The sequence below is a fragment of the Pongo pygmaeus genome, chromosome 2 (assembly GCF_028885625.2).
Source record: "Pongo pygmaeus isolate AG05252 chromosome 2, NHGRI_mPonPyg2-v2.0_pri, whole genome shotgun sequence".
NCBI lineage: Eukaryota > Metazoa > Chordata > Mammalia > Primates > Hominidae > Pongo > Pongo pygmaeus.
This window is the reverse complement of record NC_085930.1, coordinates 41,383,336-41,960,051: the sequence shown is the minus strand read 5'-3', so window position 1 is coordinate 41,960,051 and position 576,716 is coordinate 41,383,336. Positions and strand designations below refer to the sequence as shown.

The window sequence follows — 576,716 nt, the reverse complement described above, 5'->3', positions numbered from 1 at the left end:
ATGACTTGAGCTTAGGAGTTCGAGACTGGCCTGAGAAACATAGTGAAACCCTGTCTCTATAAAAAAAAATTAGCCAGGTGTGGTGGCATGCACCTGTGGTCCCAGCTACTGGAGAGGCTGAGGTGGGAGGATCGTCTCAGCCCTGGAAGTCAAGGCTGCAGTGAACTGTGATAATGCCACTGCACTCTAGCCTGGGCAGCAGAGTGAGAACCTGTCTCAAGAAAAAAAAAAAAAAGGTTGTGAGATCCATTGCAGTATGTGGAATGTGAGCCCTGAGAGTAACAACCTATTGTATTTTTAGTAGAGATGGGGTTTCACCATATTGGTCAGGCTGGTCTCAAACTCCTGACCTCAGGTGATCTGCCCTCCTCAGCCTCCCACAGTGCTAGGATTACAGGCGTGAGCCACCACACCCGGCCCAGAAGTGCATGCTTTATTTTATTGGTCATTTTAAAGGGATTGGTAAGGGATGGTTTATCTTGCTGTAGCAATTTTTCACAGTTCTTTTCTACTTGCCTTACAGGAATAAGAAGATGATGAAAAGATTAATGACACTAGAGAAGTAGCAGCAACCTGTTTGAATACAATGTAAGAGATCAGAATATGCCACCTCAAAATAAGTATTATTTTGATTTGAAGGCAATTGAAAAGAGTCACATACAAGGGAAACTCTCTGCCTTCCCACTATTCGCTAAAAAACAGAACATAAATGTATCAAAGTCTCTTGTCCGCTGTCTACCAGGAAGTACAAGTGGTGGCGTGCCTGTAGGTGACTTGCATCCCAATCATTGCTGTGCTGTGTCCTGACCTTCTTTGGTATCTCCTGATGCCTTGAGTACTGACTTACTAAATAGTTAGCTGTACAGAATACAATTTGGTTTTGTTTTAATTAATGGACTCTTTTTTGAAAATGAAAACTTGAGTGAAAAGTATACGATTCCCATGTATTCCCATGTACGTGGTGCTTCACACCCCCTCCAGTTTCCTCTGTTACTAACTTGCATTAGTGTGCTACATTTTTTACAATTGATGAGGCAGGGCAGGGCATGGTGGTAGTCACCTGCTGTAGCCCCAGCTACCGGGGAGGCTAAGTCAGGAGGATCACTTGCACCCAGGAGGAGTTCAAGGCTGTAGTGCTCTGTGATCACACCTGTGAATTGCCACTGCACTCCGGCCTGGGCAACATAGTCTCTAAAAGAAGAAAAAAACTAATGAGTCAATATTGATACATTATTCTTTTTCTTTTTCTTTCTTTTTTCTTTTTTTTTTTTTTTTGAGATGGGGTCTCATTCTTGTCGCCCAGGCTGGAGTACAATGATGAGATCTCGGCTCACTGCAACCCCTGCCTCCCAGGTTCAAGCAATTCTCCTGCCTCAGCCTCCCAAGTAGCTGGGATTACAGGTGCACACTACCATGCCCAGCTAATTTTTTTGTATTTTTAGTAGAGACGGGATTTTACCATATTGGCCAGGCTTGTCTCGAACTCCTAATCTTGAGTTCCACTCGCCTCAGCTTCCCAAAGTGCTGGGATTACAGGTGTGAGCCACCGCACCCGGCCCCCAGCCAATTTTTTTTTTTTTTTTTTTCTGTATGTTTAGTAGAGTCAGGGGTTTCACCATTTTGGCCAGGCTGGTCTCGAACTCCTGACCTCAGGTGATCCACCTGCCTCGGCCTCCTAGTGCTGGGATTACAGGCGTGAGCCACTGTGCCCGGCCTCTTTTTCTTTTTTTAAAATTTGTTTATTTTTGAGACAGAGTCTGGCTCTGTCACCCAGGCTGGAGTGCAGTGGCACGATCTCAGCTCACTTCAACCTCTGCTTTCCATGTTCAAGCCATCCTCTCACCTAAGCCTCCCAAGTAGCTGGGACTACAGACACATACCATTATGCCCAGCTAATTTTTTAAAATTTTTGGTAGAGGCTGGGTTTCACCATGTTGCTCAGGCAAACAGACTGGTTCAAGACCATTGAACTCCTGAGCTCAGGCAATCCACCCGCCTCAGCCTTCCAAAGTGCAGGGATTACAGGCGTGAGCCACTGTGCCTGGCTATTTTATTATTATTATTATTATTATTATTATTATTATTATTATTATTATTATTGTTAGAGTCATACTTTATCACCAGGCTGGAGTGCAGTGACGCCGATCTCAGCTCACTGGAATCTCCGCCTCCCAGGTTCAAGCGATTCTCCTGCCTCAGCCTTCCGAGTAGCTGGGATTACAGGCACCCGCCACTACGCCCAGCTAACTTTTTGTATTTTTTTAGTAGCGATGGGGTTTCACCATGTTGACCAAGCTGGTCTTGAGCTCCTGACCTCATGATTCGCCCGCCTTGGCCTCCCAAAGGGCTGGGATTACAGGCGTGACCCACCGTGCCCGACTATTTTATTATTTTTTTATAGAGATGGGGTCTCACCATGTTTCCCAGGCTAGTCAAACTTCTGGGCTCCAGCAGTCCTCCCACCTCAGGCTCCCTGAGTTCTGGGATTACAGGTGTGAGCCTCTACACCCAGCAGATACTTTATTATTAACTAAACTCTATAGTTCATATTAGGTTTTATTATTCGTGTTGTACATTCTATGGTTTTGACAAATGTAAAATGACATTTATCCAACATAGTGTCATACAGAATAGTTTCACTACCTTAGAAATCCCTTGTGTTGCACCAATTCATCCCTCCCCACAAGCCCATACACTGGAAACAATAGATCTTTTTGCTCAGTCACCCAGGCTGGAGTGCAATGGTGCAATCATAGCTCATTGCAGCCTTGAACTCCTAGGCTCAAGGGATCCTCCTGGCCCAGCCTTCCGAGCCACTGGGACTACAGGTGTGTGCCACTGTACCCAGCTAGTTTTGTTTTTTAATTTTTAGTAGAGACGGGTCTCACTGTGTTGGCGAGACTGGTCTCAAACTTCTGGCCTCATGCCATCCTTCTGCCTTAGCCTCCCAAAGTGCTGGGATTACAAGCATGAGCCAGTGTGCCTGGCCTATCATGGCTTTGCCATTTCCAGAATGTTGTGTATACTTGGAATTATACAGTGTGTAGCCTTTTCATATTGGCTTTCACATAGCAATATGTAGTGAAGATGCCTCCATGTGTTGTCATGGCCTGATAGCTCATTTCTGCCAAACTGTCTTTAAAAGTGTCTGTAGCATTTTGCATTCCTACCAGCAATGAATGAGAGTTCTTGTTGCACCATATCCTTCTTAGTATTTCGTGTTGTTTGGATTTTAGCCATTCTAATAGGTGTGCCATAGTATTTCAGTGCTTTTTTTTTTTTGAGACAGAGTCTCCCAGAGAGTGCAGTCACCCAGGCTGGAGTGCGGTGGCGTGATCTCAGTTCACTCCAACCTTTGCCTCCTGGGTTCAAGTGATTCTCCTGCCACTGCTTCCCGAGTAGCTGGGACCACAGGCGCACGCTACCGTGCCTGGCTAATTTTTGTATTTTTAGTAGAGATGGGCTCTCGCCATATTGGCCAGACTGATCTAAAACTCCTGACCTCAGGTGATCTGCCCACCTTGGCCTCTGAAAGTGCTGGGATTACAGGCATGAGCCACTGTGCCCAGCCAGTACTGCATTTTTTTAAATTTGGAATTCCCTAATGATATGAAGTAGAGCATCTTTTTATATGTTTGTCATCTGTGTATTTTCTTTGGTGTGGTGTCTTTTCAGGTCTTTTGCACAATTTTTATTTTTTAACTTATTATTTATTTTTTATTGAGAGAAGGTCTTGCTCTTTCACCCAGGCTGGAGTGCAGTGGTATGATCATGTCTCACTGCAGCCTCGACCTTGTGGGCTCAAGCAAGATCCTCCCACCTCAGTCTCCTACTGGGACTACAGGTGCACATTACCATGCCTGACTAATTTTTCTATTTTTTTTTGTAGAGACGGGGTTTTGCCACGTTGTCCAGACCGGTCTCAAACTCCTGGCTCAAGTGGTCCATCAGTCTCAGCCTCTCAAAGTGCTAGGATTTTGCCTGGCCTTTTTGCACATTTTTTAATTGGGTTGTTTTATTATTGAGTTTTAAGAGGCCTTTGTATATTTTGAATAACAGTCCTCTATCAGATATATCTTTTGCAGATAATTTTCTCATTTCTTTCCTTCTTTTTTTTTGAGACAGAGTTTTTCTCTTGTTTTCCAGTCTGGAGTGCAATGGCGTGATCTTGGCTCCAGCAACCTCCGCCTCCCGGGTTCAAACAATTCTCCTGTCTCAGCCTCCCAAGTAGCTGGGATTACAGGCATGTGCCACCACACCTAGCTAATTTTTGTATTTTTAGTAGAGACAGTGTTTCTCCATGTTGGTCAGGCTGGTCTCAAACTCCTGACCTCAGGTGATCCATCTGCCTCAGCCTCCCAAAGTGCTGGGATTACAGGCGTGAGCCACCAAGCCCAGCTTTCTTTCCTTCTTTTTAAATGTCACTTTACTCTCTTCTTGTTTGTAAGGTTTACGAAGAGAAGTCCAATGTAATTCTTACCTTTGTTCCTTTACAGTTAAGGTGTTTTTTTCTCTTACTTCAAGATTTCTATTTGTCTGTGTTTTTCTGCAGTTTGAGTATGATATGCCTAGGTGTTGAATTTTTGGTGTTTATCCTACTTCCTATCTCTGAGCTTTCTGGATCTCTGGTTTTGTATGTCATTAATTTTGGGATATTTTCAGTCATTACTTCACAACTTTCTATTCTTTTCTCTCTTCTGGTATTTTCATTACATGTTGAAACCTTTTTGTAATTGCCTCGCAATTCTTGGATATTCAGTTCTTTTTAAAAAGATTTTTCATTTTGCTTTTCAGTTTTGGAGGTTTCTATTGACATTTCTTTAAGCCCTCTGATTCTTTTGTTGGCAGTCCAGCTATATATGAGTCCATGAAGGCAGTTTTCATTTCTGTTAGTATTTTCTTCTAATTTCTATCATTTTATTTTGATTCTTGGAATTTCCATCTTCCCACTTGCATTACTCATCTGTTTTGTATCTTGTCCATTTTTTCTGTTAGAGCCCTTAGCATATTAATCAACACTGTTTTAAATTCCTGGTCTGGTAATTTCAACATCTCTGCCATATCTTAGTCTGGATCTGATGCTTCCTTTGTCTACAAACATGCTTTTGTCTCTTTCTGTATATATATGCTATTTGTCTCTCTATATAGCTATATATAAATATAGATATTATATCTGTGTATATAGATATATACATATAAGTATATATTTATAAATCAGACTTGTATTGTATAAAAGAAAACCAGGGGCCTGGCGTAGTGGCTCGCACCTGTAATCCCGGCACTTTGAGAGGCCAAGGTGGGTGGATCATTTGAGGTCAGGAGTTTGAGACCATCCTGGCCAACATGGTGAGACCCCACCTCTACTAAAAATACAAAAATTAGACGGGCGTGGTGGCAGGCACATGTATTTTTAGCAGAGACGATTGTACTTTTAGTAGAGACAAGGTTTCTCCATGTTGGCCAGGCTGGTCTCGAACTCCTGACCTCAGGTGATCTGCCTGCCTCAGCCTCCCAAAGTGCTGGGATTACAGGTGTGAGCCACCACACCTAGCCAATAATTTGTTCTTATTCCAAAAAGAAAATTATACAAATACCAAATGGAAGCAGTCTTAATTGTGTTACTTAAAATATTAATGTGAACAATTATTTAATTATTATAACATCAAATAATGGAGTTCTCAATTTGAATTGAATTTGGCAATAGCTTTCAAAATCTGACATTTGTATCAAAACTAATAAACAGTTTTTTGTTTGTTTGTTTTGAGATGGAGTTTCGCTCTTGATGTCCAGGCTGGAGTACAATGGTGCAATCTTGGCTCACAGCAACCTCCACTTCCTGGCTTCAAGCGATTCTCTGGCCTCAGCCTCCTAAGTAGCTGGGATTACAGGCACCCGCCACCATGCCCGACTAATTTTGTATTTTTAGTAGAGACAGGGTTTCACCGTATTGGCCAGGCTGCTCTTGAACTCCTGACCTCGTGATCCACCCACCTCGGCTTCCCAAAGTGCTGAGATTACAGGCATGAGCCACTGCGCCCAGCCAATAAACAGTTTTTCTACAGAACCTTCTCAATGAAGGCTAATTTAGTAATTTATCCTCTTAGTTCTCAGCTCTGTGCAGAAAGGGAAGAAGGGCAGTTAAGGAAGATGTTATGGTCCAAGTAAGCACTTAAGCTCACCCTTTACACTTAACTGCTTATATTTGGAACTCTGCGAGCTTGAGAATATGTGTGCTTGTGACCTGCAGTATATTCTGTGGAATTAAAACAAGGCTATCCTGAACTCAGCCTATTGATGGCTAATGGCACAGTTGTCCAGTAGGCAGACTGTTTTAGAATAAGCCCAAACTTACATGAAGAATAGAACAGAAAAATTTCCACATTATACATCACGTGGAAGCCATCCCAGTTGAGTGCTTAGTCAGGCTCTCAAAATGCTATAACATCTGCCTTCTGAAAGTATCATTTATCAATGGTCTTCTAGTATAAACATGTCTTGCCTAAAGAATGGCCTGAAGACCAGCACAGGATTGGAAAACATGGTATCATTAGTCTTTGAAATAACTAAGAAGGGGTCCAATTCAGTAACCCAAAGGAAACCAATTCTGACTATACACTATTGTCTAGTATTCCATCTGCCATTCTTTCTCTATTAAAAGTTACTTTTGTTCCATTTCTTTTCCTATTGTAGTGCACAAAACACCCTAACTCTCTTGACCCCAAACTCTGCATATAGCTCAAAGCGGCTCTTAAATATACCATTTCAAATTTGCTTCTAGGTACTAAAGGAGGGATGTACTTTCAGACCATGTAACCTATTATGAAGGAATGGAAGAGGAGACAATTTGAATGAATCCTCATGATCTACAAAACAAAATCAGTGACTAGGACTCCACAGTGAAGATGGTTGACTAGTGACACAGCCCCATCTAAAGAACCCCTTTCTGTAAATCTGAAAACCCATTAAAATAAAGTCACTGCAATTGGCCTTGTATTTATTCAGTGTGTGTTAAGGATCCATCAAGAAATCTCTGATGTTACAAACTGACTGTGGTTGGGGACACAGACAAATGAGAAGCACTGCAGACAGGACAGATAAGGGAGAGGTGCCTGACTCGAGCAAGGAAGGGACAAGAGTAAATGGGTCTGTCTAGACATAACCCTAGAGACCAGGGTGAGAAGAAAAATGGTCTACATCTGTTAGTGGTTTCTATGTGCCAGGGGCTGGGTTAGAAGTTGGTAAAAAAAAAAATAGACATGGCCCCCACCCTTATATAATGTAAAGGATGGTAAAGAAGACTGATACTGTACGATGTACCTACGGAGATCCAACATTTACAAAGAAAGAGACAAGGAGCCAACAAGAAGCAGTACTAGAGGGGTGCTTCTATCATTGCGTGGTAAGGGAAAGGCTTTCTAAATAAAGTCGCATCTGAACTCGAAAAAGGAGCCATTCAGAAAACAGATTTGGTGAGACTAATAATTTGCCTAAGCAAAGAGAGCTAATGCTTTTAGAATCCAGAATTTAAATCAAGTTGTCCTGATTCCAAAAAATCATAATTTGTCTTTAATTGTTCAACAGTTCCTAGAAAGCAAATTTCTTGAAGCCAGAGGCTATATATATATATATAGAGAGAGAGAGAGACAGAGAGAGAGAGAGAGAGAGAGAGAGAGATGCATCTTGCTTCATTGCCCAGGCTGGAGTGCAGTGATGCAGTCTCAGCTCACTGCAACTTCCGCCTCCTGGGTTCAAGCAATTCTCCTGTCTCAGCCTCCCAAGTAGCTGGGACTACAGGTGCCCGCCACTACGCTTGGCTAATTTTTGTATTTTTAGTAGAAATGAGATTTCACCTTGTTGGTCAGGCTGGTCTCAAACTCCTGACCTCAAGTGATCCACCTGCCTCGGCCTCCCAAAATGTTGGGATTACAGGTGTGAGCCACCACGTCCAGCCCAGAGGCTATATTTTTATCACTCTATCTTAAATCTAACACATAGTAAGACATTTAATCAATTATTATTGAATTGATGCATTTGAAATATTTAGCTTTCTATAGATTAAAAAGTAGAACATTAAAGGCTATATAACAATCATATTCTAGAAGAGATCTGCTTTCAAATCTTTGATGAACATACTAGACAATTTGGGTTAGGAAGAAAACGAATGAGGGTACAGGTAAGAGAATTAGGGATAAATTTTACATCATTAGGGTTATGTTGAAGAGAATATATTACATAAAATAACTAAAACATTGAAAGAAAATCAAAATATGAGAACGTTTTTCATAAATTTTTTTTGAAGACTGGGAGTGTGTATATGTGCATAATAAAATAATGTAATTCAAAATTCATGAGTTGTAGAAATGGTATACTGTTTCTCCTTGTCGCCTTCCTTCAGGATAGAGGATTTAAGGTTTTTTTGTGTGTATCCCATCAAAGTATATGCATGTTTAGGAAAATTTATTTCAATCTTTCATTCTTATGAAAATGATGCAGTAAATAATATTGTATTTTTGCACTACCATGAGTCTATTATTTTTGAGACGGAGTTTCACTCTCGTTCCCCAAGTTGGAGTGCGATGGCGTGATCTTGGCTCACTGTAACCTCTGCCTCCCGGGTTCAAGTGATTCTCCTGCCTCACCCTCCTGAGTAGCTGGGATTATAGGCATGCACCACTATGCCCAGCTAATTTTTGTATTTTTAGTAGAGACAGGGTTTCTCCATGTTAGTCAGGCTGGTCTCGAACGCCTGACCTCAGGTGATCCGCCTGCCTCGGCCTCCTAAAGTGTTGGGATTACAGGCATGAGCCACCGTGCCTGGCCGAGTCTATTTTTATTATAAATTCCTAGAAATGAAATTGCTAAGCAAAATATGGATATTAGTCATTGAAACTTTTTATGGCTAGGTGTGGTGGCTCACGCCTGTAATCCCAACATTTTGAGAGGCTGAGGTTGGAGGACTGCTTGAGGCCAAGGGTTCAATACCAGCCTGGGCAATGTAGCAAGACCCCAATCTCTACAAAAAATAAAAAAAATTAGCCAGGCGTGGTAGTGTGTGCGTGTAGTCCCAGCTATGTGGGGGACTGAGGCAGGAAGATCACTTGTGCCCAGGAGGTCAATGCTGCAGTGAGCCATGATTGCACCACTGCACTCCAACCTGAGCAACAGAGGGAATAATTTTTGCCAAATTGCCCTCCATAGAGATTAGTTCAGTGTATATTCCTATGCATCCCATGATGATTAAGAAGGCCTGTTTCTAGCTGGGTACGGTGGCTCATGCCTGTAATCCCAGCACTTTGGGAGGCTGAGGTGGGTGGATCACGAGGTCAGGAGTTCAAGTGCAGCCCGACCAACGTCGTGAAACCCCGTCTCTACTAAAAATACAAAAATTAGCCAGGTGTAGTGGTGCGCACCTGTAATCCCAGCTACTCAGGAGGCTGAGGCAGGAGAATCGCTTGAACCCAGGAGGCGGAGGTTGCGGTGAGCTGAGAACGCGCCATTGCACTCTAGCCTGGGCAACAAAAGCGAAACTCTGTGTCAAAATAATAATAATAACAATAATTAATTTTAGTATCTAGTAGGACTATTTTGCTTTACTGCTCCATTTAAAAAAATATCTTCCCCAGCTATTACTTAGTCCATTTTTACATATAAACTTTAAAATCAAATTGTTTACCCTCCCAGGAGAAAAAAAGTTCTTTGTGAGTTCTTATTGGATCAACATCAAATTAATAGATAAACTTGGAGAGATTTGACATTTTTAGGTCTTGGAGTCTTCCTTCCAAGAACATGTTATACCTTCCCATGTTTTTCCAATTGTCATTTATGATTTTTAGAATTATTCTATGAATGGGGCAGGCGCACTGGCTCACGCCTGTAATCCCAGCACTTTGGGAGGCCAAGGCAGGCGGATCACGAGGTCAGGAGATCGAGACCATCCTGGCTAACACGGTGAAACCCCATCTCTACTAAAAATACAAAAAATTAGCCAGGCGTGGTGGCGGGTGCCTGTAGTCCCAGCTACTCGGAAGGCTGAGGCAGGAGAATGGCGTGAACCCAGGAGGCGGAGCTTGCCGTGAGTGGAGATTGTGTCACTGCACTCCAGCCTGGGCGACAGAGCCAGACTCCATCTCAAAAAAAAAAAAAAAAAATTATTCTATGAATGTATTTTTGTAAATTGTTACGTTAAAATTTTTTTGCAGTATGTAGATATGTATATGTATGTATGTAAATATATATGCACACGTATACATAGATATTTATTTTTTCTTTTATAACTGGTTATTTTATTTTATTTCTTTTTTTTTTTTCTTTTTGAGATGGAGTCTCGCTGTCACTCAGGCTGGAGTGCAGTGGTGCAATCTCGGCTCACTACAACTTCTGCCTACTGGGTTCAAGCAATTCTCCTGACTCAGCCTCCTGAGTAGCTGGGATTACAGGCATGCACCACCATGCCTGGCTAATTTTTGTATTTTTAGTAGTGACGGGGTTTCACCATGTTGGTCAGGCTGGTCTTGAACTCCTGACCTCAGGTGATCTGCCCACCTTGGCCTCCCAAAATGCTGGGATTACAGGCTTGAGCTACCACACTTGGCCAAGTTTAGGTTTAAAGTAAATAACTGACGTGGGTCAAAAGTTTAGCCACATTTAGCTTTAGAGAAAAATTCTCCCAGACCAAGGTTGTTGTTTACCTATTCTAAACTTAGTACTCTAGTTGGTTCTAGAAGAAAAAGATTATTAAGCATATTAATTTCTTTTACTACTGATGCCATAAACGTAGTGACTTAAAACAGATTTATGTTACAGTTCTAGAAGACAAAAGTTATTTATTTATTTTTTTTGGAGACAGAGTCTCGCTCTGTCATCCAGGTTGGAGTGCAGTGGCATGATCTCAGCTCACTGCAACCTCCACCTCCCAGGTTCAAGCAATTCTCTGCCTCAACCTCCCAAGTAGCTGGGATTACAGGCGCCCACCACCACGTCCAGTTAATTTTTTTTTTTTTCTGTATTTTTAGTAGAGATGGGGTTTCACCATGTTGGCCAGGCTGGTCTTGAACTCCTGACCTCGTGATCCACCTGCCTCAACCTCCCAAAGTGCTGGGATTACAGGCAGAGGACAAAAGTTCTAAATTTAAGGCATCAACAGGCTTCTTGAGGCTCTAAGGGAACACGTGTTCTCGTGCCTTTTCAAGCTTCTAGACATTGCCTTCATTCCTTGGCTTATAACCCCTTCCTTGCCTCACTCCAACTTCTGTTAGTCACCTCAGCAAAGTTTATTTTGCCATGCAAGGCAACATATTCACAGGTCCAGAGGTAAAGACATGAGACATCTTTGGGAGGCTATTATTTTTTCTTTCACATCAAGATAAAATCCTTGTCTTCAGACAACTCAAAGTCTTGGAGGATTTATACAGTTGAGCATTCCTATTCCAAAAACATGAAATCTGAAATGCTTCCAAAATATGAAACTTTTTGGGCACCAACATGTTGAAAAGAAATGTTCAGCCAGGCGCGGTGGCTCATGCCTGTAATCCCAGCACTTTGGGAGGCCGAGGTGGGTGGATCACCTGAGGTTGGGAGTTCGAGACCAGCCTGACCAACATGGAGAAACCCTGTCTCTACTAAAAATGCAAAAAAATTAGCCGGGCATGGTGGCACATGCCTGTAATCTCAGGTACTCTGGAGGCTGAGGCAGGAGAATCGCTTGAACCTGGGAGGTGGAGGTTGTGGTGAGCCAAAATCATGCCATTGCACTCCAGCCTGGGCAACAAGAGTGAAACTCGGTCTCAAAATGAAAAGAAAAGAAATGTTTATTGGAGCATTTTGGATTAAAATTTTTGGATTAGGGATGCTCAACCAGTAAGTATATAATGCAAATATTCCAAAATCAGAAAAAAAAAATCCGAGGTCAGGTGCGGTGGCTCACGCCTGTAATCCCAGCACTTTGGGAGGCCGAGGCAGGCAGATCACAAGGTCAAGAGATTGAGACCAGCCTGACCAACATGGTGAAACCCCATCTCTATTAAAAATACAAAAATTAGCTGGGCGTGGTGGTGGGCGCCTGTAGTCCCAGCTACTCCGGAGGCTGAGGCAGGAGAATCGCTTGAACCCGGGGGATGGAGGTTGCAATGAGCTGAGATCATGCCATGGCACTCCAGCCTGGGTGACAGAGCGAGACGCCGTCTCAAAAAAAAAAAAAAAAAATCTTAAATCAGAAACACTAATGGTCCTAAGTATTTCAAGTAAGGGGTATTCAACTTGTATAGCACAGCCACAGGTGCTATGAGAATCCACAGAAGGTATCAGGGTGTTTTTCAGGTACCAAAGTAAGAACAGAAATATCCCAGATGGGACGTCCTGGAACCAAGTAGTGTTTTGGATGAGAAATTGAGGGTATTTTGTTACAGGGAACTGTGCACGCAAAGCATAAAAATGACAGAAATGTGTTCGGCTGGGCATGGTGGCTCACGCCTCTAATCCCAGCACTTTGGGAGGCAGAGGCGGATGGATCATCTGAGGTCAGAAATTCAAGATCAGCCTGGCCAACATGGAGAAACCACGTCTTTACTAAAAATACAAAATTTAGCCAGGCGTTGTGGCAGGTGCCTGTAATCCCAGCTACTTGGGAGGCTGAGGCAGGAGAATTGCTTGAACCCGGGAAGTGGAGGTTGCACTGAGCCGAGATCGGCCACTGCCCTCTAGCCTGGGCGACAGAGCGAGACTCCATCTTAAAAAAAAGAAAGAGAAATGTGTTCATTTAAGTTCATTTCAGCAACTCTAATAAGACTAGAACCTGATATATAGTGGTAGTGGAAGAGTTAAAAAGATAATAATTTTTTTTTTTTTTGGACAGAGTTTCACTGTTGTTGCCCAGGCTGGAGTGCAATGGCGCAATCTTGGCTCACGGCAACCTCCGCCTAATGGGTTCAAGTGATTCTCCTGCCTCAGCCTCCAGAGTAGCTGGGATTACAGGCATGCGCCACCACGCCCAGCTAATTTTGTGTTTTTAGTAGAGATGGGGTTTCTCCAGGTTGGTCAGGCTGGTCTTGAACTCCCGACCTCAGGTGATCTGCCCACCTTGGCCTCCCAAAGTGCTGGGATTACAGGCATGAGCCGCCGTGCCTGGCAAAAGATCATAAGTTTTATGTGTGTGCTGATTTGTAAATTATTTCTGAGACCTAAACCATTTTCATAATCTAATGAACTTTATACATCCTCTTGCCAGTTAAATGCAAATACGTACTCTTGTATAAAATTTCAGGGGTCCATTGAGTTTTTGAAGAACTGCTATGTAGGCATGATAATGAAATTTGGCTACAAGTGCTGCAGGGTTTGGTGATTACAAGGAGTGGACTTATTTGGTTCATATCTGAGAAGTAGACTAGGAGAAGATGAAAGAAAATCACTTAGGAGGTTATGTCGGAAATCCAAGCGAGGAATAATTTCAGGACTAAACTAAGGCAGTAGTAAAGGAGATAAAAATGTGACAAACAAGAGAACTTGAGAAGACAAAAAAAAAAAAAAAAATCACTGGACTTCTGAAGTATTGGGTATGTAGTTGGAGGCGAATGTGGCCTTATTCTAGGCTTTTCTGGCTTAAAGTGATGTAGGTAGTTGGTGTTACCACTCAGGAGATAGGAAATAGAGGCAGAAAGTCAGATTTGGTGAGAAAGTTACTGATTTAAGTTCAGATCTACTTGATGCAATTCGGTCTGGGACTCAAGAGAAAAATTCTGTTAGAGAACCTTCTGCATACACCAGCAAGTACTGTTAGCTGACACCTTTGTAATGGATGAGGTTGCTTAGAGGGAACATAGAGAGAAAAGGTTTTATTTTAAGACAAAAGTCCTAAAGATCCTTGTATTTTAGCTGTTTTAGCTGGGCACAGTGGCTCATGCCTATAATCCTAGCACTTTGGGAGGCTGAGGCAGGTGGATCACCTGAGGTCAGGAGTTGGAGACAAGTCTGGCCGACATGGTGAAATCCTGTGTCTACTAAAAATACAAAAATTAGCCAGGCATGGCGGCGCACGCCTGCAATCCCAGCTACTCGGGAAGCTGAGAGGCAGGAGAATCGCTTGTACCTGGGAGTCAGAGGTTGCAGTGAGCTGAGATCGTGCCACTGTACTCTAGCCTGCACAACAACAGAGCGAGACTCTCTCCAAAAAAAAAGAAAAAAATCCTTGTATTTTAGAAGCAGGGGAGCATAGGAGACTGAAAATTATCACTTAGAAATAAGAAGTTGGAATTATGATCAATTGAAAATAGGTTTGCCTTAATCTTTTCAAGTGACTATAACAAAATACTGTAGTCTGGGTGGCTTATAAACAACAGAAATTTATTTCTCACAGTTCCAGAGGCTGGAAGTTTGAGATCAGGGCCCCAGCATGGGGTCAGGGCCCTTTTCTAGGTTGCAGACAGCCAGCTTCTTTTATCTTCACATAGTAGAAAGAGAGTGAGCTAGTGCTCCAGTTTCTTCTTATAAGGGCACTAATCCCAATCATGAGGGCTTCACCCTCATGACCTAATTACCTCCCAAAGGCCCCACCTCCAGATTGAGGATTAGATCTGGAGGTGGGGCTTCCGTCACATTGGGGATTAGAGTTCAGCGTATGAACTTTGGAGGAACACAAACATTCAGTCCACATAGGTTGTTGAAGATGTAGAAAAGGGCACCATTTACAGGGTGGTGTGGAATGAGTTGCCTGAGTGAAGACTAAGAGAGGAATTCCTTCCCTTATTACGCTGACACTTCCTTCCCCACCCTCCACTCTCAGGTGGAGCTACGCTGCTCAGAACTCTCAAGAGGGTTTCTTTATTTAACTGCCACTTTCAAGAAAAAGGGCTTCATGAAATAACCTCTCTAACTCTACTCTTTTTTTTTTTTTTTGAGATGGAGTCTTGCTCTTGTTGCCCAGGCTGGAGTGCAGTGGCACAATCTCAGCTCATCGCAACCTCTGCCTCCTGGGTTCAAGCAATTCTCCTGCCTCAGCCTCCCAAGTAGCTGGGATTACAGGCATGCGCCACCACACCCGGCTAATTTTGTACCTTTAGTAGAGATGGGGTTTCTCCATATTGGTCAGGCTGGTCTCGAACTCCCGACCTCAGGTGATCCGCCTGCCTCAGCCTCCCAAATTGCTGGGATTACAGGCGTGAGCCACTGTGCCTGGCCAACTCTACTCTTCCTTGGAATTTTTAGCAAAATTGTCTCATAGGCTCCTGAGGTTGATAAAAAACCTCCAATCAAGCAGATAAGCAAAAAAACAGAATTGGTATAAACAGCCAAGAGCATTCCCTGATTGGTAAACCTTCAACTAAATAAACTCTAGGTCTGTTTGACCACAGTTGGGTCCCCAGTGATGGCTATGTCTTTGTCCTCACATACTCCTCTTCACAATCTTCCATTGTGCAGAGACCAAAGGAGAAAAGTAAATGATCTGTATAGGATTCTGAACTTCAGGATCCACCAGAAAGTGTTGCTACTTTGAGAGTTGGTTTAAAGTCTCCAGAAGAGACTTTAAAAGAAAATGATTCAGAATACTTGATTTTCTCCACATGTCATTTAAAAAGATGTAACTCTTGTGCTTTTTGGCTCTGAAGTAAAAATAAATCAGCAGTCCCTCAAATTAAAATTTTCTTGCACATAGTGTTACATGAGGGGGCAAACAGAAGTTTTCTTCTATGCTGCTTCATTTCCTTTTTTCTTAGAAGAGAGATGAATTTAGGAGCTATCTCCTGCAAAGTGACACATGGCCTCATGACTATGAAGCTGAATTTCTAGAAGTAGAGAAACATGTTAGAAGAGAAAAAAAATTCTAAAAATTTATATTTACACATTCTCTGGCACCGTCTGATCAAATAAAGTTTAAGCTACTTCTCAGTGGCCACGAAACAGGCCCCTTTAAGTTGGGCAGCTACACTTTATTTAGTTTTATGTAAGATATAAGACATAATTCTTAACTGTCATACAAATAAACAGGATATATGTCTCCTTAAGGCAAGATTGGAATTAAGGAAGATTTTTCTTTCCTTTAACCTATAAATTCTGTTCAGAACTGATAAACTTACATCCTCAGTTGAAGAAATAATGACATGTAGATGAATCATGTTCTTTCTTGTTTAACAAACAAGGAAATAAATTGATGACGTTGGTGTGGGTGGATGTTTCATGTGGAAATAGCTTTTTTAGGTTCTATAGGTATCATAAGGCTCAGTGCCCAAAATTTGGCTATTTGATTGAATCCTCAATATTGAAGTTGAGTCTTGAATATATGTCTATTTTGGAAATGATGGGAGCAATTTTGGAGTGAAAAAGGGCCTGGTACAATGGAAGGCTGTAAGAGGAAACAAACTTGAATAAGTCAACTTAAGAGCTAGGGGTTTGATGAAGTATGGAGAATATGTTGCTTGTAAATGTGATCCAGAAATTCAGACATAGCTGAGCCTACTGGGGAGTTGGGAATGAGCTAATCATTGTTAGTGCTCCTTATAATCCTGGAAAGGAACTTAATGGAGGATGCTTGTGGTTTAAGGGAAATTTAATGCAGTATTATTCCTCTTAAATTATAAAACCAATATACATCAAGTAGTGAATGTTAAATCATGTTACCACGGAATATAATGAGACCATTTAAAAAACTGAGATAATTCTACAGATATGAAGGCTATCTGGCACATATCAAGTGAAAGAGAAATTTTAAAAATATTTATAAGATTTACTTAGCTGTATTTTCTAAATGAATATGCACATTGCAGACTTTATTAGTTTGCTTTTGCTACCCAATGAACCACCCCAAAACAGAGCTATTTAAAACAGTCCCTGAATAGTTCTCTTAGTCTTGGCTGTTTAGGATGGGGTTGGGTGATCCAGGATGGCCTCACTCATATGCTGGAGATGACAGGCTAGGCGGTCAAGGGGGAACCTCATTTATAAATACAAAGGTTGGTTCCATGTCAGCTAGGCAAAGGCCACATAAGTTTCATGACCCAGGAGACTAGCCCAAGCTCTTTCCCGTGGTGGCCAGAGTTCCCTGAAGCAAGATAAGGCAAGTCTCAATGCATGTGCACTTTTCAACCCTCTGCTTAAGTCACAATGTATATTGTCCAACTGACCAAAGCTAGTCACAGAGCCAAGCACAGAGTCAGAGAGGGAGGTGGCTACCCAAGGGAGGGAGTTAGAGACATATGAACAAATTGACGTTATCATTATAATCTACCACACAGAACTCATGTGCACTAATATCCAGTACAATGTTGAAAATGTCCTTTTCTTTGCTTTCATTGGTTAAACTCTGGATGTTTATTTATTTATATAAACTACAATTATTTTGTGTAATCAAAATGAGACTGCTGAGTCTAGCAAAGGAATCTTCGTGCTACTTTTCTTTTTTTTTTTTTGAGACGGAGTCTTCCTCTTGTCTCCAGGCTGGAGTGCATTGGCACGATCTCGGCTCACTGCAACCTCCGCCTCCTGGGTTCAAATGATTTTCCTGCCTCAGCCTCGCCAGTAGCTGGGATTACAGGCACCCGCTACCACGCCCAGCTAAGTTTTGTATTTTTAATAGAGACAGGGTTTCTCCATGTTGGCCAGGCTGGTCTTGAATTCCTGACTTTGTGATCCTCCCGCCTCGTCCTCCCAAAGTGCTGGGATTACAGGCGTGAGCCACCACGCCTGGCCCATGCTACTATTACCCAAAGTCAAAGGCTGTTTGATATGGTTTGGATGTTTTTTTCCTTCCTCCAGATCTCATGTTGAAATGTGAACTCCAGTGTTGAGGTGGTCCTAGTGGGAGGTATTTGGGTCATGGCGGCGTAGCCCCCATGAAGGGATTGGTGCTGTCCTTGAAGTAATGAGTGAGTTCTCACGCTATGAGTCCACACAAGATCTAATTGTTTAAAAGAGGCTGGAACCCCCTCCCTCTCTCTCTTGCTGCCTCTCACCATGGGATACTCTGGCTCCCCATTTGCCTTTCACCATGATTGTAAGCTTCCCCTGTTGAGGCCACACCAGAAGCTGAGCAGATGCTGGTGTCATGCTTGTACAGCCTGCAGAACTGTAAACTAAATAAACCTGAATTTTTTTTTTTCTTGGAGATGGAGTTTCGCTCTTGTTGCCCAGGCTGGAGTGCAATGGTGTGCTCTTGGCTCACCGCAACCTCCGCCTCCCAGGTGGAAGCGATTCTTCTGCCTCAGCCTCCTGAGTAGCTGGAATTACAGGCAAGCGCCACCATGCCCAGCTAATTTTTTTGTACTTTTAGTAGAGGTGGGGTTTCTCCATGTTGGTCAGGCTGGTTGTGAACTCCTGACCTCAGGTAACCCACCCGCCTCGGCCTCCCAAAGTGATGGGATTACAGGGGTGAGTCACCGTGCCCGACCTAACCTCATTTCTTTATAAATTATCCAGTCTCAGATATTCCTTTATAGCAATGCAAAATGAACTAATACACTGTTTACCAGAAGACTAACGTGGAACTGAGAATAGGTACAACAAATATGATTTATCTTTATTTTTATTTTTTGAGTAAATGATTCATTCACACAGATCAAAACTTAAGTTACCAAAGGGTGAAAAACCTCCCACCTGTATCTTATCCACCTGGTCTCTTCCTCCAAGAGAATCAATGTTAAGAGTCTCCCACATGGCCTTCTAGAGATGTTTTATGCATATGCATGCAAATATATATGCATCACCTTTCAAATATGACTTAGATCCCTTCCCAGTGTAGTTTCAACTCAGGATCTCCTGGAAATCAGGAGAAAGATGGCAAAGTGCCATGTGGTCTGTTTTTTGAAAAGCGTTACAAATGAACTAACAGGTAATTTAAAAAAAATTTTATTGACCCACAGGTAAGTATGGTATCAGAGTTGTGATATTATTAATCTGTAATACTAAGTGGCTGGACACAGTGGCTCATGCCTGTAATCCTAGCACTTTGGGAGGCTGAGGTGGGAGGATCACCTGAGGTCAGGAGTCTGAGACAAGCCTGGCCAACATGGCGAAACCCTGTCTCTACTAAAAATACAAAAATTAACTGGGTGGTGGCTCATGCCTGTAATCCCAGCTACTCAGGAGGCTGAGGCAGGAGAATCACTTGAACCCAGGTGGCAGAGGTCGCAGTGAGCCGAGACCATGCCACTGCACTCCAGGCTGGGCTGCAGAGCAAGACACCATCTCAAAAAAAAATAAAAATAAAAATAAATAAATACTAAGCATGCACTAATCAGAGAAGGAGATTAACAACTTGGAAATATACTGACCTTCTGCTATTTATTGCCTATTGTATGGAGGCAGATCAGTGACTATATGGCCAATACTATAAATTGTAGAACATTTCTTTTTTTTTTTTTAAGGGATGGGATCTTGCTATGTTGACCAGGCTGGTCTGAAACTCCTGGCCTCAAGTGATCCTCCCATCTTGGCCTCCCAAAGTGCTGGGATTACAGGCATGAGCCACCACACCTGGCCATAAATTGTATAACATTTCTTGAAAGTGATTTTAGATATTTTTTTAAGGAGGCTTTCTAAAAAATCCTCAGACACTTTTATGTTAGTAAAATGTATTTTCTGAATCTGTAACTATAACCACTATTCCATAAAGTTAAGGTTTATTCCTATATTTTAAAGTTGGACTTGTCTTTCAAGAGAAACAATGGTAGATGAGGTAAAAAAAAAAAAACACACAGTTGTCTACTTGCTGCATTATATCTATTTATTCACTTTTATCACTGCATTTAAATGTGTTTTATTGGGACATCTCAAGAGCCTTTTCCAGCTTTGCTATTGGATTAAGATTGAGCATGCTTAGCAGATAGTAGATATTCAATCAACATTTCTTCAAGGAATGAATAAATAGCTTACACATAAAAAGCATGAGTGGTGTTTAAGAGGGGCTAGATTTCTCAGTCTTATTTTTTTCCCCACAGATATGACTAACAGTGAAAGCAGGAGGTATCATGAAGCTGAGCAATGAAATGTAGCGGTTCATAGAATTCCCACAGCTTACTAAATTTCAAAAAGACAAAACTCTTATTCCTTTTTTCTTCAGCCTCTCTTATTTTATTTTTAAATTTTATTTATTTATGTATTTATGTTTTTGGGGACGGAGTTTCACTCTTGTTGACGAGGCTGGAGTGCAATGGCGCAATCTCGGCTCACTGTAACCACTGCCTCCGGGGTTCAAGCGATTCTCCTGCCTCAGCCTCCTGAGTAGCTGGGATTACAGGCGCCCACAACCACACCAGGCTAATTTTTTGTATTTTTAGTAGAGACGGGTTTCACCGTGTTGGCCAGGCTGGTCTCGAACTCCAGACGTCAGGTGATTCGCCTGCCTCAGCCTCCCAAAGTGCTGGGATTACAGGCATGAGCCACCGACCCCAGCCTCAGCCTCCCTTATTTTAAAGGTACAGTGAAGAGAATACTGATGTTGCAGTTAAACAGAGCCATTGTCAAGTCCTGGCTTTATCACTTACCAGCTATGAGAAAGCAGGGGCGCTCCTCACGCTCCCTCAGCCTGTTTCCTCAACAGTGGTGTTTCTTATCAGATTGGGCTGTTGTTTTGTGAGAGAATGTCTATAAAACTTGTAGAAAACAGATCCTTAATAAATGGCAGCTATTATTGTGATTATCAGTAGTTCTCAGTAAAATGTGTAGAAAAGGAAAGACAAACTACACCAATGTAAGGCAGGAAACTTGAAAAGTTAGGAAGCGCTGATGGCAGGAACTGAGACAGCACTTTGTCTCATCTCTCCAGTAGTAATTTTCTCCAAAATGTCCTGACTGTCAAATAAATAATCTTCAGCATTTACCTCATTTAACTCTCCTACTTGAAACCTCTTTACCTCTTTCTGACAATGTCTTAATAGGAAGTTCATGTCTGTTCTTAATGTGATGCTATTCTTTTTTTCAGATTTCCCAATGCAAAATCTCTGCTCCCGCTGACACTGGTGAACTTGTTCTCATTCACATCTAGGCTTTACTTCCAGCTGTTCTTCCCACCTTGCCCTGTCCTCTCACTCACCTTTCCCTGCCCCATATCCCATAAAAGGATCAAATGGCAAAGCCCTCCCACAGAAGAGGTGAGAGCTACATTTCCTGTTTTCTGAATTATCGTATATGCCTTTTGTTGCCATTTAACTTTACATTAGAAGTATCATTTGTCTTTTCAATAAGAGTGTTTCGGCTGGGCACCGTGGTCACTCCTGTAATCCTAGCACTTTGGGAGGCCAAGGCGGGGGGATCACCTGACGTCAGGAGTTCAAGACCAGCCTGGCCAACATGGTGAAACCCTGTCTCTACTAAAAGTACAAAAATTAGCTGGGCGTGGTGGTGGGCACCTGTAATCCCAGTTACTGGGGAGGCTGAGGCAGGAGAATCACTTGAACTTGGGGGGGCAGAGGTTGCAGCGAGCCGAGATCGTACCATTGCAGTGAGCCGAGATCGTACCATTGCATTCTAGCCTGAACAACAAGAGTGAGACTCTGTCTCAAAAAAAAAAAAAAAAAAGAGTGTTTCCTCAAGGCTGTATTTGTACTGTTATATTTCTTGGCATCCAACCAAGATGCTAATATCTTTAATTCATGTTCCTTAGTGAATTCTACAAAAGGAATCTGTGGGTCCAATTACCCCTTCACTGATAATTTTAATAATGCATCTAAGGAATTAGGGCTTTCTTTTCCAAAAACCACATGGGTCTGTGGTTCCCTCAGCTATTTCCACCTTAAAGTACAATTTTCTCCACCATAAATAATTCTATTTCAGGAACACTCCCTGAAAGTAGAGCAAGTAGCTTTCAGGTTATGTAAGCTACCTGAAATTTAGGGATAGCATACTTTTTGTATTCCAAATTTCCATCTACAAGCAAGGACAGGATGCTTAAAGCAATGGTACAACCCCAGTGTAAATTAATCGTGTTTTTTTCCCTTCCTAATCCTACTATGACCTGATGTCTCTTGATGACTTTTTAAGTAGAACTATTCAGACACACGGATTCCTATCCTTGTTTAATTTTTTTGGCTTGAAAAATTGGCTCAAGTAAAGCCAAGATTCCATTCTTACACTTCATTCTCTTAGTCCTCTAGGACTGTGTAGTCAATTAAGCTATGCTTCCAAGAATGCTAAATACTCATTAATATTATTAATCATTTCTAAAGTACTAGTGGTCTGATTTCCTCTGGGAAATGCTGTGTACTGCTTTCGAGTGTTTCTCATATCTGGTCTACTACAAAAGCCTTTTCTAGGGCCGTATTCTTCAGCTCTGTTGTCAAATATGCCAAGGCTAAAACTTCTCTTGTTGATGGAATGACTTTGGGTTTTAGGTTCAGTCTTGTGGCTTCATAAATCACTAGAGACTTAATATCTGGATGTGGTTTCCTTTCAAGTGAAATTATTTAAATCACAACTGAACATTAAAATGTTCAAGAACTGGATTAAGTTTGAAAATGAGATACATATAATAAAAAAGATATACCATTGCTAATAGCAACAAACACTCATAGTCCTTCACATACATTAACTCATTTGATAGTCACAACCACTCTATGAGATAGATATTATTATAACTTCTATTTTACTGAAAAGGAAGAGGAAGCTCAGAAAAGTGAAGTAATTTACCCCAGGTCACCCAGCTATAAGTGGCAGACCCACAATTCAAACACCCAGGCAACGTGGACCCAGAGTTATTTCTCTTAAACGCTATGCTACTATAAAGTGAGAATATCTGTGTATGAGAGAAGTTGCTGAAATTAAGATACCTCTGCAACTTAAGTGTGTGCTATACAAAGGTAACACTGAGGCTATGGGCACGGCCCCATCTTTTGAGGAGAGACTTTCAGTAGTTACCCGTGAAACTGATTTAATTAGAAATCTGTTTTGTTAATGGCCCTGTCTGTGAAATCTCTGCCAATAAACACATTTGCATATGCCAGTTGAAATGCCATCTTACACTGTATTAGGTGTAAGTTTCCAGTACTTACATTTAACTAGATGAGGCTGAATAATTACGTGACTCCTACCGCTCCTCCACACTCAACATCAAATTAGCCCAAGTCTTCCCACTTCTCCCTTTAGTGCTCTAATTCAGGGCATGCAGACTTTTCTAGATAATTTGTTTTTGACACATCTAATTTATGTGTTTGTCTTTTATATTAGTTTAGGAGACTATGGTAACTATAGTAGCTTTTTGTAATTCATTGTCCCTTCTGTAGGGGAGTGTTTTAAAAATTATATTACACTGTTATAATACCATGCAGCCATTTAAAAAGATTAAGGTAGATATAGACAACTAACTACCAGTGCTATTGCTACAACTGTTACCATTACCTTGCTGCTGCTAACACCTCCGCCTCCAATACTATTATTGTTACTAACAGCAGACACTTGTATGGCCTTTGCCTTGAGTTAAGGGATGTTCTAAACACTTCATGCTTATTAATTAATAGCTATCTCTGCAAGGATATGCAAGAAATGATCATTGTAATTCCTCTGGAAAGGAAATCTTGGGCAACTGAAGTCTGGCCTAAGAACTTAGTTTTCATCGTTTCCCTTTATATTTGTTTGAAATGAGCACACATGTTGTATTGAATTTAATAATAAAATAATTTTAATGTAATAACAACTTTATTAATTTTAAAATAATATGACCATAAACGTTGAAGTAGGTAAATGGAAAATAAACAGCAAGCAGTACATGAATACATGTGCACCGTGGCTGTAAATTTAACAGAAAAAAAAATATCATGGCCAATACTAAGAGACACACTTCAAGTCTCCCTTCAAGAAAAGATTCACTAGTTTTTATTTCCACCAACAGTGTACCAGCATCCCCCTTCCTCCACATCCTCCCCAGCATATGTTATTTTTTTGTCTGTTTGATGATAGCCATTTCAACTGGGGTGAGATGATATCTAATTGCGGTTTTGATTTGCATTTTCCTAATTAGTGATGTTGACCATTTTTAATATACCTGTTGGCCATTTGTATGTCTTCTTTTGAGAAATGTCGGGTGTGGGGGATGAGGAGAGGTAGGTCAATGGGTATAAAAATACAGTTAGAAGGAGTAAATTCTAGGTTTGATAGCATGGAAGGGTGACAATAGTTAACAATAATTTATTGTATATTGTGAAATAGCCAGAAGATTTGGAATGTTTCCAACACAAAGGAATGATACATGTTTAAGGTGGTGGATATCTTAATTACCACCTTAATTTGATCATTCCATAGTTCATATATATATCAAAATATCACATGTACCACATAAATATGTACAATTATTATGTATCCATTTTTAAAAACGAAGAAATAAAGGACTGGTTGCCCAGCTTCCAGAAGTGGTGAATTGATAGTCTCCAGCGAGATATTCAAACCAAGGTCCTTCTCTTTTCCAAAAGTCTGAGCTAGGTGGTGGAACAATGGCCTGCCTGCCCAATCCCTTCCAGGGTGAAATTCCTTTAATCTTTGCTCCAGAACTCCGCACCGTGCTGGGGAGTTTGTCAGTTCCGCGTGGCAGTCTGACAGCTCCCCCTGCTGTTATGTGCTTGCCTTTTCTTTTCTTTTCTCTTTTTTTTCTCTTTTCTTTTTTCTTTCCTTTTCTTTTATCTTTTCTTCTTTTTTCTTTTTTTTTTTTTCTTGAGACAGAGTCTCACTCTGTTGCTCAGGCTGGAGTGCAGCGGTGAAATCTCAACTCACTGCAACCTCCGACTCCTGGGTTCAAGCGATTCTCCTGCCTCAGTCTCCTGAGTAGCTGGGACTACAGGCGTGCACCACCATGCTCGGCTAATTTTTGTACTTTTAGTAGAGACAGAGTTTCACCATGTTGGCCAGGCTGGTCTTGAACTCCTGACCCCAAGTGATCGGCCCACCTTGGCCTCGCAAGTGCTGGAATTACAGGCATGAACCACCTCACCCAGCCTCAATATTTTAAACATCACTGCATATTAGGTTATTATTTAATATTTATGTTACTATGACTATGAAAATGCCATTTACAATACCACCATGTAGACAATTGTAGTTATTTTTCCTTTCTTACGCAACTTTCTGCTTTTCCTGAAGTTAAATTTTTCTTCTTTTTCTTAATTGGCAACATTTCTATGCCCGTGGGGAGTCAGTATAAAATGATGGTTTCAGGAAAGTCTCTGTTGATACCTGTGGAAATGGAGAGAAAAATATGAAAATAAAAATAAAAAGTTTCTGCAGTCAGATTGCCTGGCTTTGAGCCCTGTGATGCTTCTTACTAGCTGTGTGATCTTGGGCTATCCAGTTAATCTGCTGTGCTTTTCTTTCCTTTTCTGTAAAATAGGTACAATAAATACATCTATTGCATAAGTTTCCTATGCAAAGTGTCTTAGAAGAGTATCTGCCTACATAATAGCACACCATAAATGTCAACCTCAAGCCTTCTGTCAGTTTGCCTGAGCCTCTAAATATGCTTACCCAACTGAGGGAGTCTGTCAATATAATCTTTGCAGAAGTGTCTCCCAGAATCTTCCAACCTGCCCCACACAGGAGTGTTTGTCCTCTCCTTTCTTTTTCTTTTCCTATCTTTTCTTTTTCTTTTCTTTCTTTGTTTCTTTTTTTCGAGATAGGGTCTTGCTCTGTTGCCCAGGTGGGAATACAGTGGTAGATCATGGTTCCCTGCAGCCTGGATCACCCGGGCTCAAGCAATACCCCTGCCTCAGGCTCCCAAGTCGCTGGGACTACAGGCAAGCGCCACCATGCCCAGCTAACATTTTTTGTTTTTGTTTTTTTGTGCAGATGGGGTTTTGCCACATTGCCTAGGCTGGTCTTGAACTCCTGGCCTCAAGTGATCCTCCTGCCTTGGCCTCCCAAAGTGCTGGGATTACAGGCGTGAACCACTGTGCCCGGCCTTGCCCTCTCCTCTTATCCAGGATTTCTCTTTATCTTTATCTTCCCTTGCTCCTGGTTTTGATCCCCTGGCTTTTGGTACTACATGTCTTCCTCTTTCTTGGTTCATAACTGTTTTTTAATCAAGCATATCTATAGCTTTTTGGAAAAGAGCTTTCTGAGAAGTGATTTTTTTTGAGAAATTTCATGTCTGAAAATATCTGTATTCTATCCTCACACTGATTAATAATTTGGTTGGATATCGAATTCTGAAATAAAAATAATTTGTCTTCAGAATAATGAAGGCATTCTTTCATTGTGTTCTTGCTTCTATATTGCTGTGGAGAGGTCTAAAGGTGTTCTAATTCCTGATCCTTAACTATGACTTCCTCTCTTTGACCTCAATATTCTAAAATTTCTTTCTTTCTTCCTTTCCTTCTTTCTTTTTCTTTCTCCTTTCTTTCCTTCTTTCCCTCTCTCCTTCCCTTCCCTCCCCCTCCCCTCCCTTCCCCTCCCCTCCCCTTCACTTCCCTTTCCTTCCTTCTTCCTTACTTTCTTCTCTCTCTCTCTGTTTCTTTTTTTGAGACAGGGTCACTCTGTCACCCAGGCTGGAGTACAGTGGTGCAATCATGGCTCACTGTAGCCTTGACCTCCTAGGCTCAGGTGATCCTCCCACCTCAGCCTGCCTAGTAGTTGGGACTACAGGAATGCACCACCACGCCCAGCTAATTTTTGTATTTTTTTGTAGAGATATGGTTTTGTTATGTCACCCAGGCTGGAATAATAAAATTTTATGATGATGTGTATTTACATTTAAAATGTGTTGTGGGTTTCTTTCTTCCATAAATTATAACTCATTTTATGCAGCGTTCTGCTTCTTGCTTTTTTTTTTTCTAAGTGTATCTTCAGATCTTAGCTTATCAGCTGGACTCCTGGAAGATCTGCCTCACGAAGCACAATATACAGAGATGGCAATGCACGTGTAGGACAAGCTCATCATAAATTATGGTGTTTTTAAAAAAACTTTAAATAATAAAGTAATTAAACATATATTTAGTAAAAAAATGATAAAGATCTTTATGTGGGTATAAGTACATATTTCAAATAAACTTTTTGGTCATTTTAGGATTTTTGGCTGACATCAGGTTAGACTTGATTTGATTGTCATTGTTTTTGTCTGGAATGTGACCAATAAAGAGCCTGCTTAAGGACTATGACTGGCCAGGTGTGGTGGCTCATTCCTGTATCCCAGCACCTTGGGAGGCTGAGTCAGGAGGATCGCTTGAACTCAGGAGTTCAAGACCAGCCTGGGCAACATAGTGAAACTTCATTTCTTCAAAAAATACAACAATTAGCTGGGTGTGGTGTTCTCAGCTACTTAAGGGACTGATGTGGGAGGATCACTTGAGCCCAGGAGGAGGAGGTTACAGTGAGCTGAGACTTCGCCACTGCACTCCAACCTGGGCGACAGAGCGAGACCCTGTCTCAAAAAAAAAAAAGATTATAACTGCCCACTTTGCCTTTTGTGTTACTGGTCTCCTCTCCTTATATTTAAATTATCTTTTTTTTTTTTTTTTTTTTTGAGACGGAGACTTGCTCTGTTGCCCAGGCTAGAGTGCAATGGCACAATCTTTGCTCACTGCAACCTCTGCCTCCTGGCCTCAGGTGATTCTCCTGCCTCAGCCTCCTGAGTAGCTGGGATTATAGGCACCCGCCATCATGCCCGGCTAATTTTTGTAGAGACGGGGCTTCATCATGTTGGCCAGGCTGGTCTTGAACTCTTGACCTCAGGTGATCTGCCAGCCTTGGCCTCCCAAAGTGCTGGGATTATAGGCGTGAACCACCATGCCTGGCCTATTTGAATTATTTTAAATCTGCATTTCCCTTGAAGGAATCTCTGTTTTGTCCCTTAGTTGCATTCATTTAACAAGACACACATAAACTAGAGAAAATTTCAATAATCTGAGGGTGCTGCTGTTAATCTCATGAACTATTTTACATATGGATTGAGTATAGATACCAATGTCAATCTGAATACTAAACTATTAGTATAGCTCCTTTAAAAAATAAAAATGTAAAGAAAAATTTTAATATGTTCATCTTATGTACCACTGAATTGTTTTTTATATCTCTAGGGGCAAACATCTCACTTTGAAAGCAGATACTCGGCCGGGCACAGTGGCTCATGCCTTTAATCTCTCCACTTTAGGAGGTCACTTTAGGAGAACTGCTTGGGGCCAGGAGTTCAAGAGCAGCCTGGGCAACATTTAGAGACTCTATTTCTAAAAAAAAAAAATTAGCTGGGTGTGGTGGCACATGCCTGTAGTCCCAGCTAGCTGGGAGGCTGAAGGAGGAGGATTGCTTGAGCCTAGGAGGTTGAGGCTGCTGTGAGACAGGACTGTGCCACTGCACTCCATCCTGGGCGACAGAATGAGACTTAGTCTCAAAAAAAAGAAAGAAAAAGAAAAAAAAGAGTAGATGCTCTAGAACATCTATTCTTTTGGCATGTTGTCATGATGGATTAAAAAAACTCCACAATATCTTTGGTAGGTACATGTTGTTATAGTGCACCTGCTTTTTATCTTTTTCTTTCAGACTGTTATATCTCTCAGATCTACAGACCTAACCAATTTACAGTTTATTATGCCTTTGTTTTTCTAGGGTAATTAAATACATGTAGTGAGTCTTATGGTGCATAAGGCACTATGCTAGTACTATAGAGGCATGTTTCTTAAACTTTCACATATATTCAAATCACTTGAGGATTTTGTTTTGCTTTGTTTTGAGCCAGAATCTCACTCTGTCACCCAGGCTGGAGTGCAGTGCCGTGATCTCAGCTCACTGCAACCTCCACCTCCTGGGTTCAAGGGATTCTCCTGCCTCCAGCCTCCGTGTAGCTGAGATTACGGGTGCCCACCACCACGTCCAGCTAATTTTTGTATTTTGATAGAGATGGGATTTCACCATGTTGGCCAGGCTGGTCTTGAACTCCTGACCCCAAGTGATCGGCCCACCTCGGCCTCCCAAAGTGCTGGGATTACAGGCGTGAGACACTGAGCCTGGCCTGAAGATTTTTTTTTTGAAATGGAGTCTTTCTCTGTCCCCAGGCTGGAGTGCAGTAGCATGATCTCGGCTCACTGCAAGCTCCGCCTCCCGGGTTCACGCCATTCTCCTGCCTCAGCCTCCGGAGTAGCTGGGACTACAGGCGCCCGCCACCATGCCCGGCTAATTTTTTGTATTTTTAGTAGAGACGAGGTTTCACCGTGTTAGCCAGGATGGTCTGGATCTCCTGACCTCGTGATCCGCCCGCCTCGGTCTCCCAAAGTGCTGGGATTACAGACGTGTGCCACCGCGCCTAGCCTGAAGATATTTTTTAATGCAGATCCTGATTCAGTATGGCAGGGGTGGGGCCTGCGATGCTGCATTTCTCATAAGCTCCCAGATGATGATGATGATGATGATGATGATGATGATGTTGGCCTATAAAGATGCTTTGAGTTGCACAGTTGGGGCGCAAAGACATGCACAATCTGGTCTCTGCACTTAAGGGATTTATCCTATACTCAGGGATGAGCATGAACATAAGTAAGAACCCCAGATTTATGAAACTGGGATATAGCTGTCCTTTTTTAGTGTCTCTAGGCTCCCATTCTCCTCAAGGCCACCAAATTTTACCTACCCACTTGGGCAGTTGCAACATGTGCTATGTGTTTCAAAACTCATTTGTACTCCCTGAGTATACTTTTCCTGAGGCCTTTGCTCTTTGAGAATTAATAGATTAATCTATTGTTTTAAAACGTATTACTGTCTATCAATGTCTAATCCGTTTCAGGTGTTATACTGAAATTTGTACCAGATGTCATTTAACAATGCAAGCCAAAGAGTCTCTCTTTTTCATTCATGTTGGAAAGAGGGTAGCAAGTTAGCCTTAGGATCTGGGACTCATCTACCATGCAGTTCCATGATTAAATACCCAGGAGATACATACCTAGCATAGCCCCGGAAAGTAAACATTTTTCTGAATGAGTAGGACTCTGGGCCTGATACACAAAAGGAAAAATAAATCCAGAAAAGAACCTTGTTAGCCTTGAAATGGACTCCTGAAAGGATTAACAATCAGTGATAAATGTTCACTGTCCCCAAAGAGCTGAATATGTTGGGCTATTTTGAGCAAATCCTATTCATCACTGTTGACCCATAATAGCTATCCATCTATTATACTGACTGGTGAGGATCTGCACTGAGGAGGTCAGCTTTATAACTTGCTTGGCTCCAAGTTACCACAGTGGCTATTACACCTGTCGCTTTCACCAAGCAACTTTCTAACTCTAATTAATTATTGAACATTGATTGAGTAATGACTTTGTAAATGCACTCCGTTTGGCCTTCTGGGGAATCAAAGATGCCTAAGAGCTGGTTCCCATCTTCACAGAGCTCGTATTACAGTTGTTCTGAGAATACAAAATTTTTTGAAAAGTTCACTATGAGCCATTAAGCAAGTCTTTTTCTCCTTTTTCTTTCTGGTAGCTAGGAGAAGTGACTGGCATATAGTAGGTGACCAAAATGTGTTTGTAAAAATGACTATGAAACAAAGAAAGTAAGCAATAGTTTAGGCAATCATGAGCACTAATAATAATAATAATAATAATAATAAGACATAAAAAACTAATTTTAAAATGAACTCTGCAGACAATGATGCAGGAACAATGTTTCTCAAACTGGGGTCATAGGTTTGTTTCAAGAATATTTTTGATTTTATAAATGTATAAGATTCACATTTGAAGAATTTATCTCTGGTTTCATGTTTGTATGTATTTAGTCAACAATATAATTAAAATAATTTAATATTCGGGAATCCTCAGAAATATTGTCCTTTTAATAGAAAATTATTCAATGGCATATGAATTCCGTTTGAATTCTGTTTCAAACCAATTGAAAAATAGTTTAAAAATTATTCGAATAAGAGTAATTTAAATAATTACTGAATAGTTACTCTTAAGACAATAATTGATAATTTAAAGAAATTATTATTATGATTATTTTGAGACAAGGTCTCATGCTGTCACCCAGACTGAAGTGAAGTGGTGCAATCTCGGCTCACTGCAACCTGCACCTCCTGGGCTCAAGGGATCCTCTCGCCTCAGCCCTCCAAGTAGCTGGGACTACAGGCATGCATCATCACGCCTGGCTAAGTTTTGTATTTTTTATAGAGATGGGAGTCTCACCAAGTTGCCCAGGCTGGTATTGAACTCCCAAGGTCAAGTGATCCACTCGCCTTGGCCTCCCAAAGTGCTAGAGATTACAGGTGTAGCCACTGCACCTGGCCAAGAAATTATTACTGATTTTTTTAGGTGTGATTGTTTTCTTTTTAAAATAATTTTTATCTTTTTTTTTTTTTTCAAGATGGGGTCTCCCTCTGTTGCTCGAGCTGGAGTGCAGGGGCACTATCAAAGCTCACTGGACCCTTGGACTTCTGGGCTCAAGCAACCCTCCCACTTAACTCCAAGTATTTGGGACTACAGGTGCTTGCCCCATGCCTGGCTAGTAGAATCCCTATTTAAAAAAAAATACATACTGAAATAGGTCTGAATGAGATGACATGATGTCAGCGATTTGTTCTGAAGTAAGATGTCTGCAATTTGTTCTCAAGTAACAAGGAGTGTGTTGTTAGTATGTGGAGATACAGATTGTAGTGGCTCCCCAGAGATGTCCATGCCCTAATCCCCAGAAATTAAAGTAGCAGATGGAATTAAGGGTGCTAATCACCTGACCTTAAAATTATGAGATTATCCTAGATTATCCAAGTGGGCACAATGTAATCACAAAAGTCCTTATATGTGGAAAAGGGTGGAAGAGTCAGAATCACAGTGACGCAATGTGAGAATGACTTCACTGGATTTTGCTGGCTTTGAAGATGGAAGAAAGCCACAAGCCAAGGAACGTGGGCAGCCTCTAGAATCTGGAATAGATGAGTAAATGGAATCCTCTCTTGAGCCTCAAGGAAGGAACTCAGTACTGCGGACACCTTGATTTTAGCCTGCTGAAACCCATTTACTAGAAATCATCAGTGAAACCAACTTGGCTTAGAGGGATTTTTTGGTTTGTTTTGGTAGAATATTTTTTAGTCCAAATTCAATTTATTTAATAGATAAAGGATCATTCAAATTTTATTTCTATTTCACTTTTATTAAGTTGTATTTTTCAGTAAATTTGTACCTTTTATATATGTTGTTAAATGTATTGGTACAAAGCTGATCATTACATTCTCTCATTATTTGTTTGATATTTATAGCCCCTCTTTTTATTCATAATATTGCCAATATGTATTTTTTTTCTTATTTTAAATCTGTCTTTAGGGATTTTTCTATTGCATTACTCTTTCTAAAGATTCAACTTTTATTGAGTTAATTTTCTTTATTGTCTATTTAATATTTTACTTGTTTCTGCTCTTATGACTGTCTATTTTGGGTTTAATTTGCTCTTCTTTCCTTAGCTTCTTAACATAGAAACGTGGTCATTTTAAAAGCTTCTTTTCTAATACAAGATTTAAACCTTTAAGTTTTCCTCTAAACACTGCTTAGCTGTATCCTATAAATTTTGTTGTATTTTCATTATCTGTCTGCCTAGAACATAACATTTTCAAATTTCTTTTGGGTTTTTTTGTCATTTGTTTATTTGTTTATTTATAAATTTGGTGTTTAATTTCAAAATTTGGGGAGCTTTCTTAGTTAATTTATTGTAACTTATGTACAATTTAATTACGTTGTGTTTAGAGAAACTACTGTGTAATATTTTAATCTTTAAAAATGTGTTAACATTTACTATATGCAGAATCCATCATATGGTCTATTTTTATGAAAATCTCATGTATTCTTTAAAATAATGTGTATCCTGAGGTTATTATAAATAATGTTCTATATTATATATAATGTTCTATAAAACCACCTTGACCCATTAGGTCAAAGTGACTGAGATTGAAATCCAAATCTCTGAATTCTTACTGGACTTTTATTTAAATTATTCCATAAATTACTGGGACATGAGTTAAAATCTCTAGTTATTACTATAGATTTGTTTCTCTCATCTGTTAATTTTGTTTCTTGTATTTTGAAGCTATGTAAATTTAAATGCATATATATTTATGTGAATTACGCTTCCTGATGAATTGCCCCTATTATCATTACGAAATGTAACTTTTAACTCTGGAAATAGTCTTTGTCATGAAGTTTACTTTATATATTGATGTATATACTATTTTTAACATCATTTTAAATATAATTCCTCTATTTGCTTTTAAAATACTTTTATTTTCAGTAGTTGCTTAGTTATGCATACATAACGTCAGTCTTTATGTAACTAATACATAACTTATACTAAGTTACATATAATATAAAAACTATATAGCACTATATTTTCACTTACCCCATTCATTCTTCGTAGTATTACTGTCATATATATGTATGTGTGTGTGTATATATATATATATGTGTATATATGTGTGTGTGTGAATGTATATATATATTTTGAGATGGAGTCTCGCTCTGCTGCCCAAGCTGGAGTGCAGTGGTGTGATCTCGACTCACTGCAGCCTCCTTCACCTCCCCAGTTCAAGCAATTCTCCTGCCTCAGCCTCCCTAGTAGCTGGGACTACAAGCACGTGCCACCACAGCCAGCTAATTTTTTTGTATTTTTAGTAGAGATGGGGTTTCGCCATGTTGGCCAGGCTGGTCTAAAAAGCCTGACCTCAAGTGATCTACCTGCCTTGGCCTTTGTCATATATTTTAAATACACATACATTATAATCCCTAAAATATAGTATTCTTATAAGTACATTAACAATATATTTTTTAAAAACAGCATTTACAGTACTCTTTTTATTATGAAACTAAGTTTCCATCTGGTGTCATTGCCCTTCAGTCTGACAAACTTCCATTTAGTGTTTCTTGTAGGGCAGATCTGCTTGTGATGAATTCTCTCAGTTTTGATGTTGTTTTCTTTGCTTGTTTTGCTATTGTGAATTCTCCAAATACATACTGAGCCCTAAATCTACTTACACTTTGTGATTTAAAATTATACCAGTTTTTTTTTTCTTTTTTGAAACAGGGGTCTCACTCTGTGGCCCAGGCTGAATTACAGTGGCATAGTTCTAGCTCACTGCAACCTTAAACTCCTAGGGTCAACAGAGCCTCCTCCTTCAGCTTCACAAGTAGCTGGGATCACAGGCACAAGCCACCACGCCTGGCTAATTTTTTTGTAATTTGTTGAGATGCGGCCTCACTCTGCCAAGGCAGGTCTCAAACTCCTGGGCTCGAGTGATCCTCCTACCTCAGCCTCCTGAAGTGCTTGGATCACAGGTGTGAGCGACTATGCCTGGCCAACAAAGTGATTTTCAAAAGGAATCAATAAATAGCTATTGGTTTACGGCTAAAATGGCAGTAGGATTGGTTCAATGTTTTTATAATTTTGAAATTCCTCAAACAGGTTAATGTAAATAAGAGATAAGAAGAAACTTCAAATTGTGTGCTTGCATATGTGTATGTGTGAGACAGAAAGAGGAAGAAAGAGAGAGAGACTATTACTCAAATATGCATAGGTCAAAAAATATCCCAATAGCACCTTGTTAGCACTTTGTTTCTAGGTTAAGAAGGTTTTTTTTTAATGACTAGATTTTTACAAATGTTTGGCTTTTGTTCCCTACTAGTCACTGTAGAAAATGTGCAAGGATGTAAGAGTCATAGCAATCACTATCAATCTTTTTGGCTTGATTAGTTCTTTTTTTAAGGCAGAAAGCCAAACCTGACACTATTTACTACTTTATCTTGACAGATGTATTTCAGTTTGGGGTGAAATGCAAAAGGTTTATGATGTAGTTTTATGATACATCATCCCAAGCAAGCTGGCTGCTTGCCACTATAGAGAATTCTAGTTATGAGGAGTGACTGGTCTAAAATTATGGCTAATGAAATTATAGCCTAGATTTATCAGCATCTGATAATGATAGACACATATTGGTTTGTTTGTTTATAACAAAGTCTGAAATTTTAGAAGTATCTTGTATCTTTAACATTTCTTTTTTTTTTTTTTTTCTGAGACAGAATCTCACTCTGTCGCCCAGGCTGGAGTGCAGTGGCACTGTCGCCTCATTGCAACCTCTACCTCCTGGGTTCAAGCGATTCTCATGCCTCAGCCTTTCAAGCAGCTGGGATTACGGATGCCTGCCACCACACCTGGCTAATTTTCGTATTTTTAGTGGAAATGAGGTTTCACCATGTTGGCCAGGCTATTATCGAACCCCTGACCTCAAGTGATCCACCTGCCTCAGCCTCCTAGAGTGCTGGGATTACAGGTGTGAGCCACTGGTATCTTGAATATTTTTTTCTCCTCATTTTTATGATCTTTGAATTATTTATTTTATTATTCTTTTTGGAGCAAATATGTTGAAACTCTGATTTAATTTTTGCATAAAGATGATCCTGAGTATTCAAATGGATGTGCCCTCTGACCTATGTATAAATTATATTACATGGTGACTAAAAATAGAACTAACTCCAAAAGTGACCTAAGATCTTATTTTTTTCCAGAGGTGGTTGTTTCTTCTCCTTCTCCTCCTCCTCCTCCTTCTTCTTCTCCTTATTCTCCTCCTTCTTCTCCTCCTTCTCCTCCTTCTTCTCCTTCTTCTCCTTCTCCTCCTCCTCCTCCTTCTTCTTCTCCTTATTCTCCTCCTTCTTCTCCTTCTTCTCCTCCTTCTTCTCCTCCTTCTCCTCCTTCTTCTCCTTCTCCTCCTCCTCCTTCTTCTTCTCCTTCTTCTCCTCCTTCTTCTCCTCCTTCTCCTCCTTCTTCTCCTTCTCCTTCTCCTCCTCCTCCTCCTCCTTCTTGTTCTCCTTCTTCTCCTCCTTCTCCTCCTTCTTCTCCTTCCTTCCCTTCCTTCCCTTCCTTCTTTCCTCCTCTTCCTCCTCCTCCTTCTTCTTCTCCTTCTTCTCCTCCTTCTTCTCCTCCTTCTTCTCCTCCTTCTTCTCCTCCTTCTCCTCCTTCTTCTCCTTCCTTCCCTTCCTTCCCTTCCTTCCTTCCTCCTCTCCTCCTCTTCCTCCTCCTTCTTCTTTTTTGTAATAACTCAGTCTTGAGGATTTTGGGATAAACCAAAACTGACTGGGTGAAGGAGGTGACAATTTTGAACTAAATAAGTTCTACAGTATCCAGGGCAGATCAGTTGTTAGCAGGAACTTCTGAAAACTCAGATCATGTTTGTCAAACAACACATACTTAAGAGCATCTCCTTTTGCCTCTGTGTCAAATGTCATAGAAATATAAAAATATCTGTAAGAAAAAGAGAGGACATACAATTATGCTGGAGAAACAATACAACTGTTAAGAACAACTAAGTGCTAAATTTTATAGTGATATGCAAATTGTAGAGTTTCAATAAGGACTGTGGATTGGGATAATTGATGGGGTTTCACCAGTGGGAACGGGGAATCAACTGAAGGGCTTTTTAACTTTGGTTCTATTCTGGATGGGGTGACTATGAAGCAAGACAAACAAACAAACAAACAAACAACCAGATTTATTGGTAGAAATAATTTAGACAATCTAAGGAACGATCTAAGTAGGGTCAGCTTTAGCCTTCCAGGCCAAGACCAATATAGTTACAGGATAAATTTCAGGAAGATCTCATTTCTATTTTATTGTGACAAAAAAAGAAGGTGTCCAACAAGTTAAATTCTGGTCTATGCTGAGTTATTGTATTAGTTTTCTTTCTTTCTTTTTTTTTTTTTTTTTTTTTTTGAGACGGAGTCTCACTCTGTCCCCCAGGCTGGAGTGCAGTGGCATGATCTCGGCTCACTGCAAGCTCCGCCTCCTGGGTTCACGCCATTCTCCTGTCTCAGCCTCCCGAGTAGCTGGGACTACATGCACCCGCCACTATGCCCAGCTAATTTTTTTTGTATTTTTAGTAGAGACAGGGTTTCACCGCCTTAACCAGGATGGTCTTGATCTCCTGACCCCGTGATCTGCCCGCCTCAGCCTCCCTAAGTGCTGGGATTACAGGCTTGAGCCACCGCGCCCGGCCTGCATTAGTTTTCTATTGCTATGTAACAGATTACTGCAAATTTAGCACCATAAGACAACATATATTCCACAGTTTCTCTGGGTCAGGAGGCTGGGCCCAGCTTAACTGGGTCCTCTGCTGAGTGTTTCAAAAAGCTGCAGTCAACATGTTGGCTAAGCCACTGTCTTATCTGGAGGCTCAACTAGGAAAGAACTGCTTCTGAGCTCATTTAGGTTGTTGGCAGAATTCTGATCTTTGTGGCTGTATGACTGAGGCCCCAGGTTTTATTGGCTGTCAGACCCTAGAGGCCACTCATAATTTCCCGCTACATGAAACTTTACATAGGCAGTTGCAATATGGGAGTTTGCTTCTTCAAGGTTAGAAGGTCTCAACTTTGGTGTGCTAGCAGTCATACATATATGACCTTATATATACTTCAGGTATGCTAAGCTATAGATAGATCTAGATAGACACATAGAGTAACCTAATCATGGGAATGTCATTGCATCACCTTTAGCATATTCTGTTAATGAAAACTAAGTCACAGATTCTGCCTGCCCTCAAGGAAAGGAGATTAACTTATTAAGATGTCACCTTGGGCTTTGTCCACCTATCTACCAAATATTAAATTATATATTTCTACCACTTTTTTTGTACTAGTTAAGAATTCAGCACTTTAGTTGGTGATCTTAAATAATCTCTTTCTCCTCACTAGATCTGTGTTGGGAGACAATTCTCTGTGTCTCTCATATTTTTGGGCATCTGGGCAAGAGGCTTTCGCATCTTTGTTCTGTTTATATGCCTAATATCTCCTTCCAGGTCAGGTGACAGATTTGTTTCCTGACCAGGATGATAAATATAATTTTTTCCTTCCTGAGAAATATTAGGCAGGTTTGCTAGCATTCTCCCTATAAGATTGAGGGTTTCCTAAGCTGAGGGTATCTCAACTACTGTAACACAATTCTACTGCATGTGCAGTATCTCTGTAGGCCCACATCCTCATCACCATATGGTACTTGGAAACAGAGGAAATCAATATGAACATGAAGCTCATGTTGCCTGCTGTGGCCTGGGTAGTAAAGTCTTTTGTTTCTGATCCCGTAGTCTCATGTCTTCTACCAGTGCATACGAAACTGTGGACAGGGTAATGCATTAGCTTGCAGGCGGGGTAAAATCTCAGACCCTTCAAAATTCTTGACATTCAATTTTTCTCTACATAATTTAAGAGATTAAGGTGAGATGATTTCTAAGGTTCTTTTCATGTTTAATCTTTGATATTCTAATTGGCTCTGTCATTTTCATCATTGTTGCAGAAGAACTCAACCATTTTTGTACTTGACCTCCTTAAAAGATCTTTGACTAAACACTCCACAATAGTCTGATTATAGTCAAGATTATTTAAAACCACCTTTTACAAATGAGGAAACGAAATTTATTTTAATTTGCTGGTACTGCTAATATAATGTATTGGCCGTTTGGGAAACAAATCTGTTAGCACACTGATTTAACTGGGAGTTAGGTGCTTATCCCTCAGCTCATGTTTTTGTTATAGTTTTTTGTGTGTATCGCAGCATTATAAAATCCCATCCTCTGCATTTCTTTAAGTTGTGATTATATATAAGTGACTGAAATGTATATATGTATCCTATCTTTTGTTCAAACTTTTCCATTTTCACATTTTATCTTATCTTTTTTATTTTATTTTATTTTTGAGACAGAGTCTCACTCTGTCGCCCAGGCTGGAGTGCAGTGGTGCAATCTCCGTCTCCTGGATTCAAGCGATTCTTGTGCCTCAGCCTCCTGAGTAGCTGGGGTTACAGGCACACACCACCACACTGGGCTAATTTTTGTATTTTTTTTTTGAGACGGAGTCTTACTCTGTCGCCAGGCTGGAGTGCTATGGCATGATCTTGGCTCACTGAAACATCTGACTCCCTGGTTCAAGGGATTCTCTTGCCTCAGCCTCTTGAGTAGCTGGGATTACAGAGCTGGGATTACAGGCACGAGCTACCGTGCCCAGCTAATTTTTTTTGTATTTTAATAGAGGTGGAGTTTCACTATGTTGGCCAGGATGGTCTCGATCTGACCTTGTGATCTGCCCGCCTTGGCCTCCCAAAGTGCTGGGATTACAGGCGTGAGCCACCGTGCTTGGCCCAATTTTTGTGTTTTTAGTAGAGACGAGGTTTCACCACACTGGCAAGGATGGTCTCAATCTTGAACTCCTGGCCTCAAGTGATCCACCCACCCTGGCATCCCAAAGTGCTGGGATTACAGGCGTGAGCCACCGTGCCTGGCTCATTCTCACATTTTAAAACATTAAATCTTCTATTGTTAGTTACTGTTTGTTAATTGACATTTTTCATTGTATTATGAAAAAATAAAGTGATTTGGCAGGAGACAGAATTTCAGTAAACAGGGTTGGAAGCCTGAGAAAGCATCCTGAAATAAACTTATAAGGCAGGTAAAGTGGACAGATGTGACAAGTAGGTTTTTCAAAGAGTTAGCAAAAGACCACACAACTGCCTGGTTTTTCTATTTTGCTGTTTTCTTCAGCTAAAGTTGAAGGCAACAAACTCAAAAGTAATTTTATTTCATATACAAAATTTATAGAGACTTCAGACTTTATATTTTTCACAGAAAATTATATTTGGCTTAATCCTTTACAACTCCAACATGGAGAAAAATTGAACATTCTAACATCAGAGTTGGTGCCACAAACGAGCATTCCATTTGTGTGTGTGTGTGTGTGTGTGTGTGTGTGAGATAGGTCAAACAAAAGTGAAAATGTGCCCCTACCTCCACCTAAGGGGACAGGTTTTAGGCAAAATGTTATTTATTTGCAGCCACCCTTTCTCCTCCCTTCTCAGCCTCAAATGACAATGATGACAATTAAGAACATAGAGTTGATTGATGATGACAACAATAGCCACAGCAACAGCTAATATTTATTGAGTCTTTAATGTGCATCAGGCATTGTTCTACGTGCTTTACTAGTGAGGCTGGAGTGCAGTGGTGCAATCTCGGCTCACTGCAATCTCTGTCTCCTGGACTCAAGCACTCCCCCCACCTCAGCCCCAAAAGTAGCTGGGACTACAGGCATAAGCCTCTACGCCTGGTTAATTTTTGTATTTTTTTTTGTAGAGACAGGTTTTCACCATGTTGCCCAGGCTGGTCTCAAATTCCTGAGCTTAAGTGATCCACTTTGCCTCCATCTCCCAAAGTGCTAGGATTACAGATATGAGCCACCATGCCCGGCCTACTAATGTGTCATTTAAGTCTTAAAACAGTTTATGGTTAAGTGTTACTATTAAGCCTATTTTAATGAAACTGTAGCAAACTTAGTTATGTCACTTGCCCAAGCTCAGATCATTTTTAAGTAGGGCCAGAACTTTATCCCAGGGATAAATAATATTTCAGTGGACTGAGAAGTTGAATTAGGAAAAGTGAACCTAATTTTGATTTTGAGAAATCTATTGAATGTTCCACTCATAATTAATTTACAACAATGAACAAAATAAGGGAAAAAATAATCACTTAAAAGACAGATATATAGGGTTGAACAGAGAGTGACAAAGAGCGAGAGCTAGAAGATTCTTTGGGGGCCCCTCTTTCCTACATCTCAGCCTTTCTGGTTCTATCAGATGAGTCCTAGCAGCATTTTCCGTGCTGCACTTTTTTTTGTGTGTGATTTAACCACACATTCTTCATCCAATACCACCTCACTTCTCTGCTCCCTTTGCCAGACAATTCTCCAAAGAGCTACCTATGTTTTCTATCTCTGCATCCTTGATTTCTTCTTTCAGCTCGCTTCAGTGAAGTTTCCTGCCCAATATGCCAAAGAAATTGCTTTTACCAAAGTCATCAGTGATGTCTGTGTTTTTACCTTAAGTGCATATTTCTGGTTTTTATCTTACTATACCTCTCAATATCATCTAACAAAGTTGATTATCTTTTTCTTCACAAAACACTCCTCCCTTTTTTGTAACATCACACTTGTCTGATTGGCCCTTTGTCACTGGCCTCTTTCTCAGTCTCTTTTACTGGCTTCTCTTGCCTGAACAAACTCAAATCTAGTGTGATTTCTTCAACTTTGTCCCTAGCCAGTGCCTGGCCTATGAGAATATTCAATAAATATTTGCTGGATGTATGAATGAATGAATGGGTAGATGAATAAGTAAATTTGTGAATGAATGAAATTATATAGAAGCACATAGTTGATAAAGCTTAACTTTGCCAACAGCAATCAGAAAAGTTTTCCTTGAGAAGGTAAGAACTGACCTATCTTGAGACATGAGTCAAGATTTGTCTGGTGGCTAGGCATAGAGGCTCAGACTTATAACCCCAGCACTTTGGGAGGCCTCGGGGGAGGAATGTTTGAGGCCAGACCTGCCTGGACAACATAGTGAGATTCCTTCTGTAGAAAAAATTTTTAAAAATTACCCAGGCATAACCAGGTGCTGTGGCTCACGCCTGTAATCTCAGCACTTTGGGAGGCCGAGGTGGGCAGATTATGAGGTCAGGAGATCGAGACTATCCCGGCTAACATAGTGAAACCCCGTCTCTACTAAAAATACAAAAAATTAGCTGGGCGTGGTGACACACGCCTATAGTCCCAGTTACTTGGGAGGTTGAGGTAGGAGAATCGCTTGAACCTGGGAGGCGGTGGTTGCAGTGAGCCGAGATCACGCCACTCACTGCACTCTAGCCTGGGTGACAGAGTGAGACTCTCTCTCAGGGAAAAACAAAAACAAAAAATTACCCAGGCATGGTGGTGCCCATCCATAGTCCTAGCTACTAAGGAGGTTGAGGCAGTAGGATCGCTTGGGCCCAGGATTTGAGGCTCCAGTGAACTGTGATTATGCCATTGTACTCCCAGTCTGGGTGACAGAGTCAGACCCTGTCTCTAAAAAAAAAAAAAAAAAAAAAAAAGATTTGTTTGGTGAACAAATAAGGCATTCCAGAAATGAATATTCTTAGAAAATTAACTTACAGCCTCCATTTCTTAGGAAGCTATGGGAGAATGTACTATTCCAGGAGGAGAAAACGGAGAAAGAGAAAAATGAGCTTCAGGATACCCAACACAAGTGAGAGAAAAGGGAATATCATGGAAGAATGTTGGAGGGATGCTGTGATGATAGGGCTAGGCAGCAGGCCTAGATTTGAGCAGTCCAGTTTGGATGGGAAGATCAGAGCATCACAAGAAAATGAAATTAGTATAATGCACTTCTACCAGTGACATTAAGTCTGCTAGATACCCAGAAACCCAGGTAATGTAGGTACATATTAAGTAAACTAAAAAGTTATACAAAAAGAAAAAAAGCATCATGGCTTAGGTTTGAAAGTATTTAACATAGTCATTATGATGCAATACTGAATATTTTATTAAAATTAAGTTTTATCTTTATAAGAAGGATGAAAGAAAGAGAAAAATCTGTACTTTAGGGAGGGATAAGCATGAAAGGAAGCTAAGTTCTCATGTTCTGCAGAGGAAATTTAATAAATGACTAAAATTAAAAAATTATCAATTAGCATTATAAATATATTAATTACAGATAAGGAGTTAAACGCTAAAATTGAAAGCCAGAATAGTTGGAAATGGTTGCCCCTATGGAAGAGAAAGAAAAGGGGAGGGATCAACTGATTACTGCTTTTCAGAATAAACCATTTAGAAATATTTTGCTTTAAAATATATGTTAAAAAGAATAAAATTAGGCAGAAGAGAGATAAAACAACATAATTAAACAATTCAGTTTTCAACATTCATTTCTGAGTGTGGTGCCAAAACTCTTGTTTCAATGTGGGAGAGTTTTAAAAAGGATTGGTGAAGAAGTTGAGGGCTTTGTGTTTAATTCAACTTCATAAAAATAATCCTCTGTCAATTGATGTAATCTCAGAATTGCTTCTTAGAAGGTGAGGATGTGACCACAGGCAGACCTAACTGGCTGCGTATATCTTTTAAGGAAATTACTTTCTAAGCTCCTATGCTCCTGAATGAGAAACAGCACACAAACCAGAGCTAGAGGAAAGGACAAAATTCCATGAACACTATGTTTTCTCCAGTCCAGAGCATGGGTCGCTATGCAACCGTTGACATTTCCTGACCACAACTAGACTTCTGGTATAATTCAGAAAGCCGGGTCATTATCCTAACTTTCAGAATGAGTAATAAAACATCTAATTTTCTAAATGTGACATTGTTAGCCTTGGGTAAAGCTGGTTTCTCTGGCTTCTTGGTATATTTTTAGTACTTTTTCTAAATTCAGAAAATTTGAAACTCTTCAGGAGAAAAACTTTTGTCTGTGACACTGTAAATTATTTTATTAACAGATTCTGGGCAAATCCTAAAATAATTCTAAAAATAACACTGAAAAATGTTACAAATAATGAGTGGACATATTTTACTTCACAGATGTAGATTCTTGCCCTTGGACTCCATTATTCTTTAAGTATTTTCCATGTTTCTAGACAACATTTATGGTCCTTTGAACAAGATCTTCTAAAGTAGAAATTTGTTTACAGCAAGAATAGAGTAGTATAAAAACAGGTTGCAATGTATTGCTTTCACAAGTGATACACTTATCAGGATGCTGCTCTAGCAAAACAAAAGCTTATCAAAATGATTGTAAAATGTAATTTTAAGTAATGTTTTAGACAACATTGACCATATGTGATGGTTAATATTGAGTGTCAACTTGATTGGAGTGAGGATGCAAAGTATTGTTCCTGGGTATATCTGTGAGGGTGTTGCCAAAGGAGACTATCATTTTAGTCAGTGGACTAGGAGAGGCAGACCCACCCTCAATCTGGGTGGGCACCATCTAGTCAGCTGCCAGTGCGGCTAGGATAAACGCAGGCAGAGGAACATGGAAGGACTAGACTGGTTGAGTCTTCTGGCCTCCATCTTTCTCCTGTGCTGGATGCTTCCTGTCTTTGAAATTAGACTCCAAGTTCTTCAGCTTTTGGAATCTTGGACCTACAGCAGTGGTGTATCAGGGGCTCTTGGGCCTTCGGCCACAGACTGAAGGCTGCACTGTTGGCTTCCCTACTTTTGAGGTTTTGGGACTTGGACTGGCTTTCTTGCTCCTCAGCCTGCAGATGGCCTATTGTGGGACTTCACCTTGTGGACGTGTGAGTCAGTACTCCCTTTTTTTTTTTTGAGAGGGAGTCTCCCTCTATTGCCCAGGCTGGAGTGCAGTGGCACAATCTCGGCTCACTGCAACCTCCGCCTCCTGGGTTCAAGCGACTCTCCTGCCTCAGCCTCCCAAGTAGCTGGGACTACAGGCGTGCGCCACCACGCCTGGCTATTTTTTTGGTATTTTTAGTAGAGATGGGGTTTCACCATGTTGGCCAGGCTGGTCAGTACTCCATAATAAACTCCTTTCATATACACATCTATCCCATTAGTCCTGTCCCTCTAGAGAACCTGATTAATACACCACACCATTTAACAATTGCTTCCTGATTCTGTTTTAAAATATGAGCTGTGGATTTTGTTTTCTTTCTTTCTTCTCTTTGGGCTGGGGTTGGGGAGAGATGTTGGATGAGCTGTAGATTTCTTATAAGATACTACTCAATATATATTTTTCAGTATAATGAAGTATTTGTTGTACTGGTTCCTCGAAGCAGAGCCTGCAGATAAAAAGCTGTATCTGTAGCTGTCTGAGCAGCATGTGACTTAGTACCCGGTTTCAAAATGCCTGGGTTCAAATCCCATCTCTAATACTTGTAAACTGCGTGACCTCAGGCAAATTTCTTAACCTCTCAGTTTTATCATTGTAAAATGGAGGGATTAAAAGTACTGATGTCATTATGCTGTTATAAGGATAAAAATTGGAACTGCAGCTGGCACATTGTAAGAATCATATGAATTTTAGCTTTATAAATTTAGTCATTATTATTGTAAAGTAGGGTTGATCTGTAGACATCTTTGACTCCCTTAGTTCCAGCTGTTGGAGGGAAGCAAAAGCTACCTCCCATGCTTCCACTTGCAAACATGCTGTAAGCTGCCAGTTTCTGCCTCAGGATATGCTCAGGCTTCTTTAGAATGTAGTTTCCCATGCAGCCCTCTGAAGGGAAAGCTGAGAAAATGTATATGGGAAAAGGGAAGTAGTAATCACTTTGACAAATTAATTAAAGTCAAATGTTAAAGAAAACCAAACATGGCCAGGCACGGTGGCTCACGCCTGTAATCCCAGCACTTTGGGACGCCAAGGCGGGTGGATCACCTGAGGTCAGGAGTTTGAGACCAGCCTGGCCAACATGGCAAAACCCCATCTCTACTAAAAATACAAAATTAGCTGGGCATGGTGGCAGGTGTCTGTAATCCCAGCTACTTGAGGGGCTGAGGCAGGAGAATCACTTGAACCTGGGGGGCGGAGATTGTAGTGAGCCAAGATCGCGGCATTGCCCTCCAGACTGGGCAACAGAGCGAGACTCCCTCTCAAAAAAAAAAAAGGAAACCAAGTACTTGATTCTTGCCTTCAAATTTGGAGACAAAAGATTTAGACACCCATATCATTCAGCTGCAAACATCAGAACACACAGCTAACGGTGGTTTAAGCAATAACGATCTTTGTTACCTTGTTTAATCAGCAGTCAGGAGGCAGGTAGTTCTCTGTTATGGGCAAAGGCTGAATGAACTCAACAACAAGATACCAGGATGTTCTCTCTTTCTGCTTTGGGCATGTTGGCTTTGGCAAGTTTAATTATTCTGCAACACGGCTCCTGTAGCTTTAAGCATCATATCCCCAACCTTGGCATTCCAAGCAGGAATAAGGGGACAAGTTGGAGGAAAAAGGAGTTTCCTTCTTACTTGGGAGGAAAATTTCTCCTAGAAACCTTCCAGTAAACTTTGCTTTAATTGCAAGAAAAGGGTCCCATGGCCATGGCTAGCTTCATTGAAAATTGGGAAAGTAAAGGGAAAAATGCAGTGGAATTGACAAGATTGTCTTATTAGCAGTCAGGATTGATTAGGTGTTTCTGAACACATCATCACCCCTAATAAAACTGGTGTTCTGCAGGTAAGGAGGGCAACAGCTGTCATGTGGGAAAATGACCTTTCTGTCACAGAGCCTGGAACAATTAGAGAACTATACACAGAAATTACATTGAAGTAGATATTCAATTAATAAAATGGGGAATAACCTTTAGGCAGCTGTATTAGTCTATTCTTGCATTGCTGTAAAGAACTACCTGAGGCTGGGTAATTTATAAAGAAAAGGGTTTAATTGACTCACAGTTCTGCAGGCTGTACAGGAGCCATGGCTGGGGAGGCCTCTGGAAACTTACAATCACGGCAGAAGGCAAAAAGGAAGGAGGCACGTCTTACATGGCCAGAGCAGGAGGAAGCAAGAGAAGCGGGAGCTGCTACACACTTTTAAACAACCAGATCTCATGGGAACTCACTCAGTATCATGAGAACAGCAAGGGCAAAATCCGCCCCATGATCCAATCACCTCCTATCAGGCCCCTGCTCCAACACTGGAGATTACAATTCGGCAGGAGATTCGGGCAGGGACCCAAATCCAAGCCATATCAGCAGTGTAGGAAACACAAAGGCAAACAGAATATTGTGGAATCACAGGGAAGACAACATGGAGCAAATAAGACTTGCATTTAGTCTTAAATAATTAAACTAGGCTACTGCTAGAGGATCCGGTCAAGCCTCAAATGTCCCTGTGTCTTCTGACCATTTGCATACTGTATCCTGTATTCTCAGTGGATGCTGCATTTTTCCACGCGGTAGAGTAAACCAGAATTCTGTGGTCATCCTTGACTGCTCCTTCATCTCCCACATCCAGTCAGTACCTACCTTCTCTCTCTCTCTCTTTTTTGTTATTTTTTTAGAAGGGGTCCTGCAATGTCACCCAGGCTGAGTGTAGTCATGCAATTGCAGCCTACTGCAGCCTCAACTTCCAGGGCTCAGGACATCCTTTCACCTCAATGTCTTGAGTAGCCAGGATCACAGGCACACGGCACCATGCCCAGCTAATTTTAAAAATCTTTTGTAGAGATGGAGGTCTCACTATGTTGCCCAGGTTGGTCTCGAACTCCTAGGCTCAAGCAGTTCTCCCACTCCTAGGCTCAAGCAGTTCTCCCACCTTGGCCTCCCAAAATGCTGGGATTACAGGCATGAGCCATCGCACCTAGCTGAGTACCTACCTTAAAAAAAGAGGCGTATGGCCGGGCACAGTGGCTCACGCCTGTAATCCCAGCACTTTGGGAGGCCGAGGCGGGTGGATCATGAGGCCAGAAGAATGAGACCATCCTGACTAACACGGTGAAACCCTGTCTCTACTAAAAATACAAAAAATTAGCTGGGCGTGGTGGCGGGTGCCTGTAGTCCCAGCTACTCGGGAGGCTGAGGCAGGAGAATGGTGTGAACCCGGGAGGCAGAGCTTGCAGTGAGTGGAGAATGCACCTCTGTACTCCAGCCTGGGTGACAGAGCGAGACTCTGTCTCAAAAAAAAAAAAAGAGGCTTATATCTTGTCTGCAATATAAGTTTCCTGTTTGCACTGTTTTCCTCTTCAATATAACCTCCATGCTGCGGCCAGTGATACAACATGGTGATCATCCCCACTTACCATCTTTCGACCATTCCTCAGGATCTCTCAGAGAAGGCCCAATGCTTATGATCTTACCCTGTCTCATCTCTTTCTCCATCACTGTTTATTCAGTCATACTAATCTACTAGCAGTTGCCCTGATGTCACAAGTGCTCTCACACTCCGCCCTAGCTCATGCTGCTCTCTCTCTACACTGAATGTAGTTTATGAGCTTCTTTACCTGATAAACTCCTATTTATTCAAGATTTATGTCATGTGTCATCTAATCCTTTAGATTGGGTTAGGCCTCTTTATTCCTTGCTTCCCTATTTCCAACCATAACTCTTAGCAAAATGCTTTATTAAAAAAGAGTTTTGTTGGCCGGGCGCAGTGGCTCGCCCCTGTAATCCCAGCACTTTGGGAGGCTGAGGCATGTGGATCACCTGAGATCAGGAGTTTGAGACCAGCCTGGCCAACATAATGAAACCCCATCTCTACTAAAAATACAAAAAATTAGCTGAGCATTGTGGTGGGCACCTGTAATCCCAGCTACTCAGGAGGCTGAGGCAGGAGAATCGCTTGAACCCGAGAGGTGGAGGTTGCAGTAAGCCAAGATCGCACCATTGCACTCCAGCCTGGGTGACAAGAGTGAAATTCCATCTCAAAAAAAAAAAAAAAAGTGTTTTGTTGACAATCTACTATGTGTCAGATATTAAATTACATCTAATTAGTCTAATTAGATTCCATGCTACCTCCTACTCGAGAGGAGACTTTTACAGACTATCTCATTTAATCTACATCACATTGCACTGTAAGAATTTTACAGACAAATCTTATGTAGCACGGGGTGATTGCATTTGACATAAAAAGGCTAACTGGACTGTATGAGATCCCTACAGTAAAAGGCCATGGGAATGTTTTTCCTGATACCAAACACTGGCAATCACTGTTTACTTTTCAAATCAAAAGTTGTGACATTCCTCCAGGCATAATTTCTGCAGGCTACTATACAAACAATTGTTGGTCACTCCCTACATGGCTGTTTTTAGTTGATCTTTATATTTCAAAAGACCTCCACTAACCCCTGATTGACTGCTGAATTTTACCTTTAGTCATCTCTACCAGTAGTTGGAAGGTGCTCACATACCATAAAATGTACTTTTTAACACTCATCATGCAACTCTGCCATAGTGTCCTGCAGCATCCCCAACATATCAATTTGCTTGCTGCTCATCAGCCATTAAAACTTCAAACAGCTCAAGAAAACATGGAATAATAATAATAATGGCAAAAAGAATGATCATGACAGAGTAAGCAAATAAATTGGCTGGGAACATATGATGTCAGTTACTCTGTGTGCTGGTTGATGGGTCACAAGAAAAATATATATAAATTTTACTGCTCAGTGGAGTAATAAATAGATTCTTCTCTCAAAAACAATATTTTTGAAACAAACAGCCTATAACAAACCAGCATTATATGCAACAGAACTAAATATTGTGCTTACAGGCGATATAACTGAGTCAAAGAGATTGAGAACTGACCCAAGGCTAATTTCCTAGGAATCTGTAGAGCCAGAATTTAACCCCAGGTCTTCTTTGCTCCGCAGTAGATGTTCTTTTGACTATACCACACTATCCTGATATAGCATGTTACACATGCTTTTGTAATTATTACTTTTTTTTTTTTTTAACCCTTTCTTCCCTTTGGAGTTGGATTGAGGAAATTTTAAATGTTAGTATCCATATGGAAACCGAAAGGTGCTTTCTTTAACATCTGATCACTCTTGTTAAAATATATCTTAATATCCATCATTATTACACCATATTTATGTTTTATTGCTATAGAATTACAAAGACTTTCTGGAGCTAGTCCAGGAAGTAGGACTATAGCCAACAAGAGCAGAGGAGAGTTTCCATACAGGCCTGATAAAAAGGCTTAGTATTTTGGGCTACTTGACACCGAGTTGTCAGTTATATCTTTCAGTTGTAATTGGTATATTGAACTGAACCAACTTACAGGATGTAATCCTAATTTATCTTCAATTAATTTATTAATTTACCTTCAATTGTCCCATTAGATCCCTTTCCATGAATACAATTTTGGTTGCATTGCGATATTTCTGGCCACTTGCAGGTAATCCAGTTCAGAAATTAAATGTCTATTTCTATTTAACAGTACTCATTCCAAACTTCGTTTAAAATGAGGGTTCTCCTCTCTCTAGCTAGTTTGTTGTAGGCAGGAAGGCTAATGTCAGAAAGAGATACATCGTTGGCTAATTTTATCTTTTCTTGGGTAATATCTCTACTCTTCTATCACTCAGCTACGTAACTGGGGTTTTAGACCCCAGGTGGAGGGTGCTGAAGCAGGGTGAGGAAAGAAACAGCAGTAAAGAAAACAGAAAAGTTTTCATTACTGATTAATACTCTCAAAGCTTCAAGGCTAACCTTATGAATTTCTGGGATGAGTAGTTTTTCTTTTTGTCTTTTAAGTACTTTTGTATGTAACATACTATAATATGTATCGTTTTAGGTATATAATTCAATGGTTTTTATGTTCATAGAGTTGTGCATCACTCCTATTTAATTCCAGAACATTCTCATCTTCCCCCAAAATAAATTCCATATGTGTTAGCAGCCATTCCTCATTATCCCCTCTCACAGCTCCAGGCAGCCATTCCTCTACTTTCTGTCTATGGATTTGCCTATTCTAGACATTTCATATAGATGGAATCATCCAGTATTTGTCTTTTTGTGTCTGGCTTCTTTCACTTAGCATAATGTTTTCAAGGTTTCAAGGTTTATCTATATCTAAGGCATGTATCAGAACATTCCTTTGTATTGCTGAATAATATTTCATTGTATGGATTTGCCACAGTGTGTATTCATTCATTCACTGATGGACATTTGGAATGTTTCCACTTTTGGGTTCTTATGAATAACAGGGCTATGAACATTTGTGTGCAAGTTTTTGTGTGGACATATATTTTCACTTGTGTTGGATATATTTCTTAATGTGGAATTGCTGGATCATATGGTAACTTTGTGTTTAACTTTTTTTTTTTTTGAGATGGAGTCTTGCTCTGTTGCCAGGCTGGAGTGCAGTGGTGCGATCTTGGCTCACTGCAACCTCTGCCTCCTGGGTTCCGAGCGATTCTCATGCCTTAGCCTCCCGAGTAGCTGGGATTACAAGCACACACCACCACACCCAGCTAATTTGTATATTTTTAGTAGAGATGGGGTTTCACCATGTTGGCCAGGCTGGTCTCGAACTCCTGACCTCGTGATCCACCCACCTTGGCCTCCCAAAGTGCTGGGATTATAGGCGTGAGCCACCGCGCCCAGCCTATGTTTAACATTTTGAAGAACTATCAGTCTGTGTGTAAATTCCATAAGCAATTACAATTTCATTAACAATTACAATTTTATTAGCAATACATTAAAATTTTCATTTCTTTACATCCTCACCAGTACTTGTCATTATATATATATCAATATATATGTATTTATATATATGTATATGTATTTATTCATTTATTTTAGTCATCCTAGTGGATGTGAAATAGTTTTGATTTGCATTTCCCTAATGACTACTAATGTTGAGCATCATTTCACATGCCTGTTGGCCATTCTTCTACCTTCTTTAGAGGACGACTGTATATTTAGATCCTTTGCCTACTTTGAAATCAGATTGTCTTCTTCTTATTGAGTTGTAAGAGTTCTTTATATACACTGAATACAAGTCCTTTATCAGGGATATGAGTTACAAATATTTTCTTCTATTTCTCCTCAAAATTTTATTATTAAAAAATGCCAAGCATTCCCAAAAAGTTGAAAAAATATTACAATAAACATCCACATACCCACCACCTAGGTTCCACAATGCTTGACATTTGCCATTTGCTTTTCCTTCTTGTGTATTTGAAAGTGAAATGTGGACATTATGACACCTCATTGCTGCAGATTTCAGTGTGATTCTCCTAAAAATAAGATTTTTTTTTTTGATGGAGTCTCACTCTGTTGCCCAGGCTGGAGTGCAGTGGTGCGATCTTGGCTCACTGCAAACTCTGCCTCCAGGGTTCAAATGATTCTTCTGCCTCAGCCTCCCAAGTAGCTGGGACTACAGGTGCGCACCACCAAGTCCAGCTAATTTTTTCAATTTTTAGTAGAGATGGAGTTTCACCATATTGGCCAGGCTGATCTCAAACTCCTGACCTTAACCTTGTGATCTGCCTGCCTCAGCTTCCCAAAGTGCTGGGATTACAGGCATGAGCCACCGTGCCTGGCCAAAATAAGATGTTTTCTTTTTTATTTGTTTATTTTTTTTGAGAGGGAGTTTCACTCTTGTTGCCCAGGCTGAAGTGCAATGGCGTGATCTTGGCTCACTGCAATCTCTGTCTCTCTGGTTCAAGTGATTCTCCTGCTTCAGCCTCCCGAGTAGCTGGGATTACAGGCATGTGCCACCACCCCAGATAATTTTGTATTTTTAGTAGAGAAGGGGTTTCTCCATGTTGGTCAGGCTGGTCTTGAACTCCCAACCTCAGGTGATCCACCCACCTCAGCATCCCAAAGTGCTGGGATTACAGGCATGAGCCACCGTGCCAAGCCAAGATGTTTTCTTACATAACTTTAATATAATGATCAAACACAAAAATTGAATATAAAGTTCAATCTATATTTATATTGCACAATTATTTCCAAAATGATTTTATTCTGAACCAGAACTCAATCAAGTTTCAGACATTGCACTTGGCGTTTATATCTATTTAATCTTTTTTAATCCATGAATAGTCCCTTGTCATTTTTCTTGATATTAATTTTTCAAAAACACTAGACCAGTTGTCTTCTAAAATGCCCCACAGTCTGGATTTGGCCAATTCTTTTCTTGTGTCATTTAACATCATACTCTATTTCTTGAATTTGCTGTACATCTGAAGTTAGTTCTAAAGGCTTTATTAAATTTTGGATAAACATTCTGAGTAAGAAGAGTTCATAGGTGATTGCTGAGTAATATGGTTTGGCTGTGTCCCCACTCAAATCTTAACTTGAATTGTATCTCCCAGAATTCCCACGTGTTGTGGGAGGGACCCAGGGGGATGTAATTGAATCATGGGGGCTAGTCTTTCTTGTGCTGTTCTCATGATAGTGAATAAGTCTCATGATATCTGATGGGTTTATCAGGAGTTTCCACTTTTCCTTCTTTCTCATTTCCTCTTGCTGCTGCAATGTAAGAAGTGCCTTTTGCCTCCTGCCATGATTCTGAGGCCTCCCCAGCCATGTGGAACTGTAAGTCCAATTAAACCTCTTTTTCTTCCCAGTCTTGCTCTGACACCCAGGCTGGAGTGCAGTGGTGTGACCTTGGCTCACTGCAAACTCCACTGCCCAGGTTGAAGTGATTCTCCTGCCTCAGCCTCCTTAGTAGTTCAGATTACAGGTGTGTGCCACCACACCCAGCTAATTTTTGCATTTTTAGTAGAGACAAGATTCCACCATGTTGGCCAGGCTGGTCTTAAAGTCCTGACCTCAGGTGATCTGCCTGCCTTGGCCTCCCAAAATGCTGGAATTACAGGCATAAGCCACCATGCCCAGCCTTGGGTATATCTTTATCAGCAGCGTAAACATGGACTAATACAGTAAATTTGTACCAGGAGTGGGGTGTTTCTGAAAAGATACCCAAAAATGTGGAAGCAACTTTGGAACTGGATAACAGGCGGTGGTTGGAACAGTTTGGAGGGCTTAGAAGAAGGCAGGAAAATGTGGGAAAGTTTGGAACCTCCTAGAGATTTGTTGAATGGCTTTGACCAAAATACTGATAGTGATATGAACAATAAGGTCCAGGCTGAGATGATCTCAGATGGAGATGAGGAACTTGTTGGGAACTGGAGCAAAGGTCACTCTTGTTATATTTTAGCAAAGAGACTGGTGGCATTTTGCCCTTGCCTCAGAGATTTGTGGAACTTTGAACTTGAAAGAGATGATTTAGGGAATCTGGCTGAAGAAATTTCTAAGCAGAAAAGCATTCAAGAGGTGATTTGGGTACTGTTAAAAGTGTTCTGTTGTAAAAGGGAAACAGTATAAAAGTTCAGAAAATTTGCAGCCTGATGATGCAGTAGAAAAGAAAACCCCATTTTTTTGAGGAAAAATTCAAGCTGGCTGCAGAAATTTGCATAAGTAGCAAAGAGCCTAATGTTAACCCCCAAAGCCATGGGGAAAATGTCTCCAGGCATTCAGAGGGTCAGAAGACCTTCAGAGCAGCCCCTCCCATCACAGACCCAGAGGCCCAGGAGGATAAAGTGGTTTCGTGGGCTGACCCAGGGTCCCCATGCTGTGTGCAGCCTAGGGACTTGGTGCCCTGTCTCTCAGCCACTCCTGCCATGGCTGAAAGGAGCCAACATACAGCTTAGGCTGTGGTTTCAGAGGGTGGAAGCCCCAAGCCTCAGCAGCTTCCATGTGGTGTTGAACCTGTGGGTGCACAGAAGTCAAGAATTGAGGTTTAGGAATCTCTGCCTAAATTGAGGTTTAGGAATCTCTGCCTAGATTTCAGAAGATGTATGGAAATGCCTGGATACCCAGGCAAAAGTTCATGGCAGGGGTGGGGCCCTCATGGAGAACCTCTGCCAGGGTAGTGTGGAAGGGAAATGTGGGGTCGGAGCCCCCACACAGAGTCCCTACTGGGGCACTGCCTAGCCACAGTCCTCCAGACCCCAGAATGGTAGATCCACTGACAGCTTGCACCTTGAGCCTGGAAAAGCCACAGACACTTAACACCAGCCTGTGAAAGCAGCTGGGAGGGAGGCTGTATCCTGCAAAGCCACAGGGGCAGAGCTGCCGAAGATCATGGGAACCCACCTCTTGCATTAGCGTGACCTGGATGTGAGACCTGGAGTCAAAGGAGGTCATTTTGGAGCTTTAAAATTTGACAGTCCCGCTGGATTTCAGACTTGCATGGGTCCTGTAGCCTCTTTATTTTGGCCAGTTTCTCCCATTTGGAACAGCTGTACTTACCCAATGCCTATACCCCCATTGTATCCAGGAAGTAACTAGCTTGCTTTTGATTTTACAGGCTCATAGGCAGAAGGGACTTGCCTTGTCTCTGATGAGACTTTGGACTGTGGACTTTTGGGTTAATGCTGAAATGAGTTAAGACTTTGGGGGACTGTTGGGAAGGCATGATTGGTTTTGAAATATGAAGACATGAGATTTGGAAGGGCCAGGGGTGGAATGATATGGTTTGGCTGTGTCCCCATTCCAATCTCAACTTGAATTGTATCTCTCAGAATTCCCATGTGTTGTGAGAGGGATCCAGGAGGAGGTAATTGAATCATGGGGGCCGGTCCTTCCTGTGCTAGTCTCATGATAGTGAATAAGTGTCTCACGATCTGGTGTGTTTATCAGCAGTTTCCGCTTCTGCTTCTTTCTCATTTTCTTTTGCTGCTGCAATGTAAGAAGTGCTTTTCACCTCCCGCCATGATTCTGAGGCCTCCCCAGCCATGTGGAACTGTAAGTCCAATTAAACCTCTTTTCCTTCCCAGTCTTGGGTATGTCTGATAATCAGCAGCATGAAAATGAACTAATACACTGAATATTTTATATTTCAACGCCTCAGAAATACATATTATTGGATGACGCTAAATTTAATCACTTGATTAAGGTAGTGATCTCTTCATTATAAAGGTGCATTTTTTTCATTTTAATGAGCAAATAATCTGCAGGGTGCTGTATAAGTATACTGTTACCCAAAACCATTTTCCCTAAAGATTTTGGCATTTATTAATGATTATTGCATGTATCAATTATTTTATGATGAGTTACAGATTGAGGACTTTTTACTTTTTTTTTTTTTGATATGGTGTCTTGCTCTGTTGCCCAGGCTGGAGTGCAGTGGCATGATCTCGGCTCACTACAACCTCTACCTCCTGGGTTCAAGTGATTCTCCCACCTCCGCCTCTGGAGTAGCTAGGATTACAGGCACCTACCATCATGCCTGGCTAATATTTGTATTTTTGTTGAAATGGAGTTTCACCATGTTGGCCAGGCTGATCTTGAACTCCTGACCTCAGGTAACCTTGGCCTACCAAAGTGCTGGGATTACAGGCGTGAGCCAACATGCCCAGCCGAGGATTTTCTACTTTTATAATTATTCTACACATCTTAGTTAGTAGTCTTCTGTAAAATAGCATTTTCCTTGCACTTAAAAAGTCAGGATAGGGGCCAAGTCAGGATGGGGGCCAGGCATGTTGGCTCAGACCTGTAATCCCAGTACTTTGGGAGGCCAGGGTGGGGGGATCACAAGGTCAGGAGTTTGAGGCCAGCATGGCCAACACAGATAGTGAAACCCGTCTCTACTAAAAATACAAAAATTAGCCAGGCATGGTGGCACGTGCCTGTAGTCCCAGCTACTCAGGAGGCTGAGGCAGGAGAATCAGTTGAACCTGGCAGGTGGAGGTTGCAGTGAGCCAAGACCGCACCATTGCACTCTAGACTGGGTGACAGAGAGAGACTCTATCTCAAAAAAAAAAAAAAAAGGCAGGATGGGTATCTAATTATTTTGGTTTAATTTCGAACTTTCAGAAAGAATGAGTTGGCAAAGGACTAAAGTAGATCTGCCATTCAATTCAGCAATCCCACTACTGGACGTCTACCCAAAGGAAAAATAGTCATTATATCAAAAAGACACTTACATGTGTATGTTTATCACAGCATAATTCACAATTGCAAAGATTTGGAGCCAACCTAAGTGCCCATCACCTGATGAGTGGATAAAGAAAATGCGGTATATATATATACACCATGGAATAGTACCCAGCCATACAAAAGAATGAAATAGTGTCTTTTGCAGCAACTTGATAGAGCTGGACGCATTATTCTAAGTGAAGTAACTCAGGATTGGAAAACCAAATACCGTATGTGTTCACTTATAAGTGGAAGCTATACTATGGGTAAGCAAAGGCACACAGAGTGATATAATAAATTTTAGGGACTCAGAAGGGAGAGGTGGAAGGCAGTGAGGGATAAAAAAGTACACATGTGTACAATGTACACTAGTTGGGTGATAGGTACACTAAAACCTCAGAGTACACCTCTATACAATTCATGCATGTAACAAAAAACCACTTCTATCCCAAAAGCTATTAAAATAAAAAATATACAAAATAAAAGAAAAAGAAAAAAATAGTTGGTATAATAATCACCACCAGTGGTTATAATTGAACTTCTCTCTTTTTCCTCTCTCTTTTTCTTTCTTTTTTAAAAATTTTTATATAGATAAAGGGTCTCACTATGTCGCCCAGGCTGATTTTGAACTCCTGGGCTCAATCCATCCTCCTGCCTTGGCCTCCCAAAATGCTGGGTTTACAGGCATGAGCAACCACACCCGACCTTACTCTCTCTTTTTTTCCCTGCAATTAATTTCACCTATGCTTACTTATAGGTGAAATTATAGGCTCAAACTTTCCCAAATGTGGTATATAAGCCCTTCTCAACCTGTATTTTTTTGAAGTGAACTCACTGATGTTTAAAGCCTTGTTTGTCTCTGGCATAAAATATCCAAGACTGATTTTATATGCTTCCTGCTCCAGACTTGAAATCCATTAATCTTGAAGAAGACCAGGTTCTTTTTAATGAGGAGTAACAGGTAGAAACCAATATTTGGGCATTAGTTGCTTTAATTGTTACTAGGATGTCATTGCTTCCTAACTTTTTCATGTGTGTGTGTTTTTTTCTCCACAATCCAACATTCAGCATGATTACTTAATACCTGTCCAATCTTTGGAACACTCAAATCAATTGTTCCATACTCTAACTAAAAATACAGTTTAAAAATATTTACTGTCTCCTCTAAGGATTTTCTAAATTAAGAAAGGAAAAAAATGTACATTATATATAATACAATGCAATTAGTTTCAAATATGATTACATTTCTAGTTAGCAAAATTAATCTTTTTAATTGTTTCAGTATCTTCTGTTAAAGCTACGAAGTTGTATTCAGTGTTGGAGGAAAGAATGGAAATCCCCATTGCTTTTTTTTAACTCCATACATGCTTACAATTTGGAGTTGTACAATTTTTCAGACTTTGGGTCACTTGTTCAGCAAGATACATGGCTCTGTAAGAGACCATCGGAGACAGATAATGTTGAGAGCAGGCCTGGTGCTCAGATGCTCTGAGTCTCCTGGAGCTAACTAATTTGGTGGTTTCATCAAGTTTCCTTCGGCTGAATACTTGAGCATGTTTAGTCAAAACTTTCACCTGGAGTGCTATTATTCCACTGCACTCTATGCCATGAACCTGTCTTGATTATTCAGAGTCTAGAAAACCTGGATCAATTTTGATAACCTGCATGTCTTTTGCTATGTCAAGTGTCCTATTCTGGCCTTCATCTTTAGGTGATGATTTCTCCAACTCTTGGAAAATTCTGGAATGCCTTTTGCTTAAAACATTCACTAAATTATTTATACAGCATACGGGTAATTTTGGCATGTGGTCAAATATCATGGATACTAAGAGCTCTTGAAAAAATGTTTTCCCTCATAAGTCCAGAAGACTATGTCAAAATTACTCTTGTTGAGATTTGCAAAGATGGCATCAGTGTGTGCTTTATAAAAACAGAATATCACTAGATTATCACTTTTTTTCCTGCTGTCTTCTTGCACGTTATTCACTCCAGACTGAAATCCTTCAGTTTTCATTTCTGATCTTAACAGAGCAATAGCCTGGTTCTCCCACTACAAGATTAACAGAACAGAAAAGTCCCATTGTTTTGCCCCATCTGGTTTTTTTCCTTCAAACTCTTAAGTTTTCTGGCGAGTTTTCCTCCAAATTCCTTAATGATGTGTTCAATCTGCTCCTATTATTTTTCTAAATTATTGCTTCTAAATTTATCTTCAAGAGTATCTTTGTCATTTTACATTAAATTAAGTTAAATTAAATTAAATTAAATTTGTTTAGTTTGTTTTCCTTACTACAATTTTTAAAGGTATTGACATCAGTATCTATTATCTTGTATCCTCCCCGGTCTGCTGAGTGTTCTTTTATGTTTCTGCTTTTGAGTTCTTTGCAAGTTTGCCATGAACTCTGCTCTCTGCTTCAGGCTCTATATTCTTTGGCTAAGAGCTTTTATCTCTGTTTGCAATAGCATGTTGCAGCTTTATAATAAGTGTTCTCTGATTTGTTGTAAACCAAGCATTTAGTACACATTAATTTGAAGTTATCCTTTAGTTCCTCTGTAAGTCATTCTTCCTGATCGTCTCTTGTTTGGTACTAAAATACAGAGGGTATTTAATAATTATGGTGTAATTAGGAACAATAAAATCAGTCACAGGAAACGAACAGAAATAAACAGAAAATAGGGTCCTTTCTTTTCAATGTACTCATCTGTTAATTCAAAGCTTCTAGAAAGGGTTCTGTTCTCATTTCTCTGCAGAGGAGCTCCCAAGAGGTTTCTCAGGAGCATCAAGTCTCACAGGAGCCTGACACAAAAGGTCTCTCCAGGCTCGTTATGCACACACACTTGTTCTCCTTTCTTTTTATGCTCCTGTACTTCTCTCCACTCCTCCTCCACCCCTCTTCTTCCCCTGGAACTTGTTTTTTTCTTTTTCATTCACCAGTATATTTGCAATTTTTTAATTAAATAAATAAATTTAATTTGACTTTGAAGCATTTCTTTTCTTTTTTCTTTTTTGTTTTTTGAGATGGAGTCCCGCTCTGTCCACCAGTCTGAAGCGCGAAGGCGCAATCTCAGCTCACTGCAACCTCCAACTCCCGGGTTCAAGCAGTTCTCTTACTTCAGCCTCCCGAGTAGCTGGGATTACAGGTGACCGCCACCATGCCTGGCTAATTTTTTTGTATTTTTAGTAGAGATGGGGTTTCGCCATGTTGGTCAGGCTGGTCTTGAACTCCTAACCTCAGGTGATCCGTCTGCCTCAGCCTCCCAAAGTGCTGGGATTACAGGCATAAGCCACCACGCCCGGCCTCCTTTTTTTTTTTTTTAATTTATTTTTTACTTTAAGTTCTGGGATACATGTGCAAAACGTGCAGGTTTGTTACATAGGTATATGTGTGCCATGGTGGTTTGCTGCACCTATCAACCCATCACCTAGGTTTTAAGCTCTGCATGCATTAGGATTTGTCCTGATGTGCTCCCTCCCCTCCCACCGCTGACAGGCCCTGGCCACCGCTGACAGGCCCTGGTGTGTGTTGTTCCCCTCCCTGTGTCCATGTGTTCTCATTGTTCAACTCCCACTTATGAGTGAGAACTTGCAGTGTTTGGTTTTCTGTTCCTGTGTTAGTTTGTTGAGGATGATGGCTTCCAGTTTTATCCACGTCTCTGCAAAGGACATGATCTCATTCCTTTTTGTGGCTGCATAGTATTCCATGGTGTATATCTACCACATTTTCCTTATCCAGTCTATCATTGATGGGCATTTGGGTTGGTTCCATGTCTTTGCTATTGTGAATAGTGCTCCAGTAAAGATGTGTGCATGTGTCTTTATAATAGAATGATTTATATTTCTTTGGGTATATATCCAGTAATGGGATTGCTGGCTCAAATGGTATTTCTGGTTCTAGATCCTTGAGAAATTGCCACACTGTCTTCCACAATGGTTGAACTAATTTACATTCCTGCCAACAATGTAAAAGTGTACCTATTTCTGCAGCCTCATGAGCATCTGTTGTTTCTTGGCTGTTTAATCATCGCCATTCTGAGTGGTGTGAGATGGTATCTCATTGTGGTTTTGACTTGAATTTCTGTAATGATTAGTGATGTTGAGCCTTTTTCATATGTTTGTTGGCTGCATAAATGTCTTCTTTTGAGAAGTGTCTGTTCATATCCTTTGCCTACTTTTTGATGTTTTTTTTTTTTCTGTAAATTTGTTTAAGTTTCTTGTAAATTCTGGATATTAGGCTTTTGTCAGATGGGTAGATTGCAAAAATTTTCTCCCATTCTGTAGGTTGCCTGTTCACTCTGATGATAGTTTCTTTTGCTGTGCAGAAGCTCTTCAGTTCAATTAGATCCCATTCATCAATTTTAGCTTTTTGTTGCAATTGCTTTTGGCAATTTCTTTCTTTCTTTCTTTTTTTTTTGAGATGGAGTCTTGCTCTGTCCCCAGGCTTGAGTGCAGTGGTGCGATCTCGGCTCACTGCAAGCTCCGCCTCCCGGGTTCATGCCATTCTCCTGCCTCAGCCTCCTGAGTAGCTGGGACTACAGGCGCCTGCCACCATGCCCAGCTAATTTTTTGTATTTTTAGTAGAGATGGGGTTTCACTGTGTTGGCCAGGATGGTCTCGATCTCCTGACCTCATGATCCACCCTCCTCGGCCTCCCAAAGTGCTAGGATTACAGGCATGAGCCACCACACCCAGCCTGCTTTTGGCAATTTCATCATAAAATCTATGACCATGCCCATGTCTTGAACAGTATTGCCTAGATTTTCTTCTAGGGTTGTTATGGTTTTGGGTTTTACATTTAAGTCTTTAATCCACCTTGAGTTAATTTTTATATAAGGTGTAAGGAAGGGGTCCAGTTTCAGTTTTCTGATATGACTAGCCAGTTTTCCCAGCACCATTTATTAAATAGGGACTCCTTTCCCCATTGCTTGTTCTTGTCAGGTTTGTCAAAGATCAGATGGTTCTAGATGTGTGATCATATTTCTGAGGTCTCTGTTCTGTTTCATTGGTCTATATGTCTGTTTTTGTACCAGTACCATGCTGTTTTGGTTACTGTAGCCTTGTAGCATAGTTTGAAGTCAGGTAGTGTGATGCCAGCTTTGTTCTGTTCTTTTTGCTTAGGATTGTCTTGGCTATGTGGGCTCTTTTTTGTTTCCATATGAATTTTAAAGAAGTTTTTTTCTAATTCTGTGAAGAATGTCAATTGTAGTTTGATGGGAATAGCATTGAATCTATAAATTACTTTGGACAGTATGGCCATTTTCACAATATTGATTCCTCCTATCTATGAGTATGGAATCTTTTTCCATTTGTTTGTGTCCTCTCTTATTTCCTTGAGCAATGGTTTGTAGTTCTCCTTGAAGAGGTCCTTCACATTCCTTGTTAGTTGTATCCCTAGGTATTTTATTATCTTTGTAGCAATTGTGAGTGGGAGTTCATTTATGATGTGGCTCTGCTTGCTTGTCTATTGTTGGTGTGTAGGAATGCTTGTAAATTTTGCACATTGGTTTTGTATCCTGAAACTTTGCTGAAGTTGCTTATCAGCTTAAGGAGTTTTTGGGCTGAGATGATGGGGTTTTCTAAATATACAATCATGTCATCTGCAAACAGAGACAATTTGACTTCCTGTCTTTTTATTTGAATACCCCTTATTTCTTTCTTTTGCCTGATTGCCCTGGCCAGAACTTCCAATACTATTTTGAATAGACGAGGTGAGAGAGGGCATCCTTGTCTTGTGCTGGTTTCCAAAGGGAATGCATCCAGCTTTTCCCATTCAGTATGATATTGTCTGTGGCTTTGTCATAAATAACTCTTATTATTTTGAAATATGTTCCATCAATACCTAGTATATTGAGAATTTTTAACATGAAGTGATGTTGATTTTTTTTTTTTTGAGACAAAGTCTTGCTCTGTTGCCCAGGCTAGAGTGCAGTGGCATGATCTCAACTCACTGCAACCTCTGCCTCCCAAATTCAAGCGACCCCAGCTTCCTGAGTAGCTGGGATTACAGGCACCTGCCACCGCACCTGGCTAATTTTTGTATTTTTAGTAGTTTCTAAACTAAACTAAACAAGGTGTTTCACCATCTTGGCCAGGCTGGTCTTGAACTCCTGACTTCATGATCCACCCACCTCAGCCTCCCAAAGTGCTGGGGTTACAGGCATGAGCCACTGCGCCTGGCCAGGGATGTTGAATTGTATCAAAGGCCTTTTCTGCATCTATTGAGACAATCATGTGATTTTTGTCATTGGTTATGTTTATGTGATGGATTACGCTTATTGATTTGCGTATGTTGAACCAGCTTTGTATCCCAGGGATGAAGCTGACTTGATCGTGGTGGATAAGCTTTCTGATGTGCTGCTGGATTCGGTTTGCCAGTATTTTATTGAGGATTTTCGTATTGATGTTCCTCTGGGATATTGGCTTGAAGTTTTCTTTTTTTGTTGTGTTCTGCCAGATTTTGGTATCAGGATGATGCTGGCCTCATAAAATGAGTTAGAGAGGAGTCCCTCCTTTTCAATTGTTTGGAATAGTTTCTGAAGGAATGGTACCAGCTCGTCTTTGTACCTCTGGTAGAATTCGGCTGTGAATCCATCTGGTCCTAGGCATTTTTTGGTTGGTAGGCTATTCATTACTGCCTCAATTTCAGAACTTATTATTGGTCTATTCAGGAATTCAACTTCTTCCGGTTTAGTTTTGGGAGGATGTACATGTCCAGGAGTGTATCCATTTGTTCTAGATTTTCTAGTTTGTATTTCTATTTGTGTAGATGTGTTCACAGCATTCTCTGATGGTAGTTTGTGTTTCTGTAGGGTCAGTGGTGACATGCCCTTTATCATTTCTTATTGGGTCTATTTGATTCTTCTCTCTTTTCTTTATTAGTCTAGCTAGTGGTCTATTTTATTAATTTTTTCAAAAATCCAGCTGCTGGATTCATTGATTTTTTTGGAAGTTTTTTTTGTCTCTATCTCCTTCAGTTCTGCTCTGATCTTAGTTGTTTCTTGTCTTCTCCTAGCTTTTGGATTTTTTTTTGGTTGTTTGTTTTTGTTTTTGTTTTTTTTGCTCTTGCTCCTCAAGTTCTTTTAATTGTGATGCTAAGGTGTTGATTTGAGATCTTTCTAGCTTTCTGATGTGGGCATTTAGTGCTATAAATTTCCCTCTTAATACTGCTTTAGCTGCGTCCCAGAGATTCTGATATATTGTCTCTTAGTTCTTATTAGTTTCAAAGAACTTCTTGATTTCTGCCTTAATTTCATTATTTACCCAGGAGTCATTCAGGAGCAGGTTGTTCAATTTCCATGTAGTTGTGTGGTTTTGAATGAGTTTCTTAATCCTGAGTTCTGATTTGATTGCATTGTGGTTTGAGAGACTGTCTGTTATGATTTCAGTTCTTTTGCATTTGCTGAGGCGTGTTGTACTTCCAATTATGTGGTCAATTTTAGAGTAAGTGCCATGTGGCACTGAGAAGAATGTATATTCTGTTTTTTTGGGGTGGAGAGTTCTGTAAATATCTATTAGGTCCATTTGATCCAGAGCTGAGTTCAAGTCCTGAATATCCTTGTTAATTTTCTGTCTCATTGATCTGTCTAATATTGACAGTGGGGTGTTAAAGTCTCCTACTATTATTGTGTGGGAGTTGAAGTCTCTTTGTAGATCTCTAAGAACTTGTTTTATGAATCTGGGTGCTCCTATATTGGGTGCACATATATTTAGGATAGTTAGATCTTTTTGTTGAATTGATCCCATTACCATTATGTAATGCTCTTCTTTGTCTTTTTTGATCATTATTGGTTTAAAGTCTGTTTTGTCAGAGACTAGGTTTGCAACCCCTGCTTTTTTTCTGCTTTACATTTGCTTGGTAAATTTTCTTCCATTCCTTTATTTTGAGCCTATATGTGTTTTTGCATGTGAGATGGGTCTCTTGAATACAGCACACTGATAAGTCTCAACTCTATCCAACTTGCCAGTCTGTGTCTTTTAATTGGGGCATTTAGCCCATTTACATTTAAGGTTAATATTGTTATGTGTGAATTTGATACTGTCATCATGATGCTAGCTGGTTATTTTGCACACTAGTTGATGCCGTTTCTTCATAGTGTCATTGGTCTTTATATTTTCATGTGTTTTGCAGTGGCTAGTACCAGTTTTTCCATTCCATATTTATTGCTTCCTTCAGGAGCTCTTGCAAGGCAGGAATGGTGGTGACAAATTCCCTTAGTACTTACTTGTCTGAAAATGATTTTTTTTTTTTTTCTGAGACAGAGTTTCACTCTTGTTGCCCAGGCTTGAGTGCAATGGTGTGATCTCAGCTCACTGCAACCTCCGCCTCCTGGGTTCAAGCAATTCTCTTGCCTCAGCCTCCTGGGTAGCTGGGATTACAGGCATGCGCCACCATGCCCGGATATGAAAAAGACTTTATTTTGCCTTCACTTATGAAGCTTAGTTTGGGCAGATATGAAATTCTGGGTTGAAAATTCTTTTCTTTAAGAATGTTGAATATTGGCCCTCACTCTCTTCTGACTTGAAGGGTTTCTGCCAAGAGATCTGCTGTTAGTCTGATGGGCTTCATTTTGTAGGTGACCTGGCCTTTCTCTCTTTGTGCCCTTAACATTTTTTCCTTCATTTTGACCTTGGAAAATCTGATGATTGTGTCTTGGGGTTGATCTTCTCATGGAGTATCTTAGTGGGTTCTCTGTATTTCCTGAATTTGAATGTTGGCCTGTCTTGCTAGCTTGGGGAAATTCTCCTGCATAATATATTGAAGTGTGTTTTCCAACTTGGTTCCATTCTCCCCATCTCTTTCAGGTATTCCAATCAGTCGTAGGTTCAGTCTTTTTACATAGTCTCTTATTTCTCAGAGGTTTTGTTCATCTCTTTTCATTCTTTTTTCTCTAATCTTATCTGCCTGCCTTATTTCAGCATGATAGTCTTCTATATCTGATATTCTTTCTTCCAGTTGATAGATTGGGCTATTGATGCTTGTATATGCTTCACGAAGTTCTCGTGCTGCGTTTCTCAGCTCCATCAGGTCATTTATGTTCCTCTATAAACTGGTTATTCTAGTTATCAGCTCCTCTATTATTTTATCGAGGTTCTTAGCTTCTTTGCATTGGGTTAGAACATTCTCCTTTACCTCAGCAAAGTTTGTTTTACTCACCTTCTGAAGCCTACTTCTGTCAATTTGTCCATCTCATCCTTTGTCCAATTCTGTGCTCTTGCTAGAGAGCTGTTGGGATCATTTGGAGGAGAAGAGGCACTCTGGCCTTTTGGGTTTTCAGCGTTTTTTTGATTGATTCTTTTTCATCTTCATGAGTTTTTCTAGTTTCGATCTTTGAGAGTGCTGACCCTTGGATGCGGTTTTTGTGGGGACTATTTTTCTTGTTGATGCTGTTCTTGTTGCTTTCAGTTTGTGTGTTTGTTTTTCTTTCAATAGTCAGGTCCCTCTTCTGTGGGGCTGCTGCAGTTTGCTGACAGTTCACTTTGGGCCCTATTCATCTGATAGTCTTCTGCGTCTGGAAATGTCACTCGAGGTTGCCGGAGAACAGCAAAGATGGGTGCCTACTCCCTCATCTGGGATCTCTGACCTCAAGGGGCACTGACCTGATGCCAGTAGGAATGCTCTTGTATAGGATATCTGACAGCTCCTGTTGAGGGGTCTCACCCAGTTGGGTGGCATGGGAAGCAAGACCTGTTTAATGAGGCACTTTGGCTATCCCTTGGTGGTGGCTATCCTTGGTGGAGGGGGTGTACTGTGCCAGGGGTGGGGGAAACCGCTTGTCTGGGCTTCCTGGATTCCTCAGAGCTAGCAGGAGGAAAGACTAAGTCTGTGGAGACTTCAGCCACCCCTCCCCCTTAGGGGCACAGGCCTAGGGAGATCAGAGTTCTGTCCCTGAGCCCCTGGATGGAGTTGGAGTTCCTGCAGGGAGGGCCTGCAGCTGCAGTGTTGGCTGCTGCCCCTCCCCTAAGGAGCTCAGATGGCTTAGACTGCAGGCAGCTGCAGCAGTGGTGATGACTGCCCCTCCCACTGTAAACTCAGCAGGCTTTCTTAGGTCAATTTTAGCCCAATGGCTGTCGAGAATCTGCATGCCTCCATTGAGACTCAAGGCCCTGGTGGCTTGGGCTCCCAGTGGGATCTTCCGATCTGTGGTTTGCAGTTTTCTGGAAAAAACATGGTTTCCCAGGCTGGCTAGCGTGCTTACCCATTGCCTCCCTTGGCTGGGGGTAGGGGCTCCGCTGACCCATGTGGCTCTCCGGTGAGTCGCTGCACCACGCTGTTCTTCCTTCCTCTCTGTGGGTCACGCCAGCTGCCTAGTCAGTCCTAATGACAGAACCTGCATACCTCAGTTGCCGCGGCAGAATCCGCATGCTGTTTCAGATCTTTTCGATGGGAGCCTCCCATTGCCCTGCTTCTATTCAGCCATCTTGACCCCACCCCCGAAGCATATATTTTCCTTTTTTTTTGTTCTATCCGAGTGTGTGTCATGATTATTTTTTGTTATTAAAAAATTGAATCATGGCTGGGCGCGGTGGCTCACGCCTGTAATCCCAGCACTTTGGGAGGCTGAGGTGGGCGGATCACCTGAGGTCAGGAGTTCCAGAACAGCCTGACCAACATGGAGAAACCCCGTCTCTACTAAAAATACAAAATTAGCCAGGCGTGGTGGCACATGCCTGTAATCCCAGCTACTCGGGAGGCTGAGGCAGGAGAATCGCTTGAACCTGGGAGGCGGAGATTGCGGTGAGCCTAGATCGCGCCATTGCACTCCAGCCCGGGCAACAAGAGAGAAACTCCGTCTCAAAAAAAAAAAAAAAAAGAAAAAAAAATGGAATCATGTCCTCAGCCGCCAGTGTGTCTTCTTTTTCTCAAGAGTTTAGCAACCCCCTCACCCCCATGTTCCAAGACAGAGGGATGTGTATTTTAATTATGACCTCCTGGCCAGGCGCAGTGGCTCACGTCTGTAATCCCAGCACGTTGGGAGGCCGAGGCAGGTGGATCACTTGAAGCCAGGAGTTTGAGACCAGCCTGGCCAACATGGCGAAACCCTGTCTCTACTGAAAATACAAAAATTAGACGGGCATGATGGTCCACACCTGTAATCCCAGCTATTCTGGAGGCTGAGGCAGGAGAATTGCTTGAACCTGAGAGGCAGAGGTTGCAGGGAGCTGAGATCTCGCCACTGCATTCCAGCCTGGGTGACAGAGTGAGACTCTGTCTCAAAACAAAACAAAACAAAACAAACAAAAATTATGACCTCATGGCAACATTTCCAATTCTAATTTACTAAAACAGATTTTTTTCCTTAACTTGCTTAATTTTATAGTTGTATACACTTTTCTCTTACATTGTAAAGCTTAATTTCTAATTACATGAACATATTTTATTATTTGCTTTATCTTTCAATATATAGAACATTGTTTCAAAATTGCAATGCCAGTATTCCTACCAATAACAAAGCTATTAAGTGAAGTTGAAGGTTTATTTCCTTATTTCATCTTTAGGCTATATCCTTGGGATGAAATGTCAGAGCACCCACCCCCTATTTTTTTTTCAAAGTGACTTGGGATAATTATTTCTCTCTGTGGTTAGTTCACCAATTTGACATAATTAGATGCATTCACTTTACTTTATTTTCAATTGTAGGATGTGCTTTTTAACTGTGATTGATCTTGTGAATATATAAAATCTTTACATATGTAAAAAATCAGAAATATAGTAAAAGGTATCCTCAGAAAAGTCTTATTTTCATCTTTATCTTCTACACCTCAATCTCCACGTCCTTTTTTGTAAGCATTTTTAGTTTGGATTATTTGTCTAATACTTGCTTTTTGTTCCCTTCAAAATTGGGCAGATAATATAGATTCTTATTCTCTTTTCTTTCTTACACCAACAAAATGGCATTATATACATTGCTTTGCATCTTTAGCAAAGATGTAAAACTTACTCTTTGTTTTTCTTCTAAATTTTATTTGGACAATTTCAATCATATATAGAAGTAGAATAGCTTTATGAGCCTCAGCGTGCTTTTCATTCAGCTTCAAGCATTATCAATTAATGGCCAATTTCATTTTTTTCAATCTCCCCAAACCCTTCCCCAAGGCAACCCAAGGCAACCATCGTTCTTTTAAAGCCCAAGGCAACCATCGTTCTACTTTCTGTCTCTAACTACCTAATGTAAGTGCAATTATACAGTATTTGTCTTTTTGTGACTGGCTTATTTCATTTAGTTTAATGTTGTCAAGGTTAATTTATGTTATAGCACATGTCAAAATTTCCTCCCTTTTTAAGACTGAATAATACTCCACTATATGTACATACCACATTTTGCTTATCGATTCATCTCACAGTATTCACTTTGGTTGTTCCATTATTTTAGGTATTTTGAATAATGCTACTATGAACATGGGTATACAAATACTCCTGTGAAACCTTGCTTTCAATTCTTTTGCGTATATACCCAGATGTGGAATTGCCACATCATATGGTAATTTTATTTTTAATCTTTTCAAGAACCACCATGTTTTCCACAGTTTCTGTACCATTTTATATTGAAATGGGATAGTTCCCTTGACCCTTTCATGGGACTTATGTAAAGGTTGGCTCATTTACTCAGCCCACAGCTCTCAAGCCCTTGTGGGAAGGGGAGCATGCAGATGAGTGAGTGCAGAGGCCAGGACAAGCACTCTGGGCAACCGGCTGGAGCAGAACTCTGTGCGGGCCCGAGGCAGCATCTAGGGGTTGCCCATGACTCCTGGAGCCCCAGAGGGCATGAGTTACAGTGTGTTCTCTTAGTTTTGCCATCTGTGGATGGCTTTAAATGTTAGACAACTCAGTGGAGGATGGAGAGTCAGTATGACAGCCTCTTGCACCTACACCCAGGTCCTTGTCTGGTATCTAGGAGGAATCAGGTTGCATGAACAAATTGAAGATGGTAAATGCAGAGAATTTTACTGAGCAGTGGAAGTGGCTCTCAGCAGGATGGGGAGCTGGAAAGTGGATGGAGCGGGAAGGTGGTCTTCCCCTGGAGTTCAGCTGTCTGCCTCCAAAGTTTTCTCTGAGGTCCCACCATCAAGCTGCTTCTCACCAATGTCAAGCTGCTTCTTCTCTTCTCTACTTCTCTGCCATGTTGCTCTGCCACTCCACCGGTGGGGCCTGGGGTTTTTATGGGTGCAGGATGAGGGGTGGGACAGGGCAAGGTGGTTTTGGAAAAGGCAACATTCATATGGGAAAACAGGAATGCATGTTCTCACTTTGGGCCAAGGGTCCAGGCTTGAGGGTGGAGCCCTCACCAGGGATCTCATCCTTTTCTACCTAGTATTTCCCTGCCTCCTGTCCACATCAATATTACCACCAACTGTGTACAAGTATTCCATTTTCTCCACATCCAGCCAACATTTATTTTCTACTCTTTGCTTTTGGAAAGTAGTCAACATAATGAACATGAAGTATCATTTTATTGTAGTTTTGAGTTGTATTTATCTAATGATTAGTGATGTTAAGCATCTTTTAATTTGCTCATTGGCTTTCTAAAAATTTTTTATTTTTATCTTTTTAGACAGAGTCTCACTCACTCTGTTGCCACCAGGCTGGAGGGCAGTGGTGTGATCTCTGCTCACTGCAACCTCCACCTCTTGGGTTCAATGGATTCTCCCACCTCAGCCTCCTGAGCAGTTGGGACCACAGGCACCCACCAAAGCACCCATCTAATTTTTGTATTTTTAGTAGAGATGGGGTTTCACTATGTTGGCCAGGCTGGTCTTGAACTCCTGCCCTCAAGTGATCCACCCACCTCGGCCTTCCAAAGTGCTGGGATTACAGGCATGAGCCACTGTGCCCAGCTTCACTGGGCACATTGATAGGCATTTGTATGTCTTTGGAAAAATGTCTATTCAAGTCCTTTGTCTATTTTTGAATTAGATTGGTTGTTTTATTGTTGTTGAGTTTTAGGGGTTCTCTGTATATTCTGGATGTCAGTACCTTATCAGGCATCTGAGTTGCAAATATTTTCTGTCATCCTATGGGTTGTCTATTTATTCCGTTGGTAGTATCTTTTGATGCAAAAATTTTAAAAAATTTCATGAGGTGCAGTTTGTCTATTTTTTCTTTTGTTGTCTGTGCAAGAAAAGAAACTGTCAAATCCAATGTTGTGAAGTTTTGCCCTATGCTCCAGCCCCATATTATTTTATTTTATTGTTTTGAGAGGGAGTCTTGCTATGTCACCCAAGCTGGAGTGCAATGGCGCTATCTCAGCTCACTGCAACCTCTGCCTCCTGGATTCAAGAGATTCTCCTGCCTCAGCCTCCTGAATAGCTGAAATTACAGGTGACTGCCACCATGCCTAACTAATTTTTGTATTTTAGTAGTGATCTGTCCGCTTTGGCCTCCTAAAGTGCTGGGATTACAGGCATGAGCCACTGCCTCCACCCCCCATATTTTTTTTGAAGTAAATCTCATATATATCATTTCTATTTCATTTATAAATAGGTCAGCAAAACTCTAAAATTTAAGAATTCTTTTTCAATATTTAATATCTGTTTATCTATCTATCCATCTAGCTACCATCTATCTACCTAAAAACCACAATACCTTTATCAAACTTAGACATTAATCATTTCTTAATATGATAAAACCTCCAGCAAACATTCAAATGTCTAATTATACAGCTGACTCTGTTTGGGTACTTTAGAGTCCCTGTCACTGAAACTCTCTCAACTGTAGTCCTTAAAATAGGGAAATACATCTGTGCTTCAATGGTGGATTCCTCCTTCCTCCAGCAACGTGGAATCTGGTGAAGCCCTTAGTACCTCTTTGCTGAGGTCTGTTAGCCCCATGAGAGACCTCACTAACAGATTCTAAGATAATCCCACACTGGCTTTTGTACACACAACCGACATCAAGTCCATAGGGAACACCCCTGGACCCTTTGCTCTGGAAATTCTGAGATTTTAGGCTATCCAATGTCATATTCCCTCCTTTGGCTTCTCCTCTAGACAGTGCCTCTCTCACCCCTCAGATTTCTTGGGTGACAGCATTATTCCCTAGGGTCCCCCCATACTGTGGGGACACATTATATGCTCTCCAAGTGGTTCCTAGGAGCCCTCTCACTAGGCTTGAAATGAGAGTACCTATTTATGCCTTTTATGTAAGTGAGAGGTATAGAAATATCTGCACAGAGCTTATTCTGAGTTGTAGAGATGGCCTGTTTCACAACTGTCTCTGCTGTCTGATGGCTCTTGGCTTTGTCCTCAGAAGAGATTTCCATTTTAACAACCTCTTACATACTCAACCACCCATTTGGACAATTCAAATCTTGTTTGAGTTGAATGAACTGATATCTATTTTTCACAGTGGTACACAAAGGTGGCCAAATCTGAAGACTGGTAAGTGTTACATTTTCTTAAATATTGCATTCTTCAACTTCTGGTTTGTGAATCCTATGAATTTGCAAATAAAGCACTTACCATGCATTAAAGTATCTGTTAAGTGGTTTGACACTTCATTTTGCAATTCCAGCCAACTTCTCTCTTTCAAGGGAGCCTGGAGCCTGGCTGCAGTTTGTCCAGGCTTGTAGAAACTTCAGTTCTCCCATCATGTGCCTCATTCTTACACATGGAGTTTCTGATCTCAGTTTGATAGCATTTTATGTTTGATGGAGAGGAGCACTTCCATATTTTGCCTTCTTGCATCTAAATATAAATATTTTATTTTATAAGATTATGATTACTTTCTGCAAAAAATGGCTCCCAAGTGCATTGGTTACCGTTATTTCTAGATAATTTGTGAGGTCTCCACATGGACAGGTCAAGTCGCTGGTTAGTTTTACATTCTTGTGGTATAAAGTTTAGTTTCCACAGTATATTTCTACAAGTGCTTATTAGCATTATCATCAGCTTTCTTTTCCATTCATAGAAACACTCTGAAATGTGCATTTTCTGTAATGAGAATTAGTAGTTGCTTAGAAGAATTTTTGCCTTCAGGCAAAAGCTTTTAACAGATAACCCATATGGCAAGAAAGTGCATGAAAAGAGAACTGGATTAGGACTCAGGAGACCTGAACTAAAGTTAAAGAATGCTTGTAAGAAACTATAAAGCAATGCTATTATTCTCATTTTTAATGTTATTTTTAATAGTTAAAAATCTTTTCTGCATAAACATATTCTTTTCCAGAGTGCTCCAATATATGTATTATTGATAATTAGTACAAAGAAATAATCCCATAATTTGCCTAAGGCTTTGTAGTTTCAAAGTACTTTCATAGCTATAAAAGCCTAGAAAGTTGAAAAGTCTAATCTTTTTTTAAGAGAAAAAATGTTTATAGATCACATCAACTTAGTTGAACATTCTCCTTTTTTAAAGAATGAAAAAATAGCTAGCCATGGTAGCACTCTTCTGTAATCCCAGCTACTCAGGAGGCTGAGGCAAGAGGATTGCTTGAGCCCAGGAGTTCATGACTAGCTCGGGCAATATACCAAGACCTCATTTAAAAGAAAAAAGTCCAATACAATATTATAGAGATATACTACATAAAAATGAAAATTATCTATAGCTATTTTATTAACCATTGCTTATAATTTGGTATTAATTTCCACAGTATTTATTTTTCCAAACATGTATTTGTAGTGTTTTTCTCTTTTTTAAACTAAGAAAGAACCATATTATCCAAGCTGTTTTACACCTTTTGTTCCATATATCAATTGGTCTTGAATGTCTTCCCATGTTTACATTATGTCAAATTGACTTCATCTTGTAAATTCCTGTACAATATGTCATTCAGTCAATCATTTATTGATAGATTTTTAGATTGTTCCCAATATATCCATAATATGAGTAATGCTGCAAGAACATTACCAGACACATATCTTTGGATCTTCTGCATGTACATCTGAAAAATAAATTCCTGTTTAGGATGGCTGTGTCAAAAACTAAGAACATTTTCAACTTTAAGATGTATTTCCAAATTGTCTTCCAAAAAAGGATGTATCAATTTTCCTTTCACCAACAATGAATAAACAGAGTTAGACAAACTAATGTTCTTAACATCTATTTCCACATGGGTAAAATGAGTGGGCTGGACTCTATGCATTTATATTCTAATTGCTTTATTGTTTCCTAAAGGCAGGTACTACGATTTGCTCAACATTAAATTCTTAGTGGGCAGAACATTGCTGGGCACATAGTAGGTCACCAATAAATATCTGCTAAATGAACTTATCTGTAAATTACTCCCAATCTCATATTGGGATATGCATCAATGGTAATGGTAATGTCAATGAAATCCTTAGTTTTCTTTCATGGATCGCTAAATCTGAAGTAGCATGAACTGCTGGCAATTGGTAATCAGGATGGCTCCTAATTTTCTAAATTTCTTATTTAGTCTTTTTCAATTTGATAATATAGCAGGTCAAAAATAAAACTGTGCCCTAATTCTTTCATAAAGGTAGACAAATGATCAAGAAACTCCTTTTCTGCACTATAGTGAAGAGGTAAATAAATTCCTTATTCCAGAAGATCTTCAGGCTGCCGCACCTCCCTCTCATTAAAAATTTTTCCAGACACTTATTACAATTTTTTTTTTTTTTTTGAGACAGGGTTTCACTCAGTCACCCAAGCTGGAGTGCTGTGGCATGATCATGGCTTACTGCAGCCTTGACTTCCTGGGCTCAGGTGATTCTCCCACTTCAGCCTCCTGAGTAGCTGGGCCCACAGGGGTGCACCACCAAGCCTGGCTAATTTTTGTATTTTTTTTCTTTTTTTTTAAATTATTATTATTATACTTTAGGTTTTATGGTACATGTGCGCAATGTGCAGGTAAGTTACATAAGTATACATGTGCCATGCTGGTGCGCTGCACCCACTAACTCGTCATCTAGCATTAGGTATATCTCCCAATGCTATCCCTCCCCCCTCCCCCCATCCCACAACAGTCCCCGAAGTGTGATGTTCCCCTTCCTGTGTCCATGTGTTCTCATTGTTCAATTCCCACCTATGAGTGAGAATATGTGGTGTTTGGTTTTTTGTTCTTGCGATAGTTTACTGAGAATGATGATTTCCAATTTCATCCATGTCCCTACAAAGGACGTGAACTCATCATTTTTTATGACTGCATAGTATTCCATGGTGTATATGTGCCACATTTTCTTAATCCAGTCTATCATTGTTGGACATTTGGGTTGGTTCCAAGTCTTTGCTATTGTGAATAGTGCTGCAATAAACATACGTGTGCATGTGTCTTTATAGCAGCATGATTTATAGTCCTTTGGGTATATACCCAGTAATGGGATGGCTGGGTCGAATGGAATTTCTAGTTCTAGATCCCTGAGGAATCGCCACACTGACTTCCACAAGGGTTGAACTAGTTTACAGTCCCACCAACAGTGTAAAAGTGTTCCTATTTCTCCACATCCAATTTTTGTATTTTTTATAGAGATGGGGTTTCACCATGTTGCTCAGGCTGGTCTCAAACTTCTGGCTTCAAGCAATCCTCCCATCTTGGCTTCCCAAAGTGCTGGGATTACAGGGGTGAGCCACAGCATCTGGCCACTTATTACAAAGATTTTAATAGAATGTCCTCTGTTCTTACTGACAGTTTTAAGTTTTCATACCTATTCCTCTCCAAAGTAACTATAATGTCTTGGCTTTTCCTGAGAATTTCTAAGAGTATATGGTAGAAATACAAGCCAGCAATTATATTTTCTTAGCTGAACATGGGAAAAATTGTAAGAAGGGAATGTTGTGCAGGAATTGCTAGGTCACATCAGTAATGGTAAAAAGATTTTACGACTTGGAGCTGAATATAGAGTATTTTCTTCCACTTTCAACTTTTCTCATACGAGAGGATAAAATACAGTACATTGGGAAATGTATGACACCAGGATCAGGTAGGCTTGGGTTCAAAATGTTGGTTCTGCCACTCAGCAGCTCTGAGTCAGATCATGTCCATTTCCTCACCTATAAAATGGAGAAAATTATGCTATCTACTAATGAAGATTTTTATGAAAATCCATCCTGTTCCTCCTTGAGATCTCAATATAGTCATCATCTCCTCTAAGAAAGTATTCTTGACTCCTTTCTCCCACAAGGTAAAGTAAAATGTCTTTTGTCTGTGCAAATTGCCACCACTCCCCACCTACTTCCCACTCCACATCAGAATTCTATGCTATCACTGCATTTCTTATTGTATTAAAATTGCATCTGTATATGCCTGTCACTCCTACTAGACTGTGAGAAATTGATAACTCATATCTCTAACACTTAATAGGGAACCTGCCTATCAAAAGTATAGTCTTAGTAAATGTTTGTTGAGTGAATGAATGACATATTTCAAGTGATTGCACCATACTTAAAACATTGGAAACATCAAACAATGTGTTATTTTTTGGCTTCTATCATAAATAGGGGCATGAAAGTTTTAGTAAAAACATTTATCTCTTGCCCATGATGCTGTAGCTAAGAAATATAAGGCTAGAACTGTTTTTCTGAATCATTCTAGGTAATTAGATACACTGATGGGCATGGTTCATGGAAGAGGTTAAGATTTAACAAACGATGAATAATGGGATGAAAGTTTCTTCGAACCTTTAGCCATAGCTTATGCACATGCATCCAGAAGGAAAATTAATTGTTCGACCCTTTGTTCATATTTTTTTGTAAATATATAACTTGGCAGTGTTGATTTAGATCATCAAAGCAATGTATCGGCGATCTTTTGCGTTTGTCTCAGCTGCCTTTTTTCATTGCATTACAAATGATGCTAATTCTGTGCTTAATTATGCTTAACATAGTTTATAGGCAATCCAGTGTTTATCAGTTGGACACAGCAAAAATTCTGTTGTTTTCTTTCCATCTTCCTTCTGCTTATCATTTGTTGATTTTTGAAAGCAGCTGGAGTTGTTCCATGTGAATGGAAACAATTATAAGGCTGTACAATCTTCTCTAGCGAGAAATGCATTTCTCTCTAGAAACCATCTTATCAACTACAATCTTTGCTTTTTAAATAATTGATATATATTCTCATGCAAACTTTTAACCTGATCTTTGCTGTCCTCTCAGATCAAAAGAAATCTCCACTCAGATTATAGAAAAAAAACCTCTCCACCTACTCAGGATTTTCCAAAAGCCTGTGTATTTCATCCATTGAAATAGAACCTCCATCTATCCAAATTGACTACTACAGCCAGTCAGACATGTATTGATGTTTTATGGAAATGATAAATGTTTGAGATGAGGGATATGCTAATTACCCTGATCTGATCACTATAGATCATATCATTATGTGTAAGTATTGTCAATTAAAAACATTTTTTTGTTTTATTTATTTTTACTGTTTTTTTTTAATGGAATGTTTCATGAATCTTCATGCCATCCTTGTGTAGGGGCCATTATAATCTCTGTATTTTTCTGAGAGTGACAGAAGGCAGCCAAATGCCTAGGAAGAAAGGGGAGAGTCCCCAGTGAAACCCCACTTCCAAGCTGAAGACAGTTTAAAGCCTGAAAGCCAAGCTACAAGTCAAATCCTCAGACTGGATTGAGAACTTGTCTTCTTGTTTGGCATGCTTTCCTCTGATTGATCCCCACCCTTCACCTATTTAACGTATATCTACCCTTTCCTAATTGGTTTTCTACACTGTCATGCCCATCTTTGAGTGGTGTCTTTGCTTTAACCTTTTTCGCATACCCACAAACCAATCAGCATGCACTTCCCATCCTCTGCCTATAAAGACCCCAGACTCAGTTGGTAGAGGAGAAGACAGCCTAACTTCAGGGAAGAGACAATCTAACTTTGGGAACCACGACCTGCCCTTTTCATCCCCTATCCAGCTCCCCTCCCTGCTGAGAGTTGTTTACATTGCTCAGTAAAATTCTCCACCTTCACCATCCTTTAATAATCCATGTGACCTCATGTTTCTTGGACTCTGGACAAGAACTTGGGACCCACCGAGTATGGGCACCCAGAAAGGCTGTCATACTGGCCCTTTGCCCTCGCCAGCAGAGGGCAGCCATCCTCCGCAGTGAGGCAAGTGGCCAAATGAGCTGCTAAGACACAGCTGTTGTTGGACTGTGGATGGTGGAACTAAAAGAGCGCTGTAACACCTCCTCTGGGACTTCAGGGTTGAAAGCACCTTCACCTGGGTGCCTGCATTCCCTTTGAGGCAACACGCTTAGTCCGGCCGCGGGTTCCACACGGAGCTTGCTCCTGTGTCAGCACCCAGAGCAGCCGGCCAGATCCCGCACTCACTCGCTTACATGCTCCCTTCCGCAAGGGGCTGAGCGTGGTGGGCCGAATAGAGGGGAATGTCCCTGCCCTGAGTCTAGGGAAGGGGTCAAGAAAAATCCTGCATCAGTTCCAGTTTTAGTATATGTGCTGCCGAAGTGAGCAAGAGAAAAAGTTGTTTAAAAAGCTCATGTTAATATAATGATTGGATATTTGTATCTTAGGTTCTCATATTTTTTTTTCTTTTTTATTTTTTTCAGATGGAGTTTCACTTTGTCGCCCAGGCTGGAGTGCAATGGCGTGATCTTGGCTCACCGTGACCTCTGCCTCTCAGGTTTAAGCGATTCTCCTGCCTCAGCCTCCTTAGTAGATGGGATTACAGGCACCCGCCACCATGCCCAGCTAATTTTTGTATTTTTAGTAGAGTTGGGGTTTCACCATGTTGACCAGGCTGGTCTCAAACTCCTGACCTCAGGTTATCTTCCTGCCTTGGCCTCCCAAAGTGCTGGCATTACAGGGATAAGCCACCACACCCAGCCAGGTTCTTATATTTTCAGTTATTACGTGTGTCTTAGAAGTTGAAAAGGGAGTAGCTTTTAATGTTTAGTTTATTATTTGATTTTTTATTGTCATTTTTATTTTAAATTCACGGGGTATATGTGCAGGTTTGTTATAGGGTATATTGTGGGGTGCTGAGGTTTGGTCTTTGATTGATTCCATCACCCAGATAGTGAACATAGAACCCAACAGGAAGTTTTTCAGCCCTCTGGCCTCCTCCTTTTGGAGTCTTCATTGTTTGTTGTTCCTGTCTTTATGTCTGTGTGAACCCAAGATTTAGCTCCCACTTATAAGTAAGAACATGTGATATTTGGTTTTCTGTTTCTGCATTAGTTCGCTTAGGATAATGGCCTCCAGCTGCATCCATGTTGCTGCAAAGGACATTATTTAATTTTTTTATGGCTGTGTAGTAGTCCATGGTGTATATGTACCACATTTTAAAAATCCAATCCTAGGTGAATTCCATGTCTTTGCTATTGCAAATAGTGCTGCAATGAACATATGAGAGCATTTGTCTTTTGGGTAGAATGATTTATCTTCCTTTGGTATATACCCAGTAATGGGCTCGCTGAGTGGAAATGGTAATTCTATTTTTAGTTCTTTGAGAAATCTCCAGACTGCTTTCCAGAGTGGCTGAACTAATTTACATTCCCACTAAGCATTCCCTTTTCTCCACAACCTTGTCAACATCTGTTGTTTTTGGACTTTTTTTTTCTCTGTACATAGGGATGACTTTTTAATAATAGCCCTTCTGACTGGTGTAAGATGGTATGTCATTGTGGTTTTAATTTGCATCTCTCCATTATTAGTGATGATGAACATGTTTTCATGTTTGTTGGCTGCTAGTTATCTTTTTTTGAGAAGTGTCTGTTTATGTCCTTTGCCCACGTTTTAATGGGGTTGTTTGCTTTTTTCTTGTTGATTCATTTAAGTTCCTTATAGATTCTGAATATTAGATCATATTTGGATGCATAGTTTGCAAATATTTTCTCCCATTCCCTAGATTGTCTGTTTGTTCTGTTGATCATTTCTTTTTGCTGTGCAGAAGCTCTTTAGTTTAATTAAGTCCCATTTGTCTATTTTTGATATTGATGCATTTGCTTTTGGGGTCCTCCTCATAAATGTTTTGCCTAGGCCAGTGTCTAGAAGAATATTTCATAGATTTTCCTCTAGAATTTTTGTAGTTTGAGGTCTTACATTTAAGTCGTTAATGCATCTTGAGTTAATTTTTGTATATGGTAATAAGTAAGGGTCCAATTTCATTCTTCTGCGTATGGTTAACCAGTTTTCCCAACAACATTTATTGAATAAAGTGTACTTTCCTCATTGTTCATTTTTGTCGACTTTGTTGAAGATGAGCTGGTTGAAGGTGTGCAGCTTTATTTCGGGGTCTCTAAAATGTTTCATTGGTCTATGAGCTTTTGGTTAGCTCATAGATAAAAGGATCATTTCAGTGGGCTTGACCATAAGAGATAAATTCATTTTTTTAAATTTTTATTTTTTTTCAGTGTAGGATCAAAACTAGAATTAGAATATAAGTGTAAGTATTGAAAAGCAATGTAGTTATGTGATTTTCTTTCTAAGAATTCTAAGATCAAAATATTTATGAAAAACATTTTTGGTGGCTATCACGAGTTTTTAAAGATTAACATAATTTCTGAGAGTAGTTTTGCAGGTAAAATTTAGGTCATTATACAACATATGAGTTATGCTCTAAAATTAATAGTTATATTTATCAAGTGACTATTCTGTGTCAATTGTTTTACGTACATTACAATGATCTCATTTATTCCTTAGAGAAAAAACAAACATTTAAAAGGTGAGTGCAGTGGCTCATGCCTGTAATCCCAGCACTTTGGAAGGCCGAAGTAGGTGGATTGCTTGAACTCAGGAGCTCAAGACCAGCATAGGCAACATGATGAAACCCTATCACTACCAAAATAACAAAAAATTAGCCAGGCGTGGTGGCATGTGCCTGGGTTCCCAGCTACTCAGAAGGCTGAGGTGGGAGGATTGCCTGAGCCCAGGAGGCGGAGGTTGCAGTGAGCCAAGATTGTGCCACTGCATTTCAGCCTGGGTGACAGAGTGAGACGCCATCTCAAAAAAAAAAAAAAAAAAAAAAGGTGAGGACCTGAAAGTTTATAATTTTGCTTAGATTTAGTAGGTGGAAGGTGCAGGATTGGAAGCCATGAAAAAATGCTCATCACTGGTCATCATGCCACATTTTAAAGGTTGCAAAATCTCTAACCAGAAGGTTATAACCAGAAGTTTATAAATCTGTCCTCTAACCCCTTAACACCACCTCCCCCAAGCCCTTAAAAATGGTCCAGTCCTCAAAAACCAGATTCTTTCAATTTCTCTAGGGTTAAAATTGCTTTTTTTCTGTAGACAAAGGAAGCAGGATCAGGAGGGAGGACCAGATGAGAAGAGAGTTTGGGCACTTAATTGTTACCACTTTGAGCAACATACTTTGAACTCTCCGAATCCTCAGTTGCTCATCTGTAGAGTGTGTATTTAATGGTATGTCGGCTCACAGGATCTGTGTCAAGGCCTAAATGAGGTAACATATATGGAACCCTCAGCAGACTCCCTGGCATGTAGTAAGTGCTCAATAAATGGCAGTTATTACTACTCTTCAGGGTCTGGGGCTCCTCCTTGAAATAATTTCTAATAATAACAATAATAATCATGGTTAATATTTACTGAGCACTGATTGTGTACCAGAGGCTCTTCCAAACACTTTCTTTTTTTTAAACTAGAAATCAACTTTATTATTTATTTATTTTTTATTATTATACTTTAAGTTCTAGAGTACATGTGCACAACGTGCAGGTTTGTTACATATGTGTACATGTGCCATGTTGGTTTGCTGCACCCATCAACTCGTCATTTACATTAGGTATTTCTCCTAATGCTATTCCTCCCCTTGCCTCCCACCCCATGACAGGCCCCCGTGTGTGATGTTCCCCTTCCTGTGTCCAAGTGTTCTCATTGTTCAATTCCCACCTATGAGTGAGAACATGCGGTGTTTGGTTTTCTGTCCTTGTGATACTTTGTTAAGAATGGTGGTTTCCAGCTTCATCCATGTCCCTGCAAAGGACATGAACTCATCCTTTTTTTATGGCTGCAGTGTATTCCATGGTGTATATGTGCCACATTTTCTTTATCCAGTCTATCATTGACGGACATTTGGGTTGATTCCAAGTTTTTGCTATTGTGAATAGTGCTGCAATATACACACGTGTGCATGTGTCTTTATAGGATTTTATTTCTCCTTCACTTATGAAGTTTAGTTTGGCTGGATATGAAATTCTGGGTTGAAAATTCTTTTCTTTAAGAATGTTGAATATTGGCCCCCACTCTCTTCTGGCTTGTAGACTTTCTGCTGAGAGATCCGCTGTTGGTCTGATGGGCTTCCCTTTGTGGGTAACCCAACCTTTCTCTCCGGCTGCCCTTAACATTTTTTCCTTCATTTCAACCTTGGTGAATCTGACAATTATATGTCTTGGGGTTGCTCTCCTTGAGGAGTATCTTTGTGACGTTCTCTGTATTTCTTGAATTTGAATGTTGGCCTGCCTTGCTAGGTTGGGGAAGTTCTCCTGGATAATATCCTGAAGAGTATTTTCCAACTTGGTTCTATTCTCCCTGTCACTTTCAGGTACACCAATCAAATGTAGATTTGGTCTTTTCACGTAGTCCCATATTTCTTGGAGGCTTTGTTCATTTCTTTTTACTCTTTTTTCTCTAAACTTGTCTCCTCGTTTTATTTCATTCATTTGATCTTCAATCACTGATACCCTTTCTTCCACTTGATCAAATTGGCCATTGAATTTTGTGCATGTGTCACATAGTTCTCGTGCCATGGTTTTCAGCTCCATCAGGTCATTTAAGGTCTTCTCTACAATGTTTATTCTAGTTATCCATTCGTCTAATCTTTTTTCAAGGTTTTTAGCTTCCTTGTGAAGGGTTCGAACATCCTCCTTTAGCTTGGAGAAGTTTGTTATTACCGACTTTCTGAAGCCTGCTTCTGTGAACTCAAAGTCATTCTCCATCCAGCTTTGTGCCATTGCTGGCAAGGAGATGCAATCCTTTGGAGGACAAGAGGTGCTCTGGTTTTTAGAATTTTCAGCTTTTCTGCTCTGGTTTCTCCCCATCTTTGTGGTTTTATTTATCTTTGGTCTTTGATGCTGGTGACCTACAGGTGGGGTTTTGGTGTGGATGTCCTTATTGTTGATGTTGATTCTATTCCTTTCTGTTTGTTAGTTTTCCTTCTAAAAGTCAGGTCCCTCAGATGCAGGTCTATTGGAGTTTGCTGGAGGTCCATTCCAGACCCCTGTTTGCCTGGGTATCACCAGCAGAGGCTGCAGAACAGCAAATATTGCAGAACAGCATATATTGCTGCCTGATCCTTCCTCTGGAAGCTTCGACTCAGAGGGGCATCTGCCTGTATGAGGTGTCAGTCGGCCCCTACTGGGAGGTATCTCCCAGTTAGGCTACATGGGGGTCAGGGACCCACTTGAGGAGGCAGTCTGTCTGTTCCCAGAGCTCAAACGCCATGCTGGGAGAACCACTGCTCTCTTCAGAGCTGTCAGACAGGGACGTTTAAGTCTGCAGAAGTTTCTGCTGCCTTTTGTTCAGCTATGCCCTGCCCTGAGAGGTGGGGTCTACAGAGGCAGCAGGCCTTGCAGAGCTGTGGTGGGTTCCACCCAGTTCGAGCTTCACCGGCCGCTTTGTTTACCTACTCAAGCCTCAGCAATGGCAGACGCCCCTCCCCCTGCCAGGCTGCTGTCTTGCAGGTTGATCTCAGACTGCTGTGCTAGCAGTAAGCAAGGCTCCGTGGGCGTGGGACCTGCTGAGCCAGGTGCGGAATATAATCTCCTGGTGTGCCATTTGCTAAGACTGTTGGAAAAGCGCAGTATTTGGGCGGGAGTGTCCTGATTTTCCAGGTGCAGTCTGTCACGGCTTCCCTTGGCTAGGAAAGGGCAATTCCCGACCTCTCGCGCTTCCTGGGTGAGGTGATGCCCTGCCCTGCTTCAGCTCACCCTCTGTGGGCTGCACCCACTGTCCAACCAGTCCCAATGAGATGAACCAGGTACCTCAGTTGGAAATGCAGAAATCACCATCTTCTGCGTTGATCACGCTGGGAGCTGTAGACCGGAGCGCCTCCTATTAGGCCGTCTCCAATTGTTTCGAAATGGAAGCATATGGTTGGGCTGGTTGTTGAGTCTCAAATAAATAGCTTCTTTTAGCCCAAACACTTTCTAAAAAATTTTTATATATTTTTTGAGACAGAGTCTTGCTCTGTCACCCAGGCTGGAGTGCAGTGATGCAATCTTGACTTGCTGCCACCTCGCTTAGTTCCTTAGCTAAGGAGCTAAGGCTCGCTCCTTAGCCTCTTGAGTAACTGGGACCACAGGTGTGTGCCACCTCATCCAGCTAATCTTTGTATTTTTAGTAGACATGGGATTTTGCCATGTTGGCCAGGCTGGTCTCAAACTCTTGGCCTCAGGTAATCTGCCTGCCTCGGCCTCCCAAAGTGCTGCAATTACAGACGTGAGCCACCATGCCTGGTCTCTTCCAAACACTTTAAATGCACATGTTTGCTTAATCCTTGAAACAACCCAAGTGGTAGTTTGTGTTTATCATCTCTCTTTTATACATGACAAGACTGATATCCCTGATATGCTTACACAAGAGCATCCCTTTACTAAGTAGAAAAGATGAGATTCAAGCTCAGAAAGTTTGGCTTTGAAACACATGCTTTCACCCTTTCCATTGTCCCAACGCTGTTTTAACCTTCCCTGGAACACTTTTGTCCTTTTTTAAAAAATTTTCTTTTCTGTGAACTCTGCAGAGAAGTATTTTGTCCTTTTTTGGCATCCATTCAACACCAAGCCCATTGCTGGACTCAATATTGACTGCAGAGAACACCTGATCATTTAATGATTATTTGATGTGATAATTGGTTGGTTGATTAATAATTTCCAATATAGTGAGTGATCAACAAACATTTGATAAGCAGTTATGAGATGCTAGCCATTTGGCCCAGCATTGCAGCAACAAAGATAAGATTAAGAGACAATTACAGTACCTTGTGATGAGCCCATAGACAGACATGTTCTGAGGGCAATATAAGTACTTAACCATGCCTCTGGAAGGAGACTGCCAGGGACTAGGACCAAAGTTAGTCTCTGTTTATACTTGCCCTTTCTCTGATGGCTGGACAGATGCAGAACATGCAAGGTAATGGTAATCAGGAAATAAGCAGCAACTATGAAAGCCAGGCAGGTAGAAAGCACTCTGCATGGACGAGCTGGAACATAGTATAGGGATCCCCAGGAACTGTTGAGGACATGGCAGGCCTGACAGGCTAACCTGAGGTACAAAGATTCTAAAAAGATTTTAATTGAAGCCACCTGAGGCAGTCTTATAATTTGTTTGTTTTTTCTTTATCCAACAAGTACTTATTAAATATCTACCATATTCCAGCCCCAGCCAAACATTGTGCTAGGGATACAATGATAAGCAAAAAATAAACATGACTCCATCTCCAATGGATTTTAGTCTAGCCAAAAGACAGATATTAATCAAATAATTATGTAACAGTGAATGCCAAGTCTCAATAACAATTTGAAACTAAGAACGGTTTCTTTACTCATTCAGTATGCAAAAGATGTGAGTTCATGTATTGCTGATATTTATGCACCAGGCTCCATCCAAGGTGCCCAGTGTACAAAGACGTAGAACATGGATCGTTATGTTAAGGCAGTTCTTCCCTATCTTTTTCAAATCATGGTATGCTTAGCAGATGTGTTTTTGCACAGTGGGGTAAATGGATGAATGTGCTTGTGGTCAGAGGCATCTGATTCACTGTCTGGCTACCCCAGGAGCTGAGAATAAATGAGAGAAATCGATATCCTTCCATGCCTACATTCAACTGTAGCTCATTAGTTTAAGGGTCTCTTAATGTGTTCCATCTAGTGGGAGAAGGAAGATATACAGACGAATCACTATGGAGTAAGTAAATGCTATAGCAGATATACCAAAAAAATACTGTGAGGACACAAAGGAGGGAGAAATGATTCCTAACTTGGAGATGTCAAGAAAGTCTTCAGAGAAGAAGGGACATTGAAGCTGGATTCTGACAGTTTTTGTCAGTCACAGAGGATCAAAAGGCATTCCAGGGCAAGAGACCCGCATGCACAAAGATGTGGAATTATAAAAGCCATTACATGTTCAAGCAGCTGCTATGCTCTGTAAATTCAGTATCTGAGGAATGGAATGTGATAGGAAGAGAATGGTAACAAGATATAGATAGAATCCATATTTTGAAGCTCCTTTTATACATATGTTTTTAAAGGGCTTCATCTTCTCTTTCCTAATGTCTCTTTCATTTATTCATTCATTTCTTTTCTTCAGACAAATATTTATCGAGTGATTGTTATGTGCTAAACACTATTCTTGGAGCTAGTATTAGAATAAATACCTTGAAAAACATTAGTGTACTACTCTGTTATATTATCCAGCAAGAAATAAGGTGAGTCTCAAAGAGTGTATTACTGGTCCGAGATCACATGGACCGCTGGTTGGAAGTCATTGTTCTGAAGCTCAGGTTTTTTGACTTCCAGTGCTTTATTGACTCATGTGTCGGCTGCAGAAATGTGCCGCTCAAATTTCCTTTAAGAGAAGCTGCTATGAGGAGTGTAGCTGATGACAACCTCTGGATTCCACCCTTTTAGATCCACTGTGGTGTTCATGAAAAAACCACACTTCCTTCCCCTGCTTTGCCCACCGAGACAATGACTGAGCATTGGTGAGGATAATAGTATTGGCTTATTCTAGGAATGGGGAAATTGATTCAGCATTAGTAACTCTGTTGATATAATTCACCTATGAGAAGAACAAATAAGAGAAATAATATAATCATATATATAATAATATAATATAAATCATAATATAACAAGCACTGAAAAAAACTCAATCAATTAAAGAATTTATGGACACATTTTAAACTAATAGCCACTTTTTAAAAGCCAGCATTATGTTTAATTAAAACACACTGGGAACACATTAAATATGATGCTAGCTTTTAGATGGTGACTATTAGCTTAAAATGGGTTTATGTTGTTCCATTAATGTAAAGAAGAAGCCAGAGTGTCTACTATCTCTACTATTTTATTAACATAGTCCTGACTATACTTGCTAGTGCAATTAGAAAAAAGAAGAAATGAGTTATATATGTGTTTGAAAAAAGTAAGTAAAATTGTTTTTGCAAATGTTATACTTGTTTACATGGAATACACAAAAGAATAAACTAAAAAATTATAGCAAACAGTAGGGGAATTCATAACTACTTGAGTACAACAATAAAGAGTAATCAACAGCTTTCATAGGTACAGATAATAACTGATTAGAAGATATAATGAAAAAAATCATCACATTTACAATAGCAACAAAAATTAATTTCTAGAAATAAATGTAACAAGAAGTGTATGAAATATACACAAATGAATGGAAAACATACATTTTCTTAAATACAGAGATTCAATATTATAAACATGTCAGTTCTTCCTTATTTAAGTAATAAGCTGAATTCTCTTACTGTACCAATAAATACAGTAAGAGTATTTATTGTTTATCTATGCATTTGTTTTTGGAACTGGAAGTGTTGATTCATACAGAAAATTTTAAAACATCAAGAAAATTCTTGAAAAAGAGGAGTAGTAAGTTAATTATCCACCCAAATGTTAAAATATAGCACTACTGTAATTACATTAATATAATAACAATTACATTAATTGTTGCATGAATTGACAGGCAGATAAATGGAATAAACAAGAAAGTCTGTAAGTAGATCCAAATATGTATCAGATGTTAATATACGGCAAGAATGGGATAGAAAGTCGGGGGTAAGCAATGTAATGGCAATTACTCTTGCACCAAACTAATAATAAATGGTTTTGGGACAACTGGATAGCTATCTGGAAAATAAAATTAATTTTGGATCCTTACCTCATTACTTATAACAAAATTCCAGATTTTTCCAAGATGTACAAAGAAAACTTAAATATAAGTATACTAGGAAAATACTATATATGTATACACACAGGTGTGTGGGTATGTGTGTGTTCATATGTGTATGTATTGGGAAGACTTTTCTAAGGTTAATCCAAAACTAAGAAATCATAAATGAAAAAGTTGATTAATTTGGCCACATATAATTACAATAAAATTGTCATGGCATTAAAATACCTTAAGCAAAGACAAATTAGCCATGACAAACCAGGAAAACATATTTATTTGCACCTCATGACATAGAACAAAGGGTATGCTCCTCAGCATATACAAATAAATATGTAAGAAAAAGACCAATAATCCAATAAAAAATGAACACAGTATAAAATAGTTTGCATTAAAGTAAATATAGATGGGTCTGAACATAAGCAAAGGTATTTACTTTATATATAATAAAAATTAAAACTATACTGAGGTGCCATTTTCCCTTGTCAATTTGGCAAAGAAAAAATAATTTTGATAGCATACTGTATTGAAAGAGTGTAAGGAAATAGCATCTTATACACTGCCTTTGGGGATACAATTTGGTGTAAACTCTGTAAGAGGCTATCTAACAATATCTATCATAATTACAAATGCACATACCCATTGATCTTGCAATTCTACTACAGGAGTTTACCTACTTATATACTCACCACACCTTAAATGACAAACTTAAAAGTATATTCATCATAGCATTGCTTGGAGTAGCAAAAAGATTGAAGGCAGCAGAAATATTAATATTAGAGAACTGGTTAAATAAAAAAAAATTATGTACAGGCATAGCATGAGAAACTATGTAACCTTCATAAAGAATAAAGCTGCTCTATATGTATTGATTTGGGACAATATCCAATATGCAATGTTAAAAGAGTAAAGAATATTGTATATAATACTCTTTTTTTTTGTTCTACACACACACAATTTCATGTGCATAGAATATCTATAAACTGGTAAAGGTGGTTACTTTAGGGAAGGAAACTAGGAAACTAAAGACAGGAGAGATTAAAAAAACAAAATTTTGAAACTACAAATTTTTATTTTTATTTATCTCTGTGATATATTACATATATACAATTCTCACTACAACACTAAGCATGCCGTTCAGTTCAGCTCATATTTTCTTTGTAAAAAGACTTTCTCAATGAAGGAAGCAGTATGTTCATTCACATCTGGCACAGCTCCTTATCCTGTCACAGATTGCTAAGAGTTTGCTGACTGGCTGCTTTCAGTAGTGGTAGTGAGGCTGTTTCTGAAGCAGGGAATATATGCCTATACTTATGGGACTCTGGTGACTTGACGTGTGTTTGTGATGCTGGGGTGAAAAACAAGAGTAATAGGAGTGTGAGAGTAGGAATTGTGGTGGGTGGTGGGCGCAGCTGGTAGACTTTGTGGAAAGGTAAAACTTGCTAGCAACTTTTAACCTTTTTACTTAGCTTGGATGAAGAAAGGCATTCTGGATGTCACTTTGTATTCTGCAGAAGTATAAAATCATAACAGAAAGTTAACCAGAGCTTAGAGTTCTCTCTGAGGAAGCAAAATGGCTAAGAAAACACAGCAGTAATTTAATGTTTATAAAGACTGGACTGAAATAACTACAGTATATCAAAAGCAAATAACTGCTGAGGAAATTGGCATATTTTAATTTGGTTCAGACTATATTTTACATGTTCTGGGTGTACTGTGATGTATGAGTTTGTATGTAGAGCTTAAATGTATAATTAATACGGCTTTGAAGCTAGTTCTATCCACATGATTAAAATTTATCATGGTATTAGCTTTCAGACAGAGACTTTTTCACAAGTTATAGTCAGTGCTATAAATTAGATCTTTTCTGATGAGCTCTGAACAAAGGACTATAATTTATCTCAATGGTATTTTGTTATAGGCATTCTAATTGCTGTGGCAGGTGAAAAGCACCATTCAATATTTTGACCAAACTTTTTAAAATGAAATTATTTGCCTCCAGTACCGTTGGTTTAAGGAATATTCTGTTTTATTGAAGATGAACTAAAAGTCTTTATTTATACATATGACTCAACCTCACCTTGAATACTAGGCAAATCTACTTAGTGGTGAGTTTATTCCATAAAGAAGACCAGGACTCTTTTAACATTTGTAAAGGGGTTGACAGGTTGGTCCTTGCAAGTGTAAATCAAAAAGGAGAAATTCCAAATTTCTTTTTCAGTGGTCTATAAGTGAAGAACTGGGAATTGATTGCTGGCAAATAAATTATGGGTGTGGCACATTTCTTGCTTTCCAATTCTTTTTTTCTGATCACATAAGTAATATATGCTTTAAAAATCAAGTTATAGAAATGTTCAATTTCAAAAAAAAACCTTTAACAATCATTTCTCTAAGAGATAACTACTATTAACAATTTGGCATACATTCTTCCAGAAATTTTCCACACAAAATACTTTTTTTCCCTCTTAAGACTGTGGGTCTGATGCCAACAATGTCTGAATTTTTCCTCCTCTGCCTGCTGTATTTTACCACATTTGCCCACCCCCCACAGTTTCAATTACTTTGTTGGAATGATATATTATGCAAATGTATCCAAAAGTCCCAGTTCCTGGGCCTAAGGACAGATTTCATGCCAATGCATCTGTGCCTAAGAGCGGATTTTAGATTTGTGCCTGTGCCCAAGTAAGGACTGGGTGCCAGCTTGTCAAAGCTTAGCTGAGTCCAGACCGCCATCCCATGAGTTAGGCTGCTTCTGGTGGTTCCATTTCCTCCAACCCAGACGGAAGTATCTGGTTGAGTACAGTGCTGGAGGGCAGTGTCTTTATTACACTTCCCCACATTTGGTTCAGTGGATTAAGCAAGGTTTCTTACTTCGATTTCACTCTTGTCAAAATGATTACCAAGTTTATTCCATCCTGGGTTGTATGTTTCCCAGCTTCTAATGGATGATTTTTATGGTTTAGTATTTGACCACTAATTCAGTAGACACTAGTGAGAGGCTTTAAAAAATGTCTTAGAAAACAATCTTTATTCAATGTGATAGGTCATTTGCAGTAAATACCCATGTATAGAGGGACTGAAATTAACATTCTAAATGCCCAGCTGCATTTAGTGTGTGATTGAGTTTTAACACAGCAAATAGATTTACTAAAGCCTAATAAAAAATTCCACGGATATTAGAATACTAATTCTGAGAAACCCTGGGTTAGAATGCATCAGAAGCTGTTAAATATCTTATTGAATTTTGTCAACTTGCTCACTCTTCTTAATATACCATATTCAGAACAGAAAAACAGTGTGTGCATAGTCAAAGAGGCCAAATCTGACTTTCTAAATTATCTTTCAAAGCCGTCTAATGTTTCTTCTTCAGAAAGGATTGAGACAGGAAGTTTAAAAAGCCAGCTTTCGGCCAGGCATGGTGGCTCGTGCCTGTAATCCCAGCGCTTTGGGAAGCTGAGGCAGGTGGATCACTTGAGGCCAGGAATTCAAGACCAGCCTGGCCAGCATGGTGAAACCTCGTCTCTGCTACAAATACAAAAAATTAGCTGGGAGTGGTGGGGCATGCCTGTAATCCCAGCTACTGGGGAGGCTGAGGCAGGAGGATTGCCTGAACCCAGGAGGTGGAGGTTGCACTGAGCCAAGATTGTGCTACTGCACTCCAGCCTGGGTGACAGAGCAAGACACCGTCTCAAAAAAAAAAAAAAAAAAGCCAGCTTTTCCTATTTTCATGTTGGAAACATCTCGGGTGTCACAGACAATGTGAAATTTGGTGTATATCTGTATGCATACATATAGAAAACTTACATAGATGTACTACCATTTATGAGAGCCTTATTTTGCAACAGTGTTCATGTGGATTATATTGTAAACTGTAAGCACCTCTTAAGCTCATCAGTATTCACAAAGTAATGGTGAAGCTCATATAACATCCCCATTTTCAAAAAGAAATAAGCAAAAGAATATCTCTGTTTTTTTCAAACAGAATAGAGACAGGAAGATGACATAACATGTTGTGATGAATTTCTGAAAAATCTCTTTATCACTTCCAAGACTAAACTTGCTATGAAGCTTCCAGAAGCAGAGTCTAGATTTGTGTCTGAATCTCCTGCCTGTCATTGAAATATTTGCCTGATGACACTTTCAGGGGTCTTGAAATTTAGAGCTGGAAAGAACTTAAAAATTATTGTCCTTCTTATTTTACTAATGAGGAAATAGAAGACACGAGTCACTTGCTCATTTATTTATTTATTCTTTGTATTGCCAGTCACTAAAAACAGGCTACAGGCTTGATTTGTTATTATGTCTTGTGATTAAAAGCAAATAAGTTGACTTAGTCTAGTGCCCAGAATTTTAGAGTTGTTTATTTTAGTGGGAAAGGGCGTGGAAGAAGCACTGGATCTATTGTCATAGGATCAGTGTGAACCCTGACTCCACTTATGAGTAGAATCCATTAATTCACCATTAATTTTTAGAGCCCCTACTGTGCATCAGGCATAAAGATACAGAGTAAATAAGGCCTCTGATCTTATCCAGTTTGCAGTCCAGTGGGAGAGACATTTGAAAAGGGAGCAAGCAAAAGAAATGAACATTCAAAATGAAATGAAAATTACAAACTGTGATAACAAACAGGGCTAGATGAGAGAAGGCTAGAGGGTGGGTTCCAGTGAGAAGGTTTCTCTGAGATGTCAATGAAGAATGCAGAGACAAAATGATGAGAAGGCGCAAGACTAGAATAGGAACTGGTGTCCAGGGTGTGACTGTGAAAAGTACACTGACCGGGGCAGGCAGAGCAAAAGGCCATGGCAAGGAGTTGAAACTATATATATATTATACATAATATAAAATTATATGTTACATAAAATTATATATTTTATATATATTTATATTTGAAACAGAGTCTCTCTCTGCACCCAGACTGGAGTGCAGTGACTTAATGATCTTGACTCACTGCAACCCAGATTCAAGCGATTCTTCTTCCTTGGCCTCCCAAGCAGCTGAGATTACAGGTGCCCGCCACCATGCCCAGCTAATTTTTGTATTTTTAGTGGAGATGGGGGTTTCACCATGTTGGCCAGGCTGGTCTCAAACTCCTGGCCTCAAATGTGCACCTTGATCTCCCAAAGTGCTGGGACTACAGGCATGAGCCACCATGCCCTGCTTGAAATTATATTTGAAAAGCAGTGAGAAACCATTAAGGGGTGCTTAGCATTGGAAGCAACATTATGAATTTTTAAAAAGACTTCTAAAGTGACATTATGAATTTTAATTTTTTTTTAATGGAGTCTGGCTCTGCGCCCAGGCTGGAGTGCAGTGGTGCAATCTCAGCTCACTGCAACCTCTGCCTTCTGGGTTCAAGCGATTCTCCTGCCTCAGCCTCCCGAGTAGCTGGGATTACAGGTGTCCGCTACCACACCCGGCTAATTTTTGTATTTTTAGTAAAGATGGGGTTTTGCCAAGTTGGCCAGGCTGGTCTCAAACTCCTGACCTCAGGTAATCCACCTGCCTCAACCTCCCAAAATGCTGGGGTTACAGGTGTGAGCCACTGGAATTTTTAAAGTTTTTATGTTGATTAGAGAATGTATTAGAAGGGAGCAAGTGTAAAAGTGGAACGTGCAGTAAGCAGGTTCTTTGCAGTAGTCCAGCTGAGAGATTACAAGTGGGTAACTGTGGCAGTGGTAAAGAGCAGCCTATGGGCTGAGCTATTTTGGGGAACCACATACCAAGACTTGCTCACGGATTGAATGTGGGAAATTGGAGAGGTTATCATGAATGATAACCAGGTATCTGGCTTTAAAACTGAATGGATGAGAGTGCCAATGTATTTACTGATAGGTTGAAAACTAAGGGAGGATGGAGGCTGATTAGCCTCTTTAGAAGTCTTATGCATTAAAAATATTGCATTGCCTCCTTTCTTTAAACATAAGATGAAATGAAAACAATACTAAATTATAACGTAAACATAAAGATGTCTAATCAAGTCCTAACCCTATGACTACTTATGTGGTGTTATTTTAAAATATTAAATATTAAGTTATTTCCTTAAAAAATTATTAGAGGAGGAGTTTCCCCTATTTTGTTGTGCTTTATGCCCAAGTTTGGCCTTCTCATTCAATTTTCCCAAGTCCTGGGAAAAGTCAATAGTAGTATTTTGGTATGTTGTGTTTGAGATGCATGTAAAACTGCTAAGAAATGTCAAGGTGGCAGTTGAATATACAACTGTAGGGGCACAGAAGGTGGAATAGATATATTAAGTAGGGAAATGTGAACAAATAGATGGTTTTAAAAGCTACATAAATAGATGTGATCATCCAAAGAAAATGGGTGAAGAGCCAGGTGGAATCTAACATTTCTAACATTCAGATGAAGAAGAGAAAATGGAGAGTGAAATGGAGTGGCCAGACTAGGAGAAGATGATGTCAGGGAAGCTAAGGGGAGAATAATCCAAGAATAGGATAGTGTGCAGCTGTGCCAGTGCTTCCGTGTGGTCAGTTCAGATGATGTCAGAGAACTGGATGTCGCTATTGACCTTAGGAATGACGGAGTTTCAGGTTATGGTTGAGATTGAAGTTGATTGAGAGTTAATGGGAGATGAAGAAACTGAAATGATGTATATAGAAACATTTTGAAAACTGGTTGTAAAGGAGAAAAGAGAATTGGATTAATAAGTGGAAGGGATTGTTGGGTCAGAGGGTGTTTTATTTGATTTTATTTTTAAGGATGAACGGTAATGGTGCATATTTGCGTAAGAGGAAAGACCCAATAGGAAAGAAAGTTTGGGTGATGCAGAAGAGAAAAGGCATACCTTCAGGAGCAAAGTTCTTGAAAGGGTGAGAAGGAATGTGATTCAGAGCAGAAAGGTCAAAGAAGATGAAGAAATTCCTGTCTGATGCTTAAGTATACGGAGAACATGTATCTTTAACACATTCATCTTTGTACTCACCTGAGCCAACCTCCTTGTATGAAAACTTTTTCTTAATCCGAACATACAGAGTGCCTTGAGAAATCATAATTTTATAGTATGAATAAAATACTAGTAAGTAGTAAAGTATTCAAAGGGAAGACCTGAAAAAAAGGATATAGAATTTACGCCAGAAAGATGCACCTGGAAAGTCGATGATGTGCCTGATTTACTCCATCTTCCTGGGGGAAGCCAGGAAAGCACTGAAGCCTGAGAGGAGGTCTGAGGGTAAGAGACCAAAGAGAAGACCCCAGAGAATCACACAGAAGAGGGGTAGGTTAGCATTAGGAGACTGCTGAACGCCCTCTAGTAGCCAGCATCAAAGAGTTTTGTGGAAGCTTAGACGATATCTACTTATAACAATAACTCACATTTATTGAACACTTACAGGCACTTGTTTACATGCTCTACACATAATAATCAATTCAGGTTGTTTAGTTTCAAAAACCATTTGCAATAGAAAGTTATTTCTCCATTATTTGGATGAGGAAACTGAAGTATAGTACTTAGGTAACTTTCCCAAAGTCATGCAGCTATAAAGTGGGGTCAGATATTCAAGTTTAAGCAGTCTGGCTCCAGAGCCTCATTCTAATCACTATGGCAAATGGCTAGAGAATAGTTTTCAACAGTAGGGGTAATCACTGCATGGCTGGAGAGTTGTTGCTGGCTGCTGACTGGCAGCTCAGTTGGAAGCTGTTCAACCAGGAGCCTCGGTTCCTGCCCACATAGGTCTCCTGGGAATACTGGCGCTTCCTCACAGCATTGTGGATGGGTTACAAGAGCAAGTGTTCCAAGAGGCCTGAGTGAAAGTATAACAAGCTTCTTGTGACCCAGTCTCACTTCTGCCATAGCAAATTTGTCAAGTGATTGAAGGCAGTCCACATTCAAGGAAAGTGGAACTAGACTTCACCTCTCAATGGGATGAGTAGCAAAGAAATCATGGCCATCTTTATTTTGCCACAGCCAGCTTTTTGAATTTTGTAATGTGCTGTGATTTTTTTCTCATTTTAATTAAATAGTCTCCTTCACATCTAATTTTGCATATGTAATTTTGTATTCTTTCTCTTACAGAAAGCCCTCAAATTATATAAGGTTGAAGCTCTAATGGGAAATGTTGATGTCATCTCACAAGTCAGAGGTAAACAGCTTTGAGCCTGCATGACTTAAGTTCAGAGAATTACTCTTGCTTTTATTAATTTTTTAAATTTTAGACTTGAATTTTTCCCCGTGGCTCTGGGATCATTTAGGAGGTAGATAATCTAGTATTGTATGCACTGTTCTGGGAGGCCTGTGGAGTGTGTCATTACTTAGGAGAATAAATTCCAATCTTTTAGAAAGGCAAGCCAGTGGTGTTAGCAGCAGCCAGACCTCGCATTTTTTTTTTTTTTGAATGGAATCTTGCTCTGTCACCCAGGCTGGAGTGCAGTGGCACCATCTCGGCTCACTGCAACCTCCGCCTCCTGGGTTCAAGCAGTTCTCCTGGCTCAGCCTCCTGAGTAGCTGGGATTACAGGCGCCTGACACCATGCCCAGCTAATTTTTGTATTTGTAGTAGAGACAGGGTTTCACCATGTTGACCAGGCTGGTCTCAAATTCCTGACCTAGTGATCTGCCCGCCTTGGTCTCCCAAAGTGCTGGGATTACAGGTGTGAGCCACCACGCCCGGCCAACCTTGCATATTTAGATGTGTTTTTCTACTCATGTTTATTTTCTGCTACCTAAAAAAAGAGAATGGACACATTGGCCAAACAGAGACATATGACATACCCTTGATTTTCTAAACAGAGTTGCATCCATGGTATCTACCAAATTAAAGCAAAATGTTTGGATTTTGATTTCTCAGTACCCAACAAGGGGAAGGAGAGACTAGGAGAACAACTTTTAAGATAGGAACAATTTTTCTCCTTCCTTGAATGAAAACTACATTATATTCAGATTGACAACAAAGAATAGAACTAAAATGATCCACACCCTTTCCAGGAGCATTCTAGATAGGTTGTAAGGCCAAAAACGAAATACGTATGAGAGCATATTAAGAAGTCATTAGCATCATTATACCCAAATTCTAGAGCCTTAGGTATGGCCCATCATAGTGGTATAAAAACAATCTGGCAAACTATCATTACATGGACTATTGCATTCTGAATATGCACACCAAAATAGACTAGTAACCTGTCCCAGAAGTTCAAGCCATCTTGGATTGACTGCCAAGGAGACATTGGAGGTCACTTCTGGACTTGAGGAGTAAGAATGATTAAACACGTATGGCTAAAGGAGATCAAGAAAAAAATTGACTTCATCTGCCCTGTATGTGAGAAAGGGGTGGAATATTAATTTGAAAAACTGCCCAAACATATTTCCAGGGCCTCTGCCAGTTTTCAGTGTTTAATGGAGAAGGTAAGTGGGGGATATAAATTACCTAGAGGCATTTATTTATTTAGATGACATAATCATTTTTGGCAGGAGTCTGGGAAATCCAGAGCAAAGACTTAAAGTTAGCAAGGGCAGGGTTGATGATGTCCCTTGATAAGTACAAATGCTGACAAACCTTCATGAATTATGACATAAAGACACAGCACAGAGTGAATACTGTTTCTGGAAAAAAATACCTGTTAGCCCAAATGACATCAACATTTTAAAAGCTTCTCTGAGGTGAGTGATGAACAGAGTAGAGTATGAAGGGTATTCTCTAAAAGCTAAGCCATTAACAACTTCACAGATTGCCTTATCAAGAGAGGACTAAGGCCAGCAAGGGCGCAAGACACCAGCTAGTGGCCATGTGGCCTCTCCAACTTTTCAGGGATTGCTGCTTGAAAGCCTGAAACCAGGCAGTGAAAGGCAGTTGGGGAAACTTAACTGGGCCTTCACGAACCCTGCTATGCCTTTGTTACCTGTATGGATGTCAAAATCGAGGTCTGGGAGCTGTTATGTCCAGTCAAAGAAGGGAAACAAGCCAGTGGTATTCACCAGCCATTGTCTGTTGGATTGCAACCTCATATACTACTCACACCTTGGTAATTTCTAGCCCTAAGACAAACCATTACTGACAAATTTCAGGGATATGCAAATGAGGTGGTTTTGAGGTATGAATGAATAGCAATATACTTAAATTCATGCTCATCCAGACCTAACCAGACACCACGGTGAGTGGTTGACTTAGCTGACATATTTAGTGTTTATTATAAATCAGGCCTCAGCATCAACATATGTGGCTGCACATCCCTAAAGATTCTTTATATATGATGTTAAGAGCATCGCTCAAAAGGAGTCAAAGCAATTTATGATTCGTAAGTCCTCTTGAAGGACTTATGGCCAAAATTTTGGTGTTCCTTCTAACACAGATGGTATATTGTTCTTGTTTTCCTTTACTTGCTGTTTAAAAATATGTTTATTATTACAGATCTAGTATGTGTGTGATGTAGAAAATTACTATAGGCAGGAGAAAAATAAAACTTTACATTCCCTCCACCTGGATATCCTCTTTGTAATACCTTAGTGCATTTCCTTTTAGAGCTTTCTCTGTGCATGTAACATGTACATATATAGACTCATACATATGTGTAATATATGTATGCAAAATACACTCATACTGTTAGTACCTGCTTTATATATGTGTGTAGAAATAATTTCAAACTTACAGGAAAGTTGCAAAAGTAAAAATAGTACAAATAACACTCATATACCCTTTTCCCAGATTCATCAATTATTAACATTTTACTCCATTTGCTTTATCATTTGTGATATTTATCTAGATTTTTTCCCTCGAAACCATTCAAGGGTAAACTTTATATATCATGGCACTTTGCCCTTCTTCTTTAATGTTTTAATTTTTTATTAAAAAAATTTTTGTAGAGGCTGGGTCTCACTATACTGTCCAGGCTGGTCTTGAACTCCTGGCTTCAAGCAATCCTCCTGTCTAAGCCTCCAAAGGTGTTAGGATTACAGGCGTGAGCCACTGCATTCAGCCCCTTAAATACTTCCACTGCATGGCTAGGTTTTCTTCTAGGGTTTTTATCCATTGTGGAAGACAGTGTGGCAATTCCTCAAGGATATAGAACCAGAAATACCATTTGACCCAGCAATCTCATTACTGAGTATATACCCAAAGGATTATGAATCATTCTGTTATAAAGACACACGCACATGTACATTTACTGCAGCACTATTCACAGTAGCAAAGACCTGGAACCAACTCAAATACCCATCAATGATAGACTGGATTAAGAAAATGTGGCACATGTACACCATGGAATACTATACAGCCATAAAAAAGATGAGTTCATGTCCTTTGCAGTGACACGGATAAAGCTGGAAACCATCATTCTCAGCAAACTAACAGAGGAACAGAAAACCAAACACTGCATGTTCTCACTCATAAGTGGGAGGTGAACAAAGAGAACACATGGACACAGGGAGAGGAACAACACACACCAGGGCCTGTCAGGGGGTGGGGGCTGGGGAGGGAGAGCATTAGGACAAATACCTAATGTAGATGATGGATTGATGGGTGCAGCACACCACCATGGCACGTGTAAACTTATGTAACAAACCTGCACGTTCTGCACATGTATCCCAGAACTTAAAGTATATATATAATATATATATTTTATAATATATATTATATCTATATTAAATATACATATATATATAAAACTTCCACTGCGTTCAGCTCCTTAAATACTTCTGAGGGTATTTTCTAAGACTCCCTGTTTTTATGAGGCCTAGATAGTAGGTAACTTGGATTACTGGAGGAAAGAAAATACTTTAGATTTCATCTAGAATTGAGATAAGACGGTAGATGACATTAAGTTCAAAAGTAAGCCTTGCATTCATTGCATCCAGCAAAAAGCCTGCCTCTGCCAACTGCTTCCTTGGTCTACTCAAAGCAGGGTAGTCCATGGAAACTGTTGTGCATGGATTTTTCTGACCTTGGATGCTGGTACTTATAATCTGATCTAGTTACCTGGGTTTTTTTTTTTTAACCTGCTATTTTATCCGATAAAAGATGTTATAAACATGAGTATTTAAAGTCCAGGGGGTTCCAACTTCCCTTCTTAAAAACTAAATATTTTCCAGCCTCTAGACAAGGTGTGATCTAGAAAGCTTGCTTGAAAATAAAGAGGAAGGACAGATTTACTTTGGGCGGTGAAAGAAGGAAAAAAGAGGAGAAAGGAAGGAAGAAAGAGGAATAAGAAAGGGAGGAAGGTCATGAGATACAAAGCATATACAGTACATATAATTTCTAATTTTTCTGGAATCAACAGTGTGCTTTATACTCTAATTTCAAATGCTGTGACTTCCCAAAAAGTCAGTTTCACAAAGGTAAATTAATAATTCTTGAGCCAAATGGAAATGGCTTTGATTACTGTGCTCCTACTCATTTCTAATAGTGCCAATAATCAGAAGCTACAGAATAAAAGAAGGCTTAGATTCTCCAGCTATAGACAATAAGGCTGAGGACAATGCCACACATCAATTAAGATCTCATGGTAAATCAATAATAAAACTAGGAATTAAACTTTCATGTTCTAACTTCCAGTGTTAGAGTCACTAATTTACACTGTTCTGCTTCTAATGAGCACTGATTATTTTAAATATAGAGAAGTTCTACTCTTTACAATGCTAAGCACACTACTTATTGTGTTGTATTCATGGTATCACTGGTGGTAGAAATGAAAAAGCCCAATTAGGTCATCTTGTCCTCTTCCTGGGGACGGGACTATGTCTATTCAACTGCAATGACTCAGCTGATGAAAATTTCATCGTGGGCTGAGAACTCATTGTAGAACTCAGCCTGCAGTAGAAATCAGGCTGAATGGGATGATGGGTTTATTTAAAAAAAAAAAAAATCAAAGCAGAATAAAATGGAGACCAGGAAAGCAGCAGAGGGGTAGATGACTTGCAGCATCACGGCGCTGTGAGTGACTGTTAGAGGTCGTCATTCACTGTGGACAAACCTAATGAATTTAGTCTAAGCATACCTGGGAAATATCGCATATCTTCCTTAGAAAGGCTTTTTAACAGCTGAGTTCCTGACCTTCCCTGAAGTCAGTTTTCTTCTGTTTTATTCTCATAGCTAAATTTAAAATCAGTACAAAAATAAAAAAGTCTGGTAGAGAATGGGTTTTTCTTTAAAACATGGGACATTTTAGCTCCCTGATATGTCAGCAGCTTTCCATGACTTCATCTTCTGCTTTGTAACTTGGCAGATCATTAGAAACGACTTTACTATTGTCCCATCCAATCTGATGGAGACCCCTTAGGCTTTACATCTCAGCTTCTTATTTTGTTACCTCTTTAACTCTCTCAACTCCCCTGTCCACTCCCTTCTCTCTGCGGCAGCTACACTGGCCTGCTTCCTGTTTTTCAAACGGCCTATGGAATTTCCTGCCCCAGTGCCTTTGTACCGGCTTGGATTGCTCTCCCTCAAATATAGGCCTCACATCCTTAGGCCACTTCTTTCGGGTCCTTACTCATCTTCTTGGTGAGGCCTTTCTGGAAACCTTATTTAAAGTTTTAATCTTCCTCTTTAATACGTACAATCAGAAGCACTCATTCTATTTTACAGAAGAAGGTGTTGCCCCATAAAAAAGATAATTAAAAAATATCTAATATATACAATCCCTTTTTCCTGTGCTATTTTTTCTCCTTAGTACTTAGCACATTCCAACACAGAATTTACGTTTAAATTATTACCCATTTCTGCTCCTCTGTGCTAGACTATAATAAGCTCCATGAGGGTAGAAATATTTATCTTTCTACTTTCTGTTCCATTTTTTGGGATCCGTAAGACTGGCTGACATTCAATAAATATTAAATAAAGGAATGTATGGATAAAGTTAGTTTTTGAGGAGAGGAGTATATCAGGGCTCCCATAGCTTGAAGGACTTTTTTAACATCAACTCAATTAACTCCCATACCTCATCTTCACCACTCTCTTATTATACTTAAGTTGAGAAAACCCTTGCAGAGCAATTCAATTTGAAATCTCAAGCTTTAACAACAACAACAAAAATGCTACCTAAAAGAACAAATTCTTATTGAGGATGCTGGGACCTTGATTTGGGGGCATGGGTGTGGTAAAAGAGTCAGTTCAACTCCCAAAATTTGGGCAAAAGAAAAAGTAATCTATACAATCTGAGATTTTATAACTAGAAACCTTTCTAGATATTTATTTCAGATTCTAATAATTGGCACAGTGATGTAAGTATGAGGATAATCTATAAATTTTCCTGACATCTATTAACATAGTGTAATTTTCACCCAGTCACATTGACTGAGTTAATTCATATTCTTTCCTAGGAACTTCAGGCTCTGGAAAATAGACTGAATGTATCTGTCGGCCTCTTTCCCCTTCAAGTTGTATGAATCCATTGCCTATTTACTAAAATAAAAAGGAAATGTATAGACTTTTAACAAAAGGAGAGGATCAACTATAAATTTGTTGAATAGTTCCTCAGATGTTTTATGTGAGAGCTTGCATCCTGGTACGTGGAGTTGAATCAACAGCTTCTGTTCCTTGAGATGTCACCACACAGACCCATGGGAATTTAACTGTTTTGTGAAATGGATATATATATATATAATAAATACATAATATAATATAATATATACTATATATTATATATGGATATATAATACAATATGTATTATAATTTGTACACACATATTTATAAACTTATACTTATAAATTATAATTTATATATTATGTATTTATAAAATATATGATATAATACATATATTTATATAATATATAATATATAATATATATTATATATGTTTTATATTTTATAAATATACATTTATATACTATATGTATTTTTTACTTTTTTATTATTATACTTTAAGTTTTAGGGTACATGTGCACAACGTGCAGGTTAGTTACATATGTATACATGTGCCATGTTGGTGTGCTGCACCCAGTAACTCGTCATTTAACATTAGGTATATCTCCTAATGCTATCCCTCCCTCCTCCCCCCACCCCGCAACAGGCCCCGGTTATAATACATATTATATATGTTTTATATTTCATAAATATATATATTTATAAAAGAGGTAGAGACTTCTGAGTTCAACTTTTCCTATTTACCACTACTACAAGTGAGACTCATGGGGGTTAAGCGACTTGTGTAAGGTCACAAGATAAATAGTTAATTGTAGGACTTCACTAGAACCTGCCTCCTGACCCATTTCTCCAACCGTGTTTTTGTTTTAGCTAATGCTATGACCATCTGCCCAAGCTGGAATCATGAACTCCATCCTCCTTATCCACTGGGAGGTCAGTTCTGCCCTAGAACTGTTACCGAATAGAGTTGCCCAGGTTCTTGGCCTGTTGAACAAAGAATTGAACAAAATGCGCAAAGTAACAAAAGAATGAAGCAACCAAAGCCAAAGCAACAGAAGAAGGGAGTAATGAAAGCACAGATGTATTGAAGACAACTCACTGAGTGGGACTGGGCTCCAGCAAGCCGCACAAGAGCCTCTCCAATTAGGATTTTTATAAAGCCAAAGGAACTTGGCAACACCCCTAGGTGCCCTTTAGAGGCCTCCAATTGGTTACACCCTATGAAGGATTGGCCTGCAACCAATCAGAGGCTGAAGTGGAAACATTTGTCTTGTCACAGGATTGAAGATATGGCCTGTACGCGGCCCAGTCTTGCCTAGAACTGGCTGCACCTGCTGTTCCTTTGCTTATGCCCTAACCCTTGGCTACCCTAATTCCCTATTCTCCTGCCTCAGAACTATCTTCTGATCTGTCCACGTCTTTTACTCCTTTGTCATTTTTTGGTTGGAGTCTAGCAACAATCTACTGAATGATTTCCTTGCTCCTTGTTTCTCTTATTTCTAACCCACTCTCCTTCTATACAGTTTCCAAAGAAACAATTATGATCACATCCCTTTTGTTTGTAAAGACATCCAAATCCTTCAATATGGATCCAAAACCCCAATTAGTCTCCTTTTAGAATACCTATTCATCTTTTTTTTTTACCATACTCTTTGTCCAACCCCAACCTAATATTATAAGCTTTATGTCATTCTTCAAACATATCATGCTGTTTAAGTCTCTATGTCATTAGATTTCTTTCTTTCTTTTTTTTTTTTCTTTTGTGAGATAGAGTCTCGCTCTGTCACCCAGGATGGAGTGCAGTGGTGTGATCTCAACCCACTGCAACCTCCGCCTCCCAGGTTCAAACAATTCTCCTGCTTAGCCTCCCAAGTTGCTGGGACTACAGATGTGTGCCACCACGCCCGGCTAATTTTTGTGTTATTAGTAGAGATGGGTTTCAACATGTTGGCCATGCTGGTCTCAAACTCCTGACCTCAGGTGATCTGCCTGCCTTGGCCTCCCAAAGTGCTGGGATTACAGACGTGAGCCACCACGTCCAACCAAGCCACTGCGCCTGGCATCTATGTCACTAGATTTCGATTTTGTTGTTGTTGTTGGTTTGTTTTTGTTTGTTTGTTTTGAGATGGAGTTTCGCTCTTGTTGCCTAGGTTGGAGTGCAATGGCACGATCTCAGCTAACTGCAACCTCCGCCTGCCAGGTTCAAGCGATTCTCCCGCCTCAGCGTCCCGAGTAGCTGGAATTACAGGCGTGCGCCACCACGCCCGGCTAATTTTGTATTTTTAGTAGAGACGGGGTTTCTGCATGTTGGTCAGCTGGTCTCGAACTCCCGACATCAGGTGATCTGCCAGCCTTAGCCTCCCAAAGTGCTGGGATTACAGGCATGAACCACTGCAACCAGCCTCGATTTGTATATATATAATGAAAAAAGTTACCTGTGTCTCATACAAGATACAAATTTAAATTTCTCTTATATAAAAAAAGCCAAGAATGAGGCAGTCCAAGGATGATGTGGCAGCCCCACAGGTATCAAGGCCCCAGACTCCTATTTCCCTGTTTTACCACCCCCAGCACATGACTTAAGTACACTCCGTAATTTAAGTACACCTCATAATTCAAGGTGGCTTCTAGGACTTCAGCCATCACATTTGAGTTCCAGGCTGAAAGCAAAAAGAAGAAAAATATTCATTCCTTCCCCTTTAAGAAGACTTCTTGGAAGTCTCACGTATTTACTCACATCTCACTGGCCAGTAATTAATCACATTATTATCAGTCAGAATGTAGATTTGTAACTGGATATGCTGTCCCCCTTCCCCCAAAATAGGGTTTTTTGATAGAAAGAAGTCTTACTCACAGTTTTAAGGGCCAGCTCAAATGCTTTCATGCTTTTCTAACTTTTCCATGCAGACCAAACATTTAGTTTTCATTATCGATGGATGGATGGATGGATGGATGGATAGGTAGATAGATGATAGATAATCAGTAATCAACAGATAAATTCAGGTACAAACACACACACATGCACACACACACACACACATATATGTGTAAACACGTTTTCCTTATCAAAGGAGCTCCTTATAAATAGAGATCATGGCTTACTCAACTTTTTATCTTGGCACTGAGCATGGAGTAGACCTTCATAAATGTTTGCTGAATAAATGCATTGATGCTTACATCAATAAACCAGCCGGGCGCAGTGGCTCACACCTGTAAACCCAGCACTTTGGGAGGCCGAGGCGGGTGGATCACGAGGTCAGGAGTTCAAGGTCAGCCTGGCCAAGATCGTGAAACCCTGTCTCTTCTAAAACTACAAAAATTAGCTAGGGGTGGTGGCGGGTGCCTGTAATCCCAGCTACTCCGGAGGCTGAGGCAGGAGAATAGCTTGAACCTGGGTGGCAGAGGTTGCAGTGAGCCGAGATCACACCACTGTACTCCAAGCCTGGGCGACAGAGTAAGACTCTGTCTCAAAATAAATAAATAAATAAATAAATAAATAAAAATAAATAAATAAACTATGGGTTTTGAGATCCTTTAATGAATTGCAGTTTACGTACATGATAAAATTTGGGCCTTATTTTTGTGTTAGTAGTGAAGACCTTGTTAACCCAAAATATCAGAGGCAGGTCTCAGGCAATTTAGGAAGTTTATTTTGCCAAAGTTAAGGATGCACGCCTGTGACACAGCCTCAAGAGGTCCTAATGACATGTGCCCAAGGTGGTCAGGGCACAGCTTGCTTTTATACATTTTAGGGAGACATGAGACATCAATCAATATATGTAAGATGTACATTGGTTCTGTCCGGAAAGGCGGGACAACTTGAAGTGGGGGAGGGGCTTCCAGGTCATGGAGAGGTGAGAGGCAGATTGTTGCATTCTTTTGAGTTTCTGATTAGCCTTTCAGGCAATCAGACATGCATTTATCTCAGTGAGCAGAGGGATGACTTTGAATAGAATGGGAGGCAGGTTTACCTTAAGCAGTTCCTAGCTTGATTTTTCCCTTTAGTGTAGTGATTTTAGTGTCCCAAGATTTATTTTCCTTTCACAACCTAAAGTGGTCTAAACCCTCCAGTCAGTGTCTCTGCAGGCTATTGTTCTGGCGGTTCCCTGCTTTAACACCACCAAAGGGGTGACTGAGGTCCAAAATTCAGCCCTTGCTCTACCCTACATGTCCTATTCCTTGGAGAGGGGCTGCGTCGCCCTGGAGAGCACACTTTTTCTATTTGCCCAGGGTCATTTGCAGCACTTGCCCATGGTGGTATCTAAAAGGCTGCTGAGGTTCTTAACCAGGGAGTGATAGTCTGCCCGACTGAATGGTGGGCTATGGAGCTGCAGGAAAGCATAGAAAATGCAGACAGTACACTGACTTTCAGAAGCAGGAGGCTCAGTTGATTATCCCACCTTTTTCTCTCTGTTTTCCTTTTGCCTTCACTTACGCACCCCTTTATTGACATTTCAACTTCCAGAACACAGAGCCTCCCAAACATTAAAGAACTGGAGTTTAGGCCGGGCATGGTGGCTCATGCCTGTAATCCCAGCATTTTGGGAGGGCGTGGCAGGTGGATCACTTGAGGTCATGAGTTTGAGACCAGCCTGGCCAACATGGCAAAACCCCGTCTCTACTAAAATACAAACATTAGCTGGGTGTGGTGGCAGGTGCTTGTAATCCCAGGAACTTGGGAGCCTGAGGCAGGAGAATCATTTGAACCTGGGAGGCAGAAGTTGCAATGAGCTGGGACCGTGCCATTGCACTCCAGCCTGGGTGACAGAGCAAGACTCCTCAAAAAAAAAAAAAAAGAACAGAGGTTTATAATCTTCATTTGGAGAAGCCAGAAATTTAAGTCAAAAAGGAATGCGTCTGAAGACACATGGAGTAACTGAACTTAGGCTGCAAATGATTCCTTACAGAACTGATACTTAACTCAGGGGCATAGAGGACAGCTGGAGAACTTGGGACAGAGAGGCAAATGCAGAGGAATGGAGGATCTCATACAGTGGCATGTTGTTCTGCCTGCACTCCTGAGAGAAGAAAGGCTTTCTGCATTACTCTGTGCCTGCGTGGGTGGCATTCACACCACTGTGAGTCCTGTTGTATTAGTGGGGTTGTTGAGTCCTGTTGGCTCCTGATCCCAGAAAGCTGCCCCCTCCAGTAAGGGTATTGTGTATATCCTATGAGCTATGATGCTTGGGATTATTTTCCCATCAACACCTGAAGAGTTTCCACAGCCCTTCCCTGGGCCCTGAACGTGCAAAATGTGGCAATCAGAGTTATTTATTACCAGCACCCTCCTCTCCAGGCGGCAGATCAATTTTCTTTTCTCCAGATGGCTGTCATAGGCCAGCCAAAGAGAGGACTGGGCTGGCCATCTGCTTCCTGTTGCCTTTTCAAGCTGGCTAGCCACTCAGTGAGGCTGGCAAAGCCCAAAGCACCAGCTGTCAGTCTAGGCTGCCCCTGCTTGGCCTTGCACCTTATCACACTAGGCACCGTAGTGCAGGGGCCATGCTGAAATCAGTGTTTGACACTCACGAGGCGGGATGCTTTCCTTCCAAACCATGCCAGCCAGCTTATCTGATGGCAAACAAAAAAGATACCTGCCCTGGAAATTCCTCTAAGAATGAGCTTCCATTGACTTAATATTTGACTAACTGGGATGACTCTGGGGAGGGGAAAGGCAGTGCTTGTGGTCAACAGACAGAACAGAATGTGACATAATTCCGAATTCCATACAAGTAAAATGATTTAATCAGAATTTCCAATTTACTCTCCCATTGTGGTGTTTTTTTCTGTTCTTTCTAATTAGATGTTTATTTATTTACAATGACAAATTAACTGTGTGCATATTGAAGAAAATCTGTAATTTTTTTTAAATCACCTATAATTCCATTACCCATAGAGATAACTGCTATTTATTTTTTTCAAATATCTCTTCAGTCTTTTCTTCCTCCTAAAAAAGTTGAGATCACACTATTTTGATTTTGTGGCTTAATATTGCAATACAAAATATTTTAAGCTTTAGTAAATAAAAATAATAAATTTCTATAAAATATTTTTGATGACTAATATTACGATGCATGGTATCTTCACTTAACTATTTGCTAATTGTTGGACATTAAGTTTTTTTTTACAACTTTTTACTATTTTATCTAATTCTGTAATGAACATCTATGCATAAAACTTATTTAAATTATGTCCTTAGAGTCATTTTCCTAATGTAGAATGACTGCACAGATTTTAAAAACAATTTACTATTTTGCCAAATTGCTAAAAAAAAAAAATCAGGAGTGCCAATTTCATAGTTCCTTCAACAATGGGTCCTTTCTTCCTCTCTCAATCCCTCCCTCCCTTCCTCCATCCTTCCTTCCTTGCCTTCTTCCTTCCTCTCTCCCTTCCTATCTTTCTTTCTTTTCTTTTTGAAATTTCTGTGGATTTGGTGCATTTTTCCCATCTCAAAAGCACAAAAGCTAAATGGTACATGTGGGGATAGGCACTAAGCCAGGTACCCTATACTAGACATTTGTTTCTGCCAAGTTCCAAGCAACGGATCCAGGAGTATAATCTGAGCACTGATTCAGCAGTAGGGATGTGTGATGATGAATCTCTGTGTTCCTGAAAGGGATCCACTGTGCTCAGAGCCCCAGAGCATGCTCCCCTTTGAATAATGCTCATCTCCATTAACCAACTCTGTGGGGAGTCACTGATGGCCCTAGGTCTTTAATGGCTTCTTCCGGAAGCCAGGTGGTCCCACCTACAGAGAACAGCACAAGTGCTCTACAGAGTGGTGAGGCTGCAAGCGCCAAGTTAGGTATGGTGGTTGGCTCTCAGAATAGAGCTTCAGCAGGAGAGCCTGGAGCCCTGCTAGGAGGCTGGGCTGCTTCCACAGGCCCTGTGGTGAGAGGCCAGCACAACGCCTTCCGTGCACTTGAGTTAGTGGTCTGAAGCACCCAGTGGTGGTGATGTATAATCATGTTATAGCCTTGTTATACCATCCATCACAGCCTCAGTTCTTTTTCTTTAGTTGTACCATTGCTGAGCCCTCACAGTTTCCCACTGATTAGTATAGCTTTTCCACCAACAACCCTCTCTTCCCCTCCTCTTTGACAAATCAAATCATGCCAAATTCTTGGGCCACCTCCAACCCCCACTCCTTCAAGTAATGTATCCCAGTATTTCTGGACTGCATTTGTCTCTCTCTTTTCTATATTTCCATAGTTTAAAAATTATTATTGATGCAAAACATTTTGGTATTTGATCACTTACCACGTTGTATTTTCTCCAAATTTGTCTATATAGGCAAATCTTGTGGCCTCAACAATGTCACAGTTTTTTAAAAGAGAGATTTGAGTCTTTGTATTATAACTCTAGTCTATATCTTTCCCTTGAGTTCCAGACTCATGACAAACTATCTAGTTGATATCACTCCATGGGCATCACACAACTCAAACTCTGACCTACTCAAACTTGGATCTGTTACAGTATTCCCTATTCAGACTGACATCCTTATTACCTCCCTACATCTCCACCAATTACTAATCTAAAATTTATATTTATTAGATCTGTCCTGATCTAACTGGTCCATTCATATCCATTTTGGATCTCATCCAGTTCTATACTACAACGAAAGTGACCTTGACAAAATCTAAATTTGATCATGTCATGTTCTACTTCCCTACACAGCATATTTTAAATTTGTTAATGGCTTCTCTTCATTTGAAAAAATTTTATTGTGGTAAAATACATATAACACAAAACTTGTCAATTTAACAATTTTTAAGTGTATAATATAGTGGCATTAAGTACATTTATATTGTGCAGCCTTCACCACTATTTCCAAAACTTTTTCATTATCCAAAATGGGAGCTCTATAAACATTAAGCAATATCTTCTTATTTCCCCCTCCTCCCCATCCCCTGCTAACCTCTAGTCTACTTTCTGTCTCTTTTAATCTGCCTATTCTAGGTTTTGTATTTAAATCATACATTTGTCTTTTTTTTTTTTTTGGTCTGGCTTCTTTCCCTTAGCATAATGTTTCCAAAGTTTATCTATGTTGTAACATGTATTAGAACTTCATTTCTTTTTATGTCTGAATAATATTTCATTATATGAACATACCACATTTTACTTCTCTTTTATTTAATATTAAAAAGCAAACTTTTTTTTGTTTGTTTTTTTGAGACAGAATTTCACTTTTGTCACCCAGGCTGGAGTGCAATGGTGTGATCACAGCTCACTGCAACCTCCGCCTCCCAGGTTCAAGTGATTCTCCTGTCTCAGCCTCCCAAGTATCTGGGATTACCGGCGCCTGCCACCACATCTGGCTAATTTTTGCATTTTTAGTAGACACAGAGATTCACCATGTTGGCCAGGCTGGTCTCAAACTCCTAACCTCAGGTGATCTGCCCACCTTGGCCTCCCAAAGTGCTGGGATTACAGGCGTGAGCCACTGCGCCTGGCCACAAACTTCTTAAATTGGCCTATAAGTTTCTGCATGGTCTGGCCCCTTCACCTCTCATTCCCAGCATCCTCTGCTCCCTGAGCGCTCTCTCTCTCTTCTTTGAAGACTTCATGCTTACATGGTTCCTTCCTGCATCAATGCCTTGGCACAGCCTGTTTTAATTGCCAGTGACCCTCTCCCCTCCTGCATTTCACCAGTTAACTTTTTCAACCCTTCAGATCTTCACTTAAGTGTTTTTTTCTCAAGGAAGCCTTTTCTGACCTCCCTGAGTTCATGCTTCTATTACAGGATTTCAAAACAACACATATTTATACTTAGTTGTTCTTATAAAAGTTCACATTGACATGTATTTGTCTTCTCCAGAAGATTTTAAGTTACAAGTAGACAGGGTTTATGATTTGGCATTTTGTTTTGTCTTGATTTGTTTTTTAGAGACAGGATCTCATTATGTTGCCCACACTGGAGTGTAGAGGCTATTTAAAAGCATTCATAGTCCACTGCAGCCTCAAACTCCTGGGCTCAAGTAATCTTCCTGCTTCAGCTTCCTGAATAGCTGAAATTACAGACTTACATGACCATGCCTGGCCAATGAGGGATTAATGTGAGTGGCACTTGGTGGATGCTCAATGAGGGTTTATTAAAGTTATAGAGACTGTTCATAGAAATATATTTTTTCCCTGTATCCATCATAGATCTTATAATAGTCCTTGGCACATATCATAGATTCATTAAAATGTGTTCACCTCAAGCTTCAAATTAGCCAAGTTCCATTTTATGCTGAAATAACAGTATGTTGAATTTCAAAACAAGAAAAACACAAAGTTTTTAGAATGTAAGAGGCAATAACAACTCCAAAATCTTGAGAGACAGTTGTGACTTCATATCCGCTGGGTGAAATATCCTGTGTAGTGATTAAGACCATGTGTTCCTCAAGAGATTAAATAGCAAGTTACTATATGACCCAGCAATTCCATTCCTAGTTATATACCCAAAAGCAATGAAAGCCTGTACCTGAATGTTCACAGAAGCATTATTTTTAACAGGAAAAGGTGAAAACAATGCAAATGTTCTTCAACTGATTAATGGGTAAATACAATATGGTGTATCCAGACAACCAAATATCATTTGATAAAAAAGAAATGGAATGCTGATACATGCTACAACATGGATGAATCAAAGACCACATATTGTATAATTCCATTCATCTGAAAGGTTCAGAAGAGCTAATTCAATAAAGATAGAAAGTAGATTAGTTTTTTCTTGGGTTTGGGGAGCTGAAGAAAAATGGAGAGTGATTGACAATGGGTATGGAGCTTATTTTGGAGTGATGAAAATGTTCTAAAATTGTAGTGATGGTCACACAACTTCACAAATATGCCAAAAATAATTAAATTATACACTTTAAAATGCATATTATAGTGTATAAATTATATCTCGACACGGTTTTTTTTGTTTTTTTGTTTTTTTAAAAAAACTGATGATGAGCTCCAAAGCCAGATTGTCTGGGTTCATCTCAAGACCCCTTCATTTCCTAATTATGTGGCCTTGAGCAGGTTACTTAATCTTGCTGCCTTTCAGATAATAATGATGCCTACTCGGTAAGGTTATGGTGAGAATTAAACTCATCAATATGCATAAAAGATTTAGGTAACCACTTAACAAAAAGTTCAATAAATATAAACTTTTATTAGTGTTGTTTTCTTGTTCTAGAGGGATTCATCTGCAGGTTCCTAGATCTTCCAACATGTGCATCTGTTTTGACCTACAGTGCCTTGAGGAATGGTTCATACACTAGTGATCGCTTTTCTATAGTTTATCTTGTTGATAGCCAGTCTATTGTTCTCCCCTCTCTTAGCAGAAATTTCTCCTTTCTTCTGATTTTAATCTGTAAAATAGATTTCTCCTGTTGCTACTACACTCATCTATTAAGGTGTAGACCGCTGAAGGAAATTTCTCTTTTCTCAGGGCTGGTTCTCTTTACACAGGAGTGCCCAGCAACCCAAGTGATGGGTATCCAGAGATAACCACAAGGGCTGAATCGTGTGCATGGGGAGAAGGGATGGACAGCAATTAGGAAACTGCTGTCTAATCATGAAATAAGTATCCCTGAGTCAGAGTATGTTCTACCTGCATCCAACCTTTGCTAGTCTCTTGGCCATCCAGGGCAAGTTGAGTAAAGATGAATAAACTTAGATGAAGATCCACTATTATGCCCATGATGCTATTAGCTAGACATTTTCAGACATGAAACACTCTCTCTCTTTAAAACTTACTTATTACAAGACGCAATCTGTCGTATTCATTTTCTTGTACTATTTAAACCTCTTTTTTTCCGGGAAAAGTTTAAGCTTGATCACAATTCTTAATGAGCACCCCGGATTCAATTCTTCTGTTATAAACGTAGACTGTCTTGCTTATCCTTTTTGTTGTTGTTGTTGTTGTTTTTCTGGTCATATGCTCTTTCCTTTCTTCTTTCATTCAGTGAATGATATTAATTGAGTGCTTCTTACATGCCAGGTACTGTTTTAAGACGAATTCCTTGTCAGCTTGAAGTTTACATACTAGTTGGGAGAAGTCAGGGAATAAGTATAGGCTGGGCACGGTGGCTCACGCCTGTAGTCCCAGAACTTTGGGAGGCTGAGGCAGGTGGATCACCTGAGGTCAGGAGTTCGAGGCCAGCCTGGTGAACATGGTGAAACCCCATCTCTACTAAAAATACAAATATTATCAGGGCATGGTGGTGGGTGCCTGTAATCCCATCTATTCAGGAGGCTGAGGTGGGAGAATCACTTGAACCTTGGAGGCAGACATTGCAGTGAGCCGAGATCATACCACTGTACTCCAGCCTGGGCGACAGAACAAGATTCTGTTTCAAAAAAAAAAAAAAAGAGTAAGTACGTAAGCAAGTATATTGGTGTTATGTCAAATGGAAATACATGCTATGCGGGAAAAAAAACTAAAACAAGCCAGGAGAATTGGGAGTGCTGGTGAATATTATTTAATGTACAAATTTCAGGAAAGGACTCACGGATAAGGTGACATTTGAGCAGAGACGTGGAGGAAGCGAGGGAGGCAGCCTCTTGGGTACCTGATGAGAGAGAAGCTGAGTTGGGGGTGTGCTTGGCATGTTTGAAGAGCAGCAAGGAGGTTGCTGTGGCTGGAGCCCACTAAGCAAGCAGGAGAGAGGTAGAAGAGAGAGGTCAGAGAACTAATAGAACCAGATCATGCAGGGCCTTGAAGGAAACTGTGTAAAGGTTAGATTTTACTCTAAAAGGAAGAAAAGCCATGAGAGAATTTTGAAGAGCGTATTGAGACATTCAACTTAGATTTTTTTGTTGTTGTTGTTGAGTATCACTCTTGTCGCTCAGGCTGGAATGCAATGGCGTGATCTTGGCTTGGTGAAACCTCCGCCTCCTGGGTTCATGCAATGCTCCCACCTCAGCCTTCCGAATAGATGGGATTACAGGCACCTGCTACCATGCCTGGATAATTTTGTATTTTTAGCAGAAATGGGGTTTCATCATGTTGGCCAGGCTGGTCTCAAACTCCTGACCTCAGGTGATCTGCCCATCTCAGCCTCCCAACGTGCTAGGATTACAGGTGTGAGCCACTGTGCCCAGCCAATCTAACTTCGATTTTTAAGAGGCTCTTTACAGCTATTTTGTTGAGAGGGAGACAAGGGTGAGAATCAAGGAGCCCAGTTAGGGCACTGTTTTTGTAATCCTGGAACATCCCAATTTTAATAACAGTGTAGGTGACAGAAAGTACTTAGGTTCTGGATATGCTTGGAGTGTAAAGCTAGCAGAATTTGCTGATAGATTCAAAGTGCAATGTGTGAGAAAGAGGAGTCAAGAATGACTTAGATGAAAAATAAAAACAAAACTACCAAACTACGTCTCTATTTCCAGAGTGGCTGTATTGTTTTCTATGTGCACCAGCAATGTATAAATGATCCACTTTCTTCACATTCTTGCCAGCATTTTGTGTTATTACTATTTTTTATTTTAGCTATTCTGATAGGTAAGTAGTAATATTTCATTGTGGTTTTAATTTGCATTTTCCTAAGAAAAGAAACTAGAGCAAACAAACAGCAAGAAAAAAGAATGACTGAACCAAGGATTCTTTTTGGGTTGATGAAAATCTGCAATCAGATAGTGGTGATGGTTGCACAAAACCCACTGAATTGTATACTTAAGAAGAGTGAATTTTGTGGCATGTGAATTTTATCTCAATTAAAAAGTAATGAATACTTCACTGTCTTTGTTTTGAGGAGCTGGAAAAATCTATTGGCAATTACCAACGTGGGAAAAATGGGTGGAAGGAAGCAGGTTTTTGTGGAATGGGGGAAGAGAACAGGAATAGTGAATATATTACTTTTGAGATGCCTAACAGATATCCATGTGAAAATGTTTAGTGTGAGTTGGATATAAGAGTCCCAAAATCCAGAGAAATCTCCAATTTGGAGACAGAAATTTAGACATTGTCAGAATATAGATAATGTTCAAAGCTACAGGCCAGGCTAAAGTCACCTAAGAGAGACAATGTAAATAGAGGAGAGAAGCACTTAGCTTGAGCACGGCAACATTTAGCGGTCAGAAAGATTTGAAAATCAGCAAAAGAGACTGAAAAGGAGGAGCCAGTGAGGTGGGAAGAGAACTTGATGTCCCAAATATCAAGTAAAGAGCATATTTTATGAAGCAGAAGTGGCCAATTCTGCCTAATGCTGCTGATGAGTCAAATAAAGTAAGAATTGAGAACTGACCACTGGATTTTACAAATTGTTGATCATGACAAGAACAGTTTTGGTGGTATTGGCGGCAAAAAAAAAAAAAAAAAAACATTGGAGGGTTCATAAATAAATGGGAGGTGAGGATGAGAATTAATGGGTGCAGAGAAATAGTGGAGGGAGAGGGAGAAGAATGTGAGACCAAGAGAAGGTTCTTTTCCTTTTCTTTTGAGGTGGGAGAAATACAGCACGTTTATAGGCTGATGAGAAACAAGTAGAGGGAGTGAAAATTGATGATGCAGAAGTGAGAGAAGAGAATGGCTGTAGTGATATTCTTTTTTATAGCGATATTCTTTTTTTTTTTGAGATGGAGTCTCGCTCTGTCTCCCAGGCTGGAGTGCAGTGGCACCATCTCGGCTCACTGCAAGCTCCGCCTCCTGGGTTCACGCCATTCTCCTGCCTCAGCCTCCTGAGTAGCTGGGACTACAGGCGCCCGCCACCACGCCCGGCTAAATTTTTGTATTTTAAGTAGAGACGGGGTTTCACCATGTTAGCCAGGATGGCCTCGATTTCCTGACCTTGTGATCCTCCCACCTCGGCCTCCCAAAGTGCTGGGACTACAGGCATGAGCCACCGCGCCAGGCCTTTATAGCGATATTCTTGAATACAGATGAAGAGGATGGAATCCAGTGATAAGTGGAGGGCTGTCCTCAGATAGGAGTCCAGGTAGTTTATATCTTGAATAACTGGAGGAATGTGAGTATATAGGAGCATGGGTACAAGTAGGGTAGCAGATATGATTGAGAGTATGTAGTTTTCTTCTTATCATTTTAATTTTTTTAGGGAAATAGGAACTAAAGCCACTGGCCAAGAATGAGGGTGGAGGAGGAGATATTGAAAGTTTGTCAAAGGAGAAGATATTAAATGCTCGCCTAGAGAAATGAAAGAAGGAGATTCTGGAAATGTAGTGGCCTTTCCTTGGCAGTGCCATGGGCCCACATGAGAGATTACTGGTCATGAATTTACAGTGAGATCTGTCAGCATAGCTATGTTTTGCTTTTTTTCCCCAACCATAGCACAGGTGCAGGCATAGAATAAACAGAGAGCTGGAGTAATCAGAATTGAGGACTTTTTTTCAGGTAAGTTAGAGGAAGAAAGTGTGTGTTGGGAGGGTGTTGTAGGTGTCTACAAGGAAGTGTTATGACAATGGACCATGACCTCTAAGCCCCGTAAAGACGGAAGAAAGGACCTGAGGGGAGTGAACAACAGTGAGTAATGATGAAGGCACTGGACTGTAGAACCAGGTGGAGTCCAAGAATTTTCGGAATTGGAGTGCTAGAGGTAGTGAGCCAGAAAAACAAGAGAAGCACAAGTTTGCAATGTATAATAGCACGCCAACTCTGCTTCATGCAAAGATGTTTAAATCCAGCAGTACAGAATGGCTTGGTAAAAACTCAAGGCGTGTTAAAATATCATTCACATGAACTCAAGTGGTGATGGTCAAAGTTGTGAATAAAAAAATCCTTTCACACATTTTATAAAAACAGGTAACAACAATTGAATGTATGTTATCATTGCTCCAGCGCAAGAAAAGAGCAGTCGTCTGTTTATGACTAAAATTGTCAGTGCTTAAAATGTTCCAAGAGTCAATATTTAATTAACAAATTGCCACACTCATTTCACAGATGCCACATATGAGAGAATTAATATAGAATGAAGAATTAATGAACCCCTATTTAGGAAAACATGGGAATTAATACACACACCCACACCCAACCAACCACACACACGTACACACCCTGGTAATCAAAACTATAAACTGGGGAAATTAAGAAGATTGAAGAGCAGTCACTAAAAATATGCTTGTGTCAGAGTATCTAAAGAACACAGCTTACATAGAGCACAGGACTTTCCTGTGGTTTAAATCTTGAGTACAATAAAATGTTTGACACCCAGTAAGTATAAAACAAATATTTGTTCGATTGAATTAAATGAATGAATAAATAAATGAATGATGATGATTTGTCATCTCTCTATCATGACATTTGTGTATAACAAAATCTTTTCCATTTTGTCCCATGCACGTTCAATTTCTGGTTGGTAATTGGCAATGATGGAATGACTGTCCAGAGTAAAGAAGCCTCTCTTTGTTCTTGTGCCACGATTTGCCAGCCAGGCAGTGCTTGCAGTTCACTGGACTGATCATTTTCTTTCACACTCTGTGCCTTTGCAAATATTATACTTTTGTCTGAAAATTGCCTGCTGCCAACCCTTCATTATCATCCCCACTAACTCTCACCCATCCTTCCCAGCTTGTTGACTTGGAAACTCCTTCTTTTTTTCCCAGCTGCAATTCAAGCAACACCTCCTCTGGCAAGCCTTTTCAACTCTGCCTTAGTCTTTTTTGGCCCTAGTTTTTGCATCTCTCCAGATTCACTGGGCTTTGTCTGCTTTCTGGGTCACTTGTTCAGTGAAGAACCCCTACCCCATCATCACCACAACTCTTAACCCTACCACCCTTCTTAGCCCTTTCCAGATGAGGGCTGTGCTCTAGAATGGCTCCTTCATACTCACCATGATGGGACTGCAAAGACCCTCGTGCCTGGGGCCTGAACCCACTGGGCCCCTGAAGTTCAGCTCCCTGCAGCATTCCCAGAGTCTGAGGAAGCACCGTGAACTGAGGTCTGGGCTCTGACTTCCCTGATCCTGGAGCCAGGTCATCCAATCTGTAAATGTAAAGGATGGAATTATTTTTACCAATGAGAAACAGGTAGACTCTTATGCCTTTCTCCTCATGCCCTATCCCCACCCTTTACAGACTGTAGAAGCACACAGATTTCTACTTACAGACTGTTATGGAGCACATAGATTTCTACACGACCGACTGGAGACATCTAGTGTGATCGAGACCTCAGCTGTGTTTTGTAATCAATGTGCCACCTTTGCTTCCCCCTCTACTCTCATTCTTGCTGCTCAATAACACTGGAACTCTGCTCCAGGTTCTCATTTCTATGCAAGTGTAGAAATCCTCTATAATCTCCTAGCAACACAGGCATACCCCTACCCTACCTTGAAATAACCTGCGTCATGATTGTTAGTTTACTTTAACGGAGATTCTTGAGTGCAGAGGATTTTTTTTCAGTGGTCTCATTACTTAGCACCATGTTGGGAACATAGTAGGTGACTCAATCAACAGTTTTTAATTAATTAATGGCTTTAACATTAAATAATTATAAAACACATTTAAAACAAAAAGAGCTCTTAGACATTTTTGCTTTAACTCTCTGTATGATACGGAGAAACAGCCTGAGGCCAGGAGAATTAAGGTACTTTCCAGAGTCATGCAGCTACTGAGTAGCCAGACTGGGGATGGCATATTGGTTTCCTGATCACACAGCACTATTCTCTGTTTGAAAACTGTTACTTCCATTTATGTGAGTGGAAAACAACATCAGGATCAATCTGGCAAACCCCTGGGAACTGTGTTTCTCCAGGCCATCTTTAAGCCTTTAGATTAAAATATAAAATTGGGTAACACTAACAATAGAAGACAGTGTTCCTTTGCCTCTGTCCCCATCCTCTACAAAGTCCCTGCTGCCTTGTTTCCTGGATGTCTCTAGATGGTGTCTCACAGGTGATTGCAAACACAGTCCTGCCAGCTCCCATATGGCACCTGTCATGACATTCCTTTTCTTCTTCAATTTCTAGCTCAGTGCCCACAGCCAGAGCTTCCCAGGCTGCCTGTCCATGGGTGTGGCACATCTGCAGAGCCTCAGGTGGCTCCTGCTGCTGCTCACTCCATGAGCCCTGACTGCTAATGACTGCCCAGGGCCCTGTTTCCTTCCCTAGTATTCCTGTGGGCTGGTTAGCTAGTTACTCAAGAGCCACCACGTGGAGTCCGTGCTCCTATAGTAGCCTAAAATGAGGAAACTGCCCTTCATTAATCCAACTCTAGCTTGTTCCAAAACATGGAGCACAGAACATTGCTGCCTGCAACCCCTGGAATGGCACAAGATTATCTATTTATTTATTCTTTAATCACAGCTGGAGGCCTCAGATATGAATATTGAGGATTGGTGAAAGAACTCAACAATTTGACTGTCATAATTGTGACACAGGGAGGAAGGAAGGATAGCATACCAAGCCCTTAATCACATGCTCCCCAGATACCAACATAAGGACCGACATTCTAGAGTAGGGGTCAGCTCATGGCCTGCTTTTCTTTGGCCGGTGAGCTAAGAATGGTTTTTACATCTTTAAATTGTTGTGAAAACGAAACGAAAAACAAAGAAAATGCCAGAGACCTGTGTGACATGCAAGCCTAGAATACTTACTGTCAGGGCTCTGAGCCCAAGCTAAGCCATCATATCCCCTGTGACCTGCACGTACACATCCAGATGGCCGGTTCCTGCCTTAACTGATGACATTCCACCACAAAAGAAGTGAAAATGGCCTGTTCCTGCCTTAACTGATGACATTATCTTGTGAAATTCCTTCTCCTGGCTCATCCTGGCTCAAAAGCTCCCCTACTGAGCACCTTGTGACCCCCCACTCCTGCCCGCCAGAGAACAACCCCCCTTTTTCCTTTACCTACCCAAATCCTATAAAACCCCACCCCTATCTCCCTTCACTGACTCTCTTTTTGGACTCAGCCCGCCTGCACCTAGGTGATTAAAAGCTTTATTGCTCACACAAAGCCTATTGGTGGTCTCTTCACATGGATGCGCATGAAACTTACTATGAAATTCTTTAGAAAAAGAGCTTGTGTTCTCATTGTTCATTTCCCACCTATGAGTGAGAACATGCAGTGTTTGGTTTTTTGTCCTTGCGATAGTTTGCTGAGAATGATGGTTTCCAGCTTCATCCATGTCCCTACAAAGGACATGAACTCATCATTTTTTATGGCTGCATAGTATTCCACGGTGTATATGTGACACAGGAAGGGGAACATCACACACCGGGGCCTGTTGTACGGTGGGGGGAGGGGGAAGGGATAGCATTTGGAGATATACCTAATGTCAAATGACGAGTTACTGGGTGCAGCACACCAACATGGCACATGTATACATATGTAACTAACCTGCACGTTGTGCACATGTACCCTAAAACTTAAAGTATAATTAAAAAAAAAAAAAGAAAAAGAGCTTGTGTACCCTTGTCCTAGAGGGCAAACAAAATGCCTCTATTGGAAATCTGACAATGCATAATATGAACCATGTAATTGTAAATTATAAATGAGTTCCATTGGCTTTGCACCTGTATTAAAATCTTGAATTTTTCATCATGATGGTCACCAAGAGCACAGAGAAGTGAGTGCACTCTCTTGATGACTTGTCACTTCCGTGTCAGACAGCAGTTCTGCCTTCAGACATCGTGGCCTTGTGCCACGTCTGGTCTTAGTGCCTGACCCTGCACCAGAGAAAGAGTCCATCCTCTCACATCTGTCCCATTATTCCCATTATTCTAGACAATTGGGAGCACTTCATATTAGCCTTCCTTTAGGAATTTTCCTTTAGGATAAGGAGTGCCCTCCTCCCAGAATACAGATCCACAGGCTTGTCTATAAATAGACTCCTGGGAGTCTTGGGCCACCAGTTCTGCAGCTATGCCAAGAAATGAGTGAATCTTAAGATGAGCACAGCTCAGACTGAAACTGAGGCCCCCACCACACATAAAATTCAATTTGATTTCTGATTAACTTGATCTTGATTTGGTTTAGAATAAACCAAAAGTATAAATATTTGCCTTCTATTCGATGCAAACAGATTTTCTTCCAGCTCTGATGTAAATGTAAATTTCAATAATAATTTCTTAGAAATGGGAGAATGATTAGTTTTAGTTTATATTTTCTTTTCCTTTGAAATATAAATTTCTGTGCCGTTTTCAGCTGGTTGTCTTCTAGCTCATCATTGGTAGATAAAGGTTTCATATGCCAATAAATAATCTAGGGTGCCAGAAATACAACAAAAATTTTACTATGTGCTATTGGTTTTTTTAATTCATTTGAGCTTCTCATTCCATTTCTGTTTTCCAAGTATCAACTAAAAATAACAAGAAAATAATATCTACTTTTAACTTAGAAGGAAAAAGCAGCTTCAGCATTAATTCAAACTCCTCTTTTTGATTAATACTAGTATTTTATTGATACTAGATTAAACTAAATGAATTATGAAACTAATGTAAAAAATATGCTTAAATTTATTTATGTATTCACTTCCCCTTCCTTTTTTGTAAGTAGAATGGGAAGAGGGGTTTCCACAAAAAGTGGCACCTGACTCCTGTCTGTTAGTTAACACCTGTGGAATAGTCTTTAAGTAGCCAATTTCCTCTCTAAGCCTCAGTTTCTTTTCTTATACAGCATGAGTTTATTATTTATTGATTCTTTCCACAGACGTTCTGAAGGGAGAATGAGATAATGTCTACAGAGTGTTTTATGTTTCTTAGATGAAAGATTCTTTGTAGCATTTAAGGACAAGTTTCCTGGAAGAATACAAGGATTCACCTGAGATCGTACCGGAACTGCTGCTGAGAATGCAGACTGGGAAAATGAACCTGCTTAAGTGGTGGATGACTGTAAGCAACCCAAAGCTTTGTACTATTTGATTTTTGGTTCAGACATCTCTGTAGCTATTCTTCAACCATCAACCTATTTTAAATCTTAGGTGAAAGAGGAGATTTAAGTTTTTAAAATAGAATACTGTTTTAATAAATTGTCAAGTATCCATATAATGGAATAGTGTGTAACTTTTTTTTTCCTGTTTTAAATTTATCAACATATATTTTAAATTCTAGGGTACCTGTGTGGGATGTGCAGGTTTGTTACATAGATAAACATGTGCCATGGTGGTTTGCTGCACAGATCAACCTATCACCTATGTATTAAGCCCAGCACCCATTAGCTGTTCTTCCTGATGCTTCCCCTCACCATCTCCATCCGACAGGCCCCAGTGTGTGTTGTTCGTCACCATGTGTCCGGAAGTTCTCTTCATTCAGCTCCCATTTATAAGTGAGAACATGTGGTGTTTGGTTTTCTGTTCATGCATTAGTTCACTGAGGATAATGGCTTCCAGCTCCATCCATGTCCCTGCAAAGGACACGACCTTGTACCTTTTTATGGCTGCACAATATTCCATGGTATATGCCACATTTTCTTTATCCGGTTCTATCATTAATGGGCAATTGGGTTGATTCCATGTCTTTGCTACTGTGAATAGTGCTGCAATGAACATACACACATGCATGTGTCTTTATAATAGAAGAATTTATATTCCTTTGGGTATATATTCAGTAACGGGATTGCTGGATCAAATGGTATTTCTGTTTCTACATCTTTGAGGAATCACCACACTGTCTTCCACAATGGTTGAACTAATTTACATTCCCACCAACAGTGTAAAAGCGTGAGGAGATTTGATTTGCTAGAACCTTGATACCACATATTTAGAATAAAAACATTTGGCAACAACAGTACCAGTATCTTCCTGCCAGCTTCTCAGAGACTTACTTTCAACTCTTTTCCATTCTGGCCTGTGGTGGAGCTACTCTTATTTAAGCACAATTAAATCTAAATAAATCAAACAAAAGAGAATGAGAATGATAGGGTGTTTTCAGAAACAAGCAAGCAAACAAAACCTATAGTAGAAGTTCTGTGGAAATACTCTCTGGATTAACCAACGTTCACATTCACATGTAAGATTTTCCAAATGATGCCCATGGCCTGCTGAATACTCGCTGCTGTCTAATATGCTGCCATACTTCTCCCTCCAACTGAGAGGTATGTTTACCAAGATTCTGTTGTGTTTACCCTCAAACTGGATTAGGCTAGTTGTACCCGTTATTACAGAGATCTAATTTAATTATATTTTGCCAACACTTATTAAAATATAAGTTTGAAAGAAAATTATTCTTTCCAATAAAAATTATGAGCCCTCAGGAAAGGAATATGAAAGTGAATGTCAAAAATAATTACTGTTAGATTCGATGTGAGTGAAGTAGCTATAAAAGATTGGGGTAAAATCACTAAAATTTGGGGAGAATTTTGCACTCAAATTGCTGAAGAATATCTCTGAATTCTTGCTCTATTTTAGAAAAAACTAAAATGAAATGGTAGAGCTAAATTATAGATATGTTTTGAAAAGAAAAATAATACAAAACTCCAATCAATCAAACCATAATTACAGGAAATACCAGTAAAGGGATAAGGAAAGATATAAGTCATTAGAGGTAGACAGTGTAATGTGATCGTATCTTAAAAACATGATGCTGAATGAAAAAGACTAAGAAATTGAATAAGAATTTTAACACCATACCATGTGTATGTTTACATTTATATACACAAAACAAAAAACACACATTTTTAAGAACTCAAACAAAACCATGCACATTAAACATTGTCTTTGGAGAAGAAAAGGGTTGGGAGTGGAAAAAAGATAAAAGATGATAAATAGACATATAAATAAATAAACAAGAGGTGGCCCTTCCCTAGGCCAATACTGTTGATATGTCATGATTGGAGAAGTGTGACTAACTCATCCTTCTTTAACAGGTTCTTCTCCCACCCCTCCCAAAGAGGGTATATGAGCTTAAGAACCTAGAGAAGTAATGACAGAATTCAAGGGAGGGAACAAAACTTAACAATTGGGTAAGCAGATGTATCAGTGGTAATCACCTTAATCAATCAGAAAAAATTGAAACATCAGTGCTTGTAATGGGGGAAAAATAAGAAGTAAGCTGATTCTTACCGCCAAACTCTCACAGACAAGGAACACTAGATACATCTGGAGGCATTTGTGCAGCAGGTATGACTGGAAATGGGATTGACTGAAATTCTGCTCAAGAAATAGTTAAAACTTTGGATGCCCTCCCCTAACCCATGCAGTCAGGCAGCCTACCCATCTCACTGTTAAAAGAGCTGGAGTGGGCCGGGTGTGGTGGCTCATGCCTGTAATCCCAGCACTTTGGGAGGCCAGGGCAGGTGGATCACAAGGTCAAGAGATCGAGACCATCCTGCCCAACATGGTGAAACCCTGTCTCTACTAAAAATACAAAAATTAGCTGGGCATGGTGGCAGGCGCCTGTAGTCCCAGCTACTCGGGAGGCTAAGGCAGGAGAATCACTTGAACTCGGGATGCGGAGGTTGCAGTGAGCCAGGATCACGCCACTGCATTCCAGCCTGGTGATAGAGCAAGATTCCGTCTCAAAAAAAAAAAAAAGCAAGAAAAGATGATGGTTGATTGGAGTGGGAAAAGGAAATCCTCAAAAACAGTGAACAGCAAAACTAGTACACATCGAATGATGCAACTCTTCAGCTCCTCCTTCCCATTTGTATGCCAGAACGGTATCAACTAGGTCTACACCTACCCCTCTCCTCCCCATGTAGGACATTTGAGAATCTGCCAAGCCAAGAGAAAAGACTTCTGGATAGTGACACCTGGGAATCTCTCAGAGAAATGACCGATGCCCTGCTCTATCACCTACAGTGAGCAAGCCCTTCCAGAAACACGGAGCTTTCAGCTACCTTCCTGGCAGCTCATTAGTGCATGTGAATGGGCAGTTAAGGATCACAGAAACAAGAAGTCACTTTTGAACAGTAATTTTGCATTATAAGAATTGATTCCAGATTATTTGCTGTTTTGAATAATTCATGCCTTTGTCCTTTTTCAGTTGTCTAAGATTTTGTCTATCATCCTTAGGTGAACAAGGACCTAAGCAAATCTTTATCACATTCCCTAATATTACAATGTCCTACATCCAGCTGGTTAAAAAGATCTCACAAGTGTTCTCTCCAAGAGTGCTCCCAGAACTTAAATGTGGAGACAAAATGGATTTTTCTCCATTTTGTCTGCAAAATGGAGAGTGGCCTGGAGTATGAGATGCCAATAAGAGAGGTAGCTCTCCACAGATCTGCAGTAGTTGGCCTGCATTAATCACATTGCCATCAGCTGGGTACCTTGTGTAGTAATGTGGGACTTTAGTTGGACTGAAAGGAAAAGAAGGAACAGTTCCATTTGGCTCAGGCATGTCTTGACTGGGATATAAGTCAGAGTATCTGTCATCTGCTGTTCTGAGTGTGTATGCCTGTGTGTGCATGACTGTGTGTGTGTGTGTGTCTGTACCTATGTATGTGTGCACACATACCCATGCTCCACCACAAACCGGGCATGCTTGTTAAGCTTTTTCAAAGACATGCATCAGGCTGCTAAGACACTTTGCCTTTTCTCCCTGAGAAATCAGGAATTTGGCAAGGCAGTCGAAACCCTAGAGGAGATGCCCTGTTTGCTGAAATCAGAGCCATCTATGTGACTGTCCAGCAGGAGACTACCAAGTTTGTCATCAGTGAACATTTTGGTTGATGAATTAAAGCCTGGGTACAATATCTAGAGAGCATCTCTAGCTCTACTATAGGAGAACAAGAGAGATTTGGGTGTGTGTCGGGGGAGAAATGCTTGAAGAAGAACTTTCTTACCGTTGCTTTGGTTTCTCCCATTAATCTTCCTTCGTGCCCAAGATGCCCTTGTGCACTGTTATCGCTGAGTGTGGAAGCTGGAAGTCCATCTGCAGGATGATTGAATTGTCACATTTTCCTCTCCTTGCCTCCTATGGAAAATACAAAGACAAATGTTCCTTCTATATACTAAGACAGAAGTACTCCTGAGATTCATTAACCATGTCTTTTATTTTCCAAGTTCTGATGCTTTGATATCTGGAGCCTTGCTAACCCTAGAGGGACTTCCCTCCCAGGGCTAGCCAGTTCCTAGAGAGAGTAAATACTGGAGATAGTAAATAACTTGGCCTGAGCATGGCTTTCAAATGCAAACCAACCAATCCAGAGCTCATACTTCCAGCTACCTCTTTTATTGGAGTCTCATACTCCAGGCCACTCTCCACATGCCCTTATTATCCCAGGGCCAGGTATCAGACAATTAGGCACAGCTTCTGTGCCCCAGAGCCAGCTAAAATCATTTATGCTAGCCAATCCTAAGCCTGCTTACTCCTTCCCTGTTCCTCCCCATGAAAACCACATTAAAGGCTCTTGCCTTTGGGTTCCCCTCTCACTCTGCCTCCTAACTGACCCTGGGGCTTCTCCATACATAGTCCCATAGCATAGCATGCCTCCCCATCTTGGGAGTTACAACGTACAAACAACTTTTTCAAACGGCAATCATCTCTTGCTATGTTGGCCTTACCATGTCTACATAATGATAAAACCAGTGAAAACAGGGAAAGCCTGTTACAGTGACTGGAAAATCACAAGAGGTGAGGGTTTTATGGGTGGATAGAATCTATACAAGTGGAGAGAGAACAAAAGAGAGTTCCAGAGAGGAAGAATGTTGTGGACCAGGTTACTGGCAGAAGTGACTGCTAGGGTTGTTATGAAACACAGGTAGAGCTATTTTGTTGGCGTACAGGCACCACGGAAGCAAGATTGAAAAATTAGGATAGAGAGGTTCAGACTGCACTTGGGTACAAATTTGGGACTAATAAATTTGGACATTGAACGATTCATTTGAGCAAGAGAAGTTATTAAGGCAATGTTTCCAAATGAATCTTAAGTAGTAGTTAGATATTTTGGAGGAAGAAGGAATTGGAATGAGTTGCATTTTGAAGTAGGGCATTGCTGTGACTGAACACACTCCAGTGTAGGCTGCATTACCGCTTAGTTGGAGATGGTGTATTGCAGGTAAGCAAATCACTTGGGAGATCTTGTTAAAATACAGAGTCTGATTCAGCAGGTTTGAGATGAGGCCTGAGCTCATTTCAAACAAGCTGATGCTGCTGGTCCTCAACTACACCGTAAGTTGCAAGAAACTAGATGACCTCTATATTCACTTACACCCTGCAGTTCCTTGATTTTACTACCTAGCATGCTGAGAAAACAGCTGAAAATTTTCACCTCATATCAGCTTGAGCCATTCTGCTTGTCCCCACTGGTGAAACTGTAAATTTTAGAATGCCAAGTCAAACCATGCGAAAGGGATTACACACAGCTCCTTGCCTTGCAATTACTTCATCACATACTGAGTTAACGTGGGCAAAGAGAAAATATGCGTAAGATTCTGAAAAGATTGGAACTCAGCTTAAGTTAGGGATAAAAAAGAAAACTTTGGGGCTAGGCGCAGTGACTCATGCCTGTAATTCCAACATTTTGGGAGACTGAAGCAGGCAGATTGCTTGAGCCCAGGAGTTCGAGACCAGCCTGGCCAATACAGCAAGACCTTGTCTCTGCAAAAAAAGAAAAAAAAAAAAAACAACTTTGGAATCTCTAGAAAAATATAAAGGAAAGGATTGTGGAATGAATTATGAGTTAGTTGCATTTTATTCAAGAATATAGTTTGGCTTTCTCAGTAAATATAAAACTTGATCTCACCATATATTTTCTAGTTCCCATGAATCTGCATGTGAACAAAATTTTATCTCAAATCAGTTTTTTTCTTTTTCTTTTTTTTTGAGACGGGGTCTTGCCCTGTCACCCAGGCTGGAGTGCAGTGGTGCAATCTCAGCTCACTGCAACCTCTTCCTCCTGGGTTCAAGAAATTATCCTGCCTCAGCCTCCTGAATAGCTGGGATTACAGGTGTGCTCCATGACGCTCAGATAATTTTTGCATTTTTAGTAGAGATGGGGTTTCACCATGTTGGCCAGGCTGGTCTCGAACTCCTGACCTCAGGTGATCTGCCCACCTCAGCCTCCCAAAGTTCTGGGATTACAGGCGTGAGCCACTGAGCCCAGCCTCAAATCAGTTTTTTTCTAATGGCTTCTTTTAGACCCTGAAGATATGGCCATACAGAAAATACTTCATCAGAAGGAACTTAAAAATATTCAAGAATCTCAAACTTTTCCTCTAAGGAGTTTTCTGCCTAGGTAGCTTTTTGTGTGCTTTTAATTCTTTGACATGATCATTTTTTTAAAGTTAGTTAAAAAGCATTGTTTTAATTTTCATTTGAACCACTCATCAAAAGCACTTATATGTTGTTTTATCTGTTGGAAAGGTATAAGGTTGATCTTATGGAGAAACTGAGATGAAAGCTGATGGGGAACAGGGTTACTTTAAATATGAAATATTAGAAAAGGGTAATAATAAGCTAAAACATGGTGAAGATGACTTGTTTCAAAATAAAAGTGACATCGAATTTTAAGAATACGAGTAGATCCTGAGATTTTTGTTTATAAAAATTACTTTTTTTTAACAGAATAATGGAATCTAATAAATGGAAATGGACAATATTCTTTGAAATCATGTATTCCATTACCTTCATTTTACAAATGAGGAAACCAAGGCTCAGAATGTCTAGGTCTGTCCTTCCTTCCTTCCTTCCTTCCTCCTTCCCTCCCTCCCTCTCTCCCTCCCTCCATCCTTCCCTCCTTCCCTCCTTCCCTCCCTCCCTCTCTCCCTCTCTCTTTCTCTTTTTTTTTTTGAGACAGAGTCTTGCTCTGTTGCTCAGGCTGGAGTGCAGTGCCACCATCACGGCTCACTGCAGCCTTGACCTCCTGGGCTCAAGTGATCCTCCTACCTCAGCTTCCCAAGTAGCTGGGACTACAGGTGCATACCACCACACCCAGCTAATTTTTGTAGAGACAAACAAGGTTTTGTCATGTTGCCCAGGCTCATCTTGAATTCTAAGGCTTAAAAGATAAGCCCATCTCAGCCTCCCAAAGTGCTGGAATTATAGGTGTGAGCTACCGCACCTAGCCTTAGGTGATTTTCTTATGACAACTTAGTACACTAATGGCAGGGTTAGGGATGCAGTGTTCTCTATGTAGTCCTAAGCTATTTCAATAACCAACAACACCATACTAACACATTTTGGGTAATAATAACATTACCGTTTCTGAGATTAAATATTCCTCAATATGTCCTATCATTTTACAGGAGATACATGAGTGATAGCTTTGTGTGTTCAGAAAAGATAGGGAGGAAGGAGCACTTTAGTTTTTCCACAAAGAATTGGATAGCAAATGAGTAGGCAGAAGGATGTAGTAGAGCATATTAGGACCCAGAGGTGACACTGTTAGCTAAAGCATGAAGGCAGAAGTAGCAGGAAATAATCCTGGGACCAGGGGATATTGACTAGCTGGGAGTATTAGACAACAAAATAGAGGAGAGGATGGGCCAGCTATTAAAGATGTAGGAGAGCAAGTCAGATATTTCAACTTGGCGCTACCAGAATAGAGGGCCAGAAACAGATGTGCTGGGAAACAGCTTAAACCAGCTTGCGAGAGCCAATTACAGTATGTTCTTCTCGTCCCAACTTGGAGTTCAGTAATATTACATTAGTAATTGAAACTGGCCATGGTAGCAGCATTTACTCCATGGAAATCAGCAAATACCACAAACCAAAGATTTTTTTTCTTTATGGACAGCCAATTTACCAGCATATCCAAATAAAGTGATCTATGTTCCTCCAGTAGCTAGACTAGACATACAGGAGGATGGAGAAATTGAGAGAAGGGTTGGGGAGATGCGAACGTCTACCACCCCATCAAATGAGAAGTTTTAGAGGAACGTTCTCACATCCAATTTTCACAGCAAATACTTAGTACATGTTCTGGTTCCTTAATTTGTAAAACCCAAAGTTTCTGACTTCCAACTCCTTCAGTCTGAAACCACACATAACACTTTAGAATTTTTCAGACCCAAACTCAATCTACAATGCTTTAGGTAAGAAGAGAATGAGCATCTCCATTAGAAAAGGAGTAAGCCAAGAGGAAGAGTTGAAACACTTAACATAATTTTGTTACATTAAAGTCTAACTCACATCTGCAGCCTAAAGCAAGGTAAGATTTGCATCTGAAAATCACCGTTATTTATGGTCATGTAGAAGGCTATCATCATACTTCCTACCATGATTTTCATTACTACCATCCGCACATCACCACACCAGCAGCAATAGCAATGTTGTTTATCGAGCAGTTATCCTAAGCCAGGCTCTATGCTTGTCATTCAATCATGTTTACTATATGGTTTACTAATAATGCTTACTATGTGTCAGGCTTGTGCTTGATTAGTGGTACTTAGGTTTCTTGGTCATGAGACCCCTTTACATTCTTAGATATTATTTAAGGTCCCAGTGAGTTTTGTTTGATTGACTGATTGGTTTAAGTGACAGGGTCTTGCTCTGTAGCTCAGGCTGGAGTGCAGTGGCAAGATTATAGCTCACTACCACCTTAAACTCTTGGGATCAGCTGATTCTCTCACCTCAGCCTCCTGAGTAGCTGGGATTACAGGCACTTGCCAGCATGCCAGGCTCCAGCATGATTATGGGGGTTACAGCCACTGATACGTATTGTATTATAAATTGAAAACAACATTTTTTTTTTTTTTGAGACTGAGTCTCACTCTGTTGCCCAGGCTGGAGTGCAGTGGTGTGATCTTGGCTTGCTGCAACTTCCATCTCCCAGGTTCAAGTGATTGTCCTGCCTCAGGCTCCTGAGTAGCTGGGACCACAGGTGCACGCCACCATGCCTGGCTAATTTTTGTATTTTTAGTAAAGAGGGGGTTTCACCATGTTGACCAGGGTGGTCTCGAACTCCTGACCTCAAATGATCTGCCCGCCTCGGCCTCCCAAACTGCTGGGATTAGAGGCATGAAACACCACGCCAAGCCAAAACTGGCTATTTTTAAAAAGTATTCATTAATTCACTCAATGATAATATAAACCCATTACATGTTAATATAATTAACATATTTTCATGTAACAGAAATATATTTTCCGAAACAAACGAAAATAGAATTATGACATAGTTTTATAATCTGGCAAATCTCTTTAAGGTCTACTTTAATAGAAAGCCCCTGGATTCCCTTATCTTCTTCTGCATGTATCTGTTGCAAGTAGTTTTTGGAAAACTCTACACTCATGAGAAAGAGTGAAAAAGGCAAATAACATCTTGGTATTTTTACCAAAATAGTTTTGACCTGACGGAACCCCTTTCAGCATCCTGTGGGTCTCCAGGAGCCTCCAGATCATACTTTAATAAGCTGCTGTACTACACATTTAGGCGTGAAATCAATCTCTCCTATCCTCACAGAACTGACATTGTCAGACTGTCTTTTACATGCCTTATGTCATTCAAGCCTACCACAACCCTATGAGTTAGGTACTTTTATTGCCTCCATTTTCCACATAAGGAAACTGAGGAACAGAGTGGAACAAAGAACTATAGAACACAGAGGTATTATTGGCAGAACTCAGTGGTGAAGCTGAGGCTCAATCCAGGTGTGTCTGATGATAGAGATGATGCATATAAAGTACCACACAAAGAATAAAGTTTGTAACGAACTTTTTTTTTTTTGAGATGGGGTCTGACTGTGTTGCCCAGGCTGGAGTGCAGTGGCATGATCTCAGCTCAATGCAACTTCTGCCTCCTGGGCTCAAGTGAACCTCCCAGCTCAGTCCCCCAAGAAGCTGGAACTGTAGGCGTGAGCCACCACGCCAGCTAATTTTTTTTATTTTTTGTAGAGACAGGGTTTCACTATGTTGCCCAGGCTGGTCTTGAACTCCTAAGAACAAGCCATCCACCCAACTGGGCCTCCCAAAGTGCTGGGATTACAGGCATGAGCCACTGCGCCCGGCCCATTACCTACTTTTTAAAGTTCCATTGAAACAGAAAAGTTTGATCATCTTTTGAAGAGGTCGTTTATGAAACAACTTCTAATCCAGCTGCTACTACGGTTCTTCTGCCACAACTGAAATGGTCCCATCCCAAGGCAGGCCTTACTGTTTTGGAATGATGGCAAATGGTAGGGATGGCGGATGCACTGTGAGAATTTGGGAGTGAAAGAGAAAAATGTGTATGGAAGGTCTGGCCAGGATATTGCAGTCTTTGAAATGAGTCCAAAAGTGTTGGGGGAGGAAAAGTAAAAGGTTGGTTGGTGTTAACCCGGGAGGTGGAGCTTGCAGTGAGCCGAGATCGGGCCACTGCACTCCAGCCTGGGCAACAGACCGTGACTCCATCTCAAAAAAAAAAAAGGTTGGTTGGTGTTTCCAGTCAGCCAGAAATGTGAGCTGCTGCCACAGCCTGCAGGATTTGCTACTTCCCCAAAGACTCCCTCCTCCCTGCACAGATGTAGTGGCACAAATTAATAGCTTTTCTCTGATATGCTGAGATCAGCCAGCAGATCTGAGAGCTACCTATCACTGTACTTATGGGAGATAATGGATTACAGACATCATTATTATCAGATTATCCAGGGATAGAACAGACATTAACTGTGACATCATCATAATTTATTGAAGAAAAATTTCTCAGAGGTTTTTTTTTTTTGAGACTGAGTCTCGCTCTGTGGCACAGGCTGGAGTGCAGTGGCATGGTCTCGGCTCACTGCAAACTCCATCTCCCGGGTTCACGCCATTCTCCTGCCTCAGCCTCCAGAGTAGCTGGGACTACAGGCACTCGCCACCATGCCCAGCTAATTTTTTTGTATTTTAGTAGAGAAGAGGTTTCACCACGTTAGCCAGGATGGTCTCGATCTCCTGACCTCACGATCCGCCCACCTCGGCCTCCCAAAGTGCTCAGAGTTTTATAAATAAAACTCTTTACATATAATCTCTACTTTCTACTACCTTGTACCATGTATATGAGCTTCTTAGTATAGCTGCTGTAGAATTCTTTCAAAAATTACAGCATCTTGAAAGATATCCAAAGATCACCTGGCTTTTTTCCAGAATTGAAATACTACAGTAAAAAGAGCATGAGCTTTGGAGTCATAGAGATTAAGGTTTAACTGGTGGTTCTGCCAGTGATGAATTGTATGGTCTCAGGTAAATGACTATCCTTTCTGAGCTTCAGTTTTCCCATTTGGAAATTGAAGAAAACTAAGTTGTCCTCATAGGAACATTATGAGGCTTAGATGAGACTCTAAAAAAAAAAAGGGCACAGTCAAAGACATACATTAAAAAGATTTTACTTCTCTTTTCCCCCTATGTACAGTGACCATGCAATTTATCATTGGGAATGGAAGACTTCTGAGAACAAAGGGAGGCTCAGTTGATAATTACACCTGGACAACAGACACAAACTGGATCATCCTGGGCAAATCAAGTGCATGATCACGCTATCTCTGAGTAAAACATTCTGGTAGGCAAGCGGATGCTGGCACTGCTATAGTTATGTAATGTCAAAGTGGTGCTTTCTCTCTGTCATTAAAAAAAATAAGACTTTACTTTTATAAGTTTTAAATTTACAGAAAAATTGAGCAGAGTTCTCATATGACATTACTCCTACAGTTTCTCCTATTAACATTTTGCATTAGTGTAATACATTGGTGACAATTAATGAACCAATGCAGATATGTTATTAACTAAAGTCTTTTTCACATGAAAATCTTCAGTTAGGAGGTAAGTCCATAACTTCCCAAATACAACGTCTGTGTTTGTGCATAATGTTTTCTGAATAGGAAATGGGATGAAGGGAGGATAGAACATGAAATCAAGTGCTTAAAACCAAACACGTCATCTCTAGACTTTGAGAGTCTATCAGATTTTCCTGCTGCCATCTCTCTTTTCAAAACCCTCATTACTCATGTCACCCACACTTGAAAGTTTGATGGCATCTTTTACTCTTTCTTACTGCTTAAGTATAAGCCGTCATCACGTAGCAATGTTTTGTTTTGTTTATACCATTGTAAAATTAGAGCAAGAGAGAAAAAGACTGCTTGAATATCTTTCCAAATGTAACTTTGTATGACACTGCCAGACTGGAACATATACAACTGAATCTTTGGTTTCTAAAGAAATTATTCGGCCGGGAGTGGTGGCTCACACCTGTAATCCCAGCAGTTTGGGAGGCCGAGGCAGGCGGATCAAGAGGTCAGGAGATGGAGACCATCCTGGCTAACATGGTGAAACCCCGTCTCTACTAAAAAAACACAAAAAATTAGCCAGGCATGGTGGTGGGCACCTGCAGTCCCAGCTACTCGGGAGGCTGAGGAAGGAGAATGGCATGAACCCAGGAGGTAGAGCTTGCAGTGAGCTGAGATCATGCAGCTGCACTCCAGCCTGGGCAACAGAGTGAGACTCCGTCTCAAAAAAAAAAAAAAAAAAAAAAGAAAAGAAATTATTATAGCAGTGGACTTTATCTAACTTATGCTTCAAGATTAAAAAAAAAAAACTCTTAAGAAGGCTGCTTGGTATGTTGCCAAAAGTCTTCCCCACTTGCTAGGGAAAGAATATTATCTCCAGTGTCAACTACTATAATACACATTACCTAGATAAAGAGATGGATTTTCTATTAGCAATTTTCTATAAATGATTTGGCATTCATTAGTTCATCAGATTAACCAGCTAAAACCTTGGAAGATAGAAAAAAAAACTTGCTTCCCAGCCTCCCACTTGGCCTCCCTCCAAGCAATCTCCTTTGACAATGACACCAGGGATACAGATTATTCAAAATGCAAAGCTAATCAAGTTACTTCTCCAAGTAAAATCATTCAGCATTTCTTGTTATGTATTTCTTATTATTTCTAAACAGTTGTTAGTGATTTGGCTTCAACTCACTTTTTTCAGCCTCTCGCATCCTTGGCCTCCTCCAAGAGCACCATAGTATCGTCATTCCGTGGTGACCCTGCTCTCTCTTGCACATGCTGGAAAGTCTCTCTGATTGTCACCCAATAATTTTCTTACTTATCTTCAAGCAACTTAAGCTGTGCCTCCTCTCTAAAGCTTATACCAGTTATAAAAATTTAGTTTATTTATTTGTTTATTTAATAATGATTTCTACCAGCAGTCACTCTAGGGGCTGGGGATGCTACTGTGATCAATGTAGCTCAAGTTCTGATTCTCAAGAAGATTACAGAGGAGCACAGAGGAAATGAGGTGGAAGGGAGGCTTTTCATGGACTAAATATGTAAAAATAAGTAAATAATTAATTAATAATTAATAATTAATTGATAATTATTAATTAATAAATAAAATAATTAATAAATAAATAGTAATTAATTAATAAACAAGAGAATTTCCGATAGTGCTATACAAAATAACAAGAAACAAAAAAGCAGCCCAGCACAGTGGCTCATGTCTGTAATCCAGAACTTTGAGTGCCCAAGGTGGGAGGCCAGAAGTTTGAGACCAGCCTGGGCAACACAGTGAGACCCTGTCTTTACAAAAAATAAAGAAAATTAGCTGAGGCTGCTGTGAGCTGTGATTGCTGTACTGCACTCGAGCCTGGGTGACAGAGTGAGACGCTGTCTCAAAGAAAAATGAAAGAAATTAAAAAATGGCAACATAATAGAGAGAAACTAGGGGAAGGTTAAGGATGATAGGGAGAATAACAGCCCCCGAAGATGTCCACATCCTAATCCCAGAAACCTGTGAATATGTTCCCTTATATGGCAAAAAGGATTTTGCCAATATGATTAAGGTGAAGAAGCTTAAAATGGGCAGATTATGCTAGATTATTCAGGTGGGTTTAACCTAATCACAAGTCCTTTAAAATGGAGAACTTTTCCTAGCTTTCGTCAGAGAGAGAGGAGTCGGGAGAGAAAGAGAGAATGGTGGTGATGGGAGAGGCAGAGAAGATGGTGGGAAGGGGCCATAAGCCAAAGAATGCAGTGTCTTAGAAATGACACCCCAAAATATGCCTCCTTGTTATAAAAATTATCGCTGAGCTAAAGGCAATTAAGAAGCAGCAGTGGAGGAATTCTCCTCTGTCTTTCCTCCCCCTTTTCTGCTTACAGGATATAAATTCTCCTTTACTAGAGACAATACTTATTAGAGGGGACCAGAGGAATCAACAAACCTTACTCCATTAGTGTCTTCCCATACATTTATGTTGCCATGGTTTCCACCTTTGGAAGCCTAAAACCACTTTCCTTTATCCTGTCTTTTCTCTATAGATTTATTGTTCTTTTTTTAAATTTAATTTTATTATTATTATACTTTAAGTTTTAGGGTACATGTGCACAATGTGCAGGTTAGTTACATATGTATACATGTGCCATGCTGGTGTGCTGCACCTGTTAACTCGTCATTTAGTATTAGGTACATCTCCTAATGCTATCCCTCCCCCATACCCCCACCCCACAACAGTCCCCAGAGTGTGATGTTCCCCTTCCTGTGTCCATGTGTTCTCATTGTTCAATTCCCACCTATGAGTGAGAACATGTGGTGTTTGGTTTTTTGTTCTTGCGATAAATTTCATCCATGTCCCTACAAAGGACATGAACTCATCCTTTTTTATGGCTGCATAGTATTCCATGGTGTATATGTGCCACATTTTCTTAATCCAGTCTATCATTGTTGGACATTTGGGTTGGTTCCAAGTCTTTGCTATTGTGAATAGTGCCACAATAAACATACGTGTGCATGTGTCTTTATAGCAGCATGATTTATAGTCCTTTGGGTATATACCCAGTAATGGGATGGCTGGGTCAAATGGTATTTCTAGTTCTAGATCCCTGAGGAATCGCCACACTGACTTCCACAATGGTTGAACTAGTTTACAGTCCCACCAACAGTGTAAAAGTGTTCCTATTTCTCCACATCCTCTCCAGCACCTGTTGTTTCCTGACTTTTTAATGATCACCATTCTAACTGGTGTGAGATGGTATCTCATTGTGGTGTTGATTTGCATTTCTCTGATGGCCAGTGATGGTGAGCATTTTTTCATGTGTTTTTTGGCTGCATAAATGTCTTCTTTTGAGAAGTGTCTGTTCATGTCCTTTGCCCATTTTTTGATGGGGTTGTTTGTTTTTTTCTCGTAAATTTGTTTGAGTTCATTGTAGATTCTGGATATTAGCCCTTTGTCAGATGAGTAGGTTGCGAAAATTCTCTCCCATTTTGTAAGTTGCCTGATCACTCTGATGGTAGTTTCTTTTGCTGTGCAGAAGCTCTTGAGTTTAATTAGATCCCATTTGTCAATTTTGGCTTTTGTTGCCATTGCTTTTGGTGTTTTAGACATGAAGTCCTTGCCCATGCCTATGTCCTGAATGGTATTGCCTCAGTTTTCTTCTAGGGTTTTTATGGTTTTAGGTCTAAAGTTTAAGTCTTTAATCCATCTTGAATTAATTTTTGTATAAGGTGTAAGGAAGGGATCCAGTTTCAGATTTCTGCATATGGCTAGCCAATTTTCCCAGCACCATTTATTAAATAGTGAATCCTTTCCCCATTGCTTGTTTTTCTCAGGTTTGTCAAAGATCAGATAGTTGTAGATATGAGGCGTTATTTCTGAGGGCTCTGTTCTGTTCCATTGACCTATATTTCTGTTTTGGTACCAGTACCATGCTGTTTTGGTTACTGTAGCCTTGTAGTATAGTTTGAAGTCAGGTAGTGTGATGTCTCCAGCTTTGTTCTTTTGGCTTAGGATTGACTTGGCGATGCAGGCTCTTTTTTGGTTCCATATGAACTTTAAAGTAGTTTTTTCCAATTCTGTGAAGAAAGTCATTGGTAGCTTGTTGGGGATGGCATTGAATCTATAAATTACCTTGGGCAGTATGGCCATTTTCACGATATTGATTCTTCCTACCCATGAGCATGGAATGATCTTCCATTTGTTTGTATCCTCTTTTATTTCCTTGAGCAGTGGTTTGTAGTTCTCCTTGAAGAGGTCCTTCACATCCCTTGTAAGTTGGATTCCTAGGTATTTTATTCTCTTTGAAGCAATGTGAATGGGAGTTCACTCATGATTTGGCTCTCTGTCTGTTATTGGTGTATAAGAATGCTTGTGATTTTTGTACATTGATTTTGTATCCTGAGACTTTGCTGAAGTTGCTTATCAGCTTAAGGGGATTTTGGGCTGAGACAATGGGGTTTTCTGGATATACTATCATGTCGTCTGCAAACAGGGACAATTTGACTTCCTCTTTTCCTAATTGAATACGCTGTATTTCCTTCTCCTGCCTAATTGCCCTGGCCAGAACTTCCAATACTATGTTGAATAGGAGTGGTGAGAGAGGGCATCCCTGTCTTGTGCCAGTTTTCAAAGGGAATGCTTCCAGTTTTTGCCCATTCAGTATGGTATTGGCTGTGGGTTTGTCATTGATAGCTCTTATTATTTTGAGATACATCCCATCAATACCTAATTTATTGAGAGTTTTTAGCATGAAGCATTGTTGAATTTTGTCAAAGGCCTTTTCTGCATCTATTGAGATAATCATGTGGTTTTTGTCTTTGGTTCTGTTTATATGCTGGATTATATTTATTGATTTGTGTATATTGAACCAGCCTTGCATCCCAGGGATGAAGCCCACTTGATCATGGTGGATAAGCTTTTTGATGTGTTGCTGGATTCTGTTTGCCAGTATTTTATTGAGGATTTTTGCATCAATGTTCATCAAGGATATTGGTCTAAAATTCTCTTTTTTGGTTGTGTCTCTGCCAGGCTTTGGTATCAGGATGATGCTGGCCTCATAAAATGAGTTAGGGAGGATTCCCTCTTTTTCTATTGATTGGAATAGTTTCAGAAGGAATGGTACCAGTTCCTCCTTGTACCTCTGGTAGAATTCGGCTGTGAATCCATCTGGTCCTGGTTGGTAAGCTATTGATTATTGCCACAATTTCAGCTCCTGTTATTGGTCTATTCAGAGATTCAACTTCTTCCTGGTTTAGTCTTGGGAGGGTGTATATGTCGAGGAATTTATCCATTTCTTTTAGATTTTCTAGTTTATTTGCGTAGAGGTGTTTGTAGTATTCTCTGATGGTAGTTTGTATTTCTGTGGGATCAGTGGTGATATCCCCTTTATCATTTTTTATTGCGTCTATTTGATTCTTCTCTCTTTTCTTCTTTATTAGTCTTGCTAGCGGTCTATCAATTTTGTTGATCCTTTTGAAAAACCAACTCCTGGATTCATTAATTTTTTGAAGGGTTTTTTGTGTCTCTATCCCCTTCAGTTCTGCTCTGATTTTAGTTATTTCTTGCCTTCTGCTAGCTTTTGAATGTGTTTGCTCTTGCTTTTCTAGTTCTTTTAATTGTGAAGTTAGGGTGTCAATTTTGGATCTTTCCTGCTTTCTCTTGTGGGCATTTAGTGCTATAAATTTCCCTCTACACACTGCTTTGAATGTGTCCCAGAGATTCTGGTATGTTGTGTCTTTGTTCTCGTTGGTTTCAAAGAACATCTTTATTTCTGCCTTCATTTCGTTATGTACTCAGTAGTCATTCAGGAGCAGGTTGTTCAGTTTCCATGTAGTTGAGCGGTTTTGAGTGAGTTTCTTAATCCTGAGTTCTAGTTTGATTGCACTGTGGTCTGAGAGACAGTTTGTTTTAATTTGTGTTCTTTTACATTTGCTGAGGAGACCTTTACTTCCAACTATGTGGTCAATTTTAGAATAGCTGTGCTGTGGTGCTGAAACTAATGTATATTCTGTTGATTTGGGGTGGAGAGTTCTGTAGATGTCTTTTAGGTCTGCTTGATGCAGAGCTGAGTTCAATTCCTGGGTATCCTTGTTAACTTTCTGTCTCGTTGATCTGTCTAATGTTGAGAGTGGCGTGTTAAAGTCTCCCATTATTATTGTGTGGGAGTCTAAGTCTCTTTGTAGGTCACTCAGGACTTACTTTATGAATCTGGGTGCTCCTGTATTGGGTGCATATATATTTAGGATACTTAGCTCTTCTTGTTGAATTGATCCCTTTACCATTATGTAATGGCCTTCTTTGTCTCTTTTGATCTTTGTTGGTTTAAAGTCTGTTTCATCAGAGACTAGGATTGCAACCCCTGCCTTTTTTTGTTTTCCATTTGTTTGGTAGATCTTCCTCCAGTCTTTTATTTTGAGCCTATGTGTGTCTCTGCACGTGAGATGGGTTTCCTGAATACAGCACACTGATGGGTCTTGAGCCTTTATCCAATTTGCCAGTCTGTGTCTTTTAATTGGAGCATTTAGTCCATTTACATTTAAAGTTAATATTGTTATGTGTGAATTTGATCCTGTCATTATGATGTTAGCTGGTTATTTTGCTCATTAGTTGATGCAGTTTCTTCCTAGCCTTGACGGTCTTTACAATTTGGCATGATGTTGCAGTGGCTGGTACCAGTTGTTCCTTTCTATGTTTAGTGCTTCCTTCAGGAGCTCTTTTAGGGCAGACCTAGTGGTGACAAAATCTCTCAGCATTTGCTTGTCTGTAAAGTATTTTATTTCTCCTTCACTTATGAAGCTTAGTTTGGCTGGATATGAGATTCTGGGTTGAAAATTCTTTTCTTTAAGAGTGTTGAATATTGGCCCCTACTCTCTTCTGGCTTGTAGAGTTTCTGCCGAGAGATCCCCTGTTAGTCTGATGGGCTTCCCTTTGTGGGTAACCCGACCTTTCTCTCTGGCTGCCCTTAACATTTTTTCCTTCATTTCAACTTTGGTGAATCTGACAATTATGTGTCTTGGAGTTGCTCTTCTCAAGGAGTATCTTTGTTGCATTCTCTGTATTTCCAGAATCTGAATGTTGGCCTGCCTTGCTAGATTGGGGAAGTTCTCCTGGATAATATCCTGAGGAGTGTTTTCCAACTTGGTTCCATTCTCCCCGTGACTTTCAGGTACACCAATCAGACATAGATTTGGTCTTTTCACATAGTCCCATATTTCTTGGAGGCTTTGTTTGTTTCTTTTTATTCTTTTTTCTGTAAACTTCCCTTCTCGCTTCATTTCATTCATTTCATCTTCCATCACTGATACCCTTTCTTCCAATTGATTGCATCGGCTCCTGAGGCTTCTGCATTCTTCATGTAGTTCTTGAGCCTTGGCTTTCAGCTCCATCAGCTCCTTTAAGCACTTCTCTGTATTGGTTATTCTAGTTTTACATTCGTCTAAAGTTTTTTCAAAGTTTTTAACTTCTTTGCCTTTGGTTTGAATTTCCTCCTGTAGCTTGGAGTAGTTTGATCATCTGAAGCCTTCTTTCAACTCGTCAAAGTCATTCTCCATCCAGCTTTGCTCCATTGCTGGTGAGGAACTGCATTACTTTGTAGGAGGAGAGGCGCTTTGCTTTTTAGAGTTTCCAGTTTTTCTGCTCTTTTTTTTCCCCATCTTTGTGGTTTTATCTACTTTTGGTCTTTGACGATGGTGATGTACAGATGGGTTTTTGGTGTGGATGCCCTTTCTCTTTGTTAGTTTTCCTTCTAACAGATAGGACCCTCAGCTGCAGGTCTGTTGGAGTTTGCTAGAGGTCCACTCCAGACCCTGTTTGCCTGGGTATCAGCAGCGGTGGCTGCAGAACAGCGGATTTTCGTGAACCGCGAATGCTGCTGTCTGATCGTTCCTCTGGAAGTTTTGTCTCAGAGGAGTACCTGGCCATGTGAGGTGTCAGTCTGCCTCTACTGGGGGGTGCCTCCCAGTTAGGCTGCTCGGGGGTCAGGGGTCAGGGACCCACTTGAGGAGGCAGTCTGCCTGTTCTCAGATCTCCATCTGCGTACTGGGAGAACCACTGCTGTCTTCAAAGCTCAGAGACCAGAAAAGTTACAGCAGAGGTTGTCTTATTTCCAAGAAAGCACATACAGTAGCTGCTGGCTATCCAAGTTCCTCCATCCTCTCCTGAAGACTTCTTATATCAAAGAGAGCTTTTTTGAATACTTGTGAATTCCTTCAGAGTCTCAAGGCCTGATCCATTTCTAGGTCTTCAGTTTTCTCAAGTTTTTTGAAGATTTAGGTTGACTGAACCTTCTTCAAGCCCCATGTCCGGACGCCAAAAATGTTGTAGAAAAAAACTGGGTTCTTGTCGTACAACTAGTAAGTTAGGCACACAGACACTTTGATGAGTGAGGGGGAATGGAATTTATTGGGTGAAAAGGAAAAAAATAAAAAGGGAAACAGGAACCCTTAGAAAAGCAAGACTCCTGCTAGCAGGTTTCCTGCCTCACAAATCTAGATTTATTGTTCTTTGTTAAAGATGGCAAATAAGCCAGAGTTCTAAGCCACTGCCTTGAGTTACAGTAGTTTCTGCTTTTCCACAGTTTTGCTTTTCATGGTTTCAGTTACCTGCTGTCAACTGTGATTAAAAAATAGCTGATTATAGACCAGGCATGGTGGCTCACGCCTGTAATCCCAACACTTTGGGAGGCTGAGGCTGGCAGATCACTTAAGGCCAGTGTTTCGAGACCAGCCTGGCCAACATGGTGAAATCCTGCCTCTACTAAAAATATCAAAATTAGCCGGGTGTGGTGGTGTGTGCCTGTAATCTCAGCTACTCAGGCAGCTGAGATAGGAGAATCACTTGAACCTGGGAGGCAGAGGTTGCAGTGAGCCGAGATTGCGCCATTGCACTCCAGCCTGAGCAACAGGATGGTACTCTGTCTCAAAAAAAAAAAAAAAAAAAGGCTGAGTGTGGTAGTACAATAAGATATTTTGAGAGAGCAAGAGACAGAGATTGAGGTCACAGTCATATATCTTTTATTAGGATATATTATTATAATTGTCTTATTTTATTATTAGTTATTGGTGTTAATCTCTTACTCTTCCCTAATGTACTTTTATAGGTATATATGTATAGGAAAGAACAGCATATGTAGGTGTCATGATTTGGCTCTGTGTCCTCACCCAAATCTCATGCTGAATTGTAATCTCTAATGTTGGGGTAGGGACCTGGTGAGAGGTGATTGGATCATGGGGATGGATTTCCCCTCTACTCTTCTCATAATAGTGAGTTCTCACAAGATCTGGTTGTTCAAAAGTATGTAGCACTTCCCCCCTCACTCTCTGTCTCCTGCTGCCATGTGAAGACGTGTTTGCCTCCCCTTCACCTTCTGCCATGATTGTAAATTCCCTGAGGCCTCCTCAGCCATGCTTCCTGTACAGCTGGTGGAACTGTGAGGCAATTAAACCTCTTTTCTTTATAAATTACGCAGTCTCAAGTAGTTCTTTATAGCAGTGTGAGAATGCACTAATACAGTAGGGTTCAGTAGTATCCACAGTTTGAGGCATCTAGAGGGGGTCTTGGAACATATCACTTGCAGATAAGAAAGGACCACTGTACTTTTCATTGAGGTTTGTTCTGTGTGATATGCCCTGTGTTTTAAAATAAATTGTTTTTCTCTTGACGATGTCTCTTTTATTATAAGGGTCTGTCCCAACTACAAACTTTTGAGGGATGAAGAAAATTATATTTTCTTCCCGACACTGAAAAAGGCAAGGAAACTGATTTCTCTCAAGATTGTCTAGAAAGAAACATAGTCCCACTGACAACTTGATCCTAACCCAGTGAGGCTAATGTCAGCCTTATAACCTAAAGGTCTATACAATTATAAATTAAGGGTCAGGCATGGTGGCTTATGTTTGTAATCCTAGTACTTCGTGAGATCGAGGTGGAGGACTGCTTGAGGCCAGGAGTTCAAGACAAACCTGGCCAACATAGCAAGATAGCCTCTCTAAAATAAAAAAAAAGTTTTAAAAAAGGATTATAAATTCAAGTTGTTGTGGGCCACTGAACTTGTGGTAATTTGTTAGAGCAGCAAGAATAAAGTGATACAGTAAGCTATTTAATACCAGATAGTAAGGATGCTATCCCTGAAGAGGAATACTTGAGCTTAGACCTGGATGATGGAGAGAAAGCAACCTTTTAAATTTCACAGGGAAGAAGAGTCCAGGAAGAGGGAAGTGTCAGTTGCTGACAGTGGAGCAGCCTTGACGTGCTGTAAAATCATAGTGGAGGCCAATGCTCTGGAACATGTCAGTGAGCGAGAGAGAGGGGAGAAGAGTGCAGGATGAGATTGGAGCTCCAGGCAGGCACCCAGGCATCGAGAACCCTTTGCGGACAAGACTTCTGTTGTGGCACTTTACCTCGTCGTAGTGTGCACAGACAGTAGCCCCTCACTTCACTGCATATCTGGAGATCTTTACCAGCAGGAACTGGTCTCATTCATCTTTGATGCCCTGCACAAAGCAGCTGTAGTGCCTCAAACATAGCAAGCCCACAAATGTAGAAATGGTGGGGATGATGTGTGAGATTCTTTAGAAAAACAACAATAGCAAGACTAATCTCGGTTGCTTTGGGATTATTGACTACTGGGAGCTCCTTGAATTTTAAAATGTAAATGTTTCATCATTCAGGTAATTATTTTACGGCACATTAAGGGGAAATGATCTGTGATAGTATGTGAATCAGAGAAATTCAGGTGATCAAAAAAATTGTTAGCCATGAATGTGATGGCTCATGCTTCTAATACCAGGGCTTTGGGAGGCCAAGGAAGGGGGATCGCTTGAGCTCAGGAGTCTGAGACCAGTCTGGGCAACATAGCAAGACCTTGTCTCTACAAAATAGAAATAAAAAAATTAGGTGGGTGTGGTGGCATGCGACTGTAGTCCTAGCTACACAGAAAGTTGAGGCGGGAGGAAGGCTTGAGCACAGGAGTTTGAGGCTTGTGGTGAGCTGCGATCACACTACTGCTCTCCAGCTTGGGTGACAGGGTGAGACCCTGTTTCTAAGAAAAACAAAAAATTTAAAGAAAATAAAAAAAAATTGTTGACTGGGGTCCCCAGTAGGAATTTCCTCAACACGGCTACCATAATCAGGTATAGCTGTAACTTTAACAATAGCAGCCCTTAGGTGTTTATAAGACCTAAACAGACTTCTGCCTCCAGAGGCTACATTCTTAAATACCAGGCTATACTCCCTCTATATTCTTTCCCCAAGTGGGACACAACCCAAAGTTAAACATTAAAACTCTCAGGAAAAATGCCAGAGAATTCCTGTCTGGTCTTTAAAGGTAGTTAAAAGTTCAACTACGCTACAGGTCTGGCTACTTTTTTCTCTGTATAGTTACTGCCTAGATTAAAGATCACCAGAATACCTCTTCAAAAATATACTTTTGATGGGGCAAAAGAATGGAGCTAATAAGGCATATCTTTCCTCAACTTGTCTGTTAAAAAATAACTAGCTTGTTTTCTATTGCTATGATCAGAAAAAGAAAGTGCAGCTGCTTTTGTCACTGATGGCTGAAGTAAAATATTTTAAATTTAAATAATTTATTTCATTTTTACATTTGAACTGCCTTCTAAGACAGTTCCAATTTGTGATGTAATCTCCAAATATTTATTTTTTGTTTCTAATTTGAAGTAGTCCAGCACTCTCTCTGATTTAGATGGGTAGTTTGTATATTTAACCAGTCAATGCTAAATTACTTTCAACAAAATTCATTCAGACTGCCACTGTTATTGAAGATAACAGTGTGAGATACATATTTTTTCTGCCTGATTCAATTGCCTGAGATATTTGAGATCAATCTGAGGAAAGTAAATGGAATAAGTAAAATCCATACAGGAAAATAAATACCTTCATTTTTAATTTGTTATGTGTACAGTGGTTCTCATCCATTAGTTATTCTATTTAAATTATAATGAATTGGCACAAAAATGGATATCTTTTGAGACTGGCTCTGCTGTGTGGATGAAACTGAAGAAGCAGAAGTGAAAAAATACTATTGAGTTCTTATTCAGTTATCTTATTGACTCACTGGACAGCAATGTGGATAAATTACACCATATCGTATTTGTTTGTCCTGTCACTGACATAAAAGGGTAAGAGCAAAATCTTGTGACTATGACTTCCTGATAGGCAGCATCCTCGTCAGTACCCATTTATTCATCAAACACTTACTGCACACCAAACATTGTCCTAGATATCTTTGGAGTTGCAAATATAAATCTCAATTAAATACTAACCTTAAAACCGTTCCTTGCTATCCACAGAGGATTGGTTCCAGGACCCCCACCTCCACCACAGACACTAAAATCTGCAGATGTTCAAGTCCCTTATATAAAATGGCATAGCATTTGCATATAAGGCGTGCACATCCTCCTGTATACTTTAAATCATCTCTAGATTACTTATAATACCTAATACAACGGAAATGCTATGTAAATAGGTGTTATAGGGTATGGGTTTTAACATTTGTATTATTTTTAGCTGTCTTATTCTTATCTTTTATTGTTCATTTTTTCAAATATTTTTGATACACAGTTGGTTGAATTGGTGGATGCAGAACCTACCAATATGGAAGGCCAACTGCACTGCAATACTATAATGGTATACTTTTTTTTTTTTTTTGAGATGGAGTCTCACCCTGTCACCCAGGCTGGAGTGCAGTAGCATGATCTCGGCTCACTGCAAGCTCCGCCTCCTGAGTTCATGCCATTCTCCTGCCTGAGCCTCCCGATAATGGTATACTTTTATACAACAGTGATAGTGACGAATGTAGGTAAGTGTACTATAAATTGCTATAAATAAAAGTTGTAATTATAGCAATTTATATGCTATAATTACATATGCATATGTTACTCTTCTGCATTCTTTGAAACCTAAATCTAAATCCACCTCCTCAGTGAAACCTTCCCTGAATCTCCCAGGCTGAGTAAGTTGTCTATCCTCTGTGTATATATAAATTTGTAACTTGAATCAATGTAGCTTTCCTCTGTATAAATGCAGTGGATGTTTTTCTCTCTTACTAAATTCGAAGCTCTATGGAGAAGAAACCGTGTCTCGGTCCTCTTTATACCTTCACCATGCCTAGGCCAAGGAAAGATGGCAGTCGTGTTTGTTAAATGAGTGGATAAAGGCATCAATAAATGATACAAGGTAGAAAGAGTATTTGAGGGGAGTAGACGAAATAATTTAAAAAGGCCAGGTTTGGGGGAGCTTTGAGTTATGGATAACAGAATTCTGGAGTACAATGTGAAAAACCAAAAAGAGTATAGACTTTTATGTGACCTTAGGAAAGCTAATAGTAATAGCTAACTTTTATTGAGTGCTTAGTTCCATGCCAGGCACTGTTCTACCTCATCTTATTTATTCCTCACAATAAGTAGATCCAATTATTCCCATATTACTAAAGAGGAAGCTGAGCACAGAGAGGTGTCACTAAGACTCCACAGCCAGCCAAAGTGAAGCCATGATTGAAGTCTAGACATCTCTTTTTGAGAAAGAGTCTCACTCTATTGCCCAGGTTGGAGAGCAGTGGTGCTATCTCAGCTCACTGCAACCACCACCTCCCAGGTTCAAGCGATTCTTGTGCCTCAGCCACCCAAGTAGCTGGAATTACGGGTGCAGTCCACCATGTCTGGCTCATTTTTTTTTTTGTATTTTTAGCAGAGATGGGGTTTCACCATGTTGGCCACGCTGGTCTCGAACTCCTGGCCTCAAGTGATCCACCCACCTTTGCCTCTGAAAATGCTGAGATTACAGGAGTGAGCCACTGTGCCTGGCCAGAAGTCTAGACATTCTTAATTGCTGTCACAGAGCTGCCTCTAGTTAGCTCTACCTAGACAATTTAAGCCTTAATTTTAATCGCCCTAAAATGGGATCTGTAGGACCTACTCAGAGGTGACAGCGTGCTGGCAGCCCTCACAGCCCTCGCTCGCTCTGGGCGCCTCCTCTGCCTGGGCTCCCACTTTGGCGGCACTTGAGGAGACCTTCAGCCCACCGCTGCACTGTGGGAGCCCCTTTCTGGGCTGGCCAAGGCCAGAGCTGGCTCCCTCAGCTTGCAGGGAGGTGTGGAGGGAGAGGTGCGAGTGGGAACTGGGGCTGCGCGTGGCTCTTGTGGGCCAGCTGGAGTTCTGGGTGGGCGTCGGCTTGGTGGCCTGCACTCTGAGCAGCCGGCCGGCCCTGCCGGCCCTGCTGGCCCGGGAAATGAGGGACTTAGCACCCGGGCCAGAGGCTGCGGAGGGTGTACTGGGTCCCCCAGCAGTGCCAGCTCACTGGCGCTGCGCTCGATTTCTCACCAGGCCTTAGCTGCCTTCCCGCGGGCAGGGCTCGGGACCTGCAGCCAGCCATGCCTGAGCCTCCCACCCCCTCCGTGGGCTCCTGTGCCGTGGGAGCCTCCCCGAGGAGCACCACCCCCTGCTCCACGGCTCCCAGTCCTATAGACCACCCAAGGGCTGAGGAGTGCAGGCGCATGGCTCGGGACTGGCAGCAGCTCCACCTGCAGCCCCCTTGCGGGATCCACTGGGTGAAGCCAGCTGGGCTCCTGAGTAGGTGGGGCTGTGGAGAACCTTTATGTCTAGCTCAGGGATTGTAAATACACCAACTGGCACTCTGTATCTAGCTCAAGGTTTGTAAACACACCAATCAGCACCCTGTGTCTAGCTCAGGGTTTGTGAGTGCAGCAATCGACACTGTATCTGGCTACTCTGGTGGGGGCCTTGGAGAACCTTTATGTCTAGCTCAGGGATTGTAAATACACCAATCGGCACTCTGTATCTAGCTCAAGGTTTGTAAACACACCAATCAGCACCATGTGTCTAGCTCAGGGTTTGTGAATGCACCAATCGACACTCTGTATCTAGCTACTCTGGTGGGGCCTTGGAGAACCTTTGTGTCCATACTCTGTATCTAACTAATCTGATGGGGACCTGGAGAACCTTTGTGTCTAGCTCAGGGGATTGTAAACGCACCAATCAGTGCCCTGTCAAGACAGACCACTCGGCTCTACCAATCAGCAGGACATGGGTGGGGCCAGATAAGAGAATAAAAGCAGGCTGCCCCAGCCAGCAGTGGCAACCCACTCGGGTCCCCTTCCATACTGTAGAAGCTTTGTTCTTTTGCTCTTTGCAATAAATCTTGCTGCTGCCCACTCTTTGGGTCCACACTGCCTTTATGAGCTGTAACACTCACTGCGAAGGTCTGCAGCTTCACTCCTGAGCCAGCAAGACCACGAACCCACCAGAAGGAAGAAACTCCGAATGCATCCGAACATCAGAAGGAACAAACTCCAGACGTGCCACCTTAAGAGCTGTAACACTCACCATGAGGGTCCACGGCTTCATTCTTGAAGTCAGTGAGACCAAGAACCCACCAATTCCGGACACACTACCTTATCAGATTGTTATAATACAATAAGATAAAGGGTATAACGGTTTAGTTTAGTGCACAGCAAAATATATACCTCAATAAATGTTTACTTCCTCTTTCTTAATCAGTCGAAGGTTTTGAAAAGTGGTTGAATAGGATACATAACAAGATTAGCACCATGCTTTTCATATCATCAAAGGAAGACTTGGAATTGTTTCCCCAGACTAATATGGCATTGAAATGTCCACTGGGAAAGCATGTGAATCAGCATTACAGGAATTCTAGAGGGTAGGATGTCCAAAAGACATAAAAAGGGTCAGCCTGATCCTTGGTATATATGTTGACTGGCTCTACAGAAAATGCAGGAAAGCTTAGGCAGAATATTGCTTGTGTAGAGTGAGACCAGTGAGCCTCAAATTTGGACAGAAGCCTCTGGGAGTCTGGATTTAGTAGGATTATCCTTACCCGTCATTTCCAGTTACATAGTGGGCCTCTATATTAAGCAGGTAAAGAAGGCAAACCAGCAGAGTTCCCTTTAAACTTCACAATGAAAACCTGATTCAGAAGAATTCAGAGTCACCACAGTATTTACGTTTGTAATCCTCCAGTAGAATATACAAACATGGTCAAATATTAAATGAATGCTTCTGTGAGGGTATTTTTGGATAAGATTTACATTAAATTGGTTGACTTTGGGTTAAGGAGATTACCCTGTATAATATGAATGAGCCTTATTTAATCAGTTGAAGTCTTGGAAGGAACAAAGGACTGACCTATCGTAAGGAAGAGGGAATTCTGCCAGCAGACTGCGTTGGGTGTTAAATGCAGCATGGGCTCTTCCCCGGTCTAAAGTCTGCCTGCCCACCCTGAAGACTTTGGACTTGCCTGCCTCCATAATCACATGAGCCAATCCCTAAAATAAATCTCTTTCTCTTTACAGTCAGTCCTCTATTTACTATGGTTCAACTTACAATTTTTCAACTTAATTATGGTGCGAAAGTGATACACATTCAGTAGAAACCATACTTTGAATTTAGATCTTTTCCCAGGCTAGCAATATGTGATACAGCACTCTCTCCTGATGCTGGGTAGCAGCAGCCAGCCATGACTCCCAATCAGCCACACAAACACAGTACTCTATAGTAGACTGTATTGCCAGATGATTTTGCCCAACTGTAAGCCTAGGTAAGTGTACTGAGTATGTTTAAGTATGTTTAGTGTGTTTTCACACTGCAATAAAGAGACTGGATAATTTATAAAGAAAAGAGCTTTAATTGACTCGCTTCCACAGGCTGTACAGAAAGCACGGCTGGGAAGTTCTCAGGAAACTTACAATCATGGCAGAAGCGTGAAGAGGAAGCAGGCAAATCTTCACATGGTGGCAGGAGAGAGCAAGCTAAGGGGAGATGCTACGTACTTTTAAATAAGCAGGTCTTGCGAGAACTCTGTCACAAGACAGCACTAGGGAAATTGTGCTAAACCATTAGAAACCACCCCCATGATCACCACACCTCCCACCAGGCCCTGCCACCAACACTGGGAATTACAATTTTTTTTTTTTGAGACGGAGTTTCGCTCTTGTTGCCTGGAGTGCAATGGCACGATCTTGGCTCACTGCTACCTCTGCCTTCCAGGTTCAAGTAATTCTTCTGCCTCAGCCCCCCAAGTAGCTGGGATTACAGGCATGTGTCACTACACCCAGCTAATTTTGTATTTTTAGTAGACACAGGGTTTCTCCATGTTGGTCAGGCTGGTCTCGAACTCCCGACCTCAGGTGATCTGCCTGCCTCAGCCTCCCAAAGTGCTGGGATTACAGGTGTGAGCCACCGTGCCCGGCCATGGGAATTACAATTTAACATGAGATTTGGGTGGGAACACAGAGCCAAACCATATCAGTGGGCTAGGCAAAGCTATGAGGTTGGGTAGGTCAGGTGTATTAAATGCACTTTTGACTTATGATATTTTCAGTGTGTGACGGGTTTATTGGGATGTAACTCCATCGTAAGTTGAGGAGCATCTCTATATATACATATCCTATTGGTTCTGTTTCTCTGGAGAACCCTAATACACAGGCATTCTCAATTTTTTATTAAATAATTAAAGAATGAAACTTTGTGTTAGTAAAATGTATATTATTGTTGAAACACTGAAGATATATTTATGTACAATCTCAAACTTATTTCCCACTGCAAAACTAAATGATTCATCATCTTTGTTTTGTTTGTTCGGATGTAATTTAAAAATCTATGTTCACATTTATCAGAAAAGGATAGCAGTTAACTTAATAAGTTATAAATTAGCCTTAAATTTCTCACTGAAAACACCTCTAGGCCACAGGACGGGAAATGTGGAATACTGAGCAGCTGTCAGTGTCCTTTTGGAGAAGAAATTGCTGAGGCCAAAGTCCTTCCAGTCAACTTCTTGGCATTTGGTTTTTCTGATTTACTTGCCACTCAAAAAGTGCTTAAGATTGTTTTAAGACCACGTAAGATCAACTAAGGTCTTAGGGAAATGTTTCCATTTACCTTAAAAGTTAAAAATAAATTGTTCAAGAGAACAACTAAAATAGAGAATAGAGAATGGAGATAAATAGACTTCTGAAGACAAAAATTCCATTTACCTGTGATTTTGGGGGCAATCTTGGCAATTAGTTATATCATCTCAGTGCTTCTCAGACTGAGGTGGTAATCCATGAATATTAGGAAAGTTATAGGATAAATGCAGTCCACTTTTCCCTATGGCCAATTTTCCAGTTTTTTTTGAAAAAATTATAAAATGTGCCTGGTCGGTGAGTCAAAACCGTTATTTCACATTAAAGCAAACATCAATAAATTGTGGAACAGAATGCAAAGCTTACAAAAATTTTACAAAACTTCGAAGAAGTTTGCACTTACAAGTGAATGACTTCCATTGAGTTCCTAGCCACTATCTACTTGTTATATTAAGTTAAGGCTGTTTTCTCCACTCAGCAGTACACCTTTGATGAAAAACGTTTCAAAATCATGGTTTTAAAATAGACTGACTTAAGAAGGTTGACAAGCACTGAAGAAGAGAGAAGAGGATCAGCTCCATTTGAGAGTTCCCTGTCCTTCTTTGAATTAAAAAACTCTCTCAAAGAAGAGGCAATAGAGAGTAAAAGCTATGAACAGGGTGGTTTAATGAAACTACTTTTTTTTTGTTTTTGTTTTTGCTTTCCTTTTCCCATAAATGCCATCTTTTTGGTAAATGTTATTACTACAGCCTTTTTTTTTTTTAGTTCTTTTTTTGAGAACTACCATTTACTGAGAATGTCTTATTCCAAGTTTCTACATGGGTTTTCATAACTACTCTTTTCAACAACTTTGAGACAGACATAATAAATAATGTAGTAAACAGCATGGATATACCCTCAGATCTCTAAAACCCATGGTTTGGGCACAATGCCATTCCAACTTGTGCCATCTTCATCCTCCTGCTTTAACCAGGAAAACATATTTACTGGGCAGTAGACATGTCAAAGGTGAAGGTATTCATATCCAAATAATACTGTGCTGTTGTTTTCAAAGCAATCCATGTTTCATGAGCCTGCAAGAAAAGGAAACACAAGTCATGATCTCTGAGTGTGTAGAACACATCTTGCATCAGTTATTCTGATTATCATACAGATATTCCTAAAAGATGAGAAAAATATAATGGAAGAATTATACCAAATAGACTTTGGTTTTCATACTTTTAATTATCTGTTTATTTCAGTACTCAGATATTTTACAGTATTTGCGGGGCCACAGTATAAACCAATGTAGCAGAGTCTTGCTACATTACATAGTGTCTGTCAGTTGGTACAAATCTGGTCTACAAGTAGAGGCAGGAGTGTACCTGAAAATGTCAACATTCTATAAAGAAGACACAGTCTACCAGCCTACTTAATTACTTAATTGACCAAATAAACAAATGTCTTGTTTTAATAATGCTAAATAATGCCTATTGGACAAAAACAGCCATAAAACTAGATGCATTATTCAGTTAGTAGTTTTCATCAGCAAGTGCAAAACAAGCAGATCCTGGTAGACCGGTTAAGACCCAGTCATGTGGAGTAAGGACAGGATCAAGGCCCCATGAAAACAAGGACATTCAACTTTTTATGATTTTATACAATCCTCATGCCTGATAATAATCAGATCCTGAGATATGTGGAAAGAAAGAAAAAATAAGTGAAGGAATTAATTCATTCATTATACAACTTTGTTTCCTAACTTGCTGAATTGTAAGTGGGAGATCATGAATAATTGAAATCCTCAGATAATTCAGCAATTTCATTTGGCCTGGAGTTTTCATGTCGTCTTCTATCAGAAAAGCAAACATAGAATAAAAAAGGCCAATGCAAGTTTCTTCTTTGTTTCTTTTGCAGCGAGAATGCAAATGAATAGGAAAATGTACAAAAGGCAAGCAAAAGGAGGAACAACATTAAAGCCTTGAATAATTATCACGGGATATTTAGCTACTGAACAACTGAAAGTGAACTAAAGTCCGACCACTATCTATTCATCAATCTACACATACATGTAATAATTTATTAAGCTTTGACTATATAACAATCATTTTGCCAGTTCCCGAGAATAATTACCTTGAAGGATAAGATACAGACCCTACCTTTATAGTCTAGGTAGGTAGGTTGGGTACACAAAACAAGTAATTCCAATTGGCATTTTGAGAGCTATTTACTTGTGAAAGAGCATGCAAAAAGGGAGAGAAGGAAAGACAAATGTTGCCCTGAGAAGAAGGGAAAGGCTTCAGAGGGACATTTGAGTCTAGTCTTTAAGCAAGAGGCAGAGTTTACCAGGCAAAAACCACTTCATGGGGAAGAAAAAGCAGATATAGTTCAGAGTGTCTAGAGAGGAAAAATCAGGGCTAGGCTAGTCATGTGTTAATTAGTGGTCAGCTAATGCAATGACTATTTAAAAAGATAAACGGTGAAGGACCATTTGTTTCTAATACAAATACCTGCTTAGCCAGTGTGTTTCCCCACACATCTGAACTGTGATCTGGGTCCCAGTAATCCTGCAAATTTACATGTCTTTTGAGACGTAGGAACTGGTTTGCAGGGTCCTCCAACAAAAATGGCGCTCCCAATGCTCCTGCAATTTAGAGTCCAAGAGCACAGCATCTTTTAGAGCAATAGTTTACATCTCAATGTTTCCTCTTCAAGAGACCCAGCTGTGATCTTTGGTAGGCTGGGGGCCTGAGGAGGAAACTCTGGAAAAGCTAAGCTCTGAGTGAGACAGCTACTCCTTGGCCCTTTGTCACCACTGTATGCTAACCACTCAATTTGACCTGTATTTAGTTCACCTGGAAAGCCAGTGCTATGTGGTGGATGGAGCAGGATAGCAGAGCTTCCATACATGCATGGGGGCCTCCACACCTGGATTCAAATTCCAGCCCTATCACTTTTCGGGGAAAGTGATTTCTTCGCACTTTAGTTTTCTTGCATGTTAAGGGGTATAATAATGCACACACACTTGCTGTAAGGACTGGATAAATTGATGACTATAAACTATCTGGCTCAAACTAGGCAGTCAACAATTTTATTCTTGCTTTCCTAGCCCTCCAAAACAGAACTGATCTTTCTGTTTGAACTAGGCTGCTCCCAAACCTGACACTGTTGTTTAAATTGTTGGCATTGATCAATTCACCATCAAATTGAACCACCTTGTATTTTGCAACTCCTTCCTACTCCAGGATTAAGAAGAAAAAAGAGATGATAATTTTAAAAAATCCAGACTTTTTAAAGATCTTGAGATTTTAACAATCTGTGTTGTATTTTCATTCTCAAGTAAAACACAATTGCATTCAGAATTATAACTTGAATCAATACAAAGGAAGAACACATTTTCTCCTGACCTATAGGTGACAACAATACAATTTGTTCATTGTGATAAAGAAGCATTTATTACAACATCTAATTGTGAGTAATGTTACATTAGGCACTTAACCTCATTATTAGCAGTCCTCTGTGGACCAACCTTCTGTATAAACCTGGGTTATAGCAAGCTATACAGTATAAAAATTCCCCTCTATGGGGCTTTCTGTTTATTTGGGATCCAGGGTCAAAGATAAAAGACAAAATGAGGCAACACAAGATTTGATTGCACTAAAGGAATTTAGGAGAAGATGTTATTGAGCACTAAGACACTGGGGTACAAGTAGGCGTTTTCACGGACAAGGAAGTTGTTTCACCTGCTCCTTGAAGGAAAAATTGGATTTAGCAAGATGGGAGAAGGGGAAACATTTTAAATAAACTTAAGCCAGAGGAATGATGTGTTTCACTATTTTAAAACAATAGTCAGAGTTGGCTAGATAGAAGAGTTTTATATAAAAAATAATATTAGTTAACATTTAAACTTAGGAGATATTAGTGACAGATGCCAGAATTAATACTGTTCTGCTGCTAGCTAATCCAATTTAGTATTATCCAGCCAGCAAGTTTGTGGAAACCATCTTTTAAGGTGGCTCCCAAAAATTACTACTTCTTGTTATTCATATTCTTGTATAGTAGTCCCCTCTTTTATTTAATAGGGCTGATGTACGTAACCATAAGCTACTGTGGAATGACTGTGTGCAATTTTTGTGGCTAGGATATAAAAGACATTACAGCTTCTGCCTTGCCCCTTTTTTGGACCACTTTCTCTAAGAAAAGTCAGCTGCCATGTTGTGAGGGCACTCAAGCAGCGCTGAGGGAGAAGACCACATGACAAGGAAATGATGCCTCCCACTAATAGCCAGGTAAACGAGCCATCTGGGAACCTGATGTTTTTGCTCCAGTCAAGCCTTCAGATGACTGTAGCCCCCATTGACATCTTTACTGCATCATCAATAAATCCAGAGCCACAAGCACTGAGCTAAGCCACTCCCAAATTCATGACCCTGCAACTGCAATAATATGTTAGTTGTTTTAAGCTGTTAAGGTTTGGAAAAATTAGTTATGCAGTAGTAGATAACTTATAGAATGCATTATACACACTTACTGATGTCAAGGTAAATAGCTAATCACAAGGTTTAAGACTAAGTTGAGGCAAGTGAGACACCTAGGATAAAAGGAACTCACTTTCAGGGTCATACAAATTTTGTACCATAAGTTCCTCACTTCTCTCACCCTAGTCCTTGCTCTGATTATCATCATTGCATGGAAGATAAACGAAAATAACTCTTGCTAATCACTACTGCATGCAAAGATAGACAACAAATAACTCTTACCATTAAAGAATTCACATTATAGTCAGAGTTCATATATAATTATAAGAAGACATATTGTGATCAGACCATCCACAGTTGGAGCAATTTTGATACTGTCATGGACACCTCACAGAGAAATTTGTTTTGAGTTGGGCTTCAAAGATTTGTTACACTTCGACAATGAGGATGAAGGGAGTGGAAACAAAGCGCATGTATTCTAGGCTGAAGGAGACTGGAGAGTTAAAGAATGGAGGAGCAAAGGAAGATTCGGGGTTGGTGACTTTAATTTTACCAATATGATTGAAAGGTAGGGTTGTGGTGTAGATGTGGTCAGAGATAACACTGGAAAGGTAAGTTGGAGCTCGATTCTGAATGATTTTAACTGTCATACCAAGGAGTTTGGGCTTTACTCTAAATAATTAATAATCATTTCTGAATAAGAAAATGATAGGAAGGACCAGATTTACTTTTTTAAAAAATTGTTTGTATTATGGTAAAATATACATAACATAAGACATACCACTTGAACCAGTTCTGAGTGTACAATTCAGTGGTATTAAGTACATTTACAGTGTTTTGTAACCATCACCACTATCCATCTCCAGGACTATTTCATTGTCTCAAACAGAAACTCTTACTCTTTAAACAACTCCCCATTAACCCCTCCCCAATCCCTGGTAACTACTATTCTACTTTCTTTTCCTATGAATTTGCTTGTTCTAGGCACCACATGTAAGTGGAATCATAGAGTATTTGTTCTTTTCCGTCTGGCTTATTTCACATAGCATAATACCATCAAAGTTCTTCCACATTGTGACATCACTATTTCATGCCTTTTTAAAGACTGAGTAATACTTTATGTATTTAATATATATGTATATATACCACATTTTATTTATTCGTTCACAGATTTACTCTGAAAGATCCTTTTGTCAGTGGTGTAAGGACAGATAGTAAAAGGAAGAGAAGAGTGAGGGACACGAGATCAGAGGCTATTCAATAGTACAGATGAGGGCGATAAGAAGGGCCTGAATCTGGTGAACGTGGGATGGGAAAACAGGATTGATTTGAGGAAGACAGGAGGAAGGAACCCACATTCATTTGGGCTGACCAGTGTGGACTAACCAGCTGTGATTTTTTGCTTTTAGATGAAATGCACTAATGGGTCACTTTTCAGATTTCTGATTATTCTCTTTGAAGAAAAGGTGTGTGTTACAGTGTCAAATTAGTGGCTGTGCAAAATAGATCCAATTCCGTCAATAAACAATAAATAGCTCTAAGTAAATGATGCTTAGGATATGATTTATAGCTATATAGTGAATCTGTAGTAATTGCTTAAGATAGTGTTACTTGGAATTATCTAAAAGTAAAACCAGAATTCTGTACCATAGTCATCCTGGTGCATTATACAATCACTAAGAAAAAAAATGCTATTGCATAAATCTTGGCAGAGAAGCATGCTTTAAAATATATACCATAGCTATTTTAAGCTCTAATAATTCTGTCTTTTGTAAGTCTTTTACCTTTTTGTTCATGGAAAATGTTTTACCGATACAATCTCCTTCTCCTCCCTAGGAAAAACCACCTACCTCAGCATTATAAGCCCGACAGGCATCCAATAAATCTTAATTGATGATGATGATAACACCACCCATGAGAGAGACAGAAAGTAGTATTTATTATCCTACTTTACAAATTGAGAAAATTGACATGCAGAGATGAAATGACTCACTCAAGGTCATATAGTAAGTCAGTGGCAGGGCTGGAAATAAAAGTGCAAGTAATATAGAAGGGCAGGCTATTATCCTCTCTGCTTGAGAAATTTCTCCTCCCTTTTTCATTCTGCCTGATCAACCTTGAAAGTTAGTGAGAGCAAGACCAGGGTTTTGTGTTTGTGAACCTATCTAATATTGCTGGGGTTTGAAAACTGAACCCTGAGTTGTATTGCTTTGTTGATTTTTAAATGAGTGTTTTTAAAAAAATGTAGGCAATATCAACCAGGTTAATGCCTTTCTTAAACTTCATGATCATCAGCTATGAAAAATATCCTTCTCTCTTTATTTACAACTCCCTGCACATGCCCCTTTTTTCACCCACACCATAGTCAGCTTTAATAGGATCTGTAAATGTTTTGTCTAAACATTTCTCAAATATCCTCTGCAGAAAATTCTGTAAAGTAGAAACAAGGCAAACACTTCCGAGTATAAAGCAAACACTATTTGGGATCACAGCTCTCCTTACACAAGCCAAGGAGGATCAGAGACCCAGAGTCTTTTCTTGGCCTCGCCGGTGACCAGCTAGGTCATTGAGCCACTTCTTATTCCTGCACTTCCATTTTTTGTTCTGCGAAACAAGTCTGGATTACACAACCACTAAGGTCTCTTACAGCTCTAATATTTTGATGTGGAATGTATTAATAACAAATAGGTCATTAATCAAAAACTACTTTCTATGCATGGTATCGTGTTATCGGAAGCACAGAGAATATGCTAAGTGGGCACAGTTCCTACTACTTTCAAGGAACTTACTGAAAAATTTAGCACTGCGACAGTCAGAAATAAGTGAAAGAGAGGTCAAAGTAGACTTACCCAATAATTAAAGCAAAACAGATAAAAATGTATTCATATTATGAACAAAGTGGGGAGTACCCATCACAGGCTAATGAGCAGTACGAGCATAATGAAAACTGCATCATTAGAAATGAAAGTCTCTATGTTAATAGCACCCACAGAAAGCTGAAAAAAACTCTTTAAACATAATGGTGGGGAAAAGACAATATTCTATAACCTATACACATAACCTTGAAATGATACTTGTGATAGGAACCTGTATATCTAAAAGATCAGAAAGCCTAAGGTAAAATAAGATACACAATTAAAGGACAGAGTCTGCTGGCAGATTTCTCTTTTCCCTGATGTAAAGGAAGCTCATTTAGGGTAAGCCTAGGCCCCTCTTCACCCCTATGTGTGCTCTGCTCCTGGGAAGGGGCAGTGCCTCAGTTAATTTGTAAATCCAAGAAGTTTAACTTGACCATGTCCAGCTCAGCTCTTTCTTCTTCTCTTGAGAGTAAACTGCCCTCCTAGGGCATGCTTCCTGTTCTGGTTCTGCAACCTGCAATTGGTTATAAATTTGCCAAATTTGGGGGTCCAGTCATCAGGCCCTTTATGTACTTATACTAAGCTACATTTTCCAAATTAACCCTTCTCAGGAATAAAGGAAATTGATTGCCTTCCATAATCATATTTCTTTATTTCTCAACTTGATCAAAACTGGACAAAGAAGAAGGGTGCTATTTGTTGGAGGGAGGTGAAGAAAGAGTAGCTTAAAGAACCCAATAGTCTGTTGCTCAAAGCCTCACTAAAAAAGGAGGGGAAAAAAAAAAAAAAACCAGAGCACATGCCAGGGCACTCTGGTGGGAGCTTGTCATTCCCAGATAGGCACAACCGAATTATTTCGCACATGTAACCTTCAATGTCTGTATGTTTTTGAAATAAATGCAATGAGATTCAGTGGGGTCAGAAGACATAAAATATCTGGGCAGATCCATAGGAGAGGTCTACTGCTAGCTATTTCCCTTAGGGTCTAGGTAATACTGATATCTGGGGTATTACTTGATACCTGGTACTAGAGATGGAGAGTAAGCAGTGCCGACTTGCTTAAAGTTCAAAGATATTTACGTATGGGATGGTGAAAGTAAAGCACTTAGCCCTCAGTATAAGTACATAATAATATTTATTGTTTACTATTTTTATTGAACTGCTGAGTCTCAGTCCTTGCCTTTAAAATATTTATTTTTTAAGAAAAGATGAAATAACTGCCCAGAAAATTATGGACACACATAAATTAAGTACTGAAATAAAGTATAAATGGTCACTATGAATAAAGTACAAAAGAGGATCTAGAGAAAAGGATATATAAATGTCTTAGTAATGGTGTAAAAATTTCAAAGATTTCTGTAAATGTAGGAGGAATTATATGATTTAGTGAGAGACTAAAATATTCATGTTTAAGTTCATATTTTCTAAAACTTGAATATTCTCTTTGTTAAGTAATTTTTTTTTTGAGATGTAGTCTTGCTTTGTTGCCCAGACTAGAGTGCAGTGGCACGATCTTGGCTCACTGCAACCTCCACCTCTGGGGTTCAAGTGATTTTTGTGCCTCCGCCTCCCGAGTAGCTGGGATTACAGGCATGCACCACCACGCCTGGCTAATTTTTGTATTTTTAGTAGAGATGGGGTTTTGCCATGCTGGCCAGGCTGGTCTTGAACTCCTGACCTCAAGTGATCTGCCTGCCTCTGCCTTCCAAAGTGCTAGGATTACAGGCATGAGCCACCACGCCCCACCAAGTAAGTAATTTTTACACACAATGGCATAGTTATTTTATTTCTTTCCCCATTACCTTTGGTCACTGACCCAAAAATGTGTAGTGGAAGACAGGAGAGTTGTGTTTAGTAGAATGTATTCCCTCACTTTGCTTGAACTTGGATAAAAATTGGTGAGAAAAGGAGAGAGAGAGACAGATAATGGAAGAGAAGCAATTTGGGTTATGAGAGAAAAATGTGAAGAAGAAAAAGAGGAGAATAGAAGGAAAGAGATGGAGAGAGAAATCAAGAAAAAAAATCAAAAGAAAGGGAGAAAAATGAAGGGGGTTTACAAAAGACAAAAGGTGAAAAGCCACAGGGCAGATAAAGAAGTAACACAACAGAAGGCAAAGAGGATGAAAGGAAACTGGAAAAAATTGAGAGGGGTGCTGAACTGCTGACCGGCTCTCATATCCTAGTGTCCTGTTCAGAGGTCTAACAGGGGCCGGGAGGGTGGCTCACACCTGTAATCCCAGCACTCTGGGAAGCCGAGGTGGGTGGATCACCTGAGGTCAGGAGTTTGAGGCCAGAATGGGCAACATGGTGAAACCCTGTCTCTATCAAAAATACAAAAATTAGCCAGGCATGGTGGTGCACGCCTGTAATCCCAGCTACTCAGGAGGCTGAGCCAGGAGAATCGCTTGAACCTGGGAGGTGGAGGTTGCAGTGAGCTGAGATTGCACCACTCCACTCCAGTCTGGGCAACAGAGAGAGACTCCGTCTCAAAAAACAAAAACAAAAACAAAACAAACGAACAACAACAACAAAAAACAAAGGTCTAACAGGATGCTTTCTAACTGACCTTTTAACTCAGTAACTTCCACTTTACTGGTATTACAATTGCTGACATGTTGAGTATTTTGAAAAGTAAACAGGAAGTGGTGTCACTTGGGTTTAACTTAAATCTGTTCTAACCTGCTCTTAACACACATACACAATGTTGGCACTCACTCGTATGGCCACATAATTTCCTTGGACATGTTTTTGGAGCTGGTGGTTATTACTTTTAATCTTGTAGACATGGAAATTCATAATTCATGAAAGGCAGCATTGTATTTGATTCAATAGTGACTCTTTCTGGGTCATTGCCTACATGTGTTGATGGGATCGCCATCTCCATACACATATGACACATGATGCCATATGTGTAGGAAAACAGTTTTTCTACAGCACCCAGACTGCTCAATGTATCTAGTCATAAGCAACGACATTGAGACAACCAAGTATAAAGGGGTCCCAGGAGAACCTCCGACCAGCCTGGTCACTGGGAGAAGGGGTGGACCCACGGAAGCTCAGGCTGTTTGCAGAGGGGAGGGGCCTGGCCCTTCCTGTTCCTGTGTAGGAACCTGGGATTCAATCTGTGAGATGAGGGCCTGTTAACAGGAACCCTTCTCCCACTTTGCTGTGTTGTTTTACCGTTTTCCTTTTCGTCCAATAAATTCCGTCCCCTTCACCCTTCAAAGTGTCTGCGAACCTAATCTTTCCTGGTCACGTGACAAGAACCTGGCTTTTCCTACAACAACATTTCTTTTTACAACTAAATTATTTTCCAGTTTATTCTCATTATGTATCTTCTTGAGAGTATCAATCAGTCATAAGCCCAAGTGAGTAGATAAAATTAAGAACAAAATCTTTTAAAATAAACCAAAACTGTGTCAGAGAATACAGAATCTCTAAGGAATTGGAGGGCTGCAGGGATGACTGAAAAGGGCTAGTCTTCCTATGGTAGAGAAGAAAGCAAAAAGAAAGGGATTGGGGATGCTGACAGGGTTGTGTGTTAGAATATGTGAGCTTAAAAGCTCTTGTCAAAAAACAAAGCAAATCAAAAATCTTTCAAGACAAACTGGCATTGGTTACTAACTGTGGAGTGAAAAATAAGAGGTGGAACTACGAGAGGAAAAACAGACTAAAGGCAGCTTATTATTCTCCCTGTCTAAAACCAGAAGACATACTTGCACTTTATGGACAGATCTGATTGCAGGTCAACAATACGGGCATGGAACCCCAAATTGTTTCGTGTATAGGTCAACTCCAGCTGCCAAATCCAATCAGGAGAACATGATTGCTGAGGGAAAATAAATCTATTTTTCCTTTTAGCAGAACAATGAAAGCAATCCTTTAAAAAAACACACAAATGAGAAACAAAAAAACACCAGTATAATTCTTAATAGTGTTCAAAAGTTGGTTCACTTAGAAAAACAATTTTCAAATGTGTTTTTTTCCATATTTCCATATTTCCTTTGTATGTGATATAAAGCTGTTTGGTTTTAATAAATGCCCTGTTGCTACTCTTCACCATTAGTACAACTAGGAACTGTCATTGAAAGTCATTGTTGGTGTCCTGGTTCTGCTCAATTTTGTCAGATATGGTCTCCCAGCTTCTTAACTCCTGGTGGTTTCTTGTGGAAGCAACGGCTATGATACTGCCTCCACCACTTTTTCAAGAGGAGGTCTTGCTCTGTGAGCTGCTGCTAGCCCATGTCAGGCACTGCAGTGCCAGAGGGGAGAGTTTGTGTAGCAGAAAGAAGAGTTTTGTTCTCATCAGTGGTAGATGTAGGATTAGGACATGAATGCAGCTTCTACCATTGATTGACTGTGTAGCTTGGTCACTTGAATTCCCTAAGCCCTCAGTTCCCTCTTTCTTTAAAATGAGGAGCATAGCATCTGTTAATATTTTCAGAGTGGTCATGAGAATTGACTAAGACCATGCAAAGCCCCTGACACATAAAAGGAATTTAAATTAGTAGCATTAACATTTGCTGATTTCATTATAGAAGAAGGCAATTAAAAATTTTTTTCTTTACCTCTCCTTCATTTCTGAAAGAAGGCAATTCTTGATCTAAATGTTCAAGAGAGGTTTATATGCTTATCTTTTAAATCAAGTCACAACACTTGAACTTCTAATTCTCTGACTAGAGAATTAGCTCCAATGTGTATAAGTTACTGTTTTGAAGATAATCAATAACTTGTCAACTCTGCCCATAAATTTAATTACTTGGATAAGGCCTTTCATTGTTTTTGGCCTCAGCATTTCCATCAGGAAAATGGATAAACGAGACCTTCTCCCTATCTCCCTTAAATCAAATTCTAAAGGAAAGTAATTTGTTGGACAACTAAGCTATAATAGAGAAAACTTAAAAAACATGAAAATAAACTTTAAAAAAAATAGTGGTTTTCTTATAATAAGCAGAAGGGCTTCAGAGAAGTACAGATGAATAGGCTGTATTCTTAAAAGAAAATGTGGAGGAAAAGAAGCAAAGAAAGTTCATTCAAGCTACTACTTTCTTCTCTAGAGCTATATGATGTAGAAACTGTCAGCTAAACCAATTATTGTAATGAATGAATCCAGTTCTGAAGACGTCAGTCTCCTCAATCTGCAAGCAGTGAAGCCTTCTTTCCTGAGATCTGAAGGGCTAATCCAGCAGTGTACATACAACTCTGTCCTTAGTTTCTAGTTCTCAACTTGCTATTTTATAAACTTCAACTAGATAACTTTATTATTATTTTTTTAGAGTCAAGTCAATCAAACCAGTTGTCTTTATAGGTAGACATATTTGTATCTCAGTTGGAGTTGAAGTAAATTCAAACTTGTTTCTTAAGAAAGTCTTTGAAGCCTCTTTAAAAATTTTGCAGAACCATTTCCTTTGTCAAATATTTTTGACCCTGCAGCATTCATAGGCAAATGTGGACCCGCCGGCATTGCTTTAGCTTTGCAGGCATCCACCACCATTACCCCCTCTAAAGTCAACTGCACGGATCAGTGGTCAAAGCAAAGCATTACACTGGTGAGTTATAACCAGCTCATGACTTTAAATTACAATGTGCTCTGAGACACTCACTTAAACTGAGCTAGCCTCACTTTCTTCATCTGGCCATGTGGGCTGTAATTGTGTATGATTGTATATGCTTTGGTTATAACTGCTTAATAATAACTTGGCTAAAAATGTTTAAATCACATATTTAAACATGACCCAACAGCAAATTGCAATATTTATGATTAAAACTCATTATTAAAATTATTTCTACGTTTAGGAATTGAAGGCTTATTTTTTATATATATATATACACACACATATATACATCTATCTAGCTATGTGTGGGAAGGGCTTCAGGAAAAATATAATTTTTGTGCATGAGTCTCAAGGTTTTCATAGAAGCAAAAGTTTATTCTAATTTAAGCATCTGCATCAAAAATATTTATAAATTATAGAGATTTAACCATGAAGATAATTTGTATCTTTGTAAGTATTTTCAGTTTTTGTTACAAGCAAAACAAATGACTTCTCAGTTCAATTTTGATAGAAGCCACTGAGTTACCGGGTCAGTTTGGCAGCAAATCGCCTGGCCTCTGGTGCCTTCCTTGATCTGCCTTTAAAGCACCACTTTGAGCTACAGCTTGCCCTAAAGGTTAATAAATTCATGTTCCCAAAGTACTTTGAGGTCTTCATATAATGGTACTATGTAAGTATTATACTTCTGAAAGATATTTTAAAATTTTCTTTGTTCAAGGACACAACAGTACTTCTTTGGAGGCAGCAATTAGACTTCTTAGCAACAGTATCATGTTAATATATAATTAGAAATAAAATGATCACACACACACACACACACACACACAGAGTTAACTTTAACATGTTCAATACATACATGAATTGTATTGTACTTCTACAATAGTTTGGTTTCCCCAGTGCTATAGAATAGGCCTATGGATAAAAACGTGTTTGTTCATTTCTTTAAGAAGACAAAAGGTATCATCAACCTGATGGTTGTAGGAGACATGATAGATAAAAAAGAAATAGGCTCTTACCGATAAGCAATGTTGAACACAGGGCTACTTGAAGTATTTTATAGGCCATGATCCTATTTTGGGGAAAAAAAAAGATTTATTTACTATAATTTAGCTGGAAAAAGCTTTAGGGTATATCAGGTACTTTTCAGAAGTATAAAGCATTTGTTGCATACCTGGAAGCCCTGTGAGCTGAGACACAGTCAGAGAGAGGCTGAGGTGGCTTTTTTATATAGCTCTTGCCTTTTTACCCTTTGGACTTTTTGAACTGGCTTTTTACAGGCTGTTCTTATATGGGTAATTCATTTATTTACTAATTTTACCATCTACATAGATTAACGTAATGTTAAAAAAAGGTAGAAAAACTGGATCACTCACGTATTGCTGGTGGAAATGTAAAATTGTCCAGTCACTTTGTAAAACAGTTTGGTAGTTTCTTAAAAATTCAAGCTTGCAATTACTGTCCAACCCAGCAATTACACTACTGGCCATTTGTTTCAGAGAGATAAAAACTTACGTTAAAAAACAATCTGTAGAAGAATGTTCATAACAGCTTTATTAGCTATAGACAAAGACTAAAAACAAGCCAGATGTCATTCAACAACTGAATATTAAAGAGTGATATATCTATACTGTGGATTACTACCAGCAGTCATAATAATAACTATTAAAAATAATAATTATTGGCTGGATGTGGTGGCTCACACCTATAATCCAGCACTTTGGGAGGCCAAGGTGGATCACCTGAGGTCAGGAGTTCGAGACTGGCCTGGCCAACATGGTGAAACCTGGTCTCTACTAAAAATACAAAAATTAGCCAGATGCAGCGGCACGCGCCTGTAGTCCCAGCTACTTGGGAGGCTGAGGCTGGAGAATAGCTTGAACCTGGGAGGCAGAGGATGCAGTGAGCTGAGATCATGCCACTGCACTCCAGCCTGGGCAACAGAGTGAGACTCCATCTCAAAAAAAAAAGTTTAATTAAAAACAAGGAATGTTTTACTGCATTGTAAAATGTGTACAAAATGTAAAATGTGTTCCAAAAACAGTACATAATCAATACAACCAGAACAGTACTTTCATTTTTCAAACAATTGCCCTTTTCAGTGCCTTGACTAATCGACTAAGTTCATCATCATACAATTTATTCTTAATGACAAATTATGCCTGTGTGCCAGTTTCGTTAAGATTATGCAATCTGTAATGAATTGGTATGGATCTATAAAAGTGGTAGAAAACAACTTTGTTGATGACTATCTTTAAATTGTAAAGGGTGTTTGGAAACCTACCTGGGAGTTATGCCTCCATTTACTGATAAATGAAAGGTTTTAGAAGACAGCTAACTAGAAACACACACTGCAAAATCTTGGAAGCTTAAGCCATGTGTCCACCTATACAAGATTTTGGAGATGCAATAGCTGTTGCCACAATTCCGTAAGTCTCCGTTATTTTTTACTTTGTAAAGAGGTATACATTTTTAGTTATGTGATAAACTAGAATAATATCAAGAAAATCATAGGAAAACACTTTTTTTCTTTTTTCTTTTTTTTTTTTTAATTTTGCTGTAAGTTCTGGGATACATGTGCTGAACATGCAGGTTTGTTACATAGGTATACATGTGCCATGGTGGTGTGCTGCACCCATCAACCCATCATCTAGGTTTTAAGCCCCGCATGCATTATTAGGTATTTGTCCTAATGCTCTCCCTTCCTTTTCCCCCCAACCCGCTGACAGGCCTTGGTGTGTGTGTTCCCCTCCCTATGTCCATGTGTTTTCGTTGTTCAACTTCCACTTATGAGTGAGAACAAAAACTTTTGTTTTTTAAACTGGGAGATGATAGCACCAAAAGAGAAATTTATCTTTCTTTTCTCTACTTTTATCATTCTTCAACTTATAGGCCTAAAGTGAAGTTTGTCTGGAGGAGGAATGGGAGAGGGGCTTTGCTTCCTATCTCTTTTACCTTACTTCTCTCAATGGGTCATCAGTCAATTATTTTGGATGGGTTAGATAATGCAAGTGTAAAATAATAACAGTTGTTCCATAAATTTTTACACACATTGTCTCATTTAATATAGCAATTCTATGGAGACAGTATTATCAAGTTTCATAATTTGTCCAAGGTGTGTTCAGAAATAACAGAGTAAAGCTTTACAGCAGAAGTAGAGATGAGATTCACACACAAAAGCATGAGCCAGTAAAATGAGACAAATTAGGCAAGTGTGGCCCCAATTGGGCCCAGAGGTGAATGTGGCCTGGGCAACTCAGTTTTATCAGGAAGGTGAACATATATACAAGATCCTTCATGGGCCAGAAACTGTTATCCTTCCTGGTGAATGAAGCCTTCCCGGATCCCCCAATTCAGATTTGACTGCTTTTTCTTACATCTGCATACCTTTAATCCTTAGGCCATGCTTTCCCACATGATGGTTATGTAGGTACATTTCAGTATTTCCGGGTAGATTACCTACCTTTTACTCCTGTTTCTGTGCCTTCAGTGCCTAGCACAGTGCTTGCCATATAATAGTTCTCAGTAAACATTACTGAACTTAATTGAATTAACTGATTCAAATTAAATTGAATTAATTGGAGTCAGTATTTTCCTGCATTGGCCTATTAGTTTACAGTCTTTTCTAACTGGCTACAGAAAACAAATAGAATGTTGTAGTTTTGTTTTGATGTTGATGCTTGGGTTTTAAATAGTTTTCCCCAGAACTTGTCTCTTCTTATGATCTATGAAAGAAAAAAGCTGAAATCCATGAAAATTGGCAATCTTAATTATAAAGATATAGAAATGCTCTTTGAAATCAAATTGGAATATCTTTGAAAAATAGAAAGATCAAGTGGGAAGAATTAATGAAGCTTGTCAATGGAGTCTGTTTACAACTCTGATGCTCTATACTTAGAAATCATTACTTTAATACGATATGACAGAACTTGGTAAGCTCCCATATTACATATCAACGAAAAATAAATGTTGGAAGAGAAACATGTGAAATCAGATCTGCTATCATTTAAAAAATTTTAAAGAAGAAAAAAGAAAGGTTAAAAAACAAACAAACAAACAAAAAAACCTTTTGGCTGGGCACGGTGGCTTACGCCTGTGATCCTAGCACTTTGGGAGGCTGAGGCAGGTGGATCACCTGAAGTCAGGAGTATGAGACCAGCCTGGCCAACATGGTGAAACCCTGTTTCTACTAAAAATACAAAAATTAGCCGGGCATGGTGGCACACACCTGTAGTCCCAGCTACTCGGGAGGCTGAGACAGGAGAATTGCTTGAACTAGGGAGGCAGAGGTTGCAGTGAGCCGAGATTGCACCACTGCACTACAGCCTGGGTGACAGAGCAAGACTCCGTCTCCAAAAAAAAAGAAAAAAAAAACCACTGAAACAAAAAAACCTTTACACTATTAAGAAAAGCTGAACTTAGTTTCTGTTCTGAGTCATGCCAGCAAGGCAATCCAACCCTATAAACCGCAATGCTTTGGAAAATGTAATGCTCATTTATAAAATTCTGATAAGAAGGAATGAAGGGCATAGTACAGCTTGGCATGATTCAATGTCATCACTGGCATCAGTAAAAGGTGGAGAGCCAGCCAACATGTTGGGGGAGGAGAAGATATTAACTCTTAACTAAACATTGAAATGAACTTTCAACTACAGTCAACCTATTGGAAGTGAGCAGGTGATAGCACTTGTTTTTACGAAGTTATTTGAGACTCTCAAATAATTGCTACATGAGAGCAAAATTTTACTATAGCACCTGTTAAGGGAATCATTTTTAACTGATTTGAATACAAATAAAGGTTTACTATAATTTGTATTGTTAGTATAATGTGTCATCATTATCAGGTCAAACCTCTCAGGGGCGCCATTTCTTTCCTAGGACTGGGAGAATATCCTGGTATTTAAGCAGAGAATGACCTAGCAACCACATCCTAAGAATGAATGACGGTTTCTGTAAAGTCTTGAGCTACCCGCAGAAAGTAGCTCTTTAGCAAGGCACAAGATAACAAGATTCAGACCTAGTTGTTGTAATTAAAAACTACTTTTCAATTATTGTGTAGAATATGGTTCTGTCTTGGAAGCTGAAACTTTTGTTTTCATTTTTTTTCTCAATTTAAGAATAAAATCAGGCCTTGCTGAGGACACAGAAGAAGTATATTCTCTCTTTAATCTTTCCACTCGACTCAAGTACACTATACTTCTTCTCGTATCTACCGAGGCTTTAATGCTGCTGTCATCAGGATATGAGGGCATATATTCACCATATATTAACAGTAGGAGCCAGATTAACTTGGAGAAATTAGCTAAAAGGTTAGAGAAATGTATCCGGCCCTTGTATTCATTTTAATGTGGTTACTGCAGGCTTTAAAATTTGCTACAGCCTAGCCTCGGCGACAGAGTGAGACTCCGTCTGAAAAAAAAAATTTGCTACAGTCTGAGATAACTTAGGTTTAATATTTGGCAATGTAGCTTAAGGACTTGAACAAGTAGTTGTAGGTAGCTCAGAATCTTTGAAAGACTGACTGATCCTACCTGCACCGAGGAAGAGGAGAGCTCCCCATTATATGAGGCTTAATTGTCATCTTAAGATCAAAGGTCATATTGGATCTTGGATCTTAAAATGACCAATCTTGGATCTTCAGATGATCCAACATGACCTTGGGTCTGAAGGTGACAATTAAGCTCATGTTGTCCAAGGTCTCCTTCTTTTCACTCTTTTCCATTTATTTCCTAATTTGTATATGCACCAAAGAGTAGCATTAAAAGACAGAAAACTGAGAATTTAGTCTTATCCTTCAGTTGTTATTCATTCATTCAACAACCATTTATTGGACACTTTCTAGGCTTTAAGTACGTTTCAAAATCCATCTATTTGAACATACTCCATGTGCACTGTTCCAAGTACTAGCATTACAAACAGACATCACAATTGTTCCTTGTGTGGGAGAAAATAGTTTCAGGGAATGTTTCCCAGTGAGGTGAGTTGGAATTTCCCATGAGGACAAATTGAGTTGGGGAAGGAAGAAAAATCCAGGAAAAGAGAGCCTGAGGAAAGGTCAGGGGGCTTGAATGGACACGATGCATCAGCAAGGCATCATTTGGGGCCATCACAGTACATTTATGAATACTCTTCAGGCCTACTTTAAAAACTTTCTATGTTACTGATGTTCAATAATTTCAGTGATTTCTGTTGGTTGTCACTATAAACAAGTTGGAGTCATTTAAAGATGTGTCATTAATACAAATGTATACAGTCTAGCAGTTTAAGTAAAACGCCAATCTGTTACATGATATGGTATTAGAGTCACACAGCTTCGTGATTAAGCTTTGCAGTAATGCATGCCAAGGCATTTTTCTCATTACACTCTGAATAATTGATAGTTGACAATATGTGACATTTATTGAGCATCAGCAATGTGCTAGCTCGCTTACAGAGCACAGAACTATCAAGGGACCTTGCCCAATTGGCTCACTATCAAAACACAGTCTGTCATTTCCTAAGTCTTCCATGCTTCACTAAACTAAAAGAAAAAAGAAAAGCATTTCTGGAGAGTCACTGTAGCATTGAACAAGGCCAGATTTTCTCTGCAGGTAGCTCTGTGGACATTAGTATTAGTTCCATAGGGATTCAATCTGTTCCAATGGTTCTGGTAATTACAGAAGATAAACTTGATAATCTAGCGTAGATTTGAGGTAAAGGCTGTTCTAGGATTTATGACGCTTTTTCTGCTGCAACCAGTAATTGAGCCCTCAGCAGTGTGACTTTCTCAGGATCAAACCTAAGTACATGTGTTTCAGTCCAGTGCATGTAAAACCAACAGTTGGATTCACCAGGGAAAGGCTTAGCTTTGAAGGATTTAAAGTATTTCTTGAAATTCCTGGGTCCTTGGGGAAAAAATCGGAGACTTGATACAGCAAAGGGATATGGAGGAAGGTGTATGGGAATTAAATGCCATGAGTGGGTAGGGGAATAGGAGAGAGTAAACAGAATTCTGAGTCCTGGCTTGGAAGGTGTAAGAGGTTAAAAGGAGAACATGAGGGATGCCACAGCGGATGCATAAGAATAGTAGAAATTACTTCTCATGCATGATTGTTGGGTAGCTGTATTAGTTTTCTAGGGCTGCCGTAACAAAATGCTACTGCCTGGGTGGCTTAAGTAATGGAAATTTGTTTCTCACAGTTCTAGAGATTGGAAGTCCAAGAAGGTGTTGGCAGTTTGAATTCCTCTAAAGTCTCCTTTTTGGCTCTTTTCCGGCCACTCTCTTGCTGCCTCCTCACATGGTCATCCTTCTGTGCACATACGTATCTCTGGTGTCTGTGTCCTAATCTCCCTTTCTTAGAAAGACACCAGTCCAGATTGGATTAGCGCCCATCCCAACAACCTTATTTTTAATTAATTACCTCAGTAAAAGCCTTATCTCCAAATACAGTCACAATCTGAGGTACTGAGGGTTAGGGCTTTAACATATGAATTTGGGGGGAGGCAACACAATTCAGTCCATGACAGTAGCAAAGACAAAACCCTTCAAATGTGGGCAGTTTTGTTACTACCAACTTCTGATTTTCCATAAAGAAAAGGACTTTTTTTTTTTTTTTTTTCCTGAGATGGAGTCTCAGCTCTGTCACCCAGGCTGGAATGCAGTGGCACAATCTCAGCTCGCCTGGGTTCAAACAATTCTCCCGCCTCAGCCTCCCGAGTAGCTGGCATTACACACACACGCCATCATGCCCAGCTAATTTTTGTAGAGATGGGGTTTCACCATGTTGGCCATGCTGGTCTTGAACCCCTGACCTCATGTGATCCATCCGCCTCGGCCTCCCAAAGTGCTGGGATTACAGGTGTGAGCCACTGTGCCCAGACAAAAAAGGAGTTTTTGGAAAGCTGATAGAGAATATCAGAAGGAACAGCCCCAGTAGCATGGGTCCACTGATGAATTGTTTTTTCTTTCCTTTCCTTCTTGAATAGAAGAGAGGTTTGAGAAAGACAAGAAATGCTATTCTACAATCTTCCTTCTCCATCTCCCGATTCCATTTCCTTCCTAGTAATTCAAAATTGTTAAATTATTTGTATCTCTAGGCCAACATGTTAAAGCTAATGTGAAATTTTAGTTCTCACTCCCACTGAGGTCACCCAACAGGTTGATGGGTTAATTTCTTTTTCACGGAAACAAGATGTACCAGAGCAGATGGAAATGGGCAAGAGTGAGTTGGGGAGATTGCCAGGGGCTTCCTATATCCATGACAGGCCTTGGTTCCATTTTTTGAAGGTTCCTCAGGTAGAATTAATGACTTTCTCATGAGTCTTAAATCCAGATTATTTAATGTATCCCGGTCATGTAATAGGCATTAAATGAATTATCATAATCATTTTTCTTTGTTATCAATTGTAATATATATTTCTCAAGCAAGCCTGAGAATATTATCCTTTGGAACTAGAAAATCAAATTTAGTGCATGTTCCAAGGATCTCAAAACTATTATTATCCCCATACCAAGGGTTCATAGGAGGAATTTTATAGAAATTCCACTTTTAATAGAGGTATAATGGTTACAGAGCCTGGCCTTTTTGATGTTCCAGTGTTGGTAGGATGCTGTATTCTCCACTGTTACCATCAGATTTTCTTCTCAAGAGTAGTAAGTCCATATGGTTTGGCTGTGTCCTCACCCAAATCTCATCTTGAATTGTAGCTCCCATAATCCCCACCTGTCATTCGAGGGGCTTGGTGAGAGGCAATTGAATCACGGGGATGGGTTTTTCTCAGGTTGCTCTCATGATAGGGAATAAGTTTCATGAAATCTGATAGTTTTATAAAAGGCAGCTCCCCTGAACACGCTCTCTCTTCCCTGCTGCCATATAAGATGTGCCTTTGCTCCTCCTTGGCCTCCTCCCATGATTGTGAGGTCTCCTCAGCCATGTGGTACTGTGAGTCCATTAAACCTCTTTCCTTTATGAATTACCCAGTCTTGGATATTTCTTCATAGCAGTATGAGAACGGACTAATACGTAAGCCTTTGGTCACTCTAGATGAGAACTATGATGCTATAAAGACAAGAGCTTTGGGTGAAGAGTATAGACATGTAGTCCTGAAAAGGAAAATGAGAAAAAGGAAAAGAAACTACAAACCTAGAAAGAATAAACAATATTAGCACCCAATCTAAGATAATTAAACAAAAATATTTCATGATCCGATTGAGATACAGGTATAAAGATGAGACTATGGCAGAGGTTGGGGTATGTCTGTGCACCAGAGACAGGTGAAAGACACAAGAGGGGGTAGTATATGATCAACTATATACAATTTTGTCATACACCTAGCTGTCTTGAATAAATTTTCGAATGTTTAAGTTGATAAAATAAATAATAATATAAAATAAAGTAAATATAAAATAAAAAATACATCCAAATCTAATGAACCCAGTCCCATGAACTCCTTGGCATATGGCATACATCTTTCTGGGAGAAAATTTTGCCAGTGGGAAATTAATTATAATAAATATTCATTAGCTCTGGTATTTATGAAGACTTTTATCTGTAAGGGTTGGATATATGAAAAAAGAAAATATCACTTTTGGAGTTGTTGCTTTCGGAGTGATGATATCCACTCCAACTATTACTCTTCGTTAGTGAGAGGCTACCTAGAGATGGAGGCCCCCTTAGAAGATGAGGTGATTCGCTTTGGCAGGGAGTGACATACTGAATACAGACAACCCATCTACTAGTTTGATAGCAACTGATTAGAGGGTAGATAGTGCTTCTTCCAGGAGTAGGGGAAGGACAAGTGAGTGATTTCAAGAGAAATAGATACTCCCACGCTCCCCCCAACCGAAAAAAAAGAGAGACTGAAAGATGCTTGTTACAGAGAACGATGCAAAGGCAGGAAGCCACTGTTGAAGGGATTCAGACTCAGAGCGAACAACTCACTCTCCCTCCCAACCTCTCCACACAAAAAGGTGTGGAATTTGGAAACCTGAGAGATGTCATGGAGTTTCAATCTCCAAATACACATGGCATATCAAAGCCGGTTGGCATTTTTTATTGATGCAATGTTTTCCAATGGCATTTCACATTATCAGTGAGAAGACCCACGAAGATGCTCCATCATTAACCTTCATACCAGGATAAAGTCTAAGAGTCAGTCCCCTTATCTGGACAGGAATTCAGTCCCCATTCAAGCTAGGAATATCCAGCAAATGCCTCTCAGCCAGAAGAGCAGGATAATATTAGTGTTTCAGAATTTGGAACCTTGAAACTAGTGCTTTTACAATCAGCCAGCATTCAGCAATTCTCCACCACACCCTATCATTTTTTCCCAGGGGTATCTGTACAATGAAAGGTATTATGCCTTGCTGAAGAAATTTCAGGCTACAAATAAAGAGATGATGGAGTACTGGGCTGATGGTAGAGGGTCCCTGACATCACATTATAGGCTTATTTCTTTTAACAGGTTGGGCTTTTTAAAAATTATTACTTTATGGTCATATAATTATTATAGTGAAACAAAAATAATGAACATCCAACAATAAAATAAATAAATAAAACAAAAAATTATTCTAAAAGTGTGCAGTTTTGGTTATACACAAATGCTGTGCCTATTTTAAAATGCTTTTATTACAACTGTGAAAGTTGTCAGAATTAAAATAGTCACTAGTGTTAAAACAAAAACAAAAACAAAAACAAAAACCCTGACAAAATTGCTGGGGAAGGCCAGGCAGAGAGGGTTCTCATGCTTGTATGTTTGATAACAAAACTATCATAGAAGACTTCGCAAAAATCATAACCTTGCATAAAGGCCATCGTGACCTCACACAAAAAATACTTTTGCAAGAACATCTGCCCAGCAACTGCTCGTCTAACCTTGGACGGGAATCACCTTTGCGTTGTCGATCTTTGTAGCCAAGGATAATTATTTCAAAACAATTATGTTACCCTTTTCATTTTTTCTTTAAAAAATCTTTGACTTCCTTTACCTCCCTGAATATGCACATAGTTTACTATGGCATGCATATTCCTATTGCAATGCTCTGTTCCTAATAGATATCTTTTTCTTTTAGAGAGCCTCTCTCTGTTATTTAGGTTGACACGACTTTTTTTTTTTTGAGATGAAGTGTCGCTCTGTCACCCAGGCTGGAGTGCAACGGCGTGATCTCCGCTCACTGCAACCTCCGCCTCCTGGGTTCAAGCGATTCTCCTGCCTCAGCCTCCCGAGTAGCTGGGACTACAGGCGCGTCCCACCATGCCCGGCTAATTTTTGTATTTTTAGTAGAGACGGGGTTTCACCGTATTGGCCAGGCTGGTCTGGATCTCCTGACGTCGTGATCCACCCACCTCAACCTCCCAAAGTGCTGGGATTACAGGCGTGAGCCACTGCGCTCAGACGACACAACATTTTAAAGCTTACTTCAAATGACAGAAGTCTGGCAATTTGATGTGGGAGGGATATGACACTAGTAAAAGGAAAATCAGATAGTCAACAAATTGTCAATTAGAAACAAAAAGTTTTGAGTGTCTAAAATATACCAGGCATTTTCTGCATGTTGTTGTAGTATGATATGAGAGGAAGATAATATAATGATGGGTAAGTAAGTTCCTCAGACTGACATTTGTCTATTGGAGAAAATACAAGACAATTTGATTCACTTCAAAAGTCTGCAATTTGAGTTAGATAAGAAATTTTAAGAGGCAGTTCTTTTTGCGACAGCAGGAAAAGTGTGCTTACCTCTTCCTTTGAATTACCAGTGATTCATTGCATGTCTGTAAGTGCTGTGCTCAAAGGTCAAGGTACAAGTCTTCCTTACATGTGTGAGGTTTTTTTCCACCTTTGAACTTCTTAAAAGGCTTTTATTACAGAGTGCCCCAAAGATCAATGTGTCTTGTTTTATCACTTTGCATTCTAATAATGCACCAAAGTTGGCTATTTGCCAGGGGTTTTTTTAAAAGGTTTTGCTGAAAGAAGATAAAACAAGTTTGAGAGGAATTTGTATGTGCTATTTTCTCTTCATTTTCCATGGACAAATCCCAGCAAATACAATTATAGAAAACCCTGTCTTGTCTTTTCAGATTGAGATTGGTGCGTAATTCTTGGAAGCCAATTGAGTTGACAGACAGCTTCAATTCAGAAATTGGACAATAGCATCTAAATGGGGGTTCTGTGCAGAAAATTTTCTTTATACATTTTTTTGATCAGTCTTAAAAGGTATTAAGTAATATCTATAGACTTTGCATGTCCCCTTCTGTTTACCTATGTGTGTTTCTCTCCTTCCTGGTATTTTTAACTGGCTCCTTTTATCCCCATGAGCTAGCTCCTCAGACTCTGATTTTAGAGACACACAAGTTTCACAAACTTCACCAGTTATTTTCCACAACAAAAAGTGTATTTTATGGAAAAAATGACAACCCATTGTTAGCTAATTCCATTGAAGATAGGAAAACCGTATATTTATTTAAACTTCATTGACAATTTTTCTCTACTTTGATATGCTATTTAGTGCTAAATCCTACTTTGACAAAAATGAACTGATTTTCTTCCACCTCTCAACCTGGTAATTTTTTGTGACTTGCCCAGTACTATGAACAACAATGCCATCTGCCCAGGATTTAAGACTTAAAAGCATGAACTCACTTTTGGCCCCTATTTCTTTTCTGCTTTTCTCAGATACCAGAAGTAGTAAATTAAGCCACCAAAACATATTTTCTCCATGCATTTCCTATCTGTTGATCTCATTTAGAAAAGCCTGCTCCTAAGTTTTCCTAATCAAGACCTTACATTCACACCACTCTAGTTCTTACCTCGATTATCTCTTCTTCACTTTACTTCAAGTCTTTTAGGGATGACCTTTCCAGATAAATAAGTTATCAGGGCATCCGATTCACTTTTTCTTTGTTTAATATCAAGATTCTCCCCAGCTCAAGAGTTCTGTTTCTTACTTTCTATTGCAACACTCTTCTAACTGCTTTCCTGCTTCTAGTGTTGAACTCCTCCAGTCTAGTCTCCACATGCATCCAGAATGATCCTTATGAGGCCTAAATTCATTCACGGTACTCCACTGCTGGAGGCTTGGGTCTGGTTTCCCACTCATTTCAAGATACATTTCAAATTTTTCTGCATGGCATTCAGGGCTCACCATGAGCTGAGTTCCGCTCCCTTTCAAGTTCCATCTAAACTTCCATTTCCTCTTCTCCTGCCCTACTTTGCACAAAACACTCCAGACATAATGAGCTACTTACTGAATGCCCAGGCAGCTTCATACTTTTTCTTTTTTAAACTGGGCAGTCTACCTAGAATGCCAATCCTGATTCTTTTTTCTGGCAAATGTAAGTTCATCTTTCAAGGCATTGTTCAAATTTCATTGCTTCTTTGAGATCTTTCCTAACCCGCCTCCCTCCTTGGAGACCAGCCTTCTCTCAGAGAACCTCTAAGACCTTACTGCTCTAATTGATGCCTTAAAAGCCTATTAATGCAGTAGAAATTCCCTCTGTCTCTGTGTACTTTCTCTTCAGTCTGTTTTGTAAGAGAGGATGAAAAACTAGAAACTACATTTAGATGTTTTAGCAACCAAGGCTCTGGTTGTGAAAAAGGGTTCTACCAACTAGACTATGTTCTATAAATCAGAAGTCTGATGCTTTTCTTCCTCTCTTTCTCTCTCTCTCTGTCTCTCTGTCTCCCTGTCTCTGTCTCTGTCTCTCTCTCTCTCTTTTTCAATACTTTGCTGCTAGCCTGCAGAACATGGGATGTGAGGTTTAGAGGCAATGGCCAGGCTCAGCATTCTACCATCTGGAAGCCATCCCCATAGGTAATTGGAGACAATAAAGCCGTGGTATCAGCAGATGCTGCCCTGTGCTCTGCAGCTTTATGAAGTTTGCCTGAATTCAATTGTCCAGTAGTGACCCCTGATTTTGGCCCTTCTATTCCTCCCAGAAGTTTTATAAATATCCATTTCCCTATATTATATTTCGCTGTGCTTGAAGTACCTGGAATGGTTTCTGTTTCTTAGATTGAAACCTGATACATTTGCCTCTATTAAACTATAACTTTTTTGAATGCAAGAACAGGTGTTTTTCTTTCTACTCTCTTGGGATGACCACAGAGCTGGCTTTCACCAAATAGATGGCTGATTCACTAGATGAGCCAATAATGACTCCAAATGATGTATCACGGTAAACATAAACCTGTTTACTGACAAGCAAACCCCTGAAACGCAAACCCCTCTTTCAAGGCTCTCCTTCTTTACCTGGCCAACCTTGTCCCTTCTTGTGCTTCAGTCTACTGATTCTAGTTATTATATTCCATACACGTATGTCCTACCCCTTCCTCTATCTTTTTGTTCCAATGGCTGCTCCCGTCTGCAGTGTCTTCCTTCCTTTCTGCCAATTCACATTTACCACTTCTGTCAAGAAAAAACATAAATATCACTCTTTATAATAAATATTCTTTTGCTGATGCCAAACCATGAAAAGAATGTTTACTTCTGGTGCTTTCTGGCATTATGCTTTGATACTCTCTATACCAGTTAAAATAGCTTTGGATCCAAGTAAAAGAAAAGCTAAGTCTAATTACTTAAACGAATAAGGATTAAACTTCAGTTTTGTTTTGTAACAAAAAATCTGGAGGTGAGAGATCGCTGGTTTTGGTTTAGTAATTCGAGAATGTTTGTAGCAGCTTCAAGTGATTTTCTTGACTTTTTCCTCAAGGATGCAAATGACACCCAAAGATCCAGGTATCGTGCTTGTATTCAAGGCAGACACACAGAAGGAGGGAGATAGAGCCAGGCCTGCCTGTGCCTTTTAATAGGAAAGCAAAAGCCTTTCTAGAAACCACTTAGCATACTTTTACATCTATGTTATTTCTGAAGACTGGGTCAAATTGTCATCCGTCACTACAGAAGAGTACAGGAAAGCAAGCTTTCAGCTGTGAGATGGAAATAAGACAGTTGGAAATGGCTATTGGGTTACCCAAACCAAAGTGACTACCCTATTTTCTAAATCTTCTAATACCATCACTACTATTTGGGCAAATTCAAGATCTCTTGTTTTTCTACAATTTTCAGACGTGCTTACCACTGTGCTGCATACCTGGGCATAAAGATTTCCAGTAATATAAATAACTTAGATTAATGCAATGAAAACTCTACCATTGTCTAACATGGAGTAGATTGAGAGAGATAAAAACACACTAATCAGATTGTCTCACATGAATGCAATAAAATAAGAAGAGTGTCTTAGTTCACTTTATGTTGCTAATAACAGAATATCTAAAACTGAGTAATTTATAAACAAAAGCAATTTATTTCTTATAGTTATAGAGGCTCACAAGTTCAAAGTCAAGGGGACATATCTTGCAGGGGCCTTCTTACCGGTGGAAACTCTCTGCAGGGTCCCCAGGTGGCCCAGGACATCACATAATGAGAGGGGGCTGAATGTGCTAGTTCAGGTCCCTCTTCCTCCTCTCATAAAGCCACCAGTCCCACTCACATGATAACTCATTAATCTATGAATGAATTAATCCATTCATGAGGGCAGAGCTCTCATGACCCGATCACCTCTTAAAGGTCTCACCTCTCAAAACTACCATATTGAGGATTAAATTTTGACATGAATTTTGGAGGAGACAAATATTGAAGCCAAAGCAAAGAGTGTGAGTTGTTTTCAGATGTATTTTATTGCCAATTGAGGGTCCTTGGCCTCTTTTAATATCATCAATTTAATAGCATTTGCTTTCTGTGTTTATTATAGTATGCCAATGTCACTTCTAAATTCTAGTTCTTAACAAATGGCAAACCATTGTGGATGGTCGGTAGGTTCAAAACATCAGTTTTTTATGCTTATGAAATTTGTCTTGAGTTCAATATGTTTGTGAAGAGCAATGAAATGCTGGTTCACATAATAGCTGTTTAAATGAGAGGGAAAGTGTAGTCTGAAAGATCTGAGCCATTATTTGTGACTACAATATGAATTTTACAAACCTGAAATGTTAAGTTGGGAAGAGCTGAAGAGTCTTTTATCCCAAACAGGCTTTCCTTAAAATCAGTACCAACCATTAGATGATCAAATGGCATTCTCATTTTAAATTTCCCCTGCCTGCCACTCCCCCAGTATTTTTTTTTACCATGAAATGACGTTAAAATGAATCTTGAGGCAGGGTTGAGGGATACGGCTGAAATAAGCAATCACAAAAGTACTCCTTGTGGAGAAACAAGGTTTGCCTTTATGATGGCAGAGTGGCTAAACAGTGTTGAAATGGGGAGGCGGGGAAAGGCTTTTGGTGGATTCTGTGCAGTGACTTCCAGGCCTCTTTTTAAGCACAATCTAATGGATTCTGTCTGTCCCTGTCATCCAGGCTAACCAGTACTGTCTGGTGCTTTGGGGCTGGCCACTTACTATAGGAAGTCTCTGCTCAGATTATTAGAAGGAGTGCTTCTGCAATAATCACACCCTTCCCTCTGATAAAAATTAGATATCACAGCCTTTACTAATTATAGGCTGGTGGCTCCGGTGCCCTTCCGACAGTAAATTGCTTTGAGATAGCAGCTGGAAATTGGGTAGTAAAATGAAAATTTTATTTCATAAAATGAAAATAAAATATCATATTTGTGAAGTTCTATAGAAGGAAAAATTGGAAAGATAGCTCAAGTTGCTTAGTAAAGAGAATTTTGCTGTCAAAACATCACCACATCAGCCACTGTTATAACAAAAATGCAATCAGGCAAATTACTTGAAATGTTTATGTTTACTTCCAGTTTTGAAATTAGAACATCATGTTCCTTCGGGTTGCCATTCAAATTCTCTCTTCCTCTCCTGATTCCCATAAATGTAGTAGCTGATAAACTCCTCTCTTTGGAAGTAGAATGACTACTCCAAAACTAAATTTTTTTTTTTTTTCTTTTCTGAGAGCTTCACTGCCTGCATGATGCCTGGAAATTACAAACACATCTAGTTCAAGTTCTTTATTTAATAGATGTTTGTTTCTGACTTTATGACTATCATGTAAAATCTTTGCTGAGTAATATTGAACTACCTTGGTTTTCAAGTCAAAAGACATTGAATCCGCTTGGGTTTTGGTGACTTAAGAACTCAGGGCTTTGTGAGTAGAGAAACACCATTTATTTACACAGCTGTTCTACACATCTGCGCAGTCCTTCCTCATATTTATCTACCAGCCCCAACCCCGCACCCCTACCTTCTACCTGCCTAGTTCTATCTTTCGGAGCAATACCGAATATCTAGGCATTGAGCCAGGCCAGCAAGTACAATAGTTCCATGTCAGCTGACAGGTAAAAAAGGTTAGTGATCCATTCAGGTGGGGGCAGCTATTCTCACCTAGGGACAAGCCTCTATATTAAAGTCCAAATTCTGTTCTGATTGTCTTTAGTTATTCCTTTTGTTTTGTCTCCGGCTTGTCACTTTTGTTTTTCATTTTTTCCTCCAAATAGAAAAAACATGATCAACTCAAGAGACACAGGAAGATAAGTGCTAGGATTACAGGACAGAGCACCCTTACCTCTGGTTCTATGTAACACATTGGACAAGCAAAGAGAACTACCCACTCACCTTCCCCGCGCTGTCCTGCCTTGCCGCCCACGTTCCCCCCACCATCTTGTGTGAGTGTGTAATCATTTCGAATCAAACTTTAATCCCAGTTTTGGGCTCCATTTTCCAGCTGGGGAGTGATTGAGAGGGGCAGGGTGGGGAACAACCGTCTGAGAAGGTTACATAAACCTCAGTTCCAGGAGAATCTAGCTCAGATGCGTCATTCTCAAATTGCGGCTCCAAGACCAAGCAACAAACCTCGCGAGACAACTGGGTCGACGGCGCAGGGGGAGCTTCGCGGTGCCGCCGCAAGGGGGAGCACGTGTTTGCTGAGCCCGCCCTCTGCACGTGAGCGTGGGCGTGGGTGTGGGCGCGGGAGCAGGCGAACGGCTGCCGGTCAGGTGTCCTTGTACCTTTGAGTTGCGCGGGTCGTGTTCGAGGGCATGGACGACAGGTACGCTGCGCTTCGGCGGGCCCAGCTGCATCTGGATTTCATCCACGCCAACTCGTGAGTGCCGAGGTGGGGTCGGGGTCGGGGAGGGTCTCTGCGCCATGAAGAAAGGTTTTGCCCGTCCCCTGAGGAATACTCAACAAGTGAACTTGATTTATGGATTTATTTATTTATTTGAGCTGTATAGGCTTTTTTAAAACGATGAAAGCATAATAAAGATATATTCTGGGCCAGGCTGAACCCTTTTGGTGCTCTTCAGTGAACACCAAGTGGTTGGAAGGCCCCACATTTACCATTTAACATAACTTTAATTGTTGGTCAGCAGAACCGTGATTCTACCGATCCTGCCTAACCTTAGTCTGCCTAACACACTGACAATTTAAAAGTTAAAGTTGCCCTTCAAACAGAGTAATTTGCATATATTGATTTCAAACTCTATGGCCTCCTGAGTCTTTTCAAAAATGTAACCTCTCTAAGGATAGGAATCTCACCTTTCAGTTATTTGGGCATTTCTTCTTCTCTGCCATGCCTGTCTGCCTTTTAGAGCTTCTCAGGTGTCATTTTAGATATTCAGATTGCAGAAGGGAATCACAGAGATTATTTCTCTCATCTGCCATTTCCCATACAGCAAATTATAGCAGTTAGTGCTGTTTAATTCACAGTGGTACTTCCGGGTTTTTCTTTTTCTTTCTTTTTTTTTTTTTTTGGCATCTTTTGGTAATTTGGATTTACTAAATATAGGGACTGATATCAGGGATGTACCAAATTTGAAACCACAGAAATGGAGGTGTAAAGAAAGCCAGGGAAGGCCAGCCTTGCTGTGTGGGACAGACTGTATAATTTTAACATAACAGAGTTAAACAGGCAATATTCAGCAGATACTCAGTTTTTATCTCTCTATAGAGAATGATGTCAAGCTGGAAAAGCTGGAACAAAAAGTTAAAAGGTAGCTGAGGTGGAAGACAAATGAAGAAATAATAGTTTCAAGTGAGTTTAAGAAAAATGCTCAGGGCAGTGCTGGAAGGACTGTGAATTTTGTCTCAGAAAAATTCCTCAGCCTCAGTTTTATATGGATTTTGTGGCTACTGCTTCACAACCTCCATTCCCCCAAACCACCCTGTGGTAGCCACTTCCCCAGTCCCATTTTCAACTGGTGGTGTAGTAACTTAACAAGTGACAGTGACATGGAGTAACAACAAAATTAGATACAAATGGAAGACTTCTCAGCTCCTCCGGGTAGATTGGTTGGTTGGATTTGGAGACAGGGTCCTGCTCTGTGGCCCAGGCTGGGATGCAGTGATATGATCATAGTTCTCTGTAGCCTCGAACTCCAGGGCTCAAGTGATCCTCCAGCCTCAGCCTTCTGAGTAGCTGGGACTACAGGCATGCACCCCTATGCCCGACTAATTCTTTTTTTTTTTTAATTTTTAGTAGAGATGGGGTCTGGCTATGTTGCTCAGGCTGGCCTTGAACTCCTGAGCTCAAGTGATCCTCTCACTTTGGCCTCCCAGAGTGCTGGGATTACAGTCATGAGCCACTGAGCTCAGCCCAGGTAGATTTTTGTTTGAGACTTCCTTTTGCAAAAGGAGTGATTTTTAAATTTCTCCCTTTACCTCTATGTCCAATCCAGAGTGCATGCTTTCTCTAAATATGTTTCAAATTATCCATTTCTCTCTGTCTCCCCTGCCACTGACTAGTCCAAGCCACCACTGTCCCTTATCCAGACTACTCCAGACAGCCTCTTAACTGGGTTCTTTGCTTCTCATTCTGGCTGCTCAATGGCAAGCTGACAGAGAGAGCTTTTTAAAATGTAAACCAACTTACGCCCCTCTTCTTAAAACACTACAGTGGTTTCCAGTTGTATGTCAGCCAAGTACAAGCTCTTCTCTGTGGGCTAGGAAGCCCTGCATGACCCAGCCATGCCCTGATCTCAACCTGTTCTCCCCATTTTACCATAAGCAGAGCTCACTGGTCTCCTTAGCTCTTTTTCTGCTTTGAGGGTCTTTGCATCTCTTGCTCTTGGTAAAAAGTTTCTACCATACTCTGCAAGGGAGTGAATTCTCTCATCCTTCAGGACTCAGTTTAAATACCTTTTACCAAGAGGTGCTTTCTCTATCACCATGCCCCTCGTCACCAGTTACTCTTTCCCATCACTACTACGAAGGTAGCACCCAGTCAAAATCTGTAATATCATCTTCATAAGTTTGTTTACTTGTGTGTTTTCCATGTACCCCGCCAGCTTGAGCTCCAGGACATCCAAGACCCTGCCTGTACACATTGGCACATGGTAGGCAGTCAGTGACAATCTCTTGAATGAGCTAGTGCAGAAATTCATATGACGTTTTTGGTCAGAATTACTGCAGTTGCTTTTCTAAAGGATTGTTTATGTATTGAATTTATGTATGTTGAATCATGTACTTTAAATTTCCTAGAAGGGCTTGTGATTTAAAGTCCTGATTTTGTAAAGCATATCATACTTCTCTTTTACACTATTTTACATTTTTATAGTGGCTTTCTTTTGGGCGAAGGACATCTTTTTGTAACAATAGCATTATAGTAGTTTTTTTCCTCAATTACAAAATTTAAAGCTTAATTGACTCGAGACTTTTAATCAGCCTCTGTGTTTGAAACTCCAAAATATGGGGATATATTCTGTGTGTGTGTGTATGTGTTTTAAAAATACATTTTAAGCTAAAGTGTTGTCCTGTGGCCTGAGGCGTTTGGAGACTCTGAGATATTGCAGATGATGCTTTCTCTTGTATAGAAGAGCAGATGTGTTTTTGATAAATGAGGCTCTCTTGCTTCTGTTACCTGTTTACTACATATAGAAAGAAAATTGCATACTGAATATTCCCTTAATGCTGTGATAAGGTTGCTGATTGAAATATCCCGCATCAGGAAATGAGAAGCAAGCATGGGAGCCTTAAGCTAGTGTGATTCCACCCTTAGATAACTATGCAACCTCCAAAATGTTGTAAATACTGAAGGCTGTCTGGAGCATTCTGTTATGGAGGACCTGGCATTCGAGGGTACAGGAGAGAGTGACCTGAGGCCATTTTTGAGGTTATGTAAGGAGCAGGCTTTTCAGCGGTGGAAAGATTCCGCGGAAAAATACAGATTGGTGAGGCACACAAGGGCTTCCTGCCAGTTCCTTTGCCTGCAGATGGAGCCTTATGGCCTTTTAGTAGGCAAGGATTTTGATCAGTATGCTTCAGAAATATTTTGTCTTTAAATAATACAATTTTAATGAAAAATCCTCTGGGAAAAACCTCACTTGAAAACATGCTTATAAAGTAATATTAAAAGGTCAAAGTTTATTTCAATGATAGATACTAAGGCCCTTAAGTTTTTATTTTATTAGAAGTGGACAGGATATTTTGCCAAAAGTGTTTTTAACCCTGGCTTCATAATGGAGGGTATCTAGTTCCGAATCTTGACCGTGCTGAGAGTTGTTTCTAGAGTAACTTCTTAATTCACTAGATGTCTGGCACTGGAGAACATTTGTCTGCAAGAATCTTAAAGCTTTTACATTGATTACACACCTGGTTTAACTTTTTGTTTTTCTTTATTTCTTCATCAGCACCACTCACAGTTTCCTTTTTGGAGCACTGGCTGAATTGCTGGACAATGCAAGGTAAGGTTTATCTGTGAACAACAGTTATTGAGGGAATTTCATGACATAACTCTTGTCTAGTTACATGGGAAGATAAAAAGATCATGTCATATTTTCCCATCTGAAATATTTTGTGACTTGATTTCCTATAAAATCAAGGTATTCTAGGAAAAGGATAGTTGAGAGAAATAATTATTCACCTTTATTTAATTTTAATTTATGATCAAACTTGAAGTCTGTTTTTATGTTAATAATCATTTAATAGTACATATTCATTTAGATATTTTTTGAATTATATGTCAGTGTATACTTGTCTTGAGAATTTACACATGGATTTGGGCATTTATTGAAGTCTGTGTTGAAGCAAATTGTATAGTTAAGAACATAGCTAACTTGTTGATCTCTTACTATGTATCAGACATATATAAACACTTTATATATGAGCAGTATGTCATGCATCCTTACATCTACACTCTGAGATGGGAATTAATATCCTAGTTCTACATATGTGGAAATTGATGCATAGAGAGATTAGATGATTTATTCAGAGTCACATAATTCATATTTGGCAGAGCTGGCATTCAAATTAGAGCAGTCTGGCTGCAGAATCTCACTGCCACATTTTACTGTCTCCAATGAAGGTGTTAATGATTAAGGAACCCGTTAGACAATTTAAGTTCTACTCAGTAGTGTATTTGTGGGAGCTTGTGAGGGGCTTCTTTTTTTTTTTCAGTTAAATTGAATAAAGCATTTGATGTGTTTTATATTGGTATTCCCTATAACAGAAGATTTTTTCCTACCTTTTCCTCAGAAAGCAAAGTCCATCCAGGAAGTAATATGCAGTTGTTAGATCAAGGATCTCAGTAGGAGCCTAAATTCCCTGCCACTGGTAGATAACAGTATTTTAGCTTTTTTTGCATTTGTTCCCCATTTTTTGCTTTAGATGGGAGATGACCCTTCTGAGAGTGTGACCACAAAGTGTAGTCAATTAACCAGCCATCCAGAAGTTCCTGCCCGGCACTAAGTAGAAAGTCGTTATCCCCTACTTTTAGGAAACTGTCTCTGTTGAGCTAATGGAATCATAAAAAGGGAGGGAAGTAGAGAAAAAGAATAAAGTCTGTTGTTCAGAGCCATGAACTCAGCTTGGAAGGAGCTAATAAGGATGAAGCCAAGACAGATAAACACTTCCGATTAGTTTCCCTGAAGGAGCTTAGGGTTGCTACTGTTGCTGCTGCTCAGAGCTTGGAAGCAAGGCTCCTCCTATGTCATCGGTCCTGCCTCCTACTGTATGGGCCCACTTTCAGCAACTTGATATCTGCAAGTCTGAAATAACACATTTGTCTATTTTTCCAACTGTCTTTTCTCCTTTGAAGTTGTTTCTTTCATTCATTCAATGAAAGAGGACAAGTAAAATCAGAATGTAGAAGAAGTAGAAGAATAGAAACAGTTTGTGTAGTAGAGGTTGATTGGGAAAGAAAGACTGACTTCAGACTCAGGGGACTGAGAGAAATGTGATCGATAAACCAGTTCTTAGAGCAGCATTTGTAAGTTGGCAGCCCCTTGACCAGGTCCAGCCTGTCTTATGTGTGTTTGGCTCATAGTGAAAGTTTGCACAGTGTTTATAAAGAAAAGGAAGGGAGAAAAAAGGAATTGTTTATAAGGTTTAAGATATTGGAGATACCAAATAAAAAATTTGGGCCCTCTGCCTTCCTTGAAAGATTAGGAGAAGTAGCAACCTCAAGGCCACATTCCTCCACGGGAGCAGGGGCTGGAGGTGAGTAGCAGGTGCTCTCTTGGGACCAGCCTGTGCCTTCAGCTTTGCCTCATTTCCAGTTTTCCCCCATGGACAGCCTCAACCCTTCAGTCCCTCTTTCTTCATGGACATTTGAGTTTTCCACCATTGCTTAGATGCTAGTATTTGACATCAAAAGAAGCTATTTAACAGACTTAAGATACTCAGTTGGTCTTATGAAGGAGAGCTTTATGAAGTCCCCATGTTATTCTAAGAAATTCTTTTATATCATTGTATTCAATATTTTAATGATTTCCTGTAGTTTTAAAAGTTAGAACTGAAAAATATTAAAAGAATATCGTAGAGAGAGGAGAAGAATATGTGGTGATATAGGAAGGATTTGTTAGGGCCCTCTTCCTAATACAGTAGCTCTTCAGAGAGGAAGTATCCTGGGCTAAAGAACAAAGATTATTATAAAATGTCTCTATACGATAAAGGTGAAATATTTTATGCCGTCGTCCGTGGAAGTGCTCATGAAAAAACTATCTCTTTAAAAACTTCCATTTCAGTACGGTGGCATTTATTAAGCGTTTATTGCGTACATGGTACTTTGTGTAATGCATGATTGTATAATGGAGATGTTGATATCTATGTGTTATGGAACTATGGTAAGGATTGGAAGAGAATTTTCAAAAATATACCATTCAGTGCTTACTTGATACATGAGAGGTGCTCAAGAAATGGCAGTGGTAACTCCAGAGTGTCTATATAGGGAGGGCTGAGAAGCAGCAATTGGCTAGAGGAAGGAGCTATATGGGACTAACTTCTAGGCCTGTGGAGCAAGTACAGTGTACCTACTCAGATTTGTCTGGGGTAGTTTTGGGTTTAGAACTGATGGAACTTTTGAGAGACGCTCAGGTTTCCCCACCAGAGTTACGTAGTTGCTGTTGTTGCACTGAGCTTCCTTTTAGACTCCTCCTCACCTTACCTTCTTCCTCATCAGCTAAGTCTTCCTTGCCTATGCCTTCCTCCTTTCTCTCACACCCTTGATATTGAAGCCAGAGTCTTCTGGCCCTTTCTCCTTTTCTATTAAAAATTTTACTTTTAAAAATAATTGTTAAAAAAAATACAAAAATAATATCTGAATTTTAGAAAATGGAGAATTTTTTTTTAAACAATCTTCATCAGTACTCTCATCACTTAGAAGAGGAGTCAGCATCCTTTTCTGTAAAAGACCAGATGGTAAATATTTTCACCTCTGTGGGATATGGGGTCTCCTTTGAAACTACTCAACTCTGCCACTGTAGTGCTGAGGCAACCTTAGATACTATGTAATGAATGGGCATGATTGTGTTCCAATAACACTTTATTTACAAACAGTTGATGGGCCATTTTGGTCTGTGGCTATAGTTTTCCAACCTCTAACATAGAGAAAACTCCTATTAACATTTTGATTTCTTTCCTTCCATGTATGTTCTTTAAAATGTCTTCTTATAGTACACTATTACCTAGTAATTTGATTTTTCTTTTTTTTTGAAGTAAAATATGAAAAACATTCCATGACTTCTGGATTATTTGCCAGGCAGCTTTTTTTGTTGGTTTTTTAAAAAAAATTTTATCCATTTTGTTAGTTTTTTGTGTAATTCCCACTAAATTCCATCTCTTCTTTCACGTTTCTGAGTTGCAGTCTTTTTCATATTCTCAAATTATGACTAATCATAGGTTTTATGATATAATAGCACAGTGAAACATTTTAGAAATTGATTTTGAAGCAATTTAAGTGGCTTTTGTATTGTTTGATATCTGACAATAGGTTATACCTTATGTAAGCAATTCATTTCATATTGAAGCAATAATATTTTTCTATTGTTTCCAGAGATGCAGGGGCTGAAAGACTTGATGTCTTTTCAGGTGAGCAGATTTGCTTTCTTCTTTTATTTTCTTCTAATGGAAAGCCTGTAGTTATTTTGCTTGTATTTTATTTCATGAAATAAAACCACATTCTATAGAATTTTAATGTAATCTAAGTGCTTTGTGGGTATGGTGACCCTATGGGGAGCCAGGGTGAGGAAAGTATACTCTGAGAGTCAAATTGTGTGCTAAAGGACCCATTTACAAAATTAGGTCTTCCAGAGTTTTGTGAATGTATCAGAGTGATTTGGAGCACTCAATTTGCCTGCCATGAGAAACAGTTTTATTTTTAAAAAGTATATTAAATTAATGGTTATTCATAATTAAGCATACATCATTCCCAACTTATTAGTTTTAAAGTGTGTACGTGAATGTGTGGTATGAGGGCTAGAAAATCCAAACCAAATCTGTTTTCTTTGCTGACTTTATTTGTAGTCATCAAATATTTATTGCTCTCATTAGTTATCTCATTAGACTATGATGCTAATGAAGTTAGGTTCTGTGGTCCAGCTCTGTAGAGTAATGCCCAGGTAGTCACGCTGCATCCCTACCACATTTCTGTCAGCTGTTCTGCAATATTGGCTACTGGTCACGGGTGAGAGGATATGCTCCATGATGTAAATCCATATCTCTGTTTAAAAAGTACCTCAGTTAACTGAGTGTTCTGAGCCAGAGGAGTGCTTATGCTTCATGAGGGAGATAGACGTGGACCTCTTGAGATAACTGAGGAAACAATAAATGACACTCTTCATCTCCTTCTCCTATCTAGGTCCTGAAACACTTGAGAAATAAAAAAAGAGTCAGCGTTTATTGCTGATAAATGTTAGGCTGGAGTATGTAGCTTAGTGTGAGAGAGCAAATGGACTTGCAGGTCAGACCCCGGGATCACGTGGATTCACCAGCCCGGTGGAGTTGGGCTTCCTCTGAAACTCATCTGCCCTGGGACAACGGATCAGGACTTATGCTCTCTGCAGGCAGCTCTCTCCTAGGAGGAAAATGCAGGGTCAGAACTGAGCCTCCCCAGTTTATCCTTCCCTAAGTGACCAGTAGGTGAGTGAGGTCACCTCCACAGGGGAAAAATGAGTGAAGGCACAGAATAGGGCCTTTCTAGTGAGAAAAAGTCATCTTCCCTTCCATATCCAATAAAGTAAAATAGGATGAACACTCTTGCTTAGGGGAGACTCAGAGTATGGTGGGAACACAGAGAAAGGAGAAATTATGCCTCATATTAAGGGGCTAGAGCTTGAAATATGGATGTGATTTTTGTCAGATACTCCAGGAAGAAAAGAATATTCCTGTGTAGGTAATAATTATGAGAAAACAAATGGAGGTAGGCTACTCACAGATTCATTAATTTATTCAGTAATAATTTGTTGTCTATTATTCTAGGTGCTGGGGATAGTGCACTGAGCAAAATGTTGAGGTCTGTGTTCCCCTGGAACATGTATCCTAATGGGGAGAGATAGACAATACAGAAATGAACAAATACGTAATATACCAGGCAATGATAAGTGCTAAAAGGGAAAAAATAAAGCAGGAGAAGAGAACAGAGAGCCATGGAAGGGGTATACAGTTTTTCACGGGTGGTCTAAGAAGGTTTATTTAAATAGCTAACACACCAGCAAAGACCTGAATGATGTAAGGGAGGGAGCCACACAGATACCTGGTGAAAAAGCACTCAGGGAACAATGCTGAGGCTGGGTTGACTGGCACTAAGTGTCAGAACCAAATGAATGAGCATCTTCAATACCATACTATGGTTTTTTCTGCAGTCAATGGACCACTGAAGAACTTTGAGCAGTGTCAGTTTTCTAAGTAGACATGTGCTCTTTTCTTTTTTAAAGAAAGATACTCATTCCAGAAATACCTTATAAGAGAGTCTGGAGAAGTATGAAAGCAAGGATGGCAGGGAGGTATGGCTATTGGAATTACCTATAAGATTTCATGAGAATTATAATAGGCAGTAGTTCTAGAAATGGAAGAGGAGGAATAGATGTAAGCTGCATTTCATTCAGAGCACATGCACAATTGATGGTGGGTTGAGAAGACTTATCCATAGTCACAAAATACAACAAATACAATCAGAATCCATGTATTATATTCTTTGGGGTTTGTGACTGGAGACGAGCAGGGAATGAGAGCATTTATTTCACCCCACTTTCTCTAAGTACTTAGCATCATCATAAACAAACAAAATAAGATCTTGACCAAGTTGAGATTAAAGTGGCACTTCTTTTTTTTTTTTTTTTTTTTTTTTTTTTTTTTGAGATGAAGTCTTGCTGGGGTGCAGTGGCGTGATCTCGGCTTACTGCAAGTTCTGCCTCCCAGGTTCATGCCGTTCTCCTGCCTCAGCCTCCCGAGTAGCTGGGACTACAGGCGCCTGCCACCACGCCTGGCCAATTTTTTGTATTTTAGTAGAGATGGGGTTTCACCATGTTAGCCAGGATGGTCTCTGTCTCCTGACCTCGTGATGCGCCCACCTCGGCCTCCCAAAGTGCGTGAGCCACCGCGCCTGGCCTTTTTTTTTTTTTTGAGATGGAGTCTCACTCTGTTGCCCAGGCTGGAGTGCAGTGGCACCATCTCAGCTCATTGCAACCTCTGCTTCCCAGGTTCAAGCAATTCTCCTGCCTCAGCCTTTCGAGTAGCTGGGATTACAGGCACACACCCGGCTAATTTTTGTATTTTTAGTAGAGACAGGGTTTCATCATTGTTGGCCAGGCTGGTCTCAAACTCCTGACCTCAAGTGATTCCCTCTGCCTCAGCCTCCCAAAGTGCTGAGATTACAGGCGTGAGCCACCACACTTGGCTGGCACTTACTTCTTTTTTGTGTTTATGTATATTTTGTGAAAAACTGAACTTATAGTTCAGTTTGGCTTAATATTACCTATTCATGTTTTTATTGATTTACCTATTCATTTTTTATTGAGGCAAGCTATCATATGGCTATCAACATAGCAAACTGATTTTCTTAAAAAAATGGATAAAAAAGGCGGGGACAATGCTTATGCATCAATACATAGAATTATTCTGGGGATACAAAGTTAATCTAAGATTGGACTAGTTTTCAAATTATTTACTGTGGCCTTGAATTATTCTCAGTCTTACATTTCTGTCAAGTAATAATTTGAAGGCTATAAAATTCAAATGAAATATGTTTCACCGTGGTGGTTTATACATTTGTGTGTATTAGTTCCAGTAAACATGGATATGCATTCGGTACTTTTTTTTAGTGCTTACTAAATGCCAGGCACTGGGCTAGGTGCTGCGTTTACACTCTTAAGGAACTGGCATTTTAGTGTGGAGCCCATGAAAAATGTAGTATGTAGCTGTACTTTGGTGGGTAGAGGGCCCATAGCTTTCCTCATATCTCTGAGATAACTGTGTTCCAAAAAAGTGTAGGAACCATTGGTCCAAAAGACAAATAGATACACGAACAGGTATTTTAATATACTACAAAGGTAGGAAAACAGATAAAGGGGTCATTAATTATGGGCACTAATGACATGGAAGGATTAGGAAAGGCTTCCTAAAAGTCTGATATGAACTAATTGAAAGAGAAAATAGGCATTCGCCTGGTGAGTGAAGCATGGAAAGGGTGGAAGGGCATTATGTGCAGCAACTGGAATATGGAGAGAATATAGAAAAAATGTTTGAGATGTTTAAGATTTGTTCAAGGGGAGTATTTGTGCAGGAGTGGAAGGTGGCAGTATGGGCAGGTGAGGGGAAGACAAGAAATGAGCTTGGAGAGTTATCCAGATGGCCTGGTCATGGAGGGCAAACAAGATTTGTTAGGTGGTTGGATTTTATCCTGAGAGCAGTGGGAAGATATGGAGAGGTTTTAAGCAGGAGAGCAGTGAAATGCACGACTGACGGAAGACTGGCTGCACCCTGTGACTGTAGGGAGAGCAAGAAGGTAGGGCGCTGTTGTGATCCAGAAAAGAGATGGTGGTTTCCTGAAACCAGACAGTATACTGGGGATAGAGAAAGTGGTCAAACGGGAGTCATTAAGGCAGTGAAATCGAGAGGACCAGATGGTTGCCCGTGTGAGGGGTGAGGAGATGGAGAACATAATGATGATCCTGAGGTTTTGACTTGGACAGCTGAAGCCTAGGGGCAGGGTGATGCCATTTATTGAACAGGAAACAAGGAGGAGAAAGTCTAATGCGGGAGGAGGTGTTTGTTTTGTTTTGGACATGCATAATTAACAGGTGATAAAATATACCTGAAATTCATAGTTTTAAGGAAATAACAAGGCCAGGTTTCGGAGTGGATAATGGGGAGTATTAAATTTTGAGGCTATACTTGTTTGTCTCCAATTCCTAATATGGATTTACAAAAAAGGGAGGTACTGTAGTATATGTCTGCTAGGAATCTTGGGTCTTTCCCAGCCATTTACTGAAGGAATGCCCTTCTTTCTGCAAGCTCCTTCCAGGAGAAATATTTACAAAGAAGTGCAAATCAGCTGTGGCTACTATGCAGAGCTGCCCGAGGCTGAACCTGGTTTTGCATCAGGTGGTTCCCAATCCCAGATGAACGTTAGAATAACTGAGGGAGATTTTACAAGAAAATACCAATTTCTGAACCCTATCCAAGACCAGTTACATTAGAATATCTCTAGTTGATTTCAATGTGCAACCAAGATTGAGAGCTACTGCCTTATGCAGAGAACTCAGCAGAGTTGGATTCCCCTCATTGAACAGTGAGGAAATATCAGCCTTAGAGGGAGGACTAAACAGAACAAATACCTTAAAGGGGGAGAGGAGGAATGTCCTGACACAGAAGTTGAGGTAAGCAGATCAGAGGACTAGGTAGAGAGGAGGAACTGGGAAAATGAAATGGTAGGCCAGATCCTAAAAGTTTACAGACAAAGAAGTAAAATAGAGAGAGAAGGGGGAATTAGAAGTGGGCACATCACCATGAAATTATAAACCCAGAAAGATTAAGTATGTTTTATAAGTATGTATTCATGGGCTATCTTGAGACTTATTACTTTTTAAAATATTAATTCTAGGTGACTTTTTTTTTCTTTTTTTGAGACAGGGTCTCTCTCTGTTGCCCAGGCTGGAGTGCAGTGGTGTGATCATAGCTCGCTGCAAACTTGAAGTCCTAGGCTCAAATGATCCTCCTGTTCCAGTCTCCCAAGTAGCCAAGACTACAGGCATGCGCCACCATGCCTGGCTATTTTTTTTGAGATGGAGTCTCGCTCTGTCACCCAGGCTGGAGTGCAGTGGTGCAATCTTGGCTCACTGCAACCTCTGCCTCCCGGGTTCAAGTGATTCTCCTGCCTCAGCCTCCAGAGTAGCTGGGACTACAGACAATGCGCCACCATACCCAGCTAATTTTTGTATTTTTAGTAGAGACAGGGTTTCACCATGTTGGCCAGGATGGTCTCAATCTCTTGACCTCGTGATCTGCCAACCTTGGCCTCCCGAAGTGCTGGGATTACAGGCATGAGCCACCGTGCCCAGCCTATTTTTTTATTTTTAATTTTTAGTGGCCATAAGGTCTCACTATGTTGGCCAGGCTGGTCTTGAACTCCTGGGCTCAAGCCATCCTCCCTCCTTGACCTCCCAAAGTGCTGGGATTACAGGCGTAAGCTACCACATCCAGTCTCTAAGTGACTTTTGAACAGAGAAGTTGACTTAATAAATGTGCTAGAAATGAATCTATGGGGACAGAAAGCATATCAGTGATTGCTTGAGGGTAAGGTGAGGGTGATGGGACATGGAAGGGTCCTAAGGGAGGGTTTACAAAGGGTCAGGAGGAAACATTTGAGGTGTGGATATGTTCGCTGCTGTGACTGTGGTTATGATTTCATACGTGTGTGTGTGTGTGTGTGTGTGTGTGTGAAAATTTGTCAAATTGTGCACTTTAAACATGTGGAGTTTATTGTGCATAAATTATTCCTGAATAACACTGTCATTTAAGAAAGAGAAATGTGCTAGAACTCATATGTCCAACTACTGAAATTATTTTCAGGGCCAGTTTACAAACTGGGCACTAAAATTAGTCTCATTAGTTTTAGTTACAGCTTTAACTTTATTTATTTATTTATTTATTTTAGAAACAAAGTCTTACTACCTTGGGCAGGCTGGTCTTGAACCCCTGGCCTCAAGTGATTCTCTTGCCTTAGCCTCCCAAAGTTCTGCGATTACAGGCATGAGTCACCACACCCAGCCTACCTCCAACATTGTTGTAAACCAAAGATTATGTTATGTAATTTAATGATATCTTTAAATCATCAAAGTTGATTTCAAATAACTTAGCCATTTTCAAAAATTAAATGCGTCTTCAAGAGGTAAGTATTTGCTCCCATGAAGACACACTCACAAATGGCTCTTATGAAAATTAACTACTTAGAAGGGAGCCTGATGGATTTAATAAGAATGGCGTAGATTTATTTTATAATTGTGCTTTGGTGGAAGGGCACAAAGGTTGGTCAGTTTGAGTGAAGGATCCTGGGGTCACTTCACCATTTACCTTTTTCCCTCCCCACAGAGAGGAAATGCCTGACATTTAAAGGACTAGTCCAGTTGCAGAGCAGAACATGTCCTGCTGTATACATAATTTTTTCACATGTAGATGTTTTGTGTTAATTTAAAGCCCTTATGTTGCATGATTATTTTTCCCCTGCAGTTTCTTGTGAAGCTGTAGCCAAGACTCCACTCTAGGCTCCATCTTTGTGCCATAACTCTGTCACTCTGTGGCTGCATTGGAGGAAGACAAATAATTATTCTAGCAGCATGACTTTCTGACTAACAAATTAAGCCCGATATTTATTAGTAATAACTGCTTTCTCTTACAGTGGATAATGAAAAACTGCGGGGGGGATTCATGTTGTGTTTCCTGGATGATGGATGTGGCATGAGCCCTGGTAAGTTAATTATCTAGATACCTAACTGGCTGTTAAAGGAAACAGTCTGAAAACCTACAAAATAAATAAAAATAAATTGAACTATCTATGCAAAAACAGGTATGGAGCTATTAAGGAAAATAAGCCCCAGACTTTTTGTTGAACTTTTTAGATTTAAGTATCCCAGCTGGCAGAGTAAATTTATTGTAACCATCTAAACCAAGACAAAAAGTAAATGTATGTTAATATTGTCAGAAAAATGAAAGGCAAATTTTACTGGTAAGAAATAAGCATCTGGGAATGAATGGAAAACAAATAGTCACTGAATGGACTCTGAGATTGTTTTTAGCTCATCCTTTAGGTATTGCTTGTGAGAGCCCCAGGCAGTTTCTTGTGCCTGTAGGCTATTTTTAATTTTGCTTAACCTTGAGGTAGAGGTTTCCTCTCCTTGTTTTTAGCCTTGTTTTTTCCTCTGCATTTTGAAAGCTTTACTTGCTGCAAATGAATGTTCCCATCATAAAGAATACATCTACAATATATTTCACGACTTATCTTTGTGTATTCAAGGTTAGCACAAAGCCAGCACATTATGGGTATACAGTGTCTGTGTGCTGTGAAATTGAAATGTGATTCCATCTGAGGGCATTGGGTTGTTTTAGATATTGTATTCCTGAATTCTTTAAACACGATGTGTTCCACAAGCCAGGGTTTTTGACCACTAGATTTAAAAAATGGTGAGAGTTCCAGTAATATGGAACTGCCATGTTCAGTTCCACAACTGAGGAAAGGATGCATCAGTATGCTCACATATTGATTTGTTGATAGAAGCTGAGGATATGAGATATGGCAAATATCTTATTTCGGCTCTGAAGTTTCCCCTTGGTCTGAATAGTTGAAGAGTATTAGCAAGTTTAGAAAGACTATTTCACCCAGTTTTGTTCTGACTTCGGATAATTTTGATTTTTCCAGGTTATTTTGATTAAAAGTATTCTTGGTCTTTTATTGTTTAAATGAGAAAGAAGAGTTTGTAACAACAACAGAAAAAACTCATGCTGAAAAAAGTAATTTTTCACTTCTGGCCTGAATATTAAGTTCATTTTTTTGAATTCCTAAAATAAATGACAGAATATATGTGATATATTCTAAGGGAATTCCTTATGAAAAGAAGCAACTCTTTTTATATGGGTCATGAACAAAATGTTTGAAACACAGACAAGTGACAGATATTCCGACCTTCAGAAGGAACTCACACTTCAGTTACATAGTAGCATCAAGTAGTAATAAAGTAGAAGGAAGATGACTAAAAGTAGAATCTATCCATTGTTCAAACGGAGCTAGATCAATCTTGACCCATAGAAAACGACTACAGTACTTTTCGGGTTTTTAAAAAATTCTCTAGTCTTGCCCCTTTACAGTCCATTCCCCACACAGCATCCTGAGTGATTTTCTTTCTTTTAATGTACATTTTCTCATATCATTTTCCTGCTGAAAACCCTCAGTGGTTTTCCATTACTTAATACAATTTGTACTCCCAGCATCTCTTCTAAGGCCTCACATTATTTGGCCCTATGCACCTCTTTGGCCTTTTCTTGTTCTTCCCACTTCCTCCCTTAGAACACTCCACCCACACATGGCTGACCTCTCATCATTTGAATCCATCTCATGTTAACCATCTGCCAGTGGCCTTCCCTGATCATTCTGTCTGCAGGCCACATTCCTGTTAATTCTCTATCGCATTACCCTGGTTTTGTTTTCTTCACTTAATACTCTCAGTCAGAAATGATCTTGTTTATTAGTTTACTTGCAGTCTGTTTCTCCTACCATGACATAATGTTGTCCAAAGCAGAAGACATGCCTGGCCTGTTCAGTGGTTTATTCCCATGCTCAGAACCTGGTAACCATGCATGTGAGTTCATGTAGTGTGTAATGAACTCATGGGATTTGGTTCAGAGCTATACCATGTCTGTACCAAGACTCAAAACTTTGGGTTATAATCCTAGCTGTACCCTCTATCAGCTCTGTGACCTTGGGCAGGTTTTTAAAACTCCTTAGACTTCCATTTGCTCATCTGTGACATGCAGGTCATAATAATAATACCTTTCTTGTTTTGTTATAAGTATTAAATAAGCTGTGCGTGTAAGTTTACAACATAGTACCTAGCATGTACTAAACAATCAATAAGTGTTAGCTAATATTGTCATTATGGATATCCTTACCTAATGCCTAACCCCTCATAGGAACACATCATAGGAGGTCCAGTTAGTTTCAGAGAAGCAGAATGTTTGGTGGCTTTTACACATCTCATACCATGTGCCACTGAACTATAGCATGTCTGTACCCAGACTGACACGGGGTCCTCAGGACAATTCTTCAGCATGTATTCAGGTAGGCCAACAAGAAGAACATTCTTGGTTCTGGAGGTTGGTATTAATATATTCTGAAGTCCAGAGGATTACTGTCTAGAATTCCAGAATACCTGGAGAGGTCGGGAGAATGACTTGGAACGTCTGAAATGATTAGCCTTCTTTCCCAGGTAGTATCAGAGCAGAGGTCATCCTGCCCCTCTTAGTCTCACATGGGCCTGGTTAAGGGCTAAATTCGTGGGGAAATTACTAGTGGTACAAATAATTATAACACTTGTAATTTGGTAACACCCACCAAGTGCCAAGTTTTGTGTTCAGGATTTCACAAATACATCATCTTATTTCATTTGTTGCATTTATCTTCCTCAGCAACACCGTGATATAAGTATTACGTAGTTCCCTCTTACAGCACATGGAAATTAAGGCTCAGACTTTTAAACTCTGCCTAAGGCCACATGGTTAGGTCTGTCTCATCTCTTTCAGTATACAGTTGTTTCTTAGTATCTGTAGGGAATGGATTCCAGGACCTTTCTAGGATACCAAAAGCTGTGGAAAGAAGATGGCATGGTATTTCCATATAACCTATATGTATCCTCCTGTATACTTTAAATCTTTTCCAGGTTCCTTATAATACCCAATGCAGTGTAAATGCTATTAAATAGTTGTTATACTTTGTTGTTTAGAGAATAATGACAAAAAAAAGTCTGTACATGGTCAGTCCAGATGCAATTTATTTTTTTCTGAATATTTTCAGTCCAAGATTAGTTGAGTCCATGAATGTGGAGCCCGCCGTACCTTGGGCTGACTGTAATACCATTAAGACCCTTGTCAGAGACTATGGATTCTGATGAAAATCCTTGTCTCTGGGCTGACCCAAGAGCTATGGGTTTGCCCTGATGTTCTGAGGAATGTGAGATCCTGACAGCTGGGCCTCAGGCCAGTGTCAAAGAGTCTTCCTAACCACCTTAAAAGTCACTGTCAATTACAGAGGAAGCTTCAGACATCATTTACTTTGGACGATCCAAAAAACGGCTGTCAACCTTGAAGTTCATAGGGCAATACGGCAATGGTCTTAAAAGGTGAGAATTTTTTTTCCCTTAAGACATATATTATTGATACTGGGAACACTGTTTATAAAGCAATTTACACAGAATGATGCAGGCATGTAAAGCTTTAAAAAATATATAAACTTGAGGCAGGGGTGACCTACTTTGTGTTGGAATCTCCATATACAAAACTGACTTTTTTTTTTTTTGAGACAGATTCTCACGCTGTCACCCTGGCTGGAGTGCAGTGGCGTGATCTCGGCTCACTGCAACCTCTGCCTCCCGGGTTCAAGCGATTCTCCTGCCTCAGCCTCCTGGGTAGCTGGGATTACAGGCGTGAGCCACCATGCTCAGCTAATTTTTGTATTTTTGTAGAGACAGAGTTTCACCATGTTGGCCAGGCTGGTCTCGAACTCCTGACCTCAAGTAATCAGCCCGCCTCGGCCTCCCAAAGTGCTGGAATTACAGGCGTGAGCCACCCACCACGCCTGGCCCATAACTGACTTTTATCTTTACAACATTTTAAGTTAATTCTCCCAAATAATAAGATAAATCCTCTTTCAAAGATTCCTGAGGTGGTACCCCTGGACTTTAGTGCTTTGTTGCATCTCTATGTTCTGTTCTTTCCCAAAGCATATTTTAACCTAGGTGCTGCATCTGCAGCTCTTTTTTTTAGTATGCTGCATTGAAAGGTCACGACATGAGGCTCACTTGTACGGCTCCTGCCTGAGATAGATGATTGTTCTTTTGAGCCCTGAATGGACCCTTTCCCCTGCAGCCAAACCTCAAGCAAGAGTGTGGAGCTGGCTTAGTTCAAATTCTTCTGCTTTACTTTGAAAAAAAAAAAAAAAATTGTACCCTCTTGATGATGGGTCAGCAGAACAGAGTGTTGGAAAGAACATCCTGTTACAGTACACAGTGATAACAGCCTGCCTGTTTCTTTCTTTTTAGTATTTGAGATGTAAAACATGATGTTCTTCATTTTTAATATAGCGGGTCCATGAGAATTGGAAAAGACTTTATTCTTTTTACGAAGAAGGAAGAAACGATGACCTGTGTGTTTTTTTCTCAGACATTCTGTGAAGAAGAAAGTCTTAGTGAGGTAAGAGTTGAAGTTTTCCTTCTGTTCCCACAGCAATGATGTTGCTTTCATTTACTCTCTCACGAGGTGAAGTCTTGTCATGGGTTCTTTCTGATATGATTTAGAAACTTAGGAATATGTTTGGGAAATGGAGAGAAGGTATCAAGACATTCTGAGGACATCAAAGAGCTGTCCTCTTGACCCTTTCCTGAGGACTTCATTTTCATTATCCATGTGCTCAAATCTCCCAAAGTAAGAGGCTCCCTTAGACATGATGAGCTTTTTAGAAGAAACCTGCAAAATCTTTCCACCATATATGCCATAAATTGATTATCATTTTAAAAATAAATTAAATATTGGAGTCAAAAACTTGGAATACAAAATGTAAAGAAATTGAATGCAAAATAGACTTAAAACTGTAACTCTGGTGACCATAATTTCAACTCCATTTGCTGATCCAGAGGCATTTTATTAATTACCGGTGCCTGAATTTTATTATTATGGCTATCAGTTATAATTCAATATAACAAATACATGTTGAGGAACTACTCTCTACCTAGTACTGGATAGACTCTATTAAGGTAGGAAAGAAGCAGAAGGTCATATGGCCATCTAAGAGTCTTCAGCTTTATCACAAAATAAGGTAGACACATATGAATTGGATAAAAAAGTGAGGGTATTTAAAAAGAATGCTCCTCAATGAGTCTGTGTGGCTACTGTTAGCAGATTATCAAAAGCAATAATATGGATGGAGAGATTAGAGGGCCTAGAGTGCCCAATGAGGGTTTTATGGAAAGAGTACAACTTGCAGCTGGAAAAGATGGTGCTAGAGAATAATGGCCCCAGCAAGTCTCAGACCTGGAGATGCATATGGAGTTTGGATGGACGGTGTAGGACTGTGAGACTGCCAGTGGGTGGGGCTGGGTGACAGGAGCAGTCTGCAGGTAAAAAGGAATAAGCCGTGTGGGAGCCTGACCTGAGGAAAAGTGATGCTGTAAGCATTTATGTTGCATGTTATGTGTGTAAAGGGCAAGGAAAATTGGGCTAACCCTTAATTATAGCTTTCTTAAAATGGGCCATTCCCTTTTTAAAAAAAACCTAAAAACAGCAACCACTTCCCATTTCTACTTCCACAGAGACAACCTCTTACAACAATATTAACAAGTTCTAGCTGGGCATGGTGGAGTCCATCTGTAGTCCCAGCTACTCGGGAGGCTGAAGAGGGAGGATCACTTGAGCCCAGTAGTTTGAGGCCAGCTTGAGCAACATAGTGAGACCCTGTCTCAAAAAAATAAAAATAAAAATAAAAATAAATGGCCTGTTCTTTTGATATTTACCTGCGTATCTCTAAATAGCATGCTTGTATTGCTACTTCTTGATTTTATCTAGGCATTATCTGTTAACCTCCCACTTTAAAGAGGATTTACCTACCTTTTTTCTCTGCTTCTATCATATAATCATAGTCTTCTCATCCCCCACCCGCAACATAGCTTTATTGTAATTTTAGTTATGACAGTATTCAGTATTTACTTTGTAAGACTTTATAAACACTGTTCAAATTATACCAAGTCATCAACTATTATTTTTCCTTTTCATGTGCAACTTATTTCCCCTAAAATTAATCATTGACTGCTTAGTTTTTTATGTGTATTACAGTCACTGAATATTTGCTTGGTTTTCTGTGTTCGTGTCACTGTGTTAACCCCAGTCTCAAAGTGCTGTCCTTTCAGTCCCATCTTCCTGATAAAGTCTGCTCAGGGCTTTCTCCTGTGCTGCAGCTCACACTCCTGCTTCCATGGTGGTGTTCGGCTGCCATCCTGGGATCTGCCCTTGCCCTCTTCTTGGTGATTCCCTTCCCCTCTCTTCTGTGTCATCTCTGAGATCCTAGAGCTCATGTCTTCTTCCGTAGCTTGCTCTCTCTCCTTGGTACAGCATGTTCTCCAGTGACTTCTTGAGCAAAGGAACATAGGGGGCAAAATATCTGGAGACCTCACATGCATTAAAAGGTTTTTATTCTACCCAAACACTTAATGGTAGTTGGGCTTGGTATTATTTCTAGGTTGGAATTTATTTTCCTTCAGGATTTTGAAGGTTTTGCTTCATTATCTAGTTTCTAGTGTTGTTATTGAGAAGTCTCAAGCCATTTAATTACTTAATCTTATATGTGACCCATTCATTTTTTGTTTGTTTGTTTGCCTTTACTCTTTGAAGGTCAAAAGAATCTTCTTTGTCTCAGTATTCTGATTTCAATGTTTTGCCTTTGCGTGGTCTATTTACACCCATTGTGCTGGTCACTTGTTGGGTCTTTTTGATTTGGAAACTCATATTCTTCAATTCTGGGATAATCTTGTAAGAGCTGATGATTTTCTTCTATTCATATTCTCTTTTCTATCCTTTTGTAACTCCTGTTTTTTAGCTATTGTATTCTGGAAATGGTTCTCTAACTTTCTTAGCCTTTCTTTCCTGTTTTCTGAGTTTTATATTTTTGTTTTATTTTCTGGGAGATGTTCTAATATTTATTTTTGAACCCTTTTGTTACCAGAAAGGGGTCTGATCCAGACCCCAAGAGAGAGTTCTTGGACCTCGTGCAAGAAGGAATTCAAGGCGAGTTCATAGAATGAAGTGAAAGCAGTTTGTTAAGAAAAAGTAGAGGAATAAGAGAATGATTACTCCGTAGGCAGAGCAGTGGCCTGGGCTGCTCAACTGAGTATACTTATAGTTACTTCTTGATTATATATGCTAAACGAGGGGTTGATTATTCATGAGTTTTCCAGGAATAGGGTGGGCAATTCCAGGCACTGAGGTTTCCTCCCATTTTTAGACCATATAGGGCAACTTCCTGACATGCCCATGGCACTTGTAAACTGTCATGGCACTGGTGGGGGTGCCTTTTAGCATGCTGATACCTTATAATTAGCATATAATGAGCAGTGAGGATGACCAGAGGTCACCATCTTGGTTTTGGTGGGATTTGGCCAGCTTCTTAGTGAAGCTGGGTCAGCAGGGTCTTTGTGACCTGTATCTTGTGCCCACCTCCTGTCCCATCCTGTGACTAAGACTGCCTAACATGAACATGCAGCCCAGTTGGTCTCAGCCTTATTTGACCCAGCCCCTGTTCAAGATGGAGTCACTCTGATTCAAACACCTCTGACACTTTCACTGAATTTTTTTCTGTAATCATATTCTTAATTTCCAAGAAGTCTTTCTTATTCTCTGAATGTTTCTTTTTCAAAAATATCTCATTCTTGTTTCATGGATACAGTATTTTCTCTTATAACTCTGAAGATATTAACAATAATTGATTTCTGCACTGTTGAAATTTTCATCTTTTTATGGTTTCTGTTTTCACTGAGTTACTTTGTTTATAGTTGTTTGTTCTCTATTATCATATTAGAGGCTTTTCTTAGATGGCCATTACTCCTGAGTACTTTCAAGATAAGTCCAGTAAAATGACAAGTGCAAGCTCTGAGAATGTGAGTGGGGCCTGGCTGCTATGACTGTCACAATAATGTGATCTAACTGAACTTTTTTTTTTTATTGGGGAATCCTTAATGTAATTGTCTTTGTGTCTTTCCTTCTGGATTGGTCAGATTTTTCAAGGAAGACTCCTAGTCTTCTGCCTACAGTCCTACCTGTCAGCTTCTGGGAGACAAATGGGAACGAGATCTGAGTTCCCAGCATCTGCTAAGTATACTTTCACTTGGTCTATCTAATCTCAGTAAGATGCCCCCAACAGCAGTGCCTGGTATGTCTTCCAGTCTAGAAATCCATTGTTCTACTCTTTCCAGAGGGTAAATATCCAGACCCTGGGGGTTGAGGAGGAGCTGTTGCTGATGGGGATCTAGATGCTACTTCTAGTTCTCTTCTCCCCCTACCCCAACTCTAGGGTTATCTCCTGCCATCAGTCCCTGAGCATTTCAGCGTAGGAATTCTGAATTGCAAATCAGGCTGGCTCTTCTTTCTGGCTTGGGCTTTAGATTGCTTTTCTTGCATGTGCTGTCATCTGCTTTTCAAGTTTGAAAATGCTGAGTCTATTGTTTCCTCTGCCATTCTACCCTTCAAGAGGGAGTTTTGAAGTACACTCCATCTGTTCCCGCATTCCACAATGGAGTATTTTAAAATACAAGCCTCTCTATACACATTTGTTATGTGTCTCTTATACAACTAGATTATAGGAGGAAAATGAACTTTGAACTTAGTGTTTTGTAATTTGTCTAGATGAAGAGTGGAATGAAATAGATAAGACGAAAGAATAATGTTTTTTGTGTATTTCATAATAAATTGATGTGTTTTTTTAATAGGTTGTAGTTCCAATGCCCTCGTGGTTAATAAGAACCAGAGAATCTGTCACAGATGATCCCCAGAAATTTGCAATGGAATTATCTATAATTTATAAATACTCCCCATTTAAAACTGAAGCAGAATTGATGCAGCAGTTTGATGTGATCTATGGAAAATGTGGTAAGATCATCAAAACTCTGACAATTTGATGGAAGTATTTGTTTTCAGTGTCTTATCAAAGACACTGTACATATGTTTTCATTTTTTTTGTTCTTATAATCTCATGTGGATTCACACTGGGGACAGTCATTTATTTTATCCATATGAGCTTTGTCTTAAGAGCATCCAAACATAAATTACTGTAAATCCCTGACACTGGGAGAAGGATGTGTACTTGCATGAGCTTGGTGGAACTGGGTAAGAAGAGGATGATACAGGCTATGACCACAGGGACGCCACAGTCACTGCACTAGATAGCAAAGTTAGGAGACACTTATTGCATCATTTGAGATAGGGTGATAACAGGTATGTAAGAGAGTTAGCAACTTATAAAATAATGAATTAATGTCTCTGTGGCAAAGAGTTAGCAAAAGCATTGCAGACATTCTTCTCCAGATTAACAGATCTTTTCCCCATTCTTTCCACCTCCACCAATTTTCTGTTCAACATGTCCAATGCACTGTGTCTACTGACACAGTTGATTCAGGATTTAGACACAGCCATTTAGCCCATGTTCTTAGCTACTATGCTATTCTCCCTTGTGTTTAAGAACTACCAAAAAGTATAATTAGTTGTCCTCTTAATTTCTCTAATGATCCTGTTTGACTTTGTATCATAATCAACTGGAAATAATTTGGACTTTTTTTGTTAATCATGCCTTGGAGCAGGGGTCAGCAAATTATGGTATCGGGTCAAATGTGGCCCCATACCTGTTCTTGTAAATAAAGATTTATTGGAACGCAACCACACTCATTCGTATATGTATTCTCCATTGCTGCTTTCATGCTTCAGTGGCAGAGCTGCATTGTGAATAGTTGCAACAGAGACCGTATGGCCTGCAAAGCCTAAAATATTTACTATCTGGCCCTTTACGGAAAAAATTTACCAACACCTGCTATAGTGTATGAAAACAATATTTCTTATTTGTACAATGTTTAAAAACCCTTCTTTGTTTTTATGTGTGTTAAATTCAGTACTACCAATGAGAGCTTTACCTATAACACAAGCTTGGCTCAGGCTCTTAACATATTTCATAATGCAAATTATGAAAAGAGTGCCAAAGTTTAAAAATCCACATTGAAAGACTTGTAATGAATTGAATAGTGATAAGAGGCACCATACTGTAGAAACTCAGCACTCTTTGGCAGGGAGTGAAACTTGCTATAAGACATATCTTGGCTTAGCCAAAGACTTAGCCAAACATACTATTTATAGCAGACTCAGTTCCATAGATTAAATGATAGCACAATGACTAGCATTTAGTGTATTTAAAATACTGACAAGTCAAACATCTATTTTTCTACCAGGTACTTTGCTGGTTATTTATAACTTGAAGCTTCTGCTTAATGGAGAACCAGAGTTGGATGTTAAAACTGACAAAGAAGATATACTGATGGCTGGAGCTCTGGAGGAGTATGTGTGTGTTTGACAGAGTGTTTTTCAACAATGGTGGTGAGCTAGAGTTAGGAGCCCTGCGTCCTGGCTCCAGGTCTGAGGTCACTGGGCTTTAGCACTGGGACAATTCATCTTACCCTAGTTACCAATGAAGTTGGGCTAGGCCAGTGGTTTCCAAACTTTAAGCCTCAGAGTGCCCTGGGATGTTTCTTGAGAAGTACAGGATCTGGGCCCTCATCTTGACCTACTGAGTCAGAATGTCCAGATATCAAGCCTAGGAATCAGTCTTTTTCAAATGTTCCCCAGATGATTCAGAGGTGCCAGCATGTTTAGGGACCACTGGAATATAAGACTTCTAAAGCTTTCTAATACCTTGACTCCTAATTTGTAGATATTAAAACTGAAAAAAACCTGCAGAGTTTATTATTCATTACAGATCATTAAAAATGGACATCAGGATAGTGTGAAGCAAAAAGGAATATGAACAAGTGGCAATTCAATCATTATTTTCTGCATGAAAAAGTGTGGAGAAAGAATGAAATAGCGACAAAAGCTAGGTTTCTCTAAAATAACATTGTTACTTAAAACTTAGCTTTAAGTAAGCTTTAAGTAAGACTAAAAAACTGCAGCTAGAAGAGATTTTAAAGGTAATTTAATCCAGTGCGATTTATTTTGTATTTCAGTGTTGTACAATAGAAATATAATGAGCGCCACAACGAGGGACATATTTAATCTTAAATTTTCTAGTAGCCATGTTAAGAAAAGTAAAAATAGGTGAAATTAATTTTAATAATGATTTTATTTAATCCAATATATCTAAAATATTGTCATTTAAATTTCAATATGAAAAATATTGATGATATTTTGTATTCTTTTTTTAATACAAAGTCTTTGAATCCAGTGTGTGTTTTGCAACATACAGCCCATATGAATTTGGACTAGTGCCCAGTAGCCACAGGTGGCCAGTAGCTACCATATGTTTTTAGACTAAGCTGTTAAGATCCAAGTAGACATGTCAGGTTACAGAGAACTTCTTTTACTTTTCCCAGTGAGGTGAAACTTAGAAATTTCTTTCCACAGTTAGCAAATAACTATTTGATAACACACTTTTAGATTATCTTCTCTCCTTATTGCTGATGTATGTTTTATCTCATATTCCAACATGTGGAATTCCTAATATACACATAAATGGAGGGATTTTTTTTCTTTTGGAAAAAAATATTCAGCCTAATGGCTGTTCCACAAATGCTGGGAACCCGTGTGCCAGCATTAATATGCCAGTGTCAGAAAGGAGTCCCAGGATTTTCAGCATCTCCATTACTATCTTCCCCTTTTCCTGCTGCCTCTGCCCTTCTAGTTGCCAGCTGGTTCCAAAACCGATATTTCATGCTATTTAAAAGCATTTTGAAACAGTTATCTGTCAGAGTGCCTTGGCATTTCTACACTGGCATTAGAAAACAATACATTATTAGAGGGATAATTTGACAGCTACATCTTTGGAAAGATGTTCTTGCTGTTTCCAGATTGTGTAATGAAGCCAGAGCTTCTCTAGCCATTTAGGCAGTCAATTACAAAATAAAGAAAATGAATCAGACCTAAAACATGTACGCTTTCACTTTGGCACATAGATCACACTGGATTTTCTAATTTGTTTTTCAGCAAAAAAATTTTTTTTAGTTTAATCACAAGAAAAGCCTTTAAAGACAGGGCTAGGATTTTATAAGGAAGAATCACTGTAAAGAGGATTCATAGTTTCTGAACCGAGGATGCTATACATTTCATGGCCTCTGACACGAGTACTGTGATGGTGCCAAGAAGGGATAGCATCACCACCTCCTCGGGGGTAGCAGTGCCTCTGCAGTTTTTTTCTGGAAAAGATTTGCCCTTAATTCCACTTCATTGTTGATTTTGACCTACTGTCTCTCCCCATCACTCCCAAGCTCCCTTTAAACTTAGAACATACTTTTTTCTTTTTTTTTTTTTTTTTAGATGGAGTCTCACCCTGTTGCGCAGGCTGGAGTGCAGTGGTGCCATCTTGGCTCACTGCAACCTCTGCCTCCTGGGTTCAAGCGATTCTCATGCCTCAGCCTCCCAAGTAGCTGGGATTACAGGCATGCGCCACCCTGCCCGCCTAATTTTTTGTATTTTTAGTGGAGACAGGGTTTCACCGTGTGGGCCAGGCTGTCTTGAACTCCTGACTTCAGGTGATCTGCCCCTCTCAGCCTCCCAAAGTGCTGGGATTACAGGCATGAACCACCGCACCTGGCCAACATACATGTATTTTTAACTTGTTAAAAAATGGTACATAGTTTGCCACACAAGGTTATGGATAATGGTGTGGTCCCATGGGTTCTAACATTAACATCCAATTACTCTTCAGTAAGAGACTAGAAAAGACATTAATTCTTAGTCCTAAAGGATTAGTTCTGGTCCAAGGTGGGTCTTTTTTCTGAGTCCTCTTTCATTTATGGCTTCTGATATTTGAACCCCTAATCTGGTGCAGTTTATAATATAACACATTTTTTACCATTTCTTTTCCTGGTGATTATTGTATCCCTTTATCTTTACTGGGTAGGATTCTACAGCTGTCCAAAACAATTTTCAAATCTTGAAACTATGTAATTTTCAGGTTTGGTCTTAGATAGTAGAGTCCTGCTGATTCTGAAAATAATTTAATTTTCTGTATAGGAATGTGAGAATTCAAACTTTCAAGCCGTATTGGCCTCAGGGAAGAGGTGTTTTGGCATTATTTATTTCACATAGTTCTTGTGAACATTTGACATCATGGTTTTTTTTTTTTTTTGAGACAGAGTTTTGCTCTTGTTGCCCAGGCTGGAGTTCAGTGGTGCAGTCTTGGCTCACTGCAACTTCTGCCTCCTGAGTTCAAGTGATTCTCCCACCCCAGCCTCCCAAGTAGCTGGGATTACAGGCATGTGCCACCACTCCAGGCTAATTGTTTTGTATTTTTAGTAGAGATGGGGTTTCACCATGTTGGTTAGGCTGGTCTTGAACTCCTGACCTCAGGTGATCCACCCACCTCGGCCTTCTGAAGTGCTGGGATTACAGGCGTGAGTCACTGCACCCAGCTTTGACAACAGTTTTAAACATAGGATTCAAAACCTTTTATCATTCTGCTTTGGGCTGAGGCACTAACAGCAGTAACCAGACCAGTGGCAGGGTTTTCTTTCAAGATGACATTCACGTCAAGAGAATTTCAGTAGAAGTGATGTTCAAGCACATGAACAGTGGTGGCCTGTGGTTTGGCATTATCAGTTTAAAGGAGACCTGTTTTCACTTAAATTAAAAAAAAAATTTTTCAAATAGATAGCAGTCATCATAATTTCAGAATGCACATGATACACAAGTCTGCATTTTATGTGTGAAATATTAAATTGAATTTTGAAATTGTGAATATGACTTATGGAGAGTGCCAGGGAATCATACATAGGTTCCAGGGCTATATGCAGAAAGTGAGTTGAATTTGCAGGGTAAAAATTATCTTAAATTTATATGTCGCCGTAAACTTAGGCAGTGTTTCCTGAAAGGGAAGAAGATACAAAAAATAACTTTGTAAAAAATCAAAAGAAAATCAAGAGTTTGAAACAAAGGGTACGGGTAATGCCAAGAATACTGAACAGTGAAGAAAATGAAAGTGGGCTAATGACAGAAAACAAGATATTTCTTCAGGGCTGGGCTAGGTGTGTTTACTAATTTATGTTGTGGTAATTTTTTGGAATTCTGGACCCAAATCCCATATCTCAAACTTTTGTAGATGTTTTCTTCCATTAAGTTATATTTTTTCTCTTTAAATAGTCCATTTGTGCAAAACAAAATCCTTAGTTAATTCTTTCCCTCTATCTTATTGGTGGCTTTTAGTAAGCTTCATTTACAGTCATACAGATGATTAAAGTTTAGAGTCATTTTCAGAAGTCCTTTGTTGAGTGGGTACAGAAGATAACAGGCTAGTGGAGAGTTTTAAAATGAGTCACTGCCCATCATGACCTCCTATGTGACTAGTATGGATTCTCATCTGTGAAATCTACAGGACTGTAATTCTACTTTGGCATTCCTTACATAGAGATCTTATTTCATTCATAGGCCATAGACCTCTTTATGTGGATACCAGGAGGAATCTTAATTTGGATTTTAAAATTACATGGAAGATATGCCACTGAATTGGATCCAAGCATTACTTTTCTTTTAGACTTTTATTTTAGGTTCAGGGGTACACATGTAGGTTTGTTACGTAGGTAAACTCATGTCACAGAGGTTTGTTTTACAGATTATTTCATCACTCAGGTATTAAGCCCAATAGCCAACAGTTACCTTTTCTACTCCTTTCCCTCCTCCCACACTCCACGCTCAAGACCCTAGTGTCTGTTGTTTCCTTCAGTGTGTCCATGTGTTCTCATTATTTAGCTTGCACTTGTGAGAACCTGCAGTATTTAGTTTTCTGCTCCTGTGTTAGTTTGCTAAAGATAACAGCCTCCGTTTGCTAAAGATAACAGCCTCCAGCTCTATCCATATTCCTGCAAAAGACATGATCTCGTTCTTTTTTATGGCGGCATGGTATTCCATGGTATATGTACCATATTTTCTTTATCCAATCTGTCATTTATGGACATTTAAGTTCCATATCTTTGCTATTGTGATATAGTAAATAGTGCTACAGTGAGCATTTGCATGCATGTGTCTTCATGACAGAATGCTTTATATTACTCTGGGTATATACCCAGTAATGGGGTTCCTGGGTTGAATGGTAGTTCTACTTTTTAGCTTTTTGAGGAATTGCCATACTGCCTTCCACAATGGTTGAACTAGTACATTCCCATTAACAGTGTGTAAGTATTCCCTTTTCTCTGCAGCCTCTCCAGCATTTGTAATTTTTCGACATTTTAATAATAGCCATCTGACTGGTGTGAGATGGTAGGTTTTGATTTGCATTTCTCTAATGATCAATGATATTGGGACCTTTTTTTCATGTGCTTGTTGGCTGTATGTATGTCTTCTTTTGAAAAATGTTCATGTCCCTTGCCCATTTTTTAATGGGTTGTTTCTTTTTCTCTTGTAATTTTAAGTTTCTTATAGATACTCGATATTAGACTTTTGTCAGATGCATAGTTTGCAAATACTTTCTCCCATCCTGTAGGTTGTCTGTTTACTTTGTTGATGGTTTCTTTTGCTGTGCAGAAGCTCTTAAGTTTAATTAGATCCCACTTGTCAATTTTTGCTTTTGTTGTAATAGCTTTTGGTATCTTGTCATGAAATCTGTGCCTGTTCGTATGTCCAGGATGGTATTACCTAGGTTGTCTTCCAGGGGTTTTATAGTTTTGGGTTTTACATTTAAATCTTTAATTCATCCTGAGTTAATTTTTGTATGTGGTATAAGGAAGGGGTCCCTCTTCAATCTTCTGCATATGGCTAGCCAGTTATCCTAGCACCATTTATTGAAGAGGGAGTCTTTTCCCATTGCTTCTTTTTGTCAGCTTTGTTGATTATCAGATGGTTGTAGGTGTGCAGCCTTATTCCTGGGCTCTCTATTCTGTTTCATTGATCTATGTGTCTGTTTTTGTACCAGTACCATGCTGTTTTGGTTACTTTACCCCTTTAGTATAATTTGAAGTTGGGTAATGTGATGCCTCCAGCTTTGTTCTTTTTGCTTAGGATTGCTTTGGCTATTCAGGCTCTTTTTTGGTTCCGTATGAATTTTAAGATAATTTTTTCTAGTTCTGTGAAGAATGTCATTGGTAGTTTGACAGGAATAGCATTGAATCTGTAAATTGCTTTGGGCAGTAAGGTCATTTTAATGATATTGATTCTTCCTATACAGGAACATGCGATGTTTTTCCATTTGTTTGTGTCTTCTCTGATTTATTTGAGCAGTGTTTTGTAATTCTCCTTGTGGAAGTCTTTCACCTCCCTGTTTAGGCATATTTCTAGGTATTTTATTCTTTTTGTGGCGATTGTGAATGAGATTGCCTTCCTGATTTGGCTCTCGGCTTGGCTGTTGTTAATGTATAGGAATATTAGTGACTTCTGTACATTGATTTTGTATCTGCAACTTTGCTGAAGTTGTTTATTAGCCGAAGGAGCTTTTGGGCTGAGACTATGGGGTTTTCTAGATATGGAGTCATGTCGTTTGCAAACACACGTAGTTTGGCTTCCTCTCTTCCTATTTGGATGCCTTTTCTTTCTTTCTCTTGCCTGATTGCCAAGCAATAGTTTTCTTTACTTCTCATATACCTCACTGTCCCTTGTTTGTTTGCCAGGTGGTTCAGCACCTGTTCAAGAGGCATTAATTTTGGGGGCAGAGGATGGAGTGAGAATGAAGGGAGGAGCTTCAATTAGTATTACAAATATTAACTCATTGAAAAATTTTTAAACTTTCATAAATAGGTAAAGCAATGTAAAAATGCATCCTCATTCTCCACCTCAGCTCCCCCAGTCTCTCTTCTACTGTAGAAATTATTTTGCTACTTGGGATTTAAATCTATCTTCTAGATATTTATTATCTGTCACTTTATATTAGATTTAACTTACCCTTTTTAAAATTTTGAAATAATTTGACTTTTCAAAAATTTAAAGATAATACAGAAAATTCCCATGTATCTTTCACCCAGATTTCCCAAATGTTGATATTTTACCAAAATCTGAAAAAATTAGAAATTTGAAACATGTCTGGCCCAAGCATTTCAGATAAGGGATGGTCCACCTGTACATCAGTACTTCTCTGTTGATGGGCATTCAGGTTGATTTTAATTTTTCACTTTTGGGAACAATGTCAGTCTTTATACTTAAATTGTTAGACATTTAGACAAGTATTTATTTACTATTGATTCTCAGAAATACTATTACTGGGTTAAGTGGTTGTAATTTTCCTCAATGGTGACATTTTGCAAAACCAAGGTACAATATGATAACCAGGACATGAACCAGGACATGAACCAGGACATGAACACAATCCATCAGGTTTGATAGAAATCTACCAATGCATCACTACAAATATCCCTTATGTTACCCGTTATAATTATACACACCTCCTTCTTTCTCCATCAACTCGACTTAAAAAAATAACTTTAAAAGAGTATATTGGTAGATAATATATATACATATTTTAAGGGTATATGATACATTCGTATAATTTGTAAAGTTAAAATAGAGGTAATTGGGATATTCATCCCCTTAAATATTTCTTTTCTTTATGCTACAAACATTCTAATTATTCTCTTCTAGCTATTTTGAATTGTACCACAGATGATTGTTAACTATAGTTACCCTATTGATCTGTTGAACAGTAGGTCTTATTTCTTCTATTTAACTGTATATTTCATCCCATGAAATCAACCTTTCTTCATCTCCACCCTATTACCTTACCTCTGGTAACTACCAGTCTACTCTCTATTAATGAGATCCACTTTTTAAGCTGCTACATATGAGTGAGAACATGTTATATTAGTCATTCTGTGCTTGGCTTATTTCACTTAACGTAATGACCTCCAATTCCATCCACGTTGCTACAGTGACAGGATTTCATACTTTTTTATGGCTGAATAGTATTCGGTTGTGTATATGTACAACAATTCTTTATGCATTCATCCACTATGGGCACTTAGGTTGATTCCATATTTTGGCTATTTTGAATAGTGCTGCAGTAAACATGGGAATACAGATACCTCTTTGATAGATTCAGTTTCTTTCCAGTAATGGAATTGCTGGATCATATAGTAGTTCTATTTTTAGTTTTTTGAGGAGCCTTCATACTATTCTCCAAAATGGCTGTACTAATTTACATTCCTACCAACAGCATCTGAGGGTTCCCCTTTCTCCACATCCTCACCAGTATCCATTATTCCCTGTCTTTTGATAAGAGCCATTTTAATTGGGGTGAGATGATATCTCATTCTGGTTTTGGTTTACATTTCTCTGATGATTAGTGATGTTGAGCATTTTTCCATATACCTTTGGCTATTTGTATGTTGTCTTTTGAGAAATGTCTATTCAGGTCTTTTGCCCATTTTAAAATAAGATTATTTGGTATTTTGCCATTGAGTTGTTTGAGCTTCTTATATGTTCTGGATATTAATCTTCTGTCAGGTGGATAGTTTGCAAATATTTTCTCCTATTCTGCAGGTTGTCTCATCACTTTGTTGACTGTCTTCTTTGCTTTGCAGAAACTTTTTAGCTTGATGTAATGCCATTTGTCTATTTTTGTTTTAATTACCTTTGCTTTTGAGTTCTTACACACACACAGACACATAGACACACACACACACACACACACACACACAGACACAGACAGACAGACAGACAGACACACACACACCCCTTTGCCCAGATCAGTTTCCTGGAGAGTTTCCCCAATGTTTTCTAGCTGGCTTTCTAGTAGTTTCATAGTTTTTGGTCTTACATTTAAGTCTTTAATTCATTTTGATTTGATGTTTGTATATGGTGAGAGATAGGGGTCTAGTTTCATTCTTCTGCATATGTATGTTCAGTTTTCCCAGCATCATTTGTTGAAGAAACTGTCCTTTCCCTTTTGCACATTTTTGATGGCTTTGTCAAAAATGAGTTGGCTATAAATGTGTGGATTTATATCTGGGTTGTGTCTTCTTCTGTTCCATTGTTCTGTGTCTGTTTTTATGCCAGTACCATGCTGATTTGGTTACTATAATTTCGTAGTATATTTTGGAGTCATGTAGTGTGATGTTCTTTGTTTTTTTGCTCAGGATTGCTTTGGCTATTCAGTGTCTTCTGTGGTTCCATATAAATTTTAGGATTGTTCTTCTATTTCTGTGAAGAATACCACTGGTATTTTGATATTGTATTGAACGTGTAAATTGCTTTGGGTAGTATTTAATATTCAACAACATTAATTCTTCCAATTCATGAGTGAGGAATATCTTTCCATTATGTTTTGAATTCTCTAGTTTCTTTCATCAGTATTTTATAATTTTCTTTGTATAGATCTTTCACTTCTTTGGTTAAATTGACTTCTAGGTGTTTTATATTCTTTGCAGCTATTATAAATGGGATTGCTTTCTTGATTTCTTTTTTAGATTGTTTGCTGGTGGCATATAGAAATGCTACTAATTGTATGCAGCTTTTGTATTCTGCCACTTTACCGAATTCATTTATCAGTTCTAACAGTTTGCTGGTGGTATCTAGTTTTTTCTAAATATAAGGTCACATCATTCTCAAACAAGGCTAATTTGACTTCTTTCTTTCTGATTTGAATGCACCATATTTCTTTCTCTTGCCTAATTGCTATGGCCAGGACTTTCAGTATTATGAATAAAAGTGGTGACAGTGGGTGTCCCTATCTTATTTCAGATCTTAGAGGAAAGGCTTTCAATTTCTCCTCATTCAGTATAATGTTAACTATGTGTTTATCATACATAGTTTTTATTATTTTGAGGTATATTACTTCTTTACACAGTTTATTAAGGGTTTTTATCATAATGGGATGTGGAATTTTATCAAATTGATTTTTCATCATCAGTTGAAATGATCCTATGGTTTTCTCCTTGATTCTGTTAATGTGATGTTTCATGTTTACTTATTTGCATATGTTCAAGCATCCTTCCATCCCTGGGATGAATCTTATTTGATAAAGATGAATGATCTTTTTAATGTGTTGATGAATTCGATTTGCTTGTATTTTGTTGAGGATTTTTACATCTGTGTTCGTCAGTGACATTGGCCTGTAGTTTTCCTTTTTGGTTGTATTTGTCTGGTTTTGGTATCAGGGCAATGCTGGCCTTGTGGAATGAGTTTGAAAGAATTCCTTCCTCTTCAACTTTTTTGAAGAGTTTGAATAGAATTGGTATTAGTTCTTCTTTAAATGTTTGGTACAATTCAGCAGTGAAGACATCAGGTCCTGGGATTTTCTTTGATGGGCACCTTCTTATTACAGGCGTGAGCCACCGCGCCCAGCACTATATTACTATCTCTTAACAGGTTGCTGTAGATATTATTGTTTTTGATAGATTTGTCTTTTGGGTTTCATACTAGCATAATGAGTAGATTGTGCACCACAGTTATAGTATTTTGGGTTTGTTCATGTAGTTAATTTTACCAGTGGATCTTGTATCTCGAAAAGGTTTTTTTTTTTTTCTTTACCTTAGTATTTTGTTTTTATCAGATTGAAAAAATACCTTTAGCATTTCTTGTAAGATGGGTCTGGTGGTGATGAATTTTGTTTGTCTAGGAAATGCTTTATCTGTCTTTTATATTTGAAGGATAGCTTTGCTGGATGCAGTATTCTTGAATAGCAGCATTTTTTTCAGCACTTTGAAAATATTGTTTCACTGTCTACTGGCCTGTATGGTTTCCATTGAAAAGTATATTGCTAGACAAATTGGAGCTCCTTTACATGTTACTTGCTTCTTTCCTCTTGCTGCTTTTAGGATTCTCTCTTTGCCTTTGACTGTTGAGAGTTTGATTCTTATATGCGTTGGGGTAGTCTTATTTGGGTTGGATCTGTTTGGTGTTCTCTGAACTTCCATACCTGGATATTTGTCTCTTTCTCCAGTTTGGGAAAATTTTCTGTTATTATTTCTTTGAGTAAGCTTTCTACTCCTTGCTCTTGCTTTATTCCCTCTATAACACCAGTAATTCTTAGATTGGTCTTTTGAGGTAATTTTCTGTATCTTCTAGGCAATCTTTGTTTCTTTCATTTTTTTACTTTTGGCTCCTTTGTGTATTTTCAAATAACCTATCTTTGAGCTCACAGATTATTTCCTCTACTTGATCTGTTCTGTTGTGCAGAGCCTTGAATGAATTTTTTAGTTCAGTAAACATATTTCTCAGTTCCAAGATTTGTTTGATTTTTAAGTTATTTCAATCTCTTTATTAAATTCCTTTAATTCCTGAATTACTTTTTTGTTTTGTGTTACTTTGGAGATCACTGAGTTTCCTTAAAACTATTATTTTTAATTGTTTTTTTTCTATCAGTACTTTTTTTTTTTTTACAAATATGTCTATAAAACATCATTCCAAGTTTATTTATTTAATTTCAATTTTTTTATTTTGTTATTGTTATACTTTAAGTTTTAGGGTACATATGCACAATGTGCAGGTTAATTACATATGTACATGTGCCATGCTGGTGTGCTGCACCCATTAACTCGTCATTTAGCATTAGGTATATCTCCTAATGCTATCCCTCCCCCCTCTCCCCACCCCACAACAGTCCCCAGTGTGGTGTTCCCCTTCCTGTGTCCGTGTGTTCTCATTGTTCAATTCCCATCTATGAGTAAGAATATGCGGTGTTTGGTTTTTTGTTCTTGCAATAGTTTACTGAGAATGATGATTTCCAATTTCATCCATGTCCCTACAAAGGACATGAACTCATCCTTTTTTATGGCTGCGTAGTATTCCATGGTGTATATGTGCCACATTTTCTTAATCCAGTCTATCATTGTTGGACATTTGGGTTGGTTCCAAGTCTTTGCTATTGTGAATAGTGCCGCAGTAAACATACGTGTGCATGTGTCTTTATAGCAGCATGATTTATAGTCCTTTGGGTGTATACCCAGTAATGGGATGGCTGGGTCAAATGGTATTTCTAGTTCTAGATCCCTGAGGAATCGCCACACTGACTTCCACAAGGGTTGAACTAGTTTACAGTCCCACCAACAGTGTAAAAGTGTTCCTATTTCTCCACATCCTTTCCAGCACCTGTTGTTTCCTGACTTTTTAATGATCGCCATTCTAACTGGTGTGAGATGGTATCTCATTGTGGTTTTGATTTGCATTTCTCTGATAGCCAGTGATGGTGAGCATTTTTTCATGTGTTTTTTGGCTGCATAAATGTCTTCTTTTGAGAAGTGTCTGTTCATGTCCTTTGCCCACTTTTTGATGTGGTTGTTTTTTCTTGTAAATTTGTTTGAGTTCATTGTAGATTCTGGATATTAACCCTTTGTCAGATGAGTAGGTTGCGAAAATTCTCTCCCATTTTGTAGGTTGCCTGTTCACTCTGATGGTAGTTTCTTTTGCTGTGCAGAAGCTCTTTAGTTTAATTAGATCCCATTTGTCAATTTTGGCTTTTGTTGCCTTTGCTTTTGGTGTTTTAGACATGAAGTCCTTGTCCATGCCTATGTCCTGAATGGTATTGCCTCGGTTTTCTTCTAGGGTTTTTATGGTTTTAGGTCTAAAGTTTAAGTCTTTAATCCATCTTGAATTAATTTTTGTATAAGGTGTAAGGAAGGGATCCAGTTCCAGCTTTCTGCATATGGCTAGCCAGTTTTCCCAGCACCATTTATTAAATAGGGAATCCTTTCCCCATTGCTTGTTTTTCTCAGGTTTGTCAAAGATCAGATAGTTGTAGATATGCGGCATTATTTCTGAGGGCTCTGTTCTGTTCCATTGATCTATATCTCTGTGTTAGTACCAGTACCATGCTGTTTTGGTTACTGTAGCCTTGCAGTGTAGTTTGAAGTCAGGTAGCGTGATGCCTCCAGCTTTGTTCTTTTGGCTTAGGATTGAATTGGCAATGCGGGCTCTTTTTTGGTGCCATATGAACTTTAAAGTAGTTGTTTCCAATTCTGTGAAGAAAGTCATTGGTAGCTTGATGGGGATGGCATTGAATCTATAAATTACCTTGGGCAGTATGGCCATTTTCACGATATTGATTCTTCCTACCCATGAGCATGGAATGTTCTTCCATTTGTTTGTATCCGCTTTTATTTCATTGAGCAGTGGTTTGTAGTTCTCCTTGAAGAGGTCCTTCACATCCCTTGTAAGTTGGATTCCTAGGTATTTGATTCTCTTTGAAGCAATTGTGAATGGGAGTTCACTCATGATTTGGCTCTCTGTTTGTCTGTTATTGGTGTATAAGAATGCTTGTGATTTTTGTGCATTGATTTTGTATCCTGAGACTTTGCTGAAGTTGCTTATTAGCTTAAGGAGATTTTGGGCTGAGACAATGGGGTTTTCTAGATATACAATCATGTTTGCATGTCCCTGCAAACGGACAATTTGACTTCCTCTTTTCCTAATTGAATACCCTTTATTTCCTTCTCCTGCCTAATTGCCCTGGCCAGAACTTCCAACACTATGTTGAATAGGAGTGGTGAGAGAGGGCATCCCTGTCTTGTGCCAGTTTTCAAAGGGAATGCTTCCAGTTTTTGCCCATTCAGTATGGTATTGGCTGTGGGTTTGTCATAGATAGCTCTTATTATTTTGAGATACGTCCCATCAATACCTAATTTATTGAGAGTTTTTAGCATGAAGGGTTGTTGAATTTTGTCAAAGGCCTTTTCTGCATCTATTGAGATAATCATGTGATTTTTGTCTTTGGTTCTGTTTATATGCTGGATTACACTTATTGATTTGCGTATATTGAACCAGCCTTGCATCCCAGGGATGAAGCCCACTTGATCATGGTGGATAAGCTTTTTGATGTGCTGCTGGATTCGGTTTGCCAGTATTTTATTGAGGATTTTTGCATCAGTGTTCATCAAAGATATTGGTCTAAAATTCTCTGTTTTGGTTGTGTCTTTGCCAGGCTTTGGTATCAGGATGATGCTGGCCTCATAAAATGAGTTAGGGAGGATTCCCTCTTTTTCTATTGATTGGAATAGTTTCAGAAGGAATGGTACGAGTTCCTCCTTGTACCTCTGGTGGAATTCGGCTGTGAATCCATCTGGTCCTGGACTCCTTTTGGTTGGTAAGCTATTGATTATTGCCACAATTTCAGATCCTGTTATTGGTCTATTCAGAGATTCAACTTCTTCCTGGTTTAGTCTTAAGAGGGTGTATGTGTCGAGGAATTTATCCATTTCTTCTAGATTTTCTAGTTTATTTGCGTAGAGGTGTTTGTAGTATTCTCTGATGGTAGTTTGTATTTCTGTGGGATTGATGATGATATCCCCTTTATCATTTTTTATTGCGTCTATTTGATTCTTCTCTCTTTTCTTCTTTATTAGTCTTGCTAGTGGTCTATGAATTTTGTTGATCCTTTCAAAAAACCAGCTCCTGGATTCATTAATTTTTTGAAGGGTTTTTTGTGTCTCTATTTCCTTCAGTTCTGCTCTGATTTTAGTTATTTCTTGCCTTCTGCTAGCTTTTGAATGTGTTTGCTCTTGCTTTTCTAGTTCTTTTAATTGTGAAGTTAGGGTGTCAATTTTGGATCTTTCCTGCTTTCTCTTGTGGGCATTTAGTGCTATAAATTTCCCTCTACACACTTCTTTAAATGTGTCCCAGAGATTCTGGTATGTTGTGTCTTGGTTCTCGTCGGTTTCAAAGAACATCTTTATTTCTGCCTTCATTTCGTTATGTACCCAGTAGTCATTCAGGAGCAGGTTGTTCAGTTTCCATGTAGTTGAGCGGTTTTGAGTGAGTTTCTTAATCCTGAGTTCTAGTTTGATTGCACTGTGGTCTGAGAGACAGTTTGTTATAATTTCTGTTCTTTTACATTTGCTGGGGAGAGCTTTACTTCCAACTATGTGGTCAATTTTGGAATAGGTGTGGTGTGGTGCTGAAAAAAATGTATATTCTGTTGATTTGGGGTGAAGAGTTCTGTAGATGTCTATTGGGTCTGTTTAGTGCAGAGCTGAGTTCAATTCCTGGGTATCCTTGTTAACTTTCTGTCTCGTTGATCTGTCTAATGTTGAGAGTGGGGTGTTAAAGTCTCCCATTATTATTGTGTGGGAGTCTAAGTCTCTTTGTAGGTCACTCAGGACTTGCTTTATGTATCTGGGTGCTCCTGTATTGGGTGCATATATATTTAGGATAGTTAGCTCTTCTTATTGAATTGATCCCTTTACCATTATGTAATGGCCTTCTTTGTCTCTTTTGATCTTTGTTGGTTTAAAGTCTGTTTTATTAGAGACTAGGATTGCAACCCCTGCCTTTTTTTTGTTTTCCATTTGCTTGGTAGATCTTCCTCCATCCTTTTATTTTGAGCCTATGTGTGTCTCTGCACGTGAGATGGATTTCCTGAATGCAGCACACTGATGGGTCTTGAGTCTTTATCCAATTTTCCAGTCTGTGTCTTTTCATTGGAGCATTTAGTCCATTTACATTTAAAGTTAGTATTGTTATGTGTGAATTTGATCCTGTCATTATGATGTTAGCTGGTTATTTTGCTCATTAGTTGATGCAGTTTCTTCCTAGCCTTGGTGGTCTTTACATTTTGGCATGATGTTGCAGCGGCTGGTACCGGTTGTTCCTTTCCATGTTTAGCGCTTCCTTCAGGACCTCTTTTAGGGCAGGCCTGGTGGTGACAAAATCTCTCAGCATTTGCTTGTCTGTAAAGTATTTTATTTCTCCTTCACTTATGAAGCTTAGTTTGGCTGGATATGAGATTCTGGGTTGAAAATTCTTTTCTTTAAGAATGTTGAATATTGGCCCCCACTCTCTTCTGGCTTGCAGGGTTTCTGCCGAGAGATCCACTGTTAGTCTGATGGGCTTCCCTTTGTGGGTAACCCGACCTTTCTCTCCGGCTGCCCTTAACATTTTTTCCTTCATTTCAACTTTGGTGAATCTGACAATTATGTGTCTTGGAGTTGCTCTTCTCGAGGAGTATCTTTGTGGCATTCTCTGTATTTCCAGAATCTGAATGTTGGCCTGCCTTGCTAGATTGGGGAAGTTCTCCTGGGTAATATCCTGCAGAGTGTTTTCCAACTTGGTTCCGTTCTCCCCATCACTTTCAGGTACACCAATCAGACATAGATTTGGTCTTTTCACAGAGTCCCATATTTCTTGGAGGCTTTGTTTGTTTCTTTTTATTCTTTTTTCTGTAAACTTCCCTTCTCGCTTCATTTCATTCATTTCATCTTCCATCACTGATACCCTTTCTTCCAGTTGATTGCGTCGGCTCCTGAGGCTTCTGCATTCTTCACGTAGTTCTTGAGTCTTGGCTTTCAGCTCCATAAGCTCCTTTAAGCACTTCTCTGTATTGGTTATTCTAGTTATACATTTTTCTAAATTTTTTTCAGTTTTTAACTTCTTTGCCTTTGGTTTGAATTTCCTCCTGTAGCTCGGAGTAGTTTGATCGTCTGAAGCCTTCTTCTCTCAACTCGTCAAAGTCATTCTCCGTCCAGCTTTGTTCCGTTGCTGATGAGGAACTGCGTTCCTTTGGAGGAGGAGAGGCGCTCTGCTTTTTAGAGTTTCCAGTGTTTCTGCTCTGTTTTTTCCCCATCTTTGTGGTTTTGTCTACTTTTGGTCTTTGATGATGGTGATGTACAGATGGGTTTTTGGTGTGGATGTCCTTTATGTTTGTTAGTTTTCCTTCTAACAGACAGGACCCTCAGCTGCAGGTCTGTTGGAGTTTGCTAGAGGTCCACTCCAGACCCTGTTTGCCTGGGTATCAGCAGCGGTGGCTGCAGAACAGCGGATTTTCATGAACCAAGAATGCTGCTGTCCGATGATTCCTCTGGAAGTTTTGTCTCAGAGGAGTACCCGGCCATGTGAGGTGTCAGTCTGCCCCTACTCAGGGGTGCCTCCCAATTAGGCTGCTCAGGGGTCAGGGGTCAGGGGTCAGGGACCCACTTGAGGGGGCAGTCTGCCTGTTCTCAGATCTCCAGCTGCGTGCTGGGAGAACCACTGCTCTCTTTAAAGCTGTCAGACAGGGACATTTACATCTGCAGAGGTTACTGCTGTCTTTTTGTTTGTGCCCTGCCCCCAGAGGTGGAGCCTACAGAGGCAGGCAGGCCTCCTTGAGCTGTGGTGGGCTCCACGCAGTTTGAGCTTCCTGGCTGCTTTGTTTACCTAAGCAAGCCTGGGCAATGGCAGGCGCCCCTCCCCCAGCCTCGCTGCCGCCTTGCAGTTTGATCTCAGACTGCTGTGCTAGCAATCAGTGAGACTCCGTGGGCATAGGACCCTCCGAGCCAGGTGCGGGATATAATCTGGTGCACCGTTTTTTAAGCCCATCAGAAAAGCACAGTATTGGGGTGGGAGTGACCCGATTTTCCAGGTGCCATCTGTCACCCCTTTCTTTGACTAGGAAAGGGAACTCCCTGACCCCTTGTGCTTCCCGAGTGAGGCAATGCCTCGCCCTGCTTTGGCTCGCGCACGGTGTGCTGCACTGACTGTCCTGCACACACTGTCTGGCACTCCCTAGTGAGATGAACCCGATACCTCAGATGGAAATACAGAAATCACCTGTCTTCTGCTTCGCTCACGCTGGGAGCTGTAGACCGGAGCTGTTCCTATTCAGCCATCTTGGCTCCACTCCCCTATTTTTAATTGTTTATCCAAGAGCTCACATATTGCTTTTTCACTAGCGTCAGTCACTGATTCCTTGCTGTGTTTGGACAGGTCCTGCTTTTCTGCTGTTGTGTTTTGTGGATGTACATCTATGTCTTTGCACTGAAGGATTAATGACCTCTCCCAGTGTTCTCTGTCTGGTTTTTGTTTTGTTTTGTTTTTGTTGGGTATATTTGCTTGAAGATTATTCATAATTTACCTGTTTTTTTTTTTTAATTGTTCTCCTAGGTTGCTGCCTTCTTTTTGGCACTAGGTGGTGCTGTAACCCAGGTTGGCCTTGGCTCTAGTAAATCATCAGAGCACTGCCCTGTCCTAAATAGGGAAGGTCCTAAGGGGGATTTCCCAGCAGTGTGGGAAGGTTGGCTGGGGGTTGTGCCCAAGGGACCTGTGGAACATACTTCCTGCAGTGTGATGCTGCTGAACGGCCACTTGATTTGTCTGAGTTACCTAGCACAGTTTCTAGGGCTGAGGACAGTAGTTTCCTGCTGTCCTCAAGGACGTTTCTCCTTCCAGGCACTTGTGAGGCTTCTTGTGGATTGAAGCAGGGTTCCCTGCTGGGGAACCCAGGGTAGTGAGGAAGCTGGTTGTTCACCTTGCTCTCACTTTTTCTGGTATAGAAACTGTGAGTCAGGAGGAAATTTTCTGCATATTAGAAGATAAGCAGATTGGGGGAAAGATCATCATGGGTATGAAAGTTCAATTCTTGGCTGGGCGTGGTGGCTCACGCCTGTAATCCCAGCACTTTGGGAGGCCGAAGTGGGCAGATCATGAGGTCAGGAGTTCGAGACCAGCCTGGCCAACATGCTGAAACCCCGTCTCTACTAAAAATACAAAACTTAGCCGGGCGTGGTGGCACGTGCCTGTAGTTCTAGCTATTTAGAGGCTGAGGTGGGAGAATCACTTGAACCTGGGAGGCGGAGGTTGCAGTGAGCCAGGACCGTGCCACTGTACTCCAGCCTGGGTGACAGAGTGAGACTCTGTCTAAAAAAAAAAAATAGTTTGATTTTTGTACCATCTGCTAAGAATTTTTTCATTTCTCTATGCTCTGGGAACTTTCCCATCCTGATATTTGAGTTCTGTGGTATTGCTGGTGTTAGTTTTGGCATTGTATATTTGTTTCTGGTTTTCTGTTGTGGGGAATGTGAAGCCAGCTTGCTTCTACTTCTACACCACCATTTTGGAAGCAGAAGTCTCTCAACTTGACTTTTAGCATTGTTATTTGTCTTGTAAAATTTTTCAATTTTTTTGAGCTCATATCTGTCAACATTTTTCTTTATGTTTTTCTTATTTTGTAATTTTCAGCTCAAAAATGCTTTCCTTAACCATGATTTAGATGTATTCTCTTATAATTTACTCTAGAAATCTTAGTTTATTTCTGTATAGTCTTTTAATCTATCCTGATTGTTTTTGAATATGGTGCGAAGTGTGTGTACATGGAGGGTGAAGGTTTAATTTAATGTTTTTCTAATAAATCTGTATTTATGAAATATTTCAGCATTTTCCACTTATGTGAAATAAATCAGTACTATAAACTAAATTTTTATCATTCATGGTTCTGTTTCTGGACGAAGTATTCTTTTTCAATGATATATATTTCACTTCCTGCCCTATTAGAATTTAATTGCTACAGACTTTATAATGTGTTTTGATATTTAGAAGGGCAAATACCAAGCCTTTCTTTCACTGTTCTTTTAAAAGTCATTATTTGCTATTCTTGCAAATATTCTTTTTTTATCTGAATTTTAAAAATCAGCTTTTCAGGTTTTATCATAAAAATGCTCTTGGGATTTTGATTGGTAGATCCTTGAATTTATAATCAAATGGGAGAGAACTGACACACTTATATGTTGATTCTTATTCCAGTCTTCTTTTATATAATTGAGTGGAGTTTTATAACATCATAGTGTATCATAGTAATTAAAAACAAGACTTTGAAGGACTGTCTGGGTTCAGTTTATAGTTCTATAAGCTGTATTATTATGGTGATAGTTTGGCTGTGTCCCCACCCTGATCTCATCTTGAAATCCCATATGTTGTGGGAGGAACCTGGTGGGAGGTAATTGAATCATGGGGGCAAGTCTTCCCTGTGGTGTTCTTGTGATAGTAAGTCCCACGAGATCTGATGGTTTTAAAAAGAGGAATTCCCCTGCATAAACTCTCTCTCTTTACCTGCTGCCATCCATGTAAGACATGACTTGCTCCTCCTTGCCTTCTGCCATGATTGTGAGGCTTCCCCAGCCATGTGGAACTGTAAGTCCAATTAAACCTCTTTCTTTTGTAAATTGGCCAGTCTCAGGTATGTCTTTATCAGCATTGTGAAAATGGACTAATACATGATATGGGAAAGGAATTTAGCCTCACAGGACTTCATTTACGTATCTGCAAATAGTGGTGATAAAAATAATAGTATTATATCCAGGGGTTGTTGAGAAGATTAAGTGATTTATGACATGAAAAGTGCTTAGGACGCTACCTGACACATAATATGTACTCAATGATTGTTAGCTGTTATTACGTCTTCATATAGCTCTAGTATATTCTTGTTAGGTATATTTTTGGGTATTTTATGACTCTTCTTGGTATTCATATAAGATTTTTTTCCTCCATTGCTTTTCTAATTATTCATTTGTTAAAAACCATTGATGTTTCCTGTTGATTTTATATCTGACCACTTACTGAACTCTTTTATTCTAATAGTTTTCATTAGATTTTCTGTATAGTCTTATCATCTGCAAATAAGGACAGCTTTGTGATTTTGTGTGTTCTATTACTCATCCTTTTTCTTTTTTCTTAATTTAGTTGGCTAGTTAAATAGAAGTGGTAATAGCAGGTATGCTTCTTTGCTTTGTTTTTGTCATAATGGCATTTTTTATGTTTGACTATTATATGTGACATTTGTTCTAGTTACTATTCTTTTTAATCAATGGCTTTTGTGAAATTGAGAAATGTATTTTCAATTTATAGAGTACATTTTGTTTTATTTATTTTTTGCGTGAGGAAATGTGATTCTTATTCTTTTCTGCATAATAGCCGTATTCTACAGGTTTTAATTTTAATGCTTTTTGACATCTGTTGAAGTGATTTAGTTTTGTTTTTCTCCTTTAAAGTAGTGTTTTATTATAATAGAGTTTATGATGTTGAGTGATCTTTGCATTCCTCAGATAAACCCAACAAGATCATGATGTATTATTCTTTTACGTGACTGTGTTCATTTTGTTGATCCTTTAAATTTTTTGCTTTTATGTTTGCACATGATACTGGCTGTAACTGTGCTTTTATTATCATTTCCTTATTTAGTATTGATTGGTATATAAATTATGGTAGCCTCATAGAATGAGTTGGGAATTTCTACCCCCATTTCTATTATTTGGAAGAGTTTATGTAAAGTGAGTCTTGTCTGTCCATAGATTTTTTAGAACTTCCTTGGAAATCTTGTTGCCTTATTACTTTATTTCTTTTATTACTTTTTAATGGTGCTAGGACTGCTATTCTATTCAGATTTTGGAATTTTGGGGCTTAAATTTGTCATTTATAATTTCTTATAAAAACATTCATTTTATTTATATTTTCCAGTTTGTTGACATGGAATTTTTATAAAATTTATGTTTTCCTCTGATAGATTTTGTTCACTTTTTCTTCTTATATCGTGTATTCTGCCATCTCTCTTTCTTGGCCAAAGAAATTTACTTCAATTGACTTTAAAAATAAAACCGTTTTGGATTTTTAAAATTAAGTCTGCTGGGATTACTTTTATTTTACATTTCTTTATTTTCTTATATCTTTTTTGGATTTGTTTATTTTTCTTTTTCTACTTCCTTGAGGTATGTGTTTTATTCATTGACTTTAAATTTCGTTTTCTAATCTAAACAATAAGATTCTTATTTCTCCTCTGCATTATATAATAGCTGTATTCTACAGGTTTCAAAATATAGAACTCTTACTGTTGTTTATTTCTAAATAGCTTATAGCTTTATTTTGATTTCCTGTTATTCAAGAGTTGCTTTTTAAAAATGTTTTAAAAAATCTACTAGTGCATAGGTTTGCTTTTTGGAGAGAGGAGTCAGGTATCTTTTTATTGTTGCTCTAATTGTATGGTGGTCAGAGAATCTAGCCTGTATTATATCTGCTCTTTGAAATCTGTTCAGATTTTCTTATGGCCTTATGTCTTAAACATTTTTTTAAAAGTGAATCTCTGATAGGGACAGAGCTGGATCCATTTCATTTACATACATATTTTAATTAAGTATTCAAATCTTCTATGTCTTTTTTTCTTCTTCATTGCTCGGTTTCTGAGAGCAGTATGTTAGAATCTTCTGCAATATTTATTGCTATGTACATGTATTTTGTATTTCTACTAGTTTTTGCTATCTATTTTTGTGAGTCATTAGATTGTGACTTACGTGTCATCTTAAGTGAAGCTCTTATTAATACACACTACCCACCTGTGTCTGTTATTTCTCCCACTTCGTTTCTTTTTTGTCTAATATTAATCTCTCTATACTTGCTTTTTTTTGGTTAACATTTTCCTACTATGTATTTTGCCACCAATTTCTTTCCAGCAGTGATATTTTGATTTTGATTTGTCTCTTGCAAACAGCATATAAGTAGATTTTTTTTTGCTTATTCTAACTGCTTCTGTCTTTTAGCTAATTCACACTTACTGTGACATCTGCTATGGCTGGACTTGCTCTGCCTGCTTATACTTTGTATTTGCCTTGCTTCTTTTGTTGTTATTTGAGCTTTCTTATTTTTTAATTTATTTTGTTCTGTTTTATTTTTTCTCTCCCCTCTTTTTGATAATAATTGAGTTGTGGTTTTTTTCCCAAAAGGAAAAGTTTATTTTTTTCCATTCTAATGATTTGCAAATTAGTTGCTCCATTATATACTTTCAGTGGATTACTTTTACATTTTTAATAAACATGTCTAAACTTACAATTTTATTATCAAACTATAGAGTTAATTAGTGTGTATTTCATTTCACAAATAAGGTATGGTCTTAGTATGCATTTATCTTTCTTCCTTTCCAGTTCCACCTTTTAAAATTATTTTTTGTAGGATTTTAATTACACATTTTTATTACATCAGACATGAACAATTATTCAGACTAAATTATAAGATTTGTTTTTTGTGTGTTTGTTTACTACTGTATCTTCCATCCTGTATCTTCTTTCTTGGATTTATTAGTTAATTTGCTTTATTATATCCCTAAATGATTCTTTCAGAGTCTGTTGGAAGCTTTGTATCTCTACAAGTGTCTTTATTTTTCCCTTCCACTTCAATATTTGTTTAAATGGTTATAGAAATATTGGTTCAAAAATAGTTTCCCTTAGAACTATTTGCTTCTTTGACTTCTTGAATATATGTTGTTGATCAGAAGTCTGATAGAAACGTGATTACCAAATTGTTGTAAATTACTTATTTTTTTCCTCTGGAGAACTTTCAGGATTTTCTCTTAACTTTTTTTTTTTAATACTTTAAGTTCTGGGATACATGTGCAGAACGTGCAGGTTTGTTACATAGGTATACACATGCTATGGTGGTTTGCTGCACCCATCAACCTGTCATCTACATTAGGTGTTTCTCCTAATGCTATCCCTCCCGTAGCCCCCAGTCCCCCGCCAGGCCCTGGTGTGTGATGTTCCCCTCCCTATGTCCATGCATTCTTATTGTCCAGCTCCCACTTATGAGTGAGAATGTGTGGTATTTGGTTTTCTGTTCCTGTGTTAGTTTGCTGAGGATGATGGTTTCCAGCTTCATCCATGTCCCTGCAAAGGACATGAACTCATCCTTTCTTATGGCTGCATAGTATTCCATGGTGTATATGTGCCACATTTTCTTTATCCAGTCTGTCATTGATAAGCATTTGGGTTTGTTCCAAGTCTTTGCTATTGTGCATAGTGCTGCAATAAACATACGTGTGCACGTGTCTTTATAGTAGCATAATTTATAATTATTTGGGTGTATACCCAGTAATGGGATTGCTGTGTCAAATGGTATTTCTGGTTCTAGATTCTTGAGGAATTGCCACACTGTCTTCCACAGTGGTTGAACTAATTTACACTCTCACCAACAGTGTAAAAGTGTTCCTATTTCTCCCCATCCTCTCCAGTATCTGTTTCCTGACTTTTTAATGATTGCCATTCTAACTGGTGTGAGATGGTATCTCTTTGTGGTTTTGATTTGCATTTCTCTAATGACCAGTGATGATGAGCTTTTTTTTCGTATGTTTGTTGGCCACATAAATGTCTTCTTTTGAGAAGTGTCTGTTCATATCTTTTGCCCACTTTTTGATGAGGTTGTTTTTTTCTTGTAAATTTGTTTAAGTTTCTTGTGGATTCTGGATATTAGCCCTTTGTCAGATGGATAGATTGCAAAAATTTCCCCCCATTCTGTAGGTTGCCTGTTCACTCTGATGATAGTTTCTTTTGCTGTGCAGAAATTCTTTAGTTTAATTAGATCCCATTTGTCAATTTTGGCTTTTGTCGCCACTGCTTTTGGTGTTTTCATTCCATGCTCATGGATAGGAAGAATCAATATCATGAAAATGGCCATACTGCCCAATGTAATTTATAGATTCAATGCTATCCCCATTGAGCTACCGTTGACTTTCTTCACAGAATAAAAAAAAAAACTACTTTAAATTCCATATGGAACCAAAAAAAGAGCCCCTATAGCCAAGACAATCCTAAGCAAAAAGAACAATGGAGGCATCATGCTACCTGACTTCAAACTATACTACAAGGCTACAGTAACCAAAACAGCATGGTACTGGTACCAAAACAGATATATAGACCCGTGGAACAGAACAGAGGCCTCAGAAATAATGTCACACATCTACAACCATCTGATCTTTGACAAACCTGACAAAAACAGGCAATGTGGAAAGGATTCCCTATTTAATAAATGGTGTTGGGAAAATTGGCTAGCCATATGCAGAAAACTGAAACTGGACCCCTTTCTTACACCTTATACAAAAATTAAGATGGATTAAAGACTTAAACATAAGACCTAAAACCATAAAAACTCTAGAGGAAAACCTAGGCAATACCATTCAGGACGTAGGCATGGGCAAATATTTTCTCTTAACTTTTAATAATTCCCATTGTGTGTCTGTCAGTGGGTCATACAGTTTTCTTATTCTTCACACTATTAATAGTCTTCCTTGAATTTCAGCAGGAGAATAATATGTATTCTTAGTCTACTAGCCTGAATCTGTAAATGTCTTCATTTTTCCAAAAGGATATTATTTTGCATAATGGCATGATCTATCAGCAGAGACATTAGGTGTAATTGAATGGCTGGGAGATATTGATTGTCTACTGCCATATGACTTACTTTGTACAGTGACATATGTATAGAACTGGAAAAGATGGACATCAGATCTTTGAATTCAGTTCTGTAGGAGCAAATTGAAGAGACCAGAACTCTAGGTTGATATGCTATCGAGTGACTTGAGTTCTGTTGGGAGAGCTTTAATTCTAGTGGGAAGTTATCTTCAGTGTCCGAAATTCTGTGTTCCCATCTATAAAATAAGGCTGTAACATCATCTACTTCATATGGAAGCTGTTTAAATAGAACAGGCACAGTACCAGGCACATGGAAAATCTCTGTACATTTTAGTAACCCCCACAATTCCCCTCATTCTACTTTTTCCTACAACACCTCTTTCTAGCTTACTAGCATGTTGTGGAAAGTAAGTCAGTGTCTGGTGCATAGCAAATAAAAAATGAATTACATTCAAGTAAATTGATTTGAATGTCATTGTCTAGATAATTTTCTAAGGACATGACAAATGCTTTCACTGTAAGGTGTTTGGACTCTCGATGTCAGTTCCATTGTCCTTCATCCTTGAAGATTATTGGAGATCATCGTTAGGGTGAGAGAGGGAATTTAAAAGATTTTGTAAAGTACTTCTGTTACCTTTGAAATCTCTTTCGAGGTCCAAACTGTGAGGCCAGATCACCCCTTATATCATCTTTCTTGATTCCTTTTTTGGAGGTCAGGACCATGTGTCCATTTCACCCTGTCTCTTTTGCATATTATTTTTGTGTGCTCATGTTGCTTTCAGTGACTTAACTATCTTCAAAACATTACAAATACTAATCACTCAACTTTGTAAGAAACTAGAAAAAAGGACAGCCCCTAGTAAAAAAGGCATGCCATGCAATTGGCTGTCATCAAAGGGGCTTGCCACATCCCTGAAATCCGCCATGGCTCGGGATCGATCTCAGGCAGCTAGAAAAACCCATCCAAAAAACAGCTCTGAGAGCGATGATATAATACAGAGTAATGCAGTTGAAATTTTGTGCTAGGTAATGTTTTAAAATTAGGTGCCACGTTGCCAGCATGTTTCTAAATTGACAGTCATTGGGCAGCATTCCATGTCTCTACTTTTTATGTCTTAACTGAGCTGCCCAGGAACACATCAAAAGTTATAGCTTCAAATTGTTCTAATGTGCTGCTTGCCATACTGTGATTGTCACAAAAGAAGCACTTTCATTACTTTGTGTAGCTTATAACTTTTTTAAAAAAATTACTTCTTCGAGTTGACATTTCTCGTAGGTATAATCTACCCTAATATTAAATTTAGTTACCCCCTTCTAAGTTCAGAATTTAAACTAGTTAAAAATCTTTATGCACTTGTTTATATTCAAGATAATACAAACCCTGTTAATTTCAACTTCAAAAAGTCTTCAGAGATTTTGTAAGGACTTGAGTAATTTAGAAAACAATTATGGTTATGTAATATTTTCGTGAATAAAAATATGGCACTTCTGAGATATTGCAAAAGGGACCTAATTTAGTCTGCAGTTTAGAGTCATTTTCTCAACCCAGGAAAAGTAGCTTAGTTGTTGGGCTAGATGGGGGTCTGTTGTCTGTGTGCCCAGTGTGAATAATGGAGGGGTTGTATTTCTCAGCTCATGTCTAGGTCCAAACACCTGTGAGAGACTGTTCTCCTCCCCTCTTTGTGGCAACCTGCCTTACATATTACCCTGTCCACTAGGTCAGGTAGGCAGTGGTGTCCAAACCTGGCAGAATCAAAGGAATCACCTGGGTAGCTTTAAAAACCTCATGTTTCCAGACTCCAGCCACAGAGAATCCGAATCAGCAGATAAGGAGCTGTGGCCTTGGCCACAGAACATTAGTTTCTGGCTCCTTCACTGCCCTTAACACAGTTTGATGACTGCAACACATTGCTCCACCCATGATGCATGGCACATGGAGCAGCATTTAAAACAGCAGCAGAATACTGTGGACAGGTTGGGAGAAGAAAGAGGCCACACAGAAAGCACAGCCACAGGTAGGGGCTAAATTAGAGACTGTTAAGAATACCCAGTGCTGAGCAGGGGACAAAAGCATTGATTCTACTCCGTGCCCTCCTATTATATCCACAGACTATGAAGCTGGTTTCTGCCTTGAAATACTCTCCTCTTTCCCCGCATCTGTCCTGTGACTCTGTGTGTGTGTGCGTGTGTGTGTGTGTGTGTGTGTGTGTGTGTTGAGGGAGATTGTTCTGTCTCTTCCTTTCTTCAGTTTCTTATCATAGCCAGTTACATAGAAAATGAGAGAGAAAGATAGAGATCGGGACACTTCTGACAAAGTGTAAGGAGACAGGAAACAAAGGTATTTAGGAGGAAACAGGAAGAAATACTCTTGAAGAATACATGGAAACAGTTCCTGGTGAGTGTGGAGTAATAGTATTTTTTCCTTTCATCTTCTGAAGATATCCTGACTATTTAGCATATTTTTATCTCCCTTTGCTAAGTGGACGGCTTTATTTGTAAAGACTGGTAGCATTGCCATTGAAGATAATCCTGCATACATAAGGAACCCTCTGTTGTTTATTCCAAATTAAGCCAGGGAAGTCCTGAATGATTGTCATTTATTCAACATATTTTTATTGATGAGAGCGCTAGCTGCATGGAGTTCACAGCCAGTTGGGGATGCAGATGCATAGACAGAGGATGACAGGACTGAGTGGCAGGTGCCTTGACGGCGGGAAGTACAGAAGGAGGGGAGCACAAAGGAGAGCACTTCATCTCTCTCAGGGCCAAGGGAAGGCTTCGAAAGTGCAGTTTCAAGTTGTATACCGCAGGGTGAAAAGGGGTGCGCCAAGCAGGAGTGGCTGAAGAACTGAATATGCCAGCCTTGGGGATAAGAAAGCATGATTGCAGGGCTGGAGAACTGAGAGTGGTCCTAAATGGCCAGGCTGAAGACGAGATGAGGCTGGAGAATTAAGTGGGGGTCAGACCATGAAGGATCTTATGCATCCCATTAAAAAGTTTGACGTTTATAATGAGGTGGCCCATTTCACTTACAGGTTTTATATTTAGCCCTCTTTGTCTTCTTTTTATTAAAAGCATCACAAATAAGAGGTAGTACCCTTCTATTTGTCACAAATAAACAGGAACTTCTAAAAATAGGCATGTGAGAGAAAAGGGTTAAATTGCAGGTGTCTGTTCTTAGAAAGGCTTGCTTGCAAAATTGGTCTGTGGCCAGCTTTTGGGAACTTGCCTGGTAAACAGTTTCCTACAATGACATAAAACCTTTCCTAGCTGATAACAGTGGCTTGCTCTGTCTAGATATGCAAACCATATGGCTTATATGCAAACCTCCTCTCCTTCTGGGACTCTGGAACTTTGCTTCATGCTGGGCCAAAGGTGCCTGTGTGGCTAGCTTCCCAATAAAAACCTTGGATGCTAAGTCTCTAATAAGCTATCCTAGATGGAAACATCACACACATGTTGCTGCATTTTTATAGCTGGGAGAAAAGTATGCTGTATGTGAACTTTCATGAGAAGGAGAGAATGTAGGACAGCTAGCAGACAGATTGCTCCAGACTCCACCTATTTTTTTTCCCTTGTGAGCCACTGTGTGTCCTCACTACAGCACTGTGATGTCGAAGGCATGAGTACAATTGTGTGCTAAGGCCCATGAGTCCTTACAGTGAATCTCCTAACATAGGGGAGACCTTGAAGATCCCCCAACATGCATGCTATGAATATTTACCTTTAACTAGATACTGAATGAGTGAATAAATTGAGCTATTAAAAGGTAGAAGTATTAGTGTTCATGTATATATATACACACATATATGTGTGTGTGTGTGTGTATATATATGTTTAGCTGGTTTTATCTCTCACAATATTTCTCAAATTCTCAAAGTTGGCTCTGAATTACTTTTGACTTTTTTACCTTCAAATGATAAATATGTGTCCGTTTTGAAGAGAGTCAGAAGAAAGAGCTACCAGTTCTAAGAGCAATTTAACATCAGGAGACCCAGAAAGGATTCAAATAATGCTAAACATCCCAAGGTAACTTCTTTCCGTTTCTTTTATCAGGTGAGGACATACTTAATTGTGCAGTTCTGGGTATACTAAAAGCAGCCACATTATTGTATTTGTAGTGCAACAGCCGAATACAGACAGCCTATCTTGTTACATTAAAAAATACAGTAGTATTAATATTTAGGGAATAAGAGTGATGGACTAGATACTAATATGTAATTTATACTGGGAAAATTCTGCTCAAGACTTATTTAAGAGAATTTCCTTTGGAACAATTAAAATGAATTTCTGACTTTTTAATGAGCTTCAGATCCTGCCTGAAGGAACTTAAAACCAACCAGGCAATTCTTGAATTTCTTATGGCTTCATCTTCATGTTTGGAAATTCCTTGGAGCTCTGCCTGTCTTACTGAGTTACTGGCAATAGTGTTAACCTGTTGAGTAGTTCCCCCTTAGACGGCCTTACATTTTTTTTTCCCATCATCTTTGTCTTATTCTGGACTGAGATACAAGTATAAAAATGATGGGTTTACTGCTCTCTGCTTTCCATTTGACCTTGTAGAGTAGCCGTTTCTGTGACCGAGTAGTAAAGAGCATCGCTTCTTCAGTGTGGCTGGGCTTGTTGTGGATCTTTATTTCCTATCTTATTGGAGAGGATTTACAGTTCATAAACGGACTTTAATATAGAAATTCCCTGGAGTTATAAGTATACAATGACATGGCGATTTCCCAAAATGCAGCTTTACAAGGGTAGTTTTCTTCATAGGCTATTTACTCTGGTTTTGCTTCCGTTTTATTGCCTTCCGATTCTTTATTTTTCTCTTTTCTCCTTTTTCATTATCGTGTGGTCAGATGCTTCCCCTCAGCTGGCCATAAATACTTATTTTAATACTTATTGCACTTATGGAATGAAGTTTTATGTTTCTTGTTCATAATTTTAAAAGCAAATGAAACATTTTTACTGCATTTCTCTGTTTATAAGGACTTAATGGAAATGCTTTTTATTCATGTGAGCCTAGATTCTTTTTGTTATGTTTGAACGAGGGATTGTTTTGTTGATTTGACTTGACTTTGTTCTCCTAGGTCAACAGCTTTAGTGGAAAGTATATTTTAGATTGCTGATATAAGTCTACTTAGAATAAGTTGGTTGCCAACAAAAGTTCAGTTCTAACCAAAGTGTAGGTTATTTGTGTTGGGCCGTGTGTTTAGAGGCCTCCTTAATGAAGTGAGTGTTGTGAGATTTGCTGGTGTTTGTGGTGTCATTAGTTTTAGAAGAAAAGTTCCTGAAGCTTCTTGTAGTAACAGTAATAACCTGATAGTCTGATGTTATTTCTTCTCAAAGAGATGTAGTTGTTGTGTCCTCTGTATTGTGACATTTTGTATTTTCTATTTCAGTTTCCCAGCGAGGTGGTCATTTAGAGCCTACACATCTGTTCTGTATTTTGACCCATGGATGAGAATATTCATTCAAGCCAAGAGAGTTAAAACTAAACATCTTTGCTATTGCCTCTACAGACCCAGGTAACTCATCTTTTTTCGGTTATCTTCACAGAGTTTTTATTTATAAAATTGATATGCTCCCTAAAGTTGTCAAAGTCAGGACATTGACTTTGATAGTAAGATTTTTACATTGTAAACAGAATTTAAACCACATCCGGGAAGGTATGCTAAAGAGTAATTGGATGTGAACAAATATTTGGCAGTAATAGAAACATACTGCAGTGAGCATGCTAAGTTAGATCATCACCCCAGTAGAAATTTGTTTTTTACTTCAGTGAATTTTAGGTGCTTTGACAGCGATTAGTTCCACTAAATGATCACAGTTCACGTCTATCTTCTGTTTACACAATACATTTGAACTATTAAACCATATATATACATGTTTATATTATACATATAGAACGAATATATTTATAAATATGTATCTGGTTGATTTATATTTTGTGTGTTTTTTTACATTAACATAAATGTTTTCAAGGTTTTGTTGTTGTTGTTTTGAGACAGAGTCTGTCTTGTCACCCAGGCTGGAGTGCAGTGACGCAATCTTGGTTCACTGCAAATTCTGCCTCCCTGGTTCATGTGATTCTCCTGTCTCAGCCTCCCCAGTAGCTGGGATTACAGGCGTGCACCACCACGCCTGGCTAATTTTTGTATTTTTAGTAGAGATGAGGTTTCACCACGTTGACCAGGCTGGTCTCAAACTGACCTCAAGTGATCCACCTGCCTTGGCCTCCCAAAGTGCTGGGATTGCAGGCGTGAGCCACCGCCCCTGGCCACCCACCAGGCCCGGCCTTTAAGTTTATATTTACATATTATAAAATCCATTTTTTCCAACCATGCATGCCATCAGAATGGTCATTTTCTTGGTGTGGTTTCTGGGTAGTCTTTCATTTACACACCAAACGTTTATCAGATTTTTCTGTGAGTTTGAGATTAGAGGAAAAGAAGTTATTTGAAAAAGATACTTGCACATGCATGTTTATAGCACCACAATTCACAATGGCAAAATCATGGAACCAACCCAAATGCCCATCAGTCAACAGGTGGATAAAGACACTGTGGTATATATATACACACAATGGAATACTACTCAGCAATAAAAAGGAATGAATTAACAGCATTTGCAATGACCTAGATGAGATTGGAGACTATTATTGTAAGTGAAGTAACTCTGGAATGGAAAATCAAATATCTTATGTTCTCACTGATACGTGGGAGCTAAGCTATGAGGACACAAAGGCATAAGAATGATACAATGGACTTTGGGGACTTGAGGGGGAAGAGTGGGAGAGGGGCAAGGGATAAAAGACAACATATTGTGCAGTGTATACTGTTTGAGTGATGGATGCACCAGGATCTCACAAATTACCACTAAAGAACTTCCTCATGTAACCAAACACCACCTGTACCCCAATAACTTATGGAAAAATAGAAAAAAGATAAGATTAATTCTTGTTTTGAGGACCTTGATATCTATTGGGAGAAACATTTAATTTGTGTACACTGCCTATATATGTGCCTTTTTGCCTGAACTATTTCATTTGATTTCTGCAGTAACACTGTGTGTTAGGTTATCATCACCATTTTAGAGATAAGGAAATGTTAAAACTAGAAAAGAACTCAAACCTTCTGGCTCTAAATTCTTTACCAATCCAAATTCAATGCTTCTTCTCCTATACCACATTAACTCTTTATTATATGTCTACATTTGTCGTCTTGTCTTATTTTCATGAAATTGCAGTTGCTGTCCTGAGTAGGGCCTTGCTATCACTCATAAAGGTATTAATACTAAAAATTATAGATCTCTGCATCGTACTCCCTGACCACGCACCAATGGATTTCACAAAAGCTTTACTTTTGATCTCTAATTATACTACCCATCATCTTTTGAAAATAAAATATACCAATCCTGAGACTTTCCCTATAAATCAGTCCATTCATTTCCTAATAAATACCAAAGCAATGTTTCCTTATCATCAGTCTCATTCTTCTGGGAAGCGCCAAGTGTCTCCTAGATCAATCGATATAGCCGATCTTTTCAAATTAAATTTCTGTCAGTGAGTTTGGGTAAAAAATAGTTTTTAAGTCCGTGGAAAATGTGGATTTGTCTCTATTTTGTGAGGGAATTTTAGTAAATTGAGTGTAATCTACCTAAATTACTTATATCAAGTGATGGCTGCTTCCCACTCGAGTATATTGCAATGGAAGGGACTCCCACTCAAGATGTGTACAAATTTGTCTCTGGAGGAGTCTAGATCATAGAATAAATTATTACTTTGGAAAAAATTTCTAGGTGATTTCTCAGGTCTCTTAAACATTTTGTAAGTCTATAAATCTTGGAGTCTTAAAATATTGTTTATATAATAAAGACAAGTTATTATACAGTTGTGTTACTTGATTTTAGGCAACAAACATTCTTCATTAACATTGCTTAACCATAGACCCATAATGCTGAAAGGAGCCCAAATGAGTTGGGATGGGTGTTACCCTGCATTCATAGGAACTGCATGGTCCTTGTTAAGTTATTCAGGGACATTAACGCTATGTTCTCTTGTTGAATACTCTGCAACACTATGCTTCTGAAGCAGAATTCATTATTTAGGGATGCTTTCCATATGCTAACACCCCACCCACCCATCAGACTAGTAATTTTTGAACAGTGATTCTTTTGTACACCATGCATGTTATGTGTCCATTTTTGAATTTTTGCAATGCTGAATTATTTAATCTTTTATTACAGTATGAAATTGGAAGTGAAATGTGGATTAGCCAAATCTAGATTTGAATTTAGGTTTTGTCATTTACTAGTTGTGGATCTTTGGCAATTACTTGAGTCTTACTCTTCTCCACTGTGAACTGGGAATTCCTCTGCTACTGAGGTTATTATGAGGGCTAAAATAAAACAGTGTTTTATGTTAAACATAAAAACAGTGAGGTTTCTGAAAAGTTTGTAAACCAATAGTAGTTGTTATTATACAAATGTGAAAGAGCAAGTGGATGGAATGACCACTATGTGCAAGGCTCTCTTGTAGGCATTGGACATTTGGCAAAAGCAAAAAGAGAAAATTCCTGGGCTGGGTGCAGTGGCTCATGCCTGTATCCCAGCACTTTGGGAGGCCGAGGCAGGCAGATCACCTGAGGTCAGGAGTTCGAGACCAGCCTGGCCAAGAAGGTGAAACCCCATCTCTACTAAAAATACAAAAACATAGCCAGCCATGGTGGCATGCACCTGTAATCCCAGCTACTCCAGAGGCTGAGGCAGGAGAATCACTTGAACCCAGGAGGTGGAGGTTGCAGTGAACTGAGATCATGCCACTGTACTCTAGCCTGGGCGACTAAGTGAAACTCTGTCTCAGAAAAAATAAAAAAAGAAAAAAAGAGAAAATTCCTGCCCTCATGGAGCTTACATTCTAGTGGGGGAGGAAAAACAACATGTAAATTAAAATGGATGATAAAATATCAGGTAATTCTTTTTTTTAAATTTCAACTTTTAGATACAGGAGGTACATGTGCAGGTTTATTACATGGGTATATTGTGTGATGCTGAGGTTTGGGGTATGGATCCTGTCACCCAGCTAGTGAGCATGGTACCCAATAGGGATCATTTCTACCCATGCCCCCATCCCTGCCTCCCTCTCCCCCGTCTTGTATTCCCTGGTGTCTATTGTTCTCATGTTTATGTCCATGTGTGCTCAATGTTTAGCTCCCACTTACAAATGGGACTATGAGGTACTTGTTTTTCTGTTTCTGTGTTAATTTACTTAAGATTATGGTCTCCACTGCATTATGTCACTGCAAAGGACATGATTTTATTCTTTTTTATGGCTGTGTAGTATTCTATAGTGTATATGTACCACTTTTTAAAAAATCCGATCCACCATTGATGGGCACCTAGACCAATTCCGTGTCTTTGCGATTGTGAATAACGTGTCAATAAACATATGAGTGTGTGTGTCTTTTGGGGCAAGTTAGTTCCTCTTAACAAAGGCCATTGCATAGGTCCACCTGAGTATTTTCATGACATAATGGCTGACTTCTATCAGAGTGAGCAATTCAAGAGAACAAAGTAGAACTTGCAACTTTTTAGAACCCATCTTTAAAAGTGACAGACCATCACTTTTGCCATGCCACAGGTCAGCCTAGATTTAGTGTTGGGGTGTGGGGGCACCACACATAGGCATTAATACCAGGAGGAAAAAAAACACAGAAGATATCTTGGATGGTGGGTAGCACAGTGAGTTATGCAATAATTTTGTAGGAAGATGGTTCTAGAAGGGGGGGGGGACAGTAAGTGCAAAGACAGGAATCAAAGGCTAGTCTAGCTAGAACACAGAAAACAGATCGAAGTAGATTGGGCAGATCAGGTAAGGCCTGAAGCAACATGACAAGAAGAGGCGGCTGTATTGAGAATGGAATGACTTGAGCAGAGGAGTGGCATTACTTGACCTATGTTTTTAAAAGATTATTCTAGCTGTTGAGTGGAGAATTGATTTTATGGGACAAGAAGAAAGGAGGGAAGTTGAGGTAGGATAGATACTATTACTGTATTCTAGGAGAGAAATGAGCTTGAACTCAGGTAGTAATAGTGGAAGGGATGAAAAGTGTCTGGATTACAGATATGTTGTGAAGGTAAAGCCAGCAAGACTTGCCAGTGGATTGGATATGGGGTGGAGAGAAAATGAGGAGTCCAGAAGGCGTTCTGAGTTTTTATCCTGAACAAAATCTTCAGAATGATAGGGGAGGTGCAAGTGTAGAGGTTAGGAGGAATGGTGGATGGAGTTCTCTTCATATCGTAGTGGACACACTAAATTTGGGAGGTCTATTCGACGTCCACATCTCTACCTATCAATATTATACGAACCAGAAAATTATTGATCCTGCCTAATTACATGTTGTAAAGAATAATTAAGGATTAGAATTATTTTTACAATATAACTAAACCAGGTAAACTCTTATAACTTAAAAGAAATAATTATGATTGAATACTCCAATGTAGTTATGATTTACAACCGGGGGCTAATTTTTTCTGTGTTAATAAAAGTTCAGAACCGTAGTTTACTTGAAGTCTGTTTTTTTTTAACTTAAATTTTAAAATACTATATTTGATTTTGGCCAGAGTATTTTGAACAAGTGTTTTAAGTGTGAAAATTAAAGTCAATGAAAGTTTAAATTTCTGCCAGTTCTGATCAAACCAGTCACCCAAAATGCTGTATTAAGTCATGCTCTATACTTCTGCAGCACAAAGCCTTGAAAGGTACTTAGTGTTTCTTCATATTTTTATTTCTCTTGATGGAGAAGGGTTCTATTTTCCTCATAAAAATAGTAAAATTAATAAAAATTTATACAATACAGAATTAGATATGGGGGAAAAATCAAATAACCAAAAGCCCCTTTTACCAGTTGTGATTTATTCTGTGCTATAGCAATTTATAATGTTCCCCAAAGGAGAATCTCTGTTAGAAGTTTAATAAATACCTTTCCAGATTGTTTTCTACACATTATATATATGTACACACGCATGCATGCACACACAGGTTTTTTTAAACATAAAATTATGTACAACTTGTTATTTTCTCTTACAGTTATATCTTGGAGACTTTGTCATTGTTAAATATATTGCATAGCACTATGATTTATTTAACTGTTTTCTTATTGATGTACATTTAGGGTTTACAGAGCTTTGAGCATTCTCAAACCAAATATTATTCTAGAATTTTTCTCTCTATGATGATTTAAACCAATGTTTAAAAGCCCGGTTCCAGGAATTTTCTATAACAGGTGCACATACTTTCAACTGTATTCAGAGAACCTCAGGTTCTGTAGAGCTTTTCTCATCTATGCTTTGTTCTCTTTGAGTTTATGGATATATATATGTACGTATATATTTTTTCCTTTATTGTTCTAGAGCATCTTTTGCCATCACTAAAACAATGGACCTTGAAAACAGGTTTTTCAATCAGTAAAGTAGAAAATGTACTTTTAGTAATTTAAAATGATACATGAATGTGTGTTTCTGAGCATTGCAGTTAGAGATAATTGTTTTGGGACTAGGAGAAGTAGTTTATCCAGTGTCGATGATAATCTGAGTAAGAGGGCTATGCATATTAACCAGAAACTTTGATAAGGGAACAACTTCATAAAATTTTTTAAAGAAAATTATCCTATTTTAGATGTCTAAGTGAACATTTGTGTGGGCAGATTTTCTTATCGCTCTCATGAAGTTTCCTTACAAAAGCAACATTTCTAAGTAATGAAAGGCAAGGAAATTCACTTAGGTATAAAGTTTGCTAATTTACCAGCTGGATGCAACTCACTTGATGAATCTTTCTTAATAATTATGTATCTCTGGAGCATATAGTCTTACTAAAGAATATTGTCTTATGTATTTTAAAATGATAATCTGACTTGATTATGTTCTTTTTTCTTTCTTTCCAGAAAGTATCTTTATGTCACATCTTCTTTTAAAGGAGCATTTAAAAATGAAGTTAAAAAGGCAGAAGAAGCAGTAAAGATTGGTATGCGATTACCTGTAGCCTACATCACTGTTGTTCAGTCATTCAGCAAATGTTAATTGTGCACTTATTCTGAGACATACATTGCTCTAGGCATTGTAGGAGCTACTACAATTAATTAAATGTAGTTTCTGTCTCTATGGAACTTCAAAACACGTTCTTTCCATCTCTGAGTTTGTTTACTCATGATATTATTTATTATTTTAAGTATGATCCTGAACACACTTCAAACTAGATTGATATTTGTTAGAAACCTTGTTTGTCTGTCTGGGCATGGTGGCTCACACCTATAATTCAAGCACTTTGGGAGGACAAGGTGGGAGAATTACTTCAGGCTAAGAGTTCAAGACCAACCTGGGCAACATAGTGAGACTGTATCTCTATTTAAAAAAATACAAATAAACTAAGAAACCCTGCTTGTCATAGCACTGTGTTAGGTCATTTTAGATCCCTGCACTACATCCGCTTTAAGAAGGATGTTCTCAAGGCGGGCAGATCACGAGGTCAGGAGATCGATACCATCCTGGCTAACACGGTAAAACCCTGTCTCTACTAAAAATACAAAAAATTAGCCGGGCGTGGTGGCGGGCGCCTGTAGTCCCAGCTACTCAGGAGGCTGAGGCAGGAGAATGGCGTGAACCTGGGAGGTGGAGTTTGCAGTGAGCCGAGATCGCGCCACTGCACTCCAGCCTGGGCTATAGAGCGAGACTCCGTCTCAAAAAAAAAAAAAGAAGGATGTTTTACATATTCACTCCTCCTACTGCAGGAGCAAAGCTCTCTTCCCCAGTATCTGGGAGTGAGTAGTAGCTCTATATCCATATTTTGTGGATTTTAAAGCATTTTCTGTCAGCTAAAAACTCATTTATGACTTTTAAATTTATATTTGTATATTTATGTCCTATAAATTGTCATACCTAAACGAAACCCCAATAGAAGGAAAATTTAACATGTGTAAAAGTTATAAGAGGAACATAGGGTTTTCTGAGATCATGGTCTGTATGCCATTTTCACTGGTCATGCTACATGTATAGAAAATACTCACTTAAAATTGCTTGAAATAATTTTGCTGTGTTATAACTATTTGGCTTCCACTTCCAGCTGAATCCATATTGAACGAAGCACAAATCAAAGTAAACCAGTGTGACAGAACCTCTTTATCTTCTGCCAAGGTACGACATGTAAAGAGAGTAGTCTTATTAAATGGCAAATTGTGTCATTTGCTTTTTCCTGTGCATAATTGTCTCTTATCATCTACTTCCTAAACTTGTAAGCACAGATAAGCTCAGAAGATTAAGTTGATTTTAATTCAGGTAAACAGAATAGATGAGTTCAGAGAAAGGAGAGGAAACTCAGCAAGTGGGGGCAAGGCTGAGGCCTTGAATTTGAAATGGTGGGGAAGAGCATCACAACCCATTTGGTTAAAATGGAAAGGAAAGTAACAGGAGAAAGGGAAAAAATAATGAAAAGCCAGCAGAAGAAAAAACTAGCCTATCGAGTCTCCTTGAAAATATCTATTCAAATTAGAGCTCCCTGTGGACCTAAATAAATGGGGAAAGCAAGGAAAGGTCTAACAAGCAATCCTTCTTTCTAGTGCTAGGAATTATATACTGTAATTATGAATATTAATAACAATGCATCCAGCTTACAAAGCTTTTATTATGAGTTGCTCCACACAGTTCATAAACATTCTTTGTAATTCTTACAATATGCCCATGAGTAAGATAAGTTAAAAAGAACTATTATTAATTATAATGCATTGCAACTAAGAGAAAAAGAATATTGCTACAAGACATGTAAGTTTGCTAACTTTTACCAAAAATATGGTATGAAGCTTTGAACGATGGTGAATGATTAAGCAACATATTTATTTGCTTACATACAAAGGGATAAGTAGGAATATGGAGGTAAAATGCCTTACTTCACCTTCTCTTCATCCTCTTCTACACACTGAATATATGAATCCTTTCAGTGATTTTGCCATTTGACTTTCCAGGACCAAGGCTGTGTCTGATAAAGACTTTTCATATCTAAGGTCCTGAGTAAGGGATGACATTGAAGAGTAGCTCGTGGTAATGCCCCAAAGTTAATTCTGTCCAAGGCTTGCCCCAAATTCTCTTAGTTTTTTCTTTTCATTTTTTTTTAAATTAAAGGTAAACCTATCTTATTGTTATTGATCATTGATTTTTAATAGTTTAAGCTTTTTAAAATTTTGTTTTTAAGAAATCATTTCCCTTTGCTTTGTATGTTTGAGAGTCCAGAGAAAGACTAATGGGTCAGGACCTTGTTTCCTTTTTGCCTTCTGCTGTTTCTTCTCCCTGCCTCTGTTCTGTGCTGTGGGGGCACTGCCAGGCAGGGTGGGGAAGTCCTTGACCCATTTGTCCTGTTGCTCTGATGCACTCTGGTTTCTTTAAGGCAGAGAAGAGAGCAAAGCAGAATGACCTGAACTTTTGACGTCTTAAATTCTTCTGGGAAGATGAATTTTAAATAGAATACTTGCCAACCATTTTCCACTTTCTTTTACTTGAAATTCAGTGAAAATAGTATTCATTCGGTGGTATACCATACATCAAAAGAGATACCCACCTTTCACCTCAGGTGAATGAAGCATGGTAAGAGGCTATTCTTATGCCTGAGAACAACAATAATGAATTATTCCTCTTCTGCTTGGTTAGAGGGAGCATACCAGATTTAGAGTAGTGAATGAGTTGGTATATCAAATCAAAAGTTTAATAAGATAACTGGGCATGGGGTATCCTATAAAGGGAAAGTTTGAGAAATATTAGAGGTATCCAGAATTCAATATGAAGGAGATATTTTCTGTTGGCTACTAACAAAATTTCTCAATTATCTTTTTTTTTTTTCCTGCAAAAACACTTAGTGGTCACATAATTGAGCATTTATTGTTCTCACAAACAAAAGTCAGAGCCTGGGTCCACTAAATAACTCACCCAAGTTTTCATGTAGTTTTTGTCAAAGCCTTTGTGTCATTATAGAGAATAAAGTTTCTTTCTCTAAAAGGCAGAGAGGATATCTGGGTATGTACAAAAGAGAATAGTGGGTTAGGATTTGGTTTATCTTCTAAGGTATTGGAACTGAATAATTTATCAAGTATTGAGAATCTACAATGGTAGAATTGCACTGGGTAATGTGAGCTATTGTTAGCCTTGAAACATTTGGATAATAGGATAAAATCAACTTGCTTTTTGTTAATTCAGTGGCATTATGTTCTCTCCCAACCAATGCACTTCTCCAGGATGTATTACAGAGAGCTTTGGAAGATGTAGAAGCAAAGCAAAAGAATCTTAAAGAGAAACAAAGGTAAGACACAAGGTTTTCTGTTTGCAGGAATCCTCTGTACTATGTTAAAACAAATTCTGGTTTCTAAGTAGGTAGATTTAGTGGTTATTGTGACAATTTTTTTTTCAGCTTGTGACATCTTATAATCTGAAACCTAATATAGTCAAGTTCCCACAACCAAGATAAGCAATGTAAAACATTGGTAAAGTATATATTTGCACGTACACATGTGTGTCTACATAATGCCAAAACTTCCAAAAAAAAGTGAAAAATTAGTTCAGCATTTAATTGGGCTAGATGAACATGTCTGGATGAGGAAGTGAACTGCCCGGAGGAACAGCTGATAACTCACTTTCCTTCTGTGTCATTTGCCATTTAAATACTAGAGAGTTGGTTCCAGTTTCTTCCCTTTGTCTAGTAGCTTAAAATTTAAGATAGGAAATAATGTTTCACATGAATGTATTGCTTATATATCGCTAAAAATGAAAATAGGAAGGATATGTTAACAAAACCAAATATTTACATTTGTAAGATGAACTTGCTCTCCAACTCAAATGCTAAAGAAGTTAAACTGAAAATAATCACTGCTGCCCACATAAGATCAGACTTTGAAAGCTGTGATACCTTTGTGAAACTATTTTTAAGGGAAATATGATTAGTTCTTAACATTATTTTTCGTGAACCATGCACTGACATTCAACCATAACTTTCCTCAAAACTTAAATTTTAAATGTCAATTTTGCATTTATCAAAATAAATAAATGTGAAATGTTACTTATGCATTTACTAGAAAAATGTAAATAAATGTCATAGAAATTGTAATTTAAAAACGAAGCCCTTTCCAAGGTCTTTAGAAATAAAAACCTTCTTGAAACAAGTTCACCATATGAGATGGTTCATACGGTGAAATGTTTGAAAAGTGACCAATCAACACTTTATTAATAATAATGCCAGTTGCCATGAACTTCTTTTAATGGCAAAATGCTGTGTTTTTTTATCGAAGAATATCAGTATATCCTTTAATATTGTAGAGTGACTATGTCGTATCCTGTAATACCCTATTTAGGTATCCCTTATACAGTCAGTACTTTTGTTGAATATTTGGGATCTCATTACTGAGTAGTGATTTTTGAGAAAAAGTTTGATTCCTATATGTTTAACCTTAGATATACATGTGTTTAATAAATATGTAGTATATTAACTCATGTCTTATGTTCTATATATATATCATATCCAGATGGAAGGACTGATAGAACTTTATCATTGTTCTTTAATGGTAGATGCATTTAATTAGTCCAATAAGTATATTATGTCAATTGTAACAGCACATGGTCATAAGCCTGAAAACAAAAGGCTAAGTTTGTGGAGAGAGGGGAGCTACAGGGTAAGTGCAGGAGAATTATTTTTGGTGTCATTCTTGATTGGGTAAAGAAAATAATGATTGTTATGTACCTAATCTGTTCCAGGCTTATATTTAACATTATTTCTTTTAGTTCTTTTGACATCACAAGTGGCTAGGTAGCTATTACTCCCATTTTTCAAATGAGACAGAAAGTTTAAGAGGCACCATCCATGGTCACATGGTTATTACAAAGACAGGCTTGTACTTGAAACCAGGTGTGCCTCTCACATCCAGGCATTTTCATAGCTTCCAGCAGCCTCTGATATTACAGGTGTTTATATCATAACTCCTTACCATAGCTGTTTTTATCACATTTTGGTATTTCTCAATTTCTATTTTACACTTTTACTAGAAAACTCACACAAAACATAATATAGAAGGTCAGTCAGAAAAACAGGCGCTCATCTCTGTTGCCCTTGTAAACTTGCTTTATTATAATAACTTATTTACCTTGTATTTTGGAAAAGGTTAGAGAGGAAGCCAGAGAATATCTTTTGGCACATTCCAATCTATGTAGGATATCTGGAGACTTGAGAACATGCTGAAATTTAGAAATCACATCTACTGTTAGAAATACCTAAAATTTAAAATAGCCAAGTCATCATTTTGTAAAAAATGCTGCAATGTACCTATACAACCAGTTAATATTTCAGAACTCTGTTAGCATTTTCTAGTTCTTGTAAATTTAAATTGGCAGACGTGTTTTTGAATCAGTAAATGCTTTTGTTTGACTGGCATAGTTACTGGCATCACGTTTATGCAGAATACTTGGCTATACGGAGACAACTGAGTGTGCCTACCAAGTTTTACAAAATATTTGGATATATGCCTTTGACGTTAACCTTCTAGTTTAATTATTAGCAGTTTCCTAAACTGTGTATGTTTATTTAATAAACAACTTTTTAAACTTTCTAAATATAACTCTAGAGAATTAAAGAAAGCAAGAACGCTCTCCCTGTTCTATGGAGTGAACGTAGAAAACCGAAGCCAAGCTGGAATGTTCATTTACAGTAATAACCGTTTGATCAAAATGCATGAAAAAGTGGGCTCACAGTTGAAACTGAAGTCCTTGTAAGTATGTTTTTGCTTTCAGAGATATAAGCAGAGAAAGGGATGTTACAGTAAGATTCTGTCTGTGAAGTGAGATGAGTGACTAATCACAATGGGAGCAAGTGTCATAGTCTCTGTTCACCCTTCCTGTCGAAGTGCAGGCATTAATCTGCCTCATTTATAGTATCAGTGAATCTGCATGCATGCTCTAAGGAAAAAGCACACTTTGGGAAATTTTTTTGAATGCATTTATTGAACAACTTGATGTGGGGCCATTCCTTGTGCCACCTCTTTGGCGTAAATTTTTAATGCTTTACCAATTTAAAAATAATACAAGCATATTAAATACATTTTAGAAGAGAAGGAAAAGAAAAATCCATAGTCTTGTAAAGCAACCCTACATGTGTGAGTTCATGCCAGTTAGCTTCATGATCATATGTTATTGAAACTCTCTAGCCTATTTGGATTTTAGGGTAATACATTCTTGTGCTTTCCCAATGGTCTGAAACTTCTCAAGCTGCTTTCATCAATGATGTAGAGTCCTGAAGAGACACACAGAAAAGGACAGGGTCAGACAAGGTAATCCTGACCAACAGAATGGGTCAGGGAGCATTTACTATCTTGCTTCCTCACTCTCAAGGAATTAGTAATTCATTCATTGTTTATTTAACAAGCACCTATAGTGCAGCATTGTATGCCAGGCACTATACTAAGCTCTGCTGATAAATGCTCCTTTTGCTAAGGAATGTATAGTCCAGTGAAAAGGACAAGCATATAAATGCATATTTTTTATATTGTATGAAAATAACAAGAATGATCTTATAAAACCTAGATTATGACTGGGCACGGTGGCTCATGCCTGTAATCCCAGCACTTTGGGAGGCCGAGGTGGGCAGATCATGAGGTCAGGAGATCAAGACCATCCTGGCTAGCACGGTGAAACCGCATCTCTACTAGAAATACAGAAAATTAGCCAGGTGTGGTGGCAGGCACCTGTGGTCTCAGCTACTCGGGAGGCTGAGGCAGGAGAATGGCATGAACCCGGGAGGCAGAGCTTGCAGTGAGCCGAGATTGTGCCACTGCACTCCAGCCTGGGTGACAGAGCAAGACTCTGTCTCAAAAAATAAATAAATAAATAAAACCTAGATTAGCTGGATTTCTTGCTTAAATCCCAGTGCACTCAGAATAGAACTGCTTGCCATGGGCTTCCAGTTATCTGGCCTCTGATTGGCTGTGGGTCCTCACCCCCTACTAATACCCTACCCTCTCTGCATTTCCTGTTTCTCAGACCTCCTAAGCTCACTTCTGCATTGAGACCTTGGGACATGCCATTTCCTCGGCCTTGAATCTTCTGTTCTCAGATTTTCTTACTGCTGGCCCTAACATGCCATTCAGCCATGAGCCTGAAGTATTCTCCACAGGAAGGTCTTCCTTGACTGTCTAATTAAAACTGGTCCATTCCCTTCCCCACCACCTGTCACTCTTCACATATCACAGCACCTGCATTATGTTCCTCACCCCACTTATCACCATCTGAAATGATCTTGTATATTTATCTGTTTATTAGCTTCATGCCTGCCACCCTTCTATAAAAGAGAAACTTCAAAGCCAGGGGGAACCTGTATTTCTGGTTCTCACCATATTCTTAGTCCCTGGAACAGGGCTGGGTGCTGAGCTTGAATGAATGAATGAATGTTATGTTAGAGGTGAGCATCCAGTGCAAAAAGAGCATTTAGGAGGGGCAGTAAAGCAAACGGGAGAAGTCAATTTAGGCCTTCTAGAAGAATGAAGCCCAAATTTAGACTTAGAGAATGAATAGTGAAAGGAAAGCAAAGTGGAAGAGTGAAGTGGTAACAAAACACGATAGGCAGGGACCCCAAATTGTGAGGCTTTGATACATGTGCCGTGCAAAAGGCAGTGGGGAGCCCTAAAGGCTTAAGACAATTGTATGCTCTTTGCCAAAGCAGGTTATGTCACCAACCAGATTTACAGTGAGATCCTCATGGATAAGCCAACTCTGTGATTCCTTCGTAGAATTCACTGAGCACCCCAAGGACCTCTGCAATGAAGAGGAGAAATCCAATCTGATAGATGAAATGCAGAGAAAGAAAGGGGTTCTCTGGCCACTGTCATTTAGAAGAGTATGCCACTTTATTGCAGTAAGGCACCATGATTTTTAATGTCAAAAGGCCTTGCCTTCCCACCCACCCTCACTCTCCATGTAAGGCGATAGGTTTGTAAAACGAGTCATATTAACTCAGTAACATTGTGCTAAAGTGATTTTTTTTATTATGGGACCAAACATGTTGGGATCACCACAGACTTATGATAACATAATTAGCTAACTTGTTAAACTTTGACATGGTCCAGATCAACAGAATGAATTTATTTTTGAAAAAAAAAATGATTTCAAATGACCAGAATATATTTGATTTTTTTCTTTAGCCAAATTTTCAAAATTTAAATATGCATATATTTTCTCAGACTTGGTGCAGGCGTGGTTGGAATTGTTAATATACCCTTGGAGGTCATGGAACCGTCCCATAATAAACAGGAATTTCTCAATGTCCAGGAGTATAATCATCTACTAAAAGTCATGGGACAGTACTTGGTCCAGTACTGTAAGGACACCGGCATCAGTGAGTATTCAATAGTCATAGTAGGAGATACTTACAGAGGGATTACTTTCTGTGATTTCTTTAAGCTGACATGATTATCGGAATTCAGATTACCAGCAACTGAAAACTCTGAAAGGGAGCTCCTGCTTTAAAAACAGGAGTGAGAAGGGAGGAGTGAGAAGGGAGCCCATTTCAGAATCTTTCCCAGACTATCGTGAAAAACAAAGCAGCAGATTAGAAATTGCAAGGGAATGGCAATCAGAGAACAGAGTGAGGTGGCAGCTGATCATGGAGGAAGGAAGCGGAAGATTGCTCCAAATAGACTGAGAAACCCTGCTGCACTGGACTCCACTGTGTGAGAGCACATAGTCCCATGCAGACCTTAGTAGCTCTTATAATGTTGTTATGTCATACCATGGAGTAAAAACTACTGACCCTGAGTAATTGTAGATATGTTAAACTTTTTTTTTTTTTTTGAGATGGAGTCTTGTTCTGTTGCTCAGGCTGGAGTACAGTGATGCAATCTCGGCTCACTGCAACCTCTACCTCCCTGGTTCAAGCAATTCTCTGCCTCAGCCTCCCGAGTGGCTGGGATTACAGGCACCTGCCTCCACGCCCGGCTAATTTTTGTATTTTTAGTAGAGACAGAGTTTTACCATCTTGGCCAGGCTGGTCTTGAACTCCTGACTTCGTGATCCACCCTCCTCAGCCTCCCAAAGTTTTGGGATTACAGGCCTGAGCCACCACACCTGGGCAGATATGTTAAACTTTGTTTTGCATAGTTAAAAATTCTTGAGTATGTTAATTCCAGAAAGATTTCAATTAAAAATTTCTAAAATAAAGACATCTGGAAACTTAAAAAGATAAACTTTAGTTATCTGAAAAATGTGATTTATTTAGATCACCTCACTCCCCAGAGACACCTGAACAATGAATTGATGTGCTGTGTATTAATTAAACTTCTTTTTGTTTTTCAACTATATTTTAGAATCAAGGTGTACTTGTGCAAGGTTGTTACAGAGGTATATTTTGTGATGCTGAGGTTTGGGATATGACTAAACTTGTCACCCTGGTATTGAGCATAGTACCCAACAGGTAGTTTTTCAGCCCTTGTCTCCCTTCCTCTCCTCTTTTATATTCCTCAGTGTCTATTGTTTCCATCTTTATGTTCATGTTTACCCAGTGTTTAGCTCCCACTTATAAGTGAGAATATGTGGTATTTGGTTTTCTTTTTCTGCATTAGTTTGCTTAAGATAATGGCCTCTAGCTGCATCCATGTTGCTGCAAAGGACAGTTTCATTCTTTTTTATGGCTATGTAGTATTCCATGGCATATGTGTGCCACATTTTCTTTATCCAGTCCACTGTTGATGGACACCTGGGTTGATTCCGTGTCTTTGCTATTGGAAATAACACTATAATGAACATACATGTGGGTGCATGTGTCCTTTCGGTAGAACGACTGAGTTTCCTTTGAGTATATACCCAGTAACAGGATTGCTGGGTTGAATGGTAGTTGAAATCTTAGTTTTTAAAGAAATCTCCAGACTGGTTTCCATAGTGACTAGACGAATTTACATTCCCACCAACATTGTGTAAGTGTCCCTTTCCCTCCACAGCCTGACCAACATTTTTTTTTTTTTTTTTTACTTTATAACAAAAGCCATTCTGACTGGTGTGAAATGGTATTTCATTGTGGTTTTGATTTGCATTTCTCTGGTGATTTGTGATGTGGACCGTTTTTTTCATGTTTGTTGGCTGCATGTATGTCTTCTTCTGAGAAGTATCTGTTCGTGATCTTTGCTCACTTTTTAATGGGGTTATCTTTTGCTTGTTGATTTCTTTAAGTTCCTTATAGATTCTGGGTATTAGACCTTTGTCAGAGGAATAGTTTGTGAATATTTTCTCCCATTCTATAGGCTGTCTGTAAATAAACTTACTTTTAAGTTAGGCGGACATAGGGCTCCATTTATGTCAGGAAATAGGATATCATGTATTCAATGATTTGGATGAAGTATGTGTAATTCATGTACATTAAAAATATGTCTCTACCCTTGAGTCAACTTAAAATCTTCACTTGAAGTTGCAATTTTAGAATATTTTCTTTTCATTTGTATCCATCCTGCCGTACCTAAAACTTTCTCACCAGCAAAACAGAGAAAAGCATAGGAACTCAGTGGGAAATTATGAAAGGGGGAATGAAGTTGAGGGGACAGATTTCCTGCTGAAGCTGAGTTTTCATGTCATGGTCTAAAACATACTCAGAGTGTGTTCTGTGCACTAGTATTATCAACATCACCTGGAACTTGTTAGAAATGCAGAATCCCAGGCCCCACCTGAGACCCACTGAATTAAAATCTACATTTTTACAAGATCTCCAGGTGATTTATATTCACAATCAAATTTGAGAAGCACTGCTCTGAAGAGTATACCTATGTAATTTTTCCTGGGATAGGCGTATCTTTTTTCACATGTATTTTTTTTTCAGAGACATGTATGAAGTTATGCTAAACATGAGAATCATTACATTGTTTGGCAGGGTTTGCTTAAAGCTGTAGAAAGCATGTAAGGTGTAAATATCAACATAAACATAGTGAAGTTTAAGTCAAACATCTACTCTCTGGTCTTTAACTGCCAGTATGACATGATACAAAAGGAAAACATTAAGCATTTGAAAATCATGAACCTCCCCATACTCCTTTTGTCTTCGCTGTAATCCCTTCCTTGTCTTCATCCTTAGAATAAGGAATTAAGTCTTCAGAAAGAGGTAGGCATTAGATTTAAAGGTCATAAAAATTATTTCCATCTAGGTCACAGTTAGGAGAGTCATACTCAGTCTTCTTTGTGGGTGGAGCACTCTCGAAGCCCCTTTGCTTGGTGTGTGGGTACCCTCCCAACAGTTGTACTCCCAAGTACAGGGTATCATTTGCTAGCCCTCACTCCTTACCTAATTCCCTGTCCTTATCGAATTGTTTCTCACCTTCTACCTAATTGTTTTATCTACCTGTTTCTTAACCTTTTCAACAGATATAATAGGGTTTGAAATAAATGTATTTGTATTTTTATTATTGTTTGATGACATATTGTTTTCACAATTCCATAATTATCTATGAATTGATAGAGGGCTAGAGGATACTGTCACAAAAGATGTTCCTCTAGAAGGAAGGTAGAGAGTAGAGGAAGGATAGCAGGCGTGTGTATTTGTTCATATATTTCACTTCATCCTCAAACTTCATTATCAAACTAAATCAAGTAATCAAGGTCAGAATTGGTAGTTTCAGTAATTTGTAAGGAGATTGACCTTCAAGGTCTTTGATCATTAACTCCCACAGGAATAACCAAAGTTACGTAATATTTGACTATCTGAAAACCGGTATTACAGGGCACACGGTTTTAATGAAAAGTATTTAAGTAGATTTTTTTGCCTTGTAAATAAAAGATGCAGTCTTAATATTTGCTGAAAGTCTGATGTGTTTTTAGGGAAAATTGTGTCCTTGTAAAAATCGAATCAGCAAAAAGAGAAATGGAGAGGTAATGACTTTGTGTCATTTATCAAATCTACATTTACTTTTGGCCCAGCTGATGCTAAGAATCTCAGAAATATTTTCCTTGTCTCTAAGTCTGACCTCACCTCACTGTCTGCTACTATGTTTTCTGAAGCTTTATACATCCTTACAATAAAATAGAAATATTAATCATCAGCTTTGGGGAGTAGAGAGAGAAGGAGAAATAAAAAGTGGGGAGAAACAAATGAAATTTGGGTTTGAACAGGAGCAATTATGAAAAATTTATTATTAAACTTTTCCAAAATGGATCAGAATTGAGCTGATGTTTCCCAGAAGAATTCAAATCATAGTTCTTCAGTTGGCAAAGAGGGTAAAATTCATTTAGCCTAGTCACCTTTAATCCGCTCACTCTCACTGCCATTTTAAGATTGAATGCAGGCCACCCGTGAAAGGAAAACTGCTCTCTCTTGAGGCAGCCCATGAATTTGCACAACACTATTAAAAGATACATAAATCTTCATATTAAATCCAAATCCATATCTCATGGGTTCTTTCATTCAACAGTGCTAGGCACAAGTGTTCTAGGACCAACAAATCAGACATGGTCTGTCTTCTCTGAGAACTTACAGTCTAGGGTGGTGCTATGGTCTGAATGTTTATGTCTCCCCTGCAAATTCGTGTGTTGAAAGTCTGATCCCCAGGATGATGGTATTAGCAACTGGGACTTTATGGGGGTGATGAGGTCATGAGAGCAGAGCCTTCATGATTGGCATTAGTGTATTTATAAAGGAGGTCCAAGAGAGACCCCTCATCCCCTTCTCCATGTGATGTTCAAGTGAGAGACAGCCATCTAAGAACCAGGAAGCAAGCCCTCACCAGACTCAGAATCTGGCAGTGCCTTGATCTCGGACTTCCCAGTCTCCAGAACTGTGAGAAATAAATGTGTTATTTGTAAGCCACTTAGTCTATAGTATTTTGTTATAAGCAACCGAATGGACTAAGACACAGGCTAACACGATTTGACAATTAGGAATAGGATTAGTGCCCAACAGAGAAGAATGAAAACTGCAGAAGCCAGTGGCCAGGAGCCCACAGTCTGTAGGCCAGGGAAGGCCTCCCTGAGGAAGTGATATTTCCTAAAGATTGGGGAGGGGTTAGCTGGGTCTACTGAGTTCTTCCTGCTTGGGGCCCAGGAGGATAGGCCTAAAGCTTTTCCAAATGGCAGCCCCCCAGGTATTTGAAGACAAGATTATGTCTCTCTTCAGTCTTTGTTTAATCTTGACTAACACTTCCAAGGTCAAGAATAGTAATTATTCTTCATTTGACATGGTATTAAATATATTTACCATCCTAGCATTATATTTTAAAGTGTATCATCTAGAAACAAAATGTGCCAGATGAAACCTGAACAGCCTTGACTGAAATGGGATCCTCATCTTTCTTTTGAGTTGTTGGAATCTTATTGGTACACCTAATAATATGTGAACTCTCAGTAAACACATTATTGACCCTCAGTGTCCTCCTTACCATTAAAGTTTTTAACAAAAATATTAATATGTGTTCTTGTAAAGCCATACCTCTCTTTTCTTATTTTTTTCAGTAAGTGGTTTTGAGCCGTAGTGTAGAATCATACATTTATCCCTAGTAAAGTTTATCACCTTATTAGGCCTCATTCTTTCAGGTTGTAATGACCTTTTTTTTGGAATCTAATGCTAACTTTTAACTAATGTGTTATATTCCCAGATTTACGTAAAGTCTGGCTAGTATTTTGTCTATGACTTCATGTAAACCCTGTTGCATAGGACAGGAAAATCAGACACCCTGGCCTTATTCCAATGATCTCCACTGAGATAAAAGTGGGTACCTTGGGACATGTTTTCCTGATTATGCTATCACCTAACCCTTGTCAATTACCCAGTTTGTGCATAATTTTGAAAGTGAGAAATAATATTTGTTACATGAATATTTTCTTTAAAACATAGACAATGCTGTAGTACCCGGATATAGCTAGTTGCTCACAACAGAATTTTGTTTTCCATATGATGCAATTTAGTCTGTAAGATCTCAGAAAGGGACTACCAGGAAAATGAATATAACAACTTTGCTAAGGATACACGTCGAGTGAGGAGGCAAATATTAAAAGGTGAGAATATGAGACAAGTTTATTTGAAGATGTAGTCTGACAAACAGTTCATATCTTTTTAATTCAGTTTTTGAAGTTAAGGATTTTATGTATGCACCCTTTTTATTTAAAAATATCAATATTATATTTTATATTATTTTTAAATTTATTATGGTGTTATGGGCTGAATTGTATTCCTTTCAAATTCATAAGTTGAAGCCCTAGCTCCCAGTAGCTCAGGCTGTATTTGGAGATAGGGCCTTTAAGAAATAGTTAATTTAAAATGGAGTCATTCAGGTGGGCCCTAATGCAGTCTGACTAGTGTCCTCATAAGAAGAGGAAATTCAGACACAAAGAGACATACCAGGGATAGGTGCACACAAAGAAAAAACATGTGAGGACACAGGGAGAAGGTGACCATCTGTAAGCAAAGTAGGGAATCCTCAGAAGAAACCAAGCCTGCCAATACCTTGATCTTGGGCTTCCAGCCTCCAGAATAGTGAGAAAATAAATAAACTTCTGTTGTTTAAGCCACCCAGTCTGTGGTATTTTGTCATGGCATCCCTAGCAAACTAATACATTGGGAGATTTCAAAATTAGAATTAAAGAGAATATTATAATGAAACTCTATAAACCCATCAGCCAGCCTCAGTGATCAACTTGTAGGTGAACTGGTTTCATCTGTAGCCCAACTATTCCCCCACAACTGGATTATGAAGGCAGTCTCAGACCCTGTATAATTATATCCCTAAGTATTTTAGCATTCATTTCTTAAAGTAAGTACTGTTTAAAAACCACAGTACAAATATCATTACCTAAAAGTTATTACCTTCTTAATATAATAAAATATCCAGTCTGTTGTTCATATTTCTAATTATTTCCTGTCATAAACTGCAAGGTTCTTTCTCTATCGCTCTCTCACACTCTCTCCCTCTTCCACTCCCCTCCTCTCTGTTCTTCCTTAAGTTTATTTGTAAGGAAACCAGATTGGTTGTCTTATAGTTATCACACAGTCTAGATTTTGCTCACTGCATTACTAGGAGTAGTTCAACAGGTTCTTCCATTCTGTTCATTTTTATTTAAATTGGTAGACTAGCAGCTTGCCCATTCAGATGTGGCTTTTTTGTCAAGATGTTTCATAGGTGGTAGTGTGTTCTTCCATTGGGAGGCTGATTGTCTCTCTTTTAATGATATTAGCAGTTAATGATCAATGCTTAGATTCCTTAGGAGTTCAAAAAATTATATTCTAATTCTATTATGTTTTCTTCATCTGCTCTAATACTTGTATAAGGAAAAACTGTCTTTCATCTACTACTTGGTTACCCTTGTTGGTATTTTTATTGTTTAACAGAAGCAACTGAACTCTATACTGCTAAAAAATTGCTTTGGATAAAAGCTTGATGTGAAAAGAGTAAGAGACAATTAAAAGATTAAAATATGATATAGACATTTTGCCTAATTGATTTACATGACATAAATATATACTCTGTTTAAAATAATTACTTCATGTCAGCTCCCAGCAAATAAGAAGATGGTTCAGGAGTTCATCAAATTGACTGTTGGAAAAAAAAACACATTCTTAGATTTAATTCATTTACATTGCTTTCAGCTGGTAATTGAAATTATTACCATTGACAGCACTTATGCTTCCTTTTCTTTCTGACTGTACCTGTATTATCATGATAATGACATTTTTTACATCTACAATGAAGTTTTTTGCTAAAATATCTCCGAGGATCTCACCCGTGTTGCAAATAAAATACTAAAAAGTTTAGGACCCTTATTCTTTCTGGAATTCAATAAAATTTGATTCTTATAGTTTGATTTTTCCCTGCCACACCAAAGGAAGACCTCAAAACTCTCCTCATCAGCCTGCTTAAGAAGAGTAAGTTATATTTAATGACTCTGAATTTAAAACTGCAATCAGAAACCTAATGTACAATATGAGGACTGTAGGTAATACAGTTATACTGTATATGGGAGTTTACAGTTTGGTAAACAGTTCACTTCCCTGTAATAAAGCAGCTCACAATGCATCTTTGAAGTAACATGCTGAGATTCATCTTTTAAACGTGTACATGTAAACTCTTTGCATTATGGCTTTAAACACAATGGTAAGGAATGTCTTTGAAAATCGTGTTTTAAACACTTGCTTATGAAGTTCACAGTTTGCTAAGTGGTTCATTTCACTATAATAAAGCAGCTCACAATGCATCTTTGAAGTAAAAAAAAAAGTACTGTATATGGGACTTACACTGAGTAGGTTTTAGCTGCTCTTGCTACAAAAACAAGAAAAATGGATAGCTGTGTGAGATGGATATATTAATTTATTTCACTGTAGTAACCCTTTTACTATCTGTATGTATCCTATAACACATGTTGTGTACTTTAAACACACACAATAAAGTTTATTTTAAAATATTCCTCTAATCCATTAAAAATAAAATAATGTAGCCAGAATTAAGCATACATTGTATTAATAAAAATCAAATATGGGTCTTTAGGCCTTTAGGAGCATTAGTTTAGTCAGTAGGCTTCATGTATATCTTGAGTAAGGAGAGTTCTAGTAGAAAGGTAGTCTAACCCAGGTATTGGGGAGATATACAGAGCTGACTAGGCTGTTGCCCACGATAACACAGAATTCCTTAGGAATACACTTTAGATTTGATTTTTATGTCTAGTTTTGATTTCCACATTTTAGAGGGAAACTGCAATGTATCCAAAGGAGAGCAGTGACAATGACTAAATAAAAATATAACCTAAAAAAAGAAGGTCAAATTTATTTCTTCCTGAAGAAAGAACCAGGAGAAACATAATTTTCCCCAGTGTTGTTTTTGAAGATTTGCCATAATGAGGCCTGTAGCCCTCTCCCTTCTAGTCTCCATGCACAGCATCATGTGGTTCCCAACTGGGAGCCAAAATGCCCTAGGGGATCTCAGAGTATACCAGGGAGTCCATGAATTCCTAAGTCTACAAATAATTGTCTAAGATGGCGTTATGCCTCATACATCTATATGCTATAGATTTTCATATGTATAGAGATGTAGTTGTGGGTAGTAAAATATAAAATTACTCAAAGTGTTATTAAATTCATAATTTGTTTATTTTTTGTCATCATATATTTTCTTAGGTTGAGGGTGGGGGTTCTAAAAGTTTCTTGCAGCATACGGAGGTCCTCACACTTCAGAAGGTGGGTAACCAGTGATATGGAACTAGAGAAAATGATGCTACATGGCCATGTCAAATGAGGAAGTTGACATTTGGAGTGAATTGGGCCAGCTGCAGACTACTGGAGTTTTGCAGGGGAGCGTGCTGTGCTTACAGTAGAGTGGAGAAGTGAAAATGTTCTGATAGCAGCTGCCACATAACTTTTGCCACGACTGGATTCATAACATGAGACTAGCACAACCGCACGCCACCGTACCCAGGAGCCAAGAGAAAGGGAAGAAGGACTGTAGCATCTTCACCACCACTGAATATATCTTGCCTTGCTTTTTTTCACTTCAAGTAGACCACCTTGGGAAGTGAAAAACAAGCAGGGATAGCAAATAGGCCTCAATTACCCTTGCACCACACACTAAATCATCATGGCAATTCTTCCTGATAAACGGCAGTTGGCCTCATGGTTCTTCTCAGGAGTGTACCAGGCATCATTACCAACTGATTGGAGTTGACATTATCAATTGAAACCAGTTTGCCATCCCTAATCCAGAGCTTTCATTAAGAACAAAGATGATAAGCGATCCCACCTTGGACCAGAATAGGAAGGGTCTGATGCCTGGCTGTTATATTAGCTTTAAATGAGAGGGGTAATGACAAACAAGACAGTATTCAACAGAGGAGGAAGAGTGATTTAACTGTTCCCTGAGAAAAGGTATGAAATTTCAATCTCAGGAGATCTTTAGAATATAATTATCTATTTAGATGCAGAACCACCTGAAAGTGGGAACTGATTTAACATTCTCCAGGTATACCATTTTTCTGGTGCTTTGAGTTTATAAACTGTTTCAGGCCTCCTTATTTTGATGGAGACCATCAAAGCTTTGCTGTGGTAGTTTACTATTGAATTTGATTGAGTCTCTCCTAGGCTAACTGATTCCCTGAATGTCATTGTATGTTCTATGAACAGATACAAAACTGACATCTAAGAGGATGTTGTATTTCTTTTTTTTTTTTTTTTTTTTTTTGAGACAGAGTCTCACTCTGTTGCCTAGGCTGGAGTGCAGTGGCATGATCTCGGCTCACTGCAACCTCCACCTCCTGGGTTCAAGCAATTCTCCTGCCTCAGCCTCCCAAGTAGCTGGGATTACAGATGCGCGCCATCACACCTGGCTAATTTTTTGTGTTTTAATAGAGATGGAGTTTCACCATGTTGGTCAGGCTGATCTTGAACTCCTGACCTTGAATGATCCGCCCACCTCAGCTTCCCAAAGTGCTGGGATTACAGGCATGAGCCACCGTGCCCCACACATTTCTCTTATTTTTTAGAGGCAAAATATGTGTCACCTGCTCTTGTAGTTACTGGTTTTTGGCAAATTTTCAGTAAATTATTGCAGTATTTCCTTTTTTTTTTTTTTTTTTTTTTTTTTTTTTTGGGCTGGAGTCTCACTCTGTTGCCCAGGCTGGAGTGCAGTGGCGCGATCTCGGCTCACTGCAAGCTCTGCCTCCTGGGTTCACGCCATTCTCCTGCCTCAGCCTCCCAAGTAGCTGGGACTACAGGTGCCCGCCACCATGCCTGGCTAATTTTTTGTATTTTTAGTAGAGATGGGGTTTCACTGTGTTAGCCAGGATGGTCTGGATCTCCTGACCTCGTGATCCGCCTGCCTCGGCCTCCCAAAGTGCTGGGATTACAAGTATTTCCCTTTTTTTTCCCCCCAGGTGCTTGGTTTAAAGAGGCTCCTGAACAATTCATTAGATTAATTTAAATATTAGGAATCTACCGAATAAAGTATTCCATACATAGCCAGCAGTAAATTAACCTTTCAGTTTTTTTCTCACAGATACTTCTTCTAGAAATTGAGACTTTAATTCTGTGTGCATTAATCCCAGATTATCCTATTAATTTAATGAGCTTATTGGTTCTTCATACAAAAGTCTTAAGATATGTACTCTTTTATCATTTTGAAAATTAGCTGTGTGCTTTCAGCCATCTACTCTTTGTAGTAGTAAACTGAATTTTTTAATCAACCTATCTTGAGGATGTTAAAATAATTTATAATTTTGGAGTTAATGAATTTGGGGTTATCTTCATGGCTCTTTTTATAGGTGGATAGAAATATTTTGGTTAATGTTTTTTTGGAAGAGACATTATTCCACTTTCATTTTATTTCAGACAACATATTAATGAGGCATTTTGTCAAGAATAGCAGCAACGTTGGTTGAGGGCTTGTTAGGTGCAGGATGCTGACCTACAAGTTGAAGACATGCAGAATTATAAAGCACACTTCCTCCTTTGGAAAAGTGCAGTGCTCATGGAGAAGTAACTTTTAAAGAGGAAAAATACGTGACAACAGCAAACTTAAATTTCTGCAGGGCTCTTTTGTGTTTTTTTTCTTTTTTTTTCATTGTGATGAAATACATATAACATGAAATTTACCATCTTAACCACTTTTAAGTGTACAGTTGAGTAACGTTAAGGACATTTAAATGCTGTACAACTGTCACCACCATCCATCTCTAAAACTCTTTTCATCTTGCACAACTAAAATGCTATACCCATGAAACAATAGCTCCCAATTCCCCGCTTTTCCATCCTCTAACAACCACCATTCTATTTTCTGTCTCTATGACTACTCTAAGTACCTCATGTAAGTGGAACAATACAGTATTTATCCTTTTGTGACTGGCTTATTTCACTTAGCATAATGTCCTCAAAGTTCATCCGTGTTATAGCATATGTCAAATTCCCTTCATTTTTAAGGCTGAATAATATTCTGTTATACACCTCCCCCCCCCACATTTTGCTTATCCATTCATCTGTGCATAGACACTTGAGTTGCTTCCATGTTTTAGCTATTGTGAATAATGTTACTGTGAAAATGGGTATACACATTTCTCTTTAAGGCCCTGTGTTTTTTAAAAGCAATTTTCAAGTACATAACATATTGTTATTAATTATAGTCACAATGATGTACAATAGATCTTTTGAACTTATTTATCCTGCCTAATTGAAATTGTGTATCTTTTAACCAACATCTCCCCAACCCCCTCCCCCAGCCTCTGGTAACCATCATTCTACTCTGTGCTTCTATGAGTTTGACTTTTTAAGATTTCACATATAAATGAAATATGCAGTATTTGTCTTTCAGTGCCTGGCTTATTTCACTTAACGTAATGTTCACCAGATTCATTCATGGCTTTGCAAATGACATTTCCTTCTTTTAAAAGGCTAAATAGTATTCCATTGTATAGGTACCACATGTTCTGAAACCCTTCATCTATTGATGGACACTTAGATTGATCCCATATCTTAGCTATTTATAAATAGTGCTGCAATGAATATGGGTGTGCAGGTATCTCTTTAACATACTGATTTCATTTCCGTTGGATAAATATACAGAAGAGGACGTGCTGGATCATATAGTAGTTCTATTTTTAATTTTTGAAGGAACTCCATATTATTTTTCATAATGGCTACACTAATTCATATTCTTGCTACCAGTGTTAGGGTTTGTTTCTATCTGCATCCTTGCCAACACTTACCTTTCATGTCTTTGGTAATAGTCATTCTAACAGGTATGAGGTGATATCTCCCTGTGGTTTTAATTTGTATTTCCCGGGTGCTTAGTCACATGGAGCATTTAAAAAATATATGTGTGTTGGCCACTTATATGTCTTCTTTTGAAAATTGAGACCCTGCTTTAAGTTCTTTTGTGTATATACCCAGCAGTGGAATTGCCAGATCACATGGTAATTCTATTTTTAAGTTTTTGAGGACCTACCATATTCTTTTCCACAGTGGCCACACCGTTTTACTTCCCACCGACAGTGCACAGGGGTTCCAATTTCTCCACATCTTCACCAACACTTGTTATTTTGTGGGTTCTTTTTTTGATGGTAGCTATCCTAATGAGTATAAAGTGGTATCTCATTGCAGTTTTGATTTACATTTCCCTAATTATTAGTGATTTGGGGCATCATTTCTTGTGCTTACTGGCCATTTATATATTTTCCTTGGAGAAATGTCCGTTTAAGTTCTTTGGTTTTTTTTGAGTTGGATTATTTTCATTGTTGTTGCTGAGTTTGAGGAGTTCTCTCTCCATTTTGGATACCGGTCATCAGATATATGATTTCCCATTATATTTTTTCATTCTGTGGGTTGCCATTTGTCTATTTTATCTTTTGTTGCTTGTGCCTTTGGTATCATATATTTTACGAAGTGTTGCCAAATGTAATGGTGCCTTTTGTTTTTTAAGAGTTTTCTAGTTTAAGATCTTACATTTAGGTTATGGATTCATTTTGAGTTAATTTTTGCAAATGGTGTTATGTAAGAGTCCAGTTTTATTCTTTCACATGTAGATATCCAATTTTCTCCATACCATTTGTTGGAAAGACTGTCTTTTCTCCATTGAATGTTTGTGACACCCTTGTCAAAAATAATTTGACCATATTTGATTATGTGAGAGTTTATTTTTCTGGACTGTCTATTCATTGGTCTATATGTCTGTCTTTATGTCAGTGCCAATTTAGATTTCTGTAGCTTTAGTGAGTTTTGAAGTTAGGAAGTGTGAGTTCTCTAGCTTTATTACTCTTTTTCAGGCTTGTTTTGGGTGTTTAGAATCTTTCTGTATTTCATGTGAACTTTAGGATTGGTTTTTCTATTTCCACAAAAAAGATCATTGAAATTTTCATAAGAATTGCATTAAATCTGTAAATTGCTTTGGGTAGTAATGACATCTTAACAGTGTTAAGTTAAACTTCCAGTCCATAACCATGAGATGTCTTTCCATTTATTTATGACTTTTTAAATTTCTTTAAGAAATGTTTTACAGTTTTCATTGTACATGTTTTTCACCTCCTTGATTAAGTTAATTCCTAAGTTGTCTTTTTGATAGTATTGTAAATGGAATTGTCTTCTAATTTTTCTTTTTGGGTTGCTCATTGTTAGTGTATAGAAATAAAACTGATCTCTGTGCATTGACTTTGTTTCCTACTTTGTTGAATTTTTTATTAGTTCTAACAGTTTTTTTAAAATTGCATGGAATATTTAGGGTATTCTACATATAAGATTATATCAACTGTGTACAGAGATAATTCTACTTCTTCCTTTCCAGTCTGGATGCCTTGTATTCTTTTTCTTGCCTAATCACTCTGGCTAGGACTTCCAGTACTATTTTGAATGGAAGTGGTGAGAATGGGCATCTTTGCCTTGTCCCTTATGTTAGAGAAAACAGGTTCAGTCTTTTACCATTGAGTACAATATTCTCTGTGGATTTTTCACATACGGCTTTTATTATGTTGAAGTAGTTTCCTTCTGTCCTAATTTGTTGAGTGTTTTTATTATGAAAGGATGTTGAATTATATCATATGCCTTCTCTACATCAGTTGGGATGATCATGCAGTTTTTTTCTTTATTCTCTTAATGTGATCTATTACATTGATTTTTGTATATTGACAATGAATAAATTCCACTTGGTCATGATGTATAGTCTTTTGAATATGCTTCTTAATTCAGTTTGCTAGTAGTTTATTGTGAACTTTTGCATCATTGTCAAAAGGAATATTGGTCTGTAGTTTTCTTTTGTGTTAGTGTCAAAGAGATAGGATAATGCCAGCTTTATAGAATGAGTTAAGGAGGAATGTTTCCTCCTTTTCAATTTTTAAAAAAAGTTTGAGAAAGATTGATGTTGGTTCTTCTTTAAATGTTTGGCAGCAGTCACTGAAGAAGCCATCAGTTCCAGGACTTTTCTTTGTTGGGAGATTTGTTATTACTGATTCATTCTCCTTACTTGTTGTAGACCTATTCTGATTTTTTGTTTCTTCATGGTTTAGTCTTGGTAGGTATTGTGTTTCTAGGAATTTGTCCATTTCATCTAAGTTATCCAATTTGTTGTATAATTGCTCATTGTTCTCTTTTATAGTCCTTTTTATTTCAGTAGAACTCATAGTAATGTCCCCACTGTCATTTTTGATTTTAGTAATTTGGACCTTCTCTCTTTTTGTCTTAGTTCGTCTAGCTAAAGGTTTGTCAATTTTGTTTCTCTTTTTGAAGAACTGACTTTTGATTTTGTTGATTTGCTATATTATTTTTCTATTCTCTATTTCATTTATTTCTGCTCTAACCTTTATGCCCCTTTTCCTGCTGGCTTTCAGTTTAGTTTGTTCTTCTTTTTCTAGTTCTTTAAGTTGTAAAGTTAGATTTTTATTTGAGGTCTTTCTTGTTTTTTAAATATAAGCATTTGTAAAAGCTGTAAATTTTCCCCATTGCACTGTTTTTGCTGTGTCCTGTAAGTTTTAGCATGTAGTGTTTTTGTTTTCATCTCTCAATATTTTTAAATTTCCATGTGATTTTTTTTTTTTTTTTTTTTTGAGACACAGTCTTTCTCTGTCGCCCAGGCTGGAGTGCAGCAGCATGATCTCAGTTCACTGCAACCTCCACCTCCTGGATTCAAGTGATTCTGATGCCTCAGCCTTCCGAGTAGCTGGGATTACACCTGTGATTTTTTATTTGATTTATTTATTATTTAATAGTTTGTTATTTAATGTCCACAAATTTGTGAATTTTCCTGTTTTCCTTTTGTTATTTCTAATTTCATCCTGTTGTGGTCGGAGAAGGTATTGTATATGATATCTATCTTTTTAGATCTATTGACTCTTTGTTTTTAGATATAGTTGGTTTATTGTGTTGTTCAACTACTCCATTTCCTTACTTTACTTCTGTCTTGATGTTCTATCAGTTATTGAGAGTGAGGTATTAAAGTATCCAGTTAATATTGTAGAACTGTTTATTTCTCCCTTCAATTTTATTAATTTTTGCTTTATATACTTGATGGTCTGTTATTAGGTACAGAAATGTTTGTAATTGTTACATTTTCTAGCTATACTGAACCTCCCATTAAAGTATAATGTCCTTCTTTGTCTCTCATAAACTTTTGATTTCAAGTCTGTTTCGCCTGATATTATCATAGCCATATCTGCTCTCTTTTGGTTACTATTTGCAAGAAATATACTTTTCCATCATTTCATTTTCAACCAATTTGTGTCTTTGGATCAAAAGTAAGTATCTTGTAGACAACATATGCTGGGATTACGTTTTTTAATTATTCTGCTAATCTCTGTCTTTTGAATGGAATGTTTAGTCCATTTGCATTTAAAGTATTACTGATAAGGAGAAAATGTTGTCATTTTATTAATTGTTTTATCTATGCCTTATAGCTTTTTGTTACTCATTTCCTGCGTTATTTTCTTTTGTGTCTTGTTGATTTTTTGTAGTGAAACGAAAGTATATTCTAGCCATTTTTTTGTGGTTACTATGGAGATCACATTTAACATGCTAAAGTGATAACATTCTAATTTAAATATATACCAGCTTAACTTCAATAACATACAAAAACTCTGATCCTTAACCCTTTTCCTGTTTGCCCCAAGGATACTCACCAGTGGCGCTTGCGGCTACATTTACCCCAAGATAACTTTGCCATGAAATATCTCACTTTTAATTATTATTTTCACATTGCTCTAGTATATCAGCTTTGTTTATAGCATTCTGTTTTTAGTAGTGGCATTTCTGTTTACAAAATATGGTAATTTTTGATCGTGAAAATGTAAACCTAGGAAAACAAAGCATTCCTATGCATGATGCTAACATTGTTCTCAAACAGTTGTTGGCCAAAGATTCATTTGATGTATCTGATTTTTTCAAAATAGGCAATTCTGATTATTCAGATGATTCTGGTGTTAGTTCTGTTTAGAAACAACTCTAAAGATCAGTTTTTATATTTTATTTTCACATTGAAAATCAGTCAGATTTGCTTCAGCCTCAAAGAACATGTTAAATGAATGCTGGCAATGAACTACACTTTTTTTTCTAAACAGGAAAAGGGTCAAGAAGCTCTTTTCCCACTCCTTTCAGTTACTAATGTCATAAAATTACATTTTTATACCATGTATGTACAAAAACATAAACAAATAATTTTAATGCATTAGTCTCTTAAATTATGTAGGAAACCAGGAGTGTAGTTACTTACTATTGTTACAATAATACTTGTTTTATAATTGCCCATTTATTTACCTTTAATGATATCTTTATTTCTTTATACAGTTACTAGTTACTGTCTAATGTCCTTTCATGTCAACCTGCAAAATTCCCTTAGCATTTCTTGCAGGGCTGGTCTTAGTGGTAATGAACTCTTTTGCTTTTTGTTTATCTGAGGATGTCTTAATTTCTCTCTCACTTTTAAAGGATAGTTTTGCCAAATATAGGATTCTTAGTTGATTGTTTTCTTTTGGCACTTTAATAATGTCAGTTCACTGCCTCTGGCTTCCCTTCTGATGAGAAATCTTCTGATAATCTTATTGAAGATCCCTTGTATGTGACAAGTTGCTTTTTTCTTTCTACTTTCAAAAATCTTTGTCTTTGTCTTTCTACAGTTTGATTATGATGTTTCTTGGGTCTTTTTGAGTTCATCCTACTTGAAATTTTTTAAGCACCTTAGATGTTTACATTCATGTTTTTCACCAAATATAGAAAAATTTTGGCCCTTATTTATTTGAATAGTCGCCCCCTTTCTTTCTCTCATTTTCTTCTAGGGTTTCCATAAGGTGTATAATGGCTTACTTGATGATGTCTAGTTCTTAGGCTCTGTTCACTTTTATTCAATTTTTTTTTTTGAGATGGAGTCTCACTCTGTTGCCCAGGCTGGAGTGTAGCGGCACAATCTCGGCTCACTGCAACCTCCACCTCCTGGGTTCAAGCAATTCTCATGCCTCAGCCACCTGAGTAGTTGGCATTACAGGTGTGCACCATCCCTGGCTAAGCTAATTTTTTTTTTTTTTTTTTTTGAGATAGAGTCTTACTCTGTCACCAGGCTGGAGTGCAATGGCACGATCTCAGCTCATTGCAACCTCCGCCTTCTGGTTCAAGCAATTCTTCTGCCTCAGCCTCCTGAGTCACTGGGACTACAGGTATGTGCCACCATACCCAGCTAACTTTTGTATTTTTAGTAGAGACGTGGTTTCACCATGTTGGACAGGATGGTCTTGATCTCTTGACCTCTTGATCCGCCCGCTTGGCCTCCGAAAGTGCTGGGATTACAGGCTTGAGCCATGGTGCCCGGCCTAATTTTTTTGCATTTTTAGTAGAGACGGGGTTTACCATGTTGGCCAGGGGGTCTTGAACTCCTGACATCAGGTGATCCGCCCACCTTGGCCTCCCAAAGTACTAGAATTACAGGTGTGAGCCACTGTGCCTGGCCACTTTTATTCAATATTTTTTTGTTGTTGTTCATTAGACTTAGTTTTCATTATTCTGTATTAAAGTTCACTTCTGTGTTCAGATTTTATCTTCTGCTTTCTCTTTTTATTTTATTTTTTTTTTGAGACAGAGTCTTTGTCTGTCGCCCAGGCTGGAGTGCAGTGGCGCGATCTCGGCTCACTGCAAGCTCTGCCTCCCAGATTCACGCCATTTTCCTGCTTCAGCCTCCTGAGTAGCTGGGACTACAGGCATCCACCACCACGCCTGGCTATTTTTTTGTATTTTTAGTAGAGACGGGGTTTCACCATGTTGGCCAGGATGGTCTTGATCTCTTGACCTCGTGATCCACCTGCCTTGGCCTTCCAAAGTACTGGGATTACAGGCGTGAGCCACCACGCTTGGTGGCTCTTCTCTTCTGCTTTCTCAAATCTGACTCTGTATCCCTCTAGTGATTTTTAAATTTCAGTTATGGTATTTTTTCAGCTCCATAATTTCTTTTTATTTTCTTTTTAAGTTCTATATTTCTTTATGATATTTACATTTTGTTCATACATCATTTTCTTGACTTTTTCACATTTCTTTCTTTCTTTTTTTTTTTTGAGACAGAGTTTTACTCTTTCAGCCAGTCTGGAGTGCAGTGGCACAATCTCTGCTCACTGCAACCTCTGCCTCCCAGTTTCAAGAGATTCTCATGCCTCAGCCACCCAGGTAGTTGGGATTACAGGTGTGTGCCACCACACCTGGCTAATTTTTGTATTTTTAGTAGAGACGGGGTTTCACCATGTTGATCAGGCTGATCTCAAACTCCTGACCCCAGGTAATCCACCTGCCTCGGCTTCCCACAGTGCTGGGATTACAGGCATGAGCCACTGTGCCTGGCCTTCTTTTTTCTTTTCTTTTTTTCTTTCTTTCTTTCTTTCTTTTTTTTCTTTCAGTTCTTTGAGTGTCTTTGAGACAGTCATTTTAAAGTCTTTGTCTAGTAGATCTGCCATCAGGTGTTTTTCAGGCACAATTTCTGTTGATTCATTCTTTTGCTTGGAATGTGCCATACTTTTCTGTTTCTACATATGACTTGTGATTTTTCTTTTGCTGAAGACTGGACATTTGAATCTAACAGTGTTGTATTTCCGGAAATCAGAGTCTCTTCCTTCTCTAAGACTTACTGCTTTTTTTTGTTGTTGTTGTTTAAATTGTTGTAGGCTCTCTCTGTGCAGATCAGCCCGAGCTATACACTTAAGGTTTTCTTGGGTTTTTCTGAGCCTGAGCCTGTGCCTTTGCCTGGACACGTGCAGTGACTTCCTAATTTCCTCTCTACATGTAGCAGCTTTTGGATGCACTAGTCTTCAATGTCTGGTTTCCATAAGGTGAAAAGGAGATAAATGAAAGGAGGTAAAAAAAAACACCAGTCCCTTAAATCCCCTGGAATTCACTCCAGCTAGAAGGGGAGGGACTTGCAACCGTGAGGGAGAGGTGTAACAAAAATGGCCTTCACCTCTTCATGTATACTTCTGTGATCATAGCCAGCAATCAGTGATCAGAGCAGGAGTCCCCATTATTTGGAGGACAGGGTCTTTTTTTCTCCCCATCCTAATTTCAGCAAGCTGTGTGAAAGACCTTCCAGGAACATGGAGTATAGGATGGGTAGCTACTACTGGCTGAGAGCTGAAATGACTGAAATTAACTGCAATTTAATATCCATCCCTTCCCCTGAAAGTTTTAAGCCTTCAGTTGACTCCAGAGTTCCTAAATAGTTACATGAGATTCTGCCAGTGCAGTTTTTGTCTAGGTGGTGAAACAGACTTCTGATGCTTCCTACTCTGTCTTCTTCCCAGAATCCTCCAGGTTTTATAGTTTTTAGTGTGCCTTCACATTTATTCTTTGTGATAAATTTGCAAGGCAGATTACTGCAGTCACTCACTTGATAGATGAGAAAGTTTAGTGGCTTGCCCACAACTATACAACTAATATATAACAGAGCCAGCACTCAAATCCATGTTTCTTTTAATCTACAGCACCCTCTGCTTTGATATAGTAAATACTAAATAGTTAATGTAGAAATCAGAGAAGCAGGCGGGGCATGGTGGCTCATGCCTGTAATCCTAGCACTTTGGGAGGCTGAAGCGGGTGGATCACTTCAGGTCAGGCGTTCAAGACCAACCTGGGCAACATGGTGAAGTCCATCTCTACTAAAAATACAAAAATTAGCCAGGCACTTTGGTGCACACCTGTAATCCCAGCTATTCAGGAGGCTGAGTCACGAGAATTGCTTGAACCCAGGAGGCAGAGGTTGCAGTGAGCCAAGATCACGCCACTGCACTTCAGCCTGAGTGAAGGAGTGAGACTCTGTCTTAACCAAAAAACAGCCTGTGTAGCCAAGACAATCCTAAGCTAAAAGAACAAAGCTGGAGGCATCACGCTACCTGACTTCAAACTATACTACAAGGCTACAGTAACCAAAACAGCATGGTACTGGTACCAAAACAGATATATAGACCAATGGAACAGAACAGAGTCCTCAGAAATAACACCACACATCTGCAACCATCTGGTCTTTGACAAACCTGACAAGACCAAGAAATGGGGAAAGGATTCCCTATTTAATAAATAGTGCTGGGAAAACTGGCTAGCCATATGAAGAAAGCCGAAACTGGATCCCTTCCTTACACCCTGTACAAATATTAACTCAAGATGGATTAAAGACTTAAATGTAAGACCTAAAACCATAAAAACCCTAGAAGAAAACCTAGGCAATACCATTCAGGACATAGACATGGACAAAGGCTTCATGACTAAAACATAAAAAGTAATGTCAACAAAAGCCAAAATAGACAAATGGGATCTAATTAAACTGAAGAGCTTCAGCACAGCAAAAGAAACTACCATCAGAGTGAACAAGCAACCTGCAGAATGGGAGAAAATGTTTGCAATCTACCCATCTGGCAAAGGATTAATATCCAGAATCTACAAAGAATTTAAACAAATTTACAACAAAAAAACCCATCAACAAGTGGGCAAAGGATATGAACAGATGCTTCTTAAAAGAAGACATTTATGCAGCCAAAAGACACATGAAAAAATGCTCATCATCACTGCTCATCAGAGAAATGCAAATCAGAACCACAGTGAGATACCGTCTCATGCCAGTTATAATGGTGATCATTAAAAAGTCATGAAACAACAGACACTGGAGAGGATGTGGAGAAATAGGAATGCTTTTACCCTGTTGGTGGGAGTGTAAATTAGTTCAACCATTGTGGAAGACAGTGTGGCAATTCCTCAAGGATCTAGGGCTAGAAATACCATTTGACCCAGCAATCCTATTACTGGGTATATACCCAAAGGATTAGAAATCATGCTGCTATAAAGACACATGCACACGTATGTTTATTGAAGAACTATTCACAATAGCAAAGACTTGGAACCAACCCAAATGTCCATCAATGATAGACTAGATAAAGAAAATGTGGCGCATATACATCATGGAATACTATGCTGCCGTAAAAAAGGATGAGTTCATGTCCTTTGCAGGGACATGGATGAAGCTAGAAACTATCATTCTGAGCAAACTATAACAAGGACAGAAAACCAAACACCTCATGTTCTCACTCATAGGTGGGAATTGAACAATGAGAACACTTGGACACAGGGAGGGGAACATCACACACCAGGGCCTGTCAGGGGGTGGGGGCGCTGGGAGAGAGATAGCATTAGGAGAAATACCTAAAGTAAATGACGAGTTGATGGGTGCAGCAAACCAACATGGCACATGTATGCCTATGTAACAAACCTGCACATTGTGCACATGTACCCTAGAACTTAAAGTATAATTAAAAACACACACACACAGAGAAAGAAATCAGAGAAGAAAAACCTCATCAACCCTTCTAGATACCAGGGAGTAGTACATCAGGATCTGGTGTACAGAGAAGAAGAGTATGAGATGAACCAAGACAGTTCCACTGTTAACAAGTCCATGTGACGCTACCCTCAAAGGCTAAGGAAGCTGAGAGGCCAAAGAAAGAGGCTGACGAATCCAGTTTCTTAGAAAGAAACATTTAATAGGGTCTTAGGAACAAAAGCTATGTCTTAGACTGTGGTGAGATAAGAATGGTGGATCCCTGTGCCGTTAACCCCCAGACCCAGGACTTAAAAACCATAGGGAAAGAATGTGTAGGACAATTGAAGTCAACCCCTCAGTGAATTGTAAGAATGCAATGTGAATCTACCTAATTACAGGTTTTATGGTCAAGGGTTGTTTTGACCTAAGGGAAGGATTTACAGTAACAGTAGATAAAGTAGAAATTTTAGAGGCATTTCCAGAACGGGTTAATCGTAAGTCAATACGGCAGATTAGTATTTAAGATGAAATTGCTTGATTCTCCACAAAAAACAAATACTGGGCCAAGAGAAGAAACTGAAAGTCTGAATTAAAAGCCCCAAAAGCCAAATGCAAAGGAAAATTTGGAGCAAGAGCAGCTGGGGATTTTGTGAAGAGACAAGAGGGCAGACCTGGGAATTTGTGAGGTCTGTTTAGCCCAGCCCAACTGTGAAGACCCTTTTGAAAGCTGAGTTATTTCTCTGCTGATCTCTAAGCCCCATAGCACCCTGAGCCAAAATTTTAACAGGAATAATAAGGTGTTAGGTCATTTATTTGCATTTTTCATGGATTACATAGCCATATGTTAAGGTTGTTGTAAGGCTGGTACCATGGTTAGTGGTTATCATATTGGACAAAACAGTCAAACATGGATTCTTTTTTTTTCTTTAAATTTTAAGTATATGCACATGTAAAGTATTCAAAGTGCTAAGAAAAATAAAAAGTGAAAAGTAAAAGTATTTTCCCTTGCCTTCCTCTCCACCTCTCTTTCTGCTCTAAAGATATCCGCTATTAAAACTTTCTTTTGCATCCATTCAGGAAAATGTGCATCGCAATTTTATATGGACAGGCTTTTCATACATTACATAAAATGATTACACTAGGGATACTCTTTGATATATATATATTAAAAAAATTAAAACTATAACTTGGAGATCTTGATGCAACACTACATTTAGCTCTACTTCCTCCTTTTTAAAGGTTTCCCACTGTTCCATTTTTGGGGAACAGAGTTTGTCAGTTCTTTTGTTCATATGCTTTTACATTATCTCCACCTTTTTACTAGTTGAGCAATGCTATAATATACATGGCAACTTATGTACGTGTGTAAGGATAATTCCTAACAGTATAATTGCTGGATCAAAGAATAAGAACAAAACAACTCTCTAACAGTCCTCCATGATGAGTAGTGTTTCCAAGCAAGGAGGAAATACTCAATTTGGGGATAGGATAGTGCATAAACAATAAAGACTGGAGAGAAAAGGAACCAGAGATAAAATAAAGATAAAAAACCCCACCTCTGTCTGTGAGATAAGAAAGATAAATATTTATATCAATAATTTTAAGAGTGCCCTTTAAAGTTTAATCAGTACAGTCTTTCCAGGGAATGCTTAAGAACAATGCTTTAAATGTCAATGTGTTTTATTGCATAAACACGTAACTTTTAAAATACATGCTATTGTCTTTATTTTTATTATAAAGATGTTGGAGATTTACTGCATATAATTTGGAAAATGCAAAAAGACTAAAGCAGAAAATAGTTTTCACTCATCATATCACTATTCAGAGACAACCAATATTGATATTTTAATCTCTTATTTCTGTATATGTATTAATACACAGTTGAGATCATATTGTATATACACACTTCCCTTTGCCAATTGTTTTGATTTTAATGATTTTTTTTGTTATTCTTTGCCTGCTTTTTTTTTTTTAAAGATAATAGAAATCTAACATTGTTTTGCAATGAATTTGGATACCAGAATGACATCGACGTGGAGAAACCTTTAAATTCTATTCAATATCAAAGAAGACAAGCCATGGGTATCCCATTCATCGTACAATGTGGTGAGTGTTGAAGTCCATTCTAATTACCAAATATTAAGAATTCTTAAATATGCAAGTCATTGTGTTAAGAAATGAGGGATGAGGGAGACAAAGGTGAGTAAGACATCTTGCTTTCCAGGAGTTTACAGTCTAGAAGAAAGTTATAAGTGTGAAAATAATTGTAATACAGGGAAAAATAAGGTAAATGATATAATAGAGACAAATAATTATTTGAGGGTTCAAAGAAAAGGATGGGGGAGTAGAGGCAAGATTCTATGATGGAGTAGCATTTGTGATAGTCTTTAAAATAGTTTCAGGCCAGGCATGGTGGCTCATGCCTATAATCCTAGCACTTTGGGAGGCTGAGGTGGGTAGATTGCTTGAGCTCAGGAGTTCGATACCAGCCTATACAACGTGGCAAAACCCCACCCCTACAAAAAATGCAAAAATTAGCCAGGCACGGTGGTGCACACCTGTGGTCGCAGCTACTTGAGAGGCTGAAGTGGGAGGATCGCTTGAGCCTGGGAGGTTGAGGCTGTGGTGAGCTGTGATTGTGCCTCTGCATTCCACCCTGGGCAACGCAGTGAGTCCCTGTCTCAAAAAAAATAAATTAATTAATTAAAATAGAATTTTGATAGGCAGAGATGAAGAGTAGGGAAATGTGAGTTAATATCAGGTGTTCACTTCAGCTAAAATGTTTGTGAAAGAGTAATAGAAAGAGCCATCTTTCTATTTTTAATATGTAACACTAATACATAGTAGGAGTTTAGTAACTGACAACTGAATCACTGAACAATGAATAAATAATAAGACAAAAGTATTAGGTTGGGTAAAGATGTTAGAGATTCTTGAATGTCAGGATAAGGTTTTACTTTGATAAGCAAGCGGGAGGTATTGGAATTTTTTCCATAGGAGGATAATTACATTCAGCACTTACTGATATGTTTTCTAGCCACTACACAAAGGGGCAGGGAATTAAAGAGTCTGTAATATCTGTAACTAACAGCTCAGGAGAGAAAAACAGACGAGCAAACAAAAAAGCAGCCTATAGTGTGTAAAACTCTGTGGAAGTATTTATACAGCTCTCGGGGAGCACCTCCCCAGCCTTTTGCCTGGGAGTATTCCAAGGAAGACCTGACTGGTCAGAGGTAACTTGTAGTTAAAGTTGTTCTGGCAGCTCAGTGAAGGATGACTTGGTGAAGGGCTAGAACAGGAGACTATTGTTGTAATCTAGGATCCAGGTGACGAATTATAAATGTCTGAATGAAGGTGTGGCAGTGAGAGTTAGAAGAATCATACATGACAGATACTTAGAAGGTATAATTGAGGAAATTGATGACAGTATGTGACAGCCTGTCACATGCTAATAATAATGGATAACAGTTACTGTGATTTTGATTTGTACCAGGTACTGTTAGAATCCAATCTCCAGTACCCAAGAGCTATACAAAATTGGGCAAATTGTTTAACTTCTTTAAGTCTCAGTTTCTTCTTTTATGAAATGAGATTAGTACTTGTAGCTACATTATAGAGTTTTAAGAATAATGTGAATTAATAAAGTTTACTAAGTGCTAAGGATAGTGTCTAGCAGTGTTGGTTTTTATGATGATGATGAGGAGGAGGACGTCATTTCATTCTCAGTAACTTTTAGATAAGTACTAATATAATATTAATCTTTTAATAGATAATGATACTGAAATATAAGAAGTTAAATAATTTGTCCAAGATCATAGAGGTGGTAAGAGGTGGAGCTGTTCAAGTTCTTAACCTTTGTGTATGCTGACTGTCTCTGCCTTAGAAGAAAGAGACAAGTGTTAACCTACGAGCCGTTAGCAGTGTGTCTGGAGGGAATTCAGGATTAAATCTAAGTGTAGCCTGGAGAGGGAAGTGTGCCTTCGTCCTAAAGGCAAGGAAGGACTGTTTTGGAAAGTGGGTGAAGAAATCAGAAACTATAGACTGGAGAGGGGAATAAGAACAGAAGAAAGTACAGAAGAAAATGTGTATATGGTTCAAAAAACTAACTTCCCTTCCTTCCTTCCTTCCTTCCTTCCTTCCTTCCTTCCTTCCTTCCTTCTTGCTTTCCTTCTTTCTTTCTTTCAATTTAATTTTATGCTAGTTGAGACCATGGTTTTCCTTCTTACGTTAATCATGTAGTTGGAGACAGAAAGTGGTGTTGTCAGCAGACGGGTAGTAGGTCAGAGAAAATGGGAGAGTCAAGTCGCTGAAATTGTTAATTTGGTTTTAGAGGAGGTGAAGTGGATGTATTATTTAAGGTTCTTTTGGCTGAAAGTAGCAGAAACTAACTGGAGGGAACTGAGACAATAATAATAATAACTTGTTTCTGGGGTCCTGAAGTAGCTCATAGAACCTTAGAATAGATGTGTCATCAAGAATAATGGTATATGATGAAGGATTCACTTGTCTTTGGATTGAGAGATACCTCATACTTTTGGTATGTGCAAACTGACATCTTACTATGATAGATTCATTTCTGATCTCTTTTCTGTGTCATTTTGTTTTGATTGTCAGATCTTTGTCTTAAATGGAGAGTCTTACCTTCCTCTACTAATTATCAGGGAAAAGAATTTTTTGACATTTGGATTTGTGCTAATAATCCCAACCGCTTGGAAAACAGGTATTTTTGATTATTTTCTAAAATTCTTTATTCATTTTTAATTTCTAAAGTTCATATGTATGAACCTTGAAAATGTCAATCTATGATATAGATTTTAGCTTAGTATCTGGTATCTCTTCAAACTCTTTCTAATGCCCTGCTACCTGTGCAAAGATTATTTCATTGGTGTGCTTTTCCATCAAGTAATAGAAATCTGGGTGTAACTATCTGAAGATGTTGGGGTGAGCAGCTCTGCACTTCCACCCATGGGAGACCACAACCTGGTACTTAAGAGTTCTTCCTTCCAGTTCATTTTCATACAACATATGTCCTTATTGTACAGGAGTGTTACTCAGAGAGTGTCTCCAGGGGCATTAAACTGTTAGACCATATGCTTTTTCTGCTTAAATCATATATTGATTTCATTGCTTTACACTCTTGGAGGAAAAAGTTCAGACTAAAACAGGAAAAAGACTGATTAAATATTGAAGGATGTCAATGTTATTACAAGCCCTTTTAGACTAATATTTTCCCCCATAGGGAAAATGGTTAGTATTCCCCTTTAACAAAGGCACCCCTAAGTCAAGCATTGCTTTTCCATGCAGTCTGTTCTAAGTCCTTTGAGCTGGATACGTGAATCAATATTTTTAATATAGACATTAGGGTAATAACTCCTGTTTGGTTTTTTTTTTATCTAGCTCTGAAAAAGACGAGCAAAAAGATAAAAGAAAAAGAAAACATTTGGAAACTGCTGCTAAAACCCCTTTCATCTAGAGTCCTTAGGTTATTTATATTTAGAGACTGAAGAAAAATGTCAGAGGTGGCAAAGGGTCTTAGATTTCTCATGGCCCAGGTTTTTTCGTGTCCCTTTCTTGTTTTGCAATGCAACCTTGTTTTTCCCAAATAAAAACTTGTCACAGAACCCGAAAATAAAGTAGATAAATGCAAATGTCCTGATTGAATTAGAGGCTGGGAACCAAAGGTATCCACTTTTTATTTCTGTTCCCTACTCTGCAGAAAGCCTAGAGCTCCAGGGACCATGATTATAAAACACTGATCTATTCTTCTTTATTTTGGAAAAATGAGAATTCAAACCCAAATCCAGGCTAAGAAACCTATGTATGAAGCCACTGGCCAAGATCTTCTGTTTCCTAACCTGCGTTCATCCCCAACTTGGGACTTAAATATCTCCCAAATAGGAACAAAGTGTTGGCTCAGTTTCAATATTAAGAATAGTTAATCATATGAACTTGCCATGAACTAAGAAATTTCATATAGTCTAGGGTTGTATTTAGAGTTCAGACTCTGGAGACAGACTGCCTGGGTTTGACTCCTGGTTCTATTAGCTGTGAAATCTCAGAAATTATATAACCTCCCTTTAACTCAGCTTCCCATACACTGGAATGTGGTATAATTATAGGATCTTTATGCATCTTCTCTGGATCCAGCTAAGCCCCATAGTTAGGACAACCTGCTGAAAGTCCCTGGTCACTAGAGGCCCTTGATCCCAGAATTTAGGCTACTTCCCACAGATGTAACCCTATCCCTAGGATTTCTTAGACCAGTCTTGGGCACTGTCAGACCTACAGAACTGGGAAGCTGTCCTCTGCAGTTTCCCTTACCTTCAACTTACTGTTGTCCCTGCATTGGCACAGACTCACCCCCTTCTGAAAAGTAACAGTACCATCACAGAGCATTGTAAAATTAGTTTCAAAGCTGTATTAATTCTGTCTCTCTTTAAAAATTTAATTTTTAATTTGTATGAGTACATGATATGTATATGTATTTTTGAGGACATGAGATATTTTGATGAGGCATATAGTATGTAATAATCACATCGGGGTAAATGGAGGTATTCATCACTTCAAGCATTTATCATTTCTTTGTGTTAGAACATTTCAAGTAATACTTTTAGTTATCATAAAATGTATAATAAGCTATTGCTGATTGTAGTCACCTTGTGCTATCAAATACAAGATCTTATTGATTTAATTGTCTCTTTTACACATAAGAACAGTGCCACTTGTGATGAGTGGCTAGATAAATTTAGCCATGTTGACAGAATTAAAAGCCTAAAATGCAAAAAATGTTTTCTTATATTTATAATTTTCTTAAGTCCTTGATTCTTTAAATATACTGACATGATATTAACCATCTGTGTTTTATTTTCACTGAAAAGATTGTGACAAAAATATGCTTAAAGTGGCAGCAAGAGATTTAAGGGAGATGTAAAGCAAAATTTATTAAAAGGGCAGTTAATTGAGATTTGGCACTTCCTTCATGGGAGCTCCTTAATGGTGATGTAGATATGATGATTCCCAGGGAGGGGGAAGAAATTATTCTGATGACCTTGCTCAGTTCTTTGATTCAAAATGGTAGGATGGGCCATCTACACCTTGAGAATATGCTTCAAAATACATTATTGCTAGGCAAAACCCCTGACATATATGCCATTGGACTTGGATAGAATCACTTAAAATAAGTGTATTAAAGTGATGACAAGTATAATTATTTATTAGGGAATAGTCTATGAGTAGCAGGACAGAGTAATGGGGTGAAAAGTGTCATTGTCTGTATTTACAGAAAATACGGTTTCTTGTCAGTAGTTATTTGCCAATTGTCAGCAAGGCCATTGCCAACAGACAGCATTTGAATGAACAATGTGTAACTAGAACTTGGGCTGGAAACATAGTAATAACTTTCTCTTACTTTGCAATTATATATGCTATCTCATTCCATTTTTATAAAAGGCCTATGAACTTTCCCCATTTCTCAGAGAAGAAAATAGGCTAAGAAAGGATTAGTGACTTGCCCAGAATTCTTCACTACAGCTGAAACTGGAAGCCAAGTTTCAAAATGATGCAAAACCTGTACTCTTCCTGCCTTATCACATTGTCTGTTGGAAGGCATCCTTTTCCATTTCAGGAAGCCTACTTTCATTCAGATACTTTTTAGTGGACAAAATACATCTTACAAATGGTAGTATTTAGTAACCCGGAGAGGGTAAGGTGGAGCCATTCTTTTTTCAAACCACTGGAGCCTGGTTTTGTTTTCCACTTCGAGCACAGAGGGAGGCTATACATTTCTGACACAGTATCTGAGAAATAGCCATCAGTATGCTTCCATTACATTCATACCATGCACTTATCTGCATTGAAAATAGGGATTACCAGCAGAGAAAAAATGATGCCTGTTACTTGGCTGAACCAAAAATGTCTGAATTTTGAAAAGGATGTTAAAAAATATTTATGGATTGTATTGCATATTAAAGTGTAATTCATTTCCAAACATCTTTAAATGAAGACAGTTGAATGAATTGCATTCTAATAAAATGCTTGAGGTTTCTTCCTTCTGAATAAAAACTTAATGTTGTCACAGGTTCTTTTCTGAAATGAAATAGAAGCCTATATAGATGTCACCCCACAGATGTCTTCAAATCAACACTGTGGGTTGCTGTATATATAGAAGTTGTCCCTAGAATTTGTTTACCTAACACCTTTCTTTGAAAATAACGATAATAACAAACACCATGTGTGGGTGGAATTAAGTGTTTTTTCACAGTACTACCTGAATCTGATTGTAGTTCCTAACTCTTCTCTGTTGGTATGGGGCGAGAAAAATATGTGCTGCAGCCCTGAAAAACAGAGAAATGGTGGGTCTCATCTGCCTCCCTTTTCCTTCACTGTTTCGGATGGGAGAAAGTCCTCTCTCGATCCTCAGCCTCCTCCTCCCTTGCCTGGCCTAACACCCATGTATTTTCTGTGGACTTTGTCCCTCCTCTTTTTGGTAGCTCAGTGGAACTCCTCCCTTCCCTACCCCCAATCAATAATAGAAAACTCCATGACCTAGAGCGGGCTCGAAGAACTGACCTCAGTGTCTTACGACACTACTGCATGTTCCCCTCCATGCCCTGAATCAAAGCTATGCCCAGTGGGAGCTGAACTTCTTGTCTGGATCAAGCGTTGATACCAAAGTGAACAAAATAATATCTTACTTTTTCAGCAGTTTGGCTGACTCAGTTCCCCAGTACATAGCCACAGAAACAAAAGTAAGAAAAGGAAAAATGGCCTCAAACCTTCCAAACCATATGCTTTGAGGGTTATTAGTATTTTTTTATAGTTATAACAAGGGCTGTGCTCATCCATAGCCTGTTTATTGTTCATTTACAAATCATTCTACGTTATTATGTATTTACTAACCCACAAGTTATTAGAACAGCATATCTGTAAGGCTGGAAGGCAGACACTCTTATGGCAGCAGAGCACTTGGGCAGGATGCTGCAGTCAGGACCAGTGGGCGATTTGGGGAAGGGGCTTTAACGCATCTCGTTACCTCCCGAGGCTATTGCTGAATCCTACATCACATCACGTAGTCACGGGTCTTCACAGTCATCCTGGGTCATCAAACAGATAATCCATATGTTTCAGAGGCATAATTATTTGCTATATTTTAAAGAGACATATATATTTCGCTACCATTTTTTTTTGGTGGGGGGAATGGCAGTGATGAGATAAGCTCAGTGATCCAAAATAATTTTTGCAAAAGGCCTCATTTTATGATAATGTAGAATAAGTGAAGCATTAGCGATATAATTGACGCTTTCCCATCCTCGTTAATATATGCTACTGTCCACGTATTTTATTAGGCTGTTTTCCATGCAAATTGGAGATTTAAGGTTATTTGTTATCGAAAGCCATGAATACAATGCTTTTCCTTTCTATTTGAATTTTGGATATATGACATAAAGAGTAACTCCTTGTAGAAGTAAGTCATCTTTTACAGACAGTAAGTAGTTTTATATTTCTCCTGATGTTAATCTTGTACTTGTTGATTCTGAAGTTGTCATCAGGTAGAACGTCTACCTTCCATCCCATTGGGCACCATGAGCACGGTATCACCATCAAAAAATGAGAAAGAGAAGCAACTTAGAGAGTCGGTCGTAAAGTATCAACATAGACGGGCAGAACAGCAGCCACAGGTGAGTTGTGATTAATTCCTCCCTAATTCTACTTGACTCTTTAACTGTTGGTTTCATATGTGTAAATTGACTAAAGTGGTTTACACAGTAAACTGTGTATACTCTTTTTTCTGTCCTTTTTGACATCTTTGAATTTTGGATCTAAGACCTGTTCTAGAGGGTGAGTTTTGTAAAAAAAATACTGTGTATGTGATATCTAAGCCCATCTATACAACAATGCATGTGAGAAATAGGGACACTTATTTCTACTCCACAGCTGCACATAGAGCCTTATAGAGTCAGCCAGCATGTCCAAGGTCATGTGGTCAAGGCGCAGCACAAGTTTGTGTAACTCCAAAGGTTAGGCTGTTTTTATTTCATTCTTCCCTGAGGGAGGGTTTTAAGGTAAAGAGTTCTTTTAAAAAACATTAACCTATTAACTTAGAAAGTCAAAGTCATATTTAATTGTTAAGAAAATTCAATAAATAAAACATTACTATCAATCAACGTAGGTAACCATGACAATTTCGAGTGTAAGAAAATGTGGCATGTAGAAAAATTATTTTATTTTCTTGACTAATAATTAAATCTCTGTAGATTTAGCACATAAATTCATCATTTTTTAAATGTGTGGCCTGTCGGCTTCCTCAAATAGCACTTGTAGCATATGTCCAAATGTGTGGACACATCTATAGACGTCAGGAAATAAAATGCTTATTAAAATATAAAATTCAATGATGAAGTGGGAGTTAAGCTCCCCAGCCGTAGCAGCTTATAGTAAGTGTTTTCCTGGGCTCATAGAAGATTACTCTTTTACCTCACTTAACTTGCTAGGGTTCTGCAGTGCAAGTCAGATACCACCTGAGATAACAACCAAAGAAACCAGAGCCATCTTTTTTACCCTGGAGTCTTAGGGTCTCTCTTGGAAAGATACTGAGAGTCACTTTGGAAACACATTCTCCTAAGCACTCCCCACCTCCAAAAAGTGGCTCAACTTTCTACAGTTTTTAAGGCCTTTAGTCATGGTTTCTTGTCAGACAAAAGTCAGAAATAAAGGTTTCACAGACTTTTAATAAATAATTAGGTACATTCAGATCTTTTTGTTATGAAATATTTTAATTTTTCTTTCTTATTTACCATACTTGGTAGCTTTGTGAAGGCATTCAGCACATTATGAATTGATTGCATCTTTATTGCCATCTCTGGACATTGTTTTTCTTTTCTATAGCAATGATAGCCAACCCCAGTATACTAATAATGCCAATCATCAAGACTTAATTAGCTTGTTGTTTGTTTAGGATTGGATGTTGTATTCATCATTGAGGTAGAGAATCTGATGGCAGCTGGTGGAATAGCAGATTTGGGCCAACAGTTCTGTTTATTCTTTTTTCTTGGTGGTTGATTTTTTTTCCATAAGATTTAAGCCAAGGGTATAGATCCAGTTTGTTTCAAATGTAAACAAAGAAATTTAGCAGTATTTATATAGAAATTCACTGCCCGTACTTCAAAGGACATAAGAATCCACTCCATCCTCCTTTTTCCTTTTGCAAAAGGAAAATTTTACAAAATCTTTTTGTGAAAAGATTCCTAACATCTTTTACGTACTTTCTAGTACTCAGGGCTTGTAACTGACCCTGCTTTTGTGGTAACCAAGGAAAGCTTTGGGTTGTGGTTCACTCAACCAAAGGCAACCAGTTAATTTTGAGGTGATCATTGAGCACATACTTGCCCTCAGGTCTGTCCCAGGCTGGGAATTACGGGAAATACAGAGTATCTGTAATACCAAAATGTAAGTTCCGTGAGAGCAGGGATAGTCTTGGTTTTACTTACTGTGAATCTGTGTTAACCAAACAGTGCTGGCATATACCAGGTACTCAATAGGTAGTTGAATCAATAAGTAAAACATGCCGTCAGATATTATACAGTCTTTTTGTGGACCAAGTCTAACAGCTATTTAAAAATGAGCAACCACTATAAAGTAGTATTAATTCACATGTGTTTTCTTATTGTAACTGACACTGCAATAGAGGTTTATTGCAGGAGATAGTGAGGGCAGCTTCAATCAAAGAAAGTTATATAGGGGTGTTGGGCACGGTGGCTAACACCTGTAATCCCAGCACTTTGGGAGGCTGAGATGGGCAGATCACTTGAGGTCAGGAGTTTGCGACAAGCCTGGCCAACATGGTGAAACATCATCTCTACAGAAAATACAAAAAAATTAGCTGGGTATGGTGGCTCACGCCTGCAATCCCAGCTACTTCAGAGGCTGAGGTGGGAGAATCCTTTGAACCTGAGAGGCAGAAGTTGCAGTGAGCCCACGCCACTGCATTCCAGCCTGGGGGAAAGACGAGACTCTGTCTCAAAAAAAAAAAAGAAAAAAGAAAAAAGAAAAAGAAACCAAAGAAAGTTATATAGGGGAAGTGACACTTGTATCTTGAAGTCTGTTTAGGGTAAATAGAGGGAAAAGGATAGGGCATTTCAGGTGAGAAAAACAACCTAAAGGAACACTTGGAGATGAGCACTGATTTGTTCTTTCGTGGAACCAGTCACTTAAATTACATGTTAAGCTTTCATATTTTAAAAATTAAACTCAGTATTTGTGTGGTATCTCTCTTTTAAAAATGGTGTGACTTGTTATAACGATGCAACTCCCATATAGTTATAACATGGTAATTACTGAACGGAAGACCTCTGAAAGATGACCTCGATTCCTCCTTTCACAAAAATAATCCATGAACATGTTCAGAAACTATGTTTTGGTGATATTTATCTGATGTCAAAACTAAGACTAAAAACCATGCAGTGTTCAGTGTAAATTTCCTGTCCTCCTTCTAAAACCCTTTAGAAGAAGTTTTGGAATGTGATATAAGAAAGGATGGGAAAGCTAGAAAAACAAGGCATCATTGGCCCCATTCAGTTTCAGGTGTAGGCTAGACATCACTGAAAAAGTCAAGAACTGGCTAGTTTATTACTGTGATTCACTGTATGTCTGTTGTTGGTGTCCATTCACCCATTCAGTATCACAGAATCATACAATATGTGCCATGTAATTATTATTTGTCCACCTCCTGTTTTCTATTCCTCCATCCCACTCCCAATGACCACTTATCAATTGACCAGACCTGTGTAGTGAATATAAAAATGACCTAAACCTGAACACCCTATCCCTTAACTCTCTTGCATTTCAGCTTTAATGGTAGCAGAAATCTTGATCTGGAAAATGAAGGGTTGACCAGGTAAATCAAAGATCTTTCTGGATTTTAGGTTCTATGGGTATCCAATGATTAGATGGTAAGAGAGTTATCCTAATCATTAGATGTTGTCCCATAGGAGAAAATGAAGTAGCTAGATCTAAGGGTATCGTTGCCACATGGTATCTTATTTAATTCCTAAACATTCCAGCTAGTTATATCTATTTTAACAAAGAGGAAAGTGAAATCCAAAAAAGTTAAAAATAATTTTAATCAAAGCACATAACTTTAAATGGTGAAGCTGGAATTTATTTTCTTTTTGCCCAATTCCAGCACCATATTTCTCGCAGTCTCATAGGAAAAATACAGACAAAAAGGACATAAGAACATTTACAGTAGCAACAAACTTATATATTGCAAATCATATTTGTTAAGGGAAATAACCTAAGTTCAGTAAACCTAATAGGAGAGCTCAAATTCAAGATCTGTCACCTGCGATGCATTTTATAGACTAAAAGGGTTGTCCTCCATGTAATTGATAAGCTATGTCAACAAGCCAAAATCCTTGTTATAAATTGTGCTTCTGAATACAACCCATCCCCATCTTTATCCTTCTGAATAGATGAATAAGTAATCTGTTTCTAACTACTTTCAGCTTCATTCCACATTACCTGCTGTTTTCTATACCGAGTGACAAGTGCCACCTGCTGGCCAAGTGATGAAGCTTTTATTTCCATTGTTTCACTGGATTGCTCAGTTGTAATTGGCATATTAGCTGAATAATTGTTATTTTTTGGTAAACCTAGGCAATAATTTTAAAACCATAATGTTATAAAATAAAATTCTCTGTATTTCAGGACCTCTCCATTCTCAAATTTGCCTCTTTCTCAGATTTAACTTAAAATTTCTCTTCTACCTTCTATTGTATGACAAGGATGATTGTGTCATTATCATGCACACAGAACCTAGTTTTAGTTACACTTTATTCAGGATTTTATGGTACCATCTAAAATCCACTTAATACCCTCAATCATTAAAAGACAGATCATACCTTTCTCCCTGAATTAAGCTACCCTATATTTACCCCTTTATACCTAAGTAATGTTAATGAGTAGTGTATTTGCATAATCAATATATTTGTGCAATGTGTGATGAATTGCTTATGTGTCCCCCTAGGTCTTTCTGAATTAATCTTTTGTATTTACTATACAATTCTTGGCCTACAGTCCGGGCTGTCTATAATCTGACACTAGTTGCCTTTCTATTAATATAATAGCATTCGTTTCTTTCACTCTGTATAGTGCTCCTACTGAGCTTCTCCATATTTCTTACAAGTGTTCACTTCCATGTGGCTCTGCAGGCCTTTGTTTCTGCATTCTTGTCTGGAGCAGCCTCTGGTCCTTCTCCAGTCCTTCAAGATCCAAAACTATTGCCAATCCCTGTATGATTTACCTACTTAGAAAAGTATCTCCTTCATTTCATTTACCTACTTAGAAAAGTATCTCCTTCATTTACCTACTTAGAAAAGTATCTTTCATTTACCTACTTTCATTTACCTGCTTAGAAAAGTATCTCCTTCCTTCCAGTTCCCTTTGTCCCAAGTGGTTTTTCTTAGAGCATGTTTTACTTCTACCTGGTATTATAGTCACTTTGTGTCTAATATTATAGTTACCTATGTGTCTGATCTGTCTGCCATATCAGACTATATGCTTTTTGAAATAAAGGACTATTTCTCTTCATCTTTGCATTCCCAATAGTACCTAGGCCTGCAGCTTTCATGTAATAGGTATTTAGCAAACAATGAAGAATGGAAAGAATAATTTGATTTATGCAGAAATCCTGAAAGGTGAGTATTTTATATTTGATTGGATTGGTTGACTCTACATAGGTTAGACTTACCAACTTCTGCATATATTACTGAAGACCAAAATGTTCTTATACCTGGTCACAATAAACTGTTGTATTTGGATTGGAGTACAGAGACTGCATTTGGATTTCATTTGTCATGTTCATAGTCATCCCATCAAATATATAGCCTTTATAAGACTTCATGTCTGGTGAGAAGAAACTCCAGCAATAGAATTCTGTTCTTTTTCAGTGCTTATGTGGACACACATACATACAGAAATGAAATAGTATAATCTGGCAATTCCCACATTGGTTGTTTTAGCAGTAAATGCAGAACAAAGAAGGCTTGCCGAACTTTTAGCTGTGTTTTTCAGATTGAATGGCATATCTGAGTACAGCTTTGTATGAAGAATGTGAATGCATTTTTCCGTGTAGAACTTAATCTTTTTAATGTGTCATTATTGTGTAGGCTGCTGAGGTTTCAAATCTGTATAACTATAGTGACAGATGCCATAGAAAATATATTTATTCTTCAAGAGTGCTTTTCAGCCTCCTTATATAAACTGTCATGATCTAAAATTTGTGACACCTAAAGGCCCTTGTCTAACAAGAGGCTATTCTAGTTATTGTAGATGAAATATGTTACTTTATTACTCTTACTACAAAGATCTCATTTCTCTATGGTGATGTATTGCTTTTCGAAGAGGGATAATGCATGATATATTCACACTTGTGGGTCCTATGCCCTGTGTTCGTGGCATACCAAATGAGACATTAAACAAATTGCCTTATGATTAACTAGTGTACAAGTCCTTTGAAGGCAGGTATCATCTGTTGCTTTCTTCTGTGTACCTCCTACTACCACAGCTGGTGCAATGCTGGGCACAGTAGGTGTCTAACAGGAGTTCAACTCCTTAACTTGCACTGCTTCTCCAAATTATTTTCTTATTCTTCCTTTTTGGAGAAGCTGACATCATACTTCCTGATGGAACAGCATTTGTGGTTTACTAAACAGACCCAGACAGCACTAATGATTAAAGGGCATCAGAACAGCCTGGCATTGTGGCATAGCGTGGTGCAGGGAACTCAGGACATTCTCAGCTCCTGGCTTCATAAGCAACTTTATTTTGCCATGGGGTTGACACTGAGGAATGCCATCCATTGTTATCTACTCCTGGGTTTCACAGAAGTGACCAAATGCTGTCGTCAAAGGCCAAGAGGAGTTTGAGTCCAGAGGGAACACATTTTTCCTTCCAGAAGGACAGCAGTAGCTTTGACAGTTGCAGGCAGTCTTGCCACATTACACCCCTCTCTTTGCATGCTAGTCAGTCATTCCTGTTCACATCAGCAGAGATGGAGAGAGGAGTAGAGGTTCAGATGTGTTGCCTGAAATGATTTTCACTGCAGGGAATACTAATTTGGGTTTTAATGCAAATACACCTATTTGATCTCTACCTTACAAAAACTCCTTGAGCATCTAAACTCTAGGTACAACCAGTCCCCAGTTAGTGTGCATGTTAATCAGGGACTATCAGAGGCTGCCTGGTGTCTGGGGTACACCTCAGGGCCTGTTCCCTGACTGTGCTCAGAGTAAGATACAAGTCTTTGGCTTCCTTCCGTAGCAGGCTGCTCACTGCTCCCCTCTCAAGGAAGTCTGTGCCTCCACGCCTGTACCCTCTGGGCACAAGCCCACCTGAGTCTTCCTCTCTGAGCTTGAATCCTGTTTTTCAATTTGCTTGACCCAATTTCCTTCTTACTTAGGACCTAACTTTACATTTTGAATTCAGTTTGGGGAACTGTGTTTCAGGACTGTTGTTCTGATTTTGAACTTAAACCTTGTATCTTGTACCCCTGATTCAACCTCATTCAATCCTTGTCCCCTGACCATATTTGTGATCTGAATCTGCTCCCTTCCTCTGTCTCAATTCCTGGAGGCTGGAGTAAAATTCATACCTAATCCTTTTTTTTTTTTGAGACAGAGTCTCGCTCTGTCGCCCAGGCTGGAGTGCACTGGCGCAAACTCGGCTCACTGCAAGCTCCGCCTCTGGGTTCACACCATTCTCCTGCCTCAGCCTCCCCAGTAGCTGGGACCACAGGCACCTGCCACCACTCCCAGATAATTTTTTGTATTTTTAGTAGAGACAGGGTTTCACCGTGTTAGCCAGGATGGTCTCGATCTCCTGACCTCATGATGCCACCCGCCTCGGCCTCCCAAAGTGCTGGGATTACAGGCTCATACTTAATCTTAACTGGGGTCTATTTTTCACGTGATTTAACCTCTCCACTCCTTCAGTTAGTCTTCCCCCACCAAGTCCAGCATTCTAACCAGGGTGTAAGGTCTGCTGACACATCAGGGATTTGCATCGAGTCCTAAAGAACTAACTGACGTTAGTCCGTGAACTTTGCTTCACAAGGGTCTAGAATAACCTTTCCTCCACTTGGCAGGACCGCCCTTGTAGGCACAAGCCAAGACCACTAGGAATAATTTCTGGCATTTGAAAATAAAATGAAGTATTACTTAAAATGCTTCTGAACAGGAGCAGATCTAGTTTTGTTTTGTTTTGTTTTGTTTGAGCCTGAGGTTCATACAATTTTTGGGATCCCTTTTAAAACAGAAAATACCAAACTATAAATATGAAGTTAGGACAGCGCCATGGAAGAGGCTTGTGTAAGGGAGGGATATTGCTGCTTAAGCTACATATACTTCATGGTTCACCCACTATTTGTTTTTGCATGTATTATACCATGTGGTCACCGCAGGGTTTTTTTGTCATAAAGGAGAATTACATATTTTCATATTTCCAATTCCCTTCTCTCCAATCTCTCCCCCAAGATTTCCATAATTATATATACTTTTGGTGAATTCTAAAACTACCTAATTCCTGTAACTGTACATAGATGAAGAAACCTAACGAGAAGGATGAATGGAGGGGTGAAATGATAATAACACTTAGAATGTGCCTCTATCAGCAGTGCTGTAAATGCACTGACATTTAATCCTTATTACAATGCTATGATTGTTATGATTCATATTTTGTGGATGAGGAAACTGAGTCACAGAGAAATAATCTGCCAAAGATGGAGTTAGGAAACTGCCGAACCATGATTTCAGCCAACACAGACTGGCTCCAGACCCCTCATTCTATTACTAAATTATATTGCCCCTCTGGCCAACGTGACGTAAACAATGTAAGAATAGGGGTAGATCTGAAATGTAGGATTGATTCTTAGTTCAAAGCTGTTTGAACGACTCTGCTTTTCTATTTTCAGTTTGGCTCAGTAGCTCTTCTGTGTAAGAGAAGTTGAGAAATTAACTGCTAATTGTAAACATAATTTCTTTTTCTGAGTAGCTCTGTCTATAGTGGGCAGGTTTGGAAGGCAAAGTGACTTTGGAAAGCTTTACAGAAGGAGGAATGCTTAGGAGCTCTTTGAAGAAGGAGATGCAAGCAGCAGGATGTGGTGGACAGCATTGGCCTGGCGTTAGGATCCCTGCCTTCAGGTCCCAGCTCTGTTGTTCATAAGCCAACTGACCTCAGGCCTGTCTGGTGTCTGTGGTCCTTGATCTGAGTACCATCAGGCCGGTGAAAAGAAGAAGATTAAGACTGTATTTTCAGGGATCATGTCTATAGGTCATTTCTAGAGAAACTTCTCTGAACATTTAGGGCACAGGAAACCATGAGGAGGAGGCGCAGCATTCTCTCCTGAGCATGGAACCAGTGTTGCTTCACTGCAACTGGCCGTTCATTTGCTCTTAGTGATCGTTCCTCTCTTCCTTTGGGAGAGGAATAGGGAGAGGACACAGTTGAGGAGTTCCTGTTTTAACAAATAAAAAAGGTGGAGGTGAGGAATTAAGCTAGATGTTTGCAAAGACCCATTCAAATTTTAGAACCCGTGAATATCAGTTGCCAATCTTCTATCACAAGTAGTTATGTTTGAAATATCTATATTTACTAATACCATTTTGAATATAAACATGATATTTCTGGAGCAGAGCAAAGTATTATATATAACACAAGGAATCACCCTTTGCTCTGGTTTTTACCCCTGGAGCAATGGATCTGGTGAGAGTCAGATCAGATGATATCTTACAATTTGTACTGCAGGCAAAGAACTCCTAAAGAAAATGTATCTGGACATTTCTGTAGGAGAGTGGCAACCACCCTCTCCACATTCTTTTGCTCTTTGGGAAGGGCCCTGAGTTGTAACTCTTACCCTTTGGAATATAAACAGATCTCTGGGGGTAGGGGAAGATGAGACTAGTTTCTCCAGCTTTACAATTCTGGTCTTGTCTCTGTGGTCCCAGATTTTATTCCTCCCTTAAAATGTAAACACATATTTCCAGGGAGGTAAATGTCTCTGGAGGCAAATCTCTTCACATGCCCTCTCCACTAATAATCAGTTGCAGATTAAATTCTAAGATTTGTTCTTTTAGTCCAGGTCCCAAGTGAAGTAAATTTAATCAGAAAATCCTAACTGTACAGAAACATAAAAGTATTTTCTCTATAGTCCCACAAAGAATTGATAGAAAATTAGAAAGGAGCATTCTTTACTTTCCAGGGCTGTGAGTCTAAGATTATGGGACTGTCTGTCTGAAAACAACATCACAATTTTATAGAAATATTCACTCCTGAGATCTACACCAGATGGACTAAACAAGAATCTCTGGGTCTGGTGCTTTGGAATCTCCATTTCTGCTGCTTCCCAGATGTATGCACCACCAATATTCACTTCTTTATTCCTGGTTTAAGGATTCTTCAGTTTTTCTACTTCCAGAGACAGTTCATCTTATGCAGCTCTCACTGATTCAGTCTGTGATTTGCGGGACTTTCTGAACTCATAAAGAAATGTAATAGTCTTGCTGGGAGAAGTTGTAAGTGTCATTTAAAAATGAATACTGATATTTTCAAGCTTTCTAGGGTGATGATTCTTCTTTGAAATCTGAAAAGATGATGATGATAAAAAAAGATGCTATCATTGGTAAACAGCTACTCATTAAGTAACTCAGATTTTGAAGTAGGTTAACTGTGTTATTCAGATTTCTATTTTACAAAAATTCAATCAAAGATGTAAGAATGCACTCCTCAAAAAAAGTACATATGTGATTTTAAAAAAAATGTATTTTTAAAACTATAGGCCAGCCCCAAAACTGATGCTGAAAATCTTCATCTATTAGTTGAAATGTATCTATTAGTGGAAATCTCAATCTCTAATTAGAACCAGAAGGAAAACTTTTAGGGGAAGTATTTACATTTTTCATTTAGGTCAACTTCATTTAGTACACTTAACGTGCAAATTTAGTGCACTAATTTTATGTAAATCGCTCTTTCCACAGAAGATGCTTCAAAAGATAAACCAAAGTATCCTACTTTTTGTCTTAATGCTTTGGAAAACTTTCTCCTGATCTTGTGTTTTACTATTTTGCTTTGACTTTTTCACTTCAATTCCATTAGATTATTAAATTAAGTATGCAAGTATTTCCTTTATATCTATTATGATCTAAGCATTGTGCTAAGTCCATTGGGCCTTTTAACAGAAAGGCGATTGCCAACCTCAGCAAGATAAGTTTCAGAGGGAAAGCCAGGTGGGATGAAGGGAAGTGGTGAATGGAAAGTAAAGAAATGGAAGCCGTGGGTAATAAGCTGTGTTAGGAAGTTTTGTACTAAAGGAGCAAAGAAACATGGGGTTACAGCTAGAGCATTAGGTAGGGTTGAGGTAAATTCGCGGTTAGGAGAGATTAGACAATGTTTCTGGAGTAAGAGGAAAAAGCCAGTAAAATTGAAGAAATACAGCACACAGGTGTGATGGGACCTTTTCCTTTTTTCTTTCTTTTCTTTTTTTTTTGAGATGGAGTTTTGCTCCGTCACCCCGTCTGGAATGCAGTGGTGCGATCTCAGCTCACTGCAACCTCTGCCTCCCAGGATTCAAGCGATTCTCCTGCCTCAGCTTCCCCAGTAGCTGGGATTACAGGCGCCCGCCACCATGCCTAGCTAATTTTTGTATTTTTTAGTAGAGACAGGGTTTCACCATGTTGATCAGGCTGGTCTTGAACTCCTGACCTCAAGTCATCTGCCCACCTCGGCCTCCCAAAGTGCTGGGATTACAGGCATGAGCCACTGCGCCTGGCCTGGGACCTTTTTCATGTAGGGAGTCCAGCAAGGACAGGAAGTAAGGATTACGAGGACCCAGGTGCAGGGTTTAAGTTAAGGCAGGAGGAGGGACATTTTTTCCTCTGAGATTGTGGAAAAGAAGTTAAGGGTGTTCACACACACCTAAAAATCTTATTTTTTTTTCCTTCCTATAAAGAGTTAGGGTCATCTGAGTGAAAGAGGCAGGCTTTATATGGAGGGTACAGTAAAGATTTGGAACAATCTTTGTAGAGATGGATACAGAAGCTAGTTAGGGACAAGTGAAAAGATTATCCAGAAGAGTATGAGAATTATGCATATTTCTTGTAGTGTGGATTCAGTGGTTATATATAGTTTAAGCATCACTGATCTGAAAATTTGAAATTCAAAATAATCCAAAATTTAAATTTTTTTCAGTGCGATACAACACTACAAGAGGAAAATTCATCTGGTTTATGTGACAGGTTGCAGTCAAAACAGTCAAAACGTTGTTTCATGCACAAAAGTATTTAAAATATTGTATAAGATTACCTTGAGACTATGTGTATAAGGTGTATATGAAACATAAATGGTTTTCATGTTCAGATTTGGGTTCCCTAGATAACTAATTATATATATGCAAATATTCCAAAATTCAAAAAGTCCCAAATCTGATTCCCAGACAGACTGTCCTGGGAATCACTTCTGTTCCCAGGCATTTTGGATAAGAGATACTCAACTTGCACAAATTTTAGCAGCTTGGAATTTCTGCAAAGATGGAAAATGATGACATTGATCCAAGATTGAGGATTATGAGGATGGCGTGGCAGAGCATAGCTGATGTGATGGACTGTTTTTCTCAGGCAGAATTGGGAATGGAAGGGAAGTCAGGAGGGGTATAGTAAATTCAGAGAAAGAACTGTGGGAAAAGAAGTTTCTATGCATATGAAGAACATTGATAATAATCCTGAACGAATTAGAAGAACTATAAATTATAAAGAAGAGAAAAGCATTTCAGAGGTAGATAAGTTTTAAGAGATGAAAAGTCTGACCAGTGTAAGTTCCTCAAGGTGACTAAATTTCAGCTTGTTCAGAAACAAGTAGCATGTGATAGAATTAAAGAAGATGAGCAGAACTCAGATGGGTGGGAGGAATAGACCCAATATTCTTAAGGATATGGTGCACTTTACTAAAGATACAGTTAAAATGTAACCCATTCATTGACTATGGTATAATCTTCTAGGTATAGATCTAAGGTAGAAAATGTGCTCAGTGCAGCTGTCTTTGAATTCTTCCCCTATCTCCTGCTGTGTACTTCCAGTTGTGAGTGAATTTTTGCCTTCACCCTGTTACCGGAGGTCATTACTGTGTCTGTTCTTGCTTCTGTACTACCTTAAAACATTTCATTTGGGGCTGGGTGTGGTGGCTCCTGCCTGTAATCCTAGCACTTTGGGAGGCAAAGGAGGGCGGATCACTTGAGGTCAGGAGTTCGAAACCTGGCTAACATGGTGAAACCCGGTCTCTACTAAAAATACGAACAAATTAGCTGGGCGTGGTGGCAGGTGCCTGTAACCTCAGCTACTCAGGAGGCTGAGGCAGGAGAATCGCTTGAACCCAGGAGGCAGAGGTTGCAGTGAGCCGAGATTACGCCACTGCACTCCAGCCTGGGTGACAGAGTGAGACTCTGTCTCAAAAAACAAACAAGTTTTATTTGACGTAACTATTAATGTCTTTCTACTCAAAATGTAGTTGAGACATCTTTGCTGTGTTTTTCTATAGTATCTCAAGTTCTTTTGTAGAAGCAACTCTGATGTTAAAATGAAAGAGTATAATTTATAGAACTTATAAAATTTTTATTGACTTAAAATTCTGTTTAGTGATGTGATTAATAGTTCAGGTCAAAATCCATTACAATAAAACTAGCACAAAATAATTATCTTCAAGCTAGCACCTAAATATTACAAACCCAAATAATTTAAGAGAATCATACATTGTGAAATCCATTTTGCTGTATCAGGAACAAGACTCATCCCAGAGTGATGCAAACACTGGAAGAGAGTATACACTGGAATTTAATATAAAGCATCTGAATGGTGTGATAAGCTCCCACAAGTAGTGGAGAAGTAACCACCTTTTGAATGTAGAGTAGACTTGTGGCACTGTTTTGGCTATGAAAGAGATGAGCAGTGGGCTCTAGAAGCATCTGTTTATCCTGCCAATCATCAGCATTTTGTTGAGAACCTATAATACTCAAAATCTTGTATGAGGTACTACAGATAGAAACAAATAATTGGGAGTTTACAATTTATTGAAAGAGACCCACGTGTCAACATGTAACTATTAGACATTATGATATGTACAATGATAAAGGTAGGTAAAGTGTTACAGGGGACTTTTGGTATAAGTATGGCTATATAGACTTAGCATTTCCCCATTTTCTGAAAGTCTTCTAAGAGCAACACAGAAAATGGAAGACAAAAATGCAAACTGAAATTTTAGTCAAACCAGGAAACTGTCTTAGTCTCTTTTGTGATACTATAACAAAATACCAAAGATTGGGTAATTTATAAAGAAAAGAAATTTATTTCTCACAGTTCTAGAGGCTGGGAAGTTCAATATCAAGGTGCCAGTATCTTGTCAGGGCCTTCTTGCTGTGTAAGAAAGCAAGAGAGGGCAGAAAGCAAGAGAGGGAAAGAGAGAGAGAGAGAGATTGAACTTGCAGTCTCAAATCCTGTAATAATTGGCATTAATCCATTCATGAGAATGGAATTCTCATAACCTAAACACCTCCCTTTAGGCCCTACCTCCCAACACTGTTGCATTGCAGATTAAGTTTCCAGTACATGCTTTTGGGGGGACACATTCAAGCCATAGCATAGATGTATATCAACATATTTCTTAGGGCTGCTCAAAGCAATCAAGATGATGCAGGAGCTCCACAGGAAGAACAGAAGAGAAATCTAAGGAAGAGCCCAGCGATAGCATATCAAAAGAATCCATACAAATACACTTACTGAAGAAGGATACATCTAGAGATGGAAAAGCTATAGCCGTTATCTGCAATAGCCAGCAGGCAACAGGAACCCTACTGGACCAACTTTGATTCACAGAAGTAGAAAATGTGAAATGCACGTGAAAGGACTCAAATAAGTCACAATTTGCAGAAGCAGTATTTTTTGTAGAGATCAGAGGAAAAGAAGCTAGGCTTGTGAAAAATAACTTGCCTAGAAATTTGCCCTCCACTTACTCTTTCTATAGAAAGCTCTGGCAAAGAGCTGGTCCTGGAAAATCCAGCTTTTATAATGACATGTTTAAAAAGACAAACTAGTATAGCATCTAAACAGATACTCTAAAAAAAAAGATGCCAGTAAAACGTCAATAAGAAACCATATAATTATATAACATAAATAAAATACTGCAAGAAAAACGTTAAAGAATTCTAGCAAAATATAAATGACAAAAAAGAAGCAACTATAGCCATTCCTGATAAAATTTTCAGAAAAGCAGAAGAAAACTCTCTCAATTGATAAAGGGCATCTACAAAACACTTGCAGCCAAAATCTTGCTTATTAATGAAAGAATCAATGTTCTCCCACTAAGGTCAGGAATGAGGCAAGGGAGTTTCACTCTCTTCCCTCCAGTTCCACATTGTACAGGAGGTTCTAGATGGTGTGAAAAGAGAGGAAAAGAAAGAAAAGGCACTCAGATTGCAGAAGAAGAGGTAAAAGTTTTTTTTCTTTCAAGATTTGATAGTTTATGTAGAAAACATTATATTTACAGAAAGTTACTAGAACTACTGAAATGAGCTTTAGCAAGGTTGCAGGATACAAAATTGATATATAAAAATTAACTATATATATTAGCAGCAAACAATTGGAAATTGAAATTGAAAAATACCATTTCCAATAGCATTAAAATATATGAACTACTTACAGATAACTTTGACAAAATACATGTAAGACCTGTACACTGAAAGCTATAGAACACTACTGAAAACATTAAATAAAACACATAAATGGAGAGAGATTCCATGTCATGAGTTTGAAGAGTCAACATTGCTAAGATGTCTATTCTCCCCAGTTGGCATCAATTAAAATTCAAACAAGTATTTTGATAGATATTAAAAGCTGATTCTAAAATTTATATGGCATGCAAAGAATTTAGAATAATTAAAATAACCTTAAAAAAGAACAAAGTTGAAGGAATCATACTACCTAATTTTAATACTCGTAATAAAACTGTAATTAAGTCAGTGTGGTATTGGTGTAAAAAGAGACAAATATAGCAATGAAATGGAATAGAGAGTTTAGAAATAGACCCACATGTATATAGCCAGATGATTTTCAACTAAGGGACCGAGACATTTTAATGAGAGAATAGGAATCTTTTCAACAAATGGAACCAAAACATTTGGATAGCCGTATATCCCCCAAAATAACAAACATTGATTCTTACCTCCTGTCATATACAACATTATTTTGAAGTAGATGATAGGGCTAAATGTAAAAGATAACCTTCTAGAAGAAAATATAGGAAGAAATTTTAGTGACCTGATATTTGGCATATATTTCTAAAAAATGACACATAATGCATGATCTATAAAAAGAAAATTTTTTAAATTGTACCTCATCAAAATTAATGACTTTTGCTCTTCAAAAGACATTGTTAAGAAATTGAAAAGTCAAGCTACAGACTGGGAGAAAATATTTGCAAAATAATACCTGACAGTGGACTTGTATCTGGAGTATGGAGAGAACTTTTAAAACTCGGCTGGGCTCAGTGGCTCACGCCTGTAATCCTAGCACTTTGGGAGGCCAAAGTGGGCGGATCACCTGAGGTTGGGAGTTCAAGACCAGCCTGACCAACATGGAGAAACCCCGTCTCTGCTAAAAATACAAAATTAGCCAGGCGTGGTGGCGCATGCCTGTAATCATAGCTACTCTGGAGGCTGAAGCAGGAGAATTGCTTGAACCTGGGAGGCGGAGGTTGCAGTGAGCTCAGATTGTGCCATTGCACTTCAGCCTGGGCAGCAAGAGTGAAACTCCGTCTCAAAAACAAAACAAAAAAACAATAATAAGACAATGCAGTTAAAAAATAGACACATTTAAGCAGGTACTTAACCAAAGGAGACATGCAGATAGCCAATAAACACATGAAAAGTCAATTTCGTTAATCATTAAGGGAACTGCAAATTAAAACCACAATGAGATAACCACTACACACTCACTATGATGGATAAAGTTAAAATGATTACGCTATGTTAACCTAGGATAGAGAGCAACCATTGAAAATGCAAAATGGTAAAGTGACATGGGAAAACTTAGTTTGGCAGGGTTTTTTTGTTTTGAGTTTTGTTTTTTGAGGTGTGGTCTCACCGTGTTGCCCATGCTGGAGTGCAGTGGCACAATTATAGCTCACAGCAGTCTCAAACTCCTGGCCTCAAGCGATCCTCCTGCCTTGGCCTCCCAAAGAGTTGGGATTATAGGAGTAAGCCTAGTTTGGCAGTTTTTAAAAAGTTAAAGATATACATATCATATGACCCAGATATTCCATTCCTAGGTATTAGTCAAGAGAAATGTAAGCATATATCCACTTCAAAACTTGTACATGTGTGCTTATACTAAGTAGCTTTGTTTGTAATTGCCAAAACCTGGAAGCCATCCAGATGACCATCAAAAGGCGAAAGGACAAATTATGGCATGTCCATTCAGTGGAAAACTACTCAGTAACAGGAAGGAGTGCACTCTTGATTCACACAGCAATATGGATGAGTTTTTAAATAATTCTTCTAAGTGAAAGAAGTCAAGATTACATATTGTGTGATTTCACTTAATATAAAACTCCAGAAGATACAGCTAATTGACAGCAAGAGAAAGCAGATCAGTGGTTGGTTAGGGATGGGGCAGGGTTGGAAGAGGTGGTGGGGAGACAAGGAAACTTTTGGGGATGATCAGTATGTTAATTATCTTGATTATTATACTTATATCAAAATCTTTCAAATTATATACTTGAATTTTGTGCTGTTATTTGTTTGTCAACTATATCTCACTAAAGCTGTAAATTAGAAAAAAGAAAAAATGCACATCAGAAGGAAATTAAACATACACATTTATACATACATTTTTAAAAACCCAATGAAAAAAGTCATTTTTATGAAAGAAGATTCTGAAACAAATATAAGGATTTATGAAGAGATGCTGAGACTGTACGAGACAATGAAATAAAACATAATTTGCAGAACTTAAACAGAAGAAATGAAATCATACAATTGGAAAAAACACGAGGCAAATTATCATTTTGGTAAGTATAGTGGGGATATAGAGCAAAGGTCACAAACTATTACCCATGGGCCAAATCTAGTCCTGTTCATTTATGGCCCACAAGCTGAAAATGACTTTTACATTTTTAGATGGTAAAGAGAGAAAGAGGGAGAGGAGAGAGAGAGAAAAGAATACACAACAGAGACTGTATGTGACCTGCAAACCTATTTACTATCTAGCCTTTTACAGAAAAAGTTTGCTGTCCCCTGGTATAGAGGATAAAAGTAAAAAGCAAATAAAATAATAGAAATTAGGAAAGAATTGCTTACAATTAATTACACAGAAAATGATAATGAATGATAGAAGTAAGAAGGAGACACAATATTTGCACAATTTGAATACCCAGGGAAATCAGAGTAATGGAAGAACACATTTTTAAAGATATAAATCAGGCACACTTTTCAGGAAAACGGTAAAACTTGAAGCTACGTGTTTGAAATGGAATGCTCCACAATAGGGAAAAACTGTCCCCAGAATAGTCAACAGTAAGACATATATTATAATAAAATTACTCGACTGTAAAAAAAAATATAGATTCCTTTGACCAACAGGTATAAACATCAAGTCACCTATAGGGACAAAACAGTTCACTTTGGCTTCAAACTTCTCTAAAAAAAATCAGCTTCAGGTGATAAAGTAAAAACTGTAAGATCTTCATGGAAAGGAAGTGTAAACCAAGACTCTTATATTCACCAAATTACTCTTCACATAAAAAGCCTACAGGTAAATAGATTTAAAAGTAGGAAAGGGCCAGGCGTGGTGGCTCACGCCTGTAATCCCAGCACTTTGGGAGGCCGAGGTGGGCGGATCATGAGGTCAAGAGATGGAGACCACCCTGGCCAACATGGTGAAACCCTGTCTCTACTAAAAATACAAAAATTAGCTGGGTGTGGTGGCGTGTGCCTGTGGTCCCAGATACTTGGGAGGCTGAGGCAGGAGGATCACTCAAACCCAGGAGGTGGAGGTTGCAGTGAGCAGAGATTGCACCACTGCACTCCAGCCTGGTGACAGAGCGAGACTCCGTCTCAAAAAAAAAAAAAAAAAAAAAAAAAAAAAAAACGTAAAAATAGGAAAGAACTCAGGAAATATTCTCATGGTCTCTTTTTGAGGAAACTGCTAGGGATCAAACTTCAACCAGCAAGAGATGTCTGAAAATTCTACATCAAAGGACTGGATGTAAGCATTGACTGTATTTAATTAAAGCAAAAAGCCTAAAACAAATGTGACATTAGACACCAAACTGAATGTAAATACCCTGGCAATGTAAAAATAATTCGGCTAACAAAAAAGGAAAGTCAAGGGTGATAGAAGGGGAAAAGTAGTTTGATGTTTGCCTCAACTGTAATAGGAGATCAAGAGGTGTCATTTGATTTTAGCATACTTCTTAGTACTAAGGTAAACACTGAGAAGGATCATACTATTGATAAATATCAGGGGAAGAAAACGGGGAAGAAAAAGTAAACAAATTTTGCCACTGTTCAGAGTAGGAAATACATAGATCCTGTCTAAACACAGAGAAAGCTAAAAATATTACATATAGGTATCATCATAATGGAGGTCACCAGAAAAAAAGAAAATACAATGTATCATTAAAAACTTAAATTATGAAAGTAAAGGATAAAATAAAATGATTGAACTAATATCAAACATGTATATGACATCAATAAAGCAAAAATTACAAGTGATACGTGAAAAAAGAGACAATCATACTAGTAATAGGAAACTTTAACTTACTCTCAGCTCAGGGATACCTAAACAATCAATAATAATAATAGCAATGTACATATAATTTTATACATATATATACTCTGCACTCCCAAAATAGAGTATGTGAGTATGTATTTCTCTTCAAGTACCCTTGGAATAATCGTATATACTAGGCCTATATGCTAGGCCACCAAAAAGCCTGGTGGAGACAATTTAGCAGTGTCTATCCAAATTGTGAATGCATATATCTGTTGACCCAGAAATGTCACTTTTGGAAATCGATTATATGGACATATTCACCCAAATGTGAAATTACCTATTTACAAGGTTGGTCACTGCAGGATTGTTTGTATAGTAAAAGATTGAGAAGATCCAAATGTCTGTCAACAGATCTGGTTAAATACACTTTTTTACAACAATACACTGGAATATAATACAGCTGTAAAAGAATAAGAAGCTCTTTATATACTAAAGAGAAAGACCTCTAAGATATATCCTTAGATGAAAAGGCACGATTCAACGATTCACACCATGTGTATAATATGCTACCATATTTCCCTACCACAAAAAGGGGGAAAAATTTGTATATATATGTATACACACACACACACACACACACACATATGTGCTTATATATGATATATAAACACATCCCCAGAAAGATTAAACAAGACAGTGGTATCAGTGGTCACATATTAATGGAATATGAATTAGACAAGTGGAGAATGAAGTCGTAAAGAGGCTTCATTTTAATATACTTCTAAAAATGTGTTGTCGTATGTGACTATATTACCTCCATAAACATGTAAACAGAAACAATGCCATGAGGGCATAGAAGATAAAGCAATTAGTTCTTCCTTGGGGAATTGGAGGAGACCTTCAGGATAGATAATTTAACTGAGACTTGAAGGATGAGTGGAATTTGACAAATGGACAAGGTTGGGAAAGTCATTTCAGGCCAAAGTGTGGAAACATGAAAATAAGCCTGAGGAATAGTAAATGTGTTTGGGCATTGAGTGCGTTAAGGACACAGTCAAGGCCAGTTTACCCTCAAGAGTCCGTTGAAGCTGACACCTGGAGCTCTGAACTAGACAGTGCTACTGCCTAAGGTCAGGATTCCTTCCAGACCCTGTACCCTGTAGGTGGGGAACAGAGTCTTGAGAGATAAGAGGCAAGGGCTGTGGAGGCTGGAAACGAGACCCAGTTCAACAGAGCAGTGCCTTGTTCATAAGACATTTGATCCGTAATGCTTCAACAAACCATTGGATTTTCTTGCACCGTCTTGTCACTACTAATCAGAACATTATTGCAGGATATCTAAACTTAAATGCACTCCTTGAACAATTATTCATGAGGGTTTGCTATCTTGACCCTTGTTTAAGAAATGGAGAAGGCTGAATTATTACCCTATGCCAGTTGAAGGTTATTTTTACTTACATTTGCCTTAATGGTTTGCTTTCCCATAAAGCCTCAATTTATACCAGTGGACGAAATCACTGTCACTTCCGCCTGCCTAACTTCAGCAAATAAGGTGAGTAATTAATGTAGGATTAAGCAATTTGTGTCATGTTTTAACCATGTGAAGGAGAAGCCTTATCAAGGGACAACTGTCATCATGGTTTATGAGGTTCACATAGTGAAGCACTAATATATTTTAACTGCCATTTTATTCTTGTTAGAATGATACATGTTTATTAGGGATAAGTTAGAAAATAAAATATAAACAAAATTTAAATCATCCATTATCTTACTTCCTGCACATAAAAACCTTTTTAAATAATGTATTTCTTTCCAGTACTTTCTAGGGATATATACATATATATTTTTTGTCTACGGATGTGAATTTGCCTAGAAATATGTTGTATATATAGTTCTTATATCATTTCTTGTGTTTGCTAAATGTCATGTTACATTATATTCCTCAAGTGTCTGTTCTTATGTAGAATTTAAAATTTAGAGAAGAACATTTTTGAGCCTTTAGTTAGAGCTTCTCAATTATATCAGTCACACACAAAAATATGGAACTCTTTATAATTTTAATTATTCACATTTCTTAACAGGCAGACGATGGGATTTATAAACTCAGACAACCTTTAAATAAATAGATTTCTGATATACATAATGTATTTTGTATCTTTGGCATTTCTTTACTATTCACTTTAAATATTGGAACAGCTGTTTCCATGCTATCTTTTTAGTTTGTGTGTGTTTTTTAAATTTGCACCTTCTGCTACTATATCAAGGAATCAGAGACCAATGAACCCAGTAATAAGTTGGAGCTGGTATAGTCTTATAATCCAACTCCCTCCTTTTATAGTAATTTATCTAAGATCACCACATACCTGAATTGCAGAACCAGACTTAGAACCTACCCGTTTTATAATAAATTATCACCAGAGTCTGAGAGCAACATGAAGAAAGGGATTCTTCTGGAGTGGAGAGCAGTAAAAATCACCTGCAAGTAATTTGCCATGGGAAATAGATTGTAACATGTCATTGTAAGTCCTCTGTAATAATAACATTGTCTCATGCCTTGAGATTTGACTTAGCCATGAACAAACTAGTATACATAACTGTATCATAACTTTACAAAATGTTGGTGGTTTATGTGAAGGAAAATGGGAGCTAAAGAGTTTCGTTGAGACTTCAGCACTGTTGCGGAGAGGGTTACTTGACTAGTGGACACTAAGACTATGGAGGATAATGATATGCTTAGGATAAATAGAGTGTCACTTGGTGGTCTGCCCTCAACTCCTCTCCTTCTAATAGTTATTTTTGGTTTCTTACAAAAGAGAGTAGGCTCTAACAAGCAGGCACATGTATTCTAGATCTCTTAGCAAATATATCTTTCATTGGCTGCAGTAGCAGCTAGCAAGGGGCAGGAAGCAGGATGTGAATGTGGGTAGGGGTGACGACCAGCCTTGTTTGCAGCAGGGAGCCAAAGGCAAGCGAACCTCTATTGGGAGAACGTCAGAATGCACAGTATGTTCTCAGTTGCTGGGCTTTTTATTCCTCAAAATCAGATTTCTTGACCCAGCACAACTTTGCAGCTATTTATGAATCAAATTCTTAATGAGCCATTGTGGCATTATACATTTGCTAAAGTTGTTTCTAAGCTTTTGATTTTAAAACTTTTTATTAGTAATAAGAAATACCTATTATAATGAGGTTATGAGAGAAGTGGTGATTAATTATAAATTGGCTATCTACCAAAAAATAAAAACGTGTTCTTTGTTATTTAAGGAAAATACCAAAACCCAGAAAATCAGGCTTTTGGGCGATGACTTGAAGCATGAATCTCTTTCATCCTTTGAGCTTTCGGTGAGCCATAGAGGACAGAAAAGAAACACAGAAGAGACAGACTCTGATGTAGAGTATATTTCAGAAACGAAAATTATGAAAAAGTCTATGGGGGAGAAAATGAACTCTCAACAGCAGAGAATTCCAGTAGCTCTGCCAGAAAATGTCAAACTAGCTGAGAGATCCCAGGTATTATTATTGTTTCTTATTCACAAAACAATTCACTCATTCTGGAAATAGCATTCAGTCAAGGTTTTGCTTCATTTTCACATTTTAAGACACTTTAATTATAAAATATACATTGCAATCTGTGTTTCCTGGACAAGGTCCCAATTTCTGATTTTTTTTTCTGTATTCTCTGTTTTGAAAGAAAAGTCAGATTGCTAATATTACCAGTGTCTGGAGAGCTCAACCAACTGAAGGGTGCCTGAAGAATGCCCAGGTGGGAAAAGGCTTTTAAATTTGTATTTAAGGGAGAAATATTCATATAGGATAAACCTTTAATCTTTAAGTTTTGCGTTCAGTGCTTTATAGGAAAAATGCTTAACTAAATCATACATATTGTTTACCCTGTAATCAAGGTTCTGAAAAAACTGGGATATAATGTTAACGTATTAGCAAGTGTTGAGAGTCATGTTAACAAATGCATCACTCTAGAATTTCCATGTGTCCGAATGAGTTTACTTCTTTGAAAAGAATCACAACACATTCATTCTTACAGAGTTGCCATTATTTAATTCTTTTTTTTTTTTTGAGAATTTGCCCTCAGATTCAGCTTATAACAATATTAATGCCTACAATTGAATGGGCATTTACCCTGTGCTAGGTGTAGTGCTGAATGATTATAGACATCATCTCAATAACTTTCATTTTATATCTTTTTAAGCCAAAATTTACTGCCTAGTTTATCTACCTTGTCGATCACATTTGACTTCTAATGCCGTTTTACTATTTCCACAAATTAAATTCAACCTTAAAGAGTAGATATTGTTCACTATAGAAAATATTCAAATGAACTGCTATAGGCTCTGAAAGCCATAAACTTATTTAATTAGCAAATATCTGCTGAGCTCTGCCCAGTGTAAGACACTGGGTAGTCATGGTGGGAGGCAAGATATTTTATGCATGATCTTTTCAAAAGGAATTATTCTTATTCTTATTATTATCATTTTTGAGACGGAGTCTTGCTCTGTCGCCCAGGCTGGAGTGCAGTGGCATGATCTCAGCTCACTGCAAGCAGTCAAAAGGAATTATTTTGAATAGTAGTTACATTATAGAAATCTCTCACACATTCCTTTATAATATCTTCGGCAAATGGTATACAGACTCTCTGAAAATCTTTAGTAAAAATCCTTACCTCCTAAGGCAGCCTTTCCTTAATGCCATTTTTGGGTAGCTCATCCTCTTAAAGTACTTCAAGTCCATTTTCCTATGATTTTGAAATTTTTGCCCAAATCTTTTCTTGAAACTATATGAGCCAAGCTGAATCTGTTTACAACCTACAGAATTTCAGGTTTTTTGTTGATTTGAATTATGTATTGTACTTGAATGTAAAGTTTTATATATTCAGCAGATATTCAACCCTTGCTGTGTTCGAACTGCTGCATGTTATCACTTTATAATCATATCTCTTTTAACTTGGAATTCCAGAAAAACTCATTAGCTGTGCAATTTCAAGATTTAGGATTAGTCAGTTTATTGTATAGATATGTTGCATGCTCTAAAAACATACAGTCCATTGAGAAGTTGGGAGTGTGACCAAGTGTTAGAGCAAAACATTTTAGACATTAAATACAGGGACTCACTCAGTATGCATGCGTGTTTGTGTGTGTGTTTGTGTGCATAAACGTATAATATGTAAAGCTATAAGAAGCAATATACCCACACTTCATGTAGATATATATACACATATATGTATACATATACCAATGTAAACATAGATGTGTCTGTGTGTGTGTATATATATATATAATTTTACTATGTGCCATTCAGTATGCCAGTCACAGGAGATTTGGTAATAAAACCACATATGGTTTTTGCCACCATCAAACTTACAGTCTAGTGATAGAGGCAGACAACCAATAATTACAGAGACAAATGTCAACTGCTACTATAGCAGTTTTTATGACACAGTAGCATGACTTTTTATAATAAGGGTTTTTGACTCTGGTAGGACAGGAACATCTTCCCAGAAAATATGGTAACTAGCCTTTTAGGATTGAAATGTAATTACATTGGTAAAAGGGGAGGAAAAGCACTTCTAAGCAATGGGAACAGCATTTGCTAAAGAGGGAATATGGTGAATACAAAGAACTTTTAAAAGACAAGTAATCTATGGCAGGGAAAAGAGATAGAAATGGACTGTGGTGTGGAGGAGTAGGGCAGGTACTATAGGCCAGTCATAAGGGGTTTTGCATTTATCCTATAAGTAATGGGAAACCATTGAAGAGTTTCAAGCAGGGAAGTGACATGACCAGAGTTTTCTTTAGTAAAGATTGCTTTGGCCAAGTGTAGAAGAAAGGTTAGTAGAGAGCAGAATTGTTGGGAAAGACAGTCTCAGGGGTATAGCCTTTTAGCCTCCACTTTGCTGCATAAGAATGGACCTTGAGCCTGGGACTCTTTCTTACCAAGAAATAAAGAGCACACATGGCCTATGCTGGGTTTTTTGCCTTGTGTGGAAATATATTTCTCTGTTGCAAGCCCAGTGTATGCTCTTCTTTACTGCTTAAATGTATGTGTCACATGAAACCTTGGTCAACCCCACTGCTATATCTGTCTTCCTTGGGGAGGGAACACAAAATCTGTCTCCTGTAGCATGAGAAGGGTACATGTAGCCAATTGCCCAGCATTGGCTGATTGGGGAGGCTGCTGGGCATGGGGGACTGATACACATTTCTGAGGCTGATCTTGCTTTGTCTCTTCTCTATGTGAGTAAAGCATTGTTCCATCTAGTGCCTGACTGCATTTTGTTGTCTTTGGCAACTCCAATAACCAAGATACTATGGGCAGAAGTTATGAGACTCCTCCTCTGGAACTGATAACCAGTACATGGTATTTCTGTTTCACAGATAATGCTTAACAAAAGCGAATGTGGGCAGAGCAGTTAGGAGACTTGACCATGCTCTGATGGAGAGATCACAGTAGTGTAGGCTAGGGTGATGGTGATGGAGGAGGTAACACTGCCTTTTCCTGGAGGCAGTCTTTATTGGATACAGAGGATCATGTAGAGGAAAATGGCAGAATGACTACAGAATTTTGAGTTCTTTTGCCAGGTTGAATAGTGATTCCGTTAATTGAAATTGGGAATTGTAGAAGGTGACTGGGCTTGTGGAGAACAGCATGAGTTCAGCTTACATAATTTGAGACTTCCAAGAGGATGTGCCAAGTGAAAAGTCATATACATGAGTCTGGATTTCAGAGGTGAGGTTTAAATAGGAGACAGTCTTGTGAGGTATTTGCATACCTAAGGATGAATGAGGTTGAATGGGTAAGAAGAAAAGAAGGGCTAGACAGAAGCTTGAGGAATTTTAGCATTTTGTGGCTAGCTATGAGAGTATAGAGGTGCACAGAGATTGTGAAGGAATTGCTAGAGCAGTAAGAGAAGAAACCAGGAATTTATTATTTCATTAAAACCAAAATGGGGGAAAAGGGTGATTTGAAGAGAGACTGTCACAAAGGCTAAATTCTGTTGAGAAGCCAACTCAACTGGCCAAAGGCCTAAAAATTGTCTGTTGACTTAATGATTTAGAGGTAAGAGGGATGATCTCAGGAATATTTTTGTTGTTGGAGTAGAAAGCGTAGAAACCAGATTATAGATTCTTGCAAAAGTAATTTCTGTTTTTGCCATTAAAAGTAATGAATTTACTGCTAAGTGGAAGATGAAGAAATGGCGACAGATTGCATATCAGCTGTTAGAAAGATAAGCTAATTTCCCAGGCATGGTGGTGGGCACCTGTAATCTCAGCTGTTCTGGAGACTGAGGTAGGATAATTGCTTGAAACTGGAAGGTGGAGGTTGCAGTGAGCCGAGATCATGCCACTGCACTCCAGCCTGGGTGAAAGAGCGAAACTCCATCTCAAAAAAAATAAAAAGAAAAAGAAAGATAAGCTAATTTCACTCCAGAAAACATTATATATTTAAGAAAATCTAGAAAACCCAGTTTTCTCCTGGATAAATCAGGAGATTGTGAAATTCTTTATAAGCACTTGAAAAATGAATTTAATCAGGTTTTAAACTGTAATTGAAACATTTGATTACTCGAGGATTATTTGTAGTAAATTTCTAATATCCTGTCCGATAAACACACTAGGCATTACCACTAACAGAGAAGGTGCAGGAAATATAATTAATTTTAATATTAACCTAAGCAGCATGGAATTAGGAAGGCAGATATGCTCTGAGTAAGTCTTATCAAGTGCTTATCATACACAAAGATCGGAAATTGAATTTTCGCTATATATCCTACGAAAGTCTGCAGTAAGTAGAGGCAGAATGAAGAGTGAAGGTAGTTTAGTGTGTACCATTGATTGCCACCAATCCTTATTTTTTTTTGTTAATTTCTTGTTATAGGCCGCTTCTTGGGACATGAAAAGGAAGCAGAGTCTGAACTTTGTAGAGGAATGTAAGGTATTGATTGAAGATGAGAACAACAAGAGTGATTCAGATATAATCCTGGTGAGATAAACTACACACTAAATGACACCTTGAGATTTTCATATTCACAAAGATTAGAGGGATCTGTTAGTGTCTCAAAGTAATGGAAACATTTAGTTGGATAACCTAGTTTTGAGATGAAGAAATGACTCAGAAAAGTTTAAGTTACTTGCTCAAGGCTACATAAACTAGTAGGGATACAACTGGAACTTACACATCTCCACCCCTAGTCCACGGCCCCTTTCTGTTTTAGTTATCTGGGTAAGAAAGCCTTAATATATATGTAAATATGCAAAAATATACAAAAGTTATATATATAATTTGAAGGTCATTGTGAAAACTCATTCCCAAATCCGAAGAATAGGAACCTTTCTGTAATTTGTAATTTGGACTCTCACCAGAAGGTTTAATTCTGAATTGACTTAAATTAGGCAGAGAAAAGTGTATTCAAGGATTATGGGCATGCTCCCCATTTTCTCCTTTAAATAATATGTTCGTATTTCTAACTTGATAGTTGATATCAAAGAGTACATATCTGGGCTCCTGTAGAATTGAGTTGCTTTGCCTTCACTGAACCAAGTGTAAAAAGCCCTTGGTGTTCAGGAAGAAATGATTCAAGGACTGACTATATGAGAAATGCTTCATCTGTGAAGCCATGGTGTTCATTATGTTATATAGTGTCCTTTCTGTTAAAAAACTCACTAAAAGTAATTTACACATTAGAATTTAATGTCAGGGAAAAAATCTATTTGGTATTTTCTTTTATCTGAATATAAATTTTGTTACTGATTATAGTTTCATTTTTACCTTGATTGCCAAGAAGCTTATAGCTAAACTTTAACCCGCGTAAGAGTAACTACAGTAGCCTGGATGGTTCTATTATTGACATGATAAGTGAGAGTATTTAGAAAAGGACCTGGCCTCTTTGGACATGTCTTTAGGGTAAAGTCCCTCAAAATGCTATATAGATTTGTGGATTAGGTTTAAATTGCACTTGTGCCAGTGAGGGACATATCATTTCTTCTGACTTTAGCTTGACTTATGATAATGTCCTTCACTAGAAAATTATTGTCACAAGGTGCATGATATAACTATAATGAAGGTTTTATTTAAAAATTTTTTGATTTTGGAAAATTTTAAACATAGTGCAACCAACTCCTGTGTGCCCATTTCCCAGCTCCAGTAGTTATCAACTCATGGCCAGCCTTGTTTCATCCATATCCCCTCCCTGCCCCCATTATTCCCAGACATCATATGATTTCATCCATAAATTGTAATCATTTGAAGTAGCCCTTTGAAGGGATGTTAAAAAGGTGCAGACATAATTTGTGAATGGGAACAGAAATAGCCTCACTATTAACAATAAAGAACAACTAAATGACAAGTAAACACCAAAGTATTTTTGAAAGGAAAAGGGTCAAAATTTAATCAGAGGCTGGAAAGAAAGACAAAACTGCAACTGGTGTTATAAATAATGCCGCCTCTCTTGACCTCTTCAAAGCAAAATGTAATATAATTGTACCTGTGAATATTACTGTTCACCACTTGCTTTTCAGAAGTTTCAAAGTCTGTGTGAGTTTTTCATGGAGCCCTTACTTTGTCACCTCTCTCAGCTTTGCACAGAGCTTTTGGCAGGTGCCTTTTCAGGAATTAGAGATGATGTTTATATTTAAAATATTGTCTTTTTAGGTAATAGTTCTCAAGTTCTTATATTACTTGTGTGTAGCTGTGTGGTATGAGTTATTAGTGTCTCTGTGATCCTAGCAGGATGTCTGTTTTCATACTCATGGTGTCTAATTAACTTGGATAAACACGTATTCTCCAGAGATGCACATTAATTTCTGTTTGGCTGTAGTTGCAATAATTCAAGTAGGAAATAATTGCTCCTCAAAGTTGTCTGTCTGTACTTTCTTAAACCTAGAAATTAAAAAAAGATCATCCCATCCCCCGTGCTCCTTCCTAATTATCTTCTAATTATAGCATGTGTCTGTGTGCACGTGTGAGTGTATGTGCCCCTGTGTCTATTACATTTCAAGAAGGAAGGCACTCAGTGCTAATGGTGGTGCAGGAGGTTGTCACTTAAGGAAGAATAATTAGCTACCACAAAAGACTCCCTCCGCTGACCCCTAAAGGTGGTATTTATTATTTTGGCAAGTTTACTGGATGTGGGACCTAGGGTCTTATTTTTAGGTATAAGAAACTAAGAAATAAATTCAGCACACCAAAGAAACTTCATCTCATGGGGATGACTTCACATTGTCCAAATTCATGAAACTGTTGTTTTATAGCATAATATCAATTTAGTCATTTAAAAGATAAATACAGCTTCCGTTCAACTGGAAGGCACATATTGACTTAAGCTATGCATTCTGTCCCGTTATGCCCATCTGCATGGGCTGGCCAATTATAATCTGACAGTTGCTGGTGAGCTAGGTGCCTGAATATTTAAAAGGCGTCCAGCTAAGACAGCCTGCTGTGTCCACCTCCCCAACAGACATGACAGAGATGATGTTACCAATGCAACTATAATACTAAAAGAGCACTAACTCAGGGAACCTTTGCCCTATGCCTGCCTGTGCTCCTATAACTGTACTTTTTTTCATGCTTTCGGGAGAATAACTCCATTCTGATTGGCAGATTTGTTTTTGCTATGTTAATAAAATTAATAAATGTCTATCAGTCTGCCTTTTGAAAGGATTTTTTTTTCATATTAAAACACTTTATTTTTCTCTGTTCCATGTTTCAGGCAACATCTCACTCTGGTTCTTGTACTAATAGTTATGCAATTTCTAGTGAAATGAAAAAAAAGTATTTGTTACCTTCCAGATTCATATTTAACTCTACCATTGCTGATTATTTCAGCCATCTGATCATTCATTCTCCAAAATTACCTTGCTGCTGTGGCTCACTGTTATGTTTTATTTATTTACCTAACTTCTTCCCTCCCTACCCCCACTGAGCCCCTCAATTCTTGATTGAATGCTCTTCTTATTGTTTTTATTCTAAGGCCTGTGGTCTGTTGAAGCAATTTTTTATTTTTTTATTTTACCTTTTAAATTTTTTTGAGACGGAGTCTCCCTGTGTCACCCAGGCTGGAGTGCAGTGGCACAGTCTCCACTCACTGTAAGCGATTCTCTTGCCTCAGCCTCCCGAGTAGCTGGAATTACATGCACCACCACATCCAGCTAATTTTTGTATTTTTAATAGAGACAAGGTTCTTCCATCTTGGCAAGGCTGGCCCAAACTCCTGGCCTCAAGTGATCCACCCACCTTGGCCTCCCAAAGTGGTGGGATTACAGGCATGAGCCCCATGCCCAGCCTTGTTGAAGCAATTTTTAAAAACCACATTCTTCTTGTTTCCTCTTTTCCCAGTGGGACAATCCTTATTTTCTGATCATTTCTAATGTCTGGCATTTCGTTCTGCACCATGCCTCCCATTTAACATGCTCCAGGTCATTCATGTGGTGTGGAGCTTCATTTGTCCCATCTCTGGTTACTTCTGCTCATATTCTTTGTTGGTATTGCTTCCACAGCAATTTTTTTTTTTTTTTTTTTTTTTGAGACAGAGTCTCGCTCTGTCACCCAGGCTGGAGTGCAGTGGCGCAATCTCAGCTCACTGCAAGCTCTGCCTCCCAGGTTCACGCCATTCTCCTGCCTCAGCCTCTCGAGTAGCTGGGACTACAGGCACCCGCCACCATGCCCTGCTAATTTTCTGTATTTTTAGTAGACACGGGATTTCTCCATGTTAGCCAGGATGGTCTCCATCTCCTCAACTCATGATCCGCCTGCCTCGGCCTCCCAGAGTGCTGGGATTACAGGCATGAGCCATCACTCCCGGCCGCATTTTTTGTTTTTGATATTAATTTGTGCTTGGCCTTTTAGCCAGTGTGAGCCATTCATTTTCAAAGTCCATGCAATGAGCATGTTCTTGGCAAGACCTTGCACATCATTTGGAGCTGTAGAAGTTTCCAACTGGGATTTGGTTAAAGCTCCAGGCATTTTCCGGAGATTAAAAAACTGCCAGGAAAATAATGAGGAGTTTTTCTTTAAAAAATCTTAATCCTTTTCCAAATGCTCTAGATAGCCTCTCAGTTGGACCTTCGGAGATATTTGGTATGGGACTCTGCATTTCAGCAAACTTCTTATTTTTCACAATCTTCTTAGCACAGCTACAGCTCTCTCCACCATTTTAGGGTAACTAGGGTGGTTCATATTTATTATCTCTGACCCTATAAAGCTGAATTCTCCAGAAATTCTAGTTGTGTGTGTGTGTGTGTGTGTGTGTGTATGTGTACGCACGCGCACATGTGCACAGGCATATGTATTGTGGTAGCGTCAGTCTTTTCTCTTTCTGTGTGGCCGTGATGAGATTCAGGTACTGTTCTTCCATCATCTCACCTCACCTCTTCATAACCTGAGAGGCAAGTATTCTTTTCACCCCTATTTTACAGATGGGGAAAATTAAACTTGCTAAAGGTCACACTGCCAGGAAGTAGGCACCGTGAGCCCCGGCTGTTTGACTTTGCTCCTCCTTTTGTAATCACTCCCCATATGACATCTCCCTTTACCTCCCACCTTCATAACTGTACCCTACATGAATTCAATCACCCCATTCCACTTGGGTCAGTTGAAGTACATAAATACACTTTACTCAGGCATGAGAGTTTCAAGGGCCACCTATATATTACACTGGCTAACATTCAGCATTTTGGCTTGTGTTTCCAAAGTTTTTTAGATGGGCATCTCCAGCCAGGTGTCTTGAATCAATTTTAAAAGACCAATCCATCATCCATGCCTTGCCCAGACTAAGCTCTCTTCAGCCCATTTCCCTCCATATTCACCCTAAATCTGACCTAAACAATGTATTAATAGTTCTTTTCTTCTAAGACCCAGCTTTTGTCCTTCTAGTCAAGCTAGAGTCCAGTCATAGTCATGAGGCTCATCTTCTTGGGGTCTCCACTAATTCCTGGCTTCTAAAAAAGAAAGTATTTTTCTTGTCCAAGATTATCACTCTAGTAATATGGTTGTGGTCATAACTTTACCACCAACCCCTTCCATGAGCTGTTGTTGCTTTACCTTTGGCCTCCAGAAAATCTTATTATTTTCTGTCTTCCATGCTCCAAAACACATGTCCTGCCCTGTTTTTTAATGAATAGTGAGTATTCTGAACTGTGTTCTGTCTCAGGCATTTCCAAACCCATGTGTAAAGTTCAAATTTGTCCCAGTTAATCCCAGATAGGAAGGAAGCAGAATTTTTTTTAAATCACACCTTTTATAGGTATGCTAGCCTTTGTCAGGAGAATCAGTGTCTGAGTAGATGTTGCTATAGTTCTGCTGTTACTGGAAGAACAGTGTCCTGTGGTACTGCTGTAATTAAGGGTTTGTTTAGATATAGTTACAAACTCCTGTGCACTGCTGTGTGATAAACTGGCAGTTCGACTTTACTCCAGGCAAACTCCATACCACCCTGGATCTGGGAATGGATCTGGTATTTTCCATGCCCCTCAAAAGTGATGCACTCTGATCAGCTGTTACTATACAATGCTTCATAAAAACGATAAAGTACAAATGAAACAATGAGATTAGATTATCTTACATCCTATCAAAGAAGTAAACAGCTCATCCAAATTATATCACCAGGTGAGAGGTAAGAAGTAACCACACAGACTAAACATCCTAGGGGATCTATTCTGAAAGGTGACTGGGAAGAATAGGTTGCCAGACCACAATAGATGGCCAGGAAAGCAAATGGTCAATTTGAAACGAGCCGCAAAACTGAGGAACACCAGGGGAATAAAATTACTGATGCCAGCAGTTAGAGAAGTTGAATAGCAATAATGTGCTGAGGCTCAAGACAGAGCGATAAAAGTACTGACTTTATTAAAAAACACATGTACATGCTTTTTTTCATCTTGGAGGAACACACACTCCAAACCGACATTGTAGAAATGTTCTAATTCTAACATGAAGCAACATATGCCTTTCTCATAAATATTGGTGTTTGTCATTTATTCATATTTTATAGTAATAATCTTTCAGTTAGTATTCTGAATGTCAGAGGCAAACCCAGATTTGCTAAGACATGGAAGAATATGTATGGTGTGGTTATAGTAAGGTTCGAATAGACCTTCTATTTAATAACCAGGAACCATACAATTTTTTTTATTGACTGACTGGCCCTTTTGTCTCTGTGGTCATTTAGGTCTTCTTTTGGCTTGCAGCTGGCCTCAAGAGCAGACTGACAGAGGGATGTGTTTCATTTTCCCAATCTATAGACATTTTTAAGCACGTGATGGTCAGAACACTGCTGACAAAAGTATTTCAAGAGTTTGGCAATGAAACCTTGTATTTATTATGAAACATGTATCCTCTGGTGTCTAGAACAGAGCACTTTCTGAGGCTCAAGAAAGATACATAGCAATGAGTAGATGGAACCATCTTCCTGTCTCAGAACTGAGCCAAGTCATTTACCAGTTGTGCCTGGTCAGCTCTTTGGGGAAGCTTTCAAAAGAGGCAGATTCCAGCTTAGAAAAAACATCAGTGCACTCTGAATCCCTAAGATCATTAACAGGGCCTTCATGGTATGTTATAAAAACTGGAGAACATCTAGAAGAGCTGATGAGTTGCTACCGTGTCTGGGTTTATGTTTTATGGTGGCCAAAAAAAATGAAAAACAACTATAAGTACTGTGTTTGGCGTCAGTACTACATGATAGCGAATCATAACAATGAGACTGAAAAGGTGACGAAGTAACCTAAAAGCAGATAAAAAAGAAAAACAAAAACTTGCAAAATTAGTCCCTAAATCAACTGCATTCACCCTAGATACACATCATTTTTCGGACTCCCGACAGAATGCCTTTTTAAAATAGAAAACTGCACTGGTAGTACAGTAACATAATTTCAGATTACTGAAGTTGCCTTAATTTCAAAAGCAGGTGATTTCTCATCAGCTTTGATGATGCTACCATTCCTGGTTGATGGTGCCACCATCACCTCTTTATGAATCTGTACAATGCTGTGGTCATTGCTAATAATACTAGACATTTCTCGGGAAGCCCTCTTACAAGATGCAAACCAGAGCTGCCCTAAGGGCTTTGAAGGAAAGATCATCTATACTCATCCTCCACAGGACTGTTCATCAGTTCTCCAGCAAACGTTCAGAGAGACACAAAAACAATGTGTGATATAGTCCCTGACCTAAGGAAAAACCTTGTGGATGACTTATAAGGAATCTAAGTATTCAAGTGCTAAAGTCTGAACTACCAGCAACCACGAGCCAATTAATCAAAACAAATTTATTGAACAATACTATGTTAGAGATTTTTGAGGGACACCAAAAAAGTCAAGTATCTGTTATGCTGAAGGAACAAAAAAATTGGAAGACATTTTTACAACACCATGAGGTAGTATTATGTTATGGAAAGGATACAGGCTGTACACTCTGACAGGCTGACCCAGGCTCAAATTCAGACCTCCATGAGGTTTGTCAGTTGTGTCAAATTTTGATATTCTGTTTTCTTGTATATAAAATGAGAGTAATAATGCCATCTGTTCTCAAGGTTGTTATGAGAATTATATTCATGATAGAATGAAAATAATTATTTGCATTATAAAAAGTATTTTTTAAAGCCACCTTCTGTAATTCTGAAGAAGACAAATTCAGCCTTTATTGGGTGAGCTAGCAGAATGAAAATTGACAAAGTAAAATTTCTTTGTGGAAAAAAAGAGAGAGCTAAAGAGTGAGCTTATGTGGAAGATAGAAGAGGGGAGGGGCACTGCCAAAAGTGAAAATACCGGGAGCTGCAGAACTGGAGAAGCTGCAGGTGTGCAGAGAGAGATGAGGCAGTTAGCAGATGAAGAAGTTAAAATTATTTAGTTGATACAATTTTTTGCTACATGTAATCATTTCCTCCATTTTCCAATATAATCTTTAGTAAAATCTGTAAATTTATCAAAGCTTTATAGAGTTGGATTTGTTTTTGGGAGATGGAGTCACATTTTGAGTTTTGCTTAGAAGGATCAAGGTAAGAATCCAAGGCTGCTGTAGGGTCCAGTCTTATCTGGGTCATATAGATAAAATGCTTGACTATTGATAACAGTAGTAAGAGTAAATAAACTGTATGCAACTTACTGTTAATAGTTATTCAGAGGAAGGAAGAATATGTGCTGGAGTAATAACAAAAAAGATGTTTTGGAAAGAGTAGGATGTATACTTGTCTTTAAAAGTTGTGAATACAACTTTTAAGAAATGAAGAGAAGAGAGAAGCCATTCCAGGTAGAACATTTACATGGCAGAGATGTGGAAGCAAGAGTGTATATGGTAATTTTAGGGAACTCTGAAGAGAACATTTTGATTATAACAAGAGATATTTGTTAAGAAATACTAAAATTGTGTCTGGATAACTTAGAATCACATTGAAAAGAGCTTTGAAAGACAGATAAAGAGTTTGTGCGTGAGATAGTAGCATGCAGGGCCTAGGGATGGTTTTAAGAAGGAACATTTAATCATGGATATTTTGTTTAAAAAAATTAATCAGATTGGGATAATGGCTTGGACTGTAAAAAGGAGAAACTAAAGACCAACAAAAACACATAGGATGGATGCTTCCTGAAAAATCGTAGTATAGAAAGACAAGAAAAACTTAAGAAATTTTAAAAGAAAGGTAGTACAGCTTGGTAAGAAATATGGAAAACTAAATAATGAAAGCAGTTCTGAGATGGCAATCTGGAACAAAAACGGTACTGTGAATAGAATGAAGAGCATTGACAGGGAATCTGACCAAGTGGTCAAAGATAGGACTGAGGATTTGAAGTTTCAGCAAGACATTCACGTGTGTCATGAGATCAGTTGGAAATAACTGGAGCAAAGGTGAAAAGTTAGGGTTGATGATGCCAATGAAGCCACTGTTTGATTAAGTGTGACAGCTTAACTCCAGAAATTTTAATAGGTTCCTTGAGAAGTTGAGAGTAGACAGAAAAAGGATGAACTACCCAGAGAGAGTTGAGACATAGAAGGCTATGAAGATCAAGAGAGGAAAGAATTCCAAGAGACATCTTCATGCTTCCTTAACTCAGTAAATGATACCACCATTCACTGCTGCTCTGGCCAAAACCTGGGAATCATCCTGAATTTCTCTCCTTCTTTCTCATCCTGCACTCAACCCATCAGCCAATCTTGCTGAATCAACCTTTAAACATAGAACATATTTTACCACCTCCATAGCTCCACCTTGGCCAACACACTGACATCTCTTACCTGGACTACAACAGTACTCCTATAAATCATCTTACTGTTTCTCTTGGCCTCCACAGTCTAAAAATCTGAGTATGTCATCCAGAATATGTCATATTATGTCATTCTCCTACTCAGAACACTTCCACGGCTTCTGCTCATACTTAGAACAAAACTCAGTGACTTTGCTGTGGCCCTCAAGGCCCTAAATGTCCTGGCCTGATGTCTTTTGAGGCTACAGACCCCACTGCTCATTCCTTCTCTTAGTCTACTGTAGCCACCCTGACCATTGTTGGCCTCCAGTACCCTAAGGAATATTAAATAAATAAAAGTGTAAATATGTAATATAATATCAGGTCATATAAATTCTGTGAAGAAAAATAATACAGGTAAGAGACAGAGAGAGAGAGAAACAGAGAAACATAAACCTAAGCCTTTTCCTTTGTCGTTCATATACCTAGACTCCACTACCCACACTACCCCCATCACCACTGTCAGCAGCACACATGTATTTTCATGACTTGATTTTTTTCTACTTTCTTTTATTCTGTGACTGTCTTGAGCATCAGTTACTGTCCTAAACAATGGGGATCCAGCAGGGGTAAAAACAGACAATCCTCCCTGCCTTTGTGGAGCTTCCATTCTAGTGGGGGGATCATTCAGTAGACAAGATGAATAAGTAAATATGGTGTATGGTAGATAATGACAAGTATTAGGGAGAAAAAGAAAGCATGGGAAGGGAATAGGAAGTATCTGTGTTGCATGTGATGAACAGGAGTTGCAATTTTAGGTAGAGTGACCGCAGATGGCCCCACTGAGTGGATGCTTAGGAAAGACTAGGAAAAAGCTGGGGGAACAAACAAGTCTATAAAACAACAAGCCAAAGACGTGAGAGGAGTGTGCCTGGCATATTTGTGAAAGAGCTTCTGGAGAGCCAAATGGAGATGTGAGATGACGACAGAGAGGTGGGGGGGTCAGATTATGCAGGAACTTACATCACTCTCTCTCACCTGTGTTATTTTTCTTCACAAAACTTCCATTACCTGACAGTATATTATATTTTTATTTATTGAATGTAGAAAATATGTTCCATAAAGGCAGGTATATTAGTCCATTTTCATACTGCTATGAAGAAATACCTGAGACTGGATAATTTATAAAGAAAGAGATTCCACATGGCTGGGGAGGCCTCACAATCATGGTGGAAGGCAGAGGAGCAGAGGCATGTCTTACATGGCGGCAGGCAAGAGAGCATGTGTAGGGGAACTGCCCTTTATAAAACCATCAGATCTCATGAGACAAGAACAGCCAGGAAAAACCCGCCCCTATGATTCAATTACCTCCCACCAGGTCCCTCCCATGACAGGTGGGGATTATGGGAGCTACAATTCAAGATGAGATTTGGGTGGGGACACAGCCAAACCATATCAGCAGGACTTTGAACTTTTCACCGTGGTAGTATCTGGCCCACACTAGAAACCCAATGTTAGTGAATAAATTACTGAGTGAAGGGGAGGGCCTGGAACATAATGTTAACTGTGGACGAGTGCAAACAGAAGGGGTCTTTGAAGTTGGCAGAAAGGTATTTACTGGTCTTATAGTCCTTATGGCTCCTTCATAATAATAAGTGCTTGAAGTAGGCGTGGAGGGGTAAAGGAGTAGAAGTAAAGAAATCAGATAAAGTGATATCACTCAGTTTTTAAGTTTCCTTAACAGCAATGAAATTAAATAGGTGTTGCACAGCTGCCTGTGGCGTGTTCTTTTTTCCTCTGACTTATTTATGATTTATCTTCTTAAGTAGATACTTTACAAAATGGAGCATGTGGTATTATGTTGATCCATCACATCCCTTGGAGAACTGACAAATCCCATCCTGCTCATTGTTAACATAATTTTAATTAAGATGTCTTAAACTCTATGTTAAGACTTAGCTATAATCTCATTTACTTTGTATGAGGTGTTGTCTATTTGATGATATAGGTAAAAATCTCAGGCAAGAGATTTCCTCCAGCTTCAGAATATGAGACACAGTTAAGCCTAAGTGACTGAAGAACATTTCTATAAGGAAACCAATTAATGTAAATGAAAGACCTTTGTAAATAAGATCAAATATACAAATAACATAATCGAAAAAATGGCTGTGTGTTTTCTTGTCTCATCTTGAAAAAATTCAGACCCTCAACTATATTGTAATAGAAGGCAGCATCCTATAAAATCAGATTTACACAATGTTATTTCAAAGAAAATACTGTAGGCTTTAAATCATTTATCCAAAAATCTTTTAAACATTAGAATAAAGATAATACAGCAAAGGAAATGAAAAATTTTTCATGTTATAGAGATGGCAGAGCTTGTACAAATAACATTTTTGGGGAAAGAGGGCATATCTGATCCTAGGGAAAACAGCCCTTCAGAGCTCAAAGCAGAGAACTAAACAATAGAATACAAACGTAATTAATTTCATGAGGCTGTATTAATAACACCAACAACAAAATTTCTCTTCTGGGAGTGCTGTCATTTTCATTAACCTTGGATACTTTCATCTTGTCTGATTTCATCATAAAAGAAAGCTACCAAAGAAAATTAACACATTTTGTTATAATCATCATGGATTATAACAAAGCGCTTATAGGAAAAGGCATTAAATAGTTCCTCTCATAAGCTTATCTTGTGGTTCCTATTAGCTGTTGTTGATAATAGTCTATGCTGCTTATAAACTGGTCTGAAAAATCTTTAGTCTGAAGTTGGAGACACTTAATATCATGTAGATTTTCCTTATATATCAGTGCATCAGAAGAAAACTTTAAATTTTATGTTAATCAGAAGTAAATAAAACATACACTTTAAGGTCACTTTCAAGATTTTTTTCAAAATGATCTTTAAAAATATGCATGTTGATTATTTCCTGGGGCAGGAACTTATTTACAGTTTAAGTACAAAAATTTTTTGAAATAGACAAAAGTAGCTTAGAAGTAGTCTTATTTATTTTTCCCTTATCCATAAGGCTTTTCTTGCTCTTGATTTAGGTGAAATGGAAAATGGCAATGATAGACAGCTACACAGTTATTTTGTTGCTAGGCTACATATGTGCCCATTTAACCTGCTTCCTTAGAGAGCACAGTTTCCGGAATGCTACGTAAAAATACTCGTTTATTTCCTGGGAGGGGAAAAAAAGAGAGTTGACATCCTCTCTGGACTACATTTGTTTAGCAGGTTAGAGAGGGCATGAAAGATGAGAGATGTATCTACAATGAGCAAACTTCAAAAAACCTGACAGCTCCCTGTCTTACATGAGGTAACAGATGGGGACATGGTTGCATGCGCATCATTGTGTGTTCAGGGGCCTTCAGAACAAGGAGCAGACAGGAGCTTTTGCCTTCTGCTTGCTTTCTTCATTTTCTTTCTTTCATAACTGCCTATTCCTCCACTTTCTCACAGTTTAACAAAATACGTAGAGGGAGCATTCTGGGTGTCTTTCCCTGAAGGCATAAACAGACACATTCTCTCTCTCTCTCTCTCTCTCATCTAAGGTGTATTCCCAAAGTGTAAGTCAGCTTTATGTGAGCCTTGTAAAATGGATCTTAACAGGATTCCCAAAGTGATGATATACCTGGCTTATTAATGGTGCACTCCACCCCTCAAATGTCCCCCGTCCACTCCCACCCTCTCAGCCTCCCAATCGCACACCAGCACATATCCATCCTCTCTCTCCAGGTGCCAGTAACCCTCCTGGCTCCAGCAATCAATACACTAAGGCTCTGCAGCCCCTTTCAGGCAACTGGCCTGGGATTCTGTCAGAAGAAGAGATATCCCATCCCCCAGTATTCCAGGTCAACTCCCTTTCCCCATCTTCTTATCTATTATGCTTTGGGACTACAGGCCCCAGCCCCAAACTCTCCAAAGTTTTCATTGCAGGGATGCTGAACTCTTACTCTGTTTGCTTTGCAGCAACCAGAGGTACCCTAAGCTTCCTCAAAACAATAGAGGCTCAATGGTTGTTGCTGGTGAATCAAATACTTGACCCATTTGTTGTAGACATTGTTACATCGATGTGTAATATCAATTTTTAAAATATCTGCACAAATATTAGTAGAAATACAAAAATCCCTTTAAAGAAATCAAATGAGTAAACATGACTATGATAATGCAATCATCCTTGAGATTTATGCTATTATCGTTTTGTACATGTACCATTTGTTCCTTTTATAAAAAATGCATAGCTTTACTGCTGCTAACATTATGATTTCTTTTCTGCTGGGGACACTGCTTTTCAAGGTCTTTTGTCAAGTTTATAATATGTCCTATGTTTTTGTACAGTTTTAAATAAAGAGCTTGTTTTTCAGGTTTCAGATAAAAGCAACACTGATGTTTCATTGAAACAAGAAAAAAAGGAAATTCCTCTTTTAAACCAAGGTAAAAAAAATCAGCTCGTATATATATATTAGCTATAATGTTTGAGATATTTTCAGTATGGCTTGACAGCCTGATATATAGATCAGAAGTTTGTCAGCAACTTGGATTTTAAAAAATTAAGTTTGTTGTTCTAGAAGTGAGAGGAGTAGAGAGAGGGTGAGCTGCCAACCTTGTGTGTTTTGACGGGGCAGAGAGACACTTTCTGGCTGAGGACAGTGTCCCCAGCACTGCCACACTGCCTGAAATTTCCATAGACTTATGCCACTCTCTGTCTTGAATTCTCTTTCTAATTTTGATTAGGATTGATATCAGGTCAATAATTTTCAAAATCTGTTTTGAAAATTATGATGATGACAGTCCCCGTTTTTTCATCTTTTAGTAACTTTCTGCTTTTCATGATTCTTCTGAGGTCCCTAAAAGTAGTTCAACAAACACGTTTATTAGTTTCTTCATGCCCAGGGGATGTAATGTGTCTCAGGTAAAAGACTTGAACTTATTTAAGGCATGAAGTTGCCATCTTATAATATTCAATGCAGTAATAATTTCGTGGATAGAGAAGCTGAAAACAAACTGGATTCAAAATATTTTATTTTCTTAGTGTTCATTATTATTACTGTAATTCTTTTATTATGCATTCTAATGTTATTATGCCATTATCTTTTAATTTTGATATTATACTATTGGACCCAAGAAACACATCCATTATTTTCATTGTCTTTGTCTTATTTTGAAATAAGTTTTAAAGATCTTAGTCTTCTTAGTCTCAGCTCATTTGGTCTCATCATTCCCAATCCTTTTCTTTATCAATCCATGCCATGGTTTTATGTTCTCTTTTGGTGGCACGTTTTTCCTTCCTTCATACTTTGTTGCTTAGGTAACCTAATCAGCTATTCATTCACAACTTTATGTTTGAACCCATTAGTGAGGTCCCTAAGAAATCACACTTTTTCTTTTTCATCTTAATTATAATAATTTGCAATTCCACCATCAGGATTTCTTTTGTAAGGGTGTCTTAATTTTAAAGCCAATCTTTTATAGACAGTTCAAACTACTACTGTGCCTTCAAGTATGGTTCTGTTGGATTTCCAAATTGTACTAGAAAAATTGCTAATACAATTTTATCCTAAAATTAATATTTAATTTTAAATACTCATCCTAGGTTTGGCAGGAACAAATTGTGAAATGTTTTTAAATGACTATTATTTTGAATTAGCTGTTGGGTTAAAAATTTTCACTTTGCATTGCAAGTCAGTGAGTAAAACCAATGGTGCCTACAGCATGGTTGGAAAACATCTGTCCATTCATTCTTTTTCCTTAAAAGGGTCAGGCAGATCCTCAGCCATTTACCCACCATCTAGAAGTTTGCTTGTTGATGTCCTCTTCTACTTAGCCTTCAATAACCCTAAACTTCTTGGTAAAGGTTTACTTGGTGGAACAAGATATCTGGACAGTTATAATAAAGACTTCTACATGGAAGAAGGACACATTGACTCATTGCTTATACTGTCCCCAAGACACTCTTAAAACAATCCAAGTGGATCATAGAATTTCTGTTTTGCTGTGAGCTGGAAATAAATCACCAAGCCCTGTGAACCTATAATTTTGAGGTCCTCTGAGTGAGAAGACTAACTAAATGACTCTAGGTCTCTTCCTGCTTTAAAGTTCACTTTCCTACTGGAGACACATTTTTCACTGGGATCTGTCAGAATGTCTTTGAACCTGAACCCCAAATAGGAGAGAGTGGGATATTAGGGGAAGATGGTTGTCTTGGTAGAGGCTGGTGAAAGCAGAGAATCAACAGTTCTGATCATACTCCAGGCTCTGGTAAAAAATGTCCATTTAAAAATTACCAAAAAAAGTTATCTGTACCAAAAAAAGTACAGATAACTATATATACTACATAAACTTTATTTTAAAACATTATAAACTACCTTAAGAACATATTATAAATCTCGTTACAACTGGTACAGTTTTATAAATGGGTGTTTCAATACAAATCCATATTATACAGAGGTAGTTAATGAACCGCTAACATTTCTTTTGGTTCAGTTTATTGTGTGATCATCCAAATGTGATTGTCTGTCTATGTTCTTTTGAAGAAAAACAGGAGCTGTGCAATGATGTTCTAGCAGTGAAAAGAAGCTCTTCATTACCTAGCTGGAAAAGGTGAGTGTACTACAATTATACAAATTCTAAGTGAGTGCAATTATACTGCTGAAAAGTAATTACCAATGTTTAAATGCAAGAAGAAAGGAAATAATAGCAACAAAAGCAATCAAGAATGGAACCAAATTTTACAACAGAGACGTGAAAGAATTAGCAATACACCTTTCCCCCAAATCTTTTCATTTCCTTCGTGAAGAATTGGAAATAATGAAATGGAGCTGGCTTAACTTCCTACCCACAGCAAGTAACCAATTCAAATTACTTTAATGTAGTCAAAGAACTGAAAACGTCACACATATATAAGGTATGATTATGAAATCATTAACTGATTTTTTTTCTCTGTGGTTCATTATCTTATTGTCATACATACATGTAATTATAATCATTGTGTGCTAGAATTTTCTTGACATGAGAATTTTATCACTTTTAAAATGAAATCAGCTGAATGTTTTGGATATCCAATAGAATCAAAAGAATGTTTTAAAGGAAGCAAACTCTTATCCTCTGTACAAACCCATCTAAGCTGCTTTCCAGGCGTTCAGACCCAGTTTCTCTGAATCCAAATCCTGTGCTCTTTGCATAGGAGCACACTGAATTAAGAGCAAGAGAAAACAGAGAGGGGCTATTTTCCTGCACTTGCTGACAGGGTAGTGAGTCAATCCAGCACTCAAACCTCATCACTTCACTCTTCCACTCCAAAGCCTTTTCAGCCCCCACTACTTTTAAGGTAAGTCACAAACTCCTTAGCATGGCACAAATCCTCTTCTCTCCTGCCTCTACTTTTAGCCACCACTTTGCTTCCCAAAGGTTCTAAATTACTAGTAGTTCTGTTTTATCACATCTTCTCATCCCCCCTTTGTCTGTACCACTTCCTTTACTTGAATGCCCTCAGCAACTCATATGCCAGTGTCAGTTACCCTTTCATTTAAGTCTCAGTTCAAGTGTTCCCTTCTTTAGGGTCTTCTTGACTTTCCTCGCCAAACTCAGGTATTCACAGAGTCACTGTTGCAATGATGAGATTATATTGTAATTTGTTCCATAGTTATTTGTTAAATTCTGTGTTCTGACGCGCAATGGTGAGCAGTGATCCCAGTCAAGTGAAGTTATCTGCTTGAATCTCTGTCTTCCCGTTGCATACAGGTTCCTAAAGGACAGAGGCCTTCTTGTCTTCTTCATAATTCTAAGCTTTTGAAAGATCTTCTCTGACAACTCCATCTAAAGTACCCATCTCATTTCTGACAAGTCACACTTTTATCATCCTGTTTTATTTTTTTCAAAGCGTGTATTACTATTTTAAAGTATCTGCTTTACCACCTATTTCTTTTTACCATTTTTTAATTTTAGCTTGCTTATTTTCTCTATTTTTCACTAGATGCCAATGCACTCCATGAGAGTAGGGACTGTCTTGCTTATCCCATTGTCTCTGATATCCAGAATGACACTGACTCATACTTGGCACTCAGTAATATTTGTTGATTAAATAAGTGACGTAATTTTTTTCCCCAGTGCTGTTGCCAGGTCTTCTCATGGCCAATACTTTGACTTAGAATTATTTATGAGAATTTGCTTTATGATTTAAGAATCATCCAAAAACTAAAACACATTTGTGTGTATGCAAGTGTGTGTATGCATGTATATATTATTTCATGTAATACTTTTTGGTCTTTATGAGATTCTTTTTTTTGTAATCACTGTTGACTTGTAAATACAGTATGAATGTTAGAAACAATCCATGAAAAACAATCTTTTTTTTTGCATTAAAAAAAACCAAAATCAGTATATTCCTTTATGTGAATTTCACGAAGAGGCAAAAATAATCCATGTAGATAGAAATCAGAATGGTGATTGCCAAAGTGGGAATGGGGTGAGGATTGACTGGAAAGGGGCCTTAATGACTTTTTGGGCTGGGGAAAATGTCCCATAACTTGATCTGGGTGATGGTTTCTTTCTTTCTTCTTCTTTTTTTTTTTTTTTTATGCTTTAAGTTCTAGGGTACATGTGCACAACGTGCGGGTTTGTTACATAGGTATACATGTGCCATGTTGGTTTGCTGCACCCATTAACTGGTCATTTACGTTACGTATTTCTCCTAATGCTATTCCTCCCCCTGCCCCACAATCCCACGACAGGTCCCCGTGTGTGATGTTCCCCACCCTGTGTCCAAGTGTTCTCATTGTTCAATTCCCACCTATGAGTGAGAACATGCAGTGTTTTTTTTTGCTATTGTGAATAGTGCTGCAATAAACATACGTGTGCATTGTGTCTTTATAGTAGCATGATTTATAATCCTTTGGGTATATACCCAGTAATGGGATTGCTGGGTCAAATGGTATTTCTAGTTCTAGATCCTTGAGGAATTGCCGTACTGTCTTCAACAGTAGTTGAACTAGTTTACACTCCCACCAACAGTGTAAAAGCATTCCTATTTCTCCACATCCTCTCCAGCATGTTGTTTCCTGACTTTTTAATGATCGCCATTCTAACTGGTGTGAGATGGTATCTCATTGTGGTTTTGATTTGCATTTCTCTGGTAACCAGTGATGATGAACATCTTTTCATGTGTCTGTTGGCTGCATAAATGTCTTCTTTTGAGAAGTGTCTGTTCATATCCTTCACCCACTTTTTGATGGGGTTGTTTATTTCTTGTACATTTGTTTGAGTTCTTTGTAGATTCTGGATATTAGCCCTTTGTCAGATGGATAGATTGCAAAAATTTTCTCCCATTCTTTAGGTTGCCTGTTCACTCTGATGGTAGTTTCTTCTGCTGTGCAGAAGCTCTTTAGTTTAATTAGATCCCACTTGTCTATTTTGGCTTTTGTTGCCATTGCTTTTGGTGTTTTAGTCATGAAGTCCTTGCCCATGCCTATGTCCTGAATGGTATTGCCTAGGTTTTCTTCTAGGGAAAAACAATCTTAATGGAAGAAACTTATCAAATGCATTACTAATGATGGTGATGATAAAGATGATCATAACAACAAAAATAGGTATTATTTACTGAGCACTTACACTAAACATTGAGCTACATTCTTTGTATATCCTCAGTACAACTCTATGAGGTAGGCCCTATTATTATTCAACAGAACAAGAAACAGAGGTTTAGAGAGGAATCTCCTGTGCTCTGTCTAGTATAGTACTTTTTACCCTTCAACCTCAATGCCAACATGAATGAATCATCCCTAAAATGGTTAAAGAAAAAGACTTCTTTAATAAAATGTCAGCATAAAGGAGGTTATAACTAATGAGCATTCAGAGATTGTGTAAGTATTCTTTAACAGGCAATTAAGCATTAGTTTATATAATGTTCTTAATCTTAAAAAAATCAGCAAAGTTAGACAGTATTATTAATGCCAAAGAGCTGTTGACAGTAGAAGAACATTCCGTTTGATATAAACTGTTATCCAATTTTAAAAGATCTTCATCTTATAAACATGTAAAATTCTCTAGAGCTGTGATCTTAATTTATGGACATAAGCATGAAAGGATTACAAAAAAAAAATCTTTTTATTACTTGACAAACAAAACCCTTCATGATCTGACCTCTACCTGCCCTCCCCAGCTCCATTTCCCATGTTATACTGCCCCCAGACTCTTGTACTTTTTTTTCCCTATGGTACTGAAAGCTTTAGTCTCATCAACAAACTATACATCCTTACCGTGAGTTATTTTTCATGCTGCAGCCATACATCTTTTTAAAACCTGCATCGGATCACCTCGTTCCCATGCCTGAAAACTTCCAATGGTAGTGCCCACTCTGCTTAAAAGAAACTCTAGTTCCCTCCCCATGCCCACGATGCCCTGCAATCCCAACACTGACCTCTCTCATATCATCTCTTTCCATCTGCTTCCTGCTCACTCCAGCCCAGTGGCTCTGAACATTCTTCTTCCTCTTCCAGATCATGACTAAGTATTTCTCTCAACTTACTTTGTTCTTTTTCTGTTTTATTTCTATGCTTTTCTCTCAGGCTAAAATAACTTTAGTTTAAAAGTCTCTTGCATTCGTAGTTAAGTGATTTTTTCTGGTAGTATTGTAACCACATCGCAGGTTCACTTGCCCACTGCTTGCAGAGTCTAATTAATAAGAGCTAGGTCTGGTGTAAAGAAAGTGACTTTTTATTCCAAAGCTAGCTTAGGGAAAGAAGTATGGGCTTCCTGCTTTAAGGGTACAGCTTCACCTTTGTAGCAGAAAGTGGACACTTTTAAAGGGGGCCTATCATGAATGGCACCACAGGGGAGGAGGTGAGCAGGTGGGTGGGTCCCCATGCTAGCTTGGTGCCTTATCTACTGGGCAGTTGAGTTAGCATTTCATGGGCAGAAATAGGTTGTAAAGGTGGCTGAAAACTCTCTGGGTGGGAGAGAGTTTCATAGTGGGACTTTGGATTGTAAATCAACTGTTATCTCTGGAGGCAGTCTCCTGGTGGCTGAAAGTTCCACTCTGGAGCTTCTAAGCATAAAGTTACATGAACTTGCCCTCTAGGGAGTTTCTGGTGAAGGGGAGGTAAAAGGTTATAATTGTATTTCTACAGGACTATGTAGGAAGTGGGGAATGGGGAAATGGAGAAAAGAGAAAATAAAAAATAATAGTAACTCATTTTCTTTTTCCTAGAAAAATGGGGCTACTTAATTACAGTATGTTTTAATTTGTTGCTTTTTAAGTATATACATTGTAGATTTTTGCCGTATGGTTACCATCAGGCTTACAAAAAATATTGTATAGTTGTTTAACAGGTTTAAAAAGTCTCTTTCATCAAGTGAGAGACAAGTAGTATATGACTTACTGTTAAAAATAAATTATCACCAATTCCATTTAATTGGTACTACCTAAAAACTTTGAAAAAATATGTGACTGGAATAAATATAAATTCTTCTAATTAAGAATTTGTTTCATGTAACTACAGTGGTGGCAGTTTTCAGCATTACACGTATGTTCTTGTTCTCATTTGTTGTATATGAACATTTCACTCATTTTTGTATATTAGTGTTTCTGAAATTATTAATACCTAACATGATTTCTACTTTGAAATGACAAACCTCAGCTTGCTCAATGTGCCGATGGAAGATGTGAATCTAAGTTCTGGACACAAAGCCAGAGTTTCTGTGAGTGGCGGTTGTAAAGTTGCTTCTTCGCCAACGTCTTCTCAAAGCACACCTGTCAAGGAAACAGTGAGAAAACTGAAGTCTAAATTAAGGTAAAGATATTTACTCACATATTTCCACATGCTTTGTTTAACTTTCTAAGCAGTGACAACTCCTGTTGTTTTCCCTACTGAGTTTTAATGATACTGAATAAATTCAGTAGAGTGACATTATGACTTGTCTCCTAACTGTGCTGATTTAGATATACTATGGGTTAAATATCCCTTATAATAGAACTGGTAACTGCCTGTTGTTACATAGTCTGGCAGTATGGTGGACATTAGTCTTCTCTTGAATGTAATAAATAATTTTTACTGAATTTTCTTTCCTTTTTCCCCAACAAAGGCTCGTATGACATTGCATGGCCTTTTAAAAAATCTGGGTTTTTTTTTGGTTTGTTTTAGTTTTGGATAGTGAACTTATTGAGGGAAATTGAGTTTTACTTGTTTTGTTCTGTGTAGAATGTTAACATTTGTGGACATGGTATTTGAGGAATTTATTTATTTATTTATTTATTTATTTAATTTTATTATTATTATACTTTAAGTTTTAGGGTACATGTGCACAATGTGCAGGTTAGTTACATATGTATACATGTGCCATGCTGGTGTGCTGCACCCATTAACTCGTCATTTAGCATTAGGTATATCTCCTAATGCTATCCCTCCCCACTCCCCCCACCCACAACAGTCCCCAGAGTGTGATGTTCCCCTTCCTGTGTCCATGTGTTCTCATTGTTCAATTCCCACCTATGAGTGAGAACATGCAGTGTTTGGTTTTTTGTCCTTGCGATAGTTTACTGAGAATGATGATGATTTCCAATTTCATCCATGTCCCTACAAAGGACATGAACTCATCACTTTTTATGGCTGCATAGTATTCCATGGTGTATATGTGCCACATTTTCTTAATCCAATTTATCGTTGTTGCACATTTGGGTTGGTTCCAAGTCTTTGCTATTGTGAATAGTGCTGCAATAAACATACGTGTGCATGTGTCTTTATAGCAGCATGATTTATAATCCTTTGGGTATATACCCAGTAATGGAATGGCTGGGTCAAATAGTATTTCTAGTTCTAGATCCCTGAGGAATTGCCACACTGACTTCCACAATGGTTGAACTAGTTTATAGTCCCAAGTCCCACCAACAGTGTAAAAGTGTTCCTATTTCTCCACATCCTCTCCAGCACCTGTTGTTTCCTGACTTTTTAATGAATCCCATTCTAACTAGTGTGAGATGGTATCTCATTGTGGTTTTGATTTGCATTTCTCTGATGGCCAGTGATGGTGAGCATTTTTTCATGTGTTTTTTAGCTGCATAAATGTCTTCTTTTGAGAAGTGTCTGTTCATGTCCTTCGCCCACTTTTTGATGGGGTTGTTTGTTTTTTTCTTGTAAATTTGTTGGAGTTCATTGTAGATTCTGGATATTAGCCCTTTGTCAGATGAGTAGGTTGTGAAAATTTTCTCCCATTTTGTAGGTTGCCTGTTCACTCTGATGGTAGTTTCTTTTGCTGTGCAGAAGCTCTTTAGTTTAATTAGATCCCATTTGTCAATTTTGGCTTCTGTTGCCATTGCTTTTGTTGTTTTAGACATGAAGTCCTTGCCCATGCCTATGTCCTGAATGGTAATGCCTAGGTTTTCTTCTAGTATTTTTATGGTTTTAAGTCTAACGTTTAAGTCTTTAATCCATCTTGAATTAATTTTTGTATAAGGTGTAAGGAAGGGATCCAGTTTCAGCTTTCTACATATGGCTAGCCAGTTTTCCCAGCGCCATTTATTAAATAGGGAATCCTTTCCCCATTGCTTGTTTTTGTCAGGTTTGTCAAAGATCAGATAGTTGTAGCTATGTGGCATTATTTCTGAGGGCTCTGTTCTGTTCCATTGATCTATATCTCTGTTTTGGTACCAGTACCATGCTGTTTTGGTTACTGTAGCCTTGTAGTATAGTTTGAAGTCAGGTAGCGTGATGCCTCCAGCTTTGTTCTTTTGGCTTAGGACTGACTTGGCAATGTGGGCTCTTTTTTGGTTCCATATGAACTTTAAAGTAGTTTGTTCCAATTCTGTGAAGAAAGTCATTGGTAGCTTGATGGGGATGGCATTGAATCTATAAATTACCTTGGGCAGTATGGCCATTTTCACAATATTGATTCTTCCTACCCATGAGCATGGAATGTTCTTCCATTTGTTTGTATCCTCTTTTATTTCATTGAGCAGTGGTTTATAGTTCTCCTTGAAGAGGTCCTTCACATCCCTTGTAAGTTGGATTCCTAGGTGTTTTATTCTCTTTGAATAAAATACTTTTAAGTATTGGAGTGCAACTGAGTTGTGTTAAGTTAGTGGTACATAAGCTGAACTGGTTCCAGACTATTAAATTTTATCAGATGATCCTAAACATTGGAGTAGTATTACATTTCAAATCTCTTTCAATAATAATAATAATAGCAATAATATTAGTAATAATACATATTTGTTATGCACTTACTATATGCTAGGCACAGTCCTAAGGGCTTTGCATATGATAGCTCAGTCATCTTACAACAATCCTATAAATAGATATTTTTATTATCACCATTTTGCAGATGAGAAAACTGAGACATGTAGAGGTTAAGTAATTTGCCTAGCATTATATAACACTTAAGTGACAGAGCTTGGATTTGAATCCTGGCAATCTGACCTCACAGTCCTTGCTCTTAACTGTTGAAATGTGATGCCTTGTTTTTGGTTTATTGTTGTGTATGTAAACTTGATAAGGCTGACTCCATTTATTTCATCTCTATAAAATATAAACATGCTTTTTGTTATCTTAGATTTTTAAAATACCAAAAATAAGTTTTAAAAAGAAAGTAACTTTTTAACATTTCTGCCAGTTGTTAAAGGAAAAGGCCATGAAAATACATATACTAGCAGTTGAGGTCTGCCAAAAAACATTATTAGAGCTGTGCCATTTCCATTTCATACTGGTCTTTTACTGAGTTGAGGAAGACAGTTTTGGTCAACCTCCAGTAGGAGGCTTGCTCTTCTCCTTAGCTAGGACTAAGCTAATTAACTAGGTTATTGTTTAAAAAGAACAGCTGGATGACCAGGTAACTCTGTGGACTCCTGCCCATGTCTACTATGTTTAGAAAGAGTAGAGTTGTATCAACATGAGTCAAAGATTTTTCTTAGTAAAAATTATTTTGTTGAGAAAGGAATATGACTATGGAGTGAAATGGAAATGGCCCTTAGCTGGAACTTTTCAAAGCTTGGCCGTCATTTATAGAGATGGTGTTGATTTAGTGGTTCAGCTCACTTAACTGAACTCTATAAAAACTTTGAATTCAAACTTGCAGATATAGATGTGGATTCTACAGAAATTCATCTGAGATGGGCTTCATAGCCAAGCTTCTGAATGAAAGTAACAACTTTGGAAGAGATCTTTAGGATATTTATTTCTTGAATTTTTGAGAAGAAAGACAATGTTAAACAAAGACAAATTTCTGATTTTATTATCAACTCTGGGGATAAAATTCTGAGTAAATGCTTCAAGAGAAGGACTATTCCTGTTCCTAAGGGGGACAGAAGTCCCACTGAAATGGCAGCACTTGGTTCAGGAGTTGCCCCAAATGCATCTACTTGATGCAGTGGATACTAGTGAATGAATCCAGGTTTATTCCTATAATTTTGTGCTTCGTGTCTCCTGGCCCACCTTTAAATGTACTTTATAGATTCCTGGTTCACTGTGTCTGTTCTAGGGGAAATCTCAAGTTTGAGGATAGAGAGAGGTTTGATAAGACGTACCCTCAAGAACAAAGAAAGTATTGCTGAAGAATATCATTCAAGAAAGGGACTCAAGACAGTAAAACTGAAGTAATTTTTAAAGAGTTCTTAAGCATCTACAATCAGACCCTACATATGTGATTTTTGGTATCCTATAGGTTTATACGAATCTAATTGCTTTCCTGAATTAATTTTACAGGAAAAGGGAAAGGCCTGTGTGTTTGTGTTTAGAGACTGCAAGTTGCTGGGTAATTTGTCTTCCTCTCTAGTCAGTCTTACAGACCAGAATCTGCAAGGGAGAAGCTATTTAGGAGCAATCCGATGTGGAAGAAAGTAAAAGGCGCAATACCAGGGAGTCCAGGAGGGAGATAGACATTGAAAGAGGGTCCAGGGAACTTGCTTGGGCCTGGTGGGGGGGTGGGGGTGTCTGTAATAGCCAGGAAATCAGAGAAAATAGGAATAATTCCTCAATCAAAGAGTTTCCATAAAGATTACATGAAACTATGTGTAGAAAATGATAGCAGTGCTTAGCACAATTCTAGTACTTTATAAAGAATAGTTGGATTGGCTGGGTGCGGTGGCTCACAACTGTAATCCCAGAACTTTGGGAGGCCAAGGTGGGTGGATCACTTAAGCTCAGGAGTTTGAGACCAGCCTGGGCAACATGGCAAAACCCCGTCTCTAAAAAAAAATACAAAAATGAGCTGGGTATGGCGGCGTGCGCCTGTAATCCCAGCTACTCAGGTGGCTGAGTTGGGAGGATTGCTTGAGCCCGGGAGGCGGAGGATGCAGTGAGCTGAGATCACGCACCACTGCATTCCAGCCTCAGCAACAGAGTGAGACTCAGTCTCAAAAAAAAAAAAACCAAAACAAAGCAAACAAAAAACCCCAAAAACAAAAACAAACAAACAAACAAAAAAACACCAAGAAAAAATACTTGAATCTGACCAACTTTTTGGTCAGATATTTTCCCAAAGAAAAATACAAAATTCTCTGGTGTATGGTGCAGGTGGCCTGGAATACTTCCTTCACATGCCCCCATCTGCTACACCTGGCTAACTCCCACTCTTCCTTTATGGCTACTGAAATATGAGTTAGCACCCCTTCTTCTGGTCTCCATGGTGCACCTTTCTCATTGTCCTCCAAGCATTTATCACATGGTATTGGAATAGCTTGCTTTCTTGTCTCTATTTCCCCACTAGGCCAAATCAGTTCAGTAAGATTGTATTGGGTTCCTAGCATGGGGGCATGATCCCAGGCTCTGTGGGGCACTGAAGGTCAAAGGTGTTTTAGTAGAGGTTTAAAGAATGTCTGTGGAATTAATGAGTTGAGAAAATGCAAAATGGCAAAAGGTACTGTGATTTCAGTAAACATGAAATCGTGTTTAAAGATATCTATTATGTGTCTAATTTTAGAAATAATAGTACATGTGTAAGACAGTATTCAGACTATAGATGATGTTTGCTATAGATTTTGAAATAGAGATGCCACAGATAGAAAGTAATTGAGAACTAATCCAGAACTTTTTCTTGCCCCAATCTTCCCCTTTGGTTTCTCCCCTTCCCTAGTAAATGTTGCCATCTAATATTTATTTGTCTAAGAGCGTATTCTTAGGGGATTTCTGATTTGCTCTAAATTTAAAGGCAAAAGAATTTATACTCACAATGGAAAGAACCAATGCTCTGAAAAGGTTTCAAGCCTGTGGTGGGGAAAGGGAGCCTGAATTTGAGGAGAAGCAAGGTTTAGTTTGTGTAAAAGTTCTCTCACCCCTCCTGCTCCAACAAAACGGCCATAATGTTGACCCAGGTCTTCTTTCCCAGGAACTCCTGTTACAACTTTTCTTTCTATGCCATATGATTTCTTCTCATCTCATATACCTGGAAGCTGCCCCCCCTTTTTTTAATCCCATTCCTACCCCATTTATCTTCTTGCTAGCCAGGTAAATAACTCTAAGGAGTGTTGTATGTCATATTTAATGTTTGGGCAATGCCAAGAATTTTCAGCTTTTTGGTTTGAATCTCCTTGACATTATAAATGTGTATTAATACAAATAATATACTTAAAGTATGAGGAATGTAAATTGTGTAAGAAAGAGCTGTTTTCTCTTTGGTATACCATATTATTTTACAACTGGAAAAATTTTGCAAATCCCTTAGATAATATACATGAGGCTCTTGGAATACGTCAGCATTAGAATACTATACACTTTTAAGATGTGGTGGCTGTAAATTTCTAGATCTCATATTCACCCAGGAATGAAATATGTGTCATATAGGTGATTAATCCTAGAAAAGCTGTCACAGTAGAAGGATGGGTGCTATTGTCTTTTGACAAAATGAAGCCCCTGTCAGAACAATGGCCACCACTGTTAAGAAAGAGCAGGGTCCATGTATGATTTCTAAGAGTAGTCTTGGAGTCCCTTGTGCAAAAATCACTCTGGAGACTTAAACTCTTTGGTTTTTCTCAGGAAAAAAGTCAGTAAGTCTGTAGTCAGCCTAGTTTCTTCCAGGAGATTTGCAATGCTGAGTTCTCTGCAGAAGAGAACACTCAACTAGGTACAGGCCTTTCCTGGACTGGTTGTTTATGGATTGCAAGGCATTGTGAGGTTGGCTGGTCTCTTTTCTTTTTTTTTTTTCTCCCACCCTCCCTCCCTTCCTTCCTTCCTCTTTCAGTAACCTTTTTATTTTGAGATAAATGTATGTTCACATTAAGTTGTAAGAAATAATGCTGAGAGATCCCCTGTACCCTTCACCTAGCTTCTTGCAAAAGTCTAGAACAGAATCACAATCAGGATATTGACATTGATGCAGTCAAGATACAGACCAGTTCCTTCGCCAGAATGGTCCCTCCTATTGCCTTTTTATAGCCACACCCACCTTCCTCTCCCCAGACTGTGCTTTCTGAAGAACAGTTTGATGTCAATGATAAAAACAAAATGTTTCGGGGGGAACTAATGTTCATCTTTGCCAGGATATTTAATACCCAGGAGACAAACCCAGTTCTGACAGATGAGTGCTACCTCTGTTATCCTAGTATATTCCCATATCTGCTGTGCTTGTATTCCTAGGGAGACTCTTCTGTATTTTTTTCCTGAGTATCAGCTACCATCAGAATTGGAAGAACCTGCATTAAGTTGTGAGGTAAGCTGGTTTTTTTTGGAACTGTGAGGGAATGATAGAATAGCCTGAATCTCAGTGAAGAAAAATGTAAAGTGTTTCCAATAAGAGGACCTAGAGTGGCTTAAGTGAATGAAGATAAGCGTCTTTATACCAAATGGTGATTCATAATTAAAGCTATATTTGAAATCATTGTGGCTGTGAGTTAAATAAGGTGGAAAAGATCTTACAGACAGATAGTTGCAGAGATGAAAAGAAACAGGACATAGTCCCTGACTTCCCTCTCCCCCACCAAAAACAGAGTTTCTGTTCCTTAGGTACATCTCCTCAGCTGCTTATTATGAGGAGCTGAGCTGAGGATTGGGTAGGTCAGGCACATTAGGTATCCAAAGCACTAATCTTACTGAAATCACCAAGACATCACTGAGATAGATGAAGAAAATTGTGTTTACCAAATCTCCTCTCAGTAACAGTACCAGATGTGATTGGAAAGAAAACTTTGAGCAGCTACTTGGGGTGCAAAGAGCAAGCCTCACATCTATTGGCTATGCTTAAGTAACAACGAGTAGTCTACAAAGGGCTCCCGCAGGGCTGTGGTGAAGTTGAGTGAGGTGCACATGCCTGACAAGCTGCTCAGCAGAAGTGGAGGGAAGAGCTGCCTAGTGCAGGAGGGTGGGAGGCTTTTCTCCACCTCCATGCTCAGTGTTGCCTGTGGAGATGATGGATACACTTGGTCTTGGTGAAAGTAGCACAAATTATGAATGCAACAGAGGGACTATATGAGTCTGATCCTGGGCACCATCCCTAATTTTCTAGTCTGTAATCATTGTTTCTGTCTCTTTACCCTCTACTCTCACCTCATCCTCTCCCGTGGGGCTTCTGATTCCACAGCTGAACTATGACTGTTCTTGTCAGGGCCACCAGTGACCTCTTGATAAGTGCAGTGTCACTCTTACCTGACCTGTCAGAGGCCTTCAACCCAGGTGACCACTTTCACCTTCTTGAAGCACCTTCTTTGTGTAGCTCCTGTGACTGCACACTGCCCATTTTATTTTTTATTTATTTTTATTTTTTTTCTTTCCTCCCTCCCATCTTCTTTGTGGAAGCTCCTGTTGTATGTGGTTTCTCAGTGTTGGCATGTCTGAAGGCTCGTTCCTGGGCCACTTTCTTTTCTCTATTAAATGCTGTTTCTAGGTAACCTCGTCTAATCTCTAACTTTAAAATATTAATACTACCCCCACATGCCAGTGAGTTCCCCATCTGTTTCTCTGACACTCCCTTCCAAGAAACCCAGACTCCAGCTGCGCTCTTGACATCTGCCTTTGAATATTTATTATTTTATCGCTTAATTTTCCCTCACCTTGAGTTTTGTATCTGCACAATTTTTTAACTGTGCTGTATTCATTTATGTAAGCTGACTTAATCCTTTTTTGGAAGGAAGCAAAGTATAATTTAGTTAATTAATTTAATTATACCCAGACTTAAAAGGCCCATAGTACCAATGTTGGCCAGTTCTAGGCTTTGATGCTTTTTACACTCAATGCTTGTGTGATATAACTCTGCTGTAGACAGCACATTCTCTAAAAGCTAATATCCTGTTCTATTATCATTTATGAAAACAGCTGGAGCAGTGCCCAGAGCAGATAAACAAAAAGCTGAAAATGTGTTTCAACCAGGTAAGCTTCCTTTCAGTATCACCATTTATATTCTAAATGATCCTGTGTTCGAAAGGATAAATAATGTACATTTCCAAATGTTAGGTTTGAAAGGAAATCAAATTTGCATTCACTTATCGAGACTTAGATTAATGTATAGCATATCAGGTGTCATAAAGCAACATATTTTTGAATTTTAAAATACTAACATTTCTATAACATAAAGCTATGAAACACTTGGAGTAGGACTGTATCATGAATAGGAAACAGGACATTCTGAGCTTTTAAGAAATATTTTCACCGAATCCTCAAAATGCTAGACTGAAGCAGAAATTTTAAAGTTTTAAATTATTTCCAACAATTTGATATCTCTCTGAGTTTTTAAGTACCTTATCAATAGTTTTTTAAGTTAGTGATTTTTCCATTCTAAAAGTAGACATAAAAGTAATTAATGCTAATATAAGAAGTAAAAGCAATTTTTAAAAATTCATCCATAGCCTCAAGCCATTCCAAGATCACTGATATTAATATTTTTGTGTATTTCCTTACAACCTTTGTCTTCTTCTGGGTAGATTTTTTTTAACAGTTACCAAATAATGCTGTGTACCTAGTCCTTAAGGATTTCCTGGGGAAGAAAGAGTCCAGAGTGCCCTTCAGTTCTACTACAGAAATATCTCAAAAAATCATATGCCCTCAAATCCCTTATTTTACACTTAATAAAAAAAAAAACAAAAAACCCTGGTACTCCAAGATGTGAACTTGGCCAAGCTGATGTAGGGGATGAATGTTGGAGCCAGGATGGCCATGAAGGTTCCCAGATTCATCACACAGGCCAGAGTAGCCAAGAACTTTGACACCAGGATCAATACTGAAATGTTGGGTCTTTGTTGACACTTTACCTGTGCTTTCTCACCTAATCACTAGCTCCATCATTAGTGCATCCATTAGCATCTTCTTCTGTATGCTTATGTTTACAGCCATCTTTGGAAAGCTCTCATAACATGAAAATCTATAAAGATTGAAAGGTGACTGGCCCTTCTTGGAGTTGTGCAAAGAATGACTCTAAGCAGAGACACTGCCTCATAGTTTTTATAGGTAATGGCGTACCTTTGCATTTGATCTTAGCCAAAAGTCCAAGAAGCAATTATAATGGAAGACATCTGAATATTTTTGTTTTATAAGTGAAAAAGAATAGTGAAGTAAATTCCCAAAAGACATACAACTAGGCAAACTTGACAAGTAGAACCTAAACCATATTCCTTCTTACAAAGACTGTATCACACAGTATTTAAAGTTCAGACTGGGCCTAAATTTAACAACCCTTGTTCATACGTTTGCCTTTGATGTTTCTATCAACTGGACGGTGATAAACAACTGGAAATGAAAGGGGAGGTGTAATTATTGGTCTCCCATTACTGTTCAACTGAAAAGTGAATTTATTTTTTGATTAACATTTTGCTGTAAAAGCAGTAACTGAACATTTTCAGTTTGAAGAGTTACTCGTCAACATTTCCTAACAAGAATAAAAGACAAAGTTTACTTTCAATGTATTTTGATGCTGTTCTACCACTAATATTATTTTCATCAATAATGTAAAACTGGGATTGATTGATTGAGAGCCACTAGAGCCAGGCACTGAACTAGGTCTTTTCTATATTAACTCATTTATCCTCACAACTTTGGTAGGTAGGTACCACTATCTCTTTTAGTAATGAGGAAATAGAGATTCAGAAAGATAATATCCCAGTGTCATGATCAGATTCAGAATTGGAACCCTGATTTTTCCCACTCCAAAGTTGTTTTCATTCTACTTTTTTTCAACTTTTTTTTGCCCACCCCCTGTATTTTCATGTTGCTTGTTTTTGTCTTGAAATAGGGTCTTGCTACATTGCCCAGGCTGGTCTTGAACTCATGGGTTCCAGCAGTCCTCCTGGCTTAGCCTTAAAGTGGCTAGGATTACAGGCTTGTACCACCACACCTGGCTATTTCATCTTATTCTCATCCAGACTTTAATACTTCATCTTTGTGATAGAGGTCACATGTATTACTTGCAATAAGTATATTACAACTTCTCAGCCTGTTGGTGTAGAAAAATTATTTTTAAGTTACTAGAGACCTGACATTACATCATGAGACATATATGGAGGAGATGCTGACAGTAATATATTTCTGTGGGGTGTGTGTGGTAGATGGGTTGGTGTATTGGCTCACCAGGAATTCATTGTCCCAACTGAAAGTCTGTGGCAGTCAGCTTGAGGAGCTTATCAGTAAGGCTCCTGGATCTTCCTGTAGCTCTCCATTTACTGGTTAGGGGACTCTGATTTGAATACACTGTAAAACTTCGAAATTTGCTAAGAATTATACTGTCATACAGCTGTTTATCCAAGCTTATATATACCCTTTTATATCTGTTTCTAAATATTTTTTCCAATGTCTACACCATTAGTAGTACTACTAGATTACTACTAGACAGCAGTAGAAAATCTGGCTCATAGTAGAGCCAGAGTGAATAAGGTACATGCTTATTCAGGGTGAACAGAGTTAGCATAGATGATGAGCAGTATCCCCTTAACATGCAGGACAAGTCGGATTAAAAAAATCAAAGCGAGATAAACAATCAGGAGACCAGCAGTTCCTACTGAAATGAGATCTCGTAAGCAAAACACAGAACAACTTGATTTAAGGTGTGTGCATTTAATAAAGAGAGCCACATCAAAGCACAGGAGAAACTTACATAAGTCACGGGCTTCTTTGGTCACAACAGTGGTTTTCATAACTACTATTGTAGTAGTAGATGATTCATAATAGCATTGGTGGTCCTGCATCACCTGACTCAAACCATTATCTTTTATTCTTTCCTCACAGGCCTCTGTTCCATCTAAAATGAGTGCCCCAGAGTTATTCCAGCTTACTTACACTGGTCTACCTCTGAGCCTTTCCCCTCCTGATATTCCCCAAAATACTCCTGTTGACTCTCCCAATACACAGTGGGCCTCTTGAAATCCTTCCCCATTGAGCTTGGTCAATATTATGTTTTATGTGAAGACTTTCAGTTTCTCCATGTGAAATTAATCTTGACCTCTCTGTGTTCTGGGAGAACCTTAAAACTTTGTTTTAGCATTAGTTAACATTTCTGTCTTATAATAGTTTATTATATTTCATTTTCTCCTCAGTTAGATGATAGAATCCTTGAAGTTAATAATCCTGTCATCAAACTCTATTCTAGCAGCATTCAACCAGTGCCTTTGAATGCATCTGGATCTTAATAGTTACATGTTGAATCAAAGTTGATTGTTTCTGCTTTAGTGACTGCCAACATAAACACTTAAATGAATATTCCTGTTTGTATGGTACAAAATCTATAGATGTTGTTGGCCTTCCTTACTTTGCACAAACTCATTAGGATTTTGGAGCTGCAAAACTGCTAGAGCTCCTACTCTTTGAATTGAAGGCAGAAAATTAAAATCTCAGTTAAATATCTTTTCTTTCAAATCCTAATTCCATTCTGAATTAATGTAGTTCGGAAAAACTTTGGTTTTTGATCTGCAGATACCTCTACAGGAGTGGGTTTAACCAGCAGAACTAAGCCTCTCATCTTGTTACAATTATTTTCTCACTTTAATTAAAATGTTAACACACAAAAAAGTTAGTACAACTAGATGTCCTTTTACACTGAGCTTGAAAAGTTGTCAAAAGTGTTACCTTTCATAGAAACTTCCTGGAGAGGTTAGCAGAACCTCCTGGAGAGAAAGGCAGGAGAATAAACCAAAAAGCTGGCCTGTAGAATTTGACAAAAACGTAGTTTACTGGTTACTAAAAGGTAAACTTTCAGAGACTGAATATGACTTTGTAGTGTAATATATAAACATTCTTGGTCTCATCTCATATTAATAGTGTCGAGGCTTTTTGTTTTTGCTTTTTTCTTTCAATTTCAAAATAATTATAGATTCATAGGAAGTTGCAAAAATAATACAGAGAGGTCCTGTGTACTCATCACCCGGTTTCCTCCAATGCATAATTATGCATAATTATGGTACAATATCAAAACCAGGAAATTGAATTTGGTAAAATGTGTGTGTATAGTTGTATGTCATTTTATCATACATGGAAGTTTGTATAACCATTACTGAAATCAGGATGCAGAATTCTCATTACCGAAATCAGGATGCAGAATTCTCTTTACCATAAGTATCTCCCTTATGCTACCTTTTTATAGTCATATCCACTCAGCCCTTCCACAATTACCTCTAACTCCTGTCATCCACTAATCTGTTCTCCATCTCTATTGCTTTGTCTTTTCAGGAATGCTGTAGAAATGGAATCATATGTATGTGTCATTTGACAATTGCTTTATTTATTCAGCATCACTTCGGGTCCATTTAAGTGTATCAGTAGGTTCCTTTTGATGGCTGATGAGCAATACTATTGTTTTTTCAAATAATGTTTCCATAATGTTTGCCATTTTTGATATTTATCTTTGATTTGTTTTGGTTTATTTTATTGTGGCTTTTATTTTTATGAAAAAAGTGTTTTCTGACTATTATTCAGCATGGCAAAAGCTATAAAATTCTGGAGTTCTGAAAACTGTAAATTAAGTGGCTAGTGACAGGTGAACTGTATGTAACGCTGTCCTCCTTATTCCAGCTGAGTTAAGTTATTCCTTCTACTCCACCTTCAGGCAGTAGATGTCTCTCCCTGGGTTTGCCTGCAGCCTCTATAGGAAGCATCTATGAAGCTTCCTGGTGGAGGTGGTGGTTACCTTAGTTGTAAGTCATCAACTTGTAGGTTGAATTAAAGATGTTCAAAAGTGGATTCCCTTCCAGGATCTTTAAATGTAGCCTGGATTTCAAGGCAGGATTTACCCATGTGTTTGAAATTCCCTTGCTGTGAGTGCTGCATTATCTGCTGTCCTGAATCCCTGTGCCTTTCTTGGGGGCACAAGGTACTTATGTTCCATAAGATTTATTTGCACACTTGTATTATCTCATGCTGTGGACTAGAGAGTTCTTGAGGGCAAAGACTGTACCTTATATATCTCCACATCATCTATAATTAAATGCAGTGCTTTCGAGTTAGGAACTAGTTAGTGAATATTTATTAAACAGAATTTCCTATATGTAGGGATTTTTGTTTGCTTGTTTAAAGGATTTTGTAGAAAAGGGAAACTCGTGAGGTCAGTGAATGCTAAAGGAGATGATGTGGATGTCAGAGAAGGGTCTGCACATAGTCAACGTAGTGGAGGGTCTGAAGAGGGAAGGGTAGGCCCAAAAGACAAATGAGGCTACCTTACAACTTTCCTGGCAACCCAGTCATATTAGAACGCAGAAATCTCCTTATTACATAAACATCAAAATGCTTATCAAAGTGGGATTTGCCATGTATCTCTTTTCTCAGAATATCACTTGGCCTTCTAGAAATGTTTATACAAGCAATTAATGTCATTCTGAAACTGAAGCATTTGGCCTCTCCATTACCTCTTTCTACTTCATGAGTGCCTCAGGCACAGCATGAAATTTTGGAGAACAACCAAGATTCTTCAACTAATGAGGGTCATATGCATAACTACCTGTACTTTTTGTATCACAATAAGGAGCCCGAAGAAAGTGAGAACAGGAATTCCTCTTTCTGTAGTTTCTGTGCTTTCTAGATGCTACAGCCTTGCCTTACAAGTAACACTACATCATCTGCTAGACAGCCCCAAGTGGTGGGCCATTCTGTCATTGCCTGTGAATTACTGGTGCTGTGGAGAGAGAGTCACAGGCACCTGCTCACTTTGTGCCTTAAATAATCTGGTGATCACCATTGGGAGAACAGATTCAACCTTTACGAGGTTTCTTCTTCATTCCAGAGCAAAGGTCTCCAAGCTCACTGTCATGTGTCTCTTTCCTCCTTATAATTACAATTACTGAAACATTATACATTTTTCTCTTCTCTCTTAGTTTTCTATCAGAGTGTATGTAAGTTCCTTAAGGGTATCAATATTTCCTAAATTTAGACCACCTACAAAGTTGGCACTTGGTACATGTAGGCAGAGTTGGAATATGAAATTGTCTAGTGATATTAGGGGGAAAGTAATATTTTAAAAACATGCTAAAACTGTTTTTAAAACATTCCCAGATACAGAATACTTACATGGTCCAATATGAAAAAAAAATAAAGAGGAAATTGCAGTCCATTATCTATGATTCAAATACAAGAGGAATACATAATGAAATCTCTCTGGGGCAATGTGAAAATAAAAGAAAAATCTCTGAGGATAAGCTGAAGCATCTTCGTATAAAACTGGCACTATTGTTGCAGAAACTTCAACTGGTGAGTGAAAAAATTGTATTTGAGCAGTAGGAGTAGACTCTACGGAACAAGAACTCAGCTCACTTCTTCTCCTAACATTGTCATTCACTTACTGACCTGGACAAGTCACTTAAGTCAGCCCTTACTCTCCACATAAGGATTTTGAAAATCATAAATAAATGAACTGTGAAGGCATATATCAGAACATTTAGAAACTCTGTGTTCTTTCGTATCTTTTTTTTTTTTTTTTTTTTTTGAGATGGAGTCTTGCTCTGTTGCCAGGCTGGAGTGCAGTGGCGCGATCTTGGCTCACTGCAACCTCCGCCTCCCGGGTTCAAGTGATTCCTCCTGCCTTAGCCTTCTGAGTAGCTGGAACTACAGGCACACATTCTTTTGTATCTTAATTCAGAATCTTTGCTTGTGCTGTTGGTATAGCATGATCACCCTTGGTGTCCCCTTAATAACATGTGACCAGTAGGTTATTTTTTCAGTTTTTTCAGACAGCGAAATATTTTACTTTACTTTTATTTTAATGCATAAATAAAAATAAACCCTCTTAATCTTAGAGGACAGTTTGGGAGAAGTCAGGAAACATCATGTAAGTATGGATTACTGTCAGTTTTGTTTTGTATGTTTTAATGTATAAAGAATTGAGTTATGTGATAGGTTGAACTAATGAGGAAGAGCCCATCTTCTATAGCACATGGAAATGCTGCATAAAATACAACAAAACTGAAAATATATGTAGTCAAGATTGGATTCTAGAAATAAATTGAGAAATCCAAGCCAGAACAGTGAGCCTAGGGAGCCTGTGGCATTTTGTCCTCAAATATAGGCCCTCAGTGCTGGAACAGGAGACAGAGCCTTACTGGGCTATGCAAGGTGAGGGGACAAGAACTGAGACCTTTATGGAGGATTGGCTGGAGGGTTGCCTTGCCCTTGAAAAGGCTGGGGAGAGACAAGGAAACTCGCCATACATACATCTGTATAATGTGTGAAGAACATGGACCTTGAAGCCAGGCTGCCTGGATTTCATTCTTGGTTGTGAACATTTAAATGTGGGAGTCCATTCCCACTTCAAAAAAAATTTTAATTTATCTGAAATTTATCTTATATTGAGTACAAAACAAAATGCAGAAAAGCTTTTTTTTTTTTTTTTTTTTTTAATTTAAGTATATTGCCAAAAGAGAAGTCCCTCTCCCCTTTGATGGTCTAGGCAACAGTTAAAATGTTATGTTATTAAAATTTAGAAAGATGTTTAATGCTAATTTTTATATAAAGGTAATTGTATTTGCGCTTCTATCAACCATACCATTTCAGCCAATTTGTCTAGTTTATTTATTGCTATGAGAGTAGGATTTCAGTAGAGCTCCTTTTGGTTCTTGTGGCTGTGAAGGATGCCAAATGTTTTCATGTGTTAAAAGTCTGGTATGGAGCCTAGCACATGGTAGTGTTTCAGTGATGATTATTGTTTCACTAACAAGTAAACTAGAAAGACCAAAGAAATTCTGTATCCCAGAAACTGAATACCACTTCCTGACTATTAAACAAGTTTATAAAATAATTGGCTTTCATAATAGCAAATCCACGTTTGGCTAAGAAAAACTGAAAGAATAATCATTTACTACTCCTTCTCTGCCAAACCTCTAGGTTCTTAAGCAGCAGCCAGAGTAACCATACTAATTTAATTTGCTGTATTCACAAAGTTTGGTAGGCAGGGGAAGGGCTTCAGCCAGCAGAGTATGAAACTCTTTTGCCTAATCTCAGTGGAGAGGTACTCAAAGGGCTCCTGCCCAAATGTGTTACTCTCATCCCCCCACATGAAATTTCTGTTTCACAGTTTCTGATTGCCAGAGCCACTGCAGTAGAGTACAGCAGAGAATCGAGATGAGGGACCCAGAGCAGATAGAGATGGGGCAGGCACATGAAGAAGCCGAGTGTGGAAATAATGTAGCATCCTGGAAGAAGTTTATTCCACCAGGCAGAGGATAATAGCCAAAAGATCAGATTATATCTAACAGGACGAGAAGTGCTTTGTGTCAGGGTCACAGGGCATTCTTCAGGGTCAGCGAATATTTGGAAGTCAAGGTAAATATCAACATCATTGTAATCCATCTGTAGGAACAGTGTCCCAGTCACAAAGCTGGAACTCAGTAAAATTCAGCCTTGTTAGAGCAAATCTGTGGTAGAGGGAGTAAAGTTGAAGCATATTTTATGGAACCAGAGAAGAGATGCAGAGGCGAGGTTAATGGTGCTAGACACTTAGTGCTGGGATTGTTTCTGAAAGGCCCTTCCTAAAAATCCTCTTATCTATCTGTTCAGTTGGAGAGTTAGTTGATCCCATAGTTGGGCCCAAGGGAATGAGATTTAGATCAGTCAGCCAAGAGGGAGCATTTAAGGGGACCTCAGTTTGTGGAAAAATGGGATTAAAAGTTAAAAGTCAAAATGTAAACTTTATTTCTCAACATAATCTCCATCAAGGTCAAGACACTTATGTAAGCAATGGCAGCAGCCTTTTAGTCCAACTCTAAAGATCTAAGAGTCCTTGGAATTTAACCATGTCAATGCAGTCTTTTTTACATTATTAAAGAAAAATGGATGCCCTTTACAGATTTTTTTTTTAAGATTTTTTAAAAGAAGTCAGAAGGAGTCAGATCAGGACTATAAGGTGTATGCCTAATGATTTCCTGTCAAAACTCTCACAAAATTGCCCTTGTCTAATGAGAGGAATAAGCAGGAACATTGTCTTGGTGGAAGAGGATTGTCTGATGAAGCTTTCCCAGGCATTTGTCTGTGAAAGCTTTGGCTAACTTTCTCAAAACACCATTATAATAAGCTGATGTTATTGCTCTTTGGCCCTCAAAAAAGTCAACAAGCAAAATGCCATGAGTATCCCAAAAAACTGTTGGCATGACCTTTGCTCTTGACCGACCACTGTTGCTTTGACTGGACCACTTCCACCTCTAGGTGGCCGTTGCTTTGTCTTCAGGATCATACTTGCAAAGCCATGTTTCATCTCCTGTTACAGTTGTTTGAAGAAATCCTTCAGGATCGTGATCCCATTTGTCTAAAATTTCCATTGAAAGCTTTGCTCTTGTCTGCAGCTGATCTAGGCACAATGGTTTTTGGCACCCATTGAGTGGAAAGTTTGCTCAAGTTTAATTTTTCAGTCAGAATTGTGTTAACTGAACCACTTGAGATGTCTGTGGTGTTGGCGATTGTTTCTGCTATTAATCATCGTCCATCCTCTCCAGTTAGAGCATGAACAAGATTAACTTTTGCCTTGCAAAGGGATGTGGACAGTCTGACATTGCTAGCTCCCTCTTCAACATCATCTCATCTGTTCTTAAGTTATCCATTTGTTAACTGCTGATTTCTCTCTTTTTAAAACATTACTTGCCATAGTCCTATACCCCCTCAGTCTAATCTCATCCTTCTCTGTTATAGGCTCTCAGTTGGGGACATTGTCCCCATAAACTTTTCATGAAGCATGAGTGATTTTACCATTCTTCCACCCAAGCTTCACCATAAATTTGATGTATGTTCTTGCTTCAATTGCAGCAGAATTCATGTTGCTCTGATAGGGGCTGCTTTAAAACTGATATCTTATCCTTTTAGTGCTTCAAACTAGATCCTGGTCAAATATGTCATAACAACTTAGTGTGAGTTTATTTTTGTTCAAAAATTTTGAAATCCATGCCTACATAGTTTTTTCATAATATGCATTTTCCGTGAACTTTTTGAAGACCCAACTCATACGTCTAATTGTTCCATGGATCAAGAAGCCCAGGAAAGGAGAGCATGAGTTAAAGAGCTCGCCTCAGTAGGGAGCTGAGTTAAAGAGAGAAGGGGAGGATAAAGAGAAGGAGACAGACCAGGATAGTAAGCCAAGAGCTGAGGGAAAAGACTCTGCAATGGGAATAGAGGAAACAGAGAAGACAAAATTTGGCTGCTTGTCTGTTTTTGCCTACAAGGCTAAAGATTCATTAACTTTAAAAATGGGAGATGACAGCCTATAACAGAGAAGGATGAGATTAGACTGAGGGGGCTTTAGGAATATAGCAAGTAATCTTTTAAAAAGAGAGAAAAAAAGTTGTACTAACTTCCACTAAAGAATAAAAAAATGAACCAAGTTTCTAACCACTTGTTAGCATAAAATGACATTAAATGAGAAAATCTTTTGAAAGGTTAAAAGCATGATTCAAATGTAAGGTGGCTTTTGTTGCAGCATGAGTCATAGGGAAGACTGTTAGGAGGCTGCCCAAATTACAGGAATAAGCTCTGCAGCTTCTTTCCCTGGTGTGACTGTTGCTTCTCTTTTCCAGGGTGGTCCAGAAGGTGACCTGGAGCAGATTGACAGTTATTTAGAAGCTTTGCTTAAAGAAGATAATCTTCTCTTCCAGAAAAATTTAAATAAAGTAACTATAGATACAAGACATAGACTCCCTTTAGAAAAAAAAGAAAAGACTCCTGAAAATTAAGTCAGAGATGTTATTACCTTTTAAAAAAATGCTAATGAGAAAATTGGAAGATTCTTTTAAACATTTTTCTTTTTTATTGTTGTTACTGTAAAGTCTATTCTGTTTAACAATAAGAAATAAGAAATAATTTTTTTCAAATAAGAAAATTGTATACTCTAGAAATGGAAACCGATTTACAATTTATGTATTCCCTAACCCTATTATCTAAATCTTCGTTTTCTTTCAGAAATATTAATAATATCTAGTGTTCTCTAATTTTCATGTGAGCTACTGAAAAAAATGAAAATGTCACTCAAGCTTAAATTTTGTTATTCCTTAAAAGATTGTTATTGTAATTTTGTTATTCCTTAAAAAAATTTAAAAGCAGATGTTTTCAAAATCAATATGCGAAGGACTACAGAATCACCTCCTCTTGAAGTTATTGAAAAAGAAAGACATTGTGCCCTTTCTCCACTATAGCCAACACTCAGTCAAGCAGAAAATACAAATCCCCCCAAAACTTTGAGACATAGCTTATATAATTTTATTATTTAGTCATAGTAAAAGAATAAATCTCCTAAGCATAATATGTATACATATTACACATATGTAAAAATTGTTGTTTTATATTTACATATACATAAAGAAGTATGTTTTTACACTTTTCTTGATAAGTGGTTTTTTTTTTGTTTAAAGATGTCTGAAACTTTAGACAAAAACAATAAAACATTTAATATTCATTTGTGAAACTGTATAATTTTAATTTATGTATATGCACATAGCAAAAGCCTGGAACATGGGAAATGGAATATGGTAAACTCTTCATTTCATTTTTGTCTTTAGCCACTTAAGTACTCTTCTCAAGAGGCATGTTTTTACCAGTTACTCGTAAATCTGTCCACAATCAATATCTGTAAAACCATATATATCATGATATAGCTATAGATATGGATGTAATAGCATCCAAAAGATGCTGCTGTTGCTTTTTTCCACTCAGTATACCTTCAAGATCATTCCATATTGAGACCAGTACATGTAATAATACATATGTATTGAGAGCTAATGAGGTAACCTCTCATTATCTTCAACTGCTCCTTATTATTTTATTCAATGGAAATACTAAATCTGTTTAACCATTTCCTTATCAATGCATGTTTAGGTTTTTATTGTTCTTTTGGATTTACATACACACAACATATGAATATCCTTATAAATTTGTTCATTTCGCACATGTACAATTATGTCTGTCAAATGTCTCAGCAAACAAATTGCTGGATCAAAGGGCATATACATTTATTATGAATAGATACTGCCTAATAGCACTTCGAAAAAATTTTTATGGTCTACACTCGTACAGCAGTGTATGAGTTTTTTTCCTCATACCTTCACCTACCTGGTGGATTACCAGACTTTCTTATCTTGCTGATCAAACAGGTGAAAAGTGGTATATCCTTGTAGTTTGAACAAACATTTCTTATACTTTGAGTGTGATTGAGCATCTTTTCATATGTTTAAAAGTCATTCAGATTTTTAAATTGGACTTTGTCAATTTTTCTACTTGGTGGTGGGTGTTTTTCTTATTGATTTGTAAGAACTATCTTCGCATTAGGGATATTATCTTTTTTATATGATATATATTACAGATATTTTCTAACAAACTTTATTTTTGTTTTTATGGTGTTTTGAGTCATCTGGGATTTTTTAAAAGATTACGATTTAATTTCCTTTTGTTTATGGCTTCTATGGTCATATTTAGAGAGGACTCTCCCATGCTAAAATTATAAAACAATTTTGCTTTGTTTTCTTATAGTGATTTATATTGTTAAACCTATGATTCATCTAAAATTTATTTTGGAGTAAGAAGTAAGTTAGAAATGCTTTGTGTTTATGTATGTGTGTATGTGCATTTCCACATAGCCATAGCTTTGTCCCAGAATTATTAATTGATAATCAGTTCTTTCCTACTGTCTTACCATACCACCTTTATTGCATATTAAATTCTTATTTGTAATTGAGCCTAGTTAAAAAAGAATCTATTTATTTTTCATTGAGTGCTTCATCTTTTCTCATGCCAGATTCATGGTGTTTTTGGTAGGGCTATTTAATAATTTTATTTTTCAAAATTTTTGTGTATTTTTTTATGCTTGATTCTCAGAATTATATTTTGTAGCCACCAATATCCCTCAAATTCTATTTTTTTTAGATGGGGGTTTGTGGTGATAGTACAGATTAATATAGAGAGAACTGATATGTTTTTTAATATTAAGTCTTTCTACCCAAGACCAAGATATGCCTTTGCATATCCTCAAGTCTTCATTGGAACCCTATAGTACCATTTTAAAATTTTCTTCAAATACATCTTGCACATTCCTAGTTATATTTATTGCAGTTAGATTTATTTTTTAGCCTATCATGAATGAAGGCTTTTTCCCGTGATCTTATGACTGGCTAATGTTCTATACAGCAAGACTCCTGATTTTTTAATACAATATTGTATTCAATATAAGAATTCTCATTTTACAAATAATTTTAAAGTTTTTCTGCATCAGCAAATGATCATTATGCAGGTTTTCTTTTTGTTTCTTTTCTCTTTTTTTTGAGACCGAGTTTCACTCCTGTTGCCTAGGCTGGAGTACAATGGCACAATCTCCGCTCACAGCAACCTCCGTCTCCCGGGTTCAAGCGATTCTCCTGTCTCAGCCTCCCGAGTAGCTGGAATTACAGGTGCCGCGCCACCATGCCTGGCTAATTGTGTATTTTTAGTAGAGACTGGGTTTCGCCATGTTGGTCAGGCTGCTCTCGAACTCCTGACCTCAGGTGATCCGCCCACCTCGGCCTCCCAAAGTGCTGGGATTACAGGTGTGAGCCATTGCGCTTGGCCAATTTTCTTTAAAGTAGAATTTATATGAAGAAACAGTTTCTGGATCTCAGGTCCTTATATTCTTGATCCATCCAAAGTTTTCCTTCCTCAAAGGATTTTCTTGCCTCCTTGAAAACTTTTAGTACCTTCCTCTGCCATCATCTGTATCCGTTTTTTCTTTAATTAAAAAATTAGTGATTAATAAATGTTAATGGTGATAAGAAGTGCCTCTGAGCATCCTCTGGCAGACATTTAGAAAGAGTCTTAAAGGGGACTTCCCCAAAGAATGCTTTTTGAAAATTCTAGCAGGATATTTCTCTAATTCCTAGCTGAATAATCCCGAGGCTGAGTCCTCACTGTCTCCCCTTTGTCCTTTTTACTGTCCAAAAAAGAGTATCATTCACTCTAATGGTTTCAAGTAATTCTTTCAAATGGATAAGTTTTACATTCTATGACCTTATTTTCACCTTTTTTTTTTTTTTTTAGACAGAGCCTCACTGTCGCCCAGGCTGGAGTGCAGTGGCACAATCTCAGCTCACTTGCAACCTCTGCCTCCAGGGTTCAAGTGATTCTCTTGCCTCAGCCTCCCGAGTAGCTGGGATTACACCATGCCCGGCTAATTTTTGTATTTTTAGTAGAAATAGGATTTCACCAGGTTGCCCAAGCTGGTCTCGAACTCCTGACTTCAAGGGATCCACCCACCTTGGCCTCCCAAAGTGCTGAGATTTCAGGCATGAGCCACTGTGCCCGGCCCTTTTATTTAACTCTAATTATGGCATCGAAATGTCCCATTGAGAGTCTACATTTATATGTTTGAAACAAAATTAACCATATTCACCGTAACCACCACCACTTCTGGTCAAGGCAGTTCATTTAGGCCATGATGACTACTTCTTAGGAATCAAGGGTTTTATAATAAACAGGTAATCAGTCAGGACTAAGGAGTAGGGACAAAGACAGAGACCAGATATATGAACTGGGCCAAAATGAAAATAAAAGAAAGAATTGAGTGAGGTTAGAAAAGAGAACTGTAGGCCAGGTGTGGTGACTTGTGCCTGTAATCCCAGCACTTTGGGAGGCTGAGGCGGATCATGAGGTCAGGAGATCAAGACCATCCTGGCTAACATGGTGAAACCCCATCTCTACTAAAAATACAAAAAATTAGCTGGGCGTGGTGGTGGGCACCTATAGTCCCAGCTACTCGGGAGGCTGAGGCAGGAGAATGGCATGAACCCGGGAGGTGCAGCTTGCAGTGAGCTGAGATCATGCCACTGCACTCCAGCCTGAGGGACAGAGCGAGACTCCATCTCAAAAAAAAAAAAAAAAAAAAAAAAAAAAAAAGGAGAACTATAATTTAGGGGTAACAGAATTATATTCCACCTGGGGTTTTCTGGTTCTAAGTATGGTTGGTACCAAAATGGGCTGAGGACCACACAAAGCATTCATTTCCACTACTGGACCTTGGATACAGTTCTTAGGTCCATTGACCCTGTTCTTAAGTTCATTGGCAAATGGGGCTTGGTTAGGACAAGATTAGCCAGATTAGAAAACTGGAGTGAGATAAAGCTGGCAGGCCAATGGCATGTGTATATACTTGAGAGACCAGAAAAAGGTAAGAACAGAGGGTGGGGGAGAGAAAGGAAGAACACTGCCAGAAGACACAGCCCAATATGTTCCTTTATCTGACTACTACATCTGAAGTTCTTCTTACTACTATTTGATTCTCTCTACCTATTTTTCTCTCTTATATATAGACTTCTTTTTAATAATACTCAATGTATGATTTTTTCATGTAAAATGTTATCTAAATATATCTTCACAATACTCAGGTATGAAAAGGCAGAAACTTTTCTTACTGTTTTACAGATGAGGAAACAGATGAGAATGTAAGTAATGTTTCAATGTAGTTAATAAGTGGTAGAACAAAGCATAGAATCCAGGCTTCCTGATTGTAACTCAAATTTCCTGCCATTAGACCCACTGTACCACTCGATAATGTAGGCAAAATTTATGGCTAGCAATATAACAAGGATCACCCTCTCTAAAATATTGCGTGTTCCCTTCACAAAAAACTATGTCTCTGCATGACTGTAAGCATGTTAGTTACCAAGTGCCAAGTGACCTTGGTTTTAAAACTGGGCAGATGAGTTAATCTCACTGGCTTTCTATTCTTATTTAGCTTGTTGCTGTAAGAGGTTTAGAGTAGCTTTCTGAGGGCATATGTTAGCCTTCAGTTTTAGTGAGGAGTAAGGGACTAAATCCAGCAAAAACTTACGTGAAAACAACCTGAGGAAAAGCTGTAGACTGTGAGTCAAGATGGGGAATGGCAAATCTATAGCTGGTGATCAGAAAGCAGTTCCTACACAAGAGACCCATGTGTGGTACAGAACATTTATGATGGAATATCCATCCGGCCTGCAAACACTACATGAATTTAAGACACTTTTGGGTCTGCAAGGTCTGAATCAGAAGGCCAATAAACATATTGATCAAGTTTATAATACCTTTGACACGAACAAGGTAAGATCTTTCACTTTTCATTTCATTTGAAAATGCTATGGTTCTGCACGCTTTCCTTTTTTTTTTTTTTTCCTGTAAAATAGCCTTAAGTAAAATGTGTGCATCCCACTGAATGGAGAGGTCTTCACGCAACTCACAGCTTGTAGGTAAGTGAGTCATTAAACACTTTTAGTACTGACGGCATGAAAATAATTGGGAACTAGCCTCTCCCACCCTAGGAAGTGTTCTGCATGTAGGGAGTTATTTTAAAACCAAATTAAATCTCGGCATGGAATTCTAATGCTATCATTTAAATAAATCTAATAAATACAGATTGATTTACAAAGACTGTTTTCAAAGTATTTAATGCATTGGTGACATTTTATAGAAAAGCAAATTACAGGACTCTGCTTTTAAAAGTGTGATTGCATCTAGATTGGCAGATATAATCAATACAAATTAGCCGACATGTTGTCTGTACTCAAATCAAAAGTTAAACTGCTTCATATTACTTTTTTCCCCATAGTTTACCAATTTAGTTTGGGGAAAATGGAAGCTTAACAGTTTTAAATTCAGACAAATGTTTGTTTCTAAAGATTGTTACTCAACTTTTATCTTGAATTTACTCATTCTTGAGGAGCTGTAGTGCATTTAATTTCATTTCTTGAAAAAATACAAAGAGAAGAGAAAAGAATATATGGAAATGAAAAAAAAAGAGAGACAAAAAAGCAACAACTTGAAATATCAGGCTCAAGTTCTGCCTGCTTTTACTTGTTTATTTTGGTTATTTTACTGTAGATTTGTATATTTCAAAATGTGTAGATATTGACTAGAATAAAAAGGAACAGAGAAAATGCTAATAGAAAATAGATGACTTTAGAAGGCCATCCAACTGATAATAGAAGAGAAAGAAGGGGAGGTAAATTGAGTAAAATTAAAAAAAAAAAACTGGTTGTTTGATAGGATGTGTAGAATTTAGCAAAATACTTTAAACCAAGAAGCAGGTGACTTAAAAGGAGGTAACAGGCAGGAACTTGGGAAGATTGAACCTGTGCAAAATTAACAGCTATTTTAATCCTTGTAGCAATGTCAGGAATAGATTTCTTTAGGACATTATGGTATGGTCTTTTGTGCTTTGTTACCAAACATGAGTTAAGCACTGCCTGTTTAGCATGACCATGCTTTTCTCCTCATCAATTTTACTTAGTGTCAATGCAAGCAAAAGGCGATCTTCAAGGAGCTGACAAATCAGTGGGAAAATGTGGCAGGTTCCGCTTTTGTTATTAATCTTGGAAATGTGTTCCAGATACTATAAGCACGACGCCACGTTGTCTTTATTTGCCTCTCCCTGTGTATGTCTCTCTCAGCTCTCAATCTTGGTTTTCTCTTTCTTTCTGTCATTCTCTGTGCTTCACTCTTTGTATGGCTGCTATAAGCAGCCCAATATCAGGATGAAAGTCTGTTGCTCTAGACAGCAGCTTCTTAGGCTCTAAGTACTCCTGAGAGGTTAGAAAATGAGCTATCATCGAGTTTTACAGTTATTATCCAAAGGCGTTGATGTCATATCCCATGCCAGCAGTTAGGTTGCTAGCCCAGTATTTGTGAACGCATTGTACATGTCAGTGGTTCACATGCAAGAGTGGGAACATGTGGAAAGGAGTCCTGGGTGGAAGCAAGGATCTGCTGTCAGATGAAGCCCACTGTCAAGGAAGCAGGGACAATGTCCAAACAGGTGTGTGTGTCCTTGGTGTGAGAGCCCTCTCAGTGTCCACCACAGGAATGGCCCGACCCATCCCAGGAGCTTAATTTAGATGGCTTGGAAGTTCCGCTGCTATTCATCAAAGAGATTTTATGTTTGCTTAGGAAGGAAGTGAGCCTAAGGAGTAATGACAAATGCCACAAAAGGTGTGGGGATCTCAACATAAAATCAGGTGCTAAATGACAAGGGTAAGGATTGTTCATTATCAAGTGATACTAAGAAATGATGTGCAATTATGCACAGGAAAAGTCATATATTTAATTAGATGAATTGATAAAACTAGCAACTGTCCAGAATCCCCAAAGATTTACTATTTCTATGCAGCTTCTCTGCAGTTTTCATTGTGTTTTTATAAGTTCGACTTTATTTTTTAAATTTTATTTTTAAAATGAATTTTATTGTGTATGTCTAAGGTATGCAACATGATGTTATGAGATACATATGGATAGGAAAAAGGTTACTGTAATGAAGCAAATTAACATATCCATCATCTCACATAGTTACCCATTTTTTGGTCTTTGTGGCAAGAGCAGTAAAATCTACTCATTTAGCATGAGTTGCATATAAGTATAATTTTATTACTGTAGTCCTCATGGTGTGTAATGAATCTCCAGACTTGTTCCTCCTACATATCTGCCACTTTTATCCTCTGACCTACATCTCCCCATTTCCTCTTCTCCCACCCCACTCCTCGTAACCACTCTATTTGATTTTTTTTTAGATTCCACATGTAAATGAGATCATGCAATATTTTTCTTTTTCTTTTATGTGCTATAGATGGAAATTATTTTAAAATGCATTTCATACTTTTCTACCTCCTCAAAGTGCTGGTAAAGCACTTTCTTAATATATCAGGGTCATTATTATGAACAGCAGTTGTTACATTCTGTGTAATATCATGAGACACCCATTCCCATTGAAGTTTCTGGAGCTGTTTCCTAATGTTAAAAACCCTGAAAATTTGTGCTTTTATTATTGTGTTTGCTTTTTCTTGTTGTTCTGTCTTTTCTCCTGCTGTCAACCTCACATTTCACAGCTTTCTTATTATAATATTAATGAGCTTTTGATCTCTTTTTAATGTGCCATTTCTAACCTGGCTTTGGATTGTATTCAAGCTAAGCAAGCCTATTAGGATAGTGCTTAAAATAAAAGTAAATACATTCTGAGATTTAAAGCATAAAATTTATAATAATATTTTTTAGCTAATCACACAGCATGGTGGATTTCTCCTTGGCATTCAATAACAATAACCCTTTCTGAGTGTCAAGGATGTGGGGAAAAGAGAGACCTTACACACTGTTGGTGGGAATATAAACTAGTACAGCTACTATGGAAAACAGTATGCAGGTTCCTCACAAAATTAAAAATAGAACTACCATATAAACCAGAAATCTCACTTCTGGGTATACATCCAAAGGAAATGAAATCAATATGTTGAAAGGTTATCTGCACTCCATGTTTACTGCAGCACTATTCACGACAGGCAAGATATGGAATCAACCCAAGTATTATCCATCAGCAAATGAATGGATTAAGAAACTGTGCCATGTATATGCAATGGAATATTATTCAGCCTTAAAAAAAACAGGGAAATCCTGTCATTTCCAGCAACATAGATGAACCTGGGGGACATTATGCTTGGTGAAATAAGCCAGACACAGAAAGACAAGTAATGCATCATCAACCTCACTGATATGTGGAGCCTAAGAAAGTCAAGCTCATAGAAGCAGAGAGTAGAATGGCTGTTGCCAAGGACTGGGGGTGATGGGGAAGAGGAGTAATAGGGAGATGTTTGTCAAAGGGTACAAAGTTTTAGTTATGCAGGATGAGTAAGTTCTGGGCATCTTGTATAGCATGGTGACTATGGTTAATAAAATATTTCATACTTGAAAATTTCTAAGAAAGAAAATTTTGGATGTTCTCACCACAAAAAAAAAAGGTAAGTATGTGATAAGGTGATGGATATGGAAATTAGCTTCTTTTAATCATCTCACATTGAATACACATATAAAAACAACATATTGTACACCATAAATATATATAATTTTTATTTGTCAACTATTCCTTAATAAAGCTGGAAAACAAAACCCACTTTTTGAGTGGTTATGATGTGCCTGACAGTGCTCTAGGTGCACTGAATAGATGAATACATTCAACCGTCACAATGGTAATGGAACCTATTTTATAGTAATGGCCATGGCCTTAGCACCTCAGACCTTTGGGGAATGTAATTGACCAATGCCCTAGATGCTTCACTTTAGAATTCAAATTGTGCTTGCCCTGAGTCCATGCTGCCTGGGCTTAGACTACTACCAATGATTGAGTGCAGCAAAAATACTAAGGCCAGGTTATTCCTAACAGACAGGAGAGTCCTCTGTCTACAGGCTTTGGCTCAGGGATTCCCTGGCAGTTTTGCTGGACCTTGGGTTGCAGGAGTGCCTAGGACACTTCTCCCAACCTTCCCTTCCTTTCTTCTTCACCTGGATCAGATTGACACCATGGTCTGACAGCTGGCTCAACTGTCACAGACTCCCTCCCTATTTCCTTCCACACATGGATTTCTCCAAATAAAATCCTTAAATTGAGCTGAATAGGTCTACTATCCTATTAATAAGACTCACAGAAAAAGGGGCCAGAGAAAATAGGAGATTATAACAAAAAAATCAGAAAAATTGGCCACTGCGGTGGCTCATGCCTGTAATCCCAGCACTTTGGGAGGCCGAGGCAGGCAAATCACTTGAGGTCAGCAGTTCGAGACCAGCCTGGCCAGCATGGTGAAATCCCATCTCTACTGAAAATACAAAAATTAGCCGGGCGTGGTGGTGGGCACCTATAATCCCAGCTGCTCGGGAGGCTGAGACAAGAGAATTGCTTGAACTTGGGAGGCAGAGGTTGCAGAGAGTTGAGATCGTGCCCTTGTACACCACCCTGGGTGACAGAGTGAGACTCCATCTCAGGAAAAAAAAAAAAAAATTCCCAGATCTGTTAGACACAAGTTTCACAAGGCCCAGCACAATATGCAGAAAGACATCAACCTACAGCATATTCTGAGAAATTCTATAAAAGAAGGGTAAAGAGAAAATCCTAAAGTCTTTCAAGAAAGGAAAGAAAACAGAAATAGAAACCAAAATAGCACTGAGCTTCTTAACACCAACACCAGAAGCTGAAAGTGGAAAAAATCCTTCCACAATTCTGAGAGGAAATTATCGAGCCAAATCAAACATGAAGAGAGAATAAAGACATGCAAAGACTAGAAAATTTATTTCACACTTACTTTTTTTTTAGGAAGCTCTGAAGTAGGTGCTCCATCAAAAATGAGGGTTTATTAGTCTGTTCTCACACTGCCATAAAGAACTACCTGAGACTGGGTAATTTATAAAGAAAAGAAGTTTAATTGGCTTACAGTTCTGCAGGCTGCACAGGAGACATGGCTGGGGAGGCCTCAGGAAACTTACAATCATGATAGAAGGGTGAAGCACGTCTTTACATGGTGGCAGGAGAGAGAGGGCGAAGGGGAAAGTGCTACGCACTTTTAAACAACCAGATCTCGTGAGAACTGACTCACTATTGTGAGAACAGCAAGGGGAGAACCGCCCCCATGATCCAATCACCTCCCACCGGGTCCCTCTCCCAACATTGAAGATTACAATTCAACATGAGATTTGGGTGGGGACACAGAGCCAAACCATATCAGAGGACATGTATCAACAAACAGGGAAAGAGGAATCCAACATAGGAAATCAGGTAAGGGCAGTCTGAGGATCATAGAACAGGAGAGTCCAGATCAACAGCTATATGCAGAAAGCCCAATGAGCTGCTAATCCCGTTTGAGAAGGAAGAAGGGGGACCCTGGGAGGAAGACCTTAAAAAACGACATTGATGAATCAGCTACCATGTTTGAGGATTTCAAAAGCAATATTAATTTGTTAATAGATATTTAACAAATCTGATGCTATATTTGACTGAAAATAACAAGGCAAAGTACAGGGAAAACTACCAAAATTTAAAATGAAATAGCTTAAACATTTTTATTATGAAAATTTTCCACATACAAAAGTAGAATAGCTCTCACAGACCCATCACCCAGCTTCAGCAATTATAAAAATTTTGCCATTTTTGTTTCATCTGTCCTCCTACATGTTTTCTGGATTTTTTAAAAGAAAAAATACTCCAACATTATGTAATTTTATCCTAAAAATATTTATTATTCATCTATACCAATAAGGACATTTTTAAACCGTAAGTACTATGCCATTAGCATACCTAAAAATAACAGTAATTCCATCTTAAACTTTAAATAGACAAATAATAATGGTATATATTTATGGGGTATAATGCTATGGTATGATGTACAGTTGACCCTTGAACAACACAGGTTTGAACTATGAGGGTCCACTTACAGGTTTTCTTCCTTCTCTGCCACCCCTGAGACAGCAAAACGAACCCCTCCTCTTCCTCCTCCTCAGCCTACTCAAACGTGAGGATATCCTGATGAGGATGAAGACCTTTATGATGATCCACTTCTACTTAAAGAATAGTAAATATATTTTCTCTTCCTTATTATTTTCTTCATAACATTTTATTTTCTCTAGCTTACTTTATTGTTAGAATGCATTATACAGTATACATAACATAGAAACTATGTGTTAATCAACTGTTTCTGTTATTGGTAAGGCTTCCAAGCAATAGCAGGCTATTAATAGTTAATACATTGTGAAATGATTAACTCAAGCTAATTAAAATATACATCATCTCACATACTTATCATTTCTTTGTCGTGAGAACATTTAAAATCTACTCTTTTAGTGATTTTGAAATACACATTATTATTAACTAATAATTGCTAATATCATCTAATACCCAGTCTGTGGACCAATTTTCGATTGTTTCAAGCATACTTTTTTTTTTCAGATTCTTGATTTGAGCTAGGATCCAAACAAGGTGCTCATGTTGCAGTTGTGGTTGTGACTCTCAAGTCTTCATTTTTTTTCTGTAATAGTTCTCTAATCATCTCCTTCCCTTTTCATGCCAATGATTCATTAGGGAAAGTGAGTCATTGGTTCTGTAGAATATCCCGCATTCTAAATGTATCTGATTGTCCTCTTGCGTCATCTAACTTGCTTTTGATTCTTCATATTACCTATAAACTGGTATTTAGCTATAGAAACTTAAATAGATTCAGATTTGTTTGGCAAGAATACTTTACAGGCACATAATTATTGGTTGTCTTACTTTAGTGAATTCTCTGCTAGGTTCAGGTGGTGTCAGGCTGATTACAATGAGGCAATTACTAACTCCATGTATAACAAGGAAGTCAATAATTTTGGTATGCCACGGCTATGCAGAGAACAAAATGTACCATAGGCTGTGCACGGTGGCTCACGCCTGTAATCCCAACACTCTTGAAAGGCCAAGAAAGCGAGCAGATGGCTTGAGTGCAGGAGTTCGAGACCAGCATGGGCAACATAGCAAAACCTTGTCTCTAAAAAAAACCCACAAAAAAAGTAGCTGGGCACAGTGGCTCACACCTATAGTCCCAGATACTCAGGAGGCTGAGGTGGGAAGATCGCTTGAGTCCGGAGGGGTTGAGACTGCAGTGAGCAGTGATTGCACCATTGCACTGTAGCCTGGGTGACAGACCCTGTTTCAAAAAACAAATTACCACAATCATTAAAATGAAAGTCTTTTAGATTAACTACAATTAAGGGAATCTGGTGGGAGAACAATAGTGTGCTGGTGAATGCTTCATTAGCTCAGAGGGTTCAAGGGCAGGTAACTCTGGTGACATTTGCAGATTTCCATAGAGTAAATACTCGCGCAATGGCCAATTTTGAAGCTAATGACTGTTTAATACTTGGCTTATACAATTTAACAATCAGCTCACACTGGCAGATGAAATATGCTCCAGGACATCATTGGGTTATATGAGGGTCATAAAATTAAATACTTCTCTTTTAGTATAACAGGAAGCCAAAGTCTAAAATTAATAAATCAAGATACAAGAATAAGCATCTTAATTACAAATGTTAAGACTAGGAAAAACCCCACAAGTTCAGTGTTTTTAATTATAGGCCTTTTAGTTGTATTTAATTTTAAATATGTACATGTTCTATGTACATGCTTAAAAACAGGATGCTTTAAAAATTTAAAGATAGCACAGAAGACAGCAAATCTTACTAGGTGAGGTCAGTGATGGAAACTGCTCCTCTCAAAATTAAGATCTGTCTCTGGGAAAGACTTGGCAACACAAGTTCCTTAGTTTCTACAACTGGGAATCGTCCATTCCATTATTAAAATTCTACTGACTTCAAAGCCGATGTCCTAGACTGGTGCAAATGTGTCAAAATATAAAGTCTCCATGATGAGTACAAAATGAAAGTATGTGGCTCTTGTGGTCAGTGTTACACCTAAACCAGGTGAGATGATGGGACTTGAAGTTAGGTGGGCTCCAAAGACCAGCCACAGCAACTACTACTGCCAACGCAAACCCTGGTGACAGCCTAGTGAGCCTTTGAGGGCCAGGTGCGGGCCAGCACAGATAACAGAAACTGTAGATTTTTGTTGCTGGCCATTGGTTCCTTAAAGGCGGTGAAAGTGGGCAGGGCTGCACTATTCTCACCTAAGCATCCTCAGGCTTCACCTGGAGATTGATACAAAACACCCAGTTCTTGGGAAAGTACTTGCTGTTCTGGGAATGCACCTGCACTCTGGCTCTGCTCCTAGGGAGTGCACAAAGTGGAGTTTCTTCTGCTGTACTGACATCAATGCAGAGGCTGAGGATGAAGGAGCACCTGGCCCTGCCACTCATCCTGCGCTCTGTACTTTAGGCATGCTGCCTTCTTTCTCACCCTCCATTTACTCCTCTCCGAGTCTCCTTTCTCTTTTTAAGTGCAAGTGGTGCATCAATTCATCCTCATGAAACAACAGTATAGAAATATGAAGAATAAGAGGATTATTGACCCCCTCAAATCCCACATTTCCCCAGAACGGGCACCTATTATAGCATGATGGCATACAGGAGATAGCAAACATATTTACTGAGTGATTAAATAAAATAATAGGGAGATGTTGTGCTGAACCCCTATTAACCTTCATAAGGAAGGCACCAGGTTCAAGAGACCAAACAAGCTGCCCAGAGCCAGCAAATGAGACACGGGGTTTCATTAGGGGCTTACATATGAGAGAGAGCCCAGTGGCAGGGGCTGGACAATGTAACTGCATGGCCCAGTGGTGGCAGGCTGGGCAGGAAAACTGCAATCACTTACAAACAGCATGCAGTTCCTATAGTGTTTTCAGTTAAGACCCTCCCCTTAATGACCTCCACCTGGCAACCTTCATTTAACCTAAAATTCAGGGCCTCAATCACCTGTGACCCATGTTCCACAGGATGGGACAGGGGCTTAGATGTTCCTCATAGACAAGAAACAAATCTCTGGGTTGACTACTCCCAGATTCTCTAGCTCAGAACACATTCAGGTGCATCTGCCAGACAGGGTCATCCTCAGGTTTCTCTGAAATTATTCCTATCAGGTGTGTTTACCCTGCAGGAAACAACTTAAGTAGCCTCACTTTTACATATGCACTTCTTTCCTTTCCATTCCTCTCTTTCCCTCCTTTTTTTCCCCATATATATTTCAAGGGAGGCCACCATATCTTCCACATTGTAACTTAGTGCTTAATTGGAGTAATTATCTCAAGAAGTTTAAAATAGATTTCTTTTCTTTATATGTTTATTTTTTATTTGGATTTCTTGTTTTGTCCACAGACTTTATATGCTTATTTTAAATTTGGTTTATCATTTTATTTATTTATTTAATTAAAAAAATTTGTCTATAAGTTATTGGGGTACAGGTGGAGTGACCTGGATGAGATTGGAGACTATTATTCTAAGTGAAGTAACTCAGGAATGGAAAACTAAACATCATATGTTCTCAGTAATATGTGGGAGCTAAGCTATGAGGACGCAAAGACATAAGAATCATACAATGGACTTTGGGGACTTGTGGGGAAAAGTGAGGGGGGGCGAGGGATAAAAGACTAAAATGTATTTCTTATTTGTGTATCTGGTAAGAATTTCAGCTTCCATACTCAGGCATTCAAGAAATGTTACTTTAGTTTACTACTAAATTTATATTTTGAGTCCTCCTTTACGAAGGAGGGCTCTCCCGCCACTCTCCAGGATTGCTTGTAAACCCCAAATGTGCATCCAAACCTCAAGGTGTTGGGGGAGAATGTGTCTACACCAGTATTTGTGGAGATAGTCCCCCTCCTTATCTTCTGATTCATGCAGAGGGCTGTTGTTTCTTCACGGCTATGCCTCCTAAGTCAGATTCTCCCTCAGCTACTTTATACTCCAAGGCCTCTTAGTCTGGGTCAGGCTTCTCTGGCCAAATATACCTACAGCCTTTTCTCCCAATCTACGCTAGGTGCAGGGGAACTTGGTGTATCTCTACCCAGGAGGTGAATCACGGGTGCTTCTGCTCTTACAATTGCCAAACGTGGTGTTTCTATTGTCTGTCATCCAACCATTCTTGGCTCTCACATATCAGCGCCCCCCTCCCCCTCGATAGTTGGCAACTCTCTCTTCCTTCCCTTATTCCACACCTTCCCAGCCTATGGAATCTTTATGTAGTTTAGGAGTAGAGAAACTAGAAAAACTCCCTCTAATTATGCATTCTTCTAAATCTTTTGTTTATGGCATAAACTTTATGCTCTGAATCCTAAATGGCTTCAACCATTGAAACTTGAGAGCTAAGAATGAACTCTTGATTCCTGCTTGATTTTCTGCTACAATGACCTATCTCTTAGGCAATGAATGTCTTTATGAATGTGGGGAGAGCTGGATGACAGGAGGGATCACCAGGAGCAAACTCACATAGTTAACATTCTGTATTACTATCTCACTGCACTTGCAAATATTTACTAAGCACCTGGAGGCATGGAGGAGGGAAGGATGCCACAAAAAGGGATAATAATTGGTCTCTGTCCTAAATTGACTTTACAATCTAGTGGGGAAGATAGGCACATCCTCAAAAAATAAAAAGAAGTAAATAAAGAATCAAAGCTTGAGAGAGGTTTCCCTCACATTGTACTAACCCTGGGGTTCCAAGGTTCCAAATGGACCCATGGTGTTAAGGGCTGCTTTTAAACCTGGTAATATGGCCAAGGGTCCCCTAGGGGAATTCTTCAATCCCATCCCAGCAGGGCAGATAAGAATAGAAAAATTACATTCAAATATTAGGGTTGTGTGGGGCTAGGGGTGTGTGAATAGGTAGAAAACATGATTTTCTGTTCCCTTGAATAATTTATAACCTAGTTGAGGAAAAAAGTTATATCGAGATTATATAACCAATGAATAAAACAAGACAGTATAAGCAGGACTGACTGTGTGATCCAAGGTTCATTTACTGGGATCAGAAGATGCAGCAGAGGTTGAGCGATGGACTTAGTTAGGAAAGGCTTTCTGGAGAAGTTGAGGCATTTGGGGATCTTGAAAGAAGTGAAAAACTTTGATTATTACTCATAAAGGCTAACACTCAACACTTCTGTGCCAGTCACCCTTTTATGCATTTTATGTTTATTATCTCATAGAATCCTTACAACAATATTATAGAGTAGATACTATTTTTCTCATCCGCATTTACACATGAGGAACCTGAGGCACAGAGAAGTTAAGTAACTTGCCAGAAACTACACATCAGGATTAGAATGCTGACTGCACCCTTGAATTGGTGTGTTATTCCACCTTTAACAAAGGAGTTGAGAATTGTAATGGAAAAAACAGCTCTAATTAGAGCAGGAGGGAAGAGGGAGACGGCATTTGGGGGCCTAGTTGAGGCAGAGGGTTACGGCTAGAGCATAACTGGCCACAGACTCTAGGTGTCTCAACAAGAACTTTTGCTCCATATGGGCAACCAAACAGTCGTCAGGACTACACTTACATCCTAGCTGAGAAATGAGGCACTCAGAGCACTGAGATGCCTGGAGAGTCTCAGAGCAGAAAGTCAGCCTTTGATGATACCTCCAGTTTCTGGTCCAACTTCTTGTTGATGTAATAGGGTGTGAAGGTAAATAAATGGCCCTCAGGGCCACACCTAGGCATCTGGGTTTTATCCAAATAGAATGTCATTGTTGACCCTTAAACTAGGCCAAAACTCCTCTAAGAATACTCACTTGTCAGATGCAGGAAGGCAGGGATGAGCCCATTTCCAAAGGGCAAAACTGGACTAATAGAAGTCTGATTTTTGGTGGCAGGGGAATGAAATGAAGGAGGGAAACAGGGGTCTAAAAGACTTGTCAAAAGTCTTTGCCTCTTTTGGGGCTCCAAAGATCTTACAGAGGGAGGTAAAATGGTTTCTCTAAATGTATGGGTTTGGAACTCAAACCACAAATGGAGTGCCAGTTTAAGCCAGAAGAACAGTTGTCAGCACTAGGTTTATGTAAACTCCAGGATAAAACACAACACCCAGAAAATCCTTAGGTTGTTATTTTCAGTTAGCAGCTTCAGCCAAACCCTGGGCATCAGGAGTGAGGGGATGATGAGTGAATTCTTAGAAACAGGGCAGAGGTTTATCCTGGACAGGAAGAGGAATGAGAAGTAGCGGGGCTGTGGGATTTGAATAATGATTATTACAGTGGATGTGATGATGGTTTACCTACAAATCTGTTCATAAACCACATCTTAGTTTTAATGTAGCAGAAGTCCTTGCTGTTTTTTTTTTAATGAGCCCCTTAGGGAATCTCTTTATGATATGAATCACAGCCCAACAACAGGACAGTGGAGGCGGCACCTTGGGAAGAATCAGAATGTCTGGCCTCCTGTCCCCGCTCTGACCGTTACTTGGTATGTAATCTTGGACAAGACCATTAACCTCTCTGTGTCTCAAATGGTTTATTTCCAAAACTGGGACAACAAGACCTATGCTGCCTGCATTATCATTGAGCTCATGTGAAACAATGCAGTTGAAAGAACTTTGAAAAAACGTGCAATCCAGTCCACAAATGAATGGAATGTTTATCTGTAAAATGCAGATAACTCTGACGTCAGCCCCCACAGGTTTGATAACAGTGCAGATTTAACAGTACTTCTTATCAAGCTTGTATTGTATTTCCAAACGAAAGGTGTTTCTACAGGTGCAGGAGTTGCTTTCCTGCCATTTCTTGTTTTTAATTTTTCTTAATGCTTTGGACATTTATTCGTGCTGTTTTGGGCAACATTTGCCCCTTGCAATGGCTGCCAATCATGAAATGAAATTCATTAAATGAGAATCATTTTAGTATTTTGACTGTCATCTTACTATAACCCAGGACTCATGCTTGGGAGCCCCAGCTCTACTTGAAATTCAGAAGTGACCTTTGGTTATCTGCTCCCTAGCTTCTTTGTGTAGGAGCCCTTAGAAATTGGAACGGGCAACATGCCTTTTAACTTGTGTCATAATCACTGCTGTTCATTAACCCCTGGCTACCCTGCAACCTATAACACTGTACTGGGTTTTCTGGCCTACAAAGTGACCACAATTAACTGTTGACATTCATAAGATATATTTACTGGAAATAGATGATCTTATATTACATTGTAAATCATTAAGTTGCAATCTCTTAAGGGTTAAGAGCAAAGGTTCAGAGCTGCTAGCATGGAAGCTCTCAGGAAGCATTTATTGTGATAATAAAATACGTCATATTTGTTTGGCACTTCATAATTTATGAAGAATTTTCATATATACTGTCAAACACAACATTTTGGTTAAGCTTCTCACAGAATTTTACCTGTTAAAGACATCAACTTTACCCACTGACATACATTTAAACGTAAGCTGTTGTAATTCACATATTTTAACAAAATCTATTGAAATCATGGTTCTTAGTTCTGGCTATATATGAGAAGCACGTAGAGACATTATTAAAAATACCAGTGGCTGTGTTTCTAACTCAGAACAACTAAATCGTTTTGTTTTTTAAGCTGCCCAATGATTCTAATGTGTAGCCACACATAAGGATCACTGCTATCCAAGAAAGACCGCAGTCTAAGTCTAATTCAGAAGCAGTTCTTCTGACTTTTAGTTACAGCCCTCGTTAAAAAAAAAATGTCCGCTTTGGCCAGGAGCGGTGGCTCACGCCTGTAATCCCAGCACTTTGGGAGGCTGAGACTGGTGGATCACCTGAGGTCAGGAGTTTGAGATCAACCTGGCCAACATGGTAAAACCCTGTCTCTACTAAAAATACAAAAATGAGCTGGGCAGGGTGGTGGGAACCTGTAATCCCAGCGACTTGGGTGGCTGAGGCAGGAGAATCGCTTGAACCCGGGAGGCAGAAGTTGCAGTGAGATCGTACCACTGCATTCCCGTCTGGGCGACAGAGCAAGACTCCATTTCAGAAAAAAAAAAAAAAAAGCCTTGAAGCAAGTAATATATTAATAGTTATATCCATCCCACCATCGAATTCTGCCATTCTCTACATTCTCAACTCACCTCTTCTATTAATTAAGGAGCAGGGATCCAGGCTGTTACAAGGGAAATGAAACACTTGTAGGAGACAGGCTGTTTGAATAAGGGTGAAGCTGGGTTTTATTTTATCTGTTGCAAAATCAGTTTAGGAAGACAGATGCTTATAAGAGGAAGCCCATAATGTCTACCTGAGGAAGTTCCTTGCAAAAGACTACTGTGACTATAGTCCTAGGTCTGCAGTAATTAACTATAGTATTCAGAAGTGGTCAAACTTGGACAGTTGTCTTGCCTTCCCCAAACCCACATGAGATGACTTCTGATTCACAGTGGACCTGCTAAGCTGGCTGCATTCTGGGGGCAGATGGCTAGGGCTTTCTGATATCCAGAAAACCTATTAAATAATCAGGAGCTCATTTGGTAAACATTATGAGAAGTCATTTGTCTCAGAACCCTTTGAATTATTACAGTCATGGTCAAGTCGAGAACAACAGTGTCTGATCTCAGATCTGCATAAAGATCACATTATATAACCAATTACCAAGCCAGCAGTATATTTCTGATCTCACAGAGGCAAGCCTCTCGTCAGGATCTTCCAGCAATTCCATGTTTCATAGAGACTGTGTTTGCTGTTAATATTAGTATCTGTGGGTGAAAATAGGCTAGGTCATAAATCCTGTACACAACATTTCCCTTACGGATTTTTAAAATTCACTAAAGGTATTAATATATATTAAACATGACAGGACCTTATGTTGCCTATTTTTAAAGTTCCTAAAATGTAAATTAAATACCACTGACAATTATTAATCAATTGTGTAATGTGCTTATGCTAGCCGTCTGACCATCTGAGTAATCATTTTCAGAGACATTTCAATTCATATGTTGCTACCAACTCACCACAGCTGGTAAAATGTCATTGAAAAGTGTCGTATGTTAAAGAAAGCATGCAAATGTCTTCAGGTTATAGGGCTGTGAAAATTCATGAATTTTTCACAGATAGTGATGCTATGAAAAATAACTGAAAGTTAATGCTGTGTGGGGAATCAGTTTTGATCTGAGTCTATAGTTCAGTGAATTTTTGTTGGAGCTGGATTGTTTTCCTAAATTAGAGGGTACATAGAATAAATGGGTTTATCCCTAGTTGCTGTAATAACAACAATTTCTATTTCTGTGGTTTTTTATTTTTTAGACAGAGTCTCGCTCTATCGGAGTGCAGTGGTGCGATCTCGGCTGACTGCAACCTCCGCCTCCCGGGTTCAAGCAATTCTCTGCCTTAGCCTCCCGAGTAGCTGGAATTGCAGGCACCTGCCACCACGCCCGGCTGTTTTGTATTTTTAGTAGAGACGGGGTTTCACCATCTTGGTCAGGCTGGTCTTGAACTCCTGAGCTCATGATCCACCCTCCTTGGCCTCCCAAAGTGCTGGGATTACAGGCGTGAGCCACCACGTTCCCCGCCTTCTGTAGTCTTAATATTACTAGAACTCTAGATGCTATGGTTCTTGGTCAACACTGTGTAGAGCCTTATTAGAACTCTTTGTTAACACCGTGTAGGCCTCATGTGTGCAAAACACAATGCCTGGTCTTATATGGATAGCAAGTATTACATCAACACCAGTAATTATAATTGTCATCATGATAACTTTTATTATGATTATTATTATTAGTTCAGTCTGTTTCCCATCTAAAAACAAACGACTGTTTCTAGAACTAAAATTCGAAGATTTGAAGCAATGAAATGAAGCCAAGTTCCCTTAATGACATTACTCAATTTATAAATTTATAGCTCTATTATTGGGACAAAACCCCAAAGCAGATGTCTCTGAAATATACTAAGATAACATTTTAGTATCTGCTTCTGGAGTTATGCAAGCAAACAGAGAGGGAGCAATGGTGGGACCATACTGGGCATATCAGATGGTATCTGCAGTGAAATTTCACCCAGGGATTGCACAGGGTAGGGAGAATGGAAGAATTAGTCGGGCCTATAATGCAGCTGTGAGGCCCCCTGGATGGCAGGTGGGTGGAGAGATGCTGAATCAAAGCAAAGACAGACTGCACAGCAAAAGCCAGCTGTGGATTCCTGGCTGAGAGTGTGGGTGAAGATTAACAACAAGGTCAGTTGAGGCTGGACAAGGATGAACACATCAGGCCTTGGAAGGGCATTTGGGAACATTTCCTGGGGACACTGTAGGCTGAGGGAGACTATAGTCTATGGGGTGCTGAAAGTTAAACTTATGGGCGGGGGGCAGAGGGCTAAGGATTCCAAAATGGACAGAAGAAATGTTCATGAAATACACCAGGAAGCAGAGGAGGAGAAAAAGAGAATGAGCCAGATGGCACTGAAGGCGAGGTGTGGGAGGGCCCTACAGGTGGTGGCCCCAAGACCTGTCTGGGCTCAGAGTCTCCACGAGGCTGAGCAGTTGATTGTATCCAGGCCAGACTTCCCTTGAGCTAGTATGAAAAGAGCATAGGCTCCAAGGTGCAGCATCTTCATCTCCAAGCGCCTCTGAATTTCCTTACTTTATACAATTCTGTCTACTACCAAGTAGCTCACACACAGGAATCCAGAATAGCGCACTGCACTCAATGTGTCCCATCTACTCAAGTCTGTGACGCCTCTCCTAGAAAGAGAATTCAATTGTAATGAGTTCTGAGGGTGATGGTCGGTGGTACAAAAAACCAAGGCCTTAGAGTATGGTGGACTGGGTTTAAATCCTTCATTCACCCCGTCCTCATTTTTATTACTTTAATTCATTTATTTAACTTCTCTGAAAATCAGTTTTATTCTCTGTAAAGTAAGAATAATAAGATGACCTACAAAATTGCTGTTAGAATTAGAAATAATGCATTGAAAGTGACTAACACATTGCTCAGGACATAGGCTTTTTTCTTTCTTTTATTTTTTTTTTGAAAAAGTAATGGTAGCTTTTATACTTAGCAATAAATAATAAAATAATATTTTCACATGTACATAAGCCTTTTTTTTTTGAGACAGGGTCTCACTCTGTCACCCAGGCTGGAGTGCAGTGTTGCAATCACAGCTCATCTCAACCTCCAACTCCCGGGCTCAGGTGATCCTCTCACTTCAACCTTCCGAATAGCTGGGACTACAGGTGCACACCACAACACCTGGTTTATTTTATTTTATTTTATTTTTTTCTTTTATTTATTTATTTATTATTATTATTATTATTATTATTATACTTTAGGTTTTATGTTACATGTGAGCAATGTGCAGGTAAGTTACATATGTATACATGTGGCATGCTGGTGCGCTGCACCCATTAACTCGTCATCTAGCATTAGGTATATCTCCCAATGCTATCCCTCCCCCCTCCCCCCACCCCACAACAGTCCCCGAAGTGTGATGTTCCCCTTCCTGTGTCCATGTGTTCTCATTGTTCAATTCCCACCTATGAGTGAGAATATACGGTGTTTGGTTTTTTGTTCTTGCGATAGTTTACTGAGAATGATGATTTCCAGTTTCATCCATGTCCCTACAAAGGACATGAACTCATCATTTTTTATGGCTGCATAGTATTCCATGGTGTAGATGTGCCACATTTTCTTAATCCAGTCTATCATTGTTGGACATTTGGGTTGGTTCCAAGTCTTTGCTATTGTGAATAATGCTGCAATAAACATACGTGTGCATGTGTCTTTATAGCAGCATGATTTATAGGCCTTTGGGTATATACCCAGTAATGGGATGGCTGGGTCGAATGGAATTTCTAGTTCTAGATCCCTGAGGAATCGCCACACTGACTTCCACAAGGGTTGAACTAGTTTGCAGTCCCACCAACAGTGTAAAAGTGTTCCTATTTCTCCACATCCTCTCCAGCACCTGTTGTTTCCTGACTTTTTAATGATTGCCATTCTAACTGGTGTGAGATGGTATCTCATTGTGGTTTTGATTTGCATTTCTCTGATGGCCAGTGATGGTGAGCATTTTTTCATGTGTTTTTTGGCTGCATAAATGTCTTCTTTTGAGAAGTGTCTGTTCATGTCCTTCGCCCACTTTTTGATGGGGTTGTTTGTTTTTTTCTTGTAAATTTGTTTGAGTTCATTGTAGATTCTGGATATTAGCCCTTTGTCAGATGAGTAGGTTGTGAAAATTTTCTCCCATTTTGTAGGTTGCCTGTTCACTCTGATGGTAGTTTCCTTTGCTGTGCAGAAGCTCTTTAGTTTAATTAGATCCCATTTGTCAATTTTGGCTTTTGTTGCCTTTGCTTTTGGTGTTTTAGACATGAAGTCCTTGCCCATGCCTATGTCCTGAATGGTAATGCCTAGGTTTTCTTCTAGGGTTTTTATGGTTTTAGGTCTAACATTTAAGTCTTTAATCCATCTTGAATTGATTTTTGTATAAGGTGTAAGGAAGGGATCCAGTTTCAGCTTTCTACATATGGCTAGCCAGTTTTCCCAGCACCATTTATTAAATAGGGAATCCTTTCCCCATTTCTTGTTTTTGTCAGGTTTGTCAAAGATCAGATAGTTGTAGATATGTGGCATTATTTCTGATGGCTCTGTTCTGTTCCATTGATCTATATCTCTGTTTTGGTACCAGTACCATGCTGTTTTGGTTACTGTAGCCTTGTAGTATAGTTTGAAGTCAGGTAGCGTGATGCTTCCAGCTTTGTTCTTTTGGCTTAGGATTGACTTGGTGATGCGGGCTCTTTTTTGGTTCCATATGAACTTTAAAGTAGTTTGTTCCAATTCTGTGAAGAAAGTCATTGGTAGCTTGATGGGGATGGCATTGAATCTGTAAATTACCTTGGGAAGGATGGCCATTTTCATGATATTGATTCTTCCTACCCATGAGCATGGAATGTTCTTCCATTTGTTTGTATCCTCTTTTATTTCCTTGAGCAGTGGTTTGTAGTTCTCCTTGAAGAGGTCCTTCACATCCCTTGTAAGTTGGATTCCTAGGTATTTTATTCTCTTTGAAGCAATTGTGAATGGGAGTTCACTCATGATTTGGCTCTCTGTTTGTCTGTTATTGATGTATAAGAATGCCTGTGATTTTTGTACATTGATTTTGTATCCTGGGACTTTGCTGAAGTTGCTTATCAGCTTAAGGAGATTTTGGGCTGAGACAATGGGGTTTTCTAGATATACTATCATGTCATCTGCAAACAGGGACAATTTGACTTCCTCTTTTCCTAATTGAATACCCTTGATTTCCTTCTCCTGCCTAATTGCCCTGGCCAGAACTTCCAACACTATGTTGAATAGAAGTGGTGAGAGAGGGCATCCCTGTCTTGTGCCAGTTTTCAAAGGGAATGCTTCCAGTTTTTGCCCATTCAGTATGATATTGGCTGCGGGTTTGTCATAAATAGCTCTTATTATTTTGAGATATGTCCCATCAATACCTAATTTATTGAGAGTTTTTAGCATGAAGGGTTGTTGAATTTTGTCAAAGGCCTTTTCTGCATCTATTGAGATAATCATGTGGTTTTTGTCTTTGGTTCTGTTTATATGCTGGATTACATTTATTGATTTGCGTATATTGAACCAGCCTTGCATCCCAGGGATGAAGCCCACTTGATCATGGTGGATAAGCTTTTTGATGTGCTGCTGGATTCTGTTTGCCAGTATTTTATTGAAGATTTTTGCATCAATGTTCATCAAGGATATTGGTCTAAAATTCTCTTTTTTTGTTGTGTCTCTGCCAGGCTTTGGTATCAGGATGATGCTGGCCTCATAAAATGAGTTAGGGAGGATTCCCTCTTTTTCTATTGATTGGAATAGTTTCAGAAGGAATGGTACCAGCTCCTCCTTGTACCTCTGGTAGAATTCGGCTGTGAACCCATCTGGTCCTGGACTTTTTTTGGTTGGTAAGCTATTGATTATTGCCACAATTTCAGCTCCTGTTATTGGTCTATTCAGAGACTCAACTTCTTCCTGGTTTAGTCTTGGGAGGGTGTATGTGTTGAGGAATTTATCCATTTCTTCTAGATTTTCTAGTTTATTTGCGTAGAGGTGTTTGTAATATTCTCTGATGGTAGTTTGTATTTCTGTGGGATCGGTGGTGATATCCCCTTTATCATTTTTTATTGCATCTATTTGATTCTTCTCTCTTTTTTTCTTTATTAATCTTGCTAGCGGTCTATCAATTTTGTTGATCCTTTCAAAAAACCAGCTCCTGGATTCATTGATTTTTTGAAGGGTTTTTTGTGTCTCTATTTCCTTCAGTTCTGCTCTGATTTTAGTTATTTCTTGCCTTCTGCTAGCTTTTGAATGTGTTTGCTCTTGCTTTTCTAGTTCTTTTAATTGTGATGTTAGGGTGTCAATTTTGGATCTTTCCTGCTTTCTCTTGTGGGCATTTAGTGCTATAAATTTCCCTCTACACACTGCTTTGAATGCATCCCAGAGATTCTGGTATGTTGTGTCTTTGTTCTCGTTGGTTTCAAAGAACATCTTTATTTCTGCCTTCATTTCGTTATGTACCCAGTAGTCATTCAGGAGCAGGTTGTTCAGTTTCCACGTAGTTGAGTGGTTTTGAGTGAGATTCTTAATCCTGAGTTCTAGCTTGATTGCACTGTGATCTGAGAGACAGTTTGTTATAATTTCTGTTCTTTTACATTTATTGAGGAGAGCTTTACTTCCAAGTATATGGTCAATTTTGGAATAGGTGTGGTGTGGTGCTGAAAAAAATGTATATTCATTTGATTTGGGGTGGAGAGTTCTGTAGATGTCTATTAGGTCTGCTTGGTGCAGAGCTGAGTTCAATTCCTCGGTATCCTTGTTGACTTTCTGCCTCGTTGATCGGTCTAATGTTGACAGTGGGGTGTTAAAGTCTCCCATTATTAATGTGTGGGAGTCTAAGTCTCTTTGTAGGTCACTCAGGACTTGCTTTATGAATCTGGGTGCTCCTGTATTGGGTGCATATATATTTAGGATAGTTAGCTCTTCTTGTTGAATTAATCCCTTTACCATTATGTAATGGTCTTCTTTGTCTCTTTTGATCTTTGTTGGTTTAAAGTCTGTTTTATCAGAGACTAGGATTGCAACCCCTGCCTTTTTTTGTTTTCCATTTGCTTGGTAGATCTTCCTCCATCCTTTTATTTTGAGCCTATGTGTGTCTCTGCACGTGAGATGGGTTTCCTGAATACAGCACACTGATGGGTCTTGAGTCTTTATCCAATTTGCCAGTGCGTGTCTTTTAATTGGAGCATTTAGTCCATTTACATTTAAAGTTAATATTGTTATGTGTGAATTTGATCCTGTCATTATGATGTTAGCTGGTTATTTTGCTCGTTAGTTGATGCAGTCTCTTCCTAGTCTCGATGGTCTTTACATTTCTGTATGATTTTGCAGTGGCTGGTACCGGTTGTGCCTTTCCATGTTTAGTGCTTCCTTCAGGAGCTCTTTTAGGGCAGGCCTGGTGGTGACAAAATCTCTCAGCATTTGCTTGTCTGTAAAGTATTTTATTTCTCCTTTACTTATGAAGCTTAGTTTGGCAGGATATGAAATTCTGGGTTGAAAATTCTTTTCTTTAAGAATGTTGAATATTGGCCCCCACTCTCTTCTGGCTTGTAGGGTTTCTGCCGAGAGATCCGCTGTTAGTCTGATGGGCTTCCCTTTGATGGTAACCCGACCTTTCTCTCTGGCTGCCCTTAACATTTTTTCCTTCATTTCAACTTTGGTGAATCTGACAATTATGTGTCTTGGAGTTGCTCTTCTCGAGGAGTATCTTTGTGGCGTTCTCTGTATTTCCTGAACCTGAATGTTGGCCTGCCTTGCTAGATTGGGGAAGTTCTCCTGGATAATATCCTGCAGAGTGTTTTCCAACTTGTTTCCATTTTCCCTGTCACTTTCAGGTACACCAATCAGACGTAGATTTGGTCTTTTCACATAGTCCCACATTTCTTGGAGGCTTTGCTCGTTTCTTTTTATTCTTTTTTCTCTAAACTTCCCTTCTCACTTCATTTCATTCATTTCATCTTCCAGGGCTGATACCCTTTCTTCCATTTGATTGCATCGGCTCCTGAGGCTTCTGCATTATTCACGTAGTTCTCGAGCCTTGGTTTTCAGCTCCATCAGCTCCTTTAAGCACTTCTCTGTATTTGTTATTCTAGTTATACATTCTTCTAAATTTTTTTCAAAGTTTTCAACTTCTTTGCCTTTGGTTTGAATATCCTCCCGTGGCTCGGAGTAATTTGATCGTCTGAAGCCTTCTTCTCTCAGCTCGTCAAAGTCATTCTCCGTCCAGCTTTGTTCCGTTGCTGGAGAGGAACTGCGTTCCTTTGGAGGAGGAGAGGTACTCTGCTTTTTAGAGTTTCCAGTTTTTCTGCTCTGTTTTTTCCCCATCTTTGTGGTTTTATCTACTTTTGGTCTTTGATGATGGTGATGTACAGATGGGTTTTTGGTGTGGATGTCCTTTCTTTTTGTTAGTTTTCCTTCTAACAGACAGGACCCTCAGCTGCAGGTCTGTTGGAGTACCTGGCCGGCCGTGTGAGGTGTCAGTCTGCCCCTGCCGGGGTTGACTCCCAGTTAGGCTGCTCGGGGGTCAGGGGTCAGGGACCCACTTGAGAAGGCAGTCAGCCAGTTCTCAGATCTCCAGCTGCGTGCTGGGAGAACCACTGCTCTCCTCAAAGCTGTCAGACAGGGACATTTAAGTCTGCAGAGGTTACTGCTGTCTTTTTGTTTGTCTGTGCCCTGCCCCCAGAGGTGGAGCCTACAGAGGCAGGCAGGCCTCCTTGAGCTGTGGTGGGCTCCACCCAGTTCAAGCTTCCAGGCTGCTTTGTTTACCTAAGCGAGCCTGGGCAATGGCGGGCACCCCTCCCCCAGCCTCGCTGCCGACTTGCTGTTTGATCTCAGACTGCTGTGCTAGCAATCAGCGAGACTCCGTGGGCGTAGGACCCTCTGACCCAGGTGCGGGCTATACTCTCCTGGGGCACCGTTTCCTAAGCCCGTCGGAAAAGCACAGTATTCCGGTGGGAGTGGCCCGATTTTCCAGGTGCCGTCTGTCACCCCTGGAAAGGGAACTCCCTGACCCCTTGCGCTTCCCGAGTGAGGCAATGCCTCGCCCCTGCTTAGGCTGGTGCACGGTGCACTCACCCACTGGCCTGCGCCCACTGTCTGGCACTCCCTAGTGAGATAAACACGGTACCTCAGATGGAAATTCAGAAATCACCCGTCTTCTGCGTCGCTCGCGCTGGGAGCTGTAGACCGGAGCTGTTCCTATTCGGCCATCTTGGCTCCTCCAACACCTGGTTTATTTTTGTATTTTTTGTAGAGACGGGGCTTCACCATGTTGCCCAGGCTGGTTTCAAACTCCTGGGCTCAAGTGTTTCACCTGTCTTAGTTGCCCAAAGTGGTGGGATTACAAGCATGAGCCGCCACACCCCACCTCATATAAGCCTTATAATTTAACTTTTTACCTGCCTACAAATTGATCATATCCTGAAAACACCTGTGATTTCTGGGAGCTCATGAACATTGCCTGAAGACCATATATTCCACTTCTGGTTTTCTGTTGGACAGAAGCACTACAAGCTTTCGTTTTCCTTATTTTTGATTATTTCCTTATTTTGACTTCTAAAGTTTCATCTATTTAATGGTAGAAAGGAAAAAAATTAACCATACATTTGTACATATGTATTTTTATGCCTTCTTTTTTTTTTTTTTTTTGAGACAGAGGTTTGCTCTGTTGCCCAGGCTGGAGTGCAGTGGCGTGATCTCGGCTTACTGCAACCTCTGCCTCCCAGGTTCAAGCGATTCTCCTGCCTCAGCCTCCCAAGTAGCTGGGACTACAGGTGCATGCCACCATGCCTAGCTAATGTTTTTTTTTTTGTATTTTTAGTAGAGACGGGGTTTCACCATGTTAGCCAGGATGGTCTCTATTTCCTAACCTCACGATCTGCCTGCCTCGGCCTCCCAAAGTGCTGGGATTACAGGCATGAGCCACCGCACCCGGCCTTTATGCTTTCTTTATAGATATAAAAATGTGCTTATATTTTTTATGGTCTTTTTTTTCAATTTTCATTTTAAATTCAGGAGTACAGGTTTGTTATTTGGGTATTTTGCATGATGCTGAGGTTTGGGATACTACTGATCCCATCATCCAGATAGTGATTATAGTACCCAATAGGTAGTTTTTCAACCCCTGCTCCCTTCCTCTCCTTCCCCAACCAGTAGTCCCCAGTTTCTATTGTTGCCATGTTTGTGTCCATGAGTACCCAACGTTTAGCTCCTACTTAAGAGCAAGAACATAAGTGAGAACATGTGGTATTTGCTTTTCTGTACCTGTGTTAATTTCCTTAGGATAATGGCCTCCAGCTTCATCCATGTTGCTGCAAAAGACATGATTTTGTTCTGTTTTTCGGCTGCATAGTATTCCATGGTGTACATGCACCACATTTTCTTTATCCAATCCACTGTTGATGGGCACCTAGGTTGATTCCTTGTCTTTGCTATTGTGAGTAGTGCTGTGGTGAACTTACAAGTGCATACGTCTTTTTGGTAGAATGATTTGTTTTCTTTTAGGATATATATCCAGTAATGGGATTGCTGGGTCAAATGGTAGCTCTGTTTCAAGTTGTTTGAGAAATCTCCAAACTGCTTTCTGTAGTGGCTGAACTAATTTACATCCCCACCAACAGTATATAAACGTTCCTCCTTCTCTGCAGCCTCGCCGGCATCTATTGTTTTTTTTGACTTTTTAAAAATTATATTTTAAGTCCTGGTATATGTGTGCAAAGCGTGCAGGTTTGTTACATAGGTATACATGCACCATGGTGGTTGGCTGTACCCATCAACCCATCATCTAGGTTTTAAGCCCTGAATGCATTATGTATTTCTCCTAATGCTTTCCCTCCCCTTGCCCCCCCACGCCCCAGTAGGCCCTGGTGTGTGATGTTCCCCTCCCTGTGTCCATGTGTTCTCATTGTTCAACTCCCACTTATGAGTGAGAACATGCAGTGTTTGGTTTTCTGTTCCTGTGTTAGTTTGCTGAAGATGATGGTTTCCAGATCCATCCATGTCCCTGCAAAGGACATGAACTCATTTCTTTATGGCTGCGTAGTATTCCATGGTGTATATGTACAATGTTTTCTTTATCCCATCTATCACTGATGGGCATTTGGGTTGGTTCCAAGTCTTTGCTATTGTGAATAGTGCTGCAATAAACGTGAGTGTGCATATGTCTTTATAGTAGAATGATTTGTAATCCTTTGGGTATATACCCAGTAATGGGATTGCTGGGTCAAATGCTAGCTCTGTTTTAAGTTCTTTGAGAAATCTCCAAACTGCTTTCCATAGCGGCTGAACTAATTTACATTCCCACCAACGGTATATAAATGTTCCTTCTTCTCTGCAGCCTCTCCAGCCTCTATTGTTTTTTAACTTTTTAATAATAGGCATTCTGACTAGTATGAGATGATATCTCATTGTGGTTTTGATTTGCATTTCTCTGAAGATTAGTGATGTTGACCTTCCATAGGTTTTAGGAACCAGAAGAAACCTTAAATTTGAAGTCTCCATATAGTTTTTCTTTCTTTCCTCTCCCCCTTATGAAATGATTCACAATATATAATGGAACCAAACTCCCTTAGGGGCCTGAGAAGCTGTTATGCTTTCATATCCTGACACCTCCTCCCCTAGCCCCCCATTAAACTTTTCCCTGGAATCCTCTCCAGAACATGATGTATACATAGATAAACATGTTGGGGTTAAAATTATTTTATATACATGCTCCCAAACTCTCCTTTCCTGAGCCTCACTAGAATGGGTTCTGGCTTTGTGAGCTCTTAATTTCTTCCCCTTCCTCAGTTTCAGAGGGGGATTCTGCCATTGCCAAATAAATTCTTTACAATTTTGTGATGTAGCATTATAAGAAAAATTGGTGGGGTAAAAGGATAAAATGTTTTCATGCTAGGGCTGGCAGTGAAAGATTAGGAAGTGGAGATTGTTGAAAATTGAAGAGTATGACATATGTGGAGAAGCAGATGAGAGAGGAAGAGGGTGTTGTGAAGAAATCCTTAAAATTTCTTGCAACTCGTATGTATTCCAGAAATACAAGCAAAGACCTTCCATTATTTTGAAATTAATGTTTGATTGCTGGACTTCTTTTTTTTTTTTGAGATGGAGTTTCACTCTTGTTGCCCAGGCTGGAGTGCAATGGCACAATCTCGGCTCACCGCAACCTCTGCCTCCCAGGTTCAAGCGATTTCTCCTGCCTCAGCTTCCCAAGTAGCTGAGATTACAGGCATGCGCCGCCACGCCCTGCTAATTCTGTATTTTTAATAGAGATGGGGTTTCTCCAGGTTGGTCAGGCTGGTCTTGAACTCCCAACTTCAGGTGATCCACCCACCTCAGCCTCCCAAAGTGCTGGGATTACAGGCATGAGCCACCGTGCCCGGCCTGCTGGACTTTATTGTTATGGCATATATCATTTTGAGACTGAGCCATACAGGTCATAATTTTCCAAATTAGTTTTAATAAGGTTACATAAATTTAGATTGGAATAAATCACAATTACAATAGCCACTTGGAGAGATGGCTAGATGATAAAATTGCCTACAGAGAAAGGTGTGGATTAGAAAAACAGCTTAGGTCCATGGTTCTCCAATCTTAGGACATATAAGACTTATCTGGGGAGCTTTTTAAAATATAGACTCTTGAACTATATCCCAAGGAGCTTTGATGCTGGTTTTTTTTGTTGTTGTTTGTTTGTTTGTTTGTTTGTTTTGGTGGGAGGTCTAGGAATCTGCATGTTTCATTATCCCCCATATGATTCTCATGCAAGGAATTTATGAACCCCACTCAGGCTCAGGCCAATAAGAATTCTTCATTTCCAAACAGTTTCATGTGTCAGGGGACTCCTGAAGTTCAACTATGGAAACGTGAGCTTAAGAGTGTTCCCGGCCGGGCGCAGTGGCTCACGCCTGCAATCCCAGCACTTTGGGAGGCCGAGGTGGGCGGATCACGAGGTCAGGAGATTGAGACCATCCTGGCTGACACGGTGAAACCCCATCTCTACTAAAAATACAAAAAATTACCTGGGCGTGGTGGTGGACACCTGTAGTCCCTGTTACTTGGGAGGCTGAGCAGGAGAATGGCATGAACTCGGGAGGTCAGATAGCACCACTGCACTCCAGCCTGGGCGACAGAGCGAGACTCCGTCTCAAAAAAAAAAAAAAAAAAAAAGAAAGGAAGAAAAAGACTGTTCCCTTGGATCACCCCAAAGAAAACCTTTGGACTTTCTCTATTGCATCCTTCTTAGTCACATTTGCAGGGACATCTCCTCACCTTTGCAGTGATAATTATCCCCCTCTCCAGCCCTTGAAATCCATAGATTAACTGAAAACCATAATTTTTTTTCCTCCTGATTCATAGAATAAGTAAGTACCCTAAACCCTCTCCAACACTAATACAAGCCATTAAGTCACATTTGCCAAAGTCATTTCACCAGTGCAAATTTCTACAAAATCTTAACAGAAATATAATGGAACAGAAGAATTGGCTGTAAATTGTAAAGATTAATTTGCCTGGGTGCATGACAGAATACTGAAATGAAAACACAAAATGTTTTGCTTACAGAAGCTTTTGAAAGAGGATGCCCTTGTCTAAGTAGAAAGGTTTGATTAACCAGGTTGATCATTTAAAAACCATACAGTGAAAATATTTATGTGCATCTCATGGTAAGGGCTTGCCCAGAGCTCTTAGAGCCTGAATTGAAAGATATTAGGACCACCCATGCACTGTACCTAAAAATAAAATATCAAATGTTCTAAGGCAACATTGCTGTATTTAGCCTTTTGCCATTCATCATGCAGGTGACATTGAAAAATGCAGTCACTGAAGTGGAACTTGTAAAGTGAAACAGACCATCATCAAATAAAAGGTTTTTATGGAAACTCTGGAGGATCAACTTAATAACAAGCCAGGCTTGCAGGGAGGATGCTCCTGTGACTCTTTGGTAAATTCACACAATAACTGTCCAGGAGACTGCTGAATTGATTGGTCAACCCTAAAGACCCCAGAGGAAGGCCTGGGAGTAAATGTACCTCTGGTTGGATACTGTCCATTCAGCTTATTTCATCCACACTTCCAGACCTGTTTCTGAAAAATAATGGTCATGTCCTGCCGAATCTGGAGATATGATACCTCATTGTCATCTTAAATAAATTTCAACCCTATAATAACATATTTCTCTTGTCTCAGTCATAGCTCTGCTGGGGATTAATAAAGTGAAGTGGCAGTGAGCAGTAGGAAAGGCAAGCAGCAAAAAGGTAAAATCAGTTAGGTTTTGTGTATTTGAACAAATTTCTTTTAGGACACCCATTCAAATAGAATCCTATCTGTTAGAAGAAATCTTATCTCTTATAAGAAGTATCAGAGTTAGTGATGGGGTAAAGAGGTCTAAGTTGTAAAACACAAAAATCTAATACTAAATGTAGTAAAATGACTTTGAAATGTTTTCTTATCACTTTCTGACTGTAAAGGTAAAACATCCACAGTGTAGAAAATAAAAGTATAATAAATTTAGAAAACAATGCTACAGTGATTACCATATTAGCTTCCAACATCTGAAATATTGTGGTAATCTTATTTTTAAAAACTTTTAAAAAGCCAAATAGACTTTGCTTCTCAATTCAGAACTATTGGTTGTTTCTCAGTTGCTTTTCTTATAGACTTCGTGAAACTATTCACAAAAGCTTGAGACTCAGTCAAACACATAACACTTTACAGACTGATAAATCTAAAGCTCTTTATTTCTGGGGAGCAGTGGTTTACTTTATGTCACATCCCGGTTTTGTAAACAGGCCCTGGCATCACAAATACTCCAAAAAGACTACAGCCTGCAGCATGTTTTCTTGTGCTGGATATGCCACCGTTAGCATCAGAACTCACATGGGAAAATAGCGAAGAATGAGTCACATGCCTCCCGAGAGCTGGCCACCTTTCCTAAAACAGTTGAACATTTACGTATGCCAGGTTTGAAGCACATGATTCTAAACAGTGACACAGATTGTTTCTGTTTCAACTGAAAATGTTTTACCAATTAAAAACAGGATAAGGGACACTACCTAAACTTGCAGTCCTTAAATAATCTTCTCCAAGATTGATGAATACGACAAAATCTTTATAGAAAAAGAGCCTCATTAATTTTGATTCATACCTGAAACTATGCACTTAAATCCTAACCTGGAATTTAGCAGTCCAAAAATATCAACCAGTTCCTATTAAAAGGAATATAAAATTTGTCTGCTTGATATGTTTTCCCTCTATTAAAAATTGGTACTTGGTCTTCAGAAGAGGACAAAATCTGAAGAAATTCAGAGGAAGAAAGGCATTAAAGAAGTTCAGTGGTGAGGATTCAGCCTTCTATCATGGCATTTTATGTTTGTTTCTTTGGCATAAGAAGTAAACATTTTCTCTAAAAAGGTAGTTAATCTCAACTTGATAAAGAATATCTACAAAAACCTGACAGTAAGCCTCATACTTAATAGTAAGAAACTAAGAGCTTTCCCACTAAGATCAGAAACAAGGCAAGGATGTCCCCTCTCATCACTGCTTTTCAGCATTTTACTGGAAGTCCTAGCTACTGCATTAACACAAGAAAAGGATATAAAATTTAAACTGTTAGGGAAGGAGAAAATAAAACTGTCTTTGCAAATAACGTGATGCTCAACTTTGGAAAACTCAAAGGAATTGACCAAAAAAAAAAAAAAAAAAAACCTCCTAGAACTAATAAGAGATTTTAGCAAAGTTTCAGACACAAAGTTTTTTATACAAAAGTCATCAGTCATCACTTTCCTATATACCAGCAATAAATAAGTGGAGTTAACATATTACCATTTACATTGGCACCATCAAATGAAATTATAAGGTATAAATCTAACAAAATCTGTACAAAATCTATATGAGGAAATCTACAAAACTCTGATAAAAGAAATCAAAGAACTAAATAAAAGGAGAGAGATTCTATATTCACGGAAAGGGAGACTCAGTATTGTCAAGGTGTCACTTTGTCCCCAATTGATCTGTAGATTCAATGAAATTCAAAATCCTAGCAAGTTACTTTGTAAATATTGACAAATTGATTCTAATGTTTATATGGAGAGGCAAAAGACCCAGAATCGCCAATATAATATTGAAGGAGAAGAACAAATTTGGGGGACTGAAACTACCTGACTTCAAGACTTACTGTAAAAGTATAGTAATTGGGATAGTGTGGTATTTCTGGAAGAATAGTTACATCAATCAATATGAAGGAATAGAGGGCCAGAAATAGACCCACATATATCTATTCAGCTAATCATTGACAAAGAAACAAAGGCAATACAGTGGAGAAAAGACAGTCTTTTCAACAAATGGTGCTGAAACAATGAAACATCCATGTGCAAAGAAAAGCATCTAGACAAAGACCTTACACCTTTCACAAAAATTTATTCAAAGTGAATCAGCGACCTAAATATAAAATGCAAAACTATAAAACTCCTAAAAGATAACTTATGAGAAAATCTAGATGACCTTGGGTTTGGTAATGATGTTTTCAATACAATGCTAAAGGCATAACTCATGAAAAATAATAAGCTGGAGTTTATCAAAATTAAAAACTTCTGCTCTGCAAAAGACATTGTCAGAGAATGAAAAGACAAGCCACCAACTTGGAGAAAATATTTGCAAAAAACATAGCTGATGAAGGACTGTTATCCAGAATACAAAAAGAACTCCTAAAACTCAACAAGAAGAAGACAATCTGTATTAAGATGGTGGAGAGGGGCAGGACTAGCTTGCAGCTCCTGCTCAGATGGATGGAGCAGTGTGTGGAGACTCACATCATGGACTTTTGCTCCAAGAACTACCACAGGTACATATTAGGAAAGTTGAGAGAATCCACAGACCCTTTGAAGGAACTAGATCACCACTGCAGTCTTCCTGAGATGCTGAAAAACTGTGCTGGTATCCACAACTGCAAAGCCTGAAGACAGATCACAAGACTCTTTGCAGATACTCCCCAGTACCAGCGTGGAGCACAGTAGCTCCACTAGGTGACTAGACCCAGAAGAGCAAAAGCAATTACTACAGTTTGGCTCTCAGGAAGCTCCATTCCTAGGGGAAGGGGGAGAACATCACATCAAGGGAGCATCCCACGGGACAAAAGAATCTGAACAGCAGCCCTTGAATCTCAGATCTTCCCTCTGTTATAGTCTACCCAAATGAGAAGGAACCAGAAAAACAATTCTGATAGTATGACAAAACAAGACTCCAAGATCATACCAGCTCACCAGCAATGGATTCAAAACAAGACAATATCTCTGAACTGCAAAATAGAATTCAGAAGGTAGATTATTAAGCTAATCAAGGAAGCACCAGAGGAAGGTGAAGACCAACTTAAAGATATAGGATATGAAAGGAAAAGGAAAATTCTTCAGTGAAATAGACTGCATAAATAAAAAACAATCACAACTTCTGGAAGTCAAGGACCCAATTAGAGAAATGCAAAATAGACTAGAAAGTCTCAGCAATAGAATCAAATAAGCAGAAGAAAGAACTTTAGAGCTCAAAGACAAGGCTTTTGAATTAACCCAATCTGTCAAAGACAAAAAAAAAAAGAATTAAAAAAAAAATGAACAGAACCTCCAAGAAGTTTGGGACTATGTTAAATGTTGAAACCTAAGAATAATTGGGTTCCTGAGGAAGAAGAGAAATCTAAAAGTTTAGAAAACATATTTGAGGGAATAGTAAAGTGAAACTTCCTCAGCTTTGCTAGAGATTTAGATATCCAAATACAAGAGGCTCAAAGATCACCTGGGAAATTCATCACAAAAAGATCATTGCCTAGGCACATAGTCATCAGGTTATCTAAAGTCAAGACAAATGAAAGAATCTTGAGAGCTGCGAGGCAAAAGCATCAGGCAACCTGTAAAGGAAAACCTATCAGATTAACCGCAGATTTCTCAGCAGAAACCCTACAAGCTAGAAGGGATTGGGGTCCTATTTTTAGCCTCCTTAAACAAAGCAATTATCAGCCAAGAATTTTGTATCCAGTGAAACCGAGCTTCATAAATGAAGGAAAGATACAGTCATTTACAGACAAACAAATGCTGAGAGAATTCTCCAGTACCAAGCCAGCACTACAAGAACTGCTAAAAGGAGCTCTAAATCTTGAAACAAATCCTCAGAATAAACCAAAATAGAACCTTCCTAAAGCATGAATCTCACAGGACCTGTATAACAATAACACAATGAAAAGGAAAAAAAAAACCAGGCTGGACATGGTGGCTTATGCCTGTAATCCCAGCACTTTGGGAGGCTGAGGCGGGCGGATCATGAGGTCAGGAGATCGAGACCATCCTGGCTAACACGGTGAAAACCCATCTCTACTAAAAATACAAAAAATTAGCCTGGCGTGGTGGTGTGCGCCTGTAGTCCCATCTACTTGGGAGGCTGAGTCAGGGGAATGGTGTGAACCCGGGAGGCGGAGCTTGCAGTGAGCTGAGATTACGCCACTGCACTCCAGCCTGGGTGACAGAGCGAGACTCCATCTCAAAAAAAACCAGATCTTCAGGCAACAAATAGCGCAATCAATAGAATAATACCTGACATCTGAATACTAACATTGAATATAAATGGTCTAAGTGCTCCACTTAAAAGATGCAGAATGGCAGAGTAAATAGGACTTCACCAAACAACTATCTGCTGCCTTCAAGAGACTCACCTAACAAATAAGGACTCACATAAACTTAAGGTAAGGGGGTGGAAAAAGACATTCCATGCAAACGGACACCAAAAGTGAGGAGGAGTAGCTGTTCTTACATCAGACAAAACAAACTTTAAAGTAACAGCAGTTAAAAAACACAAAGGAGAACATTATATAGTAATAAATGGACTAGTCCAACAGGAAAATGTCACAATTCTAAATATATATTCACCTAACACTGGAGTTCCCCAATTTTTTGTTTTTTTTTTTTTTAGATGGCGTCTTGCTCTGTCACCCAGGCTGGAGTGCAATGGCACGATCTCAGCTCACTGCGACATCCGCCTCCTGGGTTCAAATGACTCTCCTGCCTCAGCCTCTTGTGTAGCTGGGATTACAGGCATTTGCCACCATGCCTGGATAATTTTTGTATTTTTAGTAGAGACGGGGTTTCACCATGTTGGTCAGTCTGGTTTCGAACTCTTGATCTCAGGTGATCCACATGCCTTAGTCTCCCAAAGTGCTGGGATTACAGGCATGAGGCACCACACCCAGCCTGGAGCTCCCAAATTTACTAACAATTATTACTAGACCTAAGAAATGAAATAGATGGCAACACAATAATAGTGGAGGACTTTAATACTCCACTGATACCACTACACAGGTCATTAAGACAGAAAGTCAACAAAGAAACAATGGACTTAAACTATACCCTAGAACAAATGGACTTGACACATATTTACAGAGCATTCTGCCCAACACCTACAGAATATACATTCTATTCATCAGCACATGGAACATTCTCCAAGATAGACCATATGGTAGGCCACAAAACAAGTCTCAGTAAATTTGAGAAAATTGAAATTATATCAAGTACTCTCTCAGACTGCAGTGGAATAAAATTGGAAATCAACTCCAAAAGGAACCCTCAAAACCATGCAAATACATGGAAATTAAATAACCTGCTTCGGAATGATTGTTGGGTCAACAATGAGATTAAGATGGAAATTGAAAAATTCCTTGAACTGAATAATAGTGACACAACCTATCAAAACCTCTGTGATACAGCAAAAGTGGTGCTAAGAGGAAAGTTTATAGCATTAAATGCCTACATCAAAAAGTCTGAAAGAGCACAAATAAGGTCACACCTCATGGAACTGGATAAACATGAATAATCTAAACCTAAACCCAGCAGAAGGAAATAAATAATGAAGATCAGAGCAGAACTAAATGAAATTCAAACAAAAAAAAATACAAAAGATAAATGAAACAAAAAGCTGGTTCTTTGAAAAGATAAATAAAATTGACAGGCCATTAACTAGATCAACCAAGAAAAGAAGAGAGAAGATCCAAATAAGCTCAATTAGAAATGAAACAGGAGATATTACAACTGATACCACAGAAATACAAAAAGATCATTCAAGGCTGCTATGAACACCTGTATGTGCATAAAATAGAAAACCTGGAGGAGATGGATAAAATCCTGGAAATACACAAACCTCCTAGATTAAATCAGGAAGATATTGAATCTATGAACAGAACAATAACAAGCAGCAAGATTGAAATGGTAACAAAAAAAATGCCAGCAAAAAAGTCCAGGATTCACAGCTGAATTATATTAGACAGTCAAAAAAGAATTGGTACCAATCCTATTGACACTATTCCAAAAGCTAGAGAAAGAGGGAATCCTCCCTAAATCCTTCTATTAAGCCAGTATCACTGTAATTCCAAAATCAGGAAGGACATAACAACAAAAAAAAAACCACAGACCAATAACCCTGATGAACAAAGATGCAAAAACCCACAATAAAATACTAGCAAACTGAATCGAACAGCATATAAAAAAAAAATCCACCAAGATCAAGTGGGTTTTATATTAGGGATGCAGGGATGGTTTAACATACATAAGTTAAGAAATGTAATACACCACATAAACAGAATTAAAAACAAAAATCACATGATCATGTCAATAGACACAGAGAAAGCATTTGACAAAATCTAGCATCCCTTTATGATTAAAACCCTCAGCAAAATTGGCATAGAAGGGACATACCTTAAGGTAATAAAAGTAATCTGTGACAAACCCACAGCCAACATCATACTGAATGGGTAAAAGTTGAAAGCATTTCCCCTAAGAACAAGACAAGATGCCCACTTTCACCACTTCTGTTCAACTTAGTACCGGAAGTCCTACCCAGAACAATAAGACAAGAGAAAGAAATAAAGGGAATCCAAATCAATAAAGAGGAAGTCAAATTGTTGCTGTTTGCTGATGATGTGATCATATACCTAGAAAACTCTGAAGACTCCTCCAAAAAGCTCCTAGAACTGATAAATGAATTCAGCAAAAGTTAAGGATAGAAAATTAACGTACACAAACCAGTAGCTCTTCTATACACCAACAGCGATCAAGCTGAGAATCAAGTTAAGAACTCAACCCCTTTCACAATAGCTGCAAAAAATTAAATACTTAGGAATATACCTAACCAAAGAGTCAAAAGACCTCTACGAGGAAAACTACAAAACACTGCTGAAAGAAATCATAGATGACACAAACAAATGAAAACACATCCCATACTCATGGATGAGTAGAATCAATATTGTGAAAATGACCATAGTACCAAAAGCAATCTTCAAATTAAATGCAACTCCCATCAAAATACCACCATTTTTCACAGAACTAGAAAAAAATTCTAAAATTCATATGGAACCGAAAAAAAAAATGCCTGCATAGCTAAATCAAGACTAAGCAAAAAGAACAAATCTAGAGACATCATATTACCCAACTTCAAATTATACTATAAGGCCATAGTCAACCAAACAGCATGGCATTGATATAAAAATAGGCACATAGACAAATCGAACAGAATAGAGAACCCAGAAATAAAGCCAAATACTTAGAGCCAACTGATCTTTGACAAAGCAAACAAAAACATAAAGTGGGGGAAAGGACACCCTATTCAACAAATGGTGCTGGGATAATTGGCAAGCCACATGTAGAAGAATAAATCTAGATCCTTGTCTCTCACCTTATACAAAAATCAACTCAAGATGGATCAAAGACTTAAATCAAAGATCCAAAACCATAAATATTCTAGAAGATAACACCAGAAAAACCCTTGTAGACATTGGCTTAGGCAAAGACTTCATGATCAAGAACCCAAAAGCAAATGCAACAAAAACAAAGACAAATACATAGGAATCAAACTAAAAAGCTTCTGCACAGCAAAAGAAATAATCAGCAGAGTTTACAGACAACCGGCAGAGTGGGAGAAAAATCTCACAATCTGTACATTTGACAAAGGACTAATAGAGAGAATCTACAAAGAACTCAAACAAATCAGCAAGAAAAAAACAAACAAACCCATCAAAAAGTGGGCTAATAAGAAAGAATAAGTTCATGTCCTTTGCAGGGACATGGATGAAGCTGGAAACCATCATTCTCAGGAAACTAATACAGGAACAGAAAACCAAACACCTCATGTTCTCACTCATAAGTGGGAGTTGAACAATGAGAACACATGGACACAGGGAGGGGCCTGTCGGGGGGTAGGGGGCTAGGGGAGGGATCCTAATGTAGATGATGGGTTGATGGGTGCAGCAAACCACCATGGCACATGTATACCTATGTAGCAAACCTGCACATTCTGCACATGTATCCCAGAATTTAAAGTATAATAATAATAAAAAAAGTGGGCTAAGGACATGAATAGACAATTCTCAAAAGAAGATATACACATGGCCAACAAGCATATGGAAAAATGCTTAAAATCACTAATTATCAGAGAAATGTAAATCAAAACCACAGTGCAATATCACCTCACTCCTGCAAGAATGGCCATAATCAAAAAATCAAAAAAAACAACAAATGTTGGTGTGGATGCAGAGAGAAGGGAACACTTTTACATTGCTGGTGGGAATGTAAACTAGTCCAACTACTATGTGAAACAGTGTGGAGATTCCTTAAAAACTAAACATAGACCTACTATTTGATCCAGCAATCCCACTACTAGGTATCTACCTAGAGAAAAAGAAGTCATTATATGAAAAAGATACTTGCACATGCGTGTGTATGGCAGCACAATTTGCAAGTGCAGAAATATGGAACCAGCCTAAATGCCCATCAATCAATGAGTGGATAAAGAAAATTATCCATATGTGTGTGTGTGTGTGTGTGTATACACCATGGAATACTACTCAGCCATAAAAAGGAATGAAACAATGGCATTCACAGCAACCTGGATAAAAGTAGATACTATTATTCTAAGTGAAGTAACTCAGAAATGGAAAAACCAAACAATGTCTGTTCTCACTCATATGTGGGAGTTAAGCTATGAGGATGCAAAGGTAAAAGAATGATACATTGGACTTTGGGGAAAGGGTAGGGGGTGGCGAGGGATAAAAGACTACATATTGGGTACAGTGTTCACTGCTCAGGTGATGGGTGCACCAAAATCTCAGAAATCACCACTAAAAAACGTATTCATGTAACCAAATGCCCCCTGATCCCCAAAAACCTATAGAAATAAAAAAATTGAAAAAAGGAAAACAATCTGATTAAGAAATAGGCCAAATATTTCACCAAAGAAGAAATACAGGTGGTAAACAAGCACACAAAAAGGTGTTCAACATCATATATTATTAGGGAATTGCAAGTTAAAACAAGGAGATACCACTACACACCTATTAGAATGGCCAAAATCCAGAACACTAAAAACACCAAATGTCAGTGAGGATGTGGTGCAACAGGAACTCTCATTCAGTGCTGGCAGAAATGTAAAATGGTTCAACTACTTTGAAAGATAGTTTGGCAATTTCTTAAAAACTAAACATACTCCTACATATCCAAATCCCCTGATATTTGTCCAAAGGGGTTAAAAACTTAAGTCCACAAGAAATCTGCACATAGATATTTATAGCAACTTTATTTATAATTGCCAAAATCTGGAAGCAACCAAAACGTCCTGCAGGAAGTGAATGGATAAATAAACTGAGGTACATCCAGACAATGGAGTATTATTTAGTGCTGAAAAGAAATGAGCTATCAAACCCTGGAAAGACATGGAGGAAATTTAAACGCATATTACTAAGTGAAAGAAGCCAATCTGAAAAAGCTACATACTATATACTACATACTATATAATTTTAACCATATGACTTTCTAGAAAGGTAAAGCTATGGAGACCGTAAAAAGATTAATGGTTGCCAGGAGTTAGGGAAGACTAAATAGGCAGAGCACAGAGGAATTTTAGGATAGCAAAACGACTTTATGCAATACTATAATGGTGGGTACATGGCATTATATATCTAGACTTGCAGAATGTAAAATACAAAGAGTGGACACTAATGTAAACTATGGACTTTGGGTGATGATGATGTGTCAGTCTAGATTCAGCAATTGTAACAAATGTACGATTCTGGTGGGAGATGGAGGAGGCTATGCATGTGTGGCGACAGGGAGTATATAGGAAGCCTCTGTACCTTCCATTCAATTTTGCTGTGAGCCTAAAACTACACTAAAAAATAATGCCTATTTACTTAAGGCACTTAATTGTAAAATTAAAGTCACTTGTGTCTATAAACATTTTTTTAAATGAAACACTAGGGAAAAGTTTTATGCTGAAATCTTATGGATTGATTTAAGTTATACTAAAGGCCCTGCTCACGAATGCTGACTTCTCAAATAAAAAACAATTATTCTTCTTAAATATTTATTTCTCTTTTCACCTTACTTTCCATAGGATGGATTTATTGACTTTTTGGAGTTTATTGCTGCTGTAAATCTAATTGTGCAAGAAAAAATGGAGCAAAAATTAAAATGGTATTTTAAGCTGTATGATGCTGATGGAAATGGTTCTATTGACAAAAATGAACTACTGGACATGTTCATGGTAAGTGAAGTAGTAAAGTATCCTTTTCAGGCTGCTATATAGTTAACCCAATTTCCCTTCCTATGGAGTAGATAACAGCTGTCTATGGGGTTGGCTGTTTTGGGGATATACATTTTGAATTGCTGAAGTAATATAAGCTTTACTTAACCTATTGATTACTGAATGGGCAACGGCAAATCAGCTTTTTCTTCTTGGTGCAGTCCACCCTGACATTCACAAATTTAACAGAGCATTGCGATGAAAAAATGAAACAAATATGATATTGTAAAACAACTTATCTTTTTCTCTGCCTCAGTGCAGAATACCTTGTGAGGAATAGCTAAACTATGAGATGGTTTATATATGTTTAACAAGAGACATGGACTAAGAATGAAGGTATGTGAGGACTAATCTTTCTGGGAGCTATACTGAAGTATTTCTAATAGTTGGTTCAGGGATCTCAGGTCTTTTCCATATCTAAAGTTCAATAAGTGCCTTTATGAGCCACTATACCACCACCCCAATGGAGTAGGAGATAGTTATTATCGTGGTATGAAACAACGAAGATCCCAGAGTAAAAAAAATGGTTAAGCGGGACACTATACCTAAATGAAGATCAGAGGTGTAATTAATATTATGAATTCAAGACATTGAATTTGTATCACAGACTCAAAGAGCATTAGAATTAGATGTCTTAGAAATGATCTGGTTCAAATTCTTTGTTTCAGAGATGAAGGGGCTGAGTTACAAATAAAATACACAGTAGAAATATTAGCAAAAATGCCAGAAAAATAAGTGAGTAGAACTACATTTATAATTAAACTTCTCAACAAATGTTCAAAGCAGATAAAAATGTAAAGCTAAATAAGCGAATGTAGAGTTAACCAACATATGGAAAGAATTCAAGGGTAGGATAATACCAATATTGCTAATGTTTTAATTTCACATAGATCATTCACACAAAAAAATGTGCTAGGATTCACTTGGCAAGTGAACAATTTAGAAATTCTGCCTATACCTTACATATTGCAACACAAATTTAGAAATCAAATATTCTATAGAGAATACCCAACCCCGTGTAAATTTTAAAATGTTCTCTTAAATACTCAGCTTTTTCTAAAAACAATGAAAATATAAATACAGCATACAGATCTTAGGATGCCACCAAAGCATTTCTTGAAACAAGGGTTTTTATTCTGGGATCTAAGAATCAATGGCCTTCAGGAGTCATTTTAGGCCTTAAACTTAAGGGCTAAACTTAGAAAGGGAAAAAAAAGAACATAGGAAAATTGAAATAATAAAAGCACAGAACAGAAATGTAATAATTAGATATCATTTGTCTCTAATTAAATTAATCAGTACTAAAAACAATAATAGCAAGTTCTTGTAAGAGCATGGTAAGGAAGGCACCTTACACACTGTGGAGAGGGTGTAAGTGGAGAAAACATTCCAGGAAATGTGGTAATCTGTGTCAAGAGGCTGATCTTTGTTTTAGAGTTAGCATTACTTATTTTGAGTCAGGAAAAACAATTATTAAGGATAAAAGTCCTATGATTTACATCACAGAATCTCTTAAGATAGCAAAAAAATTTAAAATACTAAAAGAGGAAAATGTTTAAATAAATTAATGCAATGGAATATATACTTACTGAGAAATTGGTAGCCTAGGAACATACTTTCTATATAACGGGAAAGTGAAAAAAATCAGCAAGGTAAATACAAAGTGTACAATCTAAGTTCTCTCTACACATAAAACAGACGCTAAAATGGAATTCAGCCCAGGCATTAAGAGATTGCAAGGAAGTACCACAGTATAGGCAGGATCTACAAAGGAGACAGTTATAGGTTAATCTCACTTCAAGGGTATAAAGTTTTTAAGGATTTTTGAGGGAAATTTATTTAGTAGGACCCCCCCCAAGTCAATAACATGGGGATGTTAGGAAACCATTGAGATGTGGTTGTATCCTGCAATTTGAGGACCACAACAGTGAGTGTCTGAGTCATGAGTGAGAAGTCTAAAGAAGCAAACAGTGGCAGCAAGAGTGCACATTTTGGAAGTATCTGCCTTCCTAGAATTTGTCGGGACAAAGGATGCTAGGGTGTTTTCCATAGACCAGGCATGGAACACTGTGAGAGGAAGCTGGCATAGAGCTGTGTTAGATCTTATCCTGCAGGGCCACTGGCAGAGGTGAAGAAAGCTCAAAGCTGCAGGTAGACCTAGAGCACTGTCTATTCAGGGAATATTTCACAACGTCTGGAGACATTTTGGTGAGTTGGAGAGTAGAGAATGCGTAGTGCTGTTACCATCTATTGCTTAGAGACCAGGGATGCTGCCAAGTATTCAACGGTGCACAGGACAGCCCTGAACAAGAAAGAATTGCCTAGTCTGAAAATGGCAATTGTGCGGATTTTAAGAGATTTTTTTATTTTTTTGAGATGGAGTCCCACTCTGTCACCCAGGCTGGAGTGCAATGGCATGATCTTGGCTCACTGCAACCTCCACCTCCTTGATTCAAGCGATTCTCCTGCCTCAGCCTCCTGAGTAGCTAGGATTACAGGTGCCCGCCACCACGCCTGGCTAATTTTTGTATTTTTAGTAGAAACGGGGTTTCACCATATTGGCCAGGCTGGTCTATGAACTCCTGACCTGGTGATCCGCCCACCTCAGCCTCCCAAAGTGCTGGGACCAAAGGTGTGAGTCACCGCGCCCGGCTGCAGATTTTAAGAAATTCTAAGCGGGAAAGGGACCAGCTGGAATCAAGATGCATGATTCATGCCTACAGAACTGCAGGAGAGAGAGTCTACACCTCTCAGGCCAGGGAACACGGAAATTAGCTAACTGGACAGTACTTGCCAAGTGAGAACTCTCCTGCTTCCCTTTCTCTCCTGCATCCTCCTGCTCCCACATAGGGAGTGCTCAGAGACTGCGATTAGGAAACTAGGGAAGAAAGACTGCACATAGTAAATGAGGAAGGAAAGAAGAAGAAGAAAAAAAGCTTCTTGCCTATCCCCCGATCCTGCTGCTTCCATTAAAAAAAAAAGAAGGAAAACAGAGCAAGCTGACGACTCCCTCCAAAAATATTATCCCTTCAGTGCTCCTCCACTTTCCAATCAGTATTTCACTTGGTGATGAACAAATCAAGATCTCACGATTTTTTGTTATGACTTTTTATGTGGGCTAATATCACTTCAGAATGTGGGGATACTGGATACCTGGCCACATTTTCTAGGCCTTTGAAGCCTCTGACCAAACACTGAGAAATCCTTAAAATTTTCTTCAAATGTGATGCTATATGTATGTAACTGTTACTTTAAATATTGTCCTATATTTAACCATGAGATCCATCAGACCTAAACTTGCTAAAGCCAAGACTGGTGTTTTACTGTCATTTATTATGATTAATCCTGGAACTCAAGGTTGGTAATGCTTGGGAAGCAGCAAGAGAGACAGAGTCATATTTATGATTGTGTCCTCTAATTGAAATACGTTGCTAGAAGTTTTTCTAAAGATTCCTTCATGTTCAATCAAGATAGTTATGTTCAAATTCCCAAATGAATAACGCTCTTTCATTTTATTATGAAGTTCCATGTCAAGTCTGAGTCATTTAATTTAATCATCTTGGAGTTAGGGGAGGTTGGCTACATCTTCCCTCTAGGAAGGCTGGAAATGTCATTTGCCCCCTGGGCCCTGGCAGTATGTGGGAGAAATTCAGTGCCCTTCTAAGGTGTATATATCTGTCTCCCCAGTCAATCATTCCACAAAAGGGGCACAAAGAACCAGGGATGCCAGCGGTGGAAGCCAGAGAGGAAGCTTGAGACTCTTACAGCATTGTGGTCATCCTTTTACTTTCATCCATAAGACCCAAATGAATCTGTCTGAAATTGAGAGCAATGTCTGTTTTCTGGGTCTGGAACCACTACAATATTTTCTCCAATGGGCTCATTGCATCTGTTGTGATCTAATATGTTGAATGGATCCCTGTATGCTGTATAAAACAGGACTTCAGTCTTTATTCAGTTCGTTGAATTTCCAAGTCTTATTACCCAGAACTGACGTACAATCTTTTCTTTTTATTTACTTTTAACAACTGGTACAGGTTGGATAGCAACTGACAGCACATCCCCAAATTCTGTCACATTGGAGCAGAAATGTTGCAAAATGTATTTGCTTCCAGAAAAGTTGACCTCTTTCGTTTAATGTCTTTTTGCAGGCGGTACAAGCCCTCAATGGCCAGCAAACTCTGAGTCCTGAAGAATTCATCAACTTGGTGTTCCATAAGATTGATATAAACAATGATGGTAATGGAGCTTCTGTCTACTGGATCACTTTTCCTACAAAGTAGGAGATGGTGGTAGTGGGGAGTGTCATTTAGACAAAAGCAGGAACCATTCAAGAGAACCCTAGTTGTGATTTGGGCTTCATAATGGGACAAATCCAATGTTCTCAGTATGATTCAATTGAGTAAATATTTATTGATTATATTTATTTCCAATGTGTGGTGCTTGACATGTTGGGATATACAAAGAGTAAAGGTGAGATGAGCAAATAAATCGGAAGAATATAGGATGAAGTACCTTCTGCTGTTTGCTCTGAGACACATTCTATTAATCAGTTCCTCTCCACTGGAGAGGAAAACTCTCCAGTAATAGAAAACTTGAGCTTATAAATAAACTCAAGTTTTCCCTACTGTAGAAAACTTTCCTTCATTTATGCTATCTTCTTCTACTATCAGGCTTTTTTCTTCCTTTGGACTAAATATTTCTGGAGAAGAGTCCACACTTGCCTCCATTTCTGCTTTTTCTACCTTTTCTATCTACATTTCTGCTCTTTCTAATTATTTCTCCATCTGCTCTTTCTACTCTGTAATCTGGGTTCCTGTTTAGCTCAGAGGAGGTACCTTTCTTCTTCAGAGGTAGGAGTGAAGAGAGAAGACACAGACAGCCCAAGAGAAATGAGTGCTTCTACCACATAGCTTTGAAATCAGCAAACAGGTAGGTGAGCATAATGACTTGAGATTGAGGCAGAAGATCTAGGAATGGTCCTTGAAAAACAGAAAATTTGACATTGTTAAACATATAAGATATTAGTAAAAGGTTTAAAAAAATGGATAAGAGGCATTGGCATGCCAATCACAGTTGTCATCATTCCAAAACTTCCAAAGGCATCAACCTGCCCACCATGCATCACTTCTTCTGGTAGACACGAGAGGGCAGTAGAGACGCATGTTCCCATGTTGAGTGTGGCAGGTTGTACTAGTAAAATGTGGCAGCTCAGCGTGGCAGGATGGGATGGTGAGGCCGGGAGGAAGCTCAAATGCAGCCACTGCTGCAAAAAAGCCAAACGACTGGACAAGAGTATACTGCTCAAGAAAGCAATCTGAAGATGCATCGGTCGCATCAATCTTCTTCTCTTAAGGACCTCGGTGTAGATCTGCCTCTCCTGAATCTCAATTCAGTATGCTCACCTACTAGTATACTGACATCAAATAATGAAACATGCCAGTACATGTGAAAGCTTGTAAGAAACAGAGTCAGACTACCCAGAGTAGATAAGGAGGCTAAGTGCAGCCAGGAAAGGACCAGAGAAATGGAGAGTGGAGGGTCTGATGAGGACAATGAAGACTTTACTTGGAATATGCAACTGAAAATTGTGGTCATCGAACTGGAGAAGTGCTGTAGATTTTATTCTGTTTCACTTTGTTTTTAATCTTAGAGGTGCTGCAGGATGGAAGGGATTGGAGTAGAGTAAATCATCCATTTCAGCCTGGGGCTGAAAGCATTGATGTAGAAGAATGAGTAGATGGGACATCACAAAGTTTTAAGACTTGGTTTATGCATAGTGACTTTCAAAAGGGCAGCTCAAGAATGTTTGATAATATCCATGAACACTGCTTCTAGTGCTAGGAGTGAGGGAAATAGGAAAGTGACCTTCCTCGGAGAAGTACGAAGATTTTGGTATTCTTAGGAAAAAACTAAGATTCTATTAGTTTGAGGACACAGATAATGTATTCCAGAAAACATGAATATGATTCAGGACTTTTTGTTTACTATCCAAGAAGATTCCCCAAGGGCAAAGTATAAGGAATCGATAAAATGGGGACTGTGATTAGAAAGGAACTTGAAATAGAAAGCGCTGGGTTAAAAGAGATGTGAATTCAGAAAACAGAAATTGTGCCTGGGCAATAGCTGAGGTTACCTGAAGTTAGAGAGATGAGCTCTTTGACCTACAAGAATCAGTCAACGACAGAAAAAAGGGGATGAATTATGGTTTCTAGAATAGTTTATAGAACTAAATACACTAATTGTTTCCTCTTATAAAAACTTGTATTATTATTATTATTATTATTATTATTTAAGATAGAGTCTTGCTATGTCGCCCAGGCTGGAGTGCAGTGGTGCGATCTCGGCTCACTGCAACCTCCGCCTCCTGGGTTCAAGCAATTCTTCTGCCTCAGCCTCCCAAGTACCTGGGACTACAGGCACCCCCCACCATGCCCGGCTAATTTTTGTATTTTTAGTAGAGATGGGGTTTCACCATATTGGCCAGGCTGGTCTCGAACTCCTGACCTTGTGGTCCACCCGCCTCAGCCTCCCAAAGTGCTGGGATTACAGGCATGAGCTACCCTGCCCAGCCCCAAATACTTGTATTTTAAGTAAAAAAAATAGACACACATCCACATCCATATATACTTTGGAGTAACTATGTATTACTATTTCTTAGCAAATGCATATACAGAACTAAAATTGATAGAACTTGCTTTTGTATAAAAATTATTGACAGCTGTTACATTGTTTCATCAAGAGACAGCTGGATCACTCCATACATCAAGAAAAAGATGCTAACAAATGTGCTGGTGGACAGAGACAGCCTAGTGTAACCGAAGACAAGGAAGAAAAAGTGATGAAGACATAAAAGGTTGATATTTGCAGAAGTACAAAAGGATTTGGCCAGTATTTGACAGAAAAGAATAACATGAAGTGCTTCATTTACAAATAAAGGGGGAGTTAGCACCACAGAGGAGAATGTCTATTCACATTTGTAAAAGCTCAACTCTGTATACCTCAAATATAATTTTTTATTTTTCATTATCATTGTTATCAAAACATCAGCATTGATAGAGTTGCTCAATTAAGTACACCAAAATGCTGTTGACTATATGCCGACACATATATATTTTATTTCTTAAAATAAAAAGCAAGCACATCATTGTGCCGATAATCTAATGAATATTGAAACCAAAAGTAAAGATGATCACAGAACACAAAGATACAACTAAAAAGACTTTGGGTACATATATGAAAAATCCCAATTTGATTGTTAATTGTTTGCAAAAGAATGGTCAACATCACATCTGTTGTGACAGAAAAATACACAACAGTTGTGAAATATTCTAAACATAATTCTCATAATAGCAAATCAAAGTTAGAAGGTTAAGCAAAATAAAGGTACAGGATTAATGCTAGATTTATAACAAGATGAAGAGCTATGAGCTCCATGAAGGCAAGAACCATTTCCATTTTGTGTACTTTGATATTTCCTATGCTGGCACACAGTAGGTGCTCTATAAATAACTGTGAAATGAAAGAGTGTCTGCTAAGAAGATGTCATATAAGATATAAAGAAAAGATTAAATCAAGAAACAAGCACAATATGCAATTCTATCTATAGGAAGAAAGGTATCTAGAATTTTTTTTTTGGAAATTAACAGATATATGCATGTATGTTAAAAACTTCATAAAATATAAACCTGGATCAGTTAACAGGAATTAATTACCTGACCAGGAAGTCAGACCAGGTGCCAGAAAGAGATTAAAGGGGAATTTTTTTCTTTTCATTACATCCTTCTGTATTGTTCAATTTTTTTAATCATGAGGACATATTATTGTTATAATTTAACAAATTATTTTTATTTTTATATTATGAACAAAAGCATCAGGAAAGACAGCTTGAAGAGACAGAGGCAGAAAATTGAAGCTAAACATTCAATATTATTCAAAAATGAAAACAGAGAAGACAACAAGACAAGTCAGGAAAAATGATTAAGTGTGGAATTCTGCAGGCTTTATCACCAGAAGAATAGCAATCCATATTCTACCATGCTCTATTTAGGCATCATTCTTGACATGATTTAGGGAGATTTATAGATGTTCACAACATCAAGTGCAGAAAGTGCCTCGGTAAGTCTCACATGGAGCCAAATAAGGCACAGGAATAAGGGAGACTTAAGTGGCTCAAAATAACAAATGGTGAAGGTGAAAAGAGGCCAAAGAGGAAATGAAAAGGGTGATTATTATTATTATTATTGTTGAGACGGAGTCTCTCTCTGTCACCAGGCTGGAGTGCAATGGCACTACTCGGCTCACTGCAACCTCTGCCTCCCGGGTTCAAGTGATTCTCCTGCCTCAGCCTCCCGAGTAGCTGGGATTACAGGCACCCGCCACTACGCCCGGCTAATTTTTGTATTGTTAGTAGAAACGGGGTTTCACCATATTGGCCAGGCTGGTCTCAATCTCCTGACCTCAGGCGATCCGCCCGCCTCGGCCTCCCAAAGTGCAGGGATTACAGGCATGAGCCACCGGGCCCGGCCGAAAAGGGTGATTATTGAGCAGATATTTTGGGTAAAAAAACATAGGCAGGGCATAAATAAATGTTATTGATTAACTAACAAGAAAGACCAGTGCTTTAGACTGGAACATTGTGAAAAACCACGAGGGTCACATTGAATCAAACTGGGAAACCGAGAATTACCAGGAGATGAGAGGGAACTGAGTTTCCACGGAGAGGAAAAGAAACTACTGCGTGCTAAAGCTCTCCTGTAAAATGTCGCTAAATGCCTCTAGTGCCACCTTGCTAATAAACACAATTCTGTGTCATTCAAAATCTTCACCAGCATCCTCCCTTGAAAACTTGGTTATTCTCATCTCCTGAATCTTCTCCACCCTATATTTGCTGCTGTTCCAGCCCCAGCTCAAAATTTTATGACGTTATAATGAAAAGAAATTAAAATTTAAAAAAATCCTCCACACAGGCTGATTTCTTTTAAAACCAGGATGACTTCTTTAGATCAGAAATGCTAATGCAGGCATGCACAGTAAATTCTGCTTTTTTTGAGGGGGGTGAGGGTGAAGGAGAATGTTTTGTTTTGTTATAAAAGATTATTTAAGATGTAAATGGGAAGAAATGCATGATTTAGGAATATCAACAGGTAACTGGATTGCAAAAACAGGACTAATTAAACATTCCTGGGTAGCTATTCTATTACTAATGAAACTGAAATTGGTAGTGAGTGATGAAAGAGCACCAGTGATACTGACCTTCATGGTCCCCAGACCTACAGAATGCACCCACCAATACAACAAACAGCCCTAAACAACGTAGATTCCAATTACATATATTTCAACTTGTTAAAATAAAATCGTGAAGTTTCCGAATAATGTCCTACAAAAATTGAAATGTGTCGGCCGGGCGCGGTGGCTCACGCCTGTAATCCCAGCACTTTGGGAGGCCGAGGTGGGCGGATCACGAGGTCAGGAGATGGAGACCATCCTGGCTAACACGGTGAAACCCCTGTCTCTACCAAAAATTACAAAATACTAGCCGGGCGTGGTGGCGGGTGCCTGTAGTCCCAGCTACTCGGGAGGCTGAGGCAGGAGAATGGTGTGAACCTGGGAGGCAGAGCTTGCAGTGAGCCGAGATTGTGCCACTGCACTCCAGCCTGGGAGACAGAGCGAGACTCTGTCTCAAAAAAAAAAAAAAAAAGAAAGAAATGTGTCTGTGTATATAAAACATATAATAAGTTTTTATTACTTATACAAAGTAATAAAAACTCAGTAAGGACTTTAGATTCCTTCTAAGTCCCATGATCTCCCTGCTCTATCATCTCTCACAGGCATTGGCTTTTTTTTTTTTTTAGGCAGAGTCTTGCTCTGTCGCCCAGGCTGGAGTGCAGTGGCGCGATCTCGGCTCACTGCAACCTCTCCCTCCCGGGTTCTTGCCATTCTCCTGCCTCAGCCTCCCGAGTAGCTGGGACTACAGGCGCCCACCACCACGCTCGGCTAATTTTTTTGTATTTTTAATAAAGATGGGGTTCCACTATGTTGGCCAGACTGGTCTGGAACTCCTGACCTCGTGATCTGCCCGCCTTGGCCTCCCAAAGTACTGGATTTACAGGCGTGAGCCACTGCTCACGGCCTTGCTGGTAGATTCTTTAGTGGGAAGCTTCTGGACCTCAACAGGTGACTCTTTCTAGGGAAATACGGAAGCCCATTCTTTTAATTTGTTGGGGCCTAAACCACAGTCAAATTAAAGCAGAATAGGAAGCAATGTTAAAGAACATCAGATAAAGGAAGGCAATTAGTCAGTGTGTGCCTTCTGAGCACCTACCATATTCATAGCAGTGTAGTCGGCTATAGTGGCGGTAGCTGTGTGGTAATAGAAAATGGTAATTGTGGTTAGGGCTTAATAAACGTGATGAATAAATGAATGAATGTTGAGTGCTAGAGGGAAACAGTGAAGAAAATTTCAAAAGAAGTAGTTTAGATATAGTAAACATGTAACTATAGGTAGAGTTTGATGATTTGGAACAGAGATTTTTTTATGGTAAGTGGTTAGGTAACATGAAAAAAGTTAAGCAGAGTTCACAAGTGTTTTGAAGAAAGTGAAAAAACAGCAGTGAATACTTCCATCTTTTCTCTCTTTTCCATGTCAGTAACCTGCATTGCTTTTCAGCTGAGACCACTACTATATCCCGGTTCTTTCAGATGCTGCCTCTTCTATAGCCAGTAGTTATAGCAGAGAAGTTTGATAACTAAACAGTCAAAACTGTCTCCAGCTCCACTTGCACTTCTCTCTTGGTCATGCTGAGCCCCGATAAGTTTGAAAAGTCTCTGAGGTTGGGAATTTGCCAGCTGTGACTTTCTTTTGCAAAGGGCGGTTATTCTGTGATTGTTTGAGGTTCCCTACCCCGTTGCCACTGACCCATGGGACTCTCCCCTGCCACACACATACCACTTTTAAAAATTTGCAATCTTCTCTACTCCCTATGGTTTATTCTACAATTGTTCCTTTTCTTTGACACACGTGGGGCCCTACTCCTGACTGCTGTTAACTAAGGTTTTTCACAGACCTTTCTTTGGCCTAAGCAAAACATAAAGAACACAGATTAGATTTTTCTCTTAAAAAATGCATTTTAGCATTTTGCATTGAAACCGAAAGGGAGGTGTCTTACGAATATATGATGATTCATGCTTTTTGACATTTGAATCAATATTGTGGTATTTTAGATATTTGTCTTCTCCATTAAAAAGTATAGGTACAACCTAACACCTGACTTCAGTCCCTGTTGACTTCCTTCCTTGAATGTACTTTCTCCAGTTCTTGAATGCACTCGATCTGTCTTTGGCTGATCTATCCATCCACAAACCTCCCCTGGGTAGTCTCTTTGAGATCAGTAACTGCATCTGTACCCTTCAACTTGAACACACTCATAATCCCAACTCAAATGATTTATATCAACAGAGAATTCCACCTCCCCAAAAATGTTTAAAAGTCATCTTGTGGGGTGAAGGTAGGAGAAAAACATGGCAGCCAGGACACATGGATATAAGGCGATAAATTTACAGCAGTGGGCTGGCCAGCACAGACCTAAGGCGTAAGTCAAGGTAATAAGATTAGGACTCAAAAACCAGAAAAGGAGAAGAGAACTAATGAGCAAAAATAACCTGTGGAATGAACACATGTTGAAGCTTTCTCACAGATTTAGATAGTCCCAAGAATTATTTCTTCAGAGAGAAGAATATTGAAAATAGCCTTGTGAGTAGTCATTTTGTCTTGATCTTAAAAATCTCCAATCTATCATGCTCCTAAGACTTGGTCATATCTTCAAGATTAAAAGTCCAAAAACCAATACTGTGCAGAGATATAATTGTATATGTGCTCTTATTTCATCTGGGGCATTACCTGATGTTTTCAACTAAACCTAAAAATAGTTTCATTATCTTTATTTTCATTGGCAACACCACCAGTGAATGTTTTTTTTTTTTCTTTAAATGAAGATCTTCAAAGATCTTAGAGTCTGGTTGAGGGGAAAGGATATCAAAAGAATATCAATAAACATACCAGTGAGTATATCATTTGTGCCAGTGAGTGGTATAGACAAAGCCTCTTATTAACTGTTTATTATTTTCCAGGGGAATTGACTTTAGAAGAATTTATCAATGGCATGGCAAAAGATCAGGATCTCCTGGAGATTGTTTACAAGAGCTTCGACTTCTCCAATGTGCTGAGAGTAATCTGTAATGGGAAGCAGCCAGACATGGAGACAGACTCCTCCAAATCTCCTGACAAGGCTGGTCTAGGGAAGGTGAAAATGAAGTAGCTGTGAGAATACCTTTCCCAGCTATCAATGAGCACAACATTTCAGTAGAGAAGAAACAGAATCTTCACCATGTACATGCTATTGATTTCAGGTCTTTGTTATAATTCATATAGGCTTGAGAATATAGCACTGATTTTAATCCAATAGAGACTTCCATAAAGATCCTAAACAGATGCATTGTTGCTTTTCTGTGCTCTCTCTGCAGATTAAAACATAACGATTACACTGAAGGATTGTCTCCATACCTATCCGTTCAAATTAGAACTCTCATATGTGTTTCCTTGTGCACTTAATCTACACCTTGGAATAGATCTGGATTATCAGTTGGAAAATGTCTCCACAGTTTAGCATTCTTAGATTAAACATTCATGTGGTAAATGTGTTTGCTGCCTCTTTGCTCTTGTTGCATCTGTATATTATAAATGACTGAGTCTGGCTTATTTGAGAAACTTTTTTTTCTGACTTATTTCTCATTCATGAATGCTGTCTTGCATTAGTGATGATGCTCTGCTTCAAAAGAAAAATCTTAAGCTATGTAGTAAGAGGAGAAAACTTCAGGCTGGGCAGTGAGAATGTTTTCATATGATTCGTTATAAATTTGCGTCCAGTTGTGCATGAAAATGCGATGTATCATCTGTAATTATTATGCCAGTTGGAGGTTTGATCAGAACAGCAGACAGCCAGGCTATGCAACAACAAGCACTTGACATTTTAAACAGTCCTGACGTTATAGCTCTGACATTTCATTTTTTATATCCTTTCCAGAAAATGAAATGATGAATGGGATTTCTTGATGGGTTAGAACTTTTTAAGGCTTGAGTTCTGTATCACAGGCCCATTAGTATGTCTGTCAATGACTGGCTTTCTTGTAGAAACACAGTGGAGGTTTCTAAGACCAGATGTGAACCATCTTTATGTCAAAAGTTTCATAATTAGACTTTCATATTCAAATGTGGGTTAAAAGCACACAACTGGAAGGCTACAAAGACAGAGTTGGACTATCCATTTCTCCCTCACAGCTGTCCGAGCAGATCAGTGCAGAAACGGAGGCAAGGAGGAAATAAATGGCAGTAGAAATGAAGTATAAATGGAGGTCGAGAAAAAGTTATAGATGAACATTTAGATGAACATATAGATGGAGGTAGAAATGTCCTCGGAATTTCTTCCCAAAAGATTTCAAGGAGATTCACAAAGATGTATGCAATGCAAGATAAAATGTTGAAATAAAATTATCACAGATAATATAAGGAAAATTATTGTAGCGGTGGTGACACAAAGTTCACTCATTTGCAAAAGGTGGGTTACTCTTTGGACTCTGCGCCTCCTAAAAGTGAAAAGGGAAACATCATTATAAGAGCCAGAATATCAGCAAGGTAAACAATCCCACGAAGTTGTTGTGTTGCCAGATGACATTATGCCTTAAACTGTCCAATGTTCCATGTATTGTTAAGATTTGCAAATGCAAGCTATAAGGATAATGCTAAACAGAGCTTTTTCCTTGTAGCTTATCTTTCTCAAGGTATCAGAACCTATTTGGAGAAAAGGCAGCAGTTTCAAAGCAGAAGCTGTTGCTTCCCAAGTTCACCCCATCTTGGCTTTCACTTTCAGAATTCCCACCCAATGCTTCCCTCCCTGGCCTGGCTATTTTCACTACTGGTGGCGCCATTCTCACTCCAGACATTGTATTGTATTCATGGATCCTTTCAACTCAGTGGACTCTGTAGCCTCAACATCCTCCCCTCCACCCATCTTTCATGGGCACTCAGGGCCCTTCTGTTCCTCTGCCCCAGGATTCAACCACCTCTGCACACCCCACTCAGAGGAAAGAGAAGGAGATGATGGAAGAGTGCAAGGAGGAAGTTGGGACACCGGCAGGAACAGCAGGCAGCAAGTTGGAATACAAGAGAAGGGCTTGGGAGTCAGGCAAGGCTGCGTCTGAATCAAGTTCTATTAGCATGTTCTAATAGCATGTACTTTGTGACTCTGGGGAAATGACATAACTTCTTTGAGTCTCAGCTACCAGAATTAAATGGGGATAACAGCACCATCACTGGACTATTGGGATTAAATAAGTTCACTCAACAAAATTCCAGAGTAAGTGCTCAGTGCATGTAGAAAAAGAAGCGGGTGGGTTCCCCACCTTCAACAGGATTGACCCTTCAGTCAGGCAAGATCCAGTCAAGGAAACACATGGAGACCACACTTATATTAACAGAGAGAGTTTAATATAAGGAATTGATTTAAAAGGCATTGGAAGACTGGAAATGCAAAGAGAGGACACAGAAATAACACAGAACCAGTAATGGCAGGAAGCAGCTACCATCCTAGGCTAGGGGAGCAAAGGGAAGAGGTTGGGGTTATTAGAACACAGAAGCTTGAAAGAGGAGAGCTGGGACCCAGTTTTCCATGGAAGGAACACAGGGTGCCTCAGAGGAATGTAGGAAAAGCATTGCAATCAACGATCACTGCTACGACAGGGCTGTTGCTGAGGCAAGGCTGACAGGAGCGGGAGGGATCAGGTCGTTCTACCTCCTCTTGCCTAGCAGTTTCTCTCTAGCACCCGCTATGGGCTGAGCCTACCAGGGAAACAGCTGGCAAAGGAGAATTGTCAGTAGGACTCCACCCCAGCATCACAGAGCCTATTATAGAAGGATGGGCTTGGAGCTGAGAGTTCATGACTTAATTACCAGCACAGATGGGATGGGTAGGACGAGCCAAGGAGACACCGTCCAGACACCATCACCAACATAGGTAGCATATTAAGAGCATCCAAGCTCAGCTTTAGCCTGGGCCTCGCCTCCCACTGTCTGTTTTAAACCCTGTAGTTTCCCTTTGACTTCCCCAGGCTCCCATCACTCTGCTGCCTCATGCCTTGATCCTCTCTCTCAGCATATAGTCCGTTTGGCATCATGACTGGTTTGTGTAGTTTGCCCAGATCTGGTTTTGGTTTCTCCCTAGATGCTGCCTCTTAGATTTCTAAGTTCTGTTCTATGCGCTGTACCCAAAGCTCGCTCCAGGTCTTCTGCCTCCCAAACTGACCCCCCAGGTTCATAGCAGAGAAGTGAAAGGGGTACTCACTTCCTTTCCAAAGAATAGCTTTGTCCTATCTGGGTGTCCTCTCTTGGTGTCACACAGCACACCCTGGTAGGTTGCTTAGGAAAACTTGTTGAGGCCAGACACGGTGGCTCACATCTATATTTCCAGCACTTTGGGAGGCTGAGGCAGGAGAATCGCTTGAGCCCATAAGTTCAAGAACAGCCTGGGCAACATGACAAAACCCCATCTCTGCAAAAAATACAAAAATTAGCCAGGTGTGGTGGCGTGCACCTGTGGTCCCAGCTACTTGGGAGGCTGAGGTGGGAGGATCTCTTAAGCCTGGGAGATTGAGGCTGCAGTGAGTCGTGATCATGCCACTGCACTCCAGCCTGCATGACAGAGTAAAACCCTGTCTCAAACAAAAACAAAAACAAAAACAAAAAACACTGGTTGGTGGATTGGGAGAATGTGAAGATACTAACTTTTCATTATAAGAAAACAAACCATAAAACAATATCTATGTTATAGTTTTTCTGAGGGTGGTCCAAAGAAGGAGATAAGTCAGAAATTCAGGAGCAAAATAATTTTAGGGCTAAGTGCAGTGGCTCACGCCTGTAATCCCAGCACTTTGGGAGGCCGAGGTGGGTGGATCACGAAGTCAGGAGTTCGAGACCAGCCTGGCCAACATCGTGAAACCCCATCTCTTCTAAAAAACAAAAATTAGCTGGGCGTAGTGGTGCATGCCTGTAATCCCAGCTACTCAGGAGGCCGAGGCAGGAGAATCATTTGAATCTGGGAGGCAGAGGTTGTGGTGAGCCGAGATTGCACCACTGCACTCCAGCCTGGACAACAGAGCAAGACTCCATGTAAAAAAAAAAAAAATTAGGTTATGTTCATGGTTAGGTGAGGTGAGGGGAAAAGAAAGAGAGAGAGAGACTATGGGGGAAAGCCATATTCTTTCCCTCAACTCTCCTTAAAGTCATCTGTACCAAAGTTCTGCTCCTTCTCCATCATTTTCTCTGCAATTTAACAACATGATGCTGAGTCCAAAGGAATAGTCCTAATCTACATATCAAGTCATGGTATTTTAATAGACCGAATATTTTAAAATAAATGTCTTCCTCTTTCAGATGATAAGCCTTAAGCAGAGCCTACTGTCCAGTGACTTTTTAAAAAACTTTTGTTCAGTTTTATTGTATTTAATTGGAATTCCATGAGTTTTCCTTCTTATGGCTATACAGTAACTTTTTTTTTTTCTTTTGAGACGGAGTCTCGCTGGCTCCCAGGCTGGAGTGCACTGGCGTGATCTCGGCTCACTGCAAGCTCCGCCTTCCGGGTTCACGCCATTCTCCTGCCTCAGCCTCCGGAGTAGCTGGGACTACAGGCGCCCGCCACCATGCCCGGCTAATTTTTTGTATTTTTGGTAGAGACGGAGTTTCACCATGTTAGCCAGGATGGTCTGGATCTCCTGACCTCGTGATCTGCCCACCTTGGCCTCCCAAAGTGCTGGGATTACAGGTGTGAGCCACCGCACCCGGCTGCTATACAGTAACATTTCAAGTAAGGGATTCCATGGTATGTGGGCCAAGTGTCTGGAGAACCTTAATTAATTTCTGAGACTCCCATTGACCAAAGAGCAGTGGCCAAACCAGAATGACATCGTTGTTTAAGAAGAATCTAGATCTTCCTACTACTTTCCTGTTTTTTTGTTTTTTTTTTACCACAATTTTTGATGCTTCGAAGTAAAGAGATATTATTTTATTTTACTTTTTTCATTGAAGAAATATTTACTGAGTGCTTTCCAGGTGCATGGCACTATACTAGGCCAGGGATAAAGCAGTAAATCAGACATATATTGTCCTTGCCGTCATAGTGGGTAAGAGACATCAATGAGTTACATGATTGAATAATTCATTGTAATTGTAGTTAAATGCTAAAAGCTAACATACAAGGGGCTATGAGGGCATATAACTGGAATCTAACCTGTATTAACAGTCAAGGAGAGTTTCCTGGGGAAAGTAACTTTTTTTTTTACTATTTTTTTAAGAGACATTATTTTAAAAAGAGAGAAAGATGAAGAGAAAGACACTAAAGCTTGTAATAATTTTTGCCTTATAAAAATGACAGAAAAAATTTTAAATATTAGGCTAACAGCATGTTACTCAAGTTTTTCTGTACAACTGAAGATGCACCAGGAAGCAGATGCCCCGATTCTTTGGCCCAAAATATGGAGATAAAGAGAAGGAAACAGATGAGTTGCAGCTGGTCCAGGAGGAGGACAGCACTGATCTGATTTCCCTCCCTTCCCCACACTGCAGCAGTCAATCAGCAGCTGCTCCTTCAATGAAGCCTGGGTTCTCCAGGCATGAACAGAGAACATTTTAGCTAGAGAAGTGTTTGTTTAAAGCAGAAGAGTAGATAGGAAATGGCTTAGGTGTAGCAAATGTTTCCCTCATTTTTCTTTCCAAAATGTGTTGGTCTAAAAGTTACTGGGGAAATAACTGAGAAAATGTGGTTTGTTTAACACTGAAAGCATGACTGAGAGGCAAATGAAGAGACCTACAAGCTTTGCTCCCCCTCCCCCATTTATATTAGAATAACCTTTAGAAATGAAAATGAAATACAGAAAAGTCCTGACATTTAAAACCAAGGCAGGGCCAGGCGCGGTGGCTCACACCTGTAATCCCAGCACTTTCGGAGGCTGAGGTGGGCGGATCACGAGGTCAGGAGATCGAGACCATCCTGGCTAACACGGTGAAACCCCGTTTCTACTAAAAATACAAAAAATTAGCCGGGCACGGTGGTGGGCGCCTGTAGTCCCAGCTACTTGGGAGGCTGAGGCAGGAGAATGGTGCGAACACAGGAGGTGGAGCTTGCAGTGAGCTGAGATCGTGCCACTGCACTCCAGCCTGGGCAACAGAGCAAGAATCTGTCTCAAAAAAAAAAACAAAAACAAAACAAAACAAACAAAAAAACCCAAGGTAGGGTCCTGTGCTTGCTGAAGAAATTTAAATCATTAAAATTGGGTGGACAGGAAATAGCTTTTTCAGTACTCAGTATTTGTTTCTGGGGACAGCTGCAGGTAGGCAAAATTGAATGTTGAAATTAAGCCCTGAGAATACCAAGTTTTTTTCAGCAGAATGGCACACAGTGTTGAGAAAAGTATTTAGAGAGGCAGAATGGCTTGGTGGAGACTGCACTGGAGTGAGCGTCAGATCTGGATTCTAGTGACCTTTGACAAGTCACTTTACGTCTGAGTCTTGGTCTTCTCCGCTCTTGAAGTAAGAGAAACAATTGCTGAGTTTCCTTCCACCTCTAATATTGTATCATTCCATGAGACTTTCACAATGCAGGAAATGATGCCTTTAGCACCTCAAAAGGATTAATTGTTTAGAAACAAAATTGAGGAAAAATTTTTTACATTTGATTTAATTGCAAGCCCGGATTTCTTTGGACTCTTCTGGCCACTGAGTCTCAGATTGCTACCTATGGACTCCACGTCACAGGTGATTTACTTTTTTCCCTACACCTAAAACTGAGTGCTCTTCACCAAGCACGGAATGGCAGGCCAGTGATACATTGTCTACATAAAAGTTACCTGGAAATCTTTCAACATGAAAGGAAATGTGTATCTCTGATAGTCATGGTGGTTGTAATGCATGACCAGGTGTGGAAACCATAACTTCTCACATCTCTTTGAGCGTCCCATCCCCATGGTTGCCATGGAAATGGCCAGAGTCCATCCACACTCTATCTCCTAGCATTGACCTTTAAAGTACCTTGGGGCCATGGAGTCCTGCATATTTCCATTGTAAAATATAAGAAAAAGGTCACAGGCTTCCATGCATGCAGATCTCATCTCTATCACTCACTAACTCTATCACCCTGGGTAAGTCATTGTACCTATTTTACCTTGATAAACCAGAGTTTCCACACCCATGAAATGAGATTTCAGGTATCTGGTCGGGTTACTGTTTGGATGACATGAGCTAACACACATAAATGTCTAGCATGGTGCCCAGCCCTCATCATGTATCAGTGCATTCTGGCACCTCCAACTTTTAGAATCTTTAAGGCCTCAGGTACATGAAGCTAAGGTTGCTTCTTAGGGAATATTTCCCAGTCTGACCTAGAGGAAGGCAATATACTTGTCCAAGACACTTTAATATCTTGGCTCTTGAGTCACATTTAATTGGCCATTCCAATGAGGTCTAAGAATATAACCATCTATAAACAATTATCTCTGGATGGACAAAATCTATCAAATACCAACAGGCCTTTTCAACTGGCCCTCAAACTTTACCGTCATTGGTATAAAGATTATACCAATCTTTAAGATTTTTCCCCATGCTCTTAGAATGACCCTGAGCCCTCACCTGTTTCCATGGAAAAGTCTTAAAATTAGATGGCATGGTTGGCCTCTATTCCACACATGAATATTACTCCAGCATAGATGTTTATTTCTTCCAACCATACACCTCACATTTCTGTAATAACTTACACTTTAAAGGAGCATTTTAAGAAATGTAACATCAAAATTGATAGCAATTCATTAAGATAATTTTGATATACATGTAGCTATTATGACTATCATTTAATACCTATTATTCAGATTGGTATATATGAAAAAATTAAATTGAAATATGTCTAGAATTTGAACCCTTTCTGTACCAAGCTACTACCTCTTACCCTACCGGTCTGCGCTAGGCTGTCACTGTCTCATCTGGATTATTCTAGCGATTTCCTAACTAATCTCCCTACTTCAACCCTTGTCCCTCCACAGTCTATTCTCAATAGAGCAGTGAGAGTGATCCAATTAAAGCATAAGGCACACTGACTTGATCTTTACAAATTATATGAATATATCAAATTATTACATGTACCCCCAAACTATGTACATCTATTATGCCTAAATTAAAAAAAGAAGAAATAATCTTACCTATAGATAAAACATATATTGACACAGGAGAATGTTCATGAGTGGTTGCCGAGTGAAAAAAAATTATGCTATAATAAAAATACATATTGTTTTAAAAAATCATAAGGCAGATCCTGATTTAAAACTCTCATGTGGCTCCTATTTTCATTCAAGATAAAAGCCAAAGTTCTCAGAGTGGCCTTCAGGGCTTTACATAATCTACCCGCTCTTCTCCCCTTATTTTTCTGGCTTCATTTGCTGCTACTCTCGCCCTCATTCACTCCACTTCAGGCACAGAGGCCACTTCTAAACCACTCCAAGCACAGCCCTCCTCAGGGACTTGGCTCTTGCTATCCTCTGCCTGGGATATTTACCTCCAGAATATCAACATGACTTTTTCTTTCACCTCCATCAAACTTTTGCTCCATTGAAGCTTTTGCTAAATTGTAACCTTCTCAGTGAGGCCTTTCCTGACCACCTTTCTAAATTGCAAGAGTCCATTTCCTTCACCCTCACACCCTCTATGCTCCTACCCTACTTAATTTTAGAAGTAATGTTAGAAGGTAGTGTTTGCTACCTTCTAACCTACTATGCCATTGTTTATTTTGTTTATTCTTGGTTTCTCTTCTCTGGAATATGAATTCTACAAGGCAAAGATTTTTGGCTCTTTAGTTTATTCACAGATACTCAGCACTTAAGACGCAGCCTAGCACATAGTAGGCACTTAACAAATATGTTGAATGAACAGAGGAAATACAAACCTTGTCAATAATTATACACCTTAAAAGTGACAGAGCTAACAAAACTCAATTTCTTTTGCAGAGTCTTTCATACTATGTGTCCCTTCATTAGATCGCAGAAGTCATAATGGGGAAAATAGTTTTTTCTGTTATCCTTCAAATTAATTTTCACGGGATCTCATATCATCCAACTGATGCTGCCATTTAAAAAATATTTTTGAAATTGGCTTTTAAGCAGTTGCTTGATCACACAAGAAAATCATAATGTTATCATCATATTATCACCCAGCTGCTGATGGTTTTGGTTTTTGATTTGTAGTTTTCTTACCACAGTAACATTTGTTTATCTGTACTCTGGTCACCTGACTTGATTACTAATTGTTTCTGGCTTTTTCCAGAATTCAAAATATATCCTGAAAAAATAGAATGACGTACCACCACTAAACGCAAAAAGGTTCTCAAAATATAAATAGATTTTTAAAATACTTAAAAACACAAAACTATGTAATCAAAAAATTAAAAAGAAAAGAATAAGTTAAATTCATTTGTACAAGTATGACAAACACATCTAACACATTTAAAATACAAAACCTCAGACAAATTTACAAGAACAACACGAAGATTCCAAAGATGGGGAAACTATCAGGATAGAAAATTTGCAAAGGAGGAAGATACACTGACTACTAAATATACAAAAAATATTTCAAGGTCACAGATGATAAGAAAAAAACCCACAAATTAAAACAAAACTTAGAAACAATTTTATACATCAAATTTAAAGTTGCTTTTAAAAAAAATCAATCTGATGGTAACATTCAGAGAAGGGGGTTGACAGATATAAGGGAATTCTTTGTACTGTTTTTACAACTTTTCTGTAAGTCTAAAATTAGTTTAAAGGTTAAAAAAATAAATGCTCTGTTCAGTTTTATTGATCTATTTGTCTATTCCTGCATGAATACCATACTCTGTAAATTACTATAGCATTACAATAAGTCTTGATATCTGATATCTGCTTTCTTTTTTCTTCTTGCAATTTCCTTGGCTATACCTGACCCTTGGTATTTTTATGTAAAATGTAAAGTCAGCTTGCCAGTTTTCACAAAACCACTGCTGAGATTGTCTATGAGAATAGCATTGAATTCATAGGTCAGTTAGGGGAAAGAAAAGTGAAAGACAAAAATGTAAAAGTGAAAGAGAAAAAATGTGAGCTGTAACAATAGCACACTGAGTGTATCTTCCTCTTTTATCTCTGTGAGCTCCTCTCCTAGGTCTTGTAAAAAGAGTAAAGCTGGACCTGACCAGAGCTTGGATCTCTCCAGATTTACTGTCTGGTCTAATTGGTATACAGTTTATTTTTCTATGTGGAGGATTCTTTTCTGATAAAATATTAATCTGGTATGAAAGATAAAGCTCTCGGCTGGGCGCAGTGGCTCACGCCTGTAATCCTAGCACTTTGGGAGGCCGAGGTGGGTGGATTGCCTGAGCTCAGGAGTTCGAGACCAGCCTGGGCAACATGGTGAAACCCCGTTTCTACTAAAGTAATAATAATAATAAAAAAAATCAGCCAGGCATGGTGGTGGTCACCTGTAGTCCCAGCTACTCGGGAGGCTGAGGGAGAAGAATCGCTTGAACCCGGGAGGTGGAGCTTGTGGTGAGCTAGATCAAGCAGCTGCATTCCAGTCTTATTTTAGCAGGTGTTTATATCATGATTTCAGGTAAATTGATGACTTTGCTTACATCAGTTTAGGAGTGGAGGATAAGAATTAATTTCAGTAGAACAGTCAACAGCAGAATCCTAGCTTGACATAGCTTCAGCAAAAAGGAAAATATCCTCACACATGTAACTTAAACATTAAGACAGCTGGATACAAGGGCTCAAATGATGATGTTATCAGCTCTCTGGATCTCTCATCTTTGTTTCTCTCTCTGTACGTTGGCTTCATACTCTTCTTCAGTATGATGATGAAGGCTGAGATAGATGGCCACAGATGAATCTAACCCAATTCTCCATCCCCAAGAAAAAAGTCCCTTCCTCCCACCCCCTCCACCAACACCCATGTATCAAATCTGAGGGAAGCCTGTGCTGCTTGGGACTATTGTCTGTATCAGCCACTGTGCCTAGGAAGGTGGAGGGTATGTCTAGCCTTGCTCACACACACACCTTCTTTGTCTTGGTGTATATTGTGGGATGGGGGCAGGCTGTGTGGGGAGCCATCCTCAGCCTCACCTGAATGTCAGAAACGGGTGTCCTACAGCAGAGAGGAGTTCTGTTTCCAGAAGGCAGAGAGCTGGACAGGCAAGAATAGCACATGGTGCTGAAGTTACAAAAGTACTGAGCCTCATTTCACATCACATATAGTAGAGAGTTAAGTGAGTGACAAAGTAAAGCAAAGCACCTTTTGTTAAATGCTGTAGAAACAAACTATTATAGAATTAATGCAAATTTTAAGCATTGTCTGAAAATTTTTTTTAAATTTAAGCATGGTCTAAAATACTGTAGAAGTCCTTTCCTATTAGAACTTTACCCCTAGATTTATTGAGGTAAAATTGATGAATTAAAATTGTACATGTTTAAGCGATACAACATGATGATTTTATATGTGTATACATTGTGAAATGATTACCACAATTAAGTTAATTAACACAACCATCACCTCACATGTGTCTGTGGTGAGAACACTCTGTTTGTTTGTTTCTGAGACGGAGTCTCGCTCTGTCGCGCAGGCTGGAGTGCAGTGGTGTGATCTCGGCTCACTGCAAGCTCTGCCTCCCGGGTTCAAGCCATTCTCCTGCCTCAGCCTCCAGAGTAGCTGGGACTACAGGCGCCCACCACCACACCCGGCTAATTTTTTTTTTTTTAATATTTTTAGTAGAGACGGGGTTTCACCGTGTTAGCCAGTATGGTCTCAATCTCCTGACTTTGTGATCTGCCCGCCTCAGCCTCCCAAAGTGCTGGGATTATAGGCGTGAGCCACCGTGCCGGGCCAAGAACACTCTTTTAGCAATTTTCAAGCATACAATACAGTATTATTAATTATAGTTGCCATACTGTACAATAGATCCCCGGAATCTATTCGTTTTATAAGTTTGTACCCTTTGACAAACATCTCCTAATTCGCCTGACCCCACAGCCCCTGGCAACCACTACTGTACTCTGCTTCTCTGAGTTGGACTCTTTTAGATTCCAAGTACAAATGAGATAATGCAGTTTTTGTCTTTTTGTGTCTGGCTTATTTCACTTTGCATAAAGCCCTCAAGGTTCATTCACATTTTCTCATATAGAAGTATTTCCTCCATTTTCATGGCTGAATAATATTTCTTTAAGTATATATGTACTTAAATAATTAACACTTACAGAAATATTATCTAAGAAATTTTCTTATCCATTTTCTTCATCCGTTCATTCATCCATGAGCATTTCTCTAAGTACTCAGGACTTCCTATTGCTAACATGATCCCCATAAGACTTTGGCACGTTCCCACCGCCAGCTGGAGAATGTACCCCCAATCACCTACTAATAACCACTGCCCCAGGCACTGGGTGAACCCTCCCAATTTCCCTTCATCACTTCAGTGACCACAATCCTGGCTGCCCATTAGAATCTCTCAGGAAGCTTTACAAAATCCCGAAGATCGGGTTATACCTGAGGCCATGTGAATCAGAATCTCTGGGATTGAGACCCAGACTTCAGCAATTTTTAAAGGTCTTTGGGTGATTCCAATTTGCAGCCAAAGTTGGGTACCTGATCCAGTGGATGGCAGCCTGTATGCTGACTCATCTTAGACAATCCTTGCTTTCCTACTGGAGTGATAAAACATAGAGGACTAAGATTGAATAATGACCCGAGACGGAATGGACAAGAAAGTATTATAGCTCTGCCTGCATTGGTTTTAGGCCATGCATCCCAAACAAGAAGATGATGGGCCAGACCCAATCATTTATGGTACCCACAGCATATTTTAACAATTAAAAAAAATCACATGGTTTTTTTATCTTGTCTTGATATTTAAAGATTGAGGCAATACTGGGCAGCAACGAGTGAGCGGCTGTTGAGTAACAACAACCTTCTTGAGGCAGAAAATGGATTTTCTGGTTTGTCATAGTTTCGTCACTCTCTTTTAACACAGATATAAAGATGCACTGATGCAGATATAATTGAGATGTAGGTATAGCTAGAGCCACTATGGCTGTCACAGGGATATAAAGGAGATGCTGACAGATCTCAATGATTCTCTTCTCCACCTAGGCAAACTTAACACCTTGAGGCAGAATTCATTCAATGCAATTATTTAATTCAACAACCACAAATAATAGCATTTGTACAGTACATTCCAACTTACAGAGAATGTTCACACTCATTTTTCATCTGATCTTCATAGAAGTTACATGCAGAAGGCTTTATTATGCTTCCTACTTCACAGATGAAAAAATTGAGGCTCAGATGATTTCAAGAGATTTTAGGTCATTAAGTCCCCAAATCAAGACTTGAATATATGCTTTTTATCTTAAATCCCATACTCTCAATTATAACATGTTGTACTGCTCCCCAAAGAACAATAACAGCTTGAAAGGCATGTTGAAAGTTGTAATGGGTAATGGAGCTAGAAAACTCTAGGATCTCTGGGTGCTGATTATATGCATAAGGCACCCTCAGACCATTCCTAGCACAAGCTAGAACCAGTTACAGCTGCCTGTCTTCTATAAAGCAGGGCCTTAAACTCAGGATTAATTTGGCTAAGGGCCAAACGAGCACCATAGTTACCATAAACATTAATTTGTGCTTTACTTATCCAGAAATTTTGAAAAATTTAAACCTTTCTAAACTGAAGTTCACTTTGAAACTTATATAACTCCATAATATTTACCAAACATATGGTAAAATATAATTCGCTGGGGATTCAGAAAGGAAATCGACAAAATATTTTGATTCCTTGACTCTTGAATTTCGTATACAGGATTTAGAGAGAAACTCTATTTCAAGGATAACTATCTATCTAGATTGACAATTTCTGATTTGTCACTATTTTCTCCTTATTGAAGGTAAATAACTTGGCATTGTGCCTGGATATGTACTGTAAATGAACAGTACATTTTAGTTCTTATAATTATTACAATTATCCTTCCAATCTTTTTTACAGCTGACTTTTTATTTGATGTGTCCTTGCCATGGTTTCTTGCACTTAGTATACCTTTTTAGTTACATTGAATAAATGTTTGTTACATTGAACTAAGATAAACAACTTTGTAAATTTTGATGTACAAATTCCAAAAAGATCCTTGGTGGAGATTTTGATAAATTCTGCAGTATAGAATATGCAAAATGTTTTTAGAATAATGTGGCAATACCTATTAAAAGTTAAACAATTAGTTTATTAATTTTAAATATCTTTTTAATAGTGAAGTACTATAGCAAATATTTACTGATTAATACAATTTAATAATCACTAATTTATTAGTCTGTAAATTGGGCTTTCCTCTCATTCAGTCTGGTTTCTCTCAGTTGATCCAGTGAAACTTTACTGTAAAAAAGTTACTTTTATAATTGTAATTATCATAGTAACAAATTTTAAGACATTATCAACTAAAATTAAACTTGAGGAAAAAAATTGATGAAATTCCAGAATTTAATTTTATATTATATGTTTAAAACATCATGATATCAGAGGGAAAGATAAATGTCAAATGCAAGACTCCTAAAATCAGTAAGAGAAAGACAAGCAACTATGTGGAAAAATGCATAAAATTTGGAAACAGAATTACCCCACAAACATATGAGAAGACATTTAGCCTCACTGGTAATCAGAAAAATACAAAATAAAGCAATAATTGTTTTATTGTCATACTAGAAAAAAAACAAAATAATAATATAAAGTTGGTATCTAGGATGGACGAGGGCAAAGAAGAGTCCTCATTCACTGCTGTGGAAATATCATAATCTCTCAGGTCACTGGTTAAAACTAAATATGTGCATACCCAATCAGCCTGGATTTCCTCCTTTTTAAACCTACTCTAGAAAAACATTCACACATATGCGTAAGGAGACATATACAAGGATACGTACTGCAGCTTTGTTTGTAAGAGGGAAAGTCAAAAACAAATTGTCTATCAATTTGGAACAGGTAAGTAAACAGACATACTTGTATTAGTTGGGGATTAGTTCCTGTTGTACACAACAGATAATTCAATTTGGAGTGTTCTGACCAAATGCATTATTATTATTATTTTTTTTCACACTGCAGAATTTAGAGGTAGTTAGTCCAGGGCTGGTGTAGCAAATTCAAAATATCATCCAAGTGTCAGACTCCTTCTGTCTTTCCGATCTGCTGCCTGTAAGTGTTGCTCCCAACCGCATGGTCACAGGAGGCTCCTGACCCCTCTCTCCGAGCATCGCAACTGTGTTTCAGAAGGAAGGAGGAAGGGAGAGGACATTGTGACAGCAGAGTCAGTGGCATTTGAAAAACTTTTCTAAAAGCCTCACATAGTGACCTCCACTTCCAGATTTTGGCCAGAGCTGCGTCATATGTCACCCTAGCTACAAGAGAGCACGCAGCATTTTGTGTGGGCATGTTGTGATTCTAAATAAAATCAGGAGGAAGCAGGAAGGGTAGAATAGATCCTGGATTGGCAAACAGCTCTTCCTTCAACAATACTCATAAATGGAATATCGTTAGGGATGTGCTAGATCCAAAAGAATCAAACTAGATAGATCTCTGAGACATGGTGAATGAAAAAACCTATTGTATAATGCCATTTATACACTCACACCCATGCATGCAGACACAAAGAACAGGAAACTAATACAGAGGGAAAGGTCTGGAAGGATGCACATCAAATCCTAAGAATGATGAATTGTGGGAGTAAAAGTTGTGAATCTCTAGTTTATTGATAATTCAGGATGAAGTGGACATGGAGATATGTTGTCCAGATCCCCTTTTAAGGAAGGACTTGCTGCCAGTCACAATGTTTTCAGCAGACAACCTCCAACTGCCATCCCCTTCTGCGGTTGCTTCAGGTGCAAAGCTGCCTCACTCAAGGTTACGGCCCTGGATGGCAGGAGTGGGTGGCCCACGTTCACTAACTAACTGATCAATGGCAGAGTATAAAGGCCCAGTTATTTTGGGTCAATATTGAGCACTCTAACGGCCATTTTAGCTCCAGAGCCACCCAGTGGAATCAGCTGAGGCTGCTCAGACTGCATTGTGGCTAATTTTCCCCTTTCCCCTGTTTCCTTCTCTTCCCTTCCACAGATGTTGTTCAAGCGTCCTTCATAGCAAACATTCTGCACACTCAAGTCTGTCTTGGAATCTACTTCCCAAAGAACCCAACCTGTGAGAGTGATTGTTCTGTTGTAAAGTGATATGTGTGTTCCTGAAACGCCAAATATTTTGTATAATTTCACACTAAAAATAGCCAGGCTTATGAAAAAGATAGGATTGGGACAAACTATTCAAAATCTATCTAACTGTATAAGTGGAGAACCAATAAAATCAACTTTAACAGTTAATCTCCAACCACAATCAGTAGATCCCTGTAGCCTTAAACTCTGATTCCTGTTTTCTTCATCAGGGCATCCTCAGGGCATTCGCTTCCAGTAGAGACCAGCTTCATCAAAATTAAAAAGAAGGAGTAGCTTTTTTTCATCAATCACTTCTTTTTAAACCCAGGGGAAAATATTTCCTTCACAACTGCTTTATCCGCACTCATGGCTTCACCAGATAGCTTAAAGATATGGAAATCGAGGCAAACCAGTTACTACTTGGACTAAAGGAAGGCACTTCTGCAGGATTTCCTTTTTCTTCTGTTAAGGTCTTCATATGTTACTAAGACTTTCTCTTTAATTATAAGAAAGCTTGTCGTGATCACTTCAAAATACTAATAAGATACAAAAATTTCATGTAGGAATCAACGCAGCTTCTGTGCTATACTGACATCAATCCTTGATTATCATTACAAATACAAGACTTGAAAGAGAGAAGACTGATGTGTTATTTTTATTTTATTTTATTTTATTTTATTTTGAGACAGAGTCTCACTCTGTCCCCCAGCCTGGAGTGCAGTGGCACAATCTCTGCTCACTGCAACCTCTGCCTACTCAATTCAAGCGATTCTTCTGCCTCAGCCTCCCAAGTGTCTGTGACTACAGGCACCTGCCACCAAGCCCGGCTAATTTTTTGTATTTTCAATAGAGACGGGGTTTCACCGTGTTAAACCAGATGGTCTCTATCTCCTGACCACGTGATCCACCCACCTCAGCCTCCCAAAGTGCTGGGATTACAGGTGTAAACCACCGCGCCCGGCCTAGATTTTTTATTTTTTTTTTAAAGGAAACTCCATTTGTGTATTATTTCTATTAACATTTAAATAATGTATCTATATGAAAGAGGAATACTGAAGAGAGGGAAACCAAGTATAAGAATGATAATTTGGTATAAGCTTGGAATAACAGAGTCACAGCACAATTTTTTAAAGTTCCTGGGCCTCTCTGGACACTAATCCCTAGAAAGAATTATTTTTTGTCCATTTATTTTTATTTGTAGGTTTACTGATCCGCCATCATCTAAGTTCGTCTTACCTACTGCTATGGTATGAATGTGTTCCCTCCAAAATTCAGGTGTTGCCAATGTGATAGTATTAAGAGGTTGGGCCTCTTAAGTATCAAGAGCTGATTAGGCTATGAGGGCTGTTCCCTTATTAGTGGGATTGAGGCCCTTATAAAAGTAGCTTCACATTGTTTTTAGCTGTCAGGAGACTTTTGCCTTCTGCACATGTGGCTGCAGCGAGGAAGCTCTCACTTGACCAGGTGCCAGTGCCTTGATCTTGGTCTTGCCAGTCTGCAGAACTGTGAGTGAATAAATTTCTGTTTTTTCATAGAGTACCCATTCTGTAGTGTTCTGTTATAGTAGTAGCACAACACTTCTTCTACCCTCAGTTCATTTAAGGAATAACTGTGTACCAGGCAGAGTGAGGATTCCATTCTCACCTGACTTCCACAAATTGTTTTCTGGTATCCCAGATTGCAAAACATGTTTAAAAGCAATAGTTTGGTGCAATAGAAATACATTAGGGTCAAACTAAATGTGGACCAAAGAGATGTGTGTATCTGCTTTGGTGACGTGTTTTAGTTGAAATAGTTCTGACAGACAGGCTTAGAGGCAGGGGACAGTTTGCCAATGTTCTCTGAGTCAAAGTGACTACCGTCAGGTTTACAAAAAATCATGTGTAGTCTGTGTTACTCTAGCGAGAAGTTTATTAGGTTTGAGATGCCTGTGAGAATTGGGCTATGACTTTGGTGGAAACTGTGTAAGACAAACAACATCCTTGCTGATTCTTGACACGCCAGTGAAATTTTCCTGGAGATTCTAGGTTGTTTGGGCTCAGTGTTTTTGTTTTCACTTACTTCTACATATCTATATTTTAAATTTATTTTATTCTCAGATAAATAGTTTTTCTTCTCCAAAGAGGAATAGATTTTTGTTTTAGATGGTAAACGAAGTTCTGATTTAGCACTACCTGTCTCATATTGATAGGTGTCTCAAAAAGTAAGTCTACATGAAAACCCACCACTGCATGTTGCTACAAACTCCGAGGAATAGATAAATATAACTCTCAGCCCACAGTCCGGCTGGAGGGGCCATAACATCATCTTTCTAAAAATGAATATAAATTCTATTTTCAGGTTACCACTCTTCTGGGTAATGAAAATGTAATCTCAATTTAGGAGCTCTTTCCCATCCTCCTCTTTTCATCTGTCTAGGAAACTTATCAAATGGCAATAAATAGGAAGGTGGGATCTGGTCTATATTGCCATATATCCTGCTGACTTCTGTTGTAATCAGTGATCATATCAAAATATATTTTTTAAATGTCTAAAAGTAACAATGGCACAGGCAAAGACAATCAAAATGGATGTCTGCAGTAACTAACTAGCACAAGCAAACAAGCACATACTGAAGTTCTTGTTCTTCTGGTCTGCAACTATTGGTCCACCCAAGCTACAGTTACATCTCTTTGCCCCTATAGAAAAACCTTTTCAAGTTTCTGTGCCATGTACAAGTGCTTCTCAGATGCTTTAAATGCAGTATGCTACTCCTATTCTACTTTTGGCCATGGAAACTGTCTTCTCTACTCCTCTGCTCCTTAGGACATAGGTAAAATTATGATCCTTGCATCTTCCTAGAGATAGTCAAGAATCTGGTTGTGCAGGGAGCCAGCGAGTTACCCTGGTCTTCAGTTCCTCATGCTTATCAAGGTTTAAATTGAATTTAGACCATCTTAGAAATGGGAGTCAGGGACCAGAAATGGTCAGAGTACAGATAATTTTCAGAAATACATCTCAGCTCTTAACTTTGTTTCCAACTCTCTCCTCCTTTTCTGATCCAAAGACTTTTTCTTTAATAGAGGGGACTATAGACTGTGTCTCCATATATATCTCCCCAAATCTATTGTTTAGGGTGAAATTTTTATGGTCTGGGTCCTTCAAGGCTCTTAGGACTTGGCTTTTGACAATCAAGAGTCTTTTTTTTTTTTTTTTTGCTGTTGTTTCATACCCACTCAGGCAACAAAATGCTGCTGACTAAACAAAAGAATGTTCACCGCATAATAAGGAATACAAGGAATGGCAAATGTATGGCTACTCTATATTTCAATATTTATTTTCCATATCTGCTTCAGGCACCTGACCCATCCGTCAAGACTATACAAAAACATCTCAAGCACAAAAACAGTCTTCCTCCTTGAAAGCCTGTCCAGTCTTCAGATTGCTCTATTAGAAAGTTATTTGTTAGCCAGGTGCAGTGATGCATGCCTGTGGTCCCAGCTGCTCGGGAGGTTGAGGTGGGAGGATCGCTTGAGCCCAGGAGGTTGAGGCTGCAGTGAGCTATGACTGTACCACTGCACTCCAGCCTGAGTGACAGAGCGAGACCCTGTTTCAGGAAAAGAAAAAAAAAAAAAAAAAACAAGAGAGAGAGTTATTTGTTATAATGATCTGAAATCTATCTAACTTCCACAGGGGCAGACCTTTTTCCCGAGAATATTAAAATAAAGAGAAAGGAAAATAGTCAGTCACTCTTACGGTATCACTTCTCTCCAGGTCTCTCTTCAAGTAGCCTCTTCTGTTTATCACCTTACCAACCCAAAGGCAGAACCCAAACCAGTATGTAGAATGCAAAGTTAACTTTTTGGAATCACTGTTTTCTGTAGCTCTTCTGTCATCCAAATTCCTGCCTAAGACTTTCAATTAGCAGTGTGGGCAACCAACTCTTAATCAGTATGCCTTATTTCCCAGTGACAAGACCAATGGCACGTGTTTGAGGGAGGTAATATACTGGTCAGTGGAATTCGGAACCCTCCACAGGCCGTGTGAGGGTCTACAAGGCTCTACGTAGTCTGGCTTTTTCCTTATATCCAGCCTCAACTCATACGACACTTCCCCTGTGCTTTCTCCACCCTAGACACTCACCCTTTTTTCCATTTGTCTTTGCTATGCTTCCTCTTAACATAGGGCATTTGCTCTGCTATACCTACCTTCAGAAATAACTTTTTCCCTCTTTGTCTGGTATTTCTCGTCTTCAGACTTTAGCTCAAATGGTATAGCCTTGGAAATTTTCTCAATTTCGCTCCCAAGATCCTTTGTCTTTATTTTTCTAGAGTTACTGGTTTACATTTCTATGATTATTCATTTCCCCTATTCTAACAGTTTGCAAAGAGCTGGCAATTGGTAGGCATTGCACAAAAAATAGTTGAATAAATGAACTGAGAGATCGTACCTATATGTAAAGCTAGATCCAAGCCTACTTGTTGAGCAGGCCCTCTCCACTCTCTCCTGCCTGTTTTCATCTCTGCATGCTTCCTTTTCCTCTATAATTGCAGTGCCTGCTTCCAGCAGGCACTAGAATCAAATAAATGGGTAAATGTGCCTAGTTTTCTTTTTTCTTCCGAAAGGCCAATTACAGTATGTGGTGATGATTATCCCACGGAGTCACCAGACCTTGTTTAATGAGCAACATGAATCTGCAGGGACATGCTGTTTCCCAGAATTGGGGTCAAAGGTTGCAAAGATGGGCTGCAAAAAACCCACAAAAGCCAGTGACAGTTTTTTATTTTTTCCCAAATGCCCTTTATTCTGCCTAGTGATATTTACAGTGTATCCTGTCATTGTAATAACACACCAATTAATGGGGAAAATGGCAGCTCATTACCCTATGAAATAGTAAAATTTTCAAATTGGCTGGATGCTCTCAAAAGCTTGTAATCACAAACTCTGCTCTTATTCTCTGTTCATATTCTCTGTTTAAAATGTAGCTTACCTTCAGATTAGATGTCATTATAAATCCTTTGACATACAACTTCCCTTCAGATGTAGCTCATTTAGATTGTGTAAAACATTACTAAAATTCCATTTTTCATGAAAATCAGGTATGTTAATTTGAATATCTAAGGCAGACAAATTCTTAAGGAAATTTTTTTTTTTTTTGAGACGGAGTCTCACTCTCTCCCAGGCTGGAGTGCAGTGGCACAATCTCGGCTCATTGCAAGCTCCGCCCCCCAGGTTCAGGCCATTCTCTTGCCTCAGCCTCCCGAATAGCTGGGACTACAGGCGCCCGCCACCACTCCCAGCTAATTTTTTGTATTTTGTTAGTAGGGATGGGGTTTCACCGTGTTAGCCAGGATGGTCTTGATCTCCTGACCTCGTGATCTGCCCGCCTCGGCCTCCCAAAGTGCTGGGATTACAGGCGTGAACCACTGTGCCCGGCCAGGAAATTTTTATAAGTGGTGATGCTTTCTCAGTTTTCTCAGGGTTTCTTAGAAACCCTACCAAGGGCTAATATTTAGGAAATATTATTTATTCTGACCATTTGCTTCTTTTGAAAGACATTACTATACATTATGGTGGTACAATTTTAAATGATAATACATTATTTTAATCACACACACACACAAACAACCCCCACCCCCACCAAAACATTTAGGAGGGTAAAACGGTGACAATTTGGATGTGAACAGCTTACTATCTAACCAACCCAGTTTTCATTTCCCACAGCTATAATGGAAGCTGCTAAAGCTAAGGAAGGCCAGGTGTGATGGTGCACACCTATAATCCCAGCACTTTGGGAGGCTGAGGCAGGTGGATCACTTGAGCCCAGGAGCTTGAAATCAGCCAAGCAACATAGTGAAACCTTGTCTCTACCAAAAAAATTTAAAAAATTAGCTGGGATTGGTGGCTGCACCTGTGGTTACAGCTGCTAAGAAGGCTGAGGTAGGATCGCTTGAGCCTGAGAGGTTGAGGCTGCAATTAGCCATGGATGTGCCATTGCAGTCCAGTGTGAGTTACAGTGAGACCCTGTCTGATAAAAAAGCTAAGGAGTAAGACACATTTAAAGGGAGATGATTTAAAGTAAGCTAAAAAGTACAATAGTTTATTTGAAATTGAACAAAAATAAATGAGGCAGGTATTTTGCTTATGATGCAGACATTTTGTTTATAATATAATCTACATTACCAAGAATCCACACACAAGTATGGATATGGAAAACTATTCTGCTAATAATTCAATTACAGAAAAAAGAATTTAAAAGGCAAAAAAAGTCACCATCTAAAGCATTGATCCCTTTAGTCTTTTTTCAATACCATCCATTTGAGGGGGAAAACTTTCTTTGGTCTTTACATTTTTACTTAGCAAAAAAAAGTATGAAATGTACTATATAAAGAAGATATGGGGATTTGTTCAGTGATTCTGTTCAGTGATAATTTAAGAAGGATACTATTGAAAGCAAGCAGTTTGACTTCAAAATTTTATTTTTGCTATTTGAAATTTTCCTGAAATAATCTAAAAAGGTGGATTGTGACCCAACCGTAAGTTTTGAGGACCTAAACCCCACATTCCTTTTTTTTAATTAGCCCTTTAATTTTAATATGTGGTAGGTTATGACAGGTAATCAAGGTTAAGACCAGAAGTAGGAGAGTGGGTTTTTGGAGGTAGGGGACAGTGGAAAGATTCGAGGAGACGCTGATAATCAAGATAGTTGCATATGAAATGTAGTTCTTACATAGGAACTTTACATTGCTATTCTTTTTCCTGTTGATTGCTCAGAAATTCTGTTTTGAAAAAAAAATGTAAAATTTGTGCATTAGCAGTGAATGTCCAACATAATTAACATATTAAAAATTGTTCGATGTTCTCTCTTTGTAAAATAATTGGTGACTATGCAAATAAAAATATATAGCTTTCTACACTGCCTTCAGTTCTAAGTTAGTAAATGTATTTTTTTTCTCTAGGGCAAGATTGTCCATTAAAACATCTACTCTCTGCTTACTTTCTATTTTGAAAATTGTTTAGTATTTTCAACTTCATCCTTTTAGGCAAAAATACATTTCAACAAAGCTAGTGTGGTCACAGTTAGCATACGTGTATAGTGATCGAATAACAACTTAAAATCCTAAGGTCATATTAAATGAGAAAAATAGAATGTGTTACTTGTTATGGATCCTAGAACATTAAAATGCAGGTACAATGGTAGAAGATCAGTTGTATTTTTCTCTGTGACTTATTGGGCTCACTAGAAAAAATTATAAGGAAAATCCAACTAATGGCCGTGTAGCTCAAAGAAAAGGAAGTCCCTAACTAAATCCAGGTTATGTGAACTAGAGTGCAAAGTTATTTTCTACAATTGCATTGTTTCCAATTGAGTGGATACCAAGTGTTCTTTTTCTTTCATTTTAGAAAAATCACTTCTAATAGAAATAGGAAAAGTAGAAGCAGCAGCAGCTACAACCCCAGGTACAACTAAATATCCCTTAACCTTATAAACAAAAATGGAGTGGGAAAGATGCTTCGAGATCAATCTAACCATAGGCCCCAATGAGCTAACTGCCTAGTGCATTCCCTAGGCTGAAAGATAAGTCTATGAGGCTCTTTCCTGCCAGGGCAGTGGTAGTGATGAAGTGAGCAGAGACCGAAAGAGTCATTTATTAATGCATTCTTCAATTCATCAAGTATCTATTGTATATCGTAGACTTATATGCACCGGACTCTGGGATAGACCATATGGAGACAAAGTTAATAAAGCCATATATGGACCATGCCCTTTTGGAGTTTACAAGCCAGAGGAGTTGTTAATCAAATAAATTACATTATGAGTATAAAATTGCAACTCTGAACAAGCACTAGGAAAGGGCCAGACCAATTCAGCTCAAGGTTTTACAAACAATGTTAGTTCAGTTGTTAATTCAGTGAACATGAAGGGCATTATCCGGCCACTTTCAGAATATGTTTGAGATCTTGGAAAGGGTATATTTCAGTGCCTTTCCTTGTTTTTGTAAAGGCGTTGTTGTTGAATTGGTGCAAAAGCATAAGGGGGTAGGATTGTGTAGGTTTTTCATTATCTGGAAGAAAATAAATTTTTTTGAAAGAAAAAATATTTAATTCGATTTTAAATTAATTATAATTACTTGCCAATGTTGGTAATAGCACAACTTCAATCTTGGACTCAGATTGGTTAGCACCACTTTGTTTATTTTTCCATACTGATTTTCATGTATTTGTTTTTTAAAAAAATTAAACTTTTTATTTTGTGATAATTATAGATTAACATGTAATTATAAGAAATATGCAGAGATCTTTCACTCATTTCCTCTAATGGTAACAGCTATCAAAACCACAGTAAAATATCACAATGGGTACTATATTACATTGACACTGACACAGTCAAGCTACAGAATATTTCCATCACCACAAGGCTCTCGTGTTGCCCTTTTGTAATCCCACCCACTTCCTTCCTGCCTCCACCTCCTCAACACCTGGTGACCACTAAACTGTTCTCCATTTCTTTTCTTTTTTCTTTTTTCTTTTTCTTAATATTTTTTATTTTATTATTATGATACTTTAAGTTTTAGGGTACATGTGCACAATGTGCAGGTTAGTTACATATGTATACATGTGCCATGCTCGTGTGCTGCACCCATTAACTCGTCATTTAGCATTAGGTATATCTCCTAAAGCTATCCCTCCCCCCTCCCCCCACCCCACAACAGTCCCCAGAGTGTGATGTTCCCCTTCCTGTGTCCATGTGTTCTGTTTTTCTTTTTTGAGATGGAGTCTCACTCTGTTGCCCAGACTAGAGTGCAGTGGCACAATCTCAGCTCATTGCAACCTCCAATTCCCTGGTCAAGCGATTATCCTGCTCAGCCTCCTGCGTAGCTGGGATTACAGGCACGCGCCACTACGCCCAGCTAATTTTTGTGTTTTTAGTAGAGATGAGGTTTCACCATGTTGGCCAGGATGGTCTCGATCTCTTGACCTCGTGATCCGCTCGCCTCGGCCTCCCAAAGTGCTGGGATTATAGGTGTGAGCCACAGCGCCCGGCCTGACTCTTCTCCATTTCTAGAATTTTGTCATTTAAAGAATGATATATAAATAGAATTATACAATATGTAACCTTTTGGAACTTGCTTTTAAAACCCAACATAATTCTCTGGAGATTCATTCATGTTGCATGTATCATTAGTCAGTTCCTTTCTATTGCTGAGTTAGTATTCCATGATATGGGTATATCATAGTTTACTTAACTAGTCACCAGTGAAGGACATATGGGTTGTTTCTGGTTTGGGGTGACTATGAATAATGCTGCTATAAAAATTCATGTATAGGTGTGAGATAAATGCTCAGAAGAGATTGCTGGGTTATATGGTAATTGCATGCTTGCTTTTTCAACAAATTGCCTTACTATTTTCCAAAGAGACTGTACCATTTTACATTCCCACCGGTACAATATGAATGATTCAGTTTCTGTACGTCTTCATTAGCATTTGGTATTGTCACTATTTTTCATTTTAGCCATTCTTATAGCTATGTAGTGATATCTTTTTGTAGTTTTTTATTTATTTATTTATTTTTTGGAGATGATGTCTCACTATCTTGCCCAGGCTGGTCTTCAACTCCTGAGCTCAAGGGATCCTGCTGTGTCAGCCTCCTGAGTAGCTGAGACTACAGGCATGTACTATTGCACCTACCTCTCTTTGTGGTTTTTAATTTGTGTTTTCCTAATGGCTAATGATGTCGAACACCTTTTCATGTATTTGTTTGCAATCTGTATAACCTGTTTATTGAAATATCTGTTCATGTCTTTTGCCCATTTTCCAATGGAATTTTTTTAACTGTTGAATTTTGAGGGTTCATTATATATTTTTAGATACTAGTCTTTTGTCAGATACGTGTTTTGCAAATATTTTCTTTCCATCTGTAGTTTATCTTTTCATCCTCTTAACAGGGTCTGGGTCTTTCACAGACTAAAGTTTTAAATTTGATAACAGTTTTTCCATTTTTTCTTTTATAGGTAGTGATTTTGGTGTGAAGTCTAAGAAGTCTTTGACTAGTGCTAGAGCCCAATTTTTTTTTCCATTTTATAGTTTTGCATTTTACATTTATGTCTGTAATCTATGTTGAGTTAATTTTTATATAAGATATAGGACTTAGATTAATGCTTATTTTTTCATCTGTGGATGTCCAATTGCTCCAACATCTTTAGTTGAAAAGGCTCTTTTCTTTATTGAAATACTTTTGCAACTCTGTCCAGAATCAGCTGGGCATATTTCTTATGAGTCTGTTTCTGGGTTCTCTATTCTGTTCCATTGATATGTATGTGTCTGTTCTTCTGACAATACCACACAATCTTGATTATCTTAGCTATATAATAAGTATTGAAATTGGGTAGACTGATTACTTTCACTTTATTTCTCTTTTTTGAAATTGTTTTAGCTATATCTAGTTGCCTTGCCTGTCCACATAAATTTTAGAATAAATTTATTTATATCTTTAAAAAAATCTTTCAGAGGTTTTGATTTCCCTCATGAATATAGATGTGAGACCTCAGTAATATATTAGCAAATCAAATTCAGCAATATATTATGAGAATTATACACCACCAGCAAGTGTAGTTTATTCCAGGGATGGAAGGCAGGTCTAATATTTGAAAATCAATCATATTAAAAGATCAAAGAGGAAAAATCACATGATCATATCACTTGATGCAGAGAAGGCATTTGACAAAATTCAATACCCATTCAAGGTATGAATGTCTTTGGGTTTATCCTGCTTTTGGTTCAGTCAGCTTCTTTTTTTTTTTGAGACGGAGTCTCGCTCTGTCGCCCAGGCTGGAGTGCAGTGGCGGGATCTCAGCTCACTGCAACCTCCGCCTCCCGGGTTCACGCCATTCTCCTGCCTCAGCCTCCCGAGTAGCTGGGACTACAGGAGCCCTCCACCATGCCCCGCTATTTTTGTAGTTTTAGTAGAGACGGTGTTTCACCATGTTAGCCAGGATGGTCTGGATCTCCTGACCTCGTGATCTGCCCGCATCGGCCTCCCAAAGTGCTGGGATTCAGGCGTGAACCACCGCCCCCCGCCAGTCAGTTTCTTTTAATGTGCAGGTTTATGTCTTTTGCTGAATTTGGGGAATTTCTAGCTATTATTTCTTTAAATACCATTTCAGTCTCATTCTTTTTCTCCTCTCCCTTGGAAACACCAATGACATACATATTAGATCTGTTATAATCCCACATATCCCAAGGCTCTGTTTATTTCGTTCAGTCTACCTTTCTGTCTTTTGTTGACGCTAGGTAACTTTTATTGCTCAATCTCCCAGTTCACTGATTCTCCTGTCCTCTCCATTCTGCTATTGAGCCCATCCACTGAGGTGTTCATTTTGGTGGTGGTTCTAAAATTTCCCTTTGGTTCTTCTTCATATCTTTTATTTCCTTGCTGAGGCTTTCTAGTTCATCATTCACCTCAAGCATGTTCATAATTGCTCATCTATGTATTTTTGTTACGGCTGCTTTAAAATCTCTTTCAGATCATTGTTGCATCTTGGTTCTTTTGGTGTTAGCATTCATTGATTGTCTTTTGCCATTCAGTTGAAATCATCCTGGTTCTTAGTATGATGGTATTGTTTTTTTTTTGAGACGGAGTCTTGCTCTTTCGCCCAGGCCGGAGTGCAGTGGCGCTATCTTGGCTCACTGCAAGCTCCGCCTCCCGGGTTCACGCCATTCTCCCGCCTCAGCCTCCCGAGTAGCTGGGGCTACAGGCGCCCGCCGCTGCGCCCGGCTAATTTTTTTTGTATTTTTAGTAGAGATGGGGTTTCACCGTGTTAGCCAGGATGGTCTGGATCTCCTGACCTCGTGATCCGCCCACCTCGGCCTCCCAAAGTGCTGGGATTACAGGCGTGAGCCACCGCGCCAGGCCAATGGTATTTTTAAAAATTGAAACCTGGACATTTTTGTCTTATGTTAAGGAGACTCAATCATATTTAGACTATTTTAACTGGTTTTTCTCTCTAAGAGCTCTGACAAGTGTAGAGGGGGCACTGCCTTGTTACCGCTAGGTGGAAGCAGAAGTCTAGATTCCCTACCCAGCCTCCGGAGGACTTACTGCTAGATTGGGGGAGAGTTTCTGCTGCTGATGGGGTCTCCACTGACACTAGCGTGGGGTAGTCTCATTGCTGCTGGTGACACTGAGTGTCCTGACTCTCCACTAGGTTTCTTCTGACATCTTCTTCCCCATGTGGTAAGAGGAAGGGGTGCCTCATTACAACTGGGTAAGAAGTCCGGGGTCCTCCAGTGATCTCTGCAGATACCACGTTGGGATAAATGGTAGGGCCTTGTTATCAGGTTGGGTGGTTTTGGGATGAAAATCCTGCCTCACTACTTGGACTTTGTTAACACTGCCCTGGTGGGAATTTTGGAATGCCTCATTGCAGTTTATTGAGTGAGGAAGAGTAAGTTCCCACAGTGAGTTTGTCTGCATAGGTGGGAGGGTGGCCACAGTTTTCTTCATGCTGTTAGAATGGAATAGAGAGGTTATAGCTAAAAGTTTTCTGTCTCGCTAGGCTTCCCCTATTCTGGTCCTTTCAGAGAGAGAAGGCTTTTCTGTCCGTGCTCATTGGCATTTTCAGGTCTCTGGCTTCTTCAGTTCCCAGTATGGAATATATGATACAGAAAGGGAAACCGGGGAACTCACCGCTTTGGTGTTTTCTGGGTCTCTAGGGCCGTAGCTGGTCGGCTGCGTCTCTCCATATAATGTCCAGAGTTTTCTTATATATAATGTCCAGAGTTTTACTTGTATTTAACAGAGGGAATAAGGATAAGTACTTCTACTCAGTCCTTCCAGAAGCAGAAGTCAGTCAATTAATTTTTCTGATTAATGCATTTTTATTCCACATGTAGTCTCTTCTTGAGTTCAGTAAATAAGAATCTAAATAATTCGCAAAGGAACGTGGACATACCCAAAATATATGCCCAGAATCCAAACACTATGCACCTTCATCACGGTCTCTACTCCATCTCTCATCTGAATTATTGGAATGATCTCATGATTGCTTGTCCCTACCCCCTACTTTCTATATTCATTACAGAATCCATAGGGATCCTATTAAAACATGAGTCTGATCACTGCTGAAAATTTTCCCACGTGTTCCTCAACCACCCTCAGGGTAAAAGCAGAAATCTGTACAATAGCTTACAAGGCCCAACAAATTCTGCACCCACCCTTTTGACCTCACTTCTTCCTATTCTGCCCCTCACTCAATCTGATACGACCATGGTGTTCCTCTCACATGTGGGGCTTATCCCCACCTCAGGATCTTTGCATTAGTTCTTTCCTTTGTCTGCAACACTCTTGCCCCATATATATCCTCATGGATAGCTCCTTCACTTCTTGCAGATCTTTGTTCAAATGTGTAACCTTCCCAGGCCTTTCCTTACCACCTTGGTTAATGCTACAACCATGTGTCACTTTCTCTACCCTCCATGTTCCTCTTCTTGCATTATTTTCTCCATAGCAATTTCCTCTTCTAATATACCATGCAATTTACTGTTCTAGTTTGTTTACTTTTTGCCTCTCTCCATTAAAATATAAACCCATGCAGGGTATGGTGTGTTGTCTATTTTATTGCTGTGTTGTCCACATTAAAAACAGTGCCTGACATATAGGAAGTGCTCAATAAATATCTGCTGAATGAATAAATGACCTTGCAAGCTTCGTTGAGGTAGAAATTTTTCATGATGCAGCAATAGCTCTGGTGGTCTGACTGACAGCAGCTGTGATGATGACAAAAGATGAACTCTATTACATGTTCCTTTGGAAGCATTTATACATGGATCCCTGTCTTAATATTCTACTGTATTTCTTAGGTATTCTTTCTCCCTCTGCTTCCCTCTGCCTTTCTCAGTCCAAACCTACTACCAACTATATGGTTTTCTCAATAATCTCTAGATTAAAAAAAAAAAAGAATCTGACTCATCCAGTGAATTGACAAAGCTCCTATAACATCACGTTGTAGGTCAGTGGCCAGGGAATCCCTTGGCTCAGTCCTGGGTTGTGTGGTATAGTAAATGGCTACCTCTGCTTGATAAATTGCCTAGGGCAGTTCTCTCAGCAACAGCAAGAGGACAAGGCAGAGCCCCAAGAATGAATCAATTCTTTTCTAATGTGCTTAGACAACTCAGAAAACTCTGTAGATTTGTAAAATTTTAGATTTAAAAATAAAATCCTCAAATCCTTCTATTAACGGTTACATCTGTATCCAAGCTACTCAGCCAGCATCTTAGAAAACAAAAACATAATCATAGCTAAACATTTACCAAAAATGACCCCTGACTTTTTAGACATTCTGGCTAGGAAAAGATTTAGCTCCTTGAAAAATTTAAGAATCTATTCAACAAGTAGCAAATAGTTTAACTCAGCTTTTATTTTTGAAATGAAATTGAATTTTAATATAGAACAAACAGAAAGGCTTTCCTCTTGCGTTTAATATTTTGTCAGAAAAGTGACAAAGCCCTTTTCTTTGAAGCGTATCCTAGTGGGACCCCACAAGACCCTTGAGAGTTCTTGGGGAGTAGGGAGAATTCTGTGTCTCAGATATTATGGCTCCACTACAGTGCTTTTCTGAGATCTCTTGGAAATATACAAAAACAAAAATGTCAGAATCAACTGCTGCTGCCCAGCATGACAGGTAAGAGACAGCAGTGCAGAAATGGTGCAAATTTTGAATTTTTGGTAGGAATTCTTTTCCTAGCCATACTCAGGGAAAAACTGCTTCTAACACGCAGAATGTAATTAGACTCATTGTATAATCTCCCATTTTTTATATAAAATGACAAATACATTATAAGCAAACTGTTCCATGACAAGCAACTTACAAAACATGAAAAAATAATATTAAGCATATTTTTCCCTAGGAAATGTCTATCATATCCAACAGCTGTTTGTCATTATGTTGTTTGGTGGGCTTTTTTCTCTCGTATCTACAGATGAAAGGAAAAAGCTATTATGAATGAAGTGTGATAAAATTACTAAATCTGAAAGAACCAGTGGAATGATTTTATATGAGTATATTTAATTTTGGAGAAATGGGACCAATTTCAAATTTCAGCAGAGCCTTTTGTTTTCACTTTTCTTTAGAATCGTTTCCTTTTTCCTGTTGAACACGAGGTATTGATTAAGTAAGCTTTTATTTACTTTTCATTGAAGCCCTCCAAAAGTAGAGCTGAAGAGTTTGCCTTTCACTGGTGACATAAGTAATGCTATTAAGCAAAATGCACATAGAAATAACTAAGATCTTCCTGTTTTTCCACCTTATGGAACATTCCTTTATAATTGAATAAGCTTTTAATTCTCCTGATTAGAGTGCAACATTACCCAAATTGAAAAGTGGTAGATTAAATAGTAGCGTGTCTAAATTAGATGAATTATCTGCTGATTAGAATAGAATGACAAGTGATTACCATGCTTTTTTCATCTTCTTTTGCCCAATTATCTTTACTTCTTTAATTATCATGGGTAGAAAATGAGGACAATAAAATTTTCAAGACAGAAATTTGTATCATTTTCGTGCAGCTAACATTGACAAACAGCAGCCAAGTAAAATAATCAGGACACGATGTCAACATTTAAAAAGTCAATTTTGTGATATTGCTTTCTTAATATTTAGTGTACCTAGTGTCAGCCATTTGAGCCATAGTGAATCTGGTGCAATCGTTAAACAAAAGTCTTAAGAGGGAAAGTTACCCTTTCCCCCTTCCCTCTGGCCGTAATAACACTTTAGGGCTATAAATTTCTGAAAAATAAAACATCAACTTGCCTAGCAGCCAGCATCCGAGAACAATGTAGCTCTGCCAACCACTGCTAATGAAGGACCTGAGGCTTTTCTGACATAATTCAGCAATGCAAAGTAGATGGAGTTGCACTGAATTTGAATCTTCTTGAGGGCACAGACTCATGCATTCCTTTTTATAACCCCAATGTCTAAAACTATGCTGCCACATTGTAGGCAAACAATTAAATTTGGTAAAAGCAAATACATGTGGTGTGAGAAAGGTAATTCTTTCCTATAATACTCAGTCTTTTCCCATGATATCTTCCCTACATCAAGAAAGGTTTACTTGATGTAAATGCTCCAGTGTAAAATTGGAGGCTAAAAAGCAGGGCAGTGGCAACAAAGCACAAGCATGGCTTATTTCTGCAAAGAGATGCCTGTGCATTTGGGTGGGTATTTCTAAGTAGACTGTATGGTCTAAATATGGGTCTTTGTAGGCAGTAACAGGTAACAATGACAGGATCTTAAATAAAGTACTAACCCCTCTGACTCTTAAGTTTCTTATTTGCATACTCCAAAGGAGGACTGGCCTTCAAATACGATAATGTAAAATCAAGCAATTATTGAAAACATTAATTCAACACTGTAGTATAGTAGATATGAATTATTCAACACTCTAGTACAAGAAATTTTACATTGCTTTATTTGTGTAAATCAAGTTAATTCTCATGTCATGGCCCCACTTCTCAAGGTTGCATGAAATTCAATTATGAAAGTGTTTTAGGAGGTCCTCTACCTCCTTAGAAGTAGTCTTTCATGTTGCCCAGAAAATGAGGTTCCTGTCCCCATCTTTGCTCCTTCTGAGTTTTGCTGTTGATCTGGTTCTCATGGGAGTCCTCTCCAAGGTTCTGCCACAGAGGCTTTTGGCTCTCCTCTCAAAGTGCCTGTGCTTGGAAGTCTCCCTCCACGGATGTGGAGCTAACCTCCAAAGTGGCATAGAAAGTGTAAGTGGGGCATATATCTCTGTCCCTCGAATATACTCCCTAAACACTCATTATCTTCTCATGCTTGAAAAAGTTATATATTCTCTCTCTCTCTCTCTCTCCTGCCTACCTGCCTCTTTCCCTTTCTCTTTCTCCATGTCAAGATTTGCTTTTTTGACTCCCAGCATCAACTTCTCCCTTTTTGCCCACCTATAATTAAACTCCCAAAGAAACAATTGAAGACAGAGAAATGTCCTGGGGTAGGGGAGCAGGGACTTGAAGTTTTCATTTTTAACTCAGAGGGCAAATGCTGTAAGCCAGCCCCCTTGAGACAGAGGAACTTGGAAGTGCATGCCTGCCTTCAAGGTACAAGGAAGTAAATATACCTCCAATTCTACTAAAACAATAACACCTGACATGAACATTTTAATAAGTTATGTATGCACAGAGGTACTGTTACTGCTTATGCTTTAGATGAAAAGCACTTCTTGGTTGGATTTCACCAATGGAATCCAATTGTCCAGCCATACAGAAGGTGCCCAAAGTAGTATGACCTTCCTTGTAAATTCACTGTGACTTACAGCCTATCCCTTGTCTGTGCAGATTCAGGGCTTGGATGCTGAATTGTGCTGTAGAAGTCAACAAGATTGTAATTAAAAAGTCACAATGCCCACCAATTAACTGAAAATTAGAAATAAAGTGGCAGCTAGACCAGATACTTATTTGAACCTGATCAGTAAATTATCTCCCTGTAGACAATATCTGTACAGGAGACCAAATGATGCCATCGCTTGATGAACGTGAAGTCAGAGCAGAGTGAGTGCATTGTATGTCTCTGATGTATGCTGATACATCAGTTTCAGCAACAGAGAAATGCAAACACCAGAACTTGGGCCTGGGTCGGGAAATTGTCTCTAAAATGGTTTTGGGGGTCATGCTCCACAATTTTTCCTTCTTTTTTCTAGGCTTTGTGCTAATCTATATCTGCCTCCTTTTTGACTGACATTCTGTATACATGCTAGGACTTCTAATCTAGTTGGTAAATTTCCCCTAGCCTGGGAGTCATCTATTACACATATTGTGAAAACTTTCATGTATTTAAGAAGACATCAAGCTTAGTACAATGGCCAACTATGTACCCACCACTTAGTTTGAGAAATAAAACTAAGATAGTCACAGCCCCTGTCCTGTGTGCACCCTGTCTGATGCATTCCCCTCCTTCCCTCTCTCCCAGAGGTAAAACATCATCCAGAATCTGGTGTTACCATTTTCTTTCATCTCTCTGTATTTTTACTACTTAGGTATGTGTTTCTAAACAACATATAGTGCAGTGTCATGTGTTTTTTAATTTTACATAAATATTCTATGTGTACTTTTGGCAGATTTCCTTTTTCTCAATATCATTATATTTATAATATATATCCATATTAATACATGTGGCTCTAGTTTATTCATTTTCATTGCTGTGTAGTATTCCAGTATAGCAATAAAATGAGATATTTTTATTTCCAAAGAAAAAGAGAGCCAGACACTTATTAAAGGTAGCAAGACAGATACTTTATTCACACTGCTGCTGTAGGGGAGAGAGACTCCAGTATAAATCCCAGCTCAGCTCCAACTAAGAGGAAGATGACTGAGGTTTTTAAGGGGAAAACAGATAAAGAATAAAAAAGGGGAATTATTGGGAAGTGCAAAAGGGGAACAAAAAAAAGGACTAAGGGGGGTATGTGAAAATGGAAAATTATAGAAGGGGAATTAGGTGGAGAATTGCTGAAAATGGTTTGGCAAGATGGGTTGAACAATATACATTCTGCGGTTTGGCATTATTGCATTTTCTTTTTATGGGATGGAGTCTTGCTCTGTTACCCAGGCTGGAGTGCAGTGGTGCGATCTCGGCTCACTGTAACCTCCACCTCCTGGGTTCAAGCTATTCTCCTGCCTCAGCCTCCCGAGTAGCTGGGATTACAAGTGTGTGCCACCACACCTGGCTAATTTTTTGTATTTTTAGTAGAGACGGGGTTTCACCATGTTAGCCAGGATGGTCTCGGTCTCCTGACCTCATGATCCACCCGCCTTGGCCTCCCAAAGTGCTGGGATTACAGGTGGGAGCCAAGCCACCGCGCCAGACCGTTGCATTTTCTTTAGCAAAGACTTAGCTTGGGAGCTGGGGCTGCCTTTAGAAGATGGCCTAGTGTGGTGAAAGCAGGCTAGAGTTTACTCACTTAGCACAGTGTTTAGGCAAGGGCTCTGTGCCTTGTAAGAGTTCACAGCTGACCATATTCACTGTCCTGTTGTAGGACATTTAGGATGTTACCCATTTATTCATCTTTATAAACACTGCTGCTGTAAACATTCTCACACAAATCTTGTTTACACATCTGGGATTTTCTCTAGGATATGAACCTAGCAGTGTTACTGCTCTATAAAAGAATATGCATCCCTTCAACAGACATTTTCAAGTGGACATTGCCAAATAATTTTTCAAAGTATAAGTAATAAAGTACAAACCCACCAGTGGCAATATGCATGCCAACTCTTCCACATTCCAGACAAAATGGATCTTGTCAGATGTTAACATTTTTGCTGTTGCCAAATGTGTATGAAATGTACCTTATTACTTTTTAGTGTCTGAAATGTACCTTACTACTTTTCCCTGATTATTAATGAGGTTGGCCATCTTTCCATATGGCCATTAGGGTTTGTATATATGATAACCTGTCCATACTTTCTGTGCATTTTTTTTGGCATGTGGTTTATCTGTTCCTTGCTGATGTTTAAGAATGTTTCAGATATCTGGCCGGGCGTGGTGGCTCTGTCTGTAATCCCAGCACTTTGGGAGGCTGAGGGGGGTGGATCATGAAGTCAGGAGATCGAGACCATCCTGGCTAACACGGTGAAACCCTGTCTCTACTAAAAATACAAAAAAATTAGCTGGGTGTGGTGGCAGGTGCCCGTAGTCCCAGCTACTCAGAAGGCTGAGGCAGGAGAATGGCGTGAACCCGGGAGGCGGAGCTTGCAGTGAGCTGAGATCGCGCTACTGCACTCCAGCCTGGGCGACAGAGCGAGACTGCGTCTCAAAAAAAAAAAAAAAAAAAAAAAGAATGTTTCAGATATCTCCTATTGGTTATATGAATTGCAAATATCTTTTCTCGGTCTGAAGCTTGTCTTTTAATTTTTAAATGATATGTCTTGATAAATGGAAGATTTATTGTTTGTTGGCCATAATGTCTTTTTTGCCATTTTCCTATTGAGTTATTTGCCTCTTCCTTATTAGTTCAAACAGGTTATTTAAATATTCTGGATTCTATTCCAATATGTAACTTGTCTTTTCATTCTCTTTACCCTTTCTTTGAAGAAAGATTTTTAATTTTACTCTGAGTTTATCTAGCTTTTCCTTTATTGTGATTTTTATACCTTGTTTTAAAAATCTTCCCCAAATCTCAATGACAGAGAGATATTCTTTTACATTTTCCTCTAAAAATTGTAAATTTTTGTCTTTCACAGTTACAACCTTAATCATAATTGTTGTGTTTCATGTGAAAAAGGAATGGTTTTTGTTTTGTTTTGTTTATCCAGATGGCTATGCAGTTGTGCCAATACAGCTTATTTAATAGGCCATAATGTCACCACCCATCTACAGTGCCACCTCAGTGACCCAATGTTACTCTGGATTTCTTCTGGACTCTCTATTCTGTGCTACTGGTCTATCTATCACTGCGCCAACACAATAGTGTCCCAACAAATCCAATGTTGAGAACTTTACACTTCTCCTTCAAGAGTTATTTTAGCTATTCTTGGCCCTCTACACTTTCAAATAAATTTTAGAATCAGTCTTTCAGCCTTCATTAAAAGGCGTGTTGGGATTCAGATCGGAATAACAGTGAGTCTATAAATAAATTTGGGAAAAAATGATATCTTCACAACATTGCATTTTTTTGTTATTCACAAACATGGTACTTTTCTCCATTTATTTAGATCAACTTTAATGTTTTTCAACAGAGTTTTGCATATCTTTGCTAGATTTACATCAAGGCACCATTTATTTATTTCTAAATGTTAACTATTTTAAATTGCACCCTGTTACTGTCGCGTAAAAATGAAATCACTTTTGCGTAATGATTTTTATGTATGGCACTTTTATAAACTCTCTAATTCTAATATTTCTGTAATTTCTTTGGGATTTTTGAAATACATTATATTATATAGGTAGTTATAATTCTTTTTCAATTTATTTTTTATTTTTCTGATAAGGGAGCCACAGAGACATGCCAAATAAAAGCAATAATAATAGGCATCCCTCTCTTGCTATTGATTTGAATGCTTATGCATTTAGTATTTATATATGATGTTTGTGGTAGGATTTTGGATAGTTTTTTGCTCTTGTTAAGCAAGATGTTTTTTAGACTCAGTTTCCTGGGAGGTTTTTTGTTTGGTTGGTTGTTTTTTAATAAATAAATGTTGACTTTTCTCTATTGCATTTCTTCATCTATTGAGATCTTTAATGTACTCAAATTATTTATGCCTCTGGAATGCAAACTTGTCAAGATGTTTTAAATATATTTTAGTAATGGTTTTACTAATGTTTTGTTTGGAATTTTTTATACCTATATTCTTGAGTGGCTTTGAGTATTTTCCAATCTTAAACCATTGTTGTCATCTGTTTTTGTTATCAAGATTATCATAACCTCATAAAATGAACTGAGAATTTTCTTTTTCTATTCTCTGACTGAAAAGTCATGTTCCAGCCCACTCAAGATTCGCCCATTCTCTTGATTTTGTGTGTGTGTGTGTGTGCGTGCACGTGTGCACTGATTTTCTTTATACAAATATAAGTAAGTACAAATATATGCATATTCTTCTTCCTCCACCCCTACCATCCGTATGCAAAAGGCAGCATACATTATATATTGTTCTGCACTGTGGTTTTCTTACATTTTTTTTTTTTTTTTGAGACAGAGTCTCGCTCTGTCGCCAGGCTGGAGTGCAGTGGCATGATATCTGCTCACTGCAACCTCCGACTCCCTGGTTCAAGCGATTCTCTTGCCTCAGCCTCCTGAGTAGCTGGGATTACAGGCACATGCCACTAGGCCCAGTTAATTTTTGTATTTTTAGCAGAGACAGGGTTTCCCCATGTTGGCCAGGATGGTCTTGATCTCCCGACCTCCTGATCCGCCCACCTCGGACTCCCAAAGTGTTGGGATTACAGGCATGAGCCATTGCGCCCGGACGATTTTCTTACATTTTTAACATGTATCCCAGAGACCTTTTTACATCAGTCTATAGAGCTTATCTTTATTCTTCTTTGTAGTTTTGTAATATTCCACGTGGCAGTTATAGCAAAATTCATTTAAGCAGATTTCTATTGTCGTCAAACTTTTGCTATTACAAATAATACTGCATGTATGCTGGTAAAATATCATTTAATATATATCCTGCTGTATCTATAGAATGGATTCTTAAAAATGAGAGTGCTATGTCTAAGAATAAAACATTTATAATTTTTGTAAATATGGCAAATTGCCCTTCAGAGTATGTGCTATACTACACTCTATACCCATAGTGTAGGAGCATGCCTGTTCTCTGCAGTAAAGTTTTACACTGAGACCATTTTTTAAGGGTTGTAGAATCTTTTCATTTTTCTGTTTCTTCTTGAGTTTGTTTTGGTAGTTTATACTTTTCTGGGAATTTATCTATGTCATCTAAATGTTCACCCATTTTTGTGTGAAGTTAATATTCTTATTTTCTTAAGTTTCACAGTACTTGCAGACATGGCCCCATTTCTCATCCTTAATATTGTTTACTTGTGACTTCTCTCTACTCTTGATCCATCTATCTGGATGGGATTTCTCAACCTTGACATTTTGGGTCCGAGGCTTCTTTCTTGTAAGGGGCTGTCGTGTGCATTGTAGGATGTTTAGCAGCATTTCTGGCTTCTATTTACTAGATGCCACTAGCATCCCCACCACAGGTTGTGCCTGTATACACAAAATGTCTCCAGACATTACCAAATATCTCCTAGGAAAGAGGAACAGGGCATTGGGGGGCAAAATTGCCCTCCGTTGCAAATTACTATTCTAGACGTTTGGCAGTATGATCAGTGTTTTTAAAGAATTAATTTGAGTTTTGTTAATTCTATTTCTTCTTTTTTCTTTAATTAATTGTTGCTCTTTTTCTGTTTTTGGTGTTTGTTTGTTTGTTGTTGTTGTTGTTGTTACAGGGTCTCACTCTGTCGTCCAGGCTGGAATGCAGTGGCGGATCACAGCTCACTGCAGCCTCGACCTCTCAGGCTCAAGTGGTCCTCCCACCTCAGCCTCCCAAATAGCTGGGACTATAGGTGTGTGCCACAATGCCTGGCTAATTTTTTTTTTTTTTTTGAGACCTCATTCCAGCCTGCTGCCCAGGCTAGAGTGAGGTGGCACAGTCTTGGCTCACTGCAACCTCCACCTCCTGTGTTCAAGTGATTCTTATGCCTCAGCCTCCTGAGTAGCTGGGATTACAGGTGCCTGCCACTGCGCCCACCTAATTTTTATATTTTTAGTAGAGATGGGGTTTCACCATGTTCGCCAGGCTGGTCTCAATCTCCTTACCTCAGGTGATCTGCCTGCCTTAGTCTCCCAAAGTGCTGGGATTAAAGGTGTGGGCCACTGTGCCCGGCCTGCCTGGCTAATAAAAATTTTGAGACAGAGTCTTGCTCTGTCTCCCAGGCTGGAGTGCAGTGGCACGATCTCAGCTCACTGCAAGCTCCGCCTCCCAGGTTCATGCCATTCTCCTGCCGCAGCCTCCGGAGTAGCTGGGACTACAGGCGCCCGCCACTACACCCGGCTAATTTTTTTGTATTTTTAGTAGAGATGGGGTTTCACGATATTAGCCAGGATGGTCTCGATCTCCTGACCTCGTGATCCGCCCACCTCGGCCTCCCAAAGTGCTGGGATTACAGGCGTGAGCCGCCGCGCCCGGCCCTGCCTGGCTTATTTTTTAAAGAATTTTGTAGAAGTGGGATCTCACTCTGTTGCCTAGGCTGCTCTCAAACTCCTAGACTCCTGATCCTCCCGCCTTAGCCTCCCGAAGTGTTGGGATTACAGGTGTAAGCCACCAAACCCAGCCAGTTTTTCTTTTTCTAATTTGGCTTATTGGTGTTTATTTCCTAACTTTTTATGATTGATATTCAATAAATCAATGTTCACCTTTGGTTTCCTAATGTATGCACTTAAGGCTACATAGTTTCCTCTAAGTATCACTTAACTATAATCTACAAGTAAGTGGTATTTTAGTTCCGCTTTAAATTTCAGCTTTAAGTTTTTTTTACTCATGGGTATTTAGAAGTGTATTTTTATTTATTTATTTATTTATTTATTTATTTTTGAGACGGAGTCTCGCTCTGTGGCCCAGGATGGGGTGCAGTGGCGCGATCTCGGCTCACTGCAAGCTCTGCCTCCCGGGTTCACGCCATTCTCCTGCCTCAGCCTCCCGAGTAGCTAGGACCACAGGCACCCGCCACTATGCCCGGCTAATTTTTTTTTTTTTTTTTTTTTTTTTTTTGTATTTTTAGTAGAGACGGGGTTTCACCGTGTTAGCCAGAATGGTCTCGAGCTCCTGACCTCATGATCTGCCCGCCTCGGCCTCCCAAAGTGCTGGGATTACAGGCGTGAGCCACTGCACCCAGCCAGAAGTGTATTTTTATAATTCCCAAATATATGGGCTTTTACTTACCTTTTAGAAACTGATTTCTAATTTAATGTAATTGTAAAGGAACACGTTTGCTTAATTCTGATTCTTTGATGTATAGTGAGACTTAGTTTATGGCTCACAATATAGTCGATAATATTCATAAATGTTCCATATATTCTTGAAAATGATGTCCAGTTACTTAATATAGTCTTCTGTGTAAGTCCATTATCTCAGTTCTTCTCAAACTTTTTTGTGTCATGTCATGCTAAAGTAAATGAATGAAGCTGCCTGAGGTGACTGACCTGTAAGGTTGAAGACACCCAGACCACTTTTAGCTATCCTTACGATGAAGAAAATTAAGATCTGAATCAACTTCTAACCCTTTTACAGTATAACAGTTTGCCAGAGCCCAGCACAGCAACTTATAAGTTTTACATTGTGTCAATATTATTAACTGTGTTTTTCAACTCTTCCAAACTTTTATCGATTTGTTTATTAATCTATTAATTATAAAGTTGTGTTGGAGTCTTGTTATTCTTATGGTTTCTCTTTGTAGTTCTGTAAATTTCAGATTTATATATGGTATTAGGTGCATATAATCAGGATTGTTATATATTCTTAATAAATGTTAACTTTATTAATGGCAATGACCCTCTTTATCTCTAGTATTGCTTTTGTTTACATATCAATTTTGGTTGATAATATAGCCACAACAGTTTTCTTTTAGGTTATTTGGTTAGCATATTTTTCTTCACTTTTTATTTTCAACTTTTGTGTCCTATGTTTTAGGTGTATTGCTTCTAGTTAGCGCATAGGTGGATCTTTTTCTCCATTTTCAAAATATTTGTCTTTTAAATTGAGAGCTTAGTCTAGTAACATTGGCTGAGACTGTTGATATATTTGGGATAATTTCTACCATCTTATTTTGTATCTTCGATTTCTGTCACTTTTCTCTTTTTGTCTCCCTTTCTTCTTTTTGGGCTTCTTTTGGGAGAAATTGCAGGTTTTTGCTTTTACTTATTTGGAGGGTTTTCTCCCTCTCTCTTTCTTCCTCCCACTTATTTGGAAGTTTTACATTCTGTTTCTTTCAATAATAATCTAACAAATTTAACAATCACATTTAAATTAGTGAAAAGATAGTAAATATCTTTTTTTTTTTTTTTTCTTGAGATGGAGTCTTGCTCTGTAGCCCGAGCTGGAGTGCGGTGGCACAGTCTCGGTTCACTGCAACCTCTGCCTCCTGCGTTCAGGCGATTCTCCTGCCTCAGTCTCCTAAGTAGCTGGGACTACAGGCACCTGCCACCAAGCCTAGGTAATTTTTTTATTTTTAGTAGAGATGGGGTTTCACTATGTTGGCCAGGCTGGTCTCGAACTCCTGACCTCCTGATCCGCCCGCCTCAGCCTCCCAAAGTGCTGAGAGTAAAGGCATGAGCCACCACACCCGGCCCGTAGTAAGTATCTTTATACTCATTTTGAACAATATAAAACATTTTAAATACTTTTATTATCTCCTCCAGATAAATATGTTATTTTGGTCTAAGTTTTTTTAATCCAAAAATTGAAAAATTTTATAGTGCAATTTAATGGTTTCTTTTTCCAACTTATGTCTAGGTTTAACATTTTCTTTACTATATTTCTTATTGCAACTCAGACTTTCTGAAATCAATTTTCTTCTTCCTGAAATCTCTTCATAAAGTTCTTTTAAATAGTTCTATTCATTGTAAATTCTGTCATTTTTAATTTTTCTGAAAATGTCCAACAATTTTTGGAAAATATTTCAGTTGGTGCAGAAGTAGTTGGGGTTTTTGACATTCCTTTTAATAGCAAAACTGCAATTACTTTTGCACCAACCTAATAGTTTAGCTGGATGGACAATTCTAACTTGAGGGGTATTTTATCTCAGCATTTTAAGGATTTTACTCTGTATTATCCGTTTTCATGCTGCTGATAAAGACATACCTGAGACTGGGCAATTTACAAAAGAAAGAGGTTTAATTAAACTTACAGTTCCACGCGTCTGGGGAAGCCTCACAATCATGGCAGAAGGCAAGGAGGAGTAAGTCACATCTCACATGGATGGCACCAGGCAGAGAGACGCGCTTGTGTAGGGAAATTTCCCTTTTTATAACCATCACATCTTGTGAGACTTATTCACTATCACAAGAACACCACAGGAAAGACCTGCGCCCATGATTCCGATTCAATTACCTCCCACTGGGTCCCTCCAACAACAGGTGGAAATTCAAGATGAGATTTGGGTGGGGACACAGCCAAACCATATCAAATTCCATTATCTTTCTGGCTTGTATTGCTGCATTTGAGGAATCAACTGTCAGAATAATAACTTCTTTATAATGACCTTTTTTCTCTGGCTACTTTAAGATCATCTCTTAGTCTTTGGTCTGCAAATTCAGTATAAAGCATCTAGATATGGATTCATTGCACTTCCTAAATCTGCTTATTGATTTAATATCATTTCTTGAAAATTTTCAGGTATTTCAAATATTGCAAATTTTCAATTTTTATTCTCTTCAAGAACGTCAGTTACCTCTACATAAACCTTCTTACTCTCTCTTTCAAGTATCTTAACATTTTTCGTGTTTGTCATCTCTGTATACTTCATACTGAGTCATTTCTTCAGTTACTATCAATCACTAGCTATTTTAACTTATTTAACATCAAATGTTTTATATATTTCAAATAGCAAATATCTATATTTCTTTTCTAAAAGTTCTTTTTTTCAAACTTGATTGGTCAATTTTGTTAATATGTTTTCTTCTCTTCATCTTTCCAATGCCCTAATTTATTATTTTAAAATGTAAAGAGTTATATTATAACATGTATATAATTCCAATATTTTGGAGGGTCTGGTGAAAATTTTGCTTGTTTGTTTGTTTGTTTTTTGAAATGGAGTTTCGCTCTGTCGCCCAGGCTGGAGTGCAGTGGCGCTATCTCGGTTCACTGCAAGCTCCGCCTCCCGAGTTCACGCCATTCTCCTGCCTCAGCCTCCCGAGTAGCTGGGACTACAGGCGCCTGCCACCACGTCCAGCTAATTTTTTTGTATTTTTAGTAGAGACGGGGTTTCACCATGTTAACCAGGATGGTCTCGATCTCCTGACCTCATGATCCGCCCGCCTTGGCCTCCTAAAGTGCTGGGATTACAGGCGTGAGGCACCGTGCCCGGCCAAGAATTTTTAACATAAATAAATGAAATAAAGCCCTAATTCAGATGTTTATAATTTATCTGAGATTCAAAAATGGCTCTGACACATTGTTAAAGTGCTAAGTAGTGGACCAGGTCGTGTGATTTTGGAATATATAGTAAGGACAACGCATTTACATAATGCCATTGAAGGGGCAGGTCAAAGGAGGCTTAATGAAGGTTGTGATGTTTAAGCTAAATCTCAAGGATGGGGAAGATTATCTTAGGCAGGGAAAGTTAAATCACAGAGTCTTGAAAATGCATGGTATGCTTAGGAAGCAGTAGTCAAGCCTGGTTGTCATAGGAGATACTGTGAATGAATACAATTTGAAAGATGTTTGGGGACTGGGCAAAGAAGACATAAGATGCTGGTTAAGTAGTTTTGATAGAGATGAGACAGCCAAGGGTCCCGGCGAAACCTGGCCTTCAAGCTTAAAACGGCCTGAAGGCTGAAAAACCAGACTGCTGGTCCCAGATGAAGCTGCTCTCTCTTGACTGAATACTGCCCACCTGCGCACTGGGAGGACAGGGTGGAGCCTCGGGAAGTTCGTGCCATTGGCAGGGGGAGGAGCCTGGCCTCTTCAGTTCCTGGTTGGTGACCTGGAATTCAATCTGTGAGGTGGAAAACCGGCTAGCAGGACTGTCTCTCTCACTTTGTAGAGAGTTATTTTTCCTTTTTCCTTTTCACCCAATAATTTCTACTCCTCACCCGTCTATGTGTCTGTGAGCCTAATCCTTCCCGGTCGTGTGACAAGAACCCGGTTTTAGCTGAACTAAGGAGAAAGTTCTGCAACAGTTTGGCCTTTCACATCTAAATAAATGCTTATGAAATGGTGATTCAAGGGTCATATTACATAAGAATCACCAGGATGTTAATGCGTAGATTTCTAGGCTCCAATAGAAAACTTATAAATCAGAATCACTGAAGTATGTGACTCACATATGTATGCTTTATAAAATCCCCTGGTGAGTTTTTACTTCTCATTGAAGTTTGAGAACAATTGATCTAAGCAATGAAAATCAATAAGGGTTTTTTAAAAGAGGAGGGAAATAATCTGAGCTATGTCTTAGACACACTCAGAGTAAGCAGAAGACTTGGGGAAGAGAGACAAATTACAAGGCTATTGTAGTAAGTCAGGTGAAAGATGCCATGAGCCTGGATGAGGGAAAAAGAAAAATGAAATGGGATATAGTAAAAAAATCCACAGGCCTTTGTCCCTTAATTGGGTAAGAGGCAAGGGTGAGGGCTGAGTAAACTGCCCCAAATGGTTTTGGTTGTATTCTCCCATCTCTGTGCTCAGTCTTTTGGTTCTGGCTTCATCCTCAGAGTAGTAACAAGATGACTGCAGCAGTTCTGGGTGTCATATCAGATGCAAAAGTGCTCAGATAGATGATGAGAAACCATTTCTTCCTGTGGCTCTATTACAATAACCTTGAACTAATTATGCCCCACCTTGATTTCCTTTTCTCACCTGGGGAACGGCTCTATTTCCTGTGAGGCACGTTGCTGAATGAGGGTGGGGAAAGTGCATATGCAAAACAGGGACTGTTGTTGATAGCCTCAAATACCGACTGGGTGCTGGGTTGGCCATTACACTAGAATAGTGACTAGCACATAGTGGGCTTACACAAATTTCTGTAGGAAGAATGCGTTACAGGGTCATTTTGAAAATAACAGCTCCTTGCATTTTGCCTACTTCTACATTTTACTACCTCAGTTGCCCCTTCTTATAATAGCTTGTTAGGTAGATTTAAATAGATATTATTCCCGAACAATTAGCTAGACTCTTAATTTCTTTCTTAAAAAAAAGTTGCAGTCATAGGCTTTAACTTTTCCATTATGCCTGTCAGAAAAAAAGAAAGTGCCAGTGATTATTTTTTTGTATGACCTAGTAATCTTCCAAGCATTTATATTGTTTAAAAGCACTGAGGTAGCTGGGTATGGTGACTCACGCTTGTAATCCCAGCACTTTGGGAGGCTGAGGTGGACAGATCATCTGAGGTCAGGAGTTTGAGACCAGCCTGACCAACATGGTGAAACCCCGTCTCTACTAAAAATACAAAAAAAATTAGCAGGGTGTGGTGGCGCATGTCTGCAGCCCCAGCTACTTGGGAGGCTGAGGCAGGAGAATTCCTTGAACCCAGGAGGTGGAGGTTGCAGTGAGCTGAGATTGTGCCACTGCACCTCAGCCTGGGTGACAGAGCGATACTCCATCTTAAAAACAAACAAACAAGCACTGAGGTGTCAATTACAATAATATTACAAGGGCAAGTAAGATAACCAATCAGAATTGCAGGTTTCTTCTGGTTATTATCACAGGGCATTGAAACAAACTTTAAAGTCTTCAAAGTCTTAGAAGAATCTCTTTTAACCATACTTCCAAGGACAAATTTATATTAACAGAGAATAGAAGAAGTTGGCAACAGTTATGAATATTCACACAAGTCTCCTTGTTGCACAGAAACAAGATTGATATTCTTGTGAATGTTCTTAATTTAATACCTTATCACATTGGACTATTTGAATTTATTTTATGATGCAGAAAGCTCTATCTTGTAACTTCAGGAGAGAGGGGACATCTCTTCATCTTTTTTAGCCACCTATTGTTAATTGTGAAGACTTGCATTTTTTAAGGCCAGGCTTAGGAACTTCATTACTTAGCATAAGAAGTGAAAAGCAGGCCTAAGACTTCATTTTTATTTGCAGAAATGGAATAAAGGATGAATAGGATTTTACTTATTAACAGTGAGAGAAGGAGGGTGTGGCATTAATCTACCACATTCTGATTTTGCTAATGAGGAATATGCTAATGTCACAAGAGTGGCAAAATTAACAAGAAGATGTCAACAAGCACAAGAAAAGGTAATTCTTTCTTAAGGTAATCAAAGGTTTAGAAACTTAGAGAGCAGGGGACACTGCAGCACTTCTGTCCAGAGAAACAAGTTTCCCTGCTCTCCTAAATCCCCTGCAACAAGAGGCTGCAGCTCCTGCCTCCCAATTAGAATCTGACTGTTCCACTTCTTTGTTCTTTTTCCCTAACCAGTATTCAGCATTGAACTCTGCAGACGGCTTTATTTGTCTATTGCTGGAACCTTGTCTTCTAAGTCTTGCTGAGGTTGAATAAATTAGATCAGACGATACTAACTTGGTAATTGATACCAAGTTAGTGACAATAAGTGATATTGCCCTTAACAATTTGATAGTAGGATTTAGAGAGCAAGATGAAGTGTAATTAGCCAAGGGATTGTTGGTCTTTTAAAAATAGGTTAATATTTATTTAAAATATCTGCATATGTCTTATCCATTTTCTAATTGATCTCCTTAAGTTACAATTTTATTCTTTTGACTATATTTCTTCTGAATTTGTGAATATAGTAACCAATAATTGTATACAAATTTAATTTCTCATAGTTACAGATAAAATATCCTAAATTTTAATAGAGAGGAAACAATTTAATGCATATGTGAGAATTTTTCATATTAATCTTACAGGAAACTGGCTTTTCTTTTATCTCTACAAATGTTCTGAGTGGTTTGGAGCAGATTCAGTACATGGAAAAATATTAGGTTGGTGCAAAAGTAATTGTGGTCTTTCCATTACTTTTTTTTTTTTTTTGAGATGGAGTCTCACTCTGTCACCTAGGTTGGAGTGCAGTGGCGCAGTCTTGGCTCACTGCAACCCCTACCTCCCAGGTTCAAGTGATTCTCCTGCCTCAGCCTCCTGAGTAGCTGCGATTACAGGCACGTGCCACCATGCCTGGCTAATTTTTGTATTTTTAGTAGAGACAGGGTTTCACCATGTTGGTCAGGCTGGTCTCGAACTCCTGACCTTGTGATCCACCTGTTTCGGCCTCCCAAAGGGCTGGGATTATAGGTGTGAGCCACCGCGCCTGGCCTTTCCATTACTTTTAATGGCAAAGACCACAATTACTTTGCACCAGCCTAATACCAGTGAATTTCATTCTGCCAACCCCACTTCACCCCATATGACATCATTTGAGTACTCCTTATTACCTCTTTAAAAGAAGTTAAGTGAAAAATAAAATCAAGATATTTTGGGGTATATTAGTTAGCTTAGGTCCACCTGTGAATAACAGAAATCTCAAAACAACAATGGCTTAAATAAAACAGAAATTTATCTCTCACATTTAAGAAGGCTGGAGATAGGTGGGCTAAGGCTGGGATGCTGTTGCATGTGTTAGGAATTTAGCTCTTTTTATCCTATTTCTCTGTCATCCTCAGCCCATGCATTCTATCCTGTGATCAAATGTTGCTATTCAGACTTCAGCCACCACATCTTTATTCCAGCTACAGGTAATGAGGAGCCAAAGAAAGGCAACACAAGCCACAGAGGCAACATTGTTCCAGCAGCCGTGCGTCTGGTATTAAAGTGAAAAATGTGCCAAAGTTAAACAAGCAAGAGAGACTTTATTCAAGACTACTGCAATAGAGGAGAGAGGTTGAACTCAACTCAGCCTCTGAGTTCAGGATGAAACAAAGGGCTGAAGAGTTTTTAAGAGCTAGGGTGGGGGTAATGGTAGGCCACCTGTGCTTAATTCTGACCTGTCTCCATGACAGAAGGTAGGCTTTTGCCCTCGCACAGACTGGAGGATAAAGGCATTATCTTCCTTCAGAAATTACATTTCAAAGAGATGGTTTTCAGGTTTTTGAGAGAGACATTTCTGGGGGTATTCAAATAGGTAAAAGCTTTTTGAGGAGACATACACATTTGAAAGGGAGCCAAAAAAGAATTTGCAATGTTGAGTTTGTTTTTTAAGTAAATAGGGAAACGGACAGGAAGAAATCTGTCTGAAGTTTAGTCAACTTGAGAAGAAGGTAATGCTGTCTTGATCACCAGTTAAAAGTAAAGATTCTGTACTTAGGAAAAATGGGAGAATGGAAATTGGAGAAAAACTGATTTGCCCCAGTTTGCTTAAGTTTTTTTCCTCTGTCAATACTTTGTAGAAGGACTAAAAAGTATTTAATTTAAAAATTAATTTTTCAAATGGTAGAATATTTAGTTACCACTACTGCTTGTGTGGTTAAAAAAAAAGAAGACAAAATAGAAAAACAAAGGATGTGGGAGACTCTTCCATTGTTCCAATAATTCATCCTGTAAAGTTAACTTGGGTTTGTAAAATAGAGGCATTGATAACTGACCTCTACCTATGTGAGCCATTTTCCCTTCCTTCTATCAACATAATGAATCCTGACCCAGCACAATAAACGCCATGGCCAGTAGACTATTCTTATAACCTCCTGAGTCTCTCCCACCACCAAAACTGTGTTTCCCAGGAGTGCATGGCGTTTGTTCCTGCACTTGATTATTCTGGCTGTACTTGTAATTACATAAGATAATTAATTGTTATGTGTCCTAATGAAATATGGGTGTGGAGGGAACTTTTCCTACGATAGTTAAGTTCACTGATTCCAAAGAATCAATAAACAGAATTGCTAAAAAAAAATTACTGACAATTTAGGTAAGGGTGAAATAACTCTTAAAGTCTCAGAAGAAAAGCCAAAACTCTTGAGGGATGCTGCACTTAGATTTCATTAGAAGTGTTTTTGAATTCTCATTTCACTTAAAAACAAAACTGAAACTGGGACCGTAGACAGTGTTTTATGGACAGTGATATTTATACAAGAAAAATGACATGGAACTTCAATCATAGACCTACTCAAGGTAAGGCCTTGGCCCTATATCAAAAGTTAATGACTAAATATTTATACGTTTTAAATTTAAATGTTTATGGTACTTTAAAAATTTATTCTTCACTTGACCCAATTTTTTCAGTTAATTTACCAACTATGTTCTTAATCAATGCAGATGGAAGAAATAAACCTACTTAATTCTCAAGTGTTATGATGGATACTGACATCTTAAAAGACTTGTCCATTACATCAGAGGTGGCCAAGAATGCTATTGATTGAGATTCTTTTTCCATTCTCTTCCATTTTGGTCTAAATAACAAATGTTTCCCTGATTCCAAATGAGATAACTTTCATCCCCCACAGACAAAATTAGACAAAAGGGGGCACAAAATTATGTTTTAGCTTCAATATTGGGATTTACTTATTTTTGTTTTTTTTTTTTTTTTATTACAAAAGGTTTATTCTGTAAAATTTTAAGTTCAGAAACATATATATGCTCAAAATTAATTAGTAATATTTTTTAGCAGTGAATACTAATTACAAATAAATACAAAGCTCTTCTACTTATTAGAAAATTAGTGAAACTTTTTTTCCTCAACTTTTAAGTTCAGGGGTACATATTTTTGTTTTTGTAAGTTAGTTTTGGGTTCTGTCTTTTATGCAGAGTGAATATGAGGTCACTGCAGGGAAAACCTCTTTTTTTATAGACAAAACTGAAAAAGAAAAGCTAAGTAATTTTAAAGCAAGTGGCATTAATAAAATACTTTCCTGTAAAAACACTTTAATATGAAAATATTGTGGTAGATGTAAGTCTTAGTGTTTATTGAAAGCAACAGACTGTCATTTAAGGGGATTTATTGTTGGATTTTTCCTAAATTAGAAGGGCTGTTAGTGTGTACAAGCTGCCATAAATCGTCATTATTTTTAAGAATTGTTTTCAATTTGTTTTAGTTAGCTTCTTTTGATTTTAAATAACAGAAATGCAGGCACAGCACTTAAAATAAAGAGATTACTATTATTAAATAGATAGGATGCAGGGATAATTAAGAAATAAGGCCCAAGAGCAGATAAACCCAACTCTAGAAATCAGCTATTCTATAGAACAAGTTCTACACTTAGACTACCTATATTCAAATCCTGAGTCTACAGTTTATTTGTGTGACATCAGGCAAGTTACTTTTTATCAGTCTTGGTTTCTTCATCTTTAAGATTAGGACTTAATAGCATCTATCTTTTAGGGTGTTATGTGATTAAATTAAGTATGCAGGTAAGCATTTATCACAGTGTCTTACACTTAGCAAGTTCTCAATAAACATGGCTTGTCATTGTCATGATTATTATATGATTAGTCGGATTAGTTATGGAGCTTTGAACTCCAGTCTCTGCCATCTTACTCTTAGTTTCTTCCCCTTGTAATTGTACCCTGCTTTTCAAAGCCCCAATTCTATCTATGGTTTTTGTTGTTGTTGTTGTTCTGGTCACTATCCAGTCTCTTGTATCTAGGTTGGTTCAAAGACGAATCTACTGTCTTCTTCCTGTAATGTATTCCAACTAATACATGAAGAAGGAATAACAGGACTAGCATATCATTTTGCAAGCTCCTAATGAAACAAATGATCTTGCCAGGCGTCAGTCAACTATGGCCTCTAGGCTACATCTGGCCTGCTTGATTTTGTAAAAAAAAGTTTTACTGAAACTCAAAAAAAGGAGAATCCACTGTCTTGATTCAGGTACCCACCCCTGATGCAGTCAGCCATGACTTCCTAGGTAGTAGAAGCTGTGAGTGGGTGCAGATGAACCCTTCAGAAGAGGTTAAAGAATGGCAAACAGCATTTAGAAGTGTACCTCTGTTGAATTTATATTCTGTCTTGTTCCTTTCTGTCAATGCTCTGTTTTTCTGTGTTAATATAAATTGTCTGTTCTGTTAATCAAATGACAAAACCTCAGAGAAAGATTTAAAGCATATGTCTAAACTAATCACCCTTCCTTTACTTTGCTAGAAATAAGCCATTTAATACCAAAAGGAAATGAGTTATCCCTCCTATTTTTGAGATTTGAGTTCAACTTATTGGACCTTTAAAACATTGTCAATAAAAATCTCAAGACTTAGAATTCATCTGTTTTCTAGTCATGATTTTTCTTTGTCTTTTCCTCCGTACATATTTTTTTTCCAGTTGAAATGTTAAGGTTTATAATGATACAAGCTGAGGATCCATAATCTGAAAATCCAAAATCCAAAATGTTCCAAAATGGAAAACTTTTTGAGTGCCATGACTCCACAAGTGGAAAATTCCACACCTGACATTATGTGATGAATGCACAAAATTATTTACAAATATTACATAAATGGCCCTCAAGCTATGTGTATATAAACGTAAATGAATTTTCTGTCTAGGCTTAAGTCCCATCCCTAAGATACTTCACTACATATGAATAAATATTCAAAAATCTAAAAATCAGAAACACTTCTGTTTCCAAATACAGGATATTCATCCTGTATTCCTTCTGGAACATAAGCCCTGAAAACTGCCAAAGCTGATGTATGTATAGTCCCTAATAATTACATGATGATCAGTAATTCATAGCTTACTCACATTTCAAATAGTCCTGCTTAGCTTATCGAATTATACTAAATTACACTAAAAATATACTACAGAATTACAGTAAAGTGGTAAGGATGCCTTGGATTTCTGCTTCTGGCGAAGATAGAATAACATCCTTGATTTACCCTACTACCTGAACATACTCTGCCAGCTGAAACAACTAAACTCCAGACAAAGTAGATGAAACAGTGTTATTTGACATACTGTTTCAGGCAATAAAGGACAACGGTCCCTGAAAGATGGGAAACAAATGAGGTAAACCTTCCTATCACCCTATCTTATTGCCTGGAAAAACGTTTCAGGCCTTGGAGCAGGTAGAGGAAACCTAGGTAAAAGTCCATTGATCTCTTGAATTGAGGAGTCGGAGCTCCAGGTCAAGAGAAGTCAAAAAGGCAGAGTACTGGAGAGAAGAGAGCTGCGTGTAGAGAAAACTTGGGAGATATATGAAGAGTCGCCTTTGAGTATTCAGTTAAGTACTGGTCAGTGCACGCAAGTGACAAAACTACCCGAACTTGGGGAAAAACCCACCTGAAAAGAATAAAGAAAACAGTGCCCATGACTCACACATGGCTGGGAATAGTGTCGATTATCAACAGCCAAAGTGGAAAACCTCATAATTCATGAACAGTGGTACTAAGTACTAACGAGGATCTTTCCTCAGTAATAAACTAAATTTAACTTAGTCTAAAAGCTGCTCTGGCTTAATCTAACAAAATTTAAAAGCAAGATTCTAAATGATCAAATTGTGTTCAAGTGACTTGATAGTTTTCAGTTAGCTATGTAACTGAAAACAAACTATCAAGTTAGTTTTCAGCTACATAGCTCAAAAACATTTATAAGAATGCAAAAATATGCATCGCCAAACAAAGGAAAATGTACCGTATTTTCTGCTTGATTAAAAATCATCAGGCATTTAAAAAGGCAGAAAAATATAACCCACAATGAGAAAAATAAATCACTTGAAACTCACTCAGAATGACAGATAATAGAATTAGTAGATTTTAAGAAGCATTAAAACAGTTGTTACAACTGTATCCATAGGTTGAAGATGTTAGATGAGAGATTAAGTATGTTAGAGACATGAAAGATGGGGGACAAAAGGCCCAAACTAAATTTATAGAAATAAAAACTAAGTTATCTGAGATTAAAAAGTCCTGTCTAGGATTATGGCAGATTAGATCATTTAGAAAAAAAGATTCATGAACTTGAAGATGTAGCAAGAAAAACTATCCAAAATGAAATACAAAAAAGAATGAAATAAAATAAACAGAGAAGTAAAATGTGAGACCATTTGCAAGTAATTGAAAAACTTGAAAATGAGGAGGGTCACAGAAAAAAATATTGGTCATTTCCCCCCACCCAAATTTGATGAAAATATAAATACATAGATCTAAGAAGCTCCACAAATCCAAACACAAGATACTTGAAAAATAACCATACCTTGGCATATTATAATCAAATTAGAACCAGTAATAAGGAAAGTCTTAACAATCAGAAAAATAACGTGTATCACACTTAAGGACAGAGACAAGTATTATAGTAGGTGCTTCTGATGAAACAAAGTGAGAAGACAGTGAAGCAGTATTTTTTAATTACTGAAAGAAACATTGTCATCTCAACCTTGCTTTTTGTATCAATAAATTGTTTTTAAAAAGTCATTAAAATTATTTAAATAAACTCTGATTTGGTTATCAGTGGGGTGCTAAGCAGACATTAAAATTACAATATATGTGTATTTATATATAGTTAAATACAACAGTGAAAATAAATCCACAATATATTGTTGAGTGAAAAGAAAGTTTAAGTAATGTGTACAAAAGAAACCACATTTTTGGTTAAAAAAAAAAAGAAACAACTGATGTACATATGTAAGCATGTCCAGAAAAATATTTAGAAGGCTATATAGAAAGTTTCTCCAAGTGATTATCTTTGGCTAGTAGAATTCCTAAACCCTTTTTGATATTTTTTTGTTGTTGTAAGGAGCATGCACTAATTTGACAATTTTTGAAATAGTAAGGCTATCTTTGGGAAAAATACTTTGTAAGAAAATTATATTACATCTCTCAGTAATGCATTTTAATGTTTCCTATACCTTTCAATCAGAAATTTATTTCAGTTATGGGCTATTGCCCATTGGTGAGAAAGGAGAATTAAAAAAAAAACACATTGGCTTTTATTTTTCTTCTAATGTGTTCCAGAATACATTCAAGCTTAATTTTTTTTTATTTCCCTAAGTATTAGGTATTGTGAATTTGTAATTTTGTTATCAGGCTCAATTTTCAAGCTGGATTTTATTAATTTTTAGTATATGTGCTGCCGAGGTGAGCACATTAATTTTTTACATTTTAGCATTTTTTAAGGTATTTGAAATACTGATTTTCACGGCATTACATTTGGCATGCATAAGTGTAAGCTCTGAATAAGAGGTAAGCCACCATCCCATCAACAAATGATCAGGTCATCACCCTGCTGCCAAGTCCTTCTGTGTCCTCTGTAAATTTTGTTTTCTTAGAAACCATCTTCAACAGGAGGCAAATCTGAACTAGATCATGGTCCAGCTAGTTTATAGGTTCTCTCTTAGCACGAATCAATCCAAACAGTCTGATGGGATCATCATGAATGTTTTCCTCTACTGCCTGGCTTTCTGGGGAGAAACTGTCTACTAAGGTGGTGTTAGAAACGCTGGCATCTATTGCATGTAGTTCGTCTCCATCCTTGTCTGAGAAATGAGTATTCTGTTTCCTGGGCTTTCTACGCTTCCCCTTAATGCTGTGATCAAGCGAGGCGTAGCACATCTGTGTTTCATTGGTTGCCTAAAAGAAAGGGATGTTAATTTTTCATTGTTAGCCTGTTCTTTAGCTTGACTTCTGGAAATTTCTGTGGCGTATGAAAACCAAGTAACTTGTTTTCTAGGCCTCACCTACCTTGTTTTGCCAAATTTGTCAGTACAAAAAACAAAAACAGAAAACAGAACAGAAAACTATAGTCAGCCAACACTGTTGAGTTCAAAAAGTGCTTAGATGAAACTCTTTCCTAGATTTTTATTTCTTTATTATACTCTAACAGTACATGAACATTTTAGGTTGATTCTTACCTGCCTCTACCTCCACCTCCACCTAAGGTAGTTCTGGCGCTGTGTTGCTCTTACCAAGTAACAATACTCCAGTTTATTAAAGTAGGAATAAGTATGATAGGAAGGAGTTTACCAAATCACAAGGGTCTACTTTACATGTACCTAACAATTGGTCATTTAATGGTACCACAAAAGTCCCCAGTTTTTCTACATTTTTAAGATTCAGAAGTATAAAGATAACAATATTCACTTACATGATAGATATCTGGCAAATAACTAAATTTCTTATCTTTCTCTATTATTTTCTTATCTGCCTTCTGCAGCTCCCTTTTGAGCTCATTTTGGATTGGCCTTGGAGATATCCATTCACATCCAAGAGGGCCCAGTGAGCTTCTCTGGACTAGACCTGGGTCAATACTAAAGAAAGACAGGAAACTAGGCTATCTAGGGGAAGCAACATACTAAAGGCAAGACCTTGAATTTGGCATTGGAAAGGCTATGACTGAATCCCAGCTCTGCCATACAGTGATCATGGGATCTTGGTCAGGTTTTTAAAAATATTCTGAAACTCAATTTTCTAGCCTAGAAAATGCAAATCATCATAGTGTTGTTATGGTTAGTACATAATATATACAGAAGCTATAACTACTGTTCAAAAGTAAGGTAGCACTGTAATTATGAAAAGTTGTAGACTAAAACTTAAAGACAGCCATTGAACAAATCAAAGATTTATGTATTAAGCATTCCTCTTTAAGACAAGGCCAAAATTGTATTGATTTATGGGCACAGGGTGAAGAAATAACATTTGGATTAACAACATTTCTAATGCATAAGTAAGCATCTCCCCATTGGCACTTGTTTTCATGCTGAGTGAAACGTTTTATATTCTCTGCCAGATAGAAAAGATGATTCTATTTATGCCCTCTGCTGTGTGTGTGTGTGTGTGTGCGCACGCGTGTTTTTTGAGATGGACTTTCGCTCTTGTCGCCCAGGCTGGAGTGCAGTGGTGTGATCTTGGCTCACTGCAAACTCTGCCTCCCGGGTTCAAGCGATTCTCCTGCCTCAGCCTCCCAAGTAGCTGGGATTATAGGTGCCCACCACCACACCCGGCTAATTTTTGTATTTTTAGTAGAGACGGAGTTTCGCCATGTTGGCCAGGCTGGTCTTGAACACTTGACCTCAGGTGATCTGCCCGCCTCGGCCTCCCAAAGTGCTGGGATTATAGGCGTGAGCCACCACGCCCAGCTGTGTGGTTTTTTTTTGTTGTTGTTGTTTTGTCTAGCTTTTTATTCTTAAAATCCTCATTTCTGGAAAAATTGTAACAGCTGCCTAACTGGATCCATGCTGTAGTTTCTTCCCACTGCCATATACTGTCGTCAAGTTATTTCTAATTTAATCTCAACCTGTTTTCTTCATTTATAACTGAAAGCATTCCAAATAATGCATGTGTGGTCAACACTTGGTCAACTTTATCAAGTGCTGCAGAGTTAAAGAATGTGAGTCCTAAGAAAGGACCACAAATTATATGTTTAGTAGTCACTGGACTCTTCCACAGTGTGGTGTTAGTTAAGTGCATGGGTGGAAAACACATAGCCAGGGTAAATGAATGTGTATCTATCAAAAGAAATAAAAAAAATAGAGGAAGAAGCTAAGAATCAGTTTAGAAGTTAGAAGGAAAAACAGTTCAAGTAAGGTGTTTTTTTTTTTTAATATTGGAGGGATTTTCACATATTGGTAGGCAAATAGTAATGATTCATTAAAAAAATGGAAACTGGAGAAAAATTAAATAATTGAAAGTACAAGATCCTGAAATAATTAGGAGAAAGGGTCAAGATCATGAATAAGAGCATTGGCTTTGGAAAGGAGAGAGGTTGCTTCTGACATAGGAGGAAAAGATTGATTAGAGATTTGGATATGAAGAGAAGAGGAGCAAGCTCACACTTGTATTTTTCAAATGTTTTGGGATTTGGGAACTCTTGTGAACTCACTTTATCACTAGGCTTTCCGATGAACTCTTCCTAGTTAATAGAAAACTGAGATACTAAAATTACAATTTCTGAACTGTGCACATCATTTTCAAAGGCCAAGGAGCCTATTTACATTTTTTCCAACGAAGAAACACTTTATCTATCAAGCTTTATGCATAATATCCTAGTTCCTTATGCTTTTGTGATTGACCAAAGTAACAAAGTAGGTATTGTAGTAGCAAACTAGGTAGTGTTTTTTTATGATAATAATCACTGTAGTGAAATAAAATTGAGCAAATACGAAGATATTACCTCTAATTTGTGAAACTAAATTTATGGGAATAGTATAATAGAAAAGACTAATTTTCTTAGAAGTACCTTTAAATACATAATTTACAAAAGAGCAGGCTTTTAAAGACATTTTAAGGCTTTGCATAATTTTCACTTGAGTGAAAGCCTGATGCAGGTCAAATAAAGCTACCCAGATGCAGGTCAAATAAAGTCATGTGTATTAAATAGTAACTTCTATTCAGAATTCTCAGTACTTTTACAACTAAAGTGCTGTGAATCTCTACACTTCAGATAATGTATTTTAACCTTCTTTGAGAAGTTTTCTTTTTATTATCATAGATTTAGCAAATCATATTATATCATGCAGGTTTTCCATGTTTATCTAAAACATATTTTAAAATTAACTAAACATTAGATGACAGATTTGGTGAGTATATTTTTCCCAAACCCTACTACATCTTGGTTTCTTAGTTAAAAAATATTCAGCTGGGCGCGGTGGCTCACGCCTGTAATCCCAGCACTTTGGGAGGCCGAGGCGGGTGGATCACTGTGGTCAGGAGTTCGCAACCAGCCTGACCAACATGGTGAAACCCCGTCTCTACTAAAAATACAAAAATTAGCTGGGCATGGTGGCAGGCACCTGTAATCCCAGCTACTTGGGAGGCTGAGGCAGAAGAATTGCTTGAACCCGGGAGGCAGAGGTTGCAGTGAGCGGAGATTGTGCCATTGCACTTCAGCCTGGGTGACAAAGAGCAAAACTCTGTATCAAAAAAAAAAAAAAAAAAGTTTAAAAATTTGATTTCTTAGGGGATTTATCTAAAGAAAAAGAGTAAAATTCTACCTCACTGGGAAATTTTCAAGATATGAGCCATTTTAGGGAAGAGAATGTTCTATAAGATAGGACTAAGTTTGGATTCTGTCTACTTACTTGGTACCTAAGCGTTCTAGGGCAAGTTTTCATCCTTTGTGAGCATTTGTAAAATGGGAATGATAATGCTGCCTCCCTCATAGGAATCTAAGGAGATAATGCACATAAAGCACATAGTGCAAGACCAACACGTAACAATTGCTTAGGAAATGCTGGCTCTATTACCATTTCTAGGCAGTAACAAGACAGGATCTGAGAGGAGAAGAAAGACTATTTTAATTGAAATGTATAGCATTTCAGGAGCATGTAGGCTAAAAATTTCTAATGGCTTTTAATAAAGTTAGAACTAAAACTGAAGGGGCTGAACAGACTGTGGTAGGAAAAATAGAAGCTATCCATTTCTTCCTGTATTTTTATGTTTCTCCTTAGGTTTTTATCCTTCCTACCTCCACATAAACTGTGTGTATATTTTGCAATCTCTTGCCATAAGACCACAGCCACAGGACTTGTATTAAAATTGAAAGTCATCTGCCTTTTAGAATAGGGATATGATGTTTTGTATCTAGCTAATTTATCTTATAACTAAAGGTCTCCCTCTCCCTACCCCAGCTCTGTATTTTGAATTCCTGACATTTAGGTCTTGTGAGCATTATCCATGTGTCAATTTCTATATTATATTATCCCTGTGATACACACAAAATTTTCAATCAGAAAGAAAAAGCTTAATAGATTACTTAGGAATAATTCCATTATTCCCTTAAAATCTATTGCCTTTGTGCTTGTGTACAATTTTGACTCTTTGAATATGGTTTGAGTTCTGTTTACATGACCCTGAGTTAGAGCTCAGGTCCCAGAACTTGACACCTGATTGATTGCAAAATTTCTAATAGGCTATTTCAGATGTGTATCATGTACTACTCTTATGCTCTTGAAATGTGCAAATGTGGAAACAGAAAACAAAACTCACCTGTGCAGATGGGGTGGCTTCCTGCATCTTATTTACAGATTTCTCTGGTCGGGCTTTCATTTGTTCATAGCAATTTTCATCCATTGGTTCTTGGGAATTAAAAAGATTGTGATTCACAGTAGAAAATTTAAAAATACTAGTATGATTAAAAATACATGATCCAAACAACATTTGGCTGTAAATATAAACTGCCCAAGAATTACTTAACTAGTCTTTTTGGTGGAGATAGAAAGAGGTAAGGAAGCCCAAACTGTTACCTGCAGATCAGTCAGTGAAGTCTCTTGAGCTAAAGGGTTAGTAAGATAAAAATAAATCCTTGGAATAAGAACTAGATCATATGAATTTTCTTGTACCATTGCAGGACATGACAGTCTTAAACTACCATTTAGATGTTATAGAGATCTCACAAGTTAAAGGATTGCCAGTATTCTTTATTTAAGATAGATTGCAAATGGTGCATGGTGCCACAAAGCACAGTGCACATACATCAGTGATTACAATTTTGAAATTTGTTCCTTGAGTAAGGAGTTTTACTCAGGGACATTTTAAGTCCAACATCTTAATTTTGAAAAAGAGGGTTTATATTATGACTTTTGTCCCATCAGTCAGTGACGGACATCTCAGCCAGACTGCCTAAGGGTCTGGGGCTGCAAAATGCTGGTCCTTAGTATTTGGGGTTTTGTACAGTGTCCAGCAGCCAGCAGATCTGTACTCATTTCATCCTGTGGGGACATGTCTTTTGAATCATCCATACCTTTCTTCCCCCAGATATGTCCATTTAAAAGGAAGAAGAAAGTGAGGTAGTGACTCATAGGATGGCCAGTAACCTGACAGAAATGTGGATTGTACCAGTTTGACCCTCAGAGAGAAAAAGATATATTTACTATAAGAAAAGTGACTTAATAATCATTGAGCTCTTTCTGAAAAGCAACACAGAGAAAGGGTATGTAGAGTGGTGTTTCTCAAATCATGGTCCATGGAAAATCTGCATCAGAATCACCTGGGATGTTAAGTAGCAGATCTCTAAGCCTTAGCCTGGACCTGCTAAATCAGAATGTGTGCAAGCGGCACCTGGGCTCACTTAAGTATGGAAGTACCAGGTATGCTGGGTTTGGAGCCATCAGACTGCATAAGAATTCGAGTAGTTGAATATTATAGGTGGCTAACATGACTCTCCAAAGTGAAATGGGGACAAGTTATTTTGAATAATATATTTCCAAAAAATAATTTTTGATTCCTTAGAGCACTAGAGGACACTCTACAATGAAAGGAAAGATAAAAATAAATTATTGAATCACACAAAAGAAAATTCCCACATTTCTAACTTTAAGATGATTCCATACTGTTTTAATATACAGATTTTTAGATAAATTTCCTACATTACTGGATGTCTCTGTGTTCAAAACTTGGAGTTCAACAGCATTTAACCCCCAAGTCTCCTCTGATGTACTGAGTGAGTACTTGCAGGGAAAGGGTGGTAGCTTCTATCATCAGAACTCTAGGATCAGACCGAGGTTATCTGTTTTGAGAAATTTAGGGATGTTTTATTTTTAGGTGTCTAGGATGACACAAGTGATAAGGGATGCTGGGAACTGAAGAGCGCTTATTACATAAGAACAAAATAAATATATAAACCACTCAGCAACAATTTAGTTCCTCTTTCTCCCACCTGCCATCAATCCAGCCCTATATTCTCTATTTAAAATATGAGAAACCAAAGAAACTGTTCATTGTTCCATACTATTCACTATACATTTGCTTTTGTATACTGAGCACAAAGCACTGTTTCTGTGGACCACTTTCTGTCCTAGAAATAGCTTTATTTCATAGAATTCGGTGTGTGTCGAAATTCATGGTAATAGAGTCTTCCTGTATTCTCATTACTACTAGAGTGAAATGAAGAGAATATAGAAAAACAGGATGTTGATTTAGAGTGGCTATTGTAATACAAGTTACAATATGCAGCTTTGGAAATGTAGCCTAATTAGTATACTAAAAGTTCTTGAATTGATGGTTATCACTGGGATAGCTAAGTGTAATTGTGATTTTTTTAAAGTGCCACTTAAATTATTTTGTGAAACCAACTGGGATTTACTCATTTATAAATTTAATTTATGGAAAACTTACCTGAAATCATATCATCTAAGTTACCATAAATTGGTGTGTCTTCAATATAATACTCATCAACCCTATAACAAGGAAAAATAATTTACCTTATTAGATTCCATTTTTCACATAATTCATAACTGACTTCTCAGCTAAATTCAATATTAAGTGAACTATTGCCTATTCTTGGTTACCCCCAGCCAACCATGGTAGGTGTGTTCTTGTGCAAGTGAGTGAACACATGCATGCATGTATGTATGTGTATCTGTGTTTCGTGTGAATTTAAAAGGTTGGTTTTTGGACCTTCTTACAGGGAATAATGATAGCAAATACTTATTCAATAGTAACTGTATATTAGGTGCTACATCGAGTATATTTCATATGTTTGTTCATTTAATTCTCTCAATTCCAACATAGGTACTATATCATCCTCCTTATATAGATAAGAAATCTGAGGCACAGAGAGGTTATATGACTTGCTCAAGATTACAAGACTAATAAATAGCAGAGTTGGAATTAGAACAGGTAATCCATGCTCTTTATTGTACAATGTACTGCCTCTTTACCCACCCAGAATATCCGTCCAAACAGTCTCTTAAAACCATGTTTTCTGAGTATTACAGACTGAGGTTAGCAGATGCAATAAAATGATTGATCACCTATTATGTCCAGATGCTGAGTTAGGTGTTTTACATACATTGTATCAAAAACTCACAAAGAAAATTCTCCAAAAGTAGTAGTATTCTTCCATGCTTTACACAGGAGAACCCTGAGATTCAGATAGATTAATTTATTTTCCCTAGGCTGATCTCAACTATCAGCAATAACTACCAGTTATGAAACCTTTTCTCTATGCAAGTGCTCATTCAACCCTCAGGACAGTCATATGAGATGCATATTTTTATCCCTATTGTGCATATAAGGTATTTGCAGCTCATAGAGGTTAATGACATTGTCCACAGATACACAGTCAGTAACTGGCAGTGCTAGGATTGTACAGCAAGTTTAGTTGTAAAGCCCCGTGCTCAGTCCATATCACGAGGAAGTTATTCAGTGGGTGATACAATTCAAAGGCTGTGGGGAAACAGTCTAGAGACTATACAGGGACCACAGTTTTATGTCTCCCCCACCCCAAGGTTAAGAGAACTGACAAGAATACACAGCTATTTGCTCTTGCTAGCTGATTAAAGTTCCTTCCAGCCTCATGTGAGTAATGCTATTAGGATTACAGTATACATCCTACCATTGTCACTAGACTGTCATTCTAGCAGGGTCATCCTACCTTTGATGATGGCCCTAGTGACCAGATTTCACAATGGCAGTCTGGGAACTGAGGAACTTATCAGGTGGTGAGAGTCGCATTTCATAAAATAGTACCAACTGCTTTAACTTTGAGATTACATGTCACTGAGAGCTGGAGGGAATTTCATCAAAAGAAAAAAGAAAAAGGACTCTTATCTCAAGGCATAACACCTGTATTACACTCCTTGCTACTGAAAAAAGACACAGTATATGTAAATAGTACATAGGTATTAAAAAAATAACAGTTCAAATGATACCTGTATGAAATGGCTTGAAAAGCCCAGATATGGGCAAACACTTCACTCATCTGATAACAAAGGAACTCATCTGTAACCTTTTTTCCATCCGGTAATTCAATACAGCTTAATATTGGGATATCAAGTAGTCCCTGCTCATGATTTTTCTCCATGCCAAGAATATAATAGCAAAAGGTGAAGAATTTTTAATAAGACAATCCATCCATTTTCCTAGCCCACATAGATGGCAGATACAACTTGCAAATGATAAATCATGTCCAAAAAATGAGTATTGTTTTATTCCCTATGAATGAAAATAAGATGTGATTTATAATGCAGTGTCCTGTGTCTACAGGCCCATCTCAAATGATTAATCATCTCAAATAAACTATTATTCAGGAGCAATTGCCTAACAAACAAATTTAAAAATATATTCTTGGCAATGCCAAATAGCTCCAGCCTGTTGTAAATGTGTAATAAACCTCAGGAGCAAATGTTTGGCAGTGTTTTATGTGGATGATTAATTACTTTTAAAAATAAATTAATAATTGAACTCATATCTGAGAGGCTAGTGTACCTCTGAGTTTTCAGCCAGATCAGACTCTCCATTGTTCTGAACCTGCCTGAAATAATTCTCTAACCAGTAAGTACATTTACTGACACTCCAAAATTAAGAAAAATATATTAATTGTATCTATTATTATCGTCCAGACTTTGTGCTTTCATATATATGTACATATACATATATATGTAATTCTTTTTTTTTTTTTTTTTGAGACAGAGTCTCTCTCTGTCACCCAGGCTGGAGTGCAGTGGCGCAATCTCGGCTCACTGCGAGCTCCGTCTCCTGGGTTCATGTCATTCTCCTGCCTCAGCCTCCTGAGTAGCTGGGACTACAGGTGCCCACCACCACACCCGGCTAATTTTTTGTATTTTTAGTAGAGACGGGGTTTCACTGTGTTAGCCAGGATGGTCTCGATCTTCTGACCTCATTATCCACCCGCCTCGGCCTCCCAAAGTGCTGGGATTACAGGCGTGAGCCACCGCGCCCGGCCACATTTATATTTTTTCTAGTTCCTATTTTTTACATTTATATTTATATCTATTATTTATTAGGTCTTTTATTTAAAAAATTCCTCAAGTAGTTTGTGATCAAAGTCCATTTAAATAACTAAATTCAAATTAAAAAAAAATCTGGCATGAACCCAGGAGGCAGAGAAGGCAGTGAGCCGAGATTGCACCACTGCACTCCAACCTGGGAGTCAGAGCGAGACTCCGTCTCAAAAAAAAAAAAAAAAAAAAAAAATCACTACTTCTACCTGATCACCTTGGACTTAAATTCTCTAAGTTTAGATTGTCTTACTTAAAAAATGAGATTAGACTAGTTGATTTCTATTATTCTTTTCAGCTCCCAAGTTCTAGAATACAAATGCAGGATTCCAACATCCAAATAAAATTCAAAGACTTTTTCACAAAACTAAATAAATCTATTTTAAGGGCCTGAGAAGTTGCCAGATATGGGAAAGGACAAGCTTTGGGATCTATCAGAAGTTGGTTTTGGTCATTGCTAACCTGATTTGCTTCATAGTTGTTACTCTGAATAGGCAAAGATGTAAGCTTGGGCTCCGTAAGCGTGTAAAGCCACGAGAGAGGATGACATTATTTATGGAATGAGGCCCTGGGAACTCTGATGTTTAAAATTCAGAAACCAGCAAAGGAGAAGGGGCCTGCTGGTAAGAGAAGAAGAAAACCAAAGAGGGAGGTGGCTCAGAGACCAGAGAATCAAGTGTTTCAAGCAGAGAGTGTCAGGGTGTCAAATGCTGCAGAGGGACTCAGCAAGCGGAAACCGAGATTTGATCATGGTAACCTTGACAAGAGTAGAGTCAGTGTATTAGAGAGGACATATGGAATAGAGTAGGTTCAAGAAAGAAGAGGAAAAGAGGAAGAAAAGCCAGCAAATATGGACAGAATATAGAGGGACCTTTCAAGTTTTCTTGTAAAAGAGAAAAGAGCAATGAAGAGGTAGCTGTAAGGCAATCTAATTTTGTTGTTGTTGTTTTGTTTATTTTTGTTTTTGTTTTTTTGAGATGGAGTCTTGCTCTCTCACCATGTTGGAGTGCAGTGGTGTGATCTTGGCTCACTGCAACCTCCGCCTCCCGGGTTAGAGTGATTCTCCTGCCTCAGCCTCCCGAGTAGCTGGGACTACAGGCACATGACGCCATGCCCAGCAAATTTTTAAATTTTTAGCGGAGACGGAGTTTTGCTATGTTGGCCAGGCTGGTCTCAATCTCTTGAGCTGGTGATCTGCCCGCCTCGGCCTTGGCCTCCCAAAGTGCTGAGATTACAGGCATGAGCCACCACGCCCCGGCTGGCAATCTAGTTTCAAGGAGATGGTTGGTTTTTCAAAGGTATAAACAATACAGTCTGTTTATATAGTGGTGGGAATGATACAAAAGGGACAGAAAAAGTAACAATGCAGAATCAAAAAGGAAAAGTTGACAGAGTAATGCATATATGCTTATTACATTTTCGCTTTCTCTGGCATGGGCTGTGGTATGAGTGTAGATGTCTTGAACTTGGCATAGGAGGGCACCAAATAGAGAACCCTGATCCAGAGGAAGAGTATAAATCCTAGCACTATTTCGTGTGACTGAGGCTGAGAAGTGAATCCAGCAGTGTTGTCTCTGAAGTGATGGTTAATGGATGCTCATAGCCATGATATCTAACAGTAAATTCTCATTCTGTTGATTAGTGTTCAAGTGCCTCTCTAATATGCTCATTTCTTTGTAAAGTCTGTTAAGCACAATGAGCTCACATTGCCAGTGCTTTAGAGCACTTGAAAAGAAGGGTCTTTCACCAAAGTTTGGCGGAAAGGATACTGGAAAGAACTGCCAGCATGACAATTTCTAAAATGACGGAGAATCCAAGAGCAGTGACGGAGCTAGAGGTGACAAGAGGGCAGCCAAGAATAAGGTTTGGGGAACCCCAAGATTCTCAGAATTACTTAGAAAAGGGGCCAGACTTCTTGCAGTTATACAGGGTTGGGGCTTGGGTTATGATTATTTGTACATTGAAACAAACAGGAGGCTGGAAGACGTAGAGACACTTTGGTTACACATGTGGTAATGGGTCTAGTGAAGGCTCCACCTGCATAGCCGCTTGGAAGTCTTGAGATGTCAGGGAAGGGGACCCAAGAGTTCTGTTGTCATAAGGATTCTCAACCTTGAGAACAGGTCAAGAGGACAGATAAGACTAGTTATATTTAGGTAGCATAGTTAGCAAAAAAACGAAATACAGAAGATCCCCACCCTGCAGAGCTCCAGAAATTAAAGAAATCACCAGAAAGTAGAAGAGTAGCTGAGCTGAATTAATGTTTTATGATAAAAGCACCTCCAGTGTCCCCCAGAAGCAGTTCATGAAAAGCTGCTGGAAATGCATCCTAAGGTTTTTGAGAGAGACTCTGAAAACTGAGGAGTCGTGAGAAGCTTAATGTAATTGTAAACCTGAACTGCTTTCTTGAATTAGTGTGTGAACATACTGCAAGTGGGCAGGAATTTTCAGAGACATTAATTTTTATTCAATAAAGCAGCAACTTTTTAGTCAACTACCCTCTGTAAATAAAGTATTATGTTATAAACTTTATTCTTCATATGATAAAACCAAATTTCACCCATGCTCATTTCCCCAAGACTACGAATCCACTAATTGCAAGTCTGTTTAAAATCCAGAATTGCCTGGATCTCAAATCCATGATAGTCTCACAGTATTATCCTCCTAACACAAACCAAAAGACAAGAATTATGTTTTAAATGAGAAATAAAGTGACCCAAGAATAAATAGCAGAAAGTGTGTATTTGATTTTCTGCTTGATTTAGATGCTATGGTTTCCTTAAAGTGATCATGTTTCTGACGTACTGTTGCAGGAACGGCAGGGAATGGGGAAACAGAGAAATAAGATGAAAGAAGCAATTCCTTTCCCTTCCAGCATAAGCCAGTATTGAACAGGAGTGGGGAGAGAGTGCAACAGAGAACCCAGTGCGATAGAAGTTTATTTCCTTTCTCTATGGCCACAAACCATGTTGGAACTGAAGAGGCGTCAGTAACGCAAGCCCCACCCAAGAAACATAGACCTTATTTTCACTTGCCCTGTTTTAATGTTTAATGGATTGAGATAGTTTTTAGTTTGCCTGTTGGTTTGTTTGTGGAGCTTCCATGCCCCTTTACAAAAGAGATTTTTGTTCCCAAACCACATAAGCAAGAGAAATAGACAAAATATAAGGTATATACACAAACTTGTGAATTAATTTTTTATAGAAAAAAATCTGCATTGTATATTCAAATTTTGCCTAACTGGAGATTTGTTACAATAGACAATAGATTATTTTATAAATCTTTAAGGGAAAGAGTCATGCCTTTCCATCTTTGTAACTTTGTTGTTGCAGGACAGTTCTCTGGGTGACTTTGCACCAAACCGGTCCTTCTTTTCTCACTTCTAATTTTTAAGAATAACTGTAGAATGTGCTGGAAATGCAACCTTCAGGGGTAAAGAAGAATCAGCTGGAACAGCGTAGGTTTTATTCTAGTCTCTCACAGAAACAGGATATACTCCAGTGCTTTAGCCCAGCAAATCATGTTGCCCCTTAGGGGTAAACCCAAAGGTAGGCTGCTTTCTGGGGTCCTTCAGCTGCAGTGCAGGTGGGGAACAGGAAGATGAGTTTCCATCCACCTTGGACAGCTTTTCTGAGGCTTGGGGAACTATCTCCGAATGAATCTTAGACTTTGGTTGTTCTTTGCTGGGTATCTGTAAGTGATAAGCTCACTTTATGTAACTCATTGTTTGTGTGTTTTGTCTCACCAGACTCAGGAAAGTAGTAAATGTGCATCCCAAGACACAGTGGGCTGAAGCGCTCAGACTCCTATTCCTGGTGGTTGGCGTAGTAATGATCTTTGCTATCCTATATCTTCCCTTGGGATTGGTAATCAGCAAACTTATTTTGCAATTGTCTAGCACAGTGCCTATTTGTTGAGTGAATATTTGTTGAATGAATAAATGTTATAAAAGCTTTTTTTTTTTTTACATTTGCCCTACAGCTAAAAGCCTGATTGCTTTGAGGCAGGTATTTTACCAATTTTCCCTCTCATTGCTCCCATCCTAATCCCTAAACCATCAACCTAATTTAGCTAAGTAGTCAAATCACAAGACTTTCTATCACATTGCATCTTAATTGCCCTCAAATTACAAGTATTAAATAGATCATCAAAGAGATTTCCTCTTACTGCGTGGTTATATAGGATTTTCATCATTACGTGTTATAAAAAGAAACCAAAAGAGCAATAAGCAAATCATTCTTGATATAAACTAATGCCTTGAAAAGTATCTAATGTTAAATAATTCAATGTTAAGAGTAGTCATAAAAACAGATTTTGTGTGCGAGGGGGTATGCCTGCAGCCCAGATCTTATACTTGCTCAAGAAATTTTCACATGGAAAAAGAAATTAAAAAAAAAAAAGACCTTAAAGAGACCGAAAAGGCTTATGATCTTATCCCACCCAGTAAGAAAGCTCTGTGTTTTTCAAAGACCTTTCAGTCTACCATTTCAGAAAGGTCTTGAAGAGCACTCTAGGAAATTTTCTTTATTTAGACTTTTTTTTTTTACCCCCAAAACAGAAATCTCCAATACATTGACACATCTGGGTCAGAATATTCTATCCAAAAGTAAAATTTCTTTACTATGATTTATGCCATAAATACTTTTTTTAAAAAATGTATATACTACTATACAAATTTATTTGCAAACAGCTCAATAACTATTAAAGAGAATAAGTGATATCTATAACAGCATATTCTTTCAGAGTATCTGTTCATCACATTTCCCTACTGATTGACATTAACTCTACAAACAGCATAGTGCTACTCATCCTTGTATATATCTATGTGTATACACATATATATATATTTTTTTTTTCCTTGAGACAGAGTCTCACTCTGTTGTCCAGCTGGAGTGCAGTGGTGCCATCTCGGCTCACTGCAACCTCCACCTCCCGGGTTCAAGTGATTCTCCTGCCTCAGCCTCCTGAGTAGCTGGGACTACAGACATGTGCCACCATGCCCGGCTAATTTTTTTTTTTTTTTTGTATTTTTTCTGGAGACGGGGTTTCACCATGTTAGCCAGGATGGCCTCCATCTCCTGACCTCGTGATCTGCCCGCCTCAGCCTCCCAAAGTGCTGGGATTACAGGCATGAACCACCATGCCTGGCCCGTGTATACATATCTTAAATTGTATTAGGTTGCCAGATTGTTTTCTACTATGGATTTTGAAGTGTAGCACAATTCTGTATCTAAGCTGGATCATAATCTAGGATATCTGCCTCTGAAATTAATGATAATTCTATAGTTATCAGGTTAGAATCTCATTTTATCCTTCAACCAGCTCTCTTGTTGACTCACAGTGTGCAAATAACTAGGACAGATAATGATGTTATAGCTTCTAATCTTTAGATGAGAGTAAAAGTAATTAAAACTCACTTTTCATTTTATTTTAACCTAAGTACAATATCCATGAGCCAAATCTTTAAACAATATAGCATTGTTACTTTCGCTTATTAGTTGGGAATCATGATCCATGACTGAATCACAACATACCTGGTGTGGTCACTGGAGTAGCTGTACATTTTATCTGAAAGATATTCAAAATAGACAAGTTAAAAGAAATGTTGACATACCTTTGTTAAATATTCTAAAGTGTGTTCTGAGGGGAGTTTAGCCTCCATGTCAGTTAATATATTTGACCAAGGCTCTCAGGGCAGCTCTGATTGAAGTAGGGTTAAAGGTCTCCTCCTGGGCCAATCACATTTGCCTTTTACCAAATTACCAAGAAAGATTTACATGATTTGAAGAGAAACCAGAGCAACTTTCTTGGTAATATGGGGTGGAAACAGTGCAGCTTGGAGACGATGTACAGCCTGGATGCATTGTGGTTTTATGCACAGAAACACTAAGCAGAGAGAGCTGGAACCTTCCTTCCTGCCTCCCTGTGGCTGCAGTCCACTGCAGCGCATGGCTGTACTTTCTGCCTTTGGGTTCCATGAAACACCTCTGCATTCTTATAAGTTTTTATCTTTGCCTATGTGGTTTGAATAGGCTTTTCTTTGTTACCAAAAATGAAAAAAATCAATAGGAGACTTTTCTTTTATCTATCTATCTATCTATCTATCTATCTACTTTTAACATTTCTTGGCATGAGTAACAACATAAAAATGATATTAAGGAAGTTGCTCTGATCATGACTTCATTTCATCCACATGGTACAAAGGAGTGGGAAGGAGAAATGAGTGTGCTAGGAAGAAGAGACCTGGGAAAAGTTGGAACACAGGCTCTAAAATTAACCGAAACAGTAGAATAGCTTCTAAGAAAAAAAAAGTTATTTTTGGTCTGCCAGGACAAGACTTACCGGAGATGTGTTGTAGGACAACAAAACCACAGAAAAAAACTATGTGATGAATCTCAGTAAGCAACTCACTGTTAAACCTTGAATGAGGCAGTTCAAAGCCAAATAGAAGTATTTTTACTTCTAGGTTAAATATAAGAATTCAACAGCTATTTAACAAATGTAGTTTTAAGAATTTTTTTTAATTGAAGGCAATAGATTCATAATGAATTATTGAGAAAAAGTAAGGGATAATCAGGGTACAGTCTTAACATCAATATTATAGAAAATTCTGTATTATCCATTCATCAGTAAATTTTCTTTGCTGTTGAACTAGATGCACATAAACAGTACAATGTTTATTATATTTGAATGGCTTATTTTTCAACCTGGCATTAAATAAAAGCCAAAACCTTGCAAAAAAGTTATTAATGTAAAAATAAAGACCACTATTATCTAACTCTCTGACAATAATCACGAGAAAATAGTGACCAAATGATTATCTTTCAACTTGAACATGTGAAAACACTCTATATTAGTAAGGAACTAGCAATAACATTTTCAAATAATTCAGTAAGTCACCAAACAACTACAAAACTTATTTTAGTTAAATTTATGTATAACAAAGTTGAGTTATTCTCCAGAGAGGTTATTAACTGTTAAAGAAACATTAGTGGAACAATTTATGAAAGTAATCATACTGGAGGATGAAATGGACGTGTCACATGTCAATGTGTTTGGAAGAATTCTGTGAAGGACCAAATGAGGGAAGATTTTGCAGAGCATATGCACTAAGCTGCTATGGGACCAAAAGTGATGAATGTATTCCATTAGGAATATGTCAGAAACATACTTTTAGCCCAGAGGAAGTGTTTTACCATGAACTGCATGTAAAAGATGCAGTTATTTTCAACTACTTTCATATTAGTCTTGTGAATACAAGTGCACACAAATGTTGGGAGAAGCCTAGAGAGGCTAAAACATATTGCATAGTAGCCACAAGTTCAGCAAAATAAAAAAACCTGAGAAATGTAAATAATATCAATAAACATATAGAGAAAAAATAGTTAATATAGACCAGGAAATTGTAAACTGATAAATAAGACATGACATAAAGTATATGTTGATTTCCTTCTATGTGAAGAAAATGCTTACACTCAGGCCACTAATTATTTTGCAGATTTGCCTGGAATTAAAGTGGATGCATAAGAATTTAGTCAAACGGTAGCCTGATGTATAATGGAACAAATCCAGGGTTAAGAATCAGAAGATACGGATTTGGTACCAGTTTTGCAATGCATTTGCCCTGTGACAACACACAAATTGCTTTAAAACTCTGGTTCTCAATTTATCCATGAAGTAGGGACAATAATGCCTATATCACAGAGTACATGTCAGAGGTAAATGAAATATTTTCTGTAAAAACATTTTTTAATGACAAAGTTTGTTATTAATATTATACATACATTCTAAATACATATTATATAACAAGCCAGAAATTAATTGCACTCATTTGAGTCAGGAAGTTTCATTGAACGAGTTAGTTGGAAACACGCTGGTACTATTAAGATGGTATGATATTTTAAAGTTAAAAGATTTATAAGTAATGCTTGATTTCAAATGAAATTACTAAAATCTTACCTTTGACAAAAGGATAGTCACCAGCTGAGCATTAATTTGAAAGAAAAGGAAAAAAATCAGCAAAAGAATTGAAAACAAAAGTGAAGAGTGTCATTGCTTAATAAGAATAAGAAAAAGTAGGTATGGAGTAAAAATAATTCCCCAAACAGTCTAATATTTTTAAAAGATAATGTGGATTTTTCAGGTGGAGGTGCTTGAAGTATGAACGCTGGTGCCTAGAAAGAATACTAGTGTAACATATAAAAACTAACTCTGGTCGGGCGCGGTGGCTCATGCCTGTAATCCCAGCACTTTGGGAGGCCAAGGTGGGCAGATTACGAGGTCAGGAGATCGGGACTATCCCGGCCAAAATGGTGAAACCCCATCTCTACTAAAATTCAAAAAATTAGCTGGGCATGGTGGCATGTGCCTGTAGTCCCAGCTACTTGGGAGACTGAGGCAGGGGAATCGCTTGAATCCAGGAGGCAGAGGTTGTAGTGAGCTGAGATCGTGCCACTGCACTCCAGCCTGGGCGACAGAGCAAGACTCTCTAAAAAAAAATAAAAAATAAAAAATAAAAAAATACAAACAACTAACTCTATAGAATGGGAATGTGCTGAATGTATTATCAATAGGAGAAAAAAAAGACAAAAACTGTATGGGAAAAAGGAAATAGAAGCAACTATATAAAGGATACAATATAATGTGATGTTTAGATGGAAGGAAAGGGACTAAACCAATTTGGGGGGAAAATAAAGAAAACAAGTAATGGTTAAAGGGAGCACCTGAAATGGGATGTAAGAAGTTCAAGGGCACCCCATTCCACGCTACTTTTAGGATGTAAATGTATAATCTGCAGCTGAGCCATCAGTACTTGGGTAATTTTGTTTTGCAGTCCTTCCTAGAAGAAGGTTATAATCTCTTTAAATGAGCAGTAGTAAAAAGTTCAGAGGTTACAGCTAAGAATAAAAGCCAGCAAGCTCAGGCTTCTGAAAAGTTTGCTCTGTCACGAAGGCTCAAAAGTTTATTTAAAAATAAGTGGCATGACTTAATTTAAAAGCTGCCTGGTGATGTCAATGACATTTAGCAAAATAAAAAAAGTGTATGCTTTGCTATAAAGCTATGAAATATGCAAGACTGTGCGTGGGAAGAACTAGGTGAGCTCTCATAATCCTCTCCTGTGATTCAGATGCAAACACTTGTGGTCAGGTTTGTAGTTGAGAGGGTGTGATGCAAATATATTTGCTTTTATGTTTTTCCTCTTAGAGTGTTAACCCTCCTATGTACAAGAATAGACAACAGCACATAGTTTAAACTCCATAATGAAATTTCTCTGATACATGTTCAATGTGAAGATGCCATAATTTCCTACTGATAGGACTTTGATGTATGACCAAACCATACGCTTGTTTATCCTTCTTTCCAAACCAGAGAGGAAGAGTTAAACAAAGAACAGTTTTTGGATTTAAAGAAGGAAAAAGTTAATGCACTCCTATCAGAAAAAGAAATAAATATAATCCTCCTGAAGAAGAGATTTGAACAAAGAATCACATAAAAATGAAGGATTTATTTTAGGGAGAATGAGAGAACTCCATTTCAAAGCTTCTACCTAGCTGCTACAGAAAACATCAAGGGGAGGCTTATCTGGTCTATCTGATTGAATGTGCAGATATTGTATTGTTGCTGAAATGGAGATTTTCTTTTGAAAGCTATTTATTACACCAGCAAAACTTATTCACTGACTAACCAAGGTGGAGTCAGATCTTGCAAGTTTCTTAGCCACAAAGATTAACACAAAGATGCAAACATAAAAAGTTACATGAGGCCAGATGCAGGGGCATTTCATTCACAGCCCAAGTGGCAGAAAAGCTGGTTGATACAATAGAATCTCTTTTATTATAGTTTGTTTGTCCAAGAGAAATAAGGCAGGAAGGCTTCTTCAGGAAGACTGGGAAGGAACTGAACTGTTTGCAGAGCAGTTCTGAAATATATTTGAAATCTCTGTGTTAGAAACAAAGATAGTTCTATTTGTTCATATGGGATGGAAAGAATGGCAGAGCTATTACTAATACTTGGGAAAAGATGTTAGGAGAAGTTGGGGCAGAAAGAAAGGGTGGAGGTGGGATAAGAACAAAGGACGTTCTTAGCGTTGATGAATACATCAATTGCACACCAATAAAATGCAAGTTCCAGTGCATGCTCCATCTAAGGAGGGTACATTACTGCTCAAATAAAAAGTTTTGTGATAAGCTAATGTTTAGAACCAATTCCATAAAACTCTACAGAAAACTCTCTGAAATGGACCTGAATGTGACTTACATGACCACAACAGTTAGTGCTAAAGCTCAGGGTATTGTACAGATGTGTTAAATAATATAGAGATGAGGAAGGTGAAGTTGGAGCTGGAGAGGACTTAGAGGGGCATAGGGATGGTGGGAGCAGCAAAGTAGCCAGAGAAACCAATGTTCACCAAAATAACAGATGTGAAAATTAAATGGGATGAGATATACCCATAGCAGATCCTTAATAATTATTTGTGGAAAGAAGGAAGGGAGAAACAGGGCCACTAGGTATGGTGATGGGCTGTACCAGATCTAGGACTGACCTACTAAGTTCCCAGCACTATGCAAAGATGTGTGTGTGTGTGTGTGTGTGTGTGTGTGTGTGTGTAATTCTTACAAGAACCCTAGGGTCTAGATGGTATTTTCCACATCTTGTAGATAAGGAAACTGAAACTCAGAGAAAGCATGTTACTTGTACAAGATCTTCCAGCTAAATATTGAAGGCAGAGTTCTAATTTACATCAGGTCTACTTCAAAGGTATACTATTAAAAACAATTGAGAGACGAAAAATTTATTTAAAAAAATACATCAATAAATGCAATTTATTGTTCACTGTTTTCTTAAAAATGTTCTTTCCATTATACTACTTTTAGGTAATAGAGCCACTTATGGCATGCCTGGGGCAGTAAGGGTTTGCACAATTGAAAACGAAAAAATCTGTCCTGAAATAACAAAATGAAAACGTGGTTTTTTTTTTTTTTTTGACAGAGTCTTGCTCTTTTACCCAGGCTGGAGTGCAGTGGCGCTCTTTCAGCTCACGGCAACCTCTGCCTCCTGGGTTCAAGCGATTCTCCTGCCTCAGTCTCCCAAGTAGCTGGGATTACAGGCATGCGCCACTATGCCCAGCTAATGTTTGTAATTTTAGTAGAGATGGAGTTTCTCCATGTTGACCAGGCTGGTCTCGAACTCCTGACCTCAGGCGATCCACCCACTTCTGCCTCCCAAAGCACTGGGATTACAGGCAGTGCTTTTTTAACTACCAAACACACTGCTTTTTAAAGTAAGGCTACTGTCTTTCTGGAGTGGTCAACTTACCATAATAAGCAACTACACAAAGGAGTTTGCATGGAGGTGAAAAGGTATGGATGTGGGGAAATAAATCCCAATGCACAAACTACCAAAAATGAGAATTGTAAAACCTATTTACAATGAGTCGTAAAAGACTAGTACAGCTGAATACTTCTGGGGCGGAAATACTAGATTAGTGAAATTGTATCAGTCCTGATCTTGATGATGTTGACAAAAAGTGGTTCTTAACATCCATAATTCAATGCAATCATAGGACTGAAAAAATTGAATATTTAGGTTGAAAGTAAATAGGTCACATTTGCTAGATAAATTTTAAGTTAGACAATTGAGCTCAAGGTAAACATGTCAGTGTCTACCTGTTACCTGGCCCCTCAGCAATTTTAAAAGAATTATCAATGGAATCAATGAAAGAGTGAGGTACTAATTCAGGTTACTGTTCTTGTCTTGGTTGTCACCTTAAATTATTTACTCTCTGTAGATCTCAATTCACATTTTTTTTTGTAATTCTGGCTATATATTATCTGGATTTATAAGATATCTTAATAAAGAAGTTAAAATAGCCAATTTGATATATAAAGCAAAGTGCTACTCTGAGCTCATTTTTATCTATAAAAGAGGGAAACTGTAGAAGATGTTTGATGATGGGTCATTTATACATCTGACTTATAAAGTTTATGTTTATTTGAAAATATATTGGATTTTTAAAAGATTACTGAAAGCATTGCTAATGAAAAAGATTGCTTGTCATAAATTTCACCTTAGCCATAAAATTGATATAATAGAGATCCAAAAAGAGTGTTGGGTTTCTGGCTGAGGACAACTGGTCAACAACGTCAAAGAAGGATGTGCTGGTAGAAACCTTTTGGGACAGAGAATTATGAAAACTGGACACTTATCATTGATTTTCCTATTGAATAGATGTGTGGCTTCAGCTAGACCACTCCATTTTCGAATACCTCTCATCTTATTTTCAAACCTGCATGACAATAATCCCTTCTTCATATTTTATATTAGTATTATCAGTGCTAAAGGTATTTCTAAGTGAAGCAAGGACATTTGCTGCAATCTGACCATTGTTCTAAATTAGCTCCATGCCATTTTTCTTGGACACATGTGTCTAAGTTAATTTTGTTAACTTAGTTTTATTTCATTTCCTCTGTTAAAAGGAAATGCATTTATCCTTTCTTTTCTTTTATTACCACTTAAATGTCCTGCCCTTAAGGGTGTCTTGGTATTTAAACATCTACCAGGCTGGGCGTGGTTGCTCACACCTGTAATCTCAGTGTCTTGGGAGGCCAAGGCAGGAGGATGGCTTGAGAACAAGAGTACGAGATCAGCCTGGGCTGATTTTTTTGTAGAGACTACCATCTCTACAAAAAATTTCTGAAAATTAGCTGGATGTGTTTATGCATGCCTGTAATCCTAGTTACTTGAGAGGCTGAGGCAAGAGGATTGTTTGAGCACCAAAGTTTGAGGCTGCAGTGAGTTATAATCATGCCACCGCATTCCAGCCTGGGAGACAGAGCAAGATCCTGTCTCAAGAAAAAAAAAAGATACCTTCCAGCAATAGTTGAACTTTCATTCTCCCATCCATCCATATGTATTCAACATTTAATGGATTCAACATGGATCCGTGCATATTCAACATGAATTGGATGCCTACAGCATACAAAGGCTGTGCCAGCTGCTGGACTTTAGGCCATTTCAGTTGTGGCATATGCAGATTGAAAGCCACATGGTTAAAACTTATGCCCAGCATGTTGAAAAAGCAAAGCTGACAGTGACAGATACTCTTGACCTCTCCTAGACTCCTAGCAAGCCTGTGGTTCAATCTATTCCTTTTCCAGTCGTCTTCTGACCCCGCTCCCGTGTGTTGCACTTGAGAATGCCTGACTGATCCTGAGAAGATTAAGTTGGCTTGAATGGAATCTTAAAGAGCTAGACTTCCCTTTGTTTATTATGTATCAGAGAGAACCTTGATGGCTGCCCCAGCATAGACTACAATTTCATAGGTTTTTCAATTGGAGGAGGAAAAACGTATTTACCAGGATAATCCCTTCCCACTCTGCACCCTAAAGAAGAGTTCCTAAATTGGATAATTTTTTCACATTTCTAATATGACTGCATTCTTAAATAAGAGAACCTCTGGGCGAAAAAATTAGCAAATAGATTTTCTATAGATAAAAATATCCTGTTGAATGACATTTCATAAAATTGTCTGCTTCCATAGGTTTTCCAGTGACTCCATAGTCTCCATTCAAGCAGGTACCATGTGAAATTTGTCAAAATGTCTTACCTTGTTGTTGCTTTTCCACATAGTGGGAAATATTGAAGATCAGTGATATAACCAAAGCCAAGCCCAACAATGCTAGAAGTCCCCAGAGGAAAAAGGGGCACCCAGAGATTCCTGGAAATTAAAATAAACATACACATAATATAACAGCTGCTTACTCATTTGTTTTGGTCTGGCTATTGCCACACTTAAAGCTGTTGCATTTATTCATAATGAAGGACACATTCTCTACCTGGAAACTAATTAATATTCATAACTTTTTTCAGTTTTCAAAGTGGGTGGTGGTGTTAAGTCGCTGAATTCAGCATGGGCAAAAGGATTCAAGTTTCTCACATTCTGAGTGTTTATGAAATAAACGACTTTTTTGTGTAGCTATTAAAAGGTGACAAGTGGTGACTGATAAAAAACTTTTGTTCAAAAATCAACAACATTCAAATTACCAAGAATTCTAATTTGCTATACTTTTCACCTTTCTTTAAACCTCAGGCTGTAATCATACATGCTTTCCTTATTTACAGAAAATCGCCTGTTCTCTTCCATTAATCTCAGCAGTATAGAATACGATGTGTTGGGATAAAACAATAATTCTGGAGCCCAGTTTTGTTAAGATTGGCCACAGGGAGCTTTTCTCATACTATGTAGAGCCCCATGAATGTAAAGTAGAAAGTTAATTACACTTCTCTTTCCCCTAGGCCTATACAGGGTCAGAATAATCAGTATTACTGTCTTCCACCCCCACATCTTGTCCCAGTAGAAGGTCTTCAAGGGCAATGACACACATGGAGAGGTCATCTCCTGTAACAATGCCTCCTGGAATACCTCCTGAAGGACCTACTTGAGGCTATTTTACAGTTAACTTTTTTTTATAAGTAGAAGAAGTATACTCTAAGGTAATGATAAAAGCATAGTATAGTAAATACATAAACCACTAATTTAGTCATTTATTATCATTACCAAATATTCTGTACATAATTGTATTGCTCTACTTTTCTACAACTGACAGCACAATAGGTTTGTTTACACCAGCATCACCATAAACGTATGAGTAATGCATTACACTATGACATCCCAACAGTTATGATGTTACTAAATGATAAAAATGTTTCAGCCCCATTATAATCTTATGGGACCACCATAATATATGTGGTCAATCATCGACCAAAACATTGTTTTGTGTGTGTGTGTGTGTGTGTGTGTGTGTGTGTGTGTGTGTTTGTGTGTTTTTGAGATGGAGTCTTGCTCTTTCGCCCAGGCTGAAGTGCAGTGGCACGATCTCGGCTCACTACAACCTCCATCTCCCAGGTTCAGGCAATTCTCCTGTCTCAGCCTCCCAAGTAGCTGGGATTACAGGCGTGCGCCACCACACCTGGCTAATTTTTGTGTTTTTAGTAGAGACAGGGTTTCACCGTGTTGGCCAGGCTGGTTTCAAACTCCTGACCTCAAGTTATCTGCCCACCTTGGCCTCCCCAAAGTGCTGGGATTACAGGTGTGAGACACCGAGCCCAGCCAGACCAAAACATTGTTACATAGCACATGACTGTACATTGTACAGTGACAATTATATAATATAACATAATATAGTATAGAACAGCTTTCCTACAAACTCATTTTACAGTTAATTTATTATAGAGTTGACCAGGGAGTAGCATTGGTTAAAATTAAGCATTTAATGGATGCAGTAATAATTTACCTTTGGCCAGTTTGGACTTGTAACCCTGCTTTAGAAATAGTCCAAGCTATAATTATTGCATCCAATTTCTATAGTATATACTTTGGGACCTTGATCATTCACTTATCAAATGCTGAAAGGATGAGAAATTGATTTCAGAAAGATTATTTTGACCTTGCCTGTGTGAAACTACCTGGATCTACCCATGAATGGAAGTAAAACAGACTTTGATGACTTTCTATTCCGGACATGTCCCAGTTATGTTTTCAAAATTTCTTAAGGGAATGTCGCCGACCATTAAAGCATACAGTCTGCCCTAAAATGGTAACAGAGAGTTGAACTTCATGTTGTAGTCAGAAAATAGAATCTAAAATTCTCTGTTGCTCTTTCTTATTTGCTTCAATTTTCCACATTTGGACCTTTGTTCTCAGGACAAAATAAAACATGTTTTAAGAAAAAAACCAGCCATATGAAACTCTCCATTGAATACATTAATTTCAGGGATACTATGAACTGGAAGACATTATTTAATACATCACATGGTGTCTCAAATATAAAGGCCTGAGGATTTCCTTAAGAACTGGTACATTTTTGCTATTATATCCCATGTGAATATTGTACTTAATCATCTGTCTTTGATACACAATCTACTTTAAGCAAATCTCCAGGGCTTTATGATCCTCATTTTTGTGAACTAATCATATCCCTTTCTCCTTATTTTCCCTTCACCTTGACTTATTTGGTTATCTTTTATACTGTTACACTTATTTCTAATACCCCTTTTTCTGGAGGAGGGGTAAATAAATACATGGAAAATAATAATAAATCTCTAGCACTTATCACCCTCGGGAACACTAATAAAAATCTCCTTTCTACTTGGCATTTTTTTATTTCCATTTCCCACAGCATGTAGTATTTAGTATATACTCAATACAGAGTCATGGTTTGAGTAAATAAAAGGTAGTACAATATAACCAATCATACTTCAAGGAAATAAACAGAAAGCCCTAATCTTATTTTTTAAATTACACTGAATCTAGCTATAAATCATCCAATCATTTGGACAAAATTATATTTCAAATAGAAGTTTTGCTTTCTCTTTTCCAATTAAAGAGAGAATTGAAATAGTTGTATTAGTCTGTTAATTGCTATAAGAAGATAATCTGACTCTCAGCTACAAAGAAACAACCTAATCAATATCTCAAGCCTATATGCTACACTAAAAGTTTTTGGGAAAGTCCCAATCATTTTCATGAAATATGTCAGAAACACTAAGGCAAGAACTTGGGTCACACTGCGCATTTCTTTAGGGTTGTATTTTGTCATTTTACTGTCAGAGTAAATTTGCCCCACAAAACCACTTGGAGGCCTTTTAAAACACAATCTGAATTCTAATATTGGGGAGTAGTTTAGGTATGTGTGATGCAGTCTCACGTGGTCTCCGGTTTCCTCTGCTTTTAGGGTGCATAATTCCTAACACTTCTGTGTTACAAGTTTTTAAAAATAATATTACATAAATTTTAAACAGGAAGATTTTTATTTAGAGGCTTTGTATTTTATGACATTCTTAATATCTTTCATAATTTTTTGATTGCCAACAATAAATACCCCCATTGTGAAAAACAATGCACACACATGAGAAGAGTAGATATTAAGTAGATAATGATGGAAATTTTCAACTTGAATTCAGGTCTGTATAAACGTACATACACACACACACACAGACACACACACACATACTTTATACCTCCCCTTACCCAGTAATTCTAAATGTGCAGTATAAATATCTCCATACTCCTGTGGGTATCTACTTAGTACAGACAGTGCCTCTTAGAATATTGGACGCACAAAGTGCTTAAAATTTTTTGCCCAATAAGTGTAACCTTTAGTATCAATATTCATTAATTGTAATTACTTTCATTTATATAGCTTTGATCAATTTAAAAAAACTCCCACACAATTTGAATTCAGCTATTTACACTGTTAAAAAGCCAAAGGCCTCGAGAAATTATCAGAGAGGCAATGGCAGCTAGGAAAATCATGATTTAAGTTTCTCTCCAGCTTCCAACTACCAGGGGCTAATAGTGGTGGGTTTAATTATAAAACCTCTGACTCCCTTAAAGCCAACAGTAATTGGCAGGCACTGTCTTTGAAATTCACAACTGCATGTGCTCTGGAAGGAAACCCAGCTAAGCAAATATAATGTCTTTCTGCTGGCAGATTTGATTTACACAGAAGCCTTTACTTAAACAATTCACAATAGAAAAAGCAATAAATATAATGCCTTAATTGTTTTTACTTCAGGCTATCTTTAACTGAGACAAGTGTATGAGTTTATAGTATATTACAGCATATAGTTTCTCTTAATGGCTTTCCTTGGCTTGTAAACTCTGTCAGAGCGATGAACATCTTTTTGCATTCCATGAATGTGTATATTTATTTTAGGCACCTAGAAATCTCAATAGCAATATTATGATCCCCATGGGTCTACTTATAAAATGAGTTTTTCTTACCTTGGTGGTGGTTGGTGCTAAATAAGGCACATTCTTGATGATTTTTTGAACGTGATACGTCATCACTACACCCACAATCCCAACCACTATCCATCATCCCACAATAAAAGACATTTGAATCATGGATATTAGCACAGGAGGGGGCTCTCAAATCAGTTCCAGGCTTTCAAGTAAAATACCATGCTGTTTTTAATGCAAATCTGAAATCCACTGACCTTGTGTCTATTATGAACAGGGGGTTATTTGAGAAGTAAATGGTATGTGTTGGGGAGTGGGCTGTGATGGAGAAAGAGAAAATAGCAATATTATCTTTGGATACCTATTTTCAAACTGTGGAAAAGGAATGAGAGTAGTCACCGGTTGTGTGGCTGGTTGTGTGCAAATCACTGAATCTCACTAAGACAATTGTAAAACTGGAGTTCATATCTTCATCTGTGTTACATTAAGGCTACCTCTTCCTAGCACATCATGATTCGCCTCAATCAATACTTTACTTAATTTAATTGAAGAAAGCATAAGTATGAGAGTGAGGTGGAGGACAGAAGAGAGTAAATTATGATTCCTCCAATGCTAGACTCTTCATTGCTTCTACAATTAAACTTTACCTGAGATTGGTAAACCTCAGAAATTCTACTGAGATTAAAGTGCTGCTGTAGATGAACCTGTCTTTCTCTGTATTTAGTGACTCCATTTATATGTATACTTATTATTTCTTATTTGAGAAGAACCTTAGTAAGATCCTCTGAAGATGGCATGGTTGTGTGGAAACTTTCATCCAATAAAATACTTTATGATGTTTCTTTTAATAGTTCAGGAAGGCCTATTAATTTTGTCATCTCTTTCCTTTAATTCAGGAATGCTGAGAAGATTAAGCGTAATCAAAAATGTCTGGGAAAGGGCCCAAAAATGATTTCTCTTATTCACTAGCAACTTGTGGACATTTATTTCTTGGAACTATGATCTTTAATTGCCAATCTTTCCTGGATTGACTTTTCTCAAAAACACTGCCCAACTCATAATATTACCTAAATTAAATGGAGAAACATTGTCTTTGACCCATCTGAGTTTGAAAGATAATTTACAAATTAGTCCCACCTAGTCTCTAACAGAAAGGATTTCATTGTCCTCAAAAGGTGATGAGGCTCAAGAGAAGATAAAACTGAGTAAAGACAATGAGACTCCTTTTTTTAAAAAAATGAAGATGAGTAAACTAAATTGTGAATCATTATTTAAATTAATGATAGACCAAAGGACTTGTTTTCACCATTTGATTCCATTAATATTCATTTTATGTAAATGCAGAAACACAGCAGGAATTATGATACCAGAACATTATGGATGATGCAGTGACTACAGGCATATAGGTAGGAAAAAAGAAAATACTTGGGTTTTTGTTTTCATACATAGTTTTACTTAACCATGTCTTTAACATGGGTCAAAGACAATGTTTCTCCATTTAATTTAGGTAATATTATGAGTTGGGCAGTGTTTTTAAGAAAAGTCAATCCAGGAAAGATTGGCAATTAAAGATCATAGTTCCAAGAAATAAATGTCCACAAGTTGCTAGTGAATAAGAGAAATCATTATTGGGCACTTTTCTAGACATTTTTGATTACACTTAATCTTCTCAGCATTCCTGAATTAAAGGGAAGAGATGACAAAATTAATATGCCTTCTTGAAATATTAAAAGAAACATCATAAAGTATTTTATTGGATGAAAGTTTCCACACAACCATGCCATCTTCAGAGGATCTTACTAAGGTTCTTCTCAAATAAGAAAGAATAAGTATACATATAAATGGAGTCACTAAATACAGAGAAAGGTTCATCTACAGCAGCACTTTAATCTCAGTAGAATTTCTGAGGTTTACCAATCTCAGGTAAAGTTTAATTGTAGAAGCAATGAAGAGTCTAGTTATACATAGTTTTACTTTAAAAGAATAAATAATTATTCTTTTGTCTGTGTTCAAATTTATTTTATTTTTTATTTTACCTACCTAAATATAAAAAATACTGTCATCTGATTCTCTTCCTTCATGTGAAATTTTGTTTTGTTTTGACTTTTAATAACTGTGAGGTTCTTAAATACTTTGTCTTTGCATCTCTTCTGTGAAATTGTAAAAGTTCTCAACTGCTGATGGAGGAGCTCCTGTATTAAACCCAAAGGGGAAGTCTGAACTACAAAATGCTACAGAGGAAATATTACCATATCTGTTCTAAATTTAGAATTAATTAGTCCTGAAAATAGTTGAATGTCGTATTCACTGTCTTTGGTCTTCCCATGCTTTCTGAGTTCCCCATCATCATCAGCTCATGGGAATTATACTTAGTAAGACTACGTTCATTTCTTGCAGGGCACTAGAAAAATTGGGACACTTGTTTTTGTTCTTTGCTAAAGTATGAACTGGCAAAGATAAGGAGAGGTATGAAAATTGTATGCCAGCTTATGGTCCCTGTGTGATTTATGTAATCAATTGGTTTTAAGATCCATCAAACAGAACAATGGAAGCCAATTCACAGAAATTATAATATATGCAATCTGTACTCCATAGCTGGCCTATACAAATTGGTATTAAAAGTACAAAGCATAATAATTAAGCAAAAGAGGTAATCAGACTATCACAAATGATAGTTATAAACAGTTTAAACTATCATTTAATCCATGCAAAAATGTTCAACCTCATTATAATCAAAGTAATGCATATTAAACAATGAGTTAGCATGTTGTGCTTATGAGATTAGTGACGATTTTTTAAACGAGATCAGCCTGTGAAGGAGAAGCACTGCTAGAATGAGAGGGAATGGCATCACTCTTGGAAAAGCAATTTGGCAATAATGAGACTTAAAATGCTCATAATCTCTTAATAATTTCAGTTCTAGAAAGTTTTCTGAAAAAATAACCCTTACTACAGAAAAAGCTATAGAGTTGTTCATCTTTCTGTCATGTAAAAATATTTTTAAAAACTGTATACAACAGGGCTGGGCGCGGTGGCTCACGCCTGTAATCTCAGCACTTTGGGAGGCCAAGGCGGGCGGATCATGAGGTCAAGAGATCGAGACCATCCTGGCCAACATAGTGAAACCCTGTCTCTACTAGAAATACAAAAATTAGCCAGGCGTGGTGGCACGTGCCTGCAGTCCCAGATACTCAGGAGGCTGAGGCAGGAGAATCGCTTGAACCTGGGAGGCAGAGGTTGCAGTGAGCCAAGATTGCACCACTGCACTCCTGCCTGGCAACAAAGAGAGACTCCGTCTCAAAAAAAAACAAACAAAAAAACTGTATACAACATAAATGTTCAGCAATAAACAAATGACTAAACTATAACTGAATAGATGTCATTTTTGTGCGTTCATTTAAAATGATTATGCAGAAGTTATATTAAAAAGGGACATGGTCATGTTACTGAAAAAAGCTGGATCTATTATGTACATTATTATTTCAGTTATGAAAAGCAAACTATGTAGAATGTATATAGATAAAAGTTGAAAGGAAATACAACATATTTTGTGTTTTTAAGGTGATGGAAAATATGTAAAATATGTATGAATTTTTAATATATGTATTTCACAGTTCTCCCACATTACACAATATGCATGTTTCCTTTTGCAACAAAAAGATGTTTATTTAATAAATTAAAAGTACATAAAATAATACAGGAGGAATGAACCATCAACATGGATTCACAACAGTGAGTCAATATGGATCCAACCCTCATGATTAATCGCACAGCAATTGAATTTTCACTGGCCTTTTCAAAATTGTCATCTCTCTGAATGTTGACAATTGCATTGCTTTCTAGAAAATACTATAGTGCCTAATCTCTGGGGAATTAGAATTACACTTATCCTGTTTAATAGCTAAACTAAACTAAAGAGGAATACACATAGTCAACAAAACTTCTTTAAAAAAACAAGTACTTCACATGGCATAATTATCAGTGAACACTTACTGAACAGCTGTAATTAGATTTACATTCTAAAACACTGTCCACATTTTTCTTTCAAAAGAAAAATGTCAACTTATACTCGTTAACATGTTTCAAAGTATATTTTAATTACACTAAAAGTTATCCAACATTTTAAAAATAACTACTTTCTAAATACTAAGGGTCTTCTCGTTAGGGCTTAGAAATCATCAAGTGAATTTTTAGACACACAAATGGAACAAAAAATTTAAAATGCCACTTACCTGACATGCTTCTTTTTTTCAGAGAAATCTTTATCTAGCCATAAGACAGATATATGGATTAAAAATCCTCCTACAAACTTTTTTCCTAGGTAATGTTGCTCTGTTATGTTAAAAGCAGCATGACAGTAAAACTTATCTTTATCTGTGCCTCAGATTCTTTTCTCTTCTGTTTCTTAAAATCTTTTGTGTGTACTTTGTTTCAGTTACAAACAGGAAATGTGGTGAAGGAGGTGTCTTGAGTTTTGATCTGAAAACAGTCGACTTAAATTGTGTAACGTGGGAAGAAAAATCCCACACACCTTTGTAATCTGACATTTGAATTTTTATCAATACCTGAGTCTAATTGAAAAATAAATAAATAAAAGTATGAATTAAACTAGGAGGGATCTTCCTATTTCTGGAGAGAATCCAGTCGTCTCTTCACAAGTAAATTCACATGGAAACAAAATAAGATACACTAAACTGATGAGTAAATAGTAAGCAACCCCTGGGTGCGCTCAGCTGTTGTATTTTCTTGAGCCATGATGGAGGACAGGGAGTTAATATTTTTTGAGCACTTAGTATGTATCAGTTGCCTTCTATTCCTTATCTTAATGCGAGGCTAGATGCCTGCCTTATTTCCTGACAATCCTCACCTTGTCAGTATGAGTTTCTCTGTCCAATCTAGAGCCACCTGACAACAAGCTCCTGTTCTCAACCACCATCCCAGAGTCTTAATAGCAGCAGTTCTTACATGTTGGTGTACATAAGTATGCTATAAGATGCTAGTTTAAAATCCTGGGCCCGTCTAAATTAGACTATTTAGGGTGAAGCACTAGAATCTGCATTTTAACAAGCAGATTTTCTGAGTGCATTTTAAATTACGTATATTGTATATGATAAAATATTTTAATATAGATGTTCTGGACAATGCTTTCGGAAACTCATATATGGAATAGAATCTATCTTATTCATTATTAAAATTTCATAACTAGAATTATGCACACCGGCACATCGTAGGCCTCAATAAATACTCTCAGTGATTGAACAAACAAAACAATGAGTGTCTTGTGCTTTGTCTTCAATTATAGAAAATAACTCCCTAGTAAGCAAAATACAGTGCATCTTATCCTTCGGACAAAGCTAGCTAAACACTAACAAATTTTTCCATTTCAATCACTTCCCCCCGAAATATTTTTTGGTGAATCATTGACTCAGAGGCTGTAAAACTGAAAGAGACCTTGGAGATTCTCTAGTCTAATCTTCTTTAAAAGGGATTTTTAAAGTATGTTCCATAGAATACTCGGCCTTTAAGAAACTCAGAAGACAAATGTTTCTTCAACAAATATATTTGGAAAAACTATATAGCTTTATTTTTACCTCCGTAGATGCATATTAAAGGCTTAGGTAAGTCCTGTGAAAAGGAAACCCAAATAATATTTTTATCAGAGTTTTTCTAAACTTATTTGGCCAGAGGACTCTTTGTTCAGCAGCTAACCATTAGCAGAGTGACAGGTTTTATGAAGCAGGCCTGGATGCTGACAGAACAAGACTTCAGGGAACAGCAGCCTCAGGTTCACGTAGGGATCAGAGGACAACAAAGAATCAGAAGGTTTCATCCTAGAATTAGATGGAACGTAGGGAGGAAGACTGCTGAAATTTGAATCCCAGACATTCAGGAAGGTTTGGGCACCTGATAAATCAGTTTGAGAGGAGAGGGCCTAGTTATGGCCTTGAGGAGTTGAGCTTTGGTCCTGAAAGAGGGTAACTGGTAAGAAAAGTAGAAGTCCTAGGCTCAAGAAAGGACTACAGAGGTTACCTAAGCAAAACCTTGGAATATGGGCAAAGTAGATGCCCACAACTCGAGCATACAGAGGACATTGGAAAGAGAAAGGGTTTCAGGACCGGAAATTTCGGTGCTAGCCTTCCTTTGCTAGAACAAAATTATCGCAGAGGACGGGGAAAGAAGGAAGGAAGATGCTTTCATCTGAGCTGATCCATAAAGTGTAATTCCAGAAAAAATGGTGTTTAATTATTATTGGCTGTGAATGAACAGAAGGTCAACTCAGCAAGAATGACTCAGGCAAAAATGCAGGAACTCTGTGGTTTGCTCAGAAGTACCTCTCAGAGCAGCCCAACAGGAAGAGAGACCCAAAGCAAACCCACCTGTTGGGAGAGCAGCTGTCTAAGGGCTTCCCTGCCTCAAGGGTATGACTTTACACATACAGCTGCAGGAAGCTGGGGAGGGCAAGAGCAGAAGAGACATTAGGAAGGATATGTCCTGCTTCAGAAAGAGCCTGAAGTACCTGTTGAGTGATTACCTTATGGCTTAAAAGGGTTAATGTACATCCTATGCATGATTGACATCTCTAAATGGTAAAAACTTAGGCTAATAAATCTGAACCACTTCACAGTTTCTAATTATTACAATATTTTTGAAAAGTGATCTTCATTACAATGTTCCATTCCATAGATTTAAATAATCTATGGAGATATAACAAGATTGTCCAAGGTCACACAAGAAGTCCGTGCCTGCACATTAGTTAGCTCCACAGATGTTTGAAATTTGCCAGGAAAAAAAAATAGCTTTTCATTAAATATAGATGGCTGAGCACGTGGAAACCTTATCAGAATATAAAAAAGCATATGGATATTTATTTGTTATAAAATATATTAGAAAGTGCATTCAGAGATTTGAATGATGGCTTCATGAGCCATGTTTAAATAATAAATAAACATGAGGCCTCTGTAGTACTTTTTAATGAGATGGGTTATCAAAATGGAATTTCAAAGAAAACTAGACTAAGCAGAAATGTCTCGACAAGCTTAAAGCAGTTAGAGATGTTGTAGGAAATTTTGGGGGGAGGTTTTGATGGGCACCTGTCAAGAAATAAAAATATTAAGGCCAACAAAATTGAGGTTTTGTTGCCAAAAGAAAATGAAAAACATGTCAAAATGGCAGCTGCCATTCAGTTTCAGAAAAATGGGTCAGAGTGTAGAAAGAGGCCCAGTTTTTCAAACTTCTTTTTTAATGATCATCTATCATTTTTATAATTAATTTTCATCACTATAATGTATTTTCTTATATCTGCGTGTGTGTGTGTGTGTGCGTGTGCGTGTATATATATATATATATGTATATATATGGAGAGAGAGAGAGTGAGGGTTTCCAAGCTGTTGAATAGATATTATATTTACAAATGTATTTAGCTATTGTTTAAATTACTTACAATAACATGCACTAGTGTTATAATTGGAATAAAAGATGTGCCCTTATTTTAAAGGCTCTTTATAATATCTGTTTTATTGAAACACTACTTAATTCTCTGTAATTTTTCTTTATTCCGGTGAATTGCTGTTTAGTCATACTGAAGCTAGTACAAAGTAAGCAAACAGCTTGATGAGAGAAAGGAGTGGAGGGGCCACTGTGCTATCAATTATGCTATTTTCACCTGTGAAATTATTCAAAATTGATTATGAGGTTGCAATTGCTTCTGATTAGGCTATATTAGTATTTATATTTTCACTGAGTTTAGACTATAAGGTCCTCCAGAAAGCATGACTATTCAGACAAAAAAGGTAAAAGCAAATTAAAAGCAATAGAACAATGCATAGACTTAGCATCAGATTTTTCTCTTTTTATTACAAGTATCACGCCTTACAGAACCAGAAGTCTTAAAAATTAAACACTAAAAATATGCTTTATTTTTAAAGCATTTTATAAGACTACTGTTATAAAGCATACGTTTTAGAAAACACGGGATCAGGCAACTTTTTCTTCCTGTTGAACTGGCTCTTACCTTCTGGCCTCCTCTGACATTTAGGGCCTGGCTTACTTGAGGACACCATGATAATATCAACTGTAACACCTGAATGTCAATTTTTATCATTAGAGATAGTTTTCTTAAGATTAAAAAAGAATGAGTCCTTACAACTCAAATGCCCTAGGCCACAATTAGCATCGTCAGAATAGCTTACACAGTGAGTTTAGCTCTGGTGAGTCCTCTACCAAATGAGATATGTGATAGATTAATTTTGATTAAAATAAGAGACTTGGTGCTAAACTATTTTTAGGAGAAGGGAAATTTTAGTTGAAGGACCCCAGGGAATAGGAGCATTGAGTGGAAGCAGGAACACTAAGAAGTGAGGCACCAGTCAGGGTTCTGGCCGGCAACAGACACTAACAGTCAAAGGGGTGGTAGAACGAGTTAAATGAAGAGAATACATGTACAACGGTGCAGGCAGGGCTAGCAGGAAGCACAAGGGAAAGTGAAGCACTTCTGGGTTAACAATAGAGGGAGCCAATGACCACCCCTGGGCTCGAAAGTCTTGGAGGAGATCAGTAACTGGAAACCAGTAAGTAGCCATGGAAGAGCTGCTGACAGGAGCTATGGCTTTCAGAAAAACAAAAATAAAAACAAAAACAACAGTGAAACAACAACAACAAAAACCAGCCATTGCCATGTTACAACCCAGCAAGACGAGAACTGTGAGAAAAAAAATCTCAATTTTGCCCTCCTCTGCCTTCCATTCTTCCACCCATTTTCCTCATTGGCCAAACCCAACAGTCAGAGGAAAAGGTAGCCCTGATGATGCAGTCCATAGAAGTTGTCCTTGCAAGGCTCAAAGATGGGTAAAGAAGAAGAGAGAGTGGACCTGGAGTGATAAACGTGTGAGTAAGACGTGCAGAGAATGAGCGTAAGTTTAGATAATTACCATCTGTTCTGCCTAACATGGACTTCAAAATGTTATAGGTGCACTCATTTTCCAGAGCACAGAAGAGTAAATAAGAGCAACTTATTTTATATATTGAACTAGATTCATCAGGGCAATTTTACTGACCTTAAAAGAATACCTGAGATGTCTTAATTAACATTTAGTTGGTTCTGCATAGTAGAACAAAGCTAAGAATAAAATTTGTCCATAGATTGTACAAAAATTCTGGTAGAAGGGATATAATAATGGAAACTATATACAAAAATTTCCCAGTGTTTGAATTTTTAAAGTGAGAAGACTCAGAGACAGAGAGAATGAAAAAACAATAAGGTCAGTATTGTAAATGGTTAGTATTTGAGGAATCTAAATTAAAGGTTTATGAGAATATTTTGTACTATTCTTACAATTGTTTTGAAAACTCTGAATTATGTCAAAATGAAAGTATTCAAATATATGTAAATTACTTAGAACAATGTCTGGTACCTGTGAAATGCTCAGTAAGTGCTAGATGCTAATGTTGTCCGTATTACCATGAAAACAAAATCAGATAATATGTAGTGACTGAGTGAGGTTTATCCCAGGAGTAAAAAGGTGGTCCAATATTAGAAAATCAGTCAGTGTAAGTTACCAGATTACCAGACTAAATAATGAACAAAGAAAAAACATGTAATCACCTTAATAGTAGAAAAATGATTTGGTAAAATCCCAGTATGTGTTCCTGACTAAATAAAAATTAAGCTCTGAGAAAACTAGGAATAGAGACTTCCTCAATGTAATTCAGAGGATTTACAAAAAAACCCTACAATCCACATCATCTGTAATTGTGAAATACCAAATGTTTTCCCCCTAAAATAGGTACAAGGCAAGAATATTCACCCTTACCACTTTAATTCAACATTGTACTGGAAGTTCTAGCCCAATCAATAAGTAAAGAAATTAAATGCATATTAATTAGAAATGAAGAAAAACTGGCTTACAGATGACATGATTCTAGGGAATCTACAAAAATACCCGCTAGAACTAATTACCAGGTATAGCATAGTGTCAGGATACAAGAATAATATACAAAAATATTGATTTCATTTTTAATACTGTCAACAAACAATCAGAAATTGAAATTAAATTAGAACAGAAAAGAGATCAGTAGGTTTGGGGGATACAGATTGACTACAAAAGAACACAAGGAGACTTTTGGGGGAAGATTTTAAAAGGTGAATTTTTACTGTATCTAAAGTATACCTCAATAAATCTCACTTTTAAAATGCTGAGAAAAAAATAATCAGTGAGTCCATTTTGGTAAACAAACTAACAAACAACTGAATAAATGAAAAGGGAAAATTATTTCTTAGAATAGAATGCCAACTAAAAATTGAAAAAAGAATGATAGAGTTAGAAAATCTACCATTTTACAATTATCAAATTAGTAACTGATTTGGAAAAAGATTGTCATTAGATGCTAAAGTAATATGTGAATAATTAATAAGCAAAGAGATATTTATCTAGTATCAAAATGTCTTCCTACAAATTATTTATTAATTAAAAAATCCATTAACTTCATGGTAGAGAAATCTAACAGATATAACCTTAACTAAGTATCGAAGTTAGTGTTACCAATAATTGGGCAAACCAAAATCATTCATCTCCTGATATAGTGGATTGACAAGCATTTTTCTGGTATTCTTGTGAAAATTGCCAAACTTTAAGCAATCATGAAGTATCAGACAGTGAGCCGAGATTGCGCCACTGCCCTCCAGCCTGAAGCCTGGTGACAGAGTGAGACTCCATCTCAAAAAAAAAAAAAAAAGGGTATTCCACATAGGAACAGCAAAATACAAATTATTTTCAAGCACACATGAAATAATCTTCAGCATAGACTGTATGACAATCCATAAAGCAAGTCTCAAAAAATTAAAAGCATTGAAATAAATCTTTTTTATAATAATAGAATTAAATTAGAAATCCACAGTAGAAAGATAATTGGAAAATCTCCAAATATTTTGCAATTAAATGACAGACGTCTAAATAACAGATTAGTTAAGGAAGAAATCAAAAGAGAACTTATAAAATACTTTAAAAGAAAATAAAAACACAACATATCAAAATTTATGGTATGCAGCTAAGCAATGTTTAGAGGTAAATTCATAGCATGAAATGCTTCTATAGTAAAGGAAGAAAAGTCTCCATCATATCTTTTACCTTGAGAAGCAAGAAGGAAAAAGTAAAACCCAAAGTAGACAGAAGAAAATTCAATAAAGATCGAAGCAAAAAACAATGAAATAGGAACAGAAACACAATAGAAAAAAATGGATGGAACCCAAAGCTATTTTTCTGTAAAGATCCACAACATTAACAAACATTAAGTACAAACCAAATAAGAATTAAAAGAATTATAAGGAAATATTATGAACAACTTTCTTCCTACAAACTTAACACTTAGATGAAATAGATAAATTCCTAGAAAAACACAAATTACAAAAATGATTCAGAAGTAATAGGAAAATGGAATAGATCTAACAAAATAAGTAATTTAATTCATAATTAAAACAAGGGCAGAAAGATTTCTGTGAAAAAGATTTTACTTTGTAAAATTCTATGTTATTTGAATCTTTTATTGAATACAATCGGTATGTAGTCCTTGAATGATTTATGTGGTAACAAAAATGCCTATCTCTGCTATCTATAGTTGTTAGGGATTCAGATTCAGGGAGGAGAGGGGTCAGATTCTTGTAGGCCCATGTTGATGCAAGCAGCCCAGGGATGAGGGCATGTCCTTGGTAGGTGATTCTCTTCAGTTGAGGCAATACCTTAAGGGAGCTGATAGCTTGAGGCTAGTCTTCAGGAAACCCTCACAGCAGCTGGGTAATCAGCACTTTATTCCTGAAGGGGGATCTGGGTGGTACATTACAGTGTTCATTACAATTTGAAAATAACGAATGAGGTACACTAAATTTGTCTTACAACAGAGCCTGTATAACAGATGCTGTTAGTTGCCTAGTCAAAATTCAACTTCTCCCTGTGGTCTCATTTGTTTGAAACAATGAATGTGTCCAACCCACATGGGGGAACATGGGCACCTAAACCAATTATGAGAAGCCTATTCACTGATTTTCTTTTCTTTCTTTTTATTTTTTTGAGATGGAGTCTTACTCTGTTGCTAGGCTGGAGTGCAGTGGCGTGATCTCGGGTCACTGCAACCTCTGACTCCCTGGTTCAAGTGATTCTCCTGCCTCAGCCTCCCAAGTAGCTGGGATTACAGGCGTGTGCCACCACGACCAGCTAATTTTTGTATTTTTGGTAGAGATGGGGTTTCACCACGTTGGCCAGGATGGTCTCAATCTCCTGACCTCATGATCCGCCTGCCTCAGCCTCCCAAAGTGCTGGGATTACAGGCATGAGCCACCACGCCCTGCCTATTCATTGATTTTCTGGAGCCTTCCGCTGCCCTCCCATCCTTCACAGTAGTTAGATGTAGTAGATCATGTAGCCTGATTCTAGGTAATAAGACCCAAGGAAGTGTTTGCTATAGGGATTATGAAAAATATTTTGTTTTATTCATTGTTTAAAATTTATTTGTTTATTTTTTTGAGATGGAGTCTCTGTCGCCCAGGCTGGAGTGCAGTGGTGTGATCTCAGCTCACTGCAACCTCTGCCTCCCGGGTTAAAGCAATTCTCCTGCCTCAGCCTCCTGAGTAGCTGGGACTACAAGCACCCGCCACCACGCCCGGCTAACTTTTTGTATTTTTGGTAGAGACGGGGTTTCACTGTATCAGCCAGAATGGTCTTGATCTCCTGACCTCGTGATCTGCGCACCTCAGCCTCCCAAAGTGCTGGGATTACAGGAGTGAGCCACTGCGCCTGGCCTTGTTTTATTGTTAAAAGGTACAGATAAAGTTGACATCCCCTGACCTCTCCTAATACACCTTCCTCTTTCTTGAACACAGCTACAATGCTTTTAGCTGCAGAAGTCATCTTCTGACACACTGAGTGTGTTCTGATGTTGCTGAGCTGCTGAAAAGCCATGAATCTATCTCTGGGTTTCTTGCTTTTTAAGGAAAAATAATCCATAATTGTTTAAGTAGCTAAAATGGATTATTCTGTTACTTGCTGCAAAGCATAATCCAAACAGATCCTAGAGTTATAAAATGGGATGATAACTCTATTGAGGATTTCGTTAAAATATATAGTTGATATATATGATGGGTGCATGTGTTTACCAAATTGTGGTGTATTTTTAATAAATTTGAAAACATCAAATACTACACCCTCCTTCTGGGGTTTCATATTGCACATTAGCCTTAATGGTGTTAAAGATTAGCATTTAGATGTTCTGTCATAAACATGCCTATTTCAAGTTTATGCTTCAGAAAAATATGCTTCTTAAATTTTATCTTAAATATATTTGACCAAAAATCACTTATTAAAACCTTACCTACTAATACAGAATAGATTGGAAAACATTATTTCGCTTGTGTTCTAACTCACAGTCCACTAACTCATTCCCTATTTCTGTGATTGCTTTCTGCAGTAGTGTTCCTAGGAGCATCTGGTTTAAGTTGAATTAAGTCAAAACAGTAAAATATAGTTACTTTTTTTCTTATGCCAATAATTAGATTACTCCACCAAACAGACTAGCTCTGATATATTGACATGTTGAGCTGTGTTTTAGGATGTGGTCAAAGCCCAACAGAGAAATATGTGTAGCAGCACATTTGCAGCATCATTTGCTGGTCACAACTAACATCCTGTGTCTTTCTACACCAGTTATTTTTATCTGCCTACAATCAGTCCCCTTTCACTGCTCTACCATTTTGCTTATTGACAGTGCAGAAACAGAGATAAGAGGTAGAAGTATGCAGATTCCTATGCGGAAGGAGGTCTTCTATTTTGACAAAGGAAGTGATAGTTGTGGCCACCTTAACAAAAGTCCTGAGTTGCATTTGATTGTGTAGCTTCACGGCCTGGTATCTCTATATATTATATCGTGATCTGCTGAGAGGGGCTTAGGTACACTCCCTCCCAGCCATTCTTGTGTGAATGACTGGATATGAGGCTTGCTTTGCTCTTTCACCTGCTTCTTTAAAAATGCTTTATTTTTATTTGTAGTGATTCATTCAGGCATTCTGAAGAGTGACACAGGATGTCTTATAGATCTTAATTTAATTAATAAATTAAAACTCGCTGAAACCTAACTTTTTTTCTTCCTCCATCTTCCACATCTTGATAATAGCACTATCATCACCCAGAAATCTAGTTCCAGCCAGAAATCTGGAACTCATTCTTGCTACCTTGGCATACTCTCTCTGTTGCCCAGGCTAGAGTGCAATGGTGTAATCTTGGCTCACTGCAACCTCTGCCTCCCGGGTTCAAGTGATTCTTGTGCCTTAGCCTCCCCAGTAGCTAGAATTGTAGGTGCCCACCACCAAGTCCAGTTAATTTTTGTACTTTTAGTAGAGATGAGGTTTTTACCCTGTTGTCCAGGCTGGTCTTGAACTCCTGACCTCAAGTGATCCTCCCGCCTTGGCCTCCCAAAGTGCTAGGATTACAGGCGTGAGCCAACATGCCTGTCCAGAAGACCTGGTAATTCATTCACACCATTCCTCTACTGCCTCCTCCAGGCCAAGCATTATCATCCCTAGCCTCCCTACCTCTTTCTACACTTAAGGGTTTTATGACCCCTTCCCCACATAGCCTCCAGAATAATATTTTAAAAACTATTTTAGATCAAGTCATTCCCTTAATTAATGGGAGTTTTCAATGGCTTTACATTGCACTGAGATTAAAATTTCAACTCCTTCCCATCCCCTAAGACCCTGCAGAGTCTGGACCCTGCCCTGTTTTCCAATTTCAATATTTAACACTTTCTCTTCTGCTCTTTAGAGCAAATGTTAGCAAACTACATACAGCCCATGGGCCAAATCCACCCTATCATCTGTTTTTGCAGATGAAATTTTATTGGAACATACCGACATTCATTCCTTTATGTATCATCTATGCCTGTTATTATACTACAGTAACAGAGTTGAATAGTTGCAACAGAGAACATATTGTCTGCAAAGCCTAAAATATTACCATCAAGCCCTTTAGAACAAGTTTGCCAACCCCTCCTTTAGAGCCTCATTGGCCTCCTTTTCTCTCCTTAAGATAAACTCTTTATTACCTATGGCCTTTGCACTTGCCCAAGCCTCTGCTTGGCAAGGGTTCTGTTCTTTATGAAGCGTCTTCCATCTTTTCCTCAATGACTCAGCTCAAACTCAGCTCAAGTATACAGAAAGTTTTCCCTTTAGAACTCAAGTAAAGTAGGGCACTTTTTTCCCCAGGTACATGCAATTCCATCATATCCCACTTTTGACAGTATAGCACACATTAAAATAGAAATATCTTGCTTAAGTTTTTGTTTATTGTCTACTTTGCCTGCATAAGACTCTATGTAAGCTCCAGGAAGCCAGGCCCCTGTCTATCTTCTTCAGCATTCCTTCCCCAATACCTGGAAAGTGGCTGTGCATAGTAAGTATTCATCAAATATTTGTTGATTTAATATAGTAACAATTGTAACCCACTGTCCTGAATGGCATTCAATCATTTAGCTTCATCTCCAGTATAAACTTCCATAGGAAATATAATGCTCTTTCTTCAAGTCAGCCTAGAATGCATGAGAGGATAACAACAAACGCTCTATTATTGCAGCTCCTAGAGGTAGCCAAGTTGCTAGTTGTATTCATTCATGCATGCATTTATTCATTCAACAAATATTTCTTGACTGCCGACTCTGGAAAGTATGGAGCAAGACATGACTTACAAGAACTATCCATTTGTCAGAAGTGTGACTAGCATCTTAATATGACTAAGAGATTTCTTTTTTCCAATTTTTAACTAATGCCAAATAACTGTACGTATTTATGGAGTACATGAAATATTTTGATACATGCATACAATGTGTAATGATTGAATCAGGGTAATTAGGATATCCATAACGTCAAACATTTATTATTTCTTTGTGTTGTGAACATTCCAAATCTTCTAGTTATTTTGGAATATACAATAAATTATTGTTATAATCATCCTACTGTGCTATTGAATACTAAAATTTGTTCCTTCCAACTGTATTTCTGTACCTATTAACCAACCTCTCTTCATCTCTCACTTTTCCCTACCTGTCCCCGCCTCTGATAATGCCATTCTACCCTCCACCTCTATGAAATCAACTTTTTTAGCTCCCATATATGAGTTAGAACATGTAATGTATATCTTACTGCGCCTGGTATATTTCACTTAACATAATGACCTCCAATTCCATCCATGTTGCTATAAGTGACAGGACTTCATTCTTTTTTATGGCTGAATAATATTCCATTGTGTACATATACTACATTTTCTGTATCCATTCATCTGCTGATAGACACTTAGGTTGATTTCATATCTTGGCTACTGTGAATAGTGCTGCAATAAACATACGAGTGCAGGTATCTCTTCAGTATACTAATTTCCTTTCTTTTGGATATATACCCAGTAGTGAGATTGATGGATCATAGAGCAGTTCAATTTTCAGTGTTTTGAGAATCTTCCATACTGTTTTCTATAGTGGCTATACTAACTTATATTCCCAACGGTATACTGGCATTCCACTTTCTCCACATTCTCACCAGAATCTGTTCTGTTTTTGCCTTTTTGAGAATAGCCATTCTAAATGGAATGAGATGACATTTCATTGTGATTTTGATTTGCATTTCCCTTGTGATTACTGACACTGATCATTTTTTAATATACCTGTTGGCCATTTTTAAGTCTTCTTTTGAGAAATATGTATTCAGATCTTTTGCCCATTTTTAATCAAATTGTTTTGCTATTTATGTTTGAGTTCCTTATATATTCTGGCTATTAATCCCTTGTCAAATGGATAGTTTACAAATATTTTCTCTCATTTCATAGGTTGTCTGTTCACTCTTGATTTTCTTTGTTATGCAGAAGCTTTTTAGCTTGATGTTATCCTATTTGTCTATTTTTGCTTTGGTTGTCTGTGCTTTTGAGGTCTTAGCCAAAAAATCTTCGCCCAAATCAATGTCCTGAAGAATTTCCCCAATGTTTTATTTTAGAAGTGTTATAGATTCAGGTCTTACATTTAAGTCTTTAATTCATTTTGAGTTGATTTTTGTGTGTGGTGAAAGATGGCAGTTTAGTTTCATTCCTCTGCATATGAATATATCATTTTGCCAGTGCCATTTATTGACAGGACTGTCCTTTCCCCACTGTATGTTCTTGGTGCCTTTGTCAAAAATGATATGGCTATAAATGTGTGGGTTTATTTCAAGGTTCTATATTCTGTTCCATTAGTCTATGTGTCTGTTTTTATGCCAGTATCATGCTAATATACTATAGCTTTGTAGTATATTTTGAAGTTAGATAGTGTGATTCCTCCAGCTTTGTTCTTTTTACTCAGAATTGCCTTGGGTATTCTGGGTCTTTTGTGGTTTCACATAAATTTTAGAATTTTTTTTTCTATTTCTGCGAAGAATGTTATTGGTATTTTGATAAGGATTTTATCAATCCGTAGATTGCTTTGGTAGTATGGACATTTCAACAATGGTAAGTCTTCCAGTCCATGAGCGTGGGATATTTTCAGTTTTTTGTGTCCTCTTCAATTTCTTTGGAGTTTTATCATTTTTATTGTAGAGAGCCTTCACTCCTTTAGTTAAAATTACTCCTAAATGTTTTATATATTTTTGTAGCTATTGTAAATGGAATTGCTTTATTGCTTTTTTTTCAGACTGTTCACTGTTGGTGTATAGAAATGCTACTGATTTTTATATATTGATTTTGTATCCTGAAACTTTACTGAAATGATCAATTCTAACTCTTTCAGAGTTTGTAGGGTTTTCTAAATATAAGATCATGGCATCTGCAAACAAAAATAGTTTTTCTTCCTTTCCAATATGGGTGCCCTTTCTTTCTCTTAAGTGATTGCTCTGACTAGGACTTTTAATATTAGGTTGAATCAAAGTGGTAAAAGTGGGCATCCTTGTCTTGTTCCAGATCTTAGAGGAAAGCCTTTCAATTTTTTCTCATTCAGCACAATATTAGCTGTGCGTTCGACATATCTGGCCTTTATATTTTGAGCTCTGTTCCTTCTCTACCAGTTGATTAAGTGTTTTTATCATAAAGGGATATTAAATATATTGAATGCTTTTTCAGCATCTACTGAAATGATCTTATGTTTTTTGTTCTTGCTTCTGTTAATGTGATGTATCATATTTATTGATATATGTATGTTGAACCATCCTTGCATCTCTGGGATGAATCCCATTTGATCATGGTGAAGATCTTTTTAATTTGTTGTTGAATTCAGTTTGCCAGTATTTTGTTGAGAATTCTTGCATCTATGTTTGTCAGGGATATTGGCTTGTAGTTTTCTCTTTTTGTGTATCTTTGTCTGGTCTTGGTATCAGGATAATGCTTGCCTCATAGAATAAATTTCGAAGTAATCCCTCTCTTCAGTTTTTGGAATATTTTGAATAGAATTGGTATGAGTTATTTTTTAAGTGTTTGGTAGAATTTAACACTGAAGCTGTCAGTGTCTGGGCTTTTCTTTGATGGAAGACTTTTCAGTGCTGTTTCAATCATGTTACTTGTTATTGGTCTGATATGTTTTGAATCTGTGTCCCCTCCCAAAATTCATGTTGAATTGTAATCTCTAATGTTGCAGGTAGGACCTGGTGGGAGGTGATTCGATCATGGAGGCGGTTTCTCACGAATGACTTAGCACCATCCAGCTTCTTGGTTCTGTCCATTCACCTCAGCACTTGTGGGCCTAGAAAAATTCTCTGCGAATAGTGTTATGTTGGCTGGGGAAGAGAGTGACAGTCTGAAATGACCGTTTCTCTTACCAGTCACAATATCTTTCGATTCTGTGGGCCCAAGGGGTTCCTCCACTTCTCTCCTGAGTTCTGGTGTACTCAGGGTAATATTGTTGTCTTTGAAGTTTCTAGGTAAATTTTTATGGGGAGAGTGATGCCAATCTTTTATTCTGCCATCTTGCTGACATCACTCTGACTAAGAGATTTCAAAAGATAACAGGACTTCATTCTGAGATTTTCCTCAGCCTACTACCTGCTTATCCAAAACCACTACCTCAAGGACTAAGCAAGAATGTTGCTATTAACCCCTGGACTAAAACAGTCAACACTGGTCTTACGAGGCCCAGTGGAAACTGCTCTGTATAACAGCTAAGCATGTTTAGATAGATTTGACTGAAGTATTCTACAAGGAGGGATAAAGTAGCTGGTTCTTTTTCTAGTGATTGTGACTCTGGTCAGCTATGCAAGGAGGAGCAGTGTGGGACAGAAGATGCTTTGGAGCTTGGTGATGTTGGCCTTGGATATAGCTCTGCAATGGAAGGCTTTAGACAATACAATCACTGGGTATTTTGTGTAGTTAGACAACGTATCATCTGAGATCTAAGGGGAGGGTTTCATAAAATAGTGAAGAAATAGCAAAGACATGATTTTGTGTTAGTCTGTTTTGTGTTGCTATAAAGGAATACCTGAGGCTGGGTAATTTATAAAGAAAATAGGTTTATTTTGGCTCATGGTTCTGCAGGCTGTACAGGAAGAATAGTACTGGCATCTGCTCTGGGTGAGGGCCCCAGGAAGCTTCCAATCATGGCAAAAGGTGAAGGGAGAGCAGCCATCTCATGGCGAGAAAGGGAGCAAGAGAGAGGGGAGGAGGTGCCATTCTCTTTTGAACAACCAGCTCTCACAGTAACTCATTACTTATGGGGAGGGCGCCAAGCCATTCATAAGTTATCTGCCTTTATGACTCAAACACCTCCCACCAGACCCCACCTCCAACAGTGGGGATTACATTTCAACATGAAATTTGGAGGGGACTAACATTCAAATTATATCAATTTTCTTTTCTCTGGGTCAGGGGAAGGGGATGGAATCTCCCTCTGTAGCCCAGGCTGAAGTGCACGCCCTCGGCTCACTGCAATCCCTGCCTCCCAGGTTCAAGTGGTTCTCCTGCCTCAGCCTCTGGAGTGGCTGGACTACAGGTGTGTGCCACCATGCCCAGCTAATTTTTGTATTTTTAGTAGAGACAGAGTTTCGTCACGATGGCCAAGGCTGGTCTTGAACTGACCTCAGGTGATCCACCCACCTCAGCTTCCCAAAGTGCTAAGATTACAGGTGTAAGCCACCGTGTCTGGCATCAATTTTCTTATTTTGCATGTAAGACAATTTTTCTCTCACTAAAAGCCATTTAATCAATTCTCTTAAATCTGGGGCCATAGCTTGCAGGGTCTTAGCTATTTCTATTTGTAGCACTCAAACTGCCCAGTTCAGATGATTTTGCATGGCATTGTCTTCAATATTTGTTGAATTGAATAGCATGTGCAACCTGAGAGAAGATATTTTCCTGATGATTTTATCTACAGTGAATGCAACAAAACTGTCTGTATAATTTTACTAATCAGGTGTTCCATGCTGCTAAACACACAGCAGGCTAATAGAATCAGTTTCTGAAATTTTTTATTCACTCTATGTATAGATCAACTTAGAATGGCAGTGTTTAGAGATGGACCTAAATGCTGTTGGTGTTACAGGATAAAGCTGCTTGGTAATTGCCATCTTATTTGGAAATGGCAAATGATAAGTTTCTGGATATTCTGCAAGCTGCGATCTCGTTAACCTGCCCTTGAAGTGACACTATAAGCTGAAAAATGGATTTCCTGGGGGGAACCATCACTCTAGTTCTAACCCTTTTTCTCCTACCACTGTGTCTTAACTGGCATCATTTCCAAGGAAGCCCTGCAGAGTTAGCACATTTTTAAGCATTTATATTTCTAGGAAAGAAAAGGAGAAAAAGGAAGGAACATATAAGTGTTACGTATACAGTTGGTATTTATATAGTTCTTGTTGAAGTATTTTGCATACATTGGTTCCAATTAAATTGCTTTCAATTTAAATCTGTTTTGCCTATGGAGATAATTAATTTTTTAAAAGGATCTTTTGCCTGTTTTCATTTTCATACTTCAGTGTCTTTCTTGCTAAATGAACCTAATAAGTATTTATACATATTGCTCCTATTTTCCATTGTCCCTCTTCTATCAGTGAAGACACTGTATTAGAAACATTGAAACAAATTGCTAGCCATCAATGACTATACAAAAAGCTCAGTATTGCTCTGTTGTTAATAAAAGCAAAAGTGGGGTGGAAGATTTCACAGCATAGGCATATCCTTTTGCCCAGTAATCCAGGTTCTCATTTGATACCAAAAAGCTGTCACGATGAGACACTGAATACATTCCAGGCAAAAGCAAAGGCTAATAAATCACTTTGAGAATTATGGCTAAGGATAAATATTGGAATTTCACAGCTCTTTCAGGAACTGCCATGTATTTGAACACTGAGTTAGTTAATGTCCAAAAGAAAAATGTGAAACTAGTTTTAGCCGGGTAAGAAAATGCAGATAATTTTTTTAAATTTTAACAAAATAGTTCTATTAGCTCAGTTGACACTGAGCTATCATGTATTTGAGAAATCAGCAGTTTCTCCCTTATAAGTGAAATACACAGATTCACAGTACACCCCACAAGGCAAAGATTCAACTTATTTACTGACTCAATTAGGATCATAAATATCTGGATCTGTAAGAAAGTATAAATGTCATAGAAATTGTATTTAAAAGCCTTTAAACTGTATTATGTAAGCTTCTTAGAGCAGATGACTTCTTTTCTTCTTTTTCTTTTTTTCTTTTCTTTTTTCTTCTTCTTTTTTTTTTTTTGAGATGGGTTTTCACTCTTGTTGCCAAGGCTGGAGTGCAATGGCACCATCTCGGCTCAGTTCAAGCGATTCCCCTGACTCTGCCTCCCGAGTAACTGGGATTACAGGTGACTGCCACCATGGCTGGCTGATTTTTTTTTTTTGGTATTTTTAGTAGAGACAGGGTTTCACCATGTTGGCCAGGCTGGTCTTGAACTCTTGACCTCAGTTGATCCACCCACTTTAGCCTCCCAAAGTGCTGGGATTACAGGCATGAGCCACCGCGCCTGACCCCAGATGATTTCTTATGCATTTTTATGATTCTCCATAACGTCAGAAAGAGTTCCATGATTGTCAGAGGTGCTCGATGTTTATTTAGGAACAGAATGGAGTTAGTGCTATGTGAAATTGGTAAACCCAGACAGTCCTAAATTACACCGTTACTTATCCACATTTTACCATTAAATATTGTGAGAGACTTCATTTTGTCGTGTACTTTAAAAATTTTCTCTCTCAATCCACTGGTTTTCTCTGATGCCTTTTTCTATTCCGTGTTCACCTCCAGAATATCACATTGCGTTCAGTAATATCTCTTTGGGCTTCTCTTCGTTTTGATAGTTTCTCAGGTTTTCTTTGTTTTTGATAACCTTGGAGGTTCTGAAGAATACTAGTCCAACATTTTGAAAAAATGTGCTTCAATTAGAATGTTTCTGATTTTTTTTCTCATGACTAGACTGGGTTAGTGTGTTTTGGGGAAGACCACAGAGGTAAAGAGTCATTCTCATCACATCATACCAAAGGCTCATACTATCCACATAACTTAGCAGCGCAGATATTATTCTGGATCACCTGGCTTGGGGTAAGTTTTGTCAATTTTCTATACTAAAAAGTTATTCTTCTTATTTCTCTTTTCCCACACTGTACTATTTGGAAGAAAGTTATTATGCACAGTCCATCCTTAAGAAGCAGAGAGTTATGATCTGTATTATTAAGGGCAGAGTATTTACATAAATTATTTGAAATTCTTCTTCACGAGGTATTTTTATATTCTCTCCCATGTATTTATTTAATCACTTTTATCAGTATAGACTAATAGATATTTATTTTATACTTTGGATTTTAATTGAATACTACCATATTTTGTTGCTAAAATTGTTTCAGCTTTGGCCATTTAAAGCTCTTTCAGTTGGCTCTTGTGTCTTTTTGACATACTACCATCATTGCATGTATGGCGTTTGTTTATTGGTTTGCTTTGAGAACTTTCTTATTTCCTGGTACTACAAGTTGCTCCCAGTTCATCTTGTATATTTCCTGCTCCAGTCCTAGAATTAGTTATGTTTTCTAGTAACCCTGGTTCCTTTTATTGGAGAATGGTATTAGAAATCAAGATCTGGGTGCCAGGTGTGCCCATTGCCACTGGACTGTTGTTGCTTCTAGGCTCTGACAACTGACAGAGCAAGGAAATATGTGTGTATACTAATCCATGTATATGTTCACATCTGTAAATATTTCTATATGTGTCCATATGTGTCCTATAGTAAGCTAAACATTAGTTCATACTCACTTCTCCAACTCTCTTCCATTATTATTGTATGAGTGATTCTATCTTCCTCCTCCCCTGTTTATCTATAAACTCCCACTCCCACATTGAGAAACCTGCCTTCTACCTTTTACCATCCATTACTTGATTTTGAATTCCAGCATACTTGTATAGTAGTTTCAGAATTGTTAATCCATATCCTTTAGGGAAACAACATTATCAACCAGAGTATAGTTCTCATGTAGTGTTTTTTCACACTTCACCTATTGCCAAAGTTACTTCAGTCAGCACCTTATTCTCTCATTCTGTTCAGTAAAATTGTTTCATACATTTGTAATACATTTAAATTCTTTTGTCACATTCTGTATTCTATATTGAGGTACTCAGATCTCATAAATAATTTTAAAAATTTGCATACATAAGGCTTATTCTTTGTGCTGTGAAATTCCAATGGTTTTGACATGTATTTAATATCTTGTATTCACCATAAAGTATCATACAGAAGAGTTTTAGTGTGCTAAAAAAATCCTCTGCTTCAACTCCTCCCCAGTCTCCACTTCCAAACTCCCCAAAGCCACTGATAATGTTTATCATCTCAATAGTCTTACTTTTCTAGATTGTCATATACTTAAAATCATACAGTATGAAACTTTTCCAGACCAGCTTCTTTCATTTAGCAATATGCATTTAAGACATGTTCATGTTGCTGGGAGTGGCGGTTCATGCCTGTAATCCCAGTACTTTGGGAGGCCGAAGCAGGAGGATTGCTTGAGGCCAGGAGTTTGAAACCAGCCTGAGCAACAGCGAGACTCCCATCTGTACAAAAAAATAAATAAACAAATAAAAATTAGCCAGGAACAGTGGTGTACACCTGTCGTCCCAGCTACTTGGGCGGCTGAGATGGGAAGATTGCTTAAGCCCAGGAGTCTGGGGCTGCAATTAGTTATGATCATACCAGTGCACTCCAGCCTGGCCAACAGAGTGAGACTCTATCCCTAAATAATTAAAAAAAAACAAAAAAAGACTTATTGGCCAGGCGCAGTGGCTCACGCCTGTAATCCCAGCACTTTAGGAGGCCGAGGTGGGCAGATACCAAGGTCAGGAGTTCAAGACCAGCCTGGCCAAGATGGTGAAACCCAGTCTCTACTAAAAATACCAAAAAATTAGCTGGGCATGGTGGCAGGTGCCTGTAATCCCAGCTACTTGGGAGGCTGAGGCAGAGAATTGCTTGAACTTGAGAGGCGGAGGTTGCAGTGAGCCAAGATCGCGCCATTGCACTCCAGCCTGGGTGACAGAGCGAGGCTCCGTCTCAAAAAAAGGAGATAATAAAACAAAATTTGAAAAGAGTTATTTATGTCTTTTGTGGCTTGATAGGTCATTTCTTTTCATTACTAAATAATATCCTATTGTATGGGTGTACCACATTTTGTTTAGCCATTTATCCATTGAAGGATATCTTGATTGCTTCCAGTTTTTACCAATTATGAATAAAGCTGCCATAAACACTCATGTGCAAGTTTTGTGCACAGTATTTTCTAGTCAAATAGGTAAATACCTAGGAACATGATTGTTAGATCGTGTGATAAGAAATATTAGCTTTGTAAAAAACTGCCAAGTCATCTTCCAAAGGAGCTGTACCATTTTACACTCCTGCTAGCAGTAAATGAGAGTTCTTTCTGCTCTGCACCCTTGACAGCAAATGACAATGTCAATATCTTGGATTTTAGCTATTCTAAAAAGTGTGTCTAATAAGTATGTAGTGGTATCTAATTGTTATTTTAATTCACAATTCCCTAATGACAAATAATGTTGTACACTTTTATATATGTTAATTTTTTTCCATATATATTCTTTGATGAGAATTCTGTTCAGATCTTTTGCCCTTTTTAAAAAAAAATTGGGATATTTGGCTCCTTGTTGTTGAGTTTAAATAGTTTTTAAAATATTTTGGATATAATTTCTTTATCAGATATTTGTTTTGCCAATGCATTTTCCTAGTCTTTCTTTTCTTAACAGTGCCTTAACAGGAGAATCATTTGAACCCAGGAGGCGGAGGTTGCAGTGAGCTGAGATCATGCCACTGCATTGCAGCCTGGGCAACAAGAGAGAAACTCTATCTCAAAAAAAAAAGAAAAAAAAAAAAGGCATCCTGACCTGGCATTCGATAGATCAGTGGGGTGACCGTAGTTAACTTTAATGAATTGTAAAATTCAAAATAGCTAAAAGAGAATAACCCAGATATTCCTAGTGTAAAGAAAAGATAAATATTTAAGGCGATGGATACCTCAATTATCCTGATTTGATTTTATGAATGTGTTAAATTATTGCATGTACCATGAAAATATGTACATCTATCATGTATTAATAAAAATAAAAATAAATCAATAAAAGGCAAAAAAAAAAGTAGCATTCCCCAAAATTAAATACATAAATGTAAGTCTACCAAATATGTATGGGATTAATATAAGAAAAACTGCAAAAGTGCCAGAAAAAATATAAAAAACCGAATAAATGTAGAGCCAAGACTATGTTCAAAGATGGCAAGAGTTAATATTATAAAGATACCAGTCCTTTCCAAATTTATCTATAGGTTCAATGCAATTCCAGTAAAAATGCCAGCAAGCCATTTTGTAGATGTTGACAAACTGATTCTAAAGTTTATATGGAAAGGCAAAAGACTTGGGAATATCCAACATGATACCGAAGAAAAAGAAAGTTAGAGTGTTTATATTACTCAATTTCAAGACAGTGTGGTATTGATGAAAAAATACACACATAGATCAATGAAACAGAATACAGAGGCCAGAAATAGATTCATATAAGTATAGTCAGCTGATCTTTTACAAACGAACAAAGGAAATTCAATGGAAAAAGGATAATATTTTTAGCAAATGCTGCTAGAACAATTAAACATCTGTAGGAAAAATTGAACTCAGACATAGACCTTATACTTTTCACAAAATTTAATTCAAAATGGCCCCCAGGATGCCATGTTTCATAATATTACTTTTCAAGGCCTGGTGCCATTTTTAATAATATAATAATATTATTAAATTACAGCATGGTGGCTCACGCCTGTAATCCCAGCACTTTGGGAGGCCGAGGCAGGTGGATAATCTGAGGTCAGGAGTTCAAGACTAACCTGGCCAACATGGTGAAACCCTGTCTCTACTAAAAATACAAAAATTAGCCGGGCGTGGTGGCAGGCACCTGCAATCCCAGCTACTCGGGAGGCTGAGTCTGGAGAATTGCTTGAACCCAGGAGGCGGAAGCTGCAGTGACCAGGGATCATGCCATTGCACTCCAGCCTAGATAAGAAGAGCAAAACTCCATCTCTAATAATAATAATAATATTTTTTTTTATATTTCAAATTCCAATTTTTTATTGCTGTTTTGTATGTTTATAGGTGCATATAGGTATGTAATATACAAAAGCAATTGACTTTGTTTACTGATATTAGATATTTCTTCTTTTCTAATACAGATGCTCCTCAATTTGTGATGAGATTACATCCTGATAAACCCATCACAAGTTGAAAATATCAGAAGTAGAAAATCCACTTAATATATCTAACCTAGCAAACATCATAGCTTAGCCTAGTTGACCTTAAACATGCTCGGAATACTTACGTTAGCCTACAGTTGGGCAAAATCATCTAACATAAAGTTAATTTTATAATAGTGTTGAATATATTGTGCAATTTATTGAGTACTGTACTGAAAGTGAAGAACAGAATGGTTGTATGGAGACTCAAAGTACAATTTCTACTGAATGCATATCACTTTTGCACCATCATAAAGTTGAAAAATTATAAGTTGTAACATCATAAGCCAGGAACCATCTGTATAAGTATTTAATGCTGTGAATTTCCCTCTAAGCATTGCTTTTGCTGCATTCCACATATTTTGATAAGGTGAGTTTTCATTTTTATTTAGTTCAAGATAATTTTTAATTTCTTTTTATACTTCTTTGACCCATGCATTATTTAGAAGTGTGTAGTTTCATTTACAAGTGTTTAGGAGATTGCATAGCTTTTTGTTATTGATTTTTAATTTAACTCCTTTATTGACTGAGAACATATTAATACTTTCCACGATTGAAATTTGCTATGCTATATTTTATTACTTGAAATATGTAAAAACATGTTTTATTTTTGTCAGTACAAATTCCTTTTGGTGGATTTCTGAAGGTATTTTATGTGAACTTCAGAAGAATGTATATTCTGCTGATGATAAATGAAGAATGCTATAAATGTTAGATCAAATTTACAGTGCTCTCCATTTCTACTAAATTCTTACTGATTTTCTGCCCACTCGATTTATCAATTACTGACATTAGGATATTGAAGACTCCAACTATAATAGTAGATTTGTCTACTTATCCTTTCAGTTCCATCAGTTTTTGCCTCACATATTTGAATGCCCTATTGCTAGAGGCATACATGCTTAGGATTTTTTTTTTATTTTCTTAGAATATTGACTGTTTTATTATTATGTGGTGCCCATGTTATCCTTTTTTTTTTTTTTTTTTTTTTTTTTTGACAGAGTCTCGCTCTGTCACCCAGGCTGGAGTGCAGTGGTGCTATCTCGGCTCACTGTAATGCTTTGTCTAAAATTAGTGTAGTTACTCCAGCTTTCTTTTGGTTAGCATTAACATGCTGTATCTTTCTATCCTTTTCCTTTCAACCTATCAGTGTCTTTTTATTTAAAACATTTTCTTGTAAACAACACATAGTTGGGTATTTTTAATCCACCTTGTAGAATCTCTTCAAGAATCTCTAATGTCCTCATTTTTTGTCTCCCATCTTCACTTCGGGCTTCCCTAGGTAATCCTCCTTAGAAAAAAATCTGTGTCTCGTGGGTCTTTCAGCTATAATTTACTGCTATTTTACTGGAACCCTGTTGGTATGGAGGTAAAGTGTATTGTTGTGGGGAGTGAGCGTACTCTAATCTTCCAATTAAATCTCAGCCTTTCAGTAGGCCTGTGTCTGACCTATGACTTTCACAAATGATTCTTCTTGTATAATTTTTCCTCCTCCTTTTAGATGAGGCAAGAAAACTAGATGGGGCCAGAGTGAGAGAAATGCATTTCTGCCAAAGCTCTGGAACAAGTCTCTGAAAAATCTTTCCCCATGAGAAGTAGACCTTTGTTATAGGGAAGGCTCCAGGCAGGCATTTTTCACAATACTTGCTCTTCCCTTCCCTCTGCCAGAGCCATAAGAGGAATCTTTCTCAGATCTTCACGAGAACTCGCTGGGTTTCCTGGAGGGAAGAGTCATAAAAGTGTTTGTGGAATGCGCCCTAAAACTAAGGCTCCCAGGAAATATTCTCACACAAGTCCACGGGCAGCCTTCAGAAATCCATCAAAATTGCCATTTAAGTATTTCTATCTGTTTAAGGCTTCAGTAGCTTCTGTTCCAGGAAAGCAAATTTTGCTGTGGCTCTTTAGAGTTGCCTGCCTCTCTAGGTTTCAGGGTGGTGTTTTGCCCCCCAAATCAGTTTTCTGATGGGTCCAAGAAAAGGTGTTGATTTTCATTTTGTCCAACTTTTTGTTGTAAGGATGGAAATGATAACTTCCAGCTCTTTAAATGTCAGAGCTGAAACCCGCATTTAACTTTCATTGGTTGTCTTTTGCAGATGAGTTTTACACTTAAATCTCAAAAATACGCGTGCTTTTCTTCTTGACAATAATACATCAACTACCACTGATTTAAAATTTTATCACTAGCAATAAAAAGGCCACAAAACCATTTTATATATCACGATGCATGTTTTGAATCTATGCTGCTTTCTTTATTTTGCTGAAAATGTCTGGTTTTATATCCATCAGCCAGCCACAAATCTTAAATGTACAAATAAACATAAATTACAACAAATAGTTCTTTTAAATGTATGTATGTATCGTTTCCTTATGTAGCATATTTTAACCATTTTATTCTGAAATACATATTCAAAAAATATACAAAACATATATGTACAATTTAGGATATAATTATAAAATCATGATTCATGTAACCGCTCACATTAAGAAATACAATATTGCCAGTTAGAGGCCTCCAATACACTGCTAAAAAGTAATGGAAATAGTTGTTATTCTTGCTTTATTGAGAAAGTTTACCCATTAAATAAAGTGGCTATTTTAAGTACCAGAGGACATGGTTTTTATCATGTTAAGGAAGTAATCTCAATTCCTACTTTATTGAGTGTTTTCATCAGAAATGGATGTTAAGGTTTTTCTCAAAGATCTCTTTGCCTGTGTAGAGATACTAAAATAATTTTTCCATTAGACTATTAATATGGTTAATTAAATTAATAAATTCGTTTATATTGAATGATCCTTGTATTTGGGAAATAAATTCCTCTTAGTCATGATATGCCACTTATTAACATGCTGATAAATTCAGCTTGCTAATATTTTTCTAATTTTGCATCAACATTTGAACAGTATTGGCATATAGCTTTCATTTTTGTATGTTCACTTTTTTTTTTTTTTTGAGACAGGGTCTCACCCTGTTGCCTAGGCTCGAGTGCAGAGGTGTGATCATAACTCACTGCAGTCTCAATTACCCGGCTCAAGCGATCCTCCCACCTTAGCTTCCTGAGTAGCTGGGCTATCATGCCCAGGGTAGAGACAGGGTCTCACTATGTTGTCCAGGCTGGTCTCAAACTCCTGGGCTCAAGTGATCCTCCTGCCTTGACCTCCCAAAATGCTGGGATTATAGACATGAGCCATTGCACTCAGCCTACTATTCTTTATAAAGTATAAAATATAGATATCAAAATTGTACTTGCTTTATAAAAAGAAGTGGGGAAGTTTTTCACCTTTATTCTATGCCTAGCAAGAATTTCAACAGGATTGAGATTATCTGGTCTTTGAAAAGTTGGCACACTTTCCTCTGTGAAACTACCTGGTCCTGATGCATATTTGTAGGTTATGTTTTTTTTTTTCAATAACTTACCTGGTATTTTGTCTGAGAAAGTTGTTTTGTTCAAGCTTTCTCCTTTTAGAAGAATAAATTCTGGAGAATTGTATTATCCTAGGAGTGTATCCATCATATGTACGTTTTCAAATGTGTTTACGTAGAATTCCGCAAAGCAGTATTTTTTACTTTTTAAAATTTACTCTGTTTCAATGGTAAATCCCCCATATCATTTCTTTTATTTTTAAAATTAATCTGAGGGTATGAATGTTGTTTTGTTACATGGATATATTGCATAATGGTGAAGTTTGGGCTTTTAGTGTAGACATCACCTGAATAGCGTACATTGTACCCATTAAGTAATTTCTCATCCCTCTCCCTCCCACCCTTCTGAGTCGCCAAAATCTATTATTCTATTCTCTATGTCAATGTCTGCACATAACTTACCTCCCACTTATTAGTAGGAACATGTGCTATTTGACTTTCTGAGTTATTTCACTTAAGACAGTGGCCTCTAGTTCTATCCATATTGCAGCAAAACACTTTATTTCATTTTTTGTTATGGCTGTGTAATATTTCATGTGATATATATATAGAGAGAGAGACACACACACACACACACATATACACACACACACACATGCATATCACATATTCTTTATCCCATCATTCATTGCTGGACACATAGATTGATTCTGTATCTTTGCTATTATGAATAGTGCTGAGATAAACATATAGGTGCAGTTATCATTTTTATGTAATAATTTCTTTTCATTTTGGTATATACCCAGAAGAAGAATTGCTGGATCGAATGGTAGATCTGTTTTTAGTCCTTTGAGAAATCTTCATCCTGTTTTCCATAGAGGTTTTACTAATTTGCATTCCCACCAACAGTGTATAAGTATTCCCTTTTCTCTACATTCTCTCCAATATCAGTTGTTTCTTCACTTTTTAATAATAGCCGTTCTGGCTACTGTAAAATGGTATCTCATTACAGTTTTAATTTCCATTTCTCTAATGATTAGTGGTATTGATATACTTGTTGGTCATTTTATGTCTTCTTTTGCAACAAGTATTCATATACTTGTTGGTCATTTTATGTCTTCTTTTGCAAAATGTCTGTTCATGTGCTTTGCACACTTTTAATGGGGGCATTTCTCTCTATCTCTCTCTTTCTTTCTCTCTCCCTCTCTATACATATTTCAGTGGTTTGAGAACTTTGTGAATTCTGGAATTAGTCCTTTGTTGGATGCATTGTTTGCAAATATTTTTCCGAATCTGCATGTTGTCTGTTCACTCTGTTGATTCTTTCTTTTGCTGAGCAGAAGCTATTTAGTTTAATTAAGTCTGCTTGCCTATTTTTGTTTTTGTTGCATTTGCTTTAGGGATCTTAGTCATGAATTTTTGCCTAAGCCAATCAGAAGAGTTTTTCTTGGGTTTTCTTCCAGTATTTTTATAGCTTCAGGTCTTAAATTTAAGTCTTTAATTCATCTTGAGTTAATTTTTGTATATGGTGAGAGATAGGGGTCCAGTTTCATTCTTCTACATATGGCAATTAAATTTTCCCAGGACCATTTATGGAATAGGGTATCTTTTCCCCATTGTATGATTTGGTGGCTTTGTTAAAGATAAGTTAGCTGTAGGAATGTGGCTTTTTTTCCTTGGTTCTCTATTCCATTCCATTGTTCTATGTGTCTGTTTTTATACCAGTACCATGCTGTTTTGGTTACTATAACTTTGTAGTATAATTCGAAATCAGATAATATGATGCCTCCAGCTTTGTTCTTCTTGCTTAGGACTGCTGTGGCTATTTGAGCTCTTTTTTAGTTCCATATGAATTTTAGGATTGTTGTTTCTAATTCTGTGAAAAATGACATTGGTATTTTGATAAGAATTACATTAAATCTACAGATTGCTTTGGTCAGTATAATCATATTTTAATAATACTTATTCTTAATCATAATATTATAATAATATTTATTCTTCCAATCTATGAGCATGAAGTGGTTTTCCATTTGTGTCATTTACAGTTTATTTCATCAGTATTTTGTAGTTTTCCTTATAGAGATCTTTTACCTCCTTGGTTAAATATATTTTAAATATATTTTTCTCTAGCTATTTTAAATGGGATTGACTTCTTGATTTGGGGCTCAGATTGATTACTATTGGTGTATAGAAATGCTACAAACTTTTGTATGTTAATTTTGTATTCTGAGACATCACTGAATTCATTTATCAAATCTAGTAGTCTTTTGGAGGAATCTTTAGGGCTTTCTAAGTATAAGATCATATTATCAGCAGAGATAATTTGACTTTCTTATTTCCAATTTGGATGACTTTTATTTCTGTCTATTTCTGTCTCTTGCCTCATTGCTTGGGATAGGATTTCCAGTACCATGCTGAATGAGATTAATGAAAGTGGCCATCCTTGTCTTGTTTTAGATCTTAGCGAGAATGCTTTCAGCTTTTCCCCATTCAGCATGACGTTGGCTGTGGATTTGTTGTATACGGCTTTTATTATTTTGAGGTAGGTTCCTTCTATGCTTACTATATTTCAAGGGTTTTTGTCATAAAGGGATGCTGAATTGTATCAAATTCTTCTGCATCTATTGAGATGATAATATGGTTTTTGTTTTTAATTCTGTTTATGAGGCGAATCACATTTATTGATTTGTGTATGGTGAACCACCCTTACATCCCTGGAATAAATTCCACTTGATCATGCTATATTTTTTTTTGATATGCTGTTGGATTCAGTTTGCTAGTATTTTGTTAGGGATTTTTACATCTATCTTCCTTGGGGATATTGGTCTGTAGTTTTCTTTTTTCTTGTGTCCTCATTTGGCTTTTGTATGAGGGTGAAGCAGTCTCATAAAACAGTTTGAGAGTATTACCTCTACTTTTATTTTTCTGGAAGAATTTAAAAAATAAGTATCACCAATTATTATTTGAATATTTGATAGAATTCAGCCATGAATCTACCTGGCCCTGAGCTTTCCTTTGTTGGAAGGCTTTTTTTTATTACTACTTCAACTTTCTATTTATTCTTGTTCTGTTCAGGCTTTTCATTTCTTCTTGATTCTGTCTTGATAGGTTATATGGTTCTAGGAATGTATCTGTTTCTTCTAGGTTATCTAATTTGTTTGCTTATAATTTTTAATAATAGTCCCTTATGACCTTTTTTATTTCTGATGTATCAATTGTGATATCTCCTTTATTTCTCATTTTATTTATTTGAGTCATCCATATTTTTTTCTTCATCGAGCTAAGAGTTTGTTGATTTTGTGTATTTTTTCCAAAAAAGCAATTCTTAGTTTTGTTGACTTTTTAAATAGTTTTTTCTTCTTTGTTTCATTTATTTCTGCCCTAATATGTATTTTTTCCTTCTACAAACTTTTGGTTTAGTTTGCTCTTTTTTGTTTTTAATTCCTCGAGGTGTAAAATTAGGTTAAGAATGAAAAATACCACATGATCATCTCAATAGATGCAGAAAAATCACTTGAAAAAGTTCAGCATATATTTATAATAAAAAAACTCTCAACTGAATAGGTACAGAAAGAAATTTAGTCAACACAGGAAAGACCATTTATGAAAAGCCCACAGCTAACATTATAGTCAGTGAGGAAAAACTGGAAGCTTTTCCTCTGCGACCGGGTAGAAGTCAACGATTCCTGCTGAGTACAAGGCAAGGATTCCTACTATCATTACTTCATTCTACATAGTTCTGAAAGTACTAGCAAGAGCAATCAAACAAGAAAAAGAAATACAAGGCATGCAAATCAGGAAAAAGTAAAATTTGGAAAAAGTAAAGTAGGAAAAAGTAAAAAGTAAAATTATCTCTGTTGGCAGATGACATGATCTTATATATAGAAAGCTCTAAAGACTCCAACACACAAAACAACTATTAGAACTAATTAGCAAATTCAGTAAAGTTGCGGAATACAAAGTCAACATACAAAAATTAGCTCCATTTCTTACACCAACATAGCTGAAAAGGAAATCAAGGAAACAATACCATTTATAATAGCATCAGAAAAACATAAAATATTTACATTTAAATGAGGTAAAAGGTCTTCACACAAAAACTTGAAAATGAAATAAAACAGTAAATGAAATAAATTGAAGAAGATACAAATACATAAAAGATGGCCTGTGTTCATGCTTCTAGCTTTTGCCTATTCAGTGTGATGCTGGCTGTGGGCTTGTCACAGATGTCTCTTAATATTTTGAGGTATGTTCCTTTAGTGCCTAGTTTCTTGAGGGTTTTTAACAAGAAGGGATGTTGGATTTTAACAAAAGCTTTTTCTGGGTCTATTGAGATGATCATATGATTTTTGTTTTTAATTGTGTTTATGTGGTGAATCACATTTATTGATGTTCTTATGTTGAACCAACCTTGCATCCCAGGAATGAAGCTTACTTGATCATGGTGAATTACCTTGTTGATGTGCAGCTGGATTCGGTTTGCTAGTGTTTTTTGGTGATTTTTGTGTCTGTATTCATCAGAAATATTGGCCTGTAGTTTTCTTTTTTCATGTGTCTTTGCCAGGCTTTGGTATCACGGTAATGTTGCCTTCATAGAATGAGTTAGGGAAGGGTCCTTCCTCAGTTTTTTTGGAATAGTTTTAGTAGAATTGGTATCAGCTCTTTGTACATCTGGTAGAATTTGGCTTTGAATGCATCTAGTCTGGGGCTTTTTTTGGTTGCTAGGGGTTTTTGTTGTCTACTGATTCAATTTTGGAATTCATTGTTGGTCTGTTTCATGTTTCAGTTTCTTCCTGATTCAATCTTGGGAGGCTGTGAGTTTGCAGGAGTTCATCCATGTTCTCTAGATTTTCTAGTTTGTATGCATAGAGGTATTCATAATGGCCTCTGAAGATCTTTTGTTTCTGTGGGATCAGTTGTAGTATCACCTTTGTCATTTCTGATTGTGCTTATTTAGATCCTCTCTCTTTTTCTTTGTTAATCTAGCTAGTAGCCTATCGAATGTATTTATCCTTTCAAAGAACCAACTTGTGCTTTCATTGATTCTTTGTATGGATTTTTGGGTCTCAATTTTGTCCAGTTCTGCTCTGATTTTAGTTATTTCTTTTCTTCTGCTAGCTTTGGGGTTAGTTTATTCTTCCAGGTGTGATGTTACATTGTTAATTTGATATCTTTCTAACATTTTGAGGTAGGTGTTAAGTGCTATAAACTTTCCTTTGAACACTGCTTTTGCTGTACAGGAGGTTTTGTTATGTTGTGTCTCTGTTTTTATATATTTCTTTTTTTTTTCTTTTTTAAATTAATTTTTTATTTATAATTGACAATTATACATATTTATGGAATACAGTGTGATGTTTCCATATATGTGTACATTGTATCAAATCAGGGTTTATCATATCCATCACTTTAAACATTTATTATTTCTTAGTAGTGATAACATTCAAAGTCTTCTAGCTATCTTGAAATATACACTACATTGTTGTTGTTTGAGACAGGGTTGTTTTGTCGCCCAGGCTGGAGCACAGTGCAGCCTTGACCATCTGGGTTCAAGCGTTCCTCCCACCTCAGCGCCCCCGAGTAGCTAATTTTTGTAGTTTTTGTAGAGACAAGTTTTGCCATGTTGCCCCAGCTGGTCTTGAATTGCTGGGCTCAAGCGATCCTCCCAAAGTGTTGGAATTACAAGGGTGAGCCACCACTGGCCCGCCTACATTATTCATTTCTACAGTCACTCTGCTGTATAATAGAACACCAGAATTTATTCTTCCTAACTGTAATTTTGTATCCATTGGCCAACCTCTCCCAGTCCCCACTCCTGCAAACTCACTACCCTCCCCAGACTCTGGTAACCATTATTCTACTCTCTAATTCTATGAAATCAACTTTTTTAGATTCCACAGATGAATGAGATCATGTGTTGTTTGTCTTACTGTGCCTGGCTTATTTCACTTAACATAATGTCCTCCAGTTTCATCCATGTTGCTGCAAAAAAAAGCAGGATTTCATTTTTTTTTTTTTTTTTGTAAGTGTTTATTGATCATTCTTGGGTGTTTCTCGGAGAGGGGGATATGGCAGGGTCATAGGATAATAGTGGAGAGAAGGTCAGCAGATAAACACATGAACAAAGGTCTCTGGTTTTCCTAGGCAGAGGTCCCTGCGGCCTTCCGCAGTGTTTGTGTCCCTGGGTACTTGAGATTAGGGAGTGGTGATGACTCTTAATGAGCATGCTGCCTTCAAGCATCTGTTTAACAAAGCACATCTTGCACCGCCCTTAATCCATTTAACCCTGAGTTGACACAGCCCATGTTTCAGAGAGCACGGGGCTGGGGGCAAGGCCATAGATCAACAGCATCCCAAGGCAGAAGAATTTCTCCTCCCAGACTGGGCGACCGGGCAGAGGCGCTCCTCACCTCCCAGACGGGGCGGCCGGGCAGAGGTGCTCCTCACTTCCCAGACGGGGCGGCCGGGCATAGGTGCTCCTCACTTCCCCCCAGATGGGGTGGCGGCCCGGCAGAGGCGCTCCTCACCTCCCAGATGGGGCGGCCGGGCAGAGGCGCTCCTCACTTCCCAGACGGGGCAGCTGGGCAGAAGCGCTCCTAGCTTCCCAGATGGGGTGGCAGGGTGGAGGCGCTCCTCACTTCCCAGACGGGGCGGCCGGGCAAAGACGCTCCTCACTTCCTCCCAGACGGGGTGGCGGCTGGGCAGAGGTGCTCCTCACTTCCTCCTAGACGGGGTGGCGGCCGGGCAGAGGCGCTCCTCACTTCCCAGACGGCGCGGCCGGGCAGAGGCGCTCCTCACTTCCTCCCAGACGGGGTGGCGGCCGGGCAGAGGCGCTCCTCACTTCCTCCCAGACGGGGTGGCGGCTGGGCAGAGGCGCTCCTCACTTCCTCCCAGACGGGGTGGCAGCTGGGCAGAGGCGCTCCTCACTTCCCAGATGGGGCAGCTGGGCAGAAGCGCTCCTCACTTCCCAGACGGGGCGGCTGGGCAGAAGCGCTCCTCGCTTCCCAGATGGGGCGGCAGGGCGGAGGTGCTCCTCACTTCCTCCCAGACGGGGTGGCGGCTGGGCAAAGACGGTCCTCACTTCCCAGACGGGGCGGCCGGGCAGAGGCGCTCGTCACTTCCTCCCAGATGGGGTGGCGGCCGGGCAGAGGCGCTCCTCACCTCCCAGATGGGGCGGCCGGGCAGAGGCTCTCCTCACTTCCCAGACGGGGCGGCCGGGCAGAGGCTCTCCTCACTTCCCAGACGGGGCGGCCGGGCAGAGGCGCTCCTCACTTCCTCCCAGACGGGGGCAGAGGCGCTCCTCACTTCCTCCCAGATGGGGTGGCGGCCAGGCAGAGGCGCTCCTCACCTCCCAGATGGGGCGGCCGGGCAGAGGCGCTCCTCACTTCCCAGACGATGGGCCGCCGGGCAGAGGCTCTCCTCACTTCCCAGACGGGGCGGCCGGGCAGAGGCTCTCCTCACTTCCCAGACGGGGCGGCCGGGCAGAGGCTCTCCTCACTTCCCAGACGGGGCGGCCGGGCAGAGGCTCTCCTCACTTCCCAGACGGGGCGGCCGGGCAGAGGCTCTCCTCACTTCCCAGACGGGGCGGCCGGGCAGAGGCACTCCTCACTCCCTGACGGGGCGGCCGGGCAGAGGCTCTCCTCACTTCCCAGACGGGGCGGCCGGGCAGAGGCGCTCCTCACTTCCCAGACGGGGCGGCCGGGCAGAGGCGCTCCTCACTTCCCAGACGGGGCGGCCGGGCAGAGGCTCTCCTCACTTCCCAGACGGGGCGGCTGGGCAGAGGCTCTCCTCACTTCCCAGACGGGGCGGCCGGGCAGAGGCACTCCTCACTCCCTGACGGGGCGGCCGGGCAGAGGCTCTCCTCACTTCCCAGACGGGGCGGCCGGGCAGAGGCACTCCTCACTCCCAGACGGGGCGGCCGGGCAGAGGCACTCCTCACTCCCTGACGGGGCGGCCGGGCAGAGGCGCTCCTCACCTCCCAGATGGGGCCGCCGGGCAGAGACGCTCCTCACTTCCTATAGGGGATGGTGGCCGGGCAGAGGCGCTCCTCACTTCCCAGAGGGGGCAGCAGGGCAGAGGGGCTCCTCACATCCCAGACGATGGGCGGCCAGGCAGAGACGCTCCTCACTTCCTAGACGGGGTGGCGGCAGGACAGAGGCTGTAATCTTAGCACTTTGGGAGGCCAAGGCAGGTTGCTGGGAGGTGGAGGTTGTAGCGAGCTGAGATCAGGCCACTGCACTCCAGCCTGGGCAACATTGAGCATTGAGTGAGCGAGACTCCGTCTGCAATCCCAGCACCTCGGGAGGCCGAGGCGGGCAGATCACTGGAGGCCAGGAGCTGGAGACCAGCCAGGTCAACACGGCGAAACCCTGTCTCCACCAAAAATACAAAAACCAGTCAGGTGTGGTGACAGGCGCCTGCAATCCCAGGCACTCTGCAGGCCGAGGCAGGAGAATCACAGGAGCCTGAGGCAGGGAGGTTGCAGCAAGCTGAGATCAGGGCAGTACAGTCCAGCTTTGGTAACAGAGGGAGATCGAAGAAAGAAGGAGAGGGAGACCAAAGAAAGGAGGGAGAGGGAGAGGGGGAGGGGGAGGGGGAGGGGGAGGGCTGCTTTTATATATTTCAAATAATTTTTTTGTCTGCCTTAATTTCATTATTTACTCAAAAGTCGTTCAGGAGTGAATTGTTGAATTTCCATGGTTTAGTTATATGGTTTGGAAGGTCTTCCTGGTATTGATTTCTATTTCAATTCCACTATAGTCTGAGAGTATGGTTTGGTATAATTTCAATTTTTTGAATTTATTGAGACTTGCTTTATGACCAAGCATGTGGTTGATCATGGAATATGTGCAGGTGAGAAGAATGTATTCTGTGGTTGATGGGTGGAGTGTTCTGTAGGTGTCTATTAGGCCCTGCTGTTCAACTATTGAGTTTAAGTTCAGAATTTGTCAATTTTCTGCCTTGATGATCTGTCTAATACTGTCAGTGGGGGTAATGAAGTCCCCACTATTACTGTGTGGCTAATTCTTTTTTCTTTTCTTTTTTATATTTTTGAGACAGAGTCTCGCTGTGTTCCCAGGCTGGAGTGCAGTGGCATGATCTCAGCTCACTGCAACCTCTGACTACCTGGTTCAAGCGATTCTCCTGCCTCAGCCTCCCCAGTAGCTGGGATTACAGGTACTTGCCACCTCGCCTGGCTAATTTTTGTATTTTTAGTAGAGACAGGGTTTCACCATGTTGGCCAGGATAATTTCAATCTCCTGACCTCATGATCTGCCTCCCTCGGCCTCCCAAAGTGCTGGGGTTACAGGCCTGAGCCACTGCACCGGACCCTGTGTGGCTATTTCAAAGTTATAGTAATTAAAACAGTATGTTACTGCATAAAAACAGACATGTAGACCAAATAGAACAGAATATAGAGCCCAGAAATAGACCCATGCATCAATGGTCAATTGATCTTTGACAAGGATGAAAAAATACACAATGGGGAAAGGACAGTCATTTCAACAAACAGTATTGCAAAAACTAGATATCCCCATGCAAAAGAATGAAATGGAACCATTATCTTACACTATACGTAAAAATCAACTCAAAATAAATTTAAACATAGGACCTGGAACTGTAAAACTCCTAGAAGAAAACATAGGTCAAAATCTTCACGACATTGGGCTTGACAATGATTTCTTGAATGTGACACCAAAAGTACAAGCAACTAAATCAAAATTAGACAAGTGAAACTACACCAAACTAAAAAGCTTCTGCACAGCAAAGGAAACAACCAACAGAATGAAAGGCAACCTACAGAATGGGAGAAAATATTTGCAAATCATATATCTGACAATTGACTAGTATCCAAAATATTATAAGAAACTCCTACAAATCAATAACCCATAATAACCTAATTAAAAATGGGCAAAGGACCCGAATAAGGTTGAATTATCTCTTCAAAGAGGACATATCGATGGCCAATAGATACCTATTGAAAAGGTAGTCAACATCACTAATCCTCAGGGAAATGCAAATCAAAACTACAGTGAGATATCACATCATACCTGTTAGAATGGCTATTATCCAAAAAGCAAAAAAATAAAAAGTGTTGGTAAGAATGTAAAATAGGGGGATCCTTGTACACTGTTGGTGGTACAACACTAAGGAAAACAGTATGCAGCCACAAAGGAAAACACAAAGGAAAATGTTCCTCAAAAAATGAAAAATATTATTGCCACAGGATCCAGCTATCTCACTTCTGAGTATACATCTGAAGGAAATAAAAACAGGATTTCAAAGAGATATCTGCACCGTCACATTCATTGTAGCATTATTCATAATAGCCAACGTGAAAATAATCTAAATGTCCATCAATGATGAATGGATAAACCAATTGTGGAATATGTGATGAAATCTTATTTGGCCTTAAAAAAGAAGGAAATCTTGCCATAGGTGACAAGATGGATGAATCTGGAGGACATTATGTTAAGTGAAATATCTTAGCCACAGAAGAACAAATACTGCATGATTCCACTTTCTTAAGGCATCTAAAATAGTCAGACTCATAGGAACAGAAAGTAGAAGGGTGGTTGCCAGGAGCTGGAGAAGAGAAAAACAAGGAGTTGCTTTTCAACAGCTGTAGAGTTTCAATTATACAAAATAAATGAATTCTAGACATCTGCTATCCAATATTTTACCTAAAGTTAAAAATGATACTGTATTGTGCTTAATAAAAATTCATTAAGAAGGCAGATCTCATGTTAAATATTCTTACCCTAATAAAAAGTAAAAACATAAAAAGAATAGACTCCCTCTTCGATGGTCCATTGAGTGACCAACTAAGTTATTAAATATAATATATTAAATATATTATTTTTAAATATATTGAAGGTAATTAAAAAGTTACCTTTTTTGCCATCAAAATCAGACTATGTGGCTCCAGGATCGAAATGGTTTATACATGACTGATTTTTAAATGTCATCTCAGGAGTGATTGGTTCATGCAATTATTGCTCAGGGCTTTCTCACACAGGAATCACGTTTTAGTTTCATTGCATTTCCCAGGAAGTAAATCCATGTTTTAAGATAAGAATATAAATCTCTTTTCTGCCTTTTAGATGGACTGCTTCTGCTTCACTGTTTGGGTTTGAGGGGAGACCTATTATTTTCTTCATGGTCAGATTCACCGGAGGCAACCTCAGAGACTGTGCCATGTCTGTCACAACCCTTAATGATTTCAGATTGTTCTGAATTTCTTTCATTATGTTTATTTTCATTGGCTTCAACCTAATGTTTCAAACTTCTCTTTTTAACCACCAATCTATGTCTAGGTTTAAAATAAAATGTGGCAGAAAGACGAACGGATTTTTAAAGGTAATGCTTTTTACTGTGACCCAAACTAATAAACACAGACATTGATTTGTGAGGCAAAAATCTTACTTATAAAATAAATCATTGCTTATAAAAAATTTTAAAACTACGTTTTTTAAAGTAAAGGCGTAGAATCACTAAGAAATCAAATATACCAGCTTACTCATTTTTTTCTTGGACAATTTCCAGCCATACAAACTAGCAATGTTTGCATAACATTGCTAGTTAGGGTAAACTTTTTGTATTAACTTAAATTACTCTATGACATATTCCCCTCCACACCAATAACACAAGCGTAACAAATTTTAAAATTACTACTGCATATAATCTAGATTTTTTTTTCTTTTGAGACAGGGTCTTGCTCTGTCACCCATGCTGGGGTACCATAGTTCAATCATGGCTCACAGCAGCCTCTACCTCCTGGTCTCAAGTGATCCTCTCACCATAGCCTCCTGAGTATCTGGAACTACAGACATGCACCACCGTGCCCAGCTAATTATTGTATTTTGTGTAGAGATAAGGTTTTGCCAGGTGGCCCAGGCTGGTGTCGAACTCCTGAGTTCAAATCATCCGCCCACTTGGGCCTCCCAAAGTGCTGAGACTACAGGTGTGAGCCACCACGCCCGGCCTAATCTGGACTTTTCTAAGAAAGGTTGGTTAACATGGAGAAGATCCTAGTCTGATTATTTTTCTTGTGCATGTATGTGATCAAACTGCTAAAGATCCCCCAGTTACTCAAATGTACCCGAGAATTCTACAGGGAAGTCACAATTATTTCATGGCTTGCATATAACATTTTGTGCTCCCCATGGGAGTCTGTATCTCAGTTAAAGAAGAATAGAAAATGATGAAGCTGAATTCATCCCAAAAATGGTATTTGGGATTTGGTTGGGACCTGATTCTGAATCCCCTTCCCTTGCCAACTTCTTTCATTGTGACTACACGGAAACACCAAATTCCTTACCATTTCATGAAGCGCACCGTGCTCCTTCATGCATTCTTGTACGTGCTGTACTCTCTGCCTGGAAAACCTGCTGGATGACCCCCTTCCTCCTTCAGCTGGTGACCATCTGCGACCCACCTCTGATGTTACCTTTCTGAAAAGTTTTCACAGAAAATCCTAAGAAGAGTTTATCACAAGTAGGCCCTCCAAGAATATTTCTTAAATGAACCGATGAATTAAAATACATTCAGTTGCTTCTCGCTATCATGCTACCCTTGTTTGCTTTTATTTTATATCTGTTTCTTGGTAAAATTCTTCATAAAAATTCCCATCTGTCACCACTATGATAAAATATGGAGATCGAGTTAACAGAGAGTGCCTATATCAGGAGGCAGAATTAGACATGGACCAACTTAAGCAGATAAATCTTCCCTCATAGTCACAGTGACAAGTTGCCTCTCAGAAACCCTTCCAAAACCAAGGTGCTAAATGAGATTAGCAAGTCTTCAGAAGACCACTCCCCACCCACATTTTGCCTTCAGGCTGCTCTTGTGAAAGGGCAGGATATAAGCCCAACACCTGCACCACCAGGCCTCTCTGCTCCATTTCCTCAGGTGCAGCAGTGCAGCTGAGCTCAGCTAGTTCTCAGTTGCCACAACACAGCTCCTGGGAAGTGCGTGTAGGTGGGCACACCTCAAACCACATTGGTGTGCGAGGCAGAGGCCGGCTGAGTAGCTTGTCTGGATGCTGTGTTTTAGTCAGGAAGAGGAAAACGCTTTGCTTTCTTGTTGGGCCGTTATTTATCTTTTCCTTGACAATTCCAATCTTTAAATATCTTGAACCCATTACTTTCTACACTTGATTGCTTTTGATTTTTCTCTCTAATGCCATTTCCTTCTATGGGAAATAATAGAGCCCTTCAGGTAATTTGGCTGTTTTGAGAAGGAATTAAATCATCTTAATATAGATGGGCCTTCTATTGGCTCAATGGTCTAGCTACTGAGCATACTCTAGTTTTTCCAAAATAGGCCTCACCTCCATTGATGAAAGAGAGAGACCCACAGCCACCATGCAGTGTACTGAATACTGGGGATGCAAAGATGGGAATATGACTGTTGCCCTCATGATATTTGAGAAACCAGACTAGGAAATAACCAGAGACACTAGAAAGCACAATAAAATAAGTCCAGGATGCAGGGATATGTAAGATGCTGTGCTTAATCCCACTGGGGAGAAGGCATCCTTGAGAAACCAGCATTTGAAGACGGACTTAAAAATAAGTAAATAGAGACAGCAGGAAAGGGCTTTCTAGACCAAAGGAACAGCATGACTTAAAGCAGAGAGGCGCCAAATAGCAAGACATCCAAATTCTATTTTTATGGCTGTTAAGTCAATTGAACTGTTTTCAAAATGCCTTACATGACCATTATTATTTTATCACTTGAAGTGTCAACCTTTGACGGGAGTGTTTCCTACTCTGTGGGGTTTTTTTTCTATTTTTCCTTTTACTTCTATTCATTTCTTAATTTTATGGATTTTATGCTGTTAATCAGTATTTAAATGTTCATCCCTGTTTTATCTTCTTGATAGATTGCATATTTTATTAATATAAATTAGTTGTCTTTATCTGACTTAGTGTTTTTGGCTTAAAATTCCACTTTGCCTGATTTATTAAATTACTTTCATTAAATAAAATAGTTGAGTCTATAATAATTGGACCTCAGTCAGCTGCCTGGACCTGGAGAAGAAATAAGACAATGAGGAATGGGCCCAGTCTCATTATAATAATAATACAGTGTTGACGGTAGAGATCAATGAAGACTTAGTTTTGGTATCCAGGAACTAGCAAAACAGTAAAAGAGTGGAAATGTGTAAAAGTTCACACACCAGAGCCAACAGAGCTAACATGACATTTATTTCTTCTTGGAAAACACTTTGAAACCCTTCTTCTAGAATTTACTCTTTTACCTCTTCGAGAGTTAGGAAATGTGAGGCCCTGTAGGGTTGAGCCACTTCCTGGATGCCCAGTAAGCTACATGCTCCCCCAAAGAGAAAAAAAATGTTCCTACAGTGAAGACCATTTCACATAGGACCAGAGGTAGGAAAATGGGGAGGAAAATAGCTGGTTACACTTCTCTTTGTCCATAAGTAAATAAGCCTCTTTATCATTTTGATGAAATCATGTGGGTGAACTAGGAAGAGATGAAATAAACTGTGTCATTTATTAAACTAAGCCAGAAACAACTTATTATTTTTACTCAGAAAGACTCGCTGGGAGGGCAGTGTGATACCGACAGAGTGAGTTAGTGAAGGGTGGACCTCCCAGAAAAAGAACCACAGTCAGAGGGGCTCAGTAGGAGAGGCTAAGGACTTCACAAAAGTGCCCACAGAAAAAGGGACAGGATCAAACATCTACCAGGCCCAGGGAGTACACAATATTCTTAGGACAGTACTACAGGTAAACATTCTGGCCCCCTTCACCTTTCTCCCTATCCATTGTGCCACCCTCAGAGAGGTTGGTGGGGCAACCATGGCAGAGGAGGAGATAAAGAACCGTCCCCAAGGAGTTGTGCTTGAAGAACCACACCCAGACCCAAGAATCCTTAACCACTTGGGACTTGATCTCATGACAAGATCTGGATTTGGAGCTGATAAGACTTTGGAAGTAATTGTATTTTGCATGTAAGAGATGTGTGAAATGTGTGTCCAGACTGTAACAAATTGTATTTTCCAAAGATGGATGTAATAAGATCAGCCTTCACACATGCTCCTCTGCAATGTGTTCTTCCATTCCCCATCAGTTTCCCTCTGAATCTGGTCTGAACTTAATGACTTACTTGACTAATAGAAGGTGGTGGAAGTGATATGATGCATTTGCAGGGCTAAGTGACAGGAAGTTTTGCAGCTTCCACTTGGGTCTCTTGCTTGCTCTTGTGAAACTATTTTTGTAAATGCAGCCACCATGCTGAGGGAAGCCCAAGCTCGTGAAAAATGACATGTAGTGCTCAAATTAATAGCCCCACCTAATCCAGCCAAATGCCAGCAATGTGAGGGATCCCCCTGGAACACCCAGCTCAGTTGAGTTTTCAGATGCCAACACTTGACTACAACTGCATGAGCAACCCCTGGTGAGACCTTTCTAGCTGAACCCGCCATACTGAACCATAAGAGGAAATCATAAATGGCTAGCATTCTTACATAACCATAATACTGAGTTTATGGCCCTGCTGATGATGAAACTGTCACAAACTTAATCTACTTTTCCTCTTCCTTTTCTGACGTTATAGGTGCCAAAAATAAAAATGTTTGTTCTTTTTCCATCCCCTCTCTTCCCACCTTCCTGTCTTAGAAACTTGAATTCTGCCACTCAGAGACTGTTTTCACTATCTGTGGCTTCTATTTAACTTAAGATTCTTACAAAATATCTCTGTGTTTCTAAGAACTCACTGAAGAATAATCTGTTTTTATCAATTCTTTCATCATATAGATTTGCAAAACTCAAGAATGGAGTCCCAAAAACTCACTTACTTCTCAGCAGTACAAGTATAAAGGAAAGCAGTTCGGTAGAATCAAAGCACATTTTTCCTCAAATGTCATGTCCGGAATATAGGAATTTATGCAAGTACTACATGAGAGAAAACAAATTCTTTTATACATAGTTACTATTGAATCTCAGCATGATTTTTACAAAAAAGAAAAACAAGAGAGAGATGGAAGGGAGAATGGAAGATGGAGATTAAAATTTTTCATTCAGCAAATGTTTCAAAGGATATTTTCCATTCTGCATTAGACTTCTGGTCAATCCACAGTCAAAGATGTTTGATAAGGATTGAGTTCATTCACATAATTTTTGGTGACATATTATAATAGACAGCACACATGCCCAGCTTTATGAGAAAATATGCTTTCCTGGAAAATGTCTTGATAAATTGAACATTTCCCTTACTTCTTTAAAAAATCATCTTGACAAAGTGTTCAGTCTCGTTTAGTGAGTTATATGATGGATGGGTTGTTTATAGTTTCTCTAAATGTAGGAGGAGATTTAGACAACAGATGGAAAAATTGTGAAAGCCATCTGATTAAGGAACTATGACCAGAAACGAAGATGTAATGTCATTGGAAGTATTTGCATGAGGAAATACAGAAAAACTTGGTACCTTCAACTTTCCAGGAAGTATTCTATGAATAGAAATTGTCTAAGTTGAAGTACTGCTTTTTAACCAAGTTAATAATATCTATTATTTTTGATGGAATAATGACAAACATAAAATCTAATAAACTCTAAGTAAGATGCCTTTATATATACAATTAACTAACAAATCATTTGTTAATATAGAACACTACAGGAGTTGCCTCACTGTTCTTATCTTACTTGAAAATCTCTTCCTTATTTTTATAACAACAAGCAGAAGATGGGCAATTTTGAAAAGCTTCTTAAAAGAAATGTCCATTGGTATTTTGGGACAGCAGTAGCAATCACATGGCTTCTGACCACTAAAGTTACCTGGCTGAGTAGATTTCATGCGGACTTGGGTAAATCACAGCAGCTTTTGAGACTAAGTTTTTTCATTTGCAAAATGGGGATGAGGCCACATTTACTGTGAAAAATTAATTGAAGTACCTAGCGTGTTCCAACTCTTGAACCCTGGATCCTTCTCCCCCCTCTGGGTTGGGTGTCTCTGTACTTTTCCTCAGGACCCTGTAATCATCACCGTAAAACTTACAGACATTCTCTAGTATTCTAATTGTCTGTACATGTTCCTCTTAGCTCACATGTTCCTTGAGGGTAGGGGCTGTATCTTATTCACCATTGTATTCCCAGGGCCTAGCCACATTACCTAAGCCAAATCAAGCTCTCTCAGTAAATGTTTGACGAATAAATGAATGAATGAGTCAGACGTTCAAGGTTGGCTCACTTCTCTGAATTTGTATATTATGAATTTGTATATTATGTGTGGATAGTACAGATTTTATAGAACATATCCATCCTCACAGAAAGTTCTGTTGGATAGTGCTGCTCTAGATGCAATGTTAAACAGTAGTCAAACATAGTTTTGAACAAAGAAAGTATTTTTACAGAAACATTGCAAGAATTCCATGCCCTATTTGTTTAAATGATAATTATCTTCTGGGAATGCTGCACACCCATGTGAATACATTGTGCAGTATGCAAATCCTACCTGTTTTCCATAAGAAACAATAAATCTTCATTTTATGGTGAGTGGTAGAGTGGCTTCTTAGGTTTATAAAGGGTAATATGACCAAGATCATCTAGAAAGAGTTGAATTGTAGTGCAAATCTCCTGGTAAATGTGTGTTGAAAGAGTTCCAGCTAATTTTCTAAAACTTGTACTTGTATGGAATTTTAAATCAAGGAGAGGACTGGCCTAAGTCTTTAAGGTTCTTTTTTCTTTGAGGTTTTATGTTTCAATAACAATCTGCAGGAGAATTGTGTGATGTTCAACTAAGTGAGAGATGCAAAGATGAAAGTACGCCAGTCAAAAAGAGATACCAAAATAGTTTCCTGGAAGAGGCAGACATTAAACTTCATTTTCAGATGTCTTGTTAGGGTTGATTCCTTTTAAGCAATCAGAAGAAGGCTGCCCCACAGCTGAAAGGACGTGAGGAGATTTGAAACCAATCTGGACTCTTCTTCAGTTCCTGAGGACACCGATTGCAGAACAGAGCTCTCCTTACCATCTGTTTGTCAGTACCTGCGTTTCTGCACAAGTCCTTCCCTGGTTGAAATTTAGACTATATTATCTCTTCAGCACAAACAGTTCATTATCTTATTTTCTAAGCATTGAAATAGCAGAGAAAAGATGTTTATGTTAGCAAATAAAACATTCATTTAGCTTATTTTTCCATCCCATGCATTGTTGCACTCCTTCTGAGATCCAAATTATCCGTTATTTTTACTGTACTGCTGCATTCAAAACAAACCTTTATATACTTTTATCAAAGTGTCTCATTAAACTTTTGTCACAATTCATTGTGAAAAAAGATTCTCCATTCAAATATGCACTTTGAGTGACTTGCCTGGATGCCCTATCTGATAGACAGCAACTATTAATTTTTAGCAGAAGAATATTTCCTCCAGGTTTTCTCCAAAATTATGTTATGGGCTGAATTGTGCCCCCCAATTTTTATCTGTAAAAGCCTTAACTCCCAGTACCTCAGAATGTGACTGTCTCTGGAGAAAGGGCCTTTTAAAAATGGGGTTATTAGAGTAGCCCTAATGCAATATGGCTTGTGTACTTACAAGAAGATGAGGTTAGGGCACAAACACCACACAGAAGGAAAATTATGAGAAGGCAGAGGGAGAAAACAGCCATCTACAAGCCAAAGAGAAGAATCTCAAAAGACATCAACCTGGCAGCACCTTGATCTGTCTTCTGGTCTTCAAAACTATGAGATGGATTTCTGTTATTTGAGCCACCCAGTGTCTGTGATACTTTGCCATGGCAGCCTTGGGAAACTAATACTAATGGGTAGAAGAGAGGTGTCAATAAGTAGAAGCATATGTCACTTCTGACTCAAGAGTCAAGACCTAGAATGGAACTGAACTTGTGAACCCAAATACAAAGTGCAAACTCAAAACATGGAAGCAGTTGAGAAGGGTCAATGCTTTATTAAATGACTTTATCAACATTTTGCCTTCTGCTGTAGATGTTTGCTGTTTCTTTGTGACAATGAGAAATCTGTAAGTGTAGAAAAAATTTGCCTGAGAGAAGTAGAGGTGCATAAAACTAAATAAGAAAAGTCTGGTTTTAATGGGGGGTTCTGAGGAATAAGATAAAAAGCTAATTTTTATGGTAGGACTAGTGCAGTACTAGAAAAACTGATGCAGTAATCAGCTTAATGGTTGTGATTTCCAACAATGAATAAGGAAGTTTGTTTTTCACAAAACTAAAATAAATATTATGGCTGGGCGTGGCAGCTCATGCCTGTAATCCTAGCACTTTGGGAGGCTGAGGCAGGTGGATCACCTGAGGTCAGGAGTTCAAGACCAGCCTGGTCAACATGGCGAAACCCCATCTCTGCTAAAAATACAAAAATTAGCCAAGCTTGATGGTGGGTGCCTGTAATTCCAGCTACTCAGGAGGCTGAGGCACAAGAATCACTTGAACCCAGGAGACAGAAGTTGCAGTGAGCTGTGGTCATGCCATTGCACTCCAGCCTCGGCAACAGAGTGAGACTGCGTCTCCAAAATAAGTAAATAAATAATAAAAATAAAATAAGTAATATGCAAGCATAAAATAAAGAACTTAGAGTAAAATATCTGACTAGACTCTCCTGCTATTCATACCACATGAATGTAAAGACCGGGAACATTGCATTTTAGCCATAATTTTTGAAAAGAATAAATGTGTATGAGGTTATTATTTGTTTCTGAGATTGGGTGTGATTTATTAACTATCTCAGTCTTAGAGATATAATAGAATGAGATAAGATTTTGAGGCTTCATCTTTCAAAGCAAACTAACCCCCTTGACAAAGAGATTTGTTTCTTTATCATCAAAATATGCCATGTCAACCCAAAAGCCTGTTAAACAATGCTTGGTTTATTGACGTTTGATTTGGAAGAGGATAATAATACTGTGATATAATTTATTAATAGATGTAATAATGATTAACATTTACTAAATGATATGCATGGGCTATCATGATAATTGTGCACCCAGAGCCCATTTAATCCCCATCACCATCCTTGAACTTGAATTTGCCTATTTTAAGGATGAGGAAACTGAGATCCTGAGAAGATAAGTACCTCTTGTTCTATGGCTAGACAGTAGGAAATGCCACCATCTTCTGAGACAGAATCAAAGGTTTTTTTTTTTTTGAGTTTTCTAAGGACAGTGCAGGGAATGCACGCTGTTGTTGAGGAGCGTGCCATAAGTTATCAATAAGAAGTGACTACAGAGCACCAGGAAGGCCAGCAGAAGTTACACAGCTTTAATATTTTATTAAAGTTTAACTTTATCCAAAAATCTAGAGCTAGAGAAAATGGGAGAGGAAAGGAAAAGAGCTGAGAGGAGAGGAAAAAGTTCATTCATGAGGGGTTATAACAGGCTGGAAACTGGCAAGGCAGAAAAGAGGAGTTAGGACAGGGTGAGAGGGAAGAGAAAAGAAGTCAGGGAATGGAAAATCAGAAAAATGGCTTCCATTTTCACACAAAGAGGAATTGTCTGTGAATTATGAATTTGATAGGCTGGATGTGAGAAGACTTGTAGGAGAGAAGAACGTGTAGAAATATCAGGTAAATAAAAAGCAGGAAAAGACAGGAGTGAGAGACAATGGGATACACCCACTCTGCTTCAGAATCTCCCAGCTCTTTGTGAGTTGTCTCTGAGTTGTTGCAAGTGATGAGAGACCTCAGAGCTATTGCAGGAAATCCTCAGGGTTAGGCCGTAGCCTGAGTAAATAAAATGCAAATATAGAAGTGTGCAGTGGGCTGGGCACAGTGGCTCATGCCTGTAATCCCAGCACTTTGTGAGGCTGAGGTGGGTGGATCACCTGAGGTCAGGAGTTCGAGACCAGTCTGGCCAACATCGTGAAACCCGTCTCTACTAAAAATACAAAAATTAGCCAGGCACGATGGCGGGTGCCTGTAGTCCCAGCTACTAGGGAGACTGAGGCAGGAGAATCGCTTGAACCCAGAAGGCGGAGGTTGCAGTGAGCCGAGACCACACCACTGCACTCCAGCCTGGGTGACAGAGTGAGACCCTGTCTCAAAAAAAAAAAAAAAAAAAAGTGTGGTGGCTTGAGAATGCAAGACTGACTCCTACAAGGAGTGTCATATACCGAGGGCCCCAGTTACTGTTCTTTGAAACCCATCTGATACGATTTGGCTCTGTGTCTCCACCCAAATCTCATGTTGAATTGTAATCCCCACGTGTCAGAGGAGGGGCCTGATGGATAGTGATTGGATCACGAGGACAGATTTCCCCCTTGCTATTCTCGTGATAGTGAGTGAGTTCTCATGAGATTTGATAGTTTAAAAATGTGTGGCACCTCCCTGTTTGCACGCTGTCTCTCTCCTGCTGTCATGTGAAGAAGGTGCTTGCTTCCCCCTTGCTTTCCACCATGATTGTAAGTTTCCTGAGGTTTCGCATACATGTTTTCTGTTAAATCTGTGGAACTGTGAGTGGATTAAACCTATTTTCTTCACAAATTACCCAGTGTCAGGTAGTTCTTTATAGCAGTGTGAGAACGGACTAATACACCATCTGTGCATGGAGCTGAGCACAGTGGGGGTACTAGGGCAGGCTCATTCCTGGGAGATAGGCTTCCTTTGTGGACTTTTGGTTCAAGGACCCCTCAATGCCTACACTGCATGCTAGGATGCTGCCACCCAATCTCCCTCAACCCCTCACTACAGGTCAAACTTGAATTGGGATGTCATGCCTCTCCCAGGCTGCTCCACCCTCTCCCTATTTCCTTTCTCTGGGGGCTGTTGCCTCTAATAAAATCCTTGTGTTTAATCCCATCTTAGTAGCTACAACTCCAAACTACCACAAAGTATTTTAATATTTTTCAAATGTGTATGAATGCTGATATAATAAACACAAACATGTAAAAGTGTTACTGAATTCATAAGCAGTTTGTTGTTACATATTTATATTTATATCTCAAGGGCCTGCACTCTTTTCAATTCTCCTGCTATCACTCTCCTCCAGACTTCCATCATCTTTCACCAAGATTACTGATCACTCCTCGGGGTCTCCCTTAATGTATTCTTGCTCCCTTCCAATCCATTCTCCACATGGTAGCCAGGTAATGCCTTCTAAATGCAAATTTTTAACACACAAAAAAATCCTACTAACTCATACCAAATGAGCAAGACCTGATAGTGTGAAAATATTAAGCAATTTAATTCCTTCTCCCATGGACCTTCGAACCTACATTTTTGGACTGACTCTTTTCTCCATTCCTGGATGAACCCTCAGGCATGTCCTATTGATTTTCTGTGTACTCTAGAAATAATCACATAGGCCCTTTTTTTTGGCATGTAAAAATCCGGTTCTGTCCAATAGTTTCTTAGCCAGTCAAGTTCCATCTAAGTGGAATGCATCTCTCCCACCCCAGCTTGTGCTGTTTCCATTCAGAAGCCTCACTGTGGGAGGGCATGCTTCCTTCACTGGGCCTTTGCACTTCCCCATACCAGGGGCTGGGGACTGAATGTTTGTGCCCCTCAACAAAACTCTTATGTTGAAACCTAAGGCCCAAGGTGATGGTGTGAAGCAGTGGGGCCTTTGAGAGGTGACTGGGTTATGAGGCCAGCCTTCATGAATGGCATTAGTGCCCTTATAAAAGAGGCTTGAGGAAGCCTGTTTCCCCTTCTGCCACATAAGGACACATAGAAGGTGCTATCTATGAGACACAGGTCCTCACCAGACACTCAATCTGCCAGTGCTTTGGTCTTGAACTTCCCAGCCTTCAGAACTGTGAGTTTCATTTATGAACTACACAGTCTAAGGTATTTTGTTAACAGTAGACTGGATGGAGTAAGACGCTGGACTAAGTTCTGCTCATCTTTAAGTCATGAAGATGTCACTTTCCACAGGGAAGACCCCCTTCTACTTCTTCATCCTAATCCTTACCCAATGGTAATCATGTAATAATTTTGTGACTCATTGTTTAATATTTAGTGTTTTTCTCTCCCATTGTACTATAATCTCCACAAGGGCAGAGAATGTATTTGTTTTGTTGGTATCCTAATGCCTGGCCCCATAATGGTCACTCAATAAATATTTGATATGATACATGAATAGGAAAAATGTTTTCTTAATGGATACTAAAAAGTATGACAACTATCACAAAAGCTGATGTTAAAAAGGGAAGCTTTTGTTTAAAAAACTGTTAGAAAAACCTGTTTTAGTTTCTTAAAATAGTGACACTAAAACCAAATGTGAGCCTTCAAATGTTATTTCTCCCCCAAGAACAAGCCTAGGCATGTTATTTGAAGGAAGGATTTAGTAAGAAAAAAATTCATAACATGAATAGAGGCAACATCCAAAATGTCAGGTGGGATTCTCTGTTTCTCAAGTACCAATATTTGGTTTAAATAATAGTTTCTCAGGCAGAAAACACAGAGGAAAGGACAGTATGTGTTCCTTGTACTCTATTTAGGAAAATGAAAAAGAAATGGCATGTGAGTACCAAAAAATGCAAACCTAGAATGAGCATTTTCCTCTGGAATGAGTTAAGTGGTTGAATAGAAAGCTCCAGATAGGATAGTCTTCTCTTGCCTGGGCTGAGGACCTACAAGGTGCAGCAAGAGGAGATGGAAATCCGGACTTGAATGTGAGATATCCTATGGTTAAATATGGACAATTAACTTAACTTTTCTCAAAATATTATGTAGGCCAAACTCTTGAGCCAAAATTTGCAGCTTTGTATGGTTAGACCTTCTTCCTTTGCTTCCTATCTTGCTCTGATACTCACTTTGTCCCAAGGTCTGCTCAACTCTTGACTTCTTGGGTTCTGACTCCTGGTCCAAGTACCATGCTTGGAACTTGACCTTAATGAAAAGCTTCTCCAAGAGAAGTTTGAGAGCAAGGGTTGTAGTTACTCTGATTTTTCCAGCTCTTAAATTTTGCCCAGATCTCCAATCCTAGCACCAGATGCCCAGGCCAGACTCCACAAAGAGCAGTTGGTACAGGTTCCATGCCAACAAAGAGTGACAGTTCCCAAAATATCCTGAGGTGTTGCCAGATTTGTGTAAGTATAACCTATGATTTCCTGACAGTAGAGTGAGGTGAATGAGAACTCAGAGGACCGACAAAAATCCAAGGCTGTCAAGACTAAGGAAAGTTCAAATATCATGGCGCCTATGCCAAACTTGATGCCAATAGGAAGTACTGAGGTCACACCTCAGATGTCTTGGTTGGCATCAGGAAGCTTCAGCAAGAGCCAGTGGTTTAAATTATTTCTTTAATTCTGTGCCAGAAATTCTTAACTCAAGCAGGAAAAGAGAGGGGCCCAACTCCTAGATTGACCTGTGAGTACAGCCCCCAGGTTTCTGCATGTGGCAATAGATCATGGTCCTTCTATTTGCTAGCACATCCTTGAATTTTCATGCCCTGCTCAGGATCTTGGCCAGGGCTCAGCATGGAAGAGACAAAATAATAATAAGAGAGACTGATTGCAGAGGGATATGTCAGTGGGTATGACATCCATGAGGAATATGCTTGGGGGAGATGAGCTGCAAAAACTGAATATTGAAACTAGCAGTTGCCAGAATTATTTTCCCCAAGCCCTGCATGTTCCTGTTTAGTTTTATAATAAGTATCAATTACCCAGTAGGAGAAAAGAGAGTCGACATCCATCACCAGACATCTGGCTTTGAAAACAGCTTTGCACACAACCTGTGAAACTAAATCTGTGCTGCCTTCATTCTCCAGTGGTCTCAGGAAGTCTTGCATCCTGAAAAAGGAATCACCTTGCTATTTCATTTTATTTTTGCATTTATATTATTACATCACAATTTTTGGCTGCATAGCTTACTTGGCTTTATTCTTTTATGGTCAACGACCCTCTAAAATGTGAAATGTACTTAAAATTAGCAAAGACAATGTATCGTCTTTTCTCTTCGATTTCATTTGGTCTTAAAGAAGCAAGACTACATTGTACAAAGTACAATGCAATGCAGCTGAGAGACCTGGGCTCTACTGCCCGTTCTATGTCTACAAGATTGCTCATTTTTGACCTTAGTTAATTTATAATGTCCATCTCAGTCTTGGATTGGTTGTCTTTTAAGTGATAGGGTAGAATTAGATTATCTCCAAAGGCCCTGGGAATTATAACACTCTGATACGGAATTTAGGTTGATGCCTGAGATACAGGCTCATGGACCTCATCTTCAAGTTTTCGTTCCTATAATGATATGTGGACCACTAGAAGAAAAAGCATTGGGAAGATTTCTTGGAAATCTCCCCATACAGACTTCAGAGGAGAGAGTTAACAGAGAACTTTGTAACATTTCTGTGTTGTATTCCTGAGGACTTTCTCAGTTCTCTGGGCAATAAACAAAGGTTTTGAGAATATTTTCCAAAATAGTAGGAGCCCTTCTTCTCCTCTACCTCTGGAGATCCCACTGGGTAAGAAAACTCTGAGACTTGAGAATGTTGCCAAAGACTCCCTCCCTCAGTGCCAATAGGATGCAAATTAAGGGGTAAGTTACTCAGAATTTTCCAGAAAAGGGTGGTACTTTCAGGTCATTGCCATGGAAAGGGGTGGTAAGTTTTGGGTGTGCGTGGCAATGGTAAACAGCCATGGCATTGGAAGGCATGTCTTAGGGAGAGGTGCTTTTGCCTCTTCCCTGTTTCAGCTAGTCTTCAATCTGGTCGGAGTTCAAGCCCCATCTTCAGAGCTGAGTTCCACCTCCTACCTCAAATCTAGCTTGACGCTTGATTTACCAAGGAGCTTGAAATTATTACTTCAGAGGTTTAAATGGAACCTCTCTGGCTGTCATGGTGGTATAGTGTGTTTTGTAAGAAGGACTTGTGACTAGAGGCTACAGTGGTTCAGCAATGGGTCAGTGAATAGATAGCAAGCTTTTGTATGTATGTGGCTTTTCTTCATAGAAAGAGCACAACTTCCCCAATGTATCTGCAGATGGCTTCAAAGAGACCCTTATCTGGCTCTCAGCAAAGCTCTTGCGTTATTGGCACTGAGGGAGGGAGTCTTTGGCATCTCATTATTACTGTATCTGAAGTTTCCAGGGTGGAAACTTTTTAACACAAGCTCAGAGACTGTCCCTGAAAAACTGACAAAAAGTCCTCATTTCTTATTGTGCACTTTGGCAGTATGAGAGACTCTACCTTATCCTCAAGTTAAAGCAGGGGTAGGACCAAAAAGATGAAAGATTTTAAGCCAACATTCATTTATTCACTTATTCAACCAACCAACAACTATTGGCACCTGCCATGTGCTAGGTATTGGTGGGTGCTGGAGATATAGAAAATAATTGAGAAATAATTCTTGCTCTCAGGTAACTTAAAATTTAGTAAGGCATTAGGGAAAATAAACAAACAACTAGGCAGGGAAGAGACGCCTTATGGTATCTAACCATGAGAGCTATGACCCTATGATGTGCTGCAGCGAGACTCCAATAATCCTTAAACTTTAAGTCATGTATGGCATTAAGTTTGTCTCACTACTAAGAATGAACAAGTTAGAACTGTGCCTTTTTTCCAATGCATAGTTTAACAAGCACCCTCTATTACAGAACTGCCCAAGTTATATTGGCTCTCAAATCATGATCAATACCAAACAGGATTTTAGGCTTGGTCACAGGATTTGCCAGAACCAGTCTTCCATAGTGGAGACTAATTCCTGGTGATGAGCCCAGGTCTCCCATTCTAGACTCCCTCATCCTTTCTTATGTGTCCCCAGTTTGAGATCTTGGTGTCCATTTGTGTTAACAGAACTCAAACAGTACCATCTCAATCCTCAGACTTTGAGTGTTAAGTATCTCAATCCTAAAAGTCTTGTTCTAAATATAAGATTCTAAAATGTTTGAACTTCAAAGTGAAATGTGTTGGAGTCTCTATCCCTTTTCTTCCAGAAATCTCTTTGACCCCTTTACAAACCCTCCCCTGAGTGAACAGGTCAGTGTCCAGAAATCATAAGAGTACAGCAAATCAAAAAAGTATTCAGGTAGTCCCCCAATTCCATTTTCTATTCCTAGTTACATGGGAAGATGATATATCAGTTACATCTGATTCAGTGATTATAAATGAAAATGAGATAACACCTGGTATCAGAAAACACTATCAACATGGACACTTCATAAGTGTCCATACATAGAAAGCAACAACCAAAAACCTGATTCGACTCTGGAAAGTCATATCTATTAATTATGTTAACTGCTTACCACGTATACCCAATTACCTTGCCAAACAACAACGTCATTACAATGTATGTAAGTCAATTTTGTTACGGAATTTCTCTCCCTCTCTCGCTCTTTCTTCCTCTCTCACTCTCCTTCTCCTTCTCCTTCTCTCTCTCTCTCTGTCTCTTTGTTCTCTCTTCCTCCCATCTCTCGTGCACAACACATTGCTCATGTGTTTATGGTGATGCTGGTGTAAAGAAACCTACTGTGCTGCCAGCTGTATAGAACACATACAATTAAGTGCAGTACATAATACTTGATAATCATAATAAATGACCATGTCACTGGTTTATATATTTTCTCTACTATACTTTCATCATTATTTTACAGTGTACTTCTTCTACTTAATTTTTTTTAAGTTAGCTGTAAAGCAGCCTCAGGCAGGTCCTTCAGGAAGAACTCCAGAAGACATTGTTATCATAGGAAATGACAGCTCAATGCATGTTATTGTCCCTGAAGACCTTCCAGTGGGATAGGCTGTGGAGGTGAAATACATGATACTGACTACCTGTTCCCTGTGTAGGCACAGGCTAATGTGTGTATTGGTGTCTTTGTTTTTAACCAAAAAAGTGTAAAAAGTAAAAAAGAAATTAAAAATTTGAAAAATAGAAAAAGCATATATAGTAAGGATATACAGAAAGAAAATATTTGTGTACAGCTGTACAATGTGATTTTATTTTAAGCTAAGTGCTATTACAAAACAGTCAAAAAGTTTAAAAGAATATAAAAGTTTGTAAAGTAAAAAAGTTATAGCAGGCTAAATTAATTTATTATTGAAGAATTTAAAAAATAAATTTAGTATAAGTTAAATTTCCAGTGTTTATAAAGTCTACAGTAGTGCAGTAGTGTATAGTAATGTCCTAGGTTTCATATTCACTTTCTTTTCTTTTTTTTTTTTTTTTTTGAGACTGAGTCTCGCTCTTTCGCCCAGGCTGGAGTGCGGTGGCACGATCTCGGCTCACTGCAAGTTCCGCCTCCCGGGTTCACGCCATTCTCCTGCCTCAGCCTCCCCAGTAGCTGAGACTACAGGCGCCCACCACCAAGCCTGGCTAAGTTTTTGTATTTTTAGTAGAGATGGGGTTTCACCGTGTTAGCCAGGATGGTCTCGATCTCCTGACCTTGTGAACCACCTGCCTCCCAAAGTGCTGGGATTACAGGCGTGAGCCACCGCCCCTGGCCCATATTCACTTTCTATTTACTCTCCTAGAACAACTTTCAGTTTTGCAAGCTTCATTCACGGTAAGTGCCCTATACAGGTGTACCATTTTTTAAATCTTTTCTACTGTATTGTTACTGTACCTTTCCTATGTTTAGATACACAGATACTTACCATTGTGTTACAGTTGCCTCCAGGATTCAGTATGAGTAACACGCTGTACAGGTTTGTAGCCAGGAACAATAGGCTATATCATATAGCCCAGGTATGCAGTGAGCTACGCCATCTAGGTTTGGGTAAGTTTGTGATGTTTGCACAGTGATGAAACTGCCTAACTCACATTTCTCAGAATGCATCCCCACCATGAAGCAATGCATGATTGTAATTTGTGTGTGTGTGTGTATATATATGTAAAATTTATATTTATGTATTTAAATATATTTATATTTATATATAAATAAAATTTACATGTATATCCTTATATATAAATGCAATTTATATATATAATTTATATTATATATAAAATAAAATTATGTATATATAAATATATAAAATGTCCCTCATCAGTTCAGCTATCCTCTTAAAACATTAGAGAATTAAAGGGCACATGGCTCCTAAACTGTCTGAGTTATGACCCATGGAGCATTTCACTGGCAGACAAAGGAAGGCTCTTTCAAAAAGCACTGATTGGAGAGTCAAACAATTGAGTGTCTGCTCATAAAAATATGGCAGGAGTGATACTACCAAAAGGCCTTTTGATAGCCCACTACCTTTTATTCCCTTCTCTAGCAGTTTCTGAGGGTCTGTACTCTTTCACAGAGATTCCTGGCAATCTCCACCTAGACCCATCCCCTTCCTGAATCAGAACCCTGGGATCCTCTGTGGCTTCTTTTTAGCCTACACACAGATGCTAAGTGGGGAAGAGCACACTGAGCTAGGATGACTGCCCTAACAGGTGATCCCCAGGTGAATCTGCTAATGCAGGCATTGTCAATGTTGCCGTTAAACCACTTTACTGAAACACTACTCTTTTTTTTTTTTTTTTTTTTTTTTTTGAGATGGAGTTTTGTTCTTGTTTCCCAGGCTGGAGTGCAGTGGCGCGATCTTGGCTCACTGCAATCTCCTCCTCCAGGGTTCAAGTGATTCTCCTGCCTCAGCCTCCTGAGTAGCTGGGACTACAGGTGTGTCACCACACCCAGCTAATTTTTTGTATTTTTAATAGAGACAGAGTTTCATCATGTTGGCCAGGCTGGTCTTGAACTCCTGACCTCAGGCGACCCACCCACGTCGGCCTCCCAAAGTGTAGGGATTACAGGCGTGAGCCACTGCACCCGGCCTGAAACACTACTCTTCAAGGAAAGTGCAAGGGCCTGTGGCTTCTCTAGCCTCCACCACACTTTTCTCTTTCTTTTCACCTCCTTTCTCCATTCTCTCCTTCTCCCAACTCTCTTCTCTCATTATCCCTTCCCCAGTGTTCCTTCTTGTAATCATTCTCCACCGAGTGTCTCTATCTCTCACCTCTGCTTTTGTGCACATCTAACAGCTGAACCAGTTAGCCAAGTATTACCATAAGTAACTTTACAATGAATGCTGCCAGGAACAAAACTGTTGCCTTTATTAGACATTTTCCAGCATTCTAAGAAGCAATAATACTGGACACATCAATCCACTCAGCCACCCTAGGGCACTCCTTTTGCGACTGGAATGCAATCTTCTTCTTTAACAGACTTGTACCAGATTGAAATCTTGATGAGTAAGGATCCTTTATGGTTTCACAGCTAATTGAAAGCATCAGCTCATCAAGATTTACAAACCCATTTTTTTTTTCTCTGCTTGATAATGCAGAACTCTGGGTCTTAATCAGGTTTTATACAACCCTTGCCCAGATTCCAACATCATTTCTTGGGGACATTTTATTCTATCACCAAGAGAACCTATGGCTAATCTCCATTCAGGGGTAGGTCAGCTTCCTCTCTGAATGAGAAAACAAATCTGGATTCTCAATTTTTATGTCTTATATCAATTTGACTAATTTATTGTGTAGTATCTAAGGTATAGGAATCAACAAGATTCATTTCTGTGGAATATAAAAAACGATCAGCACTTCAGTGCCTTATCAGAGAGTTTCTCAATTCCAGCCAAAAACATTCTGGAAACTTATTTTTTGGTCTCCTTTTTTCCCAGATACATCATGAGTTAAAAAAAATTCAACCTATATTCAAATGTAATTAATGAACTATAGATATATAATAACACATTATGTTCATGATAAAACATACAAAAATAGAAAATGTTTAATGAAAAACTAAATAAAAATAGAAGCTTTGATATTAACTTCTAAGCCAATGGATTGTTTTATGCACCTTCAGAATTCCACATTCTATGCTGAAGCCCTCTGCTCCCATGTATGAGAAGTCACAGGACTTAGTTATAGGACATGGTCACAGCTGTGCCTTAGCTTAGCCTGAAACAGATGAGCCTGTTAGCTTCATCTCCGGCGTCTCTGCCTTTACCTTTCCCAGTTGCCCATACCCGGGTTTGTGGTCCCTCTTTTTTTTTTTTTTTCTTTTTCAGCTGGAGCCCTATGCTAACAACTTTTCAAAATTTATGTGTCTAAAATGAAATGAAATACAAAATAATCAGTGGAGAACCAAATGGGGGAAAGGAAATAAGATTTAAAGGGTCACTGTTACCTTTTCTGAGACTCCTTCCCTGAACGTCCTGCATTATGGACAATTACAGTTACCTCCACAGTTAAGTCGTTGGGAGAGGAGTGTACTCTTAGGAAGAAGGTAACTCTAAGGGAAAGGAGAATGTTTAAAAGTCACCACTGGGTTTATCTACAAATTTTAGAAGTAAAAAAAACCTTTCTTTCATCTCTCTGTATAGGGCTTTTCTGAACATTTTCCAGGAATGCTGAGGTAGAAGCTCTGTGAGAGAATGACTAATCCCAGGCAATGTCCTCATACCATCAGCAGCGACTACCAAGGGTGGGGACACTGGCTAGAAGCAGGGTGCATTATCCATAGAGAATTCAAAAGCAATAATAAAGCCTATAAAAGTTAATCTGCTTTTCATTATCACCATGCATGGCAATTCTAAGTAATATCAATGGTAAAATAGTCCTCCCCCAAAACATTGTGAATTGAAGTTCTAAACAATTGCTGTGATTACTGTTGAGTTTTAACAATATATATGTAAGCTTCAACTTAACACATTTTTATTATTTATATTTTAATAAACATTGGGTTCTACATGAAAATTAATTCAGAGAACTTCCAGTTATACAGTTGGCCCCAACATACTTGGCCTCAGCTACACAGCTTTGTTTCTAAAGTAAGATCATATCAATTCAATAGCCAAGTTTGTTTCTAATGGTTTGTCTCTAATCCCTGTGCTATTACATATTCCTGCCTTTAAACAGTAGATTCTAAAGAAACAATGTAGCCCAGTGATTATAAAGACAAATTAAACCAACTTGAATTACAGAGCCATTTGATCATTCTATATGATTATGTGAAGTTTAATTGTGTTTAAAATTTATATTGAAACAGTACAAACTGTGAGGTATGATATTTTTGTTTGGTAAGTGCAAATTTTAGTTCATATGTAAAATATTGTACTGAATTTAAATGATATATTTAAAGTTAAAATTTGTCCTTTCTGATAGTTATTTTTTTGTTTTAAAACCAGAGAATGAATCAAAAATAATAATTACCTCTATTACTAATCATTACATAATTATTCCTGAAAACGATTTTGTTATATAAAGGACAGAAGTATTAAGAAGTGATCCCCTCTCGGTGTCAGGTATGCTAAACATGCCACTGACTACAAGTGTTCCCCGGAGGTGGCCACTATCCCTGCTCTCCAAGCTCATTGTAACCCAGGAGCACTCTTGAGTGTGCCTGTCCTCTTCTCTTTCCTTGCTATTCCCAACAAATTGACTAGTCAATGCAGCTTAATTCATGTTTCTAAACCTATATGTTTCTGCTCGTCCACTGCCCAGTCTTCTGCTTTCTTTATGTGGTTCACTAAAAACGAATAGATTTCTTTTTTCCTATGTGAGTATCTCTGCACACAGATCCACCTGTGTACTGATTACTCACAAATTTATATCTCCAACTCTTACTGTTTCCCTGAACCCCAGATTTGTATACCTAACTCTGTATGCCACAGTTCCCCCTACATTTCTAATAGGTACATTAAATTGACTATGATCAAATATGATTTTATGTTCCCACCATATCTACTGTTCTCCCAGGGAACCCCATTTCAGTAAATAGCAGCACTCTTCAATAAGTTATTCAAAACCAAACTTTAGATCTGTACCTCTCTGTTTCTTCTACACCTTGCATCCATCAGCAAGCCCTATGGAGGCTCGGTTCTCACTCCTTCCTTGATTACTCTCCGAGACCTAGAACTCTGTAGAAGCCTGCTGCCTGCTTTCCCTGCTTACCTCTTACCTGTTTTCCCTCCACGGTGTCTCTTCCGCAGTGGCCATGGTAAGCTTTATAAAACATTAATTAGGGCCAGGCACAGTGGGTCACACCTGTAATTTCACCTTTGGGAAGCGAGATGGGGGGATCACTTGAGCTCAGGCATTCAAGACTAGCTTAGGCAACATAATAAGGCCTTGTCTCTACAAAAAAAATTTTTTTTAAATAGCCGGGTATGATGGCACACTGTTATAGTCCCAGCTACTTGGAAGGCTTAGGCACAAGGATCACTTGAGCCCAGGAGTTTGAGGCTGCAGTGCCATGATCACACCACTGCACTCCAGCTTGGGCGACAGAACTGGACCCTATCTCCAAAAAAAAAGAAAAATTAAACATTAGAAAACCATAAATCATTTTATGTCACTCCTCTGAACACAACACTACAATAATTTGCTGTCAAATTTATAATAAAACCCAAAGCCCTTACATTGGCTTACAAGCTCTATATAATCTGGCCCTGGTCAACTCTCTGACTTCTTTTCTGGCCTTTCCCCCTATACTTCATTCTGGCCATATTGCCATTGTTGCCATTCCTTCAACACACTAACCAAGTCTCTGCCGTGGGCTCTTTATAATTGTTCCACAGGCTAGAACATTTGTCCCAGATGTTCCTATGACTCAACCCCTCATTTCTTCAAGTCATTGTTACCTTTTCTGAGACACCTTTCCTGAACATACTGCATTATGGGCAATAGCACAGTGGCACACTCTATTGCCTTGTCTTATTTTTCTTTAGAGCATTTCTCAATACTTGACCATATATATATAATGTATATTATATATATAATATATATTATATATAATATATAATATATATTATATATAATATATATATAATATATAATATATATTATATATATAATATATATAATATATAATATATATTATATATAATATATATTATATATATAATATATATAATATATAATATATAATATATTATATATTATATGTATTATATAATATATATTATATTATATATAATATATTATGTAATATATAATATATTATATATTATATAATATATTATGTAATATATATTATATTATATTATATATATAATTATATATATAATTATATATATTTATATATATAAATATATATATATAAATATATATATAAATAATATTTATATATTTATATATATGTATTTATATATATATATTTATATATATATATTTATATATATATAAATATTTATATATTTATATATTTATATATAATTATATATATATAATTATAATATATAATATATATAATTATATTATATATATATTATATAATATATAATATATAATATATATAACATATTATATAATATATAATATATTATATAATATATTATATAATATATTATATAATATATATAATGTATATATACATACATATATAAATGCAACATATATACATGTGTGTGTGTGTGTGTGTGTGTATATACACACACTGTATTTATCTCCCCCATAGCAAAAGGGCAAAGATCTTGTCTACGTTGTCCACCACTGAGTCACCAGAGCTAGAGCTGGTAAAGAGAAGCTCTACAAATATTCATTGAATTAGCAAACAAATTAATCAACCCATCATGTATCCCAAATCCAAGTATATGCTCTTTCTTATTCTCCAGTCTCATTTCTCTTCTCTTCAACTCCTGTCTGGTAATTGAGGAAGCATCCTTGCCTTTTTGCTGGCATCTCTAGGCCTCATTTCTCAAAGTTGCCTGAGAGAGATATGTATAAGTAATAGCTGTTCCTTAGAGGGCATCTCCCGGAAAGTGGGCAGAAAGGCTGGTCACAGAGGTAGAGCCCAACTTTTACAGCTCTGACTGCCTCAAGGAATAGTCACCTAACTGCCTTTTTCTGCTTCTCATTTTATTTTATTTTATCTATTTTTGAGGCAAGGTCTTGCTTTGTCATTCAGGCTGGAGTGCAGTGAAACAATCTCAGCTCACTGCAACCTCGAGGCTCAAGTGATCCTCCTGCCTCAGTCTCCTAAGTAGCTGGGACCACAGATGCATGGCACCACACCCAGCAAATTTTTGTTTGTTTGTTTTTAGAGATAGAGTCTCACTATGTTGCCCAGGCTGGTCTTGAACTCTTGTGCTCAAGAGATCCTCCTGCCTCAGACTCTCAAAGTATTGGAATTATGGGCATGAGCCACAATACATGGCCCCTTTCTCTGCTTCTTTATCTGCTCTTCTTTAAATTTTATTTATTCATGGTGGCCACATGCCCCATCCTAGATGACGAATCATGGCATCCTCACTCCTCTTGGCCATATGTGAATCCTCAAAGTCCTCAATCCCTTATCCATTATTCTAAAATCTAAAAGGCTCTAAAGATGAAAATGTTCTGTCCTAAATTTGAGGCTAACTCATTTGGCAGAAAAACTTGGCATGGCCTGGTGTGAGGCTCTTTATGGTCTTTTATTTATCCCAGATTAATATTCATACATTTTGCATCAGGCTATTTATGCATTAGACTGCAGAGTGCTGCCCCCAACCTCCTTGGTGGTTTAACGTAATATACAGAATTTTCACCTTCCGTAATCTGAAACATTCTGAGTTCTGAAACATACCTTGGCCCCAGGTCTTGGATAAGGAATTGTGAAGCCCAGCTCTCTTTTTCAGCCATAGCTGATACAAAGGGAGGTTGTGTGACCCAGAACCAAATGGTGGAATGTAAGGGGAAATCTTCTTGAGCTTCTAGGGAAAGATCCTGCTCTCAAAATAAAAAGGTAAAGCCCCCACAGAAAGTGGCCTTGCCCCACTCCTTCCTTCCTGCTCAGGGTCTGGGCTGAGGATGTGGCACCTTCTACCTTGTGACCCTGAGGAGACAAGATCGAAAGATTAGCTGAGAATGGTGGGGGAAAAAGAGAAACTTTATGAGCCCCCAAAAGAACTCTGGAATCATAAACCATGCTTCTAGTTAAGTAAATACTGAACTTCCTTATTTTTATCCAGGATTAATTAGTCTTTCTGTGACTTTCCTCCAAATGAGATTAGCCAGGGACAATAAAATGGTGTCTGAACAGGTGACAAGTAGGGCCCTCCCTCAGCCAACAGAGATAAGAAAGAGCATACACTTGGGTTTGGGATAGATGATGGGTGGATTAATTTGTTTGTTAACTGCAAAGTAACCTCTTCCTGATGAAGGATCAAACAAGAAGCCTATAATACCGGCAGGCCACAGAAGGCCCAGGTGCTAGCCTTATTGGGTTGCCAAGAAGAAAGCAGAAGGAGAGCAAAAAGGCAGGAGGACTCCCTCGGCAGAGATCCAGGGCAAAGGCAACTGTTGCTTCTCATGAACACTCCAAAGTTTATCACAGTCACCTGTCACCCTAGCTGGCACAGGTCTTTGAAAATGTGCTGGGAGTGTGTTTACATGTTTGTGTGTGCTTGTATGTTAAAGGTGCCCAGGTTAATACCAGGTGTATTAAAATACCCTTGCCTGGCTAGTCCTTGTAGACCGTCTCTGAATGTTTTGGTGAGTAAGTCTGTTCTTCAGCAACCCTACCTGCTTCTCCAAACTGCCTAAAGGGATCCAGTACTGATGATGCCGTTCTTCCATCTTTACTCCCTGGAAACTAACCACATTGTCTTCTTTCCTTCACCACCACCCAGGAGCTCAGAGATCTAAGCTGCTTTCCATCTTTTCTCCCAGCCCCAGGACACTGACTCTGTACAGGATGGGGCCTTCCTCTTGCCTCCTTCTCATCCTAATCCCCCTTCTCCAGCTGATCAACCCAGGGAGTACTCAGTGTTCCTTAGACTCCATTATGGATAAGAAGATCAAGGATGTTCTCAACAGTCTAGGTAACTGACTGGGGTAGGGGAAGTGGAGGGCTGACCCTTGCTCATTTCTCCTATTCTTAAACTCTAGCTTTGTCTCTATCCTATCCCAAGATCCCAACCAAGCCCAACCCCTGATGAGGGCTTTCTACACTACCCTACCCCTGTTTGAACTCTTGGCTAAAAGCTGAGGTTTTCCTGATGAGGAGGAAGAGGTGGAGGAGAATGGTAGCTGTAATTTATGAACACTCATTATGAACCAGGTATAATCCAAGTTTTACGTAGATTATTTCATTTAATTCCCACAGCAATTTTATGAGGTAAGGACAACTATTACTTCCGCTTTAAAAATGAGGAAGCTAACCTTAAAAGCTGATGAGTAGGCTGATTCTGGACACAGTGTCACCTCCGAGGTAGAAGACAATTTGGAAGGGGATTATGGGGAGGATAGCTCATGGGATGTACCCCTTCTTCTTTCCTACTCAGAGTACAGTCCCTCTCCTATAAGCAAGAAGCTCTCGTGTGCCAGTGTCAAAAGCCAAGGCAGACTGTCCTCCTGCCCTGCTGGTGAGTAACTCCCTGAGGGGTAATGGTGAGTACGATGCCCTGTGTCCTCCCCTGTCCATCTCCCTGCACCTACATCTTCCCCCATGTCAGGTCTGTATCACCCTGGCACCCTGGGGCTGAGTCATGACTCTTGGTTCCCAGAGACCCCTTGCCCATTCTTGTTTCCCTGAAGGATGCTACTAGGGGATCTTGGGCTTCTGCCTCTTCCTTTTACCCCTTCACTTCATGCTCCTGTTTCTCAGCCCTTCCTCTCCTCCATTGTCCCATAATGATCACATCCTTCATTTCTCTTTCCAATCTATTCCTCTGTTTTGATGGGTAGGGGCCAACAGAGAGGTGAATTTATCACAAATCGAAGAAAACTGAAACTCCCAAGTTCCAAGTCTCTCACTTGTATGAGTCTCTTTCATGGCCCCAAATATTTGTTTTTGTGATTTCTGTGTTTCTTTTCTTGAAATGAACTCTCAAAAGTGAATGAGCTTAAGGCCCCACGAAACCTAGCTCTACCCCTAACTGTACAGGGTTGAAAGAGGGTTGTGGGTAGCCCTTCCTCCTCTTAAATTCCAAGAGCTCTGATGTCTGTGCTTCATGTGCTCATGCAGGGATGGCTGTCACTGGCTGTGCTTGTGGCTATGGCTGTGGTTCATGGGATGTTCAGCTGGAACCCACCTGCCACTGCCAGTGCAGTGTGGTGGACTGGACCACTGCCCACTGCTGCCACCTGACCTGAGAGGGAGGAGGCTGAGAACTCAGTTTTGTGACCATGAAAGTAATAAAACCAGGGTCTCAACCAAGAAATCTAACTCAAATGTCCCACTTCATTTGTTCCATTCCTGATTCTTGGGTAATAAAGACAAACTTTGTACCTCTCTGTGTTTATGTCATCTCTGTTATTGTCCCCAGCTTGGGACTCCCCTATCCAGAAAATGTTGTCAGTGTCCTAGTGGTGACATCTCAGTTTGGGAAGTGGGATGAGAAGTTAGGAAAGATACGGGAAGAATGGGAAAAACAAACTGACACTCCAAACCCCCACTTCCCTCATTTTTAAACAAAAAGATGGCTGTGCCAGGCATACTGCTTGGCATGGGGTAAAGAGAAATAAAATAACACACACTTACAGAGCTCACCAACTAGAACAACGGGCTCCGAACTATGTGTGAGAAGACTTTTCAAGGGATGGGCAAGCAGGGATAGCTTTAAGGGAATCTATTTCTAGATTTTCAGTGTGCATATGTACTCTTTACTAAATTCAAGTGCCTGAGACGTGCTTTGATCAAGGTGACTTCTTTCACCATTGCCTTTCTCCCACATAGCAAAAGAAAACCACAGCCCTCACCTGTCACTGAATCTTATTATCCTGGGGTATAAAAATCTGCAGAATGCCAAACAAGAAATAATTAAAAACATGGGCATCCACAATGAGTGTATGAATGATCCAGAGACGGGGTAACAAGTCCTTTCACAGCTCGGGAGGCTTCCATGGTTTGGTCTTTATAGGATTGAAGCAGGATATAATGCAATTGTCAATTGATGAATCACCAAAAATAATTTTTAATAATAAGTTGGTGTGTGAGATTGTTGACAAGTCATTCAAAAGGAATTCAGACAAATTGAATGGCATTACTACAATAAACACTTTTTCTTTCTATCTACTTAATTATAAAAAGTAGACATGTCAAAGCTGACAATTATGAAAAGAAATACTAAGAATGGCTGGGTGCGGTGGCTTATGCCTGTGATCCCAGCACTTTGGGAGGCTGAGGCTGGTGGATCAGTTGAGGTCAGGAGTTCAAGACCAGTCTGGCCAACATGGTGAAATCCTGTCTCTAATAAAAATACAAAAAAATTAGCCGGGCGTGGTGGCTCATGCCTGTAATCCCAGCTACTCGGGAGCCTGAGGCAGGAAAATTGCTTGAACCTGGGAGGTGGAGGTTGCAGTGAGCTGTGATCGTGCCACTGCACTCCAGCCTCCAACCTGGGCAACAGAGCAAGACTCCATCTCAAAAAAAAAAAAAAATACTAGGAATATAATGGTTCTAGATTGTATGTCACTCTAGCGAAATAAAGTTATTTGTCCATGAGTATATAAACTACTTGGGTGGGAGGAGAAACTCTTTCTCATTAAAAAAAATATAGTTATGAAATATTGTTTGGGTTTATTAATTACTTATAAAAATTTGTTAGAACTGTCCTGTTCAAATATGCACTGTTAATTATTATAATAATAGCTATACTCCTATTTATAGCAGCTGCAGTGAGTCTTTTGGAATAGAAAGCAGATAATGTCACCTTCCTGTTCAAGTCTAGGTACTTCCATTACATGAAAAAATAAAATCCCAAGGCCAACTAAATCGTGCGTCCCCTGGTCACTGGCTATATCTCTAACTTCATTTCTGACCCTTGCTCACCCTGGCCATATCTGCATTCTAGGTATACTCTGTCATAGCCACCCTCCCACCTTGAGGCCTTCCTACATCCTGTCTCCCAGATAGTTACACAGTTCTCACACACAAGGTCAGTGCTCAGCTTTTTTTTTCAGAAAACCTTTCCCATCACCTCTACCTCTTGCCCTGTTTTTTTTTCATGATGCTTCTCAGTGTTGACTTCATATTCTATTTATGAATGTGTTAACTATCTCTTGCATTGGAACATGTAGTACACGAAAGAGAAAGCTTTGCCTAACTTGCACACCATTGACTCCCCAGTGCATAGCACAGTGCCTGGCCCATGGAGGAGCTATAATGAGCAATGTGCCTGCTACTGGGTCCAGCTCTGAGTCTGAGTCAGCTCCCTCTTTTGCTTTCTATTCCTCTTCCTTTACCTCAATCCAGGTCATTGAGGAACAAATGTTGTTTTAATGGAGATCCCTGGGTTTCATTCTCAAAGTGTCTGTAGGAGAAATAGCTGTTCATCAGAGGGCACTCACTCTCAGAAAGAAAAGCCAGAGAGCGAAGACGGAGGTCAGAGAGGTTAGCTATAGCAGAAGCAAAAGTAGATATTGTAGCTTTGTCCAATATAATTAGCTGCCCACTTGGTGGCCCGTTTCCCCTTTCTCACTGTTAACAGAATCTTGATGTCGTTCAGGGTTTTGATGTGTCCAGTCCTGAAGGATAAAATATTGGTTAAACCAATAATAGGACTTTCACTTCTCTTGGCCAAATATTTCTTTTTCTAGCCACCTTTGCATGGAGTGGAGTTGCATGGGGTGGCAGGTGACCCAAATCAGACAGAGAAGACATGGGAGAGTTCTTCTTGGGCCTCCCGAGAAAGAATTCACTTCTTGAATTAAAAAGAGACCCAAAGTTGTCCATGTCGCTTCTTGCTTGGGCTGTTGGTGTGAGGATGTGATGTCTGGAGTTGTGGCAGCTATCTTGTATCCATGGAGTTAGTTCAATCATCTCGTGACGTTTGAGCCAAAACTGTAAGCATGGTGAAGCAGAAAGAGGAAAAAGAACCTGGGGCTGTAATCACATTATTCTACCACAAAACAAACTCTGAAATCACTTAAACTATTTTTCTTCTTAACTAAATAAAAAGTATTCTTATTCAATCATTTAACACATATTCATTAAGTTCTGTATACAAAGGCACTGGGCTGCAGTGGTTGCCAAAACAGGAAAAGATTACTGCCTTCATAGAGCCTCCATTCTAATTCTATGTCTCCCCTAGCTGGAATTTTTTGTTAGTGGTCTATGGAGAGAATTAGTCAAGGGCAATGTCATGTTATCTGAACAGATGACAATAAGGGCCCTTAGATCATACTCTCTGTACCTTTTCCCAGTGAAGGAATGAACAAAAGGCCTATGATGAGATATATCATCCAATTTGGCGATTTCTGGCAAAGTAGCTGCCGAGCTTGTGGGGCTGCCAAGAAGAAAAGAGAGGAGAAAGAAAAGCAGGAAGAAGTCCTTAGGCAGAGAACCAGAGCAACAGCAGCTGGGACCTCTCAGGACACAAACTGAAGATTGTCCCAGGCTCATTCTAAAAGTTTGACCCTCCCGGGCTACCTTAGTTCCTAGACACTGCCAGAGTGTGTGTTGGTGGAGGGGAGAGAATGCCACACCAGACACACTGCCAGATATACAAAGTCCCTGTCCTCTCATCTTCAGCAGCTCCTTCCTCAGTCTGGCAGGTGAACCTGAGCAAGGCTACCTTCCTGACATCTCTGTTTTAGGGGTCCTGGAAGGGGACCCAGGCCTCCCAAGCATGACAGCTGCCTCTTCCCTGCTCCTTACAGTACCTGATCCTACCTTTCCTGCTCCTTTCCCTCCCCTCCCCTATGAACCAAGGAGCTGCTTTTCATCTACTCTTCATTTTCCCTTCAGCTCAGGATGCTGCCTTTTTACAAAACAAAGACCTCTTCCCACCTCCTTCTCATCCTCCTTCTCCAACTATGCCTGCAGGTGATGCCCAGTGCTCCTTACAGTTAGCTGTGAACAAAAAGATAAGAGTTGCTCTCAGCAAACTGGGTAATTGATATGGGGATGAGGGTTGAAGTTTTATCCCTGATTCTCAATCCTGTTACTAGACCACAAGCCATTTCCTAACCCATCCCCAGATTCCAACCTCTAACTGGAAGATGCATCCTCAGCTCGCTGCCCTCTCTATACCTTTTGGGACTCTTAGAACCAATGGCAATGGCATTGGTAAGGACTATGCCTAGCATTCTTGAGCATTTACTATGTGTTAGATACCTTTAGATATTCTATTATTACTTTATTAACTCCTTACTACAATTCTGCGAGATAAGCACTGTTATATTTTGCATTTCACAGAAGAGGAAACTGAGGCTTAGAAAAGTTACATAATTTGCTTAACAGCACCCAGCTATTGATGTGACTTGATAATGGACACAGTGACTTATTTGCATGAGCAGAAGGATAATATGGGATTGGCCAGTGAAAGCCCCTGTGTTTGCTCTTTATCTCTTCCCACAGAATGCAATCCCTCAGGCTGCCCAAAACATCTCTCCTGAACCAACATCACTAATGAAAGCAACCTGTCCTCCTGCCCCTCAGGTAAGTCACTGTATGCAGTTAAAGGGGCTTGCCTCCCCCATGCTCATTCCTGTGTGCTGGGCTTAGGCTGCCAACCCATCGCTGTACAGCAGGGTGTCCCCAACCTCAGGATTGTAATGTTGCTGGATTGAGTCACAACCCCAATACCCATAATTTCCCTTTCCATCTTTTCATCCCAAGGGGCTGCTTAGGGATCTCATGTTTATTCTCATGCTGTCCTTTCTTCCTAAATCTCCCACATCCCAAATGTTTCTGTTCCCCATTGTCTTCCATCTCGCTTTCCCAATCTAATCCCATACTGTTTCAACCCCATCAGAAGCGAGAGTACTTTATAGGACAAAAGAAAATTGCAGGAAGTCTTCTCTCAGGATCTCTGATGTTCTTGCCCCTTCCACCACTGTCCAGGCCATGCAGGGCACATCATCACCAGACATTCCTGTGGCCATGCCTGTCACTCATGGGATGTCCGGGGGAAACCATGAGCCAAGGCCATTGCAATCCCCTAGAGTCAACCGCTGCCCACTGCTGCCACCTCATCTAAGAAAAGGGGGCCGAGAGCTCAGTCTGGAGGCCATGAAGGCAACAAAACCATGATCACAACCAGGAAACCTCCACCCCCACTCATCCAAACCATAACTTTTTAACTCAAGTCTCTCTGCCTGTGGCATCTCTCAGTGCTGTGTCCTGGGTGCTGGTAGCCTCTGACCTGGGTCTTCTTTATTCATAGGATGTTACCTGTACGTCAAGTGTTCCAACTTCTGCTTGAAGAGGAGGCCTTAGAGAGAACCAGAAGAACTGAAACCAGCTTTCCAACCTCACCACCATCATCTCATTCTTCAACAAATATAGGGCCACAGTGTTCCAGGTTCTGTTTGTTCTCAGCACTAGAGGTACGGAAAAGTAAAACTGTACACATGCTCTGTGCATGGTCACCATCTATAGCATTCGCTAAACATCAAGGCACATATGCTTTGTCTTGGCTTGGGAGCAACTTGGATGATCTAGTCATCACTTCTCTGATCACCAATCACTACTTTAAAATATAGGTTCCGTGATTATTTAGGTATGGCAAGGCCAACAGATCAGGAAATGACTGCCATGGAAAAGATGATTATACTCACAGATTCCAAGAGAAGGCGGCATGCCAGGTGATGGGGAGCCACATGGAGGAGCACTGGGGTGGGTTGGGAGGCAAAGGGAGAAAGGGGAAAACGTGGCAAGGACTTTATTTTGATTTCCATGGGAAAGAACACACAAGACAGGGTAAGAAGGTTTAGGATTGGCTAGCTTGAATAATTTCAGCAGGCTCTGAGACCTAGGGGCTGCCGTTAGTTGTCTGACACCTGGCCCTACGGTGATTAGCACAGGTAGAGAGTGGCCTAGAGAGTGAGACCCCAGTAAAGGAGGTGGGTGAAGTTATGGCCCTGGTTTGGTTGTTTTGCATATAAAAAGAAGGGAAGGTGAGTTGTTTGCTACCTCTAGGAATTAGCTAACCTAGGCGAGGGCAGTCCCTCCAGGGTCAGGGTCAGCAAGGCCTCAAGGTGTCAAGGCATCAGGGAAAAAAGGCATAGTTCATTTATGCACTTTTTACAGGTGGTCAGTTTTCTCACCACATCCTTCACTGAAGAAGCCTGGCATGTAATTCCCCTTTAGACTACTATGATGCTCCCTCCATGTGGGAAGTCCTACACAATTGCCTCAGATTCTTCCCAGTATGTAGAGTCTGTACGTCACAAGTGCAAGGATACATTTGGCATAATATGAGGAATTTTTGAGGCATAAGTTGTAGGCCTCTGAGTGAAATGTAAGTACCACCTGACCACAGATTCTTCTAGCAGAGCTGAGTGCTTAAGATTCGCTCCTAGAGTCAAGCTGTCTCACTATACCTAACTGTTCATTCCCCCTTACATGGGATTTAAGTGTTTTTTTTTTCCCCCAAGAATCTGGAACCAGATCCTCTAACGATGTCATAAGACCTCAGTTGTATTCACCTGGGCATCATGTTGTAAAATACTCAAGAAAGCACAGATGAGTCTTTGTCCTTGAAGAGGGCAAATTAAAGAGAAGGTGGCAGGTATCAAAGGCAGGTGGTGACTCTTCCTATTGTTTTCTGATGTCTCCAAGGCCAATCCCTGAATGCATGTCCCCTCTAGGGAATCATGACCCAGGATCCCAAACCACGGGGAGAAATCTTCACCCTGCTGACTCTGGCATGCAGCACAAATGAACAATCACCTGCTTCAGACACTAAACATGCAATGACCACTCATCTCCCACCCTTTGTAATCTGGAATCATTTATCCCAGGCTGACTGGTTCTCAACATCTCTGGTAAGAAAGAGGGCATAAATCATCCACTGTTATAGAATCACATAGCCTATCACCCACGATTCATAGACATTCTACTTCAATTCTACACCAGAAACTTAATAAAGATTCCTACTTACCGGATGTATTGGCAAAAAGAGAAAGGTTAAAACAGAACCAATATCCAATGCTGATATTCTCTTCCCCATGGGTCCAGTATGAAACACTCTCACAAATTTGGGTATGCTTCTCTTCCCAATGGGAATGCTTACACCAGTTAGCACATAGTGGTTCAGCTTGTGGTTCCACGAAGTAGGGTGTCATAATTTCTCTCCTTGGAAGAACCATAAAAGTATGATTGATTTTCAGATTCTCATCCTAACAGGAGGGTGGTAACACCAATGCAACAACCCTGGTGGGATCAGAAATTAGATCTTATAGTGCTGTTGCCTCCTCTCCTCACCACCTCCAGCCTCAGTACAACCATTACCCATTGCAGCAAAGCTCTTGCTTCTCAAAACTTCATTTCTCTGAAGGTTTTTATTTTATTTTATTTTTTTAATTAACAGACAGAATCTTGCTCTGTTTCCCAGGCTGGAATGCAGTGGAATGATTATAGCTCAATGCAGCCTCAAACTCCTGAGCTCAAGCAATCCTCCTGCCTCAGCTTCCCAAGTATCTGGGACTACATATGCATGCCCCCACACTTGTGTGATGGTTAATGTTGAGTGCCAACTTGATTGGACTGAAGGATGCAAAGTATTGTTCCTGGGTGTGTCTGTGAGGGTGTTGCCAAAGGAGATTAACATTTGAGTCAGTGGGCTGGGAAAGGCAGAACCACCCTCAATCTGGGTGGGCACCATCTAATCAGCTGCCAGCACAGCCAGATTAAAGGCAGGCAGAAGAACGTGGAAAAACTAGACTGGCTGAGTCTTCTGGGCTCCATCTTTCTCCCATGCCGGACACTTCCTGCCCTCGAACATCGGACCTTAAGTTCTTCAGCTTTGGGGCTCTTGGACATTCAACCACAGACTGAAGGCTGCACTGACGGCTTCCCTACTTTTCAGGTTTTGGGACTCAGACTAGCTTCCTTGCTCCACAGCTTGCAGATGGTCTGTTGTGGGACTTCGCCTTGTAATCATGTGAGTCAATACTCCTTTATAGACTCCCCTTTATACATACATCTATCCTGTTAGTTTTGTTCCTCTAGAGGACGCTCACTAATACACTTGGCTATTTTTATTTTTATAGAGAAGAGGTATCACTATGTTGCCCAGGCTGGTCTCAAACTCCTGACCCAAAGCAACCCTCCCAAAAACCCAAAAGGTTTTTACTTTTTTTTTTTTTTTTTTTTTTGAGACGGAGTCTCACTCTGTCGCCCAGGCTGGAATGCAGTGGCGCCATCTCGGCTCCGCCTCCCGGGTTCAGGCCATTCTCCTGCCTCAGCCTCCCGAGCAGCTGGGACCACAGGCGCCCGCCAACACGCCCGGCTAATTTTTTGTATTTTTAAGTAGAGACGGGGTTTCACCATGTTAGCCAGGATGGTCTCGATCTCCTGACCTTGTGATCCGCCCGCCTCGGCCTCCCAAAGTGCTGGGATTACAGGCATGAGCCACCGCGCCCGGCAGGTTTTTACTTTTTAAGATGTGTTCCCTTATTTATTTTGAAGACTCAAGCAAGAAATAGATATCTAATGACAAATATCGCAAATGTTCTTTACCATTGGCCTTATCACGTAGTGTAAAAAAGTTATATTTTATTCGTGATACTGGTTAAGTCAAAACATACTTTCATCGTTCTGAACTTTTGCCCTTGGAATATGGGGAAAAAAGTCTCCAAACACAGGCAGACCAATACTTCATTTTTATTACACAAGTCCCTAAAATACCATGACCAGAAAGACAACAAAGGAAATTTTTTTTTTTTTTTTTCTTGAGACGGAGTCTCACGCTGTCGCTCAGGCTGGAGTGCAGTGGCCCGATCTCGGCTCACTGCAAGCTCCGCCTCCCGGGTTCACGCCATTCTCCTGCCTCAGCCTCCTGAGTAGCTGGGACTACAGGCGCCCGCCAGCACACCCAGCTAATTTTTTTTTGTATTTTTAGTAGAGACGGGGTTTCACCGTGTTAGCCAGAATGGTCTCCATCTCCTGACCTCGTGATCCGCTCGCCTCAGCCTCCCAAAGTGCTGGGATTACAGGCGGGAGCTACCGTGCCTGGCCTAGAACAAAGAAAATTTTTAAGAAATCTATACACTGTTTAGCAATCTTTGCTAATTTGTTATTCATGGATAAAGGTTGGGGAGGTTGTGCATTCAAGAAAGGAAACAGAAAAAAAATTAAAGTAAGGCCAAAATGTGTGTATGTGTATGTGTATGTGTGTGTGTATTTAGTTCTCCTTAATTTGTATTCAAATGCTGAGTACACCCCACATAAGCTTTGGATGCTGCCCTTTAGATACCTAAAATAGCATAGGCTGTCCTCTCTTTACACTAGAATAGTGGTTCTCAACCAGAAAACTTGGAAATATCTGGAAACATTTTTGGTTGTCACACCTGGCAGAGGCAAAGTGATATTGGCGTCTAGTTGGGAATAGACCACAAATGTCAAGAAACTTCATGCAATGCACAGGTAAAACCCCTACTGCCAACAAAGAATTGCCTTGCATGAAACGTCAATAGGGCCAAGGGTTAAGAAATCCTGCCCTAGAATGTGTGCTTCTATCATCAGACATCTCACTCAAAAGGAATACTATCCTTCTAGAGACCTCCATTCTAAAGCTAACATGCAAGTGTCTAGACTCCCTAATTCTCACGAAGGTTGCTTGTAACCCAAATCAAGGCACAATGGTAATAGAGAATCCCGACATTTTCCCCATAGCTGATATTAACACTTCTACATTATATACTAACAATCAGAAGCATATTTTTTACACATGCTTAAATTGGCCAGTGAATAAGTATCTGAAAGCTATTTTGAGGGGCAGATTTCCAATTCTGCAGAAACCATAAAACTGGCCCCAACAGGAAGAGATTTGGGCCACCAGTGAATTGTGTTTTATAGGGCTATATGCCAAGTGCTTTTATTCACTTGTGTGCTCTCTGAATGTTAGAAGCCAGCTTCTGCACATTTGTGCAGCAGAAACATAATGGGTACCATTTGGTAAGACATTGATAATGTAGTAAGCCATCATTCAGCCCTTATTTTTAGCTGTCGCATATACTACTTTTGAGATATTGTTATTTTTAGCTAAATAAATCCCCTCTTAGGTGAGAGGGATTTTTATTTTTCCCTCTGACAAACTCCATAAAGAGGAAATGCTGAAGCACATGATTGATCTGGGAAGGAATATGTTAGTGCTAAGGCTTGGACCTAAGACCTGGGTATATGGACTGGAGGTCGAAAAGAAGGCCCTTGATTATGAATAGAAACTACTGTAAGGCCCTAAGTAGACTGAAAAGGCATCGAGAAGACAGTTCTATAAGGCCACAGGAGCAGTACTTGCCTAAGCCTTGAAGACGATTTGCATGACCCACGATATAATTTGAGGGAATCTAAGAAAGTTCTCATTTTAAAAAATGTCCCTGTCTTTTCTGCCTCAACTACTACATTAGATTCCTTTGTAAAGTGAAGGTGACCAGAAATCTCTGATCCTTCTAGTTAAATACACACATGCATAGAAAGGGTCTCACTTTGAGGCTTACCAGACAGTGTTGTTTGTATAACGGAAGGAACGATAGAAACTAAGATAGAAAATCTACCAAGGCAAAGTTTACAGTATTTGCTTGGGTCAGCCCTGAAGCTCAGCCTTAAAGGAAGAAGAAAATGATAGAGAAGGAGAGTCATTTCTAATGGTCAAATCTACCTGGGAGAGGGCACCACAGCTGAGAAGAAAGTGCTAGAAATGGTAGGGATGTGAGTATGTGCTTGTGGGAGGCCAAGAGTGAAGGGCTGAGGGAGAGGGAAGAGGAGGCTGAGCACCACCTGAGATTGGGTGTGCTTAGGTGCAAAAGGTAGGTTGCCTCCCACCACAGACTGAGAGTTTCATCAAGAAAAGTTATTATATATATGGCTTAGGGGCTTCACTAATTATGACAAATCCTAAGAGAAGTTTGTGAACTCTTATTAGCCTATGATTGGTTGGCAGGATTAAGACGGACAAGCAGCAGGTTTCATAGGGGAGGAACTTGATGCAGCACTTAATGGCCTGTTTATCTTATATAAGCAATGAACACCACAGGCATAAGTAGGATAAGCACAGATGGTGAGTCAATTCAGTGGTTAATAACCCACTGACTGTAAATCATTGCGTAAAATTGTACATTCCCAGAGAAAAATACACATTGGTAAACTATATTGGATGCGGTCTCCTCTAACTAGAATTATTACACTTAGAAGAAAAATAGGGCCGGCCATGGTGGCTCACACCTGTAATTCTAGCACTTTGGGAGGCCGAGGCGGGTGGATCACAAGGTCAGGAATTCAAGACCAACCTGGCCAAGATGGTGAAACCCGGTCTCCACTAAAAATACAAAAATTAGCCAGGCGTGGTGGCGGGTGCCTGTAATCCCAGCTACTTGGGAGGCTGAGGCAGAGAATTGTTTGAACCCAGGAGGCAGAGGTTTCAGTGAGCCAAGATTGCACCACTGCACTCCAACATGGGTGACAGAGTGAGACCCCATCAAAAAAAAAAAAAAAAAAGAAAAGAAAAGAAAAGAAAGAAAGAAACTATCAGTCTTAATAATCATAATAATAGCTGCTTAAATTGTATAAAGTTCCCACATATAATTTATGAAGACATTAAAAAGACTTACTGATGTAGCAGATTTTTTGAAGTATAACCAATACATTTTTGTTCCCACTAACAGCTGCTTCCTAGTTTTCCCAGTTTCCTCACCCATTGAATCATGGAGTCATTTCTTAGATTTGATTCTGCAAGTTGACTTCTTTGAATCTCCAGATTGAAAAGAATGTTTAAAAATCCAGATTTTCTGAAAGAGACACTTTGAACTGAATTCATAAATCTTTTTTTAATTAAAAGTAATTCAAAGTCTGATCTTGTAATCTTACAAAAAAACAATGTCCCATATCTCAATTCTGCCATGGAAAAGCCAAACATATTATTCATATTGTTTGTGCCATTCTTCTTCCAGTAGTGTGATTCAGGCATCAGAGTTGCCACCTCTTAGATGGAGTTTCCACTGCTCAAGTACCTGTCTCTCTCACACTGAGAAGAACTACAGATTTCACTAGAGGGTATCATCCACAGGAGGGCTGTTATTGGGGTGGGAAATTGTATGGTGGTGTTTGTCTTTGATCTGTTCTCAGACCTTTTATAGAGCTTTCCTTCCTCCCCTCTTCCACCATGTGTGTTCCTGGACTTCAGTCCAATGTCGGCTCCTCGCAGATTCCTTACTTCTAAGGCTGTTATATTAGAAATAGGGATGTTACCGGTGGAAGGTATCTGAGTTACTGGCAATGAATTCATATGGGTCTGCAGCAACATCAATTCTTGCCTCCTCAGAAGAAAGAATTTGACTGGGGGGCATAAGGCAGAAAAAGAGACCAAGGCAAGCTTCACAGCAGGAAGTTTATTTAAAAGGTTTTGGAATAGAAAAGAAAGGAAGGTATGCCTGGAAGAAACCCAAGCAGGCATGTGAAGGTCAAGTGCGATGTTTAACCTTAATCCCAGGACTTTATAGGCTGGCCCACTTCCTGTGACTTGCACCTCTTTCCCATAATTCATCCCTTAGGGTGGGCTGCCTGCATGCACAGTGCCCTCCTTATGCTTGAGAAGTGAGTACATGCAAGGAAGTTGTACACACGCCCCTTGGAGGTTTCCTTCCCTTTTCCAGTGATACTTCACCATCTTGCCTCTTAATGCTCTTGCCCTTGCTTACTTGCCCAATACCTGAGATTTTGTTGGAATCCCCTTTTTGCTTCTCCCTGGCACCTGCATTCAATTCACACTTTAATGTTAACAGGTGTGGACCATTAGGAGATTGTCTCTCCCTGGTGCCCTTTGCCAATTTATCACTTTTAGAGAGGAAATGTGATGATAATTGCCAAGCCATCATCCAACAATCCTAGTGCATGGGGGAGAGCCCTCTCCTGCTCTATTCATGCCTGTTTAACTACCTGTGACAGGAAATTTAGCCATCATTGGCTCATTTTCTTGAAAGACTCAGACAGCATAGTGAGGACTCGTTGCTATTGCTTACATATTCCATGTCACTAAATGAATCAAAACATTCTCTGCCTTGGACATAATGACTAATGCAGTGTTATCAGATTCATAGTACATTTTGGGGGCAAAATATACTCAGTTTTGGAAACAAACATTTGCTTCTTTTTTATATGAAAAAAATTATGAGAATTTTCTCTGTCACACCATATTTCGGGTTTCAGCACATGCTGAGGTCCGAGTGGAGTGGGTGGATGGGTGGCAGATAGCTGAAAGAACACTCGGGGCCATAGGCAGGTGAAATATATGACTTCATTATGTTTTCTGTCTCTGTCAGCCTTTGTCTCGGCTGCCTGCTCTGGCTGCTGCCACCCACACGCTTACAGCCGGGCTCCCTGGCCTGCAAGGAGGCGACTCTCCCTTACAGAGTCAGCAGCTTAACTCTTTCTCTCCCTGGGAGCAAGCTGTATGTACAGCGTCAACAAGGCAGTTATACCTGTTACAGACAATAGTGGCTCAGAAGCAAGTATGAGCTTACACAAACAGGTTATGTAACAAGTGGAGTTATGTGCCTGTGCTCCAAACTCAGAGTTACGCTGGTCCAGATGTCTGCCTCAGCCTACTATTGACTGCAGCATATTCATTTTCCTTACATTCTCCAAAGAAAAAAACAAAAAAAATCCTGACAAATTAGGTGACATCTAACCTATTTTTTCTTTAAATCCCATCACTTTACTATACACTTCAATGATTACAAACATAAAGAACTGCAATATGAATCCACACATAATGGACTAATCTTTGCTAAAAAGTCATGGAATGAAGATAAAGGAGAAAGATTAAATAAGAGAATGTAAAAGGACGATAGAATACTCTAGGAAGAGAATAAAATAAAGATGGCATTACTGGTCTGGATAATATGACGTAACATGTTTCACCCTGCTACATCCTGCTAAGAAAATGATCAACCCTGGCAATAATGCAGGAGGCAACCAAAGGCAAATTCTGAATAGTGGAAGGGAAGGCAAACTGATTCTGGACCCCGGGGCTGGAAGAATAACATGTTGGTAGTGGTTATCACAAACCCCACCCAACAGATGAAGGTCATCCGGGTCTAGCATTTTCTGACTTCAGCCTAGCAATGGAAGGTGACGTAGGTAGGCTCTCGGTTCCCCTGGAATAAATGGTTGTCTTGCTGAAATACTAGGTAAGCTCAGTGGTACTAGCAATGGGGCATTTGGAAGCCCCACTGACAATTGACAACCAGGGGAATAACACCTTTTCCCCTGAGACCCCCCAACCCATCAAGAGACATCAGGAGGACAAGCAACACTAGCAGGAGAGATCCCTCCACAACAAGCAGCCAGCCCAGGAAGCTCTCTTCCCACATTGATAGGCACCAAATGGCCCAACCCGGGGAAACTTTCTCTTTCCTCTTAGGCAAAACCAGCAGGAAGCAACCCTATAGATCCACAGGGGTAGGAGCATGTGTAAATTCCTACGACCAGGGCACAATCCCTTAGGGGCTGGGGAAGAAACTGAAGAGGAGTCATTTCTTAGGACTAGACTCTTCTTTAAGGTCCTCAATTAAAGAAGTCACGGGAAAAACACCTGAACACCTCTGCAGGGACAGCCCTTCTCTGAACAACAAAGATCAGTTGCAGGACCAAGGTAGCATTTGATGCTGAGAAAATCCTTTCTTCAAATATTCCTTGTGTTTTCTGGCTCAAATTCTACCATCAGTTTAATTTGGATAGGTTTAGAAATCTCTGAGTGCTCTAATAAATGAAAATAACTACTTTGGAGCCTTATCAAACAGTGTTGTATGCATAATGGGAAGGGCTGGGGAAACTAAAGTGGAAAAAAATCACAAAGGTAAATTATATTTATGACAGTATTTACTTTGTGGTTCTCATGGAGCTAAGCCCTGAAGGGGAGAAGGGAGAAAGGAGTAAGAATATGTCTACTACCAAGAGCTTCCTGAGAGAGGGAACTCTGAGGAGAAGATGATAGAAAGTGTGTGAAAGTGAGGATGTGCTTCAGGAGAAGACTTGGGTAGATGGGGTTCACTTAGTGCTCTGAAGGCTGCTTGAGACAGTGTGCTTACACGAAAGGACCTAAATGAAAGGGCTACGTTTCTTCCAAATACAGGCGGAGGAATTATCTGTGGAAAATGCTCTGATAAGCGAGATTTAAGCGGGGATACGGAAAGCATGGAAAATGTTTATTTAAAGAAGTCAAGGTCCCTAGGCAGCACTGGGACAGACCAGAAATAGGAATCACAGTGAGGAGGGGTGTTACCAGAAAGGGGTCCTGATATGGTTAGGCTTAGGGTCCTCACCCAGATCTCATCTTGAATTGTAATCCTCATAATCCCCACGTATTGAGGGACAGACCAGGTGGAGGTAGTGGAATCATGGGGGTCGTTTCCCTCATGCTGTTCTCATGATAGTTAGTGAGTTCTCGTGAGATGTGGTGGTATTTTAAAGGGCTCTTTCCCCTTCACTCAGCACTTCTCTTTCCTGCCACCTTGTGAAGAAGGTGCCTTCTGCCATCACTGTAAGTTCCCTGAGGCCTCCCCAGCCACGCTGAACTGTGAGTCAATTAAAACTTTCTCCTTTATAAATTACCCAGTCTCGGGCATTTCTTTATAGCAGCATGAAAACAGACTAATACAGGTCCTGATTCAGGCCGCAAGATTGGGTTTTTAGATCTCACACAAGAAAGAATTTGGGATGAGTCTATAGAGTAAATAACAGCAAGTTTAATAGAGAAGCAAAGAACCAAAAGAATGGCTACTCCATAGGCAGAGTTGCCCAGAGGGCTGCTGGTTGGCTGTTTTATGGTTATTTCTTGATTCTATGCTGAACAAGGAGTGGATTATTCATGAGTTTTCCAGGAAAGAGGAGGGCAATTCCCAGAACTGAGGGTTCCTCCCTCTTTCAGACCATATAGGGTAACTTCCTGATGTTGCCATGGTATTTGTAAACTGGCATGGCACAGGTGGGAGTGTCTTTTAGCATGCTAATGCCTTATAATTAGCGTATAATAAGCAGTGAGGACTGATGGAGGTCACTCTCACCACCATCTTGGTTTTAGTGGGTTTGAGCCAGCTTCTTTACCACACCCTTTTATCAGCAAGGTCTTTGTACCATGTACCTTGTGCCAACCTTCTATCTCATCCTGTGACTAATAATGCTTAACATCCTGGGAATGCAGCACAATAGGTCTCAGCCTCATTTTACCCAGTCCCTATTCAAGTTGGAGTTGCTCTGGTTCGAACGCCTCTGACAGAGGGACTTAAAGAAGCTAAGTTTATGCTCACCTGAAGAAGACAGAGCAAAAGTTTAAAGTAAGTAATAAAAACAGGGAGTCATGAGAAAATGCAACACTACAGTGGAAAATGATCAAATACATTGTTTAATGAATCATACAAACAATGTTCGTGCCTGATAATCTGTCAATCCAAGTGTGGGGAACATGGAGCCTGGGAAAAAAGTAGTCATCTGTCAGCTTTGGGTTTCAAAACTGGCATCTTTGAATCCACAGCAAGGCGATATTCTTGAGGGCAAGAATTTCTTGAAAAATATAAGGGATGTTCTACATTCTAAAGACTTGGCTTTACATAATAAGGACAAAGAGTGCAGAGATTTACTTTAAACCATCAGGCAGATAAGATGAAGGTTACACTCTTGGGGAAGTCCTTTACCTCATTTAAAGAAGTCCTTTACCTTATTATTTTATTTATTTTTTATTTATAAAAGCCCTTTTCTGCTAGAATATGCTTGGAGAGATTCAGAGGGCATAGAACTACCTAGAGAAACTTCAAGAAGGGACCTCAAGGCATCTTCAAGGGGTCTTCACATACACGCATACTCCTGCCCTATTCTGAGCCGTGGCTCTTCAGAGCCAAGGAAGGATGACAGAAATTTTGATAAAATCCTAAATAAGCTGAGAGTGAATCAAATAATGTCCAGACTAGTGTTCTGCTCCCAAAATTGCCTGGGAATTGTAGAATAGTTAGGGAGAGGTAATAGATAATAATAGATAATCCTGAGATGGTTGGGGAGGGTCTGCAAATAGAGTATAGAAAATGCAAAAATATCAGTAATGGCAAATGGAAACGCTAGGAGGACAAGCAAACGAAAAGTTCCTGGAGTCTAGAACAGGAGGACACAGAATACGAGAAGTTCATAAATAAGATTCTGGATCAGGGATCTCCTCCCTCTGACACCAGGAAATTCTCCCTGTATGCAAACCATTTTTAGAAGAAAAAAGGGAGCAGAGAACTTCTTGAGATAGAAGAGCCATGATTGGAAATTAGAACTTCAAAAGTGACTGATTATTTATCTAAAAGTTATTGTTTTTATTAGAAGCAGCTAAGTTTTTTTTTTAATTGTCAAGACTATTGAAAATAAAGTAAAACATGTCATTTGTGTAACAATGTATCATTCTTAAGCCCAACATACTGAAAAATGACTAGGATTCCTCTAAAGAGAATTATGTCCATGTAAGACTAGAATTAACTAAAGCATACCCATACCTGAGCAGGTTGGTGACACTCTTTGTGATCTCTGTTCATGCCTGAATTGTATTTGATGAGCTCATTCTTCAAAGTTCTTCATCTCCTCAGCCTGTGCATTCTCTTTCACTTCTCACTCAAAAGGAGTTCCCTATAACCAGTCAATGAAGAAGAAAAAAAATCTGTGTGTTATGCTGGCACTGCAGGAAAGCTACTGTACTATAGTCTCACTCAGGGCTGGCCCTGACTGACAACAGTGAAGGAAAATCCTCCCAGAGGGCAGAAGTTTGGCTGGAACATTGGGCTGTCCACCACATTTGGAAGAAAAAGCAGCCGGAATTATGACCATAGACACATTTGTAAACACCACACAGCCTAATGAATCGGCCAACGACAGAAAAATGGTGACGAGGGAGACTACAGGAAAGGGAGGGAGATTTTAATAATCAGAATAAGATGAGACATCCTGTAAACCCCCCAGTTTCCTCTCTCCCCACCAACTCCAGTGCTTGCTCAATGGGACCATGCACAAAGTGGCCAAGGAAGCAGAAATGAAGAGCACCCTAACAGCATGGAATTTCCCTTACCAAGGCTGGTCTGTTTAACACCGTTGCTGAGTATTCAACTTCCCAACCTCAGAAGTTAGTGCTAGGCCTCCAGTACAACACCAGTCCCCATAAGGTACCAGCTGACCACCTAGTAGCAGGTTGTTTATATCGGACACCTTTCATGATGGAGGTTGCAGCACTTTACTTAAGTCCACAAATGATAATGCCTTATCATCACCATGGTGTCCTATACATCGCTTCTGTCTAGAGGTCACATTTTATATGTGGGAATTATGGTGATGGGCTCATGCCCATGGAATTCACTAGTTGTACCATGTATCCCATAACACAGAAGTACCTGGCTTGATGAATTAGTGACATATTCTGCTGAGGGCTCAATTATGTTGCCATCCTTCAAAATTGGGGGGCATTCCTGCAGAATGAGGTAAATGCCTTAAGCCAGCCCCATAGCCAGAATGCACATGTCTGGGAACTACAGAGTAGAGGTAGGAGTGGTTCCTACCTCTACTTATTACATCAACACATTGGAGGATATTTTTGCCTCACCTACAACCCTGAGCTCCAAAGAGTCCTAGTATCCAAAAGAAAAATACTTTTGATAAGGAATAGAAGACATGGTTTCTGTGAATTGGAAGCTAAGACTGCTGCTTGATCAATTGGAAGATAAGACCGCTTCCAAGAACTATTGATTCTCATGCCACTGAGCCAATAAGCAAATAAGAGGGTTTCTATATTACCTAGTGTATTGTATCGACTCCAATTATAAAGAAAATTTGGTTGCTGCTGCAAAATGGGGCCAAAGAGGACCACCGGGAGAGTCATTGGTGCACTTCTTAGTACTTTTGCCCAGTAGTCCTGAAAACCTTGGCAACTAAAGAGCCACTAAAAAGCCAGATCCTACAGAAATGAAGAAGCAAAACAATGTTCCCCATCAGGTAAAGAACGCTCTTCAGCTGAAGTCTGGCAGAGAGGGTAGGGAACACAAAATGTGTGGTGGAAAAGACGCTACAACTACCAACCAAGGCCTCATGACCAGCTGCAGAAGCAGAGACATTAGAAGCTGTGTTTTATATTAATCAATGGTTTTTCTTCCTGTTTTCTCCCCATTAACTTCTATGGGAAGCACTGAACAATGGGTAATGCTTTAGGGTTTTGTTTTCAGTGGAGAGGAGTATTTCAACCCAGGCTCCTTCCAGTCTCTGCTGGTCACTGTGTTCTTCTACCAAGGCCAGAGCTCCTGCCAAGTCTACATTTCTCCTGCCATGGGTCCATCTCCCGGTTCCAGGATCTACTCCTCCCTGCTGACCCTTTATTAGGTTTTCCAGCCACTCAGCTGGCCAGTGTGTGCCATCTCTCTCCTGCTAAGATCCTGACACACATAGATGCCATTAACAATTCCCCCGACATGCAACAGGCTCCTTCCTTTGTATTTCAGGGGGGTAGAAAGGGTTCTTTTAAACCATTTATTACCTGGTATTATATAGGTTACTTTAGAAACTTTGTAGAACTTATATATTCTAGACAATCATATATTTTAGATCTGCCTGCTCCCTCTGTTCACAAAAGCTCTTATTAATGTCTTCATTTCTATCACATTGCTACAATCAAAATTTGGTCCTTAGTGCTTCAAAAAGAATTACACTTACTGAGCAGCCACTGTATGCCCAGCACTATGCCAGGAGTTTTGCACACAGTTTATCATTTAAGTGTCACAGGAAGGGCAAATCCCCTCTTCTTGTTGCACAGGTCAAATATTTTGGAGACACCCTTGACCCCTCTTTTTTTCCTTATACCTGGCACATAGGGGACGCTCGATGAATGCTTTGAATGAACCAATAAATAATGCTGTGGTGTAGATGTTATTTACATGTTGCAGAAGCAGCTGAGGGCCATTGAGAAATTTGCCTGAGGTGACACAGCTGGGAAGAGCCTGAGCTGGGAGATCCTAGCCTTGCTTTTTGTGTTTCTAATGTCACGTTTTCCCTTGGCCAGGATGCTTTCCAGTGTGGAGCTCCATATTAGCCTCTTGACTGACTGCTCTTTCTGACCCTGCCTTGGGTGTTGCAACCCACTGTGCCCATTGGTGTTAAGGTTCTCTTTCCTGAAATCTTGTCTTGACAAACCACTCTCCTACTCAAAAACTTTCATGCCTCCCACCCCTTAGTCTGCCTATCAGATTAAGCTTACCACCCTCAGCTTTGCACTGGTGCCCTCCACAATCAATTTCAATCCACTCTTCCAACCATATTTCCAACCCTTCTCTAGAGAATCTCCACTCCATTGAAATGTGCCTTTTCCCTGGAGCCCTAATCCACTCTGCACTTCTTTTTTCCCTATGTATTTGTTCAATCTATTTCCTCTACCCAAAATGCCCTCCTGGCACCACTATCCATCCCCAATCCCTTATCCCTGCCTATAGAAAGCCCCCTGTTCTTGAAGGCCAGGAGCAGACATCCCATCCCCCACTGAAGCTCTCTCTGAATAATCTCAGTGCCAGAGACCATAACTTCTTCTTGCCTCCAATATCTGTCTGTACTCTCAGTTTGTACTTTCGGGTTGTATCTCTCGTTGTTATCTCCTTATGTGTCATGTCTCATTTCTCCTGCCAGATATCAAGGTCTGTGTGTAGCAGAAATGATATCACATTCATCCTCCAGAGTGCTTAGGACATAAAGTTTTACATAGTAGAGGAGTTCAATATTTTCTTATAAACCATATCATGCTCTGAAACTTAAATGAAGTACAACTGAGATCTGGGAGCTAATTACACAATCTTAGTATTGTGTATTTATTTCAGAGGTAAGACATACATGCTGTGTGCAGAGCACTGGCTTTGCAATTAGACAGATGGACCTTCAGATCTCATCTCTATTCATGATCTTTCATAAAGTTGGTTGATTCACTTAATCTTTAGAAATTTCAGTTGGCTTTTCTGTAAAATGGGGATAATATTACCTTCTTGATAGAGTTTTTATAATGATTAGATGGGGTTTTTATACTAAATACCTGACACCATGATTGACACATAGAAAATACTCAGTAAGTGGCATGACACTGGAGCCATGAGAAGCAGGTGAGCTATTATCATGGAATCAGAAAATCCTATACCCACAAGCACCCCAACAGTCACCCAGTCTCAGCCTGCCCTGCCGCTCTTCACCAACCAC

The 576,716-nt window shown here is 38.9% G+C and overlaps 6 protein-coding genes, 1 long non-coding RNA gene, 1 other non-coding gene and 1 pseudogene across 22 annotated transcripts in view; 5 read left to right on the top strand and 4 right to left on the bottom strand.

Moving 5' to 3' along the window:
• Positions 1–6,980, top strand: part of DPPA2 (developmental pluripotency associated 2) — a 22,346-nt gene extending 15,366 nt beyond the window's left edge. For 3 of the 4 annotated variants that reach the window (XM_054482630.2, XM_063661403.1, XM_054482629.2), the window contains exons 8-9: positions 524–588; positions 6,779–6,931. In XM_054482630.2, the coding sequence (XP_054338605.1) occupies positions 524–566 (43 nt within the window). In that variant the 3' untranslated portion in view covers positions 567–588; positions 6,779–6,931. Of the gene's footprint in view, positions 1–523; positions 589–6,778 lie in introns of all 4 variants that reach the window. The other variant, XM_063661402.1, reaches the window with a different exon arrangement.
• Positions 6,981–76,413: 69,433 nt separating this feature from the next.
• On the bottom strand, positions 76,414–76,512 carry LOC129034384 (U6 spliceosomal RNA; annotated as a pseudogene).
• Positions 76,513–110,244: 33,732 nt separating this feature from the next.
• On the bottom strand, positions 110,245–117,335 carry LOC129032378 (uncharacterized). The gene is made up of 3 exons (XR_008501350.1): positions 117,205–117,335; positions 116,932–117,083; positions 110,245–112,497 (listed from the first exon to the last, which is right to left on the bottom strand). It is a non-coding gene; the product is annotated as an uncharacterized LOC129032378 (long non-coding RNA).
• A 32,546-nt stretch (positions 117,336–149,881) lies between these two features.
• Positions 149,882–181,168, bottom strand: C2H3orf85 (chromosome 2 C3orf85 homolog). 2 transcript variants are annotated; one of them, XM_054481558.1, is made up of 5 exons: positions 180,944–181,168; positions 177,702–177,783; positions 164,420–164,472; positions 153,023–153,156; positions 149,882–151,606 (listed from the first exon to the last, which is right to left on the bottom strand). In XM_054481558.1, exons 3-5 carry the CDS (start codon positions 164,466–164,468, stop codon positions 151,517–151,519), a joined length of 273 nt encoding a protein of 90 aa, XP_054337533.1. In that variant the 5' UTR covers positions 164,469–164,472; positions 177,702–177,783; positions 180,944–181,168; the 3' UTR covers positions 149,882–151,516. The 2 variants fall into 2 exon arrangements, with proteins under 2 accessions (XP_054337533.1, XP_054337534.1); XM_054481559.1 differs by lacking the exon at positions 177,702–177,783 and having other exon boundaries at positions 180,944–181,141.
• Positions 181,169–181,173: 5 nt separating this feature from the next.
• On the top strand, positions 181,174–350,374 carry MORC1 (MORC family CW-type zinc finger 1). Of its 9 annotated transcripts, none has more exons than XM_054481551.1 (28): positions 181,174–181,430; positions 184,954–185,007; positions 188,595–188,629; positions 195,435–195,503; positions 198,834–198,924; positions 199,885–199,993; positions 204,274–204,433; positions 205,780–205,885; positions 235,761–235,886; positions 242,301–242,380; positions 243,476–243,546; positions 245,631–245,695; positions 248,004–248,147; positions 250,611–250,765; positions 274,599–274,727; positions 277,236–277,341; positions 282,160–282,298; positions 302,916–302,978; positions 304,691–304,936; positions 305,118–305,189; positions 309,317–309,421; positions 322,978–323,047; positions 325,147–325,213; positions 330,247–330,399; positions 337,171–337,243; positions 338,842–338,895; positions 344,992–345,186; positions 349,491–350,374. In XM_054481551.1, exons 1-28 carry the CDS (start codon positions 181,366–181,368, stop codon positions 349,644–349,646), a joined length of 2,958 nt encoding a protein of 985 aa, XP_054337526.1. In that variant the 5' UTR covers positions 181,174–181,365; the 3' UTR covers positions 349,647–350,374. The 9 variants fall into 9 exon arrangements, with proteins under 9 accessions (XP_054337526.1, XP_054337528.1, XP_054337529.1 ...); XM_054481549.1 differs by lacking the exon at positions 302,916–302,978 and adding an exon at positions 256,303–256,392 and having other exon boundaries at positions 181,283–181,430; XM_054481550.1 differs by having other exon boundaries at positions 181,301–181,430; positions 205,780–205,891.
• LOC129034496 (small nucleolar RNA U3) lies at positions 290,915–291,127 on the top strand. The gene has a single exon (XR_008501957.1). It is a non-coding gene; the product is annotated as a small nucleolar RNA U3 (small nucleolar RNA).
• A 4,310-nt stretch (positions 350,375–354,684) lies between the features above and the next one.
• On the top strand, positions 354,685–406,457 carry GUCA1C (guanylate cyclase activator 1C). 2 transcript variants are annotated; one of them, XM_054481546.1, is made up of 4 exons: positions 354,685–355,005; positions 393,577–393,726; positions 397,917–398,004; positions 405,895–406,457. In XM_054481546.1, exons 1-4 carry the CDS (start codon positions 354,802–354,804, stop codon positions 406,080–406,082), a joined length of 630 nt encoding a protein of 209 aa, XP_054337521.1. In that variant the 5' UTR covers positions 354,685–354,801; the 3' UTR covers positions 406,083–406,457. The 2 variants fall into 2 exon arrangements, with proteins under 2 accessions (XP_054337521.1, XP_054337522.1); XM_054481547.1 differs by having other exon boundaries at positions 354,718–355,005; positions 397,917–398,044; positions 405,895–406,309.
• A 53,660-nt stretch (positions 406,458–460,117) lies between these two features.
• Positions 460,118–492,078, bottom strand: LOC129034138 (T-cell receptor-associated transmembrane adapter 1). Of its 2 annotated transcripts, XM_054483725.1 has the most exons (7): positions 491,863–492,078; positions 483,494–483,604; positions 477,847–477,870; positions 475,422–475,455; positions 467,261–467,322; positions 465,134–465,222; positions 460,118–460,780 (listed from the first exon to the last, which is right to left on the bottom strand). In XM_054483725.1, exons 1-7 carry the CDS (start codon positions 491,867–491,869, stop codon positions 460,526–460,528), a joined length of 582 nt encoding a protein of 193 aa, XP_054339700.1. In that variant the 5' UTR covers positions 491,870–492,078; the 3' UTR covers positions 460,118–460,525. The 2 variants fall into 2 exon arrangements, with proteins under 2 accessions (XP_054339700.1, XP_054339702.1); XM_054483727.1 differs by lacking the exon at positions 477,847–477,870.
• Positions 492,079–554,060: 61,982 nt separating this feature from the next.
• On the top strand, positions 554,061–555,825 carry RETNLB (resistin like beta). The gene is made up of 3 exons (XM_054483415.1): positions 554,061–554,412; positions 554,875–554,955; positions 555,558–555,825. The coding sequence occupies exons 1-3, from the start codon at positions 554,286–554,288 to the stop codon at positions 555,683–555,685; spliced, it is 336 nt and encodes a 111-aa protein (XP_054339390.1). The 5' UTR covers positions 554,061–554,285; the 3' UTR covers positions 555,686–555,825.
• Positions 555,826–576,716: the final 20,891 nt, after the last annotated feature.

What these genes read in the sequence shown, in the direction of transcription:
- RETNLB (XM_054483415.1), top strand. Translation starts at nt 554,286, where the DNA reads ATGGGGCCTTCCTCTTGCCTCCTTCTCATCCTAATCCCCCTTCTCCAG. An exon ending in GGATGTTCTCAACAGTCTAG is followed by an intron (nt 554,413 to 554,874) that starts GTAACTGACTGG and finishes TTTCCTACTCAG; the next exon opens with AGTACAGTCCCTCTCCTATA. An exon ending in ACTGTCCTCCTGCCCTGCTG is followed by an intron (nt 554,956 to 555,557) that starts GTGAGTAACTCC and finishes GTGCTCATGCAG; the next exon opens with GGATGGCTGTCACTGGCTGT.
- C2H3orf85 (XM_054481558.1), bottom strand. Translation starts at nt 164,468, where the DNA reads ATGGCCTATAAAATACTTCAAGTAGCCCTGTGTTCAACATTGCTTATC. An exon ending in GTGTTCAACATTGCTTATCG is followed by an intron (nt 153,157 to 164,419) that starts GTAAGAGCCTAT and finishes TCTAAATTGCAG; the next exon opens with GAGCATTGGGAGCGCCATTT. An exon ending in GAAACACACTGGCTAAGCAG is followed by an intron (nt 151,607 to 153,022) that starts GTATTTGTATTA and finishes CTTTTCTTGCAG; the next exon opens with GCTCATGAAACATGGATTGC.
- MORC1 (XM_054481549.1), top strand. Translation starts at nt 181,366, where the DNA reads ATGGACGACAGGTACGCTGCGCTTCGGCGGGCCCAGCTGCATCTGGAT. An exon ending in TACGGCAATGGTCTTAAAAG is followed by an intron (nt 198,925 to 199,884) that starts GTGAGAATTTTT and finishes TTTTTAATATAG; the next exon opens with CGGGTCCATGAGAATTGGAA. An exon ending in GAGGAGGCAAATATTAAAAG is followed by an intron (nt 256,393 to 274,598) that starts GTGAGAATATGA and finishes TTTTTTTTAAAG; the next exon opens with ATAATAGAAATCTAACATTG.
- GUCA1C (XM_054481546.1), top strand. Translation starts at nt 354,802, where the DNA reads ATGGGGAATGGCAAATCTATAGCTGGTGATCAGAAAGCAGTTCCTACA. An exon ending in ATACCTTTGACACGAACAAG is followed by an intron (nt 355,006 to 393,576) that starts GTAAGATCTTTC and finishes TACTTTCCATAG; the next exon opens with GATGGATTTATTGACTTTTT. An exon ending in AACTACTGGACATGTTCATG is followed by an intron (nt 393,727 to 397,916) that starts GTAAGTGAAGTA and finishes GTCTTTTTGCAG; the next exon opens with GCGGTACAAGCCCTCAATGG.
- LOC129034138 (XM_054483725.1), bottom strand. An exon ending in TGTGGAAAAGCAACAACAAG is followed by an intron (nt 477,871 to 483,493) that starts GTAAGACATTTT and finishes ATTAATGCTCAG; the next exon opens with CTGGTGACTATCCTTTTGTC. An exon ending in AAGCCACCCCATCTGCACAG is followed by an intron (nt 460,781 to 465,133) that starts GTGAGTTTTGTT and finishes CCTTTCTTTTAG; the next exon opens with GCAACCAATGAAACACAGAT.